The sequence below is a fragment of the Lithobates pipiens genome, unplaced genomic scaffold (assembly GCF_037356315.1).
Source record: "Lithobates pipiens isolate NorthernLeopardFrog02 unplaced genomic scaffold, aLitPip1_a1.2 Scaffold_18, whole genome shotgun sequence".
NCBI lineage: Eukaryota > Metazoa > Chordata > Amphibia > Anura > Ranidae > Lithobates > Lithobates pipiens.
In genome coordinates, this window is record NW_027507758.1 from 521,133,851 (window position 1) to 521,621,435 (window position 487,585).

The window sequence follows — 487,585 nt, forward strand, 5'->3', positions numbered from 1 at the left end:
TTGTGTGGCCCACAATGCACTGCGATGGCGCAATGCATTGTTGTCTCACGATTGGCCAAGCATGCACTGTGACCCCGCATGCTTGGCCAATCGCAGCGCCAGTAGCGAGGAGAGCAATGGTTGGCCACAGGCATCCTGCCTGTGGCCAATCATAGCTCAGGCTGTGTAGTGCACGCCCCACACTATATAAAGCTGCCTTTCAGGCGGCCTCGTGTAGTGTTTGTTAGCATCTGAAGCAGTGGGTGTTTTGTGTACCTTCAACACAGTTACACACCAATCGTTTTTGGCTGATTTACTATTTTGCTCTTGTGTAGTGGTTACTGTCTGTGCCCTGACCGCAGTATACACCACTATATTCACCTCACCTATATAGCTAGTGATCTAGCTTTAATAATAGAGCTTGCAGTCAGTAGTGTTAGTGCGTGCTGTCTGCGTGCTCTGTACCCAGTACATACCGCTATTATCCACCTACATAGCTGTTCTCTATTTGGGCCCGATTGTCATCTGCGGGAGTTATTGGAAGTTGTGTGTGCCTCCAGCACAGCACAGTATACATCTGTATATACCCCTTTAACTCTGCTGTTTTCTGGTTATTGTCTGCGTGCCCTGACCGCAGTATACACCGTGATATTCACCTCACCTATATAGCTAGTGGTCCATCTTTAACAATAGAGCTTGCAGTCAGTAGTGTCACTCAGGAGATAGTGCGTGCTGTGTGCGTGCAGTCTGTACCCAGTACATACCGCTATTATCCACCTACATAGCTGTTCTCTATTTGGGCCCGATTGTCATCTGCGGGAGTTATTGGAAGTTGTGTGTGCCTCCAGCACAGCACAGTATACATCTGTATATACCCCTTTAACTCTGCTGTTTTCTGGTTATTGTCTGCGTGCCCTGACCGCAGTATACACCGTGATATTCACCTCACCTATATAGCTAGTGGTCCATCTTTAACAATAGAGCTTGCAGTCAGTAGTGTCACTCAGGAGATAGTGCGTGCTGTGTGCCTGCTCTGTACCCAGTACATACCGCTATTATCCACCTACATAGCTGTTCTCTATTTGGGCCCGATTGTCATCTGCGGGAGTTATTGGAAGTTGTGTGTGCCTCCAGCACAGCACAGTATACATCTGTATATACCCCTTTAACTCTGCTGTTTTCTGGTTATTGTCTGCGTGCCCTGACCGCAGTATACACCGTGATATTCACCTCACCTATATAGCTAGTGGTCCATCTTTAACAATAGAGCTTGCAGTCAGTAGTGTCACTCAGGAGATAGTGCGTGCTGTGTGCCTGCTCTGTACCCAGTACATACCGCTATTATCCACCTACATAGCTGTTCTCTATTTGGGCCCGATTGTCATCTGCGGGAGTTATTGGAAGTTGTGTGTGCCTCCAGCACAGCACAGTATACATCTGTATATACCCCTTTAACTCTGCTGTTTTCTGGTTATTGTCTGCGTGCCCTGACCGCAGTATACACCGTGATATTCACCTCACCTATATAGCTAGTGGTCCATCTTTAACAATAGAGCTTGCAGTCAGTAGTGTCACTCAGGAGATAGTGCGTGCTGTGTGCGTGCAGTCTGTACCCAGTACATACCGCTATTATCCACCTACATAGCTGTTCTCTATTTGGGCCCGATTGTCATCTGCAGGAGTTATTGGAAGTTGTGTGTGCTTCCAGCACAGCACAGTATACATCTGTATATACCCCTTTAACTCTGCTGTTCTATAAAAAAGGCATCTGCAGGAGTTAGTGGGTGTTGTGTGCCTCCAGCACAATATAAACTACCCAACTACTGTTTTACCCAACTCCCTTCAGGCTATTACCATGTCTGGAAGGCCAGCAAGGAGAGGCAGACAGGCGCGAGCCGATAAAAGAGGGCAAGCAGGCTCTGTGTCTAGAGACAACAGTGCTGGTCGTGGACGCGGTGCATTGTCATCAGCACGTGGCCATGGGACATGCTTGTCCTTCTTTTCTGCAGCTGGACATGTTGAACCGCAACATGCCAACGACTTGGTAGAGTGGATGACCAAGCCCTCTTCATCCTCCTCATCCTCTCTCACCCAGTCTCAGGGTAGTAGAAAAGCAGCTGCCAACACATCGTCGTCCCTCCTCTCAATGTCATCATCAGTGACTCCTTCCCTAGACCCACCACGTCCTCCTGAGGAGTCTCCTGAACTCTTTGAGCACAGTGTTGGGTACATGCTCCAGGAGGATGCCCAGTGTTTGGTGGGCTCTGATGATGACACTCAGCTAGAGGAAGGCAGTAGCGTGAGCGCAGAGAGAGAGGATGCTCAAGAAGCACAGCAATCTGGCAGTCATGTTCCACAAGCTGCAGCATACTGCCAGGTTTGCTACAGCGATGAAGAGGGAAGGGATGATGAGGGCACTGACTCCACGTGGGTGCCTGGAAGGAGGGAGGAGGAGGAGGAGGAGGAGGAGGCACATGTCCAACGAGGCAGGATGCCCTCCGGGGGCCAGCTTAGGGGCAGCACACCGACTGAATCACACCGCAGAGCTCCGCCTGCGCAGAGCGCTTCCTCTGCGCGTTATTCTAAAAGTTCTTTGGTGTGGGCCTTTTTTGAGACGAGTGCATCAGATCGCACCGCTGCTATTTGCAACATATGTCTCAAGCGTATCTCACGTGGCCAAAACATCAGCCGCTTGGGCACCACATGCTTGACCAGACATATGTTGACCTGCCATGCAGCTCGTTGGCAAGCATACCTCAAAGACCCACACCAAAGAACAAAGCGGACCTCTCCTTGCTCCTCATCAGCTGGCATCTCCAACCCCACTAGACCTTCAGTCCTCTCTGAAACCTGCTCTGAGAGGAATGAAGGTGTAGAATTAGGTGTGTCACAGCCAAGTGCTTCCGGGAACTCTGCTAGTGGTACATCCACGTCCGATTATAGCAGGCAAATGTCCCTGCCCCAGCTGCTGGACCGGCGGAAGAAATTTACTCCCAGCCATCCACATGCCCAGCGGTTGAATGCTAGCTTGGCTAAATTGCTAGCACTTCAACTGCTGCCTTTTCAGTTGGTAGACTCGGCCCCCTTCCGTGAGTTTGTACAATGTGCGGTTCCTCAGTGGCAGGTCCCCAAACGCCACTTTTTCTCACGGAAGGCGATTCCGGCTCTCTACCGGCATGTGGAAGGCAATGTCCTTGCCTCGCTGGACAGGGCGGTCAGCGGTAAGGTGCATATTACCGCTGACTCATGGTCCAGCAGGCATGGACAGGGACGTTACCTGTCTTTCACGGCCCATTGGGTCGCTCTTCTGGCTGCTGGGAAGGATGCAGGACAAGGTGCAGTAGTGTTGGAGGTTGTTCCACCACCACGCCTCCAAAATGCTACTATTGGTTGTGACACACCTCTCTCCTCCACCCCCTCCTCTTCTTCTTCCTCCATGGCCTCTTCCAGTGCTCTGTCCTCAGAACCAGCGGTGCTCCGTAGGCGTTGCAGGGGCTACGCAAGTACGCAGGCAAAACGATGCCATGCCGTGCTTGCGCTGGTTTGTTTGGGGGACAGGAGCCACACTGGCTGTTTTGTCAGCTCTGCAGGGGCAGGCCGAGAGGTGGTTGACGCCACGCCAGCTTAAGACAGGAATGGTGGTTTGCGACAATGGCACCAACCTCCTCTCCGCCCTCCGACAGGGACAACTGACCCATGTGCCCTGTGTAGCTCACGTCCTTAACCTGGTGGTGCAGCGGTTCTTGGGCAGGTACCCCTGCTTACAGGATGTCCTGAAACAGGCCAGGAGAGTCTGTGTGCATTTCCGCCGATCATTTAATGCCTGTGCTCGGCTGGCTGAGCTCCAAAAGGAGTTGAACCTGCCCAAGAACCGCCTTATATGTGACATGCCCACCAGATGGAACTCAACATTGGCCATGCTGCAGCGGCTGCACACGCAGCAGAGGGCCATCAATGAGTACCTGTGCGACTACGGCACCAGGACAGGGTCAGGGGAGCTTGGTTTTTTCTCACCACGCCAGTGGGGCATGATCAGGGATGCATGCACTGTCCTGTCACCGTTTGAGGAGGCCGCAATGATGGTGAGCAGTGACAGTGCATGCATCAGTGACACTATACCTCTTGTCCACCTCTTGGAGCATACGCTGCGTGGAATAATGGACAGGGCACTTGAGGCAGAACAGAGGCAGGAAGAGGAGGACTTCCTTGCCTCTCAAGGCCCCCTTTATCCAGACAGTGTTCCTGCTGTGCCACCCATCACACAGGAAGAGGGTGAGGAGGAGGAAGAGGAGGAGGAGGATGATTGTGTCAGCATGGAGGTGGAGGCTGGCACTCAGCATCAGCAGCAGCAGTCTTATAGGGATGATTTACAGTCCCAAGAAACACGTGGACTTGTACGTGGCTGGGAGGAGGTAGCTGCGGATCATGTTGTCCTTAGTGACCCAGAGGACTCCGGACCGAATGCCTCAGCTAACCTACGCTGCATGGCCTCCCTGATCCTGCAAAGCCTGCGGAAGGATCCTCGTATTCTTCGGATCAAGGAGAGGGACCATTACTGGCTGGCCACTCTCCTTGATCCACGGTACAAGGGTAAGGTTGCCGACCTTATCTTGCCATCGCAGAGGGAGCAGAGGATGAGACATCTCCGGGAGGCCTTGCAGAAAGGTCTGTGCAACGCGTTCCCAGAGACTGGGAGGTCACAAACTCCTGGTCCTGGACAACGTGTTGCTGAGGCATCAGTCAGAAGGAGCGGTGGAGAAGGTGGCCGTCTGACTGATGCTTTCAGACAATTTTTTAGTCCGCAGCCCCAAGGTATGATTGGTTCCAGCACCCATCGCCAGCGTCTAATTTACATGGTGCAGGAATACCTAGGGGCAAGGTCAGACTTGGACACCTTTCCCACTGAAAATCCTCTGGCTTACTGGGTCTTGAGGATGGATCACTGGCCAGAGCTTGCACAGTATGCAATTGAGCTACTGGCCTGTCCTGCATCCAGCGTTCTTTCGGAACGCACCTTCAGTGCTGCTGGTGGCTTCGTTACCGATCACAGGGTGCGCCTGTCCACCGAATCAGTTGATTGGCTGACCTTCATCAAGATGAATCAGTCTTGGATCACCCACAGCTACCAAGCACCTGAAGCTGATGTAACCGAATAATTTTTTTTGAAATACCACATCCCTTCAAGACTGCCTATGCTGATGCTGAGTGACTGTCCTGTTATGTTGATTGTCTATCCTCTTCCTCCTCCGCTGATATGTTGGAAGAACATTTTTGGTTCTGGGTGATGCCAGCAGCCCAATTTTTCTGCCCCTGTTTAACAGGGGCGTTTAAGTACAATTTTTGATGCAATGCTTTGCAGCAGGGCTAATTCCTGCAATAAAACTAGAGTGTATGGCAGAGGTTGCAGTGTGATGGCACCAGTGCCTAAGGCCCAATTTTTCTGCCCCTGTTTAACAGGGGCGTTTAAGTACAATTTTTGATGCAATGCTTTGCAGCAGGGCTAATTCCTGCAATAAAACTAGAGTGTATGGCAGAGGTTGCAGTGTGATGGCACCAGTGCCTAAGGCCCAATTTTTCTGCCCCTGTTTAACAGGGGCGTTTAAGTACAATTTTTGATGCAATGCTTTGCAGCAGGGCTAATTCCTGCAATAAAACTAGAGTGTATGGCAGAGGTTGCAGTGTGATGGCACCAGTGCCTAAGGCCCAATTTTTCTGCCCCTGTTTAACAGGGGCGTTTAAGTACAATTTTTGATGCAATGCTTTGCAGCAGGGCTAATTCCTGCAATAAAACTAGAGTGTATGGCAGAGGTTGCAGTGTGATGGCACCAGTGCCTAAGGCCCAATTTTTCTGCCCCTGTTTAACAGGGGCGTTTAAGTACAATTTTTGATGCAATGCTTTGCAGCAGGGCTAATTCCTGCAATAAAACTAGAGTGTATGGCAGAGGTTGCAGTGTGATGGCACCAGTGCCTAAGGCCCAATTTTTCTGCCCCTGTTTAACAGGGACATGTAATTACAATTCTTGATATAATATTTCACAGGAGGGCCCCTTCCTGTGCCCACCCAGAGTAACGGTGAGGACTTATAGTGTTGTGGCACCAGCACCACAACCACCAAAGGTCAATTTTTCTACCACTGTTCAACAATGGCATGTAATTACAATTCTTGATAGATTTCGTTCACAGCAGGGCGCTCCAGCGCCCACCAAGAGTCACTTTGAGGGCTTACAATGTTGTTGCAAAACCAACACCTTGTTCCGCCATTTCTGCAGAGCATATAGGGCAGGCCCCTACTTTCAAACATCCAATTTACAAACATCTCCTACTTGCAAACGGAAGGAGACAACAGCAAGTGAGATGAAAAAAGATGGACGACAAAACAAATTATACAGGGGTGATAACCCTTCCCTATGTTTTCCAAAAAGCTTAAAAATAGTTTTTTTGACTGGAGCTACACTTTAAAAATGTACCAGTTGAAAATTACAAACAGATTCAACTTAACACAACAAACCTACACAGTCCCTGTCTTGTTTGCACCGCCTGTATACTGCTGTTCTGAGTATATAGGGCCTGGGGGCCACACGCATTTCCTTTTTTTTAAATATGGGTACGGGGTTCCCCTTAATATGCGTACAAAACCCAAAGGGGCTGGTAATGGGCAGGGAGGGCTACCCATGCCATTTTTCTGAATGATTTTCAACCATATTGCAGGAACCAGATATAACATTAAAACCGCAAGCAGTTTTAAATGGTGTTATTTCCGTTTAATGTCATTTTGTGCAGGGACTGTTCTAAACACGGGAAACACGTGGCACTTCACAGGCATACTACAGACACCCCCCAGGCACCATATTTAAAGGAATATTTCACTTTTTTTTTTTCACTTTAATCGTCATTAAAATCAGTGCTCCCGCCAAAACGGTAGTTTTTAAAACTTTTTTTTGCAGTGACCCATGTCCCCTGAGGCAGGAGGCAGGTCGCCAAACCCTTTTTAGGACACTATCTTGCATATTAGCCGTTAAAATTAGCACTTTCCAATTCGAACATTCGAGTCCCATAGACTTCAATGGGGTTCTAACGTTCGTACCGAACGCGGGGGTCGTTCGCAAGTTCTGGTGCGAACCGAACCGGGGGGTGTTCGGCTCATCCCTAGATGTGCATTGATAATGTAGTTTCAGCTTAACTTGCTGCCCCATGCGCACAGTCTAAAGTAGAGTAAATCTTCAAATTCATGTGTCAGCAGTTTTAGTTGAAACATGAGGCATGCACACTGCACCCCAGGATATATCTTGGTCCTTTTTTAAATATTGGTGCCACGTTGGCTTTTCTCCAATCAGCTTGTACCATTCCAGTAAGTAAACCGTCCACAAAAATTAGGAACAATGGTCTGACTGAGTTTCTTAAAGTGGGGTACCCCCTAAAAAAAAAATTTAAAGTCAGCAGCTACAAATACTGCAGCTGCTGACTTTTAATAATCGGACACTTACCTGTCCCAGGGTCCAGTGATGCGGGGAACTAAGCCCCCCCCTCGTTCTCCACTCGCGGCGCCATCATTCGTACTGTGGGCACCTGGCTGTGGCTTCACAGCCGGGCACCCACTGCGCATGCGTGAGCACTGCCGTGCGCCGTGATACACCGCGCAGTCACCTGGGACATGTGACAGGTCCCAGGTGACTGTGCGGCACGAGGGGAAGTGATGTCACCAGCCCGGGCAAGGAAGAAGGCAGACTATGAGGGACCCCCTAGCAACAGGTATTTAGAGGTGAGTAAAAAAAATTTTTTTTTACAATTATTTATTTATTTATTTATTTTTTAAGAATTTTAAACTTTTTTTATTTTTTGGTGGCAACACCACTTTAAGGACCCTCGGCTGCAAGCCATCTGGTCCCGGTGACTTATTATTGTTAACTTTTTCTAGTCTATTTCCAATTCTGTCCTCTGTTAGCCATGGCAGGGCCGTCTTTAAGGCAGGACAAAAGGGGCAGCTGCCCTGGGCCCTGTCATTGTTGTGGGGCCCAAAGCAGCTGCCTCATACTTGCCAACTATCCCAGTTTAAATTCCCTTGTCCCTTGAAGTTTTAGTCCTGTGCTGTGTCCCAATATCTCAGTGTGAAATGCTGCTACTAATGCTGCCCAGCTCTGCCCTATTGTTGTGTACAGATGACTCACCTGCAGGGCCTGTGTTTACATGTAAATAACCGGCATTCATATGTAAATAGCGGTGACATACTAAGTAAATACCAGCGACATTGATATGTAAATAAAGGCGGCATTCATATGTATATCATGCTCCCCCATAGTGAGGAGATGATGTGCTGTAACCTTTAGCAACCAATCATTGAGCATTATTACTGTACAGTAATCTCTAGCAATCAATTAACAAGCAGAAATCATTTGCTGTAACCTCTAGCAACTAATCAGTGAGCCATAATATGTGCTGTAAACTTTAGCAACCAGTCAGTAAGCAATAATGATATGTTGTAACTGCTGGCAATTGCTGCCTGATCTGATACAGTAAACTGATTTTAAGTCTAGCTGCTATTTACTGTATGTCTCAGAGCAGGTGGAGTGTGAAATTGCATAATTGCATGGGGGGGGGGGCAAGAAAATTTTTGCCCAGGGCCCAATCAATATTAAAGACGGCCCTGAGCCATGGGGGTGCTTCCTGTGACATGCTATGAAAATTAACATTACAGTCTTGGTTACTAGGTTACTATATTACCCCCATTTCCCTTGTGAAGACTGAGGAGAAGAATATATTCAAAACCTTTTCCTTCTCTCTGTCTTTTGTAACCAAATTCCCTTCATCCTTTATGGGACCAAAATGATCTGCCTCCCTTTATTAATATTTATATACTTAAAAAATGTATTGGGATTTATTTTTACTCTACTTCATTATGTGTTTTTCGTGTTCTATCTTTTTTTTTTTTAATAAACAAAAAGGTTTTTATTGATGGGAGCACAAGGCCTTACATAGTACATAAGACATATGCATGAGTACCAGCAGTCTTAATTTTTTCTTTGTGTTCTATCTTAGGATTGCACCCTTACATTTCTTATTGCATTCTTTGTAAAGTTGGCATGATGACAATGACCCCTCAGCTTTGTCATTTTTGAAGGCCTTATATTTTGCTTGTATATGCATTTTTACATTGGAGTTGAACGACCCAGGATATTTATTAGCTCTTTTAAATGTATTTCTCCTTGGAATGCACTGGCCGATACCTTTACTTAGTATGCTCTTAAAGCACTCCCATTTTTCCTCTGTTTCTTTGTTCCTATTTTATTCCATTTAGTATCTTTTAGCAAATCCACAATCAGGTCTGTATTGTTAGTAGGTTTGTTGTTGGTGTATTTACCATCTGATCCATGAAATTGTCCTGCAAGACATTTATGAAATTACTAGCCTTAGACGGATGTGCGGTACCTATATCTGGATAGTTAAAATTCCCAATTATAATGATACTTCCCATTTTTGCTGCCATTCCAAACTGTGATAGGAGGTCCCCTTCCCCCTTCTCCCTCTGATTAGGGGGCCTATAGCATATGCCCAGTGTAGCACTAACCCCCAAAGGAGCTGCTGGATATTTTTGGGCTTACCGTTACCTTCCGCTCTCCTTGTTGCACGTCAAGGGGATGTCCCTTGGTAGATGACCCAGTAACTTGAGACTGACCATAGATCCACTTGAATGGATTTTATTTGCAAAACATAAAATAGTGAACAGTCTTTCAACTTGGGATCAGAGGGTTGGAAAGGAAGTTCAGGTACTCTCAATGTCAAAGTCCAAAAACGTTAAAGAACTTGCTTACTTCGACTGCATACAGAGAATAGCCATTCGCAGCTAGATGAACTCAGGACTCAGGTTGGACAGTCCCTCTCTCACAAAGCCTAGCAGCCAACAAGGTGCTTACTCAGGAACAAAGTCTTTGTCACAGACGTTGTTGCAGAACACGTAGGGAAACTAAGCTGTAGAACACTTGTGGGATACCTGGATCTTTCAGCCTTCCAGGCTCTTGTTAAGAAAATCAACCCGTGCGTGGTGTTCTTCTAAAGAGTGCTCACCTGGAACGCTTGAAGTACACTGGGTCTTTCCCGAACCGGAGACGGCACCCATCCACCTCAGAATCCTCCTCTAGTTTCCCCGCCTTGGGCTAGCCAGCCCGAGGCGTTTAAGTCAGGTGGATCCGCACCCCAGGCCATAGCCTTCCTGGGGGCTGGTCAGGAGGACCAGGACCATGTAATCAGCACGTCATACTGGACCGGAACCCCAAACAACTTGAAGTCCGCATCTTAAATACCCTCTCCTGACCTGGCTCATAGAGAGAGTAACTTAAGCACCTGACCAGACCATAGTTCCACGCCTGCCACAAGAGACAGTGCCCCCTGTGGCCAGGCTGAACATCTCACAGTCCAGTCAGACTGATATAGAAGTCAAATTTAGACAAATAAACCCAAACCAAACTGCAGTTTAGGCAAAGTTTAATTTTGAAAAACACATAGGGCGTGCTCTTCAGGAGCCCGCCGCTACACCAGTATTACTTTCCCCTTAGTTTCTTCCCTTTGGAGCTCCAAACATAAGGACTCCACCTCCTCCCTTGCTCCATTGGTGATGTTGTCCCTCACAATCACTTGTACATCATTCTTGATGTACAGGCACACCCCTCCACCTTTCTTACCCTCCCTATCTCTGCAATATAGGGAATACACCTGGATGGTTGCCAACCAATCACGAGAGCTGTTTAACCAAGTCTCTGAGATTCCCACAAAATCGAAACCCTCCTCATACATCAGCAACTCCAGCTCTCCCATCTTGTCAGCCAGACTTCTAGCATTAGTATACAAGTTTTTTCCAGTCACATACTACTTGTTTGTATTGAGGATGCAATTTGGATTTGCCAAGGTACTTACCTTGGGTTTAGTTATTTTAGTCTCCCTACCATTAATACCCCAATATTACCCACTGAACCTTCTTCCACGCTGGCTATCTCTACATCTGGACCCTCCCCCCATCACCTGGTTTAAAAGCCTCTCTAACTTTTCAGCCATCTTCTCTCCCAGCCAAGCTGCACCCTACCCATTTAGGTGCAGTCCGTCCCTGCTAAAGAACCAGTAACCGACTGAAAAGTCAGCCCAATTCTCTGGGAACCCAAACCCCTTCTTTCTACATCAGCTCCTCAACCACTTTTTGAGTTCCCTAATCTCCCGCTGCTTCTCTGGTGTGACTTGAAGTACCGGTAGTATTTCTGAGAATACTACCTTGGAGGTTCTATTCCTCAAGTTAACTCCTAAGTCCCTAAAATCATTGTTCAGGACACTCCATCTTCCTCTGACTTTGTCATTGGTGCCAATGTGTACCATGACAGCTGGGTCCTCCCCAGCTCCTCCCAAAAATCTGTCCACCAGATCCATGATGTGCCGAACCAGAGCGCCGGTAAACAACATACAGTTTGGCGCTTCAGGTCTTTGTGACAGATAGCCCTCTCTGTCTTTCTAATGATTAAGTCCCCTACCACCAGAATCTGGCTTTCCATTCCCTTGGCTTTACCCCCACCCTCATTGGAGGAGTTTTTCCCCTGGCAACTAGGGGCATCACTCTGCTCCAGCAATGCTGATCCCTGTCTGGTTTCTCCAATATCACACAACAGGGCATACTCAATGGGATGTTACAGCCCAGGACTGGCTTTCCTGTCACTTTCCCCTCTACCCTTCCTGTCAGCCATCTACTCTGCTCTGGTGCCTGCACCTCTTTGTCTCCACCAGCCTGTGTGCTGGCCCCAGCCGTCACTTGCCGGGTAAAATCCCAACTCTCCTTTAGTATGGAAAGTCTTCTCGGTGTTGCCAGTTGCTTCCCTAGATTCAGGATCTGGGCTTCCAGGGAAACAATGTGCTTACATTTCGTGTAGCAGTATTCGGCCTTGATCAGATGATCGAGGAACGCATACATGCCACAAGATGTGCAATGAGTCGAATCTCCACACCCGCTAGGCATCATACCTACTAATTTATTGGGGATTGGGAATTATACTCTGTCCAGTTAACTGACAACTAGCTTCCTGACACCAAAAATACTCAACATTACAAGAGTACTCAACAATACACAGGTACTCACAGGTACACAGGTACTCACAGTACATGGGTACTCACAGTACACAGGTACGTACTCACAGTACACAGGTAGGTACTCACAATACACAGGTGTCCCCACTACACACAGTATTTACTATTAGTTGTGTCACTTTGTGTCGCTCTGCTGTTTCATCACATTAGCTCTCCTACATTTGTGATGCAACACAGAAAGGATGGTAAGACATGCATTGGATGCTGTGACCTGAAACAGAAAGTTTTCTTGTCCCCTTGGCGCATAAAGACAAGCTAGCTGAAACAATACATGGACATAGGAGAAACTATCAGCCATGACACTACAATCTGTATCTGCAACATGTATGCCCATCATTACAAGGTAAGGCAAACAAAAAAACACAGGAATATAACTACATTAATACCTAATTAAAACATAAAAAAGCATTTTAAAGTCTACAATACCTTCAAAAAGCATATGTTAATATGTGTACAAAGTGCAGTAATGTGCACACTAAACCATCAGCTTATTTAACTATACCTTATATATGAAAGGGCAGAGTGTGTCATTGTACATTTCTGCCTCCTCCACCTGGATTGGAACTTGCAGATTTTGTGAGGACATGACATATATAAAATATAGGGACTGGCCTGCAAAATCAGGACTTTTAGAAGCTGTGCATTACAATAGTTCATATAGTATAAGCAGAGAGCCTGTCTGGAGAGCGAGCAAATGATATTGGCAGCAGATTCAGTAATATACTGCTTCCCACCCACTTCCACCCTGACAGTTTAGCCTATAAAGGGGAAAATAATTGGCTTTGCAGTAAATCAGATGCCAGGGTCACCTCATCAGGGACTATTTACATGCACAATAAAATATGTCTGTCTAAATGAATGTGTTCTGCTTATGAAATCCACAGCAAAACCTTTCCACGGTTGCAGTTTATTGCTGCCGAGGAGCTTCACTGAGCGCCAATAATCACAAAGACATGCCATGTGTTCATTCTTGTTTATATGAGATGACACAAGGTCTGTCATATGAGCAAATGTGTGCAGTGACAATGTTATTCAGCTAATATTCACCACAGGGGGAATATACTGTGCTAATAAAATACATTTATGTTTTTGGTTGTAACATGACAAAATGTGGAAAATTGCAAGGGGTGTGAATACTTTTTCAAGGCACTGTATTTTACTTTATAACTTTGATTGTTAATACATTTTCAGTTACACAGATATAGTTTGAGTACAGTATTTACAGTATATGTTGGGATCTAGAAGCAGAACAGATTAGAGATAGAAAGAATGTGGCCACTAGACTAGGCATAGTGTTCTTTGGTCTTTGAAGATTTAAGGACTTTTGTAATATCCGTTTGATAAATGCAGTAACACCTGTTGATCACAAATTCAGAGATGTATTGTGTCCTGTGCACACTTCCTGTGTCATCTATTTTATTAGCCCTCCCAGTTCTCTTGGGACTACAAGACTACAAGTCAATTAGTGCCTATGCCAGCCATTCTAAACCAGGTATTCCATGAAAGTTGCATGGGCACAGATGCTGAGAAGGCGTTTGACCGTGTCAACTGGCAGTTCATGTTTGAGACCCTCCATCGGGTAGGCCTGGGAGACAGGATGATGTGCTGGATTGCCGCAGCTTACTCCGCCTCTTTGGCCAGGGTGAGAGCGAATGGCTTACTTTCAGAAGCCTTTCCAATTACAAACGGGACTAGGCAGGGCTGTCCCCTTTCACCCCTATTATTTGCCCTGACCCCGGAACCGTTCTTGTGTCACATCCGACTCAATCCGGACATTACTGGCATTGGACTCAAGGAACCACGGCATAAGGTCTCCGCCTACTCGCATGACCTTATGTTTTCTCTCTCAAACCCAATGATATCGCTACCAAGCCTCCTACGAGAATTTTATATTTATGGTCGCCTTTCCAACCTAAAAATAAACTTTTCAAAATTAGAGGCCATGGGAATAGGAGTGCCTCAGCATCAACTCCAGCTACTCAAAGAGAGCTTTAAGCTCAAGTGGACTAGTGTAGCCCTGAAATACCTGGGCACTCTCATTCCGGCTTCGCTATCTCAGTTATATAACCTTAACTTCCCCCCCTGCTGAAAACAGTACAAGGACTACTAAATGGATGGAGCAGCGGCCTTCACTCTTGGTTTGGCCGCTGTAACATCCTCAAAATGACAATATTGCCTAAATTCCTTTATCTCCTTCAGACGCTTCCAATTCATGTACCCATCAGATACTTTAAACAAGTTCAAGCAACTTTTACGGGCTTTCCCCTGGACAGGGAAACACCCGAGACTGAGTGGGAAGTTGCTGTCCCTCCCGAAGTCTCGGGGGGGGGGGGGGGGGGAGTTGGCGTTCCCTGCAGTCAGAACATATTATCAGGCCGCCCACCTTAGCAGGTTAGTGGATTGGTGCCGACACGGCGACGTTAAATTGTGGACGCGGTTGGAGCAGGATCAGTTTGACATACAACTCCATAAGACACCATGGTGTTTCACTGCACTACCGCCCGCCCTTACAAGCCACCCCCTGGTGGGTACTACGGCCAAAGTCTGCTCATAAATACTATCAAAACCCGGTTTCTCCATGAGCAACTCCCCCCTGCGGACAGTCATCGGACACCCCCTTTTTGAACCTTGTCTGTGGGACAAGGAATTCATAGACCTTCGAGTCTCGGGCCTGTTTCAGGCTTCCCACTTCAGTACATTGGGAAGGTGGAGGACACACAGGAAACTAACCGATCCTGATGGCCAATACAAACTGGATTTCCTGAGGGCTACACAACTCAGACATTTTCTTAGCATTCTGCCGCCCCCACCAAACGATGCGCAACAACCTCTAACAACTCTGGAGATGATTTGTACAGAGGCTGGGGTAATGTCACATACCCTTTCACTGTCCTACGCCTTACTGATGGAAGTGCCTGGAGACTGCCGACCCCCTGGCCTTTGTAAATGGGAAGAGGACTTAGGTACACACTTCACAACCCAAATGTCCCAACATATCCTCAACTTCACTCATCAATCCTCCCTCTGCACAAAAACCCAGGAAACAAATTATAAGATCCTCACGCGCAGGTATAGAACCCCTACCCTCCTACATAAACTTTTCCCGGAGACCTCCGATCGCTGTTGGAGGTGCCAAGCTGAAGAGGGCACCATCTTACACATCTTTTGGTCCTGCCCCCAATTGCAACACTACTGGACGGAGGTCCGCCGGATCACCCAACTTTTTATGGACGGATGATCCGGCGTTCTTCCTCCTTCACGCAACCAGAGTCCCAGTCCGACAGTACAAAAAATCTGTGGTTCGCCACCTCCTGGACGCGGCAAAGGCCTGTATTCCATTGAACTGGAAATCCCACCACCCGCCATCTATAACTCAATGGCTTCACAAAATAGATGAGGTCAGTAGGATGGAGGATTTGGTTCTCACCAGTCAACACAGACAGGAGAGCTAGGACGTGGCAGGCATGGAACGCATTTAAATACTCGGACGAGGGGCGGGAACATAGGAGGACTGACTAGTTGACCAGGATCGATAGGACCGGACTCTCTTCCCCCACTGGGGGCGGCCGTGAGGACTTAGCTTCGAGGGGCAAGAACCAAGTAGTAGTTGTTCTGTAGTTCTGTAGATGCAGTGTCTATACTGAAATATAACATTGGAGATGTGCAAACAGAACCACCGAATCCATGTTCACCATACCCCCCCTCCCCCCCTTGCCTCCCCCCTTTACCCACCACCCCTTACTCCTTCTTCCTCCCTCCCTCCTCGTTTCTCCCCACTCTTTTTTCACCTATCTCTTTTCTACTCTCCTCTTCTTTAGTGTTCCCGGATCACACCTTCTGCTTTGATTAAATTGAAAATGGGGAGGATGCTGAGTCCCCAGGATTAACGCTGCACTCATATGTTTGAGGGACTTCTGCCCTGTGATAAGGGTGATGGAACTTTACATATGTCTGTTTTAATACATACCTGTACCATCCGTTGTTGTCTTATTTTCTTGTATTGTGGTCCCTGTGGATCAGTTCTCCTTCGCTTGTTATAAATATAAAAAAAAAAAAAAGAAAGTTGCATGACACCAATGATTTGTTTAGCATGCCTGTAGGTGAGGTGCAGCATGGTGCTGAGGCAATAATTCACAATCAGGTGCAATATAAAACTCATATTGAAGTGATGCAGCAACAGCTCACAATAGACCCAGTAGGACAGCTACACAGCTGGGCACACTCAGAAAGAGAGGGGACAGAATGTGGCTGGCCATCTCGTGCCTAATCAGGAATCCAGAGAGATGCGACCCTAAGCTTTCCCTCCTCATCAGGAACCTTTTCCTATCGCTAGTACTGTCCCTAACAGACGGGATACCTTTCCCTACACTGCCCACATGCGTAAACTGCACCAAACCCAGGTGACATGGTCTTAAATACCTAAGATGGATGCCAGAGTCATATGGGCTGCTAGAATCCAATAGGATCGCTGCCCCAGTGACTTAGGAAACCATAGAGTGGTAATGGTGAACCTTGGCATCCCACATATTTTGGAACTACATTTCCTAGGATGCTCATGCAATCTGCAGTGAAGTTGAGCATCATGGGAAATGTAGTTCCAAAACATCTGGGGTGCCAAGGTTTGCCATTGCTACCAAAGGGGATCCCTCTCCCTCTTAACTTCCTCTGCATTGCTGCTGCGGTTGAGCGCCACCTGCAATGGAGACCGCAGACTGCACCTGCCTACATGCCTTACAGTGGTGCCATTTTGACCACCGATTAAGGGGATTGAAGGGGATTACCTACTGACCATCAATGTCAAGGCCATTTTCCTAGTGACCTCTTCATAAACTAAACTTAGCAGGGGTTCCCTGAGACCTGAAAATTTCAGGGTTCCTTTGGGGTGAAAAGGTTAGCCTAAGCTTTGGAAAATGAGGACAGTGGGAGTGATTGAGTCTTATAGCAAAAGAAAATGGGGAGGGATGACACCTCTCTGTCTACAAAAATTCTGTTTCTTGACAGCCCCCAGTAGGAAATGAAGAGCGCATTTCCGGCAAAGCAGCAGGTAACTTAGGAGGACTGACTGACTAGTTGACCAGGATCGATAGGACCGGACTCTCTTCCCCCACTGGGGGCGGCCGTGAGGACTTAGCTTAGAGGGGCAAGAACCAAGTAGTAGTTGTTCTGTAGTTCTGTAGTTGCAGTGTCTATACTGAAATATAACATTGGAGATGTGCAAATATTGGAGACATGTATGTACTGCATATGTTGACATACACTTATATTTAAAAAACTTAAATTCCAGAATCTCCAAGAAAGATTCATCTTTTGGCTTGAAATTTTAGCAGATTTCAGCACATACAATAATGGTACCTTATTGTATGGCTCTGTTGTTAGTCTCTGGGGAGGAAGGACTGGGTGTACAGACAGACTACACGTTCCAGCTTGTAACCTTGGGTAATGTGTTACCTCATCTGCAGTCATTGTAGTGAAGTCTGGTGTCTGCATCAAAATGAATGTCTTTCTCACTACTTCTTCTGAGCTGTCAGGTGACTGGTGGAATTGTCATAAAAGCAGCGCCTGTGTTAAACCACATCTACAGGACATGGAAACTGAGAAAGTGACAGTTGCAAAGTCCCAGACTGTAAAAACAAGACAAAACACATTTCTTACACAGGGCATGATCACACATTTTACAGGCATTTCACAATTAAGGATATGCGTTGCTTAAAATTATGCTACTTTTAGATATTTTAAAACAGATCACGAACCCCACTACCTTGAGCTTGTATGGGCTTTAGCAACAATGCACAATTTTTTAATGATTAAAGTGACCCAGCATACACTATATCTGGTCTCCCACAGAAAATGAAAATGCAATTTTTTTTTTAGTACATTTAAACTGCTAAATACCCCTTCTTGTCAGCAGTATGTAGCAGTCTTGTGACCTATCAGTGTCCAGCTGAGCAGAGGTTAAAGCTTATAGGAGTTTCCATTCTCCTGTGACTGTCTTATGACAATGCATGACTCCTGACCCTCTGTGTGATTGGTCATGTGCCGATCCCATGCACGCTCCCAAAAAAAAAAAAAACCCTCTGTAGCAATACACATCAAACCGAGCATGTGCAGGGTGCCTCCAAGACTCTGTACTATCATGAGATGGATTGGGGACTGGAAGAAGGGAAGGATTAGAGAAGACAGGATCAAACAGCCTTTTTACACAATGCAGAGGATTAACCCCTTAGGTTCCACAGTGAGTATAACAAGCATGCTTTACTGCATATACAGACTGACTGTACTGTTGTGGGTTTAGGGACACTTTAAATTCTCCCCTTTCCGCCTGTATAAAAAAATACTGTCAATCTCTTTTTACCCTCTCCAGTGTTGTCCCTGACTTCCTCGTTGGTCCACTGGCGGTAGTCATTCTGCCAATTTCCTGTGAGCCTAGCTTGTTGTATATGCCCCCCCCCCACCAGGGGGTACATCGTCATGCAGGCTAACACTCCCACATTACTTGAGCGCTGCTCCATCCTAAAAGGATGCCTGCCCCTTGCTGCTGGTGGAAGAAGAGAAAGTATTGATGACCAAGACTGGCAAAAAGACTGCAGGAGAAAATGTTGCATTGGTTTTTTTAATAAAAGAAAATTTCGGATGAAAAGGGGGGGGGGGGGTATGGGGGGGAGACAGGGTGTGGTCAAAAAGCTAGAGTTCTGCTTTCATTTTGTTTGCTCATTTAGGAGAACTGCAGACATATCTTTGCAAAGTTGCCTTACCAAACTATAATATTAGAATCTCTTGGTTTAAAAATGGAAAGGATTACTTTTGAAAAAAAAGTAAAAAATCTTTTAGTCCATAAGCATTGAACATTGGGGGTTACACCTTCCTCTGTTACTTGATAGGACATATTAGCAATTACCAACAAAACACCAATCACAATATGCTATTACACAAAAAAAATCCCCTTTGCACTATATGTAATGACTACTCCACTACATTTTATTTTTTGGAGTGAATAAACCTGTGTTGCTGGAAAGACCTAAAGGACAGAAAGTTTGAAGGCAACATTTTCCATTTGGTCCTATAGCAGCACACACACAATGCAACTTTGAGTAGCTGGGGAAAAGGGGGAGGGGGGCACACAATTTTTATATTCAGGGCTGTACACAGCACTGCTATACCAAATTAAGTATAACTTGAAGAGTATAAGATCATGCTTATAATGTTTTACAGAAGTAGAAACTGTGGAGACCAGTGTTGGCTAGTGTTATTTTTTTGGGGGGGGGGGCGGAAAACAACCACCTGCTCCTCTGGCAGTCGGCACTAACACCCCCCCACCCCAGCAGCCAGTGGCATGTCACTAGAAAACCCCCCCGTCTCCTTACCCCAATTAGGTGGCGAGGTTCAGGCAGCGGCTCCGATGTCCGCTCCTCCAGCGGCTGCCACTGTGCATCTCCATTCTCTTGCTCCTAAGCGCTAGTCATCCAATAGGATCGCCTGAAGTTTTGGCCAATTGGGAAATAGGTTTCACAACCCACTTCCTGATTGGTGGGGAGGAGAGTTAGTGTGAAAATAGTGAATATTCATTCGCCATCTCACACAACTGGGTGGGTTTCGGGTGCAGTGCTTTGCGCCTAGAGCCCACCCTTGTTTGAAGCCTATTGGAGCCACTGACTCGAATCACGTGCTTAAAAAAATCACTCTCTCCCCATTGGAATCCATGGTCCAGCACCCTGTATGTAGACTAGGGGGCCGGACACATGGAAAGGGGGGGCAGTGCCTGTGCACCTCTAATGGATGGGCCACCACTGGTGGAGACCATGATGTAGTATGAAAATGTCTTGAACTTTGCTAACTCTGCCCAGGAATCTGCGATGGCTGAAGTAGAATGAGCATATAGATCACAGGTGTCTAACACAAGGCCCACGGGCCGAATCTGGCCCTCCAGGCCATTTCATGTGGCCCTCACACCTCTCCTGCAGCTGCAGGAGATCTCCAGCCCTACTCTGGTCCTCCTCCTCCTCCTCTGGTCCTCCATCCAGCTTCTTCCCAGCAGCAGCATAAGGAAGGGGGGTGCATTGTGATGTTTCGGAGAGTAGGGGACTCAACTTCTGATGGTGGGGTGGCTCTTGACATCTAATGCAAAGGGGGGGGGGGGATGTGCTGGACATATAATTTTACAGATACAACCTGCCCTTTTGAGGACAATCATAATGCTGATACGGCCCACGATGAAATTGAGTTTGTCACCCCTGATATAGATGAAAAGGACATTGTTTTTTTTAGGCAAACAGAATGATATATTTATCAACCTTGATCAGCCTTGCTCAACCTTTTCAACAAAGAGGAACCCCTGAAATAGCTTTCCCGTCACTGCTAAAAATGACTATAGCTATAACTCATGATGATACATTAGTGTAATGGTCAGTGGGAAGAATGCTCCTTACACTTGTGGTCATTGGGAAGAATTACCCACTTATAGATAGCTAAAAAAATCTCTCTGATAGTCAGAATTGCTCATTGCACAAGGAACCCTTAGAAACCTCTGGAGGAGGAACCCTAGTTGAGAAACCCTGACCTAGACAGAAGTCAGTTAATTGTCCTTTTTGGAATCAAGTCCATTGTATTAACAGATTGTCATGCTTATAGGACTGCCTTTCAACACAAAGACAAGTGTTAAGGCCACAACTATTCTGCAAAGAATTCAGACAACCCCTTCTTTCTGATGTATATAATCCACAGAAAGAGCTTTAGCTGTGAATTATAGCATAGTAGTAATAAGTATTCTGTCTGGCATGGCATTCAGATATGATCAACGCCTAGAGTTTTCTCTTGACTGTAGTATTACCACAAGGAAAGAGTCTTCCAGGAAAAAATATATAAATCAGAATAACCTACAGAGGTCCAAAAACTGAACATAATGTTTTTGGGTGCTTATTATTTCAGATTGGTAAACTCTAATGCCGCATACACACGATCGGAATTCCGGCCAGAAAAAGACAGATGAGAGCTTTTCATCGGAAAATGCGACCTTGTGTATGCTCCATCGAAATTTAGCTGTCCGAATTTCCGCCAGCCAAAAATTTATAGCATGTTCTCAATTTTCCCGACGGAAAAACTTTCTATCGGTAATTCCGATCGTGTGTATGCAATTCCGACACGCCAAAAATCACGCATGCTCAGATTCAACTACTGGCTATTGAACTTCCTTTTTCTAGTCACGTCGTATGTGTTGTACGTCACCACGTTATAAATGATCGGAATTTGATGTGACCGTGTGTAGGCAAGACAGCTTGAGCCGAATTCCGTCGGAATTCCGTCGGGAAAACCATCAGAGCTTTTTCCGACGAGAATTCCGATCGTGTGTACGCGGCATAAGCAATCATTTGGTAAATGCTAATTTGGGAATCGTTTGGATTTTTTATCCCAACCCTCTAAATCAAACAGATCTCTTTAATAAACCTATTCAAATCTAGAACACATAACTAACTTTCTATTATAATTATTCCTCTGAGATCCCAGGGCTTCATCCCTAGAGGAAAAGAAAAGCTTAAAGCTGAACTTTACTTTCTCAATCAACATTGAATATTTTTAATCGTTATGCTTCTAGCAATAATAATTATGAAAGTATTTTATATAAACTTGTTTTAAACTTTTTATTTTTAATTTCTTTAGTTACTTCCTGGTTTCTATGCCTAGGCCAATGATATCATTCATCCCAAGAGTCTTCATATGGGGGGAGGGTCTTTCTCAGCTAAGAACACTCTCCTGCATGCATGACTGAGCTAAGGGAAAATGGATCTCAGAAAGTAAATGCTATTTGTAAAGCACTGCGCAAACTGTTGGCACAATATAAATCCTGTTTACATCATTTTCCCTTACTCAAGATGGCCACAGCCAGAACTACCAGGAAGTGTTTTTCAAAGTGATTTCTCAGCAAAAGAAAGAATGGAGACATGGATTTATGGGTATGTTTGCTTTGAATATTAAAGGGGTTGTAAAGGTAAAAGTTTTTTCACCGTAATGCATTCTATGATTCTACAATACTGGCCCCCCCAGCCCCCCTTTTATACTTACCTGACCCCTCGAAAGTCCCGCACTTGTCCCCGACATCCTCTTCACCGATCAGCCTGGCCGCTGATTGGTTACAGTGGATGGATTGAAAGCAGCGCAGCCATTGGCTCGTGCTGCTGTCAATCACATCCAATGTCGCGGCACCGGGGGGCGGGGCTGAGTGATAAGGTGAGTAGCTATAGCCACTGGCTGTATCACGGGAGTGCACCTGCAAGCACTCCACATCATGCGAAGGAGCTCGCGTGAAGTTGTGGAGTCCTTGCGGGAGGGAGCCGAGACAGCCGCCGAGGGACCCCAGAAGACCAGGTTCTGGGCCACTCTGTGCAAAACGAGCTGCACAGTGGAGGTAAAAATAACATGTTTGTTATTTAAAAAAAGAAAAAATTCCTTTACAACCCCTTTAAAAGTGAATTAAATAATATTTTTCGTTTCTGGCGCTCTGATGGAGTGTAGTTCTGCTTTAAGCTTTACACACCGGAATTATTAAGGCTGACAACACTTCTTCTGACTCCATTCCTTTGCACAGTTTTTTTTCCTATAATATTATGGAAAATAAAATTATTTTCCAAATTTTCATCCTCAGTAAAGAACAATTGCTCTTGTTCCTCAGAAAGTCCCCATATTCCTAAAAAATGTAAGAGGCGACTGAATGTGGGTGGTGGTGTCAGAAACCATCCAAGATTCAAAAATCATTTAGTGTGAAAAAGTATCCATCATGGCAGTTCTTGGGAGTTTGGGCTGAGCACAATACTCACAGATTTCTGCTTCAAACTTATCTGGCATTTTCCTTTTGTGAAATACTTCCACATCATTACATGAGTGAGACATCTGTAACACATAAAAAACACAATGAATGAAATTATGTTCAGATCAGATATGAGTTAACTTAAGTCTTTCAAACTCAATGTACAAGTAAAAGCAGCCTAAGTGCTACAATATATACTCTAAAAATGGTGGCCACAACATTTTAATTTTAAAGTTGCCCTTTCGTTGCAGTAAAAACCTTTAAACAGAAGCACCCCATAATTGAAGAGATTTAATACTTATCATTATGCTCTCTTGAAGAGCTATGGGTGCCACCAGTATCTGACACCTCTTGGTGTATTAGATGCCTGATTCACTGCTGGGCATTGTGGTTCCCACTTCCCGACACAGCGTCACCCTGGGACCTCAGGTTATATTTAAAAGGACACGTGGCATGTATATTTTAGGGGCAAGAGACATAATAATAACATTATATGTTCAAATCTCATGGCAAACAAGGACCGCACCATACACATTTAACATCAACATACGATCAAGTAGCTACACCTATGGATGGTAGTCACGCATTTGCTAAACTCTCACACACACACTTGGGTTTGCAATCCAATGGTGCCCTCTTAAAGGAGAAGTAAGGCCAAATCTCTTTTGGTCCTACTTCTTCTGGGGATGCCAGGAGTGCACTTCTTTCCCCACTCTTATGACCCATGTTCAGCTGATAGCAGGCTAAGGTCTGCTGTCGGGGGACGTTACTCAACTGGTCCAGACTCTGGAGCTATCCCAACTTTAATGTCAGCATCTGCCCATATACCTGACCTGCATCTGGGCTCAGCCTCTCAGCCCAGTGCTCCAGCCACTCCTGTCCTCTCCACAGCTTGGTGCTCCATTAAGTTCTGGCGGGGCAGAGCACAAAGCCAGTGACTGACAGTCATGGCTCTGTGCTCAGAACAAATCCAAAAACGGAACAATCAACTGCCTTTGATCTCTCAGTTTTTGGTGTAGAGGTGGCAATAGGCAGATGCAGCATCTGATCGATGCTGCATCCACCTAGGTGAGACTAAATGTTTTTTTTTCATACACCATACTTCTTTGTACCTCTGTAATTGTTTATTTTATTCCGTTAGCCTCCATTCGCACCAGTGAAACTTGTCATGTTATTTAACAGTTCCAAATTGCATGACAAATCGCACCCCATTGCCGGAAATTGAACTGTTTATATCACCACGACTTGTGCTGCAGCGATTATAAAAAGGGTTCCTGCACTACTTTCTACCGATTTCACTGCGACTTGCATAGACCTCTGTTAACCGCTTCAGCCCCGGAAGATTTTACCCCCTTCCTGACTAGAGCACTTTTTGCAATTCGGCACTGGGTCACTTTAACAATTGCACGGTCACGCAACGTTGCACCCAAACAAAATTCACATTTTACCACAAATAGAGCTTTCTTTTGGTGGTATTTGATCACCTCTGTGGTTTTTATTTTTTGCGCTATAAACAAAAAAAGAGTGACAATTTTGAAAATAACGCAATGGGGGTTATTTACGAAAGGCAAATTCATTTTGTATTACAAATGCAAACTGCAAGTGCAAAGTGCACTTGAAATTGTACTGAAACTGCACTTAGAAGTGCAGTCGCTGTGGATCTGAGGGGGACATGCAAGGAAAATAAAAAACAGCATTTTAGCTTGCACATGATTGGATGAGAAAATCAGATCAGATCAGATCTACTGCTCAAATTTACAACGACTGCACTTCCAAGTGCACTTGCAGTGCAATTTTAAGGCCGCGTACACACGGGCGGACTGTTCGCCCAACTTTGTCCGCTGAACAGTGTTTGGGCGGACAGTCCGCTCGTGTGTGGGCTTTCAGCGGACAGTTTCAGCGGACAGTTTGACGGACAAGGTTTTTCGGAATTTCCGAAAAACTGTCCGCTGAAACCTTGTTTCAGCGAACAGTCCGCTCGTGTGTAGGCTTGTTCGTCAAACAAAGTTGCGCGCATGCTCAGAAAGGATTTTCACGCCGAAAGCTATAATGCAGTGTATAGGACGTCGTATTTTTCGTCCCGTCGTATGTGCCGTTCACGTCATCGCGCACGGTTTCAGCAAACTGTTCGTTCGTCGTGTGTGGGCATGTCCGTCCATGCTAATTTTGAGCGGACTGTTTGCCGAAACTGTTGGACGGACAAAGTTGGGCGAACAGTCCGCGCGTGTGTACGCGGCCTAAGTGCACTTAGCACTTGTAGTTTGCACTTGTAGTGCAAAGTGGATTTGCCTTTCATATATAGCCCCCAATATCTTTTACTTTTTGCTATAATAAATATCCTCCAAAAATATTAAAAAAAAAACTATTTTGTTCCGCAGTTTAGGCCGATATGTATTCTTCTACATATTTTTGGTAAAAAAAAATTGAAATAAGTGTATATTGATTGGTTTGCACAAAAGTTATAGCGTCTACAAAATAGGGGATAGATTTATGGCATTATTATTATTATTATTATTTTTTTACTAGTAATGGCGGCGATCTACGATTTTTATCGGGACTGCGACATTATAGCAGACACGTCTGACAATTTTGACCCATTTTTGGGACCATTGGCATTTATACAGTGATTAGTGCTATAAAAATGCATTGATTACTGTAAAAATGGCACTGGCAGGGAAGGGGTTAACACTAGGGGGTGACCAAGGGTTTAATTGTGTTCCCTAGTGTGTGTTCTAACTTAAGGGGGAGGAGACTGTGTAGGGGAGTTGACAGATCACTGTTCATACTCTGTATGAACAGACGATCTTTCTCTTCTCCCCTCAGAGAACCGCAAACTGTGTTTACACACACATACCTCGGTTCTCGGTGTGCCACGAGCAATCGCGGGAGTCCGTCGGTGATCGTGACCGCCAGGCACTCGCATCGGCTCCGTGGGCAAGCCGGCGGCGCGCACGTGCCCCTACCGCCCACAGGCCAAAGCGACGTTACATAACGTTGTTTCGCCCAGCTGTGCTCTTCTGCTGCAACTGCGGCGGCTGGTTGACAAGTGGTTAAAACGGGAGTCCGCCGGGAGTCCGCGTTTTTTTTTTTTTTAAAAGCCAGCAGCTACAAATACTGCAGCTGCTGACTTTTAAAATAGTGACACTTACCTGTCCAGCGCGCCCGCGATGTCGGCACCCGAAGCCGATCTCTCGATCGTCTCTCGGGTGCTGCCGCCGCCATCTTGGGTATGGGAATCAGGAAGTGGAGCCTTTCGGCTTCATTTCCCGGTTCCCTACTGCGCATGCGCGAGTCGCGCTGCGCAATGAGGATGGACCCGCTGCCTCTGGGATCTGTGTGTTTCCCAGCAGGCAGCCGGGAACTTTCGGAAAGGGGCGTAATCTACGCCCCTTTCCGCAGAGAGCTATCCAGGAAGTGGGTGCAGATACCTGTACTGTACAGGTACCTGCACCCCCTCCCCCCTGAAAGGTGCCAATTGGGGGAGGATTCCAATGAGCGGAAGGTCCACTTTAGGGTGGACCTCCGCTTTAAATGAAGTCGCAAGCTACAATGATATCGGCATTGCATATCGCACTGATGTGTGGCTTTGAAATCGCGCTGAAGTAGCACGATTTCAAAGTTGCACTGGTGTGAACCATGGCCAAATCAGCCTCTGCATTGGCATTTTCCCATACATGCATATATAGTTCCTCCCCTCAAACACAAAAGTGGTATTTTGGGAGAGGCGCTGTACATATACAGTATGCTCAGGTAAAAGCCGGTGCAGAAGTCATTCCTGTTTTCTCAAGCCTGCTGCGTACAGCCATTCACTTGTATTGGTGGTGGCTGTACACAGCGCATGCAGTACTCTGGGTGCCAGAAAGCGTAGAGGATTATATGCCTCAGCACACAATAGCTGCTGAGCATCCGTGTGCATAAGGCCTATAATGTGTATGTTTTGTTTTCTCTCTTTGTTAATGAAACTCCCCGATTCCATAAAATGACAAGTAATCATGGGATACAATAGTGCTCGTGAAAGGATGAGGAGTCTGCAGGGCATACTACATGCCCTGCAAGGCTGGGGGTGAGGCATTGAAGAGACTGGAGACCCAGCAAACGGCTAAGCGGCCTAATGAACAGGCAATGCTGTCTATAGCTGCTAGTGGGCAGCATTTCGTGATTAATTATACCAAAAAGGGCTGGTGGCTGCATGAAGAAGTGTCCCAACAATACAACTGGGGCATTTGCTACATTTTTTTATGCCAAGACAGAAGCTCTAAATCAGGGGTCTCAAATTGGTGACCCTCCAGCTGTTGCAAAACTACAAATCCCATCATGCCTCTGCCTATGGGAGTCATGCTGTAGCTGTCAGCCTTGCAATGCCTCATGGGACTTTTAGTTTTGCAACAGATGGAGCTGCAGGTTTGAGACCCCTGCTATAAATGAAAATATTCTATAGAGAGAGAGAAAAAAAAAAAAAGAGAGAGAGATATGTTAGCCATCTTCTTATTTTGTATCGTATAAGATTTCCTCCTAATGTTGTTAGTTATACCTGATGATTCCTCCATATCTTGTGTGAGATCACTCAAATGTTCTCATTCACTTTCATTATGGTACTGATTTTTGTGGGATGAAATGAGCTATGCCTCTGAGCACAAAGTCAACAGGTTTAATCATTATCCCATCACTTAGCCCCGTCTCATAAGCAGAGAGGATTATGTGTTAAATTAAATGGGATAATGACATGTAATGAGCTTTCTTTCACATACAATCTTTTCTCTATATCTGAATGTGAGGTTGGCTGAGGTAATAATGAGGAATTCAAACTCTCACAAATTGGCACTCTCCAAAAATGCTGCAGAATTTCTGATATGTTGACTTTCTGTTGTGTTGCCCATCTGGGGATGAATCATTTCACTCCAGTCCAAAACAACATCCATGAAACTCCCTGGAAGACAACAGATGTCTTGTATCATAGGGAGAGTCGGCCTCGTTGGATGATAAGCCAAGAATCAGGAGCAGCAGCTGAAAACAGAATGCAAGCCTATGCTAAGCACAGATCAGACCATGGCTTTATAAGTGCCACATTTCCATAATTCTGGGTGTGTGTATATATATATATATATATATATATATATATTGTGTATAAATACTTTTACATACAGCTTTTACATGCTATATATATATATATATATATATATGTATAAAATATTATACTGGTTATTTATACTAATATGGACTGGGTAGTCTGGGTAGGAACGAAAGGATACCACATCGTTTGATGGAAATGAAATTCAAAGACACCTTGAAAATCAAAGTGAAAAAATGATACAGCAGACTAGTCCATTTTGCTGAAATTTCATTGCTGCAACTCAGAATGGTACTTCGTAGTTTTTATGGCCCCCACGTGCTTGTATACATGCCTGACAACGTCAGGGCATTGTCCTAATGAGACAAAAAGGATGGTGTCCTGGGGTTTTTTCTCCCAGATCTGGACCAGGGCATCACTGAGCTCCTGGTCCAGATCTGGGAGGTGCAACCTGGTGGTGTCGGATGGACTGAAACATAATGTCCCAGAGGTGTTCTATTGGATTTAGGTCAGGTGAGCGTGGGGGACATTCAATGGTATCAATTTCTTCATTCTCCAGGAACTGGCTGCATACTCTCGCCACATGAGGTCAGGCATTGTCATGCACCAGGAGGAACCAGGACCCACTCCACCAGTGTAGGGTGTGACAGTGGTTCCAAGAACTTCATCCGATACCTAATGGCAGTCAGGGTGCCATTGTCTAGGCTGTAGAGGTCTGTGTGTCCCTCCATAGATACACCTCCCAGACCATCACTGATCCACCACCAAACAGGTCATGCTGAATGATGTTACAGGCAGCATAACATTCTCCACTGTTTCTGCAGACCCTTTCACATTTGTCACATGTGCTCAGGATGAACCTACTCTCATCTGTGAAAAGTACAAGGCTTCAGTGGTGGACCTACCAATTCTAGCGTTCAAGGACAAATGCCAATCAAGCTCTATGGTGCCAAGCAGTGAGCACAGAGCCCACTAGTGGCCTACTGGAGGTCATTTTGTAGGACTCTGGCAGTACTCATCCTGTCCTTCCTTGTACAAAAGAGCAGATACTGGTCCTGCTTAAGGGTTAAGGAACTTCTACCGCCCAGTCCAGCTCTCCTAGAGTAACTGCCTGTCTCCTGGGATCTCCTCCATGCTCTTGAGACTGTGCTGGGAGACACAGCAAAACTTCTGGTAATGCAATGTATTGATGTGCCATCCTGGAGGAGTTGGACTGCCTGTGAAGCCTCTATAGGGTCCAGGTATCGCCTCATGCTAGCAGTAATGAAACTGACCCTAGCCAAATGCAAAACTAGTGAGAAGCAGTCAGAAAAGATGAGTAGGGGAAAAAATGGCAGTGGCTTCCACCTTTAAAACCATTCTGGTTTTGGAGGTCGTCTCATTGTTGCCCATATAGTGCACCTGTAATTTCATTACCACAAAAGCATATGAAACTGATTAACAACTCCCTCTGCTACTTAATTGACCAGATCAATATACCAGAAGTTTAATTGATTTGATGCTATACACAGTGCCTTGCAAAAGTATTCACCCCCTTAGCTTTTTACCTATTTTGTTACATTACAGCCTTTAGTTCAATGTTTTTTTAATCTGAATTATATGTGATGGATCAGAACACAATAGTTTAAGTTGGTGAAGTAAAATTAGAAAAATACATACATAAAACTATTTTTCATAAATGAAAAACTGATAATTGGCATCTGCGTATCTATTCACCCCTTTGTTATGAAGCCCATAAAATCTCTGGTGCAACCAATTACCTACAGAAGTCACATAATTAGTGAAATGATGTCCACCTGTGGGCAATCTAAAGCCGCGTACACACGGGCGGACTGTCTGGCCTACTTAGTTTGAAATGAGCGGACTTTTCCCGCCCGGAGAAAAGTCCGCTCATTTCGAGCGGGTCTCCAGGTAGGCGGGGCCCGCGAAGGTGACGTCGCTGGCCCCGCCGCCTGGTATGGACTTAAAGGGGAACCCCAACGCCGAAAAAAATCGGCGTGGGGGTCCCCCCCAAGTCCACAACAGACCCTTGTCCGAGCACGCTACCCGGCCGGCCAGGAAAGGGGGGGCGAGCGAGCGCCCCCCCCTCCTGAGCCATACCAGGCCGCGTGCCCTCGACATGGGGGGGTGCCTCGGGGAAGGGGGGGCTGCGCGGCCCCCCCACCCCAAAGCACCTTGTCCCCATGTTGATGAGGACAAGGGCCTCTTCCCGACAACCCTGGCCGTTGGTTGTCGGGGTCTGCGGGCGGGGGGCTTATCGGAATCCGGGAGCCCCCTTTAATAAGGGGGCCCCCGGATACCGGCCCCCCACCCTATGTGAATGAGTATGGGGTACAATGTACCCCTACCCATTCACCTGTGAAAAAAAGTACAAAAAAAACACAACACAGGGTTAAAATATTTTATTGCACAGCTCCGGGGGTCTTCCGTCTTCGGGGGTCTTCTCGCCGGACTCCTTCGCTATCTTCTTGTAGCTCTTTTGCTAGCAGAGGAGTCCGGCTTTCTTTCTCGCCGCCGGCCTCTTCTCCCGACTTCGGGGGTCTTGTCCCCCTCTTCGGTTCTTCTGCCGGGCCACCGCGCCTTCTTCTAGCCAGGCGGTGGCCCGGTCTTCTGTCGCCGCCGCCGCCGCCCGTTCTTCTTCTTCTTCTTCTCCTTCTTCTTCTCCAGGAGATGTTGACACGACGCTCTCTCCGGCCACAATGCCAGGGCCGCGCTCCGCTGCCACTTATATAGGGACAAGGGGCGGTGTCACATGGCTTTATGTCACATGGGTTGGTCACATGGGTTGATGTCACATGGGGACTATGACATCGTAAGGGGGCGGGGTCACCATGTGACACCAACCCATGTGACATAAAGCCATGTGACACCGCCTCTTGTCCCTATATAAGTGGCAGCGGAGCGCGGCCCTGGCATTGGGGCCGGAGAGAGCGTCGTGTCAACATCTCCTGGAGAAGAAGAAGGAGAAGAAGAAGAAGAAGAATGGGCGGCGGCGGCGCCGACAGAAGACCAGGCCACCGCCTGTAAAAGAGCTAGAAGAAGGCGCGGTGGCCCGGCAGAAGAACCGAAGAGGGGGACAAGACCCCCGAAGTCGGGAGAAGAGGCCGGCGGCGAGGAAGAAAGCCGGACTCCTCCGCTAGCAAAAGAGCTACAAGAAGATAGCGGAGGAGTCCGGCGAGAAGACCCCCGAAGACGGAAGACCCCCGGAGCTGTGCAATAAAATATTTTAACCCTGTGTTGTGTTTTTTTTGTACTTTTTTTCACAGGTGAATGGGTAGGGGTACATTGTACCCCATACTCATTCACATAGGGTGGGGGGCCGGTATCCGGGGGCCCCCTTATTAAAGGGGGCTTCCGGATTCCGATAAGCCCCCCGCCTGCAGACCCCGACAACCAACGGCCAGGGTTGTCGGGAAGAGGCCCTTGTCCTCATCAACATGGGGACATGGTGCTTTGGGGTGGGGGGGCCGCGCGGCCCCCCCTTCCCCGAGGCACCCCCCCCATGTTGAGGGCACGCGGCCTGGTACGGCTCAGGAGGGGGGGCGCTCGCTCGCCCCCCCTTTCCTGGCCGGCCGGGTAGCGTGCTCGGACAAGGGTCTGTTGTGGACTTGGGGGGGACCCCCACGCCGATTTTTTTCGGCATTGGGGTTCCCCTTTAAGTCCATACCAGGCGGCGGGGTCAGCGACGTCTCCTTCGCGGGCCCCGCCTACCTGGAGACGCGCTCGAAATGAGCGGACTTTCCTCTGCGTGTGTGGGCGAGTCCGTTCATTTCAAAAGTAGGGCGGATAGTATGGCGGACTTAGTCCGCCGTATTAGTCCGCTCAAAAAGTGCCGTGTGTGGGCAAGTCCGTTCATTCGAAAGTATGACGGACTGTCCGTCGGATTGTCTGACGGACTAAGTTGGCCAGACAGTCCGCCACGTGTGTACGCGGCTTAAGTGTCACATGATCTGTAATTACATATACACACCTTTTTGAAAGGCCCCATAGGCTGCAACACCTAAGCCATAGAAACCACTAACCAAACACTGCCATGAAGACCAAGGAACTCTCCAAACAAGTAAGGGACAATGTTGTTGAGAAGTAGCACTGAACTAATGAGCAATCGCAGCTGCAATGTTGAACCTATTGCCCATTTAGATTCTCTACATTATCCTGTCCGCTCTTGCAATTGTCTTTCATGGATGACCAGCCTTCTTGGGGGACTTGAATGAGTTTGTGACGTTGTAAAGATGCAATATTCTAGAAATCACAGATTTGGAATGACAAACTTTTCTCTTGCTATGGCTGAAAGGATCACCCCTTTGGCCTTCACCTGGACAACCTGCTGCCGGAGGGTTTCAGGCACATTAGAGTGGCTCACCATCTTGCGGAGTCAGTGAAAACTAGGAAAGTTAGGCTGCCAATTAAATAGGGTTTTTTCAGATAATTAATAAAATTAGCACAGGGTGCCAGATCAACACCAAGAACTGGGAGGTATCTGAAAGTGTTCTCTAATTTTGTTCAATGTTCTTTTTCAAATCTCATTGAAGTATTTATTCTGTGCTTCGCAACTTGCCTCACTTCCTCAAGGGTTGATGCACACACAATTATAAATCTGCAAGACATCACATGCTCATGACCTAGTGGTTGTCGCCTGGAAATGTCTGACCCGGCAACCGTGGTTGTGGGATTTGAAGGGCCCAGCAGTGTAAACAGGACAAGATGGGACGGTTGGCATGGAGAGATTCCTGCATGCTCTCCATGGTGGTCGGCTACATCGCTCCTCACTCTTTTTCAGCATATCTCACCATGCCATCATGGTGGAGTACTTGTTTGATTGCTCTACTTGCCAGCCTTCCATCTTTTCCTGTTTGCACTGCTGGGCCCTTCGAATCCCACACCCACAGTTCTCACGTCAGACATTTCCAGGTGACTACCACTAGGTCATGAGCATGTGATGTCTTACAGATTTATAATTGTGTGTGCATCAACCCCTAAGGAATTGTCACAAAAATACGTTGGCTTACATAGATGCAAGTTCACACCCATTATTGATTGATCTTTGTAGCACTGTACCTGTCTATGGAATTAATAAGTATATATTGACTAATCTGCTTGACTATTGGGCATTATGCCACTGCTGATCTGTTAAAATTGTAATTACAAATAAATCTTTACTTTGTTGACTTTACAATTGAGTGTGTTGTGACTCATATAAAGTCCTACCGGCAATTTACATTTCCTTGTTTATTTTACAGCAGACGGTGAGCAGACAAGCAATGTGGGTTTTGTGACATCTTTGCTTTCTGAGAGAGCCTTGGTCTGGGCAAACCCTCTATGGGAGATGCAACAACCTATTGTCTTGAGTTACCCAGAGTTTGTGGCTTCTTGTAAAAGGGTATTTGTTGTTCCCGTATTTGTTGTCCTTCTGCTGCCAAGTGCCTCATGTCCATCAAAGAGTACGAGAACTGGTGTCGATTACGCAATTGAATTTTGTACTCTGGTAGCAGAGGTTGCTTGAAACAATGAGGCCCTCGTGGCTGCTTTTTCTCATGGTCTCTCGGATACCATAAAGGATGAGATAGCAGCCCAAGATATACCCACTAAGCTGGACAAGTTGATCACATTTGCCATCCCCATTGACTCTACACTCAGAAAGACTTCCTTTTAAGGAGCGCTTGCGGAAGCCTCCTGTACTCCAGCCTCCAGTCCCCACCCTCACCTCCCATGCCTCCTGCTACCGAGTCGGTCTGTGAAGATGAACCCATGCACTCAGGCTTCATGCATCTCTATGCGGATGAGAGAACCCTTAGGAGGAGGGAGAGATTGTGCCTTTATTGTGGCTAGGCAGGTCACTTTATGAAGTCTTGTCCTACCCGTCCAGGGAATGCCCGAACCTTGAGTTCCTGTCATGGACAGAGCTTAGGTGGTGTTGTTTTGTCCTCAGTTATCCAGAAGGATAAGCCTCTGGTTTTGGTTAACCTTTCTTGGGCTGAATCGCCCATCGAGATACAGGCTCTAATCGACTCTGGGGCTGCAGGCCTGTTCATTGATGCTGCCTTTGTATCAAAGCACTTGATTCCGCTGCAGCTACGTGACACTCCACTTGCCATTGAGGCTCTTGACAGGAGATTGGATCCGTGCTGAGGTTCTCTCCTGGTCGCCACAATGCAGTAAGACATGCTTCCAGAAGGTAGCCAAGGTCCTGTGCATCTCTTCTCTTTCCTCCCTGCCGGAGGAGTACTGCAATTTTAGAGATGTCTTTGACAGAGGTCAAACCGGTAGTTTACCTCCACACCGGTCATATGATTAATTGACCTTCAACCTGGTGCCATACCCCCTCGTGGCCGGGTTTACCCTTTGTCAGTCTTGGAGGATAGGGCCATGGATTATGTTGCAGACGCACTTTCTTGAGGTTTCATCCGCAAATCCTCATCTCCTTCTGGTGCTGGTTTCTTCTTTGGGAAGAAGAAGAGTGGTGAACTAAAACCTTGTTGATTATAGGGGTCTCAATCATTTCACGATTAAGAATGCCTATCCGATTACATTGATTAAGGAGTTATTTGACCGTCTCAAGAGAGCAATGGTTTTCTCAAAGCTTGATTTGAGAGGGGCATACAATCTCATGAGGATTAAGGAGGGCGATGAGTGGAAAACTGTGTTTAATACCAGAACAGGCCATTATGAGTACCTCGTAAGGCCTTTTGGCCTTTGTAACGCCCCGCCAGTTTTCCAAGAATTTATTGTAGGAGGCCCCTTCCAGTGGGCCTCCTACAACCCATACTCAATGGAGAGAAGCCCTGGATCCACCTGTCTATGAATTTTATTGTGGAGTTACCTAACTCTCAGGGCAACACAGTTATCCTTATGGTGGTTGACCAGGTCTCGAAAATGTCCCATTGTATTCCACTTAAGAAGTTGCCCACTTCTAAGGGACTGGCTTCCATTTTTGCTCAGGAGATCTTTCGCTTACATGGGTTACCCAAGGTGATTGTCTCCCGACAGGGTTAGTCAGTTTGTGGCCCGGTTCTAGAAAGCCTTTTGTGCAGTTAAAAATTCAGCTTGTTTTCTCCTCTGCGTATCACCCACAGTCTAATGGAGCCACAGAACAAGCCAATTGGTCCTTGGCGCAATTCCTACTTTGCTATATTTCTGACCATCATAACCACTGGTCAGACCTCTTACCGTGGGCACAATATTGCCTTGAATTCTGCTTCCCGATTGTCCCCATTTATGGCAAACTATAGTTTCCAACCTTCCATGTTGCCTTACTCGTTTGTTCCACAGAGTATTCCTGTGTAAGAGGATCATATCCGTGGTCTTTGTTCCACTTGGGCACAAGTCCAGGAGGCTTTGCGACATGCTAATGATAGGGACAGACTACATATTCTATGTCCTGACTCCCGTATGAATGGAAACAAGCAAACATTCATTGATAGGCACTGGTAAAGCTGCATTTGATGGGCACTTCATTAAAAATTTGGGGATACATGGGCAGGGCAAAGGGGGTGGAGTTAAGGGGGTGGGGCAGCAAAATGAGGTTTCGCCTAGGGTGTCAAAAATCCTTGCACCAGCCCTGAGTACAGTCCATTGTTGACTCCCGTAGGTTCTGTGGGCGCATAAGTACCTGGTGCATTGGAAATGGTACGGTCCGGAGGAACACTCTTGGGTCTCATCCTCGGATGTACATGCCTCTGTCCTCCTCCGTGATTTCCATAGACGTTTTCGCCTCAAGCCTGGTGGTTCTCCGAGGGGAAGGGGTCATTGTCTAAGCGGTACTGTCAGGGCTGGGCTGTCAGCTAATTGCGAGCACCTTTCTCTGCACAGTGGCTCACCTGTTAATAACCTGTTTGCCAGTCCTGCCTTCTTAAGCCATCCAACCCAGATGGTCTCTGCCTTCGCCTTGGCCACACCTCTAGAGACGCTCTCCTGTGTTCCTGATAAAGACTCCGCTACTGCCATTTTTTTCTCTCTGACATGCTTGATTGTTCATCTTGGAAATGTGAGTTTTAGCAAATAAATTTTTTTTATTAAAGTTTTTTTAAAAACGTTATTATGCCATGTTGGCTTTGTTTCTTCATCTTCCATGCCTGAGTCGTTGTTGGACTTATATATGCACATGAGGAATAGTGACCACATCCAGTCATTTGTTGGGATCGTATATGCCATGACTGATACATCTAATCCTTGAGACCATTTTGGCTGGGATCACAAGCTTTGATTGACCCCTGAGGCGTATGTCTGCTAGGGTCATATAGATCCGGTAAGCCTGTACCCTATACGGTGGTGGGATCGTCACATGGTGAAATATTGCTTTCTTCGGTCATAACATCACAGAACCCTGGCTGTTATTGACACTTTGCACGATTGTTTTGGACTATATATACATTTATGGACTTTATCACTGTGATTATTTCCTATATAAATCTACAGTCACCGTTTTCTCCTTTGGGATAAAACATCCTACTAGTCACCATTTTTTTGGTTTATGTATATATATGTATAAGTCACTTTTTATATTTCTATTTTTTGTATTTTTATAATAGAGTATTAACCTTCTTCCTTTAGGTAACCTTATATATACATTTGAGCACATATCATTTTGTAGCACTATAAGAAATATATACAAGTTGAGCGCTTACACTATATTTTTGACCTGATAAAGACTTGCTTGGCTGACATTCCTTCTGGCTCCAGATCCTGCTTGCTGTTCTACTACGGTCATCTCTGGCTCCCTGACGTTTTGGCTTGTGTGACTATAAGTTCCAGTTCCTGAACTCTGGCTATGTTTTGACTATGTTTACTGTGTTTAACTTACTTTTATTTTTTTTATTATTATTATTATTATTATTATTAAACAAGTGTGATTTAACTGTACTTCTGTCTCAGTTTGATTCATGGTTTCTGACACACCTGAACATTGTGAATAGAACCTTTTGCCTGCAGATCCAGGTACTTAAGTACACGTTAAGGGTTAGATGCCAGGAGGTGCTACAGAAAGACCGTGACAGCTCTCACAGAGTCCCAGGTTGGCTGTCCCCTCTCCATCAGAATTTTTTTGCACACGTGTTACTAAAAGGCCTAATACTGCTGGGAATTTTCAGGAAGTGGGCCTCAGAGTTTTTCTTGTGCCTAGGGTATCCCACACCCTTAACATTCCTCCCTGCATTTTGGGCTGAACCCTTCAATAAACTCTAAAAAGACTTCTAGACAAGAGTCTGAGTTGGCTGGAAACAGGGCGGGCCGTCTCTGGACAGGTGAGGTAGACCCAGTTTATTTCCAAGACTTCTTTGGGGTGATCTCTACAAAAGACAAAAAAAAAGTCGGGTGGGAAGAAGAGGGCAAGAGCACAGACCCAGAAAACAGTCAGTAGAGAGGAGGTGGCCTCTCCGTATTGTAAATACTTAGATGAGAGTCAGAATTGTTCTAAATAGAACTACTTAGTGGGTAACGACTTTCGGTAATATTTGCTAAACATAGGTATTAGGTTTTGAGAGGAAAGCCATTGGGTTATCAGACAGAATAATGTCTGTGAGCTGCAATATTATTTGGATAACCTGTTGCCAAAAAGTGCATAATGTTGGGCACTCCCAAAAAATATACAGTAAAGTACTTTATGTTCCTCACAATGCTGACACAAGTCACTTTTATTCGGAAACAATTTGGCAAGGACAGCAGGTGTCCTGTATCAATGTGACATTAGACTATATTTTTTATATGGTACAATTTCACTTTTTTTTTATAAATCATAAAGTTTGTACATAATGTTGATAATGTGTCATTATATTAGTTGCTGCAACATTAATTATGGTCAATGTTAAATAGGAAATGTAAGGTTTATTTCAGATAGCAATACATGTGTGCTTACATATAGCGCAATATTTTTATTGAAAATTCTAAATATCTCAGGCACTCTTATGGGGAAATCACCCACTTAATATTCTAAGCTCCATCTCATTTTTGACATCTTTTCTTGGTTTAAAGTTAAACAAGACCTTGGCTATCAGTTGTACCAGCAACATGAATATTGCACACCAAAATGCTAAATAATACTCTTCCTTTGTTAAAATAGGCAGCAGGAATATTGTGAAACATTCTCACTCTGGGCAAAACGCTTTTTCAAAGAATTAATTATACGACTGAAAGTGGATTGTGCATTGGGTGAACCTTGTGATCCTAGGATAGGAAGGGTTACTGGCAGGATCACCCAGTGCAAAATAATAGGGAACAAAGCCTGAAAAAGGAAGACTAATGCAATGACTACATCTAAGGTTTACTGAAATAGATGATATTTTTGTCCTTGGGTTGAGACACGCGTTAAGTACATAATCTATACTTACAAAACTCATTATAATTCCTGAGGTTAATGACTATATTCTATTGGATAATATTAGCCCAGAACAGCCTGATCCATCTGTTAAGGGCGGACATGGGTGTTTTTACAGCAAAGATAATTAGTAGATTTGAGCTTGGGAAGTTTATATCTATTTTTGTTTTGTTCTATCATTATTAGAGTTGCTTTGTAAATACAAGGAAGTGTACTCACTTCTCTGTGATTTATTATATTCCAATTATGTTTGTTACATAATCTCTATGTTAGAATATACAGTTTGTTCTGCCTAGTTTCTGAAAAGAAATACAGAGCGTACTCGTGACCTTTAAATTCTTACACACAAGCCACAAGAGGAAGCATTTCTCTGCTTTCTTAGTATGTTTATGACTAGTAGACAACATTTAATGTTTGCGTGGACAAGTCCAAAACCTCAGTGTAAGCTTATATTTCATTCCATTCCTAAACGTCTTTCTCAATACTCATCCCACACCACCAGGGCAGCCCATACATTATACATACCAATTCCCCCATCCACACATTCTAAGTAATAAGGAGAATCACTCCCAATATGCTATTGTATTTTTATGGCGGGAGGCCTTTTCCGCCATTAGAACACAATGATCAGTGTTGCCGACTATAGCCAGTGATCATTTGGAAAAAAACGGCAGAGTGATTATATAGTAGTCAAATCGATAGATCAACTTCTATAACATTGATCGAAATTTGTCTGTTACCTACTGAACTGGCCAAATTTTAATCCATGTATGGCCCCCTTTTAGCCAGCCATAAACAGAACAAAGTTCACCCGGTTCACCAAATGTATTTATTTCAAGTATTCAAATAGTGCAGTCAATTTACACAGCGCTTTACATATATATATTGTACATTCACATCAGTCCCTGCTCTCAAGGTGCATACAGTCTAAGGTCTCTAACTCACATTTATACATATACTAGGGCCAATTTACACAGGAGCCAATTAACCTACCAGCATGTCTTTGGAGTGTGGGAGTAAACAGGAATGCCCAAAGGAAACCCACACCGACACAGGGAGAACATGCAGACTCTTGGAAGGTAGTGCTGTGGTTGGGATTCAAACTGATGTCCTGAGTGCTGCTAGACAGAAGGGCTAAACACTTAGCCACTGTGAATTTCCATCCATCAATGGGCAGACTGGTCATACTGAAATCGCACCATTGGTCACCTAACGTACAACCAGCCCATTGGGGGGGGGTTTTTTGTCCGATCACTGCCAGTGGCTATAGCTACCAGCAATGATCATTGTAAGGCTCCCTGCACTCCCCACCTGCATAAACACAAAAGCATTGTGGGAGGGATTCCCCCATCAACACTGTGTTGATGGGGGAATCGGGAAATTGCATAATCTAAGGCCTGCCTAAAGCCTGGTACACACTATTCGTTTTTTTCCGTTCAACCCAGCAGATGAAAGGAAAAAAAGCACATGATCAAAGAACCTTTGCTTGTAATGGTTCTTTCAGTGTTCCGGCTATCAAAAAGCTCCACGGTTACATTTTGCAGAGCTTGTTGTCAGTATGGAGGTTCCATGTCAATGCTTTTGATATGCTTGCAGTGAAACTCATTTTTCTCTTTACATTAATATTTCAGTTCATATATATGGAACCTGAAGATTGGATCAACTAGATCATCCATGTGTCTCCTGTCTGTTAACATCCATCAATGGTTGGCACATGTACCTTTTTTTTTAATTCTTTATTTATAACAACACAAGAGCATGTACATACAAGTAGAGGTGGTCACATCTACAAAAATAAGGAAGAGTATAGGATTTTAAAAATCTAATTTAATTTCACAAGAGACGTAAGGGTCACAAAACACTGTAGGTGAGGGGAGAAGCCTCCTTATTCAGTATGTTGGTAAGATAAGCATGATCCATAATAGACCCAACAAGCCCTGACTGTTTGTTTTTAATTACTATGAAGAGGAGGTTATAGTAATGGTAGTGGGGAATAAAGGGGGAAGACAGGAAAAGGACTATGTGGTACATATAGTTGACATGCTAAGTTGCTTTCAGATGCTGGGACACTGAAAAAGGCTATTTTTAAATATATTGTGCTCAGTTCATATCTATAAAAACATAAAGAATCCCCAGAATACCTGCTAGTCTACAGTTTAATTTGGACATGGAATCGAATGTGTCACGCTGCAGCTATATTATAACATTGTGTATGTCATCCACATTTTAGTTCCTGGTATTAGTCACTACATTCCATTGAATAATATTAGCCCAAAACATAATTAGCTCATTTTGATTTACAAAGGTTATACCTTAGTCCATCATTGTAAAAGTTGCTTTGCATTTACAAGGAAGTCTACTGATCTCTGTGAAACTTGCTAGCCATCAATTATATTTGTTATATAACATATATGTTACAATACATGTTCTGCCTAGTTGCTGAAAATAAATACAATGAGTACTTGTGGACTTTAGACTCAAACTCACAAGAGCAAGCACTTGTCTGCTTTCTTATTATCAGTGTATGTCTAGTCAGCATTTGATGTTTGTGTATAATTAATTCCATTCTTTGCAATGTGCATCCCACACCAATATGTCTTTAGTCATCAGGCCAAAACCCATTATACTGTCACAAGGAGCAGGGAGATCAGATTACAAAGGCTGTTGGATGGCTCATTAGAAAAATAACACATTCCCTACATACTAGCAGAAATTAAATCATTTGGTCCAGTTGGGGAAATATATATATTTTTTTCAATCACAATGCAAGATTAGACTTATTTTTTGGGCAGCATCCTCTCCTTGCTTTTTGAACATCAGATGTCTACAGTTATTATGAACACTGGAGAAACATCACATGGATACAGAACCTTTTGCCCTATAATGGTTCTTTCAAAGTCTATACCGGAGACAGTGGGAGGAATTCTGCCCCGTCGTTGGTGTCAGTGGGAGGAATTCTACCCCACTGTAGTTGTCAATGGAAGGAATTAGAATCCATTGTTGGTATCATTGGAGGGAATTGTGCCCTTTCGATGGTGTCAGTCGAGAAGAAAGGTGCCTCATTGTTGGTGTCAGTGACAGAAATGATGCCCAATTGTTGGTGTCAGTGGATGAAATAGTGCCCCAAGGACCAGATAAAGGCAAGCAAAGGGCAGCATGCCGCCCCTGGGCTGCAGTTTGGAGACCGATGGCCTATACTATTGAAACCTTCCAACATCAGACTGACTTACTGATTTATTATTGCTTGTGCCCGGTAGGTGGGTGCTGACCATTTGAAGTTTCTTTGGTATTTTTTTAGTTTTGGATAGAGTTGAGATGGATTAGAACAGATTTTTATTGCCGTCTGTGCCCCTGTTAGGGAGAGTTACCCTCAAACAGAGAGGGTGAATCTCTGCATCATCCAAAAGAAAAGAAAATCCCCAATTTTGGGTTGTTTTCAGAACAAGAAAAAGGATAAAGGGGGTAATCGTGAAATAGGGACAATAGTTCTGGGGACAACCAGGGTTTCCCCTCATTTCAAAGGATTTTGTCCCATGTACTGTTTTGACTATAGAACAAAAAATGAAGGGAAATTGCCCACAGATGACAAAAATAAACCTTACAGGTTACATTGCTTTATCTAAATGGAAAAAAAAAGAATTACACCATTAAGATGGCTGAACCCAGTGCCTCAGGAAGGAGCACTTATGCTCCGAATGCACACACCACCCCGCTCCACCTGACACCCGGAAGTAACGTCGGTGGCTTTCCCCTGTGTATACTTATGGACTAGGAAGTGCTGGGAGCCACCAGCACAGCTGTGACCTGAAGTGACACCCCTACACACCGCAGCCTGTTCTCCCTGCAGAGTGGATGAACCAGATACTGTGTCCACACAACGCTGACCTTCCTGTACCTACACCATGAGTGTGTACATTGTTTGTTGCCAATAAATGTTTTTAATACTGCACTCAGATGGCGCTGCTCTCTCTTCTTGGTTTTGAAAAAAAAGTTTTGCCTTTTGTTCTACTTTAATGCTTCCAGTACCATGTTTTCCCAAAAATAAGCCCTGTCTTATATTAATTTTGGCAATTTTGTCTTCTCTCCCCCTCTCCCTCCCTGCCTGTCAGGAATCCCCAGTGCAAACAAAATAAAAGTGCTTGTAAAATGCTAGAATCCTCTCTATTACAGTAGTATATAATGTAAAATGTATGTGTTGCTGTAATCTAATTGTGTCAAATACCTTCTTAGAGCACCGCTCAGCGCTTCCGTGACCCACTAGACCTCTCTTCCCCACTCCGAGCACTGGAGGGGGGAGGGGGCAAGATCCGCTGCTGACAGCTGAGAGAGGAGGAGGAGAGCAGCAGGAAATCAACTGACCATCGAACGCCACTACAAGAAGGTATTTGACTCAATTAGATAACAGAAACACACACGTTTTACATTATATACTACTGTAACAGAGAGTGTTAGACCTTTTGAGAGAAAAATAATGGGATTTTTGACTTAACATAAAATCCATTTCTCTGAGTTCATTGACAGACACTCCACTCCAGCGCTCCATTATTCAGAACCCTAGGGTTATATCGCCCCCTACAGGAGTAGGACACTAGGCAGAAAAAAGACTTTGCTATGCTTATGGGCAGTCCTAGGTGATCTACACCCCCTCTCTGCTATAGGCCTTCAGTTTAGTAACAAGCAGTGTCAGAAACATCAAAACTCCTTAGAGGGGTGGGTGCTGTATCTGTCAATGAACTCAGAGAAATGGATTTTAAGGCAAGTCAAAAATCCCATTTTCTCTTTCGTTCATTGACAGACACAGCGCTCCATTATTCAGAACCATAAGGACGTCCCAAAGCAGTGCCAAACATGAGGGGTGGGACAACGAAAAATACCAAGGCTAACACAAGAGCCAACCTGGTAACAGGAGCTCAACACAGAAACAAACTAGAGCCCAACTTAACAATACCGCTTCAAGAGGGAATAGACCCTCTAAACAGCATCCTGCAACACCTTGCAGCCAAAAGAAGCATCCTCAGATGGCAGCAAATCCACATTGTAGAATTTTGTGAAAGTGTACGCCGCCGACCAAGTGGCCGCCTTGCAAACCAGCGCAGCTGACACCTGATGATGGAAGGCCCAGGAAGCAAAAAGCAGCAAGTAGAATGCGCCGTAACAGGGAAAAGAGGAACCTAACCCCTGATAGAATAGACCAGAGTTATCGTCTGTCTGATCCATCTAGAAAGTTTGCAGAAGAAGCAGACAGCCCCTTTTTGGCCGTGATCACAAACAGTTAGTCTGATGTCCAAAAAGGCCCTGTGACTGCCCAATACACCTGAATCACCTGAACACATCCAGGGCATGTAAGGTAATTCCCTTAGGACATTTTGACCTGGGACACAGGGAAGGCAATACAATGTCCTTAGTCAAAAGGAAGGGCAAGAACCATTTCATCTTTGTGGATCACCAGGTAAAAAGTATGACATGGTAATGCCTACAGTTCCAACACTCTGCAAGCAGAGGTGATAGCAACCACAAAAGCCACCTTCTGAGACAGAGCAAGCAGAGGAACCTCCCGAATATTTTCAAAGGGAAGCTCCTGTAGAACCTAACGCACCAAGAGTAGATCCCAAGGTGGTAGAAGCGACCACACTGGTGGAGCCAGATGTTGAACCCATTGATTAAGAGTATGCACCAGGGAGTGCGAGACCAGGGGTCACCAAGAAAACCACAAAGGCCGACACCTGGCCCTGGATGGTACTCAAGGCCAAGTTCTGCTCAACCCTCCCCCCCCCCGTGAAGGAAGGTCGAAATCTGACCCACAGAGAAAGTACCATTCCGTTAAGGCGGGACATCAACAGGTCTACCTTGGGAGTGCCCCATCGGAGACATATCCGATGAAACATGTCCCGGTGAAGGGACCACCTCGTGGACCAATACTAGCCAACTGAGGCAACCACCTGCCATTTTACCACTCCTAGAATACATATGTATGTTTAATCTGCAGGGCCAGCCCCTTCCAGTGGGGCTATGTTGCGGCCGACCTAGCATGTAGCTGCAGTCTGCATGTGCTCACTGGCCAGACGGTTTAAACCACTGGATCTTAGTGTGCAGCCCCTCACCAGTCCTGCAGTTGATTGTAGATCTCACAGGAATCCAAGAGAAAAAAAGTAGTTTAAAAAGCAAAAACAAAAAATTGCCGGGACCAGAGATCCCAGCAGGGAACTAGAACCTTACTCCTGACGAGGCAAAAAAACACTGAAGGCCTATAGCAGAGAGGGGGTGTATATCACCTAGGACTGCCCATAGACGTAGCCAAATCTTTTTTCTGCCTAGTGTCCTACTCCTGTAGGGGTCAATATAATCCTATGGTTCTGAATAATGGAGCGCTGTGTCTGTCAATGAATGAATGAGAAACTGTCTTTTAAAAAATGTTGATAATAAGTCCCAGGTATGGGAGATGAACTAACGGTCACCATGACTTAAATTATTTCCCAACTTTCAATGTTGTCAGGGCTGGCTTAGCCCTTCCGTCTCTGGGCTGGCTGCTTAGCTGTCAGCTAATTGCCAGCTCTCATCTCTCTCCACAGTTACAAGCTGTTCCTGATCATGCTCGTCTGACCTGCCTACTTAAAGCTGTCCAGCTCACTTCACTTCTGTCACATCACAAGAAACCATCTCCTGCGGTTCTGTTTAAAGACTGGCTTGCTGACATCCCTTCTGGCCCCTTATCCTGCTTGCTGTTGCTCTACTTGGATCCCTGACTCTGGCCTGGCTGATTACCCTATCTGGTTATTGAACTATGGCCTGGCTGACTACTCTATCCCGTTACTGGACTCTGGCTATGCTTTGACTATGCTTTTTCTATTTACCTTTTTATTTTTATTTAATAAACAAGTGTGATTTAATTGTACTTCTGTCTGGGTCTGATTCATGGTTTCTGACAGTAGGCAAAGGCCATGAATTCAGAAGATACAGTCAATCCACTTGTTGGTAATATTTTTTCCAGATTGGATGAGCAAGATCACTGCATGGATTAGTTTGCCATGGCATTACAAACACTCCTAAATTGCACGGCTCACCTGGAATCCCCTACGGTGGCTGCTCCGGTACAATCTGAGTTGCAGGCCGTCCCTGCTGCTGCACCAGTCTCTGTGCAGGCACCCACCTCGAATATTACCTCTATAAGAGATATGTCTGATTCCGCTCCACTTCCCCAGCGATTTGGGGGTGATCTAGTTCAATGCAGAGGATTTCTCAATCAGGTTGAGATATACGTCGAGATGCTGCCCAAGGCATTTCCCACGGACAGAAACATAGTAGGTTTCGTGATATCTTTGCTTTCTGAGAGAGCCTTGGCCTGGGTTAACCCTCTATGGGAGAGGAGGGAGAGATTGTGCCTTTATTGTGGCCAGGCAGGTCATTTTTTGAAGTCTTGTCCTACCTGTCCAGGGAACGCCCGAACCTTGAGGTCCTGTCATGGACAGACCTTAGGTGGCATTGTTTTGTCCCCAGTTATCCAGAAGGATAAGCCCCTGGTTTTGGTCACCCTTTCTTGGGCTGAGTCGTCCACTGAGATACAGGCTCTAATTGACTCTGGAGCTGCAGGCCTGTTCATTGATGTCATTTCCACTGCTGGTTTTTCGATGGACCCAGAGAAACTTTCGGCAGTCCTACAGTGGCCTCGACCCATGGGTTTACGTCCTCTGCAGTGTTTCCTGGGTTTTGCCAACTACTATTGGAAGTTTATTGGTAACTTCTCATCTCTGGTCAAGCCCCTGACTGATATGACCAGAAAAGATGGTAGCCCACAGAGTTGGTCTCCGCAGTCCATTAAGGCCTTTGAGACTCTCAAGGCTGCCTTTGTTTCTGCTCCTGTGTTAGCACATCCTGATCCTACGTTGCCTTTTATCCTAGAAGTTGATGCTTCTGTGACTGGAGTGGGTGCCCTTCTGTCTCAACGTCCTAACTCTGAGAGCACTATGCATCCATGTGGCTACTTTTCCAAGAAATTGTCACCTGCTGAGTGCAATTATGAGATTGGTGACAGAGAGCTGTTAGCGATTATTTTAGCCCTGAAAGAATGGAGACATCTCCTTGAAGGTACCACTGTGCCTGTTCTTATTCTTACTGACCATAAGAGTCTTACATTCTTGTCTGAGGCTAAGCGACTCTCTCCCAGAAGGGTGCGATGGGCTCTTTTCTTGTCTAGCTTTAATTACATTGTCTCATTCTTACCCGGTACTAAGAATTAAAGGCTGATGCCTTGTCACGACAATTTTCCTCCACTTCCAAGTCGGAGTCGGTTCCGATTTCTATGATTCCTCCTGATCGTATCTTGGCTGCAGTTCACACCAGTCTTACTTCTCCTTTGGGTGACAAAATTCTTGCTGCTCAGGTCAATGCTCCTCTTGAGAAACCTTGTGACCGCTGCTTTGTCCCAGAGAGTCTCCGTACTGCTGTGCTCCAGACTTACCATTTTCCCAAGGCAGCTGGCCATCCTGGGAAGAAGCAACTAATTTAAGCCATTTCCCAACAATTCTGGTGGCATAGTCTATGGGCTGATGTTACTGCCTTCGTAGCTGCCTGTCCCGTGTGTGCTCAGAGGGCCTTCTACAACCCATACCCAATGGAGAGAGGCCCTGGACTCCCCTGTCAATGGATTTCATTGTGGAGTTGCCCAACTCCCAAGGCAACACTGTTATCCTTATGGTGGTTGACCGGTTCTCAAAGATGTGTCATTGTATTCCACTTAAGAAGTTGCCTACCTCTAAGGAACTTGCTTCCATTTTTGCTCGGGAGATCTTTCGCTTATATGGGCTACCCAAGGTGATTGTCTCGGACAGGGGCAGTCAGTTTGTCTCCCGGTTCTGGTGAGCCTTTTGTGCACAGTTGGGAATCCAGCTTGCGTTCTGTTCTGCGTATCACCCGCAGTCTAATGGGACCACAGAGCGATTCCTAAATCCTTGGAGCAATTCCTAAGTTGCTATATTTCTGACCACCATAACAACTGGTCAAACCTATTAGCATGGGCAAAGTTTCCTCACAACAGTGCCTTGAATTCTGCCTCCCGATTGTCTCCATTTATGGCGAATTATGGTTTCCAACCTTCCATGTTGCCTGACTCATTTGTCCCGCAGAGTATTCCTGCATTAGAGGAGCATCTCCGTGGTCTTCGTTCCACTTGGCTACAAGTCCAGGAGGCTTTGCGTCATGCTAATGATAGGTACAGACTCCATGCTGACCGCAGACGCGTGCCTGCGCCTTCCTACCAGGTTGGGGACAGGGTCTGGCTGTCATCTTGCAACCTCCGGCTTCGTGTTCCCTCACTGAAGTTTGCACCTTGGTTTCATAGTTTCATAGTTAGTAAGGTTGAATAAAGACACCAGTCCATCTGTCAGGTCACCTAGAGCCCAGGTGACAGATGAACACCGTAGGGTTTAGGAATGCACCGCAAGGTTGTGGACCCTACGGCTGACTGCTGCAGACGGGGGACAGATCCCACTGGGGTTAGAGCGTAAGATTCCCTGGGGCGCGGAGTCTAAGAGCCAGCAGGTGTTCACCAGCACCTCTGGTGGTGAGGATGGACTTGGCTGCAACTGGCTCCAGGTCGCGACCCCCAGGGTCCCCCAGCTCACACCCACAGTAGGCAACAGGAGGATAGGGATGGTGAGGGACAAGCCAAGGTCGGGGCCACAAGCAGACAAGAATAGTCGGGTACACGCCAAAAGGTCAGGATCACAGGCAAACAGGGATCGTCAAGACACGCCAAAGTCGGTAACGGAAAACAGTAGCAGAGCACACGGCAGGAAACAGGAAACTAACACACAAAGGTTGATCAGCAGGATAGGCTAGCAGTGCACAGGTTAATAAAGAGTTGTCTGATAGGAGCTATGGTGGAGCCATGCCAGAGGATGGATTATAAAAGCAGTCAGGTGAGGCTCGGCTGGTCTCTAGAAATTAACACATGCAGACAGGTAAGCAGACGAACTCTATTGCATAACCATGACACCATCCAGTTCAACCTGAGTGAGTGTCTACAATTGTCCCTATCCCTGTTCATTGTACACTCACATGGGTTCCTACCCTCAAGGAGCCCACAATCCTAGGTCCCCATTCATATACTATGGCCAATTTTGGACAGAAGCCAATTAACCTACCTGCATGTCTTTGGATTGTGGGAGGAAACCGGAGTACCCAGAGGAAACCCACGCAGGCACAGGGAGAACATGCAAACTCCAGGCAGGTAGGGTCGTGGTTGGGATTCAAACCAGCGACCCTTCTTACTGCTAGGTGAGAGTGCTAACCACTACACCACTGTGCCACTGTGGTGCTAACCTCTACACCACTGGGCCTTTCTGTATCTTTCGCAGGATTAATCCAGTGGCTTACACGTTGGACCTTCCTCCTATTATGTGCATCTCAAATGTGTTTCATGTCTCCTTATTGAAACCGTTGGTCTGTAACCAATTTACCACCTCGGTGCCACGCCCTCACCCTATTCAGGTTGAGAACCATGAGGAGTATGAGGTACAATCCATTGTTGACTCCCATAGGTTCCATGGGCGCATACAGTACCTGGTGCATTGGAAGGGGTACGGTCCGGAGGAATGTGCCTGGGTTTCATCCTCGGACGTACATGCTCCTGTCCTCCTCCGCGAGTTCCATAGACGGTTTCCCCTCAAGCCCGGTGGCCCTCCAAGGGAGAGGGGTCATTGAGGAGAGAGTACTGTCAGGGCTGGCTTAGCCCTTCCTTCTCTGGGCTGGCTGCTCAGCTGTCAGCTAATTGCCAGCTCTCATCTCTCTCCACATTTACCAGCTGTTCTTGATCATGCTCGTCTGACCTGCCTACTTAAAGCTGTCCAGCTCACTTCACCTCTGCATTCGCCTTGGTCACATCACAAGAAACCATCTCCTGCGGTTCTGTTTAAAGACTGGCTTGCTGACATCCCTTCTGGCTCCTTATCCTGCTTGCTGCTGCTCTACTTGGATCCCTGACTCTGGCCTGGCTGATTACCCGATCTGGTTATTGAACTCTGGCCTGGCTGACTACTCTATCCAGTTACTGGACTCTGGCTATGCTTTGATTACCCTTTTTCTATTTACCTTTTTATTTTTATTTAATAAACAAGTGTGATTTAATTGTACTTCTGTCTCGGTCTGATTCATGGTTTCTGACAAATGTACTACCTATACTAAATCCTAAAAATGATCTAATTGCAAAGCAGAAACCAAAAATATTTACACGTTCTGGGTTAATTGAATAGAAGGACCTTATCCCGCAAGATGAGTATTCTACAGACGAGACCCCTGTCTGTGGACAGAGACGTTTTGTGTCAATGCCTAGAGTATTTAACCAGTTGACCTGACTAACTAGTAGTTAGGCTGGCCAAAAGTCCATGTTTAAGCAGCTCAAAGAATATCTGAGAATTTTTTTCCCCCTTATTCAGAAGTATTTTAAAATATTCTAATCATTATTATGAAAGACATACTGCATATGAACCGTGACAATGTCTATATAATATTACACATAGCATGTGTCTTTACCTAGATAAATAAGTATTTATAGGATCTAAAAGAGTTATACATTTATCCATAGGTAATAATTTTATGTGATATTGATGAATCAAAATTGTACTGGTTGTACTGTACATTGTACTGGTTACCAGAGTCCCTGAATATTATATATATATATATATATATATATATATATATATATATTCATCAGCACCACTAAACAAACAGATACACAATATGAAAATAGAACCTATTATTTATTTGCCATATTTCGGAACATACCCTCAGACAAAGTTAATCAATATATTTTTTCAACCAATGGAAAAGAAGTCATACCTTTTGAGCTGTGCTTATTATAATTTGTTTGGTCCTTTTGTCTAACATGGTATTTAGGTTGAGGATAGATGCCATGAGGGGACACTGAGATATGCAGACACACACACTCCATTCATCAGCTCATATCTCTACATTCATGAAGATTCCTTGACATCTTATGCTTTAAAATTCTGAGGTTGCAAGAAGTAACTCCTCTTTAAGCAGTAGCCATCTTGAAATCCACGGCAGCCATTCTAGAATTCTGGTAACCAGCAGTTCAGACCAGTAGCCATCTTCGGAAGGGTAATTATGTCCCTCCTAGATTGTAAGCTCTAACGAGCAGGGCCCTCTGATTCCCCCTGTCTTGAATTGTATTGTATTGTAACGTCTACCCTAATGTTGTAAAGCGCTGCGTAAACTGTCGGCGCTAAATAAATCCTGTATTGTAATAATAATAATATTGATTTTACCTGATATTCATCTGTGTTCTCTTAAATATTGATTTATTTAGTATTTTACAGTTGGATACTATTTCTCTCGAATCAGTAACCGGCTTGTAGATTTTTCTCTAAGCTTTAATTTTTAATTTCATAGTTTCCGCTCTATTTACATAATAAACGTCTAATTTTATTTCACGTTGTTAACCACTACCTGCAGTATAGTAATGGTTGAATTTGTGAAATACAGACTTTCTGTCTAATTTTTACAAGGTTATTGATTCTACAGGGAAGTTTATCATTTCTGTGGGGTTGATTTACTAAAGGCAAATCCACTTTGCACTACAAGTGCACTGCAAGTGCATTTGGAAGTGCACTTGGAGGTGCAATCGCTGTAGATCTGAGGGGTAGATCTGAAATGAGGGGAAGTTCTGCTGATTTTGTCATCCAATCATGTGCAAGCTAAAATGCTGTTTTTTATTTTCCTTCCATGTCTCCCTCAGATCTACACGACTGCACTTCCAAGTACACTTGTAGTGCAAAGTGGATTTACCGTTAGTAAATAAATAGACATTTAAAAAGCGTTTCAATTGATATTTAAGATTGTATGCATATATATATAGATATATATATACATATATATATATATATACATATATATATATATATATATATATATATATATATATATATATATATATATCATAACTATTTTGTATGAATACATGTCTGGTGAATACATTTCATATTTTTAGTCTGTGTTCATATTGATTGATTCTCTATCTTAAAACTATTATTGTTTAAAATTACTCATAAATTCATAAATACCGTGCAGGAAAATTATCTTCATAAAAATGACAAGAGGATTCTAGCATTTTACAACCGCTTTAAACTAGGGCTTATTTTCAGGGTAGGGCTTACATTGCAGCCCTCCCTGAAAATCACAGTAAAGCCCCGTACACACGAGAGGACTTATGTCCGACAGACTTCCGAAGGAGTTCTGCCGGAGTTCTGCCGGAGTTCCGACAGAGTTCTGACAGACTTTTCGACTGTGCGGACTTGGCCACACACAATCACACCAAACTCAGACGGATTCGAACGTGATGACGTACGACTGGACTCGAATAAGGAAGTTCATAGCCAGTAGCCAATAGCTGCCCTAGCGTCGGTTTTAGTCCGTTGGAATAGCATACACACGAGCGAATTTTTCGGTAGGAACTGGGTCCGGCGGAGTTCCGTCAGAAAAATTTGAAGCATGTTCCATTTTCTAAAGTCTGTCAGACTTTTGCGAATCAAAAGTCCGTTACAGCCCACACACGATCGAAAAGTCTGACGGAATCATTCCGTCGGACTTTGGATGTTGAAAAGTCCGCTCGTGTGTACGGGGCTTAAGTAGTATTTTCAGGGTAGGTCTTATTTTCAGGGTAGGACTTATTTTTAGGGAAACGTGGTAGATCAGTTTTACATAACCATTTCAGTTCACAACATGTGTGAAATATCAATGGCACAATCAGGGCTCCAGAAAATAAATTTCCACTATCGGGAAGAAGACCCGTTATAACAGCTATTAAAATAAATGATACCAAATCACAACTAGGGCTCCTTAAAAAGCTTTTAACTTTGCAGGCCAAGGCATAGAAATATCCAGTAAGTGATTGTTTATCAAGTTATGTTAAGAATTTCTATCTTGAATGTAATGTAAGAAATGGCATGGTGTAAAACCCCTCTGGTATATGAAGACAGGGGGTGAAAGTATACTATGGTATGCAGTGCAGCAGCAGAGATGTAGTCAGCTTCAATATTATGAAAGCCCAATAAAATACTTTCTATTGGTGTTTTAATGGCATACATGTCTAGCTATTAATTAAATGGAGTGATCCATTTGTATTACATAGAATTCATAATGCATCTAAGGAAAAAACATCTTTGTATATTGTCCAGTTATGTGGTAAAACAGGTTTCTGGACCAGTTGGAGTCATGTTAAAAAAAGTCAGTCAAACAGGGCTTCCTGTTTGCTTACTCTGTATTTGAATATTTAAATCATACTAATTAAAGGGATAGTTCACCTATACCAAAAAAAAATGCCTATGCAGATAAGGTGCAATTGTAGATAAAAAGCAAACTGTGCAGCTTTGACAAAGTTGAAAAATGCCCTTGTTAGAGGTGTGAACCAGTTATGTACCTTGTGAAGCCTGATTGGTAAACGTCTAGGATGTTGCTTAGAGAAGCCCAGCTATTACTGTTCACCTCCACCATCAAAGGAGTGAACTCTCAAATGCAGAACTCAGAGCTATTGCATCAGGGGAGAGACAGCGCATGCGAGGGGGTTTGAATCAGAGAAACAGCTGGTTCCTATGATGGTGGAGGTGAACATTAAGAGCTTCTCTTAGTGACGTCCAAGGAGTTCTCCAGTCAGGCTTCATAAGGTACGTGAATGGCCTACACCTATTACATAGCAAGGACATTATGCTTTTAAATTACATATAAGTCCTAATGCAATGACACTTTGTTTGCAAAAGCACTATTCATCAAAAACAATGACCTTTTTTTTTTTTTTTTTTTTTCAATAAAATGGTTTTCCTCTTTTTTATCATTTATTAAAGTTTAGTTCTGCTGATCCCATGCAGCCTCTTTGGAGCTATGTCCTGTCCACATTCATTTTACTCCAGCAATGCCCACATGCCATTTCTCACGGAGGGTTTTCTGGCGCTGACCACAGTATACCATGTGACATGGAAGTCAATTGGAAGACAAGGACAAAGCGTTGTTGTCCTATAACAGGAAGTTTTGGAACCAGGATTTTAATAGCAGGATTACTAGGAATTTTGTTTTTTAATTCTTTATTTAGAATGTCACATTACAGACCGTAAAGATATAGACAGTAGCCCGCAATAGGGTAGAAACATATAACAATCATATACTAGGTATTATTTTATTAAAAGTTTTAGATTTTTAAATATTATAATTATTAAAAATAACATCAAATCTTTAATGGAATTATACTAAATGGGTGCACTCAATTCTGAATCTTGATATTTTTGTTATCTATTAACTCAAGGCAACACCATATTTTACCAAAAAACTGGTATTATATTGTGTTTGTGTATGCCAAAATAAATTTAAGTATATATTTTCCTGAAAATTTGTGTTTGATAAATGGCTGCACAAATCTCATGTGACATACAAAATTGGCCACCATTTTATTTTCCAGGGCCTTTGCTTTCAAAAAAGAAAAAAGTGTTTTGGGGTTCTAAGTAAGTTTCCAGCTGATGCTATAAAGTGCTGATTTTAACATATGTTTCAAAAATTGTGTTAAACAACAAGGTATCGGCTGTAAATAAACATGATTAGAATGTCATTTTATAATTGCAATTTTGCAGCCAATGCTATGGCACTGTATACTCCACAACGCACATCAGCAGCTGCATTATAATGAGGCTGCAGGTGTGAACAAATCCCTAAGCTGGTCATTCGTTTATAGATTTATTTTTTTTGATTCAGCCTGCAAAAAATCAAATAGATTCCTTTTCCAACATTATACAGAACGGGTGGATGAATCTGCCCCACCAGCTATCAAAATATCCATACAGTGGCTGGATCAGATTGGATGCAAGTGCTCCTCTTTCAATCAAGGGATATTGGGTGGGAGTGGGCTAACAGGGTCCACCAATTCATAAGGAACAAGCTGAAATTGATATATTGTATGGCCAGCTTTACTCCTAAAAGGGCGAGTATTTTCTAAAGTATTCCTCTATTATCTATACACTGTGTGCTCAATTAGGCAAGTAAGTATTTTGACCAAATCATCATTTTTATTGTCCAACTCCAAGCTGTGTAAACTTGAATGTTTATTGGATTTAAGCATTTCAGATGATGTGTATATATATCACCCTAAATCAAGTTGTGCATAATTATTAGGCAGCTTCTTTTTGTCAAGTAAAATGGGCCAAAAATGATTTAACGGACTCTGAAAAGTCACAAACTGTCTTTTTTAGAGGGATGCGGGACTCTTGAAATTGCTAAGATGGGGAGTGATCACAGAACCATCAAAGGTTTTGTTGCAAATAGTCAACAGAGTCGCAAAAAATGTGTTGAGAAAAAAAAGACACAAATTACCGTATATACTCGAGTATAAGCTGAGTTTTTGAGCACATTTTTTTAGGCTGAAATGACCCCCCCCCCCCCCCCCCTCGGCTTATACTCAACTGAGGGTGCCCATTTGCAGCTGTACCTTTGGTTACTAAAAAAAGCAGGTGTTTCCCGCTGTGTCATGCCCATCTACAGCTGTACATTTGATTACTAAAACAGCAGGTGTCTCCCGCTGTGCCATGCAGTCTGTTCGGCGGCCGTCCATTGTAACAAATTCCCGCCTCCTCCTGGTCTGTGATAGATGGAACACTGATGCTGGGAAACTGTATCAGTGTTCTGTCTTTCACAGACAAGGAGGAGGTGGGGCTTGGTTACAATGGACGGCCGCCTAACAGACTGCACGACACAGTGGGGGACACCCGCTGTTTTAGTAATCAAAGGTACGGCTGCAGATGGGCACAGGGAGGCTGCAGATGGGCACAATGAGGCTGCACATGGGAACAGTGAGGCTGCAAATGGGCACAGTGAGGCTGCAGATGGGCACTGATAATACAGGTGGGCACAGTGAGGCTGCAGATGGGAATTTGTTTACCCAGTAGCAGCTGCATTTCCCACCCTAGGCTTATACTCAAGTCAATAGGTTTTTCCTATTTTTTTGTGGTAAAATAAGGTGCCTCAGCTTATATTCGGGTTGGCCTATACTCGAGTATATACGGTAACTGCCAAAGATTTCAGAAGAATGAAACTTGAAGCTAACAGGAACCAGTGCTGTCATATTCCAGAACTGCAACCTACCTGGAGTACCCAGAAGTACAAGGTGTTCATCACTCAGAGACGTGGCCAAAATACGGAAATCTAAAACCAGATTACCGCTAAACAAGACACATACATTGAAATGTCAAGACTGGGCCAAGAAATATTTGAAGACAGGTTTTTCAAAGGTTTTATGGACTGATGAGGAGAGTGACTCTTCACAGATCTGTGGCTGGATCAGTAAGGGGCACAGAGCTCCACTTCCACTCAGATGCCAGCAAGGTGGAGGTGGGGTACTGGTATGGGCTGGTATTATTAAAGATGTGCTAGTTGGACTTTTTCAGGTTGAACATGAACTCAAAATCAACTCCCAAACCTACTGCCAATTTTTAGAAGACACCTTCTTCAAGCAGTTGTACAGGAAAAAGTCTGCATAATTCAAGAAAACCATGATATTTATGCAGGACAATGGTCCATCGCATGCATCAAAGTACTCCACTGCGTGGCTAGCCAGTAAAGGCCTTAAAGATGAAAGAATAATGACATTGCCCCCTTCCTCACCTGACCTAAACCCTATTGAGAACTTGTGGGCCCTTCTTAAACAGGAGATTTACTGTGAAGGAAAACAGTACACCTCTCTGAACAGTGTCTGGGAGGCCATGGTTGCTGCTGCACAAAAAGTTGATCGGCAATAGATCAAGAAACTGACACTATGAATGAAAGGCTTATGACTGTTAATGAAAAAAGGGGGGGGGGGGGCTATATTGGTAATTGATTCTTTTTTTTTTTTTTTTTTTTGTAAATTTTGAGTTGTTTATTATTCTCACTTTAACAGATGAAAACAAGTGAGGTGGGGACATTTTCATTTAGAGCCCTTTCACACTGCCAGTACCCAAGCGTCGGCAGTAAAGATTTAGTGGCGCTTTACCGCCGTTTTTGCTGCGCTTTTCTGGCGCTTTTAACCCTTGCTAGTGGCCAAATAAAGGGTTAAAAGGGCCCGCAAAGCGCCAATGCCGAGGAGCATTGGCGGCGCTGCCCATTGATTTCAATTGGCAGGGGCGCTTTAGTTGTGGTGTATACATCACTCCTACTGGGATTGCAGAAGAGGCTTTTTTAGGTGCTATTGTTAGCGCTAAAGCGCCTGAAAAATGGCTCCAGTGTAAAAGGGGTCTAAGTTGCATAATAATTCTGTACACTAATAGTTGCCCAATAATTGTGCACACACAGATATTCTCATAAGAGACCCAAAACTTTACTTTACTTTTCCTTTCTTAAATATTCAGGTTTGAGGTTTATTAACATTTTGGATTAACCTGAGAGCCCTGTAGTTGTTCAATAATGAAATTAATCCTCAAAAATACAACTTGCTTAATAATTGTGCACAGTGTATAATTGATGAGATTCAGTGTTCCACGGTAGCTGTGACTCTCAGTGATTAATAGAAACGTTATGCTCAGGCTTTTTCCATATGGGAGAGTCAGTGGGTGTGTTTGTGAATTCTTCTGTACCTTTACTACTTGCCACCAGCGCTATAGCCGAAAGATGGCTACAGTGCGGGGAGACCATCCATGGACATCCTCCCATGTATGAGCTGCCTGCGGGTCACGCGTGGCATGCTCTGTGATCACCAACTCTATGACATTCGGCTGATCACATATCAGAATAATGGGGCCGAGCCCAGCCTCTTACCATGCGATCAGCTGTCAGCCAATGACAGCTGAACGCGTGATGTAAACAGAAGATTGGAAATCTTTATTTGTTTTTTCCTCTCACTCTGTCAGTGTGAGAGAAAAAAAAAGCCGATCACCAGCTTCTGTCAGCGGGACATTGGTCCCTCACACAGAGACCGTGGCTGCCTTATCAGTGCCTGCCAGTGCCACCTATCAGTAGCCGCCAGTGCCCCCTACCATTGCCCATAAGTGCCACTTATCACTGCCCACCAGTGCCTCATCAGTGCCAACTATCAGTGCCACCTATCAATGCCTTTCAGTGCCAACTATCAGTGCCGCCTCATCAGCGCACATCAATAAAGGAGAAAATTACCTGTTTTTAATATTTTATAACAAACTATGAAACAGTTTTTTATTTTTTTCTAAATTGCAGTCTTTTTTCATTTTTTTAACAAAAAAAATAAAAACAGCAGTTATTAAATAAATAACACCAAAAAAAGCTCTATTTGTGTGAAAAAAAAATGATAAAAATTTAATTTGGGTACAATGTTGCATGAACGCTATTGTCATTCAAAGTGTGACAGCGCTGAAAGCTGAAAATTAGTCTGGGAATTAAGGGGATTTAAGTGCCCAGTAGGCAAGTGGTTAAAAAGGTAAACAGAAGGGGTTCCCAGAAGAGCAGTGAGAGAGACTGAACTTCAGACCAAAAATAACTGTAGGTGTTTCTATAAGAATTTGAAGACTTACTTTTCATAATGACTGTAGCGTGACTTTAGTTAAATTCCAGGCAAATATAGTGTTTAAAGAATGTTGTGGACAAATACATTTTCCTAAATGTGATATCGCTGAGACAAATTTCGCTATTGTGCTGTATACGCAAATGATTATATAATCCTTATTGAAAATTTTTCCGAATTTAGTTTTTTGTTTGTGAAAAATGTAATCAAAAGATGGTGATATAATTTCCATACAAAATGCACTATACATACAATGCCTTGAAAAAGTACTCCTACCCCTTGAAATTTCCACATTTTGTAATATTACAACCAAAATTGTTTGATTTTATGTGATAGACCAACACAAAGTGGCAAATAATTGTGAAGTGGAAGGAAAATTATAAATGGTTTTCAATTTTTTTTTACAAATAAATATCTGAAAAGTGTGGCGTGCATTTGTATTCAGCCCCCCTGAGTCAATACTTAGAACCACCTTTCTCTGCAATTAAAGCTGCAAGTCTTTTTGGGGATGTCTCTATAAGCTTTGCACAGCTAGAGAGTGACATTTTTGCCCATTTTTCTTTGCAAAATAGCTCAAGCTCTGTCAGATTGGATGGAGAGCGTCTGTGAACAGAAATTTTCAAGTCTTGCCAGAGATTCTCAATTGGATTTAGGTCTGGACTTTGAATGGGCCATTCTAACACATGAATATGCTTTGATCCAACCCATTCCATTGTAGCTCTGGCTGTCTGTTTAGGTTTGTTGTCCTTCTGGAAAGTAAACCTCCACCCCAGTCTCAAGTCTTTTGCAGAGTCTAACAGGTTTTCTTCTAAGATTGCCTTGTATTTGGCTCCATCCATCTTTGGTGGGGATGGTGTGTTCAGGGTGATGTGCAGTGTTAGTTTTCCGCCACACATAGTTTTGCTTTTAGGCCAAAAAGTTAAATTTTGATCTCATCCAACCAGAGCTCCTTCTTCCACATGTTTGCTGTGTCCCCCACATGGCTTTTTGAAAACTAGAAAAGGGAAATCTTATGGCTTTCTTTCAACAATGGCTTTATACTTACCACTCTACCATAAGGGCCAGATTTGTGGAATGCACGCCTAATAGTTGTCCTGTGGAAAGATTCTCCCACCTGAGATGTGGATCTCTGCAGCTCCTCCAGAGTTATCTCTTGGCTGCTTCTCTGATTAATGCTCTCCTTGCCCGGCATGTCAGTTTAGGTTGATAGCCATGTATTGGTAGGTTTTCAATTGTGCCATACTCTTTACATTTTCAGATCATGGATTGAACAGTGCTCCATGAGATGTTCAAAGCTTGGGATATTTTTTGATAACCTAACCCTGCTTTAAACTTCTCTACAACTTTATCCCTGACCTGAAAAGTATTAGTGGTCCCGCGCTTATGGAGGAATGGACAAGAAGGAGAACTAATGCCTCTACCAGTACAAAATGGAATGTAAAAGGTAAATGTGTGAATAGAAAAAGGTAGAAATGGCGCTGTTCTAGGGTGCAATGTCACATGCCCCTGTATGACTTTCAAGAGATCCCAATGTAATAATAAAACCAAAAACAGAAACAAAGTGTCTTATGCTTAGTGTGAACCAAATATGGGAAGATGCTACCAATGCACTTGTGCAGCAATAATGCATGTTTCTGTTTACAGTGACAATTGCACTGTTGAATGTAGCCTCAGTGTGGCTCATAAAGATTAATATCAAATGCAAAGCACAGGCCACTCCAGTTGACGTCTTAGTGACAAAACGTGTAGGGTGGAGCCTCCAGCATCTTTGCATCACTTCCGGTTTTGAGCCGTACAACGCAAATTGTCCCGGCTTCCTGCATCTCAAAGCTCTATTTTACTGCACTATATGTGAGTACGTTTACACTTTTATGCAATAAATTTAACTTTTAAATTGTAATACACTATGGAGATGTCTCTTTTCTACATGTGGGATTTACGAAGGGAAAGTTAAAGGAGAACCTTACATCTTATACCGCAATCATGGAAGCAAGCAGCTAACACAGGAAAAAGTATTTTGTTTGCTACACAGTGGCAGATACTATGAAAGCGAAATACACCTGCATGGGACGAATGATTCCGGTGAGTGCATTACCTATAGGGCACCCATAAGAAGCACTGAGCACAGATTTGAAGAGCACTTGTCACATTTTCCTTCCACGTCACAATTATGTGCCACTTTGTGTTGGTCTATCGCATAAAAGCCCAATAAAATACATTTACGTTTTTGGTTGTAACCTGACAAAATGTGGAAAATTGCAAGGGGTGTGAATACTTTTTCAAGGCACTGTATTAGTACAAATACAGTGACAAATATGGCAACTATTTTTATATCCTTTGCGGTTGTCGGCTTGTAGTTCTCAATGAACTACCATGGCACTGTGGAACACTGTGGTAGTTCATTGATTTCTTCCTGTCAGTGTATCTGCCTGCCCATATGGGATGTACGGGCACACAGATACACCGACAGATCTGAAGGAGACCTGCATGGCACCAAGCATTTTTTACCTGCAAAAAAAATTTAATTTATTTTTTTTTTTTCTAAAAGGTGAACTTAGCCTTTAAACATAACTGAAATTTCAACTGTGCATTTTGATGCTTGCCTGGGTTGTCACTTTAAAATGAACATCCAGCCAGACCAGTAAAGATTTTAAAATCAACTCTTCTTTACATCTGTAGCTGCTGGTGGTGTGGAGTAATTCATCCTTAAATGTCACAGCAGAAGAAGTGAACTTGTTCAAGTATTCAGCTTACCTTGCCAATAGTGACTCACTGGCCTACCACCTTTCTAATTGCTAAGTCCTCATGAAGTGTTTTGGCCCCATTGACTTTTAAATAAAAGTGCCCGAAAAACAAGTGTAAAAATGTGTTTTTCTGGCATTTTTTGGGCACTCCCAATAAAGTCTATGGGGCCAAAAACACACAACTCTGCCCCAAAATAAGCTCATGTAATTTTTTGAGCTTCATGCTGCAAGTGACACAGCACTCGTGTGAATGGGCCATCAAGAATAATGGGATTCTTTGACCTGAGCGTTGCCGCATTCAGGACGGCACAGTGGTGTAGTGGTTAGCACTCTCACCTAGCAGTAAGACGGGTCATTGGTTCTAATCCCAACCACGACACTACCTGCCTGGAGTTTGCATGTTCTCCCTGTGTAGGTTTCTTCCCACAATCCAAAGACATGAAGGTATGTCATTTGGCTTCTGTCCAAAATTGGCCCTAGTATATGAATGGGGACCTTGAATTGTGGGCTTCTTGAGGGTAGGGACTGATGTGAGTATGCAATGTACAGGGATAGGGACACCTGTAGACACTCACTCAGGATGAACTGGTGTCTTTATTCAATCTTACTAACTATGAAACTATGAAGAATAATGGAATTCTTTGACCTGAGCGTTGCCACACCTTGGGAACTAGGCATCAAAACTTAGAGATGTAAATTAGGCCAGACTAGATACTGTGGGATGGGGGAGCAGGGAGAGCTGAACTGCTGCGAGAACAACTTGAATGACTCTAGTGCTTTTGCTGCACATTCAAGGATGAATTGCTGAAATGTTTTGTCTATCCCTGAATTAAACTTATCTGTTAGAGCTCTGATATTATAAAATATTTTTACATTTAAATTTAACTTGAATAAATAAATTGTAATTTAAATATAAGCTTAATTGCTCTGTGGCTGCTACACTGTTATTTTTTAATTTACATTTTACATTTGTTGTTAGTTGTCTCCTCCTTCCCCACTAACCCCTCACAGGTGAGAACCGCTGTGTACACCAACTACACAGAAACCATCCGCTTTAAAGGGACCACAACTCAAATATGGATGAAGCATAGCGCCTGTCCAGGACCCATCCTTGGCATCCTGTACTGGTGCAATATCCCTCACCAGTGCTGGCATCTTCCACATGGCTTCTTCCAGGTGCCGGGCTGCGGACATCTTCACTGGCCAGCATGGGAGTGCACACAGGCGCTATGCTGGAATGTACACTGAGCAGTGCTTCCAAATAAGACTGCAGGGAGGTAGGTTTATTTTATTGAAGAAGAAGAGACATTGCATTTCAATTGAAAAGAGCCTGCAATAAAGAGCCTGTCTAGTTCTGCTTTAAGTTTGGTATGTTGGCTGGGGCTAAGAATAAGAGAAAAAAACTGGCAGATTGCCCTTTTTATCATACATATCAACATACTAAAAACCCACCCTCATCACCACCCCTCATCTAAGTTTTCATCCCACCCCTGGATGGTCTCTTAGGATTCAGCCATGTTTGCTAAACTCCACCAACAGCAAGCTCTTTGACTCAGCCTGCCCTTTGATCTCTCTGTGATGGACATCTTATTGGATGTTGTCCTTTTTGGCCTCTAAAGACTTCTTGAAGGTGTTTAACCACTTCAATACAGTGCACTTACAATTCAATTACTCAGTCATGCAACACTGTACCCATATGAAACTTGCGTCCTTTTTTCCACACAAATAGAGCTTTCTTTTAGTGGTATTTAATCACTAGTGGGTTTTTTATTTTTTGTAGTATAAATAAAAAAAACGTAAATTTTGTGAAAAAAAATGCCTTTTTCTTTGTTTTTGTCATAACATTTTGCTAATTGGTAATTTTTCTTCATACGTTTTGGCCAAAATTTATACCGCTACATATCTTTGGTAAAAATAACCCACATTAGTGTATATTATTTGGTCTTTGTGAAAGTTATAGAGACTACAAACTATGGTGCCAATCACTGAAAATTGATCACATCTGATCAGGCCTTCAGTACATCGGGTGAATCTCATTTCTTGAGACACTAACAATTCAAGAAAATACAAATAACCCCCAAATGACCCCTTTTTAGAAAGTAGACATTCCAAGGTATTAAGTAAGTAGCATGGTGAGTTTTTTTAAGTTGTAATTTTTTCCCACAATTCTTTGAAACATTAAGATTTTTTTATTATTATTATTTATTTTATTTTTTTACAAAATTGTCATATCAGGTTATTTCTCACACACAGCATATGCATACAACAAATTACACCCAAAAATACATTCTGTTACTCTTCCTGAGTATGGCGATACCATATGTGTGAGACTTTTACACAGCCTGGCCACATACTGAGCACCAACATTGAAGTAGCACCTTCTACGAGCAAAAATGACACATCTCATTTGACAACCACCTATTACATTTTTGAAGGCTCTGGAGCACCAGGACAATGGAATTGCCCACAAAATGACCCCATTTTGGAAAGCAAACGTATAACCCCAATGTATAATCTATGAGGCAGAATGAGTCTTTTGAGTGGTTCATTTTTTTCCAGAAGTTTTTGGAAAATGTGGAAAAAATAATGAAAATGCATTTTTTTTTTTTTACACAAAGTTGTCAATTTATAAGATATTTCTAACACATAGCATGTATATAGCAAAAATTACACCCCAAAATACATTCTACTACTCTTCCCGAGTATGGCGATACCATATGTGTGAGACTTTTACACAGCCTGGCCACATAGAGAGGCCGAACATTGAAGTAGTACCTTCAGGAGTTCTACGAGCATAAATTACACATCTCATTCCATTCCTACCTATCACACTTTTGAAGGTCCTTGTGCACCAGGACAGTGGAACTAAAAATTAAAATTAACCCATTTTGCAAAGCAAACACCCCAATGTATATTCTATGAGGCATGGGCTGAAAATAGGTACTCGGGTACTCTGATGGGCTGGAGATAGGTACTCTGATGGCCTGGGGACAGGTACTCGGGTACTCTGACGGCCTGGTGACAGGTACTCGGGTACTCTGATGGCCTGGTGACAGGTACTCGGGTACTCTGATGGACCATGACAGGTACTCGGGTACCCTGATGGACCGTGACAGGTACTCGGGTACTCTGATGTGCCGTGACAGGTACTCTGGTACTCTGATGGGCTGCAGAAAGGTACTCGGGTACTCTGATGGGCTGGTGACAGGTACTCGGGTACTCTGATGGGTTAGTGACAGGTACTCGGGTACTCTGATGGGCTGGTGACAGGTACTCGGGTACTCTGGTGGACTGTGACAGGTACTGGGGTACTCTGATGGCCTGGTGACAGGTACTCTGATGGCCTGGGGACTGGTATTCGAGTACTCTGAATGGCGGTGATAGGTACTCAGGCACTCATATGGACTGTGACAGGTACTCGGGTACTCAGATGAACTGTGACAGGTACTCAAGTACTCATATGGATTGTGACAGGTACTCAGGTACTCAGATGAACTGTGACAGGTACTCAGATGGACAGGGACAGGTACTCGGGTACTCTGATGGACTGGGACAGGTACTCGGGTACTCTGATGGACTGTGACAGGTACTCGGGTACTCTGATGTACTGTGACAGGTACTCGGGTACTCTGATGGACTGTGAGTGACAGGTACTATGATTTGGGAAGACTCCACTACTGCTCAGTTTTTTATTGATAAGCGCTTGAATGACTACTTAAATGTAAGTTCATTACTATATTTTAAATAAATTTTATTTTAAACGGTATTATGCTATTTTGGCCATATTTTTCTATCCTATGTGGATTCCGGTTGTTGTCGGAGATCTCTTCTTAATGGTCATGATCACATGTGTTCAAGAATTGGAGAAATGCTATCCCCATGGTTTGACTAATTGATCCGTGATTGGAAAATCTGTGCCCCAGATTGGAGCAATAAGCACTTGTGATCCCGTGAATATATGTTCATTCGGGTCAACAATATCTGGTAAGCCTACATCTGTTAAGGTGGTGGTATCAGCGCTTGGGTGACGTTTTTGGAAGAAGCACCTTTGGATTGCCTTTCAGACATTCTCACTTCATTTTTGTGATTTTTATTTCGCATACAAGGACTTCTTGTATTAATTTTCTCTATATTGTATTTTTGTTTCACTCACTTTGTTATATATTATGTAATTTGTGTGCACTGTTTAGTCGTATGTATTGTCGTAAGGGGGAACACATTTTTTCCTCTCTTTTTTTTGTCACTAATATTTGTGTTCACAGACCCATTTAGCGCTACACTTCATATATAACTTTTACTATGATGGGTGGTGGTCCTCTTTATTGGGGGGGGGGGGGGCAATCAGTGTGATTGGTGTGTACTGTAGGAGGTAACGAGATGTTACCGTAATCTCCTCCTCACACGTGATCGGGGTGTGAGGAGGAGAACCCAGTAACATCTCGTTACGGCGGTTTGTTTACATTTAGTGATTGGCTGTGAAAGGATCACAGCCAATCACATGGGTAAACAGCCGGCCAATGGCTGTTTACCAGTGTTGGTGACAAGCACGCGCACATGCGCCATGCACAGTGGGGGTGTAACCATTGGTGATCGGCCTTGACTTAATCACCCAATGGCTGTTCACCCCCCTCGGTGGCGATCGGTGTCTCCGTGACATGCCGCAACTGAAGGAACAGGGATGCGCGCGCACGATCGCACGCATTCCCTGTTTAAATGGAAGGACGTCATATGACGCTCTTGCGTGACAAGAGCAGCGCCGCCTGCCCGTCATTTGACAGTCGGCGGTCGGCAAGCAGTTAAAAGCAAAATATCACCCACATAAAACATCGCAGGGTGATATGCAATGCGGATCTCCTTTTATGACCCCCACCATATCTCCTGTGGAGCGACCCTTTTTCACTTGTTTTTAGGATGGCATTCCGCAGTGACCAGATCATTTATTGATAACCAAACAGAGTAACTATCCGTATACTTGCTCCATAATTTCTGCAGCTACAGAGGTCAGCTTGTTACCAAGTACCGTATTTTTAGCTCCATAAGACGCACCTGACCATAAGACGCACCTAGGTTTTAGAGGTTGAAAACAAGAAAGAAAAATATTCTGAACCAAATGGTGTACTAAAATAATTTCCAGTGCCCATGAAATGCAGAGTGACCATTACCATAGAAAATGCAGAGTGACCATTACCATAGAAAGTATTGGCAGGGTATGGCAGAGTATTAGCAGCGTATGGCAGAGTATTGGCAGGGTATGGCAGAGTATTGGCAGGGTATGGCAAAGTATTGCAGGGTATTGCAGGGTATTGGCAGAGTATTGGCAGGGTATTGGCAGAGTATTGGCAGGGTATTGCAGAGTATTGGTAGGGTATTGCACAGTATTGGCAGAGTATTACAGAGTATTGGCAGGGTATGGCAGAGTATTGCCGAGTATTGGCAGGGTATGGAGGGATGGCTGTGACTGCACTTGTCACAGAGCAGCGCTGTGGGCACTACAGATGCAGCCCAAAGCGCTGCTGCCATCCGATCTCTCACCTCCACTGTACAGATCTGTACACAGAGGGGAGAGAGGAACCGGCGTCATCATGACGCCGGTTTGTTTACAAGTGATCGCTCCGTCATTTGACGGAGCGATCACATTGCAAACGGCGGGTGCACCAAGATGGCCACCGCTCTGGAGCTAGGCCGAAGCCGCTGCTTTTCCTAAGGCCGAGGCCGTGGAGTGCTCCGGATCACGGTGGGGGGGGGGGGGGGGGGGGGGTGGTGCCAATCTTATATTCGCACCATAAGACGCAGGCACATTTCCCCCCATATTTCTGGGGGGAAAAAGTGCATCTTATAGTCCAAAAAATATGGTACATTCACTGGTTATTAATTACCGTATATGTAAATACTATGTTCACCGCCTGGCTACAGGATTACTTTAACTCAACAACTCCCAATAGGAAGGTCTGAAAAGATAAAGCAGGCATTGAATAATAAATTAAATAGAACATAGTATTTCACAATCCTGTTTTCTAGTATCAAATCTGTCAGGCAGATGGAATGAAACTAACAAAATTTCTGTTTTGTTTTACATAACTGCCTTTAAAAGCGGGAGACTGTAGTAGGCCCCTTTTGTTCCTTGTCCCTGGCCTGTTGCAGTTCTGATCCGGACAATGGTCGTCATAGTAACTCTGGAATACTCATTCACATTATTGTACAGATCCTAATACACAGATGCAGAGAGAAGGAAAGTGCATAAGTTAGATTCCATTGACGGTGAGCACCATTTTAGTACAGACCCCCCTCGGTGCTCTAGACAGTCTTCGCCTCTTTAATTCTAGAGTTGTTTGTAACTATCATATTGCCAGAACATTGCACGATGACCTCTGACACCAAGTGCATATATATAGGGACACAGTGATCCGGCAATTGGGCTGTGGAGTGTATATATATATATATATATATATATATATATATATAAAATGTCCATTTATGTTTTTCAGAGCTAATCTAGATGGAAAGGCATACAGTATCTCTTATCTATTAGTTAATGGTACAAGGCTTCTATGAAAAGCATAAAGTAGAATACATAAAAGCATTGAGCATTTTCACAGTCAGTTAAGCTCAATTGACAAAGATTTAAAGCAGTATTAGACCCAAAACTAAATATGTAATACGTTGTAACTTACCAGTCCTTAGATGTGGTGGCTGCATTATACTTTTTTTTTTTTTAGGGGCGCTTTGTTCTAGGTTTTCATCTGATGATATGGCCAATAACACATCTCCTGTATTAACATGTCCCCACTCTGGATGAAGGAGCACAAAGGATACAGCAGCATTGTCAGTCTGGGGGGAGGAGATTGTTAGATGTAGTAGCAGATTTAAATACACTAATAAATTATAACTGTACTCCAGCTCACACTGCAGTTACACAAGCAGTTACATATGAAGAATGTGGTCTGACAGCAGTTACAGCTATTTTTTTTCTTTTTAAGCCTAGTACATATGGACCAAAGGTCAGGCGACATTCAGCCCAAGTGTACGGCAGCCGGTTTGACAGAAGCCGGACATTTGGCCAGCTTCTGTTGAAGGGTCATGACAGAATAAGGTTCCCAATGGCTGAGGGCACTGATCCCCTGTCAGAGAGGGCTGTCCGCCTGTCAGAACACAATAGAACAGCTGGGGAGATTGCTGTACTAACATTGCATAGTTAGTATAGTGTCTCGGACCTGAGTGGTCAGTGTTTTTTTGCGTTCAACCTTAGTAGTGCGTAAGGATAAAGGTTTTACAAGAATAAATAAAAGCTGATCATTGTAAGCACCCCTGTCAATGATAAATTGTTTGTCTCAACATTCTTAAAGCCAAAATTCACCTAGAAGGGGAAGTTCTGCTTCTTTGCATCCTCCACTGCCACTTTTTGGCAATTTTTGAGAGGTACCTGCTCCCACTTCTGGTCAGATGTGTCATAGTGATCTGAGTCATTAGTTGTTGGGCCCCCCTCCCCTTCATTCTGAAACATACAAAACAATAGCAGGTAGACTCAAAATCAGTTCACTGCGGCAGAGCATGCATTGAAATTGGTTGGCAGAGGTTACAGCCCATCTTTATTGCTCACTGATTGATTGCTAGAGGTTACTGCACATTATTACCGCTCACTAATTGGTTGCAAGAGATTAAGGATTGACCAATATCGTTCTTTCTGTGCCGATACAAAACCAATATTTTGGCCACCTCTTCTGCCGATAGCTGATATGATTTACCGACATTTTGTACATTTAAAAAAATGTTTACACTGTCCTTTTTAAGTTTATTTTGTTGTAGTACTGTTATTTCTGTCACAAGGAATGTAAACATCCCTTGTGACAGTAATAGGCATTGACAGGTACACTTTATGGAAAGACCCCAAACCCCTCCTCTGCACTTGAAAGTATTCAAAACGTCAAGATCAGCTTTTTTGAATACTTTATTTTTTAAAACTGGTGCCTTTAAGGTGGGAGTAATCCACTAAGTGATGTCATGATATCGCTTCCTGGTTACTAGAACTGAGACTGGTTCGGAGAGCCTGGGCAAGTGGCAGGAGAGGGGGGAGTCCCCTCCCGCTGCTTGTAATAACAGCCAAGAGGCTGTTGAGCCACATTGGTTGTTATTACAATAAAGAAAACCACTTGAAGCAATATCGGTCAGTTTTTTGACCGATACTTCTGAAAAAGACTATATCGCCGCACAGATAATCGGTCGATCCCTATGAAAGATTACAGCAGATCACTACTGTTCACTGATTGCTGGTTGCAGGTTAATGCACATCATTACCACTCACAGAGCAGTGGAGCAATCCCAAATAACTGAGCAAGTAAAGCGGCACATTAATACACATACTACAGGAGAGGGTCAGAGACTGCAGATATACTACAGGAGAGGGTCAGAGATTGCAGATATACTACAGAAGAGGGTCAGAGACTGCGGACATACTACAGGAGATGGTCAGAGACTGTGGACATACTACAGGAGATGGTCAGAGACTGCAGATATGGTACAGGAGAATGTCAGAGACTGAGGACATACTGCAGGAGACGACCATAGACTGCAAACATACTGTAGGAGATGATCAGAGACATTGAACATACTACAGGAGACCGTTAAAGACTATGCTATGCTAGCCACTGTTCAGGACAACAAATATACAGTATGTTGTTTACTTTAACTGATGTTTTAGCCATGTTATTCATACCTCATTCAAAGTCCCAACTTTTCTTTTTTGTATACTGCAGAAGACGACCAGAGGCTGCAGTCATACTGCAGGAGGAGAGGAAATTGACTGGCAGGCCAGATTCAGCCCCTTGGGCCTTGTGTTTAACACGTGTGCTATGGTATGCCTAGGCAGCCCAAGATAGTTAGGAATCTACGAACATCATTACCGTAATGTTTGCACTACCAGAGCTTCAGGAAAGCATTTTAACTGTTCTAAGCATGGTCAGAAGTTATTCAAAGGGGTACATGGTGTATTAGAAGAACAGGGATTGGAAAGCACAAACGGGGTGGAAGAGGAAGGTCAACACAAAAGGGTTAAAGTGGATGTAAATCCTCACATATACCCAGTGAAGTGAACAGCCTCAAATGATATACAGAGCTGAAACAAATCTCTCTGCATAAGTTTTACATCTGTAGCAAGGTCCCAGGCTTCCTCTAGTCTAATGAGAACCTTCAGAGCCAAAACCTGCTGACATCCTTCTGTACAGAGTAGGTTGTGAGGCATAGTGGGTATAATGCAAGTTAGATTCATCGGGCGCCAGACACTTCTTGAATGCAAAGAGATTTTATTTCTCTTAAGCAGAACTTTGGAAGAGAGGGTTAGGGCCAGGCCAGGCAGTTCCTACTTTAATTGTCAGACTCCGAGACTTCTACAGGAGGACAGCCATGCAGGGAAAAGCATCCAGCAAGATGCCACATCTGCATGTGTAGGAATGCTGTCTCCTATGGCAACAGTTTCTAACACAAAGGGTAACAGTTCCTTCACTTCCACTAAAATCACTTTTTGTAGTTCTTCAACCCACTGAAAGCCCCCAGTCTCTCTTACTAGACTAGATGATTCACGGCCGCTGAATCCCTTGAGCTCCTCCAATCTTCACTGTAGTATCTTCTTCAAGTGTCATCATCACTTCTCTCCCTAGCTTGGCACTCCAGATACTTCTCAAGCTTCACCCCACTGGCCTACTTGGTCCCTGGATTGACACACAATGCTGCTCTGCAAGCGTCACCTCCGCTGGCTGGGTCCCTGGCTTGATACCTGCTGAAGTTTTCCTATTCTTCACCATCCCCAGTTGGTGAGCTACTTACTGTGGTCCCTGGTAATAACGTGGATGGTCCCTAAGTGGCGACAGCTTCCCCTCTACCCCTGACCACAACAAGCTTTCCGGTCGGCAGAACCGTCACTTCTGGTTGGACTGCAAGCCGCAATCCCAACCTTGCACTGCTCTCTTGCTTCTGGATAGGCCCTCAGACAGCCTAGCAGCCAGATGTGCCCAGGATAGACCCAAACTCTGGCCTAGCAACCTGGGCAGTACAAGACACGTCCACCTAGACAGCCGTCCAGCAGGACAAGGGATTCAAGAAAACCCCTGCCCATTGGCTCAGATACCCCATATACTCCTAATCTGCCCTTGCTTTGTCCTTCTCTTATCTAATGCCACCAGGTACCCGACCACCTAGTGGCAGAAGTGAGAAGTGCAGCAATTCTAGACTTGGGGATCAATTGATTTCACTCTAACAATGAGCCAAGGTAACTACACCTGGCAGGTAAGTTTATGAGCAACCCTGCCTAAACATCAGGGGGTTACACATGCCTAGCTGCTATCTTCAACTTGCTATATTCTTTAGAATTCTTACATCGGGTTAGAATTTTCCCTTCCTCATTCAGCAGTAGGTGAGTCTTGGCTTACACTGGGAGACAGCTGATTGTAGGAAAGGCACCCTCCCTCCACATAGGGAGAAGAACAAAAATACTTTCAGAGCTGTGCTGTGACAAGACCAGCTCTCTGCTAATCAATTTAAAGCAAACTCCCATGACACACATTTTCAGGTGCTTTTATCTCCCATCTTGGAGAACTTGTCAGAAGTTATCATGTTGATAACAGAGTAATGAAACAGAAGAAACACTCGGGATTTGGTGCTTTGCAGAGAGATAAGTAAAACACTACATATATATGTGTCTAGGTCAGATTTCATGATTCGGATTTACATCCACTTTAACTCAGTGAGGAAGTTGGAACAAAAGAATATATGCCACGTATAAACAAGAACTTGTGGAAAGTTTACAGCAGCCTCTGAAAAAGCATGGCACCTGGTATAGATGGCTGGTCTTCCAGTAGCAAGGGGGTCAGTGTTCTGACCCCTCTCTAGCGTTGGGTTTCCCCAAACATAACTGGGACCGAACCAGCAGTACAGAGACCCCATGTACCTGGCCGCATGGTATGGGAGAGAGAAAGCATTAATTAAGTGCACACATGAGGTCAGCGCTAGGTGCATGGCGGGACCCCATTTTGTCACTGGGAGTGAGGTGGCAGAGTTATGCTGGACTGGTGGAGGGGGCATGGGCTCATCAGTGTCCCCCCAAAAAGCAAAATTCATCAAGCAGGGGTGTGTAACAATATTGGACTGTACGTTTTTCAGAGAAACTCTGTACATCACACTATTGCACATGGTTTACGGCTCATCTCTAAGCCAGGGATCCGCCTTAATGTTGACTTTCACTTGAATGTGGCCATGGTCCTGGGTATTGAAGAACGTGTACCCGAAGGAATGGGTACAGTAGGCCCCACCCACAGACTAGCAATACAAATACTAGGAATTTTGCAAACTGAGCATTTTCATAATTATAGGTATCCCGTCACCATTGCTGCAATGCCCAGGCCTGTGAACAGATCCTAGAGGCGCAAGGCATTTTTTTCCACAGCATTATAGTAAAACATGCCTAATCCTTACCATATGAAGTTGGAGAAAGTTCAGAGATGCTTTAAGCGGTAAAAGAGGCTAACAAATGATTGCTTCATACACAGATTTGTATCAGGTCATTATATAGGTTGTTCAATTTTCCCATGCAGTGGGTCTCTCCCACACCACATGAGTTAAATATACGTTTGGCTAGGCGGGAAAGGAAGAAATACTTTATTCTTCGCTCCTCTGCTGTCCAACACAACCGAGATGTGGGTGGGCCCTCGCTGTACAGGAATACAATGCAGAACTCCTGGTCCTGCATTGTAAAGGAGGAAGTGAAAGAGCTGCCACCAGCCAGGCAGAAAACCTTTTTGTGAAACCTAATTGACCTTTTTTTTATCTGCGTGTCTTTTATGTATTTTGCAATGTGAGTTGTAAAATTTAAATCAACATAGTAATCTGAACATAAACATTATAAAATATAAATATAAAAATTACTGGTATATGTATAGATAAGGTTGCTATGGAGAAATGTTGTTTTTTCCTTGTAGCCAAAAATGAAGGAATATGGAGACGATCTCCAGAGAGCTACATTCAACTTGTTGTTATTTCCTGAGAGTTAACGTCTGGCGCTGACCCAGCTTTCCCAAACAATGCTCTGCATGCATGGTGTGTTTTGTACATCAAACCAGATCAACTTGTTCTAGTTACAGGAAATAGTGCTGATTGCAGCCAGGTCCCTGTCTAAATTATGAGCTACTCAAGGAGTCAGAAGAGTTTGGTTTTGATAAAGGAGATGCCAGGAACATCTGTGTATATTCTGCTCTATCTCCATCAACAGCTGACACCAATAAATGACTTAAACCACAAAGATTCTTATGTATGATCCTTATGCCGCGTACACACGACCAGACTTACCGGCAAACTAGGTCCGTCGGTCTTCCCGACGTACTTTTGGCGGAGTTCCGATGGACTTTCCGAACTAACGGACTTGGCCACACACAAACGGACTAAGTCTGTTCGAAAGTCCATTCGTTTTGAACGTGATGACGTAAACGGGACTAAAAAAGGAAGTTCAATAGCCAGTAGCCAACTGCTTCCCTTGTGTCGTACAGTGGTGTGAAAAAGTGTTTGCCCCCTTCCTCATTTCCTGTTCCTTTGCATGTTTGTCACATTTTAAGTGTTTCGGAACATCAAACCAATTTAAACAATAGTCAAGGACAACACAAGTAAACACAAAATGCAATTTGTAAATGAAGGTGTTTATTATTAAAGGTGAAAAAAATCCAAACCATCATGGCCCTGTGTGAAAAAGTGATTGCCCCCCTTGTTAAAACATACTATAACTGTGGTTGTCCACACCTGAGTTCAATTTCTCTAGCCACACCCAGGCCTGATTATTGCCACACCTGTTCACAATCAAGGCATCACTTAAATAGGAGCTGCTTGACACAGTAAGGTCCACCAGAAGATCCTTTAGGCTAGGTTCACACTATTGCGATGCGGGAACGCCGCGAATCCGCGGCATTTTCCCGCATCGCATACCTCCCGCAGGCAGTTCACACTGCCCTATGCGGACGGCTGGGGGTGTCAATGTTATGTTAATGACACCCCCAGATCCGTCGGCATATCGCAGTGCGATCTGCCGACTCGCACAGGAATCGGATCGCATGGTGTGAACCCCCATGCGATCCGATTCCGTTGCGGACCCAAAAAAGGGTCCTGTGCGAGTTTGCTGCGGGACAGCTGCGAGTTCAGCCATACTATCTGTATGGCTGAACTCGCAGTGCTACGGAGATCGGATGTGATTTGCTGTGCGAATCACATCCGGATCTCCCCCCGCAGCAGTGTGAACCCAGCCTAAAAGCTACACATCATGCCGAGACCCAAAGAAATTCAGGAACAATTGAGAAAGAAAGTAATTGAGATCTATCAGTCTGGAAAGGGTTATAAAGCCATTTCCAAAGCTTTGGGAATCCAGCGAACCACAGTGAGAGCCATTATCCACAAATGGCGAAGACATGGAACAGTGGTGAACCTTCCCAGGAGTGGCCGGCCGCCCAAAATTACCCCAAGAGCGCAGCGACGACTCATCCAAGAGGTCACAAAAGACCCCACAACAACGTCCAAGGAACTGCAGGCCTCACTTGCCTCAGTTAAGGTCAGCGTTCATGCCTCCACCATCAGGAAAAGACTGGGCAAAAATGGCCTGCATGGCAGAGTTCCAAGGAGAAAACCACTGCTGAGCAAAAAGAACATCAAAGCTCGTCTCAATTTCTCCACAACACATCTTGATGATCCCCAAGACTTTTGGGACAACATTCTGTGGACCGATGAGACAAAAGTGGAACTCTTTGGAAGGTGTGTGTCCAAGTATATCTGGCGTAGAAGGAACACTGCATTTCATAAAAAGAACATTATACCAACAGTAAAATATGGTGGTGGTAGTGTGATGGTCTGGGGCTGTTTTGCTGCTTCAGGACCTGGAAGACTTGCCGTGATAAAAGGAACTATGAATTCTGCTGTCTACCAAGAGATCCTGAAGGAGAATGTCCGACCATCTGTTCGTGTACTCAAGCTGAAACGAACTTGGGTTCTGCAGCAGGACAATGATCCTAAACACACCAGAAAGTCCACCACCGAATGGCTGAAGAAAAACAAAATGAAGACTTTGGAGTGGCCTAGCCAAAGTCCTGACCTGAATCCTATTGAGATGTTGTGGTATGACCTTAAAAAGGCCGTTCATGCTCGAAAACCCTCTAATGTAACTGAATTAGGACAATTCTGCAAAGATGAGTGGGCCAAAATTCCTCCAGGACGCTGTAAAAGCCTCATTGCACGTTATCGCAAACGCTTGGTTTCAGTTGTTGCTGCTAAGGGTGGCCCAACCAGTTATTAGGTTTAGGGGGCAATCACTTTTTCACACAGGGCCATGATGGTTTGGATTTTTTTTCACCTTTAATAATAAACACCTTCATTTACAAATTGCATTTTGTGTTTACTTGTGTTGTCCTTGACTATTGTTTAAATTGGTTTGATGTTCCGAAACACTTAAGTGTGACAAACATGCAAAGGAACAGGAAATGAGGAAGGGGGCAAACACTTTTTCACACCACTGTATTTGGTCCATCGGACCAGCATACAAACAAACGGACTAAACTCAATTTAATCACGAGCTGCATAAGCATTATGGTCGCCCTCAAAGGGCCAGTTGTATCTGTAAGACTAGGGGGTTGATTTACTAAAGGCAAATAGACTGTACGCTTTGCAAGTGCAGTTGCTCCAGAACTTGGTAAATGAGCAGATGCTCTGCTGACTTCCATCATCCAATCATGTGCAAGCAAAAATGTTTGCTTTTTTTTTGAACGTGCACATGATTGGGTACTTTTTGCAAAGTAAAGCTGTGCCTCATTTACTAAACTCTAAAGCAATTACACTGTGCAAAGTGCACAGTCTATTTGGCTTTAGTAAATCAACCCCTAGACGTCTATAGCAACCCCCTCCCCAACCATCAGAAGTCAAGAATTCCCCACCCTCCCTTACATCACAGTGCAACCCCCCCCCAGTGCTGCTAGAAAGAAGCTGGAGACAGCGGTGGGAAGTAAAAAGTGCAGTTTCTGGAGGCGGAGATGAGGGGGGTTCTGCGGCTGTACAGAGAGGCACAGGATCTGTAGGAGGAATTATGTCCTCCTCTCTGCTGCTGACTGCTAAGACAGAGGAGTGGCAGATATGAGCCTCTCCGCAGTTCCACGGACAAGCGCAGGATCTAGCAGAGGAGTTCTGTCCTACTCTCTGCTGCTGACTGCTGAGATAAGGTGGGGGTGGAGGCGGAGAAGGTGTCACAGCTGCAGGAGAGGTGCGGGGCAACAAGGTCCAATGATTTAGCCTAACAAACTACAGCCATGCCTGCTCTCCCCACAATCAGCAACTATGATCACTAAAGAGTGCAGTTATGTAACCTGTTTTGGTCAGGACTGCAAAAATAGGAATAAAAACAGAGTAGAAGTAGAATATAAAGCCAGCCATACACCAGTAGAATTTTGTCTGAAGATTTTCATAGTTGAATTGGTCAAATTAACAATTGTTATCAACCTGAAATGAAAATTTAAAGGAGCAAATCCTATGAATGTTGTTTTCATTTTAGAAAAATTGTGCATATTGTAGCACTGACCCCCGAAGGAGCAGCTGGTTTATGGGCTTACCGTTTACCTTCTCCACCTCGTTGTTCTTGTCTAGGGTTTCCTGAGGTTGATGGCCCAAGAACTGCAGAGACCAACACTTGACTCTCTTTTTAGGAATTTTTACTTGCATAAAACGTTGAACAAAACTCAGTCTCTCAGTTGGGAATAGAGGGTATGGGTAGGAAAGCTCAGGTACTTGTTTGGAAACTGCAGACATTTGAAATCTCTCTCTCTCTATATGATCCAGGGAATAGCCACTCACAACTGCATACTTCAACTGTCGGATAAATCCTGGTTCATGGATTTAGCAGCCGACAAGTGATTCAAACTTAGCAAAGTCTCTGCCACAGACTCGATTGTAAAACTTTAGATGAACACAGAAAGTCTCTCCCAGGAACTTAGTTGTAACCGAAGGATGAAATTAGGAACTTTATTACAGTACCAGAATCTTGCAGCCGGTCCGCCGATACCATAAGAATGCAGATTTACTTGGTGTCCTTACAGCTCAGCTTCCAGGCTCTTACCGAGCAGCCAGCCTCATGCATGGCCCTCTTCTGAAGAGTCTTCCCCTGGTTGCATCCTGAGTCACTGGGCCTCTCCAAAACCCGAGACAGCACTGGACCACCTTGAAATCCTCCTTCCAGTTACTGTGCCTCGGGCTAGCCAGCCCGAGACTCGGAAAATGGATGGATCTGCACCCCAGGCCAATAGGGCCTCTGGGGGCTGGTCAGGAGGACCAGGACCATGGAGTCAGAACATACTTCTGGACCAGAACCCAGAAATACGTGACATCAGCACCTTAAGTACCCTCTCCCGGAATACACAGCGAGACAACGCACCCACTGATTGGCTCCGAGAGAGTGATTGGTACCCAATGCGTCCAACCAGACTGCGTTCCAATGCTTGTCAGAGATGATACATGCACCTATGACCAGGCACAACATAGTACAGTCCAGCCAAACTGATGCCAGAATCAAAATTTAGAGAAATTAACCCCAAGACCAAACTATAATCTAGGGAAAAAAAGGAAATTTACAAACATAGCACGTACTCTTCAGGAGTACCAGCGCTACAATATTATGATGGATATGTTTTAGGCACAGAATAATTTTGTTTAAGGGATACCTTTACCTTTAAAAAACAAAATAATAATAAATGCATATTTTTTTGTTAGTTCATTGAGAACACAAAGGCCATCGGTAGTTGTAGTTCATTAATTCTCAAACCTCTGCGAATGAATGACACTCTTTTCAAAAAGTGACAGCTGGTATGGGGAACTTCTCCCCATACTGATGTCACAGTGAGAGCTTGGATCACTGAGCAGCTGCAGGAGTGGGAACATGTTACATGTTCCACCCGTTTTTAGGGCGGAACATGTAACATGTTCCCAAAGCTGAACTTACCCTTTAATATGTCTGGGAATCTATTCAAAGAACAAGTGTGGACAAAATTTGAAGGGACTTTTGAACTAAAATAGTTGACTTGATGGCAAGATTGAATGCTCTGAAGAATTTCCATACGAATGTTCAAATGAAATTCTACTTTTGTATAGCCAGCTTAAAACTGAACTCCAGTGAAAGGAAAAATACTACTTTGCAGTGGGCTTGCCCCTACATTGCAAGGGTAATTGCTCGATTAGGTCAAGGGGGTCCTAAAAAGCAGTTTTATTTACCTGATCCTCCACTCCTACAGGCTCCCTTTTTATGCTGTAAGACCCCATACACACTATTAGATTTTCTGCAGATTTTTGTCTTCAGATTTACCAAAACCATATAATATGAGGTCAAACCTTAAGAGTTTCAATTTGTATGCAATCAGACAATCCCCTGCACTACATGGTTTTGGTAAATCTGAAGACAAAAATCTGCAGAAAATCTAATAGGGTGTATGGGGCATAAAACTGGTACCTACAGCCTTTTCTTCTCTATGGTACAGCAGTTGCTGGTCCTCTGACATCATGAAATCATTGCTCATAGCCCTGCACTGGATATGAGGACACTGAGGGACAGTCCACTTCTGAAGTGTAGAGCAGTAGAGAAGAGCACATGCTGTCAGTTGAGAGGCTTGGGTAAGTAAAATGGTTGTTCCCTGTCTCCTAGACCTAAACAAGCATTTACCTTTGCAGTGCGAGGGCACCCCATTGTAAAAGCCATATTCATGGAGGCCTCCAGCAGTGTATGGTTCTTTCATAGGAATTAATGAGGCTGTGGAGCAGATGTACACTATGAGGAGGTCACGGCGATTAAGTTTGGGGACAAAGCGCCAAATAGGGCCTCACAGCAAAGAACCGTGGCATGATGAACAAGTATTACATGGTGAGGTGTTTAGAGGGCAAGGCATTCATTAAAGCGCGGAACTCCACCCAAAAGGGGAAGCTCTGCTTGTTTGCACCCTTCCCCCCTCCACTGCCCCATTTAGCACCTTCTGGGTAAGATCACTGCACAACTATTGCGGCGATCTAAGAAATTTCCATTCAAAAAGTGCAGCACAACTCGCACATGCGCAGTAGGAAACAGGCTGAGAAGCCACTAATGAAGGTGCCGGCGCCTGCACCCAAATCCAATTGACAAATCGGCTAAGAGTGCCGATATCGCAGGATACCTGGACAGATAAGTGTCATTATATTAAAAGTCAGCAGCTACAGTATTTGTAGCTGCTGACTTATATATATATATATATATATATATATATATATATATATAATTTTTATTTATTTTTTTACAGTCTAGAAATCTTCCTTTAACTTCTTCTCACCCGGCCATTGTACATAAACGGCCGGGTGGGTGTTTCATACTTCTGAGTAGACATTCCTGAACATCCCTCAGAAGGAGTGCAGATTCTCTTATGGAGTGACAGCGGTCTCCCAATTGTGCTACTGTGTCGACAGGCTGTGACCCTGGTGGCGACAAACAGCTCTGCCAACATACATTACGTAGGCATGGTCCATTATCACCATTTAAAAGCTGGTTTATAGCATTGATGGACAGCACAAGCTGGGGCAAGGCATGTAGACAGAAAGTATATGAAGAAGGCTGGAAGAGATCAGCAGACACCCCAAGGTATTTGCTGAGAGGTATGTTGAGTCTATGGAATATTTTATTTTTTGCCACAAGTTTCTAGAAAATTACAAAAATGTTTGTTTTTTCCACAAAGTTGGCACTTAAAGCAACCTTTGTTGCAGATTCCTACCTTTTGTTATTCTGAAGAAATCCCTGTTTGTTCCTCTGTGCTGAGTGGATCTAATGGAAGTGGTTTCATAACTATCAATCAGCTGTGGTACCTGCAGAGCACTAATGAGGAAAGCTGCTGGGCCTGCATCCCTTTAGGACGTGTCCCATTTGGGAGTATCTCACCAAAAATTACATTTTTGTTGCAGGGGATGCCTGAAATCTGACATATCTTAGGCAGACATCTGGGGAAAATGGGGAGCTGATCACAAAAGCAGGAAATAATTTTCCAGTAGTCTTTTAGAACAGCCACAATGACAGACCTTGGCTCCTCCACCTCCTTAGGATACACTGCGCCAGCCAATAAATTTTTACCTCCCCCGTTGGACTTCAGTTTTTCTAAGAGCACCTCCGGCCAGCTGGGGAGACACAAGAACACAATAACATACCAACACATATTACTATTGTGCCTGCATTCGGGTCTTCCTCAAGACCCCCCATAAATTTCAGGTGGGTAACTAGTGCTGTCCTTAACCACTTACAGACCGGACCATTTTGCTGGTCAAAGACCAGACCACTTTTTGCGATTCGGCACTGCATCGATTTAACTGACAATTGCGCGGTCGTGCGACCTGGCTCCCAAACAAAATTGACGTCCTTTTTTTCCCACAAATAGAGCTTTCTTTTGGTGGTATTTGATCACCCCTGCGGTTTTTATTTTTTTGCACTATAAACAAAAATAGAGCGACAATTTTGAAAAAAACACATTATTTTTTACTTTTTATTATAATAAATATCCCCCAAAAATATATAAAAAAACATTTTTTCCCTCAGTTTAGGCCGATACGTATTCTTCTACATATTTTTGGTAAAAAAAATCGCAATAAGCTATTATTGATTGGTTTGCGCAAAAGTTATAGCGTTTACAAAATAGGGATAGTTTTATAGCATTTTTATTAATATTTTTTTATTATTTTTTTTTTACTAGTAATGCCGGCGATCAGCGATTTTTATTGTGACTGCGACATTGTGGGGGACCCATCGGACATTTTTGACACATTTTTGGGACCATTGTCATTTATACAGTAATCACTGCTATATAAATGCATTGATTCCTGTGTAAATGACACTGGCAGTGAAGGGGTTAACCAGTGGGTGGCAGTGTAGGGGTTAAGTGTTCCTAGGGGTGTGTTACTAACTGTGGGGGGGTTGGGCTTTCATTTAGTGAACACTGATCTCTGCTCCAATCACATGGAGCAGAGATCAGCGTCACTATTTGCTAGGCAGAATGGAGAAATGCTGTTTACACGGCATTTCCTCCATTCAGCCGTCCCGTGAGACGATCGCGGGGATGCCCGCGGCGATCGAGTCCGCGGGTCCCGCGACCGGACTCACGGGGGCCCGATGGCAGGGCGGCATTGAAGATTGGACGTACCTGTACGCCAATATGCCTGCCCGTGCCATTCTGTCGACGTACATCGCTTTGCGCTGGTCGGGAACAGGTTAAAGACTACTAGAAAAGACGTTACCGCGTAACTTTTCCCTCCCTGTCTTTCAGGACAGCCACAATGACAGGATAGACGAGCACTTACCACTTAGGGTGGGACTATGGCCTGCAAAATGTTTCACCCAAAGGCTTGCTCATTCACCGACAACAAGTCCACCCTGTAATATTTTACAAAGGTGGCAAAACTGGACCACATTGCTGCTTTGCAGATTTGCTCTGGTGTCACTCCAGCCCTTTCCGCCACCATAGCCCTAGTAGTGTGTGATTTATACCAACAGTAACTTCTTTTCCTGCTAACTTATCGGCCTGGCCAACGGTTACCTTGAGCCATCTGGCAATGGTGCATCGAGATGCTTTATACCCCTTTCTTTCCCCAGAAAACAAAATAAACAGAGTCTGACTTCCTTACTGTTTTTGTCTGTTCTAAGTACTGCAGGATACATCTCCTTACATCTAAGGTATGAAATTTAAACTCCCTTTCTCCTGAGGGATTGGGGCAGAAAGTGTCAGGGCTGGCTTAATCCTTCCTTCTCTGGGCTGGCTGCTCAGCTGTCAGCTAATTGCCAGCTCCCATCTCTCTCCACAGTTACCAGCTTTTCCTTATCCAGCTCGTCTGACCTGCCTACTTAAAGCTCACTTCATATATGCCTTCGCCTTGGTCACATCACAAGAAACCATCTCCTGCGGTTCTGTTCAAAGACTGGATTGCTGACATCCCTTCTGGCTTCTTATCCTGCTTGCTGTTGCTCTACATGGATCCCTGACTTCTGGCCTGGCTGATTACCCGATCTGGTTATTGAACTCTGGCCTGGCTGACTACTCAATCCGGTTACTGGACTCTGGCTATGCTTTGACTATGCTTTCTCTATTTACCTTTTTATTTTTATTTAATAAACAACTGTGATTTAATTGTACCTCTTTCTCGGTCTGATTCATGGTTTCTGACAGAAAGTAGGTAAGATTATCTCCTGGCTTCTATGATACTTCAAGGCCACTTTAGGCAAGAATGCCAAATCTGTTTTAAAAACGACTCGATCCGAAAAAACAACACAAAAAGGGGGGTCTGACTTATAAAGCCTCTATTTCGCTGACCCTCCTGGCAGTAGTCACTGCAACCAAAAATACTGTCTTGAAAGTAAGATCCTTTAGTGAACAATTTTCTAAAGGCTCAAATGGTGGCTCCATTAGGGCCTGTAAGACCAAAGATAGGTCCCACTTGGGGAAGGGTGGGTCTTGAACTAGTCCCTGTCTTGCTAGAGATCTGAAAAATCTGACCACCCAAGGGTTGGTGACCAGAGGTTTTTCCAAATATGCACTAAGTGCTGATACCTGGCTCTTAAGGGTACTAATGGCTAACCCTAATGGTTAATCCCGCACTGCTAGAACTCCAAAACTGCTATAGGGCTCTGCACCTTTAAGAAGTTTCCTATGCACCACTCGTTAAAGCAAACCCAAACCTTTTTGTAGATCCGGCACTTTTCCTTTCTGCTATTGAGGAGGATGGATATCAGCCTTTCTGAAAATCCCTTGGTTTTTAATATTCCTTCATCAGTAGCCAGGCTGCTAAGTTCCATCGGTGTACTTGGGGACAGAGGACCAGGCCCTGTGAAAGGAGGTCCTCCTGAAGTGGTAGGAACCAAGGAGGTTCTACTGCTGTTTGAGGATCGAGAACCAAGCCCTTTTGAGCCAATGGGGTACCAACCAAGATCAGAGAGGTGTTCTCTGTCTGAAATTTTCTCACCACAGCTGGGAGCAAGACCGGGGGCAGGAAGGCATAGCATTTTTTGAAATACCAGCTCAGCGTTAATGCATCTACCCCTAGTGCGTTTTCCCACCTGTTTAGTGAGAAAAAACAGGGTTTTTTTGCATTGTCCTTTGATGCAAAGAGGTCCACCTCCAGGGGTCCCCATCTTTTGGATCATCCCCCTGAACCCCTGATGAAGTCACCTGACGGTGACGAACACGCGTCCGGCAAGCTAGGATACCGGAAGTGATGTGGACGAGCTAGCTGCTTGTTTTGTTTTACCAGTTTTGCTATGATTGAATGTGAGTACCTGTTTTATTGTTATTACCAATAAATCCTCTTTTGAAATTACTACACTATTGGAGCATTTCTCTTGTCCCCCATATCCACCCATGTCACGCTCATGAGGGTCACCCGCTCCAGCGAGTTCTAAAGGGAACGCTGACTGTGAATAGGTGACGCACACCAGCAGAGCCGGAGAGGATATCTTGGGACCTGTACAAGGAGACATGTAATGAGTCCATCCATTAAAGATACATTTACATGCTGTTACCTTACAGCAGTAAGGTAAGGGGACACCCATACACCTAGAGGATAAGAAGCCATATGTCGCCAGAAGCAATCTGTCACCAGCACTCCACCATTATAAGTGATCACCAGCACCAGCACTTTTTATTTGTTTATTGATATAAAGCCACTATTAATGCTGCACCATATTATAAATATAAATGGGAGGGAACATGGAGACTCTAGATTGAATCCTTATAGATCCATATTGAAGAGTCAGGTCCAACAGAGTTGGGGTTTTCCCAGGGTCAATCAAGGCGTAAAGAGGGGAATAGAAAACAACGAGGAACTAGAGGGGGGAGGAGAGCACAATCTAAAAAAATCAAAGAAGTGAGCGGTGAAGGTATCTTTAATTTAAGTTCTCATATACTCACAAAACCTGAGACTGCACTTCTTAATAAGGGTTTAAAATTTGCACCCCCGAAGAAACTGAACAAATTCCAAACTTACATGGTTATCCATAAATATGTCCGTAGGATTAATATAAAAAGGCATTTTGCAACTATTCCCACTAAAGAGGGAGACACTATTCAGCAGGAGTATTCGCACTCAGGCTTATCAAATACATCAACATTTAACCCCCGGGTGTTTTGGCCCCATCATTGAGGGTCTTTAGGGATGTCCTCCTGAGGAATTTGGAATCTATTAAAAGTACAAATTATAAGATGGAAAAAAATTTGGAGGAGGGTTTAGATTCATTGTGTAATAACAAAAACTTGGTAATACGTCCCGCAGATAAAGGGGGGGGATAGTAGTCCTTGATCGTAAGAATTATTTTTTGGAAATGCATAATATAGTTGATGATAAAAATACTTATGCTATTCTACCAGGTAATCCAGTCATTCAATATAAAAAGACTTTGCAGACCTTGGTAGATAGAGGCTTTCATTTTGATATACTCAATGAGAAGGAGAAAACCTTTTTCATCCCTAAAGCCCCTCGGGCCCCAGTACTATATTACTTACCCAAAATACATAAAAGTCTTACTTGACCCCCGGGTCGTCCGATTGGGAGCGGTATTGACTCAATCACGGGTGGGCAAGTATATTGACTTTTTCCTTCAGCCTTTGGTACAACAAATGCCATCATATATAAAGGACACAAGACATGTAATTAACCTGTGTTAATGTTGAAACCTGGTGTACATACTCTGATGGTAACAGCTGATGTCGCCTCACTGTACACAATTATTCCACATACCATGGGAATTTCGGCGGTTAAACACTTTTTGGATGTCTCTGCTACCATACCCAAGCAACAATAATCATTTGTTATAATCATTTGTTATAGATCTGCTTGAGTATGCGGCGAGTCACAATTATTTTTGGTTTGAACATCAATATTACCAGCAGATTTGCGGTGTGGCGATGGGGGCAAAGTATGCCCCCAGCCTTGTGAACTTGTATAAAGCCAAGTGGGAGGAGGATGTCATCTATAAGGACCAGAGCCCTTTTCTGACCTTTTGGGCCAGGTATATAGATGACGTCCTCCATCTACGGGACTGGACGATCTCCCAATTGGAAGAGTTTTTTACTACTATCAATGATAATGAGATAGGCATTAAATTTGTATATGAGGCAAGCCAGGAGAAGATTAATTTCCTGGACTTAAAAAATTACCAAAAGGACCGATACATTTAAAACGGTTTCCTTTTTAAAAAAAACAGACAGGAATGCTTTCATACCAATAGGGAGCTGCCCACCACGATTCGTGGTTGGAGTCAGTACCAAAAAGCCAATTCCTGAGAATGAGGCGGAATTGCACTGATATTAGTGATTACAGAATCGAGGCAGGTATCTTAAGGAAAAGGCTGGAAGAGAAGGGTTATGATTTGGAATATCTGAATGATGTAATGGAACAAATAGCAGAGATCGACCATCCTATACTGTTGAATGATGGCCCTAAAAAAATTAGAGAGAGACCGGTAGACCGGTTATACCATTTATTATATCGTTCTCAACACAGCACTATTTAATCAAACAATTGCTTGCTTCAAAAGCATTGGCATCTGTTAGGGAATGACAGGATTATTAAGACTTTTCTTCCGGCCAGACCACAGGTGGTCTTTAGGGGAGAACCTTCTCTTCGGAACAGAATAGCACCTAATGTGGTGGATCCGCCTATTAAGAAGATTTCTTTCTTCCAAAATCTTTCAGGATACCACCAGTGCCGTATATGCCAGATGCACTCAATAAAAGTAGACAAAAAAAGAGAAAAGCTGAAACGTTCTCCTCTACCAGTACATCTAGAGAACACAAAATAGAGCCATTCTTTACCTGCAGTTCTACAGGAGTTGTATATTTATTACAATGCCCTTGTGGTTTTCAGTATATTGGCAGGACCAAACGCACCATGCAGGTGTGTTTGGGTGAACATATTACAAACATAAAAAATGGGTTCAGGTTCCATTCAGTATCGAAACATTATGCCATTCATCATAATAGCAATCCTGCAAATACATTATTTTTGGGAATTGACAAATATAGTGCTCACTGGAGGGGCAGTTCCCTGGTGAGGGAATTATCCATATTAGAGATGGCCTGGATACACAGGGTACTCTGTTATACCCCGTATGGCCTTAATGTTGAGGTTGATGTTAATGCTTTTATTGATAACAGCTAGATAGGGTGTGTTAACCAGTTCCCGACCACTGGCCGTCAAATGACGGGCAGGTGGCACACCTATTGTGGCAGGAGGGCGTCATATGATGTCCTCCCGTTTAAACAGGGAATGTGCGCGATAGTGCTCGTACATCCCTGTTTCTTCGGTGGCGGCGTGTCACAGAGACACCGCTCGCCACTAAAGGGAGTGAACAGCCATTGGGTATGGCTGTTTACCCTGTGATCGGCCGTGATGAAGTCACAGCCGATCACAGATGGTCACACCCCCACTGTGCACGGCGTGTGCACGCAATCGCGCTGCGCGTGCACGCCGGTGGTGGCGTGTACCTGGGAACACTGCTAGTCACCAACGCTGGTAAACAACCATTGTCCGGCTGTTTACCCACGTGATCAGCTGTGATTGTTTCACAGCCGATCACTAAAATGTAAACAAACCGCGGTAACGAGATGTTCCCGGGTTCTCCTCCTCACACACCGATCGGTGTGTGAGGAGAAGATTGCGGTAGGTAACATCTCGTTATCGCTTACAGTGTACACCAATCACACTGATTGCCCCCCCCAATAAAGAGGACCTGTCACCACCCCTCATAGTACCTGTCACTCACAGTCCATCAGAGTACCAGAGTACCTTTCACAGTCCATCAGAGTACCCGAGTACCTGTCACAGCCCATCAGAGTACCCGAGTACCTGTCACAGTCCATCTGAGTACCCGAGTACCTGTCACAGCCCATCAGAGTACCCGAGTACCTGTCACAGCCCATCAGAGTACCCGAGTACCTGTCACAGCCCATCAAAGTACTCGAGTACCTGTCTCAGCATCAGAGTACCCGAGTACCTGTCACAGTTCATCTGAGTACCTGTCACAGTTCATCTGAGTACCTGAGTACCTGTCACAGTTCATCTGAGTACCCGAGTACCTGTCATAGTCCATAAGAGTACCTGAATACCTATCACCGCCCTTCAGAGTACCCAAATACCAGTCACCAGGTCATCAGAGAACCTGTCACCAGGCCATCAGAGTACCCGAGTACCTGTCACCAGGCCATCAGAGTACCCGAGTACCTGTCGCCAGGCCATCAGAGTACTCAAGTACCTGTCACCAGGCCATCAGAGTACTCAAGTACCTGTCAACAGCCCATCAGAGTATCAGAGTACCTATCTGCAGCCCATCAGAGTACCCAAGTACCTATTTGCAGGCCGTGCCTCAAAGAATACTGTATATACGTTGGGGTAATTTTGTGGGTAATTCCACTGTCCAGGACCTTCAAACGTGTCACCGGGTGATGTCATATGGTGACCCCGCCCCCTTATGATGTCACGGTCCCGGAGGATGCTGTCTTTTAAGTAAAATTAAAGTGGTTGTAAAGTCAGAACTTTTTTTATCTTATTGCATTTTATGCATTAAGATAAAAAACCTTCTATGTATAGCAGCCCCCCTAATACTTACCTGAGCACCCTCTCTATCCAGAGGTGTGCACGAGTGCTTCAGCTGTCCTCTTCCTCCTGATTGGCTGAGACACCACAGTGGCGCCATTTGCTCCCACTGCTGTCAATTAAAGTCAATAAGCCAATCAAGAGAGAGGGGGCGGATCTGCGGCTCCAGGTCTAAATGGCTCTGCGGTTCGGCTCGGGTGCCCCCATAGCATGCTGTTGCTCTGGGGGCATCCAACGGGGGGAGGGGCCAGGAGCACCAAAGAGGGACACGAGAAGAGAAGGAAAACCAAACCAAACCAAAACCACTGCAGAGAGCAAGTAAGTATGACATGTTTGTTATTTTTAAAGAAAAAAAAATATGAGACTTTAGTATCACTTTAAAGTCTATGTTTAGCCAAATAATTTTATTAGTTTTGGATCTAGTATGTAAAGGATTAAAACCCCTTAAAGTTTATTTTTTTTTTACTGTCTGCAATTGGGGAAATTTCCTTTTACTTCTTGTTCCAAAGATGCAACAGTATGTTATAAGAAATCTTTTAAAAAATCATGAAATTCCCTTCTTAGCCAGTAATCCTTGGAACAGGTGTCCTCATTGGAAGACTTCTCCTTACTTTCCTTCTCAGTGACAATGGTCACCAGTACAAATAAAACTGTAAATCTCCTCAATGGGGACTAACAGAGCAATAAAAATGGGACAGAGGATCTGAACCTTCTCACTGTATCCAAAAACGTAAAAAAAAGATTTTGCCTAGAAATACAGTTTAGCTCAACTGAATTTATTCCCCCTTAAAAATAGGTGACTGTTCCCTCACCTAAGGTTGCTCTCTTATCTATCCTACTGGGGATGGTTAAATCACAGAAATCTAGCCTCCTTTAGATTTTTTTCTATCCGCAGCTCACCAACTTATTTCCAGATTTTGGAAGACAGATACCACCCCTCCGATTAATCTTTGGGTGGATACAATCAACAATATCATGCTTATGGAGGAGATGCAGGCAAGAGAACTGGACAACTGGGAAAAGCACAAAAAGCATGGGTTGTATGGATCCACGATTCGTCACCTGAAGAGGACATTCTCTTTCCTCTCTGGGAGTTATTTTATGGTTACATAGGAATGACTTGTTCATTATCGCACCTTTCATGTCTCCCCTCTCTGTCTTTTTCCCTTTTTCTTTTATCCTATTTTGTTTTCCTCCCTTCCCTCCTCCCTCTATGTTCTTGGATATGATTCACTGTTATATCTGATACAGGTGGGGCCTTTGGCCCTTATGTTACAAGATTTTATGATGTACCAGTTACTTTGCCCCCCCCTCCCTATTTCTTCTTTTTGTACCCACACATGTTTCGATGCTCTTTAACTGAAAACACAGATAATCAAAATACATTCAACTTAAAAGTAGGTGACTGTGGCAGGATACAAGCACCTTTATATAAATAAATATATGGTCCAAGAAGAAAGTTAATGAAAGGTTGTTCACTTTAAGGTCACCGCAAAAGACAAGGAGACCGTTTTTCAACTTGATCAACTATATAATTATCTTTCAGGTGTTCTGAAAACCCATTTGTGGTTTTAAAAGACGTGTTTATTCCGGCCAGGACCAATCACTGTTCCAGGGCTGGGGTTTGGGGTGCTCCATACCTACCTCCATGCTGTTCTGCAGCAGCTTGCACTGCTGTAGCAGACACTACACAAGATCCCTATCCTGGAGTTGGTTTATATCTGTTTTGTAGCTGCAGAACCTTTGACATATTCTGAATTTAGTTTAAAACAGGAGTCCTCCTGAATATTTCAAACAATACTGCCTGAGGGCACAAGTGCCACTTCTTAAAGAGGAAGTAAACTCTTCCACTCTGATGCTTCTTTTCATTTAGTTCGTTATAATAGGTCATTATCAGACTATAGCCACTGTAATCCAGCCCAAATCGCATATTATTTGCTGTTTAAAGAAACTTTAAAAAACCTGTTTCCAGGGGTTAGGCAGCACCATCTTAAGTATTGTTTTCTGAGTCCACAGTGGAGTGTATTTCCGCCCTTCCATTGAGCACTTCCAGTACTGTTAACCAAGCCTCCTTCTCAATCCAACGTTTCTATGGCAACCCTGTTTCCCTCTTCATAGCTTACTTGTTTATTTCATAGTATTTACTTGTGCCGATTGTCTAATGTTTGCCTTTGTCAGACTTATTAGCTTCAGCTGATAAGACTGCAGTAATGGCCAAGTTTAGACTGTATGTCATGTCACATGGTCACATGGTGTGTAGGAGGAAGCTCTGAGTGATTAGTAGAGTTCAGTGTTGTGCCGTAGGAAGTCCTGATAACAGATAGATAAGACATAGAGAGTGTGCCTTAAATCAGGGGAGATCTGGGCATGCTCAGTGACTTCATTCTACAGAACAACAAGGATTACAACAGTACTAAGCAAGTAAGGAGATATCTACAAGCAGTGTTCATTAGGGTTTTTTATGCTGATTTACATGGGACAAAGTTGTGGGGGAGGGTTTATAACCACTTTAATTAGCCATAATAAAGCAATATTATATATTTTTTTAGTTCATTCGGTTATTTATTTAATGCAGTGTTTTACCAGGGTGGTATGGATATGGATATAAATACCATCTGTTTATACTAGCTTAACCACTTCAGCTCCGGAAGAATTTACCCCCTTCCTGACCAGCACTTTTGCGATTAGGCACTGCGTTGCCTTAACTGACAATTGCGCAGTCGTGCGACGTTGCACCCAAACAAAATTGACGTCCTTTTTTTCCCACAAATAGAGCTTTCTTTTGGTGGTATTTGATTACTTCTGCATTTTTTAGTTTTTTGCGCTATAAACAAAAAATAGCGACAATTTTGAAAAAAAAAGCTATGCTTTTTACTTTTTGCTATAATAAATACCCCCCAAAAATATATACATTTCTTTCTCAGTTTAGGCCAATATGTATTCTTCTACATATTTTTGGTAGAAAAAAAAATTGCAATAAGCAGATATTTATTGGTTTGCACAAAAATTGTAGCGTCTACAAAATAGGGGATAGAGTTATGGCATTTTTATTATTATTTTTTTTTGTAGTAGTAATGGTGGTAATTTGCAACTTTTTTATCGTGACTGCGACATTATGGCAGACACATTGGACACTTTTGACACTATTTTGGGACCATTGTCATTTATACAGCGATCAGTGCTATAAAAATGCACTGACTACTGTATAAATTACACTGGCAGGGAAGGCGTTAAACACTAGGGGGCAATCAAAGGGTTACGCGTGTCCTAGGGAGTGATTCTAACTTGGGGGGTGGGCTACCACTGACATGACAGTGATCACTGCTCCTGATGTCAGGGAGCAGTAGATCTCTGTCATCTCACCAGGCAGAACGGGGAAAGGCATATCCCCGTTCTGCCGCTCCAAGACACAATCGCGGGACACCGGCGGACATCGAGTCCGCGGGGAACACAATGCGGCGTCTTAAAGGGGACGTGCCTGTACGCCCATTTGCGCAGCCGTGCCATTGTTCTGACGTATATTGTTGTGTGCTGGTTGGCAACTGGTTAAGCTAGTTCATGATACTGATAATTTTCCTTTCAGACTGTGAGCTGTGTGTTCCATAAATGTAGGGGGGGCCCCACACTCACCAGGGAGGATTTTTATTTTGTGGGTTTGTGTATATGATCGTGTCCTGGGTAAGGCAGCATGCAGGAGACATCACCATACATGTTTTATGCTTTATATTATTTTCAATATTTACAGATGTTATGACTTATATTTTCTCTCTCTCTTATTTACTCATAGAATAATAATAATGATGTTTGCTCTATGATACTATATATAATAAGCTCCTGAAGAAGCGGGGGTTTATCAGTGAAACATGTTGAGCATTTAACGCACAGGTGGTATTTGCTGAGTTGACAATGGCTTATGTATAGGACACAACTGTCCTGTCGCTTTTAAAGGTATGTATGTTTTAATGTGTTGTTGGAATAAAGTATTTTTTTTTTTTATCTACCATGAAAGTCCATTTTAGCCTCAATTCACAAATTTCTCTATACAGCGTAGTATAATTTTCAATTCAGTTTTTTCATTTGTCTTATATATAATATACATGTGTTTTGCTTTGTTCTTCATTGAGTATAACTGTATTTTAATAATTTCACTTTGGGATTAATAAAGTATAGCGCCTTTCAGGGTGCTACTAGTGTCAGAGTAGGTAAAACATATTCTGACTCATGTCTAAACCCTGTGAGTTTTAATCTGGGTCTGGGTTATTAGCGTTCAGGGCAGCATGGCTCTCTGGTGCCTCTCCCTGGTTCTGGAATGTTGGAGAACATTCTGGAAAATAGAGGGCAGAGGTTAGGGGGGCTGTTCTGTATTGTTAGGGAGCCTTAGCCAATCCCCGGGAAATGGGCCTTGCAGGGGACTAAGTGAACCCTTAAATACGAATGAGTCATGCTGGGAAAGGAGTAGTGGAAGATGGAAATGCAGTGCTAAGAAGACTGTCTGTGGCCCTTGAGGCAAACCTCCTATTCTGGGGGGGGGGGGGGAGGTGCTCTGCCTCGGTTGCTGGGAGGATCCTGACAACAGGAAAAGCCTGAAAGGAGTCTTCCCTGAGAGGCAGCAGGAGCAAGGAGGACAGTGTGATTACTACAGCACGGTGCAGGGACTTACAAGGGCAGATTGCCACATATAGTAGGTTTCCGCAGAAATTTGTGGTGCGCTTAAATCTTCCCTATCTTGCCCTTGGAGATCTCCAGAGAATCAGTCGGGTAGACTGGTGAAAAGAGTCAATTGGGTAGACTGGTGAAGAAGCAGCTAGGTACTGAAAGCTGAAGCTGTTGTGTGCCTGGCTGTGCAGCAGTAAGGAACGCTGACATCTGCAACCTCGATGGGGAGTAGTGCCACAAAAATACTCTGAATCTGAATAATATATTGAGCAAAATGTACTTTGAATAAAAGATCTCAGGAAGGGTTATACTATACATAGTTGAGGTTTACACAGAAGTAGTATGTTATTTAGCTGCAGAATGGTTTTGATTATGATCAGACAGATGACAGCAATTTTGTGGTTAATATTTACCACACAGTACAGTCTGTAAAGACAAAAAATGTTATCATTGATTTTACCAGATTTCTGACAAATATATTTGTGGGGTAACTAAATTGCAAACATGTTTCTAGTAAAGGACATAAAGCGCCCAGGTCTAAGCTTGTGTTGGTTTTACAGAGGCCCCCCTACTACTGAAGAAAGAGAATTGATGCCGTAGACATTTTTTTTTTCTAGTCCCGTCAGTCAAGTGCTCAGTTTGTGTGCTCCATATTTCCTTTGTACATAACAAATAATATTTATGGAAAAGGAATTTGATTGGAACGTGATCCTTTTAGCAATGGAAAGTTCTACAATATTAATCCTCTGAGGCTCAGTGTGTTAGCAGCTTTAGCAGAGCCATTATACTGTTCACCATTTACAAATAGAAGCAATCTCCACTCAAGGTCAGCCTCCTGTTTTCACCTCCACTGACACACCACCAGGTGCTAGCCCTGCTTGTCACAGGTTTGCAAGATGCAAAGAAAGTTCTGGTTGGCTGCATGTCCAGTTAAAAAAAATCACCTTTATTGTAGCATATTGTTAAAGGCAACTCCAAACCACAAGTATAGGGGAACAGCATCTCCAGCTAATGTGTTTCACGTTTCCTTAGCACTTAATCATAACTCACTATGAGCTATGATTAAGTGCTAAAGAAGCATGAAACGCATTAGCTGGTGATGCTGTACCCTTATACATGTTACATACATTGTTTTGGAGTTGCTTTTATGCATATGCTACAATAAAGGTGATTTTAACCAGACGTGCAGCCAATCCCATTTCTCTGAGGATTGCAGCAATTTATTGGCCTGCTGGACCAGTATCATGCTTTTTGATGACTTTACTGCTTGGCTACTCTACTTTCTCTCCTCTGAAATACTCACTATCATCCTTGGTGACTTCAACATCCTTGTTAATGTTAACAGTCCAGCTCAAATTCACCTCATCTTTTGACCTAACCCAATGGACACACACTTCCACTCACTCCAATGGTAATACCCTCGACCTTGTATTCTCCCTTCTCTGCACTCCTGGCAACCTCACCAACACCCCCTTTCCTCTATTTGATCATAACCTCATCAGTTTCATAGTACCTATCAGGTCACCTGAGGCCAGGTGACAGATACACAATGTTGGGGTCAGGAGTGCCCCGCTGAGGTAGTTGATCCTATGGCTGACTAATGCAGATGGAGTCATGAGTGGTTCAGGAAAGCAGGTACTCTGGAGCACCAACACGGATCACACTGGGAGCTAGAGCATGAGATTTTCCAGGGCGCAGAATCAAAGAGACAGTGGATGTTCACCAGGGCCCCTGATGGTGGGGATGGACTTTGCTACAGTCTGGCTCCAGGTCGCAGCCCCCAGGGTCTCCCAGCTCGTGCTCACGATAGACTACTAAAGGATAGAAAGGAAGCAGCAGACCGGGACAAGGATAGTCAGGAGATAGCTAAAAAGTTCAGGGCAACAAGCAGATAGGGATAGTCAAAGAACACAAAGGTTGGGATATGAAGCAGACAAGTACAGTCAACAAGCCAAGGTTGGCAAACAGGATCAGATGTAGGACACACAGCAATGAGCACACGGAAGCCTAACACACAATATTGATCAGCAAGGCCTGGCTTGCATTGCACAGATTAATATAGTGTTCCTAATTAGAGGCTGGGGTGGAGCCATGCTTGAGGGAAGATTACGTAAGTATACAGGTGAACAGCGACTGGCCTCTAAGCTGAAAGGTGAGCAAAAAGACATGAACACTACAGCAGAGTCATGATAGTATTCTTGTCTCCAACCACCTATCCATCCAAGCAGCAAACTATTAGTTGTAGAATCCTTCACCACTTTAACCCTACTCGTTTCTATTCTGCTACTGGCAACCTCTATGACATAATCTCTCCCCTGTCCTGTCCTGTTCACCTCTGTCTACAACAATTCACTCTCATCCTCACTGGATGCACTTGCTCCTCTAGCTACACGTAGAATCAGGCCTGACCCTGGCATACTGACAACAACAGAATCTGAAGAGACCTTACCGTGGTCTTGAATGACTGTGGTGTAAAACCAAATCCCTGCAGGACTTCACCCTATATAAATCTGCCCTCCTAAAATACAATTCCCGCCTACATGCTGCCAAACAAACCTACTTTGCCTCTCTTATTTATACCTTGTCATTCAGTCCCATTTAACTCTCTGCTTCATCCCCCATTCCCTCTACCCACTAATTCACTCACTGCCCAAGAGATTGCCAATCACTTCAAAAGACAAGACTGATGCAATACGTGAGGACACCTCCACTAACTATGCATACCTCTTCCCCACTAAACATACCTTGTCTAACAACACAGTCCACACTCTCCTCTTTTGAGCTAGCTACTACTGAAGAAGTTGCAAACCTTTTCTCAGATGCCTACCTAACCAATTGTCACCTGGATCATGTTCCCTCGCAACTACTACGGTCACCCTCCAATTCTATCCTTTGCTCCCTCACTCATATCTTTAATCTCTCCCTCTCTAGTGGCACCTTCCCTTCCCCTCTAAAACATGCACAGATCACTCCTATACTTAAAAAGCCCTCACTGGACCCCACCAACCTGAACAACATAAGACCCATCTCATTGCTCCCATTCCCCTCTAAACTTCTAGAACTCTTCGTCTACAACCATCTTAGTCCCTACCTCATTTAAAATAACCTTCTTGTCCCCTCACAGAAGGGGTGCCCAACCTTTCAACGAGCGAGGGCCACTTAATCGACTTGGTAACTGGTCGCGGGCCACAATGAGTGTAGCAGAAGGATGACAGTTCCATGACCACTCTGCATATGCAGAGCCAACACGGATACAACCCACTCTATGGGCTCTTGGATCTCATCTGCCCAGATAGAAAGGGACGGATTGGATTGGAGGTAAGTGGGGTGTAAATGGCCACAAGTCCGTTTACATCTGTGGCTCGATGGAGGTGAACGGAGGGTCAGACTGATAGTGTCAGTGGGGCCTAAGGCTGTTTTCACACTGATGCTCTGTGGTTTACCCACACAGAGGGTGTAGACAAGTTCACCTGTGGCTTTCCTGCAGGTTAGCTGTACTTTCCTGTACTTTGCCATTGACTTCTATTATATTCTGCAGGTGTGGTGCACTTTCTGAAAGCGCACTAAACTTGCAGGTAATAACAGAAGTCTATGACTCAGTGCAGGTAACCCGCATGTGTTCTGCGCTCCACCTGCGGATCGGTTTAAAAGCAGCCCAGTAACCACCGCAGAACAGATATGCCCATATATACACTGTGATTTAACTAATAAACTTACCTTTAATAACAGATTTCCATTCAGGTATCGCTGGCTGTTGTCCCAGGCAGATCGCACTTGGTGTCACTCCACCTGTGATAGTAGTTGGCTCTATACAGGAAGTATCGGCTTATACGGCCGCTTGCTTCCTCTACCAGTGTCTTTTTTTAAACAGAAGCTCTACCAGTGGATTTATTCACAACACTGATACTCTGGGATGGAGGGTTGGCAACCCACAATCTGGGCTTGCCAACCTGCCATCCCAGAGTAGGAGATCACGGGCACCTCTGATTTAGAGCGACTGCACTTGAAAGTGCACTTTCAATGCACTTTCAAGTACACATGCAGTGCAACGTGGATTTGCCTTTCGTAAATAACCCCCATAATATTCTGGAATACAACACTGTCCCTTAAGATGTGTTAATGAACATTTGGCTGTGTATTTCAATTATATAAATAAAATTGTTGCACTAAACTAGAAAAAAAAACGTAAATGGCAGCTCAGACTATATTGCTGGAAACAATATACACAATATATAAAAGAAAAAATGTGGCGCAATTAATGTCAACGAATTAAGTGCGACACATTTTTTCTTTTATATATTGTGTATTTCATTTGGCTTTGCTATCTCCCTTTGTGGTGCTGTCCAAACCTTAGGTTAGGAAAGTTCATATTCAGCAATAATAATCAAAGTCCACCATGGGTACCCAAGATCAGGTCTCATTAAAAGAGATGGATCACGTAGTCACATTGGTCCTCACAGCACTGCTCTCTGTACCATGAGACTAGTCTTCACCTGAACAGATTACCTCCAAAAGGGAAGTGACACACACAGGGGAGGAGATGTCACAACACAAAATGCTTAATAGCAGCCAACATTATTAATAACAATTAAAAAAATTTTTTTTTGAGCTGTCTGATATTAAACTCAAAAACTGTAACTTCTATTGCAGTGTAAAAAAATAATAAATAATAATAATAAAAGCAACATCCATATCAAAGATGCAAAAAAAACAAACAAACAAAAAAAAAACTCAATACGTGCAAAGCAATAAATCTCTATACATAAATTACTCTGCATATAAAAAAAATAATTGTCATAGTACTCCCACGTGTTGGTAAAATTAATATCACATAATTTAAATCCAAATAAACTATGTAAACTTGTTCTTGAAACAAATATACAGTGCGCTTCTCCCAGTGAAGAGTGCTTCAATCACATGAAGTGCTTCAGTAGTCCAAGGTACTTAAGGTATCTTATCCTTTTACCATATTGAGATGATCTCCATATTATTAGAGATCATACAAGCCTTGGGATTAGGTGTATAATTTGAGCAATAATCTGGCCACCAACCTTGGAATCTCTGCGCACAACACTCGACATCCATGTCCCCAGACACTCAAATTTGGGCTCTCTGGATGGCACTTATTAGCCCCCTTGCTCTCCCAAACAGCGACAAGATAGTGTGCATAAAAAAAAGAGAAGGCTCATAGTGCAATATCGTATAACGAATAGATTAAAAAGAATAATTGCACTTACAAGATCAAAGTTTAAAATGTGCGGTAGTAACAGCCTGGCCGCAGGACACACCAGCCAGTCTGAGTATAATGATGTCACAGCTCCGACTCCACCCAACGCGTTTCCCCAAACAGGCATCCTCTGGGATTTTGTGTTTTATCCTGTATTCAGGGATGAGAAAATGTCAGAGGTCTGCACGGATATTATCTAGCATGAGGTTTTACTTTATATATGCTTTTAAACATTAATAACAACTTTATGTAGGCACATGCCCAAAAGTGTATAGATTAAAAGCCCATAAAAAAGGAAGTTACCACCCTGGTTAATTCCCCAATCAGGTAGCAGTGGAGAGTAGGACTGGATATAGTGGGGCAGGAGTCATAAAGAGAGAGAGAGAGTCCAGAGCTTGTGGAGAAGAGGGAAGAAGGCAAGATGGAAGACAGTGTGGACATGTATGGAGGGGCACATATGATAAGGGCCAGGGCTTTTTTTCTGAGGGATTAGGTGCAGGAACTCCCCTCTTCTGAGTCACTCCTTGTCTCTGCCTCCTACCCACCTCCCAGTACCAACCCTTTTGTGGTGCTAAATAATTTGTATGGTATTTCTTAATGATAACAAAAAAAAACACTAAAATCGATCCTCAGCAGCGAGCAACGATAGACCTCCCCCAAGCAGTAATAGATACCCTCCAGCAACAATAGACCTCCACCAGCAGTAATAGACACCCCCCCAGCAAAACTAGACCCACCCCAGCAACAATAGATCTCCTACACAACATTAAAACCCCTCAGCAACAATGGACCGCCTTTTACAAAATACCACCCCAGCAATAATAGCTCCACCCCTGCAACAATAGACTCCCAGCAACATCAATGGATTTCCCAGCAGCCAGCAACAATAGACCAGTTCCTCAACAATTGACCCCTCCCCTCCAGCATACCCCAGTACCCCTTGCCATTACATACATTTAGTACTGAAGGTGCCGGAACTGTGTTCCCCCACGTTCCCACTGAAAAAAGCCCTCGCTATAGCCTGGAAGAAACCATGACTCTGAGACTTTTTGATACACAGCAGCACCCATCTCTGTAACTACTAGAGATGCACCGAAATTTTAGCCACCAAGACATTTTGAAAATGGTGTTATCCGCATGAGGCCAAGAAGAGAAAAAGGTGCGGATATTGAGACCGAAAAAGCACGCAATTTTGCTGCAAATTTTTGTAGATTTAACTGTGCTTATGGGTGTGTTTTTTATAGGCCACGTGATTCAAAAACAGCATCAAAAACTTAACACGGGTGCATTAATGATGCATTCTTGCTACATTTTCAATGCATTTGAACTGGGAGGTGCGTTTTTTGTGGGGGATTTTTTTAACTAACCAAAAATGCAGCAAGCAGGATTTTTAACACCACAATAGAAGCCCATCGAACCAGTGTGCAGACATACATCGAATTAAAAGGGATACATTTTTCTTGACCTTTTCTTGCACTAAAGGTGTCAATAATGGCTGACAATAAATTCATATTCGTTTAAATTGATGATATTAATTAAAAAGTTGAATATAATAAAATTATATACAAAAATATAATAAAAAATAAAAAAATGGCAGGTACATCAGGCATTTTCAGTTTCGGCACCAAGATTTTAATTCGGTGCACCTCTAGTAACTACCCTTGGATGGGACCAGTTTTGAACTGTGAGTTCCTCTTCCATAGTTATGAACTGTATCCATATGTTTGGGACTAACACATAATTGGGACAGTACTTTATTTGTTTTACAAAATGTTGCTCTGAAGCTATATGCTATATTTGACGGTTATAATTCTGCACAGTAACAGAGTTGATGTCAGGCTTATCCCCAACGCAGGTGGTCAGGCATTATAGCTGGCTTCTGTGTTCCTCACCTATAGCAGCCTCCTTTCCCATAAGGCAAACAGGCCTACCGGTACTCGGTTGCCCCCAGGACTTATACACACTGCTATAGTGCCTGGCTTCCAGGAATGAGTGAAATGAGCAGAGTAAACAGGTACTTGCAGTTGGCAGACAGGTAGAGTGGTTCAATGGCAGTCCAGGTAAAAGGCAGGCAGCATTTAGAGAAAAGACTGATATCCAATCTAAGGCCATACACAGGAAAATCCAATCTATAAAAGCAGGGCAGACAAACAGGCAACTTGATCAGGTACTACACACTATCACAAGCTTGAGACTGCAGGCTTGGCTGCTTTATAACAGGTTTGGTCTCCACTAGGGATGAGCTTCGTGTTCGAGTCGAACGTATGTTCGACTCGAACATTGGCTGTTCGTCCGTTCGGCGAAATCCGAACTCTTGGTCCGTTCGCGTCAAAATTTGTGTGGCGCGCACGGCCCACAATGCACTGCGATGGCGCAGTGCATTGCTGGCTCGTGATTGGCCAAGCATGCACTGTGACCCCGCATGCTTGGCCAATCGCATCGCCAGCAGCGAGGAGAGCCATGATTGGCCACAGGCATCCTGCCTGTGGCCAATCATAGCTCAGGCTGTGTAGTGCACGCCCCACACTATATAAGGCCGCCTTTGAGGCGGCCTCGTGTAGTGTGTTGGCGTCTGAAGCAGTGGGTGTTCTGTGTACCTTCAACACAGTTACACACCAATCGTTTTTGGCTGATTTCCTATCTTGCTCTTGTGTAGTGGTTATTGTCTGTGCCCTGACCGCAGTATACACCACTATATTCACCTCACCTATATAGCTAGTGATCTAGCTTTAATAATAGAGCTTGCAGTCAGTAGTGTTAGGAGTGCGTGCTGTCTGCGTGCTCTGTACCCAGTACATACCGCCAGAGGCGGCTCTTTAATTAGGCAAATTAGGCGATTGCCTTAGGCCTCGCCCACAGGAAGGGCCTCGCCATCGAGCGATTGCCTAATTTGTCTCTGAGGTGTTGTGCTGCACTGTCTGCTGCTGTGTGGAGTGTCTCTCAAACGGCGGGGTGAGCGAGCGGCGGGCGCGCTGCACACAGCTGCAGACAGAGTGAGCTCCGCGGCGGTGGATGAGGGGGGTGATAAGAGTATGTCCGACTGTCTAATATGCATGGCTTAGGCTGCCTGTGTGTCCAATAGCAGCAGCGCTGTCCTCCGAGTCCTAGCCCTTCCTTCCCCTAACGGCGGCCCCATTGCATGCCGGGAATTGTAGTTCTCCCACAGAGCACAGGCACATAGACTTTAACATGGCCGTCTGGTGCCTGTGCTCTGCAGAGACTACAACTCCCAGATTGCACTGCAGGGCAGAGCTAGAACATCATGTGTTGCTTCTCCAACTGAGTCCTGCTGCCTTTACCAATTTGTCACCAAGGCGAGGAGCAGGATCATCAGGTACAGTTTATATATAGGTTTTTCATATATATATATATATATATATATATATATATATATATATATATATGAAAAACCTAACAACAATGCACCCCCACCAAATCTAAGAGTCCAAAGGCCATATTAACTCTGCATTGACAAGACAGTTTTATTTTCACACATTCTAAAAATAACTTTTCATCTGCTTTACTGAGGATGCTTTACAGTGGCTGTGTTTGATGGCATGGTGGCTGCAATTGATGGCACAGTGGCTGGGTTTAATGGCACAGTGGCTGCAATTATTGAGCACAGTGGCTGCGTTTGATGGCACAGTGGCTGCATTTGATGGGCACGGTGGCTGTGTTTGATGGCACAGTGGCTGCGTTTGATGGCACAGTGGCTGAGTTTGATGGGCACAGTGGCTGCGTTTGATGGCACAGTGGCTGCGTTTGATGGGCACAGTGGCTGCGTTTGCTGGCACAGTGGCTGCATTTGATGGCGCAGTGACTGCATTTGATGGGCACAGTGGCTGAGTTTGATGGCACGGTGGCTGCAATTGATGGCACAGTGGCTGCATTTGATGGGCACAGTGGCTGAGTTTGATGACACGGTGGCTGCATTTGATGGGCACGGTGGCTGTGTTTGATGGCACAGTGGCTGCAATTGATGGGCACAGTGGCTGCGTTTGATGGCACAGTGGCGGCGTTTGATGGCACAGTGGCTGCGTTTGATGGCGCAATGACTGCATTTGATGGGTACAGTGGCTGAGTTTGATGGCACGGTGGCTGCAATTGATGGGCACAGTGGCTGAGTTTGATGGCACGGTGGCTGCAATTGATGGGCACAGTGGCTGAGTTTGATGGCACGGTGGCTGCAATTGATGGGCACGGTGGCTGCAATTGATGGGCACAGTGGCTGCATTTGATGGGCACGGTGGCTGTGTTTGATGGCACAGTGGCTGCGTTTGATGGCACAGTGGCTGCATTTGATGGCACAGTGGCTGCGTTTGATGGGCACAGTGGCTACGTTTGATGGCGCAGTGACTGCATTTGATGGGCACAGTGGCTGAGTTTGATGGCACGGTGGCTGCAATTGATGGCGCAGTGGCTGCATTTGATGGGCACGGTGGCTGCATTTGATGGGCACAGTGGCTGAGTTTGATGGCACAGTGGCTGCAATTGATGGGCACAGTGGCTGTGTTTGATGGCACGGTGGCTGCTTTTGTTGGCACGGTGGCTGCGTTTGATGTCGCAGTGGCTGCGTTTGATGGGCACAGTGGCTGCGTTTGATGGGCACAGTGGCTGCGTTTGATGGCACAGTGGCTGTGTTTGATGGCGCAGTGGCTGCAATTGATGGGCACAGTGGCTGCGTTTGAGGGCACAGTGGCTGCGTTTGAGGGCACAGTGGCTGCGTTTGAGGGCACAGTGGCTGCATTTGATGGCACAGTGGCTGCATTTGATGGCGCAGTGGCTGCATTTGATGGGCACAGTGGCTGAGTTTGATGGCATGGTGGTTGCAATTGATGGTGCAGTGGCTGCATTTGATGGGCACAGTGGCTGAGTTTGATGGCACAGTGGCTGCAATTGATGGGCACAGTGGCTGTGTTTGATGGCACGGTGGCTGCTTTTGTTGGCACGGTGGCTGCGTTTGATGTCGCAGTGGCTGCGTTTGATGGGCACAGTGGCTGCGTTTGATGGCACAGTGGATGCGTTTGATGGCACAGTGGCTGTGTTTGATGGCGCAGTGGCTGCATTTGATGGGCACAGTGGCTGCAATTGATGAGCACAGTGGCTGCGTTTGAGGGCACAGTCGCTGCGTTTGAGGGCACAGTGGCTGCGTTTGAGGGCACAGTGGCTGCGTTTGATGGCACAGTGGTTGCGTTTGATGGCACAGTGGCTGCGTTTGATGGCGCAGTGGCTGCATTTGATGGGCACAGTGGCTGAGTTTGATGGGCACAGTGGCTGAGTTTGATGGGCACAGTGGCTGCAATTGATGGGCACAGTGGCTGCGTTTTGGCACAGTGGCTGCGTTTGAGGGCACAGTGGCTGCGTTTGATGACACAGTGGCTGTGTTTGATGACACAGTGGCTGCGATTACTGGCACGGTGGCTGCTTTTGATGGCACAGTGGCTCCTGTATCATTGTCCGCCCACAGTCTCTGACCATTTCCTGTATCATTATCTGCGCACAGTATCTGACCATCTCCTGCATCTTTGTGGCATGATTGTCTGTCAGCACCCTGTCAGTGGCTCCAACTTTTCATACCGTGTTAGCCAGGTAAGAGTTTGCTTGTTATTACCATAATAAAACCGTCTCCTGTATCATTGTCTCTGCAAGTCTCTGACCGTCTCCTGTATCCTTGTCCACACACAGTCTCTGACCGTCTCCTGTATCCTTGTCCACACACAGTCTCTGACCGTCTCCTGTATCATTGTCCACACACAGTCTCTGACCGTCTCCTGTATCATTGTCCACACACAGTCTCTGACCGTCTCCTGTATCATTGTCCACACACAGTCTCTGACCGTCTCCTGTATCATTGTCCACACACAGTCTCTGGCCATCTCCTTATTCATTGTCCACACACAGTCTCTGACCATCTCCTGATTCATTGTCCACACACAGTCTCTGACCATCTCCTGATTCATTGTCCACACACAGTCTCTGACCATCTCCTGTATAATTTTCCGCAGTCTATGACCATCTCCTGCATGATTGTCTGTCAGCACCCTGTCAGTGGCTCCAACGTTTGATACCATGTTAGCCAGGTAAGAGTTTGCTTGTCATTACCATAATAAAACCATCTCCTGTATCATTGTCCACAGTCTCTGACCCTTGCCTGTATCATTGTCTGCACAGTCTCTGACCCTTGCCTGTATCATTGTCTGCACAGTCTCTGACCGTCTCCTGTATAATTGTCTGCATAGACTCTGACCATCTCCTGTATCATTGTCCACACACAGTCTCTGACCATCTCCTGTATCATTGTCCACACACAGTCTCTGACCATCTCCTGTATTATTGCCCGTACACAGTCTCTGACCATCTCTTGTATCATGGATGTGAGGTCGGTGACTGTCCTTTAGCTGGATTGGACTGTCTCTTAGCTGGGCTGTCTCTTATCTGGGACTGTCCCTTAGCTGGATTGGATGGGTCGGACTATGTCTATCAGCTGGGTTGGACTATGACTATATCCCTCAGCTGGGACTGCTCCTTAGCTGGATTGGACTTGTTGCATTAAACAGGTTATGTTTTAGAATATGTTGTAAAATTACTTTTTTTTTTGTTTTATACTTTGTTGACAAATTAATTTCACATTTATGAGACAGCACAAAGGATAATGAGTAGGCAGCTGCACAATTTGATCTATATCTGTGTGCGTGTAACATATATACCCACCCACCCTATGTTTAATGATATTTGATTAAAGAATAATTGGCTAGAGAAATTTATAGAAACGGTGAATTCATAGTTCATAGGAATTAAGTTAATATATGCATTCATACAGTTAATTTTTATCATTTTTATAATATTTTTCCCATTATGGGCGTGAGTGGGGCCTCATGTCTAAGTTTTGCCTAAGGCCTCAGAAAGTCTAGAGCCGCCTCTGCATACCGCTATAATCCACCTACATAGCTGTTCTCTATTTGAGCCCAATTGCCATCTGCAGGAGTTATTGGAAGTTGTGTGTGCTTCCAGCACAGCACAGTATACATCTGTATATGCCCCTTTAACTCTGCTGTTTTCTGGTTATTGTCTGTGTGCCCTGACCGCAGTATACACCGTGATATTCACCTCACCTATATAGCTAGTGGTCCATCTTTAATAATAGAGCTTGCAGTCAGTAGTGTCAGGAGATAGTGCGTGCTGTCTGCGTGCTCTGTACCCAGTACATACCGCTATAATCCACCTACATAGCTGTTCTCTATTTGGGCCCAATTGTCATCTGCAGGAGTTATTGGAAGTTGTGTGTGCTTCCAGCACAGCACAGTATACATCTGTATATACCCGTTTATCTCTGCTGTTCTATAAAAAAGGCATCTACAGGAGTTAGTGGGTGTTGTGTGCCTCCAGCACAATATAAACTACCCAACTACTGTTTTACCCAACTCCCTTCAGGCCATTACCATGTCTGGAAGGCCAGCAAGGAGAGGCAGACAGGCGCGAGCCGATAAAAGAGGGCAAGCAGGCTCTGTGTCTAGAGACAACAGTGCTGGTCGTGGACGCGGTGCATTTTCATCAGCACGTGGCCATGGGACATGCTTGTCCTTCTTTTCTGCAGCTGGACATGTTGAACCGCAACATGCCAACGACTTGGTAGAGTGGATGACCAAGCCCTCTTCATCCTCCTCATCCTCTCTCACCCAGTCTCAGGGTAGTAGCAAAGCAGCTTCCAACGCATCGTCTTCCCTCCTCTCAATGTCATCATCAGTGACTCCTTCCCTAGACCCACCACGTCCTCCTGAGGAGTCTCCTGAACTCTTTGAGCACAGTGTTGGGTACATGCTCCAGGAGGATGCCCAGTGTTTGGTGGGCTCTGATGATGACACTCAGCTAGAGGAAGGCAGTAGCGTGAGCGCAGAGAGAGGGGATGCTCAAGAAGGACAGCAATCTGGCAGTCATGTTCCACAAGCTGCAGCATACTGCCAGGTTTGCTACAGCGATGAAGAGGGAGGGGATGATGAGGGCACTGACTCCACGTGAGTGCCTGGAAGGAGGGAGGAGGAGGAGGAGGAGGAGGAGGCACATGTCCAACGAGGCAGGATGCCCTCCGGGGGCCAGCTTAGGGGCAGCACACCGACTGAATCACACCGCAGAGCTCCGCCTGCGCAGAGCGCTTCCTCTGCGCGTTATTCTAAAAGTTCTTTGGTGTGGGCCTTTTTTGAGACGAGTGCATCAGATCGCACCGCTGCTATTTGCAACATATGTCTCAAGCGTATCTCACGTGGCCAAAACATCAGCCGCTTGGGCACCACATGCTTGACCAGACATATGTTGACCTGCCATGCAGCTCGTTGGCAAGCGTACCTCAAAGACCCACACCAAAGAACAAAGCGGACCTCTCCTTGCTCCTCATCAGCTGGCATCTCCAACCCCACTAGACCTTCAGTCCTCTCTGAAACCTGCTCTGAGAGGAATGAAGGTGTAGAATTAGGTGTGTCACAGCCAAGTGCTTCCGGGAACTCTGCTAGTGGTACATCCACATCCGATTATAGCAGGCAAATGTCCCTGCCCCAGCTGCTGTACCGGCGGAAGAAGTTTACTCCCAGCCATCCACATGCCCAGTGGTTGAATGCTAGCTTGGCTAAATTGCTAGCACTTCAACTGCTGCCTTTTCAGTTGGTAGACTCGGCCCCCTTCCGTGAGTTTGTACAATGTGCGGTTCCTCAGTGGCAGGTCCCCAAACGCCACTTTTTCTCACGGAAGGCGATTCCGGTTTTCTACCGGCATGTGGAAGGCAATGTCCTTGCCTCGCTGGACAGGGCGGTCAGTGGTAAGGTGCATATTACCGCTGACTCATGGTCCAGCAGGCATGGACAGGGACATTACCTGTCTTTCACGGCCCATTGGGTCACTCTTCTGGCTGCTGGGAAGGATGCAGGACAAGGTGCAGTAGTGTTGGAGGTTGTTCCGCCACCACGCCTCCAAAATGCTACTATTGGTTGTGACACACCTCTCTCCTCCACCCCCTCCTCTTCTTCTTCCTCCATGGCCTCTTCCAGTGCTCTGTCCTCAGAACCAGCGGTGCTCCGTAGGCGTCCCAGGGGCTACGCAAGTACGCAGGCAAAACGATGCCATGCCGTGCTTGCGCTGGTTTGTTTGGGGGACAGGAGCCACACTGGGGCGGATGTTTTGTCAGCTCTGCAGGGGCAGGCCGAGAGGTGGTTGATGCCACGCCAGCTTAAGCCAGGAATGGTGGTTTGCGACAATGGCACCAACCTCCTCTCCGCCCTCCGACAGGGACAACTGACCCATGTGCCCTGTGTAGCTCACGTCCCTAACCTGGTGGTGCAGCGGTTCTTGGGCAGGTACCCCGGCTTACATGATGTCCTGAAGCAGGCCAGGAAAGTCTGTGTGCATTTCCGCCGATCATTTAATGCCTGTGCTCGGCTGGCTGAGCTCCAAAAGGAGTTGAACCTGCCCAAGAACCGCCTTATATGTGACATGCCCACCAGATGGAACTCAACATTGGCCATGCTGCAGCGGCTGCACACGCAGCAGAGGGCCATTAATGAGTACCTGTGCGACTACGGCACCAGGACAGGGTCAGGGGAGCTTGGTTTTTTCTCACCACGCCAGTGGGGCATGATCAGGGATGCATGCACTGTCCTGTCACCGTTTGAGGAGGCCACAAGGATGGTGAGCAGTGACAGTGCATGCATCAGTGACACTGTACCTCTTGTCCACCTCTTGGAGCATACGCTGCGTGGAATAATGGACAGGGCACTTGAGGCAGAACAGAGGCAGGAAGAGGAGGACTTCCTTGCCTCTCAAGGCCCCCTTTATCCAGACAGTGTTCCTGCTGTGCCACCCATCACACAGGAAGAGGGTGAGGAGGAGGAAGAGGAGGAGGAGGATGATTGTGTCAGCATGGAGGTGGAGGCTGGCACTCAGCATCAGCATCAGCAGCAACAGTCTTATAGGGATGATTTACAGTCCCAAGAAACATGTGGACTTGTACGTGGCTGGGAGGAGGTAGCTGCGGATCATGTTGTCCTTAGTGACCCAGAGAACTCCGGACCGAATGCCTCAGCTAACCTACGCTGCATGGCCTCCCTGATCCTGCAAAGCCTGCGGAAGGATCCTCGTATTCTTCGGATCAAGGAGAGGGACCATTACTGGCTGGCCACTCTCCTTGATCCACGGTACAAGGGTAAGGTTGCCGACCTTATCTTGCCATCGCAGAGGGAGCAGAGGATGAGACATCTCCGGGAGGCCTTGCAGAAAGCTCTGTGCAACGCGTTCCCAGAGACTGGGAGGTCACAAACTCCTGGTCCTGGACAACGTGTTGCTGAGGCATCAGTCAGAAGGAGCGGTGGAGAAGGTGGCCGTCTGACTGATGCTTTCAGACAATTTTTTAGTCCGCAGCCCCAAGGTATGATTGGTTCCAGCACCCATCGCCAGCGTCTAATTTACATGGTGCAGGAATACCTAGGGGCAAGGTCAGACTTGGACACCTTTCCCACTGAAAATCCTCTGGCTTACTGGGTCTTGAGGATGGATCACTGGCCAGAGCTTGCACAGTATGCAATTGAGCTACTGGCCTGTCCTGCATCCAGCGTTCTTTCGGAACGCACCTTCAGTGCTGCTGGTGGCTTCGTTACCGATCACAGGGTGCGCCTGTCCACCGAATCAGTTGATCGACTGACCTTCATCAAGATGAATCAGTCTTGGATCACCCACAGCTACCAAGCACCTGAAGCTGATGTAACCGAATAATTTTTTTTAAAATACCACATCCCTTCAAGACTGCCTATGCTGATGCTGAGTGACTGTCCTGTTATGTTGATTGTCTATCCTCTTCCTCCTCCGCTGATATGTTGGAAGAACATTTTTGGTTCTGGGTGATGCCAGCAGCCCAATTTTTCTGCCCCTGTTTAACAGGGGCGTTTAATTACAATTTTTGATGCAATGCTTTGCAGCAGGGCTAATTCCTTCAATAAAACTAGAGTATATGGCAGAGGTTGGAGTGTGGTGGCACCAGCACCAGTGCCTAAGGCCCAATTTTTCTGCCCCTGTTTAACAGGGGTGTTTAAGTACAATTTTTGATGCAATGCTTTGCAGCAGGGCTAATTCCTGCAATAAAACTAGAGTATATGGCAGAGGTTGGAGTGTGGTGGCACCAGCACCAGTGCCTAAGGCCCAATTTTTCTGCCCCTGTTTAACAGGGGCGTTTAAGTACAATTTTTGATGCAATGCTTTGCAGCAGGGCTAATTCCTGCAATAAAACTAGAGTATATGGCAAAGGTTGGAGTGTGGTGGCACCAGCACCAGTGCCTAAGGCCCAATTTTTCTGCCCCTGTTTAACAGGGGCGTTTAAGTACAATTTTTGATGCAATGCTTTGCAGCAGGGCTAATTCCTGCAATAAAACTAGAGTATATGGCAGAGGTTGGAGTGTGGTGGCACCAGCACCAGTGCCTAAGGCCCAATTTTTCTGCCCCTGTTTAACAGGGGCGTTTAAGTACAATTTTTGATGCAATGCTTTGCAGCAGGGCTAATTCCTGCAATAAAACTAGAGTATATGGCAGAGGTTGGAGTGTGGTGGCACCAGCACCAGTGCCTAAGGCCCAATTTTTCTGCCCCTGTTTAACAGGGGCGTTTAAGTACAATTTTTGATGCAATGCTTTGCAGCAGGGCTAATTCCTGCAATAAAACTAGAGTATATGGCAGAGGTTGGAGTGTGGTGGCACCAGCACCAGTGCCTAAGGCCCAATTTTTCTGCCCCTGTTTAACAGGGGCGTTTAAGTACAATTTTTGATGCAATGCTTTGCAGCAGGGCTAATTCCTGCAATAAAACTAGAGTATATGGCAGAGGTTGCAGTGTGATGGCACCAGCACCAGTGCCTAAGGCCCAATTGTTCTGCCCCTGTTTAACAGGGGCGTTTAAGTACAATTTTTGATGCAATGCTTTGCAGCAGGGCTAATTCCTGCAATAAAACTAGAGTATATGGCAGAGGTTGCAGTGTGATGGCACCAGTGCCTAAGGCCCAATTTTTCTGCCCCTGTTTAACAGGGACATGTAATTACAATTCTTGATATAATATTTCACAGGAGGGCCCCTTCCTGTGCCCACCCAGAGTAACGGTGAGGACTTATAGTGTTGTGGCACCAGCACCACAACCACCAAAGGTCAATTTTTCTACCACTGTTCAACAATGGCATGTAATTACAATTCTTGATATAATCATTCACAGCAGGGCGCTCCAGCGCCCACCAAGAGTCACTTTGAGGGCTTACAATGTTGTGGCAAAACCAACACCTTGTTCCGCCATTTCTGCAGAGCATATAGGGCAGGCCCCTACTTTCAAACATCCAATTTACAAACATCTACTTGCAAACGGAAGGAGACAACAGCAAGTGAGATGAAAAAAGATGGACGACAAAACAAATTATACAGGGGTGATAACCCTTCCCTATGTTTTCCAAAAAGCTTAAAAATAGTTTTTTTGACTGGAGCTACACTTTAAAAATGTACCAGTTGAAAATTACAAACAGATTCAACTTAACACAACAAACCTACACAGTCCCTGTCTTGTTTGCACCGCCTGTATACTGCTGTTCTGAGTATATAGGGCCTGGGGGCCACACGCATTTCCTTTTTTTAATATGGGTACGGGGTTCCCCTTAATATGCGTACAAGACCCAAATAGGCTGGTAATGGGCAGGGAGGGCTACCCATGCCATTTTTCTCAATGATTTTCAACCATATTGCAGGAACCAGATATAACATTAAAACCGCAAGCAGTTTTAAATGGTGTTATTTCCGTTTAATGTCATTTTGTGCAGGGACTGTTCTAAACACGGGAAACACGTTGCACTTCACAGGCATACTACAGACACCCCCAGGCACCATATTTAAAGGAATATTTCACTTTTTTTTTCACTTTAATCATCATTAAAATCAGTGCTCCCGCCAAAACGGCCATTCTTAAAAACATTTTAGGCATTGACCCATGTCCCCTGGGGCAGGAGCCAGGTCCCCAAACCCTTTTTAGGACAGTATCTTGCATATTAGCCGTTAAAATTAGCACTTTCCATTTCGAACGTTCGAGTCCCATAGACTTCAATGGGGTTCTAACGTTCGTAACGAACGTGGGGTCCGTTTGAAAGTTCTGGTGCGAACCGAACCGGGGGGTGTTCGGCTCATCCCTAGTCTCCACCCAGAGACTGGCTACATTATTCACCTTGCAGGTGGACAGACAGACAAGGAGAATGTAACAACCAAACCCAGGATGCTGGAATGAGGAGCAGGAGTGCTAGAAGCTCCTGACAGTTGGAAGCCACATTGCCTCTGTGTGATGCTGAGTGTGAATAATGGTAGAATGATTGTGCACAATTGCATAATGGCTGCAGAAAGTCAGGCACGGCAGAAAAGCCCCATGATAACCCACTGAAACTCAGATCCATTCTATACCTGGAGAATTCCATGATCAGACAGCACGGGGACAGGAATGGTGGTGATCAAATACATTATATCATTAGGTCTGGGCACTTTTCGAATGTTAATTGCATCTAGACATCCTCCGCCTTAAAGTGTGAAGTACTCCTATCTAAGTTTGTGGCTTCCCAAGAGAACAGATGAGTTCTGGAAACTGGTAAAATGAGGTGGAGTTTCTCTGCACCAACCCTGCAAAGATGATGACATTCGGGAGGCCCCTACTTTAAGGCTAAATTGACACTATGTGCGGTGACCAGAGGTTTACTTATGCAAAGACACACAGATTCACAGAATTCTGCACACAGAAAACACTGCCTTTCCATGTGTCCCATTCACACTGCAACACAGCCTCGATCTGCACTGCAGTGAGCTGTGATAAAATGCAGACATGCTGCATTTTATCGCAGCTCACAGTACAGGATTGCATCGCATCATGTTGCTGTACAGTACAGTGACATTGGATGAAGTTTACGTTTGTACACTTCAAACAAAGTTCTAAAGTTCAGTGGAAAAAAAGGGAAATGTGTGATGGCCTTATTCGCGCACTACACCACCCCCTACCACAGTTTCAATGGAAAGCCGCTGGAGAGGAATCTGCTGTGCTTTACCTTCCTGGCAGCTGTCCACTCTGTGTAAATTAGCCGTGAGTCCTGAAAACAAAATAAAACAACCAGCACAACTTACAGTAAGATGTGTCCCTTGTGCTGATGTCTCTTCTTTTAGTTAAAATCCTCCCCGTCCATGCCCTTTCCCAACCCTGGTGCCATAATCTTCAGCTGCGGCAGGGGTTTATACAGCCATAGGCTTTTATCAAGAGAGCCCAACTATGTCTGCTCTTTCCATCCAGCTGATCCATTCATGGAAACCATACTACTGCTTCTATGAATGGAGCGTGGGCTGATGACTGATAGGTTTGCACGCTCCATTCATAGATCCTATTTTATTCATAGACGCTGTAGTACAGCTTCTATGAATGAAGCATCTGGGCGGAAAATGTGGGTATAGTAGGGCTCTTTTGATGAGAACCTGTGACAGCCCTTGTGCTGATTTTCCTGTTTTTTTATTTTGGCTGCACTTAAAGGGGTGTTCCAGCCTTAAAATAAAAAATGTTAAAAGTCAGCAGCTACAAACACTGTTTAAGTGTTTTTTTTAATAAGGACACTTACCTGTCCAGGGCGCCCGTGATGTCGCCCCCCCCCCCACCCTGCCCCGGGGCCGATACGTCCCTCGTATTGTGACCCGGCGTCGCCATCCTCACTAAGGGAAACAGGCAGTGGAGCCTTGTGGCTTCACTGCCCGTTTCCTACTGTGCATGCACGAGCGGCCCAGTGCTTTGTGAATGGCCCTGTTGTGTTCAGGGACACACACATGTCCCAGAAGGCAACAGGGCTGGTCGCTAAAGAGGAAGAATCACAGAGGAATAGGAAGAGGCAGATTAGGAAGACTGCCTAGCAACAAGGGTTTCTGGTAAGTTAAAAAAAAATTTTTTTAAAGAATATTAATGCTATTTTTATTTTTAGGGTGGCCCTCCACTTTAAGCTGTAACAACCCTGGCACTAGGGTTTCACCCCCCCCCCCCCACCTTCAGGTCTCAAATTACACTCAGCTTTTCACTCTGGGTTATGGAGTGTGTGACATCAGAGTCCTGCTGATAGAAGCTGAGAAATACCAATTGCTTTGTATTCTTTAGAGCAGGGGTCTCAAACTGGTGGCCTAGCAGCTGTTGCAAAACTACAAATCCCATGAGATATTGCAAGGCTGACGGTTACAAGCGTGACTCCCACAGGCAGAGGCATGATGGGACTTGTAGTTTCGCAACAGCTGGAGGGTCGCCAGTTTGAGATCCCTGCTTTAGAGCAGTGTTTCTCAACCACCAACTTACAGACTTTCACCTGCTGGGTCGTGGCTTGATAGCTGTCACACTGTTTTTATAAATCTTTGCAGAGCAGGAGGTTTTTGTTTCTGTGTGCCAACACGGTAAGGCTATGTGTACAATGACCTTCATTTACTGTTTTAAAAATGCAGGACGTTTTTGACGAAATTCTACCACGTTTTGCGTTGCCCCACAGTCGAAACGTTCCTATCCTGAACGCGTTTCTTCCGCATTCAGGAGAGGGATGTTGAAGCTCACCTAAATGTGGCAGCTCCTAAAGGCTGCTAAAAGCCTATGTGTACATGGACACATAGGCTTTTATGGAGTTGAGTTAAGGAGCTTTGGCAAAAATAGCTAATGCTCCTAAACTCAAGTTCAGGAGCTACCAGTGTAGGCTAGTCTATATGAAGATTAAAAAATGTGAAAAGCCATATGCATGAAAAGGTGCAGGAATATGTAAGGGGACATCTTTCGACCAGAACAACAACCCTCCTGCTTGAGGCTATAACCCTCCACCACCTTGTGCCTATCTCCATCCATGCCACATGCCCTCTCATGACATTCCTAGCAAATTACTTTTATATCCCAAGGAAGGAATGTCCACACAAAAAGATAGAATTACTCCACTTTAATGCTGTTACTTTATAGATGGCATTTACAGTCACATCACATAGACATACTACTCTGGGTTACTTGACAGCACTTTGCTACATATAGTGGACAATCTGTAGCAGTCACATGTGAAAGCAGCACGGTACATTTTTAGTAAGCCATCTTCCCTACTCAGTCTCTCTCCTTTCTGGGGTCAGTAGTGTGCACTCAGAGGGTCCTGGTTTGCCTTAGGTGGCCTGTATACAGCTCACTGCTCCTTACAGTTAGTCTCCTTAGACAGAAGCACTGTAGTCAACTTTGGCTTGGGAGAACTTCTTCCAGGTCCTCAAAGGGGATAGCCTCACTTCAGGGAACACTTGGCCTGCTCTAAAAGGTATTTTGAAACCCACTCAAGCTCCCACCACCATAAGAGACAGGATGACTACAGCTGGCTCTTCTGGGTGCTGGACTACCTCACTCTGTCCAGGGACTCCACTTAGCTGACTACATCTGCACGCTGGTGGCGCACCTGGCTCCCATGCCCTGACTGCACTCCCAACCTGACTTAAAGTGACTTTAAATGGTCATTTTTTTTATATTATTAAAAAACAATGTTATATTTAGGACATATAGGATATATGGGACATGTTATACTTACTTCTCTGTGCAATAGTTTTGCGCAGAGGAGCTTGCTATGGGGGCACTTGAGCGTGCTCGCTCCCAAGCCCTGCCCTGTGTGTCCATTGACACATGGGGCACAGCTCAGCCCCACCCGCAGCTCCCTCCTCATTGGCTGCAATTGACAGCAGTGGCAACCAATGAGGAGGGACAGAGCTCCTGCTCTCATGCACATTACTGGATCGACAATGGGCTCAGGTAGGTATAAGGTACAGGAATCGGATCGCAAAGGTGTAAACAACCATGTGATCCTTTTTTCAGTGCGGACCAAAAAAAAGTGGGTCCTGCACCATTTTTGTCCGAAAGCAATGCAAATTCAGCCATACTAAATTGGCTGAATTGGCATTGCACAGACATCGCATGTGATGTACACAGGAATGCGGTGCGAATCACATGCAATGTCTGTGATCGCAGAAGTATGAACCTAATAGACCCCGAGGTCTCAATAAAAAGGACCTTTCACCTACATGATGTAATTACATTGTCAGCCCACTTGCAATAGCAAGAAAGTTTTAAAAATAATTTAATAAATAAAATAAAAAACTTAGAAGTAACTTTGTCATCCTTCTCATCCCCCAATGCAAAGTCATGCACATGACGAACACATGTATGTAAACGGCGACTGACCACACATGTTATATACCAGTGAGAAGGGTGGTTTAGTCTACACTATTGATCAGTAAAGGCATTGGACACACCTCCTATTGATAATTTTGGGTACCATTTTTTTGTTTGAGGGGGGGGGGGGGCGCATGCCGTTTTGAGGTCTGACACATCTGGAACCTCTGCACTACCCTCCCCTTTTATTATATATAATGAGGATTACATTGTGTCCGTGTGCAATACAGCTCATTTCCTTCTATCTTTCCCTGAAAATACAGCTGTACACATTTCCAATATCATGTTTGTATTGTACAGGGCCTCAGTGTGCAGAAAATACATGTTGTCCTGGGTGGGTTACAGCCACTTCATAGCCAAAATTTTAAATGTAGCATGTATGCAAAAAAAAAGAAACTGATTACAGCCACTAAATCCTAGGTGGATGTCACATGATGTCCTGGGCTTTAAGTGGTTAAACCTGAATGATTGGGCAGCTGCAGGCATCATTTCGATATTGTTTTTTTCTGCTGACGATTACCTGCAATGATTCCCTACAATCATAGTGACTGTTATCCTTTTGATTGTTTTTACAGGCAGCAGGAAGGGACATCCTCCCCTCCTGCCACCCTCTGGTGCTTCTCCTGGCTCACCCGCGATCAGGGAAGCGGAGAATGAATCGGCCAATGTTTACCACAGAGCTGACCTAAGACCAGATGGTCTCCGGCCATGTCTATGACCTTCATAGGCGGTCATGACGTCACTTCCGGCGCCGCCAGATGTAAATACTGCCATTTATTTATTTTTTACTGGAAAGCCTGAGATCGCTATATATATATAGATATATCCAGGGGCGTAACTATAGGGGGTGCAGCAGTCGCGACCGCAACCGGGCCCTGTGATGCAGGGGGCCCATGCAGCCCCCTCTACATATGGTCGGCAGCAGCATAGGCAGCTAGGGGTACCAGTGCACCATGCACACGGGTGGCTGGAGGTGGAGGGTGACTAGCAGAGCTCCATGCTCGACTATCGCACTGGCTGCTCTTTAGTTGTGCATTCCCCCCATGACCTGTGTCCTCAGCCGGCTCCTCAGAGTACCCCTCTCCTGCTCCATGCATTGCCGCTCAGTCCGATGTCTGTTCTCCCCAGCCAGAGTCCCGCCCCCCCCCCGAGTCCGGCCCACACTGCACTGCATACTTCTCCCGAGTAAACAAACTTTAAGCACACAGATGCAGTGCAGCCCTATGAGAGCCCTCCGGAGGACACTGCAGGCTTGTCTGCCAGCCCCCCTCCTCCCCCGTCATACACAGATGATGAAAGGTCTTTCTGGGAGATATGCTGATCGCCCTTCCAGCACACTGGATGGAGCCCAGGCCAACATGGATGAGTGCGCGGCCTACAGCTTGGTCATGGTGAGTGAGAGGACCCCATTCCCCCACACACCATTACATACCCCCTCCATCTCCCCCTGGGGACAGGGACCCCTTCTCACGTGGGGACAGGGACCCTCACCTTCCCTGGGGACAGGGACCCCTTCTCATCTGGGGGCAGTAACTTCATCTGCCCTGGAGAAAAGGATCTTCTGGGGACGGGGACCCCATCCTGCCTAGGGACAGTCCCCCAATGGGGCACCTAAAAAAAATAATTAAAAAAAAGACTGATACCAGTGGTGGAACTACAGGGCTCACAAAGGTCATACCTGTGACCACGCCCTGGAGTTCCACCGCCGGACTCGGAGGGAAGGGCCCTGGCTGGGGTTCAGGGGGGCCCTTCATGGTTTCTTGCATCGGGGCCCTGAAGGTTCTAGTTACGCCACTGGATATATCTATATATATATCTACACACTTATATATTAGAGCTGCACGATTAATCATCAAGAATCGTTATCGCAATTTTTTCCCTGTTGTGATCTCAACTAAAGTGTTTCACAATTCTTTCTATGCAAAGAATTCTCTGAAGCCACAGCCATCAAAAGAAAAGAAGGAAAAAAACAGCCAGTCTACCAAGAATCAGAACATTCTTTATCAGTTGAACTTAAGTAGAAACATTGTAACAATTTGTCAATGGAATAGACTTTGTGTGTAAGGCTGGGTTCACACCGGAGCGATGCGGGAACGCCGCAAATCCGCGGCGTTTTCCCGCATCGCATGCCTCCCGCCGGCAGTTCACACTGCCCTATGCGGACTGCTGGGAGTGTCAGTGAAATGTTAATGACACCCCCAGATCAGTTCGCATATCGCAGTGCGATCTGCAAACTCGGACAGGAATCGGATCGCATTGTGTGAACAGGGCCAGATTAAGAACATCATGGGCCTGGTGCTGAGGATTTTGGTGGGGCCTTTTATAAACAATAAATAAATAAAAATGCAAACTATTTTTTGTTACAAATTAAAGTGGAGGTCCACCCTAAAGTGGACCTTCCGCTCATCGGAACCCTCCCCCCCTCCGGCGCCACAATTGGCACCTTTCAGAGGGGAGGGGGGTGCAGATACCTGTACAGTACAGGTATCTGCACCCACTTCCGGGATAGCTCTCTGCCCGCCCCTTTCCGCAAGTGCCCCGCTGCCTGCTGGGAAACACACAGATCCCAGAGGCAGCGGGGACCGTCCTTATTGCGCAGCGCAACTCGCGCATGCGCAGTAGGGAACCGGGAAATTAAGCCGAAAGGCTCCATTTCCTGATTCCCATACCCAAGATGGCGGCGGCAGGACCCGAGAGACGAATCTAGAGATCGGCTTCGGGTGCCGACATCGCGGGCGCGCTGGACAGGTAAGTGTCACTATTTTAAAAGTCAGCAGCTGCAGTATTTGTAGCTGCTGGCTTTTAAAAAAAAACACGTAGTCCCGGCGGACTCCCGCTTTAACAAATTAAATTAAAGAGAGAGAGGGAGGATGAGAGAGAGAGAGAAATGGGATGAAAGAGGTGTGAGGGGTAAGGGAGGGAGGATGAGAGAGAAAGGGGGGGATGGGAGAGAGAGGATGCACATGAGCATGTGTGGGAATGACATCAACGCAGCCTGGCCAAGGCAAGTGACGGTAGGCATAGAACCCAGAAGGAAGACCGGGTGAAGATGGAAGTGCCCGGGGCCCTGCCGGATTGATCACAGCACAGCACTGGAGGGCTCAGTCTGACAATTTAAGTGTACCCTAATGTGCTAATATGCTGGGCATACTTGTACATTATGGCATAACCTACCCAGGGCCTCTAAAAAGTAGTAATGTTAAAAAAGTTTACTACCGCTTTACTATCACAGGAGCCTCTCATGGGGCCCCCTACTGACCCTGTGGCCCTTGGCCAGTGACTAAGTGCATAGTTGTCAACATTTAAAAAATATTTTCAGGGACGCTTTTTTTACACGTGCTATATTTAGAGTAGCTGACATCCCCCGTGTTCCTCTATACATCACAATAGTAATTACAAAATTAAATAAGTACTAATAATGGGGCAGAACAAATATGAGGACTGTGAGATTTCCTTTAGTTGGACTGACAAAAGTGCCCATTCTAGAGCTGGTAACATTGAGGATATTCAGTATAATTTTAAAGAACAGTTTTTTTGGGTAAGAGGCATAGGGGAGGAGTATGGATGGTATAAAAGTGGGAAGTATGTGCAGGTAAGGGAGAGGAATGTGGAGGGTCTAACAGTGGGCACTATGTACATGAGAGGAGTGCAGAGGGTATGGCAGAAGGCACTATGTACAGGAGAGGAGTGTGAAGGGTATGACAGTGGGCAGTATGCACAGCAGAGGAATGTAGAGGGTATGACATTGGGCACTATGTATAATAGAAGAGTGTGGAGGGTATGACAGTGAGCAATATGTACAGGAGTGTGGAGGGTATGACAGTGGGCATTATATACAGGAGAGAAGTGTGGAGAGTAGGACAGTAAGCAGTAATTACAGGAGAGGAGAGTATGACGGTGGGCACTATGTATAGGAGAGGAGTATGGAGGGTATGACAGTTAGTAGTATGTACAGGAAAGGAGTGTGGAGGGCATGACAGTGGGCACTATGTATAGGAGAGAAGTGTTGGAGGTATGACAGTGGGCACTATGTATAGGAGAGGAGTATGGTGGGTATGAGAGTGAGTAGTATGTACAGGAGAGGAGTGTGGAGGGCATGACAGTGGGCACTATGTATAGGAGAGAAGTATTGGAGGTATGACAGTGGGCACTATGTATAGGAGAGGAGTGTGGAGGGTATGACAGTGAGTAGTATGTACAGGAGAGGAGTGTGGAGGGCATGACATTGGGCACTATGTATAGGAGAGAAGTGTTGAAGGTATGACAGTGGGCACTATGTATAGGAGAGGAGTGTGGAGGGTATGACAGTGAGTAGTATGTACAGGAGTGTGTAGGATATGACAGTGGGCGTTATGTATAGCAGAGAAGTGTGGAGAGTATGACAGTGAGCAGTATGTACAGGAGAGAAGTGTGGAGAGTATGACAGTGGGCACTATGTATAGGAGAGAAGTGTGGAGAGTATGACAGTGGGCACTATGTATAGGAGAAGAGGATGAAGTAATCTGGGAAGGAAAAATGTAAAGGTTTGTGGAAGGATGATTAGGGACTGCGTAGTGGTTAAGCAGGCCATACATGGATTGAAATGACACAAATTAAGCAGAGACCAGCCATAGTCGATCTATGTATGGGCTAGCTGGTTTTACACAAGTCAACCTATTAACCGACTTGAGTACAACCAGCCTGTCAGGTTTTCCCCAAAACAATCAGTGCTGCCAGCTATAGTTGGCAACACTTATCATTGTATTGACTGGCAGAACACAATAACACTGAGGGAGTGATTGTCCCATTCACAGGTCAGCAGGTGAGAGGGTGTGTGGGGACAGGCTGGGGAGAGATACTAGTCAGTCCCTGGGTAGGCACTGGTTAGTATCAGAGCCAGATACACACAGGTTACATACGCCACGATCGTTAGAGCGAGAGCAATAATTCTAGCACTAGACCTCCTCTGTAACTCTAAATATGTAACCTGTAAAAAAATGTAAAGCATCGCTTAGTACACAACAAATAAATCTGCTAACTTTAGTGTTTTTTTTATGAATGAAACTTAAAGCGGGAGTCCACCGGGACTCCGCGTTTTTTTTTTTTTTTTAAAAGCCAGCAGCTACAAATACTGCAGCTGCTGACTTTTAAATAGTGACACTTACCTGTCCAGCGCGCTCCGCGATGTCGGCACCCGAAGCCGATCGCTCGCTCGTCTATCGGGTCCTGCCGCCGCCATCTTGGGTATGGGAATCAGGAAATGGAGCCTTTCGGCTTCATTTCCCGGTTCCCTACTGCGCATGCGCGAGCCGCGCGGCGCAATCCGGACGGTCCCCGCTGCCTCTGGGAGCTGTGTGTTTCCCAGCAGGCAGCGGGGCACTTGCTGAAGGGGGCGGGCGCTTGCGGAAAGGGGCGTAACGTACGCCCCTTTCCGCAGAGAGCTAGCCCGGAAGTGGGTGCAGTTACCTGGATTATCCAGGTAACTGCACCCCCTCCCCCCTGAAAGGTGCCGATTGTGGCGCCGGAGGGGGGGGGGATTCCGATGAGCGGAGGTCCATTTTAGGGTGGACCTCCGCTTTAAAAATGAAAACTTTTGAAAAATTGCTGCGCAAATATCGTGTAACATAAAAAGTTGCAAAGACCACTATTTTATTCCATAGGGTGTCGGCTAAAACAATATATAATGCTTGAGGGTTCTGAGTAATTTTGTAGCATAAAAAAAATGATGAGTTTTCATGTAGGAGAGAAGTCTCAGAATGGGCCTGGGTGGCAAGGGGTTAATTATCATAAGCAATATACAAATAATTATTATAAGCCCTGTGAGTTCATCCTCTCAGTCTGCTGCAGAGTGTTCCAGCTTGTATTTATACTGCCGCTCTGTATGTAGCTTCTGACAGGCTGCACAAGGAGCCCCGTATCTCCAGAACCATAGATGATAGCAGCCCCATATTTTGCTGGGGTGGGTCTTTAGCTACCTAACCCCCAAATGTGGGGGCTCTGTGACTCCTGATCGCTGAGCTACAATCCTCAAAGTCGATCTTTTTTTTTTTATTTATTTTTTTTTTTTGGGCAAATGGGCCTATCTTGAGAAAGGGGCCTGGAGCTGCAGCTACAATAGCCCCTATGTTAATCTGCGCCTGGGTGTGAACACCCATGCGATCCGATTCTGCTGCGGACCAAAAAAAGGGTCCCGTGCGAGTTTGCGGCGGTGCGATGCGAATTCAGCCATACTATCTGTATGGTTGAACTCGCATCGCACAGAGATCGGATGTGATTTGCACTGCAGTGAGGTGTGAATCACATCCAGTTCTCGCTGCCGCAGCGATGTGAACCCAGCCTAAATGAGGAAAATTTAACCACTTAAACACTAAACCTTTTTCTGACATTTGCTGGCTTCAAGTTAAAATCTTTTTTTTTTTTTTGCTAGAAAATTACCCCAAACATTATATATATTTTTTTAGTAGACACCCTAGAGAATAAAATGGCGGTTGTTGCAATATTTTATGTCACACTGTATTTGTGCAGTGGTCTTTCAAATGCAAAAAAATACTTTAACGAATTAAAAATAAAAAAATTAAAAAAATCTAACCAGTAAAGTTAGCCCATTTTTTTGTATAATGTAAAAGATTTTACGTCATGAGAATTGTGATCTTTTTATTCTAAGCAAACAAATTGTGATTCTCATTTTGGCCAGGATCGTGCAGCTCTAATATATATCAGGCTCCTCAGCATAGAGGGGAGATGTGGGCACTTATAGACCCCAGATCTCTCCATAAAGAGGACCTGTCATGCCCTATTCCTATTACTAGGGATCTTTACATTCCTGGCAATAGGATTAAAAGTGATCAAATTAAAAAAAAAAAACGTAAAGGGAAAGTGTAAACATAAAATAAACAATAAAAAAATGTCAAAAATAAAGCGTGCGCATACGTAGGTCATGCCCACATATGTAACCCATGGTCAAACCACACATGTGAGGTATTGCCGCGAACGTTCGAGCGAGAGCAACAATTCTAGCACAAGACCTCCTCTGCAACTCTAAACAAATAAACCTGTAAAAAATGTTAAAGTGCTACCTATGGAGATTTTTAAGTACATATGTTTGGCGCCATTCCACGAGCGTACGCAATTTTAAAGCGTGACATGTTAGGTATCTATTAACTCAGCATAATATCATCTTTCACATTATACATAAAAATTGGGCTAACTTTACTGTTTTGATTTTTTTAATTCATGAAAGTCACGTTTGAAAGAACGCTGCACAAATACCACGTGACATAAAATATTGCAATGACCGCCATTTTATTCTCTAGGGTCTCTGCTAAAAAAAAAACATTTATAATGTTTGGGGGTTCTGAGTCATTTTCAAGCAAAAAAAAAAAAAAGCTGCTTTTTACATGTAGGAGAGAAGTGTCAGAGTTGGCCTGGGTGGGAAGTGAAGGGAACAGCTTAAAAAAAAAAAAAAAATCATGTTCAGCTTGTGGCAGCTGATTGGTGTAGAGGAAAGCCAACACCTGCACACACCAACCGACCGCCACAACTGTACTCATCACACAGCGGGGCGGAGAGACACACGGGAGAGGCGTGGTCATAGGCTTCATCCTATCAGAGGGGTTTGGTTATAATATGAAGGGGGTGCGGCTAGAGCGAGCAGGGACTGGTAGAATGGAGAGAACACAGAGCGCGGGATACTGGGAGCGCGAAGTGACTGCACTTGTCTTTCCACTGGCAGAAAGGAGGGGGGGGTAATACGAGAAAAGGGGGAGGGGTTACACTGAAAGGGGAGGGGTTATTGTTGGAGAGGTGGGGCTATACGGAGAGAAAGGAGGTGCTACTTCTGGAGAGGAGGGGCTATATAGGAGAAAGGCGGTGTTAATTCTGGGGAGGAGGGGCTATATGGAGGGAAAGGCGGTGTTAATTCTGGGGAGGAGTGGCTATACGGAGGGAAAGGAGGTTTTAATTCTGGGAGGAGGGGCTATACGGAGGGAAAGGCGGTTTTAATTCTGGGAGGAGGGGCGGTACGGAGGGAAAAACGGTGTTAATTCTGGGAGGAGGGGCTATACGGAGGGAAAGGGGTTGATACTAATGGGGAGGAGGGGCTATGCGGAGGGAAAGGCGGTGTTAATTCTGGGCAGGAGGGGCTATACGGAGGGAAAGGCCGTGTTAATTCTGGGGAGGAGGGGCTATACGGAGGCAAAGGGGTTGATACTGCTGGAGAGGAGGGGCTATAAATGAGGAAAGGCGGTGTTACTGCTGAGAAGGATGGGGTTATACGGAGAGGGTACATTAGAGACAAGAAGAGTTGTTATTGGCAGAGAGGGGGAGTTATACAGGGGGAGGAGGTGTTACTGGTAGGGAGGCAGGGCTTTACGAATGAGAGTCGAGGCTAGGAAAGAGAGTTTACACGGCGAGGGGAAGGATTCGATTAAAAGAGAGGCGGGGATATGTAATAAGGGGCGTGATTACTTTGAAATGTATGGGGCTTGTGCGGCCAGGGGCGGAGTTATATTAAAAGAGAGGCGGGGTTATGCACCAAGAGGCGTGATTACTTTGAAAGGGATAAGGGTTGTGCGGCGAGGGGCGGGGTTATATTAAAAGAGAGGAGTGGTTATTCATCAAGGGGCGTGATTCATTTAAAAAGATAGGCCGATAGGGATTGTGCGACGAGGGGCGGGGTTATATTAAAGAGAGGATGGACAGGGAGCTGGGTTGGATATTCTGGGAGAGGGGCGGAGCGGTAGCGGTGCAGATACTAGGAGAGGGCTGGGTCGCCCTGGGAATGGGGCGGTGTAGATAGATGGAGAGGGGCGGGGTCGCGCCGGTAGCTGTGTAGAGACAGGGAGAGGGGCGGGGCTGTAGAGAGGAGTGGTGACAGTGGGAGGTGTGTCCAGCAGCCACTGCCCTACTCCGGGGATCTAGGACTCATGGAGCGGAGGCTGCTGGTGCTAGGGATGGATCCCGGGTTGGTGTGATCCCCGCTGTCATCTGGTTGAAGTTCCCGGTTGTGTGTGCGGAGTTGCGGCGTGTGTAGTAGGCGGAGTCCCCGGTGCTTTGTTGGGAGAAGTCCCCGGAGTGGTTGTCTCCTGTCCTGTGTGTAGAGGTGTGAGTGGGGTCCCCCTCCTCCCCTCCTCCTCCGATCATCATGCCGGATCAGATCAGTGTGTCGGAATTCATCACAGAGACCAATGAGGATTACAAGTCCCCCACCACCTCCAACTTCACCACCCGGCTCAGCCAATGCAGGAGCACCGTCACCGCCATCGAGGAGGTAAGGGGGGGGGGGGCACTCTGAGTGGGGGAGAGGGCAGAGTAGGTGGTGGATGTGGTGATTGGCAGCGCCATGGTGGGGATCACACACGGGGCTCCACCATGAGGAGGACCTGGGATCATAGAGAGCAGATCAATGTCCATACAATGTATACTACACCTGAGGGGTGTCACCTCTCATCTCCTCCCTACTAGAGTCATAGAACACTCATATAGTAGATACACATAGTGCACTCATATAGTAGATACACATAGTGCACTCATATAGTAGATACACATAGTGCACTCATATAGTAGATACACATAGTGCACTCATATAGTAGATACACATAGTGCACTCATATAGTAGATACACATAGTGCACTCATATAGTAGATACACATAGTGTACAATATCTCAGTGTACCAGCTCTTAGTGGTGATGGATCTGGTGGCTGCACTAGTTTAACTTTTTTTTTTCCCCCAACTTTATTTTCACCTGGTGATCCTGCAAGTAAGTCTGTTGTGTTTTTTTTCCCCCAACTTCCTTTAATAGACCTTTGTGTCTAAAAGAAGTGGCAGTTAGGGCTCCTTTACACTTTTTCAATTGGGGCATGAAAGCTGGTGGTTGAGCTGCATTTTTACCCCCACCACTCAGTCGCTCCCCCCTTTTGCTGGGGCTGTAAACATACTTTGCTTCACAGCCACCGCAGAGATTACACCCCCCTGTCCACACTCTGCACCAATCGTTCAAGTGACTGGGGCCACGCTACAACAACCCCAAAAACACACATGGCTCCAGCACAGTTGTCAGGTATTTACAGGGGTTAGAAGGATAACAAAACGCCTCCTCGCCACCTGTCAAAATCTCTCTGAAGAGCGATCTGAAGGTGGGTTGCTCTTCAGAGAGCAAAGCCGGTGTAAATGAGCCATTAGAGAGTTGGAACAAACCATTTACCGCTGACAGGGGTGGTCACAGTCATCAACTTTTTATTTATGCCAAACCGTTAGGCCGGGTTCACACAGGTCCGGCTTCTGTTTTCAGTCCGTAGTGCGTTTCTGTTCACCGGTTTGGGTGCAAATTTTTCCCTGAATTGGCGTCTGAACCGGACCCAAAAACCGCACAGGACCCCTTATCAGGCTGGGTTCACGTATTCTGCGGCCGTGGCTCACAGCAGGGGATCTGGTGCGTCCCCTTTTTACCGGTTCAGGTGCCAATCGGGTCTGAATTTTTGCTGAATTCGCACCTGATTCAGAACCGGAGACGCACATGATCCTTAAATATGGACTGCGGCCGCCCCAGACCTGTGTGAGCCGGCTCCACCGAGAGTCGCTCTCCTGTCATGCCAATTGGATGGAGGCTTCCCCAATTCACATCAATGGGAACCTGGCCTTACACCGCACCGCGGCCACCCGGACTTATCAACCGGCTCCATTGGAAGCTGTTTACATTCACATGTACTGCGTATTGGATGCGGTTAAATAACAAACGCATCCAATTCACATGTGAACCCAGCCTTTGGGTTTGTTCACAAATGAAAAAATATTGTGGTGCCCGGATCTACCGCACTATAAGTATACAACTATTTAGATAATTAATTTAGTAATTACTTCAACCTTTCCCCATGTAGTATCAACAACATGGCGCAGTCCATGCGACCACAAGAACTGCATCTAAGAAAAAAAGAGGGCAAGGCCTTCCAAAGGGGTCAACTCTATGGATGAATTTAATTACGTTTTATTTAGAAAAAACACACCATAATATTAAATATGACAAAATACCAAAAATAGCGATTGGTTCACACCTGAATCGCACAGGAATGCAACCCACGTTCTTGTGCGACTTGGTGCGGTGAGATTTTCATCCCATTGATTTAAATGGGCTGGAATGGCACTGGGTCGCCCCAAATGCAGGGCATATGTTACTTTAAAAAAATGTGTTGCACCAAACCGAAAGGGTACCGCGGTGCCATCTGATCTGTTGCAGGCAGACGCACTGCGTTGGGGTTGTCACTAGGAATACATCGACACCCGCAGAAGATCCTGCACACAGAACGCAGATTTCCAACACTGCATTGTGGTGTAAACGAGCCCTTGCCCTAACGGGGGGAAATTGTTGCTGTAACCACTTATAGCACGTTAGCTGGAAGTCAAGTCCATCTAACGATGAGCATACATGGTGAGCTAATCATGAACGACCAATGTCTGATCTGGCAGATTGATCAGGACAAACAATATAACATGGCGAAGCATTGAGCAACAGATGGGGACAGTTTTGATCGACCCAAGTTGATCAGTTATGATGGACGGGGGAAAAAAACAGTCGCACAGGGTCCATTGATGGGGCAGGTCACCCCTTCCACTTCTCCACAGGAGACTTTTGCATCCATACAATTTAACATGATATCAATTTATGTACAGATCCAATTAAAGCTCGGGTGCATGTGCAATGAACATTGATGGAAGTGTGTTTGCCATTTAGATTGATTTACAGTATCTCACAAAAGTGAGTACACCCCTAAGTGAAAATGTCCAAATTGGGCCCAAGGTGTCAATATTTTGTGTGGTCACCATTATTTTCCAGCACTTCCTTAACCCTCTTGGGCATGTAGGTCACCAGAGCTTCACAGGTTACCACTGGAGTCCTCTTCCACTCATCCATGACGACATCACGGAGCTGTTGGATGTTAGAGACTTTGCGCTCCTCCACCTCCCGTTTGAGGATGCCCCACAGATGCTCAATAGGGTTTAGGTCTGGAGACATGCTTGGTCAGTCCATTACCTTTACCCTCAGCTTCTTTAGCAAGGCAGTGGTAGTCTTGGAGATGTGTTTGGGGTCGTTATGTTGGAATACTGCCCTGCAGCCCAGTCTCTGAAGGGAGGGGATCATGCTCAACTTCAGTATGTCACAGTACATGTTGGCATTCATGGTTCCCTCAATGAACTGTAGCTCCTCAGTGCCTGCAGCACTCATGCAGCCCCAGACCATGACACTCCCACCACCATGCTTGACTGTAGGCAAGATACACTTGTCTTTGTACACCTCACCTGGTTGCCGCCACACACACTTGACACCATCTGACCCAAATAAGTTTATCTTGGTCTCCATAAGACCACAGGACATGGTTCAAGTAATCCATGTCCTTAGTCTGCTTGTCTTCAGCAAACTGCGGGCTTTCTTGTGCTTCATCTTTAGAAGAGGCTTTTTTCTGGGATGACAGCCATGCAGACCAATTTGATGCAGTGTGCGTGTATGGTCTGACAGGCTGACTCCCCACCTCTTCAACCTCTGCAGCAATGCTGGCAGCACTCCTATGTCTATTTCCCAAAGACAACCTCTGGATATGACACTGAGCATGTGCACTCAGCTTCTTTGGTCGACCATGGGGCACTGCTTTAAGTGTAACATGTTTTGTTCTTTTTATTAAAGAAAAAAAAAATACTCTTTTTATACACACTTTAATATCACTTTTTGAATATCCCATTGAAAAAATTTTATTCTGTTCAACAAGTGCAAAAAAAAAAAAGTAGACGTTCATCCAGCCAAAGATCTTGTGAGCTGATACCAGTCCAAAGGCAGAGGAGAGGAAGTCATCAGTCGGCATTGTCCCCTGTCATCTCCATGGATTACAGAACATAGAGAGGAGTGGGAGGGGTTCTGTAGCCCTAACATGTTTGCTGTGTTGGCCCCATTCACACCTGAGCATAGCATTTTTGAGCTTTTTTTTCCCAGCGTTTTGTCGCGCATATTTGTGCATTTGCATACAGCGTTTTCCGGCGTTTTTGAGCTTTGACCTTTTTCTTTATTAGCCAATAGGAAAAATGATCATCTGTTTCATTATTTGTTGCTATGTTTTTAGATTTTTTTTTTTTCATCTGCTTCCTGCTCCAAAAACGCCCAGATCTGCCCGATTCGAGTGACAAAAAAGGGTCCAGAACTTGTTTGAGCTTCAGGCGACTTGGAGTAGAGATGTGAACCATCTCCATTGATAATAATGGATTTTTTCCCCTCTAGCGTTTTATAGCTTCAAGCTACAAAATGCTCATGTGTGAATGGGGCCTAGGGCGACAACACTGCTTGGTACGGTTGCCACCTTAGGACAGGAAGTGACTTATTGGCAGGATCACCATAAAAATGAAGCAAACAAAAGTGTGTTAAAAAACAAATGCAGCCACCACATCAAAGACCTGGTTAACTGCAATACTGTCAAATCTTCATCCTTGGGTTTAGATACACTTCAAAGGTAACCAGGCTGTCCAGTGGCGTGACTTGGACTTATCTTAGAATATTTTTCAGTATGATCGGATAAGATTTGACATATATTGTAAATTGTGGGAATATTTTTCTGTATAAATGGGATTTCTGATGATTTATAAAGAATTTTGTACTCCTGGCTGGTGGCTCACACAGTGTCTCCTTCATATACCATAGTATGGGGGGTGTATATACAGCACTGTCCCCCTGTTGATGTAATGCTTTATGTTCTTTGATTTGGATGGGAATGTAGTTCTGTTCATAGCAGAATGCGGAAACTTCAGTAGGACGTTGGAGATTCTCATGATGGTTGGAATCACAGAAACTCGAAGCCCTCGTTCACACCAATGCGATTTGACAGCTCAAAATTGCATGACAAGTCGCACCTTATTTTTGGCAGTGGAACTGTTCAAATTGTTGCGACTCTGAAAAAGGGTACTGCACTACTTTTTTGCGACTTGGATTGACCTCTGTTAAATAAAGCCGCAATGAACTCACCGATGCAAATTGCACTGATCTACGGCTTTGAAATTGCGCTAAAGTAGCGTGATTTCAAAGTCTCAATGGTGGGACCTAGGGCTAAAGAACCACACCAGGTCTTGTGTTGTAGGAGCCATAGACAGAGCAATCTTTTCCCCTATACGGATCTTTTACATGTCCAGTCCTGGGATTGGGGACAGAGCGCAGAGTGGATCAGCGACTTGTGTTTTTTTTTTTTTTTTTTTCCCCCCCCTCAAAATTCCTATGTTTTTTTTTATTTTTTTTTTTTTTTTTTTTTTTTTACAGCTTTGTTCTTTGCAAAGGAAAAATTCAAGATTTATGACATAAAGTGGGAGCTTTTTATTTGAGTTACCACATAGACAGTCCCCACTTCTACCATATACCCAGCAACAGACTTTGTAGGAGAGGAATGAGAGTTTATAAAGCCAAAGAATATTATGTTGGATTTGAAGGAGTGGTGAAGGGTTACAACCCTTGTCAGGTTTTTATTGCTGTCTGTGTCCCCAATATAGAGAGATTGGCTCTCTTGATTTGTCCTAATGGTGGTTATCATTGGGACTGAAAGTGGAGAGACCAACTTTCTAAGCAAATCTATAAACTGTAGCATCAGCCATATACTTATGGTATACTGTACACCAGGGTTACAAGGACTTCTACCTCATTCCTGGTTGGGTGGAGATTGTGCCATTCTCCCTCATTATATTCACAAAATACATTCACTAAAGACTAAATAGCGCATACGTTAAATTATCTCCGTAAGCGGTATTTTACTCAAAAGGTAGTCAATTTACAAAAAAAAAGCCCCCCCCCCCTTTTTTTTTTTAAAGTAATACATTAAATATTTGTTTGCGATACTTATTAATTTAGCGTTATTTATGGTGTTTCACTTTTTTTTTTTTTTTTTTTTTTTTTTTTACGTTATGCATTTTTATGTTAACACTGCACCAGAGGATGACACTTCTGTAAATAAATGAACACAGAAATATCTTGAAGCTGTGAAAACATTCTAGCATGCTAGCATTCACAGAACACTCTCCCTCTGATGAAATGTTACAATTTATTTTCATACCAGAGCTTGGAGCCCGTTCACACTGAGGCAGCACGACTTGCAGCGCGACTGCCTCAGGCGACCGGGATCCGACTTTAGCGGCAGCTTGTGAAATGACTTCTGTATAGAAGTCAATGCAAGTCGCTCCAAAAGTCGTACAGGAACCTTTTTCTAAGTCTGAGCGACTTGAATCGCTCCGATTAGAACGGTTCCATTGCATAGAGCGGGATACGACTTGTCAGGCGGCTAAGTCACCTGACGGGTCGCCCCTGTGTGAACCGACCCTCAGGGCAGAACGTTTTCACATCGATACATTGTATACTTTTAACTTGTTGGCCAGTGCAGAGTTTCCCTCATTGTTATTTTGTACATTGCTAAAATACCGACTTCCTACTGCCAGGTGATGAGCCCCAGTTCACACTTATGCGATGCAGGAAACGCAGCGATTCCTGTGTAATCGCACTGTTCTGAGATCTGCAAACACCCCTAAAGTATGTTGCCAAACGCAGTTCCAGTGGCAATCAGAAAAACAAAAAAATCTTCTCGTGCCTCCTGGATGCAGTGTGATTTGAGCCATCCAATATAAATGGGCTCAAATTGCACGGCCCAGATTTGTGATTTGCACAGAAATGCGGTGCAATTTCTGTACAATTCCCATGCGGTTCAGTGTGAACTTAGGCTTAATAACAAGTGTGTGTGTGTGATGCTTATTTTGTTTAACCCAGCCGGCTGAACAAATTAAACCGAAGGTGCTTGCTGTACTAACTATGTGATATTAGTACAGTGATCTCTGTTACATTCCTTGTGACAGCAATAAAAGTAATTAAAACTTTTTTTTTTTTTAAGCAACAGTGTAAAAAAAAAGAAAAAACAATGGCATAAGTGATATTATGAAATACTTACCTTAGAACAAAGCCCTCCAGCGGCACACTGTCACTGCTTGACAGGGCTTCCATCTTCACTGGGCCTGCATGCTCCGGGCGTCTGATTGGCTGAGCCACAATGGCGTCACTGCCCCGGGAGTTATGGATGCGGCATGGAGCTCTGAAGGGATGGCACGGGTATGCTGTCCCTTCAGATCACATGTGCCGGTGATCTCCTAAACAGTGCAAGTATGTGAGATATTTACAGTACCTAAAGGTAAGACTTATTATAGGCTCATCTGTAGGTACAAGTTAAAAAAAACGATTTTACTACCACTGTAAGTATTTTGAAAATACTGATGTTTGCAGCCTCTGACTGCTCAGTCTTGGTTCCCATCTGGGATGTGACTACCCCTGGCATTGATGAAGGTCTATGGGTTGCTTTGCCATAACATTGTAGAATCTTGTCAGATCCTTTAGGCCTCTTTCACACTGACGTCCCGTTCAGGCCCGTCTGTCAGTTTTTCAGGCGGACCTGAACGTGTGCTCTGTAGAGCTCTATGGAGCGTCGGATGTCAGCGGTGACATGTCCGCTGACATCCGACCCGCTCCGATCCACAAAAGTGTAACGGAGGAAAAAGCTATTTTTCCATCCGTTTGCGGATCGGATCGGGTGACGACGGGCACTGCGGTCCGTCGTCATCCGATCTCCCATAGGGGAGAGCGGCGCTGTGACAGGTCCGTCCCTGCGCAGTGTGCAGAGACAGACCTGTCATCTCCCTGCTCAGCGGGGATCGACGGAGTGATCCCCACTGAGCAAACGGATATCCACGGGGCGGATCAGAACTGATCCGCCCCGTGTGAAAGGACCCTTTCTTGCATGGCAGCATACATTTCCACTACTTATTTCTTGAGGACCCTGTAAACATGAATGCTAGATTTTTGCTGTCTCCTGTTGTTGTTTCTGTACTAAGATTGTAATGAGCCAATATAATAACGTCAACATACTGGCTATTTGCCAGATTTATAAGGGGGTAAAAGGGGCAGAACCTCCCCCCCCCCCCCCCCATGCATAAAAAAAAATAGTTTTTTATTAAAATTTATCTTGGAAATATTTTCCTGTAAAACTGTAAGAGCCAATTCACACCATGGGGGCTTATTTACTAAAGGAAAATCCACTTTGCACTGCAAGTGAACTTGGAAGTAAAGTTGCTGTAGATCCGAGGGGGACATGCAAGGAAAAAAAAACAAAAAACAGCATTTTAGCTTGCACGTGATTGGATGATAAAATCAGCAGAGCTTCCCCTCAATTCAGACCTACCCCTTGGATTTAAAGCGACTGCACTTCCAAGTTAAGTGCACTTTCAGTGCAAAGTGGATTTGCCTTTCGTAAATAACCCCCTAATATGTCCAGTCTGAAAGCATAGACAAGGCCATTTGCAATGAGTCCTATGAGCACTGGAAACAAGTAGGATATGTTTTACTACTTTTTTTTTTTTTTTTTTGTAAGTTACAATGCATTAAACTACATCACGAATCACAACCAGCTGCAGTGAATAAGGTCTTATTTATGTAGACAGTAGATGTCCATAGATTCTGAGATCCGTAGGCTGCAGTAGTGCCCTTGTGTGTATATTTTGTGAATTTCTAGTTTGGTGATTTCGCCTGTGTATGAGGTGCCCACAAAACCTGAAGTGCCCCACATTCTCCCCTTTCCAGTTCTAAATCTGGCCTGGCACTTGGCAATTCTTCCTATGGGAAAATATGGTCCACCACAAGTTGCCACTTTATTTTTTGGTAATTTTCAGTGACCCTACTGTCAAAGCTACTGCAAAAAATTAATCAAAGCTGTGCTGGTGGAAAGGCAATTCTGATCAATTTCCATTCCATTTTTGATTGTTGGGTCTCTTGAAACTGGCAATCAAAATTGTGGATGTCTGGTTATTGTGGCTACCCGCATCATCTATTCAGAGATCTATGAATAGGAGCACTACAACTCCCATCTACCACAGAAGGAGGGACTCAATAGAGATCCCAATAGAGCACAGCTGCGGTGCCATTTTACCTCAGTATGAATGGGACAGGAGGAATAGATTGCAGAAGCCTGTGCATCAAACCCACAATCGTGGTTGCAGTGCTCTGCAGACTCCAATTCAACAAAATGTAATATATCTATTTCCTTTTCTCAACATCCGTGAATTTATGATTTTTATTTTTTATTTTCCCCCTAAAAAATGTGTACTGTGCCTTTATTTATTTATTTATTTTTTCACACTTAACATGAATCATCACGACACATAATTGTTACCAAATATGTTTTTTACTAAGAAAAAAAAGTACCTCTTTCTTACCATTGAAAAAAAAAAAGACAGATCACATGGGGGGAGATTTATTAACACTGGAGCACTCAGAATCTGGTGCAGCTGTGCCTGGTAGCCAATCGGCTTCTAACTTCAGCTTGTTCAATTAACATTTGGAACTAAAACCTGAACCCTGATTGGTTTATATGTAGAGTTGCACCAGATTTTGCACTCCTCCATTTTTAGTAATTAACCCTCATGGTGACCCAAGCACTTTGTGGTTGTTTCTCATCATTAGAGACTGCAGGCAGGCTGCTTTCATGTCCACGTACTTATGTAACTAGAAACAATGTGCCATATTAGGGTCCATTTTACCTCTTCACATTTCTATAACTGAATTTATAGACCAGTGGCCTTTAAATTGTGACCTGGGGGCAGGATGCAGCCCTTTGCTTGCCTTTTATCTGGCCCTTAAAGCACTATTTATCAGTGTATGAGACACTATTCCTCACACTGACGCCAACAATGAGGCATAATTTCTACCACTGACACTAACATGAGACACTATTCTGCCACGATATCTAAGATGGGGGACTGCTTAGTCCTATTGACACTAGCACAATTTCTACGCTCACTGGCCACAGTCCAGCCCCCCCTAAAGTCTGAAGGACAGTAATCTCTGGCCCTTGGCTTAGAAACTTTGGAGCACCCTGCTATAGACAATGCGTTTTGATAAAAGATGCAGCATGCAGGACTTTTTTTTTTTTTTTTTTCACAAGTAAACGCTGATGTAGAAACTATCAGAGCTCACCCAATTACGGCTGTGTACAGCCGTTCACTTGTATTGGCAGCTGTATGCAGCATGCATGGTTTCCTGGGTGCTAGAAAGCATGGAAAATGTTAAACCTCAGCACACAGAAGCTGTTAAACCTCCATGTGCATGAGATGCGTAAAAAATGATTTACCTTTCACTGCCCTTGTCCTTTGTTTTTATTTCTCTGAAAAACTGGAGTTCTCCTTTAAGATTTAGCTCACTTTCTACGATGAGAGCATTGCACTCTATCACGAGATTGTCTTTGACCCCGGGGCCGTTTGTTTGGCATTGACTCATGTCTGCGTTATGTGTCCATTCATAGGTCGTAGGACACACCTCTCTATTTCCATAAGAATAGCGAAGATTTGAAGTCGGTTTGCTTAGCAGATCGTTTGGCGCACCCAGTACTAAAAATCCCATCTGCATCCTCTTTATTTATTATGTGTCCTTGGAACTATTATCCCTGGTGCTGGAGTGTTTTTTCTTTTTTCTCAGCCTTGTGTCAAAAATGTACTAAATTGTGAGAACAATGTCCTATCTTTCCCTTTCATATGTAAATAAGACAGAAAGGGTCCTAGTGCTGACATGTTACCTTGCTTTATGATTAGTGATGCCTGCTGTCATTGTTCATGGCTATGTGCAAAGCTTGACAAAATTGGAAAAATATGTACAGTATGGAAATATATCAGCCACAGGTATATAAAAATGCATAGCAAAACATGCAATAAACTGGATATAAAGCTACTATAGGAGTTAAAGTGGTTGTAAACCCACATGGGGGTCTTATCTAAGAATTTTCCATTCGTATTTCGCACCATTAGTGGGCTGCAGCAATAGCCAACTTTTTGTGCAATCAAATTTGAGTAATCTGACATGTTGGAATTTTTTTTTTTTTAAAACAAACAATTTTCTAATCCAATGATGGAAGATCGTGCGAGAAATGTAATTGAAAAAGAAATGCGCATGTGCAAGAAAAGAAGATTCGCAGCAATGAAAATTCTTTTCTGTAGCAACATGAGGTAAAATGAAAGGCTTGGTTGGCCGAATTTCGAATTCAGTGGTCATCATCGGATCACAAAATGTACAAATTTTTTGATTTTTCAAAAGTCATCATCGGTTTTGATTTTCGAAATTCGACCATGTATGGCCAGCCTTGGCTGCAAAGGCAAATGAATGGGTATATGCACATATCACAGCCACAATACTTTGCATCGCAGCACAGAAAAAATTATCTTCCCCTTGCATTTAGCAGGCATTTTAGTTTAAAATAAAGATGATGATTATTTCATGACCCTGCATGTAACATCATCTTTTCACATTATACAAAAAAATTGGGCTAACTTTATAGTGTGACATAAAATATTGCAACAACTGCCATTTTATTCTCTAGGGTCTTTGTAAAATAAAATTATGTATGTATGTATGTATGTGTGTGTATATATATGTTTGGGGGTTCTACTAAATTTCTAGCAAAAAATACTGATTTGTAAGTAACAAGTGTTTAGGTTTAGTCTTTAAAGTGGTGTTGCACAGAAAAAAATAAAAAAATAGATATTTGTAAACATTTTTTTTTTTTTTTTAACTTGCCTCTAAATGCCTGTTTTTAGGGGGTCCCTCGTATTCTGCCTCCTTCAGTGCCTGGGCTCCTGATGTCACTTCCCCTCACTTCCCCTCAGCGTAGGAAGGGCTCATCTCTGCCCCCTCCCTCCTGTATCAGTCATTTGGGACACGTGACAGGTCCCAGATGACTGCACGGCCAATCGCGGCGCCGCTCGCGCATGCGCAGTGGGTGCCCGGCTGTGAAGCCACATTCAGGTGCCCACAGTTAGAATGCTGGCGCCGCCGAGCGGAGGGGGGAATGAACGGGTCTTCGTTCGCCCGCATCGCTGGACCCTGGGACAGGTAAGTGTCCGACTGTTAAAAGTCAGCAGCTGCAGTATTTGTAGCTGCCGACTTTTAATTTATTTATTTTTTTTAAGGGGAACTCCTCTTTAAGGCAGGGTTCAATTCGCACAGCAGGAGATAGTGACATATCTGTGCAGCTGAGCCCTAAGTGGGAAAACTGACCTCATTTACATACTGAATTCTTTTGATTTAAAAGGACTACGTTTTACAATATCTCTTTTATCTCCACCTACCCGATGTTGTGAGAAACTTGGAAGGCTTCCTGGCTTTTTATTTATTTGTTGACGTCAGCTGAGCAGAGAACTCTCTGCACCAAATCAGGAAAATGCTCTGTTAAGATCGCGAGAGGGTCGAATCACGATTCTTTACCGATTTAATCGTGCAGCTCTATAAAGAGTCAATATTTGCAGTGTTGACCCTTCTCTTTCAATACCTATGCAATTCACCCTGACGTGCCGTCAATCAACTTCTGGGCCACATCCTGACTGATGGCAGTCCATACTTGTTACATAGTTAGTTGCATAGTCAGGTTGAAAGACACAAGTCCATCTAGTTCAACCAAAAAAATATCAAACAATCCCATATACCCAATCCTATATCCAGAGGAAGGCGAAAAACCCCAGCAAAGCATGATCCAATTTGGTACAGCAGGGGAAAAAATTCCTTCCTGACCCCCAAGAGGCAATCGGTTTTTCCCTGGATCAACTTTACCTATGAGACCTCATGCACACTGGACGTTATAATAACGGCAGTAGCTTTGCAGTGAGTTTTTCCACCTTTTTTCAACGTTTTTGCAATAGCGGTTCTTAGCGTTAGTTTTTTGTTAGCTTTTTTTTATTTTTTTTTAAGGAAAAAATTTTTTTTTTTTTCAATGGATCAAAAATGTTAAACGCTAGTGAGCGACGTGTTTGAGCATTTTTACATCTGAAAACCGTCTCTCAGAACCCACTAGTCTTCTACAGCAAAAAACGGCTGCTGTAAAAACGTAAAAAAACGTCCAGTGTGCATGTGGCCTAAATGTTAGTACCAGGCCAGTTATATTATGTACATTTAGCAAATAATCCAGACCTTTCTTAAAGCAATCTACTGAGCTGGCCAGAACCACCTCTGGAGGGAGTCTATTCCACATTTTCACAGCTCTTACTGTGAAGAAACCTTTCCGCATTTGGAGATTAAATCTCTTTTCCTCTAGACGTAAAGTGTGCCCCCTTGTCCTTTGTGTTGATCGCAAAGTAAATAACTCCAAGTTCATATCCCCCCTTAATCTGCTCTTCTTAAGAGTGAATAAATTCAGTTCCTCTAATCCTCCCTCATAGCTGAGCTCCTCAATGCCTCTTATCAGTTTGGTTGCCCTTCTCTGCACTTTCTCCAGTTCTCCGATATCCTTTTTGAGAACTGGTGCCCAAAACTGAACTGCATATTCCAGATGAGGTCTTACTAATGATTTGTACAGGGGCAAAATGATATCTCTCTATGGCGTCCATACTTCTCAATACAAGAAAGAACTTTGCTCGCTTTGGAAACCGCAGATTGGCATTGCATGCTATTAAGTTTATGATCTACCAAAACCCCCAGATCCTTCTCCAATATGGATTACCTCGGTTGTGCTCCACTATGGATTACCTCGGTTGTCTAATCAATGCTTGGAGTTTGTCAGAATTTGTGTTTGTATTTATTTATTTATTTTTATTTTTTTCATTCACCTGCCTTTTGAGGATTGACCACAAGTTCTCAATGGGATTAAATATTTCATCTAGTTGCTGAAGTTCAGTTTTTAGCTTAATTCTAAGTGGACTGCTTCTGAAATGATTACTTTATATCTAAAGCCTGATTTAATTTTTTTTTTAGTTTTTTGGATAGCGTGGGATATGATAAACAATACACAACAGGAAGTGAGAATCTCTCCAGAATGCAGAAAATCTCCTCTTAGATGGTTGTCGCCACGACAAGTGTCCCTGTTGGAAATTTCCCTTCTATTCCTGTTCTAGTGTTATTTAAAAAAAAAAAATGGTATTTTTCCCTTTTAGGTCTTATGACAATGACGACCAGGGGTGAATCTCATACTTATGCTTTAAGGCTGGGTTCACACCTAATATGGATGCGGCTCACAGCAGGGGTCTGGTGTGTCCCTGTTCTTCATTTCAGGGACGAATGGGGCCCTCATTTTTGCCTGAATTCGGACCTGAAACTGAGGTGAAGACGTACAGGATCTGTGCAATTTGCTCCGCGGCCACCACGGAGATGTGTATATCGGCTCCATTGAGAGCCAGACACACTCTGCTGTCATGTGAATTGGATGCGGAGAAACCCTCATCCAATTCTCACTAGTGTGAACCCAGCCTAAAGTGTAGGGGTGTCAGTACATGGCTTTCCAGACACTGGCTATGTTATTAAGTTGTTTTGCAACTCAAAGGTGCTTAGCTGGTGTGGGTCAGAAGGTGACCTGCTCAGTCACATCTTGCACCCCTCCTCTTCCCTTGACCTTTTTTGTGACAATTTTTTTTTTTTTGTTTAGCTTGCTGTGCAGAACTCATGGCTGGTTGTCACAGCATTAGACGTTTTATTTGTTCCAATCCACTGACTCACCCTGAGCCATTGTAAATCCAAGGCCAGTGTCCCCAGGCACTCTGTAATGAACACTTTTCTCTATTTGATGCACATGCTATTGATAAGTAACATTCTGTCCTGGTTCATGGAAGGTGGACACACTGCTTTTCTAATGATTTTCAATGGTGCTTGTGTTAGATGTACTGACCTTATTTATCTGCATTTATCAATTAAAAAAAAAAAAATGTTCATGAAAGCTGTACTTGCATCATGGTATGCTTGTAATCTCTTTTTAATTCACTTGAACATTTTTAAAAGGGTTTTATTTTTATTTATTTATTTTTTTTATTTTTTTTCTAAAGCCTCAAGCTCAGTCATGCGATCTGCAGGGTCTTCTGATCTCTGCTGCTGTAAACTAAAGCTGGACATAGGTGTGTGTGTGTGTGTGTGTGTGTGTGTGTGTGTGTGTGTGTGTGTGTGTGTGTGTGTGTGGAGAGGGAAGTGAGCCCTTCCTACGCCGAGGGGAAGTGACATCAGGAGCCCAGGCACTGAAGGAGGCAGACTATGAGGGACCCCCAAGCAACAGGCATTTAGAGGTGAGTTAAAAAAAAAACATTTTTACAAATATCTATTTAGGAATTTTGATGAATTTTTTATTTTATTTTTTTCTGTGCAACACCACTTTAAAGATATATATATTATTATTATTATTATTTTCGAATTTTTATTTATTTTTTCAAAATTGTGGGTTAAAAATAAAATGACTCAATTTCCCCATTCAAACACTCAATACCAATAGGAGAAACCTCCCGTCTGAGGTATTGTATTTTAACAGTGAGGAAACTAGAAGTCTCAGAATAGACTGATCAGTCCTACCTGCTATATATGGCGGCACTTACTGAGGAAAAATCCACCAGGCTGGTTGTACAGAAGTCAAACTGTAGATCGAATTCTGTACAACCAAGCTGCCTGTAAATGGCTCAAAATCCAGTATCTGTATGGCCGGCTTAAGTATGCTATGGCAACGCCCTCCTTGGGGTCAGGCCCTTGAAGCCTTGCATTCAGTTTCTCCTCAGTCTTTCTAGTTGAGTGACATTGGGTGTCATTCAGCCTGGAAGAGTGAGGACCTTTTTTGTGATAAAAAAAATAAGTATTGTGGGGGCACAGCTTTGGCTTGGAGGTTGGGTCTGAGCCATTTTGTACACTAGGTGGTCCAAAGGGCTGTAACAATATGCCTCATTCTATTGGACTAGTGAAACAGGCAGATGACATGAGCAGCATCTGAGTACAATGAGCAGACCCTATTAATGGATCACTGTTCCCTGGTAGACAGAGGGCACCTAAATGTACCTAATAGCCTCCTTTTGTAGGCAGGGGAAACCAAAACAATAATCTCTCTATAGCACCTACCTAGGAGGGTGCTGCTATTATTTTTTTCTCTATAATTTTTTATTTTCTCTCTCTTTGGTCAAGCCACGTGGCTTTAATTTCAGGTTGAACATTTTGAGCCGTGTATGACCAGATTTACAGGGCTACCCCTTCTTTAGCTTGTTGTTGAGATACAAGAGGGTAGCAAAAGAACAGATTGAGATACCATTGGTAATTGCATTTCATTGTATTTTTTTAATACCTATGTTCAGGGCTAGTGAGTCTTTGACCCGGAACAAGCACCTCAAATGGGAATTCAGACTTTGCAGACTTGTGATTCTTTCATGCTACACTATTCTTCTGCTGTTGCTAAGTGCTGAAGTGTGCATCATTTGTGATATACATGATGTGTTGATATGATTTCATGCAGTGGTACTTTGCATACATGGGGTCCCCTGTGAGTACAGATCACTCAGAGCAGCCAGCTATGTTGGAAAACTGAAAAGGGTCAGAAGGACACAAAAAAAAATAGAGAATGAAAAGGCGGAAAGGAAGCTAATTGAAAAGAATTTGGGAAAACGAAGAATGCACAGCAAGCATGAGCGCATGTGAAAAAAGGAAGCTACACTACTATGGGATAGATATGACTCTGCAAAAAAAGATACAGCTCTGCGTCCTTTGTTTGCTTTCTATGTTGCAAAAATAAATGGAAGATCACCTGCAAAAAAGACATGCTTCCCTTTCTTGCTTCCTTTGCTAGCAAGCAACCATACAATTGCTCCTCTCTGGAGTGCTGTTTGGCGGCTGAGGCAGCGAGAAAGGTAAGTATTTTGTTTCCTCTTTGCAGGTAAACTTTTTAGACCCCCCCCCCCCCCCCCCTTTCACACTGAGGCAGTTTTCAGGCATTTTAGCACTAGACATCACGCCTGAAAACTGCCTCCTATTCTCTGGAATGAGTGCTTTCACACTGGGGCGGTGCGTTTTGCGGGACATTCGCAAAAGTCCTGCAAGCAGCATCTTTGGGGAGGATTGGGAGTGCTGTGTACAGTGCTCCCAAAATACTCCTGCCCTTTGCAATTAATGGGCAGTGCGACAACCCTTTTTGTGGGGTTAAAAGCACCCCGCTAGCTGCCTAAACAGCTCTAAAGCTCCTCTAAAGTAAGCAGGGCTTAAGCGCAAACGGCAGGATCTTTCAGAGTGAAAGCAGCCTTAAAGTGATTGTAAAGCCTCGCTTTTTACAGTTTTTTTTTTTTTTTTGTTTTGTTTTTAATAACCTCATACATGCCTCCCACTGTGCAGCTCATTTTGCAGTGTGGACCCAAACATCGACTTCTAGGGTCCCCCGGCGGCTCTTACGACTCCTCCCTGCATCACCTAACCCCAGAGAAGTGCTGTCCCGGGGGGGGGGGGGGGTTACCTTGCGGGCGCACTCCCAAGTCCAGCATTTGTGACCATAGACATGAATGCCAGACACAGGCCTTGCCCCCGGCACCCGCATCTTTGGATTTGATTGGCAGCAGGAGCCATTGGCTAGAGACACCGGCTTTTGCTGGTGTACTTGTCTCTGACGTGATAGAGGGGGTAAAGCTAAGTAAAATGGGGGCTTGGGGGGAGCTGCAGCATTACAGGAGGTTTTTCACCTCAGTGCATAGAATAGCAGGTGACGGCGGAGAGCTGTGAGATGAGCAGCAAGGGGGCCGGACATCTGAATAGGGGGTGGCTACAGCGGCCATGGATAGGCCATGGCTGCTGTAGCCATGAATGCAATGCATGAATCTATCCATTCTACACAGAGGGGGTGGTGTGACAGAGGGGTTGGCGCCCCTAATAAACACACCACTGCTGATTTTCATATGAATGAAATTCTACTGCTGTATGGCCAGCTGAAATATTTTACTATTTTATGTAGGTAAACTAAGGGGAAGGGGGCCTTTACAAGACTTCCCTAAAAGTAAAGTTGTCGTTTTTAAAGTCTTACGTTTTTTTTGTTTTTATATAACTTTTTAATGCATTAAGGTGAAAAATCTTCTGTGCTGCAGTCCCCCCCCGACCTCTCCTTTTTTTTTTCTTGCCTGAGCTCATCAGATCCAGTGATATGCACAAGCACAGCGGCTCCAGTCGCTATCTCTCTCCTCATTGGTCAGATTGATAGCAGCAGAAGCCATCACATTCTGTAACATGGGAGCTGGGGGAAGGGCCGAGTCCTGCTGTCTGTGTCAATGGACACAGCAGCAGGACTCAGTGTGAGCCTGCATGGGTGCTCCCAAGGAAAGCAACTTTCTGTGGGGGCACCCAATGCAGAAGAGGGGCTTCGAGCACCAGTGGGGAACCCCAGAAGAGGATTGGGGCTGCTCTGTGCAAAACTATTGCACAGAGCAGGTAAGTATAGCCATGTTTGTTATTTTAATAATAATTTAAAAAATATATATTGCGCTCCCTACTGGAAAAATTCAAATGTTACTTATTGCAACAAAGAACGTAGCTAAATGTTTTGTCTGGATAGCAACATAGGTGCTGAAAAATATTTTGCTTTGCTGACTTTGACTATCAAGGCCAGTCTAAATTTTACCACATATTCTCTCTACCTATATATTGGCAAAATTAACGTTGCTATATAGTCTTAAGCAGGCATTTTTACACAAACCTGCCCCAGTTACTGTTTCCCCTGTTCAGAACTCTTATTTTCCACATTTTAGGGCTTGCTGACCCATAAAAGTTGACATATGCAGTCAGTTGGTTAAATCAGTATTCTCTTTCAAGTGCAGTATTCACTTTAGTCTTTGGTTTGCTAGTGGCTCTTTGGCACATGTCAGGTGTTCACTAAATCATTCCTATGTTGTGTTGGTGGGCAAGGATCTCATTAGTTATAATAGGTTGATGGAACATTTCTGAAAACTTATTCCCAGCTCCACCGACAAGCTGTGGCTAATATGAGGGAAATTGTAGTCTCGGTGTACAATTTTCCATTCCTTTTAAAAACGTGTGTGTATGTATGTATATATGTGTGTGTATGTGTATATATATATATATATATATATATATATATATATATATATATATATATATATATATATATATATATATATATATATATATATATATATATATATATATATATATATATATATATATATATATTTTAATAATTTTAGTGTAGCACTAACCCCTAAAGGAGCTGGTTTTTGTTGGGTTTACCGTTACCTCACCTGCTCACTGTGTCCATCTTGGGGGTCCAGTTGTAGAGTGGATTAAAGAATGTTAGCTCCGACACTCAGTCCTTTTTTCCAAAGATTTATTTGAAAGAACATGAAGTTTGGCAATAGAGGGTTAAGGGGAGTTCAGGTACCTTGTAATTGCGTGTTAGAGGTATTTCCTTGATCCAGAGGACAAACGGCTTCCACAGGCTGGATCTGGCAACCATCGGATAGGCCTCTCTCACTGACCTAGCATCCGGCGAGATGCTCGAACAAAGTCTCTGCCACTTCAACGAAATCACCACAGGAAAGCACAACCAGCAACTTGTTGAACAATTAAAGATTTGCCACACAATATCAGTTTCTTGCAGCTGATCCGGCGATACTGTGTGATAGGTGACCCGGGATGCGTCCTCCAACTGAGTCTCCAGGCTCTTCCAGAGATACCAGCCTTGTTGCTCGGTCCTCCCCTGGATCCTCCAGTCGCTTGGCTTCTCCCCACAGGCAAGACAGCACAGGACCACCCCTGGATCGGTAGGCCCCAAGACTTTTGGGCCCACCTTTTCAGTTACAAAGCCTCGGGCCAGCCGGCCCAGAGACATAGACAGGCAGCACACACCTCAGGCCAGGAGGGCCATGAGGTCGGGATAATGAACCACAAAAATATGGCGCCTATACCTTAAGTACCCTTACCCAGAATGCACAGCAGGTGAACCAATCCCACTGGGCTATTTCTGAGTAAAAGGGGTACCCAATGCATTCAGCCTGTTGCATTTCCAACACTTACCGGTGGTGACAGCGACACCCACGGCCAAGTGAAAACTAGCACAACCCAGCTGAACGGGGTACAGAAACCAGAACTTTTACATAATTAGTCTGAGCCAAACTGCAGCTTCAGACAAACTTACATTTACAAAAACAATAGCTTCTGCTCATTAGGAGCAGGGCGCTACATATAAACATACATTGCTGAAGAAATGACACTTTGCTACAATGTAAAGTAGTGAGTGTACAGCTTGTATAACAGTGCAAATTTGCTGTCCCCTCAAAATAACTCAACACACAGCCACTATTGTCTAATCTGCTGGCAACAAAAGTGAGTACACCCCTAAGTGAAAATGTCCAAATTGGGCCCAAAGTGTCTCTATTTTGTGTGGTCACTATTTTCCAGCACTGCCTTAACCCTCATGGCCATGGAGTTCACCAGACCTTCACAGGTTGCCACTGGTATCCTCTTCTGCTCCTCCATGATATCATGGACCTGTTGGATGTTAGAGACCTTGCGCTCCTCCACCCTCCATTTGAGAATATCCCACAGATGCTCAATAGGGTTTAGATCTGGAGACATGCTTGGCCAGTCATTTCCTTTTACCCTCAGCTTCTTTAGCAAGGCAGTGGTCGTCTTGGAGGTCTGTTTGGGGTCATTTATCATGTTGGAATACTACCCTGCAGCCCAGTCCACAAAGGGAGGGGATCGTACTCTGCTTCAGTATGTCACAGTACATGTTGGCATTCATAGTTCCCTCAATGAACTTTAGCTCCCTAGTGCCGACAGCACTCATGCAGCCCCAGACCATGACACTCCCACCACCATGCTTGACTGTAGCCAAGACACTTGTCTTTGTACTCCTCACCTGGTTGCTGCCACACATGCTTGACACTATCTGAACCAAATACGTTTATCTTGGTTTCATCAGACCACAGGACATAGTTACAGTAATCCATGTCCTTCGTCTGCTTGTCTTCAGCAAACTGTTTGCTTGCTTTCTTGTGCATCATCTTTAGAAGAGGCTTCCTTCTGTGATGACAGCCATGCAGACCAACTTGATGCAGTGTGTGGCATATGACCTGAGCACTAACAGGGTGCCCCCCCCACCCCTTCTGCCTCTGCAGCAATGCTGGCAGCACTCATACATCTATTTCCCAAAGGCAACCTCTGGATATGACGCTGAGCACGTGCACTCAACTTCTTTGGTCGGCCATGGTGAGGCCTGTTCTGAGTGGAAACTGTCCTGTTAAACCGCTGTATGGTCTTGGCCACTGTGCTGCAGCTCAGTTTCAGGGTCTTGGCAATCTTCTTATAGCGTAGGCCATCTTTATGTAGAGCAACAATTCTTTTTTCTTTTTTTTCTTTCTTTTTTTGTCAGATCCTCAGAGTTCTTGTGCCATGTTGAACTTCCAGTGAGCAGTATGAGAGAGAGTGATAATGCCAAATTTAACACACCTTCTTCTCATTCACACCTGAGAACTTGTAACACTAACGAGTCACATGGCATCGGGAAGGAAATATGTCTAATTGGTCCCAATTTGGACATTTTTTTTCACTTGGAGGTGTACTCCCTTTTGTTGCCAGCTGATTAGACATTAATGGCTGTGTGTTGAGTTATTTTGTGGTGCCATCAAATTTAGACTGTTTATACAAACTGTACACTCACTACTTTACATTGTAGCAAAGTGTCATTTTCTTCAGTGTTGTCACATGAAAAGATATAATAAAATATCTACAAATATGTGAGGGGTGTACTCACTTTTGTGAGATAGTGTGTGTGTGTGTGTGTGTGAGATAGAGAATATATATATATATACATACACACACACACACACACACACACACACACACACCAAAATCCCAACCAAAGACCTCATTGGATGAGTCTGTAAAAGCTGTAAGAACCAATGAGGGTATTCAGCAGGCCAGCATCCTTTATAACGTACTTATCCAATTGATGATGTGCACTGTCCCTTTAAATTGACGATGGTATACACAGCCTGAATCTAACATCTGTTGTAACCTTCACCTCTCCATCTGGTTGTTACCAGTGCTCTGCTGCTGGAAAAGTTGTTTGTCAGGTTCTTCTAGGCATGGTGTAGCATGTGTGCTTAGAATGCAAATATCTATGCCCAGGTGTGTTCTCAAGTACAAAGATCCTCTTAACGATGACTACTGACAATGGAATTTTCCAGACCGATTCTAAAGTAATGACAGTTGATACTGTAGATATCTGGTGCAGTTGCACGAATGCACAGGGGGAGATTTACTAAAACTCTAGCACTCATAATCTGATGCAGCTATACATTGTAGCCAATCAACTTCTAACTTCAGCTTTTTTAATTAAGCTTTGACCATAAAACCTGGAAACTAGACTCCTCAACTTCAAACTTAGTACACGCAACTAGTTTTTTTTTTTTTTTTTTTTTTTTGTTCAACCCAGCGGGCCAAACGAAAAAAAAAAAAAAAACCCTGACAGCTCAGGTCAGAGCCGCTGTACTAACTATGCAATGTTAGTACAGCGACCTCCCGTGCTGTTTTTTGTGTTTTCGTCTAGTAGCGTTTTTAAAGGGAAATATTTAATTACTTTTGAGCCTGTAAAATGCTAAAATTATGCTGTACAATACACAACTTGCATTACTTGAGGCTAAAGTTGAATAGGATTTTCACTCACCCGTCAACCATTGAGAATTTGTGAATTAGACGAGGTCTAACCTTTTCCAAGAGAACGTCAAAGGTGGCAATTGACATGCGTGTAAAATAAAAAAAAAATTCTCTGGGTAATTACGCAGGCATGCGTTGAGCCATCAATGGATGTGTCCAGCAGCGATGACCTCTGGTCCTCTCACGCAATTTTCTACGTCTTTGGCACCTCAGCAAAGGCAGCATCAGGAGCAATTCCTCACACATGCTCATCATGGGATCCATATTAACAAACCAAAAAATAACAGCTAGCTACAAGCATTTCTCAGCTGCTACTCACACTGTTTTCTAATCGTATGGGAGGGTCTCTTTAGTAAACGTTCCTGAACGCAAACGCGTCTAGACGCTGCTAAACATGGCTTGTAAACGCTGCTAAATACATGTTTTTTAAACATGAACCAAGATTATTCAGGCAAAGACAAAACAAACACTGTATACACATCTTTATTAGGCTTCATGCACACTAGACATTTCTGCAGCTGCTTCTATGGGCATCGGGCATTTTTTTTTCTCTGATGGATGACAGGTCCATGTCTGCTCGGCTCTGTTATGCAGAGCGGGCACAGACACAGCCCACTGACATGGACTGCCTGTCTGTTTCCATCCGACTGGCATCCAATCTGATCCGATGGATGGGGAACGGATCCCCCTTTGTCTGTTTTTAGCAGACCGGATCAGATGCCAGGGCGTGTCTGCGGACACATGTCACCTGACATCTACAGTTCAATAGAGAACAATGGGTGGTTCAATCGGGTCCACCTGAAAAGCGGAAAGGCTGATGCGATCACTCCGCTGGTGTGGAAGGGGCCATAGGCTTTTAGCAGCTTTTAGAGGCAGAAAAAAACCCTTGCCAGTGCGTCCAGAAGCAGAATATAAACACTTGGCCCTTTTAAACATGTGTCTATGCGTGTTAATGCTAGGCGTGTTTAGCTCTTAAGCGTTAATTTCAGTTGCCATAAAATAATTATTCTGGCCAATTAAATTAACACCCAAAGATTGATGTCTGCAAATGCACCTAAATAGGTTCTTTTACGCTAGTGCATTGTTGGTTCACTTAACTTTTCCTTCTAAATGTTTTTTTTTCTTTGTCTGAATTTCTCCCTTTCTGTTCCTCCTCAATAAGCTGTTCTGGCTGACTAAACACCGCTCGGATGATGGTGTCAAGTTTACTGAGGAGAAACAGGAAGTGAGAAATTCAGACAAAGAAAAAAAAAAACATTTAGAAGGGAAATCGAAGGAAAAGGTAAGTGAACCAAAAATGCACTAGCTTAAAGGAACCTATTTAGAAAATAAAAAAACGAAGCTTTAAGACCCCTTTCACACTGGGGCGCTTTGCAGGCGCTACAGCGCTAAAAATAGCGCCTGAAAGCGCCCAGTGTCTCGAATGAGAAAAGCCCTCGGGCTTTCGCACTGAAGTGGTGCGCTGGCATGTCACTAAAAAAAGTGCTGCTAGCAGCATCTTTGGACCGGTGTGTATACCGCTCCTGCCCATTGAAATCAATAGGCAGCGCAGCTATACCGCCAGCAAAGTGCTGCAGCAGCAGCGCTTTGCAGGTGTTTTTAACCCCTTCTCGGCCACTAGCACCGAATAACGATGCAAAATTGACAGTAAAGCGCCGCTAAAAAAAGTGGCGCTTTACCGCCGACGCACCCACCACCCCAGTGTGAAAAGGGACTCAATGTATTACCTGCTTTTACAAGCGTCAGGCTTTTTTTTTTTACATTTATTTATTTATTTTTTGACAAAACGCTGATGCCAGGAGGAAAGGCTTTTGGGGTTGGGCTTCTCCTAAGGGTCACAGCAGTGCAGTTCATTTTGCACTCCTGTGACCTGTTTTCAGCGGAGAGCAGTCTGAAGACCGCTCTCTGCTGATGTCACCAAGATCAGTCCAGGCAGCGCGTCATCCCAACTTTGGAAGTATTTATCTGCCAGGTGCCTGGACTGATGGCAGTGTCAGCCTCTCAGCGAGCCGCTGAGCAGGCTGCTTCTCATTTCTCCACAGCTCAGTGCTCCAGTAAGCTTGGAGGAGCAGAGCAGGAGAGCTGCTGATTGACAGGCAGCAGCTCTCCTCTCGGAGTGAGAGAACTGAGCCATCGGCGATATACGATGGCTCGGTTCTCGGTGCAGAGACAGTGGGGGACAGATGCAGCATCGAACCAATGCTGCATCCACCTAGGTAAGTATAAAACGTCAAGAAATGCCAAACCCATACTTCTCCTTTTTAATAGAGCGAAACCTGTACCTGATGATCAGCAGTGCAAGGATCTCCCTGTTACATCATGCGTTCTGTGGATCTGTGCTTTCTCCACCTCTCTTGCTGCATCTTGAATATTCCACCAGCAGATAGCAGATCACCAGTTTTCGGGGGGCAGGTGGTGTAGCATTTGATAAAGTGTTGCTTGAGCCTCTGCCACCCAGAGAGACAGTGCAGGAAAAGGCATGGTAATTTAGTAAAGGGGAAGAGAGCTACAGGAAGCCTAAAGGCAAAACATTTGGCTAGTCCTTTGCCCTGTGCTTGCATTTTTGGGCACAACTTGCACAGTGTGGCTTTTCATTTCGGGACAAAAAAAAAAGAATTTTGCAACCCACTTACATTTTTATTTTTTTGGGAATGTCGTGCCTCTGTTGTAAACAGTCCCCTGTCCTCCAATAATTTATTGATGTCCATGTTGGATTTTTTAATTATGAAAAGTCCTGCATCTTTGGTGCGGTTTTGAAAAACACACCAAAAACGCAGCTTCCCCTTGAAATGAATGTAAATTGTGGTAAAAACGCACCTGCATTTTTGGTGCATTTTTGAGTCGCATGTCCATTTTGTAAAATGTACAAACACATATTTTGTTACAGAGCATTGTGAAAGGGGCCTGTTCTCAACCTATTCTCAATGAACATGCCACAATGGAATGGCCTGGTGTGAAGGGGACCTTAATGGGTGAAGAACACAGACATGTTTCTACCCAAATATTAAGCTCCTGTGTACACAATGGGGAATCGTTGATGTGAAAAAGGTGATCTAATTGTAGTCAGTCAGGTTTTGGCTGAAAGGGTTAAATCCTCATGTGTCTGTCCATACATCCAGGCCGGTTTCCTCTTGCGGTCATGTGTCATTGTGTTTTTGTTTTCCTATCTGTGTATTGTATGGAATGAACTTCATGGCCCAAAGATAACATCCGTTTCGGATTAGGCTTCGTAAGATCACGTTCCCTCAATGTCCTGTGCAACTAGTCATGTATATGTGATGTATGGTCACCCATGTCGGGCATTGCCAGGGATGCTACCTGTTCTGGAAGTTCTGTCCTTGGAAATGCCCCTAACTATTCAACTACTGTTCTCAAATTACCAAAGTCCGGGAATTTTCATAACGTGCACATACAGCTACGCTTAAATAATTACACCAAAAAAACTTCAGCTCAACTGCGACAGTGTCTTATTCACAAGGACGTATGTGATGGCAGCCTTGGCACTGAGCCAGGCTGTCCGCTCCACAAAGTAACCATATTCTGCACATTGTAGACACAGGCTGTGGTGCTGAGAATGAGGAAATGGTTGATTATGGTTCATTATGTCAAATACAGAGGTCTTCTGTTACCATAACTTCATTCCATCATCTTTTATGCCATCATTGGGCAGGACATCAAAAGCCGAGTGTTATGAGGTATCCGATGTGAAGAGCATTGTCCTCGTAGACACAGTCCAGAGCAGATGTCTCATGGAGCGGCTCAATAGACTGAAAATAAAGCTGTGTTAATGTTCAGCAGGCCTCCAGCTTGCTCTCGTATCAGCAGCAGCTGGCTAAAGTCCGCTGACGGGGAATATTGTGCCGCTTCCAATAGGAGATGACTTGGAACACAATTGTGTTGATGTTGTTTTTGAAAGAGTCCCAAAGACTGGATTCCCTGTATGGCTAAAATTCAGACTGAAGGTCATGAAGCTGGACTTTAGGAAAACGCAGTAACGTAACTCTGCCTTCTGTAATTCTGAAATGTGTGTGTTTTTTATTTATTAAAATTTTATGTAAGTGGTGCCAGTCCCTGTACAGCAGTGCTCAGATTGGGTGAAGAAGATGCAACCCAAAGAAACAGTCAGTTGTGCTGCAGTGCGAAGTACATGCTGACAAGAGGAGGGAGCAGAAAGACAAAGATGAGAAAACCAGTCGCTGCTTCCCCCCTTTTCATTGTCCATATACAGCGGGTAGGTCTGAACAACATGGGAAGTCAAAGATCACTGGGCACAGTGTCGCCTTCTTACACCTGATTTAAACTGCAAATGTAAACAAACCCCTATGGTTCTAAGCCTCCTATAAGGCTGCTTTTGCACTAGTGTTTCAGGTTTACCTACACCGCGGGTGCAGCTGCAACTTTCCTGGTTTAGCTGCGCATTGCCATAGACTTCGATTATATCGGTAGGTGTGGTGCAGTAATCAGCAAGATATAATAGTCTATAGCTAAGCGCAGCAAACCCATAGGAAAGCTGCAGGTATACTGCACTGCGCCCACGGTGTAGGTAAACCGCAGCACATCAGTGTGAAAGCAGCCCTATACTCACTCATGTTACGGAGCCTCAGAACGGGGAAGTGCCTTTGTAAAACTCATTTACCCGTTCTGGCTAGTGTCATGACAGAGATAACCGTTCCTTGTCATTGGGAGCGGTGTTCGCTGTCATGTGACTTAAAGCCCCCCCCCCCCCCCCCCCCACAGTTGGAATCACTCCCTAGGACACACTTAACCCATTCATCGCCTCCCTAGTGGTTAACCCCTTCACTGCCAGTGTCATTTGCACAGTAATTAGTGCATTTTTTATAGCACCGATCGCTGTATAAATGACAATGGTCCCAAAATAGTGTCAAGTGTCCGATGTGTCTGCCATAGTGTCGCGGTCCTGATAGAAATTGCAGATCACCGCCATTACCAATAATAAAAAAAATGCCATAAAACTATCCCCTATTTTGTAGACGCTATAACTTTTGTGCAAACCAATATATGCTTTTTTTTTTTTTTTTTTTTTTTTTTGTATTTTTACCAAAAGTATGTCGAAGAATACATATCGGCCTAAACTGAGGACATTTTTTTTTTTTTATATATTTTTGGGGGATATTTATTATAGCAAAAATTTAAAAAAATCTTGTTTTTTTTTTTTTTCAAAATTGATCACCTCTGCTGTTTTTTATTTTTTGCGCTACAATAAAAAAAAAAAAACAGCGCCAAATAGCACCAAAAGAAAACTCTATTTATGGGAAAGAAAGGACAGAAATTTTGTTTGGGTACAACGTTGCACGACCACGCAATTGTCAGTTAAAGCGACGCAGTGCCAAATCACAAAAAGTGCTCTGGTCAGGAAGGGGATCAAATCTTCTGGGGCTGAAGCCGTTAAACTATAGCTGACCATAAACTATGCAACTTTCAGTAGTAAACCTATACTTATTATTACAGATATTTTGACAGAGCTGATAATTTGCGCTGCACTTAACATACTGTGTTTTCATATCAGTCTCTTCAAGGAGCTTACAATGTAAGGTCCTTATGTTGCCCACACAAGCACAGGGGAAAACATGCAAACTCAGTACAGTTTCTTAGCCAGAATTTATTCTGAAGACTCCAGTGCTGCAAGGCAGAAGTTCTAACCACTAAGCCACTGTTCTACCCTGCATAAGTAGGCTGAATTCCTTCACTGAGCAGCCCTGGCATCCAGAGACAAAACCATTACTTTCAAGCATGGGGGATCATGAGGCGCCCCCCACTCCTTCCTCATAAGGTTTCACTGTGTGCCTGAGCTTCCACTTGTCAGGTGATGGCACTCTCCCTTGGGGAAATGGCTTGCTGAGTCCTGTAAATGTTTCAACTGTAGGAAAGTCATAACTTGCACAGGAGATTTTAAGACAAGGGATCGTGGGAAAGGTGAGTACCTCGTGCCTACGGCTGCCTGCTGTAAAGCAATCATGGTGCTTTGCATAGTGAGGGCAAAGTACAGGTCTGCTTGAAGTGAACCTGTACTTTTGCCCATTGTATGCAAAGTAGGAGGTTGAGTGCATATCAAACAGTATAAGCTAGATTATGTTGCCACATGTTCGTGGACACCTGGCCATCACATCTAATATCAGCTTTTTAAATATCCTGCTCCTGCTTCTTAACGTGTAACAGTCTCCACTTTTCTGTGAAGGTTTTCCAGCAGATTTTGGAATGTCTTTGGAGATTTGTGCCCTTTCAGACACAAGAGAATTTGTGATTTCAGGTGTTGGTGTGGTAGAGAACCTGGCACGTGATCTACCTTTTTTAAATCCCAAAGGTGTTCAGTAGGGTTGAGGTCTCTTAGCAGGCCATTTGTGTTCAAACAATGTCTATGGTGCTGACTTTGTACAAAATACACACTGACGCTTGTACAGAAAGGACCTTCTCCAAACTACTGACACAACATTGGAGGGCACAATTGTTTAAAATGTTTTAGTATGTTGTAGTATTAAAGTTACCCTTCATTGGAAATTCCTATATTGCCTTTCTTGTGCTTCACTGATACCTCAATCACGACTTAAGATAATTCCTGGACGCTGTGAAGGTAAAGGCCCCTGTACCTTATGTCCCTTTGCAACTGTGCTCCTTTATTGCTGGTATCAGTTGCGGCAGATGAGTAGAGCTATACTATACCACATGGACTGTCTTAATGATCACTATGAGGAGTGTGCCTTTTAGTGCTCTGGGGTACTAACACAGACTTTTTCAAACCCAGTGCCAATGTCATTTTACTCTCTGAAGGTTTCAAGAGTAATACATGTTGACTTGGCTCTTATGCTTGTCATGTGGCAAAGGCTAACCAGGAGCAACGAGGGTCTTTGCATTGTGCTATTACACGTTCCAGTCACTGCACCCTTATTCCTGGGAGGAGGTTGAGGACCCCCAGCTGGTTTGGTGGACTAGGTTTTCAAGGCTTATGGTGTAATTCCTGAGTCTTTGTGAGGTGGAAGAAAATTGGTCACCAGTCAAAGTTTAAGTGTTTAAGAACCGTAAACTCGGGGAGAAAGGGTTTAATATACAGAATACCTAAAAAGCAACAAAAATGCAGACTGCTTACTGTACTTGCATTCAATACAAAAATGGCCTTTAAGCTGAAATCAGCAGTCTACTTTTTTTAGACTTTGTATCAGCTTTTAGGCTGCACATGAATTTCCTAGGATAGCTACAAAAATGTCCTGTGATGTTCGCCAGCGGCAGCTCCTACCCAGCTCTCCAGGACACTCTTCACCTGCAAAGCTTTTACTCCTGGAGCTCCAATCCAGGTAGTCCAGAACTTTTATGCCTCTGACTTGGGCATCTACTCCTCATACCTTCCCCAGACACTGTGCCTGGGAAGCATTGGCCTCAAGCATACAACCTGCTCGCTCTCTCTTAGGATATGCCCTGGAGGCAAGAGAGCTTCCAGAAGCTCAGTTGGAATATTTTATTCCTTATCCAGCATGCAGCACTGGCCATAACCCTTCTACTGGTTGGCCAGGACAGCAAGACTATACATGACTATTCATTAACTCTGATTAGTGTATCTTTCTGCTCTATAGCCAGGGACTCCAACAGCAGGTAAAAGCCAACAATAAAACTGAGCTTTGAGGAATCCTAAAGGAAGGAAAATTCTTAGGCTGGCCATGGATGATGCTATTTTCTTCCTCAATCCCTCCTGATGCCCTATTGTGTTCTGTCAACAGGAGTTTTCCCTGCTGGCAGTGATTTGTATGGAAAAAAAACCCAGACAGACTTCAGTAAAACCAACCTGCCTATAGTATATCTCAGGAGTCTCCAAACTTTCCAAACAAAGGACCAGTTTACAGTTTTTCACTTTTTAAGAGGGCCAGACTGTGACTAACAGGAATAGAAAATGTCTTGTGTCAGTAGCAGGAATAGCGCCCCATTGTTGGCGTCAGTGGGAGGACTAGCTCCCCATTGTTGGCTTCAGTGGGAGGACTGGCTCCCCATTGTTGGCTTCAGTGGGAGGACTGGCTCCCCATTGTTGGCTTCAGTGGGAGGACTGGCTCCCCATTGTTGGCTTCAGTGGGAGGACTGACTCCCCATTGTTGGCTTCAGTGGGAGGACTGACTCCCCATTGTTGGCTTCAGTGGGAGGACTGGCTCCCCATTGTTGGCTTCAGTGGGAGGACTGGCTCCCCACCGTTGGCTTCAGTGGGAGGACTGGCTCCCCACCGTTGGCTTCCGTGGGAGGACTGGCTCCCCACTGTTGGCTTCCGTGGGAGGACTGGCTCCCCACTGTTGGCTTCCGTGGGAGGACTGGCTCCCCACCGTTGGCTTCCGTGGGAGGACTGGCTCCCCACTGTTGGCTTCCGTGGGAGGACTGGCTCCCCACTGTTGGCTTCCGTGGGAGGACTGGCTCCCCACTGTTGGCTTCCGTGGGAGGACTGGCTCCCCACTGTTGGCTTCCGTGGGAGGACTGGCTCCCCACTGTTGGCTTCCGTGGGAGGACTGGCTCCCCACTGTTGGCTTCCGTGGGAGGACTGGCTCCCCACCGTTGGCTTCCGTGGGAGGACTATGGCCCCAAGCACCGGATAAAAGCAAGCCGCATGAGATTTGGAGACCACTAGTATTATTATTATTAATATTATTAATAATATTTATTATTATTTATTTATATATTAGCACCAACAGTTTACGTAGCTCACAAATACAATACACTAATACAGTAGAAATCGGAGGGACCTGCTCCTTAGAGCTTACAATCTAAGGTCAAGGTCTGTGGGCGATGTGCTGATTGAGAAGATAAATATATAGTTGCAGTATAAATGGATCTAAAGTCTGCTCTCTTGAACTGACCGAATTTCGAACCATCTATGGCCGGCTTTAACGATCCATGCTGAGGCTGACAGCCCAGCAGCAATAAATTTAGACTAGGGACACTACTGCATACGGCAGGGTCCCTACAATAGAAAACTGAAGCTGAACTGCTCCATAAAATAGCTCATATTTATCGGCTTGGAAATGCTTCTTTATATGCAGTCTTATTTATAAAGCATTGCTTCTTGCCGCTATGGGTTTCCACACTGTGTTTTTAAAAGATTGATATCTCAGCCTGAAACACATTCTATACTTATAACGGATAAACAATGTGGAAAGTGTTTCCTAAAAAAGCCACTGTAGTGCCTTGTTGTGAAGCACCATTCAGAGATGATTATTTATTTCTTTTGCCTCTGGGATTCTGTCACGTACCAATCATTTGCTGTACCATTAGCCACTGTCAGCACTACATTGCTTAGCTTGGCCGGAAGGTAGAAAAGAGGCCTGCGAGTACTGCTTCTAGATTAGCCTCTGACATTCCTTCTGAGCACAAGTGACATTGATGTGACGTGAAGGTTTCCTTCAGCAGAGCGCTGCATGCCGCGGTGGGACGCAGGAAGCCAATGGAAGAAGCTAGCCCAATTCACTTTGCTATGAACAAAGGCAGCTGGAAGTGTCATGTGTTAAGAGAACTGAACATCAAAGGATTTCATGTACACCAGAAATATCCTACACCATGGGTCCGTGTTTACAGAAATCATTTTCTTTTATCAGACTTCTTGCTGTTTTGATGTATCCCGGTTTTTCCTTTTTATCCTGCTTTCTGTTGGTTATTTAAGAGGCAGACGTCTTGCCCTTTTTGGAGGTGATGGAGGCAGCAACCAAGACTGCCTCGGGAGAGACTATTTTCTGAGCATTAGTGGTAAACCTTATGAATGGACAATCTGTCCGTCTGTGGATACATAGTAATCTATAGAGATGGTGGAAACGATAAGCTCCTGGATCCAAAGTTAGGTTTTGCCTCAGTAAAGCTCAACTCAAGCTGCATTGACCCCGATGCGGTGTCTTCCCTTGCTGAACTGGATGTGTGTGCAATCCCCCTTTCCCCATCTCTCATTGTGCACCAAATACTCTAGGGCAGTGATGGCGAACCTTGACACCCCAGATATTTTGGAACTACATTTCCCATGGTGCTCATGCTCTCTGCAGTGTAGTTGATCATTATGGGAATTGTAGTTCCAAAACATCAGGGGTGCCAAGGTTCACCAACACTAACTCCTAGGGCTTCTATTTTGGCTTGGTACATATATCGCCAATAGGATCCACTGAGGAAGCCTTTGGCGAAACACGTACTGATCACTATGGATGATGTTACAATGATTCCTGGATCTGGCCCTATACATGGAAGACCCTTTATCATTTACGGTACTCCTCTACCTACTTCATCCTAAATGGATTGGGCTGTGTAGACAGGTCTCTATGTATACATAACACCAAGCTATCAGCCTATAGGGGAATGTAATATACATGTGACTAATTGTACTTTTAAGATGTCTTTTTATTCAAAGATTTTAACAATATTGTGATATAAAATTTTGATTACACTTTTTTTTATTTTTTTATTATTATACTATGAGTACTTATCTGGGATTATAGTTGGCAACCATGAATGTCCTATGCTTTGTTTCTTTTTATTTAGGAGTACTTGCCTCCTACTAGCAGCACTTTAAGTAGAAGGAAAAGCATCACTATAAAGTTGGCCATACACATCACATTTTGTTGGGCCACCCTGTTCACCTGGACTGACAAAGGGTTTTTTAATTGACCTTTCTCAAAGGAGTTGGGTGTTTAAATCTTCAGCCGAACGCAGGCTGCATCCAGCTGTGAGAATGCAATCGTTCAGTAGTGAGATTTTTTTTCTATCTTCGCTGTTTAGTGTGAGTGGGGAAATCTGTTAAATTTCTTTCATTCAACCTGTAGACTAATGTCGCGTACACACGAGCGGCATTTCTGACAGAAAAAGTCCAAAGGGAGCTTTTCATTGTATATTCGGATCGTGTGTATGCCTCATCTGACTTTTTACATTGAAAATTCTAACAGACCTAGAAATGGAACATGTTCTAAATATTTCCGACAGAACCAATTCCTATCAGGAAAACCGCTCGTCTGTAGGCTGTTCCGACGGACCAAAAACGACGCATGCTCTGAAGCAAGTATGAGATGGAAGCTATTGGTTACTGGATATTGAACTTCCTTTTTCTAGTCACTCGTATGTGTTGTACGTCACCTCGTTCTTGACGGCCAGACTTTGGTGTGATCGCGTGTGTACGCAAGACAGTTTCAGCGGAATTCCATAGGCACTCAGTGGGAGAAACCTTCAGAGTTTATTCCGACGGGAAAACCGGTCGTGCGTACAGGGCATGAATGTTTTGGAGAGAGTAAGGAAGGATTATAACCCCTATCGTTGTTTTCTTCCCTTCACGTTCCTGTCCTGAAGCCACATCAGGAATGGAGATAAATGCCTGGTGGCCACCAGGCAGAGCTAGCATCCCCATTGGAACAATTCCCCTCTGTTTCTGTTCATGTGGCAACCCAAAAAATAAAATTTTCTTTCACTTTTAATGTCACCAGGTCATGGAGAGGTTGACTCTTCCTAATGGGGGACCCGTGTAAAAATAAAAACCTGACAGTTGTTCTAAAACCTCTCCACTCTATCTAGAGCTGGTTAAAAAAAAAAAGCTTTTAGTTATGTTAAAGGATACGTTTGCCTTATGGAACTTGTTACATGTTCCACCAGTTTTTTTTTTTTTTTTAAGAGTGTAACGTGTTCCAGCAGCTGCTGCCTCTTCATTTTACACCCCATGCACCCCCCCACCCACAGTGACAGTGAGTGGGTATCTTCTCTGGGCACCCACTGTTACGGTTTGAAAATAACGTGGCCGTGTGGTGCTCTGCCTACCCAGATGTGTTTATTCATTTAGAGTTCTGTGAATGGGAAGCTAAAAGTACCGACAGCCTTTGAGGCCGTCCGCTTGTAGTTCTCAATTAACTACCATGGCACTGTTGAGCACTGTGGTAGTTCATGGTCTCTTCATTCCTGTCTGTCTGTATGACAGATAACACTGACAAGTCTGCAGGGGTCCTGCATGGTACCCGGGATCTGCTGAACCTTTTATAGGTCCAAGTAAAAAAAACAAATGCACATTTTCTTTTTTACCTGCAAAAAGATGTGTATTTTAACTGAATTTTGAACTTATCCTTTAACTTGCCAGTTAAATATCCTCTCTTTGCAATGATCCTCCTCCCTATAATATATTTTATCATAAATCCTAAACACTTTTTTTTTTTATTTTTTTTTTTTTTATATATGCTGTTGCGTGACTGCAAAGCTTGAACGCAAAGTTTTGATAATTGTATTGAATCCTCTGTAACTGTGATGTCATCCAACTGGTTATCCTAGTGTTGAGGCATGTAGTAAACACTGCCTGTTATCAGCAGCCAGCCCTCGTCTTCCTCCCACAGTGTGTCAGGTGACTCCATAGAAAAATGAAAAAAAAAAACGTATTCAGGAAGCAATTTTTTTTTTTTATTAGAAAATGTATACATATACACTGAGGGTCAAAAATTAAGACGAACTACGTGTAATAAACACTAGCTTTGAGGATGGAGGATTGCTGCTGATCGTCTCTATCTGACACTTACAATGTTGCAGAATGTTTTGGTCTAAATTTAAAAAACTATTTATTTCATAACAGAAATCGGTAACGAAAACCATGTGCAAGCTTTCGGACCATGTCTCCAGTTGGGACCACAGTATACTATAAATCTTTAAGTGAGTTCATACCAAAGTGGTTCTGAAGGATGAAGATTTTTATTTTACTTTAAAGCGGAGCTCCACCCAAAAGGGGAAGCTCTCCCCCCCCCCCTTTCCACTCCACTGTTGCAATTGGACCCTTTTTTTGAGGAGGGAGTGAGTACCTGGTTTTGACAGGTACCCACTCACACTTCCGGGTAAGACCGCAGTGGCTATCTGAGTATTTCTGGCCGCTCCTCCTTCCCCCCTGCTGCCTTCTGGGACACACACAGGTCCCAGAAGACAGTGGGACAACTCGGAAAGTGCAGCGTGACTCAAGAATGTGCAGTAGGAGACCAGCTGTGAGGCCTGAAGTCTTCACAGCTGGTTTCCCTAAGTGAAGATGCCAGCGCCTGCACCTGAAGCCGATCAGTTTGGCTTGGGGTGCCAAAATCTCTGCACAGGTAAGTGTCCTTGTGTTAAAAGTCAGCACCTACACTATTTGTAGCTGCTAACTTTAAATTCATTATTTTTTTTTTTGCCCAGACTGGGCCTTCTCTTTAATGCAGAGTGTGCTTTTGCTTGTGTAAAAAAACAAAACAAACAAAAAAAAAAAAAAAAAAAAAAAAAATGTTGGTATTGTATACAATGGATATATCTATTCTGAAGAAGCTAAATTGGATGTATGGAAATGTCAGCCTCTGGATGTTTTACAATACTTTTGGATGGTGGAGGTCGGTTCAGCTGCAAGAGCCCCCAAGGTTATCGAGCTCACGGCTCACCCTGCTTGTGTGTTTGTGTGTTTTTGTAAATATTTTATTATCTTTCCACGCAACAACATTAAAGAAATTACGCTTTGCTACAATGTAAAGTAGTGAGTGGACAGCTTGTATAACAGTGTAAATTTGCTGTCCCCTCAAAATAACTCAACACACAGCCATTAATGTCTAAACCACTGGCAACAAAAGTGAGTACAAGTAAAAATTTCCAAATTGGGCCCAAAGTGCCAATATTTTGTGTGGCCACCATTATTTTCCAGCACTGCCTTAACCCTCTTGGACATGGAGTTCACCAGAGCTTCACAGGTTGTCACTGGAGTCCTCTTCCACTCCTCCACCATGATGACAACATCACGGAGCTCTTGGCTGTTGGAGACCTTGCGCTTCTCCACCTTCCGTTTGAGGATACCCCACAGATGCTCAATAGGGTTTAAGCCTGGAATCATGCTTGGCCAGTCCATCCCCTTTAATCTCAGCTTTTTTAGTAAGACAGTGGTCATCTTGGAGGTGTGTTTGGGGTTGTTAACCTGTTGGAATACTGCCCTGCGGCCCAGTCTCCGAAGGGAGAGGATCATGCTCTGTTTCGTGATGTCACAGTACATGTTGGCATTCATGGTTCCCTCAATGAACTGTAGCTCCCCAGTGCCGACAGCACTCATGCAGCCCCAAACCATGACACTCTCACCACCATACTTGACTGTAGGCAAGACACACTTGTCTTTATACTCCTCACCTGATTGTCGCCACACACGCTTGACGCCATCTGACCCAAATAAGTTGATTCTCGTCTCCTCAGACCACAGGACATGGTTCCAGTATTCCATGTCCTAAGTCTGCGTGTGTTCAGCAAACTGTGGGCTTTCTTGTGCATCATCTTTAGAAGAGGCTTCCTTCTGGGACGACTTTCATGCAGACCAATTTGATGCAGTGAGCAGTGTATGGACTGAGCACTGACAGGCTGACCCCCTCCCCCCCACCCCCCCTCAACCCTTCAACCTCTGCAGCAATGCTGGCAGCACTCATACATCTATTTCCCCAAAACAACCTCTGGATATGATGCTGAGCATATGCACTCAACTTCTTTGGTTGACCATGACGAGGCCTGTTCTGAGTGAAACCTGTCCTGTTGAAGCTCTTTGGCCACCGTGCTGCAGCTCACATTCAGGGTCTTGGCAATCTTCTTATAGCCTAGGCCATCTTTATGTAGAGCATCAGATCCTCAGATTTCTTTTGCCATGAGGTGCTATGTTGAACTTCCAGTGACCAGTATGAGAGTGAGAGCGATAACAACACCAAATTCAATACGCCTGCTGCCCATTCTCACCTGAGAACTTATAACGCTAACGAGTCACATGACACCAGGAAAAACAGCTAATTGGGTTCAATTTGGACATTTTCACTTAGGGGTATACTCATTCCTGCAGTGTGTGTGTATGTATATATATGTATATGTGTATGTGTGTGTGTATGTATGTATGTATGTATGTATGTATATATATATATATATATATATATATATATTATGCCGCTTTGGTCCTTCCCTGAGCCTCACATTAGGCCAGTTCCTGGGGATTGGGTCGTTCACAGCTATCATTCATTTTCAGTGAAGAGAATTTGAGTAAAGTGGATGCTGTAGGATAACTGCTGCAGAGCTCCAGGTTTCTCAGCCCTACAGGGACTTGCGTTTTTGAAGAGAAGTGTATGTGAAGTTTGAACTTTCTATGCAATAAAATATTCATCAGCCTTCTTCATGGCTATGGAGGTATGGATGATTTGTAGCTTTGCCCAAAGCAAACTGTTTTAAACAGTCTCTTGCAAAGCAATGTAAAATTCATTTGACTGCTTTCATATGTTTGGTTTGAAGGTTCAATTTATTTTTTCATGGCAATACAAATGTTTATGTGAATATTTGACTTTAGCACTTTATACTGCTGAAATATTAGACTGGTAGAGTGGTTTAATATGTACTTTTCAGTATTTTTGTACTTCTATTTGTGTCATAAATAAAGATCCATTCCATGGGGGCTCAGTGCTCTGCTTTAAATAACTCTGAACGGACTACATAAAGTTAAAACCCGTGCAACTTTGAAAACCAACACTCTTTAATGTGTGAACCCATCAGGTTGTGCCTAATGAGAAGTAACCAACACTTTTTAAAATAACTGTAGATTGCATCATTTCAACTTCTATGTTTGATCACTTGATCTCTCCCTATGTTCTTTCGCACCGCGTGACGCATCCTGCAGGTATCGCGGCAGAAATTTCCTTAATTTGCCTTAGACAACAGAGCTGGTTGGTGCTCTTGCAGTCATGTGGAGGGATAATGTAGAAATAAAATGGCAACCTAATAAAAAAATTTCTTCATATCCACAATGGTGGTGTTTATGCAGACTGACGGCTCCTGTTGCGCTCAGAAATCCGCTGTCAATAAAGCTGCTGGAGCCGCCCAAGACATTCGTTTGTAACCCATGGGGTGGCATAGATGGGGAGAAAAAAGGAGGGCACGGATTATTCACATAAAACGAGAGCATGTGCAGACAGAGTGCCAATGCAGAAGACTCGGGATCAGCTGGTATAGCATTGCCACTCTCAGTAGGGAAGAGCTGGGAACTGTTGGGTTTACTAGGTATTACTATCTAATTTTTATTTTTTGAAGAAACCTAAAGTACACATTGTAAGAAAAAATGTTTTTAAAGTGGTAGTAAACCGCAGTTGAAGAGAGAAAAAAAAATTCCTGGCAATGTCATGTGCTAGTATGCATCACTTACTAACACATTATGGGAGTCTTGCCTTTAAAACAAAGCCCTCCAGTGGCAAGTTGTTGCTGCTGAGAGGGCTTCCATCATCCCCTGGTCTTCCGGGTACGCAGCCTCCGGCTACATAAGTGGCCAGGGGTGCGATGATGTCGCACGTGGGAGCCACCATTTACAGCATGGTGTGCCGGACCTTCAGAGTGCATCCGCGTGTGACGTCACTGTCTGCATGTATTCTGAATGTCTCCTAAACGGTGCAAGTTTAGGAGCTATTCACAGTACCTACAGGTAAGCCTTTATTATAGGCTTACCTCTAGGTATAAGTAGTAAAACCAAATTTACTACCACTTTTAAAGTCAATATCACTGAAATATTTTTGGGGTTTAATAATACTTTAGGGTAGACTATAGACAAGCACCTAAAGCAAGACATGTATGTGAATTGTTACCCGATTTGTAATTTTGTTCAAATATTCTGGAGATTCCCACGTTGTACAGCCAGTTTCCTGACTTCACTTTTCTGCGCTGCAGTGACAGCACTACAGCTTGGTCAAGGACCTCCCCCATCTTGTGATTTGGATGTGAAAGATCTGATGTTCAGGTAGCTGTGTCCAGGCACATGCTTTTAAAGTTCTAAATGATTGAAGTGCTGTATATACATCGTTTGAACACCTGGTTCCTCCTTACACTCATCCTTGAAGGTGGAAACCATAGACTCCGAAACGCGTTGGGTGTGAAACCGTATAACTGCACTGTATACTTACATGCTGTATTAGTTCTAATAGGTGTTCAAACACTTCATGTTTTTTTAAATGTATACACTTTATATTTTGAGTTACTACTTGTCTAAATAAATAATTTTGTTACCTATATATGCCATTTAAATGTCTCTGATAAAACTCGTGCCTTAAAAGCCCACCACATAGGGGATTCTTTGTTTTTCTCTTTAATACTGGATGTGGCACAACCTCCTATTTTTGGTAATAGTACTGGTTAAACAACTCTTTTCATAAATGACCCTGTGTACATGTACTGATAAGATAACAGAGGAGAGTTCAGGGGCAGCTGAAAAAAATGCCTGACTGTTCCTTAACCACTTAAGGACCGCCTCACGCCAATGCACGTCTGCAGAATGGCACGGCTGGGCAAAAGCACGTACCTGTACGTTGCTTTTTAAGTGCCCAGCCATGGGTCGAGAGCTCGCTGTTGCCGGCGAGCTCCCGACCCGGTCCTGAGCTCCGTGGCCGCGGGACAAGCGGACCCGATCGCTGCTGGTGTTCCGCGATCGGTCACAGAGCTGAAGAACGAGGAGAGGTCTGTGTAAACCTCTCCCCGTGCTTCCTAGTGTGGCTGTCACCAATCGTTTGTTCCCTTTTATAGGGAAGGATGATCAGTGATGTCACATGCCAGGCCACGCCCCCTAAAATGAAAAAAAAAAAACACATAACGTCATACATAACCACTAGGGGGCAGTGTAGGTGTTAACTCCTTCACTGCCAGTGTCATTTACACAGGAATCAGTGCATTTAAATAGCACTGATTGCCTCTATAAATGACAATGGTCCCAAAAAATGTGTCAATGTCTGACGTCTCCGCCATAATGTCGCAGGCACAATAAAAATCGCTGAACTCCGCCATTACTAGTAAAAAAAAAAAAATATTAATAAAAGCTATAAAACGATCCCCTATTTTGTAAATGCTGTAACTTTTGCACAAACCAATCAATAATTGCGTTTTTTTTTTTTTTTTTTTTTACCAAAAATATGTAGAAGAATGTGTATAAACTGAGGAAGAATTTTTATATATATATATATATATATATATATATATATATATATATATATATATATATATATATATAATTTTTTTTTTTTTTTTGGGGGGGGATATTTATTATAGAAAAATATTGTTTTTTTTTTTTTTGTTTCAAAATTGTAGCTCTATTTTTGTTTATAGCGCAAAAAAATAAAAACCGCAGCGGTGATCAAATACCACCAAAAGAGAGCTCAATTTTGTTTGGGAGCCACGTCGCACGACCGCGCAATTGTCAGTTAAAGCGCCGCAGTGCCGAATTTCAAAAGGGGGCTTGGTCCTTTTGGCTGCAAATTAGTCCGGGGCTTAAGTGGTTAATGTCCATTTACCAGCAGTGGTGTACACGAAGCCTTAATATTCAACACAAACTCACTCACCCACCCGTCCAGGTCTCCATGATGTATTTTGCTGAGAAATCACTTTGAAAAGACACCCCCTTAGCATTTATAACCACAACCATCTTGAGGAAAGGCAGATGAATCCTGTGGCATTTACTTGGATCCATTTGTCCTTAGCTCAGGCATGCAGACAGAAGGGCCTAGCTGAGAAAGCCCCTCCATCAGAGAGAAAAAAAAAATGCCCATGAAGACTCCTGGTGTGTATGACCTCATGTTGGCCTATGCCAGAAACCGGGAAGCAATGGAAAAAGTAGAAAATAAAGTTGTAACAAGTAAATATAATATAACATACTTTGCTGTTTTTGCTAATGCTGGCAACATAAGGATTAAATTAGTTAATGTTGATTAGTAGAGTTCTGCTTTAAATTTTGAGAAGAAATAGAAGTAAAATAAATCAAACTCTTTGTGTATGGCAAGGTATAGGCGGTAACATAATCTCATTGTTGCGTATTCAGATGGTGTGTATGAATAGTGCTGTAACCTGATTGTGTTTGTCCTGTCTGCATTGGTTGTGCAGCTGCTTTATCTCCCACCATTCTCCTCCACCTGTTCTGTAACACATCTATGATGATCTCCTAATGAGCGCTCTACCGGGGAAGGTAAATCGACAGCAGCTGCCCTACCAGTATGGCTCTTGTCATGTGCGTTAAACTGTACAGCAAATTAACAGCTTGTTTCATCTGTAGTACAGACGTACCCATTCAGTCAACAAGGCGGCCATGGATGATAATAAAATAGAACTTCCGTGCAAACAAGAATGTGTTTTTCCAGCAATGAGACATTTGTAATCACAGAGATGATGGAATGCAGGTCACTTTATGTGTCTGCTCTCCTTTAAGTCATGTACGAGAGAAGTCGCAGGCCACAGAAGAGCGAGGTTGTGCTTTTTATAGAACAGAAAAACGGGCCCACCATTCTACATGAATTATTTTAGGAATATAAATTATCTGGACAGATTTAGAACTGCTAAATAAGGGAACACTCTGCCTCCCCATTCTTCTGCGTCATGAAGGTCTGTGTTGTCCACGGGCCACATCTCCTACATGGATTGGTTTATGTTGGACTTGACACTGTGATCAAATGTGAACTTGCTCGCATTTAAAAATGGAATTTGAAATTCCAGAGAAACTACTTAGTACAACATTGCAGTACAAGTATGTTCATGGGTTGGATATACCAAATGGTTCTTGGTTCTGTTCAGCCAGTCTCATGATTCACACTCGTCTACCACATCACTGGGACTCCTGTCACCTAATGTCTTACCAAAGTATTGTGATGGTGGATGCCATGCCTTAGTGTCCACAGTAAACAAAAAGGAGATTTGGGTGGACTGACCCATTCAAGCTCATCTTGGGGCATTTAAAGCCAAACTCCAGGAATCGCAAAAAGAACTTCTTTGTACAGCACCTTAATTTCACCCCCACACTGCATAGGTTAAAGCAACATTAAAGCTTTATTATTATTATTATTATTATTATTTTAAAAAAATATATAATTTTTTTTGTTCTTTTTAAATTTAAAAACATGTTTATACTTATCTGCTCTGTGAAATGGTATTGCACAGAGCAGCCCTGGTGCTCCAAGCTCTCCTCCCCCTCCCAGTGCCCCCATGAAGAGCCACTTTCCATTGGGGCACCCATGCATGCTCGCTATCTGCATCTATTGATACAGACCGGATGTCTCGGCCCTGCACGCTCGGCACAGCATTTGATTGACCACAGCGGGAACCAATGGCTCCCACTGATAACAATCTGCCCAGGGAGGAGGGAGACAGCGGTAAGAGATGCTGCTCTCGTGCACACCGCTGGATCAGATCTGGCTCAGGTAGGTATAAGGTGGGGCTAAGGGGATTTTGCAGCACAGAAGGTTTTTCACCTTTAATGCATAAAATGCATCAAGGTGAAACGTCTTAAGACTTTAGAATCACTTTAAATGCACGTTTAAAGGAGACATTTGGAGTACATGAATATCTACATACCCTACTCTATGCTGCAGCATTGATTAGCTGCAGCTGACCCACATTGGCTCTAAGACCAAGAACTGAGTGACCCTGTGACCGCTGATCACTCAGTTCTTGGTCTTAGAGTGGAGAGCAATGACTGTCAAGCTTCACTTTCCACTCCGCCCCTCCAGTGCTCCCCGGAGCGCTGGGCAGGAGAGGGAGCAGGTGCAGCTGGGTTTGGCTCTTTACCCGTGTGCGGAGAGACAGATGTCAATCGGGCAGCTAGATGAATCCTGACACATCGGCTGATAGTGGGCAATAGCTTGCTATAAGCTGACTCTGAGTCACAAGAGTGCATAAGTAGGTGCATTCCTGTGTCCTACAAAAAGCTTTGCTATACTTATCTTTTAAAGGGGTTGTAAACCCTTGTGTTTTTTCACCTTAATACATTCTATGCATTAAGGTGAAAAACCTTCTGTCATGCAGCAGCCCCTTCTGTCATGCAGCATTCTTTCTCACCCCAGGGACGAGCACTCCAGCACTAGCCGGTGTCTTGTGTCCTAATTGGATAGATTGATAGCAGCGCAGCTATTGGCTCCTGCTGCTGTCAATCAAATCCAATGACGCAGGCATTTGTCAATAGATGCAGCAGCAGGACACAGGAGAGCGCCCGCGCCGATGTCCCAAAGGAGAGTGCTTCTTCGATGAGGCATGCGAGAAGAGGAGGAGCCACGAGCACCCATGAGGGACCCTAGAAGAGGAGGATCGGGGGCCACTCTGTGCAAAGCTAACTGCACAGAGGAGGTAAGTATGACATGTTTGTTATTTAAAAAAAAAAAAAAAAAAAAAAAGCAAGGGTTAAGTAACCCTTTAAGTCTAGCGGGTAGGCTTAAGCCTAGTACACAGTTAGTACAGCGATTTCCCCCACTAAGCTGTTGTGTTCTGACAGGGGGACACCCCCCTTGCCACAAATCTTCGATTAGCGCTCTCGGCTATTGGCTGAGAGCGCTGATCAGGAGCCAGTTGGCTGCTGGTTTTCCAGCATGCTCATCCAACAAAAGCTGGCCAGCTTCTGGTGACCCGACTGACATACACGCGGCCCGAATGGACAGTTTTTAACGAACATCATGCCCTGTTCATTCCATTCATTCCTAAGGGCCTCGGCTATGGAATGCTCTACCAATCAACATCCGCCTGGAAGAAAATCACCTGGCTTTTAGGAAAAAACTCAAGACCTTCCTCTTTTAGCAGATGATCAAAGCTCGCCACAGCGCCTAGAGGCGATTCAGTTCGCATTGTGCGCTATACAAGTATTTCATTCATTCATTCAATAGCACCCCAAAAACATGCAATTTTGCTGCAATTGTGCGGACAATTCGATGGAATTAGGTGCCTGGCTCAGTGCCAAAATTTAATACATGAGCTTCTTTGGTGCGTTTTTGGAACAGAGGGAGGCACATTCAAAATTGTGGCTCTCTAAAAAGGAGCAAAGAGAGTAAGAAAAATGTGGTGCGTCAGCATCTTTTTTTAGGTGTGCTCGGGGCTTATGAATTGCAGTGAGTGAAAGGCTGAGGCAACATCATCCTTGTTTATATGAGAAATGAGTGAGTGGGTACCATCAAACAAGGCACTCGCTCCCCGCAAAAAAATGAAAAAAAGACCAACCTCGCCTTCCTGAGATTTCATATTGGGCTATGGGGGAAGGTCTGGTAAAGGTCTACTTAAAGAGAAGCTCCATCCTATTTTCAATGTTTTGCTCAATCAAATGCCATGAATGTGTTTTTAACTAAATGGATATATATACATTTTTTTTTTTCTTTTGTACCTTTTTTTTGTAATATCTGCGGATATGGGCATATCAACTGCGGCTATTTCGTCATTTCCTTTTCACCTGCAATGACTCCTGGGAGCTCCTGTCATTATTCTCAGGAGTCATTGCCGATGCCTGCCGTGAAATCTCGTGGGATTTTGATAGAGCCGTGCCGTCGTTGTGAGCTGTTGACGGTGTCCTGTCGAATACTATCCCGTTGGATAGTGCCGTCGTGTACAGTATGGATGACAAGCAGTTTGCAAAAATATCCGAAGATGAACGGCGCTCCGATTACTGCACATGCGCGAGATCAGGGATACGGGCGGTGCATGCTGGACCATTAGACGCACAGTGTCCCGGAAGAGGATGCCTGTGGGCTTCACGTACCCACAGGCAAAATGACAACCGTCAGCATACACTTTTTTATAACTTCGTTTTTGTGGCGAAAACGGACTGCAGAATTCTTTTTAAAATGATCAAGTGAGTTATATCTTTACATATATTAATCATTGTCATGATGCAAAAAAAAAAAAAAAAAACCTTGGAGACAGTGGAACCCCGCTTTAATATACATAATGGATATGGTCGCCAGCATTACTTAAATTGGCTAAAGCTATATAGAGGTACGAAAAGTAGAGAATCGTGGAATGGGGAAGATCTATCTTTAAACGGTATACAAGTACATGTACGACTGTAATTTCTGATTTAAAGACTTGCCATGTACGTTTCTTTCGTTTGGCCCATGGGTTAAACTAGGAAAATCAATATGCTCCGACTCTTGATGCTAAACAGCATTGATGGACGAACCTACACTGCCAGCTATCATGTTCAGAAAACCACAGTATCCACAGATAGGATTCAGTCACTGTTTGGTCAATAATTTTCCACCCAACTCCTCTTGAGTACGTGTTTTGTCAAACAATCCAGGTGGTGCCAACGGGGCCAATCCAGAGCTTGAATTTCATTGACAGAATTTGAGCTGTGGGTAGCCATATGCTGAGGGAAATTCATAGGTCGTCATGGCTGACCTTTTTATTAGATGCTACATGTACTGATGTCATGCTGATTCAAGGGGCCACATTGCTTTGTGAATCAATCACCTTTTAATAAGCATGCTACAAGTGAAGTCCAATATCCTGAGCTGCATACTTTCAGATAAGCGGGTTTTAAACCTATTGAAGCATTGAATCGACATGACAGGCAGGGAACTGTCATTCTCTGGTGAGGAAATTGACAAATGTTGCTCCTATATCTTTCAATTCAGGTTTTTCCCTTAAAAATTAGATGAGGCAACAAAATCCGTGACTTTTCTAACCTTGATGCTGTAATTGTTTGCTGTGGCAAACACCTCCTCTCTTCCTGTGTTCTGTTGCCATAATCCCCCTTCTCCCTCCCAACCTGCTCTATATCTAATGCTGCATTTACATATATTATTGTTACACGGCAGATGACATACTTTCCACCATTTGTGTAATCTTCCTAACTCGTTAATCTTTTTATTTATTTCTCCGGGAGCACCAGCCCTGTTCCAGATGTTCATGTCATCCAGAAAATGAAGTCATATTGTTATGTATACACTACAATCCGTGTATTTATAGCGTGGCTGTCTAAGCCTTGCAAGAATAAGTTAGAGTATGTTTTCCCACGTTGGCTCGTGTGAATTACTCTGAGTAGATATGTTCCTGTAAATCTCCAATTGAAAATATTCGCATAGTGATGAACATTAAACAAGCTGTTAGGTAGAATAAGGTCTGTAATCTTTCCGGTCTTGGAATGTTTCAATTCCTTTGTAGGAGCTCCGGTCTCTTTGCGCCGTCATTCGTACTATGGGCACCCATGGTACCCCGCACCCACTGCGCAGGTCCCAGGTGACTGTGCGGCGCGAGGGGAAGTGATGTCACCAGCCCAGGCAAGGAAGAAGGCAGACTACGAGGGACCCCCTAGCAACAGGTATTTAGAGGTGAGTAAAAATTTTTTTTTTTTTTTTTTTTTTTTTTTAAAGATTTTTAAACACTTTTTTTTTATTTTTTGGTGGCAACACCACTTTAAATAATCCAGATCATATGGTATTCTTGTTGCTGGTTCACATCTACACAGCCAACATTATGTGCAACTTCATTACGGCTTTCTTGCAACTTCTTTAACAGAAGTCAGTGCAAGTCAGATGAAGTCACCTCAGAGTAGTGCAGGAACCTATTTCTAAGTTGCTGCGGCTTGAGTTGTACCGATTTAGAACGGTTCCATTGCAGTTAATGGGGTGCGACTTGTCATTCAACTTCACACTGCCGCAACTTGAGAGTTTAAACGAAGCCTCATGCCGTGTACACACGGTCGGACTTTCCGGCAGAAAAAGTCAGACAGAATCATTTTATCTGATAGTCCGATCGTGTGTGGGCTTCAGCTGACTTTTTTTTTTTTTTAAATTCTGACGGACCTAGAAATAGAACATGTTAGAAATTGATTCCGTCAGAAAGATTTAAATCGGGAAAACCACTCGTCTGAATGCTCTTCCGAGGGACCAAAAACAACTCAAGGGCAGCTATTGGCTACTGGCTATTGAACTTCCTTTTTCTAGTCCCATCGTACGTGTTTTACGTCACTGCGTTCTAAACGATCGGACTTTGGTGTGATCGTGTGTAGGCAAGTCCGTTTCAGGGGAACTCAGTCGGAAAAACTGTCAGAGTTTATTCTGACGGAAAAAAACGGTCGTGTGTACGCGGCATTAGAATGTAAGCTTTTACGAGCAGGGCCCTCTGATTCCTATTGTATTGTTGTACTGTCTGCCCTTCTGTTAAGCTCTGTGTAACCTGTTGGCACTATATAAACCCTGAAGAAGAAGAAGAATTCTACTATATCCACATGCTGGTTAATACAAAGCAATGTGTAGAAAGAGGCTGTTAAATGTTTCTGTGCTCTGAACATTCCCAGCAAGTTAAATCATGTTCATTAGTCACATATACTGTTCGTTAGCATTGCTTAACCTACAGTATGCGTTTACCATCTTGCTTTTATCTGACACTTATTTTCAGAATTGTATTCTTTTTCTTTTTAAAGACTGAAAAGCGGGATACTTTTTTTATTTTTCTTATTTTTTTTTATTTTTTGGTAAGTACATGGTACAGCAGGCACATATCCGGAATATGAAATTAAGTGGTGACTTGATGAAGTAGACCACGCCTCATGTCGCAACTGTGATGTGTCTTAGTGTCTCCGCCCCTCTCTGTGTTGTAGTCTCTTGACTACAGAGAGTGGCACTGGCTTGACTGGGCGCATGCGCAGTAGCAGCTGTATGTCAAGGACCGTAGCTGTGGCTGTGATTCGTAGCTGTCAGCAGGCTCAATTGAAGGTCTAATCAACCTGGATGTTGCAGTGGCCCTTAAGGAGAGTTTTAGTTGATGCAGGCTTGCGTATTACATTCTGGAACCATGTGAGTTTATTATTTTATAAAAGGTTTTTAATATTGCTATTAAATAAAATTGGATTACACAGGGACGGTTGTGCGTGCTCTCTTCTCTTTGTTACAGAGCCTACCTACAGTGGAAAAAATGGAGAGCAGCAGCGCCATGAGGGACTAATCCTACTATGAAAGACCTCTCCCTTCTTTATTTAATAAGCCTTGCGGGTATATGAAGATCTGCGCATTGGCTAGTTTTTCCTTCTTTTTTATATGTGGATTTTAATTAGACTTAAAGCGGTAGTAAACTAAAAAAAAAAAAAACCTGAGAGACAATAGCATAATGTGCTAGTTTGCATCGCATACTAGCACCTTATGAAATACTTACCTTAGACCAAAGCCCTGCAGCGGTACCCAGTCACCGCTGAAGGAGCTGACATGTTCCCTCTGTGTTTCTTCACGGATCGCTTGCTCTGGCGGCCGGGGCCGTGATGACCTCATGCATGCACGCTGGAAGCCCTCCATTGAGGCAGGATACAGCAGACCTGCAGAACGCATGCGCTGGTGACATCAGTGTCTGCATGCAGGGTCAATAAACCATGTAGATTTAGGAGGTATTCTTTTTAAGCCTTATAGACTTGCCTGTAGGTAAAAATCACCAAACAGGAAATATACAACCGCTTACAGTTCTGTGCCTAATAGCTGTATATCTGCAGTGGAAGAACATCTAAAGCACTGACCCCTTTGAGTTTTTTAGTTTTACAAGCTTTGGAATAAGGTTTGAAATGGAAGGTCCTGCTATCTATGCTGATCACTGTTCTGAGGGCTCATTAAAGAGGCAGCTGTACTTGATTTTCCTAGGATCCACTTATTGATCATTACCCTACCAGACATCAGAGAGGCAGTTTTGATGTGAAAAAGCAAAGACCTGGTTCTCTACCAAGATGGTCACCTTCACATAAAAGCATGGCTTGCCACAAGTTCTTCAGGGAAAAAGATCAGCTACAAAGAGTATTCAAGCAATGCTGTTGACTAGTTCTTTTCCCTCCCGCTTGTTGTGTGTTTTTGAGCACAGGTTTCACAGATTTTTTTGACAAGGTAACTGCCAGTGGTCACTTGGTTGTAATGTCAGATATTTGTACCTTTTTTGAGGAATGTGACTTAAAGCGTTTGTTACCCCAAAATTTAATATTCCTGTACTAGTATGAGAAAGTATCCTGTGCTCTTTGTTTTGCTTCCTTTATGTGAAATCCCTGGTGTTCCTGCTAGTTCCCTTGCTTCCCTATTAAACACTGACCACAACAGGCAGAAGAGCACACCGTGGTCAGTTCTCTACCAATGCTGAGAACTCTATGTACTCTCCTACAATGATCAGACTTGTCCTTACACACCATTGGACTGATCAGTCATGTATAGAAAATGAAGAGACCCTCCCTCACTATAATACTGTAAGCATTTATAATCTACTTGAAGAAACTGTATTATCTTAATCTGGCCATACAGTATACAATTTTCTTGTTCAATTTCCTGTTAGATTATTTTCAACAATGTAGTGCCTGCCTGATTGCATACAATTTGCAATGGTTTAGATTTGACTTCAGATTATATGGTTTGGGTAAATCTAAAAGAAAATGGTATAACGTGTAGCCAGCTTTAGTCTGGCACTGTGCATTATCTAAGTATGCATTGTAAATCTTTTACAAAGAATGCTACCAGTTTTTGTTCTGTTTTTGGAACTTTTTTTTCCTTTTTTCTTCCAGTCTTGTAGGCAAAAACTAGAAATATCTACAAAGTTGTCAAAATTCACCTCTTGGATATTTGTCACCAGCAGAGATGTCCCTATTGGAAAATTGTTATCCTCCCCTTCTTGTTCTGTTTTACAACTGTAACATTTTGGATTTCTTGTGGGTGAATCTATCCAGCACCTACAAATGAGAAAATAAACCGGACAAGGTTTCTAACTCTTCCCTATTCTTTTCAATAGGTAAAAAAAAAAAAAGTTTAAAATAAATTTTATGGATAGCTAAACTTTATCTGCCACTGAGAAAAATCAAGTCACCAGACAGAGGTGTATAGATCTTAGCCTGGATGGACAGAAATGCAAATTCTCTTGTCTATAACAGATCTTTTCATGTGAATTATCTGTGTATCTCAGTTTTTCTTAAAGCGGAGGTCCACCCTAAAATGGACCTTCCGCTCATCGGAATCCTCCCCCCCCTCCGGCGCCACAATTGGCACCTTTCAGGGGGGAGGGGGGTGCAGTTACCTGGATAATCCAGGTAACTGCACCCACTTCCGGGATAGCTCTCTGCTGAAAGGGGCGTAGATTACGCCCCTTTCCGCAAGTGCCCGCCCCCTTCCGCAAGTGCCCCGCTGCCTGCTGGGAAACACACAGATCCCAGAGGCAGCGGGGACCATCCTTATTGCGCAGCGCGGCTCGCGCATGCGCAGTAGGGAACCGGGAAATGAAGCCGAAAGGCTCCATTTCCTGATTCCCATACCCAAGATGGCGGCGGCAGGACCCGAGTGACGATCTAGAGATCGGCTTCGGGTGCCGACATCGCGGGCGCGCTGGACAGGTAAGTGTCACTATAAATGGCAGCCAGCTAGCAATTCCAGATGGAGGTAAGCTAGAGTTGCCGGCTCGGAGAAGTTTCTCCAAAACATTTTCCAATTTGCTCCTTTCCCCTGTCCTTCTCGGACAAGGTTTCTCAACCAGTTTTCCTTAGAGCTCTAGAGTCCCTCTATTCTTGTCACGGTGAGGATTTGTACTCTTCAGCAGCCACATCAGATATCCCAGGTAACCAAACTGCAGCAAGAGGAAGGACCTGGAAGGATGTCATTGGGACAACACTGGATTTGCTGGGCATGTGAGCATGTTTATTGTGGATTCCCCAGCAAAAAAGTAAGGGGGGGATCTAAAAAAAACAAAACAAAAAAACAAAACAAAAAAAACCCAGAAGGGGCGAATATCTACTGATTGGTGTATTGTTTGTTTTTTAATGACCATGAGAGTTCCTAAAGCGTAACTCCACTTTTGTTGAGAAAAAACATCCCACTCTGGGTGATCTATGTACATTGCAAAGATTATAACAACCTTTGTTGCAGATTCCTACTTTTTTGTTATTCTGAAGAAATCCATGTTTGTTCCTCTGTGCTAAGTGGGCATAATGGGGGTGGTTTCATAATTATCAGTCAGCTGTGCAGCTGCAGAGCACTAATGAGTGAATTTTCTGGGACTGCATTCCTTTATATGTGTTCCTATTGGGAACCCAAAAATCAAATTTTTGTTGCGGGGGATGCCTGAAATCTGACTTGTATTTTAGGTAGACGTCTGGGAAAATTGTTGAGCCAATAACACAAGCAGGTAATTGTGTTTTTGGGGAGTGGTCAGTACAAATTCTGTGTACAGAACACCTCTAGGTAGCCATATTGCATTTTCAGAAAATGTCAGTGGATGCAGATTGAAAGGGGAAAGGTTATTTTTTAATACCATTCAATTACAATATGACTTGTGGAGTCCCCCTTTTAAGTTCCACTTGATCTCTGTGTGTATATGTGTGTGTGTGTGTGTGTGTATATGTATGTATATATAGATAGATAGATAGATAGATTATATTAATATATATATATATATATATATATGTTACAGTAGCTGGTCTGTTAAAGTGGTGCGACATGTTTAATGGTGATGCATTCATAATCATGGATCTATCTGCTCAGAGAAGGCTCTTCAAAGTCCCAGTAACCTAATGCTGGCTTCCAATGCAATCCATCATAAAGCAGGCATTTACATGACGCCCACAGTAATCCCTTCTGCCAGTTTATTTTAGATACTCCAGTTTCCACTGCTTGTGCTGATTTATTTCAACAAGATAATCTATAGGTGATTAAATATATTAATCATTCTGCACAGGAATACTACATCTGTGTATACACCTTTCCATCACATAGAGAAATGACGCAGATTAACCCGACGAACTTGGCGCATTACTATGTTCCCCGCCCCACCAAATCATGTTTAGAAGGTGTCTCGTTTTTGAGAGAATGTGTTAACATGTGGTTATATGTATATAGCCCATAGTGAACTGCTTTGTTATGACAATTATTAAGACATACAATATGTCCAAATAGTTCAAGATCTTCTAGATCAAAGTGCATGTAAAGTTTACAGTTGCAATATTAGGGTAAGCACCGAAACTAACTTGGGCACTCTCAGTTGCCTACACATACGGCCCAATGCACCCGGAACTCCTGAAAGTCAGGATACCCCAATATGTAAATATTGATTTAATTGTTAAATCTTTGAAAAATGATGTGCTTTTTTAGTAAAGTGATCTAGGCAATTGGCCATTTGCAGATACCTTGATTTGTGGAACTATCAGTACTCTCAACAAGGAAGGTGCCTCTTCCTGTGATGCTGGCTTGACCTGGCAACAGAACCAGATGGAACTATGCAAAATATTGGTTGTTTTTCTTTGGACAGGCTACAATGGGATTGCCTACTTGATTGCTTAGTTTAGTTATTTACTAGGGATTTTTGACCACACGGACGTTTTTCTTTCCTTTTGCAAAGCCAAACTAATCCTTTAATGGCTTACCGCGCACACACAGAGGAGTTGATTTACTAAAACCGAAGAGTGTAAAATCTGGTGAAGCTATGCATAGAAACCAATCCGCTTACAGATTTACTAATTTTTTTTTTTTTGTCCAAGCTTAATTGAACAAGCTGACGTTGGCTAATTGGCTACCATGCACAGCTTCATCAGATTTTGCACTCTCCAGTTTTAGGTAAATCAACCCCAAGGTATGTGACAGTATATGCAGGTACCTTCAGAACCTTGATATTGATGTAGGCTTCCTGGTTACTAGATTTACAGGTTGACTTAAAAGAGAATTTGATTTCTGTGGGCAACATTGGAACCTATATTTTATTTATTCTCTATGAATCCCTGAAGAATAAGCGTTTCTTACATGATGCATGTTCTTCATTAATAACTTGACCACTGTTTGCTCCCAAGCTGATTGAAAACTTAAAATGAAGAACCTCTTTGTGAAGCCACAGGGCGTTGACCGCCTTATCACCAAGCCTCATAGTCTAATAAATGCCATATGATTTCAGTCATTTCACAAGCATTACTTATTTTTTACACTGATTTCACGCTTTCTTTATACAATCTTTGATGTGGTCCGAGTAGCCTTCTTTTAACCTATTTGGATTTTTTTTTTATAATTGGCTTTTTCTTTCTTTAAGGCCGGGTTCACATTGCTGCGATGCGGGAACGCCGCGAATCCGCGGCGTTTTCCCGCATCGCATTACTCCCGCCGGCAGTTCACACTGCCCTATGCGGACGGCTGGGGGTGTCAATGTTATGTTAATGACACCCCCAGATCCGTCGGCATATCGCAGTGCGATCTGCCGACTCGCACAGGAATCTGATCGCATGGTGTGAACCCCCATGCGATCCGATTCCGTTGCGGACCCAAAAAAGGGTCCCGTGCGAGTTTGCTGCGGGACCGCTGCGAGTTCAGCCATACTATCTGTATGGCTGAACTCGCAGCGCTACGGAGATCGGATGTGATTTGCGGTGCGAATCACATCCGGTTCTCCCCCCGCAGCGGTGTGAACCCAGCCTAAGGCTGGGTTCACACTGCTGCGGGGGGAGATCCGGATGTGATTCGCACCGCAAATCACATCCGATCTCCGTAGCGCTGCGAGTTCAGCCATACAGATAGTATGGCTGAAATCGCAGCGGTCCCGCAGCAAACTCGCACGGGACCCTTTTTTTCGTCCGCAACAGAATCGGATCGCATGGGCGTTCACACCATGCGATCCGATTCTTGTGCGAGTCGGCAGATCGCACTGCGATATGCGATCGGATCTGGGGGTGTCATTAACATAACATTGACACCCCCAGCCGTCCGCATAGGGCAGTGTGAACTGCCGGCGGGAGTAATGCGATGCGGGAAAACGCCGCGGATTCGCGGCGTTCCCGCATCGCAGCGGTGTGAACCCGGCCTAAAGGAGAACTTCAGGCAAAACCAACTCCATCATAAATCTGTAAAGGCAAAGCTATTTTCTTGCAATTGCCTGTTGCACTGTTTGGAGAAAAAATGATATCCAACCTGATTTTCTGGGTCTTTCATCTGTAATAAGTATGCAGATGAGAAAAATTAGAGACTCTTAAGAAAAGTTGAAAGTTCATATTTGCAACAGTTCTGTGTCAGAGAATCAAAGTATCTAAAAAGCCAACCTGACAGCCAGGCATTTAGCATTTTCAGCAGTGTTTTTTGCCATGACATATTTTCCTTTTAGAGGAATCCGTTGTTGGGACAATAAATAATCCAGTAGCTCATGGTTAGTGTCCCCATGCTCCCTGGTGCTGGCTGCCCTTATAGCAGAATAAAGGTGGCTCTGTTTGACTGGTAGGCCCTTATAGTTACTTTGGGTGTTTGGTCCCATTTCTTCCTGATGTCACCTTTTGTGGCTCTGACACCAGTCAGGCCGCGTACACACGCGGGGACTGTTCACCCAACTTTGTCCGTCAAACAGTTTCAGCAAACAGTCCGCTCAAAATTAGCATGGACGGACATGGCCACACACGACGAACGAACAGTTTGCTGAAACCGTGCGCGATGACGTGAATGGCACGTACGACGGGACGAAAAATACGACGTCCTATACACTGCATTATAACTTTCGGCGTGTAAATCCTTTCTGAGCATGCGCGGAACTTAGTTTGACGAACAAGCCTACACACGAGGGGACTGTTCGCTGAAACAAAGTTTCAGCGGACAGTTTTTCGGAATTTCCGAAAAACCTTGTTCAGCAGACTGTTCGCTGAAACTGTCCGCTGAAAGCCCACACACGGGCGGACTGTCCGCCGAAACACTGTTCAGCGGACAAAGTTGGCCGAACAGTCCCCGCGTGTGTACGCGGCCTCAGGAGTTTACTTGCCTCTCTAAACATGTGCTGGAGTACTCTTCCAGGGGGTTATAGAGAAAATAGATGAAACTCAGTGAGGATCGTAAGAGCAAAGGTCTTGGACTTTCTCAGAACCTCAAGGGACAAGACCTTTTCTTACAAAAAATCAAAATGTATCACATCAGTGCCTTAAAAGATATAATTGAGAAACGCTCACCTTAAAAATAAAATGGAACAGAATAGATTTCCGATTTAACACTGAGGACGGTGATATCTGGGTGAGCTCTTCCTAGGGCTAGGCCAAGTGCAAACTTTTATGGGGGACAAGGGGTAGTCTTACCTTGTTCCTTTTACATATAAGAAATGTTTAGGCAGGGTTCTTCCTTGCTTTTATCCTGATTGTAGTCTAGGTTTCTTTCCTCTTCCGTTTGACCATTGCATGTGAGGCTGCTGTGGACCCAAAATGTAATGCTACTTTGAACTATGAGTTATTCAGTTTACTGTATTGATGAGATTAGAGCCCATCAGCACATATTGTGTTCCTTAAAAAGAACCTTGTAGTACATTGTAAGTGCCCGTTCACACAGGTGCGACGCGACCTGCACGCGACTTCAGCACCGACTTGCAAAACGACATCTGTATAAAAGTCAATGCAAGTCGCCTGAAGTCGCCCCAAAAATAGTACAGGAACCTTTTTCTAAGTCGGAGCGACTTGAGTCGCTCCTATTAGAACGGTTCCAGAGTACAGAATGGAGCGCGACTTGTCAGGCGGCTAAGTCGCCTGACAAGTCGCGGTAGTGTGAACGGGCACTAACTAAGGCAGGCCATACACGATTCAAATTTCGACCAGTTCAGCAGGAACCGGCCAAGGTTCGAACCGTGTATGGGCATGCTGAATGTACCAAGTTGATCGATTGATCAACTTGGGTACAACCAGCATACCAGGTTTTTCTACCCATGATTATCACTAGTGAATGCTATAGCCGCTAGCAATAATCGCTGCCTTCTCCCGGCAGAAGAAGACCATGTCCAGGCTGGAGGGATTCCCACATCCACACTGCCTGTGTTGATGGGGGAATTGAGCGAATTTATGTGGCTGAAACTCACTTTGTGTATGGCTGGTCTAAGGTCCACTCATAGGGTTTACTTACTAAAGCTGGACAATGCAAAATCAGGCTCACTTCTGCATAGAAACTAATCCAGCTTCCAGGTTTTTTTGCCAAAGTTTAAAGCGGAGGTCCACCCTAAAGTGGACCTTCCGCTCATTGGAATCCCCCCCCCCTCCCCGCGCCACAATTTGCACCTTTCAGGGGGGAGGGGGGTGCAGGTACAGTACAGGTATCTGCACCCACTTCCGGCGTAGATTCTTCAGAAGGTACGCCCCTTTCCGCAGAATCTACGCCCCTTTCCGAAAGTCCCCCGCTGCCTGCTGGGAAACACACTGATCCCAGAGATAGCGGGGACCATCCTCATTGCGCAGCGTGACTCGCGCATGCACAGTAGGGAACCGGGAAATTAAGCCGAAAGGCTCCACTTCCTGATTCCCATACCCAAGATGGCGGCGGCAGCACCCGCGAGACGATCGAGAAATCGGCTTCGGGTGCCGACATCGCGGGTGCGCTGGGCGGGTAAGTGTCACTATTTTAAAAGTCAGCAGCTGCAGTATTTGCAGCTGCTGGCTTTTAAAAAAAAAAAAAAAAATGGCGGAACTCCCGGCGGACTCCCGCTTTAATTGAACAAGCTGAGGTTAGAAGCTGCTTGGCTTCTATGCAGAAGTGAACCTGACTTTGCACTCCCCAGCTTTAGTAAATAAACCCCATAATGTCTGGATTCCCCTTGTAAAACATTTCTGCATGATATTCTCTCCGAGGGTTACCTCTAAAGAAAAGTTAATTTTCTACTCCTACAACTCATGTTTTCTTCATTGCAGTGAGTGACAGTGCTGTCCTTTTTGGGGAAATTCATGGGAAACACTGAGTATCCCAAATCTTGCTAGAGAGTACTCCAGTCCACTGCAATAGCTTCTTCTTGCAATTTTGATAAGACTGCTCAGATCTTTAAGATCTCTCCGGAAGTAATGTGACGTCACCCATGTGGCAGAAGACAGAGGTAAGGTAAATGTCAAATGAAAAGTGCATTTTGGACATCCTATAATTATAAGCCATTGATACTTGCACGGGGGTGGCGTCCTGGCGTAATTAGCAGACCTTGTATTTTACTACGAGAGTTGTAAATTCTGTGTGTATATGTGTGTATAATATTATATAATTATTAGGGCCAAAACAACAAATCGATTAATCAACCGTTGATTACTATTTTCATAATCGATTAATTGGCCACTAACCTAATGGGGTTAATAAAACAAAATGAGCCCTTTATAGTAGAAAAAGAGCAAATAATTGTTGCTGTAAATATTAGTTTCACAAAAAAATGAACCCCTTATAGTAGCGATTATCTGCTTTTTTGTGTACTATAAAGGGCTAATTTTTTTTTTTTAACCCTATTATGTTACTAAGCGCCCTATGCCTGGTTCTCGCCTGTGTGCTTTTTTGGTGCTTTTTGCGGAAACATTATAGTTCATTTACATGGTTTATTATGGGATACATTCACATCTGCTTTTTTCAGCTGCTGCGTATTTGGAAAGGGTCAGGTACTTTTTTTTTATCGCAAAACTGTGCTTTTTTTTTTTTTTTGGTTCACTATACTTCATTGGGGAAGCTACAGAAAAGCATGTAATGTGTTTCTGCAGCAATTTGTGTTTTTTTTTATTTTTATTTTTTTTCTGCCCAACAACAATTTGGCCCAAAAAAAACAAATCGCAGCAAAATGATGTGCGCAAAAATCAAAATGCACTGCAAAAACAGATCAAAAGCAAACTGCATAGGTGTGTACCAAGCTTTATGCTGGCCACACGGATCAATTTTCAGATGAGAATATTCATACAAAAAAATCTTTGTACGTTCGCTAAATGAAAGAATGTTGTTTGAAGTTTTCACTTGATTTTAAAAATTTTTGTTTTTAAAACGAATATTATTTGTGAACAAAAACCACATACACTGTCTGAAAATTCCTTTCACCGAGAAGTTTTCTATTTCTAAATTTTCCTATCAGTGTGGTTGAAAACGAACGTCAATTTGACCCCACTAACAATTAGAAAATCGAACGAACGTTCTTAAAATGGCTTTTTTTTTTTTACAAAGGAAGACATTGTTTTTGTATGACCAGCATATAATATATTACAGTTCTGTCTGAAAATTGTCAAAACAGACTTTAACTTTTCTTTTTTCTTTAAATAAAAAAAAATTGACCTCGGAGTCTGATATTTACCAGATTCACCCTTTAATAATATATACAGTGTATCACCTATAATAGTATATACAGTATATCCCCTATAATAGTATATCCCCTCTAATAGTATATACAATGTATATCCACTCCTAATAGTATATATCTTCTGTCTGTTTTTCTCAGTGAATTAGAGATTTTGCTCCCTAACTATATAGTTGGTTATTTATATTTACCACTGTATAGCGATATTTAAGAATAAATTGCCTTTTTTTTTTTTTAAACTTTACATATAACTAAATTATTCACCACACTTTTTTATTTTTTTATTTATTTTTTTTTAAGGTCATTAATCGATTAGTTGAACCAATAATTGGCCAAATAACCGATTAGGGCTGCAACTAACGATTATTTTCATAATTTATAGTAACGTTCTGAGGTGATTATGCTCAAGTGGTGGATTTGTTTTCAGGAACACCGGTCAGTCCAGACTGTATTTTTAAGGGCGTGGCAGCCCAATTTTATTTGAATGAAACAGACTTCACAGAAAATCTTCCCTCGCAGGGGGTTCCACCATCATTGTATAACAGAAAACTTTGGCCTCCTGGCTCACTCGCTCTTGATCAAACTCCCTCCTGGAGCTTATTTGCTCAGCTTCGTGCTGCTCCGGTGTGGGCCCCATCTGCCTCCTGCAGACATACACGCTCAGACTCCTAGAGACTGCCTTTCTCTTTCGTGGAGCCGTCTCCACCTGAAATCCCTCCCGACTCCATCAGGCCACCTGCCTGTATGGTGGAGCTGTTCCCAAGTGTGAGCCCTGAGCTCTCTTCCTGAGGGGAATATAAACCCAACCCACAGAAGTACAATCCTCATGCTTGTCTTAGCAAAAACCAGGCTGAAGGTGCTAATACACACCGTGACCTGCGGTCGCCTCTCCAACAAATTATATATATATATATATATATATATATATATATATATATATATATATATATATATATATATTATTTCAAATTTGTTTGCTGGCCAGTTTTTACATTTTTATGCTAAATACTAGTAGACAAATGTATACTTTCCAGTTGTGTGATTTCATGCGATGTCCTAAAAATGCTTTTGTTGGTTGTAGAGCTGCACGATTCTGGCCAAAATGAGAATCGCAATTTTTTTTTGCTTAGAATAAAAAGATCACAATTCTCCTGGGGTAAAATCGTTCACATTATTGCAGACCATAGTTCCATGCCTGTACCCAAATCAAACTGCAGTTTAGGCATAACTTTAACTTTGAAAAACGCATAGAACGTGCTCTTCAGGAGCCGCCGCTACATTAACACATTTGCATGCAGTACAGGAGACCAGGAAGATGGCAAGAAGCTGATACCAAGTCAAACTCTGGTATGATGTACGAATATAGCTGCATTAACTTGTGCCTTTGTATATCTGCCTGAAGTACAGATTCAAAGCTAAACTCCAGTCAGATAGGACTTTTAATAATGCAGTTATGTAATTATTAGCGTTTATTAAATATATCTATAGAAACAACTAGCTGAAGCACCTGAATCTTTCCTAATCTAAGCCACCTGTAATCCTCCATACATTAGCATTCAGATCAGGTGCTTGCTGGTTGAAGGAGAGAACATGGAGACCATCCATGAACTGTTGATCCTTCAGTGTCCATTCATAGTCCTGACAGAGCTGTTTTGCTTTGACTGCAGTGCAGAAAAGTAAATGGTCAGGACTTTAGTATAGTGTCTATGTGGTTTAGAAAGCTTGCTGTACAGAATACAGTTTGTAGCAGGTAACACAGTTCAGACATTGGTATTTCATCAATGTACTTGGCTTTTTCCCTCCGCGTACACCTTTTTTATCCTGCGTTGCAGATAGTGTCCTTTGGATTTATGTGTGATGTCTGTCATTGAAGCCAGGGTCATGCACCTGAAGATCCAGTTTTATCTCCGAGCTCTATTATTTCTTCCAAATGTACTCCAACTATTGTTTAGTCTTCAGAGAGAACAGACAGCTGCCATTTCTAGCTTGGCAGGCTTTGTTCTGTAATGCTTTCTTGTGCCTTGACTGATCCCTTTTATAAATTAATAAAGATAACGCTGTGTTCCCGCCAGAGGTTTTTGTACATATCACAGAAGAGCATTACAATGTACCTATGCAGCTGGTCCATTATTAATAACACATCGCTGTATATCACAGCTCTGGTCAGGAAAAGATCGGGGAGCTTGGATTATACAGCTTCTTTCTGAAGCTACCGGAGGACATCAGACACTGGGAAAACCATTGTGTTGCTGAAATACATGCTTGTATCCTGTGCATGTGAGTGTCTGTGTGTGCTGGAAATAAACCTCTAGGTTCCCAGTCCCTAAGAAGAAGAAAAAAACTCTGGTATGGTCAATAGATTTTTGACTTTGGCAGAATTGATTGATATTAGGGCTTAAAGAGGAAGTAAACCCCTTCAAACCACTTTGACCTACAGGTAAGCCTAGATTAAGGCTTACCTGTAGGTCCAAGCAATATCTCCTAAACCTATATGGTTTAGGAGATATTTGCCCGAAAATGGGCACCGCTGTCTACGGCGCATGCGCCGTAGACAGCGGCGCGCAGGCGCACTAAATGCGGCAAATCCAAGAATGGATTTGCCTAATTTGTCGACTCCCGTGCGCATGCGCGGGAGTGACGTCATCGCGGCTTCGCCGAATGGCAGAGGCGGAGCTGCGAGACGCGACTCCCGTGCGCATGCGCGGGAGTGACGTCATCGCGGCTTCGCCGCTGTCATTGGTCGGAGCTGCGAGACGCCACCAGCAAGATGGATGCGGCGGACTACAGGGATCAGCGGCGACTTCGCTGGCTCCTGTGTCAGGTAAGTGACACATAATGAGCTACTATGCGATGCATAGTAGTCCATTATGCTTTACCTTTGCAGGGAAAAAAAGAGGAAGTAAACCCATTAGGGTTTACTTCCTCTTTAAGTGGACCTGAACTCATATCTTGAAAATGTGCTGACTTATTTGAGATATCTAGAAATAACTGTCTAAACCGTGCACTCAAAAAAAATAGAATTGCTGATATTTGGGGATGTCTCTATTTAGCTGTTCACTGTTGTCACTGTATTTGCTGGAGAAAAAGTTGTAACTGAGGACCTGCAGTGCAAGGATCTCCCTGCTTCTATTTCACCCATTCTGATTCCTCCACAACTCCTCCTCCTGCTTTTTGATCATTTCCCAACTTTTTCCAATTGCAGGTAAAATAAATAAGAAATTTGATTTTATTTGTTCATGTTGCCATCTCTGTCTCTCTCCTATTTTTGTTTTTTAAAACAATATCATTTAAGATTACAGTGAAGTCCTTTAAAACATGACATTTTCTGTTAAACAAAAATGGAGCTGCACAGTTGCTTAGTGGTTGGCACCTCTGCCTTGTAGCACTGGTGTCCTTGAATTGAACGATGGCTGCGACACGACACTTCCTAGAGTTTGCATGTTCTCACTGTGCTTATATGAATTTTTGCTGGGTGCTCTGCCTTTTTTTTTTTTTTGCACACCATCACACATATGTTGTTAATGGGGCACTTAAAGAAGTTGTAAAGGCTTTCTTAAATTTTTTTGTAAAATAACAAGCCGGTTTTATACTTGTACCTCCTCTTCTGGGGTCTCCCGCTGGCACTCTTGGCTCCTCTTCTTTGTGCATCACCATAGCATACAGTGCCTTGAAAAAGTATCTATACCCCTTGCAATTTTCCATATGTTGTCATGTTACAACCATAAATGTAAATGTATTTTATGTGATAAACCAACACAAAGTGGCACATAATTGTGAAGTGGAAGGCAAATGATAAATGGTTTTAAATTGTGGAGAAGTTTACAGTAGAGTTGGGTTATATAATTTTATATGTAAAAATATCCCAAGCTTTAAACATCTCACAGAGCACTGTTCAATCCGTCATCCGAAAATGGAAAGATTATGGCACATCTGCAAACCTACCAAGACATGGCCGTCCACCTAAACTGACAGGCTGGGCAAGGAGAGCATCAATCAGAGAAGTAGCCAAGAGGACCATGGTTACTCTGGAGGAGTTGCAGAGATCCACAACTCAGGTGGGAGAATCTGTCCACAGGACAACTATTAGTCGTGCACTCCACAAATCTGGCCTTTATGGAAGAGTGGCAAGAACAAAGCCATTATTGAAAGAAGGCCATAAGAAGTCCTATTTGCAGTTTGCGAGAAGTCATGTGGGGGACACAGCAAACATGTGGAAGAAAATTGGCCTAAAAGCAAAACGCTATGTGTGGCGGAAAACTAACATGGCACATCACCCCAAACACACCATCTCCAAAGTGAAATGTGGTGGTAGCATCATGTTGTGAGGATGTTATTCTTCAGCAGGGGCAGGGACAGGGAAGATGGCCAGAGTTTATGGGAAGGTGGATGGAGCCAAATACAACAGGCAATCTTAGAAGACCTGTTAGTCTGCAAAATACTTGAGACTGGGGCGAAGGTTCACCTCCCAGCAGGACAACGACCCTAAACATTCAGACAGAGCTACAATGGAATGGTTTAGCTCTAAGCATGTTCATGTGTTAGAATGGCTCAGTCAAAGTCCAGACCTAAATCCAATTGAGAATCTGTGGCAAGACTTGAATTGCTGTTCAGATGCTCTCCACCCAATCTGATAGAGCTTGAGCTATTTTGCAAAGGAGAATGGGCAAAAATGTCACTCTAGATGCGCAAAGCTGGTAGAGCCATACCCAAAAAGACTTGCAACTGTATTTGCAGTGAAAGGTGGTTCTGCAAAGTATTGACATGGGGGTGCTGAATGCAAGTGCACTCCACGCTTTTCTGATATTTTCTGAAAACAATATTAAATATAATTTTCCTTCCACTTTAAAATTTTATGTGCCACTTTGTGTTGGTCTATCACATAAAATCCCAATAAAATACATTTAAGTTTTTGGCTGTAACATGACAAAATGTGGAAAATGTCAAGGGGTATGAATACTTTTTCAAGGCTAGCTATAATATATTTAATAACTTGCTATGGGGGCAGATGTGCAGGGGGGCTCCTGAGCCTGGTTGTCTGTGCCCATACACACCCAGTGTGACTCGGTATTGTTCCTGCATCCTCTCCACAGGATTTGATAGACAGCTGCTTTGTCCTGTGAGGAGAGAGAGAGAAATATGGCAGTGCCAGTGTATATGGGCATAGCACTGGATCGAAATGGGACGCCAGGGGTGAGGGGGAGATGCAAATACTAGGACATTTTTTACCTTAAAGGGATTGTAAAGTAAATTTTTTTTTTTTTTTTTTTTTTTTTTTTTTTTAACCACTTCAGCTCCGGACCAATAAGGTCTTTTTGCAATTTCGCACTGCGCTGCTTTAACTGGTAATTGCGCGGTCATGCAATATTGCACCCAAACGAAATTTGCGTCCTTTTCTTCCCACAAATAGAGCTTTCTTTTGATGGTATTTGATTGCCTCTGCGATTTTTTTTTTTTTTGCGATATAAATGGAAAGAGCGAAAATTTTGAAAAAAAAAGATATTTTCTTCTTTTTGTTATAAGAAAAATCGAATAAACTACATTTTAGTCATACATTGAGGGCAAAATTTATTCAGCCACATGTCTTTAGTAAAAAAAATGTCAATAAGCGTATATTTTTTGGTTTGCGCAAAAGTTATAGCGTCTACAAACTAGAGTACATTTTCTGGAATTTACACAGCTTTTAATTTATGACTGCCGATCTCATTTCTTGAGGTGCTAAAATGGCAGGGCAGTACAAATCCCCCCCAAATGACCCCATTTTGGAAAGTAGACACCCCAAGGAAATTGCTGATGGGTATGTTGAGCCCATTGAATATTTATTTTTTTTGTCCTAAGGGATTGAATAATGACAAAAAAAAAAAAATATATTTTTTTTTACAAAAAGTTGTCACTAAATGATATATTGCTCACACATGCCATGGTTATATGTGGAATTGCACCCCAAAATATATTCCGCTACTTCTCCCGAGTATGGGGATACCACATGTGTGGGACTTTTTGGGAGTCTAGTCGCGCACGGCACCCCGAAAACCAATCACCACCTTCAGGATTTCTAAGGGTGCAAATTTTTGATTTAACTCCTCACTACCTATCACAGTTTCGAAGTCCATAAAATGCCAAAATAGCACAAAACCCCCCCAAATGACCCCATTTTGGAAAGTAGACACCCCAAGCTATTTACTGAGAGGCATGTTGAGTCCATGGAATATTTTATATTTTGCCAAAAGTTGCGGGAATATTACAAACTTTTTTTTTTTTTGCACAAAGTTGTCACTAAATGATATATTGCTCACACATGCTATGGGCAGAAGTCAAATTACACCCCAAAATAAATTCTGCTGCTTCTCCCGAGTACGGGGATACCACATGTGGGGGACTTTTTGGGAGCCTAGCCACGTACGGGACCCCGAAAACCAAGCACTGCCTTCCGGATTTGAATATAAAATGCTACCAAAAAACCTGTTAGCGATGGCAGGGATCAGGCCTGACTCTGCGATCGCTGCAGTTATGTGTTTAGTGTTTTGTAAGTGACAGTGATCGATCGATACTGCACTTGGGTGGGCTGGGCAGAGGGGCAAAACGCAGGTGCCAGCAGGTATTTGGGCTGATCCCGCTAACAATGCGTTTTTTTGGAACCCTAAACTGCTGGGGACGCTAGTATAGATCTGATCAGATCAGATATTGATCTGTTCAGATTCTATACCACTACGGGAGGTGTATGCTTTGTGTGTGGGTGTTAGCGGTACTGGCACTAACCTAGCGCTGCCTGGGGCGACGCAGACCCTGACCCTAAAACCTAATTGATATCACCCGCCGGGTGATCAGGGGGTTAAACCTTTATTGGGTAATAAATGGTGGGTGCCCTGATGCTATAAAAAACAAACTAACCAGAGTCACCCGTAACACTTATACGGTGATCAGTGGTGAAAGGGTTAACTAGGAGCAATCAGGGGGTTCAAATTTTTATTAGGTAGTATATGGGGGTCCCTGGCGCTATATAAAAACCTGACGGGGAACCTAAATAACTAACTGGCTAACCAGCGTCACCAGTGACACTTATACTGTGATCGCTGGTGAAAGGGGGTGAAAGGGTTAACTAGCAGCAATCAGGGGGTTAAAACCATTATTGGGTAGTATATCGGGGTACCTAGCTCTATAAAAACCTGGCGGTGAACCTTAAAAAAATAACTAGCTACCTAGCGACACTAGCGACACTGATGCAGCGTTCAGAAAAATTATCGCTTAGTGACACTGGCAAAAGGGGGTGAAAGGGTTAACTAGCAGAAATCAGGGGGTTAAAACCATTATTGGGTAGTATATCGGGGTACCTAGCGACATAAAAACCTGGCGGTGAACCTAAAAAAATAACTAGCTACCTAGCGACACATGCAGCGATCAGAAAAATGATCGCTTAGTGACACTGGCAAAAGGGGGTGAAAGGGTTAACTCTAGGGGCAATCAGGGGGTTAAATCTTTATTGGGGGGTGATAGGGGGCTACCCTGGACCTAACACTAACTGTCCTGACAGTTTTTACTGTCACAACTGACACTGAATGCATTGATCAGTAAAGAAATGATCAATGCAATCAGTGACACTGTGACTGGGGGGGGGGGGGGGGGCGATCGGGGGGGGGTTTATGTGCCTGTGTGTACCTACATGTCAGTGTAGTGTTGGTGCACAATTACTTTCTGTCTTCTCCTCGTAGTCCGGTCAAAAAGACCGCCCCGAGGAGAATGACATCACTTCCTCCTTCCTGTGTAAACAATACACAGGGGAGGAAGCTTCTCATTGGCCAGGAGCGATCCAGAGGGGGTGGCCGAAAACCAACGGCCATCCCCTCATCACGGAGCGCTCCTGGACCGAATCGGACCGCCGTAACCAGCGGGAGGGGGTCCGATCGGACCCCCCACCCGCTGGAAGGCAATCACGTAGATGTACATGATTGTGCCTGCCTGTGCCATTGTGCTGACGTACATTGGCAATACGGCGGTCCTCAAGTGGTTAAAATAACAAACATGTTATACTTACCTCCACTGTGCAGCTCGTTTTGCACAGAGTGGCTCCGAACTTGCTCTTCTGGGGTCCCTCGGCGGCTGTCTCTGCTTCCTCCCGCAGGTACTTCTCACGTTCATGCGAGCTCCCTCGCATAGTGAGAAGCACCTGCGGGCGCGCTCCCGTGATACAGCTGGCGGCTATAGCCGCTCGCTGTATCACACGGCCCCGCCCCCGGCGTGCTGCGTCATTGGATGTGATTGACAGCAGCACGAGCCAATGGCTGCGCTGCTTTCAATCCATCCACTCCAGCCAATCAACGGCCAGGTTGAGCGGCGAAGAGGACGGCGGGGGCGAGCGTGGGATTTTCGAGGGGTCAGGTAAGTAAAACGGGGGACTGGGGGCGCCGGCAGTGTGATGTTTTTTCACCTTAATGCATAGAATGCATTAAGGTGAAAAAACATTTACCTTTACAACCCCTTTAATGCGGGGCATGAATTAAGTTAAAAATGCTCTTTTACAACCACTTTAAATAAACTTGGTGTGAGCAAGCACCACATTTAGCCCCAGTGCATGTATTTGAGTTCTGGGGTTTCCCTATCGGTGACCTTAGATTGTAAATTCCATGGGGACAGGGAATGTACAGTAAGTAATGCACTACGTAAATTGTTGGTGCTATTTAAACACCTGCAGAGAATCTTTTTGCAGTTGACCGCATACTACCCTCCTGATTCATATAGCCGATTCATGTAAAGGAAGATGAGTAAACCGCTGTCTCCTGCTCGCTCTGCTCTTGTTCTAACTGGTAAAGTAGGAAAATGTGATTTGGAGTAATCCAAAGCAATTTACTTGGCATGTTCCGCTTATGTATATAAACATGGGCTTTCGCTTTGTGGCTTTGGTTTGTATCTGATAACTGCTGCTAGTTCATGCCTGCCAACTTGGAATGAACACTTCCATGGGTCACACAAGGGACATTCCTAGGGTGTAGTATGGCACTGTAGTAGATGAGTAAATATCTCAGTAGCTATAGAGCCAACCTAGCCTGGACTGTGTATACATAATGTTGTATTCGTACTGCATTTTGTGCAACAGCTACATTTAAAGGGGTTGTAAAGGTAAAAAAAAAATCACCTTAATGCATTCTGACAATGGCGGCCACCCCAGCCCCCGCCGTTTTTTACTAACCTGACCCCTTGAAAGTCCTGCGCTCCACCCCCCCCCCCCCCCCCGACATCCTCTTCGCCGCTCAACCTGGCCGTTGATTGGTTACAGTGGATGGATTGAAACCAGCGCAGCCATTGGCTCGAGCTGCTGTCAATCGCATCCAATGATGCGGCACGCCAGGGGTGGGGCCGAGTGATACAGTGAGCGGCTATGGCCGCCGGCTGTATCACGGGAGCGCGCCCGCAAGCACTTCTCACCATTCAAGGGAGCTTGCATGAACGTGAGAAGTACTTGTGGGGGGAAGCCGAGACAGCCGCCGAGGGACCCCAGAAGACCAGGTTCAGGGCCACTCTGTGCAAAACGAGCTGCACAGTGGAGGGAAGTATAACATGTTTGTTATTAAAAAATAAAATAATTACCTTTACAACCCCTTTAATGTGTTCTCTGTAAAGTAAAAAAAAAAATACTGGTCTCTCAATCCAGGTTTAATGAGAATATATATGATTTAGCCCCCACCCACTATCCTTTGGCTAGATTCGGCACTGCCATCCTCTCTGAAGTACCAGTCTGGGTGGTCCCTGCATTAAAGCCCAACTCCAGGAGGGGGGGGGGAGAAGAACAGGCATTACTAATTAATCCCCCCCCCCCAATACACACCTCTTTTGCCCACTTTGAACCCTGCCTTCTTTTCTCTTTAGTACCGGTCTTGGAGGTCCCTATGTTGTATGTGGCGGGGACAAGCATGCAACTGTTGCGTGGTTTGTCAAGGTTTCAGTTTGTCTGTTTTCAGGAAGTGGCTACTGTCTGCTGGGTTTCACCTGACACTTTGCTTCCCATTCTTTTAGTATTGGGGCTGCCATGGAGGCTGCAAGATGGGGCCTGGGTGATCAGCTTTTGAAACGCTTAGGGCGCTGGGAATCCCAGCGCTTCAGTTTATATGTTCGTCCTAATCTCTTGTAAGCTTGCTAGTTGTTATATTCTTCCTGTGTTCTTGTCTGTTGTCGTTCTGGCAATTTTTGTTGGTCTCTGTCTGTTTTATGTTCTGGTCGTTAAGTGTTGCTTGTGATGTGTGAATTTTATGTTTTTCAGACAGAGAATGTTTGGTGTGGATATTTGCCCACTCCTACGTTTTTTGGGGTGCCAAGAAGGCTGCAGACAGACCAGAGGGCAGGCACTGTGGTATTTAGGGGGCCCAGGCATGCTGTGGTCTTGGGTGCTGCCGTAAGTCCATCGCTATTCCAGATTGGATAGACCCCTGGATATCTTGTTTTTGCATGTTGGGGGTATTGTTCTCAGGCTCCGTACTGCCCGGGAATTGTTTCGGGACATAAAATTGGATTTTCTTCCTTTTGAGATCCTCTTTCCCTGACACCATATTGGTTTGGTCCGACATTGTGGGCCGATCAGCCTGGTGTCTGGCCCACTCTGTGGATAAGCTCTATAAGGTGAGGATCAAAGTGAACAAAGTGGCAACATTTTTTGTCAGAAACAGCGGCCTAGCGGTGCAGCATTTGGAGTTGGAGGTAAGTAACAATCTATTTACAGGGGGATGGGGTCCATCTTAATTCCATTGGGATAGATATGTGGTTCCTGGGTCTGCAGGAGTGTATTCAGAGGGCTTTTCGTCTGTGGTGGGCCGTCCAGGTGTGAGGTTTCTCACTTGGGCGTCTGCGGGTTTTGAAGGTGGGCATGGTCAAAATTTTTTGGAGACTGATGGGTGGGGCCCATCTTTGGTATGGGTTCCTTCCCGAATTGGTGATGTCAGTAAATCATTATTGGTATTGGGGCTGTATGAGGTAGTAATGTGGTAACCAATTGTCCCTGAGTCGGTGTACTTGCGCCTGGGGGCAGTGGTATGGAACTGGTGCTTGATACAGTCGAGGCGGTTGACCATGCTTGCCTCCAAAATACCTTAAGAGTCAGTCATTGTACATTAGCGGGGTAAATTTTTATTTTTATGGAATGTGATAAAAGATGTATTTGTTAAAATGTGTTTGTTAATGAAAGGCTGCTATGGCCATTTAAATCAATTCTGAAGTGGCTATGTCATATTTATAAGGTGGGAGTCAGGTATGGTCATGGCAGCCGGGAAGTCCGCAATACATTAATTACGCCAATGCACATAAAATACCTTACTGCAATGCAAGTGATATGAACTGGATCAAAGACTTCTCAGATTCACTGAAAACCAATACATTCTCTACAGTATATGGCTTATGTTTAGTCCATCTATGGATATACCAGTAGCTACTAGAGGGAAATCTTGTGAAATATAAAGCGACAAGCAGTAAAATTGTGTTGCTTCCAGCTGAGGGTTCCAATGATAACTCCATTGTGTGCCCTCTCTGGATGGAGTCTTTCTTTGGTGTCATAAACATGGTTGAGGACAAAAATATGATGCATAAAGGCCCCGTTTATCTATACTTTGCTTGACGTATCCCATGTTCAGTGATTGTACACACAGAGGTGGCATTATACAGCCCCATTGATCTTTTGCTGTGTTGTTATTTGACATTCTTGCTGGCTGTACAGAGAATCTTTAAATTCCTGGTATTAAGGTTTCTTTTTTCACTCGCACACCCACTTTAATGCCTCAGGGAAGCAAAAACTGGTAATTTAACTTTACTTCATGTCATTTTCATTCTGCATGCAAGACATATCTGCTCTCTAGGTGTCTGAGAACAATAACTGGAAACCAGATTTTTTTTTTTTTTTTTTTTTTTGTGGCTGCAATTTTTAACCCATCACTGACAAGCATTAAAGAGAATTTGAAAAACGGTAGTGCAAACTGGTTCTGAAACCAGTCAGGATCCCTTACATAAATATGTATCGAGCTTGTTTTACTTAAATCTGAGAGTGCAGAATCTGAAATCTGGTGCAGCTGTGCCTGGTAGCCAATCAGCTTGTTAAACCTCTTCCTGACTGGCCCACGCAGATATACTGCGGCAGTACGTGATCTGGCCCTTCTGGTTCTGGAGCACGCACGCTCATCGCCGGCGACCCGCTCGGGAGCCAATCAGCGGGTCCGGCAAATGTGATGTCTGCCAGGACCCGCCGATCGTTTGGGAGACAAGCAGAGCAGAGGGCTGCCTATGTAAACAAGGCAGAGCACTGTTCTGTGACAAGGGAAGGCAATGATCTTGTGTTTCTGCTAAGCATTTTTGGGATGCTTTTTTTTATTTTTATTTTTATTTTATTTTTTTGCCGCATTTCAGATGCGTTCCAAACAGAAAAAAATGCTGCATGTTCTACTTTTTGTTGACTGCACTGGTGCGAGCAAGGGCCATTGGAATACACGGAGAACGCTGTGCATATGTTTTCTATGCAGATTAACTGTATCTGGTGTGAACCAGCCCTTAACTCTTTAATAAACATCACAGCCATTATAAAGCCAGTCTCCTTTCACACTTGTGCGATTTAGGATCTGACTTATGAGACCCAAAGTTGCAGGGCATGTGAAATGCCACATATGCTTATGAGAGCCATTCTAATTGACACTACTGAAATTGCTGCAACTTCAGAAAAGGTTCCTGCACTACATTGATCAGACTTTGACACAACTTCAATTCCAGAGGGGTATACAAGTCTTCTCGAAGTCGGACTCCCAAAGTTGCACTGAAATTTATTGTTTTTTTTATTGTTGTTGCTATATTGGGCTTGTAGGTCTTAAACCATGGTCAAATCTAACTCGCCACTCTTTGTTCTCGGTCGGAGGTTCTATAAAGCACTACCTTTGATCAAGTTCTAGTGATGGTTAAGGCTGGGTTCACACTGCTGCGGGGGGAGATCCGGATGTGATTCGCACCGCAAATCACATCCGATCTCTGTAGAGATGCGAGTTCAGCCATACAGATAGTATGGCTGAATTCGCATCGCTCCCGCAGCAAACTCGCACGGGACCCTTTTTTTGGTCCGCAACAGAATCGGATCGCATGGGGGTTCACACCATGCGATCCGATTCCTGTGCGAGTCGGCAGCTCGCACTGCGATCTGCGGACGGATCTGGGGGTGTCATTAACATATCATTGACACTCCCAGCCGTCCGCATAGGGCAGTGTGAACTGCCGGCGGGAGTAATGCGATGCGGGAAAACGCAGCGGATTTGCGGCGTTCCCGCATCGCAGCAGTGTGAACCCGGCCTTAAGGTGAGATTATTGGACAAATATTCGCCTGTGTGGTTTTTGTTTTTGTTTTTTTATAATTTTTTTTTTTATGTTTTTTTTTTTTTTTTTGCATTCTAGTCTCCATATCGAAAACAAATAGGTTACTAAAGTATGAAAATTCCTGTAAGAAAAAGAAAAGAAATTCTAAAGTGATGTAATGTATTTGTATAGTTTTTTTCAGACAAAAGTTGTACTGATTTAAATGAAAATCGTATGCTGTGGTGTCAGACTATTGTACAATCTCTTTGTAAGCGGTATTTTTTATTTTTATTTTTACAACATTTTGATCGTGTGTACTAGGCCTAAAAGCTATTTGTATGGGTTTTTTTTTGTTTTGTTAGTATCATACTTGCCTAGGTGGATGCAGCATTGGTCTGATGCTGCATCTGTCCCCCGGCGCCTCTAACACTGAGAACCGAGCATTTGAACGCTGCTGATCGCTCAGTTCTCACAGCTCCGTGAGCAGAGTGGCTGACTTTCATTCAGTGGCTCTCTGCACTGCCCCTCCCTGTGCTCATTGGAGTGCTGGGCTGTCGAGAGGGTGTGAGCGGCCGGATCAGGCTCTCTCACTGAGATCCCTGGACCATGGTTGTGATGAAGCCCGAGCCTGGACCGACTCTGTGATGTCAGCTGAAGTCCGCTCTCTGCTGAAAACGGGTAACAGGAGTGCAGAACAAACTGCACTCCTGTGAGCCATGGGAGAAGTACAGCCAAACAAGCTTTGGCTGTACGTCTCCTTTAATATCTTATGATGCTGAAAGCATGTTCAGCCAAGTCAGATTTTACTTTGCTGTAAAAGTGACAGATCCTTTACCTCTAGTCAGCAGAATTTTTACTACTTATTCCTTTGCTAATAAGACTAATTTTATATTTATTGGAGATTGTGAAAGCCGGCTTCTGCTCCGTTGGTTCCTCTCCAGATTTCCAGCCATCTGCTGGTAAACGGCAGCTTTTTCCTTTACAAATATTTGCCCAACCTAAGCGATCAACATTGCGAGCCTTGCCTTCTCTTAATACGTTTTGGATTGAGTTTATTTTAGTCGGATCGTGTTCCTTCATGACATGGATTATTGTTGACTTTATATGTTTGCTTTCCGCTATGACAACCCTCTTGCTGTAAACCCAGCTGATATAGGTCAGTTCTTCCTGGAGGGTCTGCCCGTACCTGAGCAAAGCCTGTTATTAGTAATGATTGACACAAGTGCCAGTTTTACACATAGCCGTGTGCTTGTGCATTGTGGATGTCCTCAATGGAGGCATTAAAACCCATCTAAAGCCCTTGGTGTTTTCCTTTTGGAGTGATAAACAGACATTTTCTATGCATGAATGTTTTAAAACCCCAATTTAAGTTTCTTATACAGTATTTAATGATGTAATGCAGTCAGGCTACAAAAAAAGTAACAAGTTGTGGACTCCTTTTTTAATTAATCAGTGCTATTTGCTGCAGCAAGGGTTAAATCGCCTCGTGTTTACAGCAAGTTAAAAAAAAAATGGACTGCTTCTTAACACAGGTAATCAAATTCACAATCGCATTTCCTCTAGAAAGGGGGTGATATAGCCATAATAATTGGTGATTTCCCACTCATGCTTTCATCCCCTGGGAGTTCAGGTATTCACTTTAAAGATCCAAAAAACTTCCCTCCTATGGGGAGTTAAAATGTGATCGCTCCCTCTCCCTCTCCCTCTCATGATCGCTCCCTTTTTTTCTATAATTTTGTACTTTTAGGACTTGTAATGCTTGTCAAGAGCTACAGGTGTATTATACCTGCTATGGCTATGAAGCAAAGCATCACAGCGGCAGTATGTTTACAGGCCCAGCAGCCTTTACAGCCAAGGGGCGACTCACCCGTGGGGCTTTACCACCCCTGAATTGTAAATGAACCCTCAGGGATCCTAGGTTAGATCCATGGCAATGTATGAAATCTCTTTGAATTCTTTTAAATGTATAAATTAGACAGATTTTCCCTCACGCTGTCACGTCTGATAGTTCTCCCTACGTACTGTATATTACAGACAGTGTAGGAAATTGCATACATTTTTTTTATTTAGTTTATTTCAGGTACTTCTATAGCACCATTAATTTATGCAGCCCTTTATATGTATATTGTACATTCAAATCAGTCCCTACCCTAAAGGACCTTGCCATCTAAGGTCCCTAACTCGCATTCATACACCTACTAGGACCTATTTAGACAGGGTCCAATTAACCTACCAGCATGTCTTTTGAGTGTGGGAGGAAACCAGAGTACCTGTGGAAAACCCATGCAGGCACAGGGAGAACATGCAAACTCCAGGCATGTAGTGTCGTGGTTGGCATTCGAATCAGCGCCCGTTTTGCTGCTAGACAAAAGTGCTAACCACTACACCACTGTGTTTAATCTCAGTTGTTTAATTGGAAAATAACTGCTATACACACTAGAAAAGACCCTGTGGGGATCACCCAGCCGGGCACAACTTGAACATTGTGTTGCCCGACACTAATACCTAAACAACTGAAACTGTACAATGGCCTTAGGACTTGTTTCTTATATCTTGCACCACATAAACTAAAGTCACATTGTTATTATCGGTGACAGCTGAAAGTCAGATTCACACAGCTGATAACACACTTTTTTCTTATGAGGAAACCTGGAGTCTGAAAAACCGGTATGGACGGCATACATTACATATGTGATTTAATATTTTGAGCATAGTTCTACTGTAATATAATCCTAGTACAGGGTAAAAAGTCAGCAGCTACAAATCTTCACTGGTCATCGGGTCCCTGGTGCCGCCATTTTGCTTGTGGGAAGCTAGCTGTAACATAGATGGTGAGGTTGAAAAAAGACACAAGTCCATCCAGTCCAACCTATATGTGTGATTTTATGTTAATAGCACATTGTATATCCTTGTATGTTATGGTCTCTAAGGTACCCATCTAATAGTTTTTTGAAATTATCAAGGATCCCCACTGATACCACTGTTGAACAGAATTCCACATCCTTGCTGCGTTGACAATAAAGAACCCTCTACGCAGTTTGAAGGGTTAAAGCGCTTCTCTTCTAAGTTTTTAGTGAATGATCGCGTGTCTTTTTAAATTCCCTTTCCCAGAAAAGTTTTTTCCCTATGCTAGGGTCACCAGTATGGTATTTGTACATTGTCATATCTTCTCTTCAGAGAAAATAAGTTCAAAGTTTGTAGTCTTTGCTCATAGCTGAGATCCTCTAGTCCAGGGGTCTCAAACTGGCGGCCCTCCAGCTGTTACGAAACTACAAGTCTCAGCATCCCTTTACCTGTGGGAGACATACTTGTAACTGTCAGCCTTGCAATGCCTCATGGGACTTGTAGTTTCACAACTGCTGGAGGGCCACCAGTTTGAGACCCCTGCTCTAGTCCCTTAATTCGTTTTGTTGACCTTCTCTGGACTCTCTCCAGTTCCAGCACATCCCTCCTGAGGACTGGTGTCCAGAACTGAATGGCGTACTCCAGGTGTGGCTGGACCAGAGTCTTGTATAGTGGAAGAATTATTCTTTTATCTCTGGAGTGAATCCCCTTTTTATTGTATGCCAGTATCCTGTTGGATTTGCTTGCAGCAGCCTGGCATTGCGTGCTATTGCTGAGCCTGTCATCTTCTAGGACCCCAAGGTCCTTTTCCATCCTAGATTTCCCCAGAGGTTCTCCTGCTAGCGAGTAAATTGCATTCACATTTTTGTGTCTTCCAGCAGCTTCACAAAAGGCTTTCCACTGTGCATGTGCGAGTAGCACAGCACCTTGTGAATGAACTTGCAGTCCCCTAGGATGTGTGACGTGTCCCAGGAGGTTGTGCGGGGGGGAGGCAAACCAGCCTAAGTGGGAGAGGATACCTGCCAGGAATGGGTACCTTCTCCCAGGATAAAAAACCTCCAAAAGTAGGAGAGGGGGAGGAAGAGGAAACCCTGAATTCCCCTTTTTAGGTAAAGTTCAATTTTTTTACGTTTTCTGTTAAGCCAAAGCAATGAAAGACAATCTACATAATCCTAATGTTATAAAGAAAACATTTCTATTGTGGTCAGCAGGACCACCCAATTCACTAAGGAAGGTTGCCACAATATAAACGTGGAGACTGCCATTGCTGACCTCTTTCAGAAAATGGTAGTTGCCTAGCTCTCATGCTGATCCATTGGCTTCTTTAAATCCTCAACCTGGAGCGATGGGAGCTTTTTGTCAGAAATTCCGACCGTGTGTAGGCTCCATCTGACATTTTTCATCGGAATTTCTGTGACATAAAATTTGAGATCTGGATCTTAAAGTTTCCGACAACAAAATCCGTTGTCAGAAATTCCGATCGTGTGTACACAATTCCGACGCACAAAGTTCCATGCGTGCTCGGAATCAAGCAGAAGAGCTGCACTGGCTATTGAACTTCATTTTTCTTGGCTTGTTGTATGTCACCGCTTTCTTGACGTTCACAATTTCGACCAACTTTGTGTGACCGTGTGTATACAAGACAAGTTTGAGCCATCATCCGTTGGAAAAAAATCCATGGATTTTGTTGTCAGAATGTCCTATTTAATGTCTAATCGTGTATACGGAGCATAAAAGTTTTCTCTGCCTTTCCTGATCTGTGACTTGATTTAATCAGTGGCTCACAATATTGAATGGTCTAACAGCCAGGCAATGACCATTTTCTGAAGGAAAGAGTCTGGAAATTTTAGTGCAGCCACTATTCAAGAATAGCCATAGATGGTTTGATAATACTTCTGGTTCAGAGCCTTTTATTCTTACCAGGTAATTTCTGAACAGCTAGGTGGCCTTCACAGGCACCCCCCAGGAAGTAGATGGCGCCATTTCACTGCTTGGGGAAAAAAAGAAATGGCTGCACATCCAGATCTTCTGATTGCCTTTTATTTTGTTTCACAAAGAACACCAAAGACACCAAACTGTGGTCATGTAGACGAGTTTCACACATACATATTGTGCTTAATCATTACCAAAATGATTAAGCACATGATGTATGTGTAAAACGCGTCTATTTGGTTTCTTTGGTTTTCTCTTTGTGAAACAAAATAAAAGGCAATGGGAAGTTCTGGATGTGCAGCCATTTCTTTCTTCTTTCCAAGTTTTCTATGAAGACAGGCCGGGGCTAGCACTCTGCAAGGTACTCCAATCAGCCTTATCTCTATACACCTGGAGCAGCAGTTTTTTTTTTTTTTTTTTTTTTTTTTTTTTTTTGTTCCTTTCACGGCTAATGAGTGGAAGAATGGCTCTGAGGACTTTGCTAGAGGGTTGTAGAAGGTCCACTGGAGTGACTTTTGTTGAAAAAAAAAAAAAAATGGAAAGTTCACATCAATCCTGAAATGCATGCTTGTTCTAGGTCAGTGATGCAAAATATTGGGGCCCAGTGCAACCAGGCAACTAGCAAGGTCAGCAATTTCAACCTTTTATATTTCTTTCAGTACAACTTTTTCCTTTTAATACCTCCGCAATGTATACAGGCAGTAGATGTTTGCTGGTTAGAAAACGGCATCTTTCCATTCTAAAGCCCCATACACACTATCAGATTTTCTGCTCATTTTTTGTCTTCACATTTACCAAAACCATGCAGTGCAAGGGCCTGCCTGATTGCATACACATTGAAACTCCTAAGGTTTGACCTCATATATTATATGGTTTTGGTAAATCCGATTTGAAAAAATCAGCAGAAAATCTGATAGTGTGTATGGGGCTTTAGTTGACTATTCCAGTTTTACTTTATTAGTCCCTGTAGAGCTCTGAATGAGACAGAAAGAAAAAGGTAAAAAATTATGTTTGCAAACTTGAAGATCACTGGAGACTTAAAACTCCTAGAAGCAGGCAGTGATTGCATTAATTTTAGTTTCGGAGTAAAGGGCACATGTCTTCTGACCAACAGTGGAACCATATGCAATAGGTGGATGGGTAGGGCTTAGCTGAACTCATGCAGCTCCTGTTTTGTTTTTAGCAGTTTGTGATCTTCACTGATTACATGAGGCCGGTGCAGCATTGAAATCATCATGTAAGACTTTTGTTGTTGTTTGCATTGATAACTTGAAATAGAAATGTAGAGAAGCTTCCTTTTATTTTAAGATCAGTAATGTTCTGAAAACATCATGGCAATATCCCTCGCTGCTTGTGATGTTTGCAATGGAAATATATTGGATCCAATTTAGCTATGTAACACTCAGTTTCTGTTGATATCTTTAACACTTCCCATATGCCTGCTGTCTGTTTTTCCCTCTCAAGTTGCAGTAAAAGTAGAGATTAAATGCTCCCATAAAATAGGTAGAATTGTAAGAAGTTGACATATGGCAGGAAACGTTTTTTTCTGGAGTTTGTTCATTTGCAGCCAGGTAGTGCCTGGTACTACGCAAAGGAATCCTGTCTGCCCCTTTCTCGTTTTTTATATTGGCTCTTTGCAGCATTGTCCAGTCTGATAGCAGGCTATCTGTCCTCCAGGTGACCTCCCTGAGCTCAGTGTTTTATGGTTCTACCTTTCACACATATACACACACATATACACATATATATATATATACACACACGTGTATACACACACGTGTATACACACACGTGTACATATATATATATATATATATATATATATATATATATATATATATATATATATATATATATATATATATATATATATATATATATATATACATACATACATACATACATACATACATACATACATACATACATACATACATACATACATACATACATACATACATACATACATACATACATACATACATACACATTGACACTCCAGCAAAGTATTTCTGTAATCTAGGCTTGATGTTTTCCCCTTTCCTCACAAATCTCGACAACAGGCAGTCCCCGGGTTTTGAACAAGATATACGATATTTCCCAAAGCATTGGGACACCTGCCTTTAAATGCACATTAACTTTAATGGCATCCAAGTCTTGGTCCATAGGATGCAATATTGAGTTGACCCACCCTTTGCAGCTATAACAGCTTCGACTCTTCTTTGAAGGCTATCCACAAGGTTTATGAGTGTGTCTATGGGAATGTTTGGCCGTTCTTCCAAAAGTGCATTTGTGAGGTCAGGCACTGATGTTGGATGGGAAGACCTAAGGCTTGCCTGTAGGTGCAATAAATATCTCCTTAGACAACGGCACAGACGTACTGAGCGTGTCATTGGTGAAGGTGATCATGCCATCACTGAGGGCTCCCGCTGCTCTGGCCAGTCAAAGTACCGGAGCAGTGATACCCAGAAGTCGCTCCGGGTATCATGGCGGCAACGGAGGAAGTGAACGAGGGTCGCTTCGGGGGCTTCGATCTCAGGTAAGTAATTCATAATGAGCTAGTATGCTATGCATACTAGCTCATTATGCCTTTATCCTGCAGGGTGCGTTTTTTTTATTTTTTTTGTAGAGGGGGGTTTACTTCCTCTTTAATAAGCTTGAAAATCTCAGGCATAACTAGATGTCATGTACAGACATGTACAAGTTTGATAATAGGGAAAAAATGAGGATAAATTCTCTTTTAAAACAAATCGGTCACTACTAAAGAGCAACCATTCACAATTTTTATTGTGAAGGTCAAAAAGAACCATAAAAATTTATGGAGTTGATGCATACCAGTGACCCGGCCTACCTGCCCAGGGCTTATGTTTCTAACTCGAGTGATGCTTGATTCAAGGCCATATCCTTGAGGAAAGTCCTCTGACTCTGACAACACCTATTTCAGAGCCAGTGATTCTGCACGTCAGACGTTCCCTACTTGAGTGTCTCACCCATCAAATTATTTGCTTGGCCAATGTTATATTATTTCATAGCAATAAATGGTCACCCAGCACCAGTTGGTTTGCCTGTACTCGGAAATCTTTGCTCAGCCTCACAATTGGAAATTATGTAAAATGTGTAGAAAAATTAAGCGGATTGATTTAAACACATATTGGTTGTTTTTCTGTATTTTTTTTATTTAACCAATTCACTGAATATTTTTGCTTGATAATATTCCTTTAAAAAAATGATAAGCGAATGCTGGCCTTACACCTGCAGAATTTAGTTTCGACAAAAAAGTGTCAAAATTGCTTGTCTGACCATTCAGTATTATTTTCAAGGATTCAACTAGTGCGAACACATTTTTATGCGAGTGCAATGTCAATGTCTCTATTTTTGAATGTTCTAAGTTTACCAAATGTTCTATTACTGGATTTACTTTGACACTTTGCAAATAAGTTAAGAAAAATGTCTTATTGGGGAGCGAATTCAGCAATTAGAAATTAATTTGTTCCCATTGGATTTTTATTTTTTTGCTGTGGTCCAAACTGATTGAATCGCCCCCTTTTTAAATGGATTCTAAGGGCCAAAAGCTTTTTTTTTTTTTTTTTGTAAAACCTGTTGTATGCGATGTTGCACAAAGCTGTTACCTGTTTTTTGATCTTCCCCTCTAGTGGTGTCGCCATCTTTTTCCTGCAGGTACCCCCATAGCAAACCTTGTGCTAAGGGGGCACCTGTGCAGGCACATTCCTGAGCTGTGTGCATCTATAGACACACACAGTGCCGTTTGGCTCCGCCCCCTGCTCCCTCCTCACAGAATTTTCCTGATCGTTGCAGGAGCCTATAGATCCCACTGCTCAGTGTCCCCTTTGCGACCAGGAAGAGAAGGAGCATTGTTGCAGACGGGACAGCACTGGACCATAAGATGAGGCAGGTGTTTTAGGGAGGGTAGTGAGAGCTAGTGAAATATTTTTTTTCCCTTGATGCAGGAAATGCATTACGGTTAAAAACCATTTTTGGCTTTAAAACTACTTCTGAAAACAATTTTCTAAAGCCAAGCTGGCCATACTCTGAAGCTCTCCCGGTTCAGCGTCTACCTGTAACTGTTTTCCTGTCCTGTGGTGTTATTCATGTTACCGATTTTACAGTAAAGAGATTCATCACTACCTTGGTGTGCAGCCATCCATTCCTTTTATCCGTATTGCAGGACTGGCGAGCCGAGGTTAACACCGAGTTAGGGAGGAGTCCATTCCTCATCCTACCTGGTTCCATCACGCACCTGGAGAGGCACTTTATTTTCCTGTTGTCACTGTTTCAGGTGGACCCGATTGGATGGTCCTTTCATCCTTATAGACCTGTTTGTGTTTACAGGACTTGTGTGCTTTTACACCCCTCCAATCTGGTCCGCTAAATACCAACAGAAAGGGACCGGGTCTCCTCCGTGTAGTAGAGCTGCACGATTCTGGCTAAAATGAGAATCACTATTTATTTGCTTAGAAGATATATCACGATTCTCTCACGATTCTCGCGGTGTATCATCTTTCACATTAAAACAAAAAAATTGTGCTAACTTTACGGTTTTGTTTTTTATTTTTTATTTATTGAAGTGTATTTTTTCCCACAAAATTGCATTTGAAAGACTGCTGGGCAAATACAGTGTGACATAAAATATTGCAGCAATTGCCATTTTATTCCCTAGGGCCTCTGAGGGTATATATTTAAAAAAAAAAAAAAATAATATATCTATATCTCAAATGTTTGGGGGTTCCAAGTAATTTTCTAGGAAAAAATATTGATTTTAACTTGAGAAAGAAGTGTCAGAAAAAGATTTAGATTTTATGTGGTTAAACTTCCTGCAGACTGCCCAGATTATTTGTTTACACAAGAAGTTCTTTCCCTTTGATCTAAGGCCTCATGCACACGAGACGCCGATGCAAACTCTGCTGAACACATGTTGCCGCATTTTCATACCGCGTTTAGACGCGTTTTACTGCGTTTGCGTCTATAGGCGTTTGTAAAGATAACATCATATAGACCCTCCCCAAGGTTTAGAAAGCATGTATTAAATATTTCTGCCATTTTGATCAGTGTGAGCAGCAGAGAGAGCAGTTGTACACTTGCATTTGCCTCTCTTTCTATGTTTTTTTTTTTTTTTTTTGGAAATGGATCTCATATTGAATATATGTCAGAAAATGCTCCTGATGTTGCTCTTGATGAGGCAGCAATGTAGTCGCAAATTGCATGAGAGGTCCAGAGTCAGAGCCTGTCGATATTGTACCCATCAGTTGATGGCACAGCGAATGTCCCTTTTGGATATTTCACAAACATGGTGGGGGGTTGGGGCTGACTAGACATTGGTATGCAGGTTTTTCTTTGTGAAAAAGACATTGCTATGCTTTGGTCAGACTAGGTGGAGTCACTGATTAAATTAGAAATTGGATGAAGGGTTGGGGGGCAAAGAAGTGGAGGCATTCCTCATTGTCTAAGCTACCATGGCATTGCATCAGTGAGTATATATGCTCTACGAACTATCTAAAGTAATTGCAACATTTTAAACCAATTTTTTTGGGTATTTTTTATGGTTTACCATCATATTTCTGAGTTTTCTGGTACAAAAAATTAGGTTCCTTTTTATAAACTCTGCTAAAAGCAGGTGCTCCGTTTAGCCGCGCTTTCCATCTGAAATGTGTCTGAACCCATTTTTTTGCTTCTGGAACAACTAGGTTAAATGCAACTGCATAAAAACGGGGAAAAAAACGAGACTGTGTATATGGACACATAGGATAACATTGCATGCGCTCAGGGACAGTTGAAAAAAGTGTCCAACTGCCTCTGAATGCGCATTTAACAGCGTCTCGTGTGCATGGGGCTTAAGTAAGGCCCCTTCCACACATGCGGACCGTATGTCTGTATTTCATCCATCCGTTTGCGGATGAAATACGGACATACATGCATCCCTATGGGATAGCCGGTGTCTGCAGATGAACATCCGCAGACACCCGATATCTTCCGCCTCCGCTATTGTCCGATTCTGCAGACGGAGGAAAATCCTATTTTTCTATCCGTCTGCAGAGCGGATGAACGCGGACAGACGGTCCGTGCTCATCCGATCCCCCATAGAGGAGAGCGGAGAGCTGACAGGGCGGTCCCTGCACAGTGTGCCGGGACCACCCTGTTATCCGCCTTCTCAGCGGGGACAACGGAACGATCCCCGCTGAGCAAGCGGATGATCACGGGGGGCGGATCATTACTGATGCGTCCCGTGTGAAAGGGGCCTAAGGGTTAGTTAAAATGTTTCAAGTTCTACACTTGGCAGATTGCCCTGGATGCTTTCTTTTGACAGCTGAGTGAGCAGATAATCTCTCCACTTGTTTATATGAAAGAATCGCCTACTCTCAGCGGTAGAGATTGTCAGGCGAGTGAATTGAGATTGTGTTTTTTTTTTTTTTTAACGATTTAATCGTGCAGCTCTACCATGTAGGCAGATCGAAGGTAGTATGGTGTAAATGGACAGCAAAGTCGGTTTAGCCATGGCCGCACATAGAGCAGAGCGTGCTGTGTCCACTCTGCATTACCCTGAGCAGACACGGACCTGTCCACCCTATCAACGGACAGATGCATGCTGATCAAAACGGAATATGCCCATGTGAAAGGGGCCTAACACAGCAGGAGTGATACCCCCCATCCACATCAAGTGTGTGGATGGGGGAATTTTTTCTTAAGGGGGTCACTCCTCCAACTCGTTCATCCACTCGTGTGTATAAATTGCAACTTGGGTTATGAGGCATTGTAAAGAGTCCTTATGGATGGGAGCCAAGAGCTTGTCTTAGTGGAACAAAGGAAGAATACAAACTGTTAAAACACTTGACTATAAAATAAAAAAAGAGCATGCTTTTTTTTCATTCATTCATATACTTTATTTTTATATTTTTTGCCCTGACTTTTTTTTTTTTTTTTTTTAAGCCAACCCATTTTCTGTGTAGGCCACAAAAGAATAAGAAGCCAGTAACCAGCCGTGTTCCTCACCAGTAAAAGACGTAACTGGTTTGAGCAGACAGATCCTTTAGTGCAGATATAATTGCCATGAATCGTAATTTTAATGTGTTTATGTTTCGCAGGATTCTTGCGGGTTGGGTTTCTGAGTCCTAGATAAAGTATAGCTGTGAAATGGCTTTAAGCCTTCTTCCAAGATTCACAGGAATTAGGCTGTAAATAAATATGTCTCAAACCCTTAAGTGGTTTCCTACCACAGAGCTAATTGAAAGTGTCTTATTGATTATCTTTCTGTGCTAAAAACTATTTATAGTCTATAATTACACTGCTGACCACGGCAGACTGGTTACCTCCTCCATTAAAATACATTAACGTTTTAGCCTACCGAAAAATTAAGTTTTTTTGGGTTTTGTTACACTAATATCGCCTATCTGTTCTCACAGGAATGCAGGATGGCTGGATCTCTTCTGTACACTTGCAGTGAGCAGTCCCATTGCCGCTGTTGGATTATTTGCTTATTGCATATCATGGATAATGCAGCAGGAGTGAGAACAACCCATTGGCCCTTAGAGTAGCGTGTGTTGGAGCAGATAAGGAAACCGTAATAGGGAGATCTCGCTGCCAAGTGGGTGACTTAAGCTGGCCATATGCCAGTACAATTTTGTACGGGAATTCTGAAAAATCATTCATCGGAGCATTCTTTCTTGTCGTCATTGTGTCAACTAGTATCATTTGAAAGCCTTTAACTGCTTCAGCCCCGGAAGATTTTACCCCCTTGCTGACCAGAGCACTTTTTGCGATTTGGTACTGCGTCGCTTTAACTGACAATTGCGTGGTCATGCGACGTTGCACCCAAACTAAATTGACGTCCTTTTTTTCACACCAATAGAGCTTTCTTTTGGTGGCATTTGATCACCTTTGCGGTTTTTATTTTTTGTGCTATAAACAAAAAAGAGCGACAATTTTGAAAACACTTTTTTACTTTTTGCTATAATAAATAACCCCCAAAAATATATAACATAAACTCCTTTTTTTTCCTCAGTTTAGCCCGATATATATTCTTCTACATATTTTTTGGCAAAAAAAAACCTCAATAAGCTTATGTTGATTGGTTTGCGCAAAAGTTATAGCGTCTATAAAATAGTGGATAGTTTTATGGCATTTTTAATTTATTTTTTTCACTCGTAATGGCGATGGTCTGCAATTTTTTCGGCACTGTGACATTATGGTGGACACATCAGACACTTTTGAAACATTTTGGGACCATTGTCATTTATACAGCGATCAGTGCTATAAAAATGCACTGATTACTGTAAAAATGTCACTGGCAGGGAAGGGGTTAACACTAGGGGGCAATCAAGGGGGGGAATGTTTTCCCTCAGTGTGTTCTAACTGAAGGGGGAAGGGACTATGTAGGGTAGATGACAGATCGCTGTCCATACTCTGTATGAACAGACAGCCTGTCTCTTCTCCTCTCAGTGAACCGTAAAACTGTGTGTTTACACATACAAATCCCGGTTCTCGTGTGCCACGAGCGATTGCGGGAGCCCAGCGGTGATCGCAACCTTTATCAATAAAGTACTTTTATCAGAAGGACGAGTTGCGGTCTCATCTTATACTTTCATCCTGTTTTAAGTGCTAGGAAGACACTGAGCTTTGGAGCACCTTTGGTCTACCTCCAGGGGGAATTAACCTAGGCGTTTATCTTTTTTGTTTACTAAATAAAAGTAATTTTATAACATCTAAACTATCATTATATTACATTTTAAAGTAAAAAAGTGAAATAAAATTGACTATCACCGTCCCTTTTCAGATACACCTGGTGCTCACATTTTAAGCAACTAAAGGCCCCATGTACACAGGACGCTGCTAAACGTAGGTTCAGAGGCAGTTGGACGCTTTTTTCAACTGCGTCTGAACTCATTCGATGTTCTCCTATGTGACCATGTACACAGCCTCATTTATTGCAATTTTTAGGTAGTTGCATTTAACAGCGTTTCTTGGAAAGCAAGAAGATGGGGTTCACACGCCAAAGATTTCCACATTTCAGATGCCAAGCGCGGCTAAACGTGGTACCGGCATTTAGACATGTTTTCGTTTATAAGCATTTTTAAAGGTACCCTATATTTTTGACCTGAAAAGACAAAAATATGATGGAAAAAGATGAAAAAACATAAAAAAAAATAGTTTAAAATGTTTTTATTACTTGCGATGATTCATAGACCATATATAGCCCTTGATGCATTGCAATACACCATTAGCATTTCTGTGTCCAAATTTTAATTGGAATTTGACCCATATGTTCAGATTTGACCCAGATGACCCCACCATTGAGCTTGACCCCCGACTTGATATATTATAAAAAATTAAATTAACGTTTAACCGCTTCCCGACCGTTTCACGCAGATATACTGCAGCAGAAGGGCACGTACAGGCAGATTAACGTACCTGTCCATTGCCCTTTTAAGAGACTGCTCGCGGGCACGGTTCCGGTGGACCCGATATCCGAGGGGGATACCCGTGATAGTCTCACGGTGAGGAAGAACGGCGAGATCCTAATGTAAACAAACATCCCCCTGTTCTGCCTAGTGACACTGTCACTGATCAGCTCTCCCTGTAATTGGGAGCGTTGATCAGTGACGTATCACACACAAACCCCCCCCCCCCCCCACAGAATCAAAAATAAAGGAAAAACTAAAATTAATACAACTGTACATCTATAGATTATATACACAGTGGGGACGGAAAGTATTCAGGCCCCCTTAAATGTTTCACTTTGTGTGGAGAAAACCAGGCACTGCTCATCCCCTGTCAAATACAGTCCCAACAGTGAAGCATGGTGGTGGCAGCAGCATGCTGTGGGGGTGTTTTTCAGCTACAGGGACAGGACGACTGGTTGCAATTGGGGGGAAAGATGAATGCGGCCAAGTACAGGGATATCCTGGACGAAAACCTTCTCCGGAGTGCTCAGGACCTCAGACTGGACCGAAAGGTTTACTTTCCAACAAGACAATGACCCTAAGCACACAGCTAAAATAACGAAGGAGTGGCTTCACAACTCCCTGACTGTTCTTGAATGGCCCAGTCAGAGCCCTGACTTAAACCCAATTGAGCATCTCTGGAGAGACCGAAAAATGTCTGTCCACCAATGTTAAAAAAAAAAAAAAAAAAAAAATGTAAGGGGGTCTGAATACTAACCGTCCCCACTGTACATACATACATACATACATATACAGTATGCACATACCTGATCGTTACCAACAGATATTCCTCTGGTGACACACTCTTCCTCATGTTGGTGTCCATGCGTGTCAGACTGGGTCGTACTTTTTCTAGTAGAAGGTCAAATGTGGCAATGGACATGCATGTGAGATTAAAATATTTGTCGGGGTAGGAATGCAGCTGTAAATACATGTTGGAAAAATATCCTACCAACATTTGCTGCGCAATCAATGGATGGGTCCAATAGCGACTAACTCTGACTCTGGACCTCGCACGCAATCTTCTACGTCATTCTAGCCACATCAGGAACATTTCCTCACATATGATCATTATGGGCTCCATTGGAAAAAAAAAAGCACAGAAATAGAGGCAAATACAAGTATACAGCTGCTCTCTGCTGCTGCTACTCACTCTGGTCAAAATGGCTGAAATTAACAATGTTTTTTGAGCTTGGGGAGGGTCTTGACGAGGATATTTTAATAAACGATTCTAGACACAAACGCAGTTGAACACGGCATGCAAATGTGGAAAGGCGGGCGTTTCTAAATTACGGTTTCAAGTTCGTTCAGAGGAGTTTGCCCCAGCGCCACGTCTACATGGAGCCTTAGTGGAAGTGATGTATTGGTATAAGCTTACTGGTGGTTTCTGGCATAGGGTTCACTCTGAACTTTGGCTATATTTTAGGGCTGTGGAAATTAAAGAGGAATTCCTCGATTAATCTATAAATTTTTTTTGATCAAAATTGTTTTGATCAGTACTCGCCTCTCCGCCAGCTTCCGGGGCTAAAGGGAGTTCTGTCGGAGATCCGGTAATGTCACGGACATCGACGTCACTGGACTCCTCCCCTCTTCCCCAAGTGCCTCCATTTGCTAACGAAGTAAAGGGGGAGGAGTCCGGTGACAGCGAAGTTCTGACTGAACGTATCGCATACGGGGGAGGAGCTATGCATGATGTCACCTGCTGCTGCCCTAAGGAACTAACACGATTGTCGGCTTTACATGCTGTGTATTTATCATCTTTATGTGATTAGTTTGTTTGAACACAAAAATGAAATCTTATACTTAAGCGGTGAGCACTTGGATCTTTTCTTTCTACCCATGACCTGTCGTCCTTGCTGAGATCTAAGGAGACGTGAGGCCGCGTACACACGCGCGGACTGTTCACCCAACTTTGTCCGTCCAACAGTTTCGGCAAACAGTCCGCTCAAACTTAGCATGGACGGACATGGCCACACACGACGGACGAACAGTTTGCTGAAACCGTGCGCGATGACGTGAACGGCACGTACGACGGGACGAAAAATACGACGTCCTATACACTGCATTATAGCTTTCGGCGTGAAAATCCTTTCTGAGCATGCGCGCAACTTTGTTTGACGAACAAGCCTACACACGAGCGGACTGTTCCCTGAAACAAGGTTTCAGCGGACAGTTTTACGGAATTTCCGAAAAACCTTGTCCGTCAAACTGTCCGCTGAAAGCCCACACACGAGCGGACTGTCCGCCCAAACACTGTTCAGCGGACAAAGTTGGGCGAACAGTCCGCGCGTGTGTACGCGGCCTCAGAGAAGTTTTATGGTCCGTGTTAACCTTTTTGATACCTGCTTGCATGGCCACCTGTTTGCACAGGGGTCCATGCCATAAGGTGAAAGTGATTAGTTAGACTGGAGGTGGAGGGATTGTCGCGCTACTGTGGAAAAAAAAAACTACTTACGTCAGTGCTACAGTTTGAATTTAAAACGTATTTGTGTGAACTGTGAAGTTAAGTCTTGGATTGTGGAAACTAACTAGTGTCGGGTGATTATATATAGTGTATACCACATTTACCACTGACTAATGCAGAGTTGCAATGCAAGAAGATAAGCTAAAAGTAGTTTGATCTGTATCTGTGCTATAAATAATCGAAATTAGCTGATTAATCGATTAAAAAAAAAAAAAAAGATTAATCGAACACAAAAACTTTAATCAGTAACAGCCCTACTATATTTGGCTTTGCAACAAATACTAATATAACCTGACATTTCCGGGTATGGAAGCTTTTAAAAAAAATGCATTTTTAAAAATATATTCTGTTTTGTCTTTAAAGTGTATTGAGTGTTTAATGTGCCCTGTTGGGGGCTTTGCTAATGGTTTGGCTTTTCTTTTTGTCACAGGCCCTTGATGTCGATCGCACGGTTCTCTACAAGATGAAGAAGTCAGTAAAAGCCATTAACGCATCTGGTCTCGGTACGTGTTCTGTTTCCACCTGCCTACTTTTTCTTCACAGTAACTGTTTGATATTTTTAAGCACAAAGCTTTTGACGCACTTAGAATTTCACACATTTTAGTGTCAGGTCCCTGGGTAGCCTCAAACATCAAATAGACTGCAAGATGTGTTTGTCACCTCTTTCAATCCGTGTTGCAGTGTGGTAACATTTATACCGTATGCTTGTCCCTTGTTCCAACTAACACATATCAAAAAAAAAAAAAAATAATTATATTATATTATATTATATGATATTTATTTTTTCAGCTCACTCTATTGAGTCAGATATTCAATGGTTACTATTGGGATTTGTAATGTGTGAATGAATGCAACACTTACAAATCGTTATTTTTACATGGAAATGTCACCTCTTCTGTTTCATCAGCGTTATGAAAATGAAATGTTGGTATGGAGAATGAAGGGTAGAAATTATGCAATCGATTTTAGTTTACTGTGATTTGGCTGAATCAGTTCATTTACAGTGAAATCAAGATTTTCCTAAATGGGAAAGGGTGCCCAGACTATGGAGATTGACAGTTCATTAACTCTGCTGGTATTTCTATATTGCACTATTTTTTTGTGGATGATACTTTTTTTTTACTTTTTATTTTCTGTATGTAACCATATAGTCTTTAAAGAAAAAGGTGTTCTACGCTGTGACCCAATGTGATTATGCTCTGATTTACACCAATTGTTGACTATTGGGCTGACATTAGATGGGTAGACCAGACAGTCTGAGGCTTACCCCCCCCCCCCCCCCTATCTCCTTCTGTCTTATCGTATATGGTTCTGGATTTCTTCTCCCCATGGTATTCATTTCCAGAATTGCAGCAGAAACTGGGTCTGAAGGCTCTGTGTTACAGCGTCCAGCACATGTTTCAGATAGATTAATGGAGGAGGTGGACAAAGTTTTTTTGAATCAGTGAGGAGGTGAATGGTAATTGAAGGCTGCTGGCCAGTAACTGCAGAACTTTTTGTTGCCTGTTGAGTAACAGTCTGATGATTCACTGGTGGGAGGTTTGAGGTTGGTTATGGGATATGATGTGTCTTTTGATGGGGTGCATTACATGGGAAGAAATCAGTAAAGTTACAGTATGATTATGTATTATAACTTCATAGATATGAGGGCACCCAGCTCCTACAAACAAAAGTGGATGTGCAAGTCTCATGAAGAAAAAATAGTTGGTTGGGGGTCTTCTTAGACCTGGTTCAAGATGACCTTACTAAGGTGAATTGGCAAAGAGGAAGTAAAGACAACCTGGATATTGAACAACGCTGGGCCTTACGAGAGCTGAAGGAGGCACCAAATTTGGTGATCAAGAAAAGCGACAAGGGGGGGGCAATGTTGTATTGCTCTCAGCATAATACTATGAAAATGAGAAAAAAATACATTTAAATGACTGTTCCTGCTAACCCCTTTACCTTTGTAACCAATTAACTAAAATTTAAACTTATGTTTGCGCAAGTAGCCGGCCTCTATTTGTCTCGGAATGAATATGAGTATCTGAAAGTGGAGGAGTTTAACACCCCTACCATCTAAATAATTCCTAAAGTTCATAAATCCCTGATGAACCCACCAGGTAGGCCAATAGTTTCAGCAGTGAAGGGTCCTCTGGAGAAAATTGGAAGATACTTAGATGCCCTACTGAAAAAAATGGTATTTGAGTTACCCTCATACATTAGAGATACCCTTGATGTATTAGTAAATATTGAAGTAACCATATCTCCTTGAAATCTCCTGGTAGGCATTGATGTGGAGTCCCTTTATACATCTATACCCCACGAATGGGGCTTGGCAGCAGTGGCACACTTTCTTGACCAGAGATGTCCATGTATGGGACCTCAGAACAAGTTCATCCTTGAGATGCTGCAATTTGTCTTGATTAATAACTGCTTTCAATTCCTAAGAGTCTATTATAGACAAATATAAGGCACCTCCTTGGGGGCCTCTTGGGCTCCTGCCTATGCAAGCCTACATCTTGGGTATTGGGAAGAGGAAGTTGTTTATTGCTCTGAATCTTATCTAGACCATGCCAAATTGTGGCTACGATATATATCGATGATGATCTGCTGCTGTGGCAGGGGTCTGTCGAATCTCTTGAAGAGTTCTTGAGCTAACTGAACGAAAATTGGCGTAATATTTGCCTAACATTCACCCACGACTTGAACGAAATTTTGTTTCTGGACCTCCTAATAAGGATAGATGGAGACCATCTGTCCACGAAAACGTTTTGTAAAGCAACGGCAGCAAACACCCTTCTTGAGGCAACCAGCCATCATCCTATGTCCTTGGTCAGAGGTATATCAACTGTGCAGTTTCTGAGAATTAGACGCAACTGCTCGCTGGATCAGGACTATCAGGCTGAATCAAAGCAACACTATAAAAGATTTAGAGAAAGGGGTTTCAGAACTCAAGAAAACGAGCATCCACAATTGACTGGAAAGAACTGCTAATACCAAAGAATGACGAAGATGCCAACAAGAGCCTTTCTGATGAAGTGAAAATCATCACCACGTTTGTTACACAGTGGGAAGATGTGCAAACGATCTTTACTAAACATTGGCAGGAATTGACTCAAGCTCCCCAGATGGCTTCCATAGTTGGCCCTAAATCCTTCATGGTAGGAAGAAGAGCCAAAAATCTGACTGCTGTACTCGTCAGATTTGAATTTACCAGACCTAATCCACAAAATTTGGCTCACGGACCTGCCTCCACTGCGAGGGATGTATGCTTGTGGAAATGCCATATTTGTGGATTTGTAGATGGATCTGACTCATTTACAGATGCAACAGGAAGAAAGGTGTATCAAATTAGACACTTCATTAACTGCAGTACTACACGAGTACTGTATATGCTGGAATGTCCCTGTCATAAACAAAGCATCCCTTAAAGGTCCATATAGGGGAACATCTCTCAAGTATTCGTCCGCCAGATGATACCCCCCCCCATAGAACACTTTTCAAAATATCACAATAGGGAACCAAACGGACTCAAAATTGAGGCTCTATGCCATGGGTCTTCAAACTATGGCCCTCCAGTTGTTCAGGAACTACAATTCCCATCATGCCTAGTCATGTCTGTGAATGTCAGAGTTTTACAATGCCTCATGGAATGTGTAGTTTTGCAACAGCTGGAGGGCCGTAGTTTGAGGATCCCTGCTCTATGCCTTAAAACTCCCAGTAAGAAGAGGTGACTTTGACCTGGTACTTCTTCAAAAAGAAAAGGAGTGGATTTTTCGGCTGGGGACGCTTGCGCCGAATAGATTAAACACTGAGCTGAATTTACAGGTATTCCTGACTCCGTAAGTTGATCTTCACCAAATTGTTAAAATATCATACTAAGCCTCAGGTTATACAAATGTATTTATCTGTATACCGCTTTATATTCACATCTCAATACAACTACTATTGAATTTAATTGATGTGATTAAAAGCATATAATGTCTATCTGTGAATGGCGATTTACCTTATATGATTATCAATGATTATATACTATGAACTGGAATAGTCATATACTGCCACAAGATGGCAGGGGTGTAAAAAACACTTTTTTTTCCTTACAGCGGTCTGAATTGCCCTTTGGGGTTAACATGACAATGTCTAGGCAGAAAGTAAATCCCTGAGTGTCACACAAAAGGATTCTGTCCATGCTAACCGTTCACCCTGAAGAAACCCACGTCACAAGTAGGTGAAACATGATGGTGTGTGCGCGCCTACACTTGACCTCTGCTGATGGCCAACCTGGGCTTTTCATCACTCTTTAGCCCTCATCCTATCTACGCAAACTGGAAATCCACGAACAACCAAAAATCTGAAGTAAATGGCCAGGCGGCCCCATGCTGGTTTTGAGTGGATAACATCCTGTGCGTGTCACCAGGACTAGGAATACAGAGATTTGCATCCTGCACACCTGTGGACCCCTTAAAAGGACTTTGGATTCTCCACCTTGTCGCTGCAATTGAGGACAGATCTAATATTGTCTAAACAGTGAGTCGCTTTTCAACTGGTATATCCAGCCAGCAATTACAGCCTGAACATTTTTTTTGAGCCTCTGTGATTTGACTCTATTTTTCTATCCAACTTATATGCATTGCTATATGTATTGCTTCATGGAAACATGGTGCTGAATGACTAACGAGCTTATTGCGGATCTATTATTTCTCCTTGACTCAAGTCGCTTGCTTACATCACAGCGTGCTGCATTTTTTACTATCTCTATGATTGACAGTGCTACACCCAGAAATCAAGCCTGTCTTGTTCACTAACTAGCAGGGATACTTTCTAACCAGAATTGCATTTATTTGTCTGTGATGACCAATGTTTTTTTTCAACATTGTAAAGACTTAATGCATCAGCTCTATAGGCATATAGGGAGTCTGGAGGCCCATGGTTAAGCACAATATGGGTGCTGACTTGTGCTACCAAGGTTTCCCAGAACTCGCCTCGCCTAAACACATGAAAGCATTATATATAAAAGTCACACTTAATAACTTGAGATGATTGACATGTGTGGATGACTGGGATATGGCTGAGCTCATGGGCACACGTTTTTAAGTGACAACGTTGTCAGTTTTTACCACATGCAATTTCCTATTGTTTGTGCTTTCCTTTTAATGATATTTTTTTTCTACTAATTGTCCTAATAAAGTTCTATCAGGTTAAACCAGTTTGTTCCTTTTCCTTCACTGAAGGTAAGGACACATTGGGTCTTATTCCCACTCCCCTTTTATTTTGACTACTTCTCCTGTTTTTATAAGGAACACCACCCTATTAGGTGAGCCGGTAACCTGTTACCTGAATTGACCAACAATACTGGTCATCAGGACTCCGCCCATTGCGTTTTTTTACTATGATTAGGATCACCCGAGAGGCTTGTCATTCAGACTATAATTTGGGTGCACTTCCAACTCAAATTTATCAAGATATTGGTTTTAAGTGTGTGTCTATTATATAAACGAATATATCTTGACCTAGCTTTTATGAATGTCTATTTACAGAAGTAAAACGTAAGGACTGAATACTGTTGTGGTGGCTGAAAGTAAATATAAATTACAGGAAATATCAGCAAACTAGCCAAAAATAGCAATATGTGTGTAAGCTGAAAATTGCCCAGTCTGAAAATTGCCCAGTCTGAAAATTGCCCAGTCTGAAAATTGCCCAGTCTGCAACACCCATCAATCTGGTTGCCATTATTGTCTGCACTGGTGTGCACCTGGCCATGTGATGCCTGCGCTAGCAGTCTTCCTGAAGAATGTTCTGTTCAATGTGACCACTGAAACATATGGTCACTTGGAAAAAGCTGTGGATGAATGCCAGGATACAGATAGCTAAGGTTTCTAAGTGTCTGCACCTGCAGTCCAGTTATCCAAGAGTTTATGGCTTTCAGTGATTACCAGTGTTTTGCCTTTGTCCTCATATTGAGAATCTGAATTCCCTTATGAAGCACTGTACAAATTCAGAGAGGCATTTACCAGATATTTAATCTAGCTTCTATCATTTTTATAACCTTTCTCAAATATTTCAGTGAGGAAAAAAGATAGGAAAAAAGATAGTTTTCATATGAATCCATTGATATCATTATGTAATAACTAGAAACCAACAATTTATGATGCCGGTTTTAGGTTTGTAATATTTAGCAAAATTATTCAAAAGGAATTGAAATAGAACAGAATAAATTTTACATTCATATATAGGGATGGTATGCTATCTTTCATGTCATATCTTCCTTCGCAGTTGGTATGTTCCTAGCTGTTATGTAAAAGTAACATCAGATGAGGTCTAGTGTGAGGCCATCTTTAGCTTAGTTTCCCAGAGAGTACAGCAGAAGTGGAGTTTCAGTCAGAGAGCATGAAAACAACCATTTAGCTCCATATGAATACATTTGGCCTGGAGAGAGAGGAAAGGTTAAAGGCAAACATTCATTTTTTATTTTTTTTGTGTGCAAATTTAAGGCTAAGCTACTGAGCTCTGTAAACAGAATTTCATCTAGTAACGTAATCCAAGTTCTGCTTGATAAGTGTGTAAAAGAGCACAGAGCTCTGCTTGCTGTTTGTAAATGTAAATATGGCTTATGAATATCCCATGAACAAAAAGATCCTGCACGTAGATAAGAAAATATGTTGCAACACCTCTTTGGTATAATTAATAAGTTGGCCGGCTACACTATAACCATAGAGGCACGTCATTCTTTGTTATTTCAGTCTCCACCGGACACCCCCAGACACCTGAGACGTTTAATCCATTCAATCTGTTTAGCCATGCAATGGTCTATAGCACTCAATTGGAAATCCCCTTCATTACCACTCGCCCAGATTCTTTCATGGGTTGACCTAATGATGCACTCTGAGAAAATCCATCACATTTTACATGACACTGTCCCAGTGTTTGAAGCCAAGTGGAAACCTTGGTCTGTATTCAGACTTCTGAATTAGCTGTGCTAGTCTCTCCGCTTTTTCCTGGTTTACATTTTTTATTTTTTTCTTATCTCTTTTATTTTGGGCTCTTTTGGCCTTTCATTTTGGATGCATCCGATAACATAGACTCTAAATTTTTATCTTGTCCATGCGGATTTCCATGCAAGAAACTATTTCACACTCATCAGTTCCTGTCATCGCTAGGCATTGATGATTGTGTTTATATCGGCATACTGTACATGAGTTTTGCCATTTAACATTGACTTCTTTTTCTGTATGGATATCTCTTCTCATCCTCATGTTTGTTACTTTGTTTATTACTTTTCAATAAAAAAGTTTGAAAACAAAAAGAAAATATATATGAAACTCTCCCTCTACTTCTTGTGATATGGCCAGAACAAATAAACCACTATTGTAAAACGTGACTGATCCCTTGGAGCATCAGAACATTCCTTCAACTTGGCCTTGTGTGATACCCCTGTGACTCCCACTATCTCCTGCTAAGTCCCATGCTCTTTTTGGTTTCTGGATGGGCAGTACAATATACACAGGCAGTCTGTCCAGCACTGGGCTTAGCCCAGTTTAGTTTGAGGAAGGAGTGTTTTCTACTGGGGATGTTAACCATGGCATTACAGCACATACCATACGCTCGTATGCCACACATGATGTAAGAATGGATTATAGTTGTCTTTCCTAAGAAAATTTTAATTCTATGGGTGAAGGTAGAAAGCAATGTGACTGAATGGGGGGGTCTAAGGCTTAAAGCAGGAACCAAGTGTCCTAGACCTTCTAGGAGTGGCTATCCCAGTTGCTATACAGCTGAAGGTTTGTACTTAACAGTGTGACAAAACTGACATATGTAACTTTGCAAACTAAGTCTAAAATACTGCATATATGCCTGCTGATAGCTAGTTATTGTAAAATTGTCATGAGGAGAGCTCTTTATAGGTTTTAGTAAGGTCCTTATTGGGCATCTCAAGCCATTTAAATGCAATGCTCATTTGAGTCTAGCTCTGCTTGACCTGAAACTGCTGTTTCTATACAACCTAGCCTTCAAACGGTATACATGGTGTAATCCATCATTCTGCTTAAGATAAAATTGCATTCATAACAAGAGCCTACCTGAATGAATGAGCAAATTCAGATTAATTGCTTTAAAGTAGAAGTACAGCCAAATCTTGTTTGGTTGTACTTCTTATGTACATCACAGGAGGGAAGTTCGTTCTGCACTCCTGTGACATGTTTTCAGCAGACAACAGGCTGAAGCCCGCTGACATCAGAGGCGGTCCAGGCTCAGGCAAGATCCAAAAATGAAGTTAGGATCCACACACATTCCTGGACTGGCACTTGGCTCAGCCTCTCAGCGAGAGCCTGAGCCGGATGCTCCCGCTCCTTCACAGCCCAGTGCTCCAGTGATGGGGAGGGGGTGGGGGGGGACTGACTGACCATCACCAGCTCTCTGCTCAGGTAGCTCTGAGAACCAAGCGATCGGCTCGGTTTGATCGTTTGGCTCTCGTTGGAGCTGGTGGGGGACAGATGCAGCATTGGAACAATGCTGCATCAATCTAGGTAAGCATGATTCTGCAAACAAAAACAAAAAAACGATAGTTCTCTTTTAATAACAAAAAGTAAAAAATAGTGTAGCGCTTCTAAAGTGATAAATGTAATCAACATGTGTTAAAAGAATGATCATATAACAAAGATCATATAAATATTGTAAATGAACAAAATAAAGTCCATAGAGTGGGTACAAGCTTCCGTGGAAGAGCTGGCACAAAGATGGTCAGACCGTATCAAAATAAGAGACAAATCCTATTAAACGAATATGTCCATGTACATCAGCTTATCTGGAAACATTAGGAGAAATAGATGGATACTTCTTACCAAATCTGTTGGACTCACACAGTCGTATGACAGTTGAGTCAATAAAGCTTGGGGTCACAATCTGGGACCGAGGAGTGGATCGAAGGAGGTCCGTCAGCCTGGTGGGGAAACTCCAAAAGACCGTATGCCCAATGATGAATCTCACCGATGGAACTTCAGAATGGTTTGGAAATCCAACTCAGATATGGCCCACTGCACACCGATACTCCAAGTGCCCCAAGGTGAAGGGGAAGGTGTTTTAAGGGTTTAGACCTTTGAATGCAATGCCGGCATTATTGATCAGCACATCCAGCCCCCCATACTTGTCCTTCAGGAAGTCCCGCAGGGATCGGATGCTGTTCAGATCATTGATGTCCAGCTGGTGGAATAGCGGAGACAATCCTTCCTTCTCCTTCAGTTCCTGCACAGCTTCTTCTCCCAGCTTAGTGTTCCTGGCTGTCAGATAGACATCTCCTTTGAACTGCTTACACAGTGCGCTGTGTAAGCAGTTCAAAGGAGATGTCTATCTGACAGCCAGGAACACTAAGCTGGGAGAAGAAGCTGTGCAGGAACTGAAGGAGAAGGAAGGATTCATTTAAAATTTGCTAAGCTGACTCTGCAATCTACAGGTTTCTGACCCACGATTTAGAATCAACCAGTAGATCGCGGACAGTTGACTAGTAGATCGCAGTCTGGGCTTGCTGACCCACCATTCCAGAGCATCCGAGTGCAATGCAGAGGGATTACTTGTAAAGTTGGAGCTGTAGAAGGGAGCACAAGCCCCATAAGCTGATACCTCCTCTGTAGTGCTGGCTCCTATCCCATGCAGAGTGATACCAACTGCACTCCACCTCTTATCCCTGCTAGCAGACTCCGGAGTGGTACCAGCAGCAGAAAAGAGCTCTTCAGGTCAGTGTGAAGCAATATAGTGGGCATAAGTGTATAGGGCTGCTTTCAACCTGATGTGCTGCGTTTTACCCACATCGCAGGTGCAGTGAAGTGTACCTCCAGCTTTCCTGCAGGTTTGCTGCACTTAGCCATAGGCTTCTATAGGGTGCTGCTGCTTAATGGAACTAAGGGCTCATTCACAAGTGAAGCAGGCACTGCTGCTCCTCTGAAAAACGATCTGAGTGCATTTGACAGGTGGTGGAGGCGATATGTTGCCGCCTCCACCACCTGATTTAAACCCATGATTGTCGTGCAATTTGGCAGGGTAGTGCGGCAATTAGAGGTTTAAATTGGGTGTGAGGAGGCGACACTGGCCGACACTGTGCCTGGTGATCGTTGACTTCTCCCATGTTGTTCAGGTAGATCTCCACCTCTTTAAGGTTGTCTACCCCTGCTCTAAATGCTTTAAACAATAAATTTTAAAGAATCTCTGCTATCTCTCTGGAGTGGCAGGGAATAGTCATCTGGCAGATGGCGTGAGCAGTTATTGTTTCTGGACTTGATGAGATGCTTATATTGTTGTCCCCTGAGATGTAAAAAATCTCTGAAGGGTGCAATTGGTAAACAATTTTATGATGAGCCTTTTATTTAAATGTGTTGCACCTCTTGCTGCTTTTCTCTACCCTCTTCTCACTGCTGGAGGCTCGGCAGCAGTGGGAGCCATTGGCTCATGCTGCTGTCAATCAAATCCTTTAAGGGAGGGGTGACGCTGCACTGTATGTGTCAATAGATGCAAACAGCCCGGCTCATGATCAAGCCCACAAGAGTGCCCCCCCAGCAAGTGGCCAAGACCACTGGTGGGGGACTCCAGAAGAAGAGACACACAGAGCATGTAAGGATGACATGATAATGATTATTATTGAAAATAAAATCTTTAAAACCACTTTAAGCATTGCTATGACTGTGGTAACACTGTACTTTACAGATGAGTCACTAGATTTTTGTTTGGTGGCAGTTGGTCAGTATGAGGTATGAGAGCCTATAACTTTTGTTGCATTTTCAGCTAGCAGGCTGACAATGTCAACTTCTAGCATTAGGGAAGCCATGATTGCTTTGATTAGTGCTAATTTGATAGTATGGTGATGTATTTATACTACATGAGTGCTGGGTGGAAAAAAAAAGTTTTTGCTGACCCAATAGTCAACTCCTTACTACTTCCTGTAGTCGATTTATCTATTGGTGGTTGAATTTCTGTGGTTTCTATCTGTGTGCTTTTTTATTTGTATGATATTGTGCCCTCTCTTGACCTGCTCTGGTCCCCTGCTACCTGCCCATCGCTTCACATCTGCATCAATTGCCTGTCAAAGGCGTCATTTTCACATTCTGCATAGCGGTATTTTCTGCAATAAATGTATGTGATTTAAGGAAGTGAAGGCAATGTGGTTTACCACACACTCACTTACATGTATGAGAGGTTAGCAGGATCATAAACCAACCCAGCTAACCACAGGTGAATATAGACCTCATTTCCTGCTTCCCACATTTGTGCGTCTTTTATGAATTTATAGTGATACTAGAGTGGTAATAAACACTAAACAGAAGTTTAATTTGTGCATTATAAAGAATACTATAACTATAACTACATATCACAAAAAATGTGCAATGAAATAAATATCCTAACCGATGATGCATTAGCTTACAGCAGTCAGCAAAGTGGACCAGTCTAATTTATTTTTTTATATTAAAACTTTGTATCTGGGGCAGTTTTGTAATTTTTCAGACATTTATATATTTTCTAAAAGCAGAGACCCTGCAGAATATTGGGAGCATCTTCCCAGCATGGGAGAAGACGCGATAGGTCACCTTCTACCGCCCAAGTCCCTCAGAGGATCAGTGGGCAGGGGAGTATGAGGCCCCCTTAGGGGACCGAGAGGAGGCTGACTCCTCTTCTGAGGAATTAATTGTAGAAGAACCTTTTTTCAGCTTCACAATCTGAAAAGTTGCTGGTACAATCGCTTACAGAAATGGTTTGCTCCACATTTAAGCTACCCTTAAATGAGTCAGCTGAAAGACCTACTTCTTCTTTGGGTTCCCTAAAGCCTTTCCAAGCTATGCATGCTTTTCCTGTACATCCGTTGTTGGAACAGCTTTTGTATTCTGAGTGGGATCACCCATGTAAGCATTTTTTCCCTCCTAAAAAATTCTCTACACTTTATCCTATGTAGGAAAAATTCACAAAAAAGTGGAATTTAATGCGGCTATTTCCTCTGTGAAGAAAAATTTAAGACAATGCTCAAATGCTTAAGGGTCCAACCGATAAAAGATAGGAATTCATGTTAAAAGCAATGTTTTGTTTGACAGGAACAGTAAATCAACCTGCAGTGGCGGCAATAGATGTATATCAACCCTGAAGGACAAGTCGAGATAGGTGCTCAAGTTCATCCCTGATCAACAGGCACTGGATTTAGCCGAGCTACCACAGGGGTATTATGTTTTGCTGTTGACACTATTAGAGATTCTATCCTTTAGGCTTCACGCCTGACGCTTGTACTTGTGCATATGCGTAGGATCTTATGGTTGAAAAATTGGTCAGCCAAAGCACCATGCAGAAAACTCCTGGCTGGTTTTTCTTTTCACGGTGAACGGCTGTTTGGAGAGGATTTGGATACATGCATCCAGATAATTTCAAGTGGAAAAAGTACCCTTTTGCCAATTAAAAAGGGAATAAATGGGCTCCTTCTCCAGGGTCAACGGTATAAGCCTCTAGGCAGTCGCGACTGCCTCTGCCATCAGGTTCAAGGTATAAACCTCAGGGTCAACCCCAAAGTCCTGGGGAAGGAAACCTACACAGCAGAATGCTAAGGCCTCTTTATGAAGGGGTGTCCCCACTCACTCGAGTGAGAGGAAGACTTCTGCAGTTCTCAAGGGTCTGGCAGGAAGAATTTCGGGACCTATGGGTGCTGTCCACAGTAGCTCTGGGTTACAAACAAGAGTTCCGGTAGTTTCCGTCTATTCATTTCCTGAGGTCAAGTGTTAGAATATTATTCCAAATTCATAATTCGGCACTTGTAGGTGTTATAATATATTTATGGCAAGCTTGCAAAACATATTTGGTTTTATGATTAATCATAGTAAATAGTATGTGTGAATGACCTTGATCAAGTGTTCAGTGAAACCTACCCTCATCGAAAGCTGAGTTAGTAATAAGTTTCTGAATGTAATCAGTTTGAGCATGACATATATTGTATCTTGGTACAGAATGTCATGAGAAGACAAAAATAGACATGTGTCTACGTAGCTAAAGCAATGATACATTATGGATTATATCTTGTTAAAATAAGTTTAGAGTAGTCTCAGTCATGTTAATACATATTAGTATATAGTTACTTAATGTAAAGTTGTTAACGTGTTCATATTATGTAAATGTATGGTTATGACATTATATGAACAGCACATTATGTCACGTATGGAGTGTTACATGTGAGCTTGTCAATCAAGCTCCATATGACTCTGAGTATCTACTCACATTGTGGAAGTTAGCAGACATGAATGTGTGCCATACAAGGTACTAAATTTGTGAGGTTATGACGTTTACATGTAGCATAAAAGCTGAGATGTTTCGAGATTGAAGGAGGGCACTCATTGACGGACACATACACATACCCTCATACTCTCACAGACACACACACACCCTGACATATTCACACAGAGACTGATGGCTTGGGACAGCTGAATTCTGCCAGAAGTCTAAGAACGTAATTTCCTGCTTCTTCTTGAAGGACACTCAAGACAGCAAGACAGCAGCCATTAAAGCACACATGCTTTCATAAGCTCATTACAGCTTTTCAATTATTCTATTTTCATATATTTTTACCTACACTGAACTGAACTATTATACTTTTTACATTGTATTTATGATGCCAACTGTGTGACAAATAAACGCACACTTTCTTTTAAGTTTGACTATCAATGCTATTGATTCGGAAACGCCTCTGAGATATAGAATATTAGACAATATTACTATTCTTCATCAAGCGTCCCCAAAGATCCAGAGAAAAGGAAGTCTCTCTTTCACATATTAGACTGGCTTTTTTCTCAGAGTGATCATGGAGGTTCCCATGGAAGAGCAGGGGTTGGGGTTTTATTCAAACCCCTTCATGGTGCCAAAACCAAATGGGGATGTCAAGCCCACTCTAGATCTCAAGGATCTGAACTGATTCCTAAATATCCACACGTTTCGCATGGAATCAATCAGGTCAGTAGTCTCCATTCTGCAAGGAGAGCTTCTGGCATCAATTGACATCAAGGATGCATACCTGCATGTGCCTCTTTTACACGCTCATCAGAAATTTCTACGTTTTAGAGGTAGAAAAACTCAATTTTCAGTTCGTAGCTTTGCTTTTCAGTCTAGCCACTTTACCCTGGGTGTTCACAAAAGTTCTGGCCAGACTAAGGGCTCAAGGTATAACAGTAATTGCATACCTAGATGACCTGCTCTTGATAGACAGGTTAGTAGCCCACTTAGACAAAAGCGTGGTCACCACAGTCAACTTCCTGAAAAACCTTGGTTGGGTTCTCAACCTAGAGAAGTATCATTCTACCTTCATTTTTTTCCAGAACCCTGTTCTACAGAGATAAAATTGCTACATTTGCTGGATGTAGTGAGAGCAATCAGTTTACTTGAAAGCGACCGCTCAAATTCGAAAAACAAATGTTTTGTTTGTGCAATTTGAAGGTCCTAGTAAAGGACAGGCAGCAGCAAAGTCTACTATTTCTAAGTGGATTTGGCAAGTAATTGTTCAAGCTTATGGTTTGAAGATTCCATCTTTTCAAATCAAGGCGCACTCTTCCAGGGCTGTTAGTGCTTTGTGGGCAGTGCATCACCAGGCCCCCATGGCTCAAATCTGCAAGGCCGCAACTTGTTGTTCAGTCCATACGTTCACTAGATTCTATCAGGTGGCTGTAAAAAGGCATTAGGATTTCGCCTTTGGGCGCAGTGTGCTGCAGGCTGCAATTTAGGTCCTCAAGTCTGATGGTGCCCTGTTTTTTGTTTGTCTCTCTCCCCTCAGATAGCCTTGCTCTGGGACATCTCATATAGTTATTGCTATGGCTGTGTGTCCTGTGATGTACGATAAAGAAAATAGGATTTTTATTACAGCTTACCTGTAAAACCTTTTCTTGGAGTACATCACATGACACAGAGGTCCCTCCCCACTTTGGTTACAGGTGTATTGCTTGGCTACAAAACTGAGGTACTCCCAGTAATGGGAGGGGTTATATAGGGCGTGAACTTCCTCTCTTAGGGTGTGCCAGTGTCCATCACCTAAAGGTGGCCTATATACCCATATAGTTATTACTATGACTCTGTGTCCCCTGATGTACGAAAAGGATTTAACAGGTAGCTGTTATAAAAATCCTATTTCACACATTAAAATGCAAATCAATTTATAACTTTTTTGCAATGTGCATTTCTGGATTTTTTTTTTGTTATTCTGTCTCCCACTGTTAAAATAAACCTAGCATTAAAATTATAGACTGATCATTTCTTTGTCAATAATAATACATTTTATTTATGGTGCCCTTTTCATCAAAAGATCTCAGTGTTACAGGTTAAAAAGAAAAATGAGCAGTTTATACAATGAAACAAACCTCTAAAAGGGACAAAAAGCTTTGCTAAAAAGAAATGTCTTAAGACCTTTTTAAAACAGTGGATTGAGGAGCCCTCAAGGTGTCAGGGCATTCCACAGGCGTGGGACAGCTGCACTAAATGCCCTGTCTCCCATTGTTCTAAGTCTAGTTCTGGGTAAAGAAGATTTGAGTGAGTGGAGCGGAGGGGAGGTGTTGTGTTTTTTGTGGTTTGAGAAGTTCTTTGAGAAGGGGGGGGCACGCATGTCCATGAATGCATTGGTGTGTGAGGAGAGAAACCTTGTACTCAATCCTGGTTGAGACAGGAAGCCAGTGGAGTGAGTGGAGAATGGGGCTAATGTGCTCATGTTTCTGCGCACTCATCAGGATCCTTGCTGCAGAGTTTTGAAAATACTGAAGCCTCTGCAGACTGCTTCTAGGAATCCCAATGAGAAGTGCGTTACAGTAGTCCAGTCTGGAGGAGACAAGGGCATGAACCAGCTTTTTGGCATTTGGGAGGGAGAGAATGGGACAGAGTTTAGAGATATTACGAAGGTGGTAGAAAGAGGTCTTGCACAGGTTATTTATATGGGCTTCAAAAGTGAGTTTGGAGTCCATTTTTACACCAAGATTTGTGACCGTTGATGAGATGGTGGGGATATTAGAACCAGAAAAAGTGATACTGGTTATGAATGATGATTTGGTCTGGTAAGGAGTGCCTATCAAGGATGACTTCAGTTTTGAAAGTGTTTAGTTGAAGAAGGTTGTGCTACATCCATACCTTTTTATCACCTCCAGACAGGTGGTAAGTACTGATAGGGATGACTGAAGATGGAGTTTCAGCTGTTGCATTTACATATAGCTGTGTGTCAGTGGGCAAACGTACAAAATCAGCAGGGGTTCAAATACTCTTTTCCCTCACTGTAGATTACTGGCTATGAAAGTAGATTCCAACAACTACCAGAAGTTCATGTGACCGACTCAGCAGATTGGTTTAAACACCTAAGATTTTGCAGTGTGCTGACAAAACTATATTGCTTTTTATGGTTTTGGCTCAGTGCCTCTAAAATGTAATCAATGAAGCCTATGGCTAATTATCAGTCTCGCCAAACCAGCAGCATTGAAAACCATAGCAAGCATCTGACCTGTTTGCAAAGTACAATTCTTTGCAACTTTGGCTTTTTTTTTTTTTTTTTTTTTGAAATTCTGTATCTCCTTGTTCAGCTTCATAATTTCTGATTTGTAAACCAGAACAAGAGAATTCTTCAAAAACCTAATTCTAAGGCTCTGAGCCAATCACTCCTCCTCCCTTTTTCTTAATTTCCTTAAAATGATCTCTTGAGGAAATTTGCATATGTATTGGAATCATTTACATACCAAATGCCTCCTCTGTGCACAAGGACTTATTTCATGCATGCACAATGTATCTGGATGAAATTGACCTATATAGAGGAGTGCTACAGCACTGGCCTACTAGAGCATCTTCCCTCTTCTGTAGATTGATAGTATGCGGAACATAATCTTTGAAAGCAGAACTACTCCCGGCAAAAACAAATCGAATGAAAATCTATTTGGCTAGCAATATTTGAAATTTAGTTACTTTTAATGCTGATAATTCAGTTGCCCAATATTGGTTTTATATTATTCTGACTGAAAGGCAGGGTTTATGTCAAGAGCCAGATAAACTGTATTGCTTGCACAACACTGCTAGTCTTGACATGCTTTCAGGTACCTGTAGCTGAAGGGGCAACTGCATAATAGAAAAGACAGAAAGCACAGGAAGGACCTCCACTCCTTTACAGTCCAGTGAGAAGACAAGGGACAACGTGCGAGGTGTGTCCAGAATATAATGAGTTAAGTTCCTACAATCCAATAGGGCTCTGTGAAGGGAAAAGCTGGCCAAGATCACTTGGAGTGGGGTGCTAGGTATACCTTAGATTTAGAACACTGAGCAGTGGCATTCCAGCCCTGTCAGTCGAGACATTCTTTTTTTTTTTTTTTGTGACACCGTGTTGAAGTGCCTCATATTAAGAGAAGTGCAAGCGTGTTTGTAACGGCGGTACGCAATAAAATTGTGTGATTTTGTGTAAAAGTACATCCAAAACTTTGGTGAGCAAAGTTTATGTAGAAGCTGCGCTATCATCTGCACAAGCGTACCGTTTACACAAGGCCTTCAAGGAAGGACAAGAAAGTGTTGAAGACTAACGATGATCAGGACGCCCCTCTTCTTCAAAAACAGAATGTGGATGCAGTGAGGTCTGTTCTCAACTGTGACTGACGGCTCAATATCGGAATGATTGCAGAGAGAACGGGAATAACCAGGTCAAATGAAATCGTAACTCACGATTTGAACATGAGAAAAGTATGAGCAAAACTTGTTCCAAAGAACTTTTCAACTTATCAAAAAGAACACCGTCAACTCGTTTGCAAAGACCTGCTGGCCCATCTGGAAAGCGAGCTTGGTTTTTTGAGAGTCAAGTGATCACTGGGGAGATGAATCCTGGGTATTGAGTACGATCCTTAGACGAAAAAAACTAAGTTTAGAATGGCACACATCACCTCGCCCCAAGAGAGCTCAAATGAGCAAATCAAAGGTCAAACTATGCAGGCTTTGAATGCCATCCCTCCTTCGAGACTTCCAGAGATGCTATGAAACATGAAAACTCGAATGATTCTGCCGCTAGCAATTTGTCAAAATCACCAGCTGCAGGATTTCTGAGAGGCTGCCTATTATGACTCTATAAAATATTTCCCTATGTAACTGAGGCAGAGATTTTGTTCCCATCCCTAGCAAGTTATCAGTGTTTAGGCCAGCTACTGATTGAGTATGGCTACAGGTGATTCCAAAGGGACACAGGTAGCGCTTTTTTTTTTTTTTGTGATCCTTGCCACTGGTGATTTGTCGCTAGCGGCAGTCAGTTTGTGTGCCATTAACCTATAGCTGGTCATACATGGTTAACTTTTCATTTGAAAGTTCTTTCTAAATTCAGAAGAATTATTTGTCAGATCAATTGATACCATCATTGAGTCAACAATTTTTAGTTTGAGGGCTCTTAAAAATTTCAGACGCATCAAACGGGTTTCTTTTTATCACTAATAAAATCATTGAAAAAACAGCGGAAATACTTTTGTATTGCCCAATTAGAAGAATTTTTTATATACATCATATGTTCATCAGCCAGTGGGTTATAGTGCATATAATTAAGAAAAAAACTACCACTTCTGGCCACCACAGCACAGTTTAGATGGGTAGTTGGGATCAGATCCACCTGCTGACTGTTACTGCCTTACCATGTGAAAGAGGACATATAGTACTCTAGGAACAAACTCTTACACATGAGTGTGGTGTTTTAGAGCTTGATGTGCTGTCGTCTTCTCCGGATTACAAATATAGCGCAGTTTTGCCTTGCTGTCCTTTCCTACAACACCACAAAACAGACAGGGCACACCAACCTAGCGCATTGCCGCTATGCAATTTTATTGAATAAGTTAAAACCAGTGATATACTCACAAATCCACGTGTATCATAAAATATAGATGAGACTGCCTCCAGATCCTCACAGCTCAACTGGTGACATGGGAAGGCCTTACACATTTTCTGTTTCAAACATTTTTATTCACCTTCCCTGGAAATGAAGGGACACAAAACAATTTGCTTGTACAATGCCAAGCTGTTGGGGGTAATGGATCCAATAATATCAAGATCGCATGGACAATGATACAGGCTTGCGTCATAGGTGAGATAAACATATATGATAGTCCACAATTGTATTAGGGGACTAGCCAGACTTGAGGAAAGATATTTGTGACGAACTAGGAGCCCAGAGAGAGAGGGCATACTGAGGCAGATCACACGAAAACCTGACATGCTGGCATTTTATTGGGTGACTTGAGATACAGGCAATAGGAGTACCAGTTCACGGATTTAACAGAAGAGACACTAACGAAGAGGTATCCTCAGGGTGGCAATAGGGACAGCAAAGGGGTGATTGTCCATTGGACAAACAGGGCAGAGCAGTATTCAGTATGACAGGAAATTAAGTCCTTGGCACACGGGCAGAACAGGGTTGGCACAACAGATGAAAGTCCTCAGCACACACAGGGCACAGAGGAGTAGTCCTTGGCTCAACAGAGATGCAGGTTCTTGGCACAGACAAAGCACAGGAAAGTAGTGGATGTGGGGGTCTCGGAATCAGGGTATTCAGGCAGGACAATCTGAGGAGGGCTCTGGGTACATAGCCAGGGCAATACGAGCAAGGCTCTGGGCACACAGCAGAAGGAGCAGGCAGGGCAATCTGAGGAGGGGTCTGGGCATATAACTGTTTTGGATCCTCACAGGTTCTGGGAGTACATGGCTCCTGCAGAAAAGAATCTACAAAGTGGGGAAAAAGGGGGGTTCCAGTGTCTGGAAAGCAGCACAGAATACGGAACTATATGTCCCAGCAGTCCCAGGATTCAGGAAGTGGCACACCATCCATACTGAACCATCAGACTCGTCAGTTATAAGCACCTTCTAGTCTTCTTTCAGTGGAGCAGGCAGACTAACATTCCCCTGTGTCCATCAATGGGGAAAGCTCAGAAAAAGACTGACCCTTTTTCTGCCAGCATAGGGAAATTAAATTGTACTTTTAAATTCAGCTAAGACTAGCTCACAACGCCCGGTGCCGGCACGTCTGGCCTTATTCAACCACAGGACACCATGCTGTCGGGCACAGTAACTTATAGGCTAATTAAGCAGACAAGCTGACTGTGTCACACACTGTTGATTTCAACAAACTGCAAAAAAATAAGAATATTTCTGCCCCCTGCTACAACAATAAACCAGCAAAAGATCCTCGGATCTCTTTTCCAATGCGGCCTCTTTTATGGTGCTGGTATCTGAAGAATAAACTAACTTAAACTGCATTGTATTACATGTACCTTAAGTGTTTTGAGAGGCAAGCCCTCTTCTTCAGAACCTCTGGCTCTGTAATGGGCTTGCCCCTTTGAAATATGTAAGCTGCATTGGATGCTGAAAGTTCTTCCCATGTCACTAGTTGAGCAGTGTGGTTCTAGAGGCAGTCTCATCCATATTTTATGTATAAAATTGTATAGCTGCAATGTGCTAGGTCGGTGCCCCCTCTTTGTTGTTTTGCAGTGTGCACTATAGAATTCACCAACTCGCAATATATCTTTTTATTACTCTTTATGCACACTTGCCTATGAAAAGGCACAATGTGGGGTGCAGCCATCTTTGCACTGAGAGCCAAGCCACCAAACACCACTGATGGCTCGGTTCTCACCGCTCCCCGAGAGGAAAACTGCTGACTGTCAGTCGACTGATGGCGGTGACGGCAGCGGAGAGTGGACTTCAGACCGTGCTCTGCTGAAAACGGGTCACAGGAGTGCAAATCTAATTGCACTCCTGTGACCCAGAGGAAAAGCCCAGCCTAAAAAGCTCAGGCTAGACCTTAAATTAAATTTACATTTTTTTGGCAGTAACATGGTGTTGGTGGATTTCTCCCAGTCACAGGCTGTGACCAGCCTCTCCAGCCTGTGTCTTAGAATGAGAGCATGGTGAAGCCTCTAGTAATCTATATGTAATACCTCACGCCCATTGCGTTTTAGCTGGTCAGTGGGCATGGAGGAGGGAGTGGGCTGTAATTTACCACTATGTATATGCCCACGTGTGACTCTATAGTCACATGGGCTGCTCACATGTGATAGGGAGGGAATGCTTGAAACTTTCATAGAAACTCACTGACAACTGAGCATGTGCAGAGGTGCCACCACAGCTGCAAACTTCCTAGCTGAATTGGGGACATGGACAGAAGGTGGAAATAGAGCACAGGATCAACCAGGTTTTCTGCAGAATACAGAAAATTAATCACACAGTCAGTGAGTGAGTGTGAACCTTATGTAATACAGCATTTAACTGCTTCCTGACTGCCTCATTCAGATATACTGTGGCAGAAGGGCACGTACAGGCAGATTAATGTACCTGGACATTGACCTTTAAGCCCTTGTACACACGGTTGGACATTCCGACAACCAAATCCGACGTATTTTGTCCGAAACTGGTGTTGCATACACACGGTCGGACAAAGTTGTCGGAAAATCCGATCTTTCAGAATGTGATGACGTTATTTCTTTACGACGGGACTATGTTCAGGCTAGTAGCCAATAGCTTTGGTCTAGAAATTTGATCTGAGCATGTGTGGCACTTTGTCCGATCGGAAATTCTCTACAAACGATCGGATCATGTTGTCGGAAAATCTTATAGCCCAGCTCTAAAACTTTGTCGGTCGGACATTCCGACTGAAACAGTCCAATGGAGCTCACACACGGTCGGATTAGCCGACAACACGGTCCGATCGGACATTTTCCATCGGAATGTCCAAGCGTGTGTACAAGGGCTAAGAGGGGGCTGGCAGGCACGCGCCCTCTGGGAGCTCCGTGATCGCGGGTCCCACGTACCCGCGAGTCCACGGGGATACCCACGATCATCTCACGGTGAGGAAGAACGGGGAGATGCTAATGTAAACAAGCATCTCCCCGTTCTGCCTAATGACACTGTCACTGATCAGCTCTTCCTGTAATACGGAGCACTGATCAGTGACGTGTCACACACATCCCCTCCCCCCTACAGTTAGAATCACTCCCTAGGACACACTTAACCTCTACAGCGCCACCTAGTGGTTAATCCCTTCACTGCCAGTGACATTTTTACAGTAATCAGTGCAATTTTTTAGCATTGATCGCTGTATTAATGCCAGTGGTCCCACAAATGTGTCAATATCGTTCGATGTGTCCGCCATAATGTTGCAGTCATGATGAAAATCGCTGATGGCCGCCATTACTAGTAAAAAAAAAAAAAAAAAAAAATATCAATAAAAATGCCATAAAACTAATATAACTTCTGCGCAAACCAGTCAATAAAAGCTTATTGCGATTTTTTTTTTTTTTTTTTACCAAAAATATATGTAGAAGAATACGTATTGGCCTAAACTGAGGGAAAAAAATGTTTTTATAAAAATATTTTTTGGGTATATTTATTATAGCAAAAAGTAAAAAATAATTTTATTTTTTCTTCAAAATTGTCGCTATTTTTGTTTATAGTGCCCAAAATAAAAACCGCAGAGGTGATCAAATACCACCAAAAGAAAGCTCTATTTGTGGGAAAAAAAAGGACGTCAATTTTGTTTGGAAGCCATGTCGCATGACCGCTCAATTGTCAGTTAAAACGACGCAGTGCCGAATCGCAAAAAGTGCTCTGGTCAGGAAGGGGGTAAATTATTCCGGGGCTGAGGTGGTTAATGTTTTTTTTTTTTTGGGGGGGGGGGGGGGTTGTTTTGTTTGTTTTATGTGGGTTTAGTGGCACTTTAATCATACAACCTCAGATCACCATAGAGTTAAATGTTAGCTGTTGCATATGTCCTATCAAGATGTGTCTTCAGAGATGCATTCCTAAGCCTGTGTGCACATCTCATTTAGCAAAAGTGGGTCAGAAGCAGACAGAAGTAAAAATTGCATGTCCAAGCCTTTGGCTGACATTCGCTTAGGCTGAGAAACCAGGATGTTTGCATTAATGTATTTAAGTCCTTTATCACAGGGTTTACGGTAAGACACAGGTATTGAAATGGTTAACCACACAGATCCATTATCTAGATCAAGTCGGGGGCAAGTAATGCAAGCTAAGAAAAAATCTGTCACATGGTAGATCACATAATCTACAGAGTTAACAGAAGTCACCTTTAGAGAACATATATGTGGTTTGCAATGAAATCAATTAGAAGAGGCTTTGATTTACTAGAGTGTTCCTACTTGTCAGGAGCCTTTGATCCGGGGCTGAGGAGGACAAGCCTCTTGCCCCCTATAATGCTGAGGTGGCGATGGCAGTGGAGTATTCTATCAGGATTTCACAGCTCCAATTTCAGCCTCGCTCAGCAATTACATAAAAAAAGCACTCTGAGGAATTGTCAGAGGTCTAAATTCCTAGTCTGAGACCAGAATTTATGGACTCTGTGGGCTGCTGTGACTCTGATCTCTGCTATATGAAAGATAAAACGTTTCCTGGATTACTAATGCAACTTGGGCCAAGAGGGCCAGAGCTTGTACTGTGACAGATCATAAGGCTAAAATGGTAAAGCTTCAAACACTTTTAGTAATTTTCTAGGAAATGGTTTAACAAGAACTTGGATTGTGGAAGCAATGGCCAAAATTTGTAGCAGAGATCAAAGGACTAGCCTCCAGTAGTACATACATGGTCCTCCGGCAACCCATCTTTTCTCCATTGCTGACCTACCATGCCTTGGTCCATTTTGAGTCTCTCTCTGTGGAGACAGCTCCTTGGTAGAGGCAGGGCTTTACTTCCCCATGGCAGAGCTGCCCACCTGATGACTGGTGAACTGATGACTGAGCAGAGGTAGAGTAAGCACAGATCCACCTCATTTGTGACCCTTGAAAGTTCCAAAGGGCTGCACACAATGTTAAGTATACAACAGAAGATGATCAGAGACTTAAGACATACTAGAGATGATCAGGGTCTGCAGACATGCAACATGGATGCTTGGAGAGTGAATGGACATAGAGATAGTGAGAGGAAGGGGACATGCTACATGAGGATGCTAGAGATCACTGTCAATAAAGTAGCTTTACAAATGATTGCTTCCCCTACTGATTGCTGGGTCCTGGAAAGGGCCACATTGAAAGCACCAAAGGGCCTTGTCTGGCCTTCAGGCAGCAGAATAGGCACAAGGGCTGTAGGTCCTCAACTGCAGCTTCTCTCCTAGCACAGTGGGGACTTTACCAGATGTCACTCCAAAGCTCATACTGCAAATACACAGTTATGATACTAGGCAAAGTAAGTGCACTGCTATTTCTAGGTGACGTTCCAAACAAGAGGTAATATAGTTCTAAAGACTTAAAGGTTTTGTTGCCTTACTGCGTTCTCTGCATTAAGGTAAAAAACCTTATTTGTCCATTGATGGTGGTCTGTGGACACTGTAGAAAATTAAGTGGTGATGTTTTGGGTGTAGCGCCAATCAGCCAGTCTTTATACTGGTGGTGAAGGAGTTCCTTTTTGATGTAAATGGAGGACTATGGAAAGTTCTAATGCCGCGTACACACGACCGGACATTTTGACAGCAAAGGTCCGATGGAACGAGTCCGTCGGACAATTCCATCTTGTGTGGGCTCCATCGGACCTTTGCTTGCCAAAAATCCGGCAGACTTTAGAAATAGAAAATGTTTTAAATTTTTCCACCGGAACTCAGTCGGACCGAGAAATCCGTTCGTGTGTATGCTAGTCCGACGGACAAAAACCGACGCTAGGGCGGCTACTGGCTATGAACTTCCTTATTCTAGTACGGTCGTACGTCATTACGTTCAAATCCGTCGGACTTTGGTGTGATTGTGTGTGGCCAAGTCCGTTCTTTCGGAAAGTCCATCGGAAAGACCATCGGACCTAGTCCCTTAAAGTCCGGTCGTGTGTACGCGGCATAACAGTTTCTTGGTTAAGGCAATGGAGGAGGTGGTGGAACATTTAGTAAGTAGAAAGAGCTCATTAATATTTTAGGAATATTGGGGCACAATTTCTGTAAATTAAAGTGGTTCTAAAGGCAGAAAGATTTTAAAGTGATTTGTAAATGTAAATTATAATTTTTTTTTTAAATATAACAAACATGTCTATACTTACCCGCTCTGTGCAATGGAATTGCACAGAGTGGCCGTGAGCCTCCTCTTTTCGGGTCCCCTGCCGGCGCTTCTGGCCCCTCCCCTCTGTCCAGTGCCCCCATGAGAAGCAGCATCTGTTGACGCAGACAACGGAACTCGGCCCTGCTCCCCGCTCCCTCGTCACTGGCTTTGATTGACAGCGCGGGGAGCCAATGACTCCGGTGCCCCAATAAAGCCAGCGAGATCTGGAAGTGAGGAAATGGGAAGAAGTGCATGGTGGTTGATCAAATGGTGACTTGGGTAAGTAAATGGGGGGTGAGGGGGGATGCTCACAGCTAAACATTTTTTTTTTACCCTAATGCAAGGAATGCATTAAGGTAAAAAAAAGTTTAGGCTTTATAACTACTTTAATACATTCTATGTATTAAGATAAAAAAAAACTTCTGTGTGCAGCAGCACCCCTCAGCCCCCTAATACTTACTTGAGCCCCATCTCGATCCAGCAATGTAACATGGGACTCTCCCTCCTGATTGGCTGACACACAGCAGCGGGTCCAATTGGCGCCCACTGTTGTCAATTAATGTTAGTGAGCCAATGAGAAGATGGAGGGGATGGGACCGAACCGTGGCTCTGCGTCTGAATGGACGCACATAGCAGTGGCTCGGGTGCCCCTTAGCAAGTTACTTGCTGTGGAGACAGGAGGGAGGTGCCAGGAGTGCCAGCAAGGGAACCGGGAAGAGGAGGGTCTGGGCTGCTCTGTGCAAAACTACTGCACAGATGTCAGAAACCATGAAACGGACTGAGACTGAAGTACAATTAAATCACACTTGTTTATTAATAAAAAAATAAAAAGGAAGATAGAGTAAGCATAGTCAAAGCATAGCCAGAGTCCAGTAACTGGATCAAGTAGTCAGCCAGGCCAGAAGTCAGGGATCCAAGTGGAGGAACTGCAAGCAGGATAAGGAGCCAGAAGGGATGTCCGCAAGCCAGTCTTTAAACAGGACGCAGGAGATGGTTTCTTGTGATGTGACCAAGGCGAAGGCAGAGTTGAAGTGAGCTGGACAGCCTAAAGTAGGCATGTCAGACGAGCATGATCAGGAACAGTTGGGTAACTGTGGAGAGAGATGAGAGCTGGCAATCGTTGACAGCTGAGCAGCCAGCCCAGAGAAGGAAGAGCTAAGCCAGCCCTGACAACAGAACAGGCAAGTATAACATGTTTGTTATTTTTAAACAATAAAAACCAAGACTTTAGTAGAACTTTAAAGAATTACAGTCTCGGAAGCAGAAGGCTCATGTTGATCTTGCCTTCCAGCTCGAAAATCCAGTTTTGCTTAATTCCACTTGGGACAGCGCACAAGTGAAATGTGGCTAAAGTCAGGTTCAGTTTTGAACAGCTTAGAAACACCTGCTGTGTGTTTTACCTTAGAGGACTGAGGCTGCCCAGATTTCGGTAAAATGGAAAGTAATAACAAAAGACCTTCATTGCTTCTGCTGTAAACCCAGAAGTTTAATTTCTCCAAAATGCCTATAGCTACTGAGGTGAATTAAAGCCTGTTTCAAAGTAATTTAACGGCTTGTTCAGAATATGCAAATGCATAGGGGTTCTAACCTAGAGTGGGTCGGGCATAAAGTTTGCACCACTCTTCTCAATTTAGAAAACAGAGCAGATCCTGTTCCTAAATTAGAAGGGGGCACAAGCCCCTTTATTAATTGGGAATGCTATGTTTCTTTTTTCTATGCTGTGTCTATGCCAGGCACTGCATAGAGACCAAGAAAACCGGAGCAATTTGTACAGCTTCCTCTGCCTTCATTTTGATGGATAAATAAGCAGATCTATCTGCTTTTTTAATTTTGGTGCATGTAACTCGTGCCAGTTTTCCGTTCCATTATAGTGGCACGGGTAGCTTTAATTTGCCCCTGTGCGTTATCTGGTCACATGTTAACGTTAAACTGCATGCTCAAGTTGGCCAAATATGAAGGTGTGTGCATATGTATGGGGAACACTGCTAGAGAACCCTTGTGTCTGCCTATTTTGGGAGCACGGGGTGGCAAGGAAAATCCAACCCTGCCTATTCTCGCCTACATTTCAGAAGTTTTATGTCTGGAGAGAGGTTGGTGAATGTATGAAGGCATACAATCATTGCCTGATCTAGCTGACAAGACTATCCCTTCACAAGACTGTAAACGTCTCCATTTTTTTATTACTGTTCCCTGGGAATTAATGTGTTAAGTTGTAGTAGAGTCCTTCTTTAGAAAAACATAAATCTTCATTCAGTAGATGTGATTTCACAAGGTATTTTAAGAAAAATGCACTGATTGGTAGGAGCGCAGGGTGCTCTGCTCCCCCTCACTGTCTAGACAGTTCACTCCTAATCTGTCATTATCTTCTGCTCCAGGCATCCTCCTGCTTACCACTCTCATCCAGATTCATATAAATCTGTATATTGAGTCCCCTCCAACAGTCCTGACCTCCATCTTGCCTTATTACATTATACATCTCACAGGTGACACGATCTGATGTCATTCTATGGCACATCATTTCGCACATTGAACTGCCAACACTTCGTTTTCAGCATGTGCCCTCATGCCAAACCTCCTAAGCTGCCTCCGATAATTGCCTCATTAAAATGCTTACTCTACTGAATGTTCTCACTGTACAGGATCGGCTCAGAGCTGTGTGCATATTAACACTGTAAACCAATGGCCTCTGAAAACCTCAGATTGTTTTCTTAAATCAGAAGCTGTCTTATTCCTAATTGTTTTATTAAGCTTGGCCGGATCACGGATGAGGATTTGGGATAATTGGAAAAGTCAATGTAGTGTGAATGCATAGGCATGGCTGGGACTCGGAGGTGCTGATGTGCATAAGATAAGCAGGTTAGATTTGCATTGTAGATAGGATATGTTGAACATTCCGACACGCAGTATTGCTAACGTTCATTATGGATGTTTTGGAGTATGAGACGGTTCAAACAAGCACTTTATTTTAGAATCCTACTCTGTTGGGTTTTTGTTGTTGTCAACATGCCTCCCTTGTTCCAATAACTGGTTCTGAAAGAAAAACTATAATGGCTTAGGGGATTTTTTTAATTTTAATGTTGCTATATTTTACATTGATTTAAGATGTATATTACTTTTTCCATGATTTTAAAGTGAAAGTAAACTCCCTTGGTTGGTTTTTACCTATATAGTAAGCCAATGAGGCTTACCGTGCCTTGAAAAAGTATTCATACCCCATGACATTTTCCACATTTTGTCATGTAACAACCAAAAAGCGCAAATTAATTTTATTGGGATTTTGTGTGATAGACCAACACAAAGTTGAAGAAAAATGATAAATGGTTTTCAACGTTTTTTTTACAAATAAATATGTGAAAAGTATGGCGTGCATTTGTATTCAACCCCCCTGATTCAATACTTTGTAGAACCACGTTTCGTTGCAATTACAGCTGCAAGACTTTTTGGGGATGTCTCCACCAGACTTCCTATGGCTTTCTTTAACAATGGCTTTTCTTGACACTCTTCCATAAAGACCAGATTTGTGGAATGCACTACTAAAAGTGGGACAGATTCTCCCACCTGAGCTGGGGATCTCTGCAGCTCCTCCAGAGTTATCATGGGCCTCTTGGCTGCTTCTCTGATTAATGCTCTCCTTGCCCGGCTATTTTGGGATGATTGATTGACATGTTCAAAGCTTGGAATATTTTTTGATAACCTAACCCTGCTTTGAACTTCTTCACAATTTTTTCGCTGACCTGTCTAGTGTGTTCCTTGGCCTTCATGATGCTGTTTATACTCTAAAAAACCTCTGAGGGCTTCACAGAACAGCTGCATTTATATTGAGATTAAATTACACACAGGTGGACTGTATTTACTAATTGTGTGACTTCTGAAGGCATGGGTTCCACTAGATTTTGGTATGGGAATCTGAGTAAAGGGGGATGAATATAAATGCACACATTTATTTGTAAAAAAAAAAAAATGTGAAAGCCATTTATTATTTTCCTTCCACTTCACAATTTTGTGCCACTTTGTGTTGGTCTCTCACATAAAATCTCAGTAAAAGACATTTTACATTTTTGGTTGTGACATCACAAAAATGTGGAAATTTTCAAGGGGTACAAATTCTTTTTCAAGGCACTGTACCTATCGGTACAGTAAATGTCTCCTAAACTTGCACTGTTCAGGAGATATTTACTTGTGAAGCCGCTGGTGACATCACCACGTTCCTTTTGAGTCCTGTGAACAGCGCCTTCTGCGCACATGCGCGGGAGTGACATCACTGTGGATCATCCATTCAATGGACTGGAGCTCGCCAACCTGGAAGGAAGACCGGGTTAAGATGGAAGCCCTGTCAGCGATGACTTCGCGCCACTGGAGTGCATAATATGCTAGTATGGGATGCGGTTTACTACCGCTTTAAAGTGTAATTCCAGTCAACCCTGTAAAAGGAAGGATGCCTGTACTTGCCTATTCTGATGTTGATCCAGTCACATGAACAGATCCCCCATGGTAAGCCTAGGAGGGATATCATTGCCCAGGCTCTTCAGCCATTGTCAGCAATCTCTCCTCTTCACTAAAGCCAGTGCTGGAGAGATCCTGTGACTGGACCAGAGGGGCTTCAGTGTAGGTAAGTATAGGAATCTTTTCTTTTACAGGGTAGATAGGCTTAGAATAGGGGTGGGAGTAGATTTAAGGCCAGCCCTGCACCTCCTTTTCTCAGGTCCTCCGCCATTGCTTCTGTCGCCTCCCCCTGCTGAGTGTGCCCATAGCATAGCCCTTACTATGGGGGCACTCGTGTGTGTGCACGTGGCTTGCTCCTGCTCCCCGCTCCCTTCCCACTGGCTGTAATTGACTCTCATTACTGTGCCTGACCTAGTCAGAGTGCTGGGAGAGCCTCTTCTCTCATGCACCTTGTTGGATTGGGATCGGGCTTGGGTAAGCATAATTGGGGGGGGAGAGCTGCACATAAGTTTTTTTTATTTTCTTGTTTGCCTTCCTCCAGAGAATGCATGAAGGTTGAATACCTTCAGCCTTTAGAACCGCACTAAGAATTTGTTACACCAATAAATAAGACAGGGTACATCCATGACAGGGAGGTTAATTTACTAAAGACAAATATACTGTGCACTGCTAGTGCAGTCGCTCTAGATCTGAGGGGAAGCTCTGCTGATTTCTATCATCCAATCATGTGCAAGCAAAAATGATTTTTTTTATTTCCCTGCATGCGATTGAGTGAGTGTTCTTTACAAAGTGAAGCTTTACCTCATTTACTAAGCTCTGGAGCATGTGCACTTGCAGTACACAGTATATTACCTTTAGTAAATCAACCCCATTGTGCGCCCCCCCCCCCCCAGGCTTTATTAACACATGCATATTTCCCTCATGGAATGCAGGTTCATAATGGCAGAGCAAAATAAGCACCTAAAGTTCTCACATTTAGGCATTTAATATTAGAGGTCGACCGATATATCGGCCAATATTTGGCGTTTTTTAATTAATCGGCATCGGCCGATTGTGCTGATAAAAAGGCCCATTATAAGCGCGACTTGCAAATGACTTCTGTAATGGAAGTCAATACAAGTTGCCTGAGTCTTCTGTGTGGACTTGTTTCCTCTGGGCAGTCTGCCAAGAAAAGAGCAAAGAGATACAATGTGTACACTTATGAATGAACTGGGCTGTGTGTGAGTTCTCAGTTTAACCATTTAAAGACTAAATCTTTTCTGACACTTGTTGCTTACAAGTAAAAACCCTGTATTTTCTGCTACAAAATCACTTGGAACACCCAAAAATTATATATATATTTTTAGCAGAGACCCTAGGGAATAAAATAGCGGTTGTTGCAATATTTTATGTCACACAGCATTTGCGCAGGTGTTTCAAACACAATTTTTTGGGGAAAAAATACACTGATTTAAAAAAACGGTAAAGTTAGCCAATTTTTTTTTAATTTTTTCGGCCAAAAGTTTTGATTACCTGTTTTTGTGTATTTTAATATTTAATATATAGTTTGTTTTTTAATCTAAATTATACGTACAAGTGAACTGATTGGAGGTTTGTTTTGTTTAATAAATGTTTAAATGCAAGAAATTTTCTGTATCGCTTATTACTGAAAGAGGAAGTAAACCCTGATGGATTTACTTCCTCTTTGATTCCCTGCAAAGGTAAAGCATAATGGACTACTATGCATCGCATAGTAGTCCATTATGTGTCACTTACCTGACACAGGAGCCAGCGATGTCACTGCTGTCCCCTGTAGTCTGGAGCATTCATCTTCTCAGCGGGTCTCGCTGCTCTGTCGCTTTCATTCAACGAAGCTGCGATGACATCACTCCCGCGCATGTGCACGGGAGCCGCCACTCGTGGCATATCGCCATTGACATGGGCGCCCTCAGTGTGGTGCCTGTATTTTCGCACATATCTCCTAAACCTACACGGATATTTCTTGGGCCTACAGGTAAGCCTTAATCTAGGCTTACCTGTAGGTCAAAGTGGTCGTAATGGGTTTACAACCACTTGAAGGCTGCTTTCACATTGGAGCGGACAGGCGTTGACTGTAAAACGCTGCTAGTTTTAGCGACGCTTTACCGTAATTTTATCGGCGCTATTCGGCTGCTAGCTGGGCATTTATAACCCACCTAGCGGCCGAGGAAGGGGTTAAATGCACCCGTGAAGCGCCGCTGCCAAATCGCATTGCATGCACGTCAGCAGTGGTTCCCATTCATTTCAATGGGCAGGAGTGGTGGAGGAGCAGTGTACACCACTCCAAAGGTGCTGTTTGCAGGACTTTTTTTTAACATCCTGCCAGCGCATCGCCTCATTGTGAAAGCACTCGGGCTTTCACAGACTGCAGGGGAGCCATTTTGCCGGCACTTTACAGGTGCTATTTTTAGCCCAAAAGCGCCTGAAAAACGCCCAAGTGTGAAAGGTGTTAGATTTTATGAGATGAAGAGGGAAAAAAAAAGCTGATGGGATGGCACGTCTGGCTGGACTGTAATGAACTTAAGATGGAAGACTCCTACATATATGAGCATTTAGAAGCAAGGGTCCTTCTTTACAGCATGCTGGCAGAGCACAGACTCTACTACTCAAGATGTTGCTGCTTTTAAAGAAAACATATTGTAGGGATCTTGATAAACTAGCGACTCCCCAGTGACGGGAGTGCCAAAAGGTGCAGGTAAAACACTCACCTGCTGGTATGTGCTGCTCCTTAACTGTCTGGCATCGCTCCCTTTGACAAAAATATGCTAACTAGCAGGCCATACTGTCTGTTGTGCAATTTTCTTTCCTTCCACCATGGGTGGAAGTAAAGAAACTAGCTTGATTTCCTCATCAACACAGTCAGCGTTGGAGGAATCCCTCCTGCAACGCTATCAAGTTCTCCTGGCACAAAGTGTTCCCTCCTGGCACAAAGTGTTCCCTCCCGGCAGAACACAATGATCAAAGTTGCCGGCTGTAGCTAGTGGCACTAAACGTTTAGGGAAAAGCAGACAGGCTGGTTGTACAAGAATATCGATAACGCCCTGTGTAGGGTGCCCATACATGGATCCGTATTTGGTTGGCTCATGCTGAACAAGCTGCATTTTGATCCATATATTTAAGTCATCCGAGAGAGAGAGAGCGATGCCTCAATTATCCAACAGGTAAAGGTGTGCCAAATGAGCGTTTCGCTGCCCTGCATAGCGATTCTGTCAATGGTGATTTCTTAGTAGCAACAGGATTACTAATGTGACACGAACCAAAGATTTTGAACACCTTTTTGATTTGATGCATCTGAATAGTATTTGTCCCATTTTAAACCTAAAGTTCACTTTGGTTTTAATATTTATAATTATTTTCTTTTAATGGATCCTACATTCATTGCCCTTGGTATTTCTTCCAGCGCTTGTTCTCTCCTGGGATCCTGGAGACATACTCATTTCACTACTACTCCACTTTAAAAATAGCACAGCCTCGCCAATCACGATCATTTATTCAAGCGCTTACGTGTGTCAGAGATGTGTCAATACCCAGACAGCCAACTGAGCGATGCGAATTCATAAATTAATCATATTCTTCATGGACTATTTAAGATGCTGGCATGACACTCGCCACTTAAAACTATGCTGGTATCTTTGAATATTAAATAAAGATTTGTCTAAGTGACCATGTAGTAAAATCATAAAGCAATTTGTTAGTGCACATGCGTTTCTTTTTCTCGTAGTCTCCCAGCAAAGTCCCCCAAATACCGGCTTGGTTTGCTAGTGAAGTCCACCTACTGCAGCTTTCAGTGATGGGGTGATAACGATGCTGCGCTGCTGCTGAATTTGTCACGATCATGTGGGCTGTATATGCTTACACTATTGTGAAATGAAAAAATGTTGCAGGGGGGCATGGCGATCAGATTTATCGCTGCCAATTCACAAGCCTGTAGCTTGTCAATCAGCACCGGACCACACCTAGTCCTGCCCACTGATTTCTGGATTGGCTGCAGCGCTTCTATTGCTGAAACCCTCCTAATGTGAGCTGCAGTGTCTTGGAGGGGGAGCCTGTGAGACACAAATGAAGGTGGATTTGGCTTAAAGCATTCATAAACTTTTGTAAAAGAAAACAAGGCAATATCATAATGTGCTAATCTGCACCAAATACTAGCACATTATTAAAGACTTCTCTTAAAACAAAACCCTCCAGTGGCGAGCTGTCACCGCTGCAGCATTTTCCAATCTTTACCCGGTCTTCCTTCTGGGTTTGCGGCCTGCGGCTGCTTGAATGGCCAAGCTGCGATGGTGCATGGGAATCTCAGCCATGGCACACAGCTCTGAAGGAAGGGCAAAATGATGTCTCTTCAGAGCGCTTTCTCCATTAACGTAACAGGATGATGTTCGCTAGAATATCTCCTAAACGAAGTGCATGCTTAGGAGATATTCATTTTTCCTACAGGTAAACTTTGGGCTGTGTATGTAGGTTGGTCCAAAAGAAGCCAGCCCTTTGGCCTGGTTCTGTCAGATGTGCATTCTGTAGTCAGACAGTGGCCAACCAGCTCCCGATCAGCGCTCTCAGCCAATGGCAGAGAGAGCTGACCCAAGTGCTCTGGTGGGGGGTCAGAATACACCAGCTTAGTGAGGGAGAACGAAAAAAATGTGTGTACCATGCACCGCTGCATAGAAACCAATGACGTACGCTCCAGCTTTAGTAAATCAACCTCTTAAAGAGGGATTCCGCTCTTTTTTTTATTTTTTTCTTACCTGTCTCACTGGTGGGCGAGTGCTACCTTCGATTGGCATCCACGTCCGGCGTTTATTTGACCCCCGGCGCGACGAATCTTTTCCTCAGGATGACTTATAAAAACCTGCTCTGGCGTTTTCCATTTTAACTGTGGGCGTCTGAAGCCCACAGGCATTTACTTCCTGGTATATGATGATGTCTGGCTCCCAGCATGCTCCGCTCCATCTTGCACATGCTCAGTGAGAGCAGTGACAAGGAAAGAAAAACTTTCATTGTCCCCCATGGATTCTTGGGAAATTTCCCAGGGACCATTGCGAGGACGATAGCCACGCCTACTCCCACGGGAGGACAACCCGGAAGTCAGCTGAAACATCAGAAATAAAAGGTAAGTAAATAATATTTTTTTTTTTCAGGGTTCGTTTAGGTAAGTATGCTATCTGTTGATTTTAATAACATGAACTTTCATTTTTAGGTACCAAACCACTTTAATGTTGTGCTGACGTGCACAAAATTGGGCAGTTTAGAAATTGTGTGAAAAAATGGAGGATGTACTTGCGTTGCCATTCATTGTTAATAGCAAACCCCAAAAGTGTAAAAAAGTGAAGCTCTGCCCTGAAAAAAAAAAAAGCTTTGTCGTGCGTAGGGCAGCCCATTCAAATAAACAAAAAATGCAATTTGCAATTTTTGCATACCTTTTCCGAAACACTTAAATGTGAAAACCCAGGCCAAGGGGAAAAATAGAGGCTGTCATAGTCTTTATAAAAATGGAAGTTGCCTAGCTGGCGCTGGCTTCAGTCAGTCCCTGACTCAGACCAGACGTGCAGATTACAAAGTCAGAGCTCCAAATCCACATTATCCGAGATTTAAGGCTCAGAAAGGAATTGTTTTCTCTGCTGAAACAAGTCATACCGTGTTTCATAAGGATTTTTTTGCATTACTCTAGATCATCTCTGGGATATATTTTTTATTTTTTCTAACCTAAATGTGTGACTTTCAGAGATTGTAACATGGGGCACCTTTTCAGTAAAATATGCGTCCTTGGTATAGTCTTAATTACGGTATACAGTACATAATTTTAGTGTTTATTTAAAAAATATATATATTGAGCCTTTAATATGCTGAAGACGTTACTACATGTATATGCATTCTTGGTTAAAGTATGTAACTCTGAGTCGCTGCGTTTTTTTTTTTGCTCCCCATTGGTATGTTAAATGTACCATTTGAAAGTGATTGGTTATATTCGTTTTATTAGGTGCCAAAGAGCAACTGTTGACCCTGCCAGAAATAACGTGCAAATCTGCAGTGATGTCCCAGACAGTGTTATTCAGAAGTGTGTTAGGACTACAGGACGCTGTCTTATATTTAATTGAAATGAGGAGTGAAGAAAGTGTTCTGTAGTCTTTTCCTTGGATAACCATGCTTTTACTAAAGCTTTTGATTTAGACTAGGGGTCTCAAACTGATTGCCCTCCAGCTGTTGAGGAACTACAAGGCCTATCGTGCCTCTGCCTATGGTAGTCATGCTTGTAACTTTCAGCCTGGCAAAGCCTCATGGGAGTTGTAGTTCTGCAACAGTTGGAGGGCTGCCAGTTTGAGACCCTTGCTTTAGACTGAAGCAATGTAGTTAACAGGCTGGACGCTGACTCCAAAGAAAAAATTAGTGGAAACTGTTTTGATTAAATTTTACAGTTCTTTAAATTAATTTAGTTATAACATTTTAAAGTTGAATTTTAGGTTCGGAAATTTTCTATAGTTAAATGAATCCATCTTGGACCAATGAAAGTATGCATGTAACATACGATGGCTTCTGGGACCTGTGCCGAGTGGCTGTCCTGCTGCTAAATGTACACAGGAGGTCACCAACTCGGCATGGGTGCCATTCAGAGAACATGTTGCATTTTTTTCATTGAGTTCATATACCCTGTACTGATTTTTTCCAACAGATTTTGGCCCAAATTTGTATTGCATACAAACAATCGGATTTTGTTGTCGGATTTTGTTGTCTGAAAATGTTAGATCCAGATCTCAAACGTGTCGGAAATTCCAGTGGAAAAAGTCTGAAGCCCAAACGTGATCGGAATTTCTGACAACACAGTCCGATCGTACATTTTCCGTCGGAAAGTCCGACCATGTGTACATGGCCTTAATGTTCTCTAATTGGATGAAGTGAGGGGCGTGATGTCACCACCCTGCCTCTCGCTCTCATCCAGTCAGTGATAGCTTTGCACTCTTTGACAAAATGGCAAGTGTTCCCGAATGTCGCATATGCCAAGAGAGCAACATCCAGTGTTGAGTAAGCAGCAGGGCAACCGCTCAGCATGGTATCCAGAAACTAGTTGTAATCACCTGAGTAGTGGTGCAGACTACAGTGATTTCCAGTTTCCACAGGGATTAGCCACGTATGGCACATGCGTACTTGCATTGTTCCAAGCAAGCTTGTAAAAATTGACATCCCTAAACTTCAGCTTTAGCAGTAAAATGATAATTAAGTCTTGAGATGAATAAAGGGAGTGCAGCCTACCTGCTCCATAAGTTGGTTTCCATCCATATGTCATGTTAGGCCGGGTTCACACACAGCATTGCAAAATGTATGCGGGTTCTCTGCATCCAATTCGCAATAGCAGGAGCTGGCTCACGTATCTCCGCTGCAGATCTGGTGTGTTTTTGCACAAAAAGCCCAAAATTCGGGCTGAAATCTGACCTGAAATGGTGAACTAGGACGCACCAGACCCCGGCTATGAGATGGATCTGGCAATAGTATGAACCTGGCCTTAGTGTTTAACTAACCGCTCTATTGTTGGTAATCTGATGTTCTATTCTGAGAACCCTTGCTTATGAGGTAAGAGAGGTATTCCAAAGCACACCCCCTGCTGATCCTCTACTGTCTTTCACATACATACCAACGTAAAATGTCCTTACTAATAAAGTTCATTACAACCACCAGATTCAAACTTGCTTTGGAAGACTAAATGAGATAAAAAAAAAGTAATCCAAGGATAGCCATATTTGCTTAGATTCCTCTTGTTCAGCTTTGCGGGCTGAACAAAAATCAATCAATTCTCCCATCATGCGAACCAGCTTGGATGAAGAAATCTATCTTGCTGACTGCTGTATTCAGACAACTGTGACACCTGCCACTGTCTGAATACCTGAACTTGCTTGGCTGATAATTTTCTACCCGACGTCTTCAATGTTGAAACTGACTATTGTTGCGCCAGGTGGTACCAACAGCACCATCCATGGCTCAAATTTTAGTCCATTCCTTTAGAATCTGCTAAAATTCAAGCCCTGTATGGCCGCTGAGACAGAAGAAGTTAATAGTAAGACCCCTTTCACACTGAATGTGCTGGCTGTTAGTGTCAAAGCGCCTCTTTAGCGTTGTTTAAGCTGCGCTTTTGCTCTGCTTTTCGAGCACTAGCGGGGTGCTTTTAACCCCCATTAAAAACGCCCATTTTGAAATGCTTTCAAAGTGCTTTTCGGGCGATTTGAAAGTGCTGTCCATTCATTCCAATGGGCAGGGTGTTTTGGGAATGCTAAATACAGCGCTCCCAAACTGCCCCAAAGATGCTGCTGTTTGGTAGGAAAGCTTAGAAAATTTGTTGTGTTGAAATACACCTGCAAAGAAATAATGTAGGTCCAAACTATGGACTTCCTCTGAGACTTTTCTTTACTGCTATGCACAGTTCCAATCTTTGCTGCTTCAGATTAAGTACGTAACAGTTCTAAAATGAGAAACTCTGATGAATCCGTTGCCTGCCATTTCCTCTGTCAAGTAAAATAATCATTATAATAAATGTATTCTATTGTGTCTGGTATGAGAGTTCTAAAAATGAGCACAGCAGTTCACTTTTAGCCAGACAGTCTCAGAAATGAGCATAAAATTGATTGCACATCCTCCCAATTTAGTGTCCTCATCCTTGTGTTTTTTTTTTTTTTTTTTGTTTTTTGTGTTCTTGCTAAAAAAATTCTTATGTTCTAATGTAAGGCTGACTTATGTGTGGAGAGCTCAATCAGTTCCCCCATCCACACTAAACAATGGGGTTGAAGTATTCTCAATTGTGTTTTGCAGTTCCCATGGCTTTCAGAATACCAGTGACTACATCTGATTGGAGTTGGTCACTGTTCAGCTGATAATTTTCCCACCCAGCTTGGTCAACTTGGTGTTTGCAGGGGCACGTATGGCTCAAAGTTTGGCTGATTCAACTGGAATTGTCCAATATTTGCGCCATCTATGCCTGGCTTAACTCTTGGGCTTCTAATGTGCTTGTTGATTTTGGTGCACTTAAGACTGGCCCAAGAATATTCAGGTCAAGCATAATTTTCCTTAACATTTTTCTGGAGACTGTTTTAAAATATTTGAGCTTCTGAGTTTTCTACCAAAATGATGATACTAAATTGGAGATTGTAGAACGGAATATCCTGGCTATTGAGGCTTCCCAATTGCTCCATCAGATATCTATAGTATTTTAAAACGTGATGCTATATTAATAGATTTAGTGGTATTACCAATTTTTTTATTTCATATTCACCAGTATTACTGAGCAAGCATTAAAAAAACATAATGATCTAGAGCAGGGATAGGAAACTTTTGAGACATGGAGATCTACCTGAACAAGAGAAAGATCAAAGATCGCTGGGGTTCGGTCTTCGTCTTCGTCGTCTTCGTAAAAATATAAAACTTAGCCTACCTTTAAAAGTGGGCTGTGTTGGTATGTAGAGCAGTGGACAAATGTCTATTTTTTTCCTTTTTACAATGTTGTTTTTTTTTTTTTTTTAACAGCCCTGTTGGGGGACTTTGAAATATCAGGGGTCTAAACATACCCCTGATGTCTCAGTTTTTAGGTCAGTGGTGTAGTGCCAGTTTACTTTGGTGGTCATTGGAGAAGAGCCTCTTACATTGGCAATCAGCAGGAGAAGGACCTGCTTATATTGGTCAAGGGCAAAAGGGCCCCCCTTTACAATGATGGTCAATAGAAGGGACCTCTTTAACTGGTGGTCTTTGAGAATAATTCTTACATTGGTGGTGATTGTAAATTCTTCTTAATTTTGCAGTCACTGAAAAGAGGCCACCTTACATTGGTGGTCAGTAGGAATAATATCCCTTTTACAGATGCAGTAACTAAAATAAAAGAAATTGTATCAGTGGTTGCTTGTGAGAATTAAAAAAAATGCTCCTTGCTCAAGGAACCCCTAGCTACCTCTCAGAAAGCCCTGGGGCTTCCCCAACCCCATTTTGAGAAGCTGCTCTATGACTGGTGAATTGGAACCAGTTAGCATTGCTGGAAGGTTGCTAAAGATTAGGACAGGCAGGGTAGTATTTATTTTCTTGTGATTTTATTTTTTTTGGTAGTATAGATTTTCATTAGACCTAAGGCAAAGCCCTGCTTCTGTAAAAGATTAAAAGTAGCCATTAACACAAAGTACAAATCGTTCCAAAATCTACTTTATCTGGATCTCCATTATACTCTTACATCGACCCATAAACAGCTGCATAGACTATAATAGACTTTGGAAGTGCTTTATGTGTTTTGTTTAATACATTTTTGTTATTTCCCTTTAGCTCACGTTGAGAATGAAGAACAGTATACACAAGCACTGGAAAAATTCGGAAGCAATTGTGTCTGCCGAGATGACCCGGACTTGGGGACAGCTTTCCTGAAATTCTCTGTCTTCACCAAGGAACTGGCTGCACTTTTTAAAAACCTGGTAAGCTAGATATATTTCATTCTCTGGATACTTTGTGCAGCGATTGTGGAATGATAATGTACTTGCTGTGATTCCTATAATAATAATGCTTGAGGTACAGTTTGCTTACCGTATTTTTATCTTACGGGCCCTAAATCAATGAAAATAAACAGAATAACAATTTTTTTTTTTTTTTTTTTTTTGTATACATGAATGTTATCCGCCTAATGTAAATTATTGTACCCTCATTATTACATGTTTTAGTTACCTTGTTTCATCACCTTTTGCAGCACAGTGATGGTGCCTTATTGCTTTTTTTCCCCCAGTGCATGTCATTAGGTACTGAAAACAATATACATATTTGGTAGCTTTTCGGCCTCATTCACATGGGACTTTAGCACCAGCTGTTGCAAGAATCCAGTGTATTCTTATGGCTGGATTTATAGGTGGAAGTGGATAGTTGCGTCTGCTCAGCAAAGCAATCAAATCCTGACAATAGTCACAGCTGTTTGCAGGTGTACAAATGCAATGACACATGGAAGGATTACCTGCGCCAGAGATGGATGATCGATCATTGCGCAACTATCCACATCCACCTGTGAATCCAGCCATAAGAATGCGCTTTATTCTTGCTGCAGCTAGCACTGATTTCTGTGTGGATGAGGCCTTGCTTTTAACTGATTGCTTTTTTTTTTTTTTTTTCAATCTACCTTTAGATTGGTTTTTCAGATATACAGATATCCACTAGGTAAAGGATCTACAGATTTGTAAAGTCAGTAGAAATTCTATGAGATTCCCCTAAACTGAATTTTTAATGAAGAATGAGTCCCAGAGATGTCTAGTCCTCTTTAGTGAAACACCAATCACTTGAAACCAAAGGTGCTCTAATAGGTAAATACCACATTTAGTTAGGACATTGGCACTTGGCCTTCCATCTTTAGTCCTCCGCTCCTCACTATTGGACAGCCCATAACTTTGGTAGAATTTGGACCAATTGTGTTGCACGGCATGGAATGGGCCAATATGCTGATTCCTTTGCTGAAGTTACAGTATCTCCCAAAAGTGAGTACACCCCTCATGTTTTTTTAAATATTTTATCATATCTTTTCATGTGACAACACTGAAGAAATTATATTGTAGCAAAGTGTAAAGTAGTGAGTGTACAGCTTGTAAAACAGTGTAAATTTGCTGTCCTCTCAAAATAACTCAACGCACAGCCATTCATGTCTAAACTGCTGGCAACAAAAGTGAGTACACCCCTAAGTTAAAATGTCCAATTTGATTGCTTTGCTGAGCAAACGCAACTATCCACTTCCACCTATAAATCCAGCCATAAGAATACACTGGATTCCTGCAACAGCTGGTGCTAAAGTCCCATGAGAAAGATACTGTATATGCTTAGTATAGCTTCCTGGGTTTTGTTGTTCTAGGGCTGCTGTAGAAGATGGCGCAGATGTATGCAGGCATTTCTGAATGACTGCGTTTTAACATGAACCTGTCTGCCCATTTGAGCTTTAGAAACAGTTCAGTACACCAGCTGATATATTTACTTTTATGTGAAAACTTGATTTGGATTTTAATCCCTGATGACCCACTGCCCCACTATCTATTGAGGGTTTTTTACTGGCCAATAATGGCATTCTTGGCACAATTTTCGTAATCTTCTAACAGTGTGTCAATAGAAAACCACCTAATAGGTCAGGTCAGTAAATAGTTTGAGCATTGCCTCATTGACCGTTCCTTGGGTAAATGGCATATACTGGATGTTATAGGAGAAGTGTGAGATTTAAAAAAATAAACGTACATACTCGCCTACATGCTGCAGCTGTCCCACGTCAACTCCAAGACCAGAGCCAAGCAGTCACACGATCGCTGATTGCTCAGTTCTCAGCCTGTTCTGAGCAGAGAGCAGTGACACCACCGCTCTCCACTCTGCCCCTCTAAAATTAATTGCACGCCTGTGACCCACAAGGGAAGTATGGCCAGAAAAGCTTTGGCCATACTTTTTTTTTTTTTTTTTAAATAGGAAACCACTAACCCAATTTAAAAACCACCAGCAGTGGTTGTAAAAATGGGCACTGAGCTGAAGAGCTCCATAAACATGTTCAAAGTCTATGGTTGGAGTGACTTGTACAATGCATGCGACAGTTGAGACTTGACTACATACTGTATTCTATTGCATCTCCTAGCCAGACCCTAGTAAGAAGAGAATTCCATCTGCAGGCAGAATAAGGCACATACAGCCCTAGGGGGTGATGCTCTTCCAACACAGCCAGGGCAAGATTTGTTTCTGCCCACCAGGCCAACTCTTTTTGGCCACTCTAACCCTGTTGACTGGTTAGCCTTAAAGTGATTCATGGTAAATGTGTTCTACTTACCTACTCTGTGTAATGGTATTGCATAGAGCTGCCCGATCCTCTTCTTTTTTTGGTCTCCTGTCGGTGGCCCTGGCTTCTCCCCCCCACGAGTGCACCCCAAGAGCCAACCTCTTGTTGTGGAGGCACTCAAGCAGACTTGCTCCCGACCAGCACTATTGTGAAAGGACTTGGTCCATTAACATACAGAGCATGGCTTGGCCCGCTTCCACTCTCTCCTCATTGGCTCACTGTATGTGTGAGCTAATGAGGAGTGAAAGAGCCGGGAGAGCCGCTGCTCTCATGCACATCGCTGGATTGAGATGGGGCTTTGGTAAGTATAGGTGTGGGGTTGTGGGCCCAGAAGTTTGTGTTTGTTTTTTTACTTTATTTTTTATTACCTTCTGCCATTTGTTAATATGACAACTTATCACACTAACAAGATCAGTTGTCACCATAGGCACACTCCCTGATATTCATAAATGGTGGTGCAGGCACTTTTAGAATGCATGTGAGACACTTTGGAGATTGTGTCTGAGACAGTTTTTCTCATAGTACGACAAAGAGAGTTGCTCTTAATTAGCTTCACTTTTCCATTTGGCGCCCTTAATGTGACACAATGTAAAAGTCGCGTAATTCAGAATTACCTGAATTTGGTGCATGAGTTGCTGTCAGAACCAAAAGTGTCACAAATTATTCATGAATTTGGTGCTGTATAACAAGGGATTCATACAAGAGAAGGGGAAAAGCAGCTTTATTGAATTCCCCCACTATGTATATCCCTTGCAACACGTTGCAGCGGTCGGTGGTTTCAAATCCCTCTGGTTCTTTCATCTTGACTCATAACTGTTTGGCTTTCTAGTGTCATCTCTGAGTATTGAGTCGTCTCTGCTTGGATTATGTTTGTCATAAATCTACCCTGCTGGTTGTTCTGTGCCCACAGTGTAAGAAAGAAGAGTGATGCTGGTCACAATAATGAACTAGATACAACTCCCTTTCATTCACTCATCATGCAGCGTGCTTATTGAATGTGTAGACTCGCTCTGTACTCTTCATTTAAATGACACCACATGGGAGCTGTCCAGCATGGTGTTTTTGCTTTCATCATTTCATCTCATGCCGACTGTTAAGCATTGAAAAATAGAACATATAGTTCTACGATCTGTCTTCGTTTCCAATGAAAAATCATAAGAGAAAAGGCTTTTCGTGGATCAGCGGAGAGAATAGTTTTCATACTCTCACTGTTTTTTGTTCATAGATTCTATTACTTGTCCTTATATGTGGTTGCCTTCAGCTGATACTCACCGAATATGAATATATTTTTAAAAACATGGTGAATTTATTTTGTCTTTCTCATTAAGGTTTATACAATTTTTGAAGATTATAGCAGCTTTTATACAGTTTGTGTCCCTCCTTTTGTAGAGCGCTGAATCCTACTTTTAATGTTATGCATACATAGATTAATGTACAGTATATCACGATTCATATATTGGCATAGTAAACATGTTTTTTTTGTGTGTTTTTATCATGCGACTGATCAGAATGTCAAGTACACAGAGACTGGCCGCTCGCCTCAATTTTTGACCCCTGAGTAAACAGAATGGTCCATAAGGCTTGTCCCTCTGCCGGGTGTAATTATTCAGAAGCGTCTGGTTTCAAAAGGCTGACACAATGCGGGTCACATAAGTATTCATGTACGCGGGACGATTTAAAACCTTCTGAACTATTTAACGTGACAGATAGTAACCGACGTTTAAAAATGTCCGTTGTGCTGCGTTTGGGGTTAGAACGTTTTTTACAATGAAAATAGTCAAAAACGTTTCTCCATTAAAAAGGCCTGTAAACGAAACGCAGTTAAATGTGAGTAAGGCCCCATGTACACGGGAAGCTGCTAAACGTATGTTCAGAGGCGGTTGGGCGCTTTTTTCAACTGCCCCTGAACTCATTCAATGTTATCATATGTGACCATGTACACAGTCTCGTTTATTGCCATTTTTTGGCAGTTGCGTTTTAACAGCATTTCTTCTAAAGCAAAAAAATGGTTTCAGACCCTAAAGTTCCCGGTGTTTCAGATGCTAAACGCGGTAACCCGTGATTAGCTGCGTTTCGTCTATAGGCGTTTTTCGCTTTTGGCCATTTAAAAAGAATCTCTCTCTAAAGTGTGTGTGTGTGTGTGTGTGTGTGTGTGTGTGTGTGTGTGTATATAAAATATCTTTTTTTTTTTATCCAGAAAAAAATGTTTTATTTGGTATTAAACACATACAGTCCAAGAATCCACAATTAAATCATATATAGCAAGTAGGTAAATTTCCAAACGTAGTAAAATCCGTGCCTTTTTCCCAGTAGTATAGTTACCATCACCAAATATCATGCATCTATAACGATGTTCCACAGCACTCCCTGCCAATATTCTATGGCAGATTGACTCGCCCACCTCAAACCAGTGATAGTCCAAATTGAGTAGTACCTTTAGCCCATATTAAGTCTCAAAAGTCTATCCATGACTAGGTCCTCCAAAGCAAATCCTGGGGTTCCCAGCCATGGTTCCCAGAGTTCTTAAATTTTTTTAGAGCATCCTCTATGCTGGTATATGACTTTTTCCATTCTTGGTGTATTGCCTAGTGCAGTAGTCCATTCCTTAACCAAAGGGGGCAAATCAGACTTCCAATGTAACATTATCAATTTGCGAGCCATAAAGAGGGCCATAGAGAGGGCCTCTCTGTTATGAAATTCCCACTCCAGTTCGTCTAGCAAATTCAGAATGCAACTCCTAGGGTCCAATGGGACCGACACCTGGAACACTGTGTTCAAAGTGTCTATCACCCCCTCCAATACACATGCAGTTTCGGGCAGTACCAGAGCATGTGTATCAATTCCCCATGGTCCCTTTTTATATCTAGTGCACATAGGAGTGGGCAGCAGTCCCATGCTATGCAATCTGTGAGGCGTGTAGTATACTCTCAACAAAGTATATAGTTGTCTCAACCTTTGTGTCACGTTTAGAGAGCATATGGCCACTGACTGTAGGGCTTCCTCCCACTGATCTTCGTCCAGAAGTCCTACATCCAATTCCTTGAAATGCTTCTAAACGCAAACGTGGCATGTAAACGCGGCAAAACTGACATTTTAAACATGGGTTACTATCTGTCAAGTTAAATTGTTCAAGAGAGGTTGTAAAAACATGCCGTGTACATGGGGCCTTACTGCGTTTACACGCGTTTACAAGCTGCTACAGGCATTTGGCGTTTCAAATGCCTCTGAACATCCGTCCTGGACTCATTTTATTTTGCTTTCCAAACAATTCTAAACTCAACTGCCTAGAAATGACTATAAATGACCCTGTGTACATGTACTGATAAGATAACATAGAGGAGAGTTCAGGAGCAGCTGAAAAACAAAAAAGGCCCACCTGCTCCTAAATGTCCGTTTACCAGCAGCAGTGTGCATGAGGCCTAAGAATAAAACATAAAAGATTAATAGTGCTCTCTGTAGCAAACCACTAGACTTTTTATTATAAGCAAATAAAACACTCACATTAAACCACTTGTTAATGAGCATGTTCAATTAAACTCACGAACATCTGGAGAAATGCATAGTGGGCTCGCACTTAAGCCAAGATAGTGGCAGGTGATGTCAATAGGAGCAGCTCCACCTCCCGCATGCATGAAGCTCGCTGTGTTTTGTGAATGGGCCGGCTGCTGGGGGGGGGCAAACTTCTGGCTCAGTTCTTCGCAGTGAACTGAGCCTGAAGTGTGAGCGGGTACCTGTCAAAACCAGGTACCCGCTTCCCCTATTGGGTGGAGCTCCGCTTTAAGTACATTCTGTTGCTCTCAGCCTTCTCCCAATCTCAGTTATTTTTCTTGTGTGTTTTTTTTTTTTTTTGCTGCTGTGATCTGACTTCCTATTGGCTACTGGCTACGTTCATTCTCCATGGTCTCACTGTATGTAGGAATGTAGCCACCCTCTCCCAAGATGGACTAGAGATTATAGACTGTGGGATGTGTAGTGTGCTTAGAGCAGTGAACATGACTGCAACTTAAATATAGAAAGTGTAGCGCTAGAAGAAAGGAGAAAATCCAAATATATCTTTGACCTATACAATGTGCGAGACAGTGGTGTAGTGGTTAGCACTCATCTAGCAGTAAGAAGGGTCGCTGGTTCAAATCCCAGCCACGACACTACCTGCCTGGAGTTTGCATGTTCTCCCTGTGCCTGCGTGGGTTTCCTCCGGGTACTCCGGTTTCCTCCCACAATCCAAAGACATGCAGGTAGGTTAATTGAATTCTGTCCAAAATTGGCCCTAGTATATGAATGAGGACCTTGGATTGTGGGCTCTTTGAGGGTAGGGACCGATGTGAGTGTGCAATGTACAGGGGCAATTGTAGACCCTCACTCAGGTTGGACTGGTGTCTTTATTCAACCTTACTAACTATGAAACTATGAAATAATATCTAAAATTCAAACTGCATGTAAAGTCCACATAAGAAAAGAGTAACATATATATACACATGACCAGATCTTTCATTCCTCTTTTTTATATGGAAACACAACAAATAACATCACTAACTAATGTATACAATGCGTGAGAAATAAAATGAAACTTTAAACTGTGCATATAAAGTCTACATGAGATGCGAGTAATGATGTCCATGTGACCAGATCTTCGTTGCACTTCTTTCTTATTATTAGTGAACCAAAACCACCAAGTGTGAATGTGTCTACCCTCATGCAGTGGTATAGCACGCTTACCAGAAAATAATGACCATCTAGAAAACATAGGTCCAAGCACCCTTGTATAAGCAGCCTCTTCCAGCAACCAGCATCAACCCAATCTTCAATCACTGCAAACTTTCCAAGGGAAGTGGAATACAGCCAAAATGCTCACGCCAGTTAACTCAGCCCCGGCAGTCCGCTGTTCTATATAAGGGTACAAAACACAAGCAACATCCCCCATATTATAAAACTAATTCAAAACTCACCCTTTCATTTAAAATTGCACTAACAGTGTAAAACAGTGTTGTATTGGAATGCAGATCAGTTTTCCCATATCAAAGATGGCTACTAGACATGTCCCCAAACTCCACCCGACCAGTTTAATCACAAATGACACCATCAGGGGTTCCACAAACACACATTAGCTGCTGTCTTTTATACTATAACACAGAGGAAGAATAAATGCCAACTCAAACCTCATTGGAGGGATCAGTAAATAACCAAACCCATATTATAATGTGGAAAACGGGGCAAATCAATACAGATTATAAACTCACCTGGCCTCATCCCTTGTCGTAACTGCAGGACACCATTATACAAAGTGAAGTGCCCTCTAATGACAACAACCAACATGCACTGCTCACCCCTGACAAATGTAAGTGAGAAGAGAAAAAGGAGAGGTTTGGGAGCTTATAGAGGACGAAAAAAATAAAGGATGACAGGGTTATTAAATATTATGTGTATATATATTATGTTTTTGCATAATAAGGATTTTCTTTAGTTACACTTTTAATAAAGCTCTCCATGCACTACGCTGCACAGGAAACCACATCTGACCCTTTTTTGACAATGCACGATGAAGCAGACTAGAGCCTGAGAAAGCATGTTAAAAAAAAATCTACCATTGCTCACCTTGTTATTCACGTTCACTCTTTGGAAGCTCAAAAGCTGCGGACTGCATAAATATTTATTTCTGTTGGATGTTTAAAGGTAACCAGTACAGGTGCATTATATTTGTGTTCCTATATACTATGTAACTACATCTGGTTAAGGAGTATGTATTTTAGATGTTTGATTTTAATTTTAATTTTTTCCTGTTACATTATAAATAAAATAACGAAATAGGCATTTTCCCCCTAGATTTCTCAAACATACAGTATATTGAAGAGATCTCTGGCTGCTCAGTTGTTCTGTGGCCAGGTGTTATTCCCTCATTATCCCATTTACAAGGAGCAGATAAAAGATCCAGAGTTAATTTCGAGTGTGCTATTGGCATTTGGAATCTGTTGCTGTCAACTCTCAATATGAGATCCAAAGAGCTGTCACTATCAGTGAAGCAAGCCATCATTAGGCTGAAAAAACAAAACAAACCCCATCAGAGAGATAGCAGAAACATTAGGTGTGGCCAGTTCAACTGTTTGGAACATCCTTAAAAAGAGAGAACGCACCGGTGAGCTCAGGAACGCCAAAAGACCCGGAAGACCACAGAAAGCAACTGTGGTGGATGACTGAAGAATTCTTTCCCTGGTGAAGAAAACACCATTCACAACAGTTGGCCAGATCAAGAACACTCTCTCCAGGAGGTAGGTGTATGTGTGTCAAAGTCGGCAATCAAGAGAAGACTTCACCAGAATGAATAGAGAAGGTTCACCACAAGATGTAAACCATTGGTAAGCCTCAAACAGGAAGGCCAGATTAGAGTTTGCCAAACAACATCTAAACATCTAAAAAAGCCTTCACAGTTCTGGAATAACATCCTATAGACAGATGAGACCAAGATCAACTTGTACCAGAGTGATGGGAAGAGAAGAGTATGGAGAAGGAAAGGAACTGCTCATGATCCAAAGCATACCACCTCATCAGTGAAGCGTGGTAGTGTCATGGTGTGGGCATGTATGGCTGCCAATGGAACTGGTTCTCTTGTATATATTGATGATGTGACTGCTGAAAAATGCAGCTGGATGAATTCTGAAGTGTTCTGGGCAATATTATCTGCTCATATTCAGCAAAATGCTTCAGAACAAATTGAATGGCGCTTCACAGTGCAGATGGACAATGACCCGAAGCATACTGTGAAAGCAACCAAAGAGTTTTTTAAGGGAAAGAAGTGGAATGTTATGCAATGTCCAAGTCAATCACCTGACCTGAATCCGATTGAGCATGCATTTCACTTGCTGAAGACAAAACTGAAGGGAAAATGCCCCAAGAACAAGCAGGAAGTGAAGACAGTTGTAGTAGAGGCCTGGCAGAGCATCACCAGGGATGAAACCCAGCATCTGCTGATGTCCAGACTTCAGGCTGTAATTTACCGCAAAGGATTTTTTGGAAAGTTTGATGGATGATTGTTAATCGGTCCATTTACTTTTGGTCCCTTAAAAAGTAGGAGACACATATACAAACTGTTGTAATTCCTACACCGTTCACCTGATTTTGAATGATTTGGAATTAAATACCCTCAAATTAAAGCTGAAAGTCTGCAGTTAAAGCACATCTTGTTTCATTTCAAATCCACTGTGGTGGTGTATAGAGCCAAAAAGATTAGAATTGTGTCGATGTCCCAATATTAATGGACCTGACTGTATATATTTATTTTTATTTTGTTTATTTTAGTTTAGGGCCACATACCTTTCAATAATGTAACCCTACAGTGAGTCTGCAGAAGCTATTGTACAGGGAAGAATTCCCATACTTGCTGTATGTTCCTATCCCTCACCCGGAGCCCCCATTTAATTTTGAGCACTATATTCTTAGGTTGTTCTTTTGTCCTCCCAGCGTTCTTCCTCCAGGAGTATCTATAAATGTGCTTGTGATGGATGTGATGTCTGCTCAGCGGGGATTCCCAGTAGGGAAGGTGTTCTATATTTTGCTGTCATAGACTGCAGCTGGATGAAAGTGTATCGTTCTAATGAAATGTATACGTAGGATTTCCGTATTGTTAGGAATTTATATGGATACTGTATATACGATGTGGGGCAGCAGATTGATAAATCTTATCAGATGAATGAATGACTTTGTTCATGTAATGTTACCAGAGCCTGTTAATTGTCTTTAAACACCAGTAACCATCTCTGCATCCTTTTTCTACTGAACATTTTGTACAATTTGCTATGAAAAGTATGCAGATTTACTTAACCTAGCCATACATGGATTGAAATTTGGCCAGTTCAGCAGGGACCAGCTGAATTTTCCATCCATGTATGGGCAGGCTAGTTATACAGAAATTGATCGATCGACTTTTAAACAACCAGCCTGTGGGGTTTGTTGCCAAACAATTAGTGCCACTGTCAACGGCAGGGACATTTCCTCACTGTCATAATACAATAGCGCAGCAGGTAGGATTCGTCCATCCACATTCCTGGTGCCGAATAGATTGTATGATTTAAAGTGACACCAAGCAATATCCTTAGTCTCCAAAAATCTGTGGATTGAGGGTGCAGTGTGCGGCTCCTGCAGCTTCTCCTCCAGCTCAAAAAGGTACTGATCTCAGTTAGTGAATTATGTGCGCTGTCATCACCACTTTTTTTTATTTTATTAAGGGTCACAAGTCCACCTGCCAAGGTGACAGATGACATTTAGTTCATTCATTCATTTACAGATCTCTATAAATGAATGACAAAGCTGTACAGGTGGAATCCCGCAGAGCAGCACAAAATTCAAAAGTGACAGCTGCAGGGGAGAAGACCCCGAAATGCTCTGAGGAGGATCAGTTTGGAGGTGGGAGTCCCCACTTTCAACCATGTTACATGTTGTACCCTAAATATGGGTGTAACAGTGTTTTTAAAGGTGGAATCGGCCTTTAAATTCTAGATCTGCTTTTGCAGCCAAATTGAGGGAACACTTATTTTATATTTTTTACATGTTCCCATTCACATAGCATAACTTAAATATTTAACAATCACCTTTTTTACTTGATTGAAAATTGTTCCTTATAACTAATCTTACTAATAATATTTCATGGAGTGTTCGGTAAGGGGTTGGGAACTTATATTTACTATAATTAAAATGGAAGTAAACCCTATTAATGAAATTTGAACTGGGCACATATATCTGCAGTGTTTTCTTATCTCTCCTCAAAACCTTAAGTCCCGTGGCTTTCTCCTACTCCATTCTTTTGCCATCAGCTATCCTAACTTCTGACAAGTTCTCCATCAACTATCAGAAAACCAGGCTGAATTTTGTGTCAGGGTGGGTGCTATAAATATCAGAGAGCTAGTCTATTCACAGCACAGCTCTGCATTGTTTCTTCCTTCCTGTGCCTTTTCTCCAGTCAGCTGTCTCACAATGTATGGCAAAAATCCACACCCACAGGTGAATCAGGAAGTGAAATCTCTAACAGGATGTGCACTTTCTAAATAGTATATAAAGCGGAAGACAGCAAATATGCATGTACCGTGCCTTTCAAAAGTTTTCACCCCCCTTGGATTTTTACCTATTTTGTTCAATGTTTTTTTTTAATATGAATTATATGTGATGGATCAGAACACAGTCGTCTAAGTTGGTGAAGTATAATTAGAAAAAAATATACATAAAACGATTTTTCAGAAATTAAGAACTGATAATTGGCATGCGCGTATATATTCACCCTTTTTGTTATGAAGCCCATAAAAAGCTCTGGTGCAACCAATTACCTTCAGAGGTCGCATAATTAGTGAAATGATGTCAACCTGTGGGCAATCTAAGTGTCACATGATCTGTCATTACATATACACACCCTTTTGAAAGGACCCAGAGGCTGCAACACCTAAGCAAGAGGCACCACTAACCAAACACTGCCATGAAGACCAAGGAACTCTCCAAACAAGTAAGGGACAATGTTGTTAAGTACAAGTCAGGGTTAGGTTATAAAAAAAAAAAAAAAAAAAATCAAAATCTTTGATCCCTAGGAGCACCATCAAATCTATCATAACCAAATGGAAAGAACACGGCACAAGAACAAACCTGCCAAGAGACGGCCGCACACCGAAACTCACGGACTGGGCAAGGAGGGCATTATTCAGAGAGGCAGCACAGAGACCTAAAGTAACCCTGGAGGAACTGCAGAGTTCCACAGCAGAGACTGGAGTATCTGTACATAGGACAACAATAAGCCGTACCCTCCAAAGAGTTGGGCTTTATGGTAGAGTGGCCAGAAGAGTTATTACTTTCAGAAAAAAATAAAGTTCTGAGTTTGCGAAAAAGCATGTGAGAGACTCCCAAAATGTATGGAAGCAGGTGCACTGGTCTGTTGAGACTAAAATTTAACTTTTTGGCCATAAAGAAAACTCGATATCTGGCACAAACCCAACATATCACATCACCCAAAAAAAACATCCTCACTGTGAAACATGGTGGTGGCAGCATCATGCTGTGGGGATGTTTTTCAGCAGTCAGGACTGGGAAACTGGTCAGAGTTGAGGGAAAGATGGATGGTGCTAAATACAGGGATGTTCTTGAGCAAAACCTGTACCTGTGTGTGATTTGAGGCTAGGACGGAGGTTCACCTTCCAGCAGGACAATGACCCCAAACACACTGCTAAAGCAACACTTGAGTGGTTTAAGGGGAAACATGTAAATGTGTTGAAATGGCCTAGTCAAAGCTCAGACCTCAATCCAATAGAAAATCTGTGGTCAGAGTTAAAGAATGCTGTTCACAAGCGCAAACCATCCAACTTGAAGGATCTGGAGCAGTTTTGCAAAAATCCCAGTGGTAAGATGTGGCAAGCTCATAGAGACTTATCCAAAGCGACTTGGAGCTGTGATAGCCGCAAAAGGTGGCTCTACAAAGTATTGACTTTAGGGGGGTGAATAGTTATGCACATTGACTTTTTCTAGTATTTTGTCCTATTTGTTTGCTTCACAATAAAAATAAAAAATAAAAAAAAATCTTCAAAGTTGTAAGCATGTTCTGTAAAGTAAATGATGCAAATCCTCAAATAATCCATGTTAATTCCAGGTTGTGAGGCAACAAAACACGAAAAATGCCAAGGGGTGAATACTTTTGCAAGGCACTGTATATTTTATGTAGGGAGATTTTTTTTTTCATCCCTGTGTATTAGATCTGCACGATTAATTGTCAAGAATCGTTATCACGATTTTTTTCCCATTGTGATCTTGACAAGTGTTTCACAATTGTTACTATGCAAAGAATTCTCTCTGCTCTTCTAAAGCCACAGCCATCAAAAGAGAGGAAGAAAAAAACTGGGCAGTCTGCCAAGAATCATAACATTCTTTATCAGTTGAACTTAAGTATAAACATTGTAACAATTTATCAATTTTAAAATACAACTCATGATACAATAGTGCAGTGTTTCTCAAATCCAGTCCTCAGGCCCCCCCAACAGGTCATGTTTTCAGGTTTTCCATTATTTTTCACAGGTGATTTGATCAGTTTCACTGCCTTAGTAATTACCACAGCCGTTTCATCTGAGGGAAATCCTGAAAACATGACCTGTTGGGGGGGCCTGAGGACTGGTTTTGAGAAACACTGCAATAGTGTGATGGTCAGTGGGAAGAATGGTCCTTACACTTGTGGTCTGTGGTCTTTCTATCTCCTTACAGATAGCTAAAAAGATCAATGGGGTCAGTGGGAACTTATCGGAGAGGCAGAAATTGCCCAATGCTGAAGGAACCCCAGCAACCTCTGAAGGAACCATAGGGTTTCACGGAATCCTGGTTGAGAATCACTGATCTAACCATTTAAACACTAAACCTTTTTCTGACATTTGTTGGTTTCAAGGTAAAATCATTTTATTTATTTTTTTGCTAGAAAATTACTTGGCACCCCCAAACATTCTATATATTTTTTTAGTAGAGACCCTAGAGAATAAAATGGCGGTTGTTGAAATATTTTATGTCGCACTGTATTTGCGCAGAGGCCTTTCAAATGCATTTTTTGGGAAACAATTTTACTTTCACGAATAAAAAATAAAAAAACAGTAAAGTTAGCCCATTTTTTTTTTTTTTTTATAATGTGAAAGATTTTACGTCCCGAGAATGGTGATCTTTTTATTCTAAGAAATGTGCAGCTCTACTGTGTATCATCTGAGGCTGTTCACTTCACTGGGTACATGGGGGGTTTACATCCACGTTAGCCTTGTCTCTTTTGTGCTGACAGATTTTCATTATCCGTTGTTAACTGGATGTGTTCACTGTTGGTGCTTATGAATTATTATTTAAGCCTTATACACACAATGAGAATATCAGACGAATGATCGTCGCCTTTTTTTTTTTTTTTTTTTTTTTTTTTTTTTTTTGCATGCTAGTCTCCTATCAAAAACCAATAGGTTTCTAGCGTTCAAAAAATTCTTATAAGACCGAATACAGCATCTGGCGATTATGTCATGTATGGAATTGGAAAGTAGTCTTTAGTTTCCAGGCATACGCGGTCTTGGTCACTCCATTTTTTACGGACAAAGACTGTACTGATTAAATGAAAATGGTTCATTCTGTTACTGTACAAGAAACCTTTTCGTGTTTGTCTCTTCGGTTATATTCGCATGAACTATCGTGACATGTGCAAAAAACAGTGCAAAATATCTCGTAGACAATCGCTTAAATGTACTCAAGATTGTGATCAAAGTCCACATAGTCCTTTGGAGTGAAAACGAATAGTGATTTATATCAGTTGAACTTAAGTATAAACATTGTAACAATTTGTCAAAGGAATAGACTTTTTGTGTAAGTGAAAAAAGTTTAACTGCTTAAACGCTTAGGGCTCCTTTCAATGTGTCTGTGTGCGGAGCCCGCTCTGCTCATCGGGGGATAGTTTCGGCAATCCCCGCTGAGCAGGAAGATGACAGGTCTGTCTCTGAACACTGTCGTGTTGGACCTGTCAGATCACCGCTCTCCCCTATAGGGGATCGGATGAAGACGCACCGTAGAATTTTGTTTATTCAGCAAGAAATGGAGCTTAGTTATGTAGTATGATGCTGTATATTCTGCAATATTATTATTATTTTTTTTGGTAAACTCATTCAGGTAATCCAAGCTCTGCAAGCTGAGATAACATGCACTGCATTAATGCATTCACACAATTTCACAGTGTGAGATAACACAAAGTTCAGGAATATTCTTTTATCCCATTGTACATTACAAACTGTATGATTGAATCAGTAATAACGCTGTTTTACTAACCTGATGGCTTATTATTCTAAATAGGAAACCTTAATTTTGTTTGCAAATAATAAAGATTCTAACTACCAGCTAGAATAAGTGCGCAGATTTAAAGAGCATCTGTCATTTCAGATCCATCAAGGCAGCGCCCGTTAGCGGGTATCCACGCACCTGCTTCCGCCACGTCCCTCACCTTGTTGTGTCAGTGCCGCATCACCAGCCGTCCCATTAAAGTGATTGAGACTGTCGGTGAGTCAACAGCGGGTCAGAGGAGGAGCCGCTGCAGGACAGAGATGACAGTTGCTCTTTTAACTGCTTGCTGACCGCCGTATGACGATATACGAGGGCATGGTTGGGCAAATGGGCGTACCTGTACGTCCCCTTTTAAGACGTAGCTTAGCGGATCCGGCATACTCTGTCCACTGGGGGGTTAGCTATCATGACACAGAGCTGCAGAATGGGGAGATGCCTATGTAAACAATGCATTTCCCCGTTCTGCCTAGCAACACGACAGGGATCTACTGCTCCCTGTCATCGGGAGCAGTGATCTGTCATGTTGTAGTGAGCCCATCTCCCCTACAGTTAGAATCACTCCCTAGGACACACTTAACCCCTTGACCGCCCCCTAGTGTTTAACCCCCTTCCCTGCCAGTGTCAGTTACACATTGGTCACTCATCCCAAAATAGTGTCAGATGTGTCCGATGTGTCCATCACAATGTCGCGGTCACGATAAAAATTGCAGATCGCCGCCATTACTAAAAAAATATAATAATAAAAATGCCATAACTCTATCCCCTATTTTGTAGACGCTATAACTTTTTGCACAAACCAATCAATATATGCTTATTGCGTTTTTTTTTTTTTTGTTTTGTTTTTTTGATTTTACCAAAAATGTGTAGAAGAATATATATCAGCCTAAACTGAGAAAGAAAATGTGTTTTTTGGGGATATTTATTATAGCAAAAAGTAAAAAAAAATCTTTTTTTTTTCCAAAATTTGCACTTTTTTTTGTTTGTAGCGCAAAAAATAAAAACTGCAGAGGTGATCAAATAACATCAAAGGAAAGCTCTATTTGTGGGAAAAAGATGTCAATTTTGTTTAGCTGCAACGTCGAACGACCACGCAATTGTCAGTTAAAGCGACGCAGTGCCGTATCGCAAAAAGTGCTCTGGTCAGGAAGGGGCTAAATTCTTTCGGGGCTGAAGTGTTTAAAAATATATGATTTAAATTGAGTTGGTTTAACCACTTACCCACTGAGCACTTAAACCCCCTTCCTGCCCAGACCAATTTTCAGCTTTTGGTGCTCACATTTTAAATGACAATTACTCAGTCATGCAACACTGTACCCATATGAAATTGTTGTCCTTTTTTCCACACAAATAAAGCTTCCTTTTGGTGTTATTTAATCACTGCTGTTTTTTTTTTTTTTTGCTCTATAAAAGAAAAAAGCCAGAAAATTCTTTTAAAAAATGTAATTTTTCCCAGTTTCTGTTAAAATGTTTGCAAATTAGTCATTTTTTTAATACATTTTGGCCAATATTTATATTGCTACATATCTTTGGTAAAAGTAACCCAAATCGGTTTATATTATTTTGTCTTTGCGAAAGTTATAGTCCACAAGCTATTGTGCCAATCTCTGAAAATTGATCACGCCTGAAGTACTGAAGGCCTATTTCATTTCTTGAGACCCTAACAAGCCAGAAAAGTACAAATACCCCCCAAATTACCCAGTTTTGGAATATAGACATTCCAAGGTATTTAGTAAGAGGCATGGTGAGTTTTTTTGAAGTTGTAATTTTTTATTTTTTCCCACAATTCTTTGCAAATTCAAGATTTTACATTTTTTTATTTCTTTTTTTACAAAATTGTCATATTAGCAGGTTATTTCTCACACACAGCATATGCATACCACAAATTGCACCCCAAAACACATTCTACTACTCCTCCTGAGTATGACGATGCCACATGTGAGACTTTTACACAGCCTGGCTACATACAGAGGCCCAACATGCAGGGAGCACCTTCAGGCGTTCTAGGAGCATAAATTGCACTTGACTACCTCGTATGTCTTGTACAAACGGTCAGAATTTCTGACAACAAAATCCGTCTGACAACTGTCTGGTGTTGCATACACATGGTTGGACAAAGTTGACGCAAAATCCGATAGTTTGGAATGTGATGACGTTTGTTCATTACGACGGGACTACGTTGAGGCTAGTAGCCAATAGCTTTGGTCTCGTAATTTGATCTGAGCATGCGTGGCACTTTTTCCGATCGGAATTCTCTACAAATGATCGGAAAAAGTCAGATCGGATTTTTTGTCTGAAAATTTGAGATCCTGCTCTCAAATTTTTTCCATCGGAATTTCCAACAATATAATCCGATCGGTCCTTTTTTGACTGTGTGTACAAGGCAATACACTTTTGAATGCCCTGGTGCACCAGGACAATGGAAACACCCCTAATCTTTCTTTTTGGAAAGAAAACACCCCTAATCTATGAGGCATAATGTATCTTTTGAACATGTCATTTTTTTTTTCTGTACGTTTTTGGAAAATGTGGAAAGAAAATGAAAACGCATTTTTTTTTTTTTTTTTTTTACACAAAGTTGTCCTATGGCTGGGGTTGGATGGATGGATGAGTATTGTTGAGTATGGATGGCTGAGCATGGATGAATAGATGAGTATTGCTGGCTGGATGAGTATGACAGAGGGATGGCTGAGGATGGATGGATGGCTTGATAAGGCAGCAATGGGCACAGATCAGCACTGTGGGCGCTACAGATCCAGCCCGCAGTGCTGCTGCACCCAATCTCTCCCCTCTCTGCTCCCACTGTACCGATCAGTACATAGGGGAGAGAGGAACCGGACTTGAGGCGCCGATTTGTTTACAAGTGACCAATCCGTCGTTTACCGTTATCCGTGATGCGGACCCGGCAGTCACAGATACTCCCATGTGCACTCCCCAGGGGGTTTGCAGGATCGCGATTCTGAGAAGATGGCAATGTATGCCCTCCCAGAGTTATCGAGCCGCTCTGTAGCTGTCATTCGGCTATGGCCCGGTGGTTAAGTGGTTAAAGCCTTTTTGCTAGTGATTTTCAATTGTGATTTAAATTGACTTGATTTAAATCACATCCACTCTGGTGGGAACTAATTTAGTCACTCTTTTTAGTTATCCTGTGTAAATGAGAACATCACAAATGTAGATTGTGAAGAGAGGTAGAGCGGTTCTAAATTTTGGTAGAAGGTGGAAATACACTTTAAGCTTTTGCAAGCCAAGCTAAAGCTTTTCCTTTCCATCCTGTAATGCCCAGATTTGTGTGGTAATTCCCTGTGATGTCAGCCAGCCTTGTTCTCTGTATTGTAATTGGCAAGCAGAGCGGTTACTGACAGGTGCAAACAGTGATTTCCAGCACTGGGCCGCCCCCCGCGGCATTCCTGTGGTGAATCAGTGGAAGGAGGACGGGGAACGTTGTACAAAATATGTCTGAAAACTATTTGAAGTGGTGAAGTGTGTTTGTTTATGGTAATCGTTCCAGTTTTACATGAGTAGGCAAGATTTAGAGATGTGAATTGAGTCTGCACTGGAGGGGACGATCGGAGTATAAAATGCCAGGTTAGTGGATGTGTAAAAACAGAACCTGTGTATGAAGCCTACCACATCTACCTGACAGGCCAAAGCAGAAGGGTATGCGTGGCCAATAGTAATGCTGTGTAGTCATAAGTCGAAGACCTGTGCGCCATAAATCTCCTTCAGTCTCTTGGCTTAAGAGTTTTGTGTATGTGTGTGTGTGTGTGTGTGTGTGTGTGTGTGTATATATATGTAAACAACCAATAATTCAGAGACATGCTGGTCATCTGTTTTTATCTCCTTGAGCTGACTACAAGTCTGAATAGCATCGGTGGTATGCTGGCCTTTCTTTGTAAAAGAGAACCTGTCACTTGTAGCCATAAGAGCCCTTTACATAGTGAACTGTTCAATAAAGCACTTAAGTAGCAGCTGGTATAACCCCTTCGTTACCGGGACATTTTAGTGTTGTGTTCGTTTGACTGACAGTTACTGCATTATGCAGCACTATCCAAAATAATTTAACAGCATTTGAGACAGAACCTTCTTTTGGTAGTATTTAATAACCACTTTTTTACTGTATAAAGGAAAAATAAGATTTTTATAACAGCTTACCTGTTAAATCCTTTTCTTGGAGTACATCACGGGACACAGAGCCACAGTAATAACTGTATGAGTTATATGGCACCTTCAGGTGATGGACACTGGCACACCCTATACAGAAAGTTCAATTCCCCATATGAGGGACCTCTGTGTTCCGTGATGCACTCCAAGAAAAGGATTTTACAGGTAAGCTGTTATAAAAATCCTATTTTCTTTATCGTACATGACGGGACACAGAGCCACAGTAATAACTGTATGGGATGTCCCAGAGCAATGCCACCTGAGAGGAGAGGACACAGACAATAGTAGGGTGCAAACAGACCTGAGGACCTATACTGCTGCCTGCAGCAAACTGCGCCCAAAGGCGACATCCTCATGCCTTGTTAAATCTACCTGATAGAATATGGTGAATATATGGACTGAAGACCAGGTTGCAGCCTTGCAGATTTGAGCCATGGAGGCTTGGTGATGCACTGCCCACAAAGCACTAACAGCCCTGGTGGAGTGCGCTTTGACCTGAAGTTGGAATCTTCCTCTTCAAGCCAAAAGCTTGAATAATTACCTGCTAAATCCATTTGGCAATAGTGGATTTTGATGCTGCCTATCCTTTTCTAGGACATTCAGGCAACACTAACAAAACACCTGTTTTCTGAATCTGAGCAGTGGCCTTCAAATAGATTTTGACTGTTCTCACTACATCTAAAGAATGTAGTTACTTTTCTTCCTTTAGAACAGGATTCTGGAAAAAATGAAGGTAAAACAATATCCTGGTTTAGGTGAAAACCTGAAACCACCTTTGGCAGAAAGCTAGGATGAGGACACAACACTAATCTATCCTTGTGAACGATTAAATATGGCTCTTTACAAGAAAGAGCCACCAACTCTGATACCCTTCTTGCAGAAGAATTGGCTACCAGAAAAACTAGCTTCCTTGTCAAAAGGCCCAAAGGAATATGTTGTATCGGTGCAAAAGGCTGTTTCTGTAATGCCGACAGAACTAAATTCAAGTCCCAAAGAATTCAGGGGTGCTCTAACTGGTGGATTAAGCCACGTTACCCCCTGTATAAAGCTTCGGACCAAAGAATGCAAAGCAAGTGGATGTTAATACAATACTAATAAGGCCGAGACCTGGCCCTAGACAGTACTCAAGGCCAGTTTCATCTCTAGCCTCATTTGCAGAAAGGCAAGAATTCTACCTATGACATAATTCCTAGGATGCTAACCCCTGGATTCACACCAGTAAACATGCCCTCTAGACTCTATAGTAAGTCTGAAAGCTGGCTTCATTGCATTAATCAAGGTAGGTATCACTGAGGCTGAATGCCCACGATTCTTTAGAATGTAGGTTTGAATAGGCAAACCGTTAAATTTAGCGCTTGTAAAGTAGGATGGAGCAATGATTCCTGCGATAGCAGATCTGAACATGGTGGTAGGGTCCATGGGGCCCCTACCGCCATCTTTACAATTTCTGCATACCAAGATCTTCTGGGCCACGCTGGGGCCACAAGAACTACCAACTTCCTTTCCTGCTTGATCCTGCAAAGAAGTCAATGTAGCAGCAGAATAGGAGGGAATGCATAAATCAGTGAGAACTGATCCCACGGGGTCAGCAACGCATTTGTTCCGCATGCAAGTGCATCCCTTGTTCTTGACACAAAGTTATCAACTTTGTATTTGAACCTGGACACAAACCAATCTACAGCCCCCACCTTTGGCCTATAGTCAGAAAGATGTCAGGATGAAGGGACCATTCCCCTGGGAACAACTGCTGGCGACTTAAGTAGTCTGCTTTCCAGTTCTCTATCCCTGGAATGAAGATTTCTGATATGCATGGCACATGTTTTTCTGCCCAGGTTAGGATATGGTTAGCTCTCCCTGGACTGCCTGACTTCTGGTGCCCCCTTGGTGATTGATATAAGCCACTGCTGTGGCATTGTCGGATTGAATCCTGACAGAATTCTTCAACCTGAATGTCCAGGCCCTTAGGGCTAGACGCGCTGCCTGAATCTCTAGAATGTTGATGGGCAAGTTCCTTTTGGTTCTGGACCATTTCCCACCTTCCGGCTAACCGCTAAGAAGGATTTCCCTTTTGCGGATTCTCGGATATCCTCCACCAACTGAGGCTCTGGCGCACCTTTGGCAACAAATGCATTGGAAAGTCTAGTGCATGAATCTTCTTGTTCCAAGCTGATAGGATACTGTTTTGCAGTAGTCTCAAATGAAACTGAGCATAGGGAACTGCTTCCAATTAAGCCACTATCTTCCCCAACAACTCTTCTTTAGCCCTTCTGGGCTGTATCTATGACCAGACCCAAGCACTCTAATAATCTTACTGGCTTTAAAGATTTCTCTAGGTTGATGACCCAACCTAGGTATTCCAGGTAGTTAACTGTGGTGACCACGCTTTGGTAGAAGCAGACTCCCGACTGGTCTATTAAGAGCAGATCGTCCAGGTATGCAATTATTGTTATACCTTGAGGAAGGACCAAAAGTTTTTTGAACACCCGAGGTGCAGTAGCTAGACCGAAAGGTAAGGCTACAAACGGAAAATTAAGTTTTTCTACTTCGAAACGCAGATACTTCTGGTGAGCAGGGTAAATGAGGAGCTGTTGTGGAGACCACCCATCTGTCCCAAAATTCTTCCTGCCAGACCTTTGAGAATCTGGGTGACCCACTCAGAATACATAATCTTTTCTAGTAATGAATGGACAGGAAAGGCACGCAAGGCTGTCATAGGCTTTAGTGAACTCAAACAGAAAGTGGGCTCTTCAACCGACTCCGTTAAGGCTAGTTTAAATGTGAAGCGGATTATTTCAGTAAGAGAATGCACCAGCAACTTCTCGGCAAGTGAAGCTGAGAAAGGTCCTTCTCCACTTGATTCCTCGGAAGAGGAATCCTCAGCCTGTTCACGGCCCCCTAAGGGGGATTAACTTCCCCCCTCCCACAGGAAGGGAAGGGAACGCGATGTACGATAAATAAAATAAAAAAACCTAATGCGTTTTCTTCCACTCTGTGAAGACATGATTTAAAGCCACTAATTTTTTCCTCTAAACCACTAATAGCTGAGGATAAAACCTGTTCAGTTATATAGACAGGGGCTGAAGTGTCAGAAGCAATTGCAGCCCCTCATGACCCTAATGGCTCACTCTGACCAGCCTTCTTAGATAGGGATGGTGTTGCAGAGAGAGTCCTTAGGACCTGAGCGTGACCCCTTTGTGTCCTTGGTTTTTGTGGCATTTGAACCACGTCCTCTGGTCATAGTGCTGAGCACAAACACAGAGGTACCTCCAAAAAAATGCACCCACTGCTGAGCAACAGTCCAGCAACTGCCGCTGCTATTAAGCTCAGCCTGATGCTTAAGTAAATGTGCCTGGGAATGCCTGTGTCACCCACTCACATGCCACCTGTCTGCTCTGTGTCCCTCCTTTAGCTGTATGCACCTGAAAAAAGGTGCATTTTATAGCTATACAGCCCGCATTGTGGACTCTGAAGCACTCCACTTTTCCACCTCCCCTCCCTCTCTTCTGTCACGTTTTTTTTTTTTTTTTTTTTGTGGAAAACCAGGTACTCCCTCCCACTCCTGCTCCGATCACTTAGGCGATCAAAGTGGAAGTTAAGCCCCCCCCCCCTCCTTTGCCCACAGCCTTCTGGGACACTTCACAGTTCCCAGAAGGCTGTGGGCTATTCTTTACGTGCAGTGGGAGTGTGAAGCTACAAGGAATCGCAGCTAACTTCCCACCCCAAGGATACTGATGCTAGGGACCTTAAGACTGGTGAAGAACTGGCTTGAGTGAGGATGGTGGTGGACCCTTAGACAGTAAGTGTTTAATGTGTAATAAGTCTGCAGCAACAGCCCTTTACGCCCCCCCATCTTCACCTTTCAATCTGCGAGATCAATGTTTTATGCTGTGTTAACAAAAATGCAGCTTATTCACAACAAAAGGAGGGTAGCTTCTGTTGTGAATGCGTCAAATGTTTTAAATAGTACTAGTATTTACACTTGTTATAGCTTTAATTGGTTTACAGCAATGGCAAGGTACAGAGCTGCTCTAATTGGGTCTATACATTATGACTATGATCTGAGTTGCTTAATGACCACTCGGATCCAAGCTATTCCTGAGTATAATCGGCATTCCTGAATTACACGTCCACCTTTCTGCCCTTCTACTGGATTTCACCGGTATGGAGTGGGAAAAGCAAAAACTTTTAGCATTTCTTTTCCAAGGAAGAACAGGGACCATAGAGGAAGTCTGGGGACACTTTAGGGCTGACTAATGAAAACCATAATTAAGTTATATAAGCTTGCTCTCTCTTGAATTCTTTTGCACGTTGATCTGCACAGGAATGTGCTTGCTTTATGTGTTTTTCTTTTCTTTTTTTTATTTCAGCGTATCAATTTGAGTTTATTTCATACCTTTTAATCTTTTTTTTTTACTTTTATTTAGAGTAATCAAAAACAGTGTACTTTATGGAAAAATAGGTATAGCAATCAAATTTAAAGAGTCCCTGTCACCAAAGTCTAAATATTTATTATAAAATGTGGTCAGCAGTACTTTCTGCAGCACCTAGGTATTGATCTGTTTTTTACTTTTTCAAGTCCTTCGGTTTTTGGATTTGTGTCATATCGAATGCTGCAATATACTGATCAAAATGTGGCCAGTTCAGCAGGGATCAGCCAAATTTCATTCAGTGTGTGGCCATCTTTGCTTGACAGAAGTCATTAGTTTGATCTATTTCCGTTGAAGGGACGTGGTAGGAAATTGTCATCTTCTGTGTAAATGAAGGTGCATTTCCCCAATTAGGAGCTGCATACAGCTGCTTATAGAAATAAATGGATATATGTAGTATACTCAAGTACCTGCAGAAACATGTTTGCGTAGGGGTCGTAACATACTCTTGGTGTTTATGCAAGTGCTCACCTATAGACGTTAATAGCTGCGCACAGTCATTGACTCCTATAGGCAGCTGTAGATGGCATCTGTGGGCTTCCTAGAGGGGAACCGTCGTTTACACTAGAGACCGGATACAGCAATGTGCATGAGCCCTTAGTTGTCACCTGCAGCCAAGCTGTATGGGACAGAAGATATATTACTAGAGATGCACCAAATGGAAATTTATTGCCGAAACTGAAAATGCAGGATGTACTTGGACAAAAAACAAAAAAAAAGGACAATTAAAAATAAAATATATTTTTTATATATAATTGTATTGTATTCGACTTTTTAATTAATATCATGAATTTTAAATGAATATGAATTTGTTAGCCGTTATTGGCACCATTTGTGCAAGAAAAGTTCAAGAAAAATGTATCCTTTGAAATGCTATGTGTCTTCACAATGGTTCGTAGTGCTTTCTTTTGTTGTGGTGGTAAAAATCCTGCTTGCTGCATTTTTGGTAAGTAAAAAAAAAACACACTTTGAGGTTAAAATGAATTAAAAAATGCACCAGTGTTAGGTTTTGATGCATTTTTGAGTCACATGACCTATGAAAAACACACCATAAGCATTGTAAAATCCTGGCAAAATTTCGCATTTTCTGTGCCATTACCAATCCCCAAATATTTGGCCGATCTGAAATTTAGGTACCCCTTTGTTTCCATAATGGAATTCATTCCATATTCCTCCTCCGTCTTACCTCACTCACCACTAAAGCTGGCTATACATTATACCATTTACTTATTCAAGTTCCTTTAGATTTACCTTCAACAATATAGTGTAAGGGCCTGCCTGATTGCATATGAATTGAAAGTGTTTCGGTTAGACCTCATATTATATGATTTTGGTAAACCTAAGGGAAAATTGTACAAGGAAATTGTATAGTGCATGGCCAGCTTTAGGCCGGCCAAATACGGAGCAAATTTCTTTCCTACAACCAAAGGTTGGAACACCAGACAGATGCGGGATTCCCTTCTGCCAAGCCATCGTCTTCCGCTGGGGGAAGACCGTGATCGTTGCTAGCGGCTATAGCAGCCACTTGCGACAGTCGCATGCGAATCCAGCAGGCTGGTTGTACCCAAGTTGATTCATCGATTAACTTGGTACATTCAGCTTGCCTATTTAATGGTTTGAATCTCGACTGGTTCATGCTGAACCTACCAAGATTCGAACAGTCTATGGGCGGCCTTGGCAAAAAAAAATCTGATAAAGAAATTACAGGAACCACAATGATTCCATCACCTTACGGGGAGAGTTGTCCACCTTTTTAGGTCTAAGAATAGATTGACACAGACAGCCGGACTCGGCCACGCCCCCTTTCTCCCACATTTCAGTCCTCATTGGATAGACTTTTTCTCACCAGCTGCTGTCTGTCCTCATTGGATAGATTGGCTCCCGCTGCTGTCATTTAAATCTAGTGACACGAGAGCAGGGGCGGAGCCGAGTCCTGCTGTCTGTGTCAATTGACACAGCAGTGGGACTCGGGAGTGCACCCCATGCTCTCTGTGGGGGCACCCAATGAAGAGAAAGAGCCAGGAGCGCCAACTGGGCACCGCAGATGAGGCGAATCAGGGCTGCTCTGTGCAAAACCCTTGCACAAAGCAGGTGAGTATAACATGTTTGTTATTTTTATTTAAAAAATGTGAACCTTTACAACCACTTTAAAGTGGAACTTCACTCTCCCAATCAACATTGATTATTTTTATCCTTATGCTGCTAGCATTAGTAAATAGATAGGAAAGTATATCAGATTTACATGTGTAAACTTTATTTTTTTTACATTTTTCCGGTTATGATGTCATGCATCCCAGGAGTTTTCATGAGGGGAGGGGAGGAGGGGTTTTCTGAGCTAAGCACACTCCCCTGCCTGCATGCCTAAGTTGAGGGCAGATAGATTCCAGGAAGTAAATGCTACATGAATCATTGCTTTGAATATTAAAAATGAATTAATAGTGTTTTTGGTTTGTGGTGCTCAGATGCCATGAAGATGCTCTTTAATGTATGAAGTCTTGGTACTATGAATTGTACTACTGAGGGAGATAGAATGAACCTTCGATCTGTAATATGAGGGCCAACCTTATCAATCCAAATCTGTATCCAATCAGCCAGGCCCACGCACTGCATAATTGTTGGTAAATCGAATGGAAATTGTACAATCGGATTGTAACGCTTGTGCGGTGAGCTTTAGATATTTGTCTATTTTGATTTGTGAGAAGAAGATGGAGAAAACAGGCATTCTGCTGCCATCCTCTTCTCTGGTCTCTTCAGCCCACATCACCAGTGCTGGCGAGATGATCCCCAATGGCGTCTTGCTGAGGTTGCCAATTATCAGTCATTCTGTGGTTGTGAGAAGTAGCGGCACAGGAGGGATGAGATCATTTGCAGTCTGCTTTTCAAACCCTTTCTGCTCCATTAAACATCTGTGCTGTTTTCCCCAAAACAAGACGGCGTTCTTGTTCACTGTTAAGGAAAAATGATCTTTCTTCCTCGCTGAATGGCAGTGCCAATGATGGGAATTATCATATGTAGTTATTATTCAAAATTAGCTGGAATGTCTACTTCATGTCTTCATGCGACTATTTAATATTCTACGCATCTTAGGAGCAAATGAAATCCTGAAAATAACAAATAGTGCACCTTTTTTTTTTTTTTTGTTCCTTTTTTTTTTATTTTATTTTTTTTTAAGTAGAAGGAAAGGTTATAAAATAACCAATGTTTTAAACATTTATTCTCTACTACTTTTATATTTGCTGCATGCAATTTATAATAAATCTCAATGGAAATACCTTTTTGTCATCTTTCTTTTTAAAGCGGTGGGTCCAGTGAAGGGAAAAAAAAAAACATAAATAAAGTAAAGGTGTTTATAGAAAAATAAGTCAGCAGCTACTGTACGTATGCTGTAGCTGCTGACTTTTATTAAAAAGACGCTTCCCCTCCCAGTGATCCAGAGCGGTCTCTACTTGGGCATGTGACGTGTCCAAAAGGATGCAAGCAATGGGGGGTGGGTGGGGGCAGCTGAGCAACGGAAGTGGGAGTGGGTACGTGTCAAAATTGGGTACCCAAAAAAAACACAATACACGCAGAGGAGGGGAGCAAGATGAGTAGAACACTTCCAACAGAAAGAAGTTCTGCTTTACTAAAGACACTAGACAACCTAGATTTTTATTTTTTTCTCCTGCTGATTAAAGCCCATTTAAAAGTCAGCAGCTACAAAAAGTGTAGCTTGTGATGTGTCCCAGTAGATTGGAGGGAGGGGGGAGAGCTGAACTTGCGCTCTGCGCCGTGGCACCAGGAGAGGAAGTGGGAGCTGTGTACCTGTCAAAACCAGGTACCCGCTCCCCCCCCCAAAAAAAATTACATGTCAAATGTGGCATGTCAGCGGGTCACGAGTAAAGTGGAAATTTCATTTTTGGGTGGAACTCCACTTTAAATTTAAAAAAAAATTATATAATGAAGGCTGGGCAGGTTTTCATATAACTTGTCCAGAAAGATCAACTTGGGTACAACCAGCCTGCCGGATTTGCATGCGATTGTGGCAAGCAGCTGCTATAGCCGTTATTTTATTTTTATTTTTATATATATATATATATATATATATATATATATATATATATATATATATATATATATATATATATATATATATATATAATTCTTCCTGTTGGTGAGATAGATAATATATAAACGGCCTGTAAATAGTCGATGTGTATGGATGATTTGTGGAGAGTAAGATTTTAGTTTAGTGTCCCTTTCATCTCCAGCAGCTATACAGTACATGACATTATTTGGGTGTCTGAAGACATCTATACGCAAAGCAAACAAAATACATTTCCCAGCACATTTACTAGCTACCCGCCACCCCAAAAAAAATAAAACCCCACATACTTACACTGTCTAACAATGTGAAGCCAGCTATATCTACCAAAGTCCATCATCCAGATCCCGCATTGCTATTCTCAGGGACTGTTGATTCAGCACTGCAATCCTCCTCCTGAGACCACCATTCCCCATGACTCCCCTCTGCTGATGGTCCCATTTTCCTCAACCCTGAGAAGATTCTACTGGAGCCCATTCAATAGGAAGCATCTATGTCAGGCAGGACACTCGGAGAAGAGCCCCAACCAGGATGTAAACTCAAGAAAAGCAAACTTGGGCTGGAGCTTAACATGTCCACTGCTACAGGCAGGCATGCAATTTCGATAATTTTTTTTGTATGTAGTAATTACTTAGAGGCTGGTGGGGCTTTGGTGATTGGCAGTATTCTATCTTGGCGTGGGGCTTTAAGGGCAAGTGGGGCTGGAGGCAGCCCAGGGACACAACTGACCTTGTAAGCTGAAGGTGTCCAGTGTGTCCCCATATGGAAAGAGCACCAGATAATAAATCTTTCTGGAGAAGTTATATGAAAACCTGCCCTGCCTTCATTTAGATACCCTTTTTCCTACCCAGGGCATGTAGAGGACATTGCATGGATGCTGGGCATTCTTGTTTGATGTCCTATATGCAGAAGACCCTAATGTCTGCAGACCGTCTTTTCAGGAAACAGAAAAATATTTGATCTAAGCGGATTCTTGCTGATCCAATTTCTGCCCTCAAAGACCGAAGATGGATGGAAAATACAAAAGGTTAATTGGCTTGATTTGTCTGGATGTATTTCAGGATCCTGGGAGTGTAAGTGACATATTTTGCAGGCACCATGCTACTTAGAAGCAGAGTGATGTGCCGTCTCTTGGTTTTCCCCAATCGCCTTAATTCATGTGGTGTACCGATGAGACGGCACGTTAAGAGTACTCTTCTTTGCTGAGGCAGACTTCTGACTCCCTCTCAGTGGCTGCTGAAACCATAATTCAATCACAAGTGTAATAAATGGGACACTTTGCCTCAATGTGCGTGTAATGTCAGAGGCTGCTCCGTCAAGTATTAGGCACTATAAAAGCTTTCTAACAAGGCAAGGAAACATAACTCAAGTGCTTTCCCGCATGATTCTGCAAGGGAATCTCCAGCTGAAAACCATTCTACAAGTCTTGTTTGAGAGATGTAGGCCGTAGGTCTAGTTTACACAAGCTTTTGACATCAATTAAAGTGGTTGTAAACCCTTACATTTACCCAGTGAAGTACCTGTTTATCTGGAGTCTTCTCTTCTCTACAGCTGTTCAAAGCCAAAAATGTATAAAGCTTGCCTGAGCTGTCAGAAAACAGGTGGTGGAAAGCAGAAGAATTCACTGAGCTCTGCAGTGTATCATTTCAGCTCTCCACCACCTGTTTTCTGACAGCTCAGACCAGCTTTATAAATTCTGAGAGAGAGCTTTGAGCGCTGATTGGGGGGGAAGGAACACACCCCTCTTCACACAGCACATAGGAACAAAGCTGAGGCTGCCAATCATGGGCTGAGTGCTGGAGCTCCCTGCCCTGATGCATTTTTTCTCTTGGTGTCAGGAAAACTTGTCAGAAGCCACTCATGCAGATACCAGAGAAATGAAGCAGCAGACAGAAATGAGTCTTAGACACACACACACTATTGGATTTTCTGCAAACTTTTGTCTTCAGATTTACCAAACCATGTAGTGCAAGGGCCTGTCTGATTGCATACAAATTTTAACTCTTAACCACTTAAGTCTCTCTCCCTTTATGAGATTTGTTGTTTGCTTTTGCATGCAAGCTCGTCGCGACGGGGTGCGCTTAACCACTTCAGCCCCGGACCATTTTGCTGGCCAAAGACCAGACCACTTTTTGCAATTCGGCACTGCGCTGCTTTAACTGACAATTGCGCAGTCATGCGACGTGGCTCCCAAACAAGATTGATGTCCTTTTTTTCCCACAAATAGAGCTTTCTTTTGGTGGTATTTGATCACCCCTGCGGTTTTTATTTTTTGCGCTATAAACAAAAATAGAGCGACAATTTTGAAAAAAACACATTATTTTTTACTTTTTGTTATAATAAATATCTCCCAAAAATATATAAAAGAAACATTTTTTCCCTCAGTTTAGGCTGATACGTATTCTACATATTTTTGTTAAAAAAAAATCACAATAAGCAATTATTGATTGGTTTGCACAAAAGTTATAGCATTTACAAAATAGGGGATAGTTTTATGGCATTTTTATTAATATTTTTTTTTTTTACTAGTAATGGCGGCGATCAGCGATTTTTATTGTGACTGCGACATTATGGCAGTCACTTCGGACATTTCTGACACATTTTTGGGACCATTGTCATTTATACAGCAATCACTGCTATACAAATGCAGTGATTCCTGTGTAAATGACACTGGCAGTGAAGGGGTTAACCAGTGGGTGGCAGTGTAGGGATTAAGTGTTCCTAGGGGTGTGTTACTAACTGTTGGAGGCTGGGCTTTCTTTTAGTGAACACTGATCTCTGCTCCAATCACATGGAGCAGAGATCAGTGTCACTTGTTGCTAGGCAGAATGGGGAGATGCTGTTTACAACGCCATCTCCTAGTTCAGCTGCCCCATGAGATGATCGCGAGTATGCCTGCAACGATCGAGTCCACGGGACCCGCGACCGGACTCACGGGGGTCCCCGACCAGCACGAGCGGCGCGCTCGCGACGGCAGGGCGACATTTAAGATTGGACGTACCTGTACGCCAATATGCCTGCCTGTGTCATTCTGCCGACGTACATCGGCGGGCGCTAGTCGGGAAGTGGTTAAAAAATGACCTCTTAAATCTAATATCTGGGGTCATAAAATGCAATAAACAAAAAAATACAAAAAAAGAAATAGCCCTTTAAGAGCTATGGGCGGAAGTGAAGTTTTGACGTTGCTTCCGCCCTGCAATGATATGGAGATGGGTGAGGGCCATCTTCCCCTCGTCTCCATGTCAGGCTAGGGAACAGATCCGATTGCCTCCGCCGCTGCTGACGGCTCCGGTAAGCAGCAGAGAGCACCGGCCGCAATAAAAGTGATCATGCGGCGAACCCGCCACAGAGACCACTTTTATCTTGAAGTGGACCATCGGTGGAAGAAGAGGATACCGGGGTTATGGCAGCTAGCTGCTGCCATAACATTATTCCTCTTCAAAATACCGACGTATAATGAGGGCAGGTGGTCCAGAAGTGGTTAAGGTTTGACCTCATATTATATGGTTTGGGTAAATCTGAAGACAAAAATCTGCCGAAAATCGAATAGTGTGTATAGGGTCTAAGTGCTCTAGATTGAGACAAGCACACAGTGTAGAGGGGTGTGCTTTGTTCACATTTCATGTCTGAGGTTTACAACCACTTTAAAGTTTCATTGCAGTTACACTTGAGGCCCAATCACTCATGTGCAGCAGTGTGGTGGTGTTCATGTTGAACAGCTATCCAGGGCAATAAGACTGTAGAGGGCAATAAAATCCACACTGTAGTACACCACATCACACATGCAAAAGGATGGAAAAAATAGGGCAAAAGTATTTTTATATTAAAATAAGAGTGGCGTTCGTTTGATATAGTTTGGTTAGCAAATTAAAGGAAACCAAGTTAGGATTTACTTTTAAATTGCATCCAAAGCCAAAAACAAAATTGTAATACATTGCAGCTTACCATTTCCCAGATGTGGTGGCAATATTGGCGTCCTTCCACACTGGTAGCTGAGCCCCATTGTAAACGCTGATGTCTTTCCTCAGCCCAGGTACAGCATATAGTCTTCCATAGGCAGGAATGGCCTAGTGCTGCAGTATAATGCCCTGTACACACGGTTGGACATCCGACACACAAAATTTTAGATCTGGATCTAAAATTTTCCGACAACAAAATCCGATCGTTTAAATTCCAATCGTGTGTAGACAATTCTGATGCATGCTCAGAATAAATTACGAGATGAAAGCTATTGGCTACTGGCCTCTTTATAGTCCCGTCATACGTGTTTTACGTCACCTCTTTCTGAACGAACAGATTTTCCGACAACTTTGTGCGACCATGTGTATGCAAGACAAGTTTGGGCCAAAATCCGACGGATTTCGTCGTCGGAATGTCCGACCGTGTCTACAGGGCATTATGGTGGTACTATTGTAAACATGAATACAGCCTATGTGCATTTGCAAAAAATTTGAGAACGTTCTATTTTCTTTTCTTTTTACACACACCTGAACGCTGTGTTTACAATCTTATATCGGAGTACAGCAGGTTTTGCATTGCTTTAGACTTGTATGTGAATGCAAAACCCGTATGACAAGAGCAGAGGCCATCAACACGGGCCCTTTAGGATCTAAGCATTCCTGTTTGCTATTGGAGTGGACAAGTGCACACATGCAAGGCCAGTGTAGTTTATGTAGCGGGTGTGCTTTAACTCCACTGTTCTAAAGACCCTCGCTGTGTACAGAGTTGTATCCTGCTCAATTATTTTTTCGAATATTCCTAATGTGATAGGACAGTCTTGGGAATGCATAGTATTTAGTATGTGAGTGTTTTCACTAAACGGCTAATTCCATGTGGTTTTATGGTTAGAGGTTTTCCTTTATTTTAAGATGTTATGAAGTATGTCTATAGTAATTGAACACTAAAGCCGCGTACACACGGGCGGACTGTCTGGCCAACTTAGTCCGTCGAAACACATTTCAGCGGACAGCCCGCTCGTGTGTGGGCTTCGGCGGACTTTTTCAGCGTGCAGTCTGGCGGACTAAGTATTTCGGAATTTCCGTAATATTGTCCGTCATACTTTGGTTTCAGCGGACAATCCGCTCGTGAGTAGGCTAGTTCGACGGACTAAGTATGGCACATGCTCAGAAAGGATTTACACGGCGAAAGGTTGCATTGCAGTGTATTGGACGTCGTATTTCTAGTCCCGTCGTACGTGCTGTACACGTCATCGCGCAAGCTTTCGACAGACTGTTTGTGCATCCGTGTGTGGTCAAGTCCGTTCATTCGAAAGTAGGACGGACTGTCCGTCGGATTGTCTGACGGACTAAGTTGGCCATACAGTCTGCCCGTGTGTACGCGGCTTGAGACTTTTGGAGGGACTATAATATATGTATCTTGGTGAACGATGTTGCTTTGGGGTCTTGTAAATTGGTGCTTTTTGCACCTGTGGCCAACTGTTAACCCAGAGTTGCTGCTTGATACATAATATAGGATGTGTGTCTAGTTACCATACAGTTATTTTACGTATACTAAAGCTTCTATAGAGTTGGGCTTTTTTTTTTTTTTTATTGTTCCTTTGTTCCCGGTACTTAGCTAGTTGTCCTGACTTCTGTGACTTGTCTGATACTTGCCACTACTTCCAGCTTGCTGGTACAGTATTTTTTATTTTTATTTTTCTTGAACAATTTTTATTACGTTTTAATAAAAGGATGACAAAATATACCGCAAAGGCCTTGTGAAAATGGCATAGCAGCCTTCGCATAATTGTGTAAGTATAACAAAAATATACAAAACAAGAGGTTACTCGTAGGGTTCATGCACACTGCAGCTCAAAAAAAAAAGCTGCTTTTACAGGCATTTGAGCTTTTATTTCTCTGCCTAAAAGCTTGAAGAAGCTTTGCTTTTTTTTTGTCCTCTTTATACATTTTTATTGATCTTCTTTGAGCTTTTTGGAGCATAAGGCCTGGTTCACACTAGTGCGTATTGGATGTGGGTTGCCCGCATCAAATTCGCAATAGCAGGAGATTTTGACCGGCTCTCTATGGAGCCGGTTCACACATCTCTGCCGTGGCTTCTGTGCAAATTTGCACAGGGGTCCTTTGCAACTTTTTGTCCATTTTTCAGGTCCGAATTCAGCCAAAGATCAGGCTGAAATCGGACCTGGGGTTGATTTACTAAAGGGAAATCCACACTGCAATACAAGTGCACTTGGAAGTGCAGTCGCTGTAGATCTGAGGGGAAGATCTGAAATTGGGATAATCTCAGCTGATTTTATCATCCAATCATGTGCAAGCAAAAATGCTGTTCTTTATTTTCCTTGCATGCCCCCCTCAGATCTATAGCGACTGCACTTCCAAGTGAACTTGCAGTGCACTTGGCAGTGGACAGTGGATTTGCCTTTAGTAAATAACCCTCATTGGCTAACATGGAGGGGAGTTTCCAGGGAGAAAAAAATGAGAGCTCCAAAAAGCTCAAAAGCCTGAAGGAGCAGCTTTTTTGAATGTCTTTGAGCTGCAGTGTGCATGAGCCTTTAGTGGGCAGAACGAATCATCATAGAAAGGTAAGACACCCAACAAGCATCAGAATCATACAATGCATATATAATTCGGCTAATGTTATTGCAGGAATGGAAGCGTGTATATACAAAGCCTACTAGAAAATAATTTTCAGTAAGTCATAACAGAATAGGCGAAAAACTATACTGCAACCTCAAAAAGGAAAATCCTCAAACGGGAAAACCTTAGCACACAGGGTAGCTAAGCACCTGGATCTGACGGAAGGACAGGGTCAAGGGACTTCCAGAGTCTCGGATCTTCAGTTTGCCCAATGTATTAGAATATTAGCGTCCCTTTTTGTTTTCAAAGTGCAGATTTAAAGATGCAAAGTTGATCAAATCAAGTGCAAATACTGTCCATTCAGGTGCAGATGAATCCCAGATGAATAATATGTCCAAGATCCCTCCATAATATGTCCAAAATGTGATCCACATGACCTCAAAAGTTGCAGTATGTGCTAATGAGAAAAGTGGAATCCACTTCCAGATAGCAGGAGTTGATGGGCGCCCAATGTATTAGTGAGGTCGGCTTCCTGATGCCAATTTCTATACTGAAATGGTTTCATAAGCAGTGTAAGTTTTTTGCTGTGGTGGATGAGTGCTCCATGAATTGTCTGCCTTGTGCAAAGAATTGTAGATTTTAAATTCTGACCAATTATGCCCAGCTTTTTCTGGTGAAACAGGGACCGTAAAGCCTTCATCAAAGCTGAAATCTGTGGCTATGAAGGTTAGATCCATGCTTTGAGGAGCATTCTGCCCGCTACTAGCAAACCCAAGGTGGATGTAGCCAAGGCCTGGACAGAAGAATCATCGTACCCAAAGACCACATAGCAGCGACTCCTTAGGGGGACAGGCAGTTGGTTCTAGTAATATACAATAGTACTTGATCCCTTATTATTATTATTTTTTTAATGTAAACTAAGGTTTTCTTACCTCTGCTGGTCTTCTCTCCAGAGTCCAGACACTGTTGACTGGTGGTAAAACCCACCCAGTAGCTTGTGAACTGTTTACTTATCATGTGCTATTGGTTCACTTGACAGGCGCATGTACCATCAGAAGTTTTGTACTATTGTCTTCTAGTTCCTTTTTATTTTTTTCCTTTGAGGGTGTTTAGAATGATCTAAAGCTGGATCCTGTCTGGCACAGTATTATGCTTATTGCATTGAAAAAAGGAGGAAAGTCCCTAGAAATTCTTTAACGAACCAAAAATTGCAGGATACAAGATCAGAGTCTGCTGTAGAAACATTTGATTGTTGTAAGAGGCAAGGAGCCCAATATTGCCTTAGGCTTCATATTAGAAGGCATGGAAGTGTAGAGTAAATAAAATGATGGTCCTCCTGTTCCTATGTAGAACAGTGACCCACCTCATCTACAGGTTGCTTCTTACCTGGGAAGCTACAGTGACCTCTGGTAGTCTTGATTAATTAGAAACCAACATGTACAGTATACTGTATTTGCAGATACCTCCTATATTTTTGCATGTACAGATCCCATTCAGCTTCGGGCAGGTAGTTGTCCCCCTACATGATGATGTATTACTAGGTGATGGTATGTGCAATTCTCAGAAGACATTCCCTGGAATTCACAGAGACAGGTGGAGACAGGTTTTCTAAAAGTGTCTTGCAAAGGCACTTTCACAAAATCTGTCTCTGTACGCCAAAAGAAAGTAGTTCTAAAGGCATAAGGTGTTTTTTTTCTATCTTAAAGTATAATTAAAGGCAAAACTTTTTTTTTTAAGTTTTGGGTAGAGTGGAGAGGGATGAGAACACCTGTCAATTGTTGTTGATGTCTGTGCCCCCGTTAAGGAGATTTACCTTCTAGATTTGTCCTGTTTACCGTTATCATTGAAAATAAAAATAAAACCCCAAATTTTGGGTTGTCCCCAGAAAAGTAACAGATGGGAAATCTTCCAATGGGGACACTTGGTGAGCTGGGGGTCCCCAAGAAATTCCTTTTAATTTGCAGAGATTTCCTCTCACTTCCTGTTTGGCTATGGGACAAGAAGGGAAGTGAAATCTCCGCAATGGGAGAGATGGCGAGAAAAAAATCTGACAGGGGTTATAACCATTCGTTAATCTATCCGAAATGAAAACAAAAACATTGGCCATAGTTGATGCAATCTCTGCATTAAGGTAAGAAAAACATTCCATGATCAGCTCTCCCCCAAGGCCCCCTTAAATTCTTACCTGGCTCCCCTTTCGAACCAGTGCTTTGGCCGTCTGCAGCAGTGCTGCTTTCTGTTGCTCTTCTCACAGGACACAGAGGCAGCACCTTGGCCCTTGCTGCTGTCAATCAAATCCTTTGAAGGGGGGGGCGCTATGGTGTGTGTGTGTGTGTGTGTGTGTGACTATGGACACACACAGAGCAGGTAAGAATAACATGTTTATTTTTTATTTTTTGATAAGGTAAGGTACAAACTGTCTGCATTTTATCTTGAATTTGTAGCAGGTGTTGCAGCACAATGTAGAAGAGGAGAAAATTCAAAGTACCTGAATTTGGTGCACAAGTTGCTGTCAGAATCTAAAGTGTTGAAGATGTTTTTTTTTTATTGGGCGCACCACATTATCTAGAGCAGTGATGGCGAACCTTGGCACCCCAGATGTTTTAGAACTATATTTCCCATGATGCTCCACTACACTACAGAGTGCCAGAGCATCATGGGAAATGTAGTTCCAAAACATCTGGGGTGCCAAGGTTAGCCATCACTGATCTAGAGCAATTGGCAGCTTTATTGCATCTCCCCCATTTCTTTAAAGTGTATCCATTCCCAAAACGTTTTTTATTTTTTTGAAAGTGAGGAAAGCTTTGAACTCATGTTGGGTTTCAAGGTTACATTGGAAAGATTCCTTCACTTCCTGTATTTTAAAAGGTTTTCTCTAGCACAAGGTTTTCTCTTTGTTGCTTCCTCAAAGCAGCACAGAGAGACGTAAAAATACATTTCTATTGGCTTTTTACTGTTGTCCTCTGTTGCAGATTGTCCTTCACTTCCTGTCTGCTAAAACTTCTCCAAAACAGAAAGTGAGGGGGAAACCTCCAGGTGCCAGTAAAACATAACAGGGGTTCTAACCTTACCCCATGCTGTCCAAAACGAAAATAAAATGCTTGGGGTATAGATAAGCCTTGAAACTGTAATAAACTGTTGAATTTGGCTTTAATTTATCAGTCAAGTCTATTTAAATCTGCTAGTGCATCCAACAGTACCCTCTCCCCTGATTGACAAACTTGGAGGTGGCTCCATTACTCCTGCAGTGGAGTGGGGACACCTCAAGGCTTGGTTCACACCTGTGCTTGTGGCTGCGAGTGTGGGAATCACAGCAGATCTTACCTGCAGTGAAAAAGCGCTGCTGTGAGAAAACATGCAGGGCTGCCTTTAAAATTTCAGAGCATGTGCAGAAACCATGTGATTTATTTATTTTTCTTCCCTGTGGGCCGCATTTTGAAAAAGGTGCATACACCTTTTTCTGTGGGAAACGCAGGCAAGGCAGCCCATTGAAATGAATGGGCTGCTGTGCCCACGCAAACATGGCCTGGAAAAACGCATAGATGTGAACCTAGGGTAAGACAGGAAGCTTGTTATCAAATGCAGCCACCACGTTTGAGGATCAGTAAGCTGTAAAATATAAAAATGTAGTTTTTGGGTTTAATACCACTTTATTTTTTTTCAAATATAATTTTATTCAACCAACACGGGAAGACAGTCCCCAAGGTACAATACAAAACCAACTAAATTCAAAATAAAAGGCATACAAATAAAGCCTAATAACAATACACAGCCAATAATATACCCACCTTCCACCATTCTAAACTCCTTTCCCCTCCTCCTCCTCAAAAAGGGAAAAGAACAAGAAATAACGAGAAAACGGTACCAAGATCCGAAGTCCCCCTCCGGCGCTATCTAACGCCCAAGAGGAAAGGGGCTGACCCTCCCAATTTTCACTCTTAACAAAAAGTAGTAGAGGGTAAAGAGGGAAGAAAAAAGGGAGTGAGAAAAAACTGAATTGAAAAAAAAAAACGGACAGACGAAACGGGGCAAAACGGGACACGATGGCAGATCATGCCACATAAACCAAACACAACAAGCTACTACAAATTAAGAAACCAGCAAGCGGCGTCCTTCTCGCGAGAATATAAAGGTGTCCTAGGTTTGTTTAAAGATTTCTTGTTTATTTTGGGCCGTCAGTATCAAGTCTTCCATCTTCTTTGTCTTCTATTTTCCTGATCCAATGTGCAATTGAAGGAGGAGAACTCTGTTTCCAATAAAAAGGGATACAGGATTTTGCCGCATTTAACAAGTGTCGCAGAATAGATTTTTTTATACTGCTTAATATAGATCCGAGAATGATGCAAAAGGAAGAAAGCCGGCTCTTCCGAGATAGGAAATTCCATGAACATTTGTGTTATATGGCGAACTTCCTTCCAAAAATCCAGTAATTTAGGCCAGGACCAAAAGATGTGAAGCAACGTACCCTCGACGGAAAACATTTATGCAATTTTGATGGTGTCAAATACCACCTAGTAAGGAGTTTAAAGTTCATTTCTTGTATCCTAGTACACAGTGAAGTTTCAAGAGTCAGGGTGATAATGCGTTTTCTCTCCATCGGGGAAAACGCACAGCCAAGGTCTCTCTCCCATTTTGACAGACATGACAAATGTGGGTGATCCAATGGCGTATTCAAAAGAGCATAGGTCTGAGAGAGAATATGAGCCAAGGGGCCTACACCCCTACAAAGAGTCTCAAACTCTGTCTGGGGGCACTAATACCACTTTAAGGACTGAGAACCAAACAATGATTTTGCGTTAGGTGTTAAGTCTAGGCAAGAGGGACAGACGCTTCTTGTTTACAGTCTTAACTAAGGCTGGATTCACACCTATGCATTTTAGTGCTTTTTGCATTTTGCAGATTTGCACTATAGTCCATTTAACATGGTTTCCTATGGAACACATTCTGTAGTGCAAATCTGCAAAATGCAAAAAGCACTAAAAATGCATAGGTGTGAATCCAGCCTAAGAATGTATTGTAGTTACTGCTGTGTATGAAAAAAAAAACGCATTTTATTGATGCTTTTCTCTATTTTGAAATAAGAAATACTGGCCAAAATTTACACCTATCTGACAAACCCAGACCATTAAGGTGGAAAAATTTTGAAAAATTACAAGAATTATTTGGAGAGGAGATTTTGCGATTCATCATATCTGTAGAAGACCTACAGAGACTTGACTTGCATAATACAAGCTAGAACAGAACATTTCTTTGTAAGTGTCCCCAATGTGTTAAAAAATTCATTAGTCTATGAGTCTGTGTTCCAGGGTAACGCGGAGCAATAAATACATCACATTATAGGACCATACTGATATTACTGTGCTGTCTCTTTAGCAATGGAAATCGCCTCTTACAACAAAATAAACCACTGACATTTCTATTGCCACTTTTTATTGTAGGTCAGAGAAGCACCTGTTTGTCCATTATTTTTTTTTTGTTAAAATCTGTGTAGTAGTATATTGACTTTAAAGGGAATTTAAGAGGTTTTCCAGTTCCATTGAAAAGTTGATGAGTGCCATAAATGTATTTATGTTAAATACATTTTATTGAACCTTCACAAAATAGACATTGTACAGGAGGGAAATACACCCCATAATAATGGGTAGCTGAGTGTACAAATACATCATGACAATAATAAACATCTGGAGACCAAGAAATTATTCCAAAAGTGTATAATGCTTGTTTAGACAATGTTGCATAGAATGAAGACCTACAAATAGTCAGTGTGCTCATAATGGATCTCCGAGACCCATCCCAGGGGCTTACTCATTGGAAGTATACTCAATGGCTGTGACGAGGTATAGTGTGTAAATGAAAGGGGGTGAGAAATGTGAGAAGAAAGGTCAGGATCGGAGGGAAGAGCAGGATAGAGAGTAGAGCACGTTTAGGTTGTGGGTCACAACCTTCAAAGGTTGAGAAGACAGCTGGGAAAATCTGACTGGAGGAAATTATCAACCCAGGGGGTTTAATTTTTCTCAAATTTAGTTATGTTGTCTGTCAGTATCGGGTATTTTCCAATTCAGTAGAGCCCAAGTGACTCCAGCTACTACCTATTGAGGATTGAATGATGAAGCTTGCCAGGCTTTGGCCATCGTTTCTCTCATTTAATTAAAGATGGTAAGTATCAGCTTGGACTGAGAGTTAGAGATGGCAGGCATTTTCTTTTCCGTAGAGCTTCGCTTGATTCCTGTGTCAGAGGGTGGCATAATATCGCATGTATCATTTGCTAAGTATTAGACTATAGTGTGTGAACAATAGAGCAAGTCCACCAAATATGGTAGAAGGTACCAGGCTCATAAAAACCCTGGGGAGCATTTGGATTATGCTTCTGGTGTATATTTTGATTCTTGGATTGGGACCCGAAAGGAGTTTATAGACGTTGAATGAGTATGACCTTGTGAGTGCCATAATTTGGTTAGTTTGCAATTATCCACATGTGTTTAAAGTACGGTATGTGTTTCCTATTCCCTATATCTAATATTAGTGGCTGGCTCTTTCATCGTACTTTCAGATCTCTCTGCTGTGGTGAAGGTACCTGTAGAATGTTAGCACTTTCCTGTTAACAGGGACATTGAGTGCCCTATATCCCCCCATCTTCTCCTTTTGCTCTCTGATATGTAATATGTAAAAGGTATATTACCGTATATACTCGAGTATAGGCCGACCCGAATATAAGCCGAGGCCCCCAATTTACCCCCAAAAAAACTGGCAAACTTATTGACTCGTGTATAAGCCGAGGGTAAGACATGCCTGTCCATCCCTGTGTGTGTGTCCGTCCATCCCTGTGTGTCCGTCCATCCCTGTGTGTCCGTCCATCCATCCCTGTGTGTGTGTGTGTGTCCATCCATCCATCCATCCCTGTGTGTGTGTGTCTCCATCCATCCATCCATCCATCCCTGTGTGTGTGTGTGTCTCCATCCATCCATCCATCGACCTAAATTTGCCTGTGCTGACTGACCCTAGTAAACAAAACCTTACTAGCACCTACCTATTGGTAGAGGGTGCTACATTTATAATCTGGTAAGAAGGCAGCAGCAGTGGAAAAAAGTTCAGGCTGTAACTTTTTTAAAGTTTTCATGTTCCTTTAAAGTGGAAATCCAGGCTTAAACTTGGCTACTCTTAAAACCGTTCCCTCCCTCCTCCTAACAACAACTTGTATAAGAAAGATGTGTTTATACCGCATTTATCGGCCTATAACACGCACTCTGAAAACAGAGGGTAAAGAGTGCCTGTGTGTTATATGCCGATATCATGTTTTACCAACCGGGGGCGGGGATCGGGCAGGAACCGCCCATGGGGGGATGTCAGGCTGGCTGCCCCGCCTCTCCTAGCCCTGAAACAGCGCTGCCTGCATAGTCTGAAGTTGAGAAAAAAATCACTTGCTTGCCCCTTCTCCTACACTGCTCCTCCTGTGTCAGTGTCATTGTAAAATTAAACTTGTAAATATTTCAATAGCTCAGTTTTTCTGGCTGCTCTCCTCCTCCAGCTCCTCCTCCTCTGAGCTTTAGATTGGAGGAGGAGATCGGTCACATGACCATTTATGTAATGTCTGAGGAGAGCAGTCATGTGACCAGGTCAATGGGAAAAATTGAGCTATTGAGGTATATGGAAGCTTCATTTTACAATAGGAGTGACACAAGAGGAGCAGTGTAGAAGGGGCTGGCAGTGATTTTTTTCTTAACTGAAGACTATGCTGGCAGGGCTGTCCCAGGAGACTGGGGGTTTCCTGGGAGTACTGGGCAGGGGGTGTGTGTACTGGATGGGGGGCTGTGTACTGTGCAGGGGGAGGGGGGCTGTTTCTGTAAACGGGGCTGTGAAAAAAGGGTTTCCTTAAATTTCCCTCTTAAAATCGTGGTGTGTGCTATATGCCTGTGCGTGTTATACGCGCTAAATACGGTACTTGCCTATTTTTAGGCCGCTCCCTTCCAGGAATTTGATCAAATGTCAGCCAGTGCCTCTGCAGGGGAGAGGAGGGAATGCAGACAATGGATAGACCATTGAAGCCTATAGGTGACATCACGGCTCCAGGAATTACCAACTGTTGGAGAGCTCTCTCCTCTCCCCTGCAGCCGACACTGACTGACACGGGATCATGTGACTTGACTGGCCTGAATATAGTTAAGTATTTGCATCTTAGAAAGATTAGTAAGCTTAGGTTTTAGGAGGGGGGCAGTTTTAACAGTAGTTAGGTGTATGCTTGGAATTCCACATATACTTTCTGGTTAAATTGTTTCCCTAAATGAAACTATCCTATCAATACAAACACTTGCTCATTCATCCTATGTTCTTTGCAGTATGTGCATATATCTCACATTGATCAAGACCGGTCATGTCTGGTCTTGTGGTCTACTAAAAAGTAAAGTTAAAACGGGAACAATGGCTACGTGAGAAGAGCCTGAGGAAATGCTCTGCCCCTACCTGTAACAAGCTGATGATGATACTCCAGAATGCCCCTCTCAGACTTAGCCAGCCATGCACTGATTCATACCATGCATGGGCGGGCTCAATGTACCTATGTGGCTCAACAACCCCCACAAAGGCTCGACAGGAGGGATTCCCCTGTCAACACTATCCGTGTTGTGATGAGGGAATCACGCGAATGTCTTTCTTGCAACCTGCGGTGGATGTGTAGATTAGCAGGTATTAAAAACAGCTGATGAATATTGGGACATTTCAGAATTGTATCGCTGTAGACTTGTAAAGTTGCGGATTCCACTTGCTTAATGTGGGATCGCGCCGCTAATCCCTGCTGATTAGGCGGATGACGGGTTCTGTCCGCTCCGCTGTGCAGAACGGACACAGATACAGTCCCGCTCTTCTCTATGGGGGGATCTGGTGGAAACAGACCACCTGTCCGTTTTTCATCCGATGCTATCTTATCCGATCAGCCAGACAAATGGAAAATAGGACCACCATCCGTCTGGATTTTGCAGGATCGGATGGCGGCTGGTGTCAGTGGACATGGGTCTGCTGACCTCTGCTGCTCCATAGGGGAGACTGAAGGAGCCAATCAGATCCGCCTGAAAAACTGACAGGTGGGCCTGTTTGGAAAGCCCGTTTGAAAGGGCCTATAAGTTCATGTTAAACCGATAAATCCTGGTGTATTTTTTTCTGTGCGGTTAGTAGGGTAAAACATGGCTTCCTCTCAAAGTACATTTTATTTTATCACACTAATATCTTCCTTGCCTTTTTTGTTGTAGGTCCAGAATATGAACAACATTATAACATTCCCACTGGATAGTTTATTGAAAGGAGATCTCAAAGGTGTAAAAGGGGTAAGTAATCTAATGTTATATCATGTGTTCCTATTGTGAATATGCAGCATTGAATGTGTACAGCATGAATCAGTCTACATATTCTATCTTAAAGTCCAATTGAAAAATCAGTTTAATTTAGCTCAATACATTCCATGTGTATTCATATAAAATGTAATCAAAGACCAACAGTTTTGAAAAAAAAATTGAAAAGCCTGTCCAGCAGGTTGAAGAGATGGCCTCTTGCTCTTTAGACGCAGTGATCTCTCTCCAAATGTCTGACCCTCCTACTAAGGTAGAGCAAGTGCTTCCCAATCAGCTGGGAGCATGAGCTTTGCTATCCCTGGTGCTGGGGCCATGTTGGACCTCTGCAGAAAAGTTACTGCTTCCGCACAAAAAACAAGGGTCCATCTCTTCAGCATGCTGGCAGGGGACAGTTTTTCTCAAGTCATGTTGTGGCTGCTTTCTAGTGAGAACAAAAGTTTTATACCTTTTTGTTCTGATGAACCTTGAATGTATTTAGAAGGCTTAAACTGAACGTTCAGTAGAGCTTTTAACCTTAAAGGGGTTGTAAAGGTAAATGTTTTTTCACCTTCTATGCATTCAGGTGAAAAAACATCTGACAGTGCCTGCGCCCCCCAGCCCCCCCGTTTTACTAGCCTCACCCCTCGAAAATCCCGCGCTCGCCCCCATCGTCCTTTCCACCGTTCAGCCTAGCCGCTGATTGGCTGGAATGGATGGATGGAAAGCAGCGCAGCCATTGGCTCGCGCTGCTGTCAATCACATCCACTGACGCGGAGCACCGGGGGCGGGGCCGTGTGATACAGCGAGCGGCTATAGCCGCCGGCTGCATCATGGGAACGCGCCCGCAGATGCTTCTCACCATGCAAGGGAGCTCGCGTGAACGTGAGAAGCACCTGCGGGAGGAAGCCGAGACAGCTGCCGAGGGACCCCAGAAGACCAGGTTCTGGGCCACTCTGTGAAAAACGAGCTGCACAGTGGAGGTAAGTATAACATGTTTGTTATTTAAAAAAATAAAAATAAATCACTTTACAATCCCTTTAAAGTAGAAGTCCAAATGCTAATTATGCTTAAACCTGTTCCCACACCCATCCCAAAGTCAACTACCTTAAAGGAAAGATGTATATGTGTATCTATTCTGAGCACGGTCCAGTCACATGACCAGCCCTGAGCGCCAACTTCAATGTAGAGGAGAGACGGTTGACAATGGATGCCCCATCGTGGTGAGGCTGTTGCAGCTGTTGTTGACAATCTCTCCTCTTCACTGAAGCCAGCTACTGGAGGGATCACATGACTGGACTGGAGCACCTTAAGAATAGACAAGTATAGGCGTCTTTCCTTTACAGGATAGTTAGAATAGGGCATATAATGAAGGTTGCAGCAGGTTTAGGCATAGAAACTATGACTGGACTTTTACTTTAACCACTTAAGGACCCCCTCACGCCGATGTACGTTGGCAGAATGGCACGGCTGGGCACAAGCACGTACCTGTATGTTGCTCTTTAAGTGCCCAGCCATGGGTCACTGTCCATGGAACTGTCTGTCCGTGTTCATCCGATCCGCTCTGCAGAAGGATAGAAAAATAGAATTTTCCTCCGTCTGCAGAATCGGACAATAGTGGAGACGGACGCTATCGGGTGTCTGCGGATATTCATCCGCAGACACTTGCTATGCCATAGGAATGCATGTATGTCGATATTTCATCCGCAAACGGATGGATGAAATACGGACATACTGTCCACATGTGTGAAAGGGGCCTAAGATGGACTAGAAGTTTTTGATGGACTTGACTTAGAAATTAAAGGCAAACTCCAGAGAATTCTTTTTAAAGCGCAACTAAACCCATTGACTCATCAGTTTTCAAAAAACTGGTACATTCAAAGCATGTTGTGAATAATAGTCATAGTTGCTTGTGCTCTCAACCGAACTGTTAAGCCATCAAATGGCTGGTGTCATAACTGATCACATATGTATCACCATGGCGATTGCAGTACAAGCAAAGGCTAAGATGGCAGCTTCCTTAGCAGTAAATGATAGTGGGATAGTAAAGGATAGTGGGCAATTGGTCTGTAAAAGAAAGCTGGCAAAACAACAGACATATACTGGTCACATCACCACATGAAAGTAAAGAAAAAAAGATGACCAATGCAGTCACCACGTCTAAGAATGGATTATCTCCAATATAATAAAAAAAGATATTTTGGGGTTTTAACATGCCTGCCAACTTTTTGACTTGGGAACGAGGGGCACCTATTGTCAAACCATATAGGCATAGGACACGCCCCCTTAAAGGAGAATTATAAAAAAAAATCATAAGTTAAACCCTCAAGTGCTTTTTATTACTACTACCATTCCCTTATACTGGCTTTTTAAATTTACAAATGCAGAAATTCGATGAAAGATGTAGCACTGGGAAGCACTTTTTGAAAGATAAGAAGTATATTTTATACACAACTAATATAGAGAAGAAAAAAAAAGAGACTGTTCCAAATCGGGGATCGTTGGGAGCTATAGTTTTAATACTTTTTTTAATTATTGGATGTATTTTAATGTGCCAAACGCATAAATGCAAATTCTTTCCTCTCTTCCCTTTTATTTAGTATCTGTGAGTGAGACTTTGAGATTACTACAACACAAAACCCAACAAATGTCTTAAGCCCCATACACACTATCAGATTATCTGCTGAGTTTTTCCTTCAGATTTACCAAAACCATGTAGTAGAAGGGCCTGCCTGATTGCATACACATTGAAACTCCTAAGGTTTGCCCTCATATTATATAGTTTTGGTAAATCTGAAGGAAAAACTCAGCAGATAATCTGATAGTGTGTATGGGGCTTTTAGGTCAAGCCAGTTGTATGCCTTATAGAATGGCTCATTTCATAGGTGAATGGTAGATTAGGATAATTGAAAGCATCTTTGATTCTGAATGTTCTTAGTAGAACAATGCGGTTCTATTGAATGACCTCCTTTTTTGAATTTTACACCCATTTTACACATTTCCTGCTATTTTCTCTAATAATTTTAGAAATTAATATGCTTCTTAAGGTTCTTTTGTATCCCAGTATTTTCCTCTGAAGTTTGGTCATGAGTTGTGGATAAAGAGTAAGAAAGCTAGTAGATGTGTTCTAAATATGGTTTTGGTTCAGACCTGGATACCATATTACCAAAAACAGACAGACGATCAGTGATCTCAGAAATTTAGGTACACATCCTTGGACTCCAAGAATATCGGTTTCAAATAGTCTTGGCATATTACATGGATGCTTTTTGAGAAGCTCCCGCTGACGCGGTTTAAAGCATACTCGACTGTGTGTGGTTTCTAAGATGGACATGGAAGACTGTGGATGTTTTTTTTTTCTACCGGTTGACGTAGGATCACCCTTTAACAATGTATGAGCAACCCCAGACTACAAGTTAAATCAGCAGATAAATTGTGAAGACACATACAGGTATAATTGCAGCTTCAATCGATTCAAGGCTACAGAGATTTGTATGTTTCAGCGATGCCAAGAACCTAGCTTTTCCCTTACACGAGACTCGTTTTGACAAGATTTTGTTGTTCTTGATTTTGTGTATGCTCTTCTTCTGTTGCATTGTGTGTACACAAGCCTGTCAAGGGCCCAGATACAGCAGGCTCAGTATCTGACATTCAGCAGCTACAGTGGGGAAAATAATTATTTGATCCCGTGTAGATTGTGTGAGTTTGCCCACTTACAAATCAAGGGTCTATCATTTTTTTATCATAGGTGTATTTTGAAATGGAGAAAGGATCAACCACAAATCCCTAAAAAAAAAAGACACAAACACATAAAACAAATGTATAAATTAGGTTCCAGTTTATTGAGTAAAATAACTATTTGACCCTCAAGCAAAATATGACTTGGTACTTGGTGGAGAAACCCTTGTTGGCAGGCACAGAGGTGAGATGTTTTTTGTAGTTGGTGACCAGGTTTGCACACATCTCAGGAGGTATTTTGGTCCACTCTTCTTTACATATCTTCTCTAAATCCTTAAGGTTTCTTGCTGTCGCTTTGCAACTCAGTTTCAGCTTCTTCCATAAATTTTCAATAGGATTAAGGTCTGGAGACTGACTAATCCACTCCATGACCTTAATGTGCTTCTTGGTGAGCCACTCTTTTGTTGGCTTGGTGGTATGTTTTGGGTCATTGTTATGCTGGAAGACCCATCCACGACCCATCCACGACCCATCTTCAGTGTTCTGGCTGAGGAACGAAGGTTTAATTACACCTATGATAAAAAAAATTATAGACCCTATATTTCTTTGTAAGTGTGAAAACTTAGAAAATCTGCAGGGGATCAAATAATTCTTTCCCCCACTGTATAGGGATTTTGCTGGTTGTAGCCGGGTGACCAAGAGGAAGGCCTGGATGAAAGTTGAATCTTTTTAGCAGATGACATGTTTTCACCAAGTACTAGCAGACTGCAGACTGATAACTTTTTTTTTTTTTTTCATTGTTCTGCAGGACCTGAAGAAGCCCTTTGATAAAGCATGGAAAGACTATGAAACAAAAGTGTAAGTCAAGAACAGTGTTAAATACCAAGGCCTGTGAGATTATTAGCATGACTAATATGTTTTTGTTCTCATTAAAATAATGTCTGGTAACTCAAAGGTAAAGGCACTTTGTTATGAAGTGACAACTGTCATGCTCATTTGTTGTCACTCTGTCACATGCACTGCTGGTGGAGATTACAAGTAGCAGTGACAGCTTACATTGCAGAGGTGTGGGGTATTTTGGCATTCTTGGCTTGAGTGCCAGAGGATGGGTTTTCTATGAAGCTCTATGGGGTCTACAGTGCATGACTGTGAGGGGTGAATGGGTTGATTAAAAAGGTTTTCAAATAAGGGGCCAAAATTCTGCTCTCGGGGTCAGTTCACACCAGAACCGCACAGTGTTCAAAATGCCCTGCAGTTGAGATCTGCAGCTGGTGTCAGTGTTAATGACACCCCAAACACAGGTCGCAAATGCGGTGCATTTGTCTGCATTGAATCGCATGGTACAATATTACCATGCGATCCTGTTGCTGTGCATTTTCAAAGTAGTAGATGCAGTACTTTTGGGCATGGTCTGGCGGGGTTTCAGCCCATTCTAATGATTAGGCCGAAATCGCACTGCCCCCAGATTGCATGTGAATCGTAGCGATTCATAGTGTTAACTGGCCTTTATAGTAAAAGGTGATATTCTGTTTTCTTGTAAGCTTTGAAAATTAGTTTTGCCAAAATGCCTATAGCTACAGAGGTAAATTAAAGTTTTTACTGCTTGTTCAGGATATACTGTATAAATACATGCAACACAAAGAACATAGGATAATTAGTGGCACACCCAATCCAGGTACTCTGGCTCAGTATGTCCTTCCTGCATCCAAAACAAAATCACTGATATAAAAGCATAGAAGAGCTGGCACTTTTGGAAATTAAGTTTTTAAGTCTTTAATTTGGTATGACCATGTGAAAAAGGTGAAGGAAAACGCGTTTCCCATGAGAGCCTTGTTCACAGCATTAGCCTTCACCCTTTTTACATGGTCATACTAAAATAAAGACTTAATTTCCAGAAGTGCCTATGCTATGCTTTTATACTGTATAAATAATTTAATGTGCAATCTCTAGGTAGCAGTGCACTTTAAAGGTGGAATTAGAGGTTTTTAAGTAAACCTGTCACAAACTTGATTACCCTAGACCAGTGATGGCGAACCTTGGCACCCCAGATGTGTTGAAACTACATTTCCCATGATGCTCATGCACTCTGCAGTGTAGTGACAACGAATTGAACAAGATGCCCCAGATCGCAAGTCTAAGAAGGCCTACCAAAACCCCATCCTAATGAGCAAGACAATTTGAAAAAACATATACTCCTCTAGGGAGAGGACTTTAACATGGGCAGGTGGCCATAATTGCATTAAACAGAAAACAGGAAATCTGCAAACAAAATGACACAAAATTAGGTATCTAAATCAGGGCTGGACTGGGACAAAAATTTGGCCCTGGACTTCATCCAGACCGGCCCACTTTAATTTTGCAAACACGCAAAAAACAGTATATAAACTGTATGCAATTGTGCAAAAAAGCCCCTAGAGATCCCCCTTGCATCAGGGTCCCCAGAGAGCCCCTCCTTACATTTGGGTCCCCAGAGAGCCCCCCACTTACATTGGGGTCCCCAGAGAGCCTCCCCTTACATCAGGGTCCCCAGAGAGCCCCTCTTATATCAGAGTCCCCAGAGATCATCCGCCTTACATCAGGGTCCCTAGAAAGCCAACCCCTTACATCCAGGTCCCCACAGAGCCCCCCCCCCTTACATCCGGGGTCCACAGAGAGCCTCTTTCTTATATCAGGTTCCCCAGAGAGCCTCTGGCTTACATCAGGGTCCCCAGAGAGCCCCTCCTTACATCAGGGTCACCAGAAAGAGAGCAGGTAGTGGGCCGGGACCCTGTGGTTGGGGACTCCTGGACTGACTTGGGGCTATGGGCCCCAGATTCGGGGCTGTAGCCCCAAAAGCCCCCCCAGCGATGCCACTGGCTGTCACTGAAACCGGTCCACTGAGCCAGCGGCCCACCGGGAAACTCCCTATAGTCCCTATGGCCAGTACATGCCTGATCTAAATCAACACAAACAAGTAATAATAAATAGAAAATTAGGAATGAAAAGAAAAGAAATTATTACTTGTTTGTGTTGATTTAGATACCTAATTTTGTGTCATTTTGTTTGCAGATTTCCTGTTTTCTGTTTAATGCAATTTGTTTATACCCCTGATGGAGAGTATATTTATGATCTCGAAACGCGTTGGGTTTTTTGTCCTTCGTCCACTGTGGGGTGCTTCCTTACAGTTGGATTAAGGAAATAGACGATACAACAGGATATGTATATTTTTTATGCATTTGTTATTTTATGTCTGTAAACATATCTAATTTGCATGGTATCTTATACTGTTTTAATTATTATTATTAAACTACGCTTTGTGATTTTGATATAATTTTGTATACTTTTATGGCCACCTGCCCATGTTAAAGTCCTCTCCCAGGAGTATATGTTTTTTCAAATTGTCTGCAGTGTAGTGGAGCATCATGGGAAATGTAGTTTCAAAACATCAGGAGTGCCAAGGTTTGCCATCACTGCCCTAGACTAAGGTGACCAGATTTTCAAAATGAAATCCGGGAACATAAAAAAATAAAACCTTTATTGCCAAATGGTAAACTATTTTATAACCATATTTTCCTCAAATGACGCATGCAGTGTATGTGGTATGTGTTCATGGAATGATTGTATGATATATACATTATTTCTCACATTTCGTCCATGAGATGAAAAAAAGAAATCCTTCATACCACCGTCTAGGGCACTGTGTACATTACAGGGCTCCATTCATACCACCCTCCAGAGCACTGTGTACATTACAGGCCTCCTCTCAGAGCACTGTGTAGCCCCGCCCAGTCTGCACAATCCCCCCCCCCCGCCCAGTCTGCACAATCCCCCCCCCCCCCCCGCCCAGTCTGCACAATCCCCCCCCCCGCCCAGTCTGCACAATCCCCCCCCCCCCCGCCCAGTCTGCACAATCCCCCCCCGCCCAGTCTGCACAATCCCCCCCCGCCCAGTCTGCACAATCCCCCCCGCCCAGTCTGCACAATTCCCCCCCCCCCCGCCCAGTCTGCACAATTCCCCCCCCCCGCCCAGTCTGGACAATCCCCCCCCCCCCCCGCCCAGTCTGCACAATCCCCCCCCCCCCGCCCAGTCTGCACAATTCCCCCCCCCGCCCAGTCTGCACAATTCCCCCCCCCCGCCCAGTCTGCACAATTCCCCCCCCCCCCGCCCAGTCTGCACAATTCCCCCCCCCCCCCCGTCCAGTCTGCACAATTCCCCCCCCCCCCCGCCCAGTCTGCACAATTCCCCCCCCCCGCCCAGTCTGCACAATTCCCCCGCCCAGTCTGCACAATTCCCCCCCCCCCCGCCCAGTCTGCACAATTCCCCCCCCCCCGCCCAGTCTGCACAATTCCCCCCCCCCCCCCCGCCCAGTCTGCACAATTCCCCCCCCCCCCCGCCCAGTCTGCACAATTCCCCCCCCCCCCCGCCCAGTCTGCACAATTCCCCCCCCCCGCCCAGTCTGCACAATTCCCCCCCCCCCCCCCCGCCCAGTCTGCACAATTTCCCCCCCCCGCCCAGTCTGCACAATTTCCCCCCCCCGCCCAGTCTGCACAATTTCCCCCCCCCGCCCAGTCTGCACAATTTCCCCCTCCCGCCCAGTCTGCACAATTTCCCCCTCCCGCCCAGTCTGCACAATTTCCCCCTCCCGCCCAGTCTGCACAATTTCCCCCTCCCGCCCAGTCTGCACAATTTCCCCCTCCCGCCCAGTCTGCACAATCCCCCCCCCCAGCCCAGTCTGCACAATCCCCCCCCCCAGCCCAGTCTGCACAAACCCCGCCCTGTCTGCACATTCTCCCCGTCCCCAGTCTGCACAATCCTCCTCCCCCCCCAGTCTGCACAGTCCCCCCCTGCAGAATAACCACCAAGTGAAAAGAACGCATGTAAGCTAAGGCTAATGCATTTCCTTCCTGATCACACACTATTGGCTGCGCTTCCTGTCAATTATTTGTTTAGCATGGCTTCTAAATAGTGTTGTGGTTTCAGCATAAATTTTCTGCTTGCTGCATTATGTAAAATGTAGATAAATTAGAGTGCGATGAGTTGGAGATGGCAAAAGAAAAACGTTTTTCTATAAAACCAAATGTCCATATATATTTTTTTTCCCCCCTTACAAATATATAACACTGTTAGGAGCAATTAGGATGGGACTTTTCTGCTGCAAAAATTAGAACAAAAAAAAAATTGTGCTTTTCATGAACACAAACTTTATTCATTTCTCATGGAGCAAAAGATGAACAGGATTGGTCTATTATTTTTTTCTTTTTTTTTTAAATTTTTTGTAATTTTTTTTTTTTTCCTGTAAATGACACAGGGGTTATGTTATGGTATGTTATCAGTTTTTGATGTAAACCGAGTATAGAGAAGTTCTTTAGTTTCACATAACAAAGCAATGTGCTGGTTTCAAGGAAGTTTTGCTTTAATCGAAGACTGAAGACTGTATTGTAACACTCTACTGATTGTGCTGGAACACGGTTTTATGCTGCAAATAACAGGTTAGGAACCGATTTTCGATCTTTTTGTTGCAGTTGCTGCAAACCATTACCGATCGTTTCTATAATATGATGAATTTGATGTGGAAACACATCCGAGTCGCAGAAGAGCTATAGGAATATCACCGTGCACATATTCCCTTCAGCCTTTTATTTAGGCGGTCGGCAAAATCATACAGCTGAACTGAAGTAGCTAAAAATAGGGCTTTAGCTTTAAACCACCAATCAAGAGTTGGCTTTCATTTTCTGATTGGCTGAAAACTTTTTATGTGCTGAGGTTTAGTTATATTGGGGTTTATTCCAGTTTTCTGATTGGCTTAGTCAGCTGCTGACTTCTTATATCCACATATACTGTATTTATTGGCGTATAACATGCACTTTTTCACCCTGAAAATCGGGTGCAAATAGTGTGTGCGTGTTCTACGCCGATACTACAATTTGGGCTGCCTAGGAGGGAATGAGGAGGGGGACAGGATGAGCGCCATCAGATTACATACAGCAAGAATCTCCTATTTACTCAGCAGCCTCTGTAGTAGGAAGTCTCGTCTGCTGGGCCGGCATTGGACCAGTGCACTGTCTATCATAGAAGCCGGTCCAGGAGGCGAGACTTTGTAATAAAGAGGCCACCGAGTAAACAGATTCTCGCTGTATGTAATCTGATGGCGCTCGCCCCGCTCCCCTCCCTGTCCCTCCAAGGCAGTAGTAATCTGAGGTGAGGCTACAGGTGGGCTTTGACCAGGCTGCATTCATGGCAATGGTGAGGCTGCATATGGGCGTTAATTAAGCTGCATTGATCGCCAATTGTGAGGCTGCAGATGGCATTGATCAGGCTGCAGATGGCATTGATCAGGCTGCAGATGGCATTGATCAGGCTGCAGATGGCATTGATCAGGCTGCAGATGGCATTGATCAGGCTGCAGATGGCATTGATCAGGCTGCAGATGGCATTGATCAGGCTGCAGATGGCATTGATCAGGCTGCAGATGGGCAATGGTGAGGCTGCATTGATAGGCACTGACCCTTATTTAGCTTCAAAGTTCTTTTTTTTCAAATTTAAGTTTTTTTTTTTCCTGAAACGTCCCTCCTAAAATGAAGGTGCGTGTTATAAGCCGATAAACATGGTATGTTTATCTGGGAATTCATGTGGCAAGATTCCTGTGACATTTCCCACTGTTGCCTTTTTTTATGTTCCCTAATCTAAAACAGTATAAACCCATAACGGGGTGAGGGGTGCCTCTATTTAATGTAGTTGATCAGTATGTGAAGGCCTCAATACTCAAATTCAAAAATCGTACCACGAGTCCCGGAGAGGTACAAGAACATTGAGGCTTGTTTATCATCTCTGCTTAAAAATGCATGCTTAAAGTGCATTTTACAGTGTATTCCCTTTTAGCTAGAATGCTACCAAAACTGCAGATAAATGGTTGCTAAGAATTTTTTTTTTTAGAACATTCAACACACCACTGTGGAAAAAGACACAGCACTATTATTTATTTATTTTGTAGCTTTTAGCAACACCAGCTAAAGGTACTATTAATTGGCCTTTAGGTGGCCTACCTATTCAACCTCTAGCTGAAATGGAATCGTATAAGTAACCTCTGCAGATCTGCAGTAATCATATATGCTGTAGGATATTTGAACTTATTTTAGCTTAAAGAAGGATTGCTTCCATTGTGTAAAATGATCAAACAATAGTAGATTTACTCTTTATTTCATTCTCTGTTTCATTCGATTTTGAATAGGAGTAAAACCGTAAATTGACATGACCATGCTATTATAGATTACAATGCATTCTAAATCCACATTTATGTTGTTATACAAATACCAAAAATATTGTTGTTAGCTTGGCGTAAGATGTGTAGCAGCCAACAGAAAATGGAAAAATAGTCTTTCTGTGGTAACATCTGATGATATCGCATATCCTGAGTATTCAGGTTTGATAACCCATAAGGAAGATTTACATTTAAGAAAACATGACCAACATATGGAGTAAATGGGACGGCGAGCAATAAGGGGATGTGTAGAATATAGTGGTTATAAGGAAAAAAGTAGAAGAGGAGAGAAAAAGAGAATAAGAAGTTCTGCTTTGCACAATATAAGGCCCCTTTCACATTGGGACGGTGCTGGCGTCGGCGGTAAAGCAGCGCTGTTTTTAGCACCACTTTACCGTCATTTTAGAATGTGAATGCAATGCTTCTCCATCGCTCGGAAGATGCTGCTAGCAGGACTTTTTTTACCGTCCTGCTAGCGCACCGCTCCACTGTGAAAGCCCTCTGGCTTTCACACTGGAGTAAATGGAGCCGCTTTTTTCAGGCTCTATACAAGCGCTATTTTTAGTGCTTGTAGCACCTGAAAAACGCCTCGGTGTGAAAGGGGCCTTAAGGTGTCTGTTTATGAAACAGAGAAAAGCTGTGATCCTCAGGATAATGGCTGATCTTTGGTGTGTTCCGGTTTATTTATCTGAGCACAGCATACAATCACAGCACACAACCGTTCTGTCACAGAGCCCTGGTTCATGTTGATGCTACTTTGAAATCTCACTACTTGAAGTGAAGTAGCGTGGTTTCAAAGTAGCAGGGTCAGTGCGATTTCAGCTGCTACTTGATAGACATCTGTGTGGCTTCATGCACAGATGTCTATTGAAGTCGCACCTGAAATCCGGAAAAGTAGTGCGGGAACTAATTTGCAAATCGGTGCGGCACCACTAGATCGGTGTCGCACCTTTTTGGAACAGTGCTATTGCCTCCAATAGGCTGCAACTTGTCATGCGATTTGATCTCTCAAATTGCATGACAAATTGATCCAGTGTGAACCTAGGCAAACTGACAATTTATGAAGGTTAGATCTGAAAATTTCACTGGCTGTTACTCTGAAATCTCTCTGTACAAGATTCTCCAACTCAAAGATGGAGAATCTGCAAGAGAAGCTGGTGTGTGTGCAGGGGAAGACTACTTTCTTCCTGTGTATGTGTGTGTGTATATATATATATATATATATATATATATATATATATATATATATATATATATATATATATATATATATATATATATATATATGTACCGTATATACTCGAGTATAAGCCGAGATTTTCAGCCTCTTTTTTGAGGCTGAAAGTGCCCCCCTCGGCTTATACTCGAGTCATCGCTGTCTGCCCGCTCGATCAGCGTGTCGAGCAGACAGACAGCGGCCATTCTATGATTCATAAGCCGCGTCTCCGGCTCCGCCTTCGCCTGTGATAGGCGGAACACTGAATTTCCCAGCAGCCTGTGTTCCGCCTATCACGGGCATCGTCTCATCCTCGTACTACGGACGAGGATGATACGACGTCCGTGATAGGCGGAACACAGGCTGCTGGGAAATTCAGTGTTCCGCCTATCACAGGCGAAGGAGGAGGCGCGGCTTTTGAATTTTACAATGGCCGCCGACGAAGAGGGCACGGGACGGAGGCAAGGCAAGGCACGGCACGGGACGGGACGGGACGAAGGCAAGGCACGACACGGGACGGAGGCTCGGGACAAAGGCTCGGGACACAGGTAGGCTGGACACACACACACACACACACACACACACACATACACACACACACACATACACACACACACACACATACACACACACACACACACACACACACGGATGGAGACACACACACACGGATGGATGGATGGATGGAGACACACACACACACAGGGATGGATGGATACACACACACACAGGGATGGATGGATGGATGGAGACACACACACACAGGGATGGATGGATGGATGGATGGAGACACACACACACAGGGATGGATGGATGGATGGATGGAGACACACACACACAGGGATGGATGGATGGATGGAGACACACACACACAGGGATGGATGGATGGATGGACACACACACACACAGGGATGGATGGACGGACACACAGGGATGGACGGACACACAGGGATGGACGGACACACAGGGATGGACGGACACACACTAAGGGATGGACAGGCATGTCTCACCCTCGGCTTATACACGAGTCAATAAGTTTGCCAGTTTTTTTGGGGGTAAATTGGGGGCCTCGGCTTATATTCGGGTCGGCCTATACTCGAGTATATACGGTATATGTGTGTATGTATGTATATATATATATATATATATATATATATATATATATATATATATATATATAAATATAATTTATGCACACTGGGGGTTATTTACGAAAGGCAAATCCACTTTGCACTACATTTGGAAGTGCAGTCGTTGTAAATCTGAGGGGAAGCTCTGCTGATTTTATTATGCAATCATGTGCTAACTAAAATGCTGTTTATTTTCCTTGCATGTCCCCCTTGGATCTACAGCAACTGCACTTTCAGTGCAATTTCAAGTGCACTTTGCACTTGTCATTTACACTTGTAGTGCAAAATGGATTTGCCTTTAGTAAATAACCCTCACTAGTACACCCCTCACATTTTAATATTTTATTATCTTTTCATGTGACAACACTGAAGAAATTACACTTTGCTACAATGTAAAGTAGTTAGTTTACAACTTTAAACATTTTCACTTAGGGGTGTACTCACTCTTGTTGCAAACGATTTAGACATTAATGTGTGTTGAGTTATTTTGAGGGGACGGCACATTTACACTGTTATACAAACTGTACACTTGCTACTTTACAATGTAGCAAAGTGTCAGTTCTTTAATGTTGTCACATGAAAAGATATAATAAAATATTTACAAAAATGTGAGGGGTGTACTTACTTTTGTGAGGTACTGTGTATATATAATTGAGAGAAGGAAAGGGAAGTGTGTCTATGTATCCGATCATTTGGATTGTTGAGACCAAAACTGAGCTTTTTGGCCACAACCATAAACACTACATTTGGAGAGGAGTCACAAGGCCTTTGATGACAATTGCACCATTCCAACAGTGAAAGACGGAATTGGATCGCTAATGTTTGGGGATGTGTGAGCTACAAAGGCACAGGAAATTTGATGGCATGATGAATGCAGTATGTTATCAAAAAATACTGGAGGGACATTTGCATTCATCAGCCAGGAAGCTGTGCATGGGACGTACTTGGACATTCCAACATGACAATGATCCAAAACACAAGGCCTACAACATAATAAAGTGAAGGCTCTGGAGTGGCCATCTCAGCCTCCTGATCTCAATATCATTGAACCACTCTGGGGAGATCTCAAACGTGCAGCTCATGCAAGACGGCCCGAGAATTTATAGGAACTGGAAGCTTTTTGCCAAGAGGAATGGGCAGCTTTACCATTTAAGAAGAAAAAGAGACCCATCCACAAATACAACAAAATAATTCAAGCTGTTATTGATGTTAAAGGGGGTATACACAGTATTAAAGGGGTTACCACCTTTCCCCCCTTGCCTCAACCCATGACATCAATGGCTAGCCCTATCTATCTTCAGGTGTTGCAGCTTTTTTCCAGGGTTCCCAGATTTAAATGCATGGTCTTTTCCTATTTGGAGCCTAGACAAATTGCTTATTGGACTGGCTTTACATTATACAACTTTCTTGTTCAAATTCCTTTAGATTTACTATGTAGTACAAGGGCCTGCCTGATTGCATATACTTTGAAAGTGTTTAGGTTTGACCTTATATTAAGGTAATCTAAAGGAACACTGCACTAGATAATTGTATAATGTATGGACAGCCTTAACCATTACAATATCAACCTTCTGTTTGGGTTCAGGAATGAAAGGAGCTTTCTAGATAGAGTTAGTTGTGCTGAAAGAAAAATATGATTCGTTGATATATTTTGTGACTTGGTCAAGGATCTTTTTCATTCTCACCTTTTGAATCACTTGCTGTCTCGCTCATTAATATTTAGGAACATATCAGAGATTTGTACCTTCAATATCTTGTCTTCATACTTTTTTTTCAGCTTTCAAATGTTCATATCTAAACTGGGTTCACAATACGTCTGTTCCAATTCAATGCCAATCAGTAATCCCATGGCAGAGCCAGTATTGCTTATGGTGGCTCTGCCATTAGATTAGAAATAGAAAGGGATGTGCATAGCTTTTAGTTGCAGCAGAGGTTTTGGCCTCTCTGTTCAGTGCAGCCCAGACCATGGGGCTCCCTAGTTTAAATAGTCCTCATACACCTTCATGGAGTTGCTCTCAGGAAAGGCTTTACCACTTAAAATGTCAATGAGGGATAACGAGAATTTTGCGTCTAGGGTGGAATCAGTCATCCAAAATCCACTTTAAGCTGATTATTAAGTTTGGCTCACCATAGGGAGAATGGGGGACAAAGTACCTTGTTGAGTAATCTCATAATCTTAAAATGAAAAGCAACTCATGGCTTACTTATCTTTATGCTCTTAAAAGATTGATCAGATAAATCTTCTTTTGTGCTTGGAGACTCAAGTATGTCACGTCATTCTGGTATATACATTTATTCAGCCTTACAAAATGGCAGCTCCTCTTTGCAGTAGTTTTACTTTGGATTTGACAAATCCCTTTATTATATTTTTATTTACAATCAGGACCAAAATAGAGAAAGAGAAGAAAGAACATGCCAAGCTGCATGGAATGATTCGCACAGAGATCAGCGGAGCAGAAATCGCAGAGGAAATGGAGAAAGAAAGAAGGTTCTTCCAGCTACAGATGTGTGAGGTAAACTGGCTGTATATATGTTTGGGGATATCAGGGGGAAATATTGAGTAGTCTTGTCTTCTATGTTCAGGCAAGTAAAAACTTATGAGATCCTATTATGTGTAATATTATTCTTATAATGTTGTGTTTAGTAGTAGTTGGTCACATACAACTGACTGTACTTGTTCTGAAATGTTGAAGACCTTTCGCCACTCATCCAAGAAGATTCTTCAGTTCTAATGAATGCTAGGAACTATAGCTATGGGTAGTTTAATGCAGTCACAATGAGAAATGGCAGGGCATACTGTAGTAAGTTATTTGGGCTGAAAAAAAAAAGCAAGTCCATCTAGTTTCACCAATAGAAAATAACAGGATAAATGCATATAAATTCTCCATATACAGAATCCTATATGCACAGTTGATCCAGAGAAAGGCAAAAAAAAAACATATAAAGCATGATCCAATTTGCTCCTGCGGGGGAAAATTTATATTCCTTCTCAAACCACCAGAAAGCAACCATATATTTCCTTTTGAAGAAGTGGAGATCTACCTGAACAACATGAAGGAGATCAAAGAACTCTGGGGTTCAGCACCCCTTTTTTTTTTTTTTTTTTTTTAACAAATTGCCTAGCGAGGCCTAACTAAATAGTGAGGTCAACTATCAGTGCACAGCTAGGAGCTGAGAGATGGATGATTATCTGGGGCCAAGAAAAAAATAATAATATAACAAATGTCACAGTAAAAATATAAACTTGGCCTACCTTTTATGAAGTGTCAGTCAGTAGGGCAGTGAATGATATGTGGACAGGGTCAGTAGGGCAGAGGACGGTGTGTGGACAGGGTCAGTAGGGCAGAGGATGGTGTGTGGACAGGGTCAGTAGGGCAGTGGGCAGCTACTGCCCACCATTCATGACTCATTCAAGTAAACAGAGCCAGCCTGCAAGTGCCCTGCAACTGCGTGCGTGTGTGGGGTTATTGCAGGTAGTGAGGAGGCAATGTAATTTAATGCAAATCCCTTGCAATCCAGAAGGCCATCAATGTCAAAATGAAACAACCATCTCTAAACAGAAGGTAAAATGAAAATATTCAGAGCTTATAATGTTGGGTCTACCCGGTGTTTCAACCCTGCCATGATACAGCTAGGTTTAGTGAATCATGCTTATGTGGTATATACATTTTCTGGAATGGTGGACATGACGGGTTCAAATTAAGGACATTTTAGCTGATGCTTCTTACTTGGGCCTCGGAGTTCAATGAATATCCTGAATACCTTTAGCTTCTTTAGTCCCGTTCTGGAACAGAAGAAAAATCCCTTACCAATGCATTATTAATAGACTGATAAAAAGTTATCCATTGGGGTTGACAAAAACTGGACCGTGCAAAACCTGGTGCAGCTGTGCATGGTAGCCGATCTGCTTCTAACTTCAGCTTGTTTATTTAAGCTTTGGCAAAAAAACAACCTGTAAGTTAACTGGCTTCTTTGCAGCGCTGCACTAGATTTTGCACTCTCCAGCTTTAGTAAATCAACCCCATAATGTTTTAGAAAAAAAGATGGGCATTAAATAAGTTGTATAATATCTGTAAATCTGGGTGTGATCATGCTATTTCTTGGCCCCAGATAATCCTGCATCTCTAGGCTCCTAGCTGTGCACTGATAGCACAGTCATTTATCAAACACTGTAAGGCACTAATGAATCCCAAGCTTACTTAGTGAACACTGTTAGCAACACTTTCCAACCACAAAAGGGTGCATATATAGGAGAAAGCTTTACCATGTGCTGGTTTACTGGTGCTTACAAAGTGTTAGCAGTCTGTTGAGAGTATTTACTGGAGACAGTGATATGTTACTTTGGCTGCTGAAACTATCATTATAGCTATGTGTTATATTTTTTGCTGATAGGTTCACTTTTCCTTTCAAGTAATGTAAATGAGTAATTACTGATCTTTATATACCACAGTTGACACTCCCGAGAGGCAGATAAAGTAGTGCTAGCCTGGTGGTTTCCATAACCACACAATTAGTAGATAGATCAGCAGTACAGTGAAATATAAATCTAAAGCTGAACCCAGAGTGGTATACAAACACCTACCGTATATACTCGAGTATAGGCCGACCCGAGTATAAGCCGAGGCCCCCAATTTACCCCCCAAAAACTGGGAAACCTATTGACTCGTGTATAAGCCGAGGGTGAGATATGCCTGTCCATCCCTGTGTGTCCATCCATCCATCCATCCCTGTGTGTGTGTGTGTCCATCCATCCCTGTGTGTGTGTGTGTCCATCCATCCATCCATCCCTGTGTGTGTGTCCATCCATCCATCCATCCCTGTGTGTGTGTGTCCATCCATCCATCCATCCCTGTGTGTGTGTGTGTCCATCCATCCATCCATCCCTGTGTGTGTGTGTGTCCATCCATCCATCCATCCCTGTGTGTGTGTGTGTCCATCCATCCATCCATCCCTGTGTGTGTGTCCATCCATCCATCCATCCCTGTGTGTGTGTGTGTCCATCCATCCATCCCTGTGTGTGTGTGTGTCCATCCATGTGTGTGTGTGTGTGTGTCCAGCCTACCTGTGTCCCGAGCCTCCGTCCGGTCCCGAGCCTCCGTCCGGTCCCGTCCGGTCCCGAGCCTCCGTCCGGTCCCGTCCCGTCCCGAGCCTCCGTCCGGTCCCGTCCCGTCCCGAGACTCCGTCCGGTCCCGTCCCGTCCCGAGCCGAGCCTCCGTCCGGTCCCGTCCCAGGATCACCGCTCTTCGTCGGCGCCCATTCCCCTGTTCAAATGCCGCGCCTCCCTGTCTGTGATAGGCGGAACACAATTTCCCAGCAGTCTGTGTTCCGCCTATCACGGACATCCTCTCATCCTCGTCCGTAGTATGAGGATGAGCGGATGTCCGTGATAGGCGGAACACAGACTGCTGGGAAATTGTGTTCCGCCTATCACAGACAGGGAGGCGCGGCTTTTGAAAGTTAGAATGGCCGCTGTCTGTCTGCTCGACACGCTGTTCGGGCAGACAGACGGCGATGACTCGAGTATAAGCCGAGGGGGGCACTTTCAGCCTCAAAAAAGAGGCTGAAAATCTCGGCTTATACTCGAGTATATACGGTATATATAATGTATATGTGTTTGTGTGTGTATATATGTGTGCGTGTATGTATGTATGTATGTGTGCGTGTATGTATGTATGTATGTGTGCGTGTATGTATGTGTGTGTGTGTGTGTGTGTGTGTATATATATATATATACACACTATACTGTATGTGCACGAATAGCGTTAAGTAATGATAAAAAATGATTACTGAAATAGTCAGAAATGAAAAAAAAATTTTGGTCCATAGGGGGCGTACAGATATGAGAGCTGAACTGGTTAAATACCACCAATAAAGGTATCAGTGTGTGATTTGGTATCTGCCTCCTGTAATCCTCTGCACAGCAGCACTTAGACTAGGAGAGGAAGCGTATAACCCAGGAGCCAATCGGGTGTGCTGCAGTGTGCATGTGCTGACACGGAACATGCAGATAGGAGAGAGAAAAGTTCATCATCAACTGCTTCTGGCCATTTATTCAAGGCTGGGTGCTGAGTGGTGAGCAAGCTGTACTGCTTAATTGCCACAGACATGTAGACTTCCTCTCAATTCTGTTTCCAAAACTCTTATGTTAGCGGGTATAGCTTTTGACTTGTTTAAGACCCCTTTCACACTGAGGCGGTTTTCAGGCGTTTTAGCGCTAGAAATAGCGACTGGAAACCGCCTACCGTTCATTTGCGTGTGACTTTTCACACTGGGGCGGTGAGCTTGCAGGATGTTAGGAAAAGTCCTGCAAGCAGCATCTTTGGGGCGGTTTGGGAGCGGTGTATATTGCCTATTGAAATGAATGGCCTGAAAGTGCTTCGGAAGTCCCACAACACGTGGCGCTTTTAACACTTTCTTCGGTCAATAGCTGGGGTTAAAAGTGCCCTGCTAGCAGCCGTGGTAAAGCATCGCTAAAACGAGCAGCACTTTACCGGTAACGCATGGTGGCCCCAGTGTGAAAGGGGTCTTATTGTTGTCTTCTTTGCTTCTTCTTGTATCGCAGGTAAAGGAAGGTAGGGTACATTTTCCTTAAGTGGTCACAGAACAGAAATGTCTGACTGAAGTTTTAACTCTTCTTTACCCTCTGCAAAACTAGACAAAAGTTGAGCTTTAAAAAGTAATTACATTTTATCACACTTTTTTATTTATTTATTTTTTATTATTATTATTGTGTGAGCCAGGGCAGAAAAATAATCAATTATGCCAAATGTTTGCCAAATCACATTTTTGCTTATATTTCTGCAATAGATGATTAATATATATTTATCATTGAGATCCTTCACTTACCATATTGTTTTACGTGTTTTGCGTTACGCTTATATTTAATTTTTGAATTCTCTGCTCACCAATTTAAGTGTATGCAGTGTATGTGACGTGTGTTTCCCAAGCAGTTACATCCTGTTTTTCTGTCACCTTGAATATACATCACTGCTATTATATGTCTGAGCAATGTTACCGAGGGCAAACCGATCTTTACAGCAGAAGTTAACCATAAATGAATGCATTTTCTTGCCAGCTGACATAATAATTTTGCTCATACGGCTTTCATTAAAGGTCATTTTGCAGTTCTACCCCAACATGTGAATTTCTTTTGTAATAAAGCCCTGCCCAGTTCAGGTCAGAATGTTGAATATTCCCGATCTATAGTACTGAGAGACCTGGGCCTATACAGAATACTACTTTTTATTTATTTATTTTTTTATTAAAAAAGATCAATATATCTTTGTGACTAAGCCCCCTCCCATTCAAACTGGTGCGATTTGTCATGCGATTTGACTGCACACTTTGTAGATTTTTTCTTTTTTTTAACCACTGTACAGCAAGTAGGAACAGCCTACACGAGGGTGGCAGCTTTGCTGTGAATTCAGGAGCAGCGCAGCATTTTTTCCTCACCAATATAGGAGGTTGCCATAGGTGAACTTTACTGGTAGGCTCAACAGCTATTTACAGGGACTAGAAACCTGAAAGTGCTGATGCACTTATACTTAAAGCTGAACTCCAGCTTTTGCTACACTTTACATACTTTATTTGGGCCAAGTCAGTGGTTGTGACATCAGCCCACTTCTCAGAATCTGCCTATCAGGGGAAGCTTTGTATTCATTGCTAGAATACATTGCTTTCTCTGAATGGCTGATCGCCGATCAGATAGACTCTACTGTGTTCCGGGTTTGAGACAGGAAGCCTCGACTCCAACCCGGGGCACAGTGCGATATTGAGAATTTAGCCTCAGCCAGGGCTTGACCGATTTTTCTTTGAATCTAGGAGCCAGCTAAAAATAGGCGCCAGTTTTTTTAACTTTCTTTTCTTTTGTTTTCTTATGGGTGGAACATGTAATATGTTCACGAAGCTGAAGGTTTTTTTTTTTTTTTTTCACATGTTTAAAAAATCATTTTAGGCCAGAAGATTGCACAAAACCCCCAAATATATACTTTCTGAAAGCAGACACCCTACAGAATAAAATAGTGGTAGTTACAATTTGTTTTGTCACATGATATTACCGCAAAGATAAAAAAAATGTAAAAGCTTAATTTTAGGGGGCACAAAACTGAATAAATTACTGTATTTTTTTTTTTTTTTGTAAAATATTAAAGCCGAGGTTGCATCAAGTAAATAGATATCCAACATGTCAAACCTTAAACATGTCAGTACCCTGGATTTTCCATAGGTGACACTTTAAAAGCCCCCTACAGGTAAGCAGTTTAGCATTACAAAGGAGGTCTGGTGCTAGAACAATTGCTGTATATGTCGCAATCAATGCTTTCAGGCGTAGGCGCCCCGCCGCGTGCGTTTACATTTGTATGTGGGGGGCAATTTTATGTGCTTGAGGGTAACTTACATTTTTTACATTTCGAAAACTTTTATTTTTTATTTTAAAATAACTTTTATTTTCGATCACATAAGGTCCCCTATGTGATAAATTGTTTTCGGGGACAAGTTCTCTTTATTGAGGCATCCAGGGTCTTGCATATCTCCCCTGTGCTTTACTGAATGTAATGCAAAGGACATCGCACTGCATTACATTGTTTCCTGGTCTTGATGGCTGGGGAAACTTTCAATGGGGCGCAGAAGTGACGTCACTTCTGTGTCAGCAACTAGAAGGGAACATGTGTATTGTCTCCCCCCTCCCCTCTACCTGGCTGCATCTGCTATGCTGGTCCTAGACCTGCAGATGGGCAATCGGAGCCTGGGATGCATAGCGGGGGGGCTGGGTGTGGGGAGCATTTGGGTGACAGCCCAGACACCAGGACAAAACTTTGTGTCGCCAATCTCGTGATTACATAAACATCGTGCTTCCCATAGTGCACTGTGTCCGGCACCCAAACACAGTGCACTTAAAGGACCTTTTTTTATTTATTTAAATTGTTTTATGACTGCCTGGGGGCGGCGCCTGTGCGCCCCCTATGGGCGGGCTGCCACTGCCTTAACCGCTTGCCAACCAGCCGCCATCATTATACTGCGGCAAGGTGACAATCCCGCAAATCGCCATAAGTTTACATCATCGTGAGATCTTGCTTTTGTGGGCACGCGCATGCTCCAATTGGCCAGCCGGGGGAAGAATTAATCGGGTTCGCCGGGCTTTATGTCCGATGGCCACCCACGTTCGTTCTCCGCAGTGACAGAATGGGGATTTGCCTATGTAAACAAGGCAAATCTCTAGTCTGACAGGGGAAATAACACAGATCCTGTCCTTCTGCTAAGTAGGAAGACAAATCTGTGTGTTTCCCCAGTCACACAGTCCCCCATACAGTTAGAACACACAGTGAGGGAACACATTTAACCCATTGATCGACCCTGATGTTAATTCCCTGCCAGTGTCCTTAGTACAGTGACAGTGCATATTTTAAGTAGCGTTGGGCTGAACAGACCCCTGTTTGGTTTGCATCAGAACTTCCAAACACCACGAAAGTTCGGAACCCAAATAACGAACCTCATTAAAGTCAATGGGACCCGAACGTCAAAAATAAAGTGGCCATTTTGAAGGCTTATATGCAAGTAATTGGGCATACAATGGTTATAGGAGTCCAGGTCCTGCCCTGGGGGACATGTATCAATAAAAAAAAGTTTGTAAAAAAACGTCATTTTTAAATGAGCAGTGATTTTTAGATTTTTAAAGTGAAAGCATAAAATTAAAAAAATCCTTCCAATATAGTACCTGGGGGGTCCCCTTTTGCTGCAGCAATGATAGCATTTATAAAGCCAAAAAAATAAAAACTTTTTCCCTGCAAGCTGCCTTTTATTTTGCTCAGCAACAGCTTGAGGAGCCAGTGTGAATGATGAGGCCACAGTATAGTGCACTAGGAACAAGATTAGAGATTTTTTGGGCTACATTCTGGTATCACTTTGACTTTGAATAGAAGTAACAGGTGCGCATTAATTGGTCTTTTGGTGTCGTGGCGCCTTCGCACCTGTTACTTCTATCGAAAGTATAGAGGTAATCTTGATGAAAGCAGGTGCAGAAAATTTGGTCTTTGGGTATTAATTGTGCCCATGAAACCTATACCCAAAACATTTTCCAGATGAAATGATTAAACACCCTAAAAGCTAGGCAGCCTCAAAGTCCTGCAGAGATTCCACATCTCAAAAAGACTTAATCAGTGACATTGACATCAGGGCTTCATAGCTGGTAATCCAGAGCTGATTTTTTTTTTTTTTTATAAAAGTTAAACGGTCCACGGAGTTTGTGGACAGACCCGTTCTATGAACGAAACCTCCCACAGCACTGAATGCCCATACTGAAAGCAAGCTGGATGCAGGGCAGCCCAACAACTTAATAGCATATTGGGCAAGTTCTGGCCAGTGGTCTATTCTCATGACCCAGCTTGAAAGCTCTTCATCTCTGTTTTGGCCCCGAGGTAATCGTCCACAATGTGATGCAGACGCTGCCGATGGTATGTGAAAGCTGACAGCTCTGGTTGGCGAGGACTAAAAATTCCAAAATGCCTCACTTAGGTGGACGCCTTCTCCAACGCTCCTCTCTTGATCAACAGAAGACTCAAAACAACGTTTTCCACCACACTGTAACCTACTGGAGTCAGGAAAAACTGGCAGTAGCGCACACAAAAGTAAATGCCATTAAACTGGCAATAGCGCATTCAAATAGAAGTCTACAACTCCACTGACACTATCTGAGCTATACATTATTGTCAAGATTACTGATACGGTCTCACTAAACTAAACTACAGTGAAACTATCTGAGCTGTCCCTACTCAAGCTGCACACTATGCAAAGCTGAATGATGGTCCTCCTCACTACACTCACACTATCCCTAGACTGACACTAACCTCATTTTCTACACTGAGGCCGCGTACACACGGGCGGACTGTTCGCTCAACTTTGTCCGCTGAACAGTGTTTCAGCGGACAGTCCGCCCGTGTGTGGGCTTTCAGCGGACAGTTTCAGCGGACAGTTTGACGGACAAAGTCTTTCGGAAATTCCGAAAAACTGTCCGCTGAAACTTTGTTTGAGCGAACAGTCCGCCCGTGTGTAGGCCACTTTCGAAATGAGCAAACTGTTCCCGCTCGGAGGAAAGTCTGCTCATTTCGAGCGCGTGTGAAGGTAGGCGGGGCCCGCGACGGAGACGTCGCGGGCTCCGCCGCCTGGAATGGACTTAAAGGGGAACCCCAACGCCGAAAAAAATCGGCGTGGGGGTCCCCCCAAAGTCCACAACAGACCCTTGTCCGAGCACGCTACCCGGCCGGCCAGGAAAGGGGGGCGAGCGAGCGCGCCCCCCCTCCTGAGCCGTACCATGCCGCGTGCCCTCAACATGGGGGGTGCCTTGGGGAAGGGGGGGCCGCGTGGCCCCCCCACCCCAAAGCACCTTGTCCCCATGTTGATGAGGACAAGGGCCTCTTCCCGACAACCCTGGCCGTTGGTTGTCGGGGTCTGCGGGCGGGGGGCTTATCGGAATCCGGGAGCCCCCTTTAATAAGGGGGCCCCCGGATACCGGCCCCCCACCCTATGTGAATGAGTATGGGGTACAATGTACCCCTACCCATTCACCTGTAAAATAAAAGTACCCAAAAAAAAACCACAACACACGAGAAAAAATATTTTATTGCACAGCTCCGGGGGTCTTCCGTCTTCGGGGGTCTTCTCGCCGGACTCCTCCGCTATCTTCGTGTAGCTCTTTTGCTAGCGGAGGAGTCCGACTTTCTTCCTCCCCGCCGCCGGCCTCTTCTCCCGACTTCGGGGGTCTTGTCCCCCTCTTCGGTTCTTCTGCCGGGCCACCGCGCCTTCTTGTAGCTCTTTTGCAGGCGGTGGCCCGGTCTTCTGTCGCCGTCGCCGCCTTCCGTTCTTCTTCTTCTTGTTCTTCTTCTTCTTGTTCTTCTTCTTCTCCAGGAGATGTTGACACGACGCTCTCTCCGGCCGGAATGCCAGAGCCGCCCTGCGCTGCCACTTATATAGTGACAATGGGGCGGTGTCACATGGTATATGTCACATGGGTTGGTCACATGGGTTGATGTCACATGGTGACCCCGCCCCCTTACGATGTCATAGTCCCCATGTGACATCAACCCATGTGACCAACCCATGTGACATATACCATGTGACACCGCCCCATTGGCACTATATAAGTGGCAGCACAGCGCGGCTCTGGCATTCCGGCCGGAGAGAGCGACGTGTCAACATCTCCTGGAGAAGAAGAACAAGAAGAAGAAGAAGAAGAAGAAGAAGAACGGAAGGCGGCGACAGAAGACCGGGCCACCGCCTCTAAAAGAGCTAGAAGAAGGCGCGGTGGCCCGGCAGAAGAACCGAAGAGGGGGACAAGACCCCCGAAGTCGGAAGAAGAGGCCGGCGGCGGGGAGGAAGAAAGCCGGACTCCTCCGCTAGCAAAAGAGCTACAAGAAGATAGCGGAGGAGTCCGGAGAAGACCCCCGAAGACGGAAGACCCCCGGAGCTGTGCAATAAAATATTTTAACCCTGTGTTGTGTTTTTTTTTGTACTTTTTTTCACAGGTGAATGGGTAGGGGTACATTGTACCCCATACTCATTCACATAGGGTGGGGGGCCGGTATCCGGGGGCCCCCTTCTTAAAGTGGGCTCCCGGATTCCGATAAGCCCCCCGCCCGCAAACCCCGACAACCAACGGCCAGGGTTGTCGGGAAGAGGCCCTTGTCCTCATCAACATGGGGACAAGGTGCTTTGGGGTGGGGGGGCCGCGGGGCCCCCCTACCCCAAGGCACCCCCCATGTTGAGGGCACGCGGCCTGGTACGGCTCAGGGGGGACGCGCGCTCGCTCGCCCCCCCTTTCCTGGCCGGCCGGGTAGCGTGCTCGGACAAGGGTCTGTTGTGGACTTTGGGGGAACCCCCACGCTGATTTTTTTCGGCGTTGGGTGTCCCTTTAAGTCCATTCCAGGCGGCGGTGCCCGCGACGTCTCCTTCGCGGGCCCCGCCTACCTGTACACGCGCTCGAAATGGGCGGACTTGCCTCCGCCTTACGTGGGCGAGTCCGTTCATTTCAAAAGTTGAGCGAACTGTTTGGCAAACAGTTCGCTGAAACAGTCCGCTCGTGTGTGGGCAAGTCCGCTCATGCAAATTTTGAGCGGACTGTTGCGGCAACTGTTTGACGAACAAAGTTTCAGCGAACAGTCCCCGCGTGTGTACGCGGCCTCAGAATTGAAGCAAAATAGCACAGTGTAGCACACTATCTGATGGCACTGAACAGAGCCCTGTTCTATCTCTCTCCACATCGAAATCACTGCCATTGAAAATGGCTGCCATTGAAAGAATACTTTTATACTGTGGGACGGGAATGAGCCATGATTGGATAAAGTCATGATGTGTCCAATCATGACTTTGACAGTGCTCTGTGCCCTGATTGGCTGAAGCTTTCACTGCTTCAGCCAATCAGGGCTTGCAATGCACTGTTCAGTACTGCAATGCATTGTGGTCGGTTCGGGGGGGCAAAACAAACTGTCAAACTACCTATTTGTTGGGCTGTTCATCGAACGTCCGAACAGCTAAAGCTCAGGCCGAATCGTTCGCCCATCCCTAATTTTTAGCACTGATTACTGTAATAATGTCACTGGTTCCCAAAAAAGTGTTAAAAATGTCAGTTAGGTGTCCAATCTGACTGCTGCAATGTTGCAGTCCTGCTAAAAATCACTGATCGCCGCCATTACTAGTAAAAATAAAATATTGCCATAATTTTCCTTATTTTGTAGATGCTATAACTTTTGCATAAACCAATCAATATACGCTTATTGAGTTTTTTGTTTTGTTTTGTTTTTTTTACCAAAAATATGTAGAAGAATACATACTGGCTTAAACTGATGACGAAATTATTTTTTTAACTTTTTTTTTGGATATTTTTTAGCAAAAAGTAAAAAATATATATATTTTTTTCTTTTCCAAAATTGTTGCTGTTTTTTGTTTTATAGCACAAAAAAGAACTGCAGAGGTGATAAAATACCACCTAAAGAAAGCCCTATTGGTCGGGGGAAAAAAGGGACATACATTTTGTTTGGGTACAGCGTCACAAGACTACACAATTGTCAGTTAAAGTGACGCATTACCGTATCGCAAAAATGGTCTGGTCATTAGTGGGCAAATCCTTCCAGTGGTTTTAATACATCTCATCCTCTATAAAGCCAGCCCACCAAAATACCACGTTTTAGATATGAGGATAGGTACAAATGTATATTTTTAATGAAAGGACATCATTTAAAATCATATTACATTTTTAGGCTTTTTTTTTTTTACCGGGTGATTATGACAGTAAGTTTGGTCTTTCAACTTTTTATAATAGACCAAACTGTCCATTAAAAGTAGCAGTTATAGGGTTGAGGCAAACCATTTACCACTGACAAGGGGTGCTTACAATTTTCAGCTTTTATTCATTTATGTAAAACCTTTATCCCAAAAGGGAAAAACAAATGTTTGCTATAACGGTTAGTGTTAGCTGGAGTTTAGCTTCAGTTCCTTAGTCTAGTTTAGCTACTAATTTTACACACGTAAATGTGTAGCCATTCATTTTTTATTTCTTTTTATTTTTTTGCCCAGGCTCAAAGTGTGCCACAAAAAAAAACAAAAAAAAAACAATCATAGATGCAGGTTGGTTGCTCAGATGAGTGTACTAAAAGCCACACAGTAGCTCCAGGGAGATGAACTTTCCATTGCCTACAATATGCATTCAGTGCACTAGAGCTAATACAGACATGTCATCTCCAGTAATGGCTCATCCCGGAAAGCTGTCGGGCAAATCTAGTGTGAAGAAGATTCCAGAGCTGACCTGAGTTGCCTGTTCTCACTGCTTTATTCCGATCACTGCCTGCCTAATTTATACTTTAACTGACAAATATAAAAAATGCTGATGATGGCCAGAAATAAATGCCTGGCCTTATCATACAGGCTTTAAATAATGAATGTTTTACTATTAAACCTGTAATATTTTGTGGCCAGATGGGTAACATTAAGGTAAAAAAACTTTTGACAGTAGAACCACTTTAAAAATACTTTAGAACATAGCAAACATTTCAACAACCTTTTACAAATGTGATATAAAAGAACCCCCTTTAGCTGTGTTTTTTAAAATAAATTTCCCTTCCCTTCCTGTTCTGGATACATAACAGAAAATTTAAAGCATTGTCTCTAAAATGGTCCCTTTTGGGACAGTTTTATAACAAATACAGGTGTCCCCTTTGGAAGATTCCCATCACCTCCTATTCTGATAACGGTAACATTTGAATTTTTTTTCATCACTAATTATCCTGTTGACAATTGTCACTAGGTCAAATAGAGTGTCATCTCCCGGGGCATTATGGGGTGACATCACAAGGGACATGTCTTCTAACTTGCATCATTGGGTGGCCCCGTCCCATGTCAACGTAAGTCATTGCACATGACAGATCCAGCATTACAACGGGAGATCGTGTTGAGTCAACATAGGAAGAACAGAGGGAGAAGACCCAGCAAAAGAGCAGAAGATAGCGGGGAGAGGGGAGAAGACCCAGTAAAGGAGCAGAAGATTGCAAAGAAGAACTAGAGAGGGGAGAAGATGCAGCAAAAGAGCAGAAGCCATCGGGGAGAGGGGAGAAGACCCAGCAAAAGAGCAGCAGATAGTGGGGAGAGGGTAGAAGCCTCAGTAAAAGAGCAGAAGATAGCGGAGATAGGGGAGAGGACCCAGCAAAAGAGCAGAAGATGGCGAAGAAGAACCAGAGAGCGGAGAAGACGCAGCAAAAGAGCAGAAGATAGCGGGGAGAGGGGAGAAGACCCAGCAAAAGAGAAGGAGAAAGGAGAAGAGCCGGAGCTGCTTTAATAAAATATAAAAAAAAAAAAAAACTGTGCAGTGTGTGTGTGTTTGTTTTGTTTTTTTACACTTTTTTCTTTAGTTGCATGGGTAGGGGTACGATTTACCCCACACTCATTCACCTAAGGTGGGGGGCCGTGACCTCATCAACATGGGGACAAGGTGCTTTGGGGTGGGGGACGCAGGGGCCCCCTCTGCCCCAAAGCACCCACCACCATGTTGAGCGCATGTGGCCTGGTATGGTCCAGGAGGGGGGGCACTTGCTCGCCCCCCCCCTTCCTAATCTGCCGGGCTGCTTGCTCGGATAAGGGTCTGGTATGGATCTTGGGGGCAACCTCACGCAACATTTTGTCGGGGTTCCCCTTCAAGATTCTCAGCACACAAGTCGCACGGCAAGTCGAATCATCTTGATCCGACTTCTGGTGAGACTTTTATTCAAATCCAATGGGCTCCTATAGGGAACCATTGATTTTGAATAGAGACGGAGAAACGCGGAACGGTGCATAACACCGTGTATACAGCGTTAAGCCCCATGAAATCGCGTTTAACACATTTTACCGGCATCTGGAGCTTAAAAACGCCTATGCCACTTAAAGCCCTAAAATGCCATTGTGGGCATGAGGCTATAGGCTAACATGGAGAGGCGTTTTTAAGCTGCAAAAAAACGCTCAAAGTGGTTGTAAAAACGTCCGTGGGCACGAGGCCTTATAGTTTTGCTTTAAGACAGAGGCCTTTTTGTGCTGATGCTGTTCAGTTATGATGCCTAGCCGATTATAGAAGTTAATACATTGAACAATTTATAGAGAAGAGTCAAATAAGAATAAAATTATACATCAGTCACATCTTGGCAAGCAGCCAGATGAATTTGAAATTCTGCATTTTTAGTTGTTGGTTTTACAAGGGCACAGAGCTGCCAGTGACAACTATTTCATATGTGGAAAAACATGTTGCGATGGCTGGATGATCTCATAGTGAAGTCATGGCATAATAGATCATAGGATGTAGTAATTGTGACTCACACAACAAGGGAAGTAACATCGGGAAAAGCATGTTTAAAGAGGAACTAAGGTGTTTTATCAGTGTCTACCAATATTGTGATGGCATTGTAAAGTTTACTAGGTTGAAAAGCAGCCAGCTGTATCCTTCCTCTCTTTCCGAGCAGACCTGAAGTCTACATGTGAGAGGTGGATGTGTCAGCCAGGCAAGGTGTGGCTGAAGTCTATATTGTAAGATGTTATTGAGCTTAAAGTGACACTAAATGATACTCTTATCCGAAAATAATGCATACACCTACACTACTTAATGGTCCAATAGTAGATTCTTCTTTAGTTTTACTGTCTCCTTGTATTGTGTTTTGTGAGCTCCAGAACCCTCCTTTTCCCCTCATGCGTTCCATTTGTCTGGAAGGAAGCAGGGCACGTTTTGTTTGGGTCGTGTGCACAGTTAATCCCATAGTCCATATCAGCACTCAGCAGGAGAGGGTGGCTACATTTTTACATACAATGAGACCTTGAAGAATGAATTTAGTCGCCATCTAACAGTACATAGAATCACAGAAGCAAAAAAAGAATTCAAAAATATAAGTTATTAGGAGGTTTGGAGGAGGCTGAGAGCAATAGAAGGTAGTTTTTTCAGATAACAAGACATACTTGAATAGATTTTTTTATTTAAACCAGAGTTTTGTGTCGCTCTGAGAATGAAGCCGAGTGCCATTTAGCTACAGACTTTCACACATACGTTACAGATTAAGTTCAGGCCAGAGCTAAATGGATGATTTTAGACAGTCAGCTTACCAAGGATTGGATGTATAAGATCAGTCACACCATACTCCTATCTATTGATTTGTATTGTCTTCACTTCCATTGCTTGCTGTGATAGCCTGTTATTGATAGAGCGCCATCCATCCTGGCTGAACATATCTACGTCTTATCACCTGTGGTTCTAAGACGAGCCCAGAAGGAAGGCCTTCCAAAGACATCCAGAGCTTAACAGTTTTAAGGAAACGATAATTGGTCTGATTTTAATTTTATCTTTATGGTCAACAGCCATAATTTTTATCTCCAGTAAGGCTGGCACAGGGGATGTCCACCTGTTCTCCCTTCCCGAGAGCAGTAAACTGGCAACCCAAGTGTTCAGTTGGGTTGTGCCTGCATGTCTAACCAACCTCTATTGCTAGCTTTAGCCAGGCAGTATATGTTTGTGTTGACATTTGAAAGGAGGTTATTTTCCATTTTGTGCTCTATTACAGTAAACCATTTTTTTCCATTAATGCTATCTTTTAAAAAAATTTACGTTTTAGATATTTGTATATTCCTTTTTGACTTTTGGGCATTTTCTACTACCAATGGCCACAGCCGACCCTCCTAATGTCTGAATTAATCTGGCCCTTTGTTTACAAAGGTTGGAGACCCCTGCTCTTTAAAAAAAGCCAGACTCTTCACTTTACAGATAGAAGCTGTTCCATGATTTATAACTCTCAGCTCACTTAGTTACATTGTCTTTTTGGTGTTGGAGCTTTCCCCTATATCAGAAATGCTAAGGGTGGTAGTTGGGAAGGGATGCTATTGAAATTGACACTGGGTAAAAATAGGTATCTGTGGTAGGATGAACTTGGCCATCTCACCACTGATGGGGTTAAGCCTAGTACGCATTATCAGAAAATCGAATTAAAAATATCGCTTTCGACACAATCGTACGATAATCTGATCATTAGAACACAACTTCTGAGAGCCGATCACGACAGTTCATCTGAAGTTATCGAAAGATACAAACACGAAAACTTTTTGTATGGTATGATTTTCATTTAATCAGTACAGTATCCGTCTGGAAAAAAAATGGAAGAGCAAGACTACGCATGCTCGAAAACAAAAGAATACATTATAATACCAAACAATACATTATGTCACTTCCGAAGTTGTGTTCTGTTGTAAGAAAATTTCCATACGTTGAGTAACCTCTTCATTTTTGATATGACTCCATATTCTCATCATGTATACCAGGTTTTAGACTTTAAACAGCCCTTTGTTTTCCTTTAGAAGTTTAATGAGCTGGATGGCCTTAAGCCCAGCCATAGATGGTTTGATTCTCGGCTGGTTCAGCAGGAGCAGGCCGAGATTAAAACCATGTATCGGCAGGCTGAATATACCCAAGTTGATCGATCAACATGGGTACTACCAGCCTGTCTGATCTTTAATGTGATTATTTTCAGCAGCTGTAGCTGATAGATAACATCTCTGTGTGCTCTCCCGACCAGGACGGCTTCCCTCTGCCCAGAGAACACAATGGCTCCATAGTAGGAATTTCCCCATTAACACTGACTGTGTCGATGAGGGAACCGAGACATTTTCTTTCCTGCAGCCCTTGGTTGCAGGAAAGAAAATCGATTCATCTATGGCCAGCTTTACTTGGTGAACCAGTGGGAAGCTTTAAAAAAAAAAGTTATGTGCCCTGTACCACAGCCTATAGTCTATATAGGGTTCCTCTAAATACTTTGCCATTATTTTGAAGAACGTCAATATATCAAAGTATTGAGATTTGTAGCTCACAGTGAGGTAGTTAAGAAGCCTTTATTTTAAAGGGAAATTATGCAAAGTCCTCTATATCATGTACATGTAAAATAAAACCTTTTAGAACTGCTTCATTGCGGTTGATTGGACATTTTCATCAATCCCACTGGAGATCTTCAGTACGTGGCTACCACTAGCTGTCTTCCTGTCTGCACTGAAATGTATTCTTCTCCAAGAGAGTCGCAACTAAAATGCTAAAAAGAAATTTACGACTCATAAATTTCATGAATTTTACATGCTGATCACAGATTGTCTGAGCGAAATATGAAAGATCAGATTGGTATGGTAGGGGGTTTGTGTGCATAGGAAAGGGACAAGCAGTAAATCAAACTGAAAGCCTGGTGCTTCATAGAAGAACATTCTGATGTGTATTCATGTATTACAAGGCGGTTTTTGTAGTCAGATTTGGGCAGCTGTAACTTAGTATATATTTTTTTTCTCTTTTCTAGTATCTGCTGAAAGTGAATGAAATCAAGATAAAGAAAGGCGTTGATCTACTGCAAAACCTAATTAAGTACTTCCATGCACAGTGCAAGTAAGTGTTATGTATTTTCAGTCATTTCAACATGGTCTACATGTATATATTACAGTAATGGCTACATGGCGTTTTTCAGGACAGGTTTCCCCTTGGTAACAGTGGTTCCTGATATGGTGATGTCTATTAAAACTGTAGTTTCTAATGGAAGCTTGTGTGACAGGCAGACCAGGCAGAAGTACAGCTGGGAACTGACTCCGCACAGATATTTTTGGATTTGCACTACAACTCCAATTGCATTCTGTTTTTATGTAAATTTTACACAGCATCCCAACTATTTTGCAATGATTTGCAAATCTCATAAACTCATATTTTATTCACAATAGAAAATGAAAAACATATCAAGTGTTAAAATCGAAAAAATTTACTATTTTAACCACTTGCCACCCGCCATATAGCAAAATGACAGTGCCAAAGTGGTTTCAATATCCTGACAGTCTTCAGGATATTAAGCCGCTGCGCGCCCCTGGGGGCACACATCGTGGCGATCGTTGTTGCGGTGTGTCAGTCTGACACACCGCAACTCCGATCCAGGTAAAGAGTCTGACGAAGATTCTTTACCACGTGATCAGCGTTGTCCAATCACGGCTGATCACGATGTAAACGGGAAGAGCCAGTGATCGGCTTTTCCTCATCTGTGTCTGTCAGACGCGAGTAGAGGAGAGCCGATCGGCTGCTCCTCTGACGGTGGGGGGGGGGGGGGTCTGTGTTGATCGATTATCAGCGCAGACCCCCCCAAGGATACCCACACTGGACCACCAGGGACGCCACTAGGACCACCAGGGATGTCACCACCAAGTATGAGTTCCTAGCCCACAATGCATGACAATCAGTGCCAGCAATGGATGCCAATCTTTGCCCACAATGGTCATCACTGAGTGGCAGGCATTATTTGGCACTGATTGGCATCCATCAGTACCTTACATTACAGTACATCAGTGCCTATCCGTGCCGCTTATCAGTGCCCATCAATGCCACCTCATTAGTACCACCTCATTGGTGCCCATCAGTGAAGGAGAAAACTTGCGTATTCACAAAGTTTTTTGTAACTGAACTTTGAACTAATTGAACTTATTTTTCATAAAATAAAAATCCCAGAGGTGATAAAATACTACCAAAAGAATTCTGTTTGTGGGAACAAAATGATAAAACTTTCGTTTGGGTACAGTGTAACATGACCGCGCCATTGTCATTAAACAGCGCTGAAAGCTGAAAATTGGTCTGGGCAGGAAGGTGTATAAGTGCCCGGTATTGAAGTGGTTAAGCATGTGCAACCCCCTCACACCATATCCACATACCCCCCAGCCCCCAATCTTCTGCCATGCTTCTCAGGTGTCGGTGAGTGGGAGGAAGGGGGACCAACAAATGTCAGTTTACTGATCATCTCTAGTTGAACCCAGAATCTGAACCCAGAAGTGACATGGAAAGGAGCTAATGGAGTGTGACCTGTGCTACATTAGCTTCAGTGGAGGGCAGGTGTGACTTCAGGGCTATACCATAAAAAAACTCAATGTTCAATTCTCTAGGGTCTCTGCTTTCAGGAACTATATAACATTTTGGGGGTTTTAAGTAATTATCAGCCCTAAAATATATATATATTTTTTTTTACATATATAAAAAATTTAGCGGAGGTTTATTTGGTGCAGAATTAAAAATGACAGTAAGAATCTGATTAGTGATACCACCTGTTTTTTTTTTATCCCCTTGTTTGACTCTTGTTGGAGGATTATTGTTATCGCTATTATTATTTGGATGTTTTAAAGCCTTATTCCGGTCTTGGCACTTTTATTCATAGATCAACAGACCTAAAATCAATTTCAGCATTGAAAGAAATGTGATTTCTTTTCTCTCTTTTTTTGGGTGTCTATTACATCTAGAAAAAATTGTACTAAGAACATTGCACCTTCCAGAAGTGAAAATGTGTGAAAAAATTATTTCCCCGCTTAGCTATAAATAGCTGGGAGACGTATCACTAACAGTACAGAACTTCCTCATGCTTCTGTGTCCGTCACAAATCAACTGTGTTTATGTGATATGGTATTTTTACATTTTATCCATTTTTGGCATTCCTTTAAGTAAATGCAGGTTTTTTTTTATTTTTTTATTTTTTTTTTGTGTGTGTAAAATGTAAACACTATTATTACTTGTCATTATTTATGTGTAATCCAAGCTCTATAAAAATTAGACATTGGGATTTGTTTTGATAGTTGTGGTCTAGTTAAAGTGGTGGTAAACTTGGGGTAAAAAAAAATTTAAATAATTGTTTTCCCTGCTAGGCAATGTCATAATGTGCTAGTATGCATCACATATTGCACATTATGTGAAATTTACCTTAAAACAAAGCTGTTCAGCACTGCTGATTGGGCTTCCATCATCACCCGGTCTTCCGGGTTCTCTGGCTCTGGTCCTTTAAATGGACGAGCCGCAGTGATGTCACTACTGCGCATGCACGCCGGAGTCGCTGTTTACGGCACAGATATGCCATTCATTCGTCACCAGAAGAAGGGCACGGGTATGTCATTCATTCGTCACCAGCTGCTACAAAAGTAAATATCTCCTAAACTGTGCATTTTTAGGAGATATTTACAGTACAGAGGACAAGGGCGGTATGCTTTATGTCTGGAGGGAAATCTTCACATACAGGAAGGCTTCTTCACAGTATGAGCTGTGAAAATATGGAACGGACTCCCTCAAGAACTGGATCTGGCCACCTCAGTAGGTTTTACAAATAGAAACGGAGAAAAGATCCCAGCTCAACTTACCAATTTGTTGGAAAGTTGAGCTGGGACGTTTTCTCGTTTTTTGTTTGACATGCATTCCTTGCTGTTTAGGCCCATTATAGGTTAGGGCTGTTTCTGTTTGTACTGTTTTAAAAATAGATCTGGATGCCTAAATGCACAAAATATAACTGGAAAACTTTATTTTGTGTTTTTTTTTTTTTTTGGCCTTCCTCTGAATCAACTGTGTATATGGAGGTTTTCTATTCATTTTTTTTCTTTACTGTTTTAACTAGATGGACTAATACTTTTTTCAAGTTAACTATATAAGTGAGGCTGCACTGCAACTGCTCACAATGCACACATTTCCGGTGCAATAGTACGGCATTTAGAGGGTTAAAACAATTGAGACAGCGATACAATGCCTCCTCACCGGCTGCCAAATGCTCTCTGAGAAGTGATTCATATGTGGATTGTTCTTCAGAGAGCAACACAAGTGTAAATGAGGCCTTAAAGTGTGTATTTGGGCAAAAGAAAAACCTCTACAGTACATATTTGCAATACATACACATTTTTTTTATCCTATTTAAAAAATAAAAAAAAACTTCAGGTATTAAAAAATAAAAAAAATACTTGGTAATGTGCCATAAATCCACTGAGTGCTGAAATTCCTGTTGGCTGACAGCACTTCCACTACTGCAATGAATCCCAAGCAGTGTTGCCAGCCTGCTTGAGTTCTCTGCCTGTCTTCAGCCCTCTTTGTTCATCTTCTCATTCATAATTTGATTATTTTACCATCAAAACAATGCTGCTTCTCCCTTGACAACCCACGTGTCTGCTCATACACTGTGTAGTGAAGGGTGCTTGGGGGATGTAGTTCTGGGGGAATGCTTGCATCAATATACTGTATCCTGATCCTGCATTCCAGCAGCTACACCTGTAAGAATTGTATTAGCTGGGTAATGATGTTCCAGGGAGTAACAAATTGCTTCTTCTACAAGAACGAGGTAAAATAAAAATGAATGCAGGGAAATGCTATGGAAGGGGAGAGGGTGGTGTTTGAATTTTCTAATGCCATTTACAGTTTTATTTAAATTGGTTGTAAGGCAAAAGGTTTTTATCTTAATGCATTCTATGCATTAAGATAAAAGCTTTGTGTATAACAGCCCCCCAATACCTGAGCCCCCCATCTCTATCCAGCGATGTACACGAATGCCTCGACTATCTGGGACAATTCCTCCTGATTGGCAGAGACACAGCAGCAGTGCCATTGGCTCCCACTACTGTCAGTCAGTTAGCCAATCAGGAGAGAGAGGGGGAAGGGCCGAATTACAGCTCCATGTCTGAATGAACATATAGAGCTATGGCTCGGCTAGGGTGCCCCATAGCAAGCTGCTTGATCTGGGGGCACTCGACAGGAGGGAGGGGCCAGAAGAAGTGAAGAAGGACCCAAAAAGAGGAGACTCTGATCTACTCTGTGCAAATCCACTGCAACAGAGCAGGTAAGTATAACAGGTTTGTTATTTTTAAAGAAAAAACACACAAGACTTTGCTATCACTTTAAGCATGACGGATCTCCAAAGGCTCTAAATAAAGAGCCGGTTTATTGTCCTTCAGATTTTAGGAGGACTAGACGTTGGTGTCAGTGGGAAGATTAATGCCCCATCAATAATGTCAGTGAGAGAAATAGTAAAAATACTGGATGAACCCTCTGCACACCACTATAACACTTTAAGCTAATTTTGCAATAAAAATAGGGATATTTAGACCGCTTTCACACACGAGGTACTTTAACGCTAAAAATAGTGTCTGTAAAGTGCCTAAAAAAAGCCTCCGCTGCAAATCCAGTGTGAAAGCCGAGTGATTTCACACTGGGGCACTGCATTGCCAAGGCGTCACAAAAAGTCCTGCAAGCAGCTTCTTTGCAGCGTTATAGGAGTGGTGTATTCTCCGCTCCTATAGCGCCCCTGCCCATTGAAATCAATGGGCAGCGCCACCATACTGCTGGCAAATCCTAAAAGTTTTAACTTTTTTTCGGCCGCTGTCAGGAGTTAAAACCTCCCCGCTAGCGGCCGTATAGCACCGCTAAAATGACGGTATAGCAGCGCTAAAAATAACGCTGCTATACTGCCGATGCCTGGGCGCTTTCAATGTGAAAGTGCTCTTAGTTTACACTTATTGCAATACATGTTTAAGCTGGTTAACTGTGCCAAAGTAAGCCCTCTTTAGCCAGGCCGCCTTTGCTTTGCCGCTGCAATTGCTACTGTGGTCAGTGGGAGAAATGGTACCTCATCATTGGTGTCAGTAGCAAGAGTAGTGTCCCATCTCTGGTGACAGTAGGAAGAATGGTACCGCATCATTGGTGACTGTAGGAAGAATAGTACCCCATCATTGGTGTCAGTAGAAAGAATAGTACACCGTTATTGGGGTCAGTGGATTGATTAGTGCTCCATCACTGGTGTCCGTAGGAAAAATATCGTCCCATCATTGGTGTCCGTAGGAAAAAATAGCGCCCCGTCATTGGTGTCAGTAGAAAAATAGCGTGCCCCATCATTGGTGTCGATAGGAAGAATAGGAAGAATAGTGCTCCATAGTTTGTCAGTGGAAGGAACAGTGCCCCTTGGGCTGGCTAAAGGCAAGCAAAGGACTGCATCTGGCCCCTAGCCTGCAGTTTGGAGACCACTGATCTAAGAGAACAGTTGGATGTGCAAGCACAATGATATGGTCTAAAGATGTCCACTCGCATAAGCGTTCTAGTTTAGGCTATGAGGCTTCATTTAAACTTTTTGTTTTCCGTACGCACAAAAAGCAAAGCACATGTATATACCTGTACAAAGAGCTAGAGAAACAATATAGAATATAGAAACAAATTGAAATGAGTGGAGGATTAAACTAGCTACAACATTTTACTGCTTTTCTTTTTTTTTTTTTCAGCCATATTGAAATTTTACGCTACTTTTTTATTTTTTATATATATTGACTCGCATGGAACGGCAAATACCCATGTAATTGTAGGTATTCATTTAAAGTACAAGTATGCCTAATGAATGCTAAAGCACTCTTACCACTTAGCACTAATTATAGACACATCATTTAATAAGCCATTAGGCTTATTTTATTATTACTCAGAGAAAGAAAATGCGTTCCTTCCCTCCGGCTGGTGTGTGGCTTCTTTATATGGCTTGTTTTTGTCATGGTACATTCAGTTTAGTATAGCTAATTGAATGTATTGCAGGCATTTTGTAGCTACGTTGTTGTAGGGGAATCCTAAACACAGACTAGTCTTTGATCACAATTGGCCTTATTTATTTAATTATATGTGAGAATTATTAAAGAGAGACTGTTTAAACCCTGGTTCAGAAACCAAAGCTTAAAATTATGTGCTAAGCCAGCCATAGATGGATCGAATCTCAGCTGATTCAGCAGGGACTAGCATCTATGGGTGGGCTGGTTGTACTGAAGTCGATTCATCGATCGACTTAAAAACAACCCGCCTGACGGTTTTCATGCAATCACTGCCAGCGGTCATCATTGGGTTCTGCCAGCAGAGAAGACTCCCCGCTGGCAGAACACCATAGCGCTGTAGGAGGGATTCTACCATTAACACTGACTGTGTTGATGGGGGAATCAAACATATAATATATGCCCTGCTTTAGGTTAGGTTCACACTGTTGGGCTGCAGTAATGCATGCAAATTTGGTGCAGATTTCTCTGCATGTTAACTTGCTTTGCTTTGAAGCAAAGTAAGTATTTGAGGAGCTTCTATGGTAGGATTGCCACATCATCCCTTTAAACCCAAACCCATATTAATTACACAGGTTATGAGGCTAATTTAATGCAGATAAGGCACTAAGTGAGTTTAATTACCACCTTAATCAGCCACAGAACCTGTGTAATTAACATGTGTTCAAGTTTAAAGGGATGAGGCGGCAACCCTATTCTACATCACAAAACACCAAGCATGTACTATTTTTTTGCAGGGTAGTGCAACAAAACGCACAGTAGTGTGTTACTGTATTAGGCTGCTTTCACGCTGAGGCTCTTTACAGGCGTTATAGCGCTAAAAATAGTGCCTATAAGAGCCTCTGCTCTCGGCTTTCACACCGGAGCGGTGCGCTGGCAGGACGCCAAACAGTCTTGCATCTTTATGGTGCTGTAGGAGCGGTGTATACACCACTCCTATAGTGTCCCTGTCCGTTGAAATCAATGGACAGCGCCGCTTTGTGGGCGCTTTTAACTCTTTTTCGCCCATTAGCAGGGGTTAAAAGTGCCCCGCTAGCGACTGAAAAGTGCTGCAAAAAGGACAGTGAATAGCCACGAAAAAATTGCGGTGCTTTACTTCCGACCACCCCCAACACCCCAGTGTGAAAGTAGCCTTATGGTCTCTACAGCAAATATCTGTTAGCAGGGTGTGCTTAGGTGCCATTAAAAATATACCAATGCGCAGACCACACACACATACATTTTTTATGCTAATGCAAACCCTACTGCAGCACAACAGTGTAAACCAAGCCATAAGAGCCAAACGGTGTACAAAAGGCTCTTAGGAGATGTAGTTCTGAGGGTGTACTTATTTCCATAGGCAGTTACATCCCAGCAGCCGCCCCTCCGTGAATTTCACAAGCCTGGTCATAATGTCACAGGGAATAAAATGAGCTGCTTTTTCCTCCCTAGAAAGAGGAAGGTTTTGTTGTTAAAGTTTGGGAGTGGCTGGACTTGCCCTTTAGTGATACTTTATTTGCTTCTGTGCATTTGACAAACCACTTTCAGAGTTAAAGGACCTGTTGAAAATGATAAAGGCAGTGTTGCCAACCTGCCACATTGAAGTTTACTGGCACAACCAAGTTTTTACTGGCATTTGCAGAAGTTACAAAATTACAGTTTTATGTGTGAATGTCGGTATTTAAGAGGGGGTTGCAGTGAATAGATCTGGCGCTATACCTATATATTGTCAGAGAATATGTCACTGGGGACTCATTTGTCCGAAGTGTTCAGCATAATAGCGGGTGGTAATAAGAAATGGGATTAGTTATATTAGTGTACCAATGAAATAAAAAGTGCTAAACCATTTCATTGGTACACTAATATAACTAATCCCATTTCTTATTACCACCCGCTATTATGCTGAACACTTCGGACAAATGAGTCCCCAGTGACATATTCTCTGACAATATATAGGTATAGCGCCAGATCTATTCACTGCAACCCCCTCTTAATGTTCTCCACCCCACCAGGTGGATATTAATAGAGGCTGCTCTTACCTATCTCGACATACCACTTCTTTGTACTTATATAGGCCCCATAGCGCAACCTACCACCCCTTGTCTTTCCAATGTCGGTATTTAGGCTACAAACAAGTACAATATGCAATTAGCAATGTGATATAGGGTAGATATTAAGGCAAAAAAACATATTTCTTATTTTATTTTCAATATGGTAAGTGGGTCAGGGACTGGACACAGGAGGGCAAGAAATTACAATGGGCAGCCCACACGTGAAAGCGAGTCTCACCGTGACACAGCAGTATGCAGCAGCACAGGTAATGATGCCATCTCACCAACACAACCGTCTCTCTCCACGCCATGTGTTCCCTTCAGTCCACTCCAGTCCAAACAGCACTGACAGTACCGCTCCTGACTTGCCTTGCTCCTGTCCCGCAGACCTGCAAACACGGCTCTGGCTGCTCTGCTTCGCTACCAAGCAGCATGACTTAACAGGACACACTTAGGCACGGCCTAACACACTGTAGCAGGCACCTGGATGATCTTGGCCAAGCGTCAGACGTATTTTTTAATTGCAATCTTTTCCTGTTACTGGCATGAGAAAACTGCCCATTTTTTATTGGCTGCCAGTAAAAATACTTACGGTTGGCAACACTGTATAAAGGATGTACTAATATGAAAATATCTTGAAGTGCAGAGCTGACAATAAAGAAATCATTTTGATGGTTTGCCACGATTAAGGAGAAATGTTTTTTGATGGTCCTACTTTCATAACTAAGGCCAAATGCTGATCTGTTATTTCCAGGAATGTTGGCCTACTGACAAATCATTCACTTAACCATTTATACAGTTTGTCGTTTACTGCAAAGCTTTTAAATGAGGAAGCATAATAATAGACATCCTCCAAGAATTTGCCTCATTATTCTAAAGAAGACGACTTTGTTTTGCTTTACTGATAGGATCAAAGGGTTAGGCCCCTTTCACATGTGCGGACCGTTCGTCCGTTTTTCCCCACATCCGTTTTCGGATGAAAACGGAGCACAATGCAAGTCAATGGCATTGCGGACGTTTGCGGATGACTATCCGCAAACGACCGTTTTACGTCCGTTCCGTTCAGCTCCGTTTTTCCGAACGGAAGAATATCCTATTTTCTCGTCCGTCCAAAAACGGAACGGACGTAAAACGGTCGTTTGCGGACGATCCGTTCCGCGGACATCCGTTTTTGAGCAAAAAATATATATTAATGTACAGGTGACCTCTGACCCAGGTAGTGGTCATTCACATGTACAAGCACATGCTGCTAGTGGAGAGAGTGGAGAGATAATAAGCACCGTCGGATACGTGGTAAGCAGTTTGTGGCTTGGCATGGTTAAACACATGGCATTTCATGGCATGGCATGTCACGTGGTCACGTGGCCATGTGGCATGTCACGTGGTCACGTGGCCATGTGGCATGTCACGTGGCCATGTGGCATGTCACGTGGCCATGTGGCATGTCACGTGGTCACGTGGCCATGTGGCATGTCACGTGGTCACGTGGCCATGTGGCATGTCACGTGGTCACGTGGCCATGTGGCCATGTGGCATGTCACGTGGCCATGTGGCATGTCACGTGGTCACGTGGCCATGTGGCCATGTGGCATGTCACGTGGCCACGTGGCCATGTGGCATGTCACGTGGTCATGTGGCCATGTGACATGTCACGTGGCCATGTGGTATGTCACGTGGCCACGTGGTCACGTGGCATTTCACGTGGCATGTCACGTGGCATGTCACGTGGCCACATGGTCACGAGGCCACGTGGCCTCATATTATATGTAATTGTCATGTTGGAGTTCTATCAGTTCATTGTGTCTACTGTTACTATACAGGTGATAAAATCATCACACGGTGGAGATCTAGAGACCGCTACAGACGGGAGCTAAAGGAGGAGGCAAGAGAAAGGAGCAGGACCATCAACAAAAAAAAAAAAAGCCCCTTTTTTGATTCACTGGACTTCTTGAGAAGTGTTATGAACTTAAAGAGGGATTCCGCCCAAAAAAAAATATTATAAGCCAGCAGCTATAAATACTACAGCTGCTGACTTTTAATAAATGGAAACTCACCTGTCCCGGGTTCCAGCGATGCCGGCAACCGAGGCCGATCGACCGCTCGGGCCTCGGCTGCTGCTGCCGCCATTCGAGGTGAGGGAATCAGGAAGTAAAGCGAATCGGCTTCACTTCCCGGTTCCCTATTGCGCATGCGCGAGCCGCGCCGTGCAATGGGAATGGTCCGCGCTGTCACTGGGACCCGTGTGTGTCCCAGCAGACAGCGCGGCAGGGCAGGAAATGGCGTAGACTCCCGTGGGAGTCTATGCCCGGAAGTGGGTGAAAATACCTGTCTTTGACAGGTATCTCCACCCCCCTCCCCCCTGAAAGGTGTCAATTGTGACACCGGAGGGGGGGGAGGGTTCCGATCAGCGGAGGTTCCACTTTAGGGTGGAATCCCGCTTTAAGAAAGTAAGTAAATACATTATTTCTCCCCTATATTAAATTATTTGGCCGAGTAAAAAAAAAATGATATACAGGAGGCACACAACGTCTCATATCCGTGTTCATCCTTTCCAAACGGGGTTGCAACTTTTCTAATAAAAATTCAAACGTTGGTAGAGACATTCGCGTAAAATTAAAAAAAATTTGCGGGAACTGTCGCAGATCTGCATAGTGCAGAGCAAAAAACCCTTCAGTGGGCCTCTTCAGCAGCATGGGATGTGTCCAGTACCTGCGTCTTATTGCAGATTTGTTCCTGCTCATGCGTTTCTATCTCCTCAAATAAGATAGCATGACAAATAATGTCACATGCTCAAAAAATCTGTCCAAATCCATTGCTAAATAAGCACATACACTACAGGAATCAGAAAGCACAAAGCCAGCTGAAACCACAAAGCAGCATGGGAAGCACAATGCATGCTGGGGAAAACAAGGAATCATGGGAAAATCCACATAATTCATGAAAAAATGATTGCATACAGTTCTAAAAAAGTGGATAAAAACGGATGAAAAACGGACAAAAACTGATGAAAAACTGACATAAACGGATGAAAAACGGATGAAAAACTGACGAAAACGGACATAAACGGATAGAAACTGACAAAAACTGATGAAAAACTGACAAAAAATGGATGAAGAAGGACATAAACTGATGAAAAACGGATGAAAAACGGATGAAAAACTGAAATGAAAAGGATGAAAACTGACAACTGATGATAAAAAACGTGACTGAACTGATCTAATGTACGGTCAGCATGTGTGAAAGGGGCCTTAGGAAGACGATATTATTCTTCCCCTCTGTTGCTACTGCAGTTTATAGTCACTCTGCATGTGGTTTGACATTCCATGGAGAGAACTATAATTTTCTTGCAGCCTGTACTGCTCTGTTTGGACATCTCAGGAACAAAGTTTTGCCGTATTTTCTTTGTTTTATAATATTGTGAAAAAAGGCCATTTCCTTGTTAAGTGGTGAACATATGTGGCCCAGTATTCCTGTGGGTTAGAGTTGAAATCCAGGCTAGACAAATATTGGATAAACACAAGAGTCATGCATATTCCCACTTGAATCTTGTGATGTCCTTTCTGTTCACTCTAGTTCTGTGTATTAATTAAACATAAAACAACTCCTGCACCTTGTTTCTTTGTAGGAGTTTCCTGTAATAAAGACCGATCAATGCTGCTCTCTGCTTGTGCAGGGTATCTGCTTGTGCAGGGTGACTAGTCGTGTTTCAGTAGGTAGTATGTAGTGGGTAAGACCTAATGGGTCCTTCTTACAGCTCTGCTTTCTGCACAGGCTTTGTATACATGATAGAAATTATGTCACAGCTCACAACTCCCATAAGAATTTTATAGGACTTCCACAGAAATTATGATATACTGCATGTTTATAGAAAACAAAAAAAAGAAAATGGTCTTGTGCAGCTAACAAATTAATTTTATTACATCGAAAGTATAAAGACACACAGACACAAGTTAAAAACAAAGGTACACCTACTAAAACTTAAAGTAGAAGTCCACCCTAACGCTAAAATCTCTAAATCTACAGGCATCCACTATCTAAGACTAACCTATCTAGCCCTAGAAAGAAGAAATCACTATAAATACCTTTTTTTTAAGCCGGTCCGGTCCCATGCTAAGCTGTCAGTACCGGCTTTTCTGTGGAGGCAGGTGCAAAGGAGGTAGCCGACAATGGAAGCTCCATAGTAACTCTATGGATGACGTCACTTCCCAGACATTTCACAGCCGTTGTTATCGGTCTCCTCTGCAGAGCTTTTGCAGCTGGAGACCAGAACGGAGAGGCTTAAAAAAAAAAAAAAGTTATGTATTTTGTTTTCTTTACAGGGCTAGATAGGTTAGTCTTGGATTGCGGATGCCTGTAGAGTTAGAGATTTGAGCCCTGGTTCACACTGGAGCATTTTGACATGCGATTTCACATGTCAAATCGGCGGCAGTTGCCGTCAATTGCACTGTCCTAATCGGTGCGACACTGCATCTGCGCCACTGCACCGATTTCAAAAAGTCGTTTCTGTACTAATTTTTGTGATTTCGGGCCACGATGTACATTGGCATCTGTGCAGAAACCTGCACAGATGTCTCTGAAATCGAGAATCAGCTGAACTCGCACAGCTTCATTCCCACGGCTCAGTGTGAATCTGGGCTTAGTGTTTAATCTTTGTCTCATTTTTTTTACATCGCAGAAACCTGACGTTTTAACCGGGGTGTGCAGACTTAACGTATCAACTGTACACACACACACACACACACACACACACACACACACACACACACACACACACACACACCGGGTAAAATAAGTATTAAACACGTCATTAATTTTCTAGGTAAAAATAATGCAAATCCATACATACAAAGAAACCTAAAACAAGTTCTGATATTAAAGTGATAGTAAAGTCAAATGTTTCTATATTTCAAAATAACAAACATGTTATACTTACCTGCTTTATGTAGTAGTGGTTTTGCACAGAGCAGCCCAAATCCTCCACTTCTCAGGTCCATCTTTGCCACTCCCGGCCCCACCCTTTTGCTGAGTACCCCCACAGCATGCAGCGTGCTATATGGGCACCGGAGTTGAGCTGCAGCTCCATGTGTCCATTAAGACACAGAGCCGTGTCCCGCCCCCTCTCTCTCCTCATTGGCTCACTGACTTTGACCACAGCAAATTCCAATGGCCCGCCGCTGCTGTCTCCGCTGCTTAGGAGGGAGAGTTCCAGGCAGCTGAGTCTCTCCTGAAACATCGCTAGACAGAGATGGGGCTCAGGTAAGTATAAGGGGGGCTGCTGCACACAGAAGGTTTTTTATCTTAATGCATAGAATGCATTAAGATCAAAAACCTTCCGCCTTTACAGCCACTCTGCATGTGCATTTTTTTTGTGTATTTTTTGCACATTCCAGTGCTTTTTTAAATAGTTTCCAAATGTTGTTTTTTTTCGTCTTTTTTTCCTGTTTTTTCCCACTGTATTGGGGTACGGTGCCCTTCTTATGTGTTCCAGTGCATTCCGTTGCATTTTGATGCGTTTTCCTACTAAAGTCCAGTGCAGAACAAAATGCAGCATGTTCTACTTTTTTTTTCTGGAACTGACTGTACGGGTGTGAACTATGCCATTGGAAACCATATAACCTACTTTCCATGTGTTTTTGATGCAGAAAAAAAAAATGTACTGGACTGCATGTGGTGTAAACCTGCCCATAGTTATATGTAATAAAATAGAATGACACTGTGAAAAAAGATTGCATATTTAGAAAGGGAAGTACAAAAATGCATGGAAAGCCAAGACACCAGCTGAAATCTATCAGTAATTAAATCAGCAATTAAAAAGCAATCCTTTCCCTTGTTAGTGCAAATTAATATCAGCTGATTGAACTGATTGGCCTATAAAAAGGTGTCTCTTTACCAAGGTGTCTGCTAGTTTCCTGGACATCTATACCACTCACTAATTGGTTGCTAGATGTTACTGCACATTACTGCTCATTCATTGGTTCCTAGAGGTTACTGCATATCCTTACCGCTTAGTGATTGGTTGCAAGAGGTTGGTGCACAGCATTACCGCTTACTGATTGGTTGCTAAAGCACAGCACATAATCTCCTCACTGCCTGGACACCATGGACCGGGGAGGTGAGGGGGGTCCATCAATAGACCGAAAACTCCTAGGAATTCTAGGACTCCTGGGATCGGTGGCAATGCTGGAGGAGATGGGGGGGGGGGGGGGGGGTTGTGATCAGTGGCAATGCTGGGGGGTTGATGGGATCAGTAACAGTGGTGGGGGGATGCCATTAGTTAGGAATCAGTACAATGTGGCAAATTCTGAATCATGTACAGCAAAGCTGGAAATCTTTTGGCAAGTATATAGAGGGGGATTCTACCAATGTAATGGGAATTTACAATGACCATCAGTGTGAGGGGGGGGATTTGCACTGACCACAAAGTAACAGGGGATTTTACATCCCCCACCAATAGAAAAGAGGGATTTATACAGTGACACTAGTGTAATTAGAGCATTTACACCAACCACCAGTGTAAGGGGGGTGGGGAGGGATATGCATTGACCTCCATGTAAGGGGGAATTTGCACTGACAACCAATGTAAGGTGGCACTTCTGCACTGACCACCAATGTCAGGGGGATTTACACTGACCACCAATGTAAAGGGGGATTTACACCTACCACCAATGTAAAGGGGGATTTACACCTACCACCAGCGTATGGCAATTTTACACTTACCAATGTAAAGGGAAATGTACACTGATCATCAATCTTATGAAGAATTTACACTGACAACCAATATAATGGGGGATTTTACATCAACAGCCAATAAAGGGGAATTTCTACACTTGCCAGCAATGTAAGGGGGATTTACACTCACCACCAATTTAAATGGGGCTTCAACATGAACCACCAATGTAAGGGAGAATTCAAACTGACCACAAATGCAAGTTTGGATTTTTTAACGATTACCAATATAAAGAGGAGTTTATACACTGACCACTAATGTAATGGGGATTTACACTGACCACTAATGTAATGGGGATTTACACTGACCACTAATGTAATGGGGATTTACACTGACCACCAATGTAATGGGGATTTACACTGACCACCAATGTAATGGGGATTTACACTGACCACCAATGTAATGGGGATTTACACTGACCACCAATGTAATGGGGATTTACACTGACCACCAATGTAATGGGGATTTACACTGACCACTAATGTAAGGGGGACCTTTACACTGATAACTAGTGTGAATGAAAGGATTGTACACCAAGCCCCAATGTAATGAGAAGATTTACATTGACCACCAATATAATTGAGACATTTAGCCTGCATTCACATTTGTGTGTGTCGGGAATACATGCAAAATCGCTTTCCTGACGCAACAGAAACATGCTACCCTTTAGCGGTACACAGCAGTCCCATTAATTGTTAATGACACCCTCATGCATCGGCTGAGAAGTGTGTATTCACATGCACCAAAATTCAGGGTGCTATGGTGCCATGTTATTTTGAAGAAGACCTCCAATTTACTTACCTTTGCAGAACAGGCTGATGTTAGGCTTAATGACTATTGTAGGCAGGACTTTCAAGCATTCTCCTTTACATCCCCAAGTGGGCAGCATTCAGCAGAAGTGATGGTAGATATGACCTCAGGGTGACGTAATGTACATATGAATGCCGCCTCTATTTCCATATTAAAGCCACAGTCCGCAACTATTTACATATTAATGCTACCTCTATTTACATATCAATGCAGGTTATTTACATATAAACACAGGGCCTGCAGGCGAGTCATCTGTACATGGCAAAAGGACAGAGCTGGGCAGCAGCAACAGAACTTACACACTGAGATATCGGGACACAGCTTGAGACTAAATCTTCAAGGGATAAGGGAATTTAAACTGGGATAGTTGGCAAGTAGGGATGAGCTTCGAGTTCGAGTCGAACTTATGTTCGACTCGAACACTGCCTGTTTGCCGAACAGCGAACAATTTGGGGTATTCGCGGCAAATTCGAAAAGCCGCAGAACACCCTGTAAAAGTCTATGGGAGAAATCTAAAGTGCTAATTTTAAAGGCTTATATGCAAGTTATTGTCGTTAAACGTGTTTGGGGACCTGGGTCCTGCCCCAATGGACATGTATCAATGCAAAAAAAAGTTTTAAAAACTGCCTGTTTTTTCAGGAGCAGTGATTTTAATAATGCTTCAAGTGAAACAATAAAAGTGTAATATATTATTTTAAATTTCGTACCTTGGGGGTGTGTATAATATGCCTGTAAAGGGGCGCATGTTTCCCATGTAGAACTGTCCCTGCACAAAGTGTAATTTCTGCAGGAAAAAAGTAATTTAAAAGCACTCGCGGCTATAATGAATTGTCGGCTCACTGTAATACAGAGAACAGTCATTGAAAGTCATTGGTTCCCCCAAATTCAAATTCAATTACCAGGCCCTTCAGATCTGGTATGGATTTTAGGGGAACTCCACACCAAATTTAAAAAAAAAATGGCGTGGAGTTCCCCCCCCAAAAATCCATACCAGACCCTTAATCCGAGCACGCAACCTGGCAGGCCGCAGGAAAAGAGGGGGGACGAGAGAGTGCCCCCCCCCCCGAACCGTACCAGGCCACATGCCCTCAACATTGGGAGGATGCTTTGGGGGTCTGTGATCCCTCAAAGCACCATGTCCCCATGTTGATGGGGACAAGGGCCTCATCCCCACAACCCTGGCCGGTGGTTGTGCGGGTCTGCGGGTGGGGGCTTATCAGAATCTGGAAGCCCCCTTTAACAAGGGGACCCCCAGATCCTGACCCCCCCCCCTGTTTGAAATGGTAAGGGGGTACAAAAGTACCCCAACCATTTCACAAAGAAAGTGTAAAAAATTGTCAAACACACACAAAACGCACACACCGTTGGGGAAGTCCTTTATTAGAAATAAAAAAAAGATTCCAGCGGTGGTAATCCACTCTTGCTATCCAGCGATGGCTGCTCTCTTCTCCGGAGTGGGCATAGATGGACACTGATGGGTGTCACTGATATCACTGGTGGCACTGATGACCTTGATGGATGGCATTGCTGGGCATCATGTTATATAATGGTGGCAGTCAGTGCCCATTTGTGGGCACTGATTGGCACAGATTGGGCATAATTTGCACATGTGGATGGCCATGGGGTACATACCTGGCCATCCACATGTTGCCCTCTTCCCTGGTGGTCCTGGCGGCCCTCCTGGTGGTCTAGTGTGGGCATCCAGAGGCTCTTTACCAAGATCAGTGGAGCAGTGTGTCAGACTGACACACCGCTCCACCAATCACCGCAATGCACGCCACCACGGGCGCGCAGCAGCTGCTATCCTGAAGGACCTCATATGACGCCCAGTCAGGATAACTGAACCACCACCCGGCTGTCATTTTGCTATAGGTCAGGCGGGAAGTGGTTAAATTAAAGTAGAACTATAGGAAAAACTTTCGTTTTCATTTTGGATAGAGTAAGAGAGATTTATAAACCATGTAAGATTTATTTTCGCAAATCTGTGTCCCATTGCGGAGATTTCTCTTTACTTCCTGTCCCATAGCCAAGCAGGAAGTGAGGAAATCCCTGCAAATTAATGACATTCCTTGGGGACCCCCAGGTTACTAGAACAAGTGTCCCCATTGGAAGATTTCTCTGCTATTAGTTTTCTGGTGACAGCCTAAAATAAGGGATTTTCTTTTACTTTCACTTTCAATAGTAATGGTAAACGTGGCAAAGAATGGTACACAGACAGCAATAAAAACTGACAGGGGCCTCTTAGTTATACTGCCTTTTAGTTATACTTTGTCTGCATACTATTTAATAATGTCTTTTATAATCATAGTTCAAGTTATTGGGCATCAGGATTGATTTACTAAAAGTGGAGAGTGCAAAATCTGGTGCAGCTCTGCATAGAAACTAATCAGCTTCCAGGGTTTTTTTGTCAAAGCTTAAAGGGTTTGTTAACCTAAAAAAAAAATCCTGTTCCCTTAAAGCATGTTATACAGCACAGTGCTTGTGCTGTGTAATTTTGGCCCCCTGTATCACATAAAAAACCTGGCTCTCCTGCGTCTGCATCCTCCCCCCCCCCCCCCGCCTGTCAGCTCTGTCAACTCCATGCTCCTCCCCTCCTGGTGCAATCAAATCTATACTATGATCATGCCATCCCCACTGTTATATAATGCTATGTGCCCCTGTGTTGTATAAAAAGATGCAGATAATGCTGTATATCAGAGCAGCTCCTGGCGCTCATGACTCCTCGGATCTCTCTCCTTTCTCCTCCCCTCCTCCCTGGCTGACGTCAGCGGCAGTTCTCGGCCCCATCCGCTATAGATGTCAGCTGGAGAGAGCTCAGAAGTCACAAGCACCAGGAGCCGCTCTGATTAACGTATAATGGACATTATTTTTTTTTTATACAGCACAGGTACAGGGGCACATAGTAGGCCCTGGTAGTGTTTATAATCAGTTTGGCTTTCGCTTTAATTTTTTTGCCTCTACTGATATTAAAATAATGACAGATGGTATTATACTTACCAACTGACACAAGAATTGACGTATAAAAAAAATCCCTGATTAATTTTGTATGTTACTAAACATATATGTTCTTCATCCCCACATATATCACAGTAAGAAGCTCTGTCATCCTTATCCTCCATCTGTTCACTGCTTGACAGCAGGAACACAGTTGTTGTTAAGAGAAGATCACACGTGGTCTGAAAATACATCTCTATTATTAAGAATCGTAAATGCTTACTAGAGAAATGATGTAGACAATACACTCTTGGCAATTAATGCTGATCTAACAGGTTGTCAGGAAAGAACATTTAATATAGATGTCCCTAATGATTCTACAACAGTTGGGTCTGCATCTTCTCCGTCATACTTCTGTTTTCAAACAACGTAGAAGTGTCAAAGCTGCCATATTGTAATACCGTATATATACTGTTAATTTGATGTCTTTGCTATTTTGCAGCTGCAGTAGAGTAAAACAGGCCCCTGTATATTCAGAATGATGTGCTCTGACCATTGTAAAAATACATGTTCACACCAAGTAGCATGTAGTAATGTCCAACTCCAGACCATGAAAAAAAATCTTGCAGTGCAGTCCAGGTGGGCAGGTTACATATAGGTATATAGTTGGTAAGGTTGAATAAAGATGCCAGTCCGTCCAATTAAACCTGTGTGTGTATTTATGTCACTACCATGCTCAATATCCCTTTTATACTGTTTGTTTAGGCCCCTTTCACACTGGGGCTGTTTTCAGGCGCTACAGCGCTAAAAATAGCACCTGTGTAGCGCCTGAAAAAAAACAGCCGGAGGGCTTTCACACTGGATCGGTGCGCTGGCAGGATGGTGAAAAAAGTCTTGCTAGCCGCATCTTTGGAGCGGTGAAGGAGCGCTGTATTCGCTGCTCCTAAACCGCTCCTACCCATTGAAATCAATATATACCGACGGCAAAGCGCAGCTGCAGCGGCTTTTTCGGGCGCTAGTGGGGGTTATTGAGCAGCTGCAGGCATCATCCCGGTACTGTTTTTTAGAGCCAGCGATCGGCTTTCCAGTGATAACAACCGATGCGTCTAAAAGCCACTCGGCTGTTATACTGGAGGAGCGGGAGGGACGCCGCAATCTGATGCCTCCGGCCCGGCGGCTAGGGACAGACTGAAGTCGCAAGCGGCTTCATTCTGGTCTCCTGATTGTAAACCCGGAAGCGATGTCATGACGTCACTTCTCGTTTAAAGAGGAAGTAAACCCTTCCAAGCAACTTGGACCTATAGGTAAGCCTAGATTAAGGCTTACCTGTAGGTCCAAGCAATATCTCCTAAACCTATATGGTTTAGGAGATATTTGCCCGAAAATGGGCACCGCTGTCTACGGCGCATGCGCCGTAGACAGCGGCGCGCAGGCGCACTAAATGCGGCAAATCCAAGAATGGATTTGCCTAATTTGTCGACTCCCGTGCGCATGCGCGGGAGTGACGTCATCGCGGCTTCGCTGTATGGCAGCGGCGGAGCTGCGAGACGCGACTCCCGTGCGCATGCGCGGGAGTGACGTCATCGCGGCTGCGCTGCTGTGATTCGTCGGAGCTGCGAGACGCCACCAGCAACATGGATGCGGCGGACTACAGGGGACAGCGGCGACTTCGCTGGCTCCTGTGTCAGGTAAGTGACACATAATGAGCTACTATGCGATGCATAGTAGTCCATTATGCTTTACCTTTGCAGGGAAAAAAAGAGGAAGTAAACCCATTAGGGTTTACTTCCTCTTTAAAATAAAATACAGTATTCAGAATCACCCAAAATGGCGATCTGAATACTTTGAAGTACAAAGGAGGGATTGGAGGTCTTTTAGACCCCCCGATCCCTCCATAAAGAGTACCTGTCACCACCTATTACTGTCACAAGTGATGTTTACATTCCTTGTGACAGCAATAAAAGTGATCCCGTTTAACCACTTTCAGACCGGACCATTTTGCTGGTCAATGACCAGAGGTCTTTTTACAATTTGGCACTGCGCTGCTTTAACTGGTAATTGCTCGGTCATGCAATGTTGTACCCAAACAAAATTTGCGTCCTTTTCTTCCCAAAAATAGAGCTTTCTTTTGATGGTATTTGATTGCCTCTGCGATTTTTATTTTTTGCGATATAAACGTAAAAAGACCGCAAATTTTGAAAAAAAATGATATTTTCTACTTTGTTATTAGAAAAATCCAATAAACTCAATTTTAGTCATACATTTAGGCCAAAATGTATTCAGCCACATGTCTTTGGTAAAAAAAAAGTCAATAACTGTATATTTATTGGTTTGCGCAAAAGTTGTCACATCTACAAACTAAGGTACGTTTTCTGGAATTTACTCAGCTTTTAGTTTACGACTGCCTATCTCATTTCTTGAGGTGCTAAAATGGCAGGGCAGTACAAACCCCCCCAAACGACCCCATTTTGGAAAGTAGACCCCCTAAGGAAATTGATAAGTGGCATGTTGAGCCCATTGAATATTTTATTTTTTTGCCTCAAGCGATTGAATAATGACAAAAAAAATTTTTTATTTTTTTTTACACAAAGTTGTCACTAAATGATATATTGTTCACACATGCTATGGGCATATGTGAAATGACACCCCAAAATAAATTCTGCTGCTTCTCCTGAGTACGGGGATACCACATATGTGGGACTTTTTGGGAGCCTAGCCGCGTACGGGGCCCCGAAAACCAAGCACCGCCTTCAGGCTTTCTAAGGGCGTTACAGTTTTGAAGGCCATAAAATGCCAAGATGGCACAAACCCCCCCAAAATGACCCCATTTTGGAAAGTAGCCCCCGCTAAATTTAGGGGTACACTAGTGAGACTAGGTAATAAATGGCGGGTGCCCTGAAACTATAAAAAAATAACTAACCAACCAACGTCACCTGTAACAGTTATATGGTGATCACTGGTGAAAGGGTTAACTAGGGGGCAATCAGGGGGCTTTATGCGGTAGTATATGGGGGTCCCTGGCGCTATAAAAAGCTGCGGCGAACCTAAATACCTACCTGCCTAACTAGCGTCACCTGTGACACTAATACAGCGATCAGAAAAACGATCGCTTATTAGGCTGGGTTCACACTGGAGCGATGCGGGAACGCCACGAATCCGCGGCGGGTTCCCGCATCGCATGCCTCCCGGCGGCAGTTCACACTGCCCTATGCGAACTGCTGGGAGTGTCAGTGAAATGTTAATGACACCCCCAGATCAGTTCGCATATCGCAGTGCGATCTGCAAACTCGGATCGCATGGTGTGAACACCCATGCGATCCGATTCTGCTGCGGACCAAAAAAAGGGTCCCGTGCGAGTTTGCGGCGGGTGCGGCGCGAATTCAGCCATACTATCTGTATGGCTGAACTCGAATCGCACAGAGATCGGATGTGATTTGCACTGCAGTGCGGTGCGAATCACATTCGTTCTCATAAACCGCTGCAATGTGAACCCAGCCTTAGTGACACTGGCGACGGGGGGTGATCACGGGGTTAAACCTTTATTGGGGGGGTTAGGGGGGTACCTTAGAACTAAAGGGGGCTAACCCTAACTGCCCTAACAGTTATTACAGTCACAAATGACACCAATGCAAAAAAAAAAAAATGCTATTGGTGTCACTGTGACTGGGGGGGCAGGGGTGATTGGGGGGGTGATCGGGGGGTGAAGGGGGGGGTATGAGTGTGCCTGGCATGTTCTACTGTGAAGTGTCGTGTTGGTGCAACTCACCAATCCTCTCTCCTCGGTGCCGGAACGAAAAATACCGACACGGAGGAGAGATTACATCACTTCCTCTCCTGTGTTTACATTACAGGAGAGGAAGTGATGTCACGCCTCACTTCCATTCGTCAGGAGCGATCGAGAGGGGGTGGCCATGAATGAATGGCCGCCCCCTCATCCCGGATAGCTTCTGAACGAAAACCGACCGCCGCTGGCACCGGGGGGGGGGGGGGGGGGGCCCGATCGGTCCCCCCACCCGCGGGAAGGCAGGGACGTACATGTACGCCCATATGCCTGCCCGTGCCATTCTGTCGACGTACATCGTCGTGCGGCGGTCGGCAAGTGGTTAAAAAAAAAAAAAACTATTTGTTAATATTAAAATAAGAAAAATAAGTTTTTTAAAGCGCCCCCATCGCCGCGAGATCACACCGCAAAGAAAATGCATACTGAAGTCGCACCCGCATATGTAAACGGTGTTCAAATCACACATGTGAGGTATCGCCATGATCGTGAGAGCGAGAGCAATAATTCTAACACTAGACCTCCTCTGTAAAACTAACCTGGTAACCGTAAAAAAAATGAAAGCATTGCCTATGGAGATTTTTAGGTACCGTAGTTTGTCACCATTCCACGAGTGCGTGCAATTATAAAGCGTGAGATGTTTGGTATCTATTTACTCAGCGTAACATCTTTCACATTATACAAAAAAATTGGGCTAACTTTATTGTTTTTTTTTTAATTCATGAAAGTGTCCCTTTTCCCAAAAAGTTGCGTTTAAAACACCTCTGCACAAATACCGTGTGACAAAAAATATTGCAGCAATCACCATTTTATTCTCTAGATTCTCTGCTAAAATATATATATATATATATATATATATATATATATATATATATATATATATATATATATATATATATATATATATATATATATATATATATATATATATATATTAATATAATGTTTAGGGGGTTCTAAGTAATTTTCTAGCAAAAAATAAGTATTTTAACTTGTAAACACTAAATGTCAAAAATAGGCTTAGTCATGAAAGGGTTGAGATTGAACCACCTGTCATCCAACTTCATTGTGTGGCCGGGTGTGTCTTCTTTAGAGACCTTAGTGATGTTAAATGTGTGCGTGTATATATACATATTTATTTTTTAATAACAAACATGTTAAACTTACCCGATCTGTGAAGTAGTTTTGCACAGAGCAGCCTCGATCCTCCCCTTCTTGGGTCCCCTGCTGGTGTTTCTGGCCCCTCCCCCCTGCTAAGTGCCCCAATAGTGAGCAGTTTGCTATGCGGGCTCACTCCTGAGCTGCTGCTCTGTGTGTCCATTCACACAAGTCGCTGCGCTCGCGCACATTGCTGGATTGAGATGGGGCTTAGGTAAGTATTAGGGAGGCTGGGGGCACTGCTGAACACAGAAGGTTTTTTTACCTTCATGTATAGACCTTGAGCCTTAACAACCACTTTAACAACGATACAGTCCCCATTGAAATTGTTTATTGCGATCATATCTCCCCTTAAAGTGGTTCTAAAGTCTTAAGGTTTTTCACCTTAATGCATTCTATGCATTAAAGGTAAAACCCTTCTGTGCTGCAGCTCCCAAACCCCATTGTAATTTGTGGCCAAGCGCAGCCCCCATGTAGCGCCCTTAACCCTATGGGGCTACATAGCCACAGACCGGTCAGGGTGCCTATGCTGATCCATGTCCACAGCCAAATGTGCCTATATTGGATACATGAGCATCAGAACTGGATCATGGAGCAATGGAAGAAGATGGCCTGGTCTGATGAATCAGGTTTTCTTTTACATCATATTGGATGGCTGGATGCGTGTGCATTGCTTACCTGGGGAAGAGATGGCACTAGGATGTGGTATAGGATGTAGCAAGCTGGTGGAGACAGTAATACTTTAGACAATGTCCTGCTGGGAAATCTGGGATCCTGCCATTCATGTGGATGTTACTTGACACATACCACCTACCTAAACATGGTTGCTGGGCAAGTACACCCCTTCATGGAAACTGTATTACCTGATGGCAGTGGGCTCTTTCACCAGGATAATGTGCTTTTCCTCACACTGTAAAAATGGCTCACAAATGGTTTGAGGAACACAACAAGGAATTCAAGGTGTTTACTCGACCTTCAAGTTCTCCAGATCTCAATCCATCACATATCTGTGGGATGTGCTGGAAATACAAGTCCGATCTATGGAGGCCCCACTTTGCAACTTACAGGACTTAAAAGATCTGCTACTGATGGCTTGGGCCCATTACCACAGCATACCTTCAGAGGTCTAGTGACATCTATGCCTCTATGGGTCAGAGCTGTTTTATCTACTTAACATTAGGTGGGTCGTTATAAAATTATGGCTGATTGGGGTACTTCTTAATATTCTTCATATAAATTCACTAAAATGGGGGAAAAAAAATGCAAACATTAGAGCAAAATGCACAGCTTGTAATAACGTTTCTGTCGCTGTTCAGACTGATAGAAGACAATAGATTCTGAAGGTGTCTTACCATTTTACCAAGAAAAGGTGGGGGAAAACCCTCTTGACATGTAGAAGCCAACAATAAGGACAATAAAAAATCTATATGAAATAATGTGGAACAATGAGCATGGGAATGATAGAAACATCACCTCTACTAAATTTGCACGGCCTGATTGTGCCGTTTCTTCAGGAGCTGTGCCGTGGCCGGCGGCTCCTGCATGCATGCGCGGGAGTGACGTCATTGCGGCTCCGGCCAATCACGCGCCGGAGTCCGTGAACCAGGAAATAACTCCGGGAGACATGTCGCCGGTCACATCGGTGAGTGGGGACCGCTGCAACAGCTTCGATCTAAGGTAAGTAGTTGTCTTGCAGGTTTGTTTTATTTTTTTTGGAATTTACAACCAATTTAAGAATGTATTTTCAGCCACTTGCTAGTATAGCTCAAATTGATCTGTTTTACAGAAAATGGTATTGAATTTTCATGGTAATATTGATGCATTTTAGGCATGTTAGTTTGTCGACCTTCCCTCTGTATAATCGGGCACACATATTTTTATTTTTTTTTCTAAAGGCTCTAAACGTTTTTCATTTATCTTGTGATAATGATGTATTATAAATGGTTAAAAATCATTTTGATATTGATGTTTTTTATTTTTATTTTTTAAGATTTTTTTTTTTCCAGGTAAAACCTTAAGTGAACTGAAAAATCAATGGCTTAAATAATGCTCCTTGAGACACTAAAATTAACAGCCTTCAGTAAAAAATTTATATTTTGCCGCGTGTTTAAAAAATAAAATTAAAAATAAATAAATAAATAATGTCATACTTATCTGCTCTGTGCAGTGGTTTTGCACAGAACAACCCAAATCCTCCTATTCTCGCATCCTATGCCAGCGTTCCTGGCTTCTCCCTCCTGCCGGGTGCCTCCAGAGCAAGCAGCTTGCTCTGGGGGCACCCAAGCAGGCACAGTCCTGACCCACGGCTCTGTGTGTCCATTCACACATGAAGCTGCAGCTTAGCCCCTCCCCCTACATGTCTTGATTGGCTCACTGGCTGTGATTGACAGCCGCAGGAGCCGGCAGCTACTGCTGCCTAGAGCCAATCAGGAGTGCGAGTCCCTGGAGAGGCAGGGCTCTCTTGGACATCACTGCTTCGAAAGAGGGCTCAGATAAGTATTAGGGAGGGCTGGGGATTTTTTACCTATATGCATAGAATGCATGAAGGTAAAAAAAACTCTTGCCTTTACAACCACTTTAAAATCACTACCTGAGTGTTTGCAGTTTAAAACTGTTCAATACTGCTAGATACTGCTCTCTTGGCACTGCTTTCCCAAGCTTCAGTCTTCACAGGAAGGAGTTAACCAAGGACAGTGCAGTTTCTAGTAGCCAGTCTGTTAGTTTACAGAATGGAAGAGGAGGGTGGAGCAATGGTGTGTCTTGTTTTTAAACTGAAGAGCTCAGGAGGAGATCCTGTACTAGCAATCCCATGTTAGTATAGCGATCTCCCCTGTTGAGCCATTGTGTTCTGACAGGGGGACTGTCCCTCCAGTTGAACCCCCCGGGCACACCGATCGGTAGACCTTTTTCGGCCATGCCCCTTTGACAGAAGCTGGACCGGCTGCTGTAAACGCGGGGCAAATGTCCGCCAGTTTCTATTGGACTGGCCGATACCACCCGATATTCATCCTGTCTACAGCCCTTTAGACTATGGGGCTGTGTTTTCTTTTATGCACAGTGTTGGCAGGCAGAGCTCCAGCCCCTGCATTCAAGGATGACTCCATAGGATGTTGCAAGAGAAACATTGGGGCAGTGGTCATGATGGCGGCAAGGATTAGAGAATAAGGAATCTTGAATAGTAAGTAAGTGGTTAAATCAGCTATGGAAAATGTGTAAAATAGCATTTAATATCACTTTAAGGAAGAAGAGTGGGATAGTAAAAAAAAAAAAAAGCAAAAAAAAAAAAAAGCAAAGTATGCACCCATATGGCTGCAGCATTATTCCGATGCTGCATATGTCCCCTGCCAGCTCTAAGGCCCAGAACTGAGTGATCAAATCACTGCTGACTGCGAAGTCCTCGGTTGTCACTAAGCAGAGAGCGGTGACTGTCTGTCATTGCTCTCTGCTGTACCCCTCCAGCACTCACTGGAGCCCTGGGCTGTAGAGGAGGTAAGAGTGGCTGACTCAGACTCTCAGAAGGGCACTAAAAGGCTGAGCCAGTTGATGGTCAGGCATCTGGGGGGATCCCCACCTTAAAGTCAGGATCCTTGCAGAGCCCGGACTGGCTCTGTGACATCAGCTGACAGCAGACTGAATCTGGGGGACAGGAGTGCAGAAATAAGTGCACTTCTGTGCCCCAGTATGGCTTTAGCTATACTTCTCTTTTAAGCCACGATGCATTAAAATCTAACATGTTATGAGTAGTCTTGCCCTTTAAATATTAGCGACATGAGCTTGTCTGTAGTTGCTGGCGGTAAAGATCAGATCACTGCAGCAACATGCATAAACCGTTCTTCTAATGATTGCAGCCACCTGTGATTTAATTACAGAACATGCACACAACAGCAATCAAGTACCAATTTCATGCACAAAACCCCTTAACCATAGCTTGTAATTACTATGTCTAATAAGGCAAATCACACTCGGAGTGAAGACTGATGACAGAAGAGTCTGACGGTAGCATATTACTGCAGATTTGTCACACTGCTATCTAATTAAATGTCCAAAGACAGAGCCTGTACAAGGCACACCTGCATGGCTCACACTGCTACATGGGGTCACAGCGCAGCATCTGAAAGAAAGCTGTGCCACTTCGGAATGGAATTTGGCATCCCTTTATCACCATCTGCAATTGTAATATACATGACGTCCTTCTGTGCACCCAAAACTTTTTTTTATTTTATATATATATATATATATATATATATATATAATATATACCCAGTACAAGCGTAGAAAATTCAAAAGTCAATCCAGTTATACTCAAAATAATTTTCACCTCAGTACAAATTGTGAAAATTGGTGTACATGTGTATATTTATGTAAACCTGGCATCGGTTTCCTTTTCAATTTTTCCTTTGCAATTGCTTTAATAATATTAGAAAGGGGCAGATGATGTAAAGGTGTACCTGGAATGCTGAACTCGCCAAAAAAACAAAAACAGGCTTGAATATCACTTTAAATATTGCAAATAAAAATCTCATATGGATCATTTTGAAGCCAGCAGATGACTAGTACAAGTCCACTTCTCTGGGGTTACAGATTGGTGGATTACTACTGAGCTTTGAATTACAATACCATTATCTGAGGTTATACACACACATACAATGCTGAATATCTGATGAGGGACTCTCTCCTCCTTTCTTGAGGGTGGCACCTACAGTCCATCCAGAAAGTATTCACAGCGCTTCACTTTTTGCTATGTTACAGCCTTATTTCAAAATAGATTACATTCGTTATTTTCCTCAGAATTCAACAAACAATACCCCATAATGACAACGTGAAACAAGTTTGACATCTTTGCAAATTTTATTTAAAAAAATAATAAACAAAAAAATCACATGTCCATAAGTATTTACAGCATTTGCCATGACCCTCAAAGTTGAGCTCAGTTGCATCCTTTTTCCATTGATCGTCCTTGAGATGTTTCTACAACCAGGGGTGGACTCATGGGCCCCCGGGCAATAGGAGATTATGGGGCCCCCAGGCAATCAGAGATAATGGGGACACACACACTATACACACACACACACACTATACAATCACACACACACTATACAATCACACACACACTATACAATCACACAGTATACACAGACATGTTTCTATTGGCTAAGAAGATACTTGAGAGGTGGGGCAGCTATAATCTCTAGATTTTTAGACCAAAAGGATGTCAGTAAGGGACATTTCATAGACAGATGTAAAAAAAAAAAAAAAAAAGATTTTTACATACTGTCCCTGGTTTTACTGAGGCTGGCAACACTGATGGGGCCCCCTAGTGGCTTGGGGCCCTCGGGCAGTGCCTGAGTGGCTGAATGGTGAGTCCGCCCCTGTCTACAACTTTATTGGAGTCCACCTATGGCAAATTCAGATGATTGGACATGATTTGGAAAGGTACACAACTGTCTATATAAGGTCTCACAGTTATGAAATCCAAGGAATTGTCTGTAGACATTCAAGATAGGATTGTATTGAGGCACAGATTTCAGGAAGGGTACAGAAAAAATTCTGCTGCATTGAAAGCATAAATGGAACTTTGGAACCACCAGGCCTTTTCCTACACACAGTAGGTTCATTGTTCTTTTCTTTTATGTAGCTGATGTGACTTGCCAAAAAGCTCCAGTTTTGTATCTGTCCAAAGGACATCGCTGCCTGGAGCATTGGGGTAGATCTACAAAATCTGGTGCACATAGAATCTGTTGTAGCTGTGCATAGTAACCAATCGGCTTCTCGGTTTTATTGTCAAAGCTTCATTGAACAAGCTGAAGTTAGAAGCTATCTGGTTATTATGCCGGGCTGCACCTGATTCTGCGTGCACCAGTTTTAGAAAATCCCCCCATTGTGTCTTGTCATATGCATTTTAACAAATTTCAGTATGGCTTTTTAGACCTCCTAGGTCAGTGATGGCGAACCTTGGCACCCCAGATGTTTTGGAACTACATTTCCCATGATGCTCCACTGCACTGCAGAGTGCATGAGCATCATGGGAAATGTAGTTCCAAAACATCTGGGGTGCCAAGGTTCGCCATCACTGTCCTAGGTCTTCTTCTTTCTTTGAGCCCACTTTCACTCAAAAAGTGATGGATGGTGCAGTCAGATGCTGATGTACCTAGACCCTCAAGTTAAGCTTGTATCTCTTTGGGGGGGGGGGGGGGAGCAGGTACCTGCCTTGGTAATCGGAGCCGGAAGTTTGGCCTCTCCTCCTTCCCCCGCAGTCTTCTGGGACACATAACAGGTCCCAGAAGACAGCTGGACCATTCACAAAATGCAGCGCAACTCACGCATGCACAATTAGAAATCCGGTTGTGAAGCCGCAAGGATTCACTGCTGGTTTCCCTTAGTCAAGATGCCGGTGCCTGCACCCGAAGCAGATTGAAGAATCTGTCTGGGTGAGGACACCACTGGATCCCTGGACGGGTGAGCGTGCTTGTTTATAAAGTCAGCAGCTACAGTATTTGTAGCTGCTGACTGTTAATTTTATGGCCTGGAGCTCCTCTTTAAACGTCTTTAAAATTTGTAACTTTAGTTACAGGAACATCAAGCTGCTTGAAGATGGTCCTTTACTTTTGACACGTTGGTCTATAATTTTCTGCCTGACCTTCTTAGACAACCGGCTCCCTCGCATTCTCTGGTTCATGTTCAGTGTTGCGTATAAGATGATACTAAACAGCAAAGTGATTACTTTTCTCCAAATAAATAGGCTGACTCATGGCAAGATTGAAGATGTGCAATATTAATGACTGAAAATAGTTGCTTTGAAATATCACTGAGATACAATATAACAACTAATTTTTTCAAGGCCATGTTGGAATATCTTTGTACAATGAGCAATCATAGTTATCCTTTTACACGTTCTTTGCTTTACTATTACATACCATAGGCATACAGTTCTACGTGAGACAATTGCTTTTCATTTTGTCACTTTTCAGGAGGAACAAGTTATTGTTTTAATGAGCTGTAAGGGTACCAACAGATTTTTGTTAGTATGTTCTGTAGAAATATACCAACTGCGTTTTTCCCTGTTGGTCTGGTTTTGCTCTTTAATTTTGCTGTAGCATTTATCATGATTTGAAGGTGATGTAGAATTATTTTTTGCTGCCTGTTTGCTAATGACAATTGATCAGGACGCTCTCTGCCCCAGGGAGTATATTCAGTGCACCATTACTAATGCTCATCAATACGCTGTATTACTTGCAATGTTAATGTAATGTCAAGCACATCCCAGCCTCTTTTGCCCCCAAACATTTACTCTCTGATTACATCCACCCCTCCATTCCAATTGTCATTGGCTTTTAGCATATTCCATTCTGCAGCAGACGTTCTAACCTGAAAATCTAATCACATAAATGGATCTGATAATCGGATTACGGTATCTTTGATTTACAGCACACCACGGCCAAAGGAATCGGTGGAGAAAACTAATTTGCTAAACGATTTTTTGGAGTGCTCTGCTGTGTGCAGCTACATTAGTCACTGTGGACTGGCAGCGAGCGGTAGGATCCAGCAGCTGTGTACCCTCTGTGCCTGCTGCATCTTCATATGCCCAGGGCTGTGCGGTTAACTCTTAGCTAGCCACTGCCATCTCCTAGTTATTCACAATGCATATACTTCTCTAGTGACTATAACGCTATATCTCTTCTTATTGATGTCCAGTAATCAAACCAATTTTGTAGAAATGCTGGACTATAGGTGCCTAGTAGTGCAATACACATGCCATACTGTTAAAAATTCAACTGTTTATTGTAAAGCCAATAAAACATATTGCAACTTATGCGTAACAGTTGTATTTTGTGTATACTGACCTACAATACATAAAAAAGTGCATAAGAAAATGTATATATTTTCACGATATATCATCATTCACTAACCTCCACTTGACATATAAAATAGAGCTCCTTGATATAAAATAGTCTGGTCAGAGGCAATAATCGATAATTCACAACACATTTCATGGGTCTTCAACTCTACTACTTCAGGTTTTGTGAAAACTGTAAGTCACAGTCAAATGCGTGCAAAAAATACAGTCGATTTATATGTAGAAGGTCTTTCTACGTTATATCCTATACCTTTTATTAAATAATAATCCAAGACTGGAATCAAGAGCCTAGGGACCACTATTCACACCTAGACCCCCCCAGAATCAGCTACAATAAGTCATTTTTTTTTGCTTTTTTGAAAAAGCATGTTACCACTTGAAATTTTACACTTTGTCATGTTGCAACCAAAAAAGTAAATGTATTTTGTTAGGATTTTATGTGATGGACCAACACAAAGTGGCACATAATTGTGAACTGGAAGGAAAATGATAAACAGTTCAATTTTTTTCCAAATAAATATGTGAAAAGTGTGATGGGCATTTGTATTCAGTCCCCTGAGTCAATCGTTTTTTGAACAACCTTTCCCGGCAATTACAGCTGCAAGTCTTTTTGGAATGTCTCTACCAGCATTGCACATCTAGAGTGACATTTTTGCCCATTCTGCTTTTCAAAATATCTCAAGCTCTGTCAGATTGGATGGAGAGCGTCTGAACAGCAATTTTCAAGTCTTGCTACAGATTCTCAATTGGATTTAGGTCTGGACTTTGACTGGGCCTTTCTAACACATGAATATGCTTTGATCTAAACCAATCCATTATAGCTCTGGTTGTATTTTTAGGGTCTTTGTCCTGCTGGAAAGTGAACCTCCACTGCAGTCTATAATTTTTTGGAGACTCTAAAGCCACGTACACACTATCCGATTTTCTGCTGATTTTTTTTTCCTTCAGATTTACCAAAACCATATAATATGAGGTTAAACCTTAGGAGTTTCAATTTGTATGCAATGAGGCAGGCCCTTGCACTACATGGTTTTGGTAAACCTGAAGGAAAAACTCAGCAGAAAAACTGATAGTGTGTATGGGGCTTTACAGGTTTTCTTCTAAGATTGCCCTGTATTTTGTTTCATCCATCTTCCCATCAACCCAGACCAGCTTCCCTGTCCCTCCCGAAGAAAAGCATCCCCACATCATGACGCTGCCGCCACGTTCAAGTGGGGATGAAGTGTTCAGGGTGAGGTGCAGTGTCATATCATAAAACCCCAATCAAATACTTTTACGTTTTGGGTTGTAACATCGCAAAATGTGGAAAATTTCAAAGGGTATGAATGCTTTTTCAAGGCCCTGTATCTAGCAGGGCTTTTTAAGGATATTTTTACCCAAGACTAACCATCCTGTGCCCATAAATGACAGTACACAATGAATTCCAGCATGTAATGCATTAAAGGGGTCTAAAAGGCAAATTTTTTATTTTTATTAAATTTTTTAACTTTTTAATACATTCTCTTTGAGGTATAAAAACCTCTCAAATGGTATTCTTCCGTCCAGCCCCCACTTAAATAGTTACCTAAGCCCGATCTTGATCCAGGGCTGAGCCCAAGAGCAGTGACTCTCTGATCTCTCTCTTACAGGACAGAGAGGCAGCCACTGGAGCCATTGGCAACTGTGGTAGTGCTTCAGGACCATAAAAAGCCATCTTTAAATAAAGTCTTCATTCTTCTCAAGGCAAACAAAACAACGCTTTAAGCAGCAAATTAAAATGGCTCTGCACAAAATTTAAGCCACACAAGGTTTTTACTCACAGGAAGTAAAGTCCAGCCTGAGCACTTTTATGCAGCTCCCAACAAATGGGCTCCTTTCACACTTGTTTTGGGACTTGAGACTGCAAAGTCATATGACAAGCCGTACCCTAAGATTTCCAATGAGTACCATTTATATTGCATCGTACTGACTTCAAAGTAGTTCCTGTACTCCTTTGGTCTGACTTTAATGCGAGTTTAGGCCCATAGACCTCAAGTTTACACAGGCATCCCCTGAAATAGTGGTAAAATCTCAGCAAAATTGCGTGACTTTCAAGTCGCGGCAGTGTGAAAGGGGCCTTATGTAGCTCCCCGAATACTCCGGATGTTGGCTCAAACTTATCTTGCATACACATGGCCACACAATGTTGTTGGAAATTCTGAACGTCAAGAACGCGGTGACATACGACAAACCCGAAAAAATTGAAGTTCAATATCCAGTGCAGCTCCTCTGCTTGATTCCGAGCATGCGTAGAACTTTGTGGGTTGGAATTTTGTACACACGATCGGAATTTCCGACAACGGATTTTATTGTCGTAAAATTTAATCAGACCTCATTTCCCATCAAACATTTTCCGTCTGAAAATCCAACCTTGTGTACGCGGCATAACTCTGCACTCCTCTGCCCCTGCCCTAGGAACCTACTGTCTTCAAGGGCTTCTTGTTGGAGATAGGCTTAGCTCTTTCAGGAGCTGAGTTCCCATAATCAGGGTTGGAGGTTTTTTCTTACCCAACAACTGCACACAAATCATCACCTTAAGGCCTGGTTCACACCTATGCATTGTTTAGCGCGTTTTTCAAAAACACACTACAGTCCATTTAACGTAGTTTCCTATGGGTTACTTTCACATCTGTGTATTTTATAGAAAGGGACACTTTTTTTTTTTCCACAGCAGGTTATTTTTGGTTCCATAAACTTCAGTAAATCAAAAAGTATTAATTGTACTGAATAATGCAAAATGCACCTGGAATATGCATCAACTGCAACCTGCATGGGTGTGAGCCAGACTAATGGGATGAAATATAGCATCCACCCAAGACCCATCCTTAGTGTTCTGTACAATATAAAATATTCAATATATTATAAATATACAGTAGATAAAGTGTGTATTTTATTTTTTTTTCTCCCAGAAGTGTGTTTGTGAGATTGGAGTGGGGTGTTGCTCTTTTTTATAGATAAGGGTGTGCTGTTCAGCTGGCTATACATTATGCAATTTTCTTCAATTTCCTTTAGATTTATCTTCAACTATTAAGATAAGGGCCTGCCCGATTGCATACAAATTGAAAGTGTTTAGGTTTGACCTAATATTATATGGTTTTGGTAAATCTAAAGGAAAATTGTATAATGTATGGCCAGCCTTGGTCTGATAACAAGTGTTCACTTTAAGCACTTCTATACAAATTAATAAAATTGAGTTTTGCTTTAAATCCTTCTTTCAGATACACCCCCCCCCCCCCCCCCGCTTTTTTTTTTACTTTCAGTGTGCTGTAATGGTGTTTGTACATAATGAACTGCCACAACTCTCAACTTGCTTTCAGGATAATTTGTCATTGTTTAATATTGGTTGCTCCATAATTTACATTGATGCATTACAGATACCATCAGCTGTACGGAGTCTGACCTCCTAACGGGTCTCTTTTTCTTTCTAGCTTTTTTCAAGATGGACTGAAAGCTGTTGAAAGCCTCAAGCCCTCTATTGAGAAACTATCAACAGATCTGCACACGGTAATATTCATTTTTAATGCATGATGAGCAATCAGTGGCTAATTGCTGGGATTTGTTGATTAGGCTCTGAAAAATAAAAATAGGCTCCTATTGGGTCTTGTTGGTAGCAATTACATTCCCTGCATTCAGAATTTAATAGTCGATGTAGAAAAAACATCTTTTATGTGCAAATATATAAATATATTTATGCACACGGATTCCAATCACAGAATTAGTTGTTTATGTAAACTGCTTACTGCTGCTAAGCACGTGGCCCAGTGCCTCCCCCCCCCCTTTTTAGGCCCCTTTCACACGGGGGGGCGGTTCAGGTCCACCTGTCAGTTTTCTAGGTGGATCTGACAGTCCATGCAGGTTTATGGAGCGACGGATGTCAGCGGTGACCATGTCCACTGACATCCGATCCTCTTCGATCCCCTAAAATCAGACTTATGGTGATACATTCACCATCCATCCTGGTGGATCAGATGAGATCTGATGAAAAGGACATGCTGCTCGTTTTTCGTCTGCTCTTTCCATAGGGATCAGCAGCACTCAGCAGGCCACTGGAGAGCACTGGAGAGATCTCCTGCTGAATTGGCGGACTCCGCTGAAATGGATCCACCTCGTGTGGAAGGGGCTTAAGTCTTACATTCTTGTTGCTGAAAGTTTATTTTTTATTTATTTTTTTTTATTTTAATTTTTTTTACCAGTAAATATTTATTTGGTTTTAAGTAGTTTTGAAAATTTTTAAAGGAACAAAAAAAACTTGTACTGCTCTCCAAGCTGAATTTGCATCCCTATTTCATATGTGTTTGAGTTGATAGCGGCAGATCAAACAATCTATTGACTGCGTTTCCATAGTACATTTTATGTTGAGGTGAAGCTAGTCTGGAGATTTAAACCCCAAACCAAAAAAAAGATTAATGAATAACTAAAGTCGCGCTATGGAAAAATCAGATCTCCAATGTGATAGAAATATGTGAAATAAAATTAATAAAAAGTGAAGAGAGAAAAGAAAATATACTGGGTTAGAGCTGCCTGTGCCTGAAGCCCTCACTTCCTTAATAGGGAGGAGAGGGAAATGAAAAGTGTAAAATAAAAAGGTTATGGTGCTAAACCCTATCAGTGATGTGATGAGTTAACCTATCATCAAGACCTGGTGTTTATTTTTTATATGGAAAGAAAAAACTGTTGGTGGTAACGTGCATAGATTTCCTAAAATAATTTTATCTTAAAAAAAATTGTGTGTGATCAATGTGGAGTCAACATTCGTGTTCCATCCTAATTAAAACCAAAGTGGGTATTGAATTATCTTATACGTATCAACCTACTATGGGTGGGTACTAAAAACATGTAAACATTCATTTAGGTATGCAAAAATGGTGGAAATATTGTTAATATTCAACAATGTGCTAGTTCAGAACAGACTGTGCAAACATGTGCAAAAAAAGATGTGCAAAAAAGCAACTAAGGATCAGAACAACCAGGGATCAGAAATAATTCAACCAAAAAATCGCATGAAGACGCAAACTATGTGCAAAAAACAACAACTAAGGATCAAAACAACCAGGGGTCTGAAATATTTTCAACCAATAATCGCATGAAGACGCATCTGTGTCCAATGTAAGTCCAAAGTTAATATTTGGCTTAATAATACTGCCTCTTCAGATTATTGTTGTAATTGATGCATAAAGTCAATAGGGAATATTTGATTCACTCGTGCAAATAGTGCGGGTTTTCAATTAGAGAACTTCATCCCCGGTGCGCCACTCAGTGCTATAGTATGTAAATGCTCTCACCAGAGTTAATGCCCCTGTGGGGCTGGATGGACCTTCACAATGTAAGCCACTGTGTCGCTCTCTGGCTGCTGCTGGTGCACTGGGTGAAGCTTCGTTATTCCGTCCGTATGGTATCCAACGTTAATTATATATGAGGAAAGACATATCCATAGTGTAATACATTCTTAACCAAATCGTTCGTTTATTGGTATTAAAAACTACTCACATTTAATATTAAAAGCATATGCGTATGGAAAAACTCAGCCGTTCGTCTCAAACGAGTGCACACAACGTGGCCATGTCCTACGCGTTTCGTCACTACGCTCCAGAGGACGTCGTAGTGACGAAACGCGTAGGGCGTGGCCACGTTGTGTGCACTCGTTTGGTTAAGAATGTATTACACTATGGATATGTCTTTCCTCATATATAATTAACGTTGGATACCATACGGACGGAATAACGAAGCTTCACCCAGTGCACCAGCAGCAGCCAGAGAGCGACACAGTGGCTTACATTGTGAAGGTCCATCCAGCCCCACAGGGGCATTAACTCTGGTGAGAGCATTTACATACTATAGCACTGAGTGGCGCACCGGGGATGAAGTTCTCTAATTGAAAACCCGCACTATTTGCACGAGTGAATCAAATATTCCCTATTGACTTTATGCATCAATTACAACAATAATCTGAAGAGGCAGTATTATTAAGCCAAATATTAACTTTGGACTTACATTGGACACAGATGCGTCTTCATGCGATTATTGGTTGAAAATATTTCAGACCCCTGGTTGTTTTGATCCTTAGTTGTTGTTTTTTGCACATAGTTTGCGTCTTCATGCGATTTTTTGGTTGAATTATTTCTGATCCCTGGTTGTTCTGATCCTTAGTTGCTTTTTTGCACATCTTTTTTTGCACATGTTTGCACAGTCTGTTCTGAACTAGCACATTGTTGAATATTAACAATATTTCCACCATTTTTGCATACCTAAATGAATGTTTACATGTTTTTAGTACCCACCCATAGTAGGTTGATACGTATAAGATAATTCAATACCCACTTTGGTTTTAATTAGGATGGAACACGAAGGTTGACTCCACATTGATCACACACAATTTTTTTTAGGATAAAATTATTTTAGGAAATCTATGCACGTTACCACCAACAGTTTTTTCTTTCCATATAAAAAATAAACACCAGGTCTTGATGATAGGTTAACTCATCACACCAAAAAAAAGATTGTATTTCAGCTTGCCGATTCTTAACTGTGGTGTCTGCATTGATTTTTTTTTTTTTTTATTTTTTTTTTTTTTTTAGGCTTTTCCCCCCTTTATTTCCCCCCTGTAATCTGGCAACTAACACACTTCCTATCTTAGGGTGTCTCCACTGTGGATGGAGGAGCAATGCAGACACCTTTTGGACAGTAACATTGTCACTTTGGTGAGAGGGTAGTGTTAGATCCACTAAAGCCCCGTACACAGGGGCTGAATGCTGGCTGACATCAGCCCGTTCATCAAGACCAGGCCGACATTCAGCCTGTGTGTATGACAGACGGGCCATGTGCAAGCTGGAAAACCAGCAACCATCTGGCTCCCGATCAGCGCTCAGCCAATGGTTGAGAGTTTTTATCGCTCATAAACGCTCAGCAGGGGAGATCATTGTACCAACGTCAGATCATTAGTACAGCGACTCTGATAAGAGCTGACTTTTTTTTAATTTTTTTTATAAAAATTGAAAAAAAAAACGCATAGTGTGTACCAGTCCTAATCATTTTAGATGGACCTAATAACCTAATAACCAGTTGAAGTTGAATTCCAGCTAACACTTGTTAAGCAGTTACAACAGTTTTGTTCCTTAAGTCCCATTCACACTGGTGCAACATGCATGGAAGTCTCATCGAAGTCGGATCCTCATCTTAAATGATGTGATTTGGATCCTACATTACAGGAAGATTACACAGATATAACCTGAGGTTGATTCAAAGTTGCGGCAGTGTGAACCAAGCCTTACTGGCTTGATCACTAAGTTGAAATTAAAGGGAAAAAGGAAATGCAGCCACCATATTATAATCTGGTGAGCTGCAATATATATTTTTGGGGGGGGAGGGGGCTTAATGCCACTTAAAGGGTGGTTTTAGATGTACATCTTAGGCTATTGCACGCAGTTTGGGGAATTTGCCATTTACCTAAATGCGTAGTGTTCAGCAAGAACAAGCCCGCCGAGCACTACATGTCAGGTCATATTTGTTGTGGGTGTGATGCGTCGAGGCATGTAAACATTCCCATTCACTGCTTATTGCAGCTTAAGGAGGAGCAGTTGGTAGTGACAAATGCTGCTCTACCCCACGTTTTTGCCACCCCCCTCAACGGCTAGTCTAAACAAGGCCTAACTTTTACCTGGAAGACTAAATTAAGCTGGCCATAGAGAAATTTTTTTTTAATCAGTAAGCCACCTAATAAAAACCTGATTCGATTCCCTCATCTACACATTTGAGATGGGTGGGGGAATCCCTTCACTGCACTATTCTGGCAGTGAGACGACGACCCCTGCCAGAATACACTGATCAGCGCTGCAGATGACTGGCTGCAAAAGCAGATTGAGCATAAATATACTGACAATCCCAGTGGAGTCTATCACTAGATCGGCTCCTCTTGAACAGGAACAGCCATATATGGTTTAAAATTCAGCACGGTTCCTGCTGAGCCAGACACATTTTGATCCCTATATGGACAGCTTTAGAGGAGTAAAGAAGAGTGAGTGCCACTGAAGCCACTAAAATACATTAGGAAGTAGAACATGCTAATCGCTACCTAAATAAATGGATATCTTTTATGTTCATTAAACCTTCATTCATATCAGCCATTTATACCAGGGGTGTTACAGCTGCATTATCTGTATAGTTTAGAGAGGATTAAAGTCTTCATCAACTTGCGTTCAATGAATCTCTTTTATTTCCAGCTGTTTCAATCAGGGCTACAATTTTTTTTGCTGTGTTTTAGCTTGCTTTTAGCTGCGATAATTACCTCTGATGCAGCCGCAGGGCTGAGTTCTATATGTGGCAGTGCAGAGATCAAAATCTTCTGGGACTTAATTAGCGCATACAGATGTTAATGAGGTTCAGAAGACTATGTCAGCTTCCTGAAAATCATTTTCTTGTCAGCTTAGACTCTGATTTATGCATTAAAGTGTACATAAGGAGTGCACTTAGTCCCAAACACAAATATTGGATAAGAAGAAAATATATCTGTTTGAAAATATACAGATATTGGTGTTTTTTGCAGACTAGAGGAAATGAAAAGTCTCTGCTGCCCAAAGCCACCAGGCACAGTCAGGTTCTGTTATTTATCTAGTATATATTTGGAAATGCAGGCTGGTACAAAGGAACAGGCCTGGTAAGGGTACCCTTGTGTGCATATTCAAAAGCCCCAAGACCGCCATTTTGATGGCATCAGTTCCAGTAGATTCTGACACACTGTAGTATTCCCTATCACTCCTTCCCCAACTGTTACATAAAGGGTAATGAATGGAGGGAAGGGATAGAGGAGCTGGGCCAGCATACACAGTAATTAGACAGAGAAGGCCATAACATTCAAGGAGGGAGGGGGCTGTGCTAGGGATTTGACTTTTCCTGAAGTAGTTCAGAGGCTCATTGCAAGTCATTAAAAAACGTCACCAACAAACAAATGATAATGGGCATTTCCACCCAAAAATAGTGCGTCTCATCATACTCAAAGATTTTCGGACAAACTAAGAGCAAGCAGTCATCAACCCTTCCTTCGGAGTTACCATATTTTTCACTCCATAAGACGGACCTGACCATAAGACGCACCCAGGTTTTAGAGGAGGAAAAACAAAAAAAATATTCTGAACCAAATGGTGTACTAAAATATTTACCAGTGCCCATGAAATGCAGTGGCAGCCTGACCTGTGTCCATTAAATAGCAGGCTGACCTGTGCCTGGCGACTGCGAGGACGTCATCACATTCGCCTGTCACTCTGAAGACAGAGCAGCCCGAGTGGCAGTACTCCACTGGCCCACTGGGGCTGCTCTGTCTTCTTTAAGTAAGAGGAGATCGCACGGCTGGAGACAGCCGTCCTGTATTGTGACACGGGGGCCTGGTCAGCATTTGCTCCATAAGACATACAGGCATTTCTCCCCATTTTTGGGGTGGTGTGTCTTATGGAGCGAAAAAATACGGTACATAGTTTGGTTGAAAAAAGTCCATGTAGTTCAAACAATAAAGGGGGGGGGGGGGAGATATCCTAAAAAAAAAAAAAAAATCTACAGTCCAGTATCTCACACAAGTGAGTATACCCCTCAACTACCAATTGACAAGTAGGATATCATTTTAAATTGAAAAACTGTCGAAATCTTTAAAGTCCAGTATTTGACAGAACAGATGAATACGGATTTCTCACCAATAATGACACAGACATCTTCATGTCCTTGTTCAACTCACACATACTGTAGCTGGGATCTGCTGGGATCTTCCTGACTTGCCTGATGGAAGAATGAGGAGCATGTTTCATGAACACTTGGGTCCATTTTCTTCTCAGAGGAAGGCCTGAATTCTTTCCTAAATGTACATAATATAAATTGATACTAACATTTTTAGGTAAAGTTGATCCAGGGAATATCTGATTGCCTCTTGTGAATCTGGAAGGAATTTTTTTTCCCTGCTAGAGCAAATCATTTCATGCTTTGCTGGGGTTTTTTACCTTCCGCTGGATCAACTGTGGGTATGTAGAGCAACAATTCTTTTTTTCAGATCCTCAGATTTCTTTGGCATGAGGTGCCATGTTGAACTTCCAGTGACCAGTGTGAGAGAGTGAGAGCGATCATGCCAAATTTACCACACCTGCTCCCCGTTCACACCTGAGACCTTGCAACACTAACGAGTCGCATGTCAGCTTGGGGAGGGAAAATGGCTAATTGTGACCAATTTGGACATTTTCACTTAGGGGTGTACTTTTGTTGCCAGCAGTTTAGACATTAATGGCTGTGTGTTGAGTTAATTTGAGGGAACAGCAAATTTACACTGTTACACAAGCTGTACACTCATTATATTGTAGCAAAGTGTCCTTTCTTCAGTATTGTCACATGAAAAGATATAATAAAATAATTACAAAAATGTGAGTGGTGTACACAATCCTATACCCACAGATGATCCAGTGGAAGGTAAAAAATAAACGGCAAAGCATAAAATGATTTGCTCCAGCAAGGGAAAAACGGAAAATTGTATACTCACCTTCCGTAATTTTCCTTTCCTGACGCATCTTCATGGCAGCACACACTGGGTTGTGACTCCGCCCCCACAACCTGACAGGATTGGATTAGCTATAAATTTGAAGGGGAGACCTCCCGCTGCATTCTCTGTATATATCATCACAAAGAGACAGGGAGGGAACCGTGTGCTGCCATGAAGATGCGTCAGGAAAGGAAAATTACGGAAGGTGAGTATACAATTTTCCGTTTTCCTGACGCCTTCATGGCAGCACACACTGGGAAATAACTCGCCAGTCGGGTGGGTGCAAGTAAAAAATAAACTTTAATTCCTTATAATGCGGACGAATTTGCTCTGATAGATCTGCCGAAGTCAGTCATGGACAAGTGAGCTGAATCCACTTTGTAATGGGAAATGAAGGTATGCCTGGAGGACCAGGATGCTGCTCTGCATATCGTCTCTGGAGACACTCTGCAATATGCTGCCCAGGAGGTAGCCACTGCCCTTGTAGAATGAGCCCTGATGCCTTCAGGAATTGCTAGTTGCTGGGAGGAATATGCCTTCTTAATGATCCTAACCAGCTAGGAAGCGATGGTGCGTGAAGAAGCTGCTTGACCTCGCTTGGACCCATGAGGGATGACCAAGAGAGAATCTGTCCTGAATGAGGCAGTAGTAGATAGGTAATTGATGATGGTTGACCTCACATCCAGAGGGTGTGGATCTCCCTGATCGTTAGAGATTGATGGAAGAATGATATCCTGGTTGTAGTGGAATGGAGTGGCCACTTTGGGTATAAACTGCTCCGAGGGCCTTAGAACCACTCTGTCAGGAAAAAGAACTAAATGTGGTTCCGAGATCATTAATGCTTGTATTTCCGATACCCTCTTTGCTGATGTGATTGCAATCAGGAAAGTCAGCTTTAAAGTTAAGTCCCATAGAGAGATCTTTTCAGATGGAATAAACTGAGGTGAAGACAGGGAGTGAAGAACTACTGATAAATCCCATGACGGAAAAATCGGCCTCCTGGGGGGTTTGATTTTCAGATAAGCCCTCAAGAACTGGACAACTAGAGGATGAAAGGCCCATTTCGTATCTGTTTTGGTTGATAGGGCAGACACCTGAACCTTGAGGGTACTTAGACTCAGACCCTTGTTGACCCCTGATTGGAGAAATTCCAGGATGTGAGCGGGTTCTGGAGAAACGCTGTTCCATCCTTTTTGTTGAGCCATGGAGCAGAATTTTTCCCAAATTCTAGAATAAATGGAATTGGTCGTGATTTTCCTACCCTGCATTAGAGTCGATATGACCTCTTGAGAGCATCCCTGGGCTCTCAGCCTAGCCCTCTCAATCTCCAGGCCATCAGGTGCAACCTCTCTAGATCTGGATGCAGGCACTGACCTTGGGATAGAAGATCCGGAGATACCCGCAGGGGAATAGGAGGTTGAAGGCTGAGTTGCAGAAGAGTCGTGAACCATGGCCTCCGTGGCCATAGTGGGATGATTGCGATCACAGTCACTGAGAATCTCCGGAGTCTGGACAGAAATCTTGCGATTAATGGAACCGGAGGAAAAATGTATCCCAGCTTGAAGTTCCATGGGTGAGTCAGACAGTCCACCCCTTCCGCCGATGGGAATGACCCTCTCGATAGGAACCTGAGGCATTTGGTATTCGCTGGGGTAGCCGCTAGATCTATCTCTGGCATTCCCCAAAGATCCGTCAAAAGAGTGAAGGTTCGAGGATTCAGGGACCACTCGTTGTTGGAAAAAACCTCTCGACTTAGGTAGTCGGCTAGCATGTTTTGCGCTGCTGGAACATATACTGCTCTTAGGCTTGAAAGGTGAATCTGAGCCCACTCTAAAATGGGTTGAACTTCCTCCATTAAAGTGACACTCCTGGTACCTCCCTGCTTCTGAATGTAGGCCACTGCCACCTTGTTGTCCATGCGGATAACTACATTCTTGCCTCTCAGGAGTGGCGCAAAGGCTCTCAAGGCTTGGAAAGCCGCTCTGAGCTCCAGAATGTTGGAGACTAGGCCTAATGCCTGAAAAAGCCACTGCCCCTGGGCTGCCTGGTCCTGAAAATGGGCTCCCCAACCCGTCTGGCAGGCATCCGAAGTTACTACTTCAGGGACTATCGGTCTGTATCTCTCGAGATTGCTGTGGTGTGTCCACCACCATATCGACTGCTTTACTGAACTGGAGACAAAGATGATTTGACGCATCGATACTCCATCCCACTGCCTGAGAAATGAGTTCTGGAGAAGTCTCATGTGCCACTGTGACCACTGTATCATAGGTATAGTTGCTGACATGGACCCCAGTACACTTAGGCAGGCTCTGGCTGGCAACTGATTTGTCGTCAATAGTCTCTGCATTTTCCACACTAGAGGTTTGACCTTCTCATGCGGAAGCTGTATCCTGTTTAATCTGGTGTCCAGGTCTGCCCCCAGGAAGATCATTCTCTGTGTAGGTTGCAGACTGCTCTTCTTCCAGTTGATTATCCACCCAAATTTCTGAAGGGTCGCAAGGAGAATCTCCCGGTGAAGAATCAGAGATTCTTGATCTTCTGCCAACAGCAGGATATCGTCCAGATAGTGATGTACTCGCAATCCCTTTTCCCTGAGGAAAGCTACTAGTGGCAACAGAACTTTGGTAAATGTCCTGGGAGCCGAGGAAATGCCGAACAGAAGACATTGAAACTGGAAGTGGTGCTGTTTTATGGCAAAACGCAGAAACTTTTGAAAAAACGGGTGAACTGGCACATGAAGATAAGCGTCTGACAAATCTATAGAAAGCATCCAGTCGTTTAGGTTTATCGCTAGGAGAATAGACTGTAAACTTTCCATTTTGAAGGACTCCACTTGGATGCCTCTGTTGAGTCTCTTGAGGTCCAGCACGGGTCTTAAGTGGCCTGTCTTCTTTTTCACTAAAAAAAGAGGGGAATAGAATCCCTTCCCTTTTTGGTGTGATGGCACTTCTAGGATTGCACCCTTTTGTCTCAGCTCTGTTATATATTTTACTAACAGGCTCCTTTTGGACAATGAAGACGGAAGCCTGGTTGAGCGGAAGTAGTTTGGTGGAAAACTGTTCCTGAACTTCCATTTGTGACCCAATTTTATTGTGGAAAGTGTCCATAAGTCTTTTATGTGTCTTGCCCAAATTTTGAAAAAGCTTTTCAGCCTGGCGCCCACCTGGGCCGGGTGGGCAGGCAGATCTTCAAAATGATTTCGGCTAATCCCCAGCCGGGGTAGCCTTGGATTTCTGCAATTTGAGAAAGGAGGGTTTTGTGCTCCTCCAGTCCCTTCTAAACTCCCTACCTGGACGGTAGGATCTGGATTCTCTGTATTTGTCTGGCATATTACGTTTGAAGGCTGGACCTCTCTGAGCCCTAGGTCTTCTATCGGAAGGGATCAGACCTGATTTCCCTCCGGAAACTTTGGAGATGGCCGAATCTAGCTTGGCACCAAACAGGTTTGAACCATCATATGGAATCCTGCACCAATTCGTTTTGGAGGCTGCGTCCGCTATCCATGGTTTCAGCCATAGAGCTCTTCTAGCTGTCACCGAAGCCAGCATTGACCTAGCAGAAGATCTAATAACATCTACCGAGGCCTCTGCCACGAAATCTCCTGCGAGTCTGATCTCCTGCAGGGAAGATATTATTTTCTCCATCTTGACGCCGTCTTTGAGGTCCTTCTCCACTCCGGATGCCCATCCTGAGATGGCTCTGGCCACTGCCGCCGTAGTAATCGCTGGTCTACAGGCCCCTCCAGCTGTGGAATAAGCTTTTTTTAATTCTAGATCCATCTTTCGATCTAAAACATCCCGGAAAGATACCGCATCCTCGATCGGTAAGGTTACATGACGGGCAAGGCGCATTAATGAAGAGTCAACGATGGGGGCATTCATTAGAGGCCTCACTTTCGCTTCCTTTAAGGGATACATTTTTGCCAGTCTATTGGAGAGGCTAGCTCTCTTATCTGATCTCTCCCATTCGTCCCGGATGAGATCCTCAAGTTCCTCGATAAAAGGAAAGGTCTCTGGATCCCTTTTTAAGTTTGTAAAATATTTCCGTACTTTAGGGGGGTTAGTCGCGTCCTCCTGCCAGCCAATTGCCTCCTTAACGGATTTTGCAAAAGGTTCCACAAGGGAAAAATCAAAGCCGGCTGACATATCTTGACTTTCATCCTCAGAGGAGGATTCTGATGCCGGGGTGAGACGAGGCTCTGCAGAGGATGTGCTAGGAACTGCTCTATCCACAGCTGGCATAGCTGATCCCAGTAATGTCTCCCGAACAGACTCCCTAATGAGATCCGTGGCCATTCTAGCATCTGCCTCCTTTTCTCTAGTGGCCTCACTGAAGCAGGAGCGACAAGCGAGCTTGTCTGGCAAAGCCGGGGCACCGCATACCCAGCAAGCATTTGCTGCAGGACGGGCATGGTGGCTCTGATGGTGCGAGGGAGGAGATTTCCTGCGTCCTGACTGGCTATGGTGTGAGTGGCTATGCCGTGAATGGCTATGCCTTCGGTGGCGTGAAGGGGATCTTGAGCGACTTCTGCGAGATTTTCTGCTTGAGGTACGGCTGGATCTTCTCCTGTCTAGAACTTGTGGTTCTTGACTCAGCTGGACTGCCGAAAGAAAAGAAAGGCAGTACTAAGCATCTGGCACTCTTTTGATCTCCCTTTCAATACGTACCTATCCGGTATAGCCTCTTACCTAACTTGCTGATGGTGGTCTGCGTGGGCAGTGGACTCCATAAGAAAAAGGGTATAGGACAGTCTAAAATGTAAGAAGGAACGCATAAGCAGGAAGGAATACTGAAATTCCCACCGAAACATTATTAAATATATGTATATATATTTTTTTTTAAACATTTAACTACTCAAAATGCATAAAAAAATATAAACCAAACATTTCTTTTATAATTATTTAAATAATATTTTAATTTAAATTCATTTAAACAAACAAAAATTTAACAAGCAGAAAAAAGAATCCCCACAGGGGCTTACCTTTAGTAGAATTCCGAATTCAGAGATGCAGATGCAGGAAAACATAGGAAAGAAAGAAACCTAATACTGGACATGCGCAGAGCGGCGAAACGGACGGCGGTCATGAGGGATAACAGTTACCAGCAAGTCCTGTCCCTCTGCCTGGGAAAAAAACAAGGTACATGTTTATTTCCAGTAAGAAAGTTAACCTAAGGATGCTAGGTGCATATATTAAGAAAAGAGAAAAGAAAAGGAAGGAAGGGAATCCACTGCAGAAAAAAGCTTCTTTAAAGCTTGTCATATGCCAGTAAAAAGCCCCTTGAGACCACCAGAGCGGGGGGCTCCCTCCATAGAAGCTCCTTTAGAGACTGTACAGGAGGGACTTCCAAACAGGAGAGGCTTGAACCTGCTGGGGCGAATGCGGTAGAGGCTTATTCATCTGTAACAGGAAACTTTGTCCGTCCAACCCGTCAGGTGAGGATAAAAAAGAGAATGCAGCGGGAGGTCTCCCCTTCAAATTTATAGCTAATCCAATCCTGTCAGGTTGTGGGGGCGGAGTCGCAACCCAGTGTGTGCTGCCATGAAGGCGTCAGGAAAAATCCTTTCTGATGCCCTGAGAGGCAATCAGATATTCCCTGGATTAACTTTACCTATAAATGTTAGTATCCAGTTATATTATGTACATTTAGAAAAGAATCCAGGCCTTCTTCTGAGAAGAAAAGGGACCCAATTGTTCATGAAACATGCTCCTCATTCTTCTATCAGCCAAGTCAGGAAGATACCAGCAGATCCCAGCTACAGTATGTGTGAGTTGTACAAGAACAGGCAGATGTCTGTCATTCTTGGTGAGAAATCAGTAGCCATCTGTTCTGTCAAATACTGGACTCTAAATTGTCTGGCTGCATTCCCTTTCAAGGAAAGTGGATGAATGTGATCATTATAGTTAGATTTCAACAGTTTTTCAATTTAAAATGATTTGCTTAAATATACATAAAAATGAGGGTCCACTTGCTGTAACATTTTGTCAGTCATGCTAGGAGTCTACCAGAGTCTTTGGAGAAAATAAAGCTGCAGTTCTCCCAATAAGAAAGTAAACACAGAATACTTTGACTAGGAAACCAAATCTGTTTATTAAAAAAAATCTAAGCATTGATAAAAATCAATATCATCATGTTTTTCCAGTCATTTTCCATCTTAGAAGAAATATTTGGCGACTGCCCAAACACATAGATATCCTGTGTCTATGCCATCTCATATACAGTAAAACCTTGGTTTGAGAGTAACTTGGTTTAAGAGCGTTTTGCAAGACATGCAAGATTTTTTTATTTCCCATTGGGAAATACATTTAAAAGAGCGAACAGAAGTCCTGGATGGCTTAACCCCAATGTAAAAATGCATATAAAAGCAAAAGAGAAGGCCTTAAAAAAATACAAGGCTGAGGGATCATCGTCAGCATTCAGACTTTACAAAGAATGCAACAAGAAATATAAGGGTGCAATTAGAGTGGCTAAGATAGAACACGAAAGACACATAGTGGAGGAGAGCAAAAAAATAAATAAATGTCTAAGTGTATAATCCGTAAAAGAGGGAGGACAGACAGTTTTGGCCCCATAAAGAATGAGGAAGGAAATCTGATTACAAAGGATTGTGAGATGGCGAAGGTATTGAATTTATTCTTCTCCTCAGTCTTCGCAAGGGAATTGGGGTGGGGGGTTCGGTAACAAAAACTGCAGTGTTTATCCTCATGACACATCACATGAAGCACCCTCATGGCTAACAGAGGACAGAATTAGAAATAGACTTGAAAAACTTAACATTTAATAAGTCACCGGGACCAAATAGCTTGCACCCGAGGGTCCTTGGGGAACTCAGTCAAGTAATTGTTCCTCATTTTTACTGACAGTCTACTGACTGGAATGGTACCAGCTGATTGGAGAAAAGCCAATGTAGCACCAATATTTAAAAAAGGGCCCAAAATACATCCCTGGGAATTACAGACCAGGTAGCCTAACATCAATAGTATGCAAGTTCTTGGAGGGGATAAGGGACTATATACAAGATTTTAGTAATGAAAACGGTATCATTAGCAGCAATCAGCATAGATTCATGAAGAATTGTTCTTGCCAAACCAATCTATTAACCTTCTATGAGGAGGTGAGCTGCCGTCTAGATAAAGGAAGGCCTGTAGACGTGGTGTATCTGGATTTTGAAAAAGCATTTAACACAGTTTCCCATAAAGGTTTACTGTACAAAGTAAGGTCAGTTGTCATGTGAGTACATAGATTGAAAACTGGCTACAAGGGCGAGTTCAGAGGGTAGTTATAAATGGGGAGTACTCAGAATGGTCAGGGGTGGAAAGTTGGGTCCCCCAGGGCTCTGTCCTGGGACCAATCCTATTTAATTTATTCATAAACGTCCTGGAGGATGGGGTGAACAGCTAAATCTCTGTATTTGCGGAGGATACTAAGCTAAGCAGGGCAATAACTTCTCTGCAGTATGTGGAAACCTTGCAAGTAGATCTAAACAAATTAATGGGGTTTAATGTGGAAAAATGTAAAATAATGCATTTTGGTGGCAAAAATATGAATGCAATCTACTCACTGGGGGGGGGGGAGAGAACCACTGGGGAAATCAAGGATGGAAAAGGCCCTGTGGCTTCTAGTAGATAGGCTCAGCAATGGCATGCAATGCCAAGCTTCTGCTAATAAAGCAAACAGAATATTGCCATGCATTAAAAAGGGGAATAATTCAAGAGATAAAGTGGTAATTCTCCCACTCTACAAGACTCTGGTCCGGCCGCACCTAGAGTATGTTGTCCAGTTCTGGGCACCAGTCCTCGGGAAGGATGTGCTGGAAATGGAGCGAGTACAAAGAAGTGCAACAAAACTAATAAAGGGACTGGAGGATATTAGTTATGAGGAAAGGTTACGAGCACTGAACTTATTGTCTCTGGAGAAGAAGCGATTGAGAGGGGATATGAGTTCAATTCACAAATGCCGTACTGGTGACCCCACAATAGGGATAAAACTTTTCTGCGGAAAGGAGTTTAATAAAACACGTTGCCACTCATTAAAATTAGAAGAAAAGAGGTTTAACCTTAAACTACGTAAAGGTTTCTTTACTGTAAGAGCAGCAGGGATGTGGAATTCCCTTCCACAGGAGGTGGTTTCAGCAGGGGGACATCGATAGTTTCAAGAAACTATTAGATAAGCACCTGAACAACCACAAGGTTACAGGGATATACAATGTAATAGAGGTCGACCGATATGGGTTTTTCTCTGGCCGATGCCAATGCCGATATTTAGAAATCATGGCGGCCGATAGCCGATATATGATGCCGATTTTTTTGGGCCGATATGTTAGGCCGATTTTATTTTATTTCTTTATTTTTTTCCTTTTTTTTTATATATTATTATTTTTTTTTTTAATCCCTCTTGATCTAACACACCTTTCCCACTGGGCGTTTTTCAGGAGCTTTTGGGCTAAAAATAGCGCCTGTAAAGTGCCTGCAAAACGGCTCCCCTGCAGTCTGTGTGAAAGACAGAGTGCTTTCACACTGAGGCGATGCGCTGGCAGGATCTTAAAAAAAAAAAGTCCCGCAAGCAGCACGTTTGGAGTGGTGTATACCGCTCCTCCACCACTCCTGCCCATTGATATGAATGGGCACCACTGCCGAAGCGCATGCAATGGGATTTGGCAGCAGTGCTTCATGGGCGCATTTAACCTCTTCCTTGGCCGCTAGCTGGGTTATATGTGCCCCACTAGCAGCCAAATAGCACCGCTAAAATGATGGTAAAGAGCCGCTAAAACTTGCGTTTTACCATCAACGCCTGCCCGCTCCAGTGTGAAAGCAGCCTTCATAGGCGATACAGAAAATTTCTTACATTTAAACATTTATTAAACAAAACAAACCTCCAATCAGTTTACTTGTATGTATGATTTAGATAAAAAAAAAAAACCTATGTATTAAATAAAAACAGGTAGTCAAAACTTTTGGACAAAAAAAAAAAAATGGGCTAACTTTACTGTTTTTATATTATTTTTATTTTTTAAATAGTGTATTTTTTCCCCCAAAAAATGCATTTGAAAGACCTCTGTGCAAATGCCGTGTGACATAAAATATTGCAACAACCGCTATTTTATTCCCTAGGATCTCTGCTAAAAAAAATATATATAATTTTTGGGGGGTCTAAGTGATTTTCTGGCAGAAAATATTGGATTTTTACTTGTAAGCAACAAGTGTCAGAAAAGATTTAGTCTTTAAATGGTTAAACTGAGAACTTCTACACACAGAAATGACTTCATTCATTCAAGTGTAAACATTGTATCATTTTGTTCTTTTCTTGGCAGCCTGCCCAGAGAGGAGGAAGACGTTTCTATGGCAACTTACACTGACTTCTATACAGAAGTCATTTCAAAGTCCCGCTGCAGTTCTATATCGGCTTTTTACCAGCACAATCGGCCGATGCCGATTAATTAAAAAACGGCAAATATCGGCCGATATATCGGCCGGCCGATATATCGGTCGACCTCTACAATGTAATACTGACATAAAATCACACACATGATGGACTTGTATTTTTTCAACCTCACCTACTATGTAACTATGTAATACATTTTGACTTGATAAACAACTGATGTCTTGATTTAAGAGTAGCATCACATCCCAACTGAGTATAAAAGAGAAGGGTACCTCTAAGTGTAGCAATATGGCTGCATTTAATGAAGGTACAACATTTAGCAACTCACATGGCTGATGATTAAAGCAGGCACATCTAAGTATGCAGGCATCTGGGGTAAAGCTGTCCACATAGTCCATCCTTCGCACCGCCATCGTCATCCCTTCCCCGCTGCATTCCATCGAGCACGTCAAGTCTCGCTTTCAGATCGCTCTACTGCAGGGTAGTCCTCCTGGTCACGATTGCAGACTGACAGCGATGGCGGTGTGGAGGACGGTCTATGTGGGTAGCTTTACCCCGGATGCCTGCATACTTGGATGTGCCTGTTTTAATCATAAACAATGTGAATTGCTAAATTTTGGACATTCATTAAATGTAACCTTATTGCTACACTTAGAGGTGCCTTCTCTTTTATACTCTGTAGCTCCTGCTGGACTTTGCTTCTAATCCCCTTGTGAAGGCTGCCATTTGTGGATGGACATTTTATGGTTGCACAACCTATCACATTGCTATAATCTATTTATATGGACTATTAACTGAAGGACTTATGAATAAATGGTTGTGGAACGAATCATCTGAGTTTTCATTATTTATTATGGGGAACTTTGCTTTGATATACAAATGCTTTGGATTACAAGCATGTTTCCAAAACGAATTCTGCTCACAATCCAAGGTTTTACTGTAGTTGGAATTGGCATATTGCACTTTGAGTTGGAACCTCAATAGACATCTGTACCTATTTGTATATGGAACTCAACTGTACATTGAATGTACTATAGTTACATAGTAGGTGAGATTAAAAAAAAAGACACAAGTCCATCAAGTCCAACCTATGAACACCACTACAAATGGCTTCTATTGGTGTCATGATTGGAGACAAAGATGTGTTATCATGCCTGTTCATTTGCTCTGAGTCTTCTTTCGTATCTATACGATAAGGATTTCCATCAGAGTATCCTAATCTGCTTTTTCCTAATATTCTAGCTCTTCATGGTAGAGGCTCTTGTTATGTTGACTGCTGCCAATAATTTTCAGATACAGTATCATTACTATTAGCCTGCTTATAGGCTGTTCCCCACGTGGGGATTTGGGGGGGGGGGGGTGAGCACACTTTGGTGTTTAAGGACATTTTTGATGCTTATTTTATTTTTTGGGGTGAAGGTTTTTTGTTTTTATTATTATTATTATTATTATTAATGCTTTGATATGTATTAAACTTTTTATTTGACATTTTCAGAAAATAGGTTACAACTGTTTGGTATTTAATATCAAGTGACATAAAAAATACATAGATGGCACAGATATTGATCACAGAGAGGAATGGAAAGCCAAATGCAATACAATCTGTACAGCTGAACAGGATAAAGTGAAGCCTCAAGGACTACCAGAGAGGCCTTGGAGAATGAAATATCTATATAATCAATTTATAAGGCAGTTACTCTATAGTGGTGCCATAGTTCCCGTATTTGTGGTTTTGTTTCTTATGTATTTTTGAGGAATGAGACTGCTACATGTAGTAATTTAAATATCCTTAATAGTAGAATGTCTCCAGAGTCCAAAGGAAGAACACCCAACATACCTTACCTATGCAAATTTATTTTTACTTTTCACAGGGTGCACACTCCCTACCCCAGCACCCCAAGGCAGTGGTGACATGTGGAACTGCCACTCAGGCACCCAGTGTAAATGATAGAAGGGAGTAATGCGTGTCCCTGGGTTCCTCATGCCTAGAACAACCAGGTATTTTTGGGAGATCAGTCAGTAAAGCCCACCAATGCTTTTCACCACCACTTTCCCTTGTAAGCAAATACTGAATCTTTAAAAATAAACCAAAGGTGTTGTATTTAGAGGTTTGCAAGCCTAAAGGATTGATAGAAAACCTTGAATATGGGTTGTCAGCACCTTATCACACATCATCAGACATGCTCTGTGCTTACACTGTATGTTTATAGAAAAAGCAATGAAGTCATCTCCAAGCAGCTGTGAAAATCCCATGTACTTGCTGATGTTGCCAATTCATTGACTTTTCTTAGCAATTTATTTTTGGTTTCTGCAGTAAAACCATTATTTTTTCAAGGCACATTTCTATGTTCACACAACAGAGATTTCTATGATTTATGTCACCGTTTTTATTTTTATTTTGTTTTAGTGGTGGCTAAGAAGCCCTATGTTGTTCTCAAGTCAATTGCTGATGTTGCTTATGGGATCCACTCAGCATTTGCTTCATTAAGTAATGATGGCTAAGTCAGTGTTTCTCAACTCCAGTCCTCAAGGCGCCCCAACAGGTCATGTTTTCAGGATTTCCGTCAGATGAAACGGTTGTGGTAATTACTAAGGCAATAAAACTGATCAAATCGCCTGTGCAAAATAATGGAGAGCCTGAAAACACGACCTATTGGGGCGCCTTGAGGACGGGAGTTGAGAAACACTGCGCTAGGTAATATCACTGAACTGCTAAACATGTTTTAAAGGTTAAAAGGTTTAATTCGCTACAGTGGTCTTGCGCTGGCAATTTTAATTGCTTGCAAACCAGTATGAAGCTCAAGTCCATGTAAAATAGATTTTCGTTTTGAGTGGACACCATAGTTTTTTTTTTTTAAATCAAGTAGTGTCGGCCATAAATGATTATAACCTCGGCAGCTTCAGCAGGGCTGGCCGAGATTTGAACCATGTATGGGCAGGCTGATTGTACCCAAATTGATCGATCAACTTGGTACCACCAGCATGTCAGATTTTTCATGCGATTATTTCCAGTGGCAAGGAGAACACAATAGCTCCACAGGAGGCATTCCCCCATCAACACAGTCAGTATACTACTAGCGATCTTGGCTCCACCTGTTCTTGGTGTGCCCCCATGGGAAGCGGCTTCCTATGGGGGTGCAGCTGTGTGCTTAATCCACAGTGTGGCTCAGCCTCAATCCTCTCTCTGCTAACAGGATTTGATTGCCAGCAGCCTCTGCTTCCTCTGTGAGCTGAGAGAGGAGAGAGACACTGCAGATGGGCAGAGCGCTGGCTTGAGATGGTTAAGTATACAGTGGGGTGAGGGGGCGATACAAACGCTGGGACATATTTTTTACCTTTATTCAGGAAATGCATTATCCAGCCTTTATAACCATTTTAAGCAATTACTTGAAGTCTTAAAGTGGATGTAAACCCTCACATACACCCAGAGAAGTGAACAGCCTCAGATGATACACAGAGATGAAACAAATCTCCCTATATACGTTTTATCTGCTGTCTTCAGCTTTCTACGTTCTTTAGAAAGTGCACATCCTGTTAGAAAGTTTTCTTCCTGTTTCAGCAGGGGGAGGGGAGTTTGGGCATACACTGTGAGAGCTGATTGGCATAGGCAGACAAATGAAGGAGCATGCAGATCTGTGCTGTGAATAGACTAGCCCTCTGCTTATCTGTCTCTAAGTTTCCTCCCCCACACAAATTTCCAGCTGCTTTTATCTCCTGAAGTCAGAAGTTAAAATGCTGATAACAGAAGAACGGTGCAGCAGAAAGGCAGGGGACTTAAGGCTTTGGAGAGAGATAAGTAAACACTACAGATATGTGCATAGGTCAGATTTCATGAATCAGATTTACATCCTCTTTAAGATTTTGAAGTGTTGAAACCAGCAGTTCTCAACCACTGGACCACAACCTCATTCTTGCCAGCCCATGGATTTCTTTCAGGCAAAATAACAACTCAGTCACAACATTGGCATATATTCTGTTGGTATCAGGCCTTTCCCTAAGCCATAAGTAATGTGTGGCAGCATAAGGGAGGATCGGCTGTGAGGTAGAAGATGTGCATTAGGTGGAGTTCATTTAGACCCCTTTCACACTGAGGCGCTTTGCAGGCCCTATAGCGTTAAAAATAGCACCTGCAAAGCGCCCTGAAACAGTGGCTCCATTCACTCCAATAGGAAAGCCTGAGGGAGCGGTACGTTGGCAGGGCGTCAGAAAAAGTCCTGCCAGCAGCTTCTTTAGAGTGCATTGAAAACAATGGGGCAGCGCTGCTATACCACCTGCAAAGCGCCGCTGCAGCGACGTTTTGCGGGTGGATTTAACCCCTTTTCGGCCGCTAGCAGGGTGAAACCGTCCTGCTAGGGGCCCAATAGCGCCACTAAAACGATGGTAAAGAGCCGCTTTACCACTGATGCCCGGGGTGGTTCAGAGTGAAAGGGGTCTTAAGGTAAGTGAGGTGTTCACGCTTTTAGTGCTCATCTGTGTGGAGTGGTGCAGCTTGCTGGGGTTATCACAGCTTGTCCAGGGTGTGTTAATTATCCTGCACTGGCTATCTCTAAAATGGGATTGTTCACACTAGCAGTTGAGCCGCACTTTTACCTTCTCCATCAACCACTACCCCATTTATTTGCAGAGGCAGTGGCCAGGGGTGTACATATGCCACGGCATGTTGCTTTCAAATGAATGGGGCTGCAATGCAAGTGCCCTGCAACAGCTTCAAGGGTAGGGTTGCCGCCTCATCCCTTTAAAACCAAACACATATTAATTAAACGGGTTCTGTGGCTGATTAAGGTGGTAATTAAAATCATGACTCAACTGCTGGAGTCCTAATAATCAGAACTTTATCATGGCTTTTAATGGGTTTTTTTTGCGTGTCTACAGTCTGCCTATTAGGCAACATTGCAACTGTGACATTTTACTAAAAAGTGCTAATAGGTGGCCAAAATATAATCATCAGAATGTTATATATAATAATTCAAAAATATAGTCTAAACCAGTATCATGACGTTTATAATTTTATACCCACAGTCTGCCAATATAGCACCATAGCAACCATGGCCTAGACATAGTAATCACAGCTTTAGTACATACGTTGGTGAAGTTGTCTTTTTTTAAATCTCAATGTTTTTATTGATAGAAAATATAAATGGTAGAAAATGTCACATAAAAGGACACATAAAGTTCTCAGGTATACATAGCAATAAGAACAAAGGTACATCAATGATTGAGGTTGTCCTTTTATGCATCTCTCCTAGCCTAGCTGGGATAATGCTTTTCTTCCTCCCAGATTCACTGATCTTTTCTCTGGCAAGTTGGCTGGCTGCTCTTTATACATTCATGCTGTGTCCCCATTTGTTCCTATGGGTAAGCCACTGTATACTCTTTCACTCTTTGGTACAGCTTGAGGCTGCCATGAGTATGGCTACCCAAGTACCCATAAGGGAGAATTGGACAGCAGCCAGGGTGGCCAGCAATCTGTTTTTCTTCATCTACCTCCCAAAAGAAGTGAAAGTAGAATGTTTCCCCTTTTTGCCTTAAAGTGGCTGTAAACCCCCCACAAATACTGAGTTAAGTGACTGGCTTCATATGATACACAGAGATCAAACAAATCCTCCAACAAATGTTTTACTTGTTTATCTGCAGCCATCTCTTCCCTACACCCCATCAAAAGGGCAGAATTATGTTAAAATCCTTCTTCCTCTGTCAGGAGCAGAGGGGAGGGGGTGGAGAGGCTGCAGTTACACTGTGTGAGAGCTGATTGGAGAAAAGGAACACACCCCCTTCACACAGCAGAAGATCTGTGTTCTGAATAGACAAGTTGTGTGCTGAGCTCTCCCTCCCCCTCCCTCCTGACACAAATGTATCTCCCCGCCTCCCTCCCAACACAAATGTATCTCATGTGTTGGGAAAACTTCTTAGAAGTGACTCATGCTTACGGTATAACAGAGGAATGAAGTGCCAGAGAGAGAGGACACAGCGCTTAGCATGAAATTGAGGTTTACAACCACTTTTAGCCCCCGATCACAACAGTGCAAGTTTCAAATCGTTTGACCGTCGCACCCTATTGTCTGCAATGGAAGTAGTTCATTTTGAAAGTAGTTCTTGCATTACTAATTAAAGTCGCACCTGAAGTAGCACTGACATGCGGCTTAGAAATTGTGCGCTTTCAAGTGAAGTCCCACAATATCAAAGACGCATTCATTGTGACCGAACTGTAAGTCTCAAAGCCCTTTTAAATATGTTTAAACAGATTTCGTTGAACAATGGATCTATTGTAGACAGATGTTAATGATTCTGTCATTGTGCCTATTTGAATTATTATAACTTTTTTTTTTTTTTTTTTTTTAAGCCATGGCTTCCTTTTTAATATATGTTAAATACATTTTCATACTTGTATTGGAAATTTTTTGGGGGCATGGAAGGTTTTTGAAGAATTTACTGGGCCTTGGTCCCACAAAGTTTGAGAACTACTGGGCTAGATCTTGGGTCTCCAAACTTTCTAAAAAAAAGGACCAGTTTGCTGACTTTCAGACTTTAGGGGGGGCAGACTGTGGCCATTTGGAGTAGAAAAGGTCCTGACGTCAGTGGGGAAAAGAATAATACCCTATTTTCAGTGTGAGTAATTGTGCCCCATTGTTGGTATCATTGGGAGGAATTTGGCACTATTGTTGGTATCATTAGGAGGAATTGCACCCCATCTTTGATGTCATTGGGCCTCAACGTTGGTGTCATTGGGAGGAATTTTGCCCCATCGTTGGAGCTGTGTGAAGTTGGCACCCCATGTTTGTAAAACCTGAATAAAAATATACCATTCGTTTGTGCCGCGTTTGTGCTGATTTGTGCCGCAAAAATTAGCGTTTGTGCCGGTTCGGTTTCTGAGATATTAAACATTCAATTTAATGCAAGCCCCGCCCATTTTGCACCCCACGTTGCTGAATTTGAAAAACAAACACGCCATTCGTTTGTGCCGCGTTTGTGCTGGTTTGTGCTGCAAAAATAAACGTTTGTGCCGCTTTGGTTGCAGAGATATTGTGCGTTATATGTTGTGAAACCCCGCCCATTTTGCACCCCATGTTACCGAATTTGAAAAACAAACGCGCCATTCGTTTGTGCCGCGTTTGTGCTGGTTTGTGCTGCAAAAATAAACGTTTGTGCCGCTTTGGTTGCAGAGATATTGTGCGTTATATGTTGTGAAACCCCGCCCATTTTGCACCCCACGTTACCGAATTTGAAAAACAAACGCGCCATTCGTTTGTGCCGCGTTTGTGCTGGTTTGTGCTGCAAAAATAAACGTTTGTGCTGCTTTGGTTGCGGAGATATTGTGCGTTATATTTTGTGAAACCCCGCCCATTTTGCACCCCACGTTACCGAATTTGAAAAACAAATGCGCCATTCGTTTGTGCCGCGTTTGTGCTGGTTTGTGCTGCAAAAATAAACGTTTGTGCCGCTTTGGTTTCAGAGATATTGTGCGTTATATGTTGTGAAACCCCGCCCATTCTGCACCCCATGTTACCGAATTTTAAAAACAAATGCGCCATTCGTTTGTGCCGCGTTTGTGCTGGTTTGTGCTGCAAAAATAAACGTTTGTGCCGCTTTGGTTGCAGAGATATTGTGTGTTATATGTTGTGAAACCCCGCCCACTTTACACCCCACGTTACCGAATTTGAAAAACAAAAGCGCCATTCGTTTGTGCCGCGTTTGTGCTGGTTTGTGCTGCAAAAATAAACGTTTGTGCCGCTTTGGTTGCGAAGATATTGTGTGTTATATGTTGTGAAACCACACTGACTTTACACCTTGTTACTACATCTTACATACAGAACTTACAGAACCTATACTCAGCTTGGGTTTCCTTAATGTAAAGCTCTTCCCACTGTGCCGAGCACTGCACTTCATACTGTACCCTGGAAAAGGCAGCATTGGAGCTCGAACAACTTTTTGCTTGATGGTTTCATTCTAGCTCAGGGAATCCAGGGTAAATTTATTTTTAACATCTTTAATTTTACTTATTATTAATAATTATGCAATGTATTCAATTGCAGTGAAAATAATACATTTGGAATAGGTGATCGTGTGTTTGCTGTGTGTATACAAACTATTTTTTTTGCAATACTAGCACATCAACCTAATATAGTGGTCAGGTGGCAACACTAGTTGTGTTAATAACTGATGTCCCTATGTACTGTATACATCCTTTGTTCAGGGGTAGCCAGAATGTAAAATCATTGTAGTAACATACAGAAATGCTTTAAACTAGGGATGAGCCAAACACCCCCCCAGTTCGGTTCGCATCAGAACTTTCGAACGGACCGCAAATTCGTACGAACGTTAGAACCCCATTGAAGTCTATGGGACTCAAACGTTTGAAATAAAAAGTGCTAATTTTAATGGCTAATATGCAAGATACTGTCCTAAAAAGGGTTTGGGGACCTGGCTCCTGCCCCAGGGGACATAGGTCAATGCCTAAAATGTTTTTAAAAATGGCCGTTTTGGCGGGAGCACTGATTTTAATGACGATTAAAGTGAAAAAAAAGTGAAATATTCCTTTAAATATCGTGCCTGGGGGGTGTCTGTAGTATGCCTGTGAAGTGCCATGTGTTTCCCGTGTTTAGAACAGTCCCTGCACAAAATGACATTAAACGGAAATAACATCATTTAAAACTGCTTGCGGTTTTAATGTTATATCTGGTTCCGGCAATATGGATGAAAATCATTGAGAAAAATGGCATGGGTAGCCCCCCCGCCCATTACCAGCCCTTTGGATCTTGTACGGATATTAAGGGGAACCCTGTACCCATATTACAAAAAGGAAAGATGTGGGGACACCAGGCCCTATATACTCAGAACAGCAGTATACAGGCGATGCAAACAAGACAGGGATTGTGTAGGTTTGTTGTGTTAAGTAGAATCTGTTTGTAATTTTCAACTGGTACATTTTTAAAGTGTAGCTCCAGTCAAAAAATCTATTTTTAAGCTTTTTGGAAAACATAGGGAAGGGTTATCACCCCTGTATAATTTGTTTTGTCGTCCATCTTTTTTCATCTCACTTGCTGTTGTCTCCTTCCGTTTGCAAGTAGGAGATGTTTGTAAGTTGGATGTTTGAAAGTAGGGGCCTGCCCTATATGCTCTGCAGAAATGGCGGAACAAGGTGTTGGTGTTGTCACAACATTGTAAGCCCTCAAAGTGACTCTTGGTGGGTGCTGGAGCGCCCTGCTGTGAACGATTATATCAAGAATTGTAATTACATGCCATTGTTGAACAGTGGTAGAAAAATTGACCTTTGGTGGTTGTGGTGCTGGTGCCACAACACTATAAGTCCTCACCGTTACTCTGGGTGGGCACAGGAACGGGCCCTCCTGTGAACTATTATATCAAGAATTGTAATTACATGCCCCTGTTAAACAGGGGCTGAAAAATTGGGCCTTAGGCACTGGTGCTGGTGCCACGACACTGCAACCTCTCCCATGTACTCTAGTTGTGGTGCAGGAATGAGCCCTGCTGCAAAGCATTGCATCAAAAATTGTAATTAAACGCCCCTGTTAAACAGGGGCTGTAAAATTGGGCTGGTGACATCACCCAGAACCAAAAATGTTCTTCCAACATATCAGCGGAGGAGGAAGAGGATAGACAATCAACATAACAGGACAGTCACTCAGCATCAGCATAGGTAGTCTTGAAGGGATGTGATATTTCAAAAAAAATTATTCGGTTACATCAGCTTCAGGTGCTTGGTAGCTGTGGGTGATCCAAGACTGATTCATCTTGATGAAGGTCAGTCGATCAACTGAGTCGGTGGACAGGCGCACCCTGTGATCGGTAAAAAAGCCACCAGCAGCACTGAAGGTGCGTTCCGAAAGAACGCTGGATGCAGGACAGGCTAGTAGCTCAATTGCATACTGTGCAAGCTCTGGCCAGTGATCCATCTTCAAGACCCAGTAAGCCAGAGGATTTTCGGTGGGAAAGGTGTCCAAGTCTGACCTTGCCCCTAGGTATTCCTGCACCATGTAAATCAGACGCTGGCGATGGTTGCTGGAACCGATCATACCTTGGGGCTGCGGACTAAAAAAATTGTCTGAACGCATCGGTCAGATGGCCACCTTCTCCACCGCTCCTTCTGACCGATGCCTCAGCAACACGTTGTCCAGGACCAGGAGTTTGTAACCTCCCAGTCTCTGGGAACGCGTTGCACAGACCTTTCTGCAAGGCCTCCCAGAGATGTCTCATCCTCTGCTCCCTCTGCGACGGCAAGATAAGGTCGGCAACCTTACCCTTGTACCGTGGATCAAGGAGAGTGGCCAGCCAGTAATGGTCCCTCTCCTTGATCCGAAGAATACAAGGATCCTTCCGCAGGCTTTGCAAGATCAGGGAGGCCATGCAGCATAGGGTAGCTGAGGCATTCGGTCCGGAGTCCTCTGGGTCACTAATGACAACATGATCTGCAGCTACCTCCTCCCAGCCACGTACAAGTCCACGGGTTTCTTGGGACTGTAAATCATCCCTACAAGACTGCTGCTGCTGCTGATGCTGAGTGCCAGCATCCACCTCCATGCTGACACAATCATCCTCCTCCTCCTCCTCCTCATCCTCTTCCTGTGTGATGGGTGGCACAGCAGGAACACTGTCCTGATAAAGGGGGCCATGAGAGGCAAGGAAGCCCTCCTCTCCCTGCCTCTGTTCTGCCTCAAGTGCCCTGTCCATTATTCCATGCAGCGTATGCTCCAAGAGGTGGACAAGAGGTACAGTGTCACTGATGCATGCACTGTCACTGCTCACCATCCTTGTGGCCTCCTAAAACGGTGACAGGACAGTGCATGCATCCCTTATGCCCCACTGGCGTGGTGAGAAAAAACCGAGCTACCCTGACCCTGTCCTGGTGCCATAGTCGCACAGGTACTCATTGATGGCCCTCTGCTGCGTGTGCAGCCACTGCAGCATGGCCAACGTTGAGTTCCACCTGGTGGGCATGTCACATGTAAGTCGGTTCTTGGGCAGGTTCAACTCCTTTTGGAGCTCAGCCAGCCGAGCACAGGCATTAAATGATCGGCGGAAATGCACACAGACTTTCCTGGCCTGCTTCAGGACATCCTGTAAGCCCGGGTACCTGCCCAAGAACCGCTGCACCACCAGGTTAAGGACGTGAGCCACACAGGGCACATGGGTCAGTTGTCCTTGTCGGAGGGCGGAGAGGAGGTTGGTGCCATTGTCGAAAACCACCATTCCTGGCTTAAGCTGGCGTGGCGTCAACCACCTCTCGGCCTGCCCCTGCAGAGCTGACAAAACATCTGCCCCAGTGTGGCTCCTGTCCCCCAAACAAACCAGCGCAAGCACGGCATGGCATCGTATTGCCTGCGTACTTGCGTAGCCCCTGGAATGCCTACGGAGCACCGCTGGTTCTGAGGACCGAGCACTGGAAGAGGCCATGGAGGAAGAAGAAGAGGAGGGGGTGGAGGAGAGAGGTGTGTCACAACCAGTAGTAGCATTTTGGAGGCGTGGTGGCCGAACAACCTCCAACACTACTGCACCTTGTCCTGCATCCTTCCCAGCTGCCAGAAGAGTGACCCAATGGGCCGTGAAAGACAGGTAACGTCCCTGTCCATGCCTGCTGGACCATGAGTCAGCGGTAATATGCACCTTACCGCTGACCGCCCTGTCTAGCGAGGCAAGGACATTGCCTTCCACATGCCGGTAGAGAGCCGGAATCGCCTTCCATGAGAAAAAGTGTCGTTTGGGGACCTGCCACTGAGGGACCGCACATTGTACAAACTCACGGAAGGGGGCAGAGTCTACCAACTGAAAAGGCAGCAGTTGAAGTGCTAGCAATTTGGCCAAGCTAGCATTCAACCGCTGGGCATGTGGATGGCTGGGAGTGAACTTCTTTCGACGGTCCAGCAGCTGGGGCAGGGACATTTGCCTGCTATAATCGGACGTGGGTGTACTGCTAGCAGAGTGCCCGGAAGCACTTGGCTGTGACACACCTAATTCTACACCTTAATTCCTCTCAGAGCAGGTTTCAGAGAGGACTGAAGGTCTAGTGGGGTTGGAGATGCCAGCTGATGAGGAGCAAGGAGAGGTCCGCTTTGTTCTTTGGTGTGGGTCTTTGAGGTACGCTTGCCAACGAGCTGCATGGCAGGTCAACATATGTCTGGTCAAGCATATGGTGCCCAAGCGGCTAATGTTTTGGCCACGCGAGATACGCTTGAGACATATGTTGCAAATAGCAGCGGTGCGATCTGATGCACTCGTCTCAAAAAAGGCCCACACCAAAGAACTTTTAGAATAACGCGCAGAGGCAGCGCCCTGCACAGGCAGAGCTCTGCGGTGTGATTCAGTCAGTGTGCTGCCCCTAAGCTGGCCCCCGGAGGGCATCCTGCCTCGTTGGACATGTGCCTCCTCCTCCTCCCTCCTATGTGGCACCCACGTGGAGTCAGTGCCCTCATCATCCCCTCCCTCTTCATCGCTGGAGCAAACCTGGCAGTATGCTGCAGCTTGTGGAACATGACTGCCAGATTGCTGTCCTTCTTGAGCATCCCCTCTCTCTGCGCTCACGCTACTGCCTTCCTCTAGCTGAGTATCATCATCAGTGCCTACTAAACACTGTGCATCCTCCTGGAGCATGTACCCAACACTGTGCTCAAACAGTTCAGGAGACTCCTCAGGAGGACGTGGTGGGTCAAGGGAAGGAGTCACTGATGATGACATTGAGAGGCGGGAAGACGATGGGTTGGCAGCTTCTTTGCTAGTACCCTGAGCCTGGGTGAGAGAGGATGAGGAGGATGAAGAGGGCTTGGTCATCCACTCTACCAAGTCTTCGGCATGTTGCGGCTTAACATGTCCAGCTGCCGAAAAGAAGGACAAGCGTGTCTCATGGCCATGTGCTGATGATGACAATGCACCGCGTCCACGACCAGCACTGTTGTCTCTAGACACAGAGCCTGCTTGCCCTCTTTTATCGGCTCGTGTCTGTCTGCCTCTCCTTGTTGGCCTTCCAGACATGGTAATGGCCTGAAGAGAGATGGGAAAACCAGCATTCGGGTAGTGTATATTGTGCTGGAGGCACACAACACCCACCAACTCCTACAGATGGCTCAATTAGAGAAGAGCTATGTAGGTGGATATAACGGTGTATACTGCGTTCAGAGCACGCAGACAGCACGCACAATCTCCTATAACTGACTGCAAGTTTTATTTAAAAAGAGCAAGATAGCTAGCTATATAGGTGGATATAACCGTGTATACTGCAGTCAGGGCACGCAGACAGCACGCACAATCTCCTACAACTGACTGCAAGCTCTATTAAAAAAAGAGAAATATAGCTAGCTATATAGGTGGATATAATGGTGTATACTGCGGTCAGGGCATGCAGACAACAACCACTACAGAAGAGCAAGAACGAAAAACCGTCCGATAATAAACGGTGTATACTGTGTTGAACACCGAACACCCACTAACTCCTACAGACGCCAATACACTACACAAGGCCGCTGCGCTGGCGGCCTTATATAGTGTGGGGCGTGTACTACACAGCCTGAGCTATGATTGGCCACAGGCATCCTGCCTGTGGCCAATCATGGCTCTCCTTGCTGTCGGCGCTGTGATTGGCCAAGCATGCGGGGTCACAGTGCATGCTTGGCCAATCATGAGCCAGCAATGCACTGCGGTGGCGCAGTGCATTGTGGGCCATGAGCGCCACACGAATTTGGCGCGAACAGCCCATAACATTCGGTATTCGCCGAACGGACGAACAGCCGATGTTCGAGTTGAATGTATGTTCGACTCGAACACGAAGCTCATCCCTAGTGAACAGTGTAGTGGACAGTATAGTGTAGTGATCAGTGTAGTGGTCAGTATAGTGTAGCGGACAGTATAGTGGTCAGTGTAGTGGACAGTATAGTAGTCAGTATAGTGGACAGTGTAGTGGTCAGTGTAATGTAGGACAGTATAGTATAGTGGACAGTGTAGTGCAGTGGACAGTATAGTGGTCAGTGTAGTGTAGTGGTTAGTATAGTACAGTGGTCAGTATAGTATAGTGGTCAGTGTAGTTCTCAGTGTAGTGGACAGTATAGTATAGTGGTCAGTGTAGTGTGTAATGGTCAGTAAAGGAATTAATCAAGTAGGTTAGTGTAGTGGTCAGTATAGGAATCAGGTAGGTCACTGCTATTGTATTTGAAGGGACTCGGGGAGTGCTAAAAGTCCGCAGGTTAGGGGGTGCAAATTACTTGCCTTGACCCGGGTGCTGACAACCCATGCTACTCCACTGCCGCCCAGTAGATGGCTCACTGCGGGTCGATCAACCAGGGACAGTGGGGAGACAGACGACTGACCAGCTGAGATCCAGAAACTGGGTAGGTAGCAGGTGGATAGCAGCACGTAACAGACCGATAAGCAGCTACCATGGTGGGGGCACAAATCAGCTTTAACACGGAAATTCAGGCTCACTTAGCTTATTCGCTCGGGGGGAATGCCTAGGAGCTCACAGCATCACGCTGCTGCTTGGCGCCATGTAGTAACTCCGCCCCTCCGTCATCTGCACTTCTTTCTGATGAGTATGTGCAGCTGGAAATATCCCCTACTTTGAGACATATGAAGGGTGGTACAGAGGATTCACTTGGAGGAACAAATCAAATATCTGCACTGTATCTCCCACCTGCAAGCTTAGTTCTTAATTTTTTTTGCTTGAAAGTTGTAGATGGCCACTCCGAACCTCTCTCTCCTGCTGGAGTAATGTTTTTGCTTGGTTAACGTCTGGTTTAAACTTATGTTAAAAGAGAACTATGTCCCAACTTTTTTTGGCCTTAGTTCTCTTTTTGTTCACAAGGTGACATTTAGTATGTTCTCCTGTGACAAAAAAACTCATGTGCATGTGGCGGGCCATTGCCCACTATATCCTGCCAGTGCAGATCAATGCTGCAGCCGGTACAGATCCTGACAATACTGTCGAGATCCACCCTGCCGCCTGATTGACAACTGCTCTGGCTCACTAGAGCCAGAGCCATCTGTGCCCGCCCCCTCCCTGTCTGTTCTTCCATTCAGCACTAGAGAATCGGAAAGGGGGGGATCCCTGTGGGGGTGGCAAAACTATGCATATGAAGTAAAACATGTATAATATCCACCAAATCTGCACAAACCATTAACAAATAAATCTAGTTGTATGTATGATTTAATAACGAGGTGCTAAGTTGTTGTGGTTTGACAATATATACTGCTCAATATCTCTGCAACTATACCAGCAAAAACCTGGCAGAAGCAAATGGCGCGTTTGTTTTTAAGATTCAGCAATGTGGGGTGTAAAGTGGGCGGGGTTTCACAAAATATAACGCACAATATCTCCGCAACCAAAGCCGCACAAACGTTTATTTTTGCAGCACAAACCAGCACAAACGCGGCACAAACGAATGGCGCTTTTTTTTTTTTAATTCGGTAACATGGGGTACAAAGTGGGCGGGGTTTCACAACATATAACACACAATATCTCCGCAACCAAAGCGGCACAAACGTTTATTTTTGCAGCACAAACCAGCACAAACGCGGCACAAACGAATGGCGCGTTTGTTTTTCAAATTCGGTAACGTGGGGTGCAAAATGGGCGGGGTTTCACAACATATAACGCACAATATCTCTGCAACCAAAGCGGCACATACGTTTATTTTTGCAGCACAAACCAGCACAAATGCGGCACAAACGAATGGCGCGTTTGTTTTTCAAATTCGGTAACATGGGGTGCAAAATGGGCGGGGTTTCACAACATATAACGCACAATATCTCTGCAACCAAAGCGGGACAAACGTTTATTTTTGCAGCACAAACCAGCACAAACGCGGCACAAACGAATGGCGCGTTTGTTTTTCAAATTCGGTAACGTGGGGTGCAAAATGGGCGGGGTTTCACAACATATAACGCACAATATCTCTGCAACCAAAGCGGCACAAACGTTTATTTTTGCAGCACAAACCAGCACAAACGTGGCACAAAAGAATGGCGCGTTTGTTTTTCAAATTCGGTAACATGGGGTGCAAAATGGGCAGGGTTTCACAACATATAACGCACAATATCTCTGCAACCAAAGCGGCAGAAACGTTTATTTTTGCAGCACAAACCAGCACAAACGCGGCACAAACGAATGGCGCGTTTGTTTTTCAAATTCGGTAACGTGGGGTGCAAAATGGGCGGGGTTTCACAACATATAACGCACAATATCTCTGCAACCAAAGCGGCACAAACGTTTATTTTTGCAGCACAAACCAGCACAAACGCGGCACAAACGAATGGCGCGTTTGTTTTTCAAATTCGGTAACGTGGGGTGCAAAATGGGCGGGGTTTCACAACATATAACGCACAATATCTCTGCAACCAAAGCGGCACAAACGTTTATTTTTGCAGCACAAACGCGGCACAAACGAATGGCGCGTTTGATTTTCAAATTCGGTAACATGGGGTGCAAAATGGGCGGGGTTTCACAACATATAACGCACAATATCTCTGCAACCAAAGCGGCACAAACGTTTATTTTTGCAGCACAAACCAGCACAAACGTGGCACAAACAAATGGCGCGTTTGTTTTTCAAATTCAGCAACGTGGGGTGCAAAGTGGGCGGGGCTTGCATTAAATTGAATGTTTAATATCTCAGAAACCGAACCAGCACAAACGTTAATTTTTGCGGCACAAATCAGCACAAACGCGGCACAAACGAATGGTATATTTTTATTCAGGTTTTACAAACATGGGGTGCCAACTTCACACAGCTCATCGTTGGTGTTATTGGGAGGAATTGTGCTCCCTTTACTGGTGTCAGTGGGGGGAATCATGCCCCATTGTTGGTATCAGTGGATGAAATAGTGCCCCAAGGACCAGATGAAAGCAAGCAAAGGGACACATCTGGCCCCTGGGCCACAGTTTGGAGACCACTAGTCTACATTATGCTCCACACTAATAATATATACAAAAAAAAATTAATTCACTTACCTCTACCTTTCGCTACTATTAAGCTGCTGGACACTAGTTGAAGTTTTGTCCTAAATCGGGGTGCTTGTTTTGGGGAGGAAGCAAAGGGTACTTGATTGGAGAAGAAAGAGACTCAGGATAGCTATCACTAGACATATAATGGTAAGCACTGCTAGTCCAAAGAGTAGGCAGTGGGGAGTCTACAGAGCTCCTGGATCTGTTAGTTGTTATTAGTTACACGATGTAGCTGCAGATCAATGTGGAGGAGTAGAGCACAATAGCCCTTGCATTACTTTACAGGGGGGTTTTGGCAGGTGAAAGAATCCCTGTAAATGTTTTTTTTTTTGTTTTTTTGAGTGTTTAGCTGTTAAGCTGAAGATGCCTTTAATAACCCATAATAATGTGAAATAAAAAAGGTATGGCGCTAAACCCTATCAGTGATAAAATGAGTTAACTTATCAAGCCCTAGTGTTTGTTTTTTATATATAAAAAAGGGGAGAGAAAAGAAAAAACTGTTAGTGCTACCGTGCAAAGATATCCTAAAGCAATTTTGTCCAAAGCAAACTATGTGTAGATAATGTGTAAATAATGTGAAATCAACATTCACATTTCATTATAATAAAACAACAAATGAGTGTTAATTGTCCTGTGCGTATCAAGTTATTAAAAACATTCATTAAATGTGCAAAATGGTGAAATTGTTATTAGTATTCGATGATATATTAGTTGAAAACAGATTGTGCAAACATGTGCAAAAAATTGTGCAAAAAGACAACTACAGATCAGAGCAACCAAGGATCAGAAATCATTCAACCAAAAAACCGCATAAAGGCGTTAAATGTGCAGATCAACAATGTTTTCAACCAATAATCGCATGAAGACGCTTCTGAGTCCAATATAAGTCCAAAATTAATATTTGGCTTGATAGTGCTGCCTCTTCGGATTATTGTTGTAATGATTACAAAAAATCAATGGGGGGTATTTGATTCACTTGTGCAAATAGTGTGGACTTTCACTTAGAAAACTTCATCCCCGGTGCGCCACTCTGTGCTATGGTATATAAATGCTCTCACCAGAGTTAATGCCCTCGTGGGGCTAGATGAACCTTCACAATGTAAGCCACTGTGTCGCTCTCTGGCTGCTGCAGGTGCACTGGGTGAAGATTTTGTATTAAAAGCATATGCGTATAGTAAAAACTCTGTTCGTCTCAAACGAGTGCACACAACGTGGCCACGCCCTACGCGTTTCGTCACTACGACGTCCTCTGGAGCGGCCATATTGGTGCACCTTATTGCTTAAATAGGGTGTAGTGCTCCACTACGCCTGCGCTGAACTAACAGCGCCATTTTGGATATGGGATGCCCTTTCTTTGCTAGGGATAAAAGCAATTTTGCCCCCTATCCAAAAGTTCCCCTGAACGTAATATACAGTTACAATATCACAACCACCTATAGGACGATGCTAGTTAGATCTCCTTAGCACCTCCATATAGAGTTTTATTTTAAATTAATGTCTCCCCAAACAACTTTCCTCTGGAATAATTCCCTCTTTTATTAGTATGTACAAAAGATTTTTAGTTCAGCGCAGGCGTAGTGGAGCACTACACCCTATTTAAGCAATAAGGTGCACCAATATGGCCGCTCCAGAGGACGTCGTAGTGACGAAACGCGTAGGGCGTGGCCACGTTGTGTGCACTCGTTTGAGACGAACGGAGTTTTTACTATACGCATATGCTTTTAATACAAAATCTTCACCCAGTGCACCTGCAGCAGCCAGAGAGCGACACAGTGGCTTACATTGTGAAGGTTCATCTAGCCCCACGAGGGCATTAACTCTGGTGAGAGCATTTATATACCATAGCACAGAGTGGCGCACCGGGGATGAAGTTTTCTAAGTGAAAGTCCACACTATTTGCACAAGTGAATCAAATACCCCCCATTGATTTTTTGTAATCATTACAACAATAATCCGAAGAGGCAGCACTATCAAGCCAAATATTAATTTTGGACTTATATTGGACTCAGAAGCGTCTTCATGCGATTATTGGTTGAAAACATTGTTGATCTGCACATTTAACGCCTTTATGCGGTTTTTTGGTTGAATGATTTCTGATCCTTGGTTGCTCTGATCTGTAGTTGTCTTTTTGCACAATTTTTTGCACATGTTTGCACAATCTGTTTTCAACTAATATATCATCGAATACTAATAACAATTTCACCATTTTGCACATTTAATGAATGTTTTTAATAACTTGATACGCACAGGACAATTAACACTCATTTGTTGTTTTATTATAATGAAATGTGAATGTTGATTTCACATTATTTACACATTATCTACACATAGTTTGCTTTGGACAAAATTGCTTTAGGATATCTTTGCACGGTAGCACTAACAGTTTTTTCTTTTCTCTCCCCTTTTTTATATATAAAAAACAAACACTAGGGCTTGATAAGTTAACTCATTTTATCACTGATAGGGTTTAGCGCCATACCTTTTTTATTTCACATTTCATTTCCCTCTTCTCCCCAACAAGGAAGTGAGGGCTTCAGGCACAGGCAGCTCTAACCCAGCATATTTCTTTTCCTTCTTTTAATTTTACCACATATTCCTATCACAGCGGAGATTTGTTTGTCCATAGCGCGACTTTATTTATTCATTTAACCCATAATAATGTCTGTTTATTTGTGACTCTGCTGGTCTTACGCTGGATCATTTGTTCCATGAAGCTAATGGAAAAGACTGAACAGCAGTCATTATTTTTGTACACAAATAGGCAATTATGCTCTTCTATCCTCTCTTGCTACTGGATTTTCTCTGTTTTGTCTAAACCCGAAAATAGAATATTTCTCATTACACATGAATTTCAATTCATTTCCATTTCTTTTCTTTCAGATCAAACAAGTCCAGGATGAAGAAAGGAAACAACTGAGCCAACTTAGAGACATCCTAAAAACTGCACTGCAAGTGGAGCAGAAGGAGGTGAGCTTGTGAAACTCTGATGGGGGCTTATTGTAGCTGTCACTGCCTTAAAGCGGAGTTCCACCCAAAAGTGGAACTTCTGCAATAAGGCACCCTGGCCCCCTGACATGGCACATTTGGCATGTTGTTTTTTTTTTTGTTTTTTTTTGAGGGGGTACCTAGTTTTCACAGGTACCTGCTCCCACTTCTGCTGTGGGTCGCCTAGGTAGCCCCTCCCTCCCAGCAATCTTCTGGGACACGTCACAGGGCCCAGAAAATTGCCCAGCCACTCAGGATGTGCAGCTTGGCTCGTGCATGCGCAGTGTGCACTAGGCTGTGAAGCTGCAAGCTGTCACAGCCGGTGATGCCGACACTGCGGAGAAGAGAGGGAGAGGAGCGAGGCTTTGGGCGGCTGCATAGCTGGACCTTGGGACAGGCACGTGTGTGTTTTTTAAAAGTCAGCAGCTACAAAAAGTGTAGTAGCTGACTTCTAATAAACACAAAAACGGGTGGAATTCCACTTTAAAGTGGTTGTAAACCCTTACATGTACCCAGTGAAGTAACTGGCCTCAGATGATGCACAGAAATTAAACCGATCCTCCTACATAAGTTTTACCTGTTTTTTTGCAGTCTTATCTTCTCTACATCCAATTCAAAGTCCAGAATTAATAAAGCTTGTCTGAGCTGTCAGAAAACAGGCAATGGAGAGCTGAAATTATGCTGTATAGCTCAGTGAGGAAAGCTCTGATTAGTGGGAAAGGACACACACTCCTCTCACACAGAAACAGAGTTGAGGCTTTCAGATGGAAGTCACCCCCCCCCCCCCCCCCATCACCTTTTTTCTCTTGGTGTCAGGAAAACTTGTCAGAATTGACAAGTGTTCATATTTCATGTCTGAGGTTTACAACCACTTTAAAGTTTACTTGACAACTTTCTTGGCTGCAAGGATTATTTGCTTACATTACTTATTATCATGAAGGTTCAAAACGTGGATGAACTACTAAAAGCTGAGAGGTTTATTTACTAAAACTGGAGAGTAAAAAAGCTGGAGCAGCTCTGCATGGTAGACAATCATATTCCAACTTCAGCTTGTTCAATAAGGCCCGGACAATAAAACCTGGAAGCTGGTTGGTTTCTATGCATAACTGCACCAGACTTTGCACTCTCAAATTTTAGTAAATCAACCTCTGTGTGATGTATTTTTTTTAATGTAGAACTACTATTACGCTAGGAGTAGTCACACTGCACAGCACTTTTAAGTGGAATTAAAGCCTAACACTAATCTTCAAAATGTCCCCCCTCCTACATGTCCTTTTTAGTCTGATCTCATGATTCTGCAGCTCCTGTGTTATGCAGAGCTCAACATAGATGCTCCCTCCTCTCCCCTGCAGCCACCACTCGCTGACACAGGGGAGCTGGAGCTGCAGGATCTTGTAACTGGAGCGAACTAAAAAAGTTAAAGGAGTTGTAAAGTCTCAAGGTTTTTCACCTTAATGCGTTCTATGCATTAAGAAACCCTTTTGTGCTGCAGCAGCCCCCCCAGAGCCCCCCTTTTTCTTACCTGAACCATGATTGTTCCAACGTCAAGGATGAGCCCAGCAGCTCCAGCCACTGTCACGAATTCTCATTGGATGGATTGATCAATCAAATCCAGTGACACGGGAGCCAGGGGGCGGGGCTGAGTCCTGCCGTCTGTGTCAGTGGACGCAGTAGCAGGACTCGGGAGCGTACCCACACAAGTGCCCCCATGGAAAACTGCTTTCTGTGGGGGCACTCAATGAAGAGGAGGGGCCAGGAGTGCTCCAGGGGGACCCCACAAAAAAACCTTTATAATTACTTTAAAGTGGTGTTCCACCCAAAGTGGAACCTCCACTTAGCTGCTTCTGCCCACCCCCCCCTTCGGGTACCCTTCACCACTTCCGGGAGACAGTGCCGCAGCTCGGTCCCTCTGAAGTTTGCCCCCCCCCGCCTCCTTCTGCCGCCAGGCCAGTTAGAAAGCGTAGCGCACTTCGCTGCCCATTTCCCTTATGGCTAATGGCAATGGCAGCACCCAACAGCCGATCCGAAAATCGGCTGGGGTGCCAGTATTGTAGAGCACCCCGGACAGGTAAGTATCCATATATTAAAAGTCAATAGCTACAGTATTTGTACCTGCTTACTTTTATTTAATTTTTTTTCCCCAGGCGGAACACTACTTTAACTTTACAGAATTTATTTTTTACACAGGGTAGGTAGGAGGAGGGGGGGGGGGTAGACATTTTTAAGTTAGTGTTAGGCTAGCCATGATTGGATTAAAGTTCAGCTGACAATTTTTAATAATCTTTGGTTCTTTGTGCTTGATAGGTTCTGTTGAACAGGAATGTTAAAAAAAGCAAAAAAATAAAATAAAGCAAAATAAACTTCTGTTGAGCAATGGCTGCAGCTGCTGATCAGTGTATTCTGAGCAAAGGACTTCCCCTATTAAATTACGATGGCACAGTGTGTCCATCAGATTCCTCCACCCACCTTGCTTGTGTGGATTGGGAAATACGCTCACTTTTTCCTTCCCCTTGGCCCACTGAACAACAAAAATGATGAATCTATTGGCAGCCTTAGACTTTAATTCCACTTTATTGTTGAAGTTGTTTCACGGCTCATCCAAAGCTCTTTTAAATGTCAGTAAAATACCCCAGTTTTTAAAGCCACAGGAGCCAGAGAGTCACATTGGTCCCATCACTGTGCTGTCATGAAATGTATCAAGGCAGATGTTGATGGCCAGTAACAGGTGGTGTGAAAGTTTGGAAATCACCATGTTTTTCTAACATAATCCAATCACCATGGTCTCATTAAGCCTGGAACAGGTCTTAATTGTTTGAGTTATATGGCTGTAGATGTGAATATTTATACTGAATAGATTAGGATTTGTTGTGATAAATGGTGACAAAGCTCCATCCACCATGGTTTAGGGATAATTGTCCAGTGGGACATAGATGACCTTTTATTTCCTCTTGCCAACCGGTAGTCTTCTCTGCTCAAAATGTGCACCTCCCTGTCTTCTATAGTGGTGGTTCTCAACCCTGTCCTCAAGTACCCCCAATAGGCCATGTTTTGGGAATTTCTCTTAGATAAAAGTTGTCCAAAATACCAAGCCATTGACTCAGATTTAAAGCACCTGTGCAAGATAATGGTACGGAGGTGGATCGATGATGTTTTGGAGATGTGAGATACAAAGGCACAAGAAATTTGGCCAAATTTGTTGGCAAAATACTGGAGGAACATTTTCATTCATCAGCCAGGAAGCTGCGCATGGTACTTGGACATTCCAACATGACAATGATCCAAAACACACTCTGGCTTTCACACTGGGATTGCAGAAGAGAAATTTTTTAGGTGCTTTACTGGCATTATTTTTAGCGCTAAAGCACCTGAAAAACGTCTCCAGTATGAAAGGGGTCTAAAAGGAGTCTAAAAGGAGTCAAATGAAGCAGAGTTACTGCTGGATGGAAAATTATAGATTGGAAGGCTCTTATGGAAGAAAAAGCCATGCAGTTTCTTTCACACAGTCTATCTGTATAAAGAATGCCAGTAACTGGCCTGTGTTCTGGGTTTGCGGTTTTTGGTAACCTTTTAATAAAATAATCATAAAATGTATGAATAGCTGTAATTTACTTTATTGTCCGTTTTTATTTCTTGCCCAAATATAATTTTCTCATTTGTTTGAGGGCCGTTGTTTCATTTCCTGGCTGGTCTGTTTGCATAAAAGGTTACAATAATAAAAAGAAAACCTAGCCAAGAGCTCATATGCAAACGAGGTTTTCAAATAAAACCTGATTTATTAATCAGATATTCGCATATGTCTTGTAAGAAGTCAGTGAAGACCAGCTATAAGACCCCTTTCACACCAGGGCGTTTTGCAGGCGCTATAGCGTTAGAAATAACACCTGCAATCACCCCAAAAGAAGCTGCACCATTGTCTGTAGTCTGAAAGCCTGAGGGCTTTCACACTACAGTGGTGCGCTGGCAGGACGTCAGGGAAAAGTCCTGCCAGCAGCTTCTTTGGAGCGGTGAAGGAGCGGTGTGTTTACCGCTCCTCCACCGCTGCTCCCCATTGAAATCAATGGGGCAGCGCTGCAGCTTTTTTTGGGGCGGATTGCAGGTGCCATTTCTAACTCTATAGCGCCTGCAAAACGCCCTGGTGTGAAAGGAGTCTTAGTGTTTCGTTTTTTTTTTTTTTACTACTACTGAACAATGGGCCCAAAGAATCGGTGCTTCAAAAATGGACAAGTTTTTGCCACAGGCAAGCTTTATACATTTGAGGTCTTGAGCTCCTTTCACCTGTAGACACCATTACTGGCGTTATTCAGTGAACAGTAAGCATGATAAACAATAACAATCGGTTGCCGTCAGCCAAATGCAAGATGGAATCAGATTGGTTACCATTAGTTATATGCACTTAAAGTGACCCTGTTGCTATTTTTAAAATGGGAAAACGGCAACTCAACTCCGTGCAAAGCAAGTGATTAGTACTTACCTGTCCCATGCCTAGAACAGATAACCTTGCTGCAAGAACTTCAGCATCCAGCACATTTCCTTGTATGTTGGATGTCTTGTCGTTCCACCAACACTTTATGATTGCATCTGACACTACCAGAACTACTACATTTAGAACTGATCATTTATATAACTGAGCAAAACTTGCAACACAGGTAGTAGAACGGGTAAGTATTAATAGCTTGCAGGAGATGCTGTTTTTTTCTTTCCACTACCTCTGTTGGATTTAATTTATTGGACCTTTTGGTGGATACAGCTGAAACAGTGAGACCCCATGGCATACAGGAAAGCTTGTGAAGTGTATATACTCTTGGGCAACCAAAAATTAAAAGAAAAATTATACTGTTAGTGTGCTGCTGGAACAATTGTGTGTCCACGTCACCTTTTTAAAGAAAATACATATAGTGGATCCTGCACTACACCAGAATAATGGTACTACAGCAATACCATATTTACAAGAGGCCCATACAACAATTGTCCATGAAAAACATAAATTGTGCAACATGCAAAAAGTGATCCTTATTCCGGTTCTTAACTTCGTCAGTGACACTTTCCGTGTGCTATCACCACTTCTTGTGACTCCTATTTAACTACCTTGAGCAGCTCACCTCATGGAGGTGACCTAATTAATACTTGGTCATATTGCGCCTGTCCCTTTAGGGAAAATATGGGATCTGCTGTGCTGTATGAGAGATGTCATCTCACATTACCTTCCACTCCCAGAGACCTTAAATAGAGTAAAACCTTGGTTTGAGAGCGTTTTGCAAGACCAACAAATTTTTTTAATACATTTTGACTTGATATACAAGCTATGTCTTGATACACGTCCAACTGAGTATATATGGTTACTTTTAATGAAGGTACAACATTTAGCAACTCACATGATTGATGATTATAACAGGCATATCCAAGTATGCAGGCATCTGTTGTAAAGTCATCGACCACGAGCAGTTCAAGCCATACTTTCAGATCACTCTACTGCAGGGTAGTCTTCCTGGTCACAATTGCAGACTGACAGTGATGAGATCCACCAGTGCGGAGAATGGTGGACAGCTTTACCCCGGATGCCTGCATACTTGTGTGTCTCTTTAAATCATCAACCATGTGAGTTGCTAAATGTTGTACCTTCATTAAATAATTTTAAATAATAAAATATTACTACACTTAGAGGCCCCTCTCTTCTCTTTTATACTCTGCCGCTCCTGCTGGATTTTGCTTCTAATCCCCTTGTGGAGGCTTCCATTTGTGGATGGACATTTTATGGTTAAGCAACCTATCACATTGCTATATCTTTTTATAAACTATAAACTGAAGGACTTCTGAATAAATTTTTTGTGGAACGAATCATTTGAGTTTCCATTATTTCTTATGGGGAAATTTGCTTTGATATACAAGTGCTTTGGATTACAAGCATGTTTCTGGAATGAATTATGTTCACAATCCAAGGTTTTACTGAAAGTTTTACTGAATATAATAAAAAGAATTTAATGTTTTCCCTTAAAAAAAAAAAAAAACTTCATTAAGAAATGCAGAATTTAGCAATTAAAAAGACTACACCTTGTGCACTGAGCTGGGTTTATGTACGTTACTGCTCACATCACAATGAAGACCAAAGCTTGTGAGTACATCTGCTATGTAAAATAGCCCTCGGGATTGGATACAAGCTCCCACCATAGGCTGCTCTCCCGGGGTGCACTCCTCAGTAACTTCTCACGTGACTCCTCCCACTTACGTCACCGGCTGCGGTGGTCTATTTGAAATATCTGATGTACACACAAGCTGCAGTCTTCATGGTGAGGTGATCGATGTCAACATATGTAATATTAGCTTAGTATACTGTGGTGCACCAGTTGTAGTGTGCAATATATTGTGAGTGTTTTTAATCTGCATTTCTTAAAGTGGGGGTTTTATGTAAAACACTGATTTTTTTTTTTTTTTTTTTTTTTTTAATCATATGCTTTTGGTATCGGTCTCTGGGAGTGTGTGGTAATGTGAGATGACATCTCTTATACAGCCAGCAAACCCGATATTTTCCACCTAAGGGACAGGCACAATATGACTGAATGTTAAGTAGGTTAACCCGGGAATTTTCTCTCAAATAATAGGTGCTGGAACTCAACCACGACCCCCCCCCCCCCCCCCCAAGACCCCTCCACCCACACACACCCTCCAAATCACATCAAATAGTGGGTGTAATCAGTCAAATTTCACAAACAGGAGGGTCTTAAAGGGGCATTAAAGTGGTTGTAAACCCTTACAAACCACTTTGACCTACAGGTAAACCTAGTTTGAGCACGCCGCAGATAACCGTGGCGGCTCCTGTGCGCATGCATATGAGTGACGTCATCACGGCTCTGGCGAATCAGTGCCGGAGCAGCGAGACCCGGAAGTCACTCCGGGATACATGGCAGCAGTGAAGATGGAGGACCGCTTCAGGGGCTTCGTTCTCAGGTAAGTTATTCATAATGAGCTAGTATGCTATGCATACTAGCTCGTTATGCCTTTGCCTTGCAGGTGGCATTTTTTAAAAAAAAATGTTCAGTGCTTTTACTTCCTCTTTAAATACCTTGATTGCATTACATACAGAGTTCAGCGGGATTACACACACAGTGCAGAGCTGTCACTTGTAAACACAGAAACCGGACTTCTGTGTTTACAAGTGATTGTGGTGAACAGCTGCCCACCCCCCCAAGGGTCTGAGCCAGAGGTGGTGGAACAGAGTTCCACCAAGTTCCCCCTGAAAAAAAAAAATGAAGTTAACTCACCGAGGAGTTATAAGAAGTGGTGATAATAAATGGAAGGTGTCATTTGAAGAAGTTAACAAGTGGAATAAGGATCAGTTTTTGCAGGTTGCACAGGGTACACAATTTGTTTTGCATGGACTATTACTTGTATGGAACTTTTGTATATATGGTATGATGTGTAGTACCTTAGTCTGGTGTAGAGCAGGATCCACATGTTGTACTTACTATTTGGGGGAAAGCTTGGAAACCTAGGGGTGATATCTCTTCTTTGGAGATAAAAGAAGCCAGTTGGCTGACTGAGCTCACTAGCATCAAGCCATAAGGGGACAGAAGGAGGACAAACTCTTTAGAAGAGTGACATTTGATATAACTGCTTGGATGATATCATAACTGACTTAAAGGTTGCCATTTTTAAAGGCCGCCAGAATGACATTTGTTTCTTATTGACAGCTGATATTTACTTGATGGTGAAAGCAAGATATTAATGCAGACAACAGGCAGTCAGATACTGCTTGGCTGACCCACACTGTACCCCTGTTTTTGTCTATTATAACATTGTCTGTTTTCTGATGAGTGTTACTGTTAACTACTAAATAATCAGCCTGTTACTCATGAATATGTTTTTCCTTTCTTGTGTATGCTCTAACCTCTTGTGACCGAAGTCTAGAAGAGTAAGTGTCTTAATACCATTCATTCCTTACAGTATGTGTTTCACCTATATGTGTGTATGTGTGTCTGTCTGCATTCTTTCCAAGTGCAATATACTCTATATAAATGAAAGAAGCCTGTACTTACCCTGACTGGTCATTTCTTACTGGGGTCTGTATAAACCATTGGTGCCATCAGGTCAAATGCAACATCCATTTATCTGCCACACATAGATTGGGGTTGTTTATTATACTAACTTAAATGTTATATACTGTGATAAATAGTAAATAGTAAAAAAAAATTTAAATTCCTGCCATTTTTTTTTTTCTGTGAATGGAGAAAGTTTACATCCACTGTTACATCCACCGTCTAGTCTTTATTGCTGATAGTTTCCTGTTGGGGAGATATACCTTCAGTTCCTGTCCTGGTGACCAAGCAGGAGGTGTGGGGAGTTCTGCCCATGTGAGACAGTGGGTTATGAATCCTGTCTTTGACCTGTGGCCCCTGAAGATCTTCTGCATCTGACACTTGTGGGATTGTCCCCCATTGCTTGCGATAGTTCAATCCACAATGGTCCTTTTGTTACGACCACGTCCTGTAGTGATGTAGGATTTTGGCAGATGAAACCACAGGGAAAGTCGCTTCAATATCTTTAGCTCTGCAGTATTAGCTATTTCCCAATATGAAATTTTTGGACTAGTCTATGGAAGATCCAAAACGCAGTTTTTATGAGTTCACATATCAGTGTACAATACAGTGTATTTATCACCTAATGGTGAACTGTAGGACAATAGAAAATACACAAATGAATGCAGACTTTTAATCATCAATACATCCAATAAAAGTACCTGCATTTTACCTGGTATCAGCCTCTTGCACTTCCTGTTCATGAGAACTGGAGTGTAGCAGGAAAAAGTAGCACAAGGAGTCGTACAATTAATGTGTTAAAAATAAAAGGATACCGACTAGAGGAGAGAGCAGAGTGACAGGGAGAAAAGGTCATTTCTGTACAGCTTTACTGCCCAGTAAGGCTACATTCACACTTGTACAACTCCAAAGTCACACAAATTTGGAGTGCAACTTTGCATGGATGCAACTTGGATGTGGCTTGCTGTTCCTCTGACAAAGTAGGGTCCGTTGTTGCATGTAAAACATTCAGGTATGGCTTTAAAGCAACTTATGAGGGATAACATTGAAGTCTATGGCCCCCCCAAGTTGCATGAAAGTCAGACCAAAGTAGTGCGTGAACTACTATTAAGTCGCTACTACTTTAATTTGCCCATATATGAATGGTTAGAATTGGAAAATTTGGGGTACGACTTGATTCAACTTTGATGTCCAAAGTGGCACAAGTGTCAAAGGAGTCTTAGGGTTCATTTACACGGGGTGTTTAACTGCGTGCCCGTGCAGGTTTGTTTTCCCAGTACAGTTATGTACAGATGGTGAGTACATCCTTGTGTCAGCAGTCTGTTGGGATATGAAGCTGGACAGACAGTGCCTATATGACATGCAGGTGCAGTTCCCCAAATGCACACCAGGTTAGTTTGGGGAATTGTACCCACACACACCTGTGTGTCATATTAGGATACAGCGGGCTCTGTCTGTGCAGCAGTGTGGCCTAATAGACTTCTATGGACTATCAGCATGGGAATGCATGCAACACCTGTGCATTCCCATGCTGGGAAAACCTAGACCTGCATGGGGCAGTCAAGTGCCCTGTGTGAATGGACCCTAACAGACTAGGGTGGGGTGGGTCCTAGACAACCTGGGATCAGAGAATGTAGGTTGAATGAAGCTGGCCATCAGGCTGAGAACAGCTAGGGGCAGGGAAATAAAAGGACTATAGGTGAAATGTCTGGATTGTAGGTAAATATAGCAGCAAATCTGGTTTTGAGATTGTATCTTTAAATGGGTTATTCTTTTTATCTTGATGTTTTTGGCTGGCGTTTTACTTCAAGAAGGCCACACACTTTTCAAACTATACAGCCTTTAAAGTGGAACTAAAGTCTAGGATACTCCTATTCTGCAACGATCCAACACTCACAAGGTCCCACGCCAGGGCTGACATCATGTTCTGGGTGCCAGTCTTGGGCCATCTTGATTGGCCAGATCAGGATTACATCATGTATGGATCAATTTACATTCAGCCAAAGGGGAACACATTGTGTAGATCAGCAAAATATACCAAGAGTTAACACTTCAAAGGATAATCCAAAGCTGTCCATGCACCTTTTCTGAGCGTCCAATCACCTGTAGCTTTCCAAAACATATGTAGTTAGAGGGCCTAGCCTGTAGACAGTGTATTCTCTTTGCATCCAGCCAAGAGACATCCTTGCATTACAAGTTGTTGGTAATCTTTAGGAAAGTGTGCAATCCGATGGTTACTTGTAAGGCTATGATTGCAGGCAGATATTTTCGAGGCTAAAACCAGCTAATTGAGGATGTTATCAATTCATTATGGACTATTGATTATTTCTGAGCCATTTGGCACTATAGAAAAAATGTGGATGAAATGGAATACCAGAGAGGGTTGCATTTATTTTTAAAGATCGAAAACCATTTGTCTTGTTAGAGATGCAGAGACTACCTACATGCATTTTCCAGTACATATTTGTGTATTACACATGGGTGAGCACTCTGATGCTGTGCAGCATGCATATAAATGATCTCTTTAGCGGCTGGCCTGCAGCAAGTGCCCTCTCCAGGAAGAAAAAAGCCCAACACGAGTTCTCCTGCAGGTAGCACTTATCCATGTCCAAAAAAACAGTGCTTTTATGGTCCTCTTGAATGAAGGCTGGCTGTAGGAAGTGGTGAGGTTGGGGTTAACCACATAAAATGAAAGGTCTCTCAGAAGCAGGTCCAGAATTGTATTACACAGAGATTTTTAAATGCAGTTAAACAGCTGTGAACAAATCCTCTGAGAGACCAGAGCCTGTACATTGGAAATCCACAGGAAGTGGCAACCCCAGGGAAGCAAGAGAGCCCCACTGGGAATGAACTGGTCTTACCTGTGAGGGCAATCATCCCTGCTCTTTCCTGTGCAAGCACAGCGTCATACTGGTGTGTATAAGAAATATTAGCTGTGGTAATCAAAGATATTCTAAATGGGTTGGAAACTATCCCTAGTCCTTTATATCATTTTTTAAATATATCTACACAGTTGTGCTCATAAGTTTACATACCCTGGCAGAATTTATGATTTCTTGCCGATTTTTCAGAGACTGTGATTAACATAAACATTTATTTCACTAATGGTTAGTGTTTGGCTGAAGCCATTTATCATCAATCAACTGTGTTTACTCTCTTTAAATCGTAATGGAAACAGTACCCAAATGACCCTGATCAAAAGTTTACATATCCTGCTGAGTTTGGCCTGATAACATGCACACAAGTTGACACAAAGGGGTTCGAATGGCTATTAAAGGTAACCATCCTCACCAGTGATCTGTTTGCTTGTAATTAGTGTGTGTTTATAAAAGGTCAATGAGTTTCTGAACTTCTGACAGACCCTTGCATCTTTCATCCAGTGCTGCACTGACATTTCTGGATTCTGAGTCATGAGGAAAGCAAAAGAATTGTCAAAGGATCTGCAGGAAAAGCTTGCTGAACTGTAAAAAACAGGAAAGGTATATAAAAAGATATCCAAGGAATTGAGAATGCCAAACAGCAGTGTTCAAACTCTAATCTAGAAGTGGAAAATGTGGGGTTCTTTTGAAACCAACCCACGGTCAGGTAGACAAACTAAAATGTCAGCCACAACTGCCAGGACACTTGTTCGGGATGCAAAGAAAAACCCAAAAATAACTTCAGGGGACATACAGGACTCTCTGAAAATGTGTTGTGACTGCTTCACGATGCACAATAAGTAGGGACTTGAAGAAAGATGGGCTGCGTGGTCGAGTCCCCAGAAGAAAGCCATTACTACAAAAATGCCACATAGTATCCCGCTTACAATACACCAAAAAGCACAGAGATAAGCCTCAAACCTTCTGGCACAAAGTCATTTGGAGTGATGAGACCAAAATGTAGATTTTTAGCCACAACCCTAAACGCTTCATTTAGAGTGGAGTCAACATGGCCTATGAAAGGTACAAAGGTGGTACGCTGATGTTTTGGGGATGTGTGAGCTACAAAGGCACAGGAAATTTGGTCAAAATTGTTGGCAAGATGAATGCATTAAGTTATTTAAAAAATACTGGAGAAACATTTGCATTCATCAGCCAGGAAGCTACACATGGGACGTACTTGGACTTTCCAGCATGACAATGATCCAAAAATACAAGGCCAAGTCGACCTGTCATTGGCTACAGCATAAAAAAGTGAAGATTCTGGAATGGCCATGTCAGTCTCCTGACCTCAATATCATTGAGCTACTCTGGGGAGATCTCAAACGTACAGTTCATGCAGGACAGCCCACAAATTTACAGGACCTGGAGGCTTTTTGCCAAGAGGAATGGGCAGCTTTACCATCTGAGGAGATGGAGAGCCTCATCCACAAATACCATAAAAGGTTTCAAGCTTTCATTGATATTAAAGGGGGCAATACACGGTATTAAGATAAAAACTGGGGTATGTAAACTTTTGATCAGGGTTATTTGGGTAGTTTCTGTTGTCATTATGATTTAAAAAGAGTAAACACACTGATGATATGATTTGACTGATATGGCTTCAACACTAACCATGAGTGAAAGAAAAGTTTGTGTTTATTCATATTCTCTGAAAAATGGCCAAGAAATCATAAATGCGGTATGTGTCCATGCCATAAGTGGCCTGTCCATAAGGGGCGTCTCCCCCCTAGTTTGCATGTGGGGCACCAGACTCGTAGGTTTTTTTTTTTTTTCAAGCCACATTGTTAGAGCCTGAGGCTCGAATTGGCTTGGAAAAGGTTGGGCTCGGAGAGAAGAGCGCTGTTCCCCAAACCCATCCATTTGTGACACTAACGAAGCAATATTCACTATTCAGCCAATCAGGGCAGGAGGCGAATCAGGTTGGCTGGGAGGAGAAGCTGTGGAGGGGTGAGTGCGGATTGGGGGGGGGGGTTGTTTACCCTCCCAAAAAAAAAAAGTTTAGCACCAGCAGCCACTGGTCCATGCACATTAGACAGTCTAGAGCAGAGTTTCTCAACTTTTTTTCAGTTAAAGCACCCTTCAAAATGCCACACAATCTGGAGGCACCCCATTCCAAACTTTAAAGAAAACTAATCTAAACTAAACAAATCGTTTTTCATAATATAGCAAATCCACATGTGTAGGACACCCAACATTAGCAGTGATTTATTCTTCCAAAGCAAATATACCTTTACACACTGGTACTGATTAGTATTCCAAAGCTTCTTATTCGGTTTCTCTCCCTCACTCAGCTAATTTGATCCCAGTGCTAAAGAAGAAGGGCAGGGGAGGGGTCCTTCTTATTAACCAATGACATCATTGGTTGTCAGGACACTGGCAGCTAGAAGGTTGTAATCTTTCACAATGAAAAGGAAGCTTTGATCCACCCGCTGGCTTGTATACAGTTTTTGGGCAATTGCTAGGCACCACTGAAGACACCTGAAGGCACCCTGTTTGAAAAAGGGTGGTCTAGAGGTGTTTGTTTTTTTTTGTTTTTTTTAAGCTCAGCACTTAGCCCTTGTACACACGGTCGGAGATTCCGACAACCAAATCCGTCGGAGTAATTCTGACGGATTAATTCCGGAAGTGATGTTGCATACACACGGCCGGACTAAGTTGTTGGAAAATCCGATTGTACATAACGTGATGACATTATTTCGTTACGACGGGACTACGTTCAGGCTAATAGCCAATAGCTTTGGTCTAGGAATTTGATCTGAGCATGCGTGGCACTTTGTCCGTCGGAGTAGGCTACACATGATTGGAGTATGTCCGATAGGAGCATTTTGCCGGAAAATTTTACCGGCAAGTTGGAAAACTTGGTCCGTCGGATATTCCGACGGAAACAGTCCGATGCAGACCACACACAGAATATCAGACAAAACGGTCCGATAGGAAACATTCCGTCGGAATCTCCGACCGTGTGTACAAGGGCTTAGAGAAGGAAATAAAACCCTTTGTTTTGTGTTTTTAAAGAGCAGTTTTCTGGCAGAAAAAAAAACGCAAAATGCTAGTACAAAAAAATGCTCAAAATTTTTTTGTTTTTTCTGACTATAGCACAGGGGTTTTTAAAGCCAGCGTACATTGACCCTAAAAATTCTTCTCCCCCCCCCCCTTAAAAGGACCACAAACCAAATAATGGGAATGCATATCTCTATTGGATTTATATAGGCACTGTATCTCCTGAGACTCACCAGTTATTGAGAAATGGTTCCGTAAATACAAGCTGTAATGAAAATTGAGGGAGAGGTGGGATCACTTGCATTTAACTCAATGTTAATATGTGGCCTTATTTAGGTTAAAGGGGACTTGTAAGCATGGCATTATGGAGCTGTTGCTGACTTAGGTTTTTGCCTAGGGTGTCAAAAATCCTTGCACCAACCCTGGGTGTAGCAGACACCTTGCCTGGTTATCGCATCTATTTTTCTTTGCCTAGTGAGCCCCTGACCAGGAGCAAGCATGCAAAATGGAAGGGCAGTCTTTACTGGCAGCTTGCTTGTATGTGGTCCGCGTTGGACTAGGCCAGGGGTGCCCAACCTTTTGAAGAGTAAGGGCCACTTAATCGACTTAGTAACCAGTCGCGGGCCACAATGAGCAGATGAGTTCTGCATATGCAAAGCAGACACAGACAAAGCCCACTCTACTCTATGGGCCCTCTCAACTGATCAGATGGAAGGGGACAGATCCACTTTTCATTTTTAGCAGATCAGATTGGAAGGAGGCAGGTGTAAACGGTCACAAGTCTGTTTACATCTGCCACTCCATAGAGGTGAATGGATTGGGTCAGACAGATCATGTTAAAGGGGCCTAAGGCTACTTTTACACTGATGTTCTGCGGTCTACCCGTACACGTGGCTTTCCTGCATGTTAGCTGTACTTTGCCATAGAATTCTATCATATCCTGCAGGTGTGGTGCCCTTTCTGAAAGTGCACCACACCCACAGGTAAAACCAATGGCTCAGTGCAGGTAAGCTGCAGGTACACTGCGCTACACCTGTGGATCCGTTTAAAAGCAGCCTGGTAACCACTGCAGAACAGGTATGTCCATATATACACTGTGATTTTAGTAATAAACTTTCTGTCCCAAAGTGCATTTGGTATCACTCCACCTATGACAGGAGCTGGTGCTATACAGCAGTAAGAATTGGCTTATGCGGCTCTGCTCCGCAAGTGCTTGCTTCTTCTACTACTGGCTTCATTCAGAACACTAATGCTCTGGCATGGTGGGTAGGCAACCTGTAATCTGGGCTTGCCAACCCTCCATCCCAGAACAGGAGGATGCGGGCCACATCCGAGGGCTCCGCGGGCCACATGTGGCCCCCGGGCCACTGGTTGGGCACCCCTGGACTAGGCAGTGAAGCAAAAATGAGAATGACAGCCCTAGAGTCTGCTCCTTTTTTTTTTTTTTTTTTGCAAGTCGGCAGTGGCAGCTCTCGTATTTCTATCCCCAGATATTCTTTTTAATAGGTTGAATCATCTTCCCATTCATAGCACTTGGATCTGCGTCTTTTTGAGAAAATTATTTGCACTACGTTTGGAATGTGTAGTACCAAAATGTTTGCCAACAACTTTCCTGACATGACTTTGTAGAATCATTTTTTAGATTTATTTTTCTCTGAATGCCATTTTACAATATACCGTATGCGAAAGTAGTTACCAATTGGTTAAAAAAAAGAGTCTGCAAATGTTAATTATTGAATTGCTGCTTCTTTTCATTGTGCGTGAATAGATTCAGCAGACCTGTGCCTATCTCAAACATACACAAGTCTCTACGTTCAAGGATGTTCAGCCTGGCAGAACACACAGATAATAGAACTTGTACTAGCTAGCAGTGCATAGTAGCAGAATGTCTACAATGAATATGACATTTGTATGCTGCGTACCAACTTCCAGTGCCTTGTTCATCCTGGCCTAAATGTTAATGCATTAGTCATTGTACATTATGTCCAAATCTCTGTACCGGTTGTATAAAATAAAAGTTTTTTTTTATTTTATTCTTTTTATTTTTTTTAAATAAAAAAGGCTTTTTTTTTTTTATTTTAAGAACATAAGTTATGGGATCAAAAGTACAAAAATCAAAATATGTTTTACCAGGCTACACAGAGGTTAGCTGCGGATGCCGTCAGTTATAAGTGCTTCAATAATTCTGGAGAACACAATAATTCTAGTAATGACAGAGCATATCTTACGTTACGGTGGCCATATACACTTCAGTTTTATTATCCAATCTATGTGCAATTTGGAGAGAATGATAGAATCAGAAACCAATCCAATAGCTATAACTTATTTTTCGATCTATTAGGCCGCATACACACGGGCGGATTGTCTGCCCAACTTAGTCCGCTGAACAGTGTTTCAGCGGACAATCCGCTCGTGTGTGGGCTTCAGCGGACTTTTTCAGCGGATTGTCTGACGAACAAAGTCTTACGGAATTTCCGTAAGACAGTCCGTCCAAACTTGGTTTCAGCGGACAGTCCGCTCGTGAGTAGGCTAGTTCAACAGACTAAGTTTGGCGCATGCTCAGAAAGGATTTACACGGCGAAGGTTGCATTGCAGTGTATTGGACGTCAAATTTTTCGTCCCGTCGTACGTGCCGTACACGTCATCGCGCAAGCTTTCAGCGGACTGTCTGCTCATCGTGTGTGGTCAAGTCCGTTCATGCAAATTTTGAATGGACTGTCTGTCGGATTGTCTGACGAACTTAGTTGGCCAGACAATCCGCCCGTGTGTACGCGGCCTTAGACTTGGTTTAGATCCAGGGCAGAAAATTATCGGTTGTTTTATGTCAATCGTCAGAACCAAGATGATTCAGTCTTAAATTTGATTTCAATTCATTTCGATTGATCTTGTTATGAGATTGCCTGTTTTAAACAGGGATCTGATTAATAATCTACCTATCTGCTGAATTCCACTTGGAATATCAGACTGTGATGTCCACTATGAATTGATTATTCCTATCGGAAGAGATTAATAGAAAAATATGCTGATTGTTTATCAAAGTTTGTGTGGCCACCAGACCTTGTAGACCTTAGGGCCAGTTTACTGTCCGTCAGACTTCAGAGGGGCTGGACTGTAGCCAAGTGAGAGTAGTAAATGTCCTGGCATTGGTGGGAGTTAACAGTAGCCCATCATTGGTGTCAGTGGGAGGAATAGTGCCCCATCATTGGTGTCAGTGGGAGGAATAGTGCCCCATCATTGGTGTCAGTGGGAGGAATAGTGCCCCATCATTGGTGTCCCTGAGAAGAATGTTGTCCCTGAGAGGAATAGTGCCCCATCATTGGTGTCCCTGAGAGGAATAGTGCCCCATCATTGGTGTTGAGGCAGGTAAATACCGCAAATATTTATTTTCAAACAGAGTTCTCCCTGTTTAAATATTTAGATAATAAAAAGGTTGTGTAGAGTATGTTTTTGTCATCTAAATTGTTTACTTTTGAGAAAAAGACAAACATCCATAATCACTGTCACACTATCAGGCTGTCACACAGTTTTAAGCCTATCCTGGGATATGTGCAGGCTATTTGCAAGCTGAGTGATTTATCTTGGGATGCTTTTGTTGTGCAATGTGTTACCAGGGCTGACTGGCAGAAAGCCATATTATTTATTTTTCATTCAGTTTACAGAATAGACAATGCTGTAGTGAGATTCTGTGCCAATAGTAAGAAAAGCAGAGCTGGGCACTCAATGGGGGGGTGGGCGGGCTCACCACTGAAATCCCAGAGATAGATATTATATAGGCTACATGTATACAAACACATATACAAACTATGTCTACTTAAAGGGTTTCTGCACTTTTGTGGGGAAAAAATGGCAACTAACAAATATAGCTTATACAATTGCTGCTCTGTAGCCATATCGTAATTGGATATTATTAAAAATTACCATTCCTTTTCAATCTGCAGCTCTGTCATTTTCTGAAAAAAAAATGCAGGTGCTTTAAGAAAAATGTTTTAAATTATTTATTTTTACTCCGTCGTGTTAATTTTTTTCTCATCACTTTTATTGCTGTCACAGGGAATGTAAACATCCCTTGTGACAGCAATAGGCATTGACGGGTCCTCTTTATAGAGAGATCTGGGGTCTCCTCTGCACTTAAAAGCATTTGATCACATCAAGATCTTTGTGATCAAATGCTTTCCCGCTGCTTGTAAAACCGATTGCCGCTCAGATTGCTTTTACAAGAGAGCTGACCATCTGCTCTAAACCCTGCTCCTTGCCCGCAGCAGGTCTAAATGTAAAAGCAAAAAACAAAAAAAAAACTGGCACCCAGGACTTGTCAGGCGATAGGAATTAAAGATCCCTGTCTGTTATAAAGCCTATCAATCAGGTGCCTGCAGAAAAAGAGATGTCAGATCTTCAGAGAGTCTTCTGACTCATCCCCCCCCCCCCCCTTTTCAGTTCTGATTTGTAATTTTAGCCACAAAGATCAAGTGTTGGTTGGAATGGCAGATTCATAGATGCCAGTTTAGATGGGTGCTGCTCTGATAAAATATAGAATAGTTTCTATGCCATGGACAACACACCATAATTGGCACCACATCCCTGAATAAGGAGAATATTAGGACATTTATTGGATTTTAAAGGTGCATAGACTTGTAAGGGAATCCAAGGAGATTTATTTAAAAGAAAAGCATTTTATTTTTAACATCTGTAAAAATATTATTTAAAAACAATGTAACACGACAAACTCAGAATACAGTCCTTATGGGTACTGCAAGATTGACGTAGCTCCCCACATGTTTCGCCCTGAAAACTGGGCTTCCTAAAGGAATGCTGTCCACCTGAAAACGGAGCCTTCTAATAAGACGATATAAAGAAATATATATATACTATCATTAACAGACTATTTTAACATCCTCAAAAAAATAACAAGACAAATCACATATATATATATATATATATATATATATATATAACTGACCCATGGTAGGCTGACATAAGGAGGTCCAGGAAAGATATATATATATATATATATATATATATATATATATATATATATATATATATATATATATATATATATATATATACACTATAGTTTTCAAACATTTTTATTATCTATTTAGTTGGTCATCAATTGCCTCCTGCGGTCACCTGCAGTCTTTGGTTAGCTGTGGCATCTTTAGAATCCCTGAACTCCCATTGATTGCAGCGTTATATATTTATCTTTAGACCTTGGGGTGAGTAGGGGCTTTTTTGAGCTGAGCATGGTGATTTGTCTTATGTTATTTTTTGATGATGTTAAAATATTCTCTGTTAATTATAATATATATTTCTATATTATCATCGTATAAGAAGGCTCTGTTTTTAAGGGGACAGAAGGAGGAAGCCCAGTTTCAGGGTGAAACATGTTGTGAACTATGTCAATCTTGCTTTACCTGTAAGGACTGTATCCTGAGTTTGTCGTGTTGCATTGTTTTTAAGTACTAATTTTACTGATGTAAAAAATAAAATGCTTTTCTTTTTTTTTTTTTTTATCTCCTTACTAGTCTATGCACCTTTAAAAACCCCATAAATGTCCTAATATTCTGCTAAAATATGTTTATGGAGCAACACATGTTCTGATTATATAATCTCAAACATTGCAAAGGAGAACCTTAGATATAATTGTAAAGTCGTATATAAATACCTCTTATCATTGTTATAAAAAATTTAAGAAGAATTACAGTTATGGATATTTTATACATAGTTACGGTGGTCCAGCTTGGACCAATGTAACTATGTATATACCATACCTGGCTGATACTTCTGGAAGCTGGAAATCACTGAAGTAGACCCAGTGATCTCTACTTGCTTCCGAGCCCTGTGCTAACCAGCTGGCCTGCTGCATTGTGAACACAGTAGTTTGGTCACTCGGCATGGGCACCATTCAGAGAATGCTTTGCATTTTCTGAATGAATGCAAAGTCTTCCCTGACTGAATGAGGTGGAGAGTGAGGCTTTCGGGTCCCATGCCGAGAGGCTGCCCTGCTGCATTGTGAACACGAGGTCGGCCACTTCATACAGCGGCTACTCAGAGAATGTTTTCTCATCGCAAAGCGTTCGCTGTTTGGATGAGGCGGGGTGGCGAAATTAGGCTCTCTACCTCGTCCAGTCAGAGGGTGGTTGCAGGGCAGCTGCTCAGAATGGGACCCAGAAGCAAGTGGAGATCACTGAAGTAGCTTTGTCTAATTTAGTCATTTCCAGCTTCCAGGGTATTGACAAGGTATGTATATGTAAAGTTACATTAATCCAAGCTGAAGCAATGTAACCACGTATAAAAAATATCAATACTTGGAATTCTTCTTTAATAGTAACCCCCTAAATCACAGTTGCATTAAACCTCATCCAGAATTTTTTCCAATGCTTATGGCGTGACCTCATTCATGTCCATTGTTCTTTAGACCCCTTTCATGCGATAAGTCTGCTCGCATCCGTCTGTCCATTTTTCAGGTGGATCTGAGCAGGCACGGGCCACCCATCAACTCCTATAGGCAGGCGGATGTCGGCGCAGATGTGTCCACTGACACCCATCTGCCATCCGATATGATCAAAACGAACGCTTCCCATCCATCTGGCGGATCAGATGGGATCTGATGAAAATGGACATGCCGTCTGTTTTGTCTGATCTCCCCATAGAAATCAGCGGGGCTCTGACAAGCCTCTCCCTGCTCTGTGAGCAGAGACGGACCTGTCATCCGCCGGCTCAGCGGAGATCAACCGATTGATCTTCTGCTGAGCTGGCGGAGTCCGCTGAGCGGATCCACCCCGTGTGAAAGGGACCTTACAGTTCAGCATATAATAAGTAGATTACACAATTAGATTGTGGTGTGTGTGCCATCATCCATCAGTTGACTTACGATCTGCTCTACATATCAGACTTTGCTAAATTATTTAAAGACTACAGAAGTATATTTGAACCCCTTTTTATTTGAAATTCCTTAGGATTCCCAGATCCGCCAGAGCGCTGCATATAGCCTGCACCAGCCACAGGGGAACAAGGAACATGGTACTGAGAGGACTGGCTTCCTTTACAAGAAGAGTGATGGGTAAGCAGGGGTTTCTTTAAAGTGAGGATTTTGACTTCATCTCTACTTTGAGAATATAAGGCCAATTATAAGCTTTTTATTGTTTTTTTTAGATCTATGTTAAAATGGTTTTATAACCTTACATATACCCAATGAAGTAACTATTCTCAAGTGATACAGAGCTGAAACAAAATTTCCTACATACGTTGTACCTGTTTATTTACAGTCGTCTTTCCCCTATATCCATTCAAAGTTCAGAATTTATACCGGATCTCTCAGCTCTGAAAAGCGGGGGGGGGGGGGGGGGGGGGGGAGAGAGCTGAAGTTACATCAATGAGGAGAGCTCTGAGAGCTAATTTGACTCAAAGGACACACCCCCTTCACACAAGAACAGAGCTGAGGCTGTTAATCAGCTGGAGCTCTCTCCCCTGTCACCATTTTTCTCTCTGTGTCAGGAAAATTCATCATAAGTGACTCATGCTTATAGCAGAGAAACAGAAATGACACTTGGTGCTCTGGATTGAGACAAGTACACGCTATAAAGTGGGGTCAGCAAGCCATCTATCGTGGTCAACCGCAGGGAGATGACAGGTGGATCGTGACCATAGCTCTGTCTCCCCCCAGCCTCCACTGCTCTCATTCACTGCAGAGCAGAGAGCAGGAGACAGCATAGTGCTGGAGGGAGGGCAGTGGTGGGAGCTGCTTCAGTGATTGGTTGCTAGGCGGTTCTAGCAACCAATCACCAGCTTGTTATGAAATGTTAGCTCCAGTAGCTTCTGTTCCTGCCTTCCACCCAGCCCTTTGTTGTCTCCTGATCTCCTCTCTGCTGTACACATGCTGGCAGGTAGGAAGTGCTACCTACACAGTGCTGTGTGTATGTGGGGAGGGAGGGGGTGATGTGGAGGAGACACTGAGGGGGAACAGAGCACACTACAGTGAGGGGAGAGGTATAGTGATGAACAGAGGACTCTACTTTCAGGCGGACATTTCTATGGTGGGGTAGAAGACACTACAGTGGGGGGGTTGGGTTGATGTGATGATGTGTAGAGGGGCAGAGGACACTGCTTTGGGGGGAGGATGGGCACTATTGTGGGAGGAGGGGGGCAGGGCTGTCTTAATGCATGGGCATTGCCCGGGGCCCCAGATGCATGGGGGGCCCAATGATAATCTTGCATTACATCATACTTTCCAACTGTCTTGGATCTGCCGGGACAGTCACACTTTTTACTAAGCTGTCCTGGGATGGTAGTGTCCAGGGAAGCATCCTAGAACCTGTACTGTACTCTCCTGATCCCAGTATTGTGCCCTTCTAACTCTAGTTTCTTTGTATAATTTGAAATCATATATACATTACATACACAAGGGTAGTCAAATTCCCTTTTATTGTACAATATGCTAACACATGATGTTTTCTGTGAATTTTATTGATGGGTACTTTAAGACCATTTTTATTTTTTTTATTTTAGGATTAGGAAAGTGTGGCAGAAGAGAAAGTGCTCTGTTAAGAACGGCTTTCTCACAATAGCTCATGGCACAGTAAGTAGATGTTTTGTTCTAATTTGTGAAGAAGTTTAAAGATTGATTGCAATTTTGAGCCCCTTTCTTGTTTTAACAGTGTCTTCTGCATTTGTTAACATATCCATCCCTAGAAAACAAGTTTTTGCTCTAACTTGTATTATACTGACTTTTTTTTTTTTCACTCAGTATTGGTTGAAGATTGTCAGTTGCTTGCCCCTGTTATTTGTTAAAACCTAGACTAAAACAAATCCGGCTGTTTCAACAGTGAAGTGGTTGCCTAAAGGATTTGGGCTTCTTTCCACTTATTTACAGCCTCTCATTAGCCTCAACAGACCTCAATAGCTGAAACTGCAATTTACACACGGAATTGGGTGACTTATAAAAAAATGCAAAGTTAAAATGAACAAGTATCGATCATTAAAACTATTATAGATTACCTTCTGAAAACCCACTTACTAATGATAAATGATGTCTCCAGTACCAATACTATTTAAATAGAATATTTACTTTGTTGTCAGGCCAACTTACCTCCTGCAAAGCTGAACCTACTGACCTGCCAAGTGAAAACAAATCCAGAGGAAAAGAAGAGCTTTGACCTCATCTCTCGTAGGTTTCATCCATTTTTCCTGTGTGTGTGAATAGCAAAGAAATTATTAACTTTTTTAATTTGAGTGACAATCAGGTGTATATATATATATATATATATATATATATATATATATATATATATATATATATATATATATATATATATATATATATATATATATATATATATATATATATATATATATTTTTTTTTTTTTTTTTTTTTTTTTTTTTTTTTTTTACACGACCCATGGAACAGTATTATGCCGCGTACACACGATCGGAATTCCGGCCAGAAAAAGACCGATGAGAGCTTTTCATCGGAATTTAGCTGTCCGAATTTCTGCCAGCTAAAAATTGATAGCATGTTCTCAATTTTCCTGTCGGAAAAACTTTCTATTGGAAATTTTGGTCGTGTGTATGCAATTCCTACACGCCAAAAATCACGCATGCTCAGATTCAACTACGAGACAGAAGCTATAAGCTACTGGCTATTAAACTTCCTTTTTCTAGTCCCGTCGTACCGCATTATAAACAATCGGAATTTGGTGTGACCATGTGTTGGCAAGACGGCTTGAGCCGAATTCTGTCGGGAAAACCATGAGAGCTTTTTCCGATGAGAATTCCGATCGTGTGTACGCGGCATTAGAGTGTGCTATTCGATTTTTGTATTTCTTTTTGGGACATTGATTACTAAATCTTTGGCTTTATCCAACTCTTATCTGCATTTTACAACGTTCGCTTTTGTGAAACATATATCTATTACTAAGTTTCATAAGTTCAAGGCTGTGGCAGACAGCTTCATTAGTTCAGTTAGGCGATTGACTTCATTATATGGAAATAAGAAGCCTGCTCTTTTTTTCTTATTATTATTAATGCACAAGATTTATATAGTGCCAACAGTTTGTGCAGTGCTTTACAACGTTAGGGCAAACAGTACAGTTGCAATACAGTTGAATACAGGAGGGATCGGAGGGACCTGCTCATTAGAGCTTACAATCTAGAAGAGAGGATCAAGTGATACAGAAGATAACTGTGGGGTAGGAAATGATGGAGAAAATTAAAGGACAGTTGTTAGGTGAAGGCAGGATAAGCTTCTCTGAAGAGAAAACTTTTCAGGGATTGCCTAAAAGTGGATAGATTTGGTGACAGTCGACAGATTGGGGTAGGGAATTCCAAAGGATGGGAGAGGCTCTGGAGAAGTCCTGGAGGCTAGTATTGGAGGAGGTGACGAGGGAGCTAGAGAACAAGGAGGTCTTGGGAGGAACAAAGAGGAAGATTTGGTTGGTATGTTGAGAAAAGGCTTGTGATGTAGCTTGGGGCTGAGTTGTGGATGGCTTTTGGCTTTGTAAGTTATTGTTAATATTTTGAATTGAAATAGTTGGGTGAGTGGCAGCCAATGGATCGATTGGCAGAGAGGGGTAGCGGACGCGAAGCGGTTGGTAAGGTGGATGAGACTGGCAGCAGCATTCATGACTGTATAGAGGATAACCTATTTGAGTGAATTAGGAGCAGCAAGCTTTGAGGCAGCAAGCTTTGAGGCAGCAAGCTTTGGACACACATTCTGTTATAGGGAGCAAATGCCTCAAAGAACAGGTTGGCATGCTGTTTTTATTCACCATTTTTCACAAAATGGTTTCCAGGAAGTGAATACAGTTTTATCGTGTAATGCGAACTACAAAACACTGTGAAGGCCTGTTTTTTTTTTTTTTTTTTCGTTTTTTTTTGTTTTGTTCAGCATTAACTTGCATGCTCATAATTATAATTATCTTTTCACAATAGATGATCGGACTTACCATTTCCAAACTGAAGATGAGCAAGAGTGCCAAATGTAAGTGTGTTTATGCAGGTTTTTCCTATTTGTTCACTTATTTTCTGATGTATGAAATCCACTTTTTGAATTAATGAAGCTGCCTTTGCTGAGTTCAGTCAATGGGTGCACCTATACTGTTATAGGCTCATACACACAGGACATAGGAAATGCCGCTTTTACAGGCGTTTGACTAGAGCAATGAGCAATTTCTGCCTCTCAGATAAGTTCTCGTGGACATTGCTGGATCGAGAGGGGGCTCAGGTGGGGCTGCTGCACACAGAAGGTTTTTTACCTTCGGGCATAGAATGCATTTAGACCTCTTTCACACTTTTCAGGCTCTTTTGGGCTAAAAATAGCACCTATAAAGCGCCTGAAAAACGCCTCCTCTGCAGCAACAGTGTGAGAGCCTGAGTGCTTTCACATTAGGGCGGTGCGCTTGCAGGATTTTAGAAAATGTCCTGCAAGCAGTATCTTTCAGGCGGTGCGGGAGCGGTGTATACACCACTCCTCCACCGCCCCTGCCATTGAAATCAATGGGCACCACTGCCGAAGCGCATGCAAAGCGATTCGGCAGCGGTACTTTGCGGCGCCTTTAACCCTCTATTTGGCTGTTAACGGGAGTTAAAAGCGCCCCACCAGCGGCCGAAAATCACTGCTATAACAGCAGTAAAGCCCCCCCCCCCACCCCAATGTGAAAGTTGCCTTAAGAGTAAAAATCTTGTGCCTTTTACAATCTCTTTAACAAAGAATGTGCTGTACTTAGAATTCAGTAGTCAGGAATAAGAAATGTAAAACACAGTGAGGGGAATTTATCAAAACTGGTGCAGTCAGAATTTGGAACAGCTGTGCATGGCAACAAATCGGCTTCTATGTTCAGTTTTAAAGATGAGAGCTATAAGCTGATTGGTTGCCATGCACAGCTGTTCCAAATTCTGTCTGCTCCAGTTTTGATAAATTTAAAGGGCTCATTCAGACAGGTGCCAAGACATGTCCTGTATCCTGAGCCATTTTTTGCTGCATCTGCATCCACCAGAGAGCTTCATCTATAGAAGTAGGTGCACAAATCTGAATGCAGACACTATGCGTTTTGGATACATGCATCCCTTCCTGCTTTGCATGTTAAATGTTGACATTTGACTATGTCCATGCAGCTGCTGCGTCCCAGTTGACTTTGAATGGAGTGCCTGCACAGGGATTGCCAGAACACCAAGTATCCCCAAGCGGTACACGGCCATCTCAATGGGCATGGACGCATATGCTCCAAGCGAATGATGCCTAATTGTCATGTGGGCCAGATAGCAGGAAACGGGAGATGTTTGTTAATTAAAAGAGAATTATGGGAATTTTAGGTAGATGCTGCATCTGTTCCCCACCAGCTCCAAGGCTGAGAACTGAGTAATCAAACGCCGCCAATCACTCAGTGCTCCCTGAGCAGAGAGCTGGTGGCTGTCCATCTCTAGCTTTGCTCTGACCCCCCCAGGGGCCCGGGGCCTCCCAAACACCCCCTCACCTAGTCCGGGGCCTCCCAAACACCCCCTCACCTAGTCCGGGGCCTCCCAGACACCCCCTCACCCTAGTCCGGGGCCTCCCAGACACCCCCTCACCTAGTCTGGGGCCTCCCAGACACCCCCTCACCTAGTCTGGGGCCTCCCAGACACCCCCTCACCTAGTCTGGGGCCTCCCAGACACCCCCTCACCTAGTCTGGGGCCTCCCAGACACCCCCTCACCTAGTCTGGGGCCTCCCAGACACCCCCTCACCTAGTCTGGGGCCTCCCAGACACCCCCTCACCTAGTCTGGGGCCTCCCAGACACCCCCTCACCTAGTCTGGGGCCTCCCAGACACCCCCTCACCTAGTCTGGGGCCTCCCAGACACCCCCTCACCTAGTCTGGGGCCTCCCAGACACCCCCTCACCTAGTCTGGGGCCTCCCAGACACCCCCTCACCTAGTCCGTGGCCTCCCAGACACCCCCTCACCTAGTCCGGGGCCTCCCAGACACTCCCTTACCTAGTCCGGGGGCTTCCCAAACACCCCCTCACCTAGCCCAGGCCCTTTCAAACACCCCCTCACCTAGTCCAGTATCTACCTTGTATTCCCCCATTCAGGGGCCTTTGCCACACCAACTGCCATTTCCCAGTCAATGGCCTCCTCTGCACTCCTCTCCCAGTCCAAGGCCTCCTTTACAGCCCACCCCAACTTAAGAGCCTCTTCTGCAGCCTGCAATACTTTTTTTTTTAAATCGGCTTTTCTCCAGCAGAAAAGGCGTTCAGAGGAGCTGAACAAACACTCCAGTGTGCATGCCGCCGTTATCTGATCTATTCATGTTTCTTTTCACATTCTGCCATCTAGAGGCTTTTCTAGGAATTGCAGGTTCTAAAGGATACACTGAACAACTTTCAAATAGTTTCAACTGTATAACAAATACTTGTATATGCCAAATCAAATACGGGATTCCGATTTTTGGGTAATTTGATAGGCACTTCCTAGGAATATGAAAGCAATGTGCTTTTTAGTAAAAAAAATAAAAATGACAGTTGTAGCTAAGTAGTCCTTTTTGATTGATGCAGCAAGTCTCTTCTTCCCACCACAGTATAGTGCAAACACTATTACCATAAAGGTCTTGCAATTGATGAGAAAAATGTTTCTCTAAACCTGTTATAAGTATTAGTTTTCCTATATAATAAAGCCATATTTTAGAACTTTGGTGTACATACTCTTTGGGAACGCTGTGACGTTGGATTGATAGAGTGATTATTTTGGGTAACGGAGGCAATCAATGGCTCAGTGGGGTATTTTCATGACTGCTTTACAAAAAATAAGGTTTAGCTAGTAGCAGTGCACTGCACATCATATAAATGGATCATAAGCACTTCATTTACTTTCAGACAGCAATTCTTTACACAAGAATATTTAAGTATTCTTTATATTTTGGACAGTTTATTCACTTTATAGTGTCACCTTTAATTCCCCCAACCTTCAAGGGGAAAGGAGTTATTAGCATGTTTCCCTAAAAAGACCCAACATTGTAACTTCTAGGTCAACGTAACCAAGGTTTCCTCTCCGACTGCTTACTCTTCCTTTTGGGGTCAACTTTCTCAAAATGGTTGGTGCTAAAGTCTTCATTCTAACACAGTCAGTCTTGCATGGAGCTGATGGAAAGGGGTCCCTTCCCCTATGGAACACACACTAAAAATGGAGTTATCCTGGACAGGAATATCAGGGAATGCAACTTTGTTTACTTGCAGGAATACAGCCAGTTATTAAATTGAACCTTCTGAATTACTCTCCTTTTTTCAGAGGTTAGACCTACTGTACTTTGCTATGGTACACATACAAGCATGCAAGAAATGTAATGAATTCCTAAACTTTCATAACTTCATTTTAACTGCATAGTTTACCATGTTCAACAAGTCATCTCAATGTTGCAATGCTGACTTTGTAAGAAATGGAATGTCATACTTGTGATCCAACCTGTCCTACAAGTTGAGGGGAAAAAGGCAACTGTGTTTAAATAAAACAGGTAGGGTCTGTCCAAGTCATTGTGGAGCCTGGAAGCAAACATTCTATTTAATGAAGTTTAGGTAAACAGACGTATGTGCCAGCTTGAAATTAAAATTCATAACTAAGATTTTTTTTTTTTATTAAAATGTCCCTAGATTAGATATGCTGAATTACCTTGGGAATCCTAAACCAGGAGGCCCTTTATTATGTTAACACTTAGCCGATGGTGATATTGGCATAGTGGAGCATGTTGGATTCTGGGGCATTTCAGAGCAGCTACTGAAAGGAGTAGGCACAGTATTTGTAGATGGCTGCTATACACTTATAGGGGCAGTTGGGTAAGAGAAACAGAAGGTTTTCTTTAATTTGCACTTTTACTTTGATAAAATATAGTAAACTAATCTTATAAATGTTTTTTTAGCACAAATTGGTGATTGCATGTCACTGTCAGAAAGTAAAGGGTTTCTGCTGCTCCCTGGGTGTCCCAAACACACCAATTCAGCTTTCCAGAAATCATCTCACAGTACAGACACCTCTCATTTGTTTGCTTAGACACCCACTTAACATTGTAATATCTAATGTAAACTTTGCAGGCCATAGGTTAATTTCTTCCCTGCAACCACAAATCCCCCATCAACACCAACAATGCTGACAAAGGCTTCCATCAAACCTTTGTGTTCTGCCGGTGGGGGAAGCAGTCCCTGCCGGGAGAAGACAGTGATTATTGCTGTCGGCTATAGCAGCTGCTAGAGATAATTGCAAATAAATCCGGCAGGTTGGTTGTACCCAAGTTGATGAACTTGGTACATTCAGCCTGGCCATACACAGTTCAAAGCTTGGCTGGTTCCTGATGAATCGGCCAACATTAAAACAGTCTAATGCTGGCCTATTGGTAATCGGGAAGATGTCTGGAAAGATTAAAGGATCCTTGGGTGCAGCAAAGGTACCTCAAAGTTAGTATTCAACTGACCTTGGTACCCCAGACTTGTAAGGGGAGAAAAGCAATCCTGATGTGGACAATTGCACAAGCCCTAAGGTTGTTTGTAGAAAGCCTTCCAAAAGCCTTCTACCCTGCTTTTTGGAATGTACTTTGTAACTACTTTTAATAGTATTTGCCATAGTCCAGTAAAGGCTACAGTTCCACACATCTCCACCAGCAGAGATTGGTAGACATTGGAGTAAGAGCAGTGAGTAACTAAGCTAAGTGTCTCTTCCATATTCTCTACTCTTTCGTGTATTTTCTGTTTTATGATATATTAGATGCACTAATGACGCTGGGTTTCAGAGAACCCCCAGCATCCCTGATATCTAATGTGCTGTACAGAGCTGCATTCATCGGGGCACATAGACGGGCCTTAAAGACAGTGGGATTTCTTTGTTGGGGGATTTTTTTTGTTCTTTTTTTTTTTTTTCTTTTTTTTTTTTAAGTGTAAAGCCATTAGGGAATAAACCAGTACAGAACAATTCAGACACATTTTTAGCCAGTGCATTTTTTATAGATATGATGTGTACAGTATAACCCAGCTATGTACACAGGTATAAAAGATAATATGCAATAATAATTTAAAGAGGAGTGGGGATAGAGAATGTCTTGGGGTCTATAAGACAGATGAGGAAGAAAGGGTGACCCAGGAATCTAACCTCCATATGGTGGGTAAATCATGTTAATTGAACCTGATAATGTTTGCGTTTGTTCTAAGATACCGGAATCAAAGTTTGACAGTGAGTAAATACCTGTCTAGGGTTTCTAAATATATAGATAATAATCAGAAATTTGCTTTGTCAATAGGTTAGTGGTTCTAAAGGTAGCCTTTGGCTCCTGCTACTGTCAGCCACAGCCTGTGAGGCAAGATCTGTGGGGGGGGGGGGGGGGGGGCGCTGTGCCACGTGATGTGTGTCTATGGACACACACAGCGTGGTTTAGGATTGAGCTTGTAAGAGTTCCCCCATAGCCAAGCGGCTTGCTATAGGGGTGCTCGGCGGGCGAGGAGTCAGGAGTGCTGGTGGGGAACCCAAGTAGAGGATCTGGGCTGCTCTGTGCCAAACCATTGACCAGAGCAGGTAAGTATGATATGGTTGTTATTTGCATTTAATTTACATTTACAATCACTGTAAGCTTTAATTTTTAATGGAACATCACATGGGATTCCTTTTTTCTGGCCTTTCTTGTTGTGAGGTGTTCTAAAGCTACAAAAGCACACCCGCCAGAATGATGCTTACACAATTTTGTTTGCAATTTTTAGATGGATGTCCGTGCTCCAGAACAGCAAAGAAGAAGCTCTAAACAATGCTTTCAAAGGAGATCACAGTACAGGCGAGAACAATATAGTCCAGGAGCTAACCAAGGAAATTATATCTGACATCCAGAAGATGCCAGGAAATGATGTATGCTGTGACTGTGGAGCAGCAGGTATAATTAATTGCCTTCTACACATAAAGAATATGTAAATCCCCATAATTTATCTCATGCAAGCTTTAAAGCCAGGTTTTAGCAGTCTTTAAATAGTTTGTTTAAACCAAACTTGGCCAAACTGTTTCCTTCACAAACCCATGCAGCAACTGTGTGCACTGTATAAACTTGTATGTAGCATAAGCTACATACAGTATACAGTCCTGTGTTGGGAAGCTGGATGGAATTTTCCCATCTTGCTCATGGAACTGAAGTTGAAATTGAGTCGAGCTGAGCACTGCTCAACTATTCACAGAAGGCTTTGTATTTTATGAATGATTGGCTGAGGTGGAGGTTGTGATGTCATCCGCCCACCTCTCCCTCTCAATCAGAAGAAGCTTGGTGTTCATTCAAGGTGTCCTGTGAATGGTTGAGCAGTGCTTACTTAGCCCAATTCTGTTTTGTTCCATGAGCAGATAGGACATCCCCATACCGCTGCCAGAAGACAGCACTGATGATGCATACAGTTTATAAAATGCACACAGCCGCTACATGCGTTATTAAAGGAAATGGTTTGGACCAGCTTAGTCCAGACAAATTAAAGTTCACTAAAATATGAATTTAGGCTTTAATATGTTATTGTAATTCCAAAAGTAATTTTCAATCATATGAAATCTTTAGCTTTCATTAACGCCTGCCATGAAGGTTCTTCTCCTCTGAATTGTGCACCTACATTGTCAGCTAGTTATACAGGCCTTCATTGGAGGCTATGCATGGTCAGTTGTCACCATAAGGAAACCATGCTACTGTAGCGCATGCATGTAAACAGAAATTGACTGCAACAAGGCTGCAGGAGATCAGAGTAAAGTCAAGGATGGAAAAAAGGATTTTAATAAAAACATGGCAGTTATTTATGATACACAGCATTTTAGCAAACTAAATATCATTGGTTTAGTTTAGTTTTTTTAATCTACTTTAGTACCACCAATCTGGTGATGTGCCTTCTACTAAAGACCACCTGTAAACACATTGATGCAAATCTTAGTGTATTGTCCTCTCTAGAAGTCCTGCTGGCTTTTTAGGTTTGTTCTCATGGCAGAACTAGTTGATGAGCTATAAGTGAATATGACTGTCTGTGTTAGTGGCAGATGAGTGTCAGACAAGACCGGAATTTGATGTAAGATGTGAACATTTTCTTTGCCTCAAGTTCTGTTTTGTTTTTTCTATGCAGCTTGTTTTGTCTGCTTTTCAGCTGCATACAACTTTTTCAAATGACGTCTAACCCTCACCCTAACTTCCTAATGCTGTAGCAGTAAAATGCAAGCCTTAAAGGGCCATTGCCTAATTGTGCAGATAGGAAAAATTTAAAATCACACTGCTAAATAAACTGAACATTTCAGAACTGATAAATTACAGGACACCGACTACAAAGGCTTTGCTTTTCCAGTATGCTGGAAAACGGTTCTACGAGGCTTTCTAGTAGCAGTTACTTAACTTAATTGTCCTCTTCAAGCAATTAGTTCTTCCAGAGGATTTCATTCATGCCTGGCTGGACCCAGTCCAGAGTCTGCATAAAGCTCTTTATTACGGAGTGCTGACATTAATGTTAACACCACCTCTCCAGAATGCCTAATTGAATTTCTAATGAGAGTACAAAGTGCCTAGGATGGCTATATGCAGCAGAGGAAAAACATCTCTAGGCAATGATACAATCTCCTTCCGAAAATGTACACTTAAACAAAATCATTTCCAAAGAGGAAGTTAGAAGTTTCCATTAAGCTTAGACCATACCTGCCACAATCTTCAAGATTTGGAACTCCCAGCATTTATGGCTGTATGTTAGGCTTAGCAGTTATTCCAACATCTCTGGCCTGCTAAGAACATATATTTTTTGATCTGAATATGCATTTACATGATCTTAAAAGTACAAAATATGAGTTACAACCTCCTAAAAGTAGAAGTCGTATAAAAGAAGCTTTGAAATGTATGTGAGGACAAAGCCAGCCTGCACAGGGCTCTCATGCCTCATTTTTGCATCTTGGCTCTTTTTTTTTTTTTTTCCTATCTATTCATATCTGTAATTTATTGACCATCCCACAGCCTGAAATGTCACTATTCCTAAACTCAAACCCTAAATTCAGATCTTTCTTTAAAAGTAAAAAAAAGAAAAACTTAGCTCTCCGCTGCCAACACTGTGGAACCCCAAGCTAATTAAACAACTAAAATCGCCTTCTAAAGTCTGTTCAGAAGTGGAGAGTTCCAGGGGTATTGATCTCCCTCTGCATTCCACTGTTCCTCCCACCTATCCCTATGTTACGGGACACAGTAATGAAGAATAGGGTTGGTGGCAGAAACTGCTGAGCAAAGCAGGGGACCAGGAATTTGACCTACCCCAAACTGTCAATTTCTAAACAGAATTTAGATGGCCAGTACCCTAATTATAGCAGAAATGGGTGGTGCTGGCACCAGTGTAAGTTTTTATGGGATAATCTTTGTTCAGGTTTTTATTTTAGTGACATAATCACATTAAAATGCCTTTGATGTTGGTAAAGTGTTCTGGCAATGCCAGTTCTTGAACCTATGCAAGTGGATACTTCCAGCTTTGGACATGGTAGGCCTCTGGCTGTGATAAAAAAGAGGACTTGTTGCATGTCACAGAATAATATGACAAGAGGTTTAATCCTGCCCTGAAGAACGTATGAGAAGGTTTGTAATACTTCCTTAATTCTCTTCATTCTTCCTATACTGTACAGCTGATTGGTTGTAGTGTCGGACCGATCCATGCTTCCTCCACATACATTTATAAACAAGGCCCAGCAGTTCAATCGCTGATGGGTTCTAAAGGACATATTCATTTTCTATTGAATTGCACGTCTATACCAAAAGTTGAAAATAAAATAAATCTATTTACTTTTCCAGTTTTAGTACATTTTGGACTGCAGTGTACAATATCACACATTCTTGCATCAGCTGCAAGCATCTCACCCCTTTCCTAATTGTGACCATCCTGAGCCAATTTGCTGATTGGGGTGCTGGCTGGGAAATGCTGGCAATGTAAATTTCTAAGCAGAGTGAAGTAAACAAGCTTATATGCCAGTAACTCATTTACTCACACAAATATTTTTCTAGATGATGGCATTGTAATGCATGGATAATTATCTAGACAGTTAAAAGTTCTGTTATGTTTAGGTGATAGGACTGGTTTTAAAAGGACCATGAATCATACATTCCGATCTGATTTAGCTGAATCTTATTAACAGTCATGAATATATGTAAATGTATTTTCAGAAGAGAAGATATGGGGCAATACTTCAAACAAAATTCCAATTTTATTTTCAATTTTTTAAAATAAAAATAAATAGCCCAATAGTGTAAAAAAAATATATAAAGTTGAGGATTGCTGCAATCATTACCAGCTCAGTGTCTTGCAGAAAATCTGTTTTGTGGCCGAGCACCAGTCCACTTCTGGGTTGTATGATGGCCAGCATCATTCAATCGACTTCTTGTGGGCCCAGCCCGCCATGGATAACCTCTGGGGGTTGCTACCCCGTCGACCTGGGTTTCCAATAACATGCTGCAGAGAGCACACAGAGCGTCTTTTTGCTGGATTCCTAATTTTTATATCTGGAGACTGCAACAGGAGGGGCACCCTAAGGTGGGTACTGAGAACAGGGCTGGAAACTGTGGTGCAGAAACTCATCACTGGTGTCCCCAAGAGATGAGAGAGTGGGTAACTCAGCCCACTAGACTATGCCTGTAATTTAAATATCACTTATGGATGGGCTGTGCCTTTAAAATGAAGGCGCGAATAGTAGGGACTGATATTTTCAAACACAGCTGATTTCCTGTTTAGTTGTCCCATAGGCAAAAAAAAAAAAGAAACAAAAAAAAGTCCATCAAGTCCAACCTTGGCCACTTGTCTTGTTGAACTCCGTTCCGCAAAAAAGTTTTATCCCTATTGTGCGGTCATCAGTACAGTATTTATAAATTGAAATGATATCCCCTCTCAAGCGTCTCTTCTCCAGAGAGAATAAGTTCAGTGCTTGCAACCTTTCCTCATAATTAATATCCTCCAGACCCTTTATTAGCTTTGTTGTCCTCCTTTGTACTCGCTCCATTTCCAGTACATCCTTCCTGAGGACTGGTGCCCAGAACTGGACAGCATACTCTAGGTACGGCTGGACCAGAGTCTTGTAGAACAGGAGAATTATCATTTTATCTCTGGAGTTAATCCTTTTTTTAATGCATGCCAATGTTCTGTTTTCTTTGTTGGCAGCAGCTTGGCATTGCATGCCATTGCTGAGACTATCCTCTCCTAGGACCCACGGGTCCTTTTCCATCCTAGATTTCCCCCAGATATTCTCCCCCAGTGTATAGATTGCATTTATATTTTTTCCACCCAAATGCATTATTTTACATTTTTCTACATTAAACCTCATTTGCCATGTAGTTGCCCACCCCATTAATTTTTTTTTTCATCTTTTTGCAAGGTTTCCACATCCTGTGGAGAAGTTATTGCCCAGCTTAGCTTAGTATCCGCAAATATAGAGATTGTACTGTTTTACCCCATCCTCCAGGTCGTTTAGGAGCAAAATAAATGTGATTGGTCCCAGCACAGAACCCTGGGGGACAGCACTACCCACTTCTGACTATTCCAAGTACTCCCCATTTATCACCACCCTCTGAACTCGCCCTTGTAGCCAGTTTTCAATCCATGTACTCACCCTATGGCCCATGGCAACAGACCTTAGTTTGTACAGTAAACATTTATGGGGAACTGTGTCAAATTCTTTTTCAAAATCCAGATACACCACATCTACGGGCCTTCCTTTATCTACATGGCAACTCACCTCCTCATAGAAGGTTAATAGATTGGTTTGGCAAGAACAATTCTTCACAAATCCATGCTGATTACTGCTAATGATACCGTTCTCGTTACTAAAATATTGTTGATAGTCCCTTATCATCCCCTCCAAGAGCTTGCATACTATTGATGTTAGTGTAACTAGTCTGTAATTCCCAGGGATATATTTTGGGCCCTTTTTTAATATTGGTACTACATTGGCTTTTTGCCAATCACCTGGTACCATTCCAGTCAGTATACTGTCAGTAAAAATTAGGAACAATGGTCTGGCAATTACTTGACTGAGTTCCTAAAGTACCCTCGGATGCAAGCCATCTGGTCCCGGTGATTTATTAATGTTAATTTTCCCAAGTCTAATTTTAATTCTGTCCTCTATTAACCATGGAGGTGCTTCCTGTGATGTCTCATAAGGAAAAACACTGCCGTTTTGGTTACTGAAGCCCCCTGGTTCCCTCCCTGAGGAGAAGAATAAATTCCATCTCCCCATGCTTTCTAACCAGATGTCCTTCCTCATTCTTTATGGGGCCAGTATGTCCTCCATTTTTTTACTGTTTACATACTTAAAGAATTTCTTGGGATTTTCTTTTGCTCTTCTCTGCTCTGTATCTTTAACATTCTATCTTAGCCGCCCTAATTGCACCCTTGCATTTCTTGTTGTATTGTTGTAAGTCTAAATGCTGATGATCCCTCAACCTTGTATATTTTGAAGGCATTCTCCTTTGCTTTTATATGCATTTTTACATTGGAGTTAAGCCATCCAGGACTTTTTTCCGCTCTTTCAAATTTAATACTCAATGGGATGCATTAGCTAATGCCCTTATTTAATATACTCTTAAAGCAAACCCATCTCTCCTCTGTGTTCTTTGTGCCTAAGATTTTATCCCAATCCATGCCTTCTAACAAGGTTCGTAGTTTAGGTAAGTTGGCTCTTTTGAAATTCAGTGTCTTTGTATTCCCCTTATGTTTCCTGTTTGCATGATTTATACTGAAGCCAATTGAGCTGTGATCGCTGTTTCCTAAATTGCCCCGTATTTCCACTTCCGTGATCAGATCTGTACTGTTGGTAATCAGCAGATCCAGTAATGCTTTATTTCTAGTTGGTGCATCTACCATCTGAACCATGAAATTGTCCTGCAAGACATTTAGGAACTGGTGTGCCTTCGGCGAAAGCGTGGTTCCCTCTGCCCAGTCTATGTCTGCATAATTAAAATCACCTGTTATGATAACACTTCCCATCCTTGCTGCTAATCCAACTTTTGATAGATCTGTCTCCCCTTCTTCCCTCAAGTTAGGGGGCCTATAGCATACTCCAGTAATATTTTCCCCTTAGCTTCTCCCTTTGGAGCTCTACCCATAAGGATTCCACCTCCTCCTCCCTAGATCCCTTGGTGATGTCATCTCTCACATTCACTTGTACAATATTCTTGATATATTGGAATACCCCTCCCTCATTTTTACCCTCTCTATCCCTGCGATAAAGGATGTACCCTTGAATAGTTGCCAGCCATTCATGAGAGCTGTCGAACAAGGTCTCTGAAATTCCCACAAAATCCGAATCCTCCTTGTACAACAGTATATCTAGTCCACCCATCTTGTCCACCAAGCTCCTGGCATTGGTGAACATGCCACGTAGTTTAGACCAGTTGCATTCTATCCACTTATTGGGTGTTCTGAGATTGTAACTAGGACTTGTTACTATACTTACCTTGGGTTTATGTGCTTTAGTCACCTACCACTAATGCCCCCCATTAATCGTTTTCCTGGGGTTTTTTTTGTTTGTTTTTTTAACCAAAAATGGTAGTTATCATAGGTAAGCAGTTTTCACATAAGTAGTCTTATGTGGTTTAATGCACACATCTGTTTAAAAAAAAAAAAAAAAAGCATTTCAGTGCATTTTTGTTTACAGATTTGAATGACGGTATATTGTTTTCAATGGGGATATGCAAAAAGGTGCATAAACAGAAGCCGTGTTCAGATTGTAATCTGCATCTGAGGACATGAATTCTACTCACTTTTGCATGTAAACACTTGAATATGCGTATACATAGTTCATTCTGGGATTAATCAGAAAAAATCAGGTGGTTACCGTATATACTCGAGTATAAGCCGAGATTTTCAGCCTCTTTTTTGAGGCTGAAAGTGCCCCCCTCGGCTTATACTCGAGTCATCGCTGTCTGCCCGCTCGATCAGCGTGTCGAGCAGACAGACAGCGGCCATTCTATTCAAAAGCCGCGCCTCCGGCTCCGCCTTCGCCTGTGATAGGCGGAACACTGAATTTCCCAGCAGCCTGTGTTCCGCCTATCACGGACATCGTATCATCCTCGTACTACGGACGAGGATGATACGAAGGCAGTGATAGGCGGAACACAGGCTGCTGGGAAATTCAGTGTTCCGCCTATCACAGGCGAAGGAGGAGGCGCGGCTTTTGAATTTTACAATGGCCGCCGAAGAGGGCACGGGACGGAGGCAAGGCAAGGCAAGGCAAGGCACGGCACGGCACGGCACGGCACGGCACGGGACGGGACGGAGGCAAGGCAAGGCACGACACGACGGCAAGGCACGACACGACGGCAAGGCACGGCACGGCACGGGACGGAACGGAGGCAAGGAGGCAAGGCACGGGACGGAGGCTCGGGACAAAGGTAGGCTGGACACACACACACACACACACACACACACACACACACACACACACACACACACACACACACACACACACACACACACACACACACACACACACACACACACACACACACACACACACACACATATATATACACACACACACACACACACACACACACACACACACACAGGGATGGGTGGATGGATGGAGAGACACACAGGGATGGGTGGATGGATGGAGACACACACACACAGGGATGGATGGATGGATGGAGACACACACACACAGGGATGGATGGATGGATGGACACACACACACACAGGGATGGATGGACGGACACACAGGGATGGACGGACACACAGGGATGGACGGACACACAGGGATGGACGGACACACACACAGGGATGGACAGGCATGTCTCACCCTCGGCTTATACACGAGTCAATAAGTTTGCCAGTTTTTTTGGGGGTAAATTGGGGGCCTCGGCTTATATTCGGGTCGGCCTATACTCGAGTATATACGGTATATGCATTTAAATGCATAAGTATCTTTACGCTTTTAAGCTTATCTAAACGCAAGCATTTTACTGATTATGCAGGAATATTTGAGCAAAATCATGTCTATATGATCGTTAACATTCTTATGTCTGTGTATATGTAGCCTATAATTTAAAATTATATATAGATAGTTGTGATGTTCTTAGTAGACTTTTTGCTAAATCTTTTATAATTTGGTGTTGTCGTTTTAGTAGTCCTTTTAATGAAAACCAAACTTTTTTTTTTTTTCTTTCCTAAAGACCCTACCTGGCTTTCTACGAATCTGGGTATACTGACATGTATTGAGTGCTCAGGTATTCACAGGGAGCTTGGGGTGCATTACTCTAGAATACAGTCCCTCACACTGGATGTCCTGGGAACTTCTGAACTGCTGGTAGGACATTGTGATACTTTCATTATTATAACTGTCATTGGATTCCTGTCCTTTATAAATGTCTACATTTTTGTAAAATGTCCTCCCTGTAAGGTCCTATGGTATGTCTTGTAAATTATATATAGGATAGAAAATTCACTGAGATGTTCAGTGACTATATAAATACGAATTCAGGCATTCTGGGTGGTTCGGAAAGGGTGTCGCAGACATCCTTTAGAATATCTGGGTACAGCACTGAAAGTATCTGTGCTTGCACCCAATTCATGTACCTGTCAGAGATTGGTACATAAATCTGTGTCTGCACTAGGGTCAGAGTGACCACGATGGACACATCCTCCTTAGTGCATTCACTTCCTCCCAAATCACAGCGCCCATCATACACCTCCCAGGTGCATGACTCAGGAGTTTTGTACTGGGTTGGGCAGAGCCTGAGAAATTAGTTCTTCATCAAGTCTGATTTACTTTTAATTGACAGGATAGGAAAATGGGCGGATCCATAGCCACTATTGAGTCCTTTAGCAGATGTCGGTGAAATATAAAAAAAAGTCCCAGATGAGGAACTAGTCTCTCAGTTCCCCATCAAGCTCCACCCACCCAGTGACTGGTAATTAGACTTCTGAACAGGGGAATCTCCCGGTTGACATCTAAATGGGGCCAGGGATACAGCTCTGTCTGGGAAGTGGTAACATACATGACAGCTTCCCAGCACAGGTATGGCCCAGATCTTCTTTATGCCAGCTCAGATTTGGTCCTAATTATGGCTAGTTTTCTAATCTGAGATCTGATGGTAATTCTTTAAGAATTTGTTGCTGTCATAGCGACAGGTTCTTAATGTGGTGGTAGTACTTATGTTGTGGTCGAACTTCTTGGATTTTTCATGTGTGTCAGTAAAGTTACCAACACTGGTGCCAATTCCTGAGTGAGGCACAGTTAGTTCTTAAAGTGGTTGTAAACCCTTACAGACCACTTTGACCTACAGGTAAGCCTAGATTAAGGCTTACCTGTAGGTCCAAGAAATATCTCCTAAACCTACACGGTTTAGGAGATATTTGCAAAAAGACAGGCACCGCTGTCTACGGCACATGACGTCATCGCTGCTCTGGCCACTCGCAGCGATACCCGGAAGAAGATGGACGATTCGTGCTATGGGGACATCAGTGACATCGCTGGCTCCTGTGTCAGGTAAGTGACACATAATGGGTTACTATGCGATGCATAGTAGTCCATTATGCTTTAACTTTGAAGGGAGACAAAGAGGAAGTAAACCCATCAGGGTTTACTTCCTCTTTAACCACTTCCCGACCAGCGCACGACTATGTACGTCGACAGCATGGCACGGGCAGGCATATTGGCGTACATGTACGTCCAATATTCGTTGCCGCCATGCCATCGGGAGCGCGCCGCCGGCGGCGCGCTCCCGCGCTGGTCGGGACCCCCGTGAGTCCGGTCGCGGGACCCGCGGACTCGATCGCCGCGGGCATCCCCGCGATCGTCTCACGGAGCGGCGGAATGGAGGAAATGCTGTATAAACAACATTTTCTCATTCTGCCTAGCAACTAGTGACGCTGATCTCTGCTCCATGTGATTGGAGCAGAGATCAGTGTACACTAAATGAAAGCCCAACCCCCCCACAGTTAGTAACACACCCCTAGGAACACTTAACCCCTACACTGCCACCCACTGGTTAACCCTTTCACTGCCAGTGTCATTTACACAGGAATCACTGCATTTATATAGCAGTGATTACTGTATAAATGACAATGGTCCCAAAAATGTCCGATGGGTCCCCGACAATGTCGCAGTCACAATAAAAATCGCAGATCGCTGCCATTACTAGTAAAAAAAAAAAATAATAAAAAATTATTAATAAAAATGCTATAAAACTATCCCTATTTTGTAAACGCTATAACTTTTGCGCAAACCAATCAATAATCGCTTATTGCGATTTTTTTTACCAAAAATATGTAGAAGAATACGTATCGGCCTAAATTGAGGGAAAAAAATGTTTTTTTATATATTTTTGGGGGATATTTATTATAACAAAAAGTAAAAAATTATGCGTTTTTTTTCAAAATTGTCGCTCTATTTTTGTTTATAGCGCAAAAAATAAAAACCGCAGGGGTGATCAAATACCACCAAAAGAAAGCTCTATTTGTGGGAAAAAAAGGACGTCAATTTTGTTTGGGAGCCACGTCGCACGACTGCGCAATTGTCAGTTAAAGCGACGCAGTGCCGAATCGCAAAAAGTGGTCTGGTCTTTGACCAGCAAATTGGTCCGGTCTGAAAGTGGTTAAGGGATATACTGCCAAAACATTGTCATTAAGGCTATTTTGAATTCTCCTGACAGTTTATTAATAAATGTTATAGATCCCCATTACCCATTATACATGTATAACGTTAGCCAATAGAGAGCTCTAATTCGTACATGCAATGTACAGTGGGGAAAATAATTATTTGATCCCCTGCAGATTTTGTAAGTTTGTCCACTTACAAAGAAATTAAGGGTCTATCATTTTTATCATAGGTGTATTTTAAATGATAGAGACAGAATATCAACCAAAAATCCAGAAAAAACACATGATACAAATGTTATAAATTGAGTTGCAGTTCAGTGAGTAAAATAAGTATTTGATTCCCTACCAACCAACAATAATTCTGGCTCACACAGACTGGCTACAGTATGTGCTTATGTGGTACACAGATTAGTCCTGCCAATTTAAGAAGGTGCGCCTAATGACAGCTTGTGTGTATAAATGACACCTGTCCACAGAATCTTTCTTCCATTCAAACCTGAACATCATGGGCAAGACCAAAGAGCGTCAAAGGATGTCAGGGACAAGATTGTAAACCTGCACAAGGCTGGAATGGGCTACAAGACCATTAGCAAGAAGCTTGATGAGAAGGAGACAACTGTTGCAATGATCATTTGCAAATGGAAGAAATACAAAATAACCATCAGTCACCCTTGGTCTGGAGCTCCATGTAAGATTTTGTCTCATGGGGTAAGGCTGATCATAAGGAAAAGTAAGGGATCAGCCCAGAACTACAAGGCAGGAGCTTGTGAATGATCTCAAGGCAATTGGAACCACAGTCGCCAAACAAACCATTGGTAACACAATGCTCCCCCATGGATTGAAATCCTGCAACACCTGCAAGGTCCCCCTCTTCAAGAAGGCACATGTAAAGGCCCATCTGAAGTTTACCAATGAATATCTAAATGATTCAGAGAAGGATTGGGAGAAAGTGCTGTGGTCAGGTAAGACCAAAATTTAGCTCCTTGGCATTAACTAGGCTTGCCGTGTTTGGAGGAAGAAAAATGCTATGACCCTAAGAACATCATCCCTACAGTCAAGTACAGAGGTGGAAAAATTATGCTTTGGGGCTGTTTCTCTGCTAAATGTACAGGCTGACTTTGCCGCATTGAGGAGCCAATGGACAGGGCCATGTATTGTACAATCGTGGATGAGAATGTTCTTCCCTCTGCCAGAACACCGAAGATGGGTCATGGATGGATCTTCCAGCATGACAATGACTCAAAACATACTGCCAAGGCAAAAAAGGAGTTGCTCCAGATGAAGCACATTAAGGTCATGGAGTGGCCTAGCTAGTTTCCTGACCTTAATCCTATATAAAATTTATGGAGGGAGCTGAAACTTCTCAGTTGCAAAGCGACAACCAAGAAACCTTAAGGATTTAGAGAAGATCTGTAAGAGTGGATGAAAATCCCTCCTGAGATGTGTGCAAACATGGTAACCAACTACAAGAAACGTCTTACCTCTCTGCTTGCAACAAGGGTTTCTCCACCAAGTACTTAAGTAATGTTTTGCTTGGGGATGAAATACCTATTTTACTCACTAAACTGCAAATCAATTTATAACATTTGTATCATGTGTTTTTCTGGATTTATTGTTGATATTCTGTGCCTATTATTTCAAATACACCTGTGTTAAAAATTATAGACCCTTCATTTCTTAAGTGGGAAAACAAAAAAAATCTGCAGGGCATCAAGTAATTATTTTCCCCACTGTAAGAGGGTTAGATGATGATGGATGTCCTACAGACAGAAAGTGGGGCAGGCTTTATCTAATGCCGTGTACACGAGACCAGACATTTTGACAGCAAAGGTCCGATGGAACGAGTCCATCGGACAATTTGATCATGTGTGGGCTCCATTGGACCTTTGCTTGCCAAAAATCCGGCGGACTTTAGAACTAGAACATGTTTTAAATTTTCCCACCAAGACGCCGCCGGACCGAGAAATCCATTTGTGTGTATACTAATCCGACGGACAAAAACTGACGCTAGGGCAGCTATTGGCTACTGGCTATGAACTTCCTTATTCTAGTTCGGTCGTACGTCATAACATTTGCCCAAGCCCGTTCATTCAGAAAGTCCACCGGAACGCCGCTGAAAGTCCGTCGGGAAGACTGTCGGACGTAGTCCGTCGAAATGTCCGGTCGTGTGTACATGGCATAAGTTGCTGCAGCTTCTAATGCACACCGTGAGAAAATTTGCAAGTCTGAAAGTAAGGCTGGAGTTCAGCCTTAGAGCTCCTGCTGCTCAACCTTCCTGTATCTTTACATAAGTGGGATTTCTGTACCCCAGCCTTGCTGACCTGGTTTGTATTAAAAGGGAGTCTAACCAGCCTTATTATGTGTTTGTTTTTTTTTGTTTTTTTTGTTTTATTATGAACAGTTAAGCAGGATCCATGAGAACTCCTCATGGAAAGGCACAACGCTGGAAAATTTGAAGTAGATATCGGTCTCTGCAGTCTTTGTTATTAGAAATATAATTAGACTAATGCCCTTTACACACGGTCCGACTTTCTGACGGAAAATGTGCGATCGGATCATGTTGTCAGAAAATCCGATCGTGTGTGGGCTCCAACTGACTTTTTCAGTCGGAATTTCCGACACAAGGTTTGAGAGCTGGATCTAAAAACATCCGACAACAAAATACATTCGTTTAAATTCCAATCGTGTGTAGACAATTCTAACGGACAGTGCCATGCATGCTCAGAGTGAAATACAAGATGAAAGCTATTGGCTACTGGCCTCTTTATAGTCCCGTCATACGTGTTCTACGTCGCGTTGTTCTCAATGATCGGATTTTCCGACAACTTTGTGCCACCGTGTGTATGCAAGACAAGTTTGGGCAAGACAGATTTTGTCGTCGGAATGTCTGATCGTGTGTACGGGGCATTACAGTTTTTTTTTTAGGACTGGCTTGTGTAATGATTAGTGCAAGACATTTACAAAGGTCGCCCCTATGAGATTTGATAAACAGTATATTTAAGTGTACTTTAATTCATTTTCTTCCTCTAAAAATCATTGAGTTTAAAAATGACTACTTTTTTTTTTTTTAAAGTGTTGAAATTCTTTTTCCAGCTTGCCAAAAACATTGGGAATATAGCATTTAATGAGATCATGGAGGCCGGCCTGCCAGCTGATGATACTGTGAAACCTGTATCCAGTAGTGACATGTGAGTTGCAGTGAGATCACACTCGCATAAACACCCAGAATTCCAGTGTTTTTATTTCTGCATGACAAAAGTCTAACAATCCATTATAGAAGAATGTAATAGAAGGTTCCTTAGAGGATAACCACTTTATTGTAACAGATTATGTGGCATATAAACAGCTCCCTTTCCCTGCCCAGGGACATAGGCTTGCTTATTTGTTGAGGACTGTGTGGGGGGTATATTGTGCTATGTACTATAAAAGTTCAGTTATCCTTTAAAACATACTTGCACCACCCCAACTTGATGCAGCCCAATTTCTAGAAATATTTAAGATGATAGAACAGAACAACTAATACATATTTTCAATGCTTATTTTTAGTTATTGCTATTATTATTGTTATTGCTTTACTTGAAAGTAATTTTTGAGATGATATTTTTACATTTTACACATGGGCTGTGCCATAATTGCATTATCATACACCATATTCATGTGGTATACTGGTGGTCATTTGTATATATACATTGCAGGCAGCATTCTTGCTGAACAAATGCTGCTGGTTAAATGTGATTTTTTTTTTTTTTTTTTTTTTTTATTTATATCCAAGACCGACTTTAGTATAAGCAGAAAAAGAATCATTCTCAAACCTTAAAATCACTCTCATTTGGCTCTTATTTTTCTGGACTGTTGTGGCCAGCAACATTTAAAGGGTTTAGAGCTTGCAAGTCTGCAGAGAGGATTCAAAAGACTTTTTTCAGTTGAGATTACGCAGAGCCGTCATGTTTATTGGAAAGTTTCTGTTCCATTGAGCATACTATCTATTGAAGTCTCTAAGGGTGGAGTCTGAAAAGGGCCCTGTCAGTCATGTCTTGGTAGTCCTTAACACAGTCCTTTGCCGTGTCTGAGCATGCTGGTGTTTACGGTGCCACAACATTTGTAAATCTACTGGTTATTCATAATTGATACCTGTATACCCATTTCATTGTACTTTTTTCCTCTTTTGCAGGATTGCTAGGAAAGATTATATTACTGCAAAGTACATTGAGAAACGATATGCAAGGAAGAAATATGTTGACAATGCATCTAAACTGCACGGTCTGTGTGACGCCGTCAAAACCAGAGACATATATGCACTTGTGCAACTGCACGCTGATGGTGTGGACCTTACAGAAACCATTCCACTAGCTAATGGCCATGTAAGTGCACAGACCTTTCGTTGTCTGCAACTGTACAGCACTGATGTATTCTGCATCAGTTTATCAGTCCCTACAAGTCTAATGTCCCCAACACATCCAAACATGTAATGTATAGAGCAGAACTATTTTACCAGTAGTTAGTGATGTATCACTTTTTGGACTATAGTGGATATAAAAAGCCTACATACCCCTGGTAAAATGTTTGGTTCCTGTGATGTAAAAAAAAGGAGGCAAAGATAAATCATTTCATAACTTTTTCCACCTTTTAATGTGACCCATGAACTGTAAAACTCAGTTGAAAAACAAACTGAAATCTTTTTTTGGGGGGGCGAGGGGTAAAAATAAAAAATAAAAAAATAATGTGGTTGCATAAGTGTGTACACCCTCTTATGTGTTATGGGTATGTAGCTGTGTTCAGAATTAAGCAATCACATTCAAACTCATGTTAAATAGGAGTCACTACACACCTGCCATCATTTAAAGTGCCTCTGATTAACCCCAAATAAAGTTCAGCTGTTCTAGTAGGTCTTTCCTGACTTTTTCCTCACACGTCCTACAGCAAATGCCATGGTCCGCAGAGAGCTTCCAAAGCATCAGAGGGATCCCATTGTTAAAAGGTATCAGTCAGGAGAAAGTTACAAAAGTTACAAAATAGTTTCCAAGGCATTAGATAATACCATGGAACACAGTAAAGACAGTCATCATCAAGTGGAGAAAATATGGCACAACAGTGACATTACCAAGAACTGGACATCACTCCAAAATTAATGAAGAGAACTGGTCAGGAAGGCTGTCAGGAGGCCTACAGCAACATTAAAGGAGCTGCAGGAATATCTGGCAAGTACTGGCTGTGTGGTACATGTGATAACCATCTCCCGTATTTTTCATATGTCTGGGCTATGGGGTAGAGTGTCAAGATGGAAGCCTTTTCTTACGAAGAAAAACATCCAAGTTCAGGTAAATTTTTGCAAAAACACATCTGAAGTCTCCCAAAAGCATGTGGGAAAATGTGTTCTGGTCTGAGAAACCAAGGTTGAACTTTTTAGCCTTCCAAAAGATATGTTTGGTGCAAAAACAACACTGCACATCACCAAAAGAGCACCATACCCGCAGTGAAGCATGGTGGTTGCAAATACCAGTCAATATTGGCACAAAAACTTCAGGCTTCTGCTAGATTGCTGAACATGAAGAGGAACTTCATCTTTCAGCATGACAATGACCCAAAGCATAGATCCAAATCAACAAAGTAATGGCTTCACCAAAAGAAGATTAACGTTTTGGAATGGCCCAGCCAGAGCCTGGACTTGTATCTGTAATCTGAAGAGGGCTGCGCACAGGAGATGCTCTTGCAATCTGACAGATTTGGAGTGTTTTTGCAAAGAAGAGTAGGCAAACCTTGCCAAGTCAAGATGTGCCATGCTGATAGACTCATACCCAAAAAGACTGAGTGAGTGCTGTAATAAAATCAAAAGGTGCTAAAGTATTCGTTTTTAAGGGTGTGCACACTCATGCAACCATATTATTTTATTTTTCTTCCCTCCATCAAAAGAACTCTTTTGTAACTTTTTCCTGACTGATACCTTTTAACAGTGGGATCCCTCTGATGGTTCTCTCCAGACCATGGCTTTTTGTAGAATGTGACTGAGAAAATGTCAGGAAAGACCTACTAGAACAGCTGAACTTTATTTGGGGTTAATCAGAGGCACTTTAAATGATGGCAGGTGTGTACTCACTACTATTTAACATGCGTTTGAATGTGATTGCTTAATTCTGAACACAGCTACATCCCCATAAGAGGGTGTGTACACTTATGCAACCACATTATTTTAATTTTTTTGTTTTTACCCCCCACCTAAAAGATTTGCTTTTGTTGTTCAATTGAGTTGTACAGTTTATAGGTCACATTAAAGGTGGGGAAAGTTCTGAAATTATTTATCTTTGTCAAATTTTTTTGCATCACAGAAGTAAGGAGATTTTTTTTAAAAAAAGAAAAGCATTTTATTTTTTACATCAGTAAAATTAGTACTTAAAAACAATGCAACACGACAAACTCAGGATACAGTCCTTACAGGTAAAGCAAGATTGACATAGTTCACAACATGTTTCACCCTGAAACTGGGCTTCCTCCTGCTGTCCCCTTTAAAACAGAGCCTTCTTATACGATGATATATAGAAATATATATTATAATTAACAGAGAATATTTTAACATCATCAAAAAATAACATAAGACAAATCACCATGCTCAGCTCAAAAAAGCCCCTACTCACCCCAAGGTCTAAAGATAAATATATAAAGCTGCAATCAATGGGAGTTCAGGGATTCTAAAGATGCCACAGCTAACCAAAGACTGCAGGTGACCACAGGAGGCAATTGATGACCAACTAAATAGATAATAAAAATGCTTGAAAACTATAGTGTGTGTGTGTATATATAGATATAGATATATATATATATATATATATCTATATATATATATATCCATCTATAGATGGATATATCTATCTATATCGATATAACGTTTATTTAATTATTTTAGTCTTTATCGTAAAAGACACAGGAATCAATTTGAATACCATGAGTTGAATACCATATGACGCTACATTTTGGTGATGGAACACTGGCAAAAGGTTTGGCTGGGTCCACCCCTATAGTATCCATATAACCCTGCCCACACTTAGAAGGATCATCCCTCATTGTAGCTAGACTTCCTATTCATTTAACAAAAGTATTTTTTTTTTTAAATACCGTATATACTCGAGTATAGGCCGACCCGAATATAAGCCGAGGCCCCCAATTTACCCCCAAAAAAACTGGCAAACTTATTGACTCGTGTATAAGCCGAGGGTAAGACATGCCTGTCCATCCCTGTGTGTGTGTCCGTCCATCCCTGTGTGTCCGTCCATCCCTGTGTGTCCGTCCATCCATCCCTGTGTGTGTGTGTGTGTGTGTGTCCATCCATCCATCCATCCCTGTGTGTGTGTGTCTCCATCCATCCATCCATCCATCCCTGTGTGTGTGTGTCTCCATCCATCCATCCATCCCTGTGTGTGTGTGTATCCATCCGTGTGTGTGTGTGTGTGTGTGTGTGTGTGTGTGTGTGTGTGTGTGTCCAGCCTACCTGTGTCCCGAGCCTTTGTCCCGAGCCTCCGTCCCGTGCCTTGCCTCCTTGCCTCCGTGCCTCGCCGCCGTGCCTTGCCTCCGTCCCGTCCCGTGCCGTGCCTTGCCTTGCCTCCGTCCCGTGCCCTCTTCGTCGGCGCCTCGGCGGCCATTGTAAAATTCAAAAGCTGCGCCGCCGCCTTCGCCTGTGATAGGCGGAACACTGAATTTCCCAGCAGCCTGTGTTCCGCCTATCACGTACATCGTATCATCCTCGTCCGTAGTACGAGGATGATACGATGTCCGTGATAGGCGGAACACAGGCTGCTGGGAAATTCAGTGTTCCGCCTATCACAGGCGAAGGCGGAGCCGGAGGCGCGGCTTTTGAATTATAGAATGGCCGCTGTCTGTCTGCTCGACACGCTGATCGAGCGGGCAGACAGCGATGACTCGAGTATAAGCCGAGGGGGGCACTTTCAGCCTCAAAAAAGAGGCTGAAAATCTCGGCTTATACTCGAGTATATACGGTACTGTTACTTCATAAATAAAGAGGCATTCCTGTGGTACAATGTGGTTCATTCTTCCTGAAAAATATTGTTTGGGGAAGGGTAGTGCTGGTTCCACAATCTTGCCACTGGAATCACCTTACTTGATCTTGTTAACGATCATAATGTGGCTTTAAGTGGGGAAGGTGGTTTTGGATATATTGGACTAATAATACAAGAATGTAAGCTAATGGACTGGTGCGCTTGGAGTTTGGATTTACCAAAATACACTGTAGATTTTTGGATTGTGAGAGCATCGTGGCATTCTAATTCTTGACCAGGGCTCTGAGAATGCTAACCACACTAGGCTACCATGCTACCACATCTTCATGAGAAAATGAGCAGAAAATCTGTATTCTAGGATGTGTTGTTGAGATTGAATAATGTCAGGGAACATCTACCATTGACATTGCAGAAGATTTGATATAGAAGATCCACTGTGTGTGTTATATTCTACAAAATTGACCAGACTGCACACAATCACTATCGAATAAGTGGTCATTGAACACATGGTCTGGATGTCTGTCTAGATAAAGATGGCTGATATTGGTTTTATTTTCTAGGAACATGGGGAGACGGCCCTACATCTAGCTGTTAGATCTGTAGATCGCACTTCCCTGCACATAGTTGATTTCTTAATGCAAAACTGGTAAGTATAATCCAGCTGTAGTATTACATTAGAATTGTAGCATCAATGCAATACAAGACTTTCAGTATAACTACAGCAATAATGCCTTTAAGTAGATGATAGGCAGATTAGTTCTGGGTGAATGAGGTACAATATTCGCAGTCATTGGAGCACATTTCAAGTATCACCTGTTGGGTATTGCTGCTACCAATAGTTACTGTGCAAGCAGGATGCAATGGTTGGATAGTCACAGCTGCAGAGAGGGTTCATTTACATTGGAATACACACAGCAACATGTTGCCATATGGTTTGAGATGCATTGCACTGTGGGTCTCATGTCTCATTTAATAGACTTGAGTGGGACCACTCAGGACAATGTACACAGCATGCAACTTATAGGATTTTTCCCAAGGCAACACAGTAGTCAGATCTAATCTAGAGAAAATCTTTGTTTGTCCATTTAAGTTGGCCACAAAATGTGTGGCAATATGCCTGATGAGAATGAGCCCAAAGATGTAGGGGATGTATTTTGCTTTGCACCCCTGTCATTTTATTTTGGCTTTTAGAGGGGAAGCATCTTTCCATGGAAATGGGGAATACCCATCTAAACACACATATATCTGATTTATTTTGGCTTCTGGGTTACAGGCTTCCACGCATACCATTTAAAGGTTTTCTAGATTTGATCTGTTTCAAGTATGCCATTGTTTAAATCTTTGTCAATTGTATTCTAAAAGTGAGTAGAGCAGTGCTCTCAGGGAAATCCAAACAATATTTTTACAATAAAATTACACTTTATTAGCTGACCACTTTAAATGGCCAAGAAAGCCCCACCTACATGAAAACATTTGTATCAATATTTGTGTATATATATATATATATATATATATATATATATATAATACTGATACCGATCATTTGAACAAGTACTTGTGCTCTGATGCTTAATCCGATATCTGGGCAGCCAGGGATGATCGGTGGGGGCCCTTGCAAGCACCAATCTCCATGTATAGATTTCAATAAAGCAGCTGACAGACGCTTCTCCTCCTCTCGCTCCCGCGGCTTTCAGCTGATTTATTGAAATCTATACAGGGAGATCTGTGCTGGTAACGGCCCCCACTGCCGCACCGATTACCCCTGACTGTCCCCTGTGTCCTCCTTCGCTCCCCCTAGGTGTCCTCCTTCGCTCCCCCTAGGTGTCCTCCTTCGCTCCCCCTAGGTGTCCTCCTGCGCTCCCCCTAGGTGTCCTCCTGCGCTCCCCCTAGGTGTCCTCCTGCGCTCCCCCTAGGTGTCCTCCTGCGCTCCCCCTAGGTGCCCTCCTGCGCTCCCCCTAGGTGTCCACCTGCACTCCTTCTCCGCTTCCCTTCCGTGTCCTCCCCAGTTCCTTCTCCGCCCTCTGTCCTCCTTTGGCCCCCCCTGTTCCAGATCTGTCAGGATGGAGAGCAGAGGAAAGAGGCGGTAAATCTGTCATTTACTGGCTCCTTCCTTTTCTGAATGCACAGAGTCCATGATCACTGACTCTGTGCATTCATAACTGAATGTGTTATATACTATGTTTACAATCCTTCAGTTTATGAATGAACAGGAGCCGCTGTCTCCTGTCCATTCATCTTTAGTGCAGTTGAGCCTGCTGAATAAGGGACTGGGAAATCTATGTCCTCAGTCCCTTTCTCTGTCTCAAAGGGGAAATATCATTGTAAAAAAAATATTAAAGTAAAATTGTAAAAAAAAAAAAAAAAAAAACGAACACAGTTCACACCTAATCAGTAGACATGTGCATTCGTTTTCGTCCGAATGCATTTTCTCATATCGTCTTCCAGGACAGCCTTTGAGATATAGGGCTCCTCCCTCCGGGACAGGAAACACGTCAAGCCAATTAAATAAAAGGTGTGGTCCTCCAGGCCCTCCTCAGTTTTGTGTTTCCTGCCGGACGGGAAGGAGCACGTCTTGGAACTGGTAAGGGGAGCTCCTTCTCAGGGGTTTTGCCTGGGGAGAGCACCTTGATGGACCTGACCCTTAGCACCCCTCGGTCCGAACGAAGGGAGGAGAGGGTAGCTTTCAGTCCCCGCTGCCATTCAAAACGTTCGGAGAGAACGGGACCCCGATGCGCGGCAATCTCCCCCTCGGAGCGCTTTCCGCTCGTACCTGTCGGTCGGATGGCGGCGGGAGACGTTCGTTCCACCGACCGGCGTCCTGGTACTGTGAGCGTTGCGTTCGTAAAGAACGCACGGCGTCGGGGCGGAGTTTTTGCGTTCTGGCGTACGGAAGTGGGAGAGACGCACTTCCGCTGGATTCGCGTCATCAGGGGGCGCCGCAGGACCCGTTCCAGTCCTTTGGGCGCGGCGGTGTGACTACAGGGTTGCCTGGAGCAGTGTGAAGGCTCAGAGAGACTGAGTGATACACAGGAACCATGGAGAGTGCGGTTGTGCAGGTGGACTCCGGTTCAACAGGCCCCAGTACCTCTCAGGTAAGCTTGGTGAGGGCAGACCAGGACTTACACTGGGGGGTGGGGGGTCACTCTGACCCGTAGTACCTTCCCGGGGTGGAGAACCTGCTGGTGAAGGGGGGCACTTCCTAAACAGACCCTAGAAGCACAGTGGTGTGGTCAGGGGTGGTATTTTAATGGGACCCTGTTTTTCTTTGTTTTTAGGTTAAACAGGACAGAGCCCAGATACCTTTACCCAGAAGGAAATGTGCCGTGTGTGGGGCTAAGTTAGGCACCGGTTGGGAGAAGCCGCTTTGCCCAGATTGTGTCAGTAGCCTGGTAAAAGAGGACTCGGTGGCAGCTTGTCACAATGTTTTAACATCCGTAAAGGATGAGATTGCATCCACCTTCCAATCTTTTAAAAAACATGATGGATAGGATGCAGGGTCCCTCTGTATCTTTACCCAGAGCCGTGAGTATGCCTTCCTTATCCGAACCAAGTCAGGAGGAGGAGGTGGATAGGGAGAGGTTACCCAGGTCATTAGCCTCCTCTAGGACAGAGTCTACTTCAGAATCTGAGGGGGAGGAAGAGGCCATTAGATCAGCCAGATACAAGCTGTCTTTGGATGATGTGGGTGACCTCCTCAAGGCTATATATGACACCTTGGAGATCAGAGAAGAACAGGTCCAGCTTTCAAAACACGACATGATGTATCAAGGGTCGAGTGTAATGAAAGACAGGGTATTCCCCGTCCATAAGTCGCTAGTGGAGGCGATTCTGCTGGAGTGGGAACAACCGGAAAAAAGGCCATTTTTTTCAGGTAGCCTTAGAAGGAGGTTCCCTTTTGAATCGGATGCGGTGCATCCCTGGAACAAGGTTCCCAAATTAGACGCTCCCTTGGCTAAGGTCTCTAAGAAGACAGATTTGGCCTTTGATGATATGGGTTCACTCAGGGACCCTATGGATAAGAGGGGAGATGTGCTGCTCAAGAGAGCCTGGGATGCCTCTTCCATTGGGCTTAAACCGGCCCTAGCAGCTACCTGTGTGGCCAGAAACTTGGAGTGTTGGCTTACACAGTTACAGTCACATATTTCTGCAGGTACTTCTAGGCAACAGCTGTTGAAGTCCTTTCCGCTACTGTTTAAGGCTGTGGGCTTTTTAGCGGATGCCTCTGCAGAATCAGTCAAACTGGCTGCTAGATCAGCAGCACTAGTGAACGCTGCCAGAAGGGCCGTTTGGCTTAAAACCTGGTCAGGAGACGCAGCTTCAAAACTAAAGTTGTGTGGATTACCCTTTTCAGGGGACCATTTGTTTGGGCCCGGCCTGCAAGAGGCGTTAGAGCGCACGCAGGATAGGAAGAAAGCGTTCCCAGAAAGGAAAAAGAGACCTGAAGGGAAACGCCTTTTTCGAAGCCCCAGGCAGCAAAACCTGCAGGAAAGGGAGGTTCGCCCCAAAAAACATTGGACGGGTCACAAGGGAAGAGGCAGAGGAGGTATCTTATTCAATCCTCCTCAACCCTCCCCTAAAACCCAGTGACTCCTGCGTCCCGGTGGGAGGAAGACTGGGGAAGTTCCTCCCACAGTGGGAAGCCTCAACCGAAAGTCCGTTCATTCGAGATCTTGTAAGGAACGGCTACAGGTTGGAGTTTGGTTCAGTTCCCCTCCCAAACTTTCAAGTAACAAGGTTACCAAGGGACCAAGAGAAAGCAGAGGCTTTGGCTCTTCTTCTGGGGGATCTGGTGGACCAAGAAGTAATGGTGCAGGTGCCTCAGGAGGAACGAGGCTTGGGGGTTTACTCCCACGTATTCGTGGTAAAGAAACCTTCGGGAAAGTTCAGGTTAATACTGAATCTCCGTCCCCTGAACAGATTTATAAAATACAAGCGGTTCCGGATGGAGTCAATCTTCTCGGTAACCAAATTCCTGTTTCAGGGTTGTCACATGGCCACAGTGGATCTCAGGGATGCATATTTGCATATCCCGATTCATCCGGAATCTCAGAGATTTCTCAGGTTGGCGGTGAGGTTGAACACGGGTGTGTTACACCTCCAGTTTCGAGCTCTCCCCTTCGGGCTTTCAGCCTCACCAAGAGTCTTTACAAAAGTTCTAGCAGAGGCACTGGCCCCATTAAGGCTCAAGGCTATAACAGTGATCCCATATCTGGACGATCTACTGTTCATAGCCCAGTCGGCCCAACAGCTGCAGAGGGACATACAGGAGGCTTTGGTTTTTCTGCGCTCACTGGGGTGGCTGATAAACCAGGAAAAATCCCAGCTGTCCCCCTCACAGGAGGTCCTGTATTTAGGATACAGGATTTCTTCAGTGGAAATGAGGGTATTTCTTCCGGAGGAGAAGATCGGCAAGCTAGAGCAGGCGGTAGCCCAGCTTCAATCTGGTCGGGAAGCCCAGATCAGGGAGGGATGAGAGTCCTAGGGTTGATGACATCATGCTTTCCAGCGGTGGCCTGGGCAAGACATCATCAGCGTCCTTTACAAAGACTCATGCTCCGTTATTGGGATGGCAGGCAGGAGAGCCTGGATCAGGTTATGCCCCTATCCTCGGCAGTCAGGAGGTCTCTTTGGTGGTGGCGGGCCCAGGTCAACCTAGACAGGGGTCTTCCCTGGTCCCCACAAGCTACGGTGGTGGTCACGACCGATGCCAGTGCGCTGGGTTGGGGTGCCCACCTAGAGGGAACCTTAGCCCAGGGTTCCTGGTCGAACCTAGAGACAGGTCGTTCCTCAAACCAGAAGGAACTTCTGGCAGTCTGGAAAGCTATAGAAACCTTCCAGTCCCTGTTACATGGCAGGGATCTGCAAGTTCGCTCAGACAATGTGACAGCAGTAGCCTACCTGAACAAGCAAGGGGGAACCAGAAGCCCTGCACTACAGGTAATTGCGGACAAAATCTTCTGCTGGGCAGAGAAGAATTTGTCCTCAATATCAGCCATTCACCTAAAGGGAACTCAGAATTTCCTGGCCGACTTTCTCAGTCGCCAGAAGATAGGTCAGGACGAGTGGTCCCTCAACAAGGAAGTGTTCGAGGAGATCGTGTCATGCTGGGGAAGGCCAGAAATAGACCTATTTGCAACAGAAAGCAACAGGAAGGTGACAATTTTTTTCGGTTCACCCACAGGATCGGGCCAGGGGGATAGACGCCCTTGCCAACCCATGGCTGTTTGGCCTGTGTTACGCCTTTCCTCCCGTAAGGATGGTGGCGGAGGTTCTGCAGAAGTTCCGTTCGGAAACTACGGACCTCATTTTAGTAGCTCCTTTTTGGCCAAGGAGACCCTGGTTTGCCAGCATAAAGAAATTGGCCGTACATCCTCCGCTGTTTCTACCAGTCAGGGAGGACTTACTTTCCCAGGGGCCGATCCTGTGCCCTCAGATAGAGAGGCTCAAGCTTGCGGCCTGGTATCTGAGGAACAAATCTTAAGGTCACAGGGTTTCTCAGAAAGAGTGATTAAGACCTTGTTAGAATGCCGTAAACCAGTTACTAGGGCAATTTACGCCAAGGTAGGAAAGAGGTTTAATTCCTGGTTGCGAGAACAGGGGATTGCAAGTCCCGGGGTCCCAGCAGTCCTAGATTTTCTACAAGCAGGGGTAGAACTGGGCCTATCTATCAGCACTCTAAAGGTACAGGTGGCGGCCTTAAGTGTTTTCCTTCAGTCCTCCCTTCAGCAGAATCCATTTGTCAGGAACTTCTTCAAGGCTCTATCTAGATCTAGGCCTGTGAGAATGAAGTCCTGTCCTACTTGGGATTTGGCCTTGGTTCTTAGGGCTCTGACCCAAGATCCATTTGAACCATTAGAGGGAGCTTCACTTAAGTGGATGGTACTAAAGACTGTATTTTTGATAGCGATCACGTCAGCTAGAAGGGTCAGTGATCTGCAGGCGCTCTCGGTCAGAGAGCCATTTCTGTTAATCTTAGAGGACAGGGTAGTACTTAAGACTGACCCTAGTTTTCTTCCTAAAGTGGTGTCCACTTTTCATAGGACACAGGATATTATTTTGCCAACTTTTTTCTCAACCTCAGACGAGGATGAGGCGAGATCTTTAAGTTTGTTAGACGTCAGGAGAAGTCTATTAATTTTTTTAGAAGCCACTAAGGTCTTCAGGAAGTCAGACTCACTTTTTGTTAATTTTTCGGGCGCCCGCAAGGGCTGCAAGGCGTCCAAAGCTTCTATCGCCAGGTGGATACGAATGGCGATAGTTAAAGCCTATGAGTTAGAGGGGAAGCAGGCACCCTTAGTTAAGGCACACTCTACAAGGGCGGTTTCCGCATCATGGGCAGAGAGGGCTGGAGCCTCTCCGGAGGAAATCTGCAAAGCAGCAACGTGGTCCAGCTACTCAACGTTCGCAAGACATTACCGTCTGGATTTATGGTCTGATAAAGAGCAGACTTTTGGACGTAAGGTCCTCCAGGCAGTGGTCCCGCCCTGACAAGGTGAACTCCTTGCTTATCATCTCAAAGGCTGTCCTGGAAGACGATATGAGAAAACCGGAGTTAGACTTACCGGTAACTCTTTTTCTAGGAGTCTTCCAGGACAGCCTGGCTTCCCACCCAAAGTTGTTTAAATTGGACTAAGTGGTGAGGATGTGTATTAACATGATTGTTAGTGTGTTATGTCTTTCAGAGCCTCCCGGCGGTTCTTGGAGTAAAACTGAGGAGGGCCTGGAGGACCACACCTTTTATTTAATTGGCTTGACGTGTTTCCTGTCCCGGAGGGAGGAGCCCTATATCTCAAAGGCTGTCCTGGAAGACTCCTAGAAAAAGAGTTACCGGTAAGTCTAACTCCGGTTTTCGTCCGAATTTCAGCTATTTTCGTTTTCGTTTTGACAAACGATAACGAAAGCACAAAATCCGAAAAACGAAAGATCCGACATAAATAAATGCTTTATTTTCGTTTTCATTGTTACAACAGTTCGATATAGAATAGGAGATTCGACATGACTCTGACGATAACAATCTGTCTATAGAACCTGTGGTCGAATGTGCTTAACCTTACCTCTATTAGTCCAAGATTATATAGAGAAAATATTCGACAGAGAAAAAAGATTTGACAGAGAGAAAAGATTCTGCAAGTTACTGTCCTAAAAAGTGTTTGGGGACCCGGGTCCTGCCCCAGGGGACATGTATCAATGCAAAAAAAAGTTTTAAAAACGGCCGTTTTTTCGGGAGCAGTGATTTTAATAATGATTAAAGTGAAACAATAAAAGTGTAATATTCCTTTAAATTTCGTAGGGGGGGGTTGTCTATAGTGTGCCTGTGAAGGGGCGCATGTTTCCCGTGCTTAGAATTGTCCCTGCACAAAGTGTCATTTATGCAGGAAAAAAAGTCCTTTAAAATCACTCGCAGCTATAATGAATTGTCGGCTCCCGTAATACAGAGAACACTCATTGAAAGTCATTGATAAATAAATAAATAAATAAAAAAGCGTGGGGGTCCCCCAAATTCAATTTCCAGGCCCTTCAGGTCTGGTATGGATATTAAGGGGAACCCTGCCTCAAATTTAAGAAAAAATTTGACGTGGGGTTCCCCCTAAATATCCATAACCAGACCCTTCAGGTCTGGTATGGATATTAAGGGGAACCCCGCATCAAATTTAAAAAAAATTTGACATGGGGTTCCCCCTAAAAATCCATACCAGACCCTTTATCCGAGCACGCAACCTGGCAGGCCGCAGGAAAAGAGGGGGGGACGAGAGAGCGGCCCCCCCTCCCTCCTGAACCGTACCAGGCCACATGCCCTCAACATTGGGAGGATGCTTTGGGGGTCCGTGACCCCTCAAAGCACCTTGTCCCCATGTTGATGAGGACAAGGGCCTCATCCCCACAACCCTGGCCGGTGGTTGTGGAGGTCTGCGGGCGGGGGGCTTATCAGAATCTGGAAGCCCCCTTTAACAAGGGGACCCCCAGATCCCGGCCCCCCCCCTGTTTGAAATGGTAAGGGGGTACAAAAGTACCCCTACCATTTCACAAAGAAAGTGTAAAAAATGGTTAAATAAAACAAACACACTTTTGAAAAATTCCTTTATTAAAAATAAAAAAAAGATTCCAGCGGCGGTAATCCACTCTTGCTATCCAGCGACGGACGGTCAGCTCTCCATCGATGTCTAATGTCATCCAGCGCAGCGCAGCATCCTTCTTCTGTCTCCGTGGAGGAGACACTACAGACATTCCGGCGGCTTGACGTTTCTTATATAGGGTGGGCGGAGCCACCCGTCACCTGACCCCGCCCCCCTCTGACGCAAGGGGAAACCCGGGGTTCCCTGTGACGTAGGGGTGACCCGCACCCCTCTGATGTAACACAGGCAGGTTTCCGTTACATCAGAGGGGGGCGGGGTCACCCATACGTCACGGGGAACCCCGGGTTTCCCCTTGCGTCAGAGGGGGGCGGGGTCAGGTGACGGGTGGCCCCGCCCTCCGTATATAAGAAACGTCAGCGCCGGAATGCCTCCAGTGTCTCCGTGGAGGAGACAGAAGAAGGATGCTGCGCTGCGCTGGATGACATTAGACATCGATGGAGAGCTGACCGTCCGTCGCTGGATAGCAAGAGTGGATTACCGCCGCTGGAATCTTTTTTTATTTTTAATAAAGGAATTTTTAAAAAGTGTGTTTGTTTTATTTAAACATTTTTTACACTTTCTTTGTGAAATGGTAGGGGTACTTTTGTACCCCCTTACCATTTCAAACAGGGGGGGGGCCGGGATCTGGGGGTCCCCTTGTTAAAGGGGGCTTCCAGATTCTGATAAGCCCCCCGCCCGCAGACCTCCACAACCACCGGCCAGGGTTGTGGGGATGAGGCCCTTGTCCTCATCAACATGGGGACAAGGTGCTTTGAGGGGTCACGGACCCCCAAAGCATCCTCCCAATGTTGAGGGCATGTGGCCTGGTACGGTTCAGGAGGGAGGGGGGGCCGCTTTCTCGTCCCCCCCTCTTTTCCTGCGGCCTGCCAGGTTGCGTGCTCGGATAAAGGGTCTGGTATGGATTTTTAGGGGGAACCCCACGTCAATTTTTTTTTTAATTTGACGCGGGGTTCCCCTTAATATCCATACCAGACCTGAAGGGTCTGGTTATGGATATTTAGGGGGAACCCCACGTCAAATTTTTTCTTAAATTTGAGGCAGGGTTCTCCTTAATATCCATACCAGACCTGAAGGGCCTGGTAATTGAATTTGGGGGACCCCCACGCTTTTTTTTTTATTTATTTATTTATTTATTTTTTTATCAATGACTTTCAATGAGTGTTCTCTGTATTACGGGAGCCGACAATTCATTATAGCTGCGAGTGATTTTAAAGGACTTTTTTTCCTGCATAAATGACACTTTGTGCCGGGACAATTCTAAGCACGGGAAACATGCGCCCCTTCACAGGCATACTATAGACAACCCCCCCCTACGAAATTTAAAGGAATATTACACTTTTATTGTTTCACTTTAATCATTATTAAAATCACTGCTCCCGAAAAAACGGCCGTTTTTAAAACTTTTTTTTGCATTGATACATGTCCCCTGGGGCAGGACCCAGGTCCCCAAACACTTTTTAGGACAGTAACTTGCAAATTAGCCTTTAAAATTAGCACTTTAGATTTTGAACGTTGGAGTCCCATAGACTTTAATAGGGTTCTAAAGTATGCTATATAGTTAGCTCCGTCGAATCTTCTTTATACATTCGACAGACACCATAAGCCTTCCAAGACAGATTCGACCGTAATTCATGTGGATTTTCGGACGAATGCAATTTTTGAACGAAAAACGAAATAAATAAAAACGAATTTCGGGAGTAACTAAATAAATTAAGTTTTCAGACGAAAACGAAATTCCGAAACGAAATATTTTACTCTGCACATGTCTACTAATCAGTGCTACATTCACATGACATAACCAATTAGCTTATAACTCCAGCTTCTTCTATTAAGCTTTAGCAATAAAACCTGCAAGCAAAATTTACATTTATTGTAATATATTGTTTAAGGTTCCTTTTTAGATTTCCTTGGGTGCATATATAGGGGAAAATTTACTAAAACTGGAGAGCAGAAAAGCTGGTGCAGCTCTACATAGAAACCAGTCAGCTTCCACATTTTATTGAACAAGCTGAAGTTAGAAGCCGATTGGCTACCATGCACAGCTGCACCGGATTCTGAGTGCACCAGTTTCAGTAAATCTCCCTCATAGTGTCTAAGATTTTCAGTAGTCTACTTGTTGGCTTGTATGCGATGGTGCCCTCAGGGACATATCATGTGTAGCCCCCTGTTCCTAAAATTGGAGCTATAGTGTAAATTTTGTTTTTTTGGCCTAGCTGTAAACAGCTCAGATTTGATTGTATAGTTTATTTGGTTCTGCTCTGAACTTAAAGCGGAGTTCCAGCTAAAAAAATAAAAATAAATAAAATATTTAAAGTCAGCAGCTACAAATACTAATAATCAGGCACTTACCTGTCCCAGGGGACAGCGATGTGGGAGAACGAAGCTCTGCTTGTCTCCCTCTCCTCTCAGTGGCGCCGGCATTGTCACTGTGGGTGCCCAGCTGTGGCTTTACAGCCAGGAACGCGCTGCGCATGAGAGGAAGGGGAGAGGTGAACTTCTTTCTGGCGCTGCGGTGCTCCAGGAGGAAGTGCGAGCTGGGACCCTCTAAAAAGAGGGTTTCCAGTCTCACCCCCCTCAAAAATTACATAACAAATGTGGCATGTCAGGGGCTCTCCTACCCTTAAAGCGGAAGTTCCATTTTTGGGTGGAACTCCACTTTAATGGAGTTGTGCCTTCCGCACTATTGCCAGTAGGGGGTCAATGGTACCACAGGCCAGTATGATAATTACAACTGGGTTGAACTATTTAATGGATATTCTTTTTCCAGCACACCCCAGTAGGAGGTTCCTGGCAGCTGTGCATTCTGGAATTCTGGAAAGGGGGTATTTATTGGGCAGAGCCATGTGTTCTCATGCCTTCTATTACCTCAGGGCCCTCCTGGCTTCAGTATGTGTTGCTGCCTGTCTGGGGCCTACTAATCCTGTGGTGCGCTACACATGTATATTCTAAAATTCAGTGATTTCCAATATTACCTAAGGCTAGATTGTATTCTAAAAGTGTATTGCTCCTCATTTTGTAATAGCAGGCTTACTTGATTGATGTTTACACAAAATTCATTCTTATGATAAAAAAAAAAAAAAAAAAAAAGATGTAGGGATCCCTATTGCTTTTGCTTTATATACACGTGTCTTTTAGATGTCTGGAAACCATCTGCTGAACATTTTTTTTTTTTTTTTTTTATAGTTTGTTTATGGTTTCTTGTGTCTTAAAATTGTGACTGCTTCTAAACATGACTTTTTTTCTCTTCTAAGTGGTAATTTGGACAAACAGACTGTGAAAGGCAGCACTGCCCTTCATTATTGCTGCTTAACAGACAACGCTGAGTGCCTTAAATTACTACTGAGAGGCAAGGCTTCCATAGAGATTGGTAAGTCCTATCATCAACTGGAGCTGATTTATAAACACCGGAGCAAAGAAATTCCTAGGATATGTTCTGAACGTAATCATAAAGAGGAAGCTTGTTTAATTTACTGTGGGCAGCTGTTTCCGTTTTTATTATTTCAAATTTTAGGATATCAGCCCCACTCGCTTATCTCTCATGTTCTTCCATTGGCCTTTATGTTGTGCTTTTCCTTAATAATTTAAATTATCAGGCAGAACTATTGTGCCGCTTTATAATTTGACGCAGAGCTAAATATCCATTTTATCCTTGATATTGCATTATTTTTCAGTTGAAACGATGATTGCTTTCAATAGACAATATAAATAGGAGAACTTCTGCATAAACTGCATGAGTATATTTTCTGTGTTTCAGCCAATGAGGCGGGAGAAACTTCCCTAGATATTGCTAAGCGACTAAAGCACACACAGTGTGAGGAGTTGGTGAGTCTTGATCTTTTTTTTTATTCGCATAAAACATCACCTATTTTTCCCACATCTTTGTATCAAGCATCTAAAAACATCATCTGCTAAACTGACACTTGGACATCCTTGCTGAAACAGTCCCCAGTATGTAAATCAACCCTTTGGCACCTTTACAGACCTGAGATATTCACTCTGGGCAGACTGACCTCTCAATTCCAGTTTTACCCGTGCATCTTTTCAGTTGTTTAAACTTTAGGAAAACTAATGACCAGGCTTTCTCTATATGTATAGTTAGTGCATGCATTTCTTTTTCTCTTGCATCCTAAATTTCATGTTGTGCCCCTTTTAACCAGTTGATGCAAGCTCTGACTGGGAGGTTCAATGCCCATGTCCACGTGGAATATGAATGGAGGCTGCATCATGTGGACCTGGATGAGAGTGATGATGATGTGGATGAAAAAATTCAGGTTGGTTTTATTTTGGAATAAAAATATTTTAGTCTTTAGGTATGCTATATGGAGTCTAGAAGCAGTGTCTGACACTTCCAGAATCTTGTACCAGTTTCACACCAATACCCTGGGTTGCACACATAAGGCTGGTTATATTTAAATTGTGTTTTTATTTTTTTGAAAAAAAAAAAAAAACGGATTCCTCCATCCACAAGCAAAATGGAAAATGAAGGAATGGTGCTGACTATAATAATATGAATAATATGAACCCAGAGCTGTTTTTAATATTAATTGGACCCTGGACAAACATTTTTTTGGACCCTCCCAAATCCAAATAAACTACTTTCAGGAAGTGTAGGCTCAAGGGGCAGCTGCTTTGGGCCCAACAACAATGACTGGGCCCCAGGCAGCTGCCCCTTTTGCCAAGAAATGCTGAATGGCAGGCTAGTAAATTTTCGGGGGAAAGTGGTTGGACCTCTGATTTTCGTATGGTTGGTACACAAATCCATCACACAAGTTGAAGTACAAACACGCATGCTCGTAATCAATGCTCAACAAATACGAAATTAGCAAAAGGGGCCCAAAGGGTGGCGCTCAACGGCTGAAATTCCCCATAATACGTCACTACGTTCATGTTTGTGGCACGACAGTTGTGTACCATTGGTATGCAAGACAAGATCCTGGCACACACCCTTTTGACAAAAATCAGACGCTCGGTTGGCCAACAGTCGTACCGTGTGTACAAGGCTTAAAGCGGAGGTCCACCCTAAAATGGACCTCCGCTCATCGGAATCCCCCCCCCTCCGGCGCCACAATTGGTACCTTTCAGGGGGGAGGGGGGTGCAGTTACCTGGATAATCCAGGTAACTGCACCCACTTCCGGGATAGCTGTCTGCGGAAAGGGGCGTAGATTACGCCCCTTTCCGCAACTGCCCGCCCCTTTGCGCAAGTGCCCCGCTGCCTGCTGGGAAACACACAGTTCCCAGAGGCAGCGGGGACCGTCCGGATTGCGGCTCGCGCATGTGCAGTAGGGAACCGGGAAATGAAGCCGAAAGGCTCCATTTCCTGATTCCCATACCCAAGATGGCGGCGGCAGGACCCGACAGACGACCTAGCGATCGGCTTCGGGTGCCGACATCGCGGGCGCGCTGGACAGGTAAGTGTCACTATTTTAAAAGTCAGCAGCTGCAGTATTTGTAGCTGCTGGCTTTTAAAAAAAAAAAAAACGCGGAGTCCCGGTGGACTCCCGTTTTAAGGCTCTTGAGGGTGCCTCTTACACAGCAGAGGATTTGTTTTTTTCTTGAGAGAATCCTGTTGGCTACACATTTTGGATTTTCACAACCTTTTGCCATTACCCATTTAGCCTGGTCTGACCTGGTTATATACCTGAACAGTCTTTGCACAACGGACTCTGATTCCTATGAATGTGTATCTTTATATGCCATTATTTCAGTGCTTTGTTCATCGCCACATGCCTATCTTTAGTCCCAAAAGGCACACTAACGTGTTTCACAGGTAACAGCCGTTCACCATAGAAGTCACACATTTCACATACACAGGGTTGAGTGGGAGAGCACACCAATCCATTTCTTATGTTTGGTCACGATACAAACATAGGAAGAACAAAAATCCATTCCAACCAATCAGAATTCACTCTGCTGAAATCAAACTAGTACAGGATAGATTGGTTGCTGTATTTAGAAATTTTCACTTAAAGTGGAACTACACTTCATTTGACTATTGCAAACTAAAAATTATATTTTATTCATTTTTATTATTCAAAACAAACTCCCTCATCCATCCATGTCTCTATACTTTTTTTTTTTGAGAAATCACTTTGAAAAACACCCTTCTTAACATTTCTGGATGTGGCCATCTTGAGTAAGGGCAGATTATTCATGCAGCATTTACTTCCTGGTATTCACCTGCCCTTAGCTCAGGCATGCAAGCAAGAGAGGGTGTGCTTAGCTCTGAAAGCTCCCCTACTGAAGACTCTTGGGCTGTATGACATCATTTAACTAAACATGAAAACCAGGAAGTAACTGAAGAAATGTAAAAAAAAAAAAAAAAGTTTAAAACAAGCAAATATTATATACTTTCCGATCTATTTACTAATGCTTGCAGCATGAGAATTCAAAATTGTCAATGTTGATTAGGAGAGTGAAGTGCTGCTTTTAAAAATAAAAACGTTTGTATTAAGTAAGGTTGATGGTGGCAAACCATTATGGAAATAACAGCCCCGTTCTTTTGTAATGTTTCCTACTTTACTTGTCTTTTTCTAAATTATCAGTGAAAGCAAAAGTGGAAAAAAAGATTGTGTATCTGTGCTGTTTTCTCCGGTTTAATTTTGTGTTATCTGCTATTGTGCAGCAGCCAAGTCCAAACCGCCGGGAGGACAGACCAGTCAGCTTTTACCAGATTGGAGCAAATGCAGGACAGCCTTGCGTTGCCTCTCTAGCTAGAGATGCAGCCAACATCGCTAAAGACAAGCAAAGAAATTTTCTTCCCAGCCTCATTCAGAATGACACCTATGGAGCAGTGCTCAATAACATCACACCGCCAAGCTCTGCTGGGCCAGCACCAGCACCTCCTCTGCCACCAAGGAACATCGGCAAAGGTAGGAAGACCAATCAAAATGTTGGCAAGTTCAGCTTATCCTATATTAGGATAACCTACAAATGTTTTGTTCAAACCCTGACAATTCTTTTTTTTGCTATTATCTTGGGAAACTTTGCACAACTAAAACAAAATGTATATATTGGCTGACCACCTGTTAAAAATTGTAGTTATCTTGCGGGTTTTGCCTTCACTACTCTAAAATTCTGACCAGGCTTAAACATGCAGATCAGAAAAGTTTTTGAGTGACGTCACTCCTGATGTACATACAGTACTTCTTCTGGGTCCGTGACTAAGAAATTTCTGAAGCCATTAGATCAGCATGACAGCTAGCATTTTCAGGAGAGTTCAGGCTCCACAATTCCTAAGTATGAGGTTCATGGAAGTCACCAGTACCGAACAGAAATACTGTAAATTTTGTAATGTTCTGTCTAGGATTACTCTAATTTAGAGAGAAAGCAAACATTCTGGTCACAGTACAGTCCTGCACAGTACGGCATGCTCCCCCACTATGAATACAAAAAAAAGGGGGTAATTACTGCGCTAAAATGCAGCACACAAACTTATAATAGCATACAGTAGCTACATACGAATGTGACAATAACTCATATATGTGATTGAAGGAGAAATGTAGCGCTAAGAAGTGAAATCAAATAGTGCAAAAGCAAGAGTCCACTAGAAGTCCCTCCTAAATGATGATGGGCCACCAGGGCTCAGAAATAAATCCTGTGCAAGGGGAGTCAGTGGTCAACTGTGATTGATGGAGTAATGACGTCCAAAACAATAGAAAATGACGAAATACTCTTACCAGAGTTGGTGGACCTGTATGTCAGCGACACCATTTCTTAAAGGCATAAAACGGTAATCACTTGGAAGCAGCTGGCTGTATAGGATCTCTCGCCGTCCACAATCATCTGGAAGGTTCGGCAATCCAAAGCTCAGGCACCAAGGAAATAGAGATGTATATACATCTCGATTTCCTTGGTGCCTGAGCTTTGGATTGCCGTAGTTATTCCCCCACCCAAATGGCCTACCTGTTGGAAATTGATTTATTACTTTAAATGCAGTTACTACTGATCACAATAAAGACTTCCTTCTCTTTCATTGAGGGATGCAGGAATTCAAAGACTGTTGGGTTATACTGCTGCTTACAGGAAGATTCAGATACTTGCAAAAAAAAAAAAATTGTGGCCTGCCCTGTATGGGCCTTTTGGCCTCCAGGTTCAACAAAAAACTGGACAAGATTTTTTGATAGGTACTATGAATTTTCTGGTAGAAGCAGTGCATGCTGTGGTGGCTCAGAAGGTTTAGTAAAGCCTTCACTTTCCTCCCTTGTAACTCATTCCATGCTCCACAAGATCAAGATTGGCACCGGGCAGATGTGGTACTCCAACTTCATCAGGCTTTTTGCAGATGTTCTGTGGACTTTCAGATGATCTATATCTTCTATCCCAAGGCACTGGTTTATCGCACTGCTTTACAGTCATGGAGTTTACCGTGGCTCTTGAAACCCAGGTTCTGTTGGACAGAGGAATCCTGCAATGCTAAATTCTAGGATGTCTACTTCTGCAAGGTCTGCCATTGCACATTGAAGGAATACTTTGCTTGGTATAAAGCAAGAAACGTTCACCCCCCAGGAACTCTCCATGAGATTAATCCTGGTCTTTCTACAAACAGACCTGATTTAGAATTTTGCCTTTAGTACCAGCAAGGATCAGATCTCAGCACTTGTGATCTTGTTCTAAATACTGCTAGTTTCCCATTCATTTAAGACCTTTGCACAGGATGTGCATTCCACAGTGACTTTTTGGGATCTGAATTTAGTTTTGTGAGCCTTCAAAAACTGCCTTTGAATTTATTAGGAATATTCCTTTTTTCACTCTCACCCTCCTGCGAGGCGGGTGTCTGACCTGATGGCTCAGAACCTTCTGGCCTTGCACAAGGAAAAGGTGGTGTGGAATCCTACAACATCCTTACTACTTAAGTTAGTTTCAACCTTTCACCTCAACCAAAACATTGTTCTTCCTGCCCTCTGCCCATATGTAGTTCATTAGATGTCCCTCCATTGCCTGTATTTAGTTTGAGCTATGCGTGTCTACGTCTTCCACCATATCTCAGTGGCTCAGACACTTATGGTCCTAAGGATTGTTTCTTTCTTTCCTGTCAAGGTGCACTCTACTAGCTCTGTCAGTGTTTCTTGGGCTTTTCAGCATCAGGCTGCCATTTTCCAGATTTGTAGGTAGTCATCTGGTCTTTTGCTCCCAACATTTTTCAAGTATGACCAGGTGGATGTTCAGGCCCCATCTGATACCACCTTCAGGCATATGGTGCATCAGATGGCTCTTTAAGCTGCAGGCAGGACCTAGTTTTGTTGCTCTTGCTAGTCAATCAGTTGGACTGTTTTTTGACTTCCAACAATCTTAATTCCTGTATTCCTCAGGATGAAAAAGGAAATGGGATTTTTTTTTTCTATTTCATGTAAAATCCATTTTATTAAGTTCGAGGGACATGGGTCCCATCCCTCTTTGTCTGTGATCATGCCCTTGGTATTGTTTTTACATGAAACTAATGCATGCTAGGAATAGGTGTCACACTGGGCTGGCTAAAATTGTTCCATTTGCCAGTGTCCCTACAGGATTTGAAAACTGGCAAATGGAATAATTTTAGGCAGCCCAGTGTGACCCCTTCTACTCCCTGCATGCATTTGTTTTGTGCAAAAACAATACCAAGGGCCTGATTATAGACACATAGGGATGAGACCTGTGTTTGCCCATGAACTCAAAGAAATCGATTTTTTTCAGTTAGAAAAATAAATAAAATAACCCATACCATATTACTTGATGCTATGTCGGATGGTAAGCATCTATATTTCTAAATGGAGATATTTTTTAACACCTGGTTCAGGCAGCATGCAGTAGATTTTCTGTTGGAGTATGATGATGTTTGAATACAAAAGTCTTTTTTTTTTTTTTGAATAGAGAATGGTGAGTTGAACACTGTCAGGTTTTTATTGCTGAGTATTTTCCTGTTAAGGAGAATTGCTCTCTTTATTTTGCCATGGTCACCAGGACTGAAAGTAAGGAAAGATCCAAAATGTAGAACAGAAGTGGGGACATTTTAAAGGGACAGCACTTATTTTGGTGACCGCTTTCTGAAAATAATACTATATAATGTACGCTACGTTTAGACCTTAACCGACGGCATGTGTTGTTTGTGATCAATAGAAATCATTCCTCCTATCCTCTTGATTTTTGTCCCTTCTAGTTCAGTCGACTTTTTTTGGCAGTAGTATACCCAACGCCCATTCTAATGCCCTGGCCTGGAAATCCCATGCGATAGGACATGAGAGTGGCAGCAGACAGAGGTCCTCGTCTGACCCTCCAGCTATCCACCCTCCTGTGCCACCAATGCGTGTAACATCTACTGCCACAAGTACGTGTTCTTCTGTCATCCACCCATCAGAACCATTGCCGTGCACTGTGTTAGTCACAACTACTATATGACCCTTCACTGCATCCTACTGTCGTATTTTGTTGTGTCTAACCCCATTTTGTCTCTGTGCTGCCAACTGTCATTCTGTCTTTGGTTGTACGTTAGAAGCCAAGTAGCAGCAGAAGCCAGACAGTCATCAATTGATGTCAGGTTATGGGGTAACTGAGGCCTAGGTTCTGATGTCATATAGTGGGCTTTGTTGGAGTCTGAATTAAGAACTGTTTTTACCTCATTGCAGCCAATCAGATTCTATCTTTTACTTCCATGGTGGCTCAGAATTACATTTCTTGCTATAAAGCTTCACAAGCATTTCCTATTTCAGACACTGTGATTTATTAGGCCCATTGTAGTATGCTGAATTATTATGGGACAATCTAGAGGTCAATGAGAAGAGGGAACTAAGGAAAATGGGGTTGTGTATAGCAAGTCGTTTACCATCTGGCATTTTGAGGCCTCCATAAACACCACCACATTTGCTTACCATTGTGGTTTATTATTGTGTTCAGCCACTTTTGTGATTTACAAACATTGTATAGCCAGACAGTGATGCCACAAGTCAGACTGTAGCCCTCTTCAGAAATTAAAACATATACGAACATACGTTTTCTACTTCCAGAAATGTCAGTTCTACACTTTTCCTACATTTTGGAGGAAGCTGTAAAGTTATTTTTTTCCCTTTATACAAGACCTGAAGGAAGAGATGGGGCTTCAATGAGCAATGAAACGAACAGTAGCTTCACTCCATATCATGCGGTTACTGCAGTAATGCTGAATGTGGTGTTTCACTGCTCTTCATTTGTGTTTGCATGTCCACAAATTTTATATATATATATAATTGTGTATATACACAGTATATATAATGTGTATGTATGTAAAGAAATCACCTGGCTCCTAGCATAATTTAAAATAGGCTTCATAATGAACATGAAGCAGTTAGCTAGGTGGGTGCCAGATTTGTCTACAGACATTAACAGTATTCCACAGTCAATGTTTCTGAAAACCCCTGTCCTACTATTGAGCCTGCATTTTCCTTTATGGTATGGAAGGCTTAATGGAAAGATGCATCTGGAAAGATGCATCAGTTAAACTATGTGAAATTGGCCTTCAAGACTGTAGACCGATAACAGACAACATAGCCCCAGCATAACACTATATGTCCCATAATGTTCTGGCAGATAATATATAGAAGGTCATGCAGGGAGGGCTACAGCATAGTATGCTGGAATGTGTAGTTCAACAGCTTACGTTCTGCTGGTTGACTATCAACGCCCCAATGATTATCCTTCCAGTGGTTAAGAACTCCCTTGGATGTTCTTCCTCACCCTTGGATTTAGCGTATTTATAACTAAAGACTGAATGTGTAGAACCTTGGTGTAATGTTGTGTACTGATAAAAACACATTTGCCCTTTTAACCTGCTGTGTGGTGCCTCCCTTTTGTTTTGTGTACTGTGCACACCTACCGTAGTGTGTTGATTTACTGAATGTCCACTGTGCATGAGCGTGTGTATGTATATAACACTGGTGCTGTCTATTTATCATGTTTTATTGATTTGCTTTCATTTCAGATCCCCCACCACTTCCTGTAGCAAAAACAGCCAGCGTCATTGAAGCACTGAACCAGCACTCCAAACAGAGCCAGCCCCCTCCTGTTCCACAGAACAAACCAGTTCCCCCTCCAGTCCCACCACAGCCTCCCAACAGACTGACACAGAAAAAGCCAGTTCCAGGGTAAGTCTATGGAGAGGGAGATAAGCATGTGCTATTAATAACATGTGTGCACACCCTGTATAAGGTCTCGCTTATAGGCAGTGTTTCTGAGAGAAAAAAAAAAAAAGTTTTTATTGTTCATGCAACGCGGTTCCTTTTTTTACTTTCCATACTGCCTTGGGAGACTAAAAGGAAGAATCTTCAGATATTTCTAGATTTCTCATACCTATTGTGTATATCATGGTTTCTGAACCAGAGTTCCTTCAGAGGTTGCGAGGGGTTCCTTGAGCAATGACATCTTTGATCTTTCTAGCTCTCCTATAAGGGGGTAATTCTTCCCAATGACTACAAGTGTAGGCAGCATTCATCCCACTGACCATCACACTAATGTATCACGAGTTGTAGATGTAGTAATGTTTAGCAGGGGTTTCCTGGGACCGGAAAGTTATTTCAAGGGTTCCTCTGTGTGGAAAAGGTTGAGAAAGGATGGTTTATATGCTCTCTCAAAACTGTTGTGGAGAAGATAGTAGATACAGCCATCTTGAGCACAATGTTGAGTGTGGAGATTAGTTTACAATGAATAAATTATTTCAGGGCTCAAAATTTCAAGTCCTGAGCTACTAGCCAGGCCTTGAGTTACTCACACCAGTTGCCCCACCCAAGCCCTACTCTTCCCCACGCATTATCTGAAAGAGTGGGGCTTCTGCAAAAGAGCAGCTACAACTTACTCGCCCCCGTCAGAAGCCTAAATGGATAAGAAGGGGCTTCTGCTGTGGAGCTGGCAGGATCCTCCTCTCCTCCTGCTCCCCCTTCTTGCAAGACACCTTGATGTGGATGCGCAGTGTGCATCTGGCCATCAGCTCACCCCTCTCCCTGTCCGAGCTGACTGGACCGGACCCGAACCGCCCCCCACCCAAGCTCTTCCGCTTCCCCACCCAAACTGAGTTGCATACAAGTCTATGGGAATGCAAAACCCACTTCTGCTGGTGAGTCAACTATCAAAGTATTTTAAATAGGTCTATGCTCAAGCAAAAAGATAAAAATAGGATTAAAAAAAAAAACAGTCGGGGACAGATTTGGTAGGACGACTTAGTCTTTTTCTGCTGTCTGTGTTGCATGTTGTGTGTTGGTAAAACCAGCCTCTTTTGCAGTATGTAGATCTTGTTTATTCATGTGATAAGGTGATACATATACCTATGCACCCACAGCAATAAACCAAGCTATATGGATAAGGATCAGGCACCAAAAGATACCGGTGCCTTTAAACTCTCAGGGGAGACCCAAACTTGACCGCACACTTCATGTACCTCTACTTCTTTGACTTTGGAGCTAAGCAGTGCCTCCTACCATTCAACCATCAAAGATTAGAGCTGCCATGGACATCACCATTGTTTTTGGCCCTTGAATGATAAGAGACTAGTATGCATGTAGGAATTCTATATTTTATATAGTTATTTTGTTTTGATTCAATTTTAGGGAAAGCAAGCCGATGCTTGCTCATCCCTCCACTTTAAGAGCCCTTTCACACTGCCAGCGCCCGGCGTCGGCAGTAAATCACCGCTAGTTTTAGTGTCATTTTACTGTCGTTTTTTTTTCAGTGCTTTTCCGGTGCCAGCGGGGCTCTTTTAAACCCCACTAGCTGCCGAATAAAGGGTTAAAAGCGGCCGCAAAGCGCCGCTACTGAGGCGCTTTGCAGGTGCTTCGGGCGGCACTGCCCATTGATTTCAATGGGCAGGGGCGCTTTAGGAGCAGTGTATTCACCGCTCCTAAAGAGCTGCAAAGAACCTGCTTGCAGGACTTTTTTTGAAAAACGCCTCCAGTATGAAAGGGGACTTATGCAGTTTTTTTTTTTTTTTGCTGATTTACAGCTAAGGGCCTTTAAATATTTAAAGTTTGCTTGCAATATTTATGTTTATTTTTTTTCTGTTTCCAGAGGAGAAAAACCTGCTCCACTAAGAAGCAAGACCCAGCCTGTGGCATCCCCTGCCTTACCACCTACTGGTGAGTTTCCATTTTTACTTCTTTCTGTACAGGGCTGACACTAGGAGGACAGCACCACCTGCTGATTAACACAGTTGTAGCTTTTTTTTTTTCCCCCTTTTAATGTGTTTGAAGGGTCAGCGATAGTTTTTGTCTGGCTGTTCTAACTGGCCTGTTGAATTTTCAAACATATCAAAGTTTATATAATCATTTACCTACCATATTGATATATATACAGTATATATAGATATATATATAGATATAGATATATATAGATATAGATATATATAAAGAGAGAGAGAGAGAGAGAGAGAGATTTAAAATATACTATAATATACTATAATGGGTATGTATATAGATAGATACAGTAGATATGTTTAAAATAAAGTATGGATTTTAATACAAAAATGTATTGATATGATACTGGTGTGCCTTCTTGACAGCTGGAGATGATGCCCCTTCTCCGCCCCCAGGACCTAAACCAGGTGCTACATTACCCTTGCAACCTCCTGCCCCAATGCCCAGGAAGTCTCAGCTGGTGAGTGTTTATACTGTCCTAATATGCAGCCTATAAAACACAAGCAGGTGCTCATATTTTCTGTTGATATAAATGGAAAGTTTCTAATATTGTCCCTGAGCAAAGTCTGTTTTTTTCTATTTCTTTTTGATTTGTTATTTTTCTTAAGCATTGCTGTACTATGGAAAATCCAAATAAAAAAAAAAAGCCAGCTGGGATGTCAGTCTCACAGCAAGGCTTCTGTCAGCCCAAAATTAGTTTGGGAATCCTGAACTGCCCAAGGTGCTACAGCACTACTGCAGTTCTTTCATGTGTGTGGCTATACCCTTAGCTTGTTAAGTAACTGGACTTCCATGGTTATATATGCGTTGACTCGTCACTTGTATGCATGTGAGTGCACACAGGTGTATGCATGGATGGAAAGACACATACGCGACCATCAAATTTGTAGACTGAAGAGAACAGGTGATGTTTTTGTTTGTTAGGCTGTCTTGCTGTAATTATTATGCCATGGCGTATACGACATGTAAACTATGAGAAGATGGCCTCTTGTATGTTCTCAAACCTTGATAATTTCAATAAAATATATTTGACTTAAAAAAAATAATAATAATGTAGCACTAACCTCCGAAGGAGCTGCTGGTTTTATTGGGCTTACCGTTACCTTCTTGTTTGCTTCTCCGTCTAGGGATTCCCATGGTAGATAGCCCAAAGAAATGTGGAAACTGACACTGAATCTTCTTTTGGGTTATTTATTTGAAACAGAAACAATAAGGGTAGAGGGTTAGGAGCGAGTTTAGGTACTTTAGACTGCAAAAAATAAAGGAAGTCCTTATAGAAAATCCAAAGAATAAAGACCGTTCCACAACTGGATTTTACAACCCTCGGATAGACCTCCTCTCACTAGGCCTAGCAGCCGGTAGAATGTTTGACAAAGTCTCTGCCACAGACTTGTGATGTACACTTGAGCATTACTGACGGACGTAGACAAATTTAAAGAGCGATCATACAGTACCAGTATCTCTCAGCCGATCCGGGGATACCGTATGAGTGTTGATCCAGGTTACGTCCTTCAACTAAGCCTCCAGGCTTCTTCAGGGAAGCCAGCCTTGCGCACAGCCTTCTCCTGAAGAGTCCTCCCCTGGGGTTTTTCCAGTTGCTGGGCCTCTCTCTTCAGATGAGATGGCATCGGACCACCTTTGGATCAATAGGCCCCACAAATCCACTCGGGCCTGTCCCTGCAGTTGCGTTGCCTCAGGCCAGCCAGCCCCGAGACTCGGAATGCATGGTTCCGCACCCCAGGCCAGGAGGGCCATCGGGCTGGGTCAGGAGGACCACCAGAAATGAACAGACAGAAAACAATCTCTGGAACCACGAAGCACGTGATGTCGGCACCTTAAATACCACCCCCCAGAATGCACAGTAGAATACTCCCTCTGGGCTGGTTCCGAGGGAATAGTGGCATTCAATACACCCAGCTAGACTGCGTTTCCAACCTTACCAGCGGTGACAGCGACACCTGCGGTCAAGGAGAACCCAGTGCAACCCAGCTAGACTGGTACTGAAACCAGAAATTTCGAAATTTGCCCCAAAACCCAACTATTGTTTCAGGAAAATTAACTTTAAAAAAAAAAAACATAGCGCCTTCTCGTCAGGAGCCAGCGCTACAATAATAATAATAATTAGTCCAGAAATGTCAAATGCTGCTGACTAGGTATGATTGTTCATTAAAATCCAGTATAGCAACAAAATGCCTACACATTTCACCTTACGGAGCCCTAATCATGCAGTCGGGTTATTTGGCTTTTGACACCCGCTGCCTGTGGTATGAAACAGTATTTAGGGAGAGCTACAAAATAAAGAAAAATAGCCAATATTAGAGCTCCGTAAGGCAAAATGCGTAGGTATTTTGTTGCTATACTTACAAAGAATTGGCTGATTAGATCTGGTTCCCAGGCTTTGACATTTCTGTCCTCTTCGGTGAATTGAAATCTGAATTATTGCTTCCGGTTTTTACTGTTAAAAAAGATGACCCATACTTAACACCTCTTGTCCCTATGACAGTTAGTTTTTGTCCATTGTTGCTTTTTGTCTGAAAGTGCTCACACACCAAGAGCTAACGGGTATATAAAAATACACAAGACATTCACCATCTGTTAGCTTGAGAGAAGGTTACATAGGGGTGTACCGAATGGGTTTTTTGGTGCCGAAACCGATACTGAAAATGAAAAATACACTAGGCCGAAACCGATACCCAAAATAACAGTTTTTAAAAAATATATATATTTTTTTATACAGAATTGTATTATACAATATTTTAATTAATATCACCAATTTAAATTAATATGAATTTATTGTTGACCATTATTGGCAAATTTAAGAAAGTTCAAGAAAAATGCAGTCTGCAGTCTCTGACCATCTCTTGTATCATGTCTACAATCTCTTACTTAAACTTAAACACACTGCTAATAGTATTAACAAAATTTCCATTCGATGCACCACTATCAGATATGATACAGAAGATGGTCAGAGAAGGCAGACATGATACAGGAGATGGTCAGACTTCAGACATAATACAGGAGATGGTCAGAGACTACAGAGAGATACAAGAGATCAATGCAGCCTGCTTGTGCCCAGCAGCCTCACCAGTGCCCAGCATATGCAGCTTGCCTGTACCCAGCAGCCTGCCAGTGCCCATCATATGCAGCCCACCAGTGCCCATCATATGCAGCTTGCTAGTGCCCCGCAGCCCCACCAGTGCCCGTCATATACAACCCACCAGTGCCATCATATGCAACCCATCAGTGTCCATGTGCAGCTTGCCAGTGCCCAGCAGCCCCATCAGTGTACATCATGTATTCCCAGCAGCTTTACCAGTGCCCATCATGTATGCTCATTGTCCTTAGGTGTAGTTACTAATCACTGTAATATCTTCGTCTATGTACTCAATGAAATGTAATGCTATTTTACGTCACAGCTACTGCTTTTGTAATGTCAGCTTCAAGGCTGTATGTGAGTAAGATGTGCAACAGTTTGCAACAACTTGAAAAGGCCAGAAGCTTTTGATTTAAAAAAGTGACAGAAATGTTCCATTGCTCTTTCCTTGTTAACTTAGCAAGTCAGAACCAGAACCAAAGGCTTTGACTCTGTAAAATATGTTGACTTACAGGCAAAACCAAAGATCAAAAAAGGGAAAGCAGTATACAACTGCATGGCAGACAATCCAGATGAGCTGACCTTCGTAGAAGGGGAGATCATTGTGGTAGATGGAGAAGAGGACCAGGAGTGGTGGGTGAGTAGACTCTTCTGGGCTCAGAGTGGACAATGTAAAGGGACTCTGCCATGACAGAAGTATAGAGGCTGCTTATATTTCCAAAAATGCTTGTGGCTTGGAATTCCTATTATTTGCTATTTGTTCTATGCCAGTAATTTTGTAAGCTCATGACCAACACGAAGGCAGCATTGTCAGCCAATATTGCTGGTTTTAAAACGTGCCCAATAAGTTCTATGGCTGCTGTAGCTTGAATAATAAGATCACATTTTCAGGTCGGCAATAATTGCTTCATTTTTGCCCTGCACTTATTGAGCATATGATAAATGTATAAGAAGAGGTCTCCTTCAGAGAATACCACATTCATTCCAGAGATGCAGGCAGCTATTCCTTCAAGAGTAAGGCCGGCCATACATGGTTCGACTCTAGGCTGTACCTGCTGAACTGGAAAAGATTGTAAACGTTAATGGGCGGGCTGAATGTACTAAGTTGATCAACTTGGGTACAACCAGCCTGATGGATTCTCTTGTGATTATCGCTATTGATAATCAATCATGGTCTTCCCCGCTGGGAGAAGACAATGGCCCACTAGGGGGGATTCCTGCATCAACACTGTCTGTGTTGATGGGGAAATTTAGGGAATTTCTTTCCTGCAACCCGTAGTTGCAGGAAAGAAATTCGCTCTCTGTATGGGCCTGCCTTAAGCTTGGCCCAATCATTGTTTGCCCCAAAAGTACTATAATGTAATGGCCAGGCTTGTTGACCAAAAGGCTTGCTTGGAAGGTGGCTCAAAGCCTAAGTTTTACAGATAAAATACAGATTTGATTCTAATTTCAGTTGCTTGCCTCTCTGTATCATCTTGACATGCAGTTTTCACTGATTTGGAATGATGATGTAGTTTTCACCACACGGTCAGTTTGAAATGGTCAGGTTTGTGTCAGGTTTACTTTAAATGGGCCTAAAACCTAATCTACAGCTAACCTAGTTTACCCCCCAGCCCCCCCCCCCCCCCATCCCCATTCAGGCAGAGCCCATGATTGGCTATCTGTCCCTGAACAATCCACTATGTCATATATAATATGATGTAGTGTTCATTTGCTGGCAGCTGGAAGGAGCTCCTGACAGGTACTGTAAGTATTATACAGCATTTTCTTTTCGTTTTCTAAAGTTGTCCAAACGCTGTATGCATGTAACATTGGTGAAATATTTACAAGCGTGCAGCGTTAATGCAGCCTATCGATTTGTCAGAATGCAGACCGCTCCTGCTGCCTAATGTCCTTGGTTGCTAGGACACAGGTAGCCAGGACCACATGGAAATATCAAGTGTCTAATTAGTGGTTCATATTTACATATTGTCTGGGGGCAGCCAATAGGCTACATTAGCTCTGTATGCTGATACACATGGAAATGTTTATTTACATGCATACATACAGCATCAGACACTTTGTGGTTGATTTACTAAAACTGGTGAGTGCAAAATCTGGTGCAGCTCTGCTTCAGCTTGTTCCATCAACCACTTCAGCCCCAGAAAGATTTGCCCCCTTAATGACCAGGCCATTTTTTGCGAAATGGCATGGCGTTGCTTTAACTGACAATTGCGCGGTCATGCAACGCTGTACCCAAACAAAATTGACGTCCTTTTTTTCCTACAAATAGCGCTTTCTTTTGGTTTTATTTGCTCACCTCTGCGTTTATTTTTTATTTTTTGCGCTATAAACAAAAAAAGAGCGACAATTTTGAAAGAAAGCAATATTTTTTTACTTTTTTGCTATAATAAATATCCCCCCAAAAATATAAAAAAAACGAATTTCTTCCTCAGTTTAGGCCTATGTATTCTAAATTTTTTTTGTTAAAAAAATCGCAGTAAGCATATATTGCTTGGTTTGCGCAAAAGTTAGTGCTTACAAAATAGGGGATATATTTATGGCATTTTTATTATAATTGTTTTTTTTTTTAGTAGTAATGACGATGATCTGCGATTTTTATTGGGACTGCGACATTGCAGCGGACAAATCGGACACTTTTTTGGGACCATTGACATTTATACAGCAATCGGAGATAAAAATAGCCACTGATTAATGTATAGATGTCACTGGCAGGGAAGGGGTTAACACTAGGGGACGCTCAAGGGGTTAAATGTGTGTTCTAGGGAGTGATTCTAACTGGGGGGGAGATGGGACTGCCTGGAGGAGGAGACCGATTTCTGTTCATACTTAGTATGGACAACAGAGCTATCTCCTGTCCCCTGACAGAACGTAGATCTGTCTGTTTACATTGACAGATCTCCATTCTGTCTCTCTCAGGAGCGATCGTAGGTGCCCGGCGGACATCGCTGCTGCCAGGCACGCGCATCGGCCCTGTCGTTGCGCCAGGCGTGCACGCCCCCATGGTGGTCTTAAAGTGGCCAATTTTGCACTCTCCAGTTTTAGTAAATCAACCCCTGTATGTCCATTTTTTCACGCTGGTGAACTCAAGAAGCTGCCCAACACAGCTGTGGAAATGGACACATGCGTATACATACTGCTGTGTACATATAGACACAGAACTAGACACTATGCGCATCTGTATGCTGCATTTTCTGTACCCCTGTAAAAAAAAAAAAAAAATTGAGGCTTCGATACTCGCATCCTCTCAAGCACTGCCCCACCGCTGCCCGCTCCTGTTATCCAGGCTTGGTCCTCTTATGGGGCGATTGAAGCCGGACATCATTCAACTCCATACAAACCAAAAACATAATGGGCCTTCCACTGTGGGCACGTCATCAGGATGCCCTGGACCCACAAGAGGATGCTACAGAAAATAAATTTTCTGCAACATTCAGGACTAAGGAAGAGGCATCATGATGTAATGGACTGGAACAAAGACACCTAGGGAAAAAGTTCTGCGTACAATCTTTAATAAAAAAGGAGGGGGGGGTTTCTGCTTCAAGGGGACTTTAACATTTGGAAACAATGAATATAATAATTTTTCAATTAATGTCTGGAATTAGTCTTTAGCCACCCATGTTACTACATCTAGTAGGATTATATTGTTTGGCCCGGACTCACTTTGTATCTAAATTTACTTCACAGATTGGACATATAGATGGCGAGCCATCACGACGAGGTGCATTTCCTGTGTCTTTTGTACACTTCTTTGTAGAATAAGCCATCCGGGACTACGAGGGCCTATGTCTGAGTCCAGCTGAGCAGAGGACCTCCAGCGCCAGAGAATATTGAAGAGCTAGAGCCATGTACCATGACTGGCAGCTGATCTCTTACCTCTGTTCATTACCTTTCCACACTCCTGCTGTCAGAGGTACAGAGGAGAGGCTTTTGCCGAGACTCCCACTTCAGTGTATATTTATTGTTCCTGTACGGAAGTTTGTTGCCAATCGGATGTAGATATTCTTGTTGAACTCTAGAGATTTCTGCAGTCTTAAACTCCCAGGATCTTTTATATGACCCTGACTTTCTATGATTAATGGTTTAGTAATGGTGTCTCTGTCCATAGATCCCACTCCTTGTTAAAGAGGAATTGAAATACATTGCAGGGCAATGCACTATAGACTCATCTGCAGCTAATGGGTTAACAACTCTTAGGGGGAAAAAATGTTTTTCTATATAATAACTTTACTTTTTTATGGAACTAATCGTTTAGCTCTGTGTGATTTGCTAATAAATAACCAGACAAATCGAATAAACCTTTATGCTGCCTACTTTGAATTTAGAGTGGTTGTTTTAGATTTTTGAGTCATTTCTTGTATTAAATCTCGACTTCAGGTAGATATAAAAGATGCACACCGTATTCACCGATATATCAGCTTTCTGACTCTAATAGGGCAGACAGAAGCTGTCTCATCTCCTCTCATTATTGGTGCGAGATCTTCCTGTGGGCAGCCTTGGAAGACCACATGCCCCACCGAGAGCACTGGGCATTCTTGGAAGTTTTATTATTGGTGTCTGACAGACTAGTAGTGCCGGCATGAAGATCTGATCTTGATACATCTGGTGAACTGCTCAGTGATTTCCCTGTCATTTTATATGGAGCTTTTCTATACAATTACTGGTAATATGAGTCTCTCAATTATGTATTTCATATCTCAGAGCATTTCTTCTTCAAGGACTGATGGCATAAAAAAAACTTTCTTAAGACAGAAGGCATTCTCACATCTTCCTACAACACGCATCCCAAAAATACGATTATTTCTGGATAGTGGGCATAGCCTTGCAAATCATTGCTTTTTGCCCCCTCCTGCCAGTTTCATGTCCAGAACCTCTAGTGTATAGTGCAAAGGTAGCCAGATGTTATAAGCTAATATTTTATTATAGCCATGACAAATTAGAGGATATTTGAGAGCAGGACATTTGAACTGCACAGGTTCCCATAAGCTGTCATTGTGACTACCTTCATACCGTCAGTACATTCTGTTTCAATGACCTGGAAGAAGTATGCATTTGGGGTGTGATACACTGGACTATTGCATACTCACTTTGAAACAGTACTTTTGCTACGAGTGAGAATTTATTATTTCACAGTGACTATAGATCCAGCGTCAATGAGAAGTCGTTTTAAACATTATTAACTGATTGTTAGACTATGGGCATTTAAATTATTACATATTCCTAACACAGTTCTACTTTAGGATAGGTTTTATGTGGTATGTTTAATCTGCTCTTGTCTATTCCATTCCTTTGGGTGTACTCAGAAATCTATAGCCAGTCATACTTAAACATATGCCTAGCCTTGCACCTAAAAAATGGATAGGCGTAAAGAGACCCTGTCACCAGCTTTAAAGTCAAACTCCTGAAAACTGTAAAGTTATCCCTTGCAGTGGAGCTGTGCTTGCACTGCAAGGGTTAAATGGTCATTTCGATCTATGCAAAAAGGGAGAAAGGCTGGTGCCATGGAAGTCGGCTAAAACATGGTTTTATTAAAGCATATGAATAACAGTCAAAAAAAAAAACATGCCGTGTTTCGGCCATCAGGCCTTAATCATGGCCTGATGCCATAACACATTTGCTTTCTTTTTGACTGTCATTCACATGCTTTAATAAAACTATGTTTTAGCCGACTTGCATGGCACCAGGCTTTCTCGCTTTTTGCATGGACTATATGGAGGTTTACATAGCCTTCACAGGCTGATTGCTGTGTTCTTGAGGCTCTCCAGGCATTGCATAGGAGGTAGTAGCTCTGATGCACCTCTTCCAGTCATTTAGATCTAGGCGACAAAGAAGAGCAGATTTACGTACCGGCTCCTCCGCTTTTCGACCGGTCCCCACAGCATCTTCTCCCCCATGCGCCACCAGTCTAAGGCCAACCATACACGTTCCTGCTGAACAGGCTGAGATTCAAACTGTTAATCAACTTGTGTACAACCAGCCTGCCGAATTTGCTTCCGATTATCTCCAGCGGCTGCTATAGGAATGCGTTCCCTTCCCAAACCCCCTCCCCCCGAGCAGACAATTGCTCAGCAGGAGGGATTCCCCTGTCAACACTGTGTTGATGGGGGAATCGTGTGAATTTCTTTTCTGCAACCCCTGGTTGCAGGAAAGAAATTTGCACTGTCTATGGGCTCCCTAAGATCCTGACATCATTAACACCAATGAGGGGCCATAGCTCTGAAATGGATGTGAGAACACTGAGGGATAGTTCGTTGCTGAAGCATGGGAAAGCACCATCTACTAAAGAAGTGGAGAATCCATAAGTAAGAGAGCTTCTCCTCTTCCCTAGTCAAAATGAGGAGTTAACCCACGCAGAGGGGGTGCAGCCCCCACTGCAATTATAATTTCTTGGAGTTGAGCTTAAACATTGCATGTAAAAGCAAAATACATACAATAGTGTTTTCTTTTCCATAAATGTTTTTTTCTTCAATTGCAATGTGTCTTCCTATTCCAGGAAAGTCAGTTCCTTGGTACAAGCCCCCTCCTCTTCGGGAGATGTCTAATCACTGTCTGTGCTGACCAAGCTCCTCCCTACATAACCTTTTTATGCAGCTTCTGTGGCAGGAGGAGGGACAGGGAAACCTAAAGTGTGTCACTTGAGTGACAGCTGAGGGTGGTATCTGTATCCAGGATAGCAGAGTCCTGCATCAGTCTTATTGCTATAACAGGTACATAAAATGCCTAAAATATATTTGTTGAATGGTCTGGTTACAGGGTGTCTTTTTTTAGAGAACTCAAGTCAGGGTAAGATTTTACTAGGTTGATATGTATGTATACTATGTTTACTGTTACAGTATATTATATTTACTTGTTTTTAAAATGATTGTAAAGTCTTGTTTAAAATAAAAATAATAATAAGTCTATACTTGCCTGCTCTGTGCAGTGGTTTTGCACAGAGCAGCCCAGATCCTCCTCCTCGGGTCCCTCACCCTTGCCCCTCCCTCCTGCCCCCACAGCAAGCAGCTTGCTATGGGGGCACTTGAGCCACTGCTCTGTGTGCCCATTCAGACATGGAGCCGTGGCTGGCTCCACCCCCTCTGTCTCCTGATTGGCTTTTGACAGCAGCAGGAGCCAATAAGTGTGAGTCCCTGGAGAGACGAGACTCTCCTGGACATTGCTGGATTGAGAGAGGGCTCAGGTAAGTATTAGGGGGGGTGCTGCTACACACAGGTTTTTTTTTTTACCTTCATGCTCAGAAGGTAGAAAAAAAATGTAAAGTGCATTTACAACCAATTTAAGCTTTATTTTTTTTTCTTTTTTTTTTCACTTTTCTTTGTTTGCTTCTTGGTTTATGGCCTAAGCCAGTGATGGCGAACCTCGGCACCCCAGATGTTTTGGAACTACATTTCCCATGATGCTCAGCTACATTGCAGAGTGCAAGAGCATCATGGGAAATGTAGTTCCAAAACATCTGGGGTGCCAAGGTTCGCCATCACTGGCCTAGGCCAAAATTATGTCATACATCCCATGAGTCTTTATGGCATTTTTTTTTTTCACCTGGAGGAAGGGACTTTCTCAGCTAAGCACGCCCTCCTGCCGTGTAAGCTAAGTGCTGATGGATTCCGGAAGTAAATGCTACATATAGGATCTGGCCTTACTCATGATGGCCGCAGCTAGAAATACTGTCCTATATACCATTGTTAAGTCACAGATTTCCTGTGCCTGCTGTAGCCATTAAAGAGGTTGTTTTGTTTCCCCCCAATATTTCAGCATATGAAAATCTGCTATGATTCCTTTAACACCAAATGGGTTGCTTGAATTTTAATGAGGCATTCCTCTGTGTATTTAAAATGCTCAAGGTTGGAAAAAAAACGTAGTCTCAGGATCCAAAATAAGTATTTTTAATTTTTTTTTTTTAAATTCAGAATAAATATTCGTGACCTTATATTAATACATGTAAGGTAAATAAAATGACTGCAGAAAGATAAGACTTTAGTATTTTACATACCCAACAATCGCCCTACAGAACAAAGCTGCATAAACCGGAACTATCATATCTTTCTGGTTGGTTCAGAATTTTTATTTTATTTTTTTGGAGGGGGGAGAATGAGTATTTTGTTGTTGCCTTCCATTGCTGCCTACGTGGAGAAGATATCATCCACTCCTGATTCACTTGTCACTGAAGTGGACAAGGTGGCAGTGGTGAAAGGGCCAAAAATAAAATGTGATACCTGGACATACTGGAAGCAACCAGACTTTACAATGACCTTCGGTACGCTAGGACATTAGGAACCAACGACCTAACGAGATTAGCCATGCAAAGTGTAATGATGCACCCTGATAAATATTGATCCAACTCATAAAATGGCTTCCTTTACCACTGTGATAAAGAAGTCACTTACAATCAAACTATTACTAGATACAGTTGTTATATCATTCAGTACAGGAAGGCCCTGCTTATGAGGGCTCAAGCTCTAAAAGGAGGGGGGAAGTGATACAAAGGCATTAACTGTGAAGGATGAGCTTATTGAGAGAGTACAGCGTTGTGGTAGTTTGGTAAAATGTCGGTTTCAGCATTAAAGAAATGCCTTCTACGTTGTTTTAAGGGCAATGGAAAACCTGCCATTGACTGTATACATTGCATTAGGCATTAATCAGTGATATTGTACAGTACCAGCTAGCTGAAACGCCTACTTTATATTAGGTGTATCTTGTATATCTACAATGGCCATCCTAATGAATTTTGTTTAACCACCCCTAAGAAGCTACTGTCATGTCACTTGTTCCAGATAAGTAATCACAAGTGTTACATGATGGTGTTTGGATGCAAACAAACCGCTAAATGCAAAGAAAAGGTTAGATACAGCTGTGTTCAAAATAACAGTAATCCAACATCACTAACCAGATCAATCACTGTTTTTGGTATAAATTATGTTTCTACATGGCAAATAATTTACTAGTAGAGTAATAGAAAACCAACAGGCCCAACATTCATAACATGCATGCTGCTGATTCTGTGTAATTGAGTCCTTAATTTAAAAGGGGCGTGTTCAAAATAATAGCACTATGGAGTTCAATTAAGGAGGTCATTCAGTCTGTGATAAAACAGGTGGTCCTTATTTAACGATGAAGGCAGCAAATGTTGTACATGCTGGGTATAGTGCGTTTCTCTCTGAAAATGTGAGTAAAATGGGTCGTTCCAGACATTGTAAAGAAGAACAGCGTACTTTGATCAAACGTTGATTGGAGAGGGGAAAACATCTAAAGAAGTGCGGAAACTGATAGACTGCTCAGCTAAAATTATCTAAAATGCTTTCAAATGGCAACCAAAACCAAAAAGATTTGGAAGAAAAAACGAAAAACTGCCATTCAAATGGATTGAAGAATAGCCAAAATGGCAAAGACTCAGTCAAAGATTATCTAAGGGTGATTAAAGAAGGTCTAGTCTTATCTGTGCGTACTGTAACAGATAGAATAAACCTATGTGAAGCCCAGCTTTCGCCAAAAATCCCCCACAAACTCCCATTGTTGAAAGCAAAAAGACATGCTAATTACAATTTGCCAAAGAACACATTGACTGGCCTACAGAGAAATGGCGCAACATTTTGTGGCTTGACGTTCTTTTTGGGTATAGGGGCCGCAGACACTGAATTCATACCACTGTACATTGTGAAGACTGTCACTCATGGTGGAGCAAGCCATCATCATGATTTAGGGATGGTTCTCACACGATGGTGTTGGGCCTATTTATCACATACCAGAAATCATGGATCAGTTTGAATACATCAAAATAATTCAAGAGGTCATGTTGTCTTATTCCGAAGAGGAAATGCCCTTGAAAAGGTTGTTTCTTAGGTAATCCAGTGGACCTCTGGAATGCCCCCCCCCCCCCCTCTCATGACTTCTGCTCTTAAACCGTCACTCAGTGAATCGTGCAGATTTAGCTTTAAATGGCAATATGTTACATGCCCATGTATGTCGTTTGTATGTACTTGATGTAGTGCCTATTGCACTGAACTTCTGTGTTAATCTCCTGTCCATTATGCTCAATAAAAATTAGTTTTGATCAAAAAAAAAAGAAAAGGGTCTTTCAACAAGACAACAAACCCAAAACACACCAGTAAGTGAGCAGAATCTTGGTTCTAGACCAGCACGATTAAAGTTATGGAGTGGCCAGCCCAACCCCTGGACCTTAATCCAATGGAAAACTTGGGTGACACCAAAAATGCAGTTTCTGAGGTAAATCCAAGAAATGCAGAGGAATTGTGGAATGAAGTGCAATTGTCCTGGGCTGGAATACAGGTTAACAGGTGTCAGGATTTGGTCGACTCCAAGCAACCCAGATGTAAAGCAGTTCTCAGGAACAGTGCTTCTACAACAAAATATTAGTTGATTCACATTTTCAGTTTATATAACAAAATGTTTGAGTTTGTGAAGAAAAATGCAGACACAATTTTTTGGAAAAGTCTAATATTTCTTTTTCTTCACTTTCTGTAAAGTAATAACAAATTTGAAACCTTTTTCTTTGTTTTGATTTGGAATAGACTGTGCCGTGTTCCTAATGCATTTGTGTGCATTGAAATAAAAGCTATTATAAGTTTTTTAGCTTTACTCACAACTGTATATGTTCAATATACATTTTCCCCCTGACTGATTTCATTAACATGACAAAATAATGGCTATAGAAGTCAGGTGAAAACTGACATATGACTTACAGCTAGGGATGAGCTAGAGTTTGGTCATATTAGGTCAATTATGTCATGAGCAAGCCCACCCCTTTGTGTATGTATGGCTGTGGGGTAGGGAATACCCTTGCCACAGCTGATTGGGTGGAAATGACAGCTTCCTTTTGGGATTTGGGTTGGACAAAACTGAAGCTCATCCCTACTTATAACCACAGGAAGTATATCTGTCTTGCAAACAAATAAAACAAAATTCTTCACAGTCAAAGGATGATAGATGAAACATGTTTAAACATGCAACTGAAATGTAATAAAAAATAAATAAAGTAGAAGTCTCTATATTAATTTGCCACACAACTATTAAGGTGCATCTGTACCAAGATCAAAATGAGGAAAGCCTTACATGTATTTTTAAAATACTTTTAAAACAATGGCTATTCCTATAGTTCTGTCCATTAAAACGTACAGCAACATAAAACAGATTTTGCCTCCTACAGTTCAAAATATCTCGTATGTACCAAACTCAGCAAAATGGGTATTTTTGTATTTTACAAGAAGATTTTAATTAGGTCCCCTTACTGTCCGATTTGTTTTATGCTTTTTTTTTTTTTGTGAAGACACCCGTCACTTTATCGGTTTAATCTAACTTTTTTGTTGAATATATGGACATATATATATATATATATATATATATATATATATATATATATATATATATATATATATATATTGTGCTCATTTTATAATTTTGTTTGAAATGCACGAGCACTTTTTAAGAGTTGCATATGTTTGTATGTATAAGGATTTAGAAAATATATATCATATACTGTAATTTTTTAAAGTGTATCTCTATTAGGAGATCGCAAGTTGTTTGCGATTAATAGCACGACACTAATATATATATATATATACACACACGTACACACATCGGTGTGGGCACGAGCATTGTTTAGGAGGCGTATATGTTTATGGATTTTGCACATATATATTCTATATTTTAAAGATCATCACAATTAGGAGATTGCAAGGAGTTTGCGATTAATAGCGCGACACTTTATACATATGTGTACACACACAGGTTTATAATACATTCAGGTTTCAGTCATTCACACTGTGGGGAGGTATGTGAAGTGTCAGCAGCTGAGATACATTTTAGCTTATAGTTTCAACAGTAGCAGCTCACAAGGTCCCACCCATTTTGGAAATATTAAACACCCAGCCTAAATTTTATATAGTAGGGGTGCACCGAATGGAAATTTTGGTACCAAAAAATGAAGGATTGCACTAGGGCTAGGCAGAAAACCGAAAATGACAGTTTTTAAAAAAAATTATATTTTTATATACAATTGTATTATAGTCAACTTTTTAAAATCAATTTAAATAAATATAAATTTATTGTTGCCCATTATTGGCACCTTTAGTGCAAGAAAAACTCAAGAAAAATGCAGTCTCTAACTGTGTCTTGTATCATGTCTGCAATCTCTTCAACTTAAACACACTGCATTTCCATTTGGTGCAACTCTAGCAAATATGAAACAGGAGACTGTCAGAGACTCCAGACATGATACAAGAGATCAATGCAGCTTCACCAGTGCCTGTGAGATGCAGCCTACCCGTAAGATGCAGCAGCCTGCCAGTGCCCATGAAGTGCAGCCTTCCAGTGCCTGGTAGCGCAATCTCATGCCATGTGTCAGAGCTGGATCTGAATCACCGTGCAGCTGCTGTAACAATGTCCCTCCTCCTATGACCCATGGCACAATGATTCCTGCCATTTGATCAGTGTGC

At 43.2% G+C, this 487,585-nt stretch overlaps 1 protein-coding gene across 4 annotated transcripts; it reads left to right on the forward strand.

The window, feature by feature from the left end:
* Positions 1 to 123,101: 123,101 nt before the first annotated feature.
* Positions 123,102 to 479,459, forward strand: ASAP2 (ArfGAP with SH3 domain, ankyrin repeat and PH domain 2). Of its 4 annotated transcripts, none has more exons than XM_077488750.1 (28): positions 123,102 to 123,503; positions 211,872 to 211,944; positions 251,170 to 251,315; positions 294,927 to 295,001; positions 299,488 to 299,537; positions 310,646 to 310,775; positions 328,086 to 328,171; positions 362,870 to 362,945; positions 399,155 to 399,241; positions 420,170 to 420,273; positions 421,719 to 421,788; positions 422,289 to 422,376; positions 424,141 to 424,189; positions 429,916 to 430,082; positions 438,351 to 438,484; positions 443,872 to 443,966; positions 444,950 to 445,139; positions 449,345 to 449,430; positions 461,170 to 461,285; positions 461,673 to 461,740; positions 462,076 to 462,189; positions 464,545 to 464,788; positions 468,052 to 468,219; positions 469,846 to 470,008; positions 471,921 to 471,988; positions 472,411 to 472,505; positions 475,654 to 475,776; positions 478,827 to 479,459. In XM_077488750.1, the coding sequence occupies exons 1-28, from the start codon at positions 123,378 to 123,380 to the stop codon at positions 478,899 to 478,901; spliced, it is 3,066 nt and encodes a 1,021-aa protein (XP_077344876.1). In that variant the 5' UTR covers positions 123,102 to 123,377; the 3' UTR covers positions 478,902 to 479,459. The 4 variants fall into 4 exon arrangements, with proteins under 4 accessions (XP_077344876.1, XP_077344875.1, XP_077344877.1 ...); XM_077488749.1 differs by having other exon boundaries at positions 123,103 to 123,503; positions 464,542 to 464,788; XM_077488751.1 differs by lacking the exon at positions 468,052 to 468,219 and having other exon boundaries at positions 123,103 to 123,503; positions 464,542 to 464,788.
* Positions 479,460 to 487,585: the final 8,126 nt, after the last annotated feature.

Bases quoted from the DNA above. Each gene is read 5' to 3' on its own strand.
- ASAP2 (XM_077488749.1), top strand. From the start codon at position 123,378: ATGCCGGATCAGATCAGTGTGTCGGAATTCATCACAGAGACCAATGAG. The intron at 461,286-461,672 runs GTAAGTCCTATC...TCTGTGTTTCAG, and splicing joins CAAGGCTTCCATAGAGATTG to CCAATGAGGCGGGAGAAACT. The intron at 472,506-475,653 runs GTGAGTGTTTAT...GTTGACTTACAG, and splicing joins TGCCCAGGAAGTCTCAGCTG to GCAAAACCAAAGATCAAAAA.